Here is a 515,862-nt window from a genome sequence, read left to right on the forward strand (position 1 = left end):
GCGGGCTGCACGCCCCCAGCACCTGAAGGGCCTGGGCCACGGATCCCCCGTGTCACAGACTCCATGTTACCTTTGAAACTCATCTGTCTACTGACTACACTTGATCTGCAACCTTCCAGATCAGTACTCACGGTGCTTTTGCAGTCATTGGCGGAAATGTGAGGCATGGTCAAAATCTTGAGTCATCCAGTGCGCAAGTTTCCAGCTGGAGCTCAGCGGGGTATCACTCTGCTTTTGTGTTTTAGCTGTCACATGTCAACCAGTGTGCTTCCTTGTGGTCTACTTGTGGCCACGCTTTTGCACTTTTTCTTGGTGATTTCGCTGGTTTAAATGACCCCCAAGCGCAGTGAGCGTTTAAGCCAGGAAGGCTGTGCTGGGTCTTATGGAGAAAACACATATGTCAGACAAGCTTTGTTCAGATGTGAGTTATAGTGCTGAGGGCTATGAGTACAATGTTGATTAATCAACAGAAGGTACTAATAAGATGCATATATAGAAACACACATAAATCAAGGTTATATGTGGATCAGTTGATGAAAATGTTGTCAACTGAAGCTCACAGGAACCTGTTCCTGTATTTCCCCCTGGAGTAGTGGTTCACTGTTCACTCATTCAGCATTTGTAGAGAGTTTATAGAACATAACTACCACTAATGACAAGGATCAACTGTCTATCAGTAGTTATTGTCATTATGATTGTTTTTATTCTTCAGAAGGGTGTCAAGAAAGAGATTGGCTTTGGAGTTCTCCCAACTTGACAGCAGTTGTGAGGATCAAATGTGATAAAGGCTGTGAAACGTGGCTGTAAACTGTAAAGTCTGCACATAGGCATTGTAAATGGCATCACTTGATCTCATGGCCCCTTCTCTGGGGTAGTCCTCTTGCACTGAGGGCTCTGGGAGGTCCTGCCTTCATCCACAGGGCTGAGACTGAGCTCCAGGGCCTTAAGGAATCACACTGAAAGGTGATGGGGTATACCAGTGGACCTCACAGTCACTACTTCCTACATATTAGCCAGAGTCCCTTGGAGAGCAAGGAGATCAAACTGGCCACTCCTAAATGAAATCAGCCCTGAATGTTTTTTGGAAGGACTGATGCTGAAGCGCCAATACTTTGGCCACCTGATGCGAAGAACTGACTTGTTGGAGAAGACTCTCATGCTGGGAAAGATTGAGGGCAAGAGGAGAAGGGGGTGGCAGAGGATGAGATGGTTGGATGGCATCACCGACTCAATGGACATGAGTTTGAGCAAACTGAGAGGCATAGTGGAGGACAGAGGAGCCTGGTTGCTGCAGTCCGTGGGGTCACAGAGAGTCAGGCACAGGAGCACAGCTCGTGTCTAAGAAAACCAAGACTGACCGAAGGATGCTGTTCCTACTGGCAGTGTTGGTCATGCTCGGGAAGGCTTTGGCCTCTGATAGGTCTTGGGGTGGGGGAGGGAGGTGGGTCACAGGATGCTGACATAGCAGGACTCATTTCACTCACAACCCCTCACCCATTTTACACAGCAAAGAGAGAGGGCCAGCAAAAGAAGTGAATTCATCCAAAGTGAAAGTGAAAGTCGCTCAGTCGTGTCCCACTCTCTCCGACCCCACGGACTATAGAGTCCGTGGAATTCTCCAAGATTCTGATACTGGAGTGGGTAACCTTTCCCTTCTCCAGAGGATCTTCCCAACCCAGGGATCAAACCCAGACCTCTGACATTGCAGGCGAATTCTTTACCAGCTGAGCCACCAGAGAAGCCCAAATTCATCCAAGGTCATAGACTAAAACAAAATGAGACCCTGAGATTCTGGGCTCCCTGGGCAGTGTCACTCACTTTTGCCTCGAAGTCTCACTGGTGAAATGGGGACAGGGAAAGGGTCTTTGTCTCTACCAGTCTGTCACGATATCTGAAATTGCACCATAAATTCTTTTGTCTTAGAGAAAAGTCTGTTAGTTCTCTAACAATGGATAGCGTTGGATGGGTGATGTGGGGAGGGAGAGTGTAAGTCATCAGCCATGGAGTTAGTTCATTAATGTCTCCATCCATCCCCTTCTCTCCCATCTATCCACTTTACTGTCTCTTCAACCGTTCCATTCAGCCACCCACTGAGCTTTCTACGCATCCACGCATCTACCCATCCATCCACCATCCATCCCTCTGACCACATTCCCACTGAACACCAGTTCTGTGCCTGGCTGTGGGGTAGAGAGATGAATACAGCTCAGGTCCAGCCTCTTCGGGGCCCCAGCACCCTGGAGGCAACGGGTCTATGAGGGCACATTCCCCTCCCTGGCGAGGACCGCACTCAGGGAGAGCTTCATAGCCTGGCTGCACGAGGAAGAGATGGCCCAACAAAAGAGGCCCTGAGGTCTTCATCCCAGCCCTTGCTGTTAACTGGCTGTGTGTGCCTGGGGAAGGCCCCTGCCCTTTGGACTTAGCGTTTCCATCTGTGATGTGGGCAGGTTGGACTAGATGAAAGTCGCCCAGACCCCAGTCATTCACATGCCCCTTCCTCACCTGGACACGAGATCACCTTTCCTGAAAAGTAGTTTGTCTTTTTATTCAAACGAACTCACTTTTTTAAAAAACCAAAATGAAACTTCGTTGTTTAGTTGCTAAGTCGTGTCCAATTCTTTGCAACCCCATGGACTGCAGCACGCCAGGCTTCCCTGTCCTTTACTATCTCCTGGAGTTTGCTCAAATTCATGTCCGTTGAGTCAGTGATGCTACCCAACTATCTCATCCTCTGTTGCCCCCTTCTCCTCATGCCCTCAATCTTTCCCAGCATCAGGGACTCATTGGAACAGACCCTGATGCTGGCAAATGAAACTTTATTGCCTACCATAAATGGGAAAAAATGGTAGCAGTTGTTATAAATAGAAAGTAACCATAAAAATACTTTAAAAAAAGAAGAAGAAGAAGGCAAACTGCTGGTTAGATTCGAGGTGGACATTGCTTCCCACTGGTGGAGGCCTGCAGGTCTGGTTAGGCAAGAGCTTAGAGGGGGGTTGGGCAGGTGTTAGGGGTGAGACAGGACTACGCAGAGACCGTATACAGACTAGTTTCCCTGCAGTGTGCCTGGATAGAATGGGGTGTGGTGGGGGCGGTCCCCCCCAGAGGGTCCCTGCGTGTGGGCATCACTCCTCACAGAGGCATTTCCCTGACCTCTCTCTCCTGTGCCCTCTGAATGTGCCCTGGGCCTGCCCCCTCCCCAGCCACTCACACCTCCTCTGCAAGCCTCCCAGAAGCCAAGGGTCAGGAAGCCGTGAGCCGGATTCTGTAACTCAAGCCAGCGGGTATCTGCTTCAAATCCTGACGCAGGAGAGAAACCAATATGGAAATCTGAAGCCGTGCCATCCGCGAGCTCAGCGGCATCAGGTGCTGCCTGTCACTCAGAGAGGACCCTGGCCTGTTCTAATCTTACCTGCGGCCACCAGACTCCTCCACCCCATCTTCTCCAACCCCGCCCTTCCTTGACCCAGGGCCCCCAAAGCCCATGACCACCCCCAGGGTGAAGCCGTCCTAAATCTCCCTGTGGCATTAGCAGGTCTGATCGGAGAAAAATGTCTCTTGGCTACTCTAGAGACAATGGCTACTCAGGCCATTTCATTTTGGCCTGAAATGCGCCCTCTCTTCTCATCCCTGGAAGGCAGGCAGCCTGTGGGAGCCAGGAGACCTGGGTTTGGGGTGCGCTGTGCTCCGACGGCTCCCTATGCTGCCTCACCTCTGAAATCCTGGGGGCTGCGGTGCCTCCTGCAGCCATGGACTTCAAGGGTATTATTTACTTGAAAAAAAAGCTGTTTTGGATTCGGATTTCAGGAGGATATTTGAAATGCTGAACCTGCTGCCAGCTCTGTTGAAGACACAGGAAAGCCCACTTCTTCCTGTGGCCTTGGCTCCGCCTGGGGCACTGGAGGAGGGGTCATCTTCATACCACCCAGCCCCCACCACCCGGATCTGAGCAGCCAAGCGAGAAAAAACCAGAAGGGGAAAAAATGTTAAAAAAAAAAAGTCTGGGCTTTGTCTTAGAAAATGATTTTTTTCTCTCTAGTTAATAATCACGTTCTCTCATGCAGGCCTTGTCATTCATTCGTTCATTCGTTCATTCTAGCAGGCTGGTATTTGACTGACAAGCACCTGTAGGTTATTTATAGCTCATGTCCCTCTTGGTACACACCCCTTGTCAAATATTTTAAACATCACGCCTGTACTCAAGCATATTTATTGAACACACACTGTGCATTTCAGGCACTGAGCTCGTCAAGCCCCGGAACACATTGGTGTCCCGACGTGGTCACTCTCTCAAGAGTTTATGGTCATTTGCTGGAGGAGATACACCCATGGTTGCAGGGCAAGACTGGTTGTGGCAGAGACCCACACACGGCACCTGCCATGGGAGCTGGAGGAGGGCGCCCTCCCGTCTTGGCCAGAAATGCAGCCAAGACATTTTGGAGCAATTACCCAGAGGGTGAAATTCCACACCTTAGACTCTTATTGAATCCCCTTATTGACAGAGCAGGAGGGTACCTGAGAGCTCTTTGAGGCCAGCATTCCCAAAGTGGGTTCTGAGAAATGCTAGTTTTGTGGGTTTTAATAGACATTCAAAATAATCAATATACCCTTGTGACATACTTGCGGGTAGCCTGCTCTGGGCCCCCAAAATATGTAGATTTGTGGGTAATATGACCACTGTGCTTTTGCTTCTCATCCCTTGGGAAAGTGTCCTATTTATACTTCATCTCTTTCCATCCTCCTTCCAGCTCAAATAGGATCAACTCCACGGGTACCTAACCCAACATTATACCAGGAAAGGGCTTCCCTGGTGGCTCAGCGGTAAAGAATCCACCTGCCAATGCAGGAGACCTCGGTTCAATCCCAGGATCTGGAAGATCCCCTGGAGAAGGAAATGGCAACCCACTCCAGTATTCTTCCCTGGGAAATCCCATGGACAGGAGCCTGGCGGGTTATAGTTCATGAGGTCACAAAAGAGTCGGACACGACATAGCGACTGAACAATAGCAAACAGACACTGCTCCCTCAAAAGCGTCTGAAAGTCAAGTTAGTTTGGTAAATGCGTCAAAACCCAGTCAGGCAGTTTCTGTGTTGCTGTACTTGTCACAGCCTCAAGTGTTCACTGCTTTGTGAAACACACAAAGGTGGGAGGGGCTAAGGTGTGAAAGAGGTCCTCTGTTCTAGGGGCCGTCTCAAAAGGCTAGGGCTTCCCTAGAGTTTATTCAGGGGATTCTAATCTAGTCCAACCCCTTGGTCACAGATAAGGAAACTGAGGCCCAGAGAGTGGCTATTATTCACTCGCTAAGTTGTATCCAACTCTGCGACCCCATGGACTATAGAACACCAGACTCCTCTGTCCTCCACTGTCTTCTGGAGCTTGCTCAAACTCATGTCCATTGAGTCGGTGATGCCATCCAACCATCTCATCCTCTGTCATCCCCTTCTCCTGCCTCCAGTCTTTCCCAGCATCAGGGTCTTTTCTGATGGGTCAGTTCTTCCCATCAGGTGGCCAAAGTATTGGAGTTGCAGCATCAGTCCTTCCAATGAATACTCAGGACTGATTTCCTTTAGGATGGACTGGTTGGATCTCCTTGCTGTCCAAGGGACTCCCAAGAGTCTTCTCTAGCACCACAGTTGGAAAGTACCCATCCCTCGGCGCTTTCCTCCTTTGCAGTCCAGCTCTCACATCTGTACATGACCACGGGAAAGACCTGGCTCTTGGCCAACATCTCACAGGGAGCAGGGGGCTGAGCTGGGACCAGAATCCAGGGCTCCTTCCCTGCCTGCAGGCTGTTTAGGGTGTGTGGTTTGGGCTTTGGCTGCTGGTGCCCTGTGGAAAGCATGAAATCCACATGGGATGAAGCAATCCTGGGGAGATTCCTGGAGGAAGCAGGATGTGTATTAGAAAGTCTGAGGCCCCTGTGAACCAATGCTTTGTGACTTTATTGGCTATGCAGAGGTGTCACTGAGAACCAGGTATACACTAGAACCTCATCGATGCCCAGTCTGCTGAAAAGGGGCTTCAGGAAGGGGATGGCCTCCCACCTGAGGAGATACTAATCTCCCTGAGCTCACAAAAACGTGGAAGCACTTGGAAGTGTGTTTTCCAGGTCCCCTCTTCCAGGAAGCCCTCCCCCGACCCCGATTGCTGCCTCTAAATCAAAATGATGCCCCCACCCTGAGCTCTCATTGTGGACGTGTTGTAGTGTTGTTTTACCCTTCATCTTTCTTGTGAGTTTTTTTCTTAGCCAGTGTGAGGTCCCCACTAGTTTGTAAGCAGTTTGAGAGCAGAGCTACTGGTTCATTCTTCTTCGTTATTGTTAATGCTTATGAAGAACTCAGCATGTGCCAGGCACACGTGTGCCAGCCCTCCATATTTCCCCCTGCATCCTCTCATTTTATCTCCATCACGGCTCTCTCCAGGGGCTATTTCTGTTCCCATATTATGGAAGGGAAAACTGAGGCATGGGAGGTAGAAGTGACTTGCTCAAGAACATGGACAAGTAAACAATGAAGTGGGGATCTGAACCCAGGGCTTCATTTCTCTTTATGGCCTGACTTGTAAAATTGGATGGATTTGGGTTGTGAGTAGTCCCACAGGCAGGCTTCCCAGGTGGCTCAGTGGTAAAGAATCTGCCTGCAGTGCAGGAGACATGGGTTTGATCCCTGATCCAGGAAGATCCCCTGGAGGAGGAAATGGCAACCCACTCTAGTATTCTTCCCTGGGAAACCCCATGGACAGAGGAGCCTGGTGGGCTATAGTCCTTGGGGGTTGCAAAAGAGTCAGACATGACTCGGCAACTAAACCACAGTCCCACATTCACCGCTCTCTGGGGCTGGCGAGCTGAGGTTGGGGGTTGGGACCACCCCCACCCACCCAAGGACCATGCTCCGAGTTCAGCCCTGTCTGCTGGTTCACTGTAAGAGGACCTGGGATGCGAGGTGCTATCACCTGCAATGTAGGAGGGCAGGAGTCGTAGACTGACAGTTGCTGGCCTTCGGGCTTCCATGCCCTCTGCCCCTGTGCCGGACCTGCCCCAGGCCTCGTGTACCTAATCTCATGCATCCTCAGGTCTCTGCGGAACTTCCTAGGCTGGGAGTCTGGCAGTGTTCCCACCAGTCACCCCTCATCCTACCTTTTCAACTTTATGGACAAGAAAACGTGGGTGCAGGGTTCATAGCTGTGTCCGTGTGGACAAAATGTTAACACTGGGGATACCCAAGTGCCCCCCTCCCTGCAGGCCTGCCTGGGCCGGGGGCTGGGCTCTCCTTTGTTCCATAATTAAAGATTCACCAGCGAGGACAGATATCAGTCTTTCATCCTCGCGGTCCCTGTTGGAGAAGTCTGGGCACTGCTTGTGAGGCAGTCCTGGCTACCCACTCATGAGTCCAGCCTGGGCCCTGGCCACCGTGTGCATGAGTTCAGGGCCTCGAGTGGGGAGCAGGTGGGCCCAGCCCAGCCTTGGGAGGCCCCTAGAACATCACAGAAGGGCACTCGTCATGACCAGTGACTGATTCTGCTTTCTGCCTCACGTGGGCTGAATGTCAGGGAGAGGCCCACAGAGGCTCAGAAAATGAGTGTGTGGAACTAGTCAGGAACCAGGTAAACAATCCATAGCTAGGGGCTTCCCAGGTGGCTCAGTGGTTAAGAATCCACCTGCAATGCAGGAGATGTGGGTTTGATCCCTGGGTCGGAAAGATCCCCTGGAGAGGAATTGGTAACCAACTCCAGTATTCTAGCTTGGGAAATCCAATGGACAGAGGAGCCTGGGGGGCTACAATCGGTGGGAGTCGCAAAGAGCTGGACATGACTTAGCGGCTAAACAACAGCAAGTCCTGTCTAGTTAAAACTATGGGGTATATATGCTAGAAAGTTGCTAAGCGAGCAGGAAGAAGAAATGGTAATTGTGTGACATGATGCAGGTGTTAGCTACTGCTACAGTGATCATCACTTTGCAATACATGTGTATCTAATGACACGTGCACCTTAAACTTATATAATGTTATACATCAAGTATATCTCAGTAAAGCTGGAAATATATATACCCTCTGCATTCTAACCCAAGTTAGAGAAAGTCAAACTCCCAACAGCACCAAAACATTTCCTGGGATGATGTGTGGGGCCTCCATAGGGGCCAGTTTGGGGAAGGCATCCTAGTTGGCAGCTCTCGTTTTCATATTATTGTCCTCGATGTTGTTGCCCTGGCGACAGGCCTCCCCCGGCGTGCTGGTCTCAGGCACGGCAGATAGCCCCTCTGGAGCTCACCTTCCTCTTCTGTAGTGCCGTCGCGGTACCTGCCTCCCAGATTTGGGATGAGGAGAGGATGAACCAGGATCCCTTAATGTTGGTGTTCGTCAGTGAAATCGTTATTGAGGAAACTGAGCCTGACACCCGTCTCCTGACTCGGCAGGGCCATCGTGTGTCCCAGACTGGGGGGCAGGGACAACCTGGCAGGACAACACGACACGGGCTTTGCCACCTTCTGGCCGTGAGACCAGGGCAAGCCTCGCGCCTCTCCTGGCCTTGGTTTCTCCCTCTGAATAGAGCAGGTGGTCTCCCAGGTCCCTTCTGGCTGGTCTGGCTTCCACAAAACCCTGCAGTTGGCTGCCCCTTGTGAGGCTCGTGTTTTTCCCAGAAGTGGTTTGGGGAGGGGAGCTCTGCATCAGCCTTGTGCCGGTGGATCCCCTGCAGCTCTGCGCCCCGATCTCTGGGAACCCTGGGCTGGGCTGTCTTTCTGGGAAGAGCACAGCCTGGCTCTGGAGAGAGGGGAATTTGATGGGTGTCCAGTGAGAGAGAAAAGGTTGGGGTGGCAATGGCAGCTCAGGGCCCTGAACTTTTTGGTGGACAGAGCTCCAGGTGCGAGGGGACAGGGAGGCCGCTAGAGGAGGGGCAGAAAATTCAGGCAAGGCCACGTGAGCAGAATAGAGAGGCTTTGGCACAACTGGGGACAGCTAACAGGTGTTGGGATGGAACCGAGCTTCTGACACCTTGGAGGACCTGGTCAGCCTTGGCATAGGTATGGATCCAGTTAGTGAACAGGGCAGGGGAATGGGAGGCAGGGCCGCTGCGCTGGACAGCTGCCATTCACCCCTGAGACCCGCTGGCCGCCCTTCTCTCCCCGCGTACTGGGAGCGGACCCGGAGGGCTGCATCTGTTCAACACTCCCCCCCAGCTTCCTGTTGGCTCTGCTGGTGGGGAGCCCTGGCAGGCCCCAGAGTGAGGGGCGGGGAGCTGCGGAAGTATTTATTCTTCCAGCTGTCCCCCTGGGGGTCCCCTTGGGCTGGCTGCGTGCCTTGCCCACAGGTGACAGTTCCCATCAAGGGTCTTTCCTTGCAGCCCATTCTGTGTCTGGGTCTGGAAACTATTTCTTCCTCCCACCTGCTTCCAGGTGAGGGGTGGTAGTGATGAACCTTTTGCTCCCGCCTGGGGAACTGTACCACTGCTGCTCACAGCTTTGTCAAGAGGTCCTCTATGAGCCTCTAAAGACCCTGCCTCCTGCAGCTCCCCAGAAGTACTAGAGAGGGATCCTGGGGAGGGGGCGGCAGGACCCCTGAGCCCAACTTCGCCTGGAATCTGACTCAGGCTTCTCAACCTTGATTACTCCAAGGTTTGGACCTGGGATCTCCCCCGTGTCCCCATCGCCTGCCCCGGAATTCTCAGTCTGTGTGTCTGGGGCAGAGAAGGGAAAGATCGGGTAAGGGGCCTGACAGGGCCTAAAGAGACAGCCCCACTCAACCCCAGCCCATCACTGTCCTATCCACACATGGCCCAGAGGTGCAGCTCTCCCAGGAGGAGTCAGAAAGACAGGCTTTTGTGTTCAGTCCCTCAGCTTCTGGGCTTCCCCGGTGGCTCAGATGTAAAGAATCTGCCTGCAGTGCTAGAGATGCAGGGGAGGCATGTTCGATCCCTGGGTCGGGAAGATCCCCTTGAGAAGGAAATGGCAACCCGCTCCAGTATTTGTGCCTGGGAAATCCCATGGACAGAGGCACTTCGTAGGCTATTGGACTGGGGGTGGCAAAGAGTCGGCCACGACTGAGCGAGCACTCACCGCTCCATACACCATCCTAGTTTCTAAATACTGGGATCAGTTCAAATATGAAATTTTAAGCAAATACTAAATTCAAACAGTCAGATTCAGATCCCTGGCCACCGGTCTGGAGCCCAGGAAGCGCAGGCCCCTCTGACAGGCTTTTCTGGTCTTTGCTTGTAGGCTTCCTGCACCTGGAGCGAGGACTGAGGACGGCCCAGGAGACAGGTGAGTGAGTGTGAGACTGGCACCCTGGCTCACCCAGGGCGCTCTGCCTCCCGTTTACCTCCAGCGCCGACAGTGGCCCCGCTTGGGAAACCCCTGGGTTGCAAACACCTGTCTGTCCAGTCAGCCACCCCCGGCCTCCCTAGACCTCCCGACACCGACACTTCACTCCTTGACCCCTGTTGACCTGCAGGAAGCTGGGGAGGAAGAGGAAGCAAGAAGCAGACGGGAAGCTGCGGCTTGGACACATTTCCTGCGGCTGTGATTTTCCCTTGTGTGCTGCAGGGCCTGCGTGTTGCCGCTTTACCTCGCCATGACATTCCGCCAAAACAGAGGGGCACTTGGGTTAGCCTGCGTCCTTCTGAGATAAAGACCCATGTTCCTGGGAGGGTTACACAGCTCTCATCTCAGTCATTCACACTTCAGTATCTTTTAACACCGTTGGATTATCTTCCAATTATTATGTGACTGAGGTCAGCCACACCAAGGGGGTATTATTGACTCGGGGACTTGAGAAGGGAGAGCCCTGTGGGGAGGGCCTTAGCTCAGCCTCCGTGGGGCCTGGAATGGAACAAGGGCCTGGAAGTCCACAGAGGACCTTCCCAGAGCTTCATGGCTGTCCATTCACTTGCAAACGTTAGGAGACACAGCCTTTTTGCCTGGGGGATGGCCTAGGAGTTCTGTCAGTGGCTATGGGCTGCCACTTCACTCACAACCTCGGAGCAATCAGAGAAATCGTCCTTTCACGGGGAGTGTGTGTGCAGGGCTCAGTGGAATCAGTAGTCACGCAGGGCATTTGTGGCTTCCCAGATGGCTCAGTGGTGAACAATCCTCCTGCCAATGCAGGAGATGCAGGTTTGATCCCTGGGTCAGGAAGATCCGCCTGGAGTAGGAAATGGCAACCCACTCCAGTATTCTTGCCTTAGAGACTCCCACGGACAGAGAAGCCTGGCGGGCTACAGTCCAAGAGGTCTTATAGAGGCGGGCACAACTGAACGACTGAGCCCCTGCGCACACCAGGGCATTTGATAGCAGACGGCCGCCTCCACCAACACCCTTCCCCGCCGACCTGCCACAGTGCCCACATTGCCACCATCTGCGTCACCCCCGGGAAAGGATGAGGAAGCTTTGAAAGCTTCTGTCCAAATGTCATCCGTAGGTTAGTTACGAGAGAATGGGCGATTTGGATTTTCTGTGATTTCCAAGTTTCGCATAGTAAGTGTGTATTACTTCATTGTTTTTACTCCGCTGTCTGGATGGTCTAGTAAGCCTTGGGCATGTATGTCCACTGTAGAAACTCTCTGATCAGATTAGCCTCAGCAGATGGCAGGGTCTGGGGAGCTGGGACATGGGCAGGTAAGTTTAGATGGAGAAATAAAAGGTGGTAGTGAGGAAGGATTGAAGATATGTCAAAGGTGGACATGTTCTGCTTTTTTCTTTTTCTTTATTGGAAGGAGGATGGCAGACTTTAAAAAAAAAACTTTTTATTTTATATTGGCATATAGCCAATTAACAATGGTTTGCTAGTTTCAAGTGGACAGCAAAGGGACTCAGCCATATGTCTACATGTATCCATTCTCCCCCATAATTCCCTTCCCATCCAGGCTTCCACAAAACATTTCACAGAGTTCCCTGTGGTATACAGCAGGTTCTTGTTGGTTATCCATTTTAAATATAGCCGTGTATACACCCATCCCAAACTCCCTAACTATCCCTTCCTCCATCCTCCCCGCTGGCAACCATCAGTTGGGTCTCTAAGTCTGTGAGTCTGCTTCTGTTTTGTAAATAAGTTCATTTGTATCATTTCCTTTTTCGATTCTGCATATAAGGGATGTCCTAGGGTATTTCCTCTTCTGGATGTGACTTATCTCAGTCAGTGTAACAATTTCTGGGCTCATCCATCTTGCTGCAAGTGGAATCACTTCATTCTTTTTAATGGCTGAGCAACGGTCCGTTGTATATACGTGCCACATGTTCTTTATCCATTCCTCTGTTAGTGGGCATTTAGGTTGCTTCCATGTCTTGAGTATTTATTTCAAATAGGAACGACCTGGCTGCTGTTGTGGAGTGACTAGATGGCTAGGAGCTGGGGGGACAGCGGAACAGTTGTGGGGCTGATGCAGTCATCCTGGTAGCCTGGACTTGACGGTGGCCATGGGGAAGTGAACAGAGAATACAGTCAGGCTGTGGGTAGAAAGGAGGAGAGTCACAAGGGAGTACAGTTTTGCAATCTAGGCAAAGGCAGACAGTAGGACACTTGCAGAGATATTTGGAGGTGCCTTTGCCAAACCTCACCCCACACTGAGCTCCGATAATCCCACTGCCAGCCACTCAGAGGGACTTTGACTCACAGTAGCCCAGCAGGTCGGTCAACAGGGACCTCAGTATCCAGGGACAGGGGAGACCACCTGCCTGGGGTCCCATGTCAGGGCCCAGGCTGGGCTCCAGGACTGTGCCCAAGATTTCAGAGTTGCTGAGGGGATGATTGAATGAGAAAATTTGGCCCCACAAAGCATGACAACTTGGTTTAGCATTTTCCTCTAATTCAGCAAAATCTCTTCTTTCAGCATCTTTCCTGACAGAGAAAAAATTGGCCATTATTCCTAGAGATCCACTTGGTACTGATTTTATTTCTTTTTTTAAAAAAATATGTGTGTATTTATTTTTCACTGTGCTGGATCTTTGTTGCTGTGAGCTTTTCTTTAGTGGCGATGAGCGGGGCCTACTCTCTAGTTGCAGTGCGGAGCCTTCTCATTGAGGTGGCTCCTCTTGTCATGGAGCAGGGCTCTAGGGCACGTATATGGATCATACTTCAGTATGTAGGTCATGCTCCAATAGTTGTGGCTCCTGGGCTCTGGAACATGGGCTCAGTAGTTGTGGCGCACGGGCTTAGTTGCTCTGTGCCATGTAGGATCCTTCTGGAGCAGGGATACAACCCATGTTCCCCGCACTGGCAGGTGGACTCTTCACCACTGAGCCACCAGGGGAGTCCCTGACTTTGTTTCTTACCTGAATGTCCTGGTGGATGTTAGCACAGGAGTGGACTGAGGAGCAACTGACAGGCCTGCTTCTATCTGCCTCTCACGGGACCCTCACAGCGACCCTGGGACACAGGCCAGGAGGCATTATCAGCATTCTCCCCATTATACAGATAACAAAACCGAGGCTCAGAGGGAGGACGTCCCTCACCCAAAGTGACCAAAACCCGAGTCGGGAAATTCCACGTTCTGTGGCCTTTTCCCAGTTGTCTCTTTTGCCTTTAAACTCTCAGTAACTTCTAGAGTAAATGACCTGGCACATTTTGCTTTCAGAGCATCTGTTGGTTACCCACTAAGAAAACATTTCTTTTCCTTTCACTCAAACTGTTTGAACTGTTTGGCCCTCTTGTACTTCTTTCCACATCCCTGTGAATGCATCTTTAGAACAACCAGCGGCAAAGCAAGAGATTCAATGAGACACCACGTCATTGGTACAATACCCTTCCCAGCGTCTGACCAGCTTTCTTGGTGGCACCTGTTTATTCATTCATTCAACAGTCATTTGTTGAGTCGAGTGCTGGGAGGACAGCAGCAAACAGAGCAGATGTGGCCCCTGCCCTCAAGAGCTGCCGTTCCTTTAAGGAAGCGGGACAGCGAACAACAAAACAAAATGCCATCTCTCAGGCTGTCCAGGCTACAGACAAGAGTCAAGCCAGGGAGAGGAGGTGGGGGAGGGGGTAGGGGAAGCAGTTTTATAGAAGGTAATCGCAGAAGGCTTCTTGGAGGAGGTGGCCTTTCAGATTGACTGTAAGGAATGAGAACATTCCAAGTCAAAGGGAAAAGCAGAAGTCCTGAGGTGGGCCAAAGCTTATCTGGTACACGGAGAAGCTGGTGTGGCCAAAGGGACAGAGCAGGGGAACACAAGGTGGCTGTGACATCAGGGAGGGAAGTGAGGGCCATATGGCAAAGACTCTGCCTTAATGCCAGGGTGGATGGGGGCAGGCACGCGAGGTTTCAAACCAGCTTGCATGGCCAACTTTCAGCCCCCAGTTGCTGTGTGGAGAGTAGGCAGCCAGAGGCAAGGGGAAAGCAGGGAGATAGGGAGGAGGCTTCAGTGGCGGCCATAATTTCAGGCGAGAGGTGCTGGTGGCTGGACCCAGTCAGGGCACTGGTGGTGGGGAGAAGTGGCCGTGTACTGAACAGACGTGAAGGTTGAGCTCATGGGACTGTCTCTGTCATTGAATGTGGGGATGAGGGAAGGAGAGGAATCTTGGGTGACTCTGGGTAGGGGCAGCGGTGTCATTCTGACGCTGCTGGAGTGCTGATATTCAAACCTGGCACTAACCACCCAGAGTTAGCACAGACCCCACCAGACAGAGAACGCCGTTCCCAATGAAAGCATCCCCACCTCAGATGCCAGCCACCAGTGGGATCTCTAGGCTACCATACTTCTACTGGGCTGGCTGCAAATCTGGGGGTTCCTGCAACCCTTCTGGCTTGGTGACTCACTAGAATGACTCACAGAACTTGGGAAAATGCTATACTTACAATTACAGTCTTATTATAAAGGTTACAGGTCAAGACCAGCCCTATGAAGAGATACAAAAAGGGGTCATGATTAAACTGCATCTCTATCCCTCCCCTCCCTGGAGGCGGGGCTGTCTCAAGCCCCACCCCTCTGCTTCCCTGATTGGTCCTTACAGTGACCAGCCCCCATCCTGACTCAGCTCATTAGCATAAGCTCAGGTGTGATCGCAGGGGCTCGTGAACAACAGAGACACCTCTGTCTCTTGGGAAATCCCAAGAATTGAGAGGCTCCTTCCCAGGAACCAGTGACAAAGGCAGTTTAATTTTTTATTAAACAACAGGCTGGATGCTGGTGCCATTTACTGAGACCAGCAGAAGGCGAGAGGCCAGGGGTGGGGGCTGGAAATAGTAGGTTTGGTGGGGGAATGAAGGGTAGTGCTTTGAGCAGGTCGACTCAAAGATGCTCATTAGATATCCAAGTGGAGGTGGGGAGAAGGCAGTTGGATCTGAGTCTGGAGCTGGGGGAGAGATCAGTATATAGATCATATTTCAAGCAGTAGAACTGGATGGATTAAATCAGAAAGTGAGTGTCGTTAGGGAGAAAAAAAGAGCCAGGGGTTGTGCTTGGGGAGCACAGTGTTTGGGGCCCAGGAGACAGAGGAGCAGTGGGCTCAGGGGCCCCTGCCTGGCCCCCCAGCCCACTCCACACACTCTCCCATGGTGGGGGCTTGTCTCTGCTCACAACCTTCTCATCCCTCATCTATGACATGGGAACAGTGGGCCCTGTCAGGGTGCACAATCCGACATAACATGCAGGGGGAAGGCACTGTGCAGAAATGCCTGGCAGAAGCCAGGAGCCATGACCCTCTTTCAGGAGTGGATGGGAACCCCTGTCCTAACAGACAGACAGTGCAATTGGGAGACTGCCATCTGAGGTGAGTTTGGCAGCGGTTTGATTCTGAAACACTTCAGATCTGCAGAGGCACACCTGGGAGCCTCAGGTCCTGGCTTCCCACCCGTGAAATGGGCACGTCCTGGTTGAGTGGGCTCATGCCACCTGTTGAGAGAGACAGCACAAGGAGCCCAGCTGGGTAGGATACACCTGATAACTTATGTGGTCATCAGGGGCTCTTCCATCCACACCTCCGACAGTGTGTGCGGCTCTGCTGGGCTTGACAGACACTTGGCGCGTCCGATCCAGCAGGGCCTTCCTGCACCTCCCATTTCACAGAGGAGTGGGCTAAAGCCGGGAGAGATTGGGCCAAGCTTCCCTCTGGCAGGCGTTACTATCTCCTGCCTAAATCTTGCTGTGTAAGGGAAGGGAGGGAAGGAAAGAGGCGATGGGGAGAGGGATGAGGCCCAGGGTGCTGTGCGGATTTGGGAGGATGGAAGCTCACCTTGGCTTTCAAGAAGAAGGGAACTAGGAATCCTCACTCCATCAGACACTTGGAGAGCGAGTGAGTCTTAGAACATTCTCAGTTTGGACCCTGTCAAGCCGGTCGCTTTACCTGGAAGTCTGTAGCTCCACTCTTTGATTCTCCTTGTGCAGCGAGCGTGCTGGTGATTTGGTCTCAGACTGTATGGAAAGAAGCATCTAGAAGGAGACAAGCCCTGAGTGATGTGGGGTGGAGACCTCCCACCATGGCCTTGACCTCCCGCCACGCCCTTGACCTCCCACCATGCCCATGCACCTATGACTTGGGAAGGACGCAAAACTCTGGGCCAGGGGCCTGGGTTTGAAAATGTCTGGGATCTAGAAGCAGATGATGAATGAGTCTAGGGTCGCTGGCCCATCCTGCTTTTGCCCACCCTCCACGGGGAGCCGCAGGGCCAGTTCTTGAAAAGCCAGCGCCCTTTCAACTCTCCCGGGGGCTCTGTGCTGCCTTCCAGAAAACCTGACTCTCAGACTTCCTTGACTGGTTCTTGGGCTGCAGGTCGTATTTCTGGAGCCTTTTCTGGAGTTTCCTTCCTTGATTCTCGGTGTCTCCACACGCCTCTGGGGAGATCTGAGGTGGGGCACTTAGGAGGGAGCAGGCGCGTCTCTAAAGCAGTGCCAAGCCGGGAGCTTAGTGTGAGCTGTCTCTCTGCAGACTTGTGCCACTTCACAGTTAGGCACACTGAGCCACAGAGAGGCCGAAGGGCTTGCCTGGATGATCCAGCCGACAAGCAGATGAACAGGATGGGAAGCCGGGCCCACGGGACCCGGAGCCTGGGTCTGGAGTCTGCCTGCTGCTCCCCACATGCACACCCTCAACTGAGTCTCCGAGGCTAGTCCCTCGGTTGGCTTGGCTCTTCCTTTCTCACTCCCCTCTGTCATCTTTGTAATGTTCCAGGGGCCCGCTCTCCTCAAAGGCAGTTTATGTTGGACCCTGTTTTGAGACTCCCTTGGCTTAAATCCTGGAAGATCCCCAAAGTCCTGGAAAAGCCCCCAAATTGGGCCACTCTGAAAATAACCAGAGACAATGAGAGGGCTTCTGGAGTCTAGACGCCAGAATTGATTGGTTAGGGATCACCCGGAAGGAAGGCTCACGCTCTTGGTTGCCAGAAATGTGATCATCAGGTCTTCAAGGCCAGAGTCTGGAATAGTGGGCCAAAAAAATGATGATGATAGATGACAGATAGATGGATGCGTCAATAGGTAGGTGGGAGTGACACAAGAGGAATGAATTGGACACGGGAGAAGCAGAGGAACGGTGTGTGGTCCAGGAGGGTAGATCAGGTCACGGGTTTTTCTAGCCCACTGGGAGTGGGCGATGACGTCAGGAGCAGCTCTGGATGCAAAGGGAGGGAGCTCAGTTGGTTGAGGGGTGACCAGCACCAGGCGGTCATTCAGTGTCTGACCAAATAGCCCACTTACCTGCGACGAGAGCAGAGGCACTGCAGCGACCCCGCGTGTTCACCTCATCAGCTCTGAGTCATCAAAAGATGCTTAAATTATGAGTGGGTTCTGCTGCACCTTATGTTTACAGTGTGGATTAGTTAATTCCCCTTAAAGCCAACCCCGAAGCCCGGTAGGCAAGGGAGCTGGCCCTTAGTGGTTAACCTTCATTTATCTGGAGTCCCCCTGCCACTCCTCCCCTTGCATGGACTGTCGGGGGCCTTCCTGCACCCCGGCCAGTGTCATTTCTGTATTGGCAAATGGTGTTCTGTCCAGGCCCCCGCCAATGGCCTTTTCTTAGATGGTTGCCTTTAATTTTCTCTTTCTTTTTACACTCACTCGCAATGCCCCTGGCTTCAGCCAGGTGCGCCGAGAGGGGTTGTAGTAGCCGGACTGATCGATGCTGGAGGGCTCCTTGCGGCTGCCAGAGCCGCGGTCCTGGGTGGGGGTGGCTGCAGGCTCTGCAGCAGCGGCCGTCTGCCTCTGCTGCTGGCAGCCAGAGCTCCGGACAGGTCTGCACCCTGCAGACCCCTCTGGCCTGGAGCCTGGGACACTGGAGGAAGGCCCACAGCTCTGGCAGGGCTGGCCCAGGACATTCTCAGAGGGGCAAGTGAGGGGCTGCGAGTGCCATGGACCCTCTGAGGCCGGGAAGGAGCCACGGGCTCTGGGACTTGTAGAAAAGCAAAGCTGATAAAGCCGTTGCTGTGGAGACTGAGGGAGGAGACAGCTCAAGAGCCCGTTCCTGGTGATTCTGTGACGTGGCAGCAGTACCTGGCCCTGCTCAAACTTGAAGTGGCCTGGTATCTTGGGGCAGGAAAGTTGCCCTTGACTCACGGCCAAAGCAAGGCAGTCATAGGACTTCCCCAGAGGATCTTAGCTCCTTTCCCCATTCTTTACCAGATGTTAACTGAAGGCCATGTACATGTCAAGCTCCCTGGGGGGCACCAGGGTATTCAAGGAGGACAAGAATGAACCCTCTACCCAGAAATGCCCCAGACCTGCCAGGAGGATGGATGCTTAAGTAACTGTACTGTCATGTGGTGGGTAATAGGAATGAGTCTGTCCGGGGGAGGAAGAGGTCAACTAAACTTCAGGGTGCTAGAGAAGATTTTACAGGGAAGGAGTCATTCGGATTGGGTCCTGAAGAATGAATAGGAGTTCTTTGAGGAACAAAAGACAGCCAAGATGTTATGAGTGCGTACAAAGAAGTCTGAACATACAACACTATAATAGTAGGTGGTAACAAGCTCGGCAAGCCTGAGCAGGCACTGCAGAAAGTAAGCAGAAAAGATTGACAGGGCCATACCATGAAAGGCCTCAAATGCCAGGTGAAGGAGTTTGGACTTGATCCTGCAGGCAGGTGAGAGATGAAGTTTTTAAAGCAGTGATGTAATGTGGTCAGTTTTGCATCTTAGAAGACTCAGTCTGGCTGTCGTATAGACAGGGTGAGAAGGGACACAGGAAGATCCCAGGAGACAGCTGTGTCCTCAAACTCTTAGAGGCCAGTGCTCTAGACCAAGGTCATTGGGAAGTGAGGGACAGGGGACAGCTTTGCTGTTTGTTTTCTGAGTTTGAGCTGCAAGACAGGTTGGAAAGCCAACGATAAAAGAAAAGGAAGAGGCTGGGGTGATTCATACTGTACCGTGGGGACGAGCTGGGTGATGGGCCCTCTCGATGAGAGCGGGAATGCAGGAGGAGGAGCAGGTGGCGTGGGGAAAGCACAGGCAGGACAAGTAATGAGCTCGAATGTGGCCTCTGAGCCGAGGTGCTGGGGGGACATGGCTTTAACATGGTGGCACCCAAGGCCCCCTCACCCCCTTATCCCCATGGGGTCCATGGTGACGCCTCTGGAGATGCTGAGTCAAAGCCAGATTTATGACCCCACACCCTGAGATTCCTGGTCCTTCACCCGTGTCACTGAATTGTGTAGCAGCCGTCAGTCAAGCAGTAAGATCTTAACCTTGCACTTGCCGTGTGCTTAGCCTGATCTTCAGAGCTTCGGGGTGAATCACCCTGGGTACGCGTATGAAACAGGAGTGCCACACGCCGTCTGGAAGATTCCCAAATATGAATGGGGTGCTGCTGACCAGATTGGCAGTGTAGAGCCTGGGATGAAAATTAGGGCTTTAGAAAGCCTTGCATGCTTGCTACCTGCCCAGAGACTCTCGGCAGGGTGGCAGAGGGGTGAAGGAGGGGTGACTAGGGTCTGACTGGTCGAGAATTACTCTGGCCCCTACTCGCCCCTTCCTGGGATCCTGTTTGACTTTGGAAAAGATCTTGGGGTTAGGATAAATAGAAATGGAGATTAGGGAGTATAAATAAATAGAACGAATCACAGAAACAGGAAACACGGGTAGTTTCTGAGGTGGGAGGCGGCATTGCTGGAGATCTGGAGGTGCCTGGCTTTATGGGGAGTTACCGGGGCAGACAACTCTGTTGTATTGAACTCTTGTGCTGGCCTTTCCCCTACCATGCATATTCCCTCTCTACACATGGGGGTCACAGAGGTGAAGCAACTGGCCAGTGTCACACAGCCAGTACGTGGCAGAGCTGAGTTCCTGCCCAAGCCTGGCCCACCCGGGAGCAGGGCTGCTCCTCCCCCTCCACCCGTGCCATGCCAGTGGCGCACCTCGGTTTCCGGGTGAAGTTGAGAAAGATAGAACATTTGCCAACAGTGTGAGATTCATCCTTGAAGAACCAAATGAAGTGTTTTTCTTTAAGATATAGACTGGATGGGAGTAGCTGAGGGTGTGTGTGTGTGTGTGTGTGTTTGTATCTGTGTTGTGTGTATAGAAACACTGTCACACTTATGTATTATTGAGCGTCTACTATGTGCCAGTAATATGTAAGTATATTTGGGCTTCCCAGATGGCTCAGCGGGTAAAGAATCCACCTGCAAGGCAGGAGACACAGGTTCAATCCCTGGGTCTGAAAGATCCCCTGGAGGAGGAAATGGCACTCCAGTATTCTTTGCCTGGGAAATCCCATGGACCGAGGAGCCTGACGGGCTACAGTCCACGGGGCTGCAAAGAGTGGGACAGGACTGAGCGACTGAGCAACAGCAGCACTGTACCGGATCCAGCGGATGTGGCAGGGACTGAGCCCCACTTTGTCTGGGACACGGGCGGGCATGTGGGGCGGGGTCTTATACATGAGCAGGTCTGTACAAGCACACAAACACACACGTATGCACACATTAGTGTTCCAAGCCCATGTCATGAGAAAAAACACACTGGCCTTGCAGAGACCCACATACCTGCCCCAGACTCGTGCTCCAGTACCTTCTCACCCCACACACACATCCACCCTGGGAGCTAACTCAGGAGAGGGCACTGACCCCTCCGCCTGATGTGTTAGCCAGAGGATTTGAAGTGCAGCCCATCCCGTTTCACCCTAGCGGGCAGCAGAGGACCTCAGTCCCGCTCCCGTCTCCACCCGACCTGTCGTGACACCAGGGCCAGAGCTCCCGGGCATGATGACATGGGTGCAGCTTTGCCGGGGGCTCTGCTGAGAGTCGTCACTGCCTCCATCCACTAAACACAGCCCTGGGCACTTGGCATGTGCTGTCTCGTCTCACACTTACTCCAGCCCTGGAGATGGGTCCACTTATTACCCCATTTTTCAGGTGAGGAGACTGAGGCTCGCAGAGATGGGGCTTCTTACCTCAGCTCTCACACAGTTCACAAGTAGCAGAGCACAGGCCTGAACCCTGAATCCCTGCCTGAAAACAGCAAGCCCAAAGCAGGTGCTGCTCAGGGTGACCCCGATGCCCGGAGCCCCCATGGATGGTGGAGTCCTTGGGCTTTTCCTATAACTTCCTGACAATTTGAGGCCTCCTGGGACATGGGGCACTTCTCTCCTGATGCCTCAAGCCTGGTTCCCAGTACCATCGTCCACTTTCCTGCCAGCCTGGCCTCTCTGGGCAGGATGTGTCAGGTGGGAAGAAGGAGGGACTTTGAGCCTTATAGAGTGGCGAGGAGGCCCTGCTCGTGGGCAGTGAACAGGCTGCTTTGCAGCCAGACACCCCGCCCCACCCCCGCCTCAGAGTCCTAACCATTACATGCAGATGATAATAGCACCCACATTGGATTTTATTCAGTGTTAAATGAGATAGCACATACAGTACTTAACCTAGAGCCCAGCACAGGGGGTGGTACTGTTGTTTCATTATTCTTGGCATCGTTCATTTACCTGTCAGTGATTTCCTGTGGGCCAGTTTGATGGGTGGATAAGTGTGTTAAGCTCTAGACACATGGGGGCAGGCTTATATTCCAGTGGGAGAAGTGGAAGTATTAATGAATAAATGCACCAAGGTACTTTGGTGCAAAAGATGCTGGAAGGGGGTCTAAACAGGGTGCAGGGGGGACACAGAAGGTACATGATATCAAGAAGCGAGTAGAGCCCTGCAATGAAGCTTCCCAGGAGGTGGATGTTTTCCCATCAGAGTGAGGAAGGGCATTCCAGGAGGAGGAAGCAGTAGAGGCCAAAGTTTAGGGCAAGAAGAGTGAGATGCATTGGAGAAAGTGTACATGGAGCCGGTCCTGATAGCCACAGGGTCGGAGCGTGTGACCTGGGTGAGAGAAGCAGGCGAGGGTAAGACAGTATGGAGTGATGGGGACTGTGGCCAACACGAGGGTACTTGACGTCTCTAAAGGGGAAGTGGGACTCAGCTCCAGGCAATAGCTGCTCTGAATGAGAGCTGGCCCCATGTCGCTAGGTCTGCCAAGTCTTCAAGAGATACCAGGTTTTTATGTGAAATTTCCTGACTTTGAAACATTAAACCTACAAGGGGAAAGTCAAACAAAATACATCCGGGGGCCACCAGTTGGCAGCATCTGGTTCAGGTCCCAAGCATAAGGTGGTTATGGGTGGTGGCACCAGAGGAAGTGGGTCTATGGACGCTAGACTCTGTGCTGTACTGCGTTGGGTCCAGAAGCTGGCACACGGACAGTGCCTAGTCAACTCTTGTTCTGCGGATGAGTCAGGGAGTCTGGGCTTTATCTGGAAGGTTAGGGGAGGCTGAGGTTTGAGGCAGAAGAGTGAGGTGATGGGATGGGTATTTATAGCCATCACTCCACCTGCCGCATGGAGGCTGGCTTTGAGCGGGGAGACGGGAGGCAGAGAGATGGGTTTGGATGCTTAGCAGGGCTCCAGACATAAGGCATTTGTGGCTGGGACAAGGGCTGTGGGGTGAAAGGAGAGAACAGATTCCACAGGAGTCAGTTCTGCAGAGATGGACTTGGCGAGTGCTGGAGAGGGAAAGCAGGGTGCCCAGCTCTCCACCCACATGGAGTTCTCCGGGGTGCATCTCACCAAGGCAGGGAGCCTGACGGGAGAAGTAGGGGGGCAGTGGAGGAGGGGCGATGAGCCTGGTTTGGGCCATGTTAAGTTTAGATCCCCTTGGCACAGCCAAGAGAAGAGGTGTCACGGGGCCAGACATGGAGCTCTCAAGAGAGGGAGGGCCACAGACTCAGAACCTCACGCCACCCGGATGGCAGCCTCTTTCCAGGAGCCCCAGAGGTCCCCGTTCTCTCTGTGGTTGCTCTGTGGTCTGAGAGTTGAGAAGTTTATTTCCTGGGTGTCGGTTTGTGTTTTGTTCCTAGAAAGCCTAAGGAGGAAGAAAGCAGACTGAGGCTCAAGGCCAGAACAGAGATCTGTGAGTCCATCAGCTCTGATCCGCACCCTCACCTCATGATGCAGGCCGCTGGGGGAGGACAGGCAGAGAATGCGGGGCTCCCCAGACCCTCAGGGCGACCACAGGATGAAACCCCAGCCCCATGCCCAGGAGCAGTCCCTGAGCGCCACTCTCCTGAACCCTCGTGACAGGGTTTTACCTGCACTTGAGAGAAGAAAAGGATTTGCTAAGCAGATTGATGGTTTAACAAGCCCACTTAGGAGCGCAGGCTTTTAGCGGCAGCATTTGCATTCCAACAATGAGTGTACAAATTATAAATGACTCCTTATCTATTTTTAAAGCGGTTTAAGACTTCTCATCTGCCGTCAAGAGTGTCACGGAGCCTACCAAGGACATTCAGAGCAGCACTGCGCTTCTCCTGGAAAGAAACTCTTCTGTTAGGGAGCTCACGGTTACGGAGCTGCTCACACACCCCAGGTGCCCGTGCGGGCATGGGAGAGCCTCCGGCTCCTCTGAGCCTCTCGCGGGTCCCCAGAGGGGTAGCATTTCACTTCTTACAGAGGAAAGGAGGCCAGTCCAGAGGAGGTGAGCTGAGGGTGCAGGCATGCTCAGCTGTGGTGCAGAGTCACCTGGGGGCCACAACCAGGTCCGAGTTCTTTCTGCTACATCTCAGGGTGCTTTTTCCCCAATTCAGGATTCTGTCCCTCCATCAGAGCAAGGATGGTCTGAAATAGACCTTCAGGGGGTTTGGAGAGCAGGGGAAAGAGGGGGAAGGATAAGAGAGGGGGCTGAGAGGCCAGGAGGAGGCCCCGTTCCGTGCGGAGGAGGAGGGGGCTCTGAGGGCTGGTACCGGGCGTGGCCTGGTCCACACCCCAGCTCTGCTGCTGATTCCCCGTGGGCAGCTCCTTTCCCCTCTCTGGCCCTCAGCTTACCCGTCTGCAAAGGAGTTTGTCCTCCAGGTCAACTTTCCCCAACTTGGGTCATTCGTGTCCCTTTCACAAGTATCACCATCTCTGAAAATCATCTGTACTTTACACACATACTCTTGCTTTTCTCAGTTCCCCTTTTTTTACTCAGGAGAAGGAAATGGCAACCCACTCCAATGTTCTTGCCTGGAGAATCCCGTGGACAGAGGAACCTGGCTAGCAACAGTCCACAGGGTTGCGAAGAGTCAGACACAGCTTAGCGACTAAACAGCATTTTTACTCAGTTATTTTAAAGATAAACTTTATTGTGTACCTTCGATAGGCTAGAATATCACTTGTCATATACAGAAGCTAACCATCAAAATGAACACAAAGAAACAAAAAGTAATAATTTATGTGATTAAATTCTGCCCAGCTATGTGGCCTGGAGTCCTCTCTCTCCTCTCTCTCTGTTAAAGAGAAGGGACTCATCGGGGCTGGGTGTTAAAACCCACTGACCCCAAGCTGGGCCATTGCTGCTCAAGGTAGCCACCAGAAGCCTGTTTCCACATGTAGGGCAGTGTTTTGTGCCTCCTGAGATCGCCCTGTGAGCCCCAGTGTCTGGGGTCACGCTCTGTAGAAAGCTGGGTCAGAAATCACGCAATGACAATTGAATCTGGGAAGATCTGGGCTGAAGAAGCCACAGGAGATGCTAGAAAGAGGGCAGGAGTGGGTGGGATTCCAGGACGGGCCCTGCTTTCTGTGACGAGGAGGTGGGCACGTTTCCCACACTTTCTCCCTTTTGATGAGGGTGGGTAGGGGCGGAGGGGGGTCCTAGGGGGCTTCTGCCCAGCACTCCCTCTGTCCTCCAGGGATTGCTGCTGGAGCCTTGGCTTCCTTCCCCGCTTGGTGGGGAGAACGTCATGAGGCCCCTCAAGTTTGCCCTCAGTCACCTGCAGAGTGAGGCAGCCTGTAATCCCTGTAATCCCATATTAATGAATTTATGTGCCCCGGAACTGGCTGAATTGGGGGAAATTTAACTAAGCAAGCTCATCTCCCCACCTGGGACGCTGGAGGGGGACTGGGGGATTGCTTCTGACGGGATCAGAGTCACGTTACATCCCATCCACGCTGAGCTCCAGGCGGCCTCCCTGTGGGCTCTGCCCAGGTTCTGGGGTCAGGGGTCCCCACTTCTGCTTTCCCTGCAGTTGCATGCAGGCTGGTGTGGAGTGTGCATGCTTGTGAGCATCCCCACCTGGCCTCCAAGGGGGCCTTCCCTTCTAGGCTCTGCCCACTTTCCGGCCTTAATGAGGAGGAGATTGGGGGTGGAAGGGGGAGACACATTCTGATCAACTAAGAGCAGAGAGAGAATGTTAGATCGAAAGCATCTTAAGAGACCTTCTAGTTCATTGTTACTCCACAGCCACAGGTGCAAGTGTGACTTCCATTTTACAGATGAAGAAACTGACACCTAGACAGGGGAAGGTCTGACCGCCTGCCTGGGGCTGAGCCAAGCCAGACCGCAGGCTCCTGACTCAGACCCAGACTTCTCTCCCTGCATAATTCCTCCTCTCAGAGGGGCTGGTGAGTGGCTTCAGAGCCCACCCTAGGGACCTAGCAGGTGCCATGTGGGTGTTCTTGTTATGCAAGCCTTGAGCTCAGGGTTCGACCCAGCTAGACCCCTATCTGTGCTAAGTCTGTTCTAGGAGTATCTTTGTTCACACTCGCCTCTGATCACGGCCTCTGGGACACCTTCCCTCTTTCTGCCTGGAGACTATGGCCACTTCCCCTGCCCTTTGCCAAGCATGACACGCAAAGTCTCCTCCATCTTCAGAGATTCTGAAATGACCTCCCCTGGGCAAGTTGGCAAGTCCAGTAAGCACCAGCACATGGAAGGAGACCCCTCTCACCGTCCAGGACACCCTCCCATGGGCACCAGGACCTGCCCTTTCAGAGCAGCTGGGTTTTGCAGCTCAGAGTGTGTCAGGTCTTGGAATTTTGGGGGTTCTTGCTCCACTGAAGAACGGACTGCAACTGCAAAGCCTGCCTCTCACCTAGGTTTCTCATCCCCTGATACTTTGTCTGGTCTCTGCCTGCTATCTGTCTGTTCTCCTTGATTAGCCCCTACCCACCCCCTGCATTCCACCTCATTCTCCCAGGCCCCCTCCTCTTTCCAGAGAGGAAAAAGATTGCTTTCCTGGGGAGCAAAGTGTGTAGTCCACAAGCATCCCCAGGCTCTCAGAGCCAGGGTTGGCATGAGCTAGGCCATGGTGGGGAGAGGGAAGCAGATTCTGCAGATGGAGAGCCACAGAACCAGCCCGTCTGGAGTTGGAAACCAGAGGCTTGTGAGTGAAGCTGTCGCCGACGCCACCGATGCCACCGAGCCAGTTCCCACCATGAAAGGGCCTTTTGTTTTACACTCCCCCCACCCACAGTTCCTGGGTGAGCAGTGATTCCATTTTAATTAAATACTCAGAGATGGGGGTTGAGCACGCTGCTGAACCCTCTGCTCAGGGCCCAGAGGAAGAGATTCAAGAGAGGCCGGTGGGGGCCCCACCCTGGCTGGAAAATGGTGAGCAGGTGGTGGGGCTGAGAGCCCTGGGCAGGTAGCTGTGTGTCCTCGGCAGCTGGATCATGTGGACACAAAGGAATCCACACTGCTGGAATCCAGCCCTCCTTGGTATCCCATTAGCAGCACCTTCAGGGACATATTTAGGAAAGTAAACCCAAGGGCAGGGGAGAGATATGTTCTGATTTTACACTGGTCCAGCCGGGGTTCAGAAAGGAGCTGATGGTGGGTTGTGCTGGAGGGCAGCCTGTCTTCCCCGAACCCCCACCCCAGCCCCTCTGCCCTCTGATACCATCTTCTCTGCCTGCCACATGCTGGCTTCTCGCCCAGAAGGAGTCCACTGTTCAGCGCGCCAGCCCAGACCAAACTCTGAGTTGAGGCACCTTGGGAAAACCCAGCCCAGTCTGCCCACTCCAGCTTGCCCTTGGTCCATAGAATCCCTGCTCAAATGGCTCTTCCTCCAGGAAGCCCTCCAGAATATGGATTATCCCCTAACACCCCACACTCCCTGTAAACCATCCCTCTAAAACCATATTTTTTTAATTTGAATTCTTGTGAATTGGCTTTCTCTCCCCCATAGGATATAAGCTCCAGGAGGACAAGGGCTTTGTCTCTCGTTCACTCAGCACCTGACGCAGATCACACACTCAGCAGTGGCTGGGTGAATACATTTAGGTAAAATCTGGGGGCAAAGACTCCACTTAAAAACATGTTGTTGTTCAGTCACTCATTCATGTCCAACTCTTTGAGACCCCATGGACTGCAGCACGGCAGGCCTCCCTGTCCTTCACTGTCTCCCGGAGTTTGCTCAAACTCAGGTCCATTCAGTCAGTGACATCATCCAACCACCTCATCCTCTGTCATCCCCTTCTCCTCCTGTCCTCAGTCTTTCCAAGCATCAGTCTTTTCCAATGAGTCAGCTTTTTGCATCAGGTGGCCAAAGTATTGAAGTTTCTCAGCTTCACCATCAATTCTTCCAATGAATATTCAGGGTTGATTTCATTTAGGATAAAAAAAATGACATAATTTCAACAGCGTAAAAGTCTATCATGATGACTGTGTTTCTGGGCTTGTCCAGCCAGCAGAGGTTCCCTGAGCCCCTGTTCTGCTCTGTGTCATTCCCCATGATGGATTATACTGGGGGACAGTGATGAAATCAGCACTATGTCTGCCTTCAAGGGGTTCTCAGCACAGGAGAAGACAGACAGGAAATCACAGTTCAGTGGACTATGTCTGTAATGGAAGGCCAGGGAGGCTTCCTGGAGGAGGGGACTATCCAGGATGATGAGCAGCAGTCTAGCTGGGAGAGAAGAGGGTGGAGTGCCTGGAAGGGTGAGGCTATTCTAAGAACCAGTGGCAAGAAGTGGTGAAGCCTGGGGTCGGAGGGTCGGTGAAGACTTGTCTCGAAAGCATTTCAGATGCCCTGCCCCATACACACACATAGGCCCCAGAGCTTGTTGGAAAGGCAGTAGGGAGCTGTTGAAGGTTATTCAGCAGGGGCAGGGCACCAGCAGCTGTGTTTTAGGAGCATTCTTTGAGCAGCAGCTGGGAGCGTGGACTGAAGCCCCAAAGGAATTGAGGCCGGCTTTCGCGTCCACCAGGGAAATGGAATATGATGCCAGGCACTGGGCCCCTCTCTGAGGATGACTGTCAGTGCAAACCTCTGCAGAGGGCTGGGTGGTAAAATGCAGGGCAGGGGGATCACTTACCTGTTATCAGATACGCTTTCCTCTGAAGGGGGTAAACATCTTCCTGAATAGGTGGCTGAGAGGGCAGCTGCCACATCAGTGTGCCCTGGGTGTGTTCTCCAGGTCGTCACCCCTGGCACCTGGAAACGCCATCCTCTTGGTTAAGTGCATGTTGTACAGTCAGTCAACGAACCACTTGCTTAGCGTTGATAAAGGTTTTTGTTTGCTTGCTTATTTACTGTATTCAGCCACAGATCCTGCTGGAAGTTGGGTGGGTGGGTAAGCTGCATGGGCAGAGGCTCAGAGCTAAGAATACATTTGGAATTAGTTGGAGGGGAGGCTAAGGCTCTTTTATATCAAATCCTTGTAGCCTTGGGGCTGAGTTCCCTTTTTCTCAGGAGAGTGAACAGTTGAAAGGCATAAAAACCGAATTTCTTTGTGTTCACCCCACGTCTTTGTCATTAAAAATATAAAGCTTGTGGCACTAGGCTAAGTGTTTAACGTGTGTCATCTCTTAATCTTTATAACAACTCATGAAAGCCAGAAGTGTAATTCCCTCCATTTCACAGGTAGGTAAGCTAAGGCTCAGAGAGGGAAAGTCACTTGCTCAAGGTCACACAGTGAGGAAGCAGAGCATCTGGGTTTTGAACCCAGGAGCTCTGCCCCACAAACCCTGCTTTGAGCCACCACAGCAGGCCTTCCCAGAGCATGGCAGCAAGCTGAGCTCACCCCCAAATTGGGCTCAGTTTACTTTTTGTGAGGCCTTTCTGGAACACACATCCCAGAGGATCCTGTCCCGCTCCCCCGAATTCCAAGGAGGCCTGTGCATTCAGAGGAGTCTCCTTTGCTGGTGGTCTCATCACTTTTCTCCCCTTAAACCTGCCTTTCAGAAGAGCTGTGGTGTCTGGACCCCTTCTCCCCGTAGCCCAGCCTGGGGTCTGCTATGAGGTCTTTCTCGTCCTTCCCCTCCTTATTATGTAGCACTCCTTTCCATTTGTAAGTCCTTTTCCCATTTAACCCTTGCCACTTCCTTCTGAAGCTTGGGAGCTTGAGGGCCATTTGACAGAGGAGGGATCAGGGCTCAAAGACTTGAGGACAATGGCGATATTAAAAGTGCAGCAGTTAAAATGTACTACGCTGAGCTTGCGTACAGGTGGGAAGTACTGGTATTGTTATTCCCTTTTGGAACTTGGGGAAACTGAGGCACCAGGTTCTGGAGTAGCTTATCCAAGGTCACAGCTAGTGAGAGGTGGAACTGAGGTTCAATCCCAGGAAGTCTGGCTCCAGAACCCATACCTTGAACCATTTCACTCAGTTGCCACACAACTGGCTGGTAGGGAAGCGGACAGAGGACTTGGCAAATACTAGGGGGTGACTTGATTACTCATTACTGCCCCCTCGTTCAGCTCCACTTGCATCTTCCTCTTTCTTTCCTTCTCAACCTAGGGTTTGTTTCTGACTGTCCTACCGTCATGGAACCCCACATACTACAGAGGCTGGTTTAAGTGCTGTTGGTCCCTGAGAAGATTCACTTCTGTGTGTGTGTGTGTGTGTGTGTTCATGCCTGCCGTGTGCCATGTGCCAGTTTGCTGAGATTCCTTATAGACTGTGCCCGGGGAAGCTACATGCACCAAAACTCTCTCTGACTCCCTGCTTCATTTGGGGGTGAAGACTTTCTTCACTGTGTGTTTCTCCTGTCCCTGGGCTGCGGCTGGCAGCTGCCTGTCAGGTTTTCACCTTAAGGGACAGAGAGAAGTGGTCCTTCAGAATGATTCGAGCCTTCTTTGGGAAACTCCAGTTTTCTTTTGAAACTAAGCCACAGAAGAGTGACAGCCAAGAAATTCACAATCCTGCTTGGGACTGTGTTTTCTTCTTTGAAAAAAAAGAAATACGAGCTCGTTTGACTACCAAAGTGACTCTCAACCATCTTAAAGTGACAGCTTCTTACTTTACACCTGTAGGGCATGCTCAAATAAAGAAAGAACTTGTTTTCAAAGCCTTGGCACCTCCCTGGAGGTTATCGTACACACTCAAGATCTGCAAAATCTAAAACTGTGATCACTGTGTGAGATGGATGATGAAGTTTATTCATTCAGCAGGCATTTCTTGGCTGTCTACACTGTGCCTGATGCAGAAATTATGGGGATGCTCAGACCCAGGGCAGGTAATCCCTGTCCTCATTGAACTTAATGCTATATACAGAGAGAGAGATTGCACCAATAAATCAAGCCGATCATTTCAGATCAAGTAGAAAGCTGTGGCACAAGGTGCCATGATAGAGTGACAAGCGGCCACCTAGCTCTGGAAGTCAGGGAGGGCCTCTCCAGAGAGGGGGCCTGTCCGCTGAAAGGGGAGTGACCAGCAGACAGCCATGCCAAGATCTGAGGAAAACGCATTTCAGGCAGAGGGCACAGTCAATGGAAAAATGCCAAGTTAGGAACGAGCTGGTGAGTTCAAGGAGTGGCAAGGAGGGGGACAGCAGTAGGAGATGATGTCAGAGAGCTTGGCAGAGGCCAGTTCATGTGGAACCTGGTCGGGCATGCAGAGAGCCTGGCTTTCATTCTATTAAGTAGACTGCATGCTCTGTTGATTAACAAGTGATGTGTGAATTCAGGAAAGATGGTGGATTATGGCCACATTTACCGTTTTGTTCTCACAAAATTTTCATGCGTCTGGCAAACATAATTTTGATGAAGGTAATACTCTCAATGGAAGGTGGACAGGGTCTTTATAAATGAGTTATGGCAATTTGGTATAATGATCACAGGGCTCAAGGTTCACTCTGAGATTTCCTAGCTGTGTGAACTTTGGCAGGTCATCTACTACTATTTCTGAGCTTTTGGTTCCTTATTTGAGCAGAGGGGTGATACTGGAGTCACAGGGCTATTGTGAAAGTGAAAAATGATAATGCCACTAAAAGGTGTTTTATAGACTGCCAGGTGGTGTGCAGCTGGAAATGTGTATGGTTCCATTGAGGATTCTCCACTGCAACACAGCAATTAGGACCATACATTGCTATTTAGGGGAGCAGATGCCCACTAGAGATGTTAAAAAAAGAAATGGTCTTGGAAGACCTAAAGCCTAGGTGAGAGGGGAGCGTATCAAAGAAGAATCCAGCATCCTACCTCATGCCCTGAGGACTTGCAGCACCCCTTGCTCCACCAGAGGCCCCCAGACACCTGACAATGCTCTGTAACTAAAGGCCCACTTAGAAGATGCCAGCCCTACTATGCATTGCTTCCCAGTTGCGGTGGGAGGGACCTGTCCAAGGAAGACCTATGAGAGTCTTTTTTTTTTTTTAGTGATTACAAGCATTTATTTATTTATTTTTTTACTTTACTTCATGTTTTTTTTTTTTTTTGAGTTTTTTCTTTTTTTATTTTACAATATTATATTGGTTGGTTTTGCCATACATTATGGGGCTTCCCTGGTGGCTCAGAGGTTAAAGCGTCTGCCTCCAATGCGGGAGACCCGGGTTCAATCCCTGGGTCGGGAAGATCCCCTGGAGAAGGAAACGGTAACCCACTCCAGTATTCTTGCCTGGAGAATCCCATGGACGGAGAAGCCTGGTAGGCTACAGTCCATGGGGTCGCATAGAGTCGGACACGACTGAGCGACGGAACGGAACGGATGAGAGTCTTGAAATGCACTGAGGTCAGCATCCTGGAGCCAATCAGCATGAAGCGCTTGGAGCTGTCCAGGGTCCTGACCAGCGGGTTCTCCCAGAATATTGCAGTCACCTTAGAGCAGCAGCAGCTGTAGAGTTTATAGCTGTGACTCCAATTGCATTGTCTTAGAAATGGGTTGCAGTTATCATATCTGGACCAAGAATGAGTATCTGGGGGAAATAACCACATTTGGGGTCAGTCAGACCTGGATTAAAATCTCTAACTAACTGATGACCTTAACCGCTTAAACCTTCATTTCCTCATCTTTAGAGTGGGGGTGGTGGTAGCTGTTTCATGTTGGCTTGCATGAGTTAATGAGCGAAAGCATTGAAAGAACCTAATACAATTCCAGATTAATAGGTCATCAAGTAGACTTCCCTCTGCCTGGGCAGTGAACTTTCAGAGAAGCCTATTGTAGATTCCAGGATTGATTATAAGAATATGAATTCTGAGGTCCCTCAGACCTCATATCAGTTCCAGTTTTCCCCTGACAGTACGTACAAGTGACTAAGACACTCACCTGTTAAACAGGGCTAATCTTGCATATTTCAGTTCAGTTCAGTTCAGTCGCTCAGTCGTGTCCGACTCTCCGCGACCCCGTGAATCACAGAACACCAGGCCTCCCTGTCCATCACCAACTCCCGGAGTTCACTCAAACTCATGTCCACTGAGTCGGTGATGCCATCCAGCCATCTCATTCTCCGTCGTCCCCTTCTCCTCCCGCCCCCAACCCTTCCCAGCATCAGAGTCTTTTCCAGTGAGTCAACTCGTCGCATGAGGTGGCCAAAGTATTGCAGCTTCAGCTTTAGCATCAGTCCCTCCAATGAACATCCAGGATTGATCTCCTCTAGAATGGACTGGTTGGATCTCCTTGCAGTCCAAGGGACTCTCAAGAGTCTTCTCCAACACCACAATTCAAAAGCATCGATTCTTCGGCGATCAGCTTTCTTCACAGTCCAACTCTCACATCCACACATGACCACGGGAAAAACAATTGCCTTGACTAGACAGACCTTGGTTGGCAAAGTAATGTCTCTGCTTTTTAATATACTATCAAGGTTGGTCATAACTTTCCTTCCAAGGAGCAAGTGTCTTTTAATTTCATGGCTGCAATGAGCATCTGCAGTGATTTTGGAGCCCCAAAAAATAAAGTCTGACACTGTTTCCACTGTTTTTCCATCTATTTCCCATGAAGTGATGGGACCAGATGCCATGATCTTTGTTTTCTGAATGTTGAGCTTCAAGCCAACCTTTTCACTCTCCTCTTTCACTTTCATCAAGAGGCTTTTGAGTTCCTCTTCACTTTCTGCCATAAGGGTAGTGTCATCTGCATATCTAAGGTTATTGATATTTCTCCCAGCAATCTTGATTCCAGCTTGTGCTTCTTCCAGCCCAGCGTTCCTCATGATGTACTCTGCATATAGGGCCTAATAGCTAGAGTTTAATAAGTACCAAACAAAGGCTTGTGGATTTGGATTGAATTTTCAGGTGACCTTCCTCTCCTTTCTAAAATAGAATTTAATCTGAAGTCCGTCTCTAACCTAACAGCAGGTTTGTGTTTCCCTGCACTCCGTTAAAAGGGGGCAGGCAGCAGATGGAAGCAAATGGTCGTGTTGTAGTGTGACAGGGTGAAATGAATATGGATGCATTTGAGTTGAGCAGATATAACCCTTTGGGGAACCATTGCTCTTAGGTGGAGTCTATGGCACACGACTGTCAGAGTTACATGGTCATGACCCCCAAGAAAATGATCTATTCTCAGAAGGCATAGAGCACTTGGTGTGTGAGAACAAAAGTGTTCATAAGATCTGTCTCTAAAGTTTCCATATTCACGGGGGAAAAAGAATGAAGCTGTGTGTCTTTGAGTGCCTGAAACTTTTCCAAGAGAAAAGCATGAAGCTGGGGTGGGCAGAGTCCCTGTGGGCAGAGAGAAAATTACCTCACCCAGATGTCTTCTCCACCACTTTTCTGGGCAACTTGATGTTTAACTTTTAATTTTGGAGAATTTCAATCATATCAAAAAGTAGTATAGAATGGCAAAGCCACATATACTCATTACGTAGCAGCAGTAATTATCAAGCATTGATTAATCTCTTTTCTTAACCATTGATTAATCTTGATGAATCTCCTCCCATCCATTTGCCTCCCTCCTCCTACTGTTGCAGGGACACAAGTCAGCTGGGTGGCAAAAGTATTCACCTCTCTGAGCCCAGTTTCCTAAGCTGTAAATCGGGGTTGATAGTGACTTCAAAAGTACAGGCTCTCTGGGAAGGTGAAGAAAGAGAAAGATGAAGTCCTGACCGTGGTTGTTCTCAGTGTGAGTTCTCTCTTCTTCCCAGTCTCACTCCTGGCTGAGCCTTGGACCAGTGCACGCTTGGCCTTCAGGTCTCCTTCTGCAAGGCGAGGCTCTCAGATCTGCCTTCTGCTCGCAGTTAACCTCTCATGCTGACTCACCTTCTGGAACGCGGTGTCCATTATTCCAGTCACCCCTCACCTTTGCGAACTGAAGTTCTGACCTGTCCTGATCCTAGGGCTAAGGAAGGTGCCGTGGAACTCAAAGTCAGGAAACACAGATTTCTATCACCCTAGTTACCTGGATTTCACCAGTTCAGACCTCAGCTTCCTCATCTGGAATAGTACTGCCTTCATGTATAAAGTGCTTTTGCAAAATTTAAGCTGTGAGGGTTGTTACAGTGTTGATATTCTGCTCTTCATCCCCTTCAGAATAAGCCTTGTAGAAAGGGATTGTAGGAATCAAGGGAAACAGAAGTGGAGCAGGAGAAGCCTGAGATCAAGAGAGGGTATGTGTTTAAGATGGACTAGAGTACAGCAAACTCAAGAACATGATGGAAATGATCCAGTGGAGGAGGAACAAGAGGATGTTTCAGAGGGAGAGGAGAGCAGGGGTACCCATGGAGGCTAGCTCTTGTGTGAGGCTCACTGTCAGTGGCCCCTGGTCACAGAGGCCTTGGGGCTTAGCTAGCGTGTTTAAACCTTATCCTGAAATCAGCGAGGCCGCTGGAGAACTTTGAACAGGGGATGCGGTGTGGTCATGCTTGCCATGGGGCGGGCAAGACTGCTTGAGAAGACCTGAGGACGTTGGAGAAATTCCAGTGAAGGGGACTGTGCCTGCTCCTCACTGCCTCCCAGAACTGAGCTGTCTGCTGAGGACAGTCACCAGAGATAGCAAAGCGCTTTTGACCCTTCAGCAGGAAGCCCTTCTTGGCCGGTGTCACCGCTTCACAGCTCGTGACATGCGGAGACCAGGTGGGAGGGAGTCCAGGAGATGAGCCTTAGTATCAGTGCACATGGCCAGCTGGTCTTTGAAACCTGGTCCCCAGTCCCTGAGTCCAAGGCAGGTGCACAGGTGCACATGCTTCCGACCCCCCTCTCTCATGATGCCAGGGCTGTGAGCACAACCACCTCTCCCTCAGCCTCACTGATTTCAACAGGGGAGCAGAGAGCATCAGGGCTCCACATAGCAGAACCTGCAGAACCCACTGCTCCCATGGGCTGGGGCGGCTGCTAGGGGGAAGTCCCAGGCTAAGTAAGGATGGGGAGAGTGAGTCCCTCTCCACCTCTGGGTGGGGAAGATTGGGCTTCCAGGCAGGAAGAAGCCAGGACCCACCAGCCCTGGGTGGTCCAGTGGAGGAAGAATTAGTCCAGGGGTGGTCCTAGAGCCTACAGCAGGCTAACTTCATTCTAGAAGGGTTTTTTTTTTTTTCTAATTTTTAAACATTAAGGTTTAATTTTCATACAGTAAAATTCCCATTTTAGTGTACAGTTCTGAGTTTTGACAAATACATGCCATTGTGTAGCCACCTCTTTAATTGGCATAGAGGACTTCCATCACCCCGAAATTCCCCTGACACTTTGTAGCCGGCCTCTTCCCCTCCCCCAAGTCCCCAGCAGCCACGAATCTATAGATTTGCCTTTTCCGTAACAGTGTGTGACGGTCAAAGCCACCTTTGACCCTGGCTTCTCCCACTCTGCACAGCGGTCGTGACGCTGCCGTTTCTATCAGCCGTTTGCTCTTTTCCGATGCTGAGTGGTATTCCATCATCAGGACACACTGTTTATCCAGTCGCTCAGTCATCCCTTGAGAGGCATTCAGGTTGTTTGCAGGCTTTGGCTGTTATAATAAAGTCACTTTATGTTTGTATAAACCTAAGTTTTTCTGGGGTAAATACCTAGAAGTGGGATTTCTGGATTGTGTGATAGGTTTCTGTTTAATTTGTAAGGAACTCTCCAGGTCTTTTTCCCATTTTGTACCCCTACCAGCAGTGGACGTGCGCTCCAGTTGCTCTACGTCCTCTGCAGCACTTGGTATTTGTCGTTGTTTATTGCTTTGCTTATTTTTAGCCGTTGATAAGTACTGGGGGCCTTATCAAGTACCTCCTAAGTGCTAGGCTCTGAGCTAGGTGCTTGATGCACAGTATCTCATCACATGCTGGGCATTCTGCAGGTTCGGAGACTGAGGCCCAGAGGAGTCTCCAAGGTCCCACAGGACAAGAGCTGGCCCAGGGTGTGGAAACTCCACCGTGTGTTCCAAAGCTCAGCCAACCCAAGAGGTTCTGCCCCAATGTGGGGACAGTATTGACACTACTCACTCACACCACAGGAAAACAGGTTCAGTCCCAGACTCACCTCTCCCTCTGCTCTCCCTAACGGTCATTTCTTGGCCTGTCTGCCTCCTCTGATGATCTGTGAGCCCTCTGAGGGGCTGCATTCTGGTCCTGTCTATATCTCCAGGCCTGGGACGACCCAGCAGAAGAGCGAGGCAGCTGGTGTATGAGGTCCCACTGCAAGGCTGAGACCCACCCGAGGAACCTCAGTCCTTCCCTGGTTTCCAGCAGCCTCCCTGGCCACTCTCAGCCCCTAGAGAGGGAGCCACTGGGAAGGTGGAGCTAGCGGGCAGAAAGACCAGGCCGGGTGTGGGTGGCCCTGTCAGCTGGACCCTCCACGGGGGCCCACCCTGAACTGTGCCAAACCCCCAGGTCCTCCCAGGATCTGGCATCTCACCGCCAGACCCATGGCCCCCTCCCAGGTCTGTGGGCTTTGTTTCCTCCCCTTGCTGCCCCAGCTTGTGTCCAGGGGACACGTCAGGAGCTGGGAAACTTGCTACTGTCTCTCAGTCCCTCCTAATATGAATACACATGCTCACAAGGTATTGCCAGGCGCTGGCAAGGGAATCTGTTTGGGAATCTCACTGCACTTGAATGTGAAAAGGAGGTTGTTTCCTGTTGGGTCCTTTTTTTTCTCCTCTTTAACAGTCATTTACAGCCACTTAACCTCTCTGAGCCTCACTTTGTCTGTAAATTGTTAGCTGCTCCGTCGTGTTCAGCTCTTCACAACCCCATGGACTGTAGCCCGCCACGCTCCTCTGTCCATAGGATTCTCCAGGTAAGAATACTGGAGTGGGTTGCCATTCCCTTCTCCAGGGGATCTTCCAGACCCAGGAATCGAAGCTGGGTCTCCTACGTTACATGTGGATTCTTTACCATCTGATCCACCAGGGAAGCTTTGAACATACAAGCTAAAGCATCTGTCCCTCTAAAGATTGTGGTAGAGATTCAGTGAGGTAACACAGTGAGTTGCTCAGCAGAGGGGCCCCAGAGGCAGTGCTTGTGCTGGGTGAGAGTAGTTTATCTTGCAGCCCCTTTCCCTCTTGCCTCCGTCTCACTTGAGTCTCACCGTGGCCCTCAGAAAATGGTGCTGACTGCATGCTTAGGTCATAGAGTCTTGCTTCATTAGTCACAGATGGCAGTCACAGTGGGAATGTGTCAATGCAGACAGACATCAATGGTGACCTTTATTTGCTTCCCACGTATGGCTACAGAATTCACATTAAAGGGGGGGTCTGCATCAAGGTATTTAATTTTATAAAATTACATGTACACACACATGCATTTATAGAAAATAAAATGACTTCTATACAACAACAACAAAAAAGAAAACAGTACCAAAATCCCCTTAGGACATTCATGCCAGGAGGTGACCAGCCTCACCTTATCCCAGCCATGTTTTCCACATCTGTAAAATGGGAATGTTGAACAAGATAGTCTCAACCAGCTGCTCCTGCTCTAGCAATTCCCTGCTTTCCAGGTTCCATTTTCCTGTTCCTTCTGTAGGGCAGGGAATGAGTAGATGTGATCAGAGGGGGCTCCAGAAGAGGATTTGGGGGCTTGGTGCCCAGTGTAGCCAAGAGATACAGGGCCTGAGACCTTTTCCTCCGTGGTGGCACTGGCGGCTGTCAGGCTGGGTGAGGCTGTCCAGAGTTAGTCAGGGGGCCCCCTGTTCTGGGCTCTGCCTTTGAATCCAGAGTTAGCAGTGTCCAGCAGTGGGGGTGGTAGTGTAGATTGTCAGAAATGGGGCCACGCAGTCGTCAGAAGTGGGTCTGAGAACTTGGACATTGGTCCACAAATACTGATGAAAAAGCACTCTTAAGCACTCAAGGCAAGGTACAGTGTAATCCTTTTGAAACATCTGTCTCATCCTCTAGACCATCAGGTCTCAATGGGGTGGTTTTTGCACACCTTACCTCCTGCCTGAGGGCTATTTGGTAAGTTCTAGAGACATTCTTGATTGTCATGACTGGGGAGGAGCTACTGGCATCCTGTGGTTAGAGACCAAGTCACGTGGCAATACCCACCACAGAGAATTACGCAGCTCAAATGTCCATGGTGCCATGGCTGAGGATCCCTGCCTTAATCCAGGGCCTCATAAGAGTCCAGTGCCTCGCACAGCACCTGGAAAGCAGTGAGCCTGCAATATGTCATCTTTGGATGCAGAGAGGACTCCTAAATGTACCAGTGACATGGTGGGATTCCCGAAGAGTCTGACTTTCCTCTTTGCGTATCTGTGTTTTTATTGATTTGTGTCAAACTATTTTCTTTCTTTCTTGGTAGTGTTTTTTAACTTATTTATTTTTAATGGAAAGATAATTGATAAGGGCAGGGGGTGGAGGAACGGGAGGGGGAGATGAGTGGAGAGAATAGCATGGGAGCTTATACACTACCATATGTAAAACAGATCGTCCGTGGAAATCTGCTGTATGACCCGGGGAGCTCAATCCGGGGCCCGGCAACAACCTAGCGGGGTGGGAAAGGGTGGGGGCGGGAGGAGGGTTCAAGAGGGAGGGGACATACGGCTAATTCATGTTGATGTATGGCAGAAATCAAACTGATGTCGCGAAGCTTCTCTGTATTTCTAAAACATCTCCCACTCTGGATTTGCAGACCTTATATGATGAAAACTTTACTTAAGGAAGAAAAAACACAATCATGTCAGAAAGGCATAACGTGTGTACTGAACCATATAGTAATTAGATTCATCCATTCGTTTAAACAGTGTGTATTGGTCCCCTGGTATATGGCAGACGTGGTTCTAGAAGTGTATATACAACAGTGGAGAAAGTAAAACAACCCAGATGAAATTGCTCTCTTGGAGCTTGTGTCCCAGCAGAAGAAAACAATTAAGGACTTAACGCACAAATATGTGATATTTATAATACAACAGAATAGCTGGTGTTGACAAGTGGGATGAGCAGAGGTAAGGCAGGGCAGGGAGAGGGCGTGGTGAAGAGCTGACAGGAGGAGACCCCTCGGAGGACGTGACTTTTGAACAGGGGCCTGAGTGGAGCCGGGGAGCAGGACGTGATAAATGGACACAGTGTGGATGTCATATGTGTTTAAAGCAGAAGTTCCACGTCTTCTTTGGAAGGTCTCCGTCACACTCGGATAAATGGCAGGAATTCTTATTTTGGAAGAGCAATCCATCAAGATGCTCCCTCTGACACCTCTGAGGAGAGGCTGATGGCATTTTCTTCCTCTGTGAATGGCCAGAAGGATGCACAGTTACTTAAAGACTGGACCTAGGAAGGTGGGGACAAGGTTCTCTCGAGGACCCGCAGAGGTTCTCTCCCTGGAGAGGCAGTCTAGAGTTCCATTCCCACCACCTGCCAGCTGTGTGGCCTTGGGCAGGGTGCTTAAACAGTCTGAGCCTCAGCTTTCTTGTCTGTAAAATGGCAATGATAATGCCCATCCCCCGGGGTGATGGAGACTCAGGTGAGATAATACTAGGGAAGCTCTGCCGTGCATCCTGGCACATGGAGGTGCCCTTCCTCCCTCTGTTCCCAGCATCCTTCTCTTGTTCTTGCTGGTAACGTGAGTTAAGGGGCCAAAGGTTGCAGAATGTGAGCCAAACAAATTCTCCAGCACCACTCTTTGAACAACGGCAGGATACAGACATCCCTGAGCTAAGGCGATGACGCCGTGGTTTTGAGCAGAAGTAGACAAGTGCCTTGTGCTTCTTCCAGCCCAGCGTTCCTCATGTTGTACTCTGCATATAAATTAAATAAGCAGGGTGACAATATATAACCTTGACGTACTCCTTTTCCTATTTAGAACCAGTCCGTTGTTCCATGTCCAGTTCTGACTGTTGCTTCCTGACCTGCATACAGGTTTCTCAAGAGGCAGGTCAGGTGGTCTGGTATTCCCAGCTCTGTCAGAGTTTTCCACAGTTTATTGTGATCCACACAGTCAAAGGCTTTGGCATAGTCAATGAAGCAGAAATAGATGTTGTTCTGGAACTCTCTTGCTTTCTCCATGATCCAGCGGATGTTGGCAATTTGATCTCTGGTGCCTCTGCCTTTTCATTGCATCACCAACTCGATGGACATGAGTGTGAGTGAACTCCGGGAGTGGGTGATGGACAGGGAGGCCTGGCGTGCTGCGGTTCATGGGGTCGCGGAGTCGGACACGACTGAGCGACTGGACTGACGGAGACAAGTGCCACCGTTTGTCTCCTTTCAACGTGTGTTGGGCTCACACAGAGAACTGCGAAGGGAAAAGCCTGCGGAGGAGGAAGCAGTCTGAGTAAAGGTGCGAGTGAGTCGTGAGGCGGCAGGTGCTCACTGGGTGCCTGACATTTTCTGGGTGCCCTTTTGGATGCTGGAGGTACCCTGGCAAACTCAGCAGAGAGGACGGAAAGGATGTGTTCCCACGGAGCTTACCCTGTTTTGACAGTACAGAGGCGTTAGACGCATAAACAAATAGAGAAGCCAGATTTGAGAGTGATGTGATAGAAGGTGATGGGGAGGCAGCCTCAGGCAAGGCAGTGACGGAAGGCCTCTGTGAAGAGGAACGTTGGCGTTGGGTCAGAATCCTGGGAGGGAGGCAGGTACATCTGGAGAAAGCGGTCCAGGCAGAGGGAACAGCAAGTGCAAAGATCCTGTTGTTTGCTGTTGTCCAGTCACTAACTCAGGTCTGACTCTCTGCAACCCTATGGACTGCAGCACGCCAGGCTCCCCTGTCCTTCACTATCTCCAGAGTTTGCTCAGACTCATGTCCATCGGGTCAGTGATGCCATCCAGCCATCTCATCTTCTGTCGCTGCCTTCTCCTCCTGCCCTCAATCTTTCCCAGCATCAGGGTCTTTTCCAATGAGTCAGCTCTTCACATCAGGTGGCCAGAGTATTGGAACTTCAGCATCAGTCCTTCCAAGGAATACCGAGGATTGATTTCCTTGAGGATTAACTGGTTTTATCTCTTTGTAGTTCACAGGACACTCAAGAGTCTTCTCCAAGCACAGTACAAAAGCATCAATTCTATGGCGCTCAGCTTTCTTTATGATCCAACTCTTTCATCCGTACATTACTATTAGAAAAACCTCAGCTTTGACTTTATGGACCTTTGTGGGCAAAGAAATGTCTCTGCTTTTTAATATGCTGTCTGTTTGTCATAGCAAAGCTGTGTGCTGGTGAGGTGGAAAGAAGGCAGATATAAAGAGAGATTGAGGAGGAGAGGCAAAGAAGAAGCTGGAGAGGTGAGCAGAGCCAGACCAGGAAGGGTCTTGCAGGCCACGGAATGGATCTTGCACTGGATTCTAATTACAGTGCAGACCATTGGAGAGATATGAGCAGGGGAATAACATGATATAATCTGTGCTTTGAAGAGACCCGTTCTGGCTGCTCTGGCTGCTGCAACCGGCTGGATTTGAAGGCTGGAGAGAGTTGCAATAGACAGTGGTGGCTTGGACCTGGTTGTGGCTGGGAGAAGGTGGGAAGCCTCTGATTTGGGGTATATTTAGAGATGGCACCGTTGGGACTTGCCAAGGGATTGGGTACAAACACTGGGAGAACCAGAGGAGTCAAGGATGGCTTCCTGGTTTTCTGCTGAGCACCTGGGAAGGTGCCTGTGGCTGTTTGCCCAGGTAGGGAGCCCAGAGTTGAAGGATTGGTGGGATGGGGTCATTTTAGCATGCGTGTTAGTTATCCCAGCCTTGATGCCAAGCAGGCATGTGGATGGTATATGTGGAATCAGGACTGAGTGCTGGGAAGTGATGGAATGGAAAGTTAGAGCCTTAGGATCGCCCAGCAGTAGGAAGTAATTAATAGGGGGCTAAGGCAGGATGTTCAGGGAGCGCAGCCCGTGGGAACCGTGATTGTGAGAAGATCATGTGAGTATCAGTCATGAACTAAACATCACCTTCTTTCTGGAGAGAGTGGCCAGCTTGACTACACGGTTTTTCAGAACTTGGATCCATGTGTCTCTGGCTTTGCGTTATTTGCAGATTCTACTGGGTACACAAGGGCCCACATGTCAGGAAGCCCATAGAGATCCAGGGGTCACTTGAGGAGCCCCCCATCTGGAACCCTGTAGGCTCTATCAGGGGCGTCCCTTGTGGCTCAGCTGGTAAAGAATCTGCCTGCAATGCGGAAGACCTGGGTTCGATCCCTGAGCCCCATCACTGTGCCTTGTGGGGCCTCCTCCAGCCATCAGACCCCTCAGAAGAAATGCCAGGCCAGCCTCACCCCTGCCTGCTGGCCGCCCCTCCTTTTCCATCTCCCCACAGTAGCCTCTATTCCCCGCCCCCTCCACCATCTGCAGGCCCCTCCTCCCCACTGCCTCCTCTCACCGTCTCTACCTGACCAGGGCCTGCTTTTCCTTCAACACCAAGCTCACAGCTCCCTTCCCAGCAAGTCCCTTTGGCTTACTAACCACCATCCAGCCGTCCCATCCACTGCAGGAGGGCCATGACTAAATCTGTCCAGTTTGCTGCCGTGTTTCCAGGGCTCAGCAAGCAGCAGTTTGGCTTGGCCTGTGATGTGCTGACTTGGATTCCCCGAGCAGCCACCCTTGGGGTCCCAGCCACAGCTGCTCCGCTCGTTTCCAGTCAGTGTGGAGAGGTTGCTGGCAACTGAGTGTCCATGACTCTCGCAGCTCCCGCTCAGCTCATGACGTGATGCTTTGCTTTCACATTTGTGCTGGCCCCTCAGAGTGGAGACAGAAGACCCAGGTGGATCTGAACGCCACCAGAGACAAATCCTGTTCCTCCTATAACTTCCTCCGGCCTCGGTTTTCCTCATCTGTAGACTGGGTTCCCTCACAGTGGGGATTTGACAAGGTCGCGTTTGCGAAGCTGCCTGATACTGTTCATGAAATACGTTGAACACAAACTGTATCGTTTGTAATCAGTCACCTGCAGTGAGAATTGCCTGGGGACTTCCGTGGTGGTCCAGTGGCTAAGACTCCTTGCTCCCAGTGCAGGGGGCCCAGGTTCAATCCCGGGTCAGGGAACTAGATCCCACATGCCACAGCTAAAGATCCCACATGCTGCAACTAAGACCCAGCACAATAAACATTTAAAAAAAAAAAGAAAGAAGAGAAATGCCTGGATGAGATGTGGAACAGGAGCTTAACAATCCCAGAATCTCTCACTGCAAAGAATTGAATATGCTTAGACTGGGAATAAAGAGGGTCAAGGAGTCACGGTCTCCTTCAGGCGGCCTTCTGGACATGCTGTGGCGCAGACTCAGCCCTTGGCATCGCTGTGGCAGTCCAGGAGGTGCTGAAGGAATGGTTCATCAGTGGGCAGACTCTGCTCTACGTGTTGTTCCTTGAGCTCTTGCATGTCAGTGTTTCATTGCAACCCCAAGCACGGATCAAACTGCTGTCCCCTCACCCATGGGGCTGTGAGTGATGGGACCCAGATGTCCCCCCTTCTCATGGGGCTTCAAGACACCCCACGGTCTTCATCTCTTCCGGTGCTCCTTTGGTCCAGTAGTCTGGAGAACCAAGGTGATGAGAAGAAACACACGAGAACCGTCTGAAAAAGAAGAAAATAGGCGACGCATGCGCTTCGTTTGAAAGCAAGCAGGTATGCTGGAGATTGGGAGCCTGTCACAGACGTCAAAGCAAAGCTGGTTTTTACGACTCTTCATTAAACATTTACGAAATATCTACCGTGCGCATGACACGGTGGCCCGACAGAACTGCCAGATTAAGTGATGCAAGGGGCACCGTTCATAGGAAGGCAGTGGGGCTGTGCAGCGGCTTCCCCATGGCTCCCCGAGCCGCTGTCCCAGCCTAGTGCTGACCATGCGGCGTCTGTAACTGTGAGCCCTGCAGGACCTTCATATGGGTCCCTGCGTCGCAGCCGCTCTCTTCATAGCCCGTCACACGCCAGCACCCCACACTCCTGTTGGTTCTTCAGTCACCAGGCTCCACACTCCCTCTGTCCTCATCACTCTTCCCCAGATCTTACAGGACAGGTTCCTCCTCCTCATTCCATTTGCATCACAAACATCACCACCTCCAAGAAGCCCTCCCCCACTATCCTAATACCCTCACCCCCCCAAGCACACAGGGGTCCCATTTTCCCCTTTGACTTTCTCCAAAGTACATATAATCCCCTGGAGTGATCTCATTGGCTTATTTATTCGTCTCCACGTTCATTATCTCCCTACTGGAATGTGAGCCCCAGGACTTACGACCTGTCCCTGTGTCCGTAGGGAAGTCGGTGTCCCTGTGTATTTGCTGAATGAAAGAAGATGCGGAATCTCTGTCTGAGGACCACCTCCCCGCCCCCAGGTCCACAGACGAGCAAGCAGACCGACGGGTGTCAACTTGGATGTTGGATCAACAATCCACAAATTCTCTTTCCCACTTTCAGCCCCCTGGATACCCATAGTAGCTTCTACAGCAGCTCTGGAGCCTAGCTCCCAGAGAAAACAGTGATCCCAAAAACAAAGGATTTCTCCCCGGACCTGGTTGCAGCTTTGGAATGGGGAAGGTATTTTTAAATGTTCTTGCAAGTGCCAGAGTGTGTCTTGTTTAAAATAAGGTTTGTGTTCATTGAAATGCCGTTCAGGCTTGCCATTCTGCGGCAGTGTTTAAATTAACCACATCAGGCACTGTGAATTCCGAACAGTCCGTGAATTATTTGGGGGTGAAAAAATTGGGAGTTGATATTTGCTGAAGCCAGATCTTCTTTATATTCTGTGTTTACCTAGCGAACCTTTCTACATGTAGCACTCACTCCGCCCCAGGCACTGTTTGGTGTGCTTTGCAAATATTGGTGCTTTTACCCTTTCCACCAGCCCATGGCCTTCCCCATTTTACAGTTGAGAAAGTCAAGTCACAGAGTTCACTTGCTCGCCCAAGTCCACATGGCTCATGCCCTTGGGGAGTTTTTGCCAACATTTTGGCCACAAGGAAAACCTTGCTTATAACCCGCCCTGCCAAAGAGTACTCAGCTTTCACTTCTGCCCTTTTTAGGAAATTCGGAATCCTCACAATGCCTAGGTACGGAATTTCCTGCAGCATGTCTCTTCTTCTCCTGTGGACTTGGCAGCCTTTTGGGGCCCGGCAGACAAATAAGCATCATTTCAAGAGTGTCTTTCTGTAGTTCCCCAGTACCCCGGCTCTGGGCCAAGCTTCCCCAGCTGGCTCGTGCCCCTGCCTTGTCCCAGTTAGCTGGCCCACCCTTCCATATTTCCTCCCCCCATCTGGCTAACTCTCCTCTCCCTGAATGACTCAGCGCAGATCCTGCTGCTTCCAAGGGCCTTCTGGGCTGCTCTGGCCTCGTTTACCCTCATCTGCAGAACTTCTCTTGGGCTTGTGGAACCTCTTTGCATCTTGCAAACTAGACTCATTGTGTTGATCTGCTTGGTGTTCAGTCGCTAAGCTGTGTCTTGACTTTTTGCAACCCCATGAACAGCAGCACACCAGGCTTCCCTGACCTTCACTATCTCCGAGTTTGCTCCAACTCATGTCCATTGAGTCAGTGATGCAATCCAACCATCTCATCCTGTTTGTATTAATAATTAGTCTGTTCCTGGACTCTGGGACATTGGTGGATTAAAATCCCAGTACTGTCAGCTACTGGATACCCAGTCATACTCAGGGACAAGACCCTTCATCCCTGAGCCTCAGTTTCCACATCCATAAAATGGGCATAAAAGCTGTTCCCAAGCTCCTATAGAGCTACTGTGAAGATGCAACAAAAGATTATGTGTAAGATCTGCATTTAGTTTGTGTCAGAGTTCAGCAAACTTTCTCTGCAAAGAGCCAGGTAGTAGATATTTTAGGCTTTGCAGGTCAATTTCAGCAGCAACCTTTCAACTCTGGTGTTGTAGTGTGTAAACAGCCATAGACAAAGGAGAGTAACTGTGTTCAATTAAAACTTTATTTACAAAAACAGACAGCAGCCAGATTTAACCCATGAACTGGGGTTAGTCCACACCTGGTCTTCGGAGTGGCCCTCTTATCTCTGAAATGCTATAAAGATCAGAAAAATGAAGGCTGTGACTTTCCTCCCAGGCGTGAAAGTTTTGGCCGAGAGCAACGCATGGAAACAGACAGACGGGAAAGGGGTGGCCAGGAGGAGGCGCTTTGGACTGGGGTGAGGCCCACAGACAGAAGCACGGGGTGGGGGTAGAGGGCTCCTTGTGCAGGGGTAAAGTGGGAGGGGGCCCGGCCAGCCAACCGTGAATGCCATGTGCATTCACATTATCACCGATTTCCTGTGTAAGAACTATTTCCTGAACACCTACTATGTGCCACATACTGTGTTGTATGCCTATGCCGCAGGAGAACAAGACACAGAGAAACCCCTGCCCTCACAAAAGCTTAGGTTCCTCCAAAGGAGGGAAACTGAGGCCCGAAACTCCTCCCGGGAGTCCCGTAGCTGGTAAGTGTCCTTCTGTATGAAGTGTATTTCCAGGGTTACTGCTGCTGCGTTGGGATAAGCACAGGATTTAGGGTCTCTGACCTGGACTCAAGCCTCACTGCCCACCCCCGTCCTGCCCCCTCACTTCTGTGAGGCCCATAATCTGTGCTTCCCACCACTGACGCAGGATGCTGGGACCTTGGACCGTCCTCGCTGTTAGAGCCTTTGGGTTGTGGCTATGTGAGGCTCCCTGGGCCTCTCTGTGACCAGGGCACCAAGAGCTCCTACGTGTCAGGGGGGTTTCAATGACTTCATTAAGCCTGATGGATTGATGTCTACCACATCCATGGAAGGGACTGGGAAGGGAAGCAGTTTGGAGCAAACTTTCTAGGTCCAAGCCTTTTTCATGGCTGTGTAGTATTCCCCACGGGCAATACTGTTCTCCCTGGGCAGACAGAGACCTCCCCTGTCCCGGCCACCCAGTGGCAGACCCTGTTCTGGGCACCTTTGCAGCTTCATCCCAGTGAGTGAGCTATGAGCCCTCCTTGTTCCCCCTTTACAGAGCAAGAAACTGCAGCCCAAGAGCTTGCGAGGCGCCTGACTACCCACAGTGATCACTGATTGTGAATCCCCCAGCAACTGCACACCCTCTCCTTTGGCCTCATCCTCAGAACACTCCCGTGATGGAGGAATCGCCCCCCCCACACTTCTCTCACGTGCACTGGCTCACTCTGTCTCTCCCCCACTGAGCAAAACTGCATCATAAAGTGAGCAAATCTGAACTGCACAATGATACACTTTTCCCTCTGTTTATGCCTGCGTGACTGCAGCCCAGATCCAGCACATTTCCGGGTCCCTGGGGGGGGTCCCTCCTGCCCCTTCCCTGCTGAACCCAGAGGCACCCACTGTTTTGACTTATATCTCTGGGGATCACTTCCACTTACTCTTGAAGCTTCAATCAGTAGAATCCCTTGGGATATTTGTCTTGACTCGGCTTCTTTCACCAGCGTGTCTGTGAGATTCTTCATGTTGTCACGCACGGGGGGTCGGGGGTGGGGCTTATTTTTCAGGGCTGTCTAGTAGTCCCCTGAAGGAGTCCATTATAGGAGGTTTGTCTGTCCTCCTGTGGGTGGGCATGTAGTGTATTTCTTATATAAGGTTATTATGAATTAGATCTCTATGAATCTTCAAGTCTGCATATGGACATGTATTTTCATTTCCCTCATTCAGAGTGGGATTTGGGAGTCGCAGGTATAGGTTTAACTTTCCTAGAAACTATCAACGATTTTCTCCAAAAAGGCTGTTCTATTCACGCTCCCGCCAGCAACATCAGAGAGTTTTCCTGTGGCTCCATGTTCTCACCAACACTTGGTAAAATCTGTCAATTTCCTTTTAACCATTCTGGTAGGTGTGTCACCATACCCATTTCCTGGAAGCAGAAACTCGGGTTCTGTGAGGTTCTGGAATTATGTCACAGCCCAGAGTTCAAGGCATAGAGCATGGGACAGAGTGAGAATAGAAGAGGTATTTGAATAAGTGTTTTCTGAACACGAAGTGAATGGTTGAAAACCAGAGTGCGCATCAGTGATAGCAATGGGCCCAACTGTTGCTCTTGCCTGGTGGCACAGTGCCCTGGGTCCGCGCCAGCCACCCCAGGGAGAGCCCGGGCTCCCTGGTAACTCCGCTCGTCCCCGCCACACCGCTGGGAACACGTCCCCATGAGCTTGCCAGGAGAGACTGTTCTTTTGCAAGCTGGCAGGACACAGTCTGCATTTTGCATCCCCGGGCTCTGTGAGAGTCCCCGTCCCAGGGGCTCTACTGTCCCCAAAGGCACTGATTGTTCCTCTCAGGAAAACATCCCATTCCAAGGTCAGGGGATTAATGAGCATGCCTGGGCCACTGGAGACTCCGGGTCGGCTCTGGCCCAGCTGTGGGTTTCTAGAGCCCTGTGTTCCCCTGGGCGTGCCTTGGAAACTAAGGCTGGGGCCTGAGACACCGGAAGTCTGAGATCCTAGGCCGGCTTTGCTCCTGTCTTGCTGGGTGACGTCAGGTAAGGCGCCTTTCCTCTCTGAGCCCCGTCACCGTGTGTAAAGTGGAGAGACTGACTAAGAAGTCGGAGAGGCTGGGCTGGTGTCTGGGGCGCGAAGGCCCATCTCAGAATTTCCTGTGGCAACTTGGTGGCTCTGACACATTTATCACTCAGCTCAGTGCTTCTCAAGCTCTAATGTGCGTACGATACTCCTGGCGATCTTGTTAAATGCAGATTCTGATTCAGTGGGTTTGTTCTGAGCATCTGGATTTTCTCTCAAGCTCCCAACTGATGGTGCTGCTGGTCTGAGGACCACACTTTGAGTAGCAAGAGCCCAGGAACTTCTCCCCCAATCCATGTGTTTCTTTAAATCATGCTTTTTAAAAAACTTAGATTTCTCCTAAGCAGTAACATATGTGAACCACTGGTGTGAGGTACCAGGCATATCTTTTGCCAAACACACAATAAAATGAACATGTTGCATGCTCAGTCGCTTCAGTCATGTCCAACACTTTGTGACTCCACGAACCATAGCCTGCCAGGCTCCTCTGTCCATGGGATTTTCCAGGCAAGAATACTGGAGTGGGTTGCTGTGGCCTCATCCAAGGGATCTTCCCTACCTAGGAATCGAATGTGCGTCTCCTGCATTGCAGGTGGGTTCTTTATGGCTGAGTTACCAGGGAAGCACTAAAATGAACATGTTAACTATTGGTATAAATATGGCAACCCTCCCCTACCCTGCTGAGACCTGTTTATTTTTTTTAAATGAATATCGTAAGTTTTGTCAGGTTCCTTATGCTTATGACCTAATTTAATCTTTAAAACATCATGAAAAGTAGATATTCTTTTAAAATATCTTTTTTCTTTGTTATTCAAGTAGTATAGGTATAATGAAACTAAAGACCAGTTTGAAATTAGAGATAAGGAAAAAAAGAAAATATAAGTCACCCCCAAATTTCACTCATATCTCAAATGGGAAATTGAGGCACACCCCCAGACTGACTCATCTAAGGCCACACAGTGGGCAAGTCCCAGGGCTGGGGTTTGGATTGGGCTTGTCTGGTGGCTTTCTGTGACCCCACACTGAGGTAATAAATCAACATTATAGAAATTTTTTTAAATAGAAGAAAAAATATGACCACGATTGTATTTTTGCATTCCCCTCTGGCCTTTTCCTTATTCTATTATTATACAGATAGAATTATGAAGTATGACCAGTTGTTTTTCTCTGATTCATTTCTCAGTGTTCTCATCTGTAAAGTGGGGATGATAATGGAGCGGACTCCACAGAGTTGGGTTGGGGGAGGAATGGTGTCCTGCAGGTAGAGCGTGGGGCCCAGCACCTAGTAAATCAGGTGCAAATGCCCTTCTGCTGTGGACGTTACAGCTGTGATTTTAAACCACCACGTCCTAGAACATCGAGTCCATATACTCTGATGTCTGTGTTGCTGGGCGACAGGGGGGCTTGTAATTTTTTGTTTTAAATAACTTGGTGATGAACTAGATTATGGCCACCTGTTACATTCTGTGGCTGCTTCCAATATCTAGTGGAAGAGATGCTGTATACCAAGGTTGAGGAAGAGAAACGTGAACATTTATTGATCACCAGTGGTGTACCTAGTTTTAGGTTGGGTACATTTACCCCTGTCTCCTTTAATTCTCGTGAGTCTTTGAAATTTTTTATACCTGTTTTACAGATGAGGGAGACTGAGACTCAGGCAGGAAAAATAACGCAAAGAAAATAACCTGCTCTCTGTTAGCTACAAATCTTGACTAAATGTAGCCTCTTTTCTTATTATGGCACTTTTCATTTTTTAATTTTTTGGTTAAGATTTATTTGTTTACTTGGCTGTGTTGGGTTTTAGTTGAAGCATACTGGACCTTTGTTGCATCGTCCTGGATCTTTCATTGTGGCACCTAAGCTTAGTTGCCCTGCAGCATGTGGGATCTTAGTTCCCCAACCAGGGATCAAACCCATGTCCCCTGCGTTACAAGGTGGATTCTTAACCACCAAACCACCACGGAAATTCCAATATGGCACCCTTTAAAAATAAAAACAAAAATGTATTCCTTCTCATCTGTGTCAAAACTCATACTGAACAATGAGTTCTGGGTTGCAAAAAAGGATTTATTTTTGCGCCTATCTATAAGTCTTTGTCCGCAAGTTAAATAAAAACAAACGAGTGCTGTTAATACCAGTATAGCACTTTTAAAACAAAGCAAACACACAAACTCCTTGCAAGCCTTTGCATGCTAAGTTGCTTCAGTCATGTCCGACTCTTTGCAACCTTAGGGGCTGCAGCTTGCCAGGCTCCTCTGTCCATGGGATTCTCCAGGCAAGAATACTGGAGTGTGTTTCCTGCCTTCCTCCAGGGGATCTTCCCAACCCAGGGATTGAACCCACATCACTTATGTGTCCTACACCAGCAGGTGGGTTCTTTACCACTTACACCACCTGGGAACCCCAAGGAAACAAACTCCACGTGCTCTCTATCATCTCTTTGGGAGTAAATCTAGGGCTGGTTCACCTCTTACCTGCCTCCCTTCCTAGGACAGGCTGGAGAGGACGTGGGGGCAGGGAGGGGCTCAGCTATGAGAGCCTCCAGAGACAGCGGCAACCACTGTGGGAGGGAGAGGTGGGCGGCGGGGAAGCGAGGAGGCCAGGGTGGCTGCGGGTGTGGCATTCGGGAACCCAGGCTCTCCTCTTACCTCTGCACCCCTCTCTCTGTGACCTTGAAGGTGAAAGAAAGTGGCAGGGTTAGTCGCTCAGGCATGTCTGACTCTTTGCAGCCCCGTGAACTGTAGGCCACCAGGCTCCTCCGTCCATGGGATTATCCAGGCAAGAATACTGGAGTGGGTAGCCGGTCCCTTCTCCAGGGGATCTTCTTGACCCAGGGATCAAACACAGGTTCTCCTGCATTGCAGGCAGACTCTTTACCATCTGAGCCACTGGGGAAGCCCCCTGTATGACCTTGGATGAGCCCATTGGCCTCTCTGGGCCTCAGTTTCCCCACCTTCTTGGTTATCCTGCAAGGGATCTTTAGCTCTGACAGTTGGTGAAGGCTTTAATGATAAGTTGAAGCAAAGTATTTTCAGTTAATAAGAACATAGAGAGCATGGGATGAGGCCTCCTTCAGGGAGCTTTCATCTGTATTCCGTGGATCTGTGAGCTGTAGGGTGTTCTGCGCTAACAGAATCCCATTCAAAGGAAAGAGAGGGGTCTGGCTCCTGCTTGGTGCTTCTGAGGGTCTCCCTGAAGCCCTGGTCCCTCTGATGATATATGGTCTCTCTCCTCCCTCATCCCTAGAGATGAAAACAGATGATCCCTAGACTGCGTCTCCAGTGGGCTGTGTCCACCATCTGCCCGCACACGAGACCTTTTCCTCTCAGGGAACAGTGCAAGCTGGTCTCATGCTCAGCTCAAAGTCACAATGTTAACAGCAGCGGCTGGAAGAGCTGGCGTTTCCCAGGTGTGCTCTGGGCCAGGCATGGTGCTGGGTTCCCCACACAGCCCCTCCTCTCGCCCTCTCAGGGGAGAGGCAGGTGTCATGCCCCTTTTGCAGGGCAGTGACTAGGTCCAGAGGTGCCAGCACTTGCCAGGCCCCAGACCCTGAATCCGGCAGTCCGGTTCCAGAGCCAGTGCCCTTGGCCACCTGGCTGGACGCATGAGACTCAGAAGGGCTGTCCAGGGTGGTGGGAAGGCTGCCCAGAGCTGGAGCATGTGAGCTGGGCCCTTAAGTGGGCGTCTACCATGGCCTGGAGGGGAGGAAGACCCGACACCATGGTGGCTGGAACTCTGCAGTATCAGGGAGCAGGGGTGGTTGGAGGCGCCAGTGGAAAGTGTGTTGAAGGCTCACTCTCAGGGGTGGGAGTGGTGTTAGAGGCCATATTAGAAGGACGTGTTAAGTCAGTAGAAGAAAAGGTCTATTTGGGGAAACCCCTGGCCTAGTTTGCTCTGAGAATGCCCACAGCCAGGCAGAAGACTGGATGACTCTGCTCTCAGGAAGCTCAGTAGCCCCCAAAGAAACAGAACAGATGCTGCCATGTCAGGGTCTCCCAGTGCACAGCCCACCTTCAGTGAAGCCCGCTCTTCACTGATCACCCCCACCCCACAGAGCTCCCTGTCAGCTCTTTGTACTTCTCCCCTAAATGGAAATAGACCTCCAGGCTCAGCAGGCATCTGAAGGAAGCAGAGACCAAAACAGAGAGAAAAGAAACCAGGAGGCAAGGAGACGATGCAGGAAGCAGAAGATAAGTTCCAGGAACCGTTGTAATTAACATCTCGGAGAGGTAAATACTGCATCTATGAAATGGAGAGGCAAGAGAAGGACCATTTGGAGAACAAAGAGGACTCTTCGAAACCTGCTTCTAAAGTTGCAGAAAAGAATATTTCAGTGCGATTTGAAATGGGAAGAAACAGGCAGGATCTGGCTGCTGCATGGATGTTGGGGGAAGGGCTGGTAAGAACAGAAGAGGCTTCCGAGCTTGACCAGGTAGGGCTGGGCAGAGCCCATATTTGCTGAGCAGTTCACCCATGAAAAGTTGGTTGTGGGAGGACAATTGCAAATTCATTTTATTTGTGTTTATTTCTTTGGCCACCCCACTCAGCTTGCTGGATCTACAGTACCCCAACCAGGGATTGAACCCCGGGTCATGGCAGTGAAAGCCTGGAATTATAACCACTAGGCCACCAGGGAACGCCCACAGATTCATTTTAGACGAGTTGGGCTGGAGGGAGATTCAACAGCAAAGCAGCAGAGGGTTGAACCCCAGTGCAAGGAAGCCGTTGCTGTCAGAGTTTGGAGCATGGCCTCTCATGGTGCATCTCTACCTCAGCCAGCTCTTTTCATTAAAAAAAAAAAAAATTTTTTTTGACATGTACACACTTTTATTTATTTATTTATATTTTTGGCTGTGCTGAGTCTTCATTACAGCATGCAGGTTTCCTCTAGTTGCAGAGACCAGGGGTTACTCTCTAGTTGCAGCGTATGAGCTTCTCATCGCGGTGGCCTCTTATTTCAGAGCGCAGGCTCTAGGTGGGCGGGCTGCAGTCGCTGCAGCACAGGGGCCCCCTTAGTTGTGGCTCGTGGGCTCTAGAGTGCGGGCTCAGTGGTCGTGGAGCATGGGCTTAGCTGTGCTGCGACATGTGGGATCTTCTCGGACCAGAGAGCGAACCTGTGTTCCCTTCATTGGCAGGCAGATTCTCATCTGCTGTATCACCAGGGAAGTCCAGCTAGCTCTTTTCAAAATCAACCCCCCAACCCTGCCTCTGAGATTCTGGTTAACAGTAGAGATTCCCAGGTTTTCCAGGTCAAACCCCGAGGGTGGAAATATATATTTCAACAAGCTCCCCTGGGAGTCTGATGTAGACCAACGCTTGAGAACCGCTGGTCTCTGGAGTGGGTGGTAGACTGGGACACAGGGAAGAAATGGAGAAGTCAGGATGAAGAGAAGAACAGGAAGTAGAGGTAGGTTTAAACCCGAGAGGACACTCATGTGGCACATTCTGCCATCCCAGTGCAGTGAAATTATTACTCATTTCAAAATAGCAACAGCTCTGGAGTATTCAGTAGCAGAATCACTGATTCAGGAAGCAATTAACATCGACATTCAATCAATTATTCATCGCATTACTAATGTGTAGCAGTAATCAAATTGGCCTTTTAATATGTATATTTTTTCTTTTAATTAACCCTGTCCAAAACTGGAGTAAAGCTCCCAAGCAGAAATATATTTGGCTTAATTAAAAAAAGAAGGCGGAGAGGGAAAAAATATTATCTCCTTACCACATGTTAAAGGAACCCAAAGGTAGGACTTGCTCTGTGCGCTGTCTTGTGTTTGTGGCTTGAGCTGCACCAGGAAGCCCCAGATCCTGTCTGCAGGTGCCTGAGAGTGCACAGTTAGTGGTTAGATGAAGCTTTATTGTGTCCCCATCTGTGGCAGAACAGAAAGAGCACTGGACTTGGAGTCAAGACCTCTAGATTCCAATTCTAGATCTGCCACTGAGTTCCTGAGTGACCTTAGAGTTGCCTCTCTGGGTCTTGCCTTCTCCCAATGAGGGGACTGAGTTAGACACTGCCCAACAGTCTTCCAACTCTGACCATGTTCTCCTTATCATGTGACCACTGCAAATGCCCCTTCAGCCTGTTAGTATGAATGAGTTTATGCCTCTTCCTTTAAAAAGTGAACAGAGAGGCCAGTCACTCCAGAGTCATTTCCCTGGGGGCTTCATTGATCATCCTTGCACTGTGGTTGGAGTATGCAGTTCCACCGCACACCTCCTCTTGCCTTCTAATGATTGCTAACATTTATCAGGCACTTCCTATGTGGAAGGGACTAAATGTGTGTGTGTGTGTGTTTTTAACGTGGTAAGATTTGTCGTTGTTTAGTCGCTAAGTTGTGTGCTATTCTTTGCAACCCCATGGACTGCAGCATGGCAGACTTCCCTGTCCTTCACCATCTCCTGGAGTTTGCTCAAACTCATGTCCATTGAGTTGGTGATGCCATCCATCCATTTCATCCTCTGCCACTCCCTTCCCCTGCCCTCAATCTTTCCCAGCATCAGGGTCCTTTCCATGAGTAGGTTCTTTGCATCAGGTGGCTAGGGTATTAGAGCTTCAGCTTCAACATCAGTCCTTTCAATGAATATTCAGGGTTGATTTCCTTTAGGATTGACTGGTTTGATCTCCTTGAAGTCAGTCCAAGAGAATCTCAAGAGTCTTCTCCAACACCACAATTCAAAAGCATCAATTCCTCGGGGCTCACCCTTCTGTACGGTCCAACTCTCACATCCATATGTCCGTGGTAAGATATATATAATGTCAGACTTACCATATTAACCGTGTTTTAAGTGTGCAGTTCAGTGGCGTTAAATATACATCCATCCATAGGTATCCACGGGGGACTGGCTACAAGACCTTCCTTGGATACCAAAATCCATATCGTCGGCCCCCCCTTATCTGTGTTCCACATCTACAGATTCTACCAGCTGCTGGTCATGGACATAGCGCTAAATTTATTGAAAGAAATAAGGGTATACGTGGACCCATGCAGTTCCAGCATGTGCAACCAGTGTTATGCAAGCACCACCATCATCTATCTCGAGAAATTTTCATTTTCCCAGACTGAAATTCTTGTCTAAGAGCTTTAAGTGGATTATTTTTATTGAATCTTCACTACAACTCCGAGAGATAGAGTCTGTTATTATCCCAATGTATCAGTGAAACATGGCCAGAGTAATGCTGTGTAACAAACAACCCCAATACCTCAGGCAGATACAATAATAAGCACTACTTTAGCTCGCAAGTCTGTAGGTGGTCCAGGAGTTGGCTGATCCAAGCTGGCTCCATTTGTGTCTGAGCCTCTGCATGGAGCCAGCAAACTCATTGAAGGGAATGTTCTTCTCATGGTGATAGCAGAGTCCCGAGGGGGCAGATGGAAGCCTGCAAAAGCTTTTAAGGTCTAGATTCCAATTGGCACCCCTCAGTCCATTGGCCAAAGCAAGTCACATGGCTGGATGTAAAGCCCCAGGGTGAGGAATTTGACTGCACTCCTTAAATGAGAGTAATTGCAAAGTCAGTTAACAAAAGGCATGAATCCAGGGCAAGCTCAAGATGTGTGGAAAGAGTGACATGGAAACTTACATTACCATATGTAAAATAGATAGCCAACGGGAATTTGCTGTGTGGCTCAGGAAACTCAAACAGGGGCTCTGTATCAACCTAGAGGGGTGGGATGGGGAGGGAGATGGGAGGGAGGCTCAAAAGAGAGGGGATATACATATACCTATGGCTGATTCCTGTTGAGATTTGACAGAAAAGAACAAAAATCTATAAAGCAATTATCGTTCAATAAAAAATAAATTAATTAAAAAAAAATTATACCCAAGTTAAAAAACAAAAGAATGTGGGCCAGTGATACCACTTTTCATAGCTCCATTGCAGAGGCTCCTACCTCACGAGTCATTTAAGGAGTCAGCCAGGAGGCCATGGAGGTGTCAAGCAGAGAACCCCACTGGGTGCAGAGGAGACCGACAGTGCTCACTTATTTTAGGCAAGAATCATCCAGGGCGCATTTAAATAAGGGTGCCCCCACCACAGTGGTTTCGGCTTTCTTCAACAGTTTACAACTCCATCCAAAGCTTTTAACTTGGCATTCAGTGCTGGGAGCTGGACCTGAAGGGCCCGGCCAAGTTTCTCTGGCTCTCCTACCCCTGAGTTCAAGCTTTGGCTAGACTATTTGCCGCACACCCATGTCTCTGCCTCCGTTCGTATGGAAGGCTTCATGGAATCCACCCGGGTCCAGGGCAGGGTCCTCTCCTCCAGGCTGTCTGTCACTGGGGGCTCCAGGTGGAGAGCTGGCTTCCCCTGGCCTTGAGCGGCATGGTCTCTCACAGCCCATGGGACACCCGCCCCAGCTCTGGTACCCCTGCTGAAGATTCTGTCCCTGGCACCACTGGGCAGTCCTCTTGCCCCAAGCAAGGGCCTTCCCCAGCTTCTGCCCTTCTCAGGGAGCTGGGGAACCCCATGGGCTAGGCACTGACCTTGGGCACCAAGTCAGTCTTGGCAATAGCCTCCTCGCCTTCACCTGGGTAACGACAGCACAGAGCTTCCAGATACCTCCGCTTCTCAACCGCCCCCCCCGCAACCCCGAGTTTCAGACCAATCTCTTAGAGCAAGTGAAACATGGAGAAGTTCCTCTCTTTTCATTTGGGGCCCGAGATAGACAAAAGGATGAAGTAGGCCAGCTCACTGACCCAGAATGTTATATTTAAACTCAGCTTTGCGTGTGTGCTTCAGTAATGACAGGGAGAATTTATCTTCATTAAGGACCCAGGAGCAGGGTGGGCTCCAGTGGGCCAAGTGGGCCTCTCTGGGCATAGTTGAGGGAGGGTCTTTCAGGCCTAGGTCAAGGTGGCAGGACGTGTTGCATCCTGAGAAGTGTGGGAAAAACCAACTGTCCTTGGAGGGTCAGCAAGCCCTTAGCTCCCGGCCAGTGGAACATCAGGCTGGGCTCCAGTGGGGCTGACTTCGGCCAGTTGGTGGCTCAACACCCCGGGGGGGTTTCCATTCAACTCTCTTCACCAAGAAGCAGCCTCTGTGTTCACATAATTTTGGCCAGAAAAAATAAAGAATCTACCTTCTTCCCCTTGCCTGCAACATGGGAGGAAATCAGTTGGAATAGTTGACAACTATTTCATTGGTTCAGGTGAAACAGCTAGGATCCATTACAGCTCCAGCCCAGCCTTCTGGGAACACACTGGTTTCTTAAAATCCCAAACAATGGACCAAGCTGACCTCTTGGCTAGGCAGAGTGGGTGGTCACCTTAGTGATGGGGCTTGAGGGGTGCCAGGAAGCTCCCCCTGCAGCACATCCTACCCACTCACCAAACTGCTGCTGCCTGCAGTTCCAGCATCAATACTTTAGTCATCAAATCATAAAATGTTAAGGTTCCAAGGTTATAATTAGCCTTGGAACCTGTCTAATTCAGTGTCCTGGCTCAGAGTACTTTTAGAGGATACCTGAACAGGCCCCGTATTTTAGAGTGACTTTATGACTGAGCAGGGTTCAAGTCCAGGCGGTGAGACTCTCTGTCCAGTGTGAAATTCTACATGCCCATGGATCTCGGACTTTCCTGGGCATCTCAGTCTACCAGGGATTTTGCTGAAAATGGATATTCTAGGTCACTTGGTCTGAGGTGTGGCTTGAAATTCTCCATTTCTGAAAACTCCCTCAATTCAATCCCATGACAGTCCTGGGAGGGATGTTATCCCCATTTGATAGATGGCAAAATTGATGGTCAGAGAGTTGGGTAATATGGCATGCAGAATAATAACCCACCCCCTTGCCTTGGATGTCAGCACTCTAATCCTGAGAATTGGTGAATGAGTTACCTTCCGTGGCCAGAGGGACTTTTCTGCTGTGATTAAGGATAAGGACTTTTAGGTGGGAGATTAACCTGGATTATCCAAGTGAGCCCAGTCTAATCGTGGGAGTTCTTAAAAGCAGAGAACTGCTTTCTTATCTGTTCAGAGATCTGTGGTAATGAAAAGGAGGTCAGAGAGATGTGACTTTTGCTGGCTTTGAAGATGGAGGAAGTGGACATTGGCCAAGAAATGTAGACTGTCTCTGCTACTGCTGCTAAGTCAAGCTGGAAAAAGGCAAGAAAATAGATTCTCCCCTAGAGCCTCTAGAGAAGAAAGCAGCCTGGATAACACGTTAGTTTTAGCCCAGTGAGCCCTGTGTTGGAATTCTGACCTATAGAATTGTGAGATAATGCATCTGTGTTGTTTGAAGCCTCTACATTTGTGGTAATTTCTTATGACAGCAACAGTTAGAAAAAAATGCAGACTTTGGTGCCCAGAGTGGGTTGTTGCTTTAAAAAATACCTAAAAATGTGGAGTGGTTTTGGAACTGGGAAGTGGGCAGAGACTGGAAGTTTTGAGACATTTGATGGAGAGAGAGAGAAAAAAAAAAATGTAGTTTTCCTAGACTCTACTGTTTGTAGAACTATGATTATTAACAACTTAATTAGTGTTGACCCAGAGGAAATAAGGATCATATTATTGGAAACTGGAATAAAGGGGATCCTTGTCAAGGGGGACAGAAATCTTAGAAGGACTATATCCTGCAGTTTTGTGGGAAACAGAACTTATAAATGATGAGCTTAGATATTTAGCTGACATTTCCAAGCCAGTGTAGAAGGTATGGTTGGCAGGGATCTTCCTGTTGCTTATGGAAAACTGTGAGCAGAAGCAGATGAGTTTGAGAGAGGAACTGTTAAACAGAAAGAAGGACTTGATAATTGGGGAGTTCTCTGCCTGTCTTACTGGGAAAAGACGCTAAAATTGAGAGGTTCCCTGTCAGGAAGTCATGCTCCAGAGAAAAGACTTTGTGTGCAGTTGTACAACTTTCTGCTAATACCTTAGAAAGACCAAAAGTTCAAAGTATTCAGTCACACAAAAGGCTCTTTGAAGAGATTAAGGGTGTGAGTCACAGATCCCTTCAATCAAACCCAAGAGTATCTCAGAAGCTTAAGGGTGTGTGTTTCCTAAGCCATCTCAGCAAATGCCAAAAATAAGGGAGGGATTTTCTAGGGAAGACATGTTGAAGAGCCTCTTGTCTAATGGAGTGAATTCCCATGACATACACAGGAGACCCATGGGGTTACTGAGAACGTTATACCAGCAGAAACACTGCCAGATTGGACTGAAAGGGAATATGAAATGAAAGCAGACTGTCAGATGCCCAAAAGTCTACTGACAAGACCCAGGCTGGTAAAAGTGCTTATCTGCAAATACCTGCTACCTTTCATGAGAAAGGCAGGATGACTCAGAGGATGGAGTGGCAAGGCCAAATAGAATATCCCTGAGCCACAGAGGATTATTTCTAGACCTTGAGCCCTGACAGGTTTGCCTGGCTGGATTTCAAACTTGCTTAGGACCAATGACTTTTTTTTTTTTTTCCCTTCCATTGTCTCCTGTTTTTAAACAGGAATGTCTGTTACTCTGTGTCTGTCTCACCATCTTATATAGGGAACAAGTAACTTGTTGCTTTAGAGGATTTATGCTCCAGGGTGGATCAAAACAAGAGCCCTGTCCCAATTTACATGATTTAGCTGATGACATTTGAGACTTTTGAGCTGATGAGATTCAGATGAGATTTTGAACTTCAAATTGCTGCTGTAATGAAATGATAACTGGGGGGACCTTTAGATAGAGTGAATGTATTTTGTATGAGGTATAGACATGAATCTTAGTGGGCCACAAGGCAAACTGTCATAGGCAGAATGCTGCTGCTGCTGCCAAGTCACTTCAGTCGTGTCCGATTCTGTGTGACCCCATAGACGGTAGCCGATCAGGCTCCACTGTCCCTGGGATTCTCCAGGCAAGAACACTGGAGTGGGTTGCCATTTCCTTCTCCAATGTGTGAAAGTGAAAAGTGAAGTCGCTCAGTCGTGTCTGACCCTTAGCGACCCCATGTACTGCAGCCTACCACAAATTCATCCCCAGAACCTATTAGTATGTTACCTTACATGGTAAAAGGATGCGATTAAGGGTAAGGAAATAGGCTCTCCCCTAGAGCCTCTAGAGTGAACATGTCCTTGTTGTTGTTGCTGATCAGTCCCTAAGTCGTGTCTGACTCTCTGTGACCCCGTGGACTAAAGCACACCAGGCTCCTCTGTCCTCCACTAACTCCTCGAGTTTGCTCAAACTCATGTCCATTGAATAGGTGATGCCATCCAACCATCTTATCCTCTGTTGCCCCCTTCTCCTTTTGCCTTCAGTCTTTCCTAATACCAGGGTCTTTTCCAATGAATCAGCTCCTCACATCAGGGGCCAAAGTATTGGAGCTTCAGCTTCAGTAACAATCCTTCCAATGAATATTCAGAGTTGATTTCCTTTAGGATTGCCTGGTTTGATCTCCTTGACCTCTTTCTAAGGGGCCTCTTATTTTAATTGCAAATGCACCTGGGCAAATAACCCACAAACTGCTGGATCTGCCTCGATTTTAGACTGCAAACGAGAGATTGAATGATTTGGGCAGACTGGATGATTTGGGCAGAAAAGGAATTAATTTAAAGCACCTTGGTCCTTGAAGGAACTCACAGCAAATACTGAGAAACAGGTTCAAGGCTGCTTGGCCAGGATCATGTCCCCACACTTTATAGTAGAATCAGCCTGGGAAGACCGCACTCCCAAGGTCATTGCCTCTGCACACCCTCGCTCCAGATGCCAGGGCTGGGGTGTTTGACCAGTGGAACCTGGGTCACGTGCCTGACCCTGTGCAGCAGAGGTGGGGAAGGCAGCCACAGGCATTTTCAGCTTCTTGAGCATGATAGTGGGCTCTGAGTCACAAGAGGGGCAGCTCCCCAGATAAAGGGAAGAGTTTAGGTGCCAGGCAAAGTAAATAGCAAGTGTCCTAGGGGCAATGTGTTGGGTTAGGCTGTATCTTAGGCACAATCCTGTGTCTCAAATGAGCCATAAAATGCACCCTCCCATCACTTCATGGGAAATAGATGGAAAAACAGTGGAAACAGTGTCAGACTTTGTTTTTTGGGGCTCCAAAATCACTGCAGATGCTGATTGCAGCCATGAAATTAAAAGACGCTTACTCCTTGGAAGGAAAGTTATGATCAACCTTGATAATATATTAAAAAGCAGAGACATTACTTTGCCAACAAAGGTCTGTCTAGTCAAGGCTATGGTTTTTCCCGTGGTCATGTATGGATGTGAGAGTTGGACTGTGAAGAAAGCTGATCGCCGAAGAATTGATGCTTTTGAACTGTGGTGTTGGAGAAGACTCTTGAGAGTCCCTTGTACCACAAGGAGATCCAACCAGTCCATTCTAAAGGAGATCGATCCTGGGTGTTCATTGGAAGGACTGATGCTAAAGCTGAAACTGCAATACTTTGGCCACCTCATGCGACGAGTTGACTCACTGGAAAAGACTCTGATGCTGGGAAGGGTTGGGGGCGGGAGGAGAAGGGGACGACCGAGAATGAGATGGCTGGATGGCATCACCGACTCTGTAGACGTGAGTTTGAGTGAACTCCGGGAGTTGGTAATGGACAGGGAGGCCTGGTGTGCTGTGATTCATGGGGTCGCGGAGAGTCGGACACGACTGAGCGACTGAACTGAACTGAACTGAACTGTTTTCACGGTTTGTCACCTTTGTCACTGTTGCTCCCAGGTGGAGTGTGGGCTTTGGAGCCACGTAAGGATGTGATGCCTGGCTCTTTAACATCCCTGGAATGTGAGCTCAGAAGCTGACGTCACCTCTCTGAGCCCGGGTTTCCTCATCCAGAAAAAGCGAGCAGCAGGCCCACATCACTGAATTAACTGGAGGCTCAGTCAGAACAGGAAGGCCCTGTGAACAGCAGCATGTGGTTAATGTTGGCCTGATTGTTGCTTCCTGCTGATGGCAAATCTCTCTCCCTTCTTTCTCTTTCCCTGACACTGGTCATTTGGTAGGTTCTTAGCTTGTCTGTCTGCTGTTCAAACAAAAACAAGACAGGGAAAATAGAAAACCAAGGCTACACGCCTGCATTCTAATAGTGGGAACCATGCGAATGGAGGGGCTTCCCTGGTGGCTCAAATGGTAGAGAATCCACCTGCAGCACAGGAGACCCAGATATGATCCCTGGGTCAGGAAGACCCCCAGGAGAAGAAAATGGCAACCCTCTCCAGTATTCTTAGCCTGGAGAATTTCATGGTCAGAGTAGCCTGGCAGGCTACAGTCATGGGGTTGGGAAGACTTAGACACAACTGAGCGACTAACATGAGTGTGAGTGGAAAGAGATGGGTTTAGAGTTGGGGCATCCTGAGCATCCCCGGAGCCGCTCTTAGGGGATGTTGCCTGACCTTATCCGGGATTCATGTGTGGTGCTCAAACTGAGCAGGAGGCAATGGCACCAAGCCTCTCTCTCAAAAGGACATTTCTGAAGCAGAGAGTCAAAAATAGCTGCTAGTAAAATGACTGTTCAACAGTCAGAGCCGAAGTGTGGGAGGCAAACTTTCCCTGAGCTCCAGCCACGTGAACCTGTGTCTGTTTAGATCTTGGAGTATTTCGGTTTTCTGTGGGAGGTTTTCCAGGAGATTTTTCTGTCTCTGAATGTCAGATATGTGGCTTCTCACAACACAGGCCACCCAAGCCCTGATCCCGCCGGGTCCTCAAAGTCCAGGCCTGCTTTGAGCAGCTCCGCCCAGCCCCAAATGTCTTTGGAATGCGTGGGCAGCGGAAAGATGGGAGCTGATTTAGCTCTGGTACCCTGGTCCAGGAGTACCCCAGGCCCCCTCCCAGGTCTCCCCTTGAGGGATGGACAGAGGCAAAGGGCTGCCCCTCGTTCAGCAGCAGCTCCTACCCCTGATGCTGGAAGGGCCTGCAGTAGAGTCGGGGCCTGACCTGGGCCTTGGGCCTCCCCTGGGAAGGACCAGGCCCACCCTCTTGCTTCTCCTTACTCCCTTGAGGGACAGAGCCTGGCTTCAGCAATAAACGGCCTCTTCCCCAAGCTTTCCACTCGCCTAAGGGGCAGGCCTCATTTTGGGAGTTGGTCGAACAGGAGATACTGTTTCAGCCCTTCTCAGAAAGGCTTCTCAGGAAGCCCATGCTGCCTCCATCACACAATCCCCTCTGGGTACCAAGGACCACTCAGGGATGCTCTGCCTGCACCCGGGAGCCACAGTTCCCTGAGCACCAGCTAGGTGCTGTGGACAAAGCACAGTCCTGGCCTGCGGGGGGCGCCCACTTCTCCTTGTTGCCATCACCATATCCCATTCCCCAAGCCCAGCACAGATTCCTCATGCTTATGGTCATCATAAACAGAAGTGACAGCAGCACTGGAGCTAGCTAGCATTCCTTGAGAACCTGCGCTGGCTGAAGCACCTCTGCAAAGCCCTTTGCATGGATTTTCTCATGAAAATCTCACAACTATCTTGGGAGGCAGATCTTGTTATCATCTCCATTTTATAAAAGAGAACACTGAGACTCAGAGAAGTCACGCATCTTACCCAAGGCCAGGGGCGCCCTCAGGCGGCCAAAGGGCTTCCCCGGTGGCTCAGTGGTAAAGAACCCCCCTGCCAATGCAGGGGATGCAAGATATGCAGGTTCGATCCCTGGGTCGGGAAGATCCCCTGGAGAAGGAAATGGCAGCCCGCTCCAGTATTCTTGTCTGGGAAATCCCACTGACAGTGGAGCCTGCCGGGCTGCAGTCCGTGGGGTCTCAAAGAGCTGGACACAACTGAGCCCACAAAAGCCTGATTGCCTAAACCCGCTGGCGAGCCCTCTGTCAACCTCTGTCTCTCCTGTCGGTGTGTAGAGAGTCAGGATCAGCAAATGCAGGCTTTATTTGGCCTCTTCCTAGCACAAGAGACGTAATTTTTCTGATTTAGTGATTCCAGAAACCAAGGCTCAGAGAGGCCAGTAGAATTCCCTCAAGTCACCTAGGTGAGGCTTTGGTTTTACCACTTCCAGTTGCAAAACTCCTCTTGCTGTGACATATGGCCCCTTCATTCCAAAAGGGCATTTAGTCCTTCTGGGCTTTGATCAGCTGTGGCTAAGATGGAGTCTCATAGGTTGCAACTTATGCCTTGGGTCCCTGGCCTTCGCCGACTCTGGCTGGTAGGACGCACTGGCTCCAGAAGACCCGACTCTGAAAGGAAGGGGCCAGGTCTGGCTGCCAATGGTGAGCATTTGGGGTTGTCACAGTGGCCAGGCCCTGCTGGCGTTTATGAGCAAGGACAGCTATGACTAACCTGGACAGCATATTTAAAAGCAGAGACATCGCTTTGCCGACAAAGGTCCATGTAGTCAAAGCTCTGGTTTTTCCAGTAGTCATATACCAATATGAGAGTTGGACCATAAAGCAGGCTGAGCACTGAAGAACTGATGTTTTTGAACTGTGATACTGGAGAAGATTCTTTGGAGTCCCTTGGACTGCAAGGTGATCAAACCAGTCAGTCCTAAAGGAAATCAACCCGGAGCATTCATTGAAGGACTGAAGCTAACAGCCAATACTTCGGCCACCTGATGCAAAGAGCCATCTCATTGGAAAAGACTCCGATCCTGGGAAAGAATGCAGGCAAAAGGAGAAGAGGGTGGCAGAGGATGAGATGGTTAGATAGCATTACCAACTCAATGAACATGAATCTGAGCAAACTCCCTTCAGAAGATGGTGAAGGACAAGGAAGCCTGGAGTGCTGCAGTCCATGGAGTCACAAAGAGTCGGACATGACTTAGCAACCGAACAACAACAGTCGGGACGTAACAGACCCCACTGTGCACACGGGCATGTCCTGAGTCTGACAGTGTCAGTTTCTCATTGGACGCTGGTGTTGGTGAAGATCCTGTTCATTTGCATATAAGCCCAGAACAGAACTCTGTGTTACATATTGACACTTGATACATCCTGAAATTTGATTCATGGGGTCGCAAAGAGTCGGACACGACTGAGCGACTGAACTGAACTGAACTGAACCAAGTAAATCAGGGCAAATCTGTACTTCATTTTATTTAAAACTCCACTAAGAGCTGTCCCCAATTTAAAACCCAGGGCCAGCAATGTCACCTGTAGTTTTTAAGATATTTTTGTGCTGATAGAATAACCCCATAGTAGCTGTTAGTAGCATCACATTTCCAGTGATTCATTGTCTGTATATATATATATATATATATATATGTGTGTATGTGTGTGTGTGTGTGTGTGTATTTATTTAGCCCTCACTTCAAAATGCCCAACATGAAGAAAAGAGTTGTCAACTCTCAGTTCAATGGTGTCTTCTCTTCCAAACCTTCACGCCCAGTAGGATCCATTGTCCAGTGGTGTCATCACATCTCCTGGAGCCGTCATAGCGAGGCAGTGTGATGTGGACATGCACACATGATTTTCCTTTCTTTTCTCCTCTGTATTTACAGTTGGGGCATTATAGGCCCTTTAAATTACATATATTGCTAGGTCGTATTAGTTGTGAATTTGCTTTCTAGACAGTAAAAGGGGTGTTGGATCAGATGGGCCCCCAAACCGCTGGCATAGTGGACAGAACCCACTGGTTATGGGTAGTGCCCTTCCCCTACTTAGCTGGGACCTGGGATACAAGCATGAGCATTAGCTTTTACCCCCAGCCTCTGACATCATCTCTTTAAGTTGGTTCAGCCATTGGACTAGCAGGTGAGCAGTAGGTGTTGACAGATAACGGCTGATGGGTTTTTGGATGAACCAACAGGTGGGTGGGTGGATGGAGGGGCAGGTGGGTGCCAGATGAAGGAGAAAGTGGATGGATGGGCGCCGCAGGTGGACCGAGATGAGTGGGTGGGCAGGGGAGTGGGTGGATGGGTGAGGAAGTGGACCGACAGAAGAGTGGGCGGGCGGGAGGGCGGATGAGAGGGATAGGTGACAGATGGGGGGGTGAACGCACAGAAAACCAGGTGGTGAACAGAGGGCCTGATGGGTAAACAATTAGCCAATGGGTGGACAGATGCATGACTGGACAGACACAGATGGGAGAGTGGATGGACAGATGGGAAGATGGATGGACAGACAGACAGGTGAGTGGGTGGTTGGGGGGAAGGACGAGTGGATGAGATGAGGGAAGGGGGAAGAAGAGGCACAGAGGCAGTTACTCACTTTCCCAAAGCCACACAGCTCTTCTGTAGGATCGGAACACAGGCAGTCTGACCTCAGATCCCATTCTCTTAATCACTGCCTTACATTTGACGAAGTCACTTGCCCAAGTCACCAGTTAGGAATGGGTTAAGCCAAGATTTGAAGCTGAGTCTGCTTGACTTATTACTACCCCGATGGACTGAAGGCTGGAGAAGAGCACTGGGAATCAATAGTGAATGTCGCGGGAAGCTGGACCTTGTCCTCCAGCAACCAGGGAGCTAGCAAAGGGTTTTGTGTGAGTCTGGACATTACACCATCCTTCTGAGTTTAGCAAGACAATACACCCAGCAATGTAATGGCTGGGTTTTAGAGGAACCCACCTATGGGGAGGATTTTGATTTTGGGGGAGGCTGTTGTGGTAACCATTGGAGGAACTGAGTCAGAGATATAGCTGAGGTGGCACAGAAGCAAGAATGGGTTCAGAAGGCTTCCAGAATTCCAGTTGTCAGGACCCGGTGGCTAAGCCCAAATGAGAGAGGAGGAGCAGTAGAAGTCACAGGGGTCTGTGTGACCTTGAACGCAGTCACTTCCCTTTCCCGAACCACCTACCGCCTCAAAAGTATGTATTAGTACAATAAAGGCAATGCTGCTGTAACAAAGAGGCCCCCCGAGTACTGCTGCTTAAGCAAGCTATTAATAGAAGCATTTTTCTAGGGCAACAGGTGGGTGCTATTAGCTTGACATGGGGCTCTGCTTCATGAGGTCACTCACCAACCCAGGGCTACATGAGCATGTTGAGAATGGCTTCTGATGAGAGGGTCAGGGAAGAGCGTTCCACAGTGGTGACCTCGATGATCAGAAGGATTTGTTGGGAATAAAACAGGGCATGAGGGGTGCAGGCAAAGGGAGCAGGATATGCAAAGGCCCTGAGGTGGGACCCAGTGTCATGCCCTGGGAACACTGAAGGAAGACCAGCATGACTGGAGCCCACAGGGTAGGAGATGCTGATGTGAGGAGGGTGGGTAGGGGGCCAGCAGGACGTGTGTGGAGTTTGGACGTCATCATAGCTGCAGGAGAGGACCAAAGCTTCCTGTAGTGGGATCCAGCTTCCAGAAGATTCTTCTGTTGGAGAGTGGATTGATTATAAGGGGTGATAGTGGAGGCCAGAGGCCAGGTCAAAGGTATGACATTCATTCAGGCCAGCAGTGATGGTGGATGACCGTGGCATGATGAGGAGGGTGACCATGTAGGGGAGAGGGGTGAGAGGTACGGTCTGCAGACAGGCTGAGGCAGGGGGCTGGCTGTGAGTCCGTGGTGGGTGGCAGGCAGGCGGTCGACCGCCTTTGCGAGCTGTCTCCTGAGACTGGAGGAGGAGGAGGAGAGAAGCATGGGGCTCACGTGGGTCCATGGGGCATTTGAGGGGCTTCTCAGCTGTAAGGCCATGGGGAGTTTCCTTTTTATTCTGAATGCATCAGGGAGAGAGCCTCAGTGAGACAGCACAGGTTGTCAGCCTCTGCCTTGGCACCTGCCGAGCCGTGTCCCTCCTCCGAGGGCAGGTAGGTCCTGGCTGTCCACAGCCGCGTCAGAAGCTTGGCATGTCCCCAAGGGTCCCACAGTGCCCCACCCTGGCCTGTCTGCGAGCCCTCTTTAGAGAGGGTGTCCACGACATCACACTTTTCCCGTGGTTTGTTCAGAAGCCCAGCTGCTGCCTTTGCATTGCTCTCGTCTCATTGTCCCTGGAGTTTCACCTTCTTTTTGTGAAAATTTAATTGCCTGCTGAATGTGAAAGGGCCTGGACCAGCTGTTCAGGTTTGGGAAGTGAGAGTCAAATGCACCCAGTGATCAAAGCCTTGCAAGAGGACAGCGTCACCATTATCAGCAGTGCCTTTAAGCGGGAACAGCTTCACTCCTCCCTAGATAGAAGCCAAATCACCCAGCACAGAAACTTGAAAGGAAGAATGTTAAGCAATTCCCAGCATTTGAACTGCCTGCTGCATCTTTGAATCATTTTGCTTTGGAAATGGAATACCCAGGACTCCTGAGCTCCCCATGAGGGAACACTTGCAGGGACGTTGCTTGTGGGTCTTGTGCTTCCTTGGAGGTTCTTCCCAACCAAGCCCAGAATGAACCTGGAGAAGCCGATGAGGTCTGCAGATGAGCTCCAAGCTTCCAACCCGCCCCATCCGCATCCCGCCCTGTGCCCCCCCCCCCCCGCCCCGGCCCTGCCACGTCTCAGAGGGCAGGACTGGAAGCCAGAGGACCCAGATGCCAACCCAGCACCCCGCTCCATGTCCTCACACTAGATTTACTCATCTATAAAATGGGCTGATAACCTCCCTGACTACCTCACAGGTTTCTGAGAGGCCTCCACAAGATATAAAGTGTGAAAGTGCTTCATGAACAGAAACATCATAGCCCCGGAGGTTCCCAGCATTCGCGTGTGTGCATTCTCAGTTGTTGTGTCTGACTCTTTGTGACCCCGTGGACCTTAGCCCTCCAGGCTCCTTTGTCGATGGGATTATGCTAGCAAGAATACTAGAGTGGGTTGCCATTTCCTCCTTCTCCCGACCCAGGGATAGAATCCACATCTTCCTCATTGGCAGGCGGATTCTTCAACCACTGAGCCTCCGGGGAAACCCATACCTGCAGTTCTGCTTGTTACCCCTCCCAGGAATGCACACGTTTCAGAAAACGGAATTCAGAGAAGCAGGTAGAGTTTCTCGGGGAAGGAAGGGGTTTCTAAAATGTTGGAAAACGCAGTAGGGTTTGAAGGACAGGCATAACAGGTGTGAGTTACCTTGAGAGCCACGAGGTATAAAAATAGCGGAGTAGGTGGCAGGAGCAGCCGGCCTCACTCCTGGGGGCCGCAGGGCCACCTTCTGTCCCTCTCCTCTTCCCTCTCTTCCCCTCGCCTCTGCTGCCTCCCTCTCCTCCCCTCTCTGTTCTGCGGTCTCCCCGCACCCATGCTCTTTAAAGTTTACTCCCTCAGGCGTGTTTAAGTGTGCCCTTCAGTTGTTGTTCAGCCTCAGTCGTGGCTGACTCTTTGCGACCCCATGGCCTGCAGCACGCCAGGCTTCCCTGTCCTTCACTGTCTCCTGCAGTTTGCCCAGATTCATGCCCATTGAGTCAGTGGTGCCACCCAGCCATCTCATCCTCTGTCGTCCCCTTCTCCTCCTGGCCTCAATCGTTCCCAGCATCAGGGTCTTTCTCAGTGAATCAGCTCTTCACATCAGGAGGCCAAAATATTGGAGCCTCGGCTTCAGCATCATCTTTCCAATGAATATTCAGTATTGATTTCCTTTAGGATTGACTGGTTTGACCTCCTTGCAGTCCAGGGGACTCTCAAGAGTCTTCTCCAGCACCACAGTTCAGAAGCATCCATTCTTCAGCGTTTAGCCTTCTTTCTGGCCCAGTTCTCACATCTGTACATGACTACTGGAAAAACGGTTCAGTAGTGTTAAATTTTTCCACACGCTTGTGGAACAGACCTCTAGAATCTTTTCATCTTGCAACACTGAAATTCTATACCATGAAACAGTAATTCTCACTCCTTCTTCCCCTCACCCATGTTTCTCCTTTTTTCTTCTGAATTCCATTCTCTCTTTTTGTTCCCAGGAAGTTAAAGCTATGTAAGTCAAGAGCCTTTTTATAGAAAGTGACTCAAACTGGCCGAAGCCTAGAAAGGAATTGACTGACTTGTGTAACTGCTGAGTCCTGGGGCAACAGGCTTCAGGTACAGCTGGATCCAGGGGTCAGAGCAGTATCATCAGAACTTATCTTCCTCTCTCTCCATCTCTCTTTTCTGCTTCTCCCTGTTTGGGCTGCACCCTCAGGCATTCTCTCCTTATGTGGTGGCATGGGTGGCCCCCAGCAGCTTCCGGTCAGCCATCCCTAAAGAAAAAGAGTACTCCCTGTAGTCTTATAGAGTCTGCAGGCTGACTCTCCGGTGGCTCACAGGGCACGCGCACATCCGTAGACTGCTCACCGGGTGGGGACTGCAAAGCTTTGTCTGGCCCAGGCTGGGATTCACACCCATCCTGGGAGCCCGTCAAAGTCCCACAGTCTGAGAGTCAGGGAGAAGCAATTTCCCAAAGGCAGTCCAGGCTGCCTGACCCCAAGGAGGCCCCACAGGCATCACCGTGCCAGGCACCGTGCCACCCATCCTGGGAGCCCGTCAAAGTCCCACAGTCTGAGAGTCAGGGAGAAGCAATTTCCCAAAGGCAGTCCAGGCTGCCTGACCCCAAGGAGGCCCCACAGGCATCACCGTGCCAGGCACCGTGCACAAGGATCCTGTGCTTCCTTGCTGGTACTGCCTTACTTCCGAATATGGGGGAAATGTCCGTGGATTACTCCCTTGCCATGCTGCCTTCACAGTAGTGTCTTCAGCCAGCATGCAGCGGCCACACCCCCAGCTTCGGGGCATTCCTAGTCCTGCTGCTGGACATCTGACACCACTTCCTCCCCAGGCACCTTGATCCTTTCACCACCTGACCAACCTGCTTCTTCTTGTCAGGATAGCGTATAAACAGCCCGAGCTTCGCACTCACACAGATCAGAGTTCGAGTCCCTGCTCTGCCACTGAGATAAATGACGGCAGGGGGAAGGATAAAAGCAGAATAATGGTACAGAACATTGCCCTCTGATACAGCACTTGTTGGGAAAGACTGAAGGCAGGAGGAGAAGGGGCCGACAGAGGATGAGATGGCTGGATGGCGTCACAGACTCAATGGACGTGAATTTGAGCAAACTCCGGGAGATGGTGAAGGACGGGGAAGCCTGGTATGTTGCAGTCCATGAGGCCTCAAGGAGTCGAACACAACTGAGCGACTGAACACACACACACAACATTTGTTCCGGTGACTTCTGACTGCTCGCCCTGCTCTAGATGCAGCCCTTGGTGACTATGCCCTGTGGTACCCACCTCAGTGCCCAATCCATTCTCCTCCATCGCTGTGAAGTCGGCCCCAGGACTGGGACCTGTCCTCTGTGAATCCTGTACCCTCCACGCCCACTCTGGGCATCACCCTGCAGCCTGGTCTGTCCTGGAGCCCTGCCCTGGGATCTCTCTGCCATCTCCTTCCATCAGCTCTTCTATTAGAAAGTTCTCCTGTCTCCTTCCCTTGAACCACTGAGGCACAACCTCCCTGGGAATCTAGCCTCATCCAGGCACCCAGAGGCTGCCCTGGCTTTGAGAGACCTGGACTGAGCCTGCAGAGCATCTGTGATTTGACTTTCCTGGTCTACTTCTTAGAAATCCACGCTCCCCAAGGGTCTGCCTACCCTCCAGCATCTTAGGCCCCTGGGAGTGCCTTCCCAAGGCCACAGTGGCCATCGCAGGGGCCACTCCACATGCATACTCCTGGGTCTCAGAACAGAGATCCAGACTGGAGCCCATTTATAGATATGCTGCCAAGGAATGAAGGAGGGAGGCACCCTCTGGGGTGTAACTCATGGTGGGGCAGTAGGAATCAGGGAGCATGAGTACCTCCCAAGCCTATCCTGGGAGAAAAAAACCAGAACTGAAATATCACACAGTCTTGGGTTCAAATCCTGACTTAACCTACCTGCTGTGTGACCTTAGGCAAAGCACATTACCTCTCTGAGCCTTAGCTTTGCACAAAAAGGGGGACAATTGTACCCACTCCAAAGAACTGCTATGACCATTCAGTGACATAATACTTGGAAGAGGCTCACTGAATATGAGTTTCTGATTAATAGGAAAGAATAAATAAATGGGCATAACTAAATATTTTTCTATAAAGTGGTATAAATAATGTAGTAACATGTCAGTTGTGTGTATGTGTTCTGAGCACACACTACATGGCCTCCTTACTGTTTCCCAAATGCACCAGACACATACTCTTCTCACTGGGGATTTTGCCCTTTCTGTTCCCTCTCCAGGAATGCTTTTCCCCGTATGTCTACATGGCTCACTCTAGTCCCTTTACTTTGATAGGGGCTTAAATATGTCCTCCTTAGAGAGGCCTTCCTCGGCCCCTCACCCAAAGCAGCGGGTCTCCCATCTCTCCCTGCCCCTTGCTGTGTCTCCATGCGTCATTTGCAATGACTCCCCGCCCCTGCCTGGCATACTCTGTTTTTAAACTTTTTCACAATTTTATGTATTTTTTGGCTGCCCTGGGTCTTTGTTGCTGTGCACGGGCTCTCTAGCTGTGGCGAGTGGAGGCGACTCTGGCTGCAGTGTGCAGGTTTCTCTTGTTGCTGAGCGTGGACTCCACGGCGCTCGGGTGTCAGTAGCTGCAGCGCGTGGGCTCGGTCGTTGTGGCACGCAGGCTTAGCTGCTGTCCTCCAAGGCATGTGGGAGCTTCTTGGACCAGGGATTGGGCCAGTGTCCCCGGCATCGCAAGGCAGACTCCTAACCACTGGACCCACAGGAGACCCTGGTACCTTCTGTTTTCACTTGTGCAGATTGTATCATGTCTGCCTCCCCCACCACTGAACAGTCAGCTCAAGGGGGCAGGGCCTTGTTCCCCTTGGTCCTCCCAGGGCTAGAGGAGAGCTGGACACAGGGTAGTTACTCAGTTAAGATCTGAGGTCTGTCAGAGATGGATCAGACATGCCCCTGCCCTGGGGACCTCAATTTTATCCTAGGAAGCATCTAAAATGGTAACCTTTCTCATGAAAACACAGCCACTTACTGCAAGCCCGCTCGGTGCCATTGCTATGCTAAACCCTTTCCATGCAGCAGTTCCTGTGCTCCTCCTGACAACCCAGTGATGGAGGTGCTGTCATTATTCCCACTGATCAGAGAAGAAACCACTCAGAAAGGAGGTGTAACTACCCCAGAACCACACAGGCAAGGCCAGGACTGGAGCCCATAGGTGTCTGATAGCATGCTTGAGCCCTAAACATGAAACCCACGGTACCACAGGGAAGCTGGGTACAGCATGACCTTACACCCTGGGATCAAGGAAGACTGCCTGGAGGAGGGGGCACGTGAGCTGGAGCTTGATGGAAACATAAGGGGCCTTTCAGGCCAAACGGAGAAAGAGGAGCATTCAAGTATCAGTCCATTCTACCAGCATTCCTTGAGTACCTTCTGTGTGCCAGGCAGAGATGAGGCTCTTCTGGGAAGAAGGCTCTGGAATTCCAAAGACTTTAGAGCCGGTGGCTGTGGGGGACCCAGGGCAGGCCTGGGCTTGAATGAAAGAAAGGATAGAACAGGCATTGAGTGCCACCTGCACGCCAGGCATGGTGCCACGGGCTTTCCCTTTGACCTTCTGCTCTGTGTTCCCTCCAGCTGATGCAGAGGGGGCTGTGTCCATTTTCAGATGAGGAAACTGAGGCTCCAAGACTGTGGGCTGTGAGTGCTAACTCCAGGCCACCCCTGTCGGTGGTGGGACACAGGAGGAAAGCGGCTCCTGCTTGTAAAATGGGCCACCCGCCTGCCTCTGGCTGAGAGAGACAGAGGGGATGGGGTTTGAGGTCCAGGGTTCCAGTGAGGCTGGTGGTAGAGAGTCAGCAGAGAAGCTGCCCGGAACACAGGCCCCTCGGTGGACAGTGTCAGGAGCCTTGAGGAGGGCTGAGCACACCTGCAGGTCTCTGTCGTTAAGTGTCACCTGCTCTGTGACCCTGAGCAAATCACTTCATTTCTCTGGGCCTCTCGTTTCCTTAACTCCAAGTGAGCTGAATCATCTCCGAAGCCCCCCTGTGGCTCAGACCTCGCGGACTTCTGTCCCTCGTGCGTTAGTTTCCTGTCAGTGCTGCGACAAATTCTCACAAACCGAGTAGCTTAACATGTACCAGCTAATAGCTCTCTAAGTCAAGGGCTTCCCCTTTGGTTCAGCAGTCAAGAATCCACATACCGATGCAGGAGATGCAAGAGACCCAGGGTCAATCCCTCCCTCATGGAGGAGGGCATGGCAACCCACTCCAGGATTCTTGCCTGGGATAGCCCATGGACAGAGGAGCCTGGTGGGCTACAGTCCATGGAGTCGCAAAGAGTCGGCCACGACTGAGCGACTGAGCACATCTAAGTCAGGAGTCTGGTGCAGGTCCACAGGCTAAAACCAAGGGCTGTGTTCCCTTCTGCAGGTGCTCGTGTAGAAGCTGATTCCCTGCATTTTCCAGCTCCTAGAAGCTGCCGTGTTTCTCACGGGCCCTTCCTCGGTCTTCAGGTCAGCTGATGAGCATCCTTGAAGCCATCTGCAACCTCCGCTCCCCTTTGCCGCATACCCTAACATAATCAGAGGCTCGGGGTTTAGAATACGGGTGTCTTTGGGTGGCTGCTGTTCTGTACCGCACACCTGGCGAGGGTTTGGGGCTGGCTTGGGCTGCTGTTTCTTCTTTCTGGACCTCAGCTTCCTATATTTTGAAATGGGGTGATCATTGCAATCCTCCCGTCCATGTGGCTGCTTTGGGACCAAACTGAGGCAACGTGTGTTCAGGTGGATGAGAGGATCAGTCGCTGCTCATGGGTTAGGTCTCTATTCCTGGGTTGTTTCTGCCACTCGTGTCAGCAGCTGATGGGTTCTCACCAGGTGCCCAGCCACTCTATGCTCTGTTCTGAGAGGCTGCAGCCCCCCCACCCCAGAAAGCAAGCTTGGTTCTGTCAACTGCTTCTGCTCCTGATAATCTCTGGCTTCTTTTCAGAGAACCCCAGGGGCCCCTGGAATTTGGGAGTAGGAGAATGTTACTCAAGGATGCCTATTGACTGCTGAACAATAGCCCCCATGAGGTCATGTGGCCGCTTAGCAACTGCTCAGGCCCTTAGTAACCAGCCCAGAAGTGTTGATATTTACCCAACAGAAACTTTGGACTATATGGAGAACACCCAATTCCTTACAGCGAGCTGCCGGCCCGAAGAGCAAGCTCCACCCGCTCCTAGCTGCTCTTCTGAGAGCGGGCCTGTGAGGGTGCCGGGAACCCACCTGGCTGCTTGCCTGCTGTTGTTGTTCTTGCTCAGTCGCTCAGTCGTGTCCGACTCTTTGCAGCCCCATGGACTGCAGCCCGCCAGGCGTCCCTGTTGCTCACCGTCTCCCGGAGTTTGCCCAAGTTCATGTCCACTGAATCGGTGATGCCATCCAGCCATCTCATCCTCTGCCCTCTTCTCCTTTTGCCTTCAGTCTTTCCCAGCATCAGATTCTGGTGCTCCTACTGGGACTCAGTTTCCCTCACAACATGGGGATCAGATGAAATGATCAGCAAATAGGGTGACCATATGTCGTGGTTGGCCTAGAATAGTCCTGGCTTATCATGACTACTAAAAATGTCCTTTTTATTCTCAAAAGTGACCCCACCTGGAAGATCAATTTTCTGATTACCCTGAGGCCACCTCCAGCCCTTGAGTCTATGTTTCTTCGCCTCCACCCTCCCCCGCTGTCCTGAATTAATCCTGACTAGTCCAGCCAAGACTTTTTAAGGGCTCTTTCTGTGCCATACCTAGAGCTGGGACCTGGGAAGACTGAGGCAAACCAGATACAATCCCTGCTCTCGGGGGCTTCCAGTTCTAGGAGGAATACTGCTTAAGCATTCTGCCAAATCTAGGATTGAATCCAGAACCTTGTCATTCTTAGCCTTGCTTGCGCTCTCCCCACTAAGCTATTTTAGTAAATAATAATACTCCTTAGTATTCGGGCGGCGTTTTGCAGTTGCTAAAGCATTTCCCTTCCGTTCCCTCGGTTAACCCTGACCATCTCGGAGGCTGTGACTTCAAGTCCCCATTGCACAGGTGTGGCGCTGGAGGCCAGGCGTCGCAGAGGGGACGGTCGGGACAGTGTCTGGGTGGCCTTGGGAAGCAACTTAACATCCGCCTCCTCCCCTGTGAGGTACAAATACCAGCTCCCGCTGCAGAGAACCTAAAACGTAAATGAGACAACGCAGAGAAAGTCCTTTAAAAAAACGGCACCTGCCCCACACGAGCGCCTTCACCCGGAGCAGTCGTGGCCCCAGCAGTTGCATTTCCAGGACATTTCTCCCGCTCCCCACAGACACCCATTTGGGGGTCTCAGAAAGTTTTCAGAGCACTGGGACCATTCTGTTGGAATCCCAGCCCTGCCTCCTGGGTGGCGGTGTGATGGGCTTTCAGCTTCAGCTTCCTCATTTATAAAATGGGCGTAAGAATCCATCGTCCCGATGGTGGGCCAACGCTCGGTAGAGCACCCAGTGTACTGACCACGCGTATGCCGTATTACGTTCCCGATATGAGTGTCAGGCCGGGGGGGTGGGGGAGGTACTTTGGACCCATTCTGGAGGGAGGAGCACCCCCAGATGGGATTCGCACCCTACCCCCAGCCCCGCCATCCCAGGAGCCTGTGCCACCATGTGCTTTATGCTCTGTGTTCAGCCGCGTTGGCGGGGAGGGGCTTCTGATGGAAGCTGCTCCCTAGTGCTGCACTCACCTTGCAGGAGAGGGCAGGGCCCCCTTCCCCTTTCCTTTCCAGAGCAGCTCCACTGGGGGCAAATCTGTCCAATTCCATACTGACGCCTAACTGATTTCCCAGCCACACCTCTTGCCAATGCTCTGAGTCACCAGTCAACACTGAGGCCGTGGGAAGGGTGTTCCCTCTCAGGCTGTAGGAACTCTGCACGGGATTGCTCCAGAAAGCCAGAATCAGGCCCCATGATAAATGCAGCTACCCTCCTTATGCAACTTTGTGACATTGTTCAAAAACAAGGCTAATGTTCCTTCGCTTCCATTTGCTGAGGGCCCTAGAGAGCCGGCCCGGCCCAGCCCAGACCTCATGCCTTGCTTCCTGCAGCCAGATAGAGGCTGGCGTCCCCACCACTGTACAGGTGGGGAAACTGGGCCGTGGCTGTGGCCGCATGGCCGGGACGCTCACAGACCCAGCCCTCTGCACCAGCCCTCAAAACTCCCCCTCTACAGCCAGCTGGGGTCCTTAGACAAAGCAAAACAGGTAACTATGATACATTTTCTTCTTTTTCAAATGCAGCATAATGGTGAGCAGTTGTGTCCGGTTGCTGGGTTAGAAACTGGAACTCTTGATTTCTGATAAGAAGAAAGAAAAATCTATTTCTGAATACAAGCTCACATAAAATAGAAACATGTTTTAGGGGGAATGTTTCTTTATACAAAAATTCAAAACTACTTGGTACTGCAGAGCTGGGCCCATGGAGGATGCCAGTGGGGACTGAGCATTAAAGGGGAAGGACGTGGTATTGAGGAGCATACTTTACAGGGGCAGCCACGGTGATCCAGGTTCTCAGATCTGAGCTGCTGAGGCTGGCCCTGTTGCCCCATCTTTACTGTGCTGCAGTGTGTGGGCATCCATTCGCCTCTGCCTGGGGTGCCCAGTTGGTCAGTTGTGTCTGACTCTTTGCAACCCTATATGGACCGTAGCCCGCCAGGCTCCTCTGTCCATGGGACCCTCCAGGTAAGTACTGGAGTGGATTGCCATTTCCTCGTCCAGGGATCTTCCCGACGCAAGGATCAGACCCCCTGCTCCTGCATCTCCTCCATCCTCAGGCGCTTCTTTTACACCGAGCCACCTGGGAAGCCCCTCGCTTCTGCCTTGCCTGGTCCTAAAACCACACCACCTGCTTCTCCAGGGAGCTGCGTCTTTCCTCTTTCCCCACAGAATTCACTAACTGTTCTTCCATCGGGTACTTGACTTCCTGTCCTGCGAACTAATTAGGAATCAGAGCTCTGCTTGGGAGCTATGAGTGGGGACGAAGAATAGAAAGTATTTGCATAGTCACTCTGGTGACTTTGCATGTCGGCTGCCTCTGGCTGGAGTCTGCTTGATGAGACTCTATGCTATCTTGCTCAGTCCAGAGGGAAATAGGCATAGATGAGAGTGGAGGGGGCACACCGGGTCCACAGGCATTCCCACCAACCTCAGTCCTCTCTGAGCCTTAAACTTGCTTGACCCAGGTCGAGAAAAGCCAGACTGCCCTTTCAGCCAACAGAGCAGCAGTCTGAGTCACATCCTGCCGGCCGCCTGGCCTGATTGGAGTTTGTGCTCTGCTCTGCATCAGGTCTTGGCCTCTCTGCCTAACAGCTTCCTTCTCTCCCAGAGCGACTGTGAACGTTTCCCCTTCCTTTTCACCATGACCTCACCCGGCATGGATTTCCTACTATTTAGAACTCTTCTGCAGCTCATTGGGTAGACTTCAGGGGTGACAACTGATCCCCGCCAGTTGAACAGCAGTGTGTTGTTGGTGCCCAGACAGTTTGAGTTCCTGGAATTAAGTCTTGACAGGGTTTCTGTAAAGTGAATTTCTGTATATCAATACCTGGATTCTGGTTAATGTTCACTGGAGCATTTAGAATGTGTCCTTCTGGAAGGGAGAAGGTTTTAAGCCCAGCAGATAATATATCTCCATCCCAGATTGCACCGGATCTTGGAGAAGAAAGGATCTCAGAGAAACGAGAAAGATGTGCTTTCTGGAAACAAATGAAACAAAAATAGGATTTTTAGAATTAGGACCTAATTTATTTCTGGGTGAAAGAGATTGTTATGTGGTTAAATTAATCTTGAGATGACTGAGAAAATTAAAAAAAATAATAATCTGCAGCAAGGTAAAATGCCCTAGATGTCAACTTACTCTTCAGTGAAGTGTCTTGTCACATTTCTACTATCTGCTTAGCTTTTAATTCTGAGAATAAATTTATTGTTTTCGTGTTGTTCTCAACTCTTCAGTTGTTCTTACTATTGAAACTTCAGAGGCTCTATTCTCTGTGGCTAGTCAGCCACGAAAGACTCCCCTGGGCTGAGTTCCCCAAGACCTAGCTCGCAATAGAAGTCATTGTGATGATTATTTCCTTGAGGCTCTTAACAGACTGTGACCACATGGAAGGATGCCAGAAATCATGTGAAATTTGGAGTCAGGACAGCCATTTATTTGCAATGTGGCCTGAAGCGGGTGACCTGACCTTTCTGACTCTTGCAGCTCCCTTCCCTTAATTGCAGTATCACTGAGCAAGGTCAAGTGCCCCCACTTCAGACCCCCCAGCTGTCGTGCTGGACTTTGTCCACCTCACTGAGTATGTGAGTCCCTGGTCTCCCTCCTCAGTCCCTCCCAGGTCCTGAGAGCTCCGTGAGGGCAGAGTTGTCATGTCTGTGTCCCTGTGCCCAGCACGGGATCTGGCAAAGAGCAGAGGGCTGGGGTTTTGGGTGGTTGGGGGAATAAAAGGAAGGCAGGGGAGGGAAGGAAAGAGAGAGGAAGGAAAAGTAGGGGAAAATGCAAATTTAAACTCCTCTGGAGCTCATAGTTATTTATTTTAACCACCAACTGGCCTAAGTGATAAGACAGGCTAAGGAAACGATAGTATTACTATCACATATCACTGTCCAGTGTCCAGCGCTGATTTCACCATCCTCTTATAGCTGACCCACAGTGAGCACTTCTATAGACACATGTGCCTGCTTACTCTCCCAACAAGCCTGATGGCTCAGATGGTAAAGAATCCACCTGCATTGCAGGAGAACTGGGTTCAATCCCTGGGTCGGGAAGAACCTTTGGAGAAGAAAATGACTTCCCATTACAGTAGCCGTGGACAGAGGAGCCTGGTGGGCTACAGTCCACAGGGTCACAAAGTGTCAGACACGACTTTCACCATGATCCTCCATTTGACAGACAACAAAGCAGAGGTCAGGAGAAGTTGAATCACTTGCCCATGTCACACAGCTGGCGCATGGTTGGAACCTGGGTTTGAGCCCAGGTCCCCAAAATTCCAGAGCTGGTGCACTTCACTAGTGTACCCTCAGCACCCAGTTTAGGACATGACAAATCAGTTGATTTCAATAGAGTCTTTGAAAGATCGAGTGAGTGAATGAGTGTCCTTCCATAGCCATTCTCTCACTAGATCTTCAGTCTCACTCTCAGTTCTTTCTTCCTCGCATATGTGGTGATTAGAACGAAACATCTGAGGCTACACAGTCCTGGATTGAGATACGAGCTTTCCACATCACTCAAGGAAAGTTACTGCTGTCCGAGTACCCATCTCTAGATTACACTCACAGCCTCCTCTCCTCAGATGATAATCCCACTGTCCCCTGAGGCTGGATCTTCGTCTGAGAAGCCCCCATCATCCCGACTCCACCAAGGGTCAGAGGAGGGAAGGCAGGAGGACTTACCACATCCCCTGCCTTCCAGCTTTCAGCTGAAGACCAAAGACCCTATCAGTGTGCCCCTTGTCCACTCAGTGTGACCCCTGTGGGGCTGCGAGTGTCATCTCTGAGATTACTGCATTATTATCATGGTTGTTGATGTTAGGAATGGCATGACCTTGGGCCAACCGGTCCCTCTCTCTCAGAATCCTCTCTCCTCCCTGCTGTCGACCCCAAAGGACCAGGAATGCGCAGGCAGCATCCAGAAGACCTGCAGCCATAGAATATGACCTTGTCAAGCCTGAGAAGAATCAAATGACCCAACCTCCTGTAGTGGGGGAAACTGAGACTCAGTGGAGGGCAGAGGGCTTCCCCGAGGATACCCGGCCTCAGTGGTGGTCAGCACTGACCATGGAATGCTGATACACACTCCCCACAGCTCTCCCCCACCATCTGCCAAGGACTGTGCCTGCCCTGGCCCCTCTGCCACCTACCCTGCCCCAGGGCCCTCTCCCCTCCCTGACCCCCAGCCAGGCAGCTCACTGTTCAGTTCTGACCGTGCGGTGGGAGCATGCCCTGTCTGCAGCAAGCCAATATTCCTGCTGCAGAGTTGGTGCCACAGATGGCACAGCAGAACTGAGCGTCAGTTTATTTTTGACTCGAAGAGGACATCACACAAGTGCACAGCGCTCGCCAATAGGGGCGGTGGGTCTGGGTGCGGGGCAGCAGAATCTACCGGCATCGAGAGCCACACACGCAGCCTGGGTTCAAATCCCGGCCTAGCCATCTTTTGCTGTGTTCCCTCAGATACCCAGTCTTCCCTCTGAGAGCCTCCACCTCCCCACTTGTTAAACAGAGCAGTGAGGCTCAGAGGCCGTCCCTCATCAATTTCATGGGCTTCATCGAGTGGGGAGATGCACACGTGGAGGAGGACTTTGGGGGCTGATTTCCATCTCTAGGGAGGGGACGTGATGGAAAGTGGAGGCCCGCCTTTGGGACCTGGAGCTGAGCCATCCCAGGTGTTGGCTCCATATAGCGGTGGGGTGGGCCAGTGTCCGGGGCAGGGCCAGGAAAACCTACAGTCCCTGTAGGTAACTCTGGACAGAGGAACTGGGTAGGGTGGGCCCAGGGAAGGAAGGGTCAGACTGAAATGGGTGAGGGGCACCGAGAAGGTCTTTGGTCTTCAGTGGGGAGGCTGAAGGCTAGGAGGGAAGGGATGTGATGAGGCCTCCTGCTCTCCCTCGTCTGCCCCTTGGTGGAGTCAGGCTGACGGGGGCTTCTCAGACTAATAAGCTCCAGCCTCAGGAGACAGTGGGATAATCTTTTGAGGGGAGGGGGCTGTGAGGGAGCTGCAGAATGGGTAAGCCCATTAGTCTGGGCAAGCCCCTCTTCTTGACTGACATATGTGCAGGCTTACATGGATCCCAGACCAGGATCTGCTGCATTTTAACCGCTGGACCGCCAGGCAAGTCCCTAGAATAAGTTCTCAAGAAGCGAAATGACTGAGTATGAAGCTGAACATGTTTTCCTCCATGTATGTTTACTAAAGAAAACAGGGAAACAGAGACATTTCATAAAAGAACCAAACCCTTAAGCCCCACAGTGTTGACATTTGAGAAACAGTATATCTTTAAACATTACCTTTTCTTTTCTAGGTTATAAACATAATAAATTGCTTGTTGTAGGTCATAAAAATCAAGATCCTGTTTTATTTCTGTTCCCTACTCTGCATGTTTCACTTCAGGTTATTAAGCTATTTTCCTGGGCCATTAAAAAGTATTTGGAAATGTGATTTTTTTTGATAGATGCATAATATTCTGACCAACGACTTCCCAGTAACTTACGTAACTAACCTTCTAGATTAGAGATTTAGATTGTGTCCAGATTATTGCCATGATTTAAAAAGAAAAACACCATGATCAGCATCGATATGGTTGAAATAATTTTGCATTTCCAAGTACTTCCATTAGAGTAAGTTCTTTCTTATTGTTATTTTCTAATTTTTTGGCTGTGCCGGGTCTTTGTTGCTGCAGACGGGTTTTCCCTGGCTTCAGTGAGCATAGACGGCTCTCTGGTTGCAGCGCGGGGGCTTCTCATTGCAGCAGCTTCCCTTGTTGTAGAGCACAGGCTCGACGGCCCACGGGCTTCAGTGGTTATGGCATATGGGCTTCGTCGCCCCAAGGCATGTGGAACCTTCCCAGCCCAGGGATCGAACCTGGCTCTCCTATGTGAGCAGGCAGATTATTAACCACTGTACCACCAGGGAGGTCCCTCGGATAAGTTCTTAAGAAGCAAAATGATTGGGTAAGAAGCTGAGCATATTTTCCTTTATTTTGTTTTTTTTAGTATTGTATTTGTCGCAGACAGAGGAAATTATGTGGAATATATGTCAATTTAGTAATGCAGTGTATATTGTGGACTTAGAATGTTACCAATAATTTTCATCTTCTTGTGTGAGTTGTCCCCACCCTGACCCCTTGCCTTATCCAGAGGAAATGACCATACTGTGTTTATCATTTCCTTGGTTTTTTTTTTCTATAGACTGTATTTTTTTAGAGAAGTTCTAGGTTCATGGAAAAATTGAACAGAAAGTACAGAGAATGCCCATATGCTTTTTTTAAAAAAACATTTTTATCTTATGTATGTGTGCTTAAGTGCCTGCTGTTTAGCCTTGCTTTGGCTTTAGTCCTTCAAAATGGCATTGTGTAGCGTGTAACCTGCTGAGTCTTGCTTATTTTGGGAGACATTATGTTTCTCAGATTCGTCTCTATGGTTGTGGCGCCTGGAGTTGGTGCTTTTACATGGCTGTATAATATTCCCTGACACGAGGATATCACAGTCTGCTGATTTGTTCTTCTGATGAACATATGGGTTGTCTCCAGAGAGCTCTTGCAATCAGTGTTGCTGGAAACATTCTTGGCGCTGGCACTGTCACCTAGAAAAGGAACAGAGAAGTTTAAAACAGACTTGGGAGGAGCTGAAATTCAGAGTGGAACATGCACAGGATTGAACTGAGGTTTCCACAGGCCATGAACTGATTTGGTTTTGGAGGAGGGCTACACAGAGCATCTTGAGGGCTTGTTTGAGCTAGAATGTGCTGTTTCTCATCTCTCAAACTCAGCTGCCAAGGTCAGTGTTTTGGGCTTGGGAACAAGAGTAGAACCCTCTCCCCCACGTGCCTTCAAGGAGGCAGAAGCACTATTTGTGACAGGAACCACTGCCCCTACCTGTTAGCCTCAATGCCATTAAATCTGAGCATCCCTAAGTGTGGAGTGTATACGTTTGATGGTACCTAATGGCGTCACCGACTCTGTGGACATGAGTTTGAGTGAACTCCGGGAGTTGGTGATGGACAGGGAGGCCTGGCGTGCTGTGATTCATGGGGTCGCAGAGAGTCGGACATGACTGAGCAACTGAAATGAACTGAACTGAATGGCGTCACAAAGAGTCGGACACGACTGAGCGACTGAACTGAACTGAACTGAATAGGATACTCAGTTCAGTTCAGTTCAGTCACTCAGTCGTAACCGACTCTTTGCAACCCCATGAATCACAACACTCCAGGCCTCCCTGTCCATTACCAACTCCCAGAGTTCACTCAAACTCATGTCCATCAAGTCGGTAATGCCATCCATCCATCTCATTCTCTGTCATCCCCTTCTCCTTCCGCCCCCAACCCCTCCCAGCATCAGAGTCTTTTCCAGTGAGTCAACTCTTCACATGAGGTGGCCAAAGTATTGGAGTTTCATCTTTAGCATCAATCATTCCAATGAACACCCAGGATTGATCTCCTTAAGAATGGACTGGTTGGATCTCCTTGCAGTCCAAGGGACTCTCAAGAGTCTTCTCCAGCACCACAGTTCAAAAGCATCAATTCTTCAGTGATCAGCTTTCTTCACCGTCCAACTCTCACATCCATACATGACCACGGGAAAAACCATAGCCTTGACTAGATGGACCTTTGTTGGCAAAGTAATGTCTCTGCTTTTGAATATACTGTCTAGGTTGGTCATAACTTTCCTTCCAAGGAGTAAGCGTCTTTTAATTTCATGGCTGCGATCAGCATCCGCAGTGATTTTGGAGCCCAAAAAAATAAAGTCTGACACTGTCTCCACTGTTTCCCCATCTATTTCCCATGAAGTGATGGGACCAGATGCCATGATCTTTGTTTTCTGAATGTTGAGCTTCAAGCCAACTTTTTCACTCTTCTCTTTCACTTTCATCAAGAGGCTTTTTAGTTCCTCTTCACTTTCTGCCATAAGGGTGGTATCATCTGCATATCTGAGGTTATTGATATTTCTCCCGACAATCTTGATTCCAGCTTGTGCTTCTTCCAGCCCAGCGATTCTCATGATGTACTCTGCATATAAGCTAAATAAGCAGGGTGACAATATACAGCCTTGACGCACTCCATCCTAGGTAGTATGAAATAACAGCCCATCACCTGGTGAGAAAACTCATCCATTCCCAGTTCTCTTTCAGTTCTCCAGGTCACCTCAAGGCAAAAGTTTCTTTCTGGAACTAGTGTGTCTTTACATCACTCCCTTCCCAGGTGTCTCAGTGGTAAAGAACCCGCCTGCCAATGCAGGAGGCGTGAGTTCAACCCCTGGTTCAGGAAGATCCCTTGGATGAGGAAATCATAACCCACCCAGTATTCTTGCCTGGAGAATCCCATGGACAGAGGAGCCTGGTGGGCTACAGTCCATAGCGTTGCAAAGAGTTGGACACAACTGAGCATGCACACACTCCACCTGAATACTGGCTAAACTCTAGGTAGATAGCAAACAGATTTTGGACTTAGGGTATCGGGCAGGCAGTAGAATCCACTAAATATCAGGACATCCTGTTAAAATTTTTCTGTTGTGGTTGTCTTTTATTTGTGGTGTGTGCCCTTGGTTTTCCTTTTAAAATAAATGTGTTTAAGTTTTAATCAAGCAAGCTATTGAGAAAAAATGAGATTGATTAAAGGAGAGATAGTAATCATCTTGACAGTCATGTTTGATTGATGTAATTGGGGAAATACTGACCTCAATTAGCCGTTCTCGAACTTTCTGTCTCAGGACATTTTACGTTCTTAAAAATGACTGAGGACCTCCAAGAGTTGTGATTACATGAATATTGTCTCTCCATATTTACCATATTTGAAGTCAAAATGGATATAGTAATGATAATTATATATTAATTCTTTTAAAAATAGCAATAGTAAATCCATTATGATAACATACTTTATGAAAAATGACTGTATTTTCAAAAAAAAACCTAGAAGAGTAGTATTGCTTTATGTTTTTGTGTCTCTTTAATGACTTAATTGAAGACAGCTGGATCTTCATCTGCTCAGGCAGTCTGTTGCCATAGGATGTTTTGGTTACTATGAAGAAATTCCGGCCTCACAGAGATATGTTATGGGAAACGGAGGATTCTAATAGCTGTTCAGATAATTGTAGATCTTCTCCTTTGATACTACACCCAAACTCAACAAGTGATATCATGTTAGTTACAGCTGGTATCCAACCAAACTTGGCCCCACTCATCCACACACTGTTAATAAGCCAGTCTGTTGACACCAGGTTGTGTTCAAGCAAGTATAGCATTTATTGCAAGACACCCAAAGTGAAACTGAAAGTGAAGTCGCTCAGTCGTGTCCGACTCTTTTCGACCCCATGGACTGTAGCCCACCAGGCTCCTCCATCCATGGGATTCTCCAAGCAAGAATACTGGAGTGGGTTGCCATTTCCTTCTCCAGGGGATCTTCCCAACCCAAGGATCGAACCCAGGCCTCCCGCATTGCAGGCAGACACTTTAACCTCTGAGCCACTAGGGAAGCCCTGCAAGACACCCAATGTAGTGCCAAAGAAAAGGAGAACGGGCAGCTCATGTTCAAAAGCTCTGAACTCCTCAATGGCTTTTGGCAAAGGGTTTTGAAAGTCTTTAGGGGTCACAAAGAGTGACTCTTCACATGGTCGTAAAGAGTCGGACACAACTGAGCAACTTTCACTTTCACTTAATTTGTAGGTAGATCAGCTCATGGACGTTCTTCTGATTAGACCGTGGTGAGATAATACCGTGGTTTTTCAGGAGGTAACCTCATCATCCTTCTGGTTCCAAGTGGCCTGAGGTCTGTGTACTGATGGTCAACATGCAATTAGCTTCTTCTACCTGGAGAAGATTTTAGTGTCTACAAAACAGCCCAAGGGTATGGCTCAGGATATCACCTAGACCCCTTGAGGAGGAATTAAAGGTCTTGGACTTTGTATTATGGCTGAACTATTTGTCTTGCTTGACTGTTTTCCTTTGTGGTGCCTTTTCTTACTTCTCTGATTAAATCTGTTCCTTGGAACTTGGTGAAGGCCTAAGAAACTAAAGCTTTTTGATAAGTAAGGGTGGGGGGACATGGTGGGGATGTCTGTCCCCAAGAAGGCCCCACAGGGTCTTACTCAGTTACAGCTGTGGCTGCCGTAACCAAATACCACACACTGAATGACTTCAACAACAGAAACGTGTTTTCTCGTAGTTATGGCAGCTGAAAGTCCAAGATCAAGGCATGCTGCCTCTCCTCTTGGCTTGCAGATGGCTGTCTTCTTGTTATAGCCCACAGGGTCCTTCCTCTGCTTGGGTAGTCCTGGTGCCTCTGTGTGTCCAAATTCCCTCTTCTTATAAGGACACTAATCAGATTGCATTAGGGCCCGTTTAATGTCTTCAGTTTAACTTGTGTTGTTCAGCCGCTGAATCATATCCAACTGTTTGCAACTTCATGGACTATAGCAAGCCAAGCTCCTCTGTCCTCCACACCTGGAGTTTGCTCAAATTCATGTCGATTGAGTCAGTGATGCTATCTAACCATCTCATCCTCTGTTGTCCCCTTCTCCTCCTGCCTTCAGTCTTTCCCAGGATCTTGGTCTTTTCCAGTAAAGCAGCTCTTCACATCAGGAGGCCAAAGTATTGGAGCTTCAGCAACAGTCCTTCCAATGAATATTCGGGATTATTTCCTTTAGGATTGAATGGTTTGATCTCCTTGCAGTCTAAGGGAACTTAACATTTTAACTTAATCCCTCTTTAAAGGGCCCTGTCGCCAAATACAGTTATATTCTGAGGTACTGGAAGGTAAAGACTTCAAAATATGAACTTTAGGAGGGACACAATTCAACTCAGAATCTTAAAAATTAGTTGCAATGAAGAATCTGAAGCAATGTCAATGAACTTTTTGTATTATACATTCTAATCCATTTTCTCTTACACTTGGCTTAATTTTTTTTTTTTTTTTTTTTTTTTTGCTCATGCATGGTATGGTAACATCCTGCATTGGTCATTTAGAAAATATTGGCTCAATGAGTTATGCAAGTCTTCCAAGTGTTTGCACATTTCATTATACAATATCAAAAAAGAACATTTTTTGTCTCACCACTGACCTCAGCAGAAATATCTCTTGGGAGCAGGGAGCTGTCAAGTTCATGATGGCACACCTAAGCCCTCCACAATTCTAATTTTCACTTTGGAAGCTCACATTTTATCATTGGCAACACATACTGCCAGTTGTTTTCCTCGAAGTGATAGGCTCACTTTGTTTGCTTCTGAGAAAATGTCTGCCAGATACCCAAGTCTATAACCACCATGCATCTGTTGGTTGTTCTTTTCATGTTAAAAAAAATAATGGCATTTGGTGAAAATGGGCAATTTCAGCTCATAACGCGAAGGCTCACACGAGAGCCTCTCCGCCAACAGACGTCATACTTGGGTTACAATGTAAAGGCTTATGCAATACTTCCCTTTCCCTGTTCTTGCAAGAGTTAATAAAGTTAGTCATTTTTACCACCTCATCTTGGACATTCCAGGATGAAGCTGGCATTTTTTACTGCCTATGTGTGGTGATGAGGAATATGATGATGACTGGTACAATCTGGTGCCACTCCCTGGATTCTTGCTAGGGCACCAGCAGTTTTACTCACTCCTGCCTTTGTACCAGAAGTGCAAATATCAACCCAGTGAAGGTGGTAAATAAGATCTAAGTGTTACTTGGAAGTTGGTTTTGATCTTTCAGCACCCCCTGTAAGAATCTTGGGGGAACCCTTGGGCATGTGGACCACACTTTGAGAACCATTTTGACTTAGATAAAAAAAATACAGAGAGGATTTGGGGCCTGGAAAATGACCTTGGTGCCAGAGTAACAAGACCTGGGTGTGAGCCTGGCTCTGTCAGTATGGAACTAAGCAGTCTTCGGTAGGTCCCTGACCTCTGAAAGCCAGGCACTTAGCACATCAAGGGTGGTGGGTGCTTGCTGCCTCCCAGAGCTGGTTAGGGAAGGAAATCAGGTGCAGACTTGAGAGCCTCTTAAAAAAGGTAATATACAGTCCTGAAGGGAGGAGCCAGCCGTGGTGGGGAATGAGACAAAGTTATGAACTTTAACACTGTGGCTTAAGTCATTTTTGATTACCGATACTGCCCAGATTCCTGCATTCCCCCGAAGAGACCTCACAAGGTTGGACCTGGAGACCCTGAAACAGATTACCCAACTGGATTTCTAGTTTTAACAAACAGGCATCTTTGGGGCTTTGCTCCAAGTCACCCATTGCCACCTACAGCTTTGAAAGAAAAGGCCTCCTAAAAGCCTAGAGTTCTTCTTGTCCCTGACTGGACAGGTAGGCGTTCACCTGGGTCAGGTAGAAAGCTGGGAGTCCATGGAAAATAACATGCATCTTAGAAAATCTGATCTATTTAGCTGTGTTAAGAAGATAGAAAACTCCAGAGAGCTAAAAGAACTTATTAAGAGGGCTCAGGTAGGCTCCTGCTTCTTGGACAGTGGAATAGAGGTACTTGTTCCTAGGCACAACTAAGAACCCTAGACATTCTATGTAAAATAAACATAAGAAAACTCTAAAAAATAGAGAGAAGGCAGACCTGCTTCTTGGAACCTGGGGACCCAAGAAACAGCATAGTGATGAGTTCCTGGTGAAAGGGGAGTTTCTTTTTGCCTCATACAGCTCAGAGTCGAAGCTGAAGAAGCTAGAAACGAGGAAATGCTAATGGGCAGGCAAAAAACAAACAAAGTGCCCTGACAGAAACCTGGTTTATTTAGCTAAAAAAGCAAGAAAGGGTAGCCTAGCAGAACAGACACGCATGTGTGCTAAGTCACTTCAGTTGCATCCAACTCTTTGTTACCTTATGGACTGTAGCCCTCCAGGCTCCTCTGTCAATGGGATTTTCCAGGCAAGAATACTGGAGTGGGTTCCCATGCCGCCCTCCAGGGGATCTTCCAGACCCAGGGATCAAACTTGCGTCCTTTAAATCTCCTGCATTGGTAGGCAGGTTTTTTTGCCACTAGCGCCACCTGGGAAGCCCCGGCAGAACAGATCCTTACCAAAAAAGAAACTGCTCTGCTCTAACCAAATACCACATAAAACACTGAGGCTCCACCCACGCCAGCAAAGATCCAGTGGGGAAATTAGACCTCCCCCTCCATCAGACTGAAACGAAGCATCTCAAGCGCTCCACGGGGGTGGTGTCAGAGAAGGCCAGGTAGGGATCCAGGACTTTCATTGCCCACTGGGTGGTAACAAGACCTAACCCCAGTCCCTATCGTGCTGGTAGAGAGACCACACTGGGATCTGTAACAAGGCAGACCTACCCCTTTAAGCCATGGAGGTATCAGTGGGGACCTGATGGGGAGCCTGATTTCCCAACCACACCCCTTTCTCAGCTGGAGTAGTGTCAGAGGAAGCCAGCTAAAACACAAAGTTTAAATGAGAGCCAGAGTCTCATAACATAATACCCCAAATGCCCAAGTATCAATAGAAACTCACTTATAACAAGAATGAGGAAGATCTCAAACTGAATGGGGGAAAAAAAGGCAATCAATAGAAGCCAACACCAATGTGACAGAGACGTTGGAATTAACTGGCAAAGAGTTTAAAACAGTCATCATAAAAATGCTCCAAGGAACAACTATGAACACACTTGAAACAAATGAAAAAAATACAGTGTATCAGCAAAGAAAAATAAGGATAGAGAAGAACCGAAGGGAAATTTTAGAACTGAAAAATATGAAAACTGAAATTTAAAAGAAAAAATCAATGGATGTGCTTAATTTAGGGCTGGAGGGGACAGAGGAGAGAAGCACTGAACAGGAATATAGGACAATAGAAATAATCTGAATTACCTAATCTGAATAACCAAGAGAAAATAGACACAAGAGAAATGAAAAACACAGCCTCAGAGACTTGTGAGGCTATAACAAAAGATCTAATGTTTGTGTCATTAGACTACTGGAAGGAAACAAGAGAGGAAATGGAACTGGAAAAAAAAATACTTGAAGAAACAGTGGCTGAAAACTTCCCAGATTTGGCAAATAACATGAATCTATAGGTTTGTGAAGCTGAGCAAAACTCCAAAGAGAATAAACTCAGTAAAATCCACACCAAGATACAAAATAGTTAAACTTCTGAAACTATAAACAGAACAAAAATTTCTTGAAAGCAGTGAGAGAAATGACACCTCCTCTGTAAGGGGGAAACAATTCAAATAACAGTGACTTTCTCATCAGATGCCATGGGGGCCAGAAGGAAGTGACACAACAGTTTTCAAATGCTGAAAGGAAAGAACTGTCAATTCAGAACCTGATATCCAGGGAAAATATTCTTCAAGAATGAAGGGGAAATCAAGACATTCTCAGAATGAAGAAAAACAGAATTTGTTGCCAGAAGACCCACCCTAAAAGAATGCTAAAAGAAGGTTTCCAAACAGAGAGGAAACAATAAAAAATGAACCTTTGAATATCAGGAAAGAAAAAAGAATATGGTAGGCAAAAATGTGGGTAAATGCAATTGGCCCTTTCTTTCCCTTCTCGACTTTTCTAAATTATATTCGATGACTAAAACAAAAATTGTAACACTTTCTGATGTGGTTTTAAGTGTATGTAGAAAGAACAAATAATAAGCAAAAGTTAAAATTGTACACTTAAACTTAGCACATCAATAATTATATGAAATGCCAACAGTTTAAATGCACCAACTAAAAGACAGATATTGACAAAGTGGTTTGAACATCATGACCTGACTATATACTATCTATAAAAACTCACTTCAAATATAACGATACAGACAGGTTGAGGGGAGTTTCCCAGGTGGTGCTAGTGGTAAAGAATCTGCCTGTCAATGCAGGAGATTCAAGAGATGTGTGTTTGATCCCTGGATCAGGAAGATCCTCTGGAGTAGGAAATGGAAACCTGCTCCAGTAATCTTGCCTGGAAAATTCTATGGACAGAGGATCCTGGCAGGCTGCAATCTATAGGGTTGCAAAGAGTCATACACCACTGAGCGCCCATATGCACAGATACACACACAGAGGCAGGTTGAAAGTAAAAGAATAAACAAAATATATATCATACCAACATTAATCAAATGAAAGTAGGAGTAGCTATATAAAAATCAGATACTGTAGACCTCAGAGCAAAGAAAATTACTAGAGTTGGGAAGGAATTTTATATAATAAAGAGTCCAACCACGAAGAAGATATAGCAACTCTAAATACATATGCACTAAACAATGGAGCTGTAAAATATGTGGAGGAAAAAAACTGATGGAATTGACCACAGCTATAGCTGGAGACTTCAACACCTCTCTCTCAATAATGGACAGAGCAATTAGAATATCAGAGCCAGGATATAGAACTCAACAACATCATCAACCAACAGGATCAAATCAACATTTATAGAACTCATTATTTTCAAGTGTCCACAGAACATATACCACAATAGACCATATGCTGGGACATAAAACAAACCTCAGCAAAACTAGAATTTAAATCAAAAGGATGTGTTCTCCAACTGCAATAAAATCAAGCTAGAAATCAGTAATGGAAAGAAAGCAGAAAAATCTCCCAACTACTTGGAAATTAAATAATGTACATCTAAATAATCCATGAGTCAGTGATAAAGTATAATTTGAAATTTTTAAACTATTTTGAACTGAATTAAAATAAACATATCACAGGAGACTTTAGTGGCAGTCCAGTGGTTAAGACTCTCTGCATCCAATGCAGGGGGCACAGGTTTGATCCCTGGTCAGGGAACTAAGATCCCACATGCTGTGCAGCCAGAGTTAATAAAAAAATAAAATTAAAATATCACATGTCAAAATGTGTGTGACATATCTAAGTGGTGCTGAGAGGGAAATTTATAGTACTAGATGCATAGTCATCAAAGAGAAAAGCCTCAAATCAATGATTTAAGTTCCCATCTTGACAAACTAGAAAAGGAAAAGCCAAATAAACCCAAATCAAGCAGGAGGAAAGAAATGATAGCGATAAGAGCAGAAATCAATAAAATTGAAAACAAAATGAATAGAGAAAAATCAGCGAAACTGAAGAGTTGTATCTTTGAAAATATCAGTAACATTGGCAAAACTTTAGCAAGACTAAGGGGCGAAAAAGAGAGGGAAAGAGAGAAATTACCAAAATTGAAAATGGAATGTGGCATCACTGTAGACCCTGCAGATGCACAGCTGGAGGGAAAGGGAATACCATGAATAACTCTGAGCACAGGACTGTGACGACCTAAACGAGACGGGCAAACTTCTCAAAAGATGGAGACTACTACACGTTACCCAATATGAAACAGATAATTTGAGGAGCACTGTAATTATTGCGAAGTTTGAATTTTTAAATTTTAAATATCCTAAAAAGAAAACCCCAGATCAGATCGTTTCACTGGAGAATTTTACCAAATGCTTTAAAAATTAACACCAGTTCTACACAGTGTCTTCCAGTAAGTAGCAGAGAAAGGAACACTTTCAATTCATTTTTTGAAGCTAGAATGACCCTGATATCAAAACCAGACAAATAAAATACAACACACACACACACACACACAAAAGACTAGGGCCCAACATCCCTCATCAATGTAGATGTGAAAATCTTTAATGAAACTTTAGCAAATAAAATTCAGCGATATCTGTAAAAGTGATTATGCATCATGACCAAGTAGGGTTTCTTCCAGGAATGCAAAGTTGGCTCAACATTTATAAGCCAATTAACTCCCTGCTACACCTCTGTGTTTAGAATTTAAATTGCGAACAGTAACTGAATCCATTTAGCTAGTGTTCAGTATATCTGATATGTGTCAATGATTATCTATTGGCTTCCTATGTATTAAGGGCTTCCCTTGTGGCTCAGCTGGTAAGGAATCCACCTGTAATGCGGGAGACCTGGGTTCGATCCCTGGGTTGGGAAGATCCCCTGGAGAAGGGAAAGGCTACCCACTCCAGTATTCCTTGCCTGGAGAATCCCATGGACTGTATAGCCCATGGGGTTGCAAAGAGTCGGACACGACTGAGTGACTTTCACCTTTACCACCTTCCTATGTATTAAACTCAGAGTCAAAGTTTCATGTTAAATAATTTCCCAAAGGAATTTTCTGAATTATGTTTGCTTACTTCATACAAATGAACTTGTTCTTGGGTTACAGCAAACATCAGTGACATGTTACTTTGTACCAGTTTATCAATGAGTTGTCACCTGTTGAATATTCCTAAAATTTAACACATGGATTTTAAGTATCTGAACAAAAGTGTGTAAAATAAAAGGATATTTCTTTCAAAAATAAAAAATCAATTAACATAATCTACCATGCTAATGGTCTAAAGAAAAATCATACAGTATATCCACTAATTCAGGAAAAGCATTTGATAAAATTCAACAGCCACTCATGGTATAATGCTCAGAAACAGAAATAGAAGGGATTTTGCTCAACTTGATAAAGAACATCTGCAAAAGACTTAGCTAGTATTATCTTAATAGCTAAACACCGAATGACTTCTCCTAAAACAGAGTAAGGGAAGGATGTCCGCTCTCACCGCTTATATTCAAATAATGCTGTAAATTTTAGCTAATGCAGTAAGACAAGACAAGAGAAGGACAGGTTGGACAGGAAGAGATAAATTGTCCCATCCCCATTTGCAGATAACTTCATTGTCTGCATGAAAAATCCCAAAGAATCTATCAAAGGGAAAAAAAAAAGAAAAACCTCCTGGAGCTAATGAGTGATTTCAGGAAGTTCACAGGGTACAAGATAAACATACGAAAATCTATTGTATTTCTGTATACTAGCAGGGAACATGGGTGCACCATAATTAAAAATGCAGTGCCATTGACAGTAACTCAGAAGTGAAATAATTAGGTGTAAATTTAGCAAAACACATACAAGATTTGTATGCTGAGAAATAAAAAAAAAAGCTGATGAAAGAAATCAAAGAAGATCTAGATAAATGAAGTGACATATACATTCATGGATTGGAAGCCTCACCACAGTAAAAATGTTAGTCTCTGCAATTCCTAATAAGATCCCAATAAAATTGTTTTAGATGTAGAAAAGATTATTCTAAAATCTTATATGGAACAGCAGAGAAGCTAGAATAGCTGAAACAGTTCTGAAAAATAAGAATAAAGTAAGAAGAGTCAGTCTACCTGATTTCAAGATTTATTAGATAGAAATCAAGACTTTGTGGTATCAACAGAGAGATGACATGTAAATCAATGGAGGGAATAAAAGATTGAGAAATAGACACATGCAAACAAGCAAACTGATTTTTGACAAAGATACAAAAGCAATTCAATGGAAGAAAGAAGATAACTGTTTCAACAAGTGATGCTGAAGCAATTGGACATCCACAGGCAAAAAAAAGAAAAATCCTGTCTAAGTCTTACACTTTATACAAAATTAACTCAGAATGGATCATAGTCTTAAATATAAAATGTAAAACTATAAAACTTTTAGGGAAAAAATGTAAGAGGAAAATCTCCAGGATCTAGGATAAATAATTATTAAACTTGACACCAAGCATGATCCATAAAAGAAAAAAAAAGATAATTGTGACTTCACAAAATTAAAAGCTCATGATCTGCAAAAACAAACAAACAAACAAAAACTTGTTAAGAAGATGAAAAAAAGCTACAGACTGGGAGAAAATATTTACAAACCACAAAATCTAACAAAGTACTGATATCTAATAAGTATAAAAAAACTCTCCAAATTCAACCATTAAAAAAATCCAATTAGAAAATGGATAAAAGTCATGGAGAGACATTTCTATGAAGAGAATACACAGATGGAAAGCAAGCACATGAAAAGATGTTCAACATCATTAGCCATCAAAGATAGGCAAATTAAAACCACAGCGAGATATTATTACACACCTATGAGAAAAGCTAAAATAAAAAATTATCACACCAACTGCTGATGAGAATGCAGAAAAACTGGCTCACTCATACATTGTAGATGGGAATGTAAAATGGTTTAACCACCCAAAAAAAGAGTTTGGAAGTCTTTTTAAAACAAACAAAAAAAACCTAAAACCTAAATATAGAACTACCATATGACCCAATAATTGTCCTATTGAACATTCATGCCAAATAAATATAAACTTATGTTCACACAAAAATTCTGTACACAAAGATTTATAGCAGCTTTACTCATATTAATCAAAAACTGGAAGTAACCCAGATGTCCTTTAATGGTTGATTAACCTCTGTGCATGGGATTTCTCAGGTAAGAAATTTGGAATGGGGTGCCATTTCTTTCTCCATTGTATATATGTGCCACATTTTCTTTACCTATTCAGTTGTCGATAGACATTTAGGTTCCTTCCATGTCTTGGCTGTTGTGAATAGTGCTGCCATGAACATAGGGCCGCATATATATTTTTGAATTATAGTTTTGTCCAGATATATGCCCAGGAGTGGAATTGCAGGGTCATATTTGGCTCAGACAGTAAAGCATCTGTCTACAATGCGGGAGACCCGGGTTCGATCCCTGGGTCAGGAAGATCCCCTGGAGAAGGAAATGGCAACCCACTCTAGTACTCTTGCCTGGAGAATCCCATGGATGGAGGAGCCTGGTGGGCTACAGTCCATGGAGTCACAAAGAGTTGGACACGACTGAGCGACTTCACTTTCACTTTTTACTTTCACACATTGGAGAAGGAAACGGCAACCCACTCCAGTGCTCTTGCCTGGAGAATCCCAGGGACGGGGGAGCCTGGTGGGCTTCCGTCTATGGGGTCACACAGAGTCGGACACGACTGAAGTGACTTAGCAGCAGCAGCAGCAGCAGCAAGCTACCTATGGTCCCCCCACATCATGGAGTGGTACTCACCTAAAAAGCATTGAACTGTCTACGCATACAACAACCTGATGAATCTCCACAGAATTGTGCTGCGTGAAAAAAGCCATCCCAGAAGGTCACAGATAGCATGATTCTGTTTATAGACATCTTTGAAGAAACAACATTATACAGATTCATGACTGCTAGGAGTTAAGGGTGCAAGGGCCTTGCCTGGTGGCTCAGTGCTGAAACTGAAGCTCCAACACTCTGACCGCCTGATGTTAGGAGCCAATTCATTGGCAAAGACCCTTATGCTGGGAAAGACTGAAGGCAAAAGGAGAAGGGGATGACAGAGGACGAGATGGTTAGACAGTATCGCCTACTCAGTGGACTTGAATTTGAGCAAACTCCAGGACTGCAGTCCACGGGGTTGCAAAAAGTCGGACACAGCAACTGAACAACAAGGGATGCAGATGGTGGGGTGGCTTCAACGGGGCGGCCCAAGGAAGCTTATGGTGACAGACAGTTCTGTATCTTGATTGTGACTGTGTTTGCATAACACTACACGTGTGATAAAACTGCTCACACACATCGCCCATGTGCATGAGCGCACGTAAAAATAGGTATTATTATCCCTGTCCTGCAAATGGGGAAACAGAGGCTTGGAAAGGTCCAGCCGCCAGCCCCAGGGCCTCTGTCCTTCTCCTGAGCACAGGCCTATGACCACTCTGCCTCACTTCCTCTGCCCTCGCAGGCGACACCAACCATCAGACAGAGGACAGGGAGACCTCACCCTAACACTCTCCTGGCGGGTAGACTGGTTCCCCTGAGTTGGGGCCTGGGAGGGGGTGAAGCCCACCCAAGCCAGTCTTGATGGAGAGGGCAGGGGCGGAGTCCTCCTGCTTCTCTCCCACCTCCACCCCCCTGACCCGGTGCTAGCCCAGTGCCGGCACATAGGGACACGCCTCACCACTGTTCCCTTCCCACTCCTTCCTGACTTGAGTCCCCGTGGGGTCAGCCGCCCCTAACCGATGCCTTCTCCCCTTTTCCAGAACTGAACTTCATCACCCAGTCCCCAGAGGCGGCAAGACATGGGCCCCATTTTCCAAACCCTGATGCCCTTCATTTAACCAGAAGACGTGGAGGGGTGAGTTGGAGACTGTGGTTCTGCGGGAGCTGGAGGTGGGGGAGACCTGGGAGGACAGCACTGGTGCAGGGGTGCTGATGGAGGGTCTGCCAAGCAGGAAAGCAATGGTTGACAACAGCCGCCTTCCCTCTGCCGCCCTGGTGGGGACGAGTGAATTATGCACCACGGTGCAGGTGTGGGAAACTCCCCCTCACGTCTTTGCGTTTGAATGGAGAGCAGAGTGAGAAGGCCTCATGGAAGGAAGGCAGGATCCCTGCACATAGTGAACTGAGTCTCGGGTCCCTCGTCAGTGAAATGGGGCAGCAGCAGTGTCTCTTTCTTGTCAAGGTCAAGCAGAGATGACCCGTGTGAAGTGCTTAGCAGAGTAGCTGGAAGATAATAGATGCTCAGTTGAGTAAACATATGCCTGGTTGTCTAGTGCGTGTTAGTTAAATGGGCAAGTGTCTCTCCAGGGTCACAATGACATCCTCCTTCCAGAGCCAGCCCCTATGGCAGCTCGGTGAGGTTTCTCTGGCTCCTCGCTGGGATTAACCACATCTTCTGCTCTCCCAAATCCCTTTCTTTGGGCTTCTGTTAATGCCTTGCTCAATCCACATTGTATACCTGTGGACCTCAAAGTCCATGCCTGCTCCCCGAGACCCACACCTGTCAGGGACCAGAGATCATGCTGCTCATCACACTGAGCATCAGACCCAACTTACTTTCCGAAAGAACAGCCTCTGAGCCAGAGCTCAAGTCCGCATCTCCTCTGACCTCAGGTGTCATCAGCCCCTTTCACAGGTGAGAATACTGAGACCCAGAGAGAAGTAACTACCAGCCAGGAGTTGGGAAATCCAGGATGCAACTCAGAGATTCTGAGCTCACTTCCTACTTACCCCACCCTGCCTGCACCAAGGAAGATGAGTGAGTCCAGGCCCAAACAGGGGAAGGAGTAGACAGGCAGACGGGCCACGTGCCTCTGTCCTCAACACTGGGAGATCACCCAGATCTCTCGCCTCACTGAAGTTCTGTTTCTTACCCAAGAACTTTGGGACCAACCAGATTGTTTCCAAACACATTACATAATCATGCACATATTTATTTAATGCCATCTCTTGAATATTAAACAATCGATAATGCGGAACAGAAACACGGGTGTTTAAACCCGGCAGCTTTTGACAGGCGTGGGTGCAGAAGGAGGTTGAGGAGAGCCATCTATGAGCCATCCACAGGAACAGGAGGTGACACCCACCCCTCCCTCCTCCTCCCAAGACGGGTTGAAAGGCTTCCAAGGCTCACAAGGCTGGCAAAGATTTAGTGTTCTCACCACTGGGGCTCAACCTCTTTTATTACATAATACCAAAGATGCATGAGCTCTTCACTGGAAAAGACCCTGATGTGGGATAAAGACCTACGAAAGACTGAGGGCAAGAGGAGAACGGAACGACAGAGGATGAGATGCTTGGATGGCGTCACCGGCTCAGTGGGCGTGAGTTTGAGCAAATTCTGGGAGGTGGTGAAGGACAGGGAAGCCTGGCATGCTGTAGTCCATGGGGTCGCAGAGTTGGACACAACTTAGCGACCCAACAACAAAGGATGCTTGGGGGCAGGGCTTGCTCAGCTACCTCTTTATCTGTTTACGTGTTTATTGAGCATCTTCTATGTGCAGTCTCTGCTATGCTCTGATTTACCTTGGGGGACCCTTGAGAATGAGACACACGAGACCCGCTCCTCACACAGTTGACCAAATAAATACAGAAGATGGCTTCTGGACATGGCTAGCACTGAATAAAGCAAAGCAGAGCAGCAGGGTGGGAGAGGTGGGCAGCCGCTAAGGAGGGGCCTTCTGGCCAGAGGTCCCTATGGTGGAAGCAGCCAGCCATGCAGAGGTCTGGGGCAAGGCACGGGGGTGGTGAGGGGGGCAGGCTTGGGGAGAGCGTTCTGAACAGATGGGGGTGGGGGCAAGGGGCCCGTGGCCCTGATGGAGCTAAGGAAGAGTGAGGAAGGCAGTGGGCTGGGGAGGGGTGAATGAGGCCCCCAAGCAGGCTGTGCAGGCAGGGGGATGCCTCCTCAGCAGGGCTCTTGGGACCAGGCCTAGAGGACCCCCAAGAAGAGTTTGAATCACAGCTTACATGCAGCAGCTAAGCTGTTGGAGGGCTCTAGCAATCGGATGAGTGTTAGGAAAACACCCCTCTGCAGCTAGGAGAGGACTGGGGAGTGGCGGCATGCTGGGAAGGGCTGGGTCAAAGTTCTAGGTCTGGAGTGCTGGGGTGGGCAGAGAGAATCCAAGGAGGGGCTGAGGGGACCCTAAGTGCTAGTGGATCTGTCCAAGGTGATGGTGAGTTCCTCCTAGGGCAGCTGTGGAGGGGGCCTGGCCTGACCCGGCAGAAGTCACGGTAACTCAGCTATCAATGATAATAATAGTACCAAGGATTCACTAGGCACTTGCTGTGAACCAGGCACTGGTCTGAGCCTCTTATCTTCACCACCAGCCTGTTATATATGTATGTTCATTATCTCCATTTCACAGAGGAGGGAGGGGAGCAAGGCACAGAGCAGTTAAGTGAAGTGTTCAGGGTCGCTCAGCAAGTTAATGGCAAAGCTGGGATTTGAACCCCGTCCGTCTGGTTCCATACACATGGCCCTCCATCCACGGTGGCTGAGGGAGATGATAAGAGTAGCAGTGCTCACAATGATGAGAGCAGTTGCTTAATGCAGTGCTGGCTACATGCCAGGCCCTCTTCTAAATGCTTTAACAAGTGCTAACTGGGGACTTCCCTAGTGGTCCAGTGGTTAAGACCTCACCTTCCAGTGCAGGAGGTGGGAGTTTGATCCCTCGTTGTGGAGCTAAGATCACACATACCTTGAGGGCAAAAAAACCAAAGCATAAAACAGAAACAAGGTTGTAACAAATTCAGTAAAGACTTTTTAAGTGATCCTCATTAAAAAAAAAATTCTAATCATTTAGTCTTCACAACAGCCTATAAGGCAGGCATGACCCTTATCCCCATCTTACAGAAGGAGACACTGAAGCACAGAGCTTTCCCTAGCCAAGATTTGAACCCAGGAGTTCTAGCTCCAGAGTCCAGGCTTTTAGCAAAGTGCAGTGTAAGTTGGGGGGACGTCGACCACCTACGATCTAACCTGGCTCTCTCTGCATTTCCAAGTCTGGGGCCAAACCTTGGCTGAGCCAGAGTCCCAGCCATGTTGGGGAGTGGGGCAGGCACTCCAGGAGCCATGGGAAACCACAAAGGACTGTACTGTCCCCCCCAAAAGCCCACTGGCTCTTCAGTGGTCAAAGCAAAGGGCCTCTCAGAGCCTGACCCACCTGCAGAAGCAGAGATGAGCCAATGTGGGCAGCCTCAGCCTTGACATCATTGTGGAGACATCCCACCACCCTCTGCTGACAAGAGCATCCAGAGAGAAGTGAACCAAGAGGGAGGGGTTCATCAAGTCACATCACATCCATGAGAAATGTCTTCCCCAAGTCTGCTCAGGAACAACCTCTAAAACAGTCCCAGTGGAACCTCTTTTAAGCAAAAACTACAGGCATCCTTCTCTGTAAATAAATCCAACTGGCAGACTTTCCACACCAGAGCAATGTCTTAGGCCATAGGAACTAACACTAGTTTACAAAGCAAGTCAGCCCTTCTACAGAGGTGGATGACAGTGCCTATCTGAGGGGCAGTGCTGGTGCCTGGGGACAGTGCGTGCAGAAGTGCCATGTGATACGTGAAAACTTGTGCACGTGAGGGCTGTAACAGTACTCAAAATGTTTCTATAAGTCTTTTGCCTCTCTTTTGTTGTTAAGTTGTTTGTCTTATTGGTTGGACTTCCCAGGTGGCTCAGTGGTGAAGAATCCACCTGCATGCAGGAGATGTGGGTTTGATCCCTGGGTCAGGAAGATTCCCTGGAGAAGGAAGTGGCAACCCACTCCAGTATTCTCACCTGGAAAACCCCATGGACAGAGGAGCCTAACAGGCTACAGTCCATGGGGTCACAAAGAACTGGATACGACTTAGCAACTAAACACCAGAATTGTCTTATTGAGTTCTTTATAGTATATGTTTTCTATGAATGCCTCCTTTGTTACCTGAAAAGTGAAAGTATTAGTCTCTCAGTCGAGTCCGACTCTTTGTGACCCCATAGACTGTAGCCTGCCAGGCTCCTCTGTTCATGGGATTACCCAGGCCAGAATGCTGGAGTGGATAGCCATTCCTTTCTCCGGGGATCTTCCTGACCCAGAGATTGAACCTGGGTCTCCTGCATTGCAGACAGATTCTTTACTTTCTAAGCCATCTCTTTATAGTATATATTATCTATGAATATATCCTTTGTCATCCATATGATTGCAAGTATTTTCTCGTTCGTGACTTGTCTTCCCCTGGCCAGGCAGTCTGAGAGTCTGGAATGCCAGAGTCGGGGCAAAGAGGTTGAGGCTGCGCACCCCACACCCCGAGGCTGCTCAGTCCAGGTTCTGTCTGGCGAGGCGGGCACGGTGAGAACTTCAGGCTGCACAGTTCTCCCACCGGTGGTTTCAGGTGCAGTCTTTAACAAGGTGTTTAAATTTCTGCCACCTCAGTTTTATATTTTTAAAATGGGAGTAAGAAGCCCTCCACGTTGAGACTGTTGAAAGAATTGGGTGGGAGAGGACATTTCAGGGCGTGGAGTGTCACCAGCTGCCCAGTGGGTCTCTGGTCCTGGTGGCCCCAGTGGGAACAATTGCCCGCTCTCAGCCTTGGGTGCTTGGGGTTGAGGGCGCCCTTCCCCAGGGTCAGTGGGAGAACTAAGAAGGGACCCGCCTTCCCTTCACTAGGAAAGAATAATAAAACTTGTAACATCTTATTACTGCTGCTGCTGCTGCTAAGTCACTTCAGTCGTGTCCGACTCTGTGTGACCCCATAGACGGAAGCCCACAAGGCTCTCCCATCCCTGAGGTTCTCCAGGCAAGAACACTGGAGTGGGTTGCCATTTCCTTCTCCAATGTGTGAAAGTGAAAAGTGAAAGTGAAGTCGCTCAGTCGCATCCGACCCTTAGCGACCCATGGACTTCAGCCCACCAGGCTCCTCTATCCATGGGATTTTCTAGGCAAGAGTACTGGAGTGGCTTGCCATTGCCTTCTCCGATCTTATTACTAGAAGGAACCAAAGAACTCCTCAACAACCCCACCCAGTGACTGATACCTTTTTTAAATATCTTGCTGGTTACCTCCAGGGACAGTGACCTCACTACCTGTTCTGTGGCCAAGAGCAGAGATGACCCCTAGGTCATGCAGCTCGTTCTCGGGCGTTTTACACATAAATAAACCCAGTGCTGCTCACTCAGGGCATGGTGGCTTTTACTTCACACAGTTTTAACCACACGAGTTATGTGGTTTCTTAAGCTTGAGAATGGAAGGCCCTGCTGGCGTTTCAGCTCTCCTGGCACCATCCCCCATGGGGACCACTTGCTCTCCTCCTCGGCCTCTGCAGCTCTTCAGATGTGTCTCTTCGGGGGTGGAAGGTGTCCTGTTGTGTTTTATTTGGTTGTTCAGTTAGAGCTCTCTCACTAGACTCTAAAGTCTCCAAGAGTCGGGGGCAGTGGCAAGAGCTTGCTTGGGCCTGAGAGTCAAATAGGTCTGACTTTCATGCCTTATTCCCTACTGGCTGTGTGACCCAGAGGAAGATCCAACCTCTCTGAGCACATGGATCACATCAGAGTCTTCATGATCCTCCCTCCCTGTACGTGCTTGCATACTTAGTCACTCAGTCGTGTCCGACTCTCTGCAACCCCATGGACTGTAACTCCTCTGTCCATGAGATATCCCAGGCAAGAATACTGGAGTGGATTGCCATTTCCTTCTTCAGGGGATCTTCTCGACCCAGGGATCGAACCCAGGTCTCCTGATTTGCAGGCAGATTCTTTACCACTGAACCACCAGGGAATCCCCTCCCTGAGCGGAGCCCATGTCTGTTTATCTGTGTATCCCTAGTCCCTGACCCACAGTGGGTGCTGAGCCCCTGTGGAGTAGAGGAGATGCCAGGAGGCCGTGAGCGCAGTAAGTTACTGGGTTGCAGGGAGGAGTTTGCTGCTAGAAGTGGCGCAGCGCTGAAGCCAAGAGACAAGACAGGAAAATGAGATTCAAGGACTGGACACGGGCCGCGGTCCAGGGCTCCTTAGCGAAGGGGCAGCAGAGGGGAGCACACTCACACCACCACCTAGGAGCCAGCCCCCAGTCCCTGCACCGGGGAGGTGCTCGTCTAGGACCTGTGCGACTTAACCTGTGTTTTAAAAAGCAAAAGCCTGGGAAGCAAAGGAAGTAGCTGGGTTGACTAAATAATATGTTTGCCGCATAGACGTTCTGCTGTTTGTCAAATAGGAGCCGTTGCCATCAGCAAAATATCAATTCGCATAAAAACAGAAAAACAGAGTCAAGGGCGAGTTCCTTACACCTGAAATGTTTAGAATAAAAGAGACTGTCAGCACGAGAAGGGGAGGATGACAGGAGCTGGGTAGGCACTGGAGTGGGAGTGCTCCTTCTCTAGAGACGCTGGTCAAAGTCTGTCTCTCTGCCCATCAGGAAACATGAGTATTTTCTTCCTGCTCTCTGTCAACAGACAGAAGGGAATCGGACATATTATAAGGGGACAAGCAAGGAGTATTGTGGGGACATGAGACAGGATGAGCCGGGGGGGCTGTGTCATCTTTTTTTCCCTTTAATTGAGAAAGGCTTCCTGGAGGAGGCAGGATCCAGGCTGTTTGGTCCAGACCCTCCCTACCACCTGGCCTCTCCCCAGCGCTCACATTCACGTGGCCGCTTCATTGGCAGCCTCTGTGCCCAGGGTCCAGCCAGATGCACAGATGGTGGCCGCCCTTTCCGCACAATCCCAGGGCCACTCGACACCAGCCGGTTGTACAGGGAGTCCTCAGAACAAAAGGACTTCCAGGTAACAGGACTGGAGCCAGCGCACCGCTGATAGGATCAGAAGCCTCAAGCGAATGGTGGCCCAGGAGGAAGCCAGGGCCACAGAGAAGTGCCCACCACCCACACTGCTTTGGGCAGAGGCGCTGTTTTGGCAAGCACAGGCGCTGGGGAGGCCGGCCGTGCTCCCCCGCCCCTCCTCACCCTGGCCTGCTCCTCGCTGGTCCCGAGACCAGAAAGGGAGGTCTCAGCCCTGCTGGCATCTGGACTGCCCACGTCATAGGGTGTAGCCACAGGCTGGAGACTTCTTTAGCAGGGGCCGTCCACGCTGAAGCCAAGAGGTCAGGGTGGGGGTTTGTGTCCACGGCCCGGTGTGCAGGGGGGACCCTTGCGGATTCTCCACTGTCTCCAGCCCAGGTGTGGGTGGGTGGTTCACCAGCACTGCCCACAGTCCTGCACTGCCTGGGCCCCTCGAAGGTCTGGGTCCCCAGGGCCAGGGGGCGCTGAGATGGAGGCAACTCGGTGTGGAGGAGGGACCTCGAGCCTGTGAGTCCTGGGCCCGGAGGGCGGCTGGAGGGCAGGCACGCCCTTTGGAAGTTGATGAGGAGCCCCGAGGGGTCAGTCTCTGGCCTCACTCAGCTCTCTGGGCACCCTTCCTGCAGAGAACAGCTAACTCAAGCGAGAGTGTGAGAGATAGGCCAGGTTCAAATCCAGGTCCCTGTGTGACTGTGAATGTTTACTAGTGCCTCAGTTTCCCACCCTGTAAAATGGGGATGTGACAGCAGGACCGACTTCATAAGGCTGTTGTGAAGATCAAGCAAGACGGCAGATGCAGCCCCATAGCTCTGAGCATCTCCACTGCCCGCCCCCTGATACTCCCCAAGCATGGGGCACACCTTCAAAGCCCACGGGGTCAGCGCTGGAGGGAAAATGAAGAGACCTGTAGGCTACCTGCCCATTTCACAGGCGCAACTGTGAAGGAGATGATCTAGGTCATGGCCCTGGACTCCAAGTCAGACAGGCCAGGGACTGGATCTTGTGTCTTTCAGACCTTTCAGCTGGAAGCTGTAGGTGAGTTCTTGACCCTCTGACCCCCATTTTTCAATATGTAAAGTGGAGCTGATTTTAGTGGATATGCTTCATGGGGGTATCTGTGAGGATTAAAGTCATGCCTCACACATGAAAGGCGTATCCTGTGCGTCATACTAGAATTGGGAGCCACCACCGGCACCACCACCACCTTCCCTGTGGTTACTTATTGTTGTTGTTGGAAACGATGTTGTTGTGAGGGAAGGGAGACTCAGAGAGGGAAAGGGACTTGCTGGCAGTCGCACAGCAAGTCAGAGGGCAAGACAGGTCCAGCCCTGGGCTCCTGACCCCCGGTCCCCGTTCTTTCTGCTTCCCTCATCATCTCATTGGTCTTTGCCACCTCTCAGTCCATCCTACCTAGAGCTTGGTTTCCCCTTGCAAGAGGTCACCCTGAAGCATCTGAGACCTGTCTCTTACTGACCTTGTTGCTTCTGGGCACAGATTTGGGGTCACCACACAGGGGAAGCTGACATCCCCCGAGACAATATGCTGGGCCATCAGCGTGCTGGTAAGGCTACCTTCTCCCCATGGTTTCCGCAGTGCCCGTCTAGAAGCCCACAGCTTCCCTGCTGTCCTCAGGGATCCTTGGCCAGGGGGACCCCTGAGGGGATCAGGATGCAGCTTTTGAGGGGCTAACTCCTTTGTTCCCCAAGAGACTCCTTAGGGAGGGGAGGATTAGGACCCCAACTTCCACCAAAGTTTCCCTGGATGTTGGGGTCAGATCCAGGGTCATCCTCAGGGGGTTCCTGGTTTCTTAGCCAATCTGGGCCACCTGTGCAGGCTTGCCCCTGTCTCTCTACCTTCCAGCCATCAGAGCTTGGCCTTTCCTGGCAGGGAGGAACAGGGACACAAGAGGAGGCTGAGGAGGGAGAGGATGGAATTTGCTTCAAAGAGAAAAAGGAGCTATGTACTTGTTTTAATAATATAAATATTACATTAACAATAATAATTATTATGATTCCCACGTATTGAACACTTCCTATGCACCAGACAGGCTTCCCAGGTGGCGGCGCTAGTGGTAAAGAACCCACCTGCTAACGCAGGAAATGTAAGAAATGTGGGTTCAATCTCTGGTTTAGGAAGACCCCCTGGAGGAGGGCATGGCCACCCAGTCCAGTATTCTTGCCTGGAGAATCCCCATGGACAGAGGAGCCTGGTGGGCTACAGTCCATGGAGTCTCAGAGAGCCAGACACGAGTGAAGTGTCTTAGCTTGCGCACGAGCACCAGGCACCCTGCTGAGAACTTTATATATATATATATAATATATATATATATATATATTATTTCAGTTAATCCTGACTACAGCCATATCAGGCAGAAAATATTACGATACCCATTTTATAGATGAGACCTATTTATATGCCATGTGGTAGCTATAGATGGCAAGCAGATGAAATAAAGAAGGATAGACTCAGTGGGATCCCAGTGAATGCTAAGGACTGTGGCAAATTCGAGACAACTGAAAATGCAGTTGTTTTTTAACTGGGTCATGATACACAAAAGGGCTTCCCAGGTGGCGCTAGAGGTAAAGAATCTGCCTGCCAATGCAAAAGATGTAAGAGACACGGGTTCAATCCTCAGGTCGGGAAGATCCCCTGATGGAGACCCTGGCAACCCACTCCAGTATTCTTGCCTGGAGAATCCCATGGACAGAGGAGCCTGGTGGGCTACAGTCCGTGGGGTTGCAAAGAGTCGGATACAACTGAAGTGACTGAGCAGGAACACACGCACACATATGTTAAAGTGGGCAGAGAGCACTCATCTCAATTGTACCATCTGATGATTTTTACACATATTTATACCACCCAAATAAAAATACGTATAGAATATTTCTAGTGCCCCAAACATTGCTTCTCTGGCATGCTAATTTTTTTTTTTTTATTCTGCAAAGCTATCACAGCCAAGAGGCACCTAAGGAAACATGATGACTAAAATATACTGTGATATCCTGGATGGGATCCTGGAAAAGAAACAGGACTGGAGGTGAAAACTAAAGAAATGTGAAACAAGTATGGGCTTTAGTTAATATTAGCATATCAATATTGATTCATTAATTGTGAAAAATGCATGATACTAATGTAAACTGTTAATAATAAGGGAAACTGGAAGTGGGGAAGGTGAGAACTCCCTGTACTATTCTTAGCAATTTTTTGGTAAACCTAAAACTGTTCTAAAACAAAAAGTTTATTTAAAATTAAAAAAAAAAAAAAAGGCGTTCTGTAGATATTTAAGCAAAATACATCCATGGACTGGGTCTGGCTGCGTTTGAGCTGCCCATTTGTGACCTCCAGTGGTCTAATGTCCTTACTTTACAGATGAGGAACCTGGGGCCCCCAACAGGGAGGGCGCTCGTCCAGGGCCCCACAGGGGGCCAGTGGCAGAGGCTGGTCCATGCTCCAGCTGTAAAGGAGGGGCTTGGGGCATGGGTGCAGGGCAGCCGGGGTCTCCCTGGGTCCTGGGTCCTGGCCGGGGGCCTGCCCCGTCGGAAGCTGCCAGGTGCCACCGGCTTCCCTCTGCGGCTTCCTCCCGGGCTCTCCAGGGCTGTCAGCTGGAAACCAGTTTTCCCACTGGCCTCGGCCCCAGAGGGAGTGGTCACGAGCAGTTCCTGTTCTGGGAGCAGGGTGTCGTCTTCCCACTCCCGCCGTCTCCATGCACCTGAGAGGTGTCCCCATGGCCAGCCCGGGGCCTCGGTTGAGTGTTGGACGGATGGGTGAGTGAAGACATGAAGGAGGGAAGAAACGAACGGCAGGGGGGGTGGGTGTTTGGGAGAGGGCGGTGCGGGGAGGAAGCCAGGAGTGCAGACACTGCAGCCAGATGGCCTGGGTCAGACGCTGGCCCTGCCGCTCCAGCCACAACGCCTTGGACAAGTCACTTAACCTGTCTGTGCCTCAAACTTCTCATCAGATGGCGGAGCTGATGGGGGCCCCTGCGCCCTCCAGGAGTGCGGAGAGAGTTAAAGGAGTCTACTGACAAACCAGGGGAGGGAGGGACTTGATAAATAGAGGCCAGGAGAGAAGGAGAGTGGGGGGAGGGGCAATGAGTTCGTTTTCATATTGAGACGTGGAAACCTGGACGAAGCCACAGGACTGGCCATTGACCCAGAGAAGAGGTTGGGTAGCTTCACACGGTGATCTGAGCACAGATCGGTGAGCCGGTCTACCGGGAGTCCAGGCCCAAGGCCCCCCCTAACTATTACAGCCATGTAGCCTTGGGCAAGAGCATTAACTTTTGTGTGCGCCCGTGTCTTCGTTTGTCAAACAGGTGCAATTACTGCAGTACTTGTGTCATGAGAATTAAGTAGTTGTATGGTTATGTGTGTACCCCCGGGACTGTACCTGGTGAGTTTAAAACAACCGCCGGCATATAGTGTTAGTTGCTTGGTTGTGTCCGATTCTTTGGGACCCCATGGGCTGTCACTTCCCCAGGCTCCCTGCGATTCTCCAGGCAGGTATAATGGAGTGGGTTGCATCCCTTCTTCAGGGGATCTTCCCGACCCAGGTGTTGAACCCAGGTCTCCTGCATTGCAGGCAAATTCTTTACCATCTGAGCCACCAGAGGAGTTCCTGGCATATGACTGGTATTTGTTAAATAACTGGGAGAGGTTTTATACTGGAAACCCACTCCCTTCTCTGGAGGGCATTGACTCACGCTAGAGATGGAACTCCTGGTGTTGTGAATTATCTTACCTCCTGAATCCAGGCAGGCAACTGCCCTTCACAAAGCCAAACAGGGTGAGGGCCGAACTGCTGACCAGCTTCCCGTCGCTACGGCCTCCACCCCCTCCGGCCAACCCCGGGGTGAGCAATGCTTGCATATTTTCAGAGAAGCCAGAAATCTGGATTCTACGCACAAATCCCCAATTTTTAAACATTGGCACTTGGTTCAACTTTATTTTAAGCTCTGAGCCAAACAAACAAATGTATTTTAAGTTGGCTGCTCTCCTGAGCGGTTTGTTTGCAGCTTCCACCCCAGTCTAGCCCTGCCAGCTGGCTTTCTTCTATTATTTTTGCCCTTCATTTTAGAGAGAAGGAAACTGAGGCACAGAGAGACACGCCTGAACTTGTGTGTCTAACTACTCAGTGGAGGCCACAGGCGTCTCCTTGTTCCCTTCTCCTGGCTGCAAGTGATGCGGGACTCCCCAGGGAATCCCCCAGGCTTTGCAGCAGGTGAGGGAACAGGACTCTGTAGGGAATTTCCCCCCTGCCTGGGCTCTTCCAGGGGCATATTTGAATTCTGATGTCTGCTGACCACATGCCAGCTGAGCCATGCCTTCGGGAGCAGCTGATATGAAGCAGAGTTTCCCGACTTCCAAAGCCATCGCAAAGATTAAGGATGCCAGGACCCCCATCTTTGCATCTAGCACTGGCCTAGCAGATGGGAGGCTGCTATTCCAAGGGGTTCCTGACCCTCAGGCTTTGGGGAAGAGCTAGCAATATACTCTATAGTAAAGAAAGTCGTTCAGTGAAAACTCACAGGGTTGAGGAAAGACCCGAGGCATGTTCTAAAGTCTTGGAGGGGTAATTTTTTTTTTTTTTTGCAATTGATTGCAGACCTGTCGTACTCTGAGCTTGAGTCATTTTTTTTTCTTTTCTGTTAAAAAGCTGCTCTTTGGTTTCTACTACTTAACCTGTCTGTGCCTCGATTCCCTCGGCTGTAAAATGGGGATAAACGTTGTCCTGACCTCCTGCAGCTTGTGATGAGAATGCAACCAGACCAGCACGTGCCGAGGATTAAGCGGTAGAAGCCAGCGAGGTTGTCACTGTTAGCTGCGGCCCGCTGGCCTATCTGCCCAGGTGGTGGCCGGAGGAGCTGTGGCTCTCAGCCTTCCTGCACCCTGGCTCTCGACGCGTTTGCGGTCTTGGCTGTGTCTGGAGAGTTAAAGGCACCCACCAGCTATGGAGCGCCTCTAGTGGGCCAGCTTCTACGCCAGACCCTCCCCCGTTCTGTCTTCCTAACCCCTCAGAGCAGCCCTGGGAAGCCAGCAGCACCACCGTCTTTGCAGATGAAGAGCCTGAGGCTCTGGGAGGTCACCCCCACGTGGGGACCTGACCCTGAGCACGCCCCATTACCTGCCTGAGCCTCCAGCTTCCTCATCTGTAAAAGGAGGTTCAGGACACCCATCCCGGGGCTGCTAAGGATCAGTGAGGTCACAGCTTGGAGGGTGTACAGTCAGCTGCGAATCCCAGGCAGACGGGCAGTAGTGGTGTGAGTCCTGCAGAGGCCTGATCCCATTCAGGATTCAGGGCGTTTGGGGAGCAAGAGCTTCAGAGGAGAGTTATTCCAAGTGTCTTTTCCTTGGGTGGGTTCCAAAACGCGTCTCCTCTCTCCGTCTGACAAGTGCAGAGCTGGCCTCAGCAGAGGCTACGCCTAAAACGAGCAGCTTCCAGTGCAGTGACCTGGGAGGCGGAGGGAGGTAGGCTTGATGGCCGCAGGGCAGACAGGGTCATGAAGAAGGTCTCAGGACTAGGGCGTCAGATGGACGTGGGATCAAATCCTGGCTCTTCCACTTCCTAGCTGGGCGACCTTGAACCTGCTAGCTAAGCCCTCTCTCTGAGCCTCACGCAGAGGATGGTTACGATGAGAGAGCTGAGCCCGGGTGCTGACAAGCACAGCGCAAGGATCCACTGACATCCGTGAGGCAAGTACCAGGTCCACGGCTGGAGCAGCAGACCTGACGGGGGATAGAGCGGGAGCAGGAGAGAAATCAGCCACGGACGGGGCCAGGGTGGGGAGGAGGGTTGCTCCTGAACCCAGGCAGGGAAGACGGCTCAAACAGGATTTAGCGGGACACACACCCTGGGAAGGAACGCCAGCCAAGTAGGGCTTAGCAGGGCATGCACACTGGCCCACAAGTAGCTGCAGGGCAGGCGCTGTTCGTCCCGGTGGCCTGGCTCCCAACCAGGGCACAGACTAGATTTTACAAACTGAATCACGCGTCCAGTTTCCTTTCTGCCTCAAACCCGCCCATTAACTCCCCGAGTCCTGCCATCTCCAACCCTGTCACCCGCCTCTGTGAAGTGTGGAAGCACGTGGGCTCCGGCGTCAGACAGGTGGGGGTTCAGATCTGCACTCTGCCCCTTCTGGCTGCGTAGCCTCGGGCGGGATACCTCCCTTCTCTGAAGCTCCGTTTCCTCTTCTGTAAATGGGCTGGTCCTGCCCCTCCCCCGGCAGGGTTCACATAGGAGAGGTTGTGCAGGAAGAGCACCTCGCGTGGCCGCTGGCACACGGTCAGCACCTGACACACAGTCAGCGTGGCGACAGCGGCAGTGGGGAAGCTGCTGTTCCTTCCCTGCGAGGCGCGTGTCTCCTCTGCTTTGCACAGAGTAAGAGCAGAGCCCCAGGGCGTTCGCGATTTGTTTTTACATCTCAGGTGACAGCACAAGCACCGAGGCTGGACAGGCCAGTGAGGAAGTGTCACCCATCGCCTCTTTACACGATTCCCACCCTGCTCCAATGTTGATTGGAGACGGTGCACTTAACAGGGTCCATAAAACCCCTCGAAAATGAGCGTCAGAGAGCAAATCACTGCAGCCCAAGAGATAAACCACCCTCGAGGATTAAAGCACACATCCACAAGGGCCAACAGCATCCTCTGGCTGTGGCAGCGCGAGAGTTCATCAGGGCCTGCGAACATCCTCAGGCCAAGAGTGCATGAGTGCGGGCTTTGTGGTCCCAGATCCGACGTCTTACTCTTGAGGATGGTCTGGAGACCCTGCAGCGTTGCTCAGCTGACTCTTGATGGGTCCTTCTGCACGTCCTGGTCAGGCTGCGTTCGTGAAAGGTGGCACTGGCTCTGATGCCCGCAGCAGGAAGCCCACGGAGCTGCGGCCAGTGGGGGCTGGACCCAGAGAGGGGCCCCTACCCATTTGGGATGCATGTGCCCTTGAGGCCTGAAGCTGGCAAAGGCCTCAGGCCAGACCCTGTGCATGCCTGGCTCACTCACCCTACGTTCAGTGCAGACCTGTTCTATGAGCCTCCGCCTCAGAACTGGGAACAGGTTTCACCCTGTTACTAGCCAGGAAATCCTGCTTTAATGCCCAGCACTGCTGGAGGAGCCCCATGGCAACCAGCAAGGGCCTGGAAGAGACTGTCTGCAGCCCCTGGGCCTCGGTGCCAACCCCTGAGCCCCTGGTGCTGTGTTACTTAGAAAAGTCACCACAGTTTGGTCCAACATAATCACAGCATAGCTGGTATTAGGTTCCATCAGTTCCATTCAGCTCAGTCGCTCAGTCATGTCTGACTCTTTGAGACCCCATGAACTGCAGCATTCGAGGCCTCCCTGTCCATCACCAACTCTCAGAGCTTGCTCAAACTCATGTCCATTGAGTGGGTGATGCCATCCAACCATCACATCCTCTGTCATCCCCTTCTCCTCCTGCCTTCAATCTTTCCCAGCATCAGGGTCTTTTCCAGTGAGTCAGCTCTTCGCATCAGGTGGCCAAAGGATTGGAGATTCAGTTTCAACATCAGTCATAGGCAGTAATCATTGTGCAACCATCATTTTTGGGCTTCCCTGGTGGGTCAGACAGGAAAGAATCTTCCTGCAGTGTGGGAGACCGGGGTTGGATCCCTGGGTTGAGAAGATCCCCTGGAGATGGAAATGGTAACCCACTGCAGTATTCTTGCTGGGGGGATTCCATGGGCAGAGGAGTCTGGTGGGCTAGAGTCCATGGGGTCGCAAAAGAGGCACGACTGAGGAACTAATACTTTGCACTTTGCTTTCAGCCCCAACGTTAAGGCTCAGACCTTGGCCCCTCCAGCCCATCTCTTTCTGTGTGTTACTTATAGTTTCTCTCCACTCACCTCCCACGGGCATCCGGGGGCTCACCCGACCCCCATCACCTGCACAGCTGGGCATCCTAGCTTATAGCCGGCCGCCACCCCCTCTCACTGCTTGCTCCAGCTCTGGCTCCCGCACCCAGCCTCTCCCTCCGGGTCCCCGAGCTAATTACAGGCTTCCCTCGATCATTCTAAGGAAAAGCTAATTAAATCAGGGTCGGCCATCAATTTCCCAGCTAAGGACAGGCAACCCGAGCCATCTCCTCCCTTCCAGGATTCCGCAGACTGATTCTGATCTGACTCCACTCCATGGCAGCGGCTTTAGCTTGAGTCTGAGAACAGGGTTCATCTCTCAGGGCTAATGTGAGGATGAGCAGCAGGACAGGGCACCTCCCCCTTTGCTCCTCTGCCCCGGCTCAGGGCACCATGGCGGGAGCAGGTCGGGGGTAGGCCTGAAGGACTGGGGTGCAGCCAGAGCTGAGGAGGCGAGGTGGGTGACAGTGTCTCACGGGTAACATAAGCAGGGGCTGAGCCAACGTCTGTTGAATGAAGGAGTGACTACAGAGCGCCTGGCCCCGTGCCGCTTACAGAGCAAACCCTGAATGATAGTCGTTCTCTTGTGCTTCCTGAAAAACCCTCGTCTGTAACTATACATACTCATGGGGAAAGGTGGCTAGGTTCCTCCAACCTTGGTGTGGATACGCTTATTGCGCGTGTTCCCCCTTTGACATGAGAGGGCGAGAGAAGTCAGGGGTGGGCAGTGGCTGTAGGGTTGGAACTGAGGGGTCCTCTCCCATCGCGTGAGCTTCCTGTGTCTGCCCCTCAGTGTCCCTCTGTAGAGAGGGCCCCTGGACTCAAGTCCCACCTATGATCCCCAGCCCCACCCTGCTTTGTCCCCTAGTTAGCCGAGTCCTCCTAACCTCTCAGGGCCCCGGTGTCCCGGACCAGCATGTGGCCATCATTATTTGTTTACAGTGGCCACTTGACTGCAGACAGTTAGGGACACGCTCAGCTAACTAAGGAGACCCCCAAAGGCAGGTAACGCATGGGGGCTAAGGACCCTCGTCACGTGCCAAGCTCAGTAGAGCACTGGGGGACATAGGCTCTAGAGTCTGGTTTGAATCCCAGCGAGCTGTGTGACCTCGGGCAAGTTACCTAACCTTTCTGTGCTTCCGTTTCCTCTGCAAAATGGGCATGATAGAGTAACGTCCCTCACGGGGTTGTCGTAAAGACTTTAGGTGAGTTCGTGGAATCCTCATCAAAGCCCAGCCTGACCCATATGATGGCTCCCGTTTTACACGTGAGGGTCGGGGAGGAGGAACTCCCTGGCCCCGGTCGCCCACAGTGAGGTCCCAACTCCACGCCTCTGTCCAAAGGGGAAAGGTCTGACGGTGTCTGTCAGGACAGGCAGGGCTGGGGCAGCACAGAGGTGCCGAGAGAGGAGCCGGGCCTCCCTCAGAGGCGCAGGCCGCATCCAGAGGTGTCTATAAATATGAGAGGCGAGGGGCTTTCTAAGTAGGCCAGGAATGTGTGCTAATCATTGAGGTCACCCGGGCCGCGGCAGCTCTCTTCTGGAAAAAGGTGTTTCCAGGAGTGAGTTGTCGCCGAGAGTGGAGCCGAGGAGGCGGAGGGCAACAAGTGTGCCCAGCGAGGGGCTTGCTGGCACCCGGCTTCTGTCAGGAAGCGGGGTTGACCCCAGGAACGCCTCTCCTCCCCCTCGTGATCCCCGAAAAACCCTCCTGTAACTCAGATCACATCGACAGCCTCAAACCCACCCATTGGCCAAGGCCACAGCAGTGGTTCACCAAGGGTAGGCCCAGGCCACTTTCTGGGGAGTGAGCACTTATTTTATTGTGTTTGGGGAAAAACACAAGTGGCCAAACAAAGTCATGATCTCATGACTGGGAATGCCTAAGGTTATAGTGAGAAGGTTGTGTGTGTGTGTGTGTGTGTGTGTGTGTGTGTCAGCTGTGTCGATTCTTTGCAACCCCATGGACTGTAGCCTGCCAGGCTCCTCTGTCCTGGGATTCCCCGGGCAAGAATAGTGGAGCTGCTTGCCATTCCTTTCTCTAGGCGATCTCCCTGACCCATGGATCAAACCCAGGTCTCCTGCACTGTAGGCAGATTCTTTCCCATCTGATCCACCAGGGAAGCCCAAGAAGTTGTATACTTTTTTAAAAGGGAGTTGATTTAAAGAAGAATGTGAAGTGTGTGCTATACCCATGGAGCTGGCAAGCATCATTCCTGACAGGTGCAGGCTTCTGGTCCTCAGGCGGACTGCTAGCCTCCCCCCACCTGCTGTGGGGTTCCAGTGGCCTCTGCCACTCTCGCCCTACAGCCCAGCCCCGCCCTCCCCAAACATCCCAGGCCCTTGCACCCGGCCCCACCTCCAGTCTCAGTGCACCCACTGCCTGGAGTGCCTCTCCCACCCACGTTTCCTGGCGAGGACCGACCTCCCCCAGGCTGCTCTAGGCCCTTGTCCATCCACAGCCATTCCCTGCCTGTGTGAGAGTCACCGTGGCTGGGCCCATGGCTCCCCCTCCCCCAGAGATGGGGAAAACAGACTCTAAGGGGTTTCTGTCCTACCCGCTCTGCCCAGCTGACTGCCTGGAGCCGACCCGGGAGGGAGACACAGGTCACACCCAGCAGCCATCAGGGCCTGGTGCCAGTGTGTGCGTGCGCACCCTCACCCGCCAGGTGGGGACCCCAACTTTCCTTCTCCCTCTGGGTGGCGGGCAGGGCATGGAGTCAGTGAATCCCCTCCATCTAAGGGCACATGCCTGCCACATCGTCACCACTCCACAAACACTGCCCCGATTATTAGCATCCTCAGCACAACTGACATCACAAGGGGCCACTGGATATTCAGCAAGGGAGTCCACGGTGGCACAGGGTGGGAGGGAAGGAAACCGGAAAGGGTGTCTTTGCACTTTGGGTTGGGGCTTCCCAGGTGGCACTAGTGGTAAAGAACCCACCTGCCAATGCAGGTAGATATAAGAGACGTGGGTTCAGTCCCTGGGTTGGGAAGATCCTCTGGAGGAGGGCATGGCAACTCACTCCAGTATTCTTGCCTTGGAGAACCCTACCGACAGAGAATCCTGGCGGGCTTCAGTCCATGTCCATACAGAGTCGGACCCGACTGAAGCGACTTAGTACGCATGCACTTAGGATCAGGAGAAATTCTCAGCACCTACTGACTCCGCCCCTCTCATTTTGAACACGGGCAAACTGAGACCCTGGAACCAGGGCCCAATCTCCTGCTGTTCCATCGCCATCTCCCTCCCCAGGGCTGGGGAAGGCGGTGACTGCATCTGGGCGGGCTCACCTGCCCAGTGAGACACCACAGGCCTCCCGAGCTGCCCAGCAAGACCCAGGGAGGAATTCCAGGGTCTGCGGCAGCATGATTTTCACTTCACCCGGGCAGTGAATCAAAAGCCTCGGTCTTTGAAGACTCTTCCAATAGGTAGGAGCAGATGTGACCTTTGTCGTTTGTTATTTTTAGCTGAGCAGGCAGGGAATGATAAAAACCTGTACGGGAGCTGACTATAAATAACCTGCCTGTGACGTGTTTTTTGTTTTTTGCTTTTTCCTTAACACATCTAAAAATTGTAGATCTCAACAAGCATTGCCCTTCAAAGCAGAATCACAGCGTTAGCATGGCGCTTTACAATCAGGGCCGGTCTCGCCCCAGCTATGGCTGGGAATCACAGTGAAAGTCCCTGGGGCAGACACTTCTCTCCTCCCCATCCTGCAGATGAGGGGACAAGAATGAGCCAGGCCAGGGGAGCCGTGGGCATGTGCCTGACCTGTGACGAGAGCCTGATTTGTATCACCGCCCTCGGCGAGGGGTCTCCGAGAGGCCGAGTAGCTTGTCCGTGGTCACAGGGAGAAAAGGGTCAGGGCCAGAACCACGTCGGGGCCACCTGGCTCCAGACGCAGTATTCAGTGGCTGCTAGTGGGCCTCACGGAGAAGGCAATGGCAAGCCACTCCAGTGCTCTTACCTAGAAAATCCCATGGATGGAGGAGCCTGGTAGGCTGCAGTCCATGGGGTCACTCAGTTGGACACGACTGAGAGACCTCACTTTCACTTTTCACTTTCACGCATTGGAGAAGGAAATGGCAACCCACTCCAGTGTTCTTGCCTGGAGAATCCCAGGGACGGGGGAGCCTGGTGGGCTGCCGTCTATGGGGTCGCACAGAGTCGGACACGACTGAAGCGACTTAGCAGCAGTAGCAGCAGTGGGCCTCACGGGGCTGAAGGAAGAAGAAATGGTCGTGCAGGGATCAGAGGAGTGGGTGCCGGGTATCGTGGAATGAAAATTCTGAGCGAGAAGGTGGTGGCCAGAGTGCTGGAGGCTGAGAAGAGGGCTCTGAAGGTTCAGAAGAGGAAGAGAGAGGGTAACTAGCTGCCAGCCGCGTAGGGCTGGACCTCACCAGGCTCCCCTCACCTGACACTGAGGTCCCTTTGGGCGTAGCGGCCATCCTCGGCCTGCCCCGCGGCAGAGAGTGAGAGACCCAAGAGCGGGTTGCCAGTGCTGGGGTGCGTGAGGGCGGCCGAGTGGCGGGAGAGGAGCAGGTGGGAGGGTACCAGGGCAGAACGGGGTCCACAAGACCCCGAAGGAACGCACTAAAGGCAGGCAGTGTGGCATCCTGGCCTGGGGAACATTCTAGACCGGCTCACAGGGAGGCAGGTGCCCTGCTGTGTGGTGTTTGCTGGTGTCTGTGGGGCAGATGCAGATTGCAGACCACCAGCGTGCGGTGGCCATAAGCATGCTCAGTCCACGAGCCAGTCCCAGTGGCTCCAGAGCACCCTGGGCAATGCTGCTCCATGCCAACCCGCAGGGCGGGATACGCATGCCCCGCTTACTTCAAGGAAAGAGAGGGAGCCTTGTGCACCCTTTTAAGCTACTGTTAACTGTGGATGGGTGACGTGTTTTACACGCAGCATCTCAGTGAATTCTCAGCACAATCCTCTGAACTTGACATTATCTCTATCCTCCCAATGAAGAGACTGGGGCTCAGAGAGGTGAATTGACTTGCCCAAGGTCACACAGCCAGTGAATTATGGTATCTGGGTTTGAACCCAGGGGTATGTGAGTTCAGAGCCCACACCCCAGCTGGAAACCGCTCGGCCTCCAGCCCCCGGGGTAGTTCTGGGAGCTGAGTGAGGGTTGGATTTTCAGGCAGAAGGTTATGGGGTTCCTGTGTGGGGCTGGCAGCTGAGAGTCCTAACCAAGGCCCAGAGGAGATGGTTATTACCCTTGGGGTCGTGTCCTGGGACAGGACCACCCCTTGGGTGAGGTCCTGAGAGGTTGGAGATGGCCCCACGTGGGTGGGGCACTAACTGACCCTCATGAGGGCAGAGGTACCACTCAGTACCCAGGACTCCCCAGACCCCCCCTTCCCCGCTCCCTTCCTCTCCATCTGCCCCAGAAGGCCGTCATCATACCAGCAGGCACATGGTATGTGCTCAATTTGTGCCAAAGAAGTAAACCAACAATACCTTCAGGTTCTCTCTCATTTTGTTTGAAATCAGTCACATCAGATTTCCTGTGGCCTAAAATTGTTATCACCTTGTAGGAAAGAGACGGAGAAGCAAGCCAGGCTTTGCTGAGCACCTACTATGTACCACAGGCACACACGTTAGTCATTCATGCTTCCCGAAACTCTCACAATTGCAAGAATCAGTATTCCCATTTCACAGGTGTGGAAACTGAGGTTCAGATTGGTCAAATGGCTAACTCAAAGCTACCCACCAGTAAGTGGAAGTGCTGAGGTTCAATCCCATGTCTTTGACCCCTGAGCCTCTGATCCACTCTTCTCTGCTGTGCTGTGACCACCCCCCCACCCCCACCCCCACCAAGAAAGAAACAGCATCCCTTGACCAAGAAGTTGCTTACAGTTTTTCAAGACTGGTCTGTTTTCTTCTTGTATTTTTCTTCATGGCAAACTGGCCCCTGGGGTTAGCAGGGCAGGAGGCTGGGGGAGAGGAGGGCGGGCTCAGGAGATCGGAATGACCCCTGGCCCACGGCAGTTAGTCCCACCTTAGCCAGCTCCTGGTTCAGAGCTCACTGCACCTCCTGGGGATGCCTGTCGGTGGCCCTGGAGTGAGATGTTGGCCCAGCCCCGAGGGCAGTCCCATCCACAGAGGCCCGCAGATGCAAGGTATCCGGGGAGGGTGGCCTGGCCCCTATGCAGGTGCTCTCGGACCCCTATCTGATGAGGGCCAGTGTGGATCAGGTGGCCCTACGAGATAACAGGAGAGATTTCCTGCAGGGTTAGAGGCTGCCCCGGAGCCAGCACGGGCTCAGCTGCAGGGTGTCCGAGGCAGCCGCCTGCCTGCCTAGGCCTGCAGCTCCCCCGCTGTAAAATGGAAAGGTAGGCTGATGGAGGGGCAGGGCAGCACCTCCCAACCCCGACAGGCCCCGATTCCACATGAACCAGCTCCACAGGCAGGTCCCAGAGAGAACACCCTCCGGGAGAAAGCGGGACACCCCTGTGGGGATGGCTTTGGAGGCCATCAGCCCACCTCCCTTTTCATTCCACCTGTGACGCCACACAGCTCACTTCCACCCTGCTCCCTTGGACCACTTGCCAGATACGCCTAGCTGTGCCCAAGCATTCCCCAGACCTCTAGCAGGGTAGGAAGACGTCTGAGTTCAAATCCCAATGCCGCTTACAGAACAACCTTGGCCATGGTCCCTGACCTCTTTGCCTCAGTTCAGTTCAGTTCAGTCACTCAGTCGTGTCCGACTCTCTGCGACCCCATGAATCACAGCACACCAGGCCTCCCTGTCCATCACCAACTCCCGGAGTTCACTCAAACTCAGGACGTCCATTGAGTTAGTGATGCCATCCAGCCATCTCATTCTCTGTCGTCTCCTTCTCCTCCTGCCCCCAATCCCTCCCAGCATCAGAGTCTTTTCCAGTGAGTCAACTCTTCGCATGAGGTGGCCAAAGTATTAGAGTTTCAACTTTAGCATCAGTTCTTCCAATGAACACCCAGTACTGATCTCCTTTAGAATGGACTGGTTGGACCTCCTTGCAGTCCAAGGGACTCTCAAGAGTCTTCTCCAACACCACAGTTCAAAATCATCAGTTCTTCAGTGATCAGCTTTCTTCACAGTCCAACTCTCACATCCATACATGACCACAGGAAAAACCATAGCCTTGACTAGATGGACCTTTGTTGGCAAAGTAATGTCTCTGCTTTTTAATATACTATCTAGGTTGGTCATAACTTTCCTTCCAAGGAGCAAGCATCTTTTAATTTCATGGCTGCAATAAGCATCCGCAGTGATTTTGGAGCCCCCCCCAAAAAAAAGTCTGACACTGTTTCCACTATTTCTCCATCTATTTCCCATGAAGTCATGGGACCAGATGCCATGATCTTTGTTTTCTGAATGTTGAGCTTCAAGCCAACTTTTTCACTCTCGTCTTTGACTTTCATCAAGAGGCTTTTGAGTTCCTCTTCACTTTCTGCCATAAGGGTGGTGTCATCTGCATATCTGAGGTTATTGATATTTCTCCTGGCAATCTTGATTCCAGCTTGTGCTTCTTCCAGCCCAGTGTTCCTCATGATGTACTCTGCATATAAGTTAAATAAGCAGGGTGACAATATACAACCTTGACATACTCCTTTTCCTATTTGGAACCAGTCTGTTGTTCCATGTCTAGTTCTAACTGTTGCTTCCTGACCTGCATATAGCTTTCTCAAGAGGCAGGTCAGGTGGTCTGATATTCCCATCTCTTTCAGAATTTTCCAGAGTTTATTGTGATCCACACAGTCAAAGGCTTTGGCATAGTCAATAGAGCAGAAATAGATGTTTTTCTGGAACTCTCTTGCTTTCTCAATGATCCATCGGATGTTGGCAATTTGATCTCTGGTTCCTCTGCCTTTTCTAAAACCAGTTTGAATATCTGGAAGTTCATGGTTCACATATTGCTGAAGCCTGGCTTGGAGAATTTTGAGCATGACTTTACTAGCGTCTGAGATGAGTGCAATTGTGCGGTAGTTTGAGCATTCTTTTGCATTGCCTTTCTTTGGGATTGGAATGGAAAACTGACCTTTTCCAATCCTGTGGCCACAGCTGAATTTTCCAAATTTGCTGGCATATTGAGTGCAGCACTTTCACAGCATCATCTTTCAGGATTTGAAATAGCTCAACTGGAATTCCATCACCTCCACTAGCTTTGTTCGTAGTGATGCTTTCTAAGGCCCACTTGAGTTCACATTCCAAGATGTCTGGCTCTAGGTCAATGATCACGTTATCGTGACTGTCTTGGTTGTGAAGATCTTTTTTGTACAGTTCTTCTGTGTATTCTCGCCACCTCTTCTTAATATCTTCTGCTTCTGTTAGGTCCATACCATTTCTGTCCTTTATCGAGCCCATCTTGGCATGAAATGTTCCCTTGGTATCTCTAATTTTCTTGAAGTGATCTCTAGTCTTTCCTATTCTGTTGTTTTCCTCTATTTCTTTGCATTGATTGCTGAGGAAGGCTTTCTTATCTCTCCTTGCTATTCTTTGGAACTCTGCATTCAAATGGGTATATCTTTCCTTTTCTCCTTTGCTTTTCACTTCTCTTCTTTTCACAGCTCTTTGTAAGTCCTCCCCAGACAGCCATTTTGCTTTTTTGCATTTCTTTTCCATGGGAATGGTCTTGCCTCGGTTTTTTATCATCTGTAAAATGGGGATAATAGTCAGAACTCCCTTAAAGAGTGAGAATTAAATGAGCCCAAACATGAACATTTCTTAGAACAAACATACTCAGCATTTCAGTTCAGTCACGCAGTCGTGTCTGACTCTTTGCGACCCCATGAATCACAGCACGCCAGGCCTCCCTGTCCATCACCAACTCCCGGAGTTCACTCAAACTCAAAGAGATGGGAATACCAGACCACTTGACCTGCCTCTTGAGAAACCTGTATGCAGGTCAGGAAACAACAGTCAGAACTGTACATGGAACAACAGACTGGTTCCAAATAGGAAAAGGAGTACGTCAAGGCTGTATATTGTCCCCCTGCTTATTTAACTTAACTTATATGCAGAGTACTCAGCATTTAGTAATTATTGTTCGGCCAAGGCCACCTCATTACTATTACTCAAACCTATTTATGACTCATGGTAATACTGTCTCTTCTGCCCAGCAGGGCAACCATCAGGGCCCTAGCAGGAGCACTGGACTGACAGTACTGAGCCCACAGCTCCCATCTCAGTCGCCCATGACTCCGGGGATGAGGGCCCCCACTTTACCCCTCCTGGTCGGTTTCTCCTCCTGTCGGGTGGCTCCCCTCCCCTCCCAGCACATGTGGGAGTCTGCACATGTCTGTTGGACGTGTTTTTCCTCCCAGTCGATGCTAGCGTGTCTCTGGCCCAGGGTCTGTCCTGGTCTCGGTTTGTTGAATGAACACATTCCCTGGGGAAGGTGGGTGATGTGAGGTGTGGCTGTCCCAGGACACTTTGCAGTTCTCTGCAGCGGCAGGTCCTTGCTATGGGCCCGATGTTCCTCATCCCATTCAATTAATTCTTCAAACCTATAGTCCCTCCTATTCCCAGCTTCTAAGATGGGAAGGGGCTCATCTGCTTCAGTCCCCGTTTGCATCCAAAGGCAGCGAGGACGTGCCAGAATACTGGAGTGGGTAGCCTTTCCCTTCTCCAGGGGACCTTCCCAGCCCAGAAATCAAACCCAGGTGTCTTGCATTGCAGGCCGATTCTTTACCAGCTGAGCCACAAGGGAAGTCCCTTTCAAAGGTCCCTCCTATTCCCAGCATTATATAACTGGTCCACAAGCCCTACCCTCACCCCAAGCCCCTTGCCTACTCTCACCTGCTAGTCATCTGGCTGCCTCTGTACCCCGTGAGAATGGCGAAACCCTTTCCAGCCTCAGGGCCTTTGCACATGCCATTCCCCTTGCCAGAAACACCACTTTTTACCTAGTGAGCTCCTGCTCAGTCGCCACCCCCTCAGGGAGACCTTCTTCAGCTCCTCCCTCACTCCTTCCAGAGACATTCCTGCCTGAGGCGCTCATAGCCTCTGCTCCTTCATCCCAGGCCCGTTTGTACATGCAGGTCAGCTTGTGTAGTCCTTTCATTTCACAGCTGTCTCTAAACCCTCCTAAGAGTGGATACCATGGGCTTTTCTGTTCACTGCTGTATCCTCAGCACCTAGCAAGGAGCCTGACAAGTGGAGGGCATCGGCAGATCTTTGCTGAACAAATGAGCGTCAGAGACGCAGGAAGCAGATAGTGCTGTGTGCCTATTTTACAGATGAGGAGCCTGAGGCCAGAGAGATGGGGGGTGTGGGATATGCCCAAAGCCACAGAGCCCATCAGGGTGGAGCAGGATTGGGGCTGGTCCATGGGGCTCAAGTGCCCAAGCTCGATGCACCCACCCATACTTCCTTGCTGCCTTTGGATGCAAAGGGGGACTGAAGCAGATGAGCCCCTTCCCATCTTAGAAGCTGGTTGCTTAAGTGACAGGTCAAGAGGGGGGCTTCCGTTCTGCTGAAAGCCCTGGCAGCTTGGAAAGCTCCTAAGGGGTGAACCCCCAAGCCCACCACCCTTCCACGAGCCTTCCAGAAGAGATCTGAGTTCTGACTCTGGCTCCAGCTGTTTGGTCCTGGACTTGTCCCCACCCTCCCCATTCTCCAGGCCTTAGTGTTCTCATCAGTAAAACCAGAGTGATCCTCTCCACACAGCAGGTGAGCTGTGGGCGCCTAGATTGTGCGTTGGCACAAAGGAGAACACTCAGCACACAGCCCACGAGGCCCCTACAGCCGCCATTTCATTGTGACAAGCCCCAGGCCATAGGCACGGCCATGTTCATGGCCGAACTTCTCACTGGTCACAACCCCAGCCGTGTGTCCAGTTTCCCTGCCCCTCAGCAGGTGGGCCTCTCAGCTTGGAGCGTATCAGTTGTCACCCCTCTGACCTTGTCCTTTTCTCTGCTGGGTCCCTGCAGCCTCCTGGGTGGGAGGACGTCCATAGCGGTCGCAGACAGTGCTCAGTTTGAATGCTTGAAAGCGAGCTACTCCGCTCTGGGCTGCTGCTTCTCCTCTAAACTGAGGCCCAAGAACACTAAATTCTCCTGGGGCGGTGATGAGGCGTGAAATGATAGCTCTTGTGTTAAGTGCCTGGCACATAGTAGGAGCTCAGCAAATAACAGATTTTCTTTCCTCTTCTCTTGACATTCCGGGATTCACTGTCCCCACTCTCTCTGTTTTTCTCCTTTCTCCTCCTCTTCTTCCTCCAAGGAGTCAGTCTTCCAGTAGAAATGAAAAAAATATATATGTGTACACACACACACACACACATGTTAAATAGGGACCCCAGTACAGTACCTCACATTCAGTGAAGGCTGAATACATATTTGATGGCTGACTAATCCAAAGAAACGAATTACTAGTGGTGAAATGTCAGGCTCTGGACATCTAGGAGAGAGCATTTAGGGACAGGGGCTCTTCCCTGGGGGCATAACTCACCTTGAGTCCAGCCCCAGGCTGAGGCATCCCGAGCTTGTTGACACATCTCTGGACAGGGTATCCGAGGGAAGTTGGGGCCTTCCTTTCCCCTTCCCAAGGTGGGCAGGCAGAGGGAGTCCCATACATTGACCCATTCAGGACATAGCAACCTTTAAATCAGGACCTCCAAGCAAGCCCAAAGAATATTTCCAGAGCCATAGAGAGATGCAAATACCAGTTTAAAACCACCAGGGGAATTGCATTTTCATTCAATAAACCTGTATTCATCAGTTCGATCAATATTTATTAAGGCTGTGTGCCCAGTGCTAGGGATACAATAGGCAAACAAGACTTGTTCCCTGTCCCCAAGGAACCCACCCCCCGACCAAGCCTGATGAACAAGACAGATATATATTAAAAAATTAGTTACAATGACTCTGTTGGAGGGGGGAGGGGGAGGCAGAGATGATGGAGAAGAAATCAGGGAAGGCTTCCTGGAAGAGGAATTGCTGGAACTGAGTTTGAAGGATGAGTAGAAGTTCTCCTGGCAGAGAAGTGGGGAGGCAAGGCAAACCTGGCAGACCAGACAGCGCACGCGGAGACACAGAGGCATGGAAATGCAGGGGTGTGTTTCAGAAGCAAGAGGGCCTTGATGTGCAGAAGATAAGGGGAGAGGTCTGGGACAGTCATCCAGGCCTCATAAGCCATGATAAGGAATTTGGGTTTTATGCTGAAGGCACAGGGAAGCCAAAGAGGGGTTTAGAGGAGTTGAGGAAGGGCCTTAGGGTGCAGGGGGTGGGTAAACCAGAGGAAGATAGCAGGGGGAGGCCAAGGTGAGGAGGCAGGATCGGCAGATGGGAGTGGGCAGCATATACATATTTGTGCATTAACAAGGTCACGTTAACCTGAAGGATGAACACTAATGAGACCGTGGTTTCCCAAGCCTGGAAAAGGCTGCCTCCCCCAGGGAGTCTTCCCAGAGTAGCTCTTGACTCACCAGGCTCTGTTCTGCCAGATGGGAAAGTCCCCACTCCCTAATTAGCCCCTATTCCTGGCCTCGTGGTGGGTGGGGGGGCAGGTGGGGTCAGCCATGACTGCATACTTGCCCCACCCTGCTGGAGGGTTAGGTAGGTCCTCTGAGGTGTTCAGATCTATGGGAAATTCAGGTCCCACATGGCTTCCTGGGTCAGGTTTATGCTCACCTCCCACAGATCCTGGGCTCAGCATGGGGCCTCACGCAGCCCTATTTTGGGCCCAAGTTCCCCCACTCACTCTATGACCTGGAACATCATTTCACCTCTCTGAATCTCTGTTTCCTCATCTGTAAAATGGGGGTGGGGGATAAAAATAGGATCTACCTCCCAGAAAGGGCTTCCTAGGTGGCACTAGTGGCAAAGAACCTGCCTGCTAAAGCAGAAGACGTTAAGAGACGCAGATTTGATCCCTGGGTCAGGAAGATCCCCTAGAGGAGGGCATGGCAATCCACTCCAGTATTCTTGCCTGGAGAATCCCTGGTGGGCTATGGTGCATAGAGTCACAAAGAGTTGGACACGACTGAAATTTGGTTAGCACTCAGGATTTGGCAAATCTCACAACACGTGAGACACACAGTAGGATGTCAGTATGAGTGGCAGCTGGAGTGGCCAGGAGCCAAGCCTGCACCCTCCTTACTGAGGGAGCAAGACCCAGGGGGAGGCCGGGAGGCAGGGACCCGGGTGTGCTGCTCAGCAGGGCTGGCTGGGCTCTCAGAGTCCTGAGACTGGTCCTGCCCAGGCCCCACCGGCGGTGTCTGCAGACCGTCCTACGCCACTGGGACAAGGGCTGCATAAGGCCCCTCCCCCGGCCTCTCCCGGCTGGGGAAGAAACGCACCCCTGCGTTTCCTCCATGAATAACGGCCGCCATGCTCTCCAGCTTGCAGACCTGCCAAATAAATATCACGGTCCCCATTGTGCAGACGAGAAAATGGGGACCCAGGGAGACTGAGTCACTCGCCCAGAGTCACACAGCTGGCAAATGAAGGAGCCGGGATCTGAACTCAGCTGTCTGACCACAAAGCCCCAGCCCAAGACCAGGTTGTCGCGAGGGACTTTTGGACCGTGGTGGGAGTGGATGGAGGACCCCAACGTGGTGCAGGGAAGAGTTAGGCCAAGCTGGGCCATGAGCCCCCCTAACACTCTGTGGCCCCTTAAAGACCAGGGGCCTCGGAGAGCCTGAGTCACAGGCCTCAGAGCTGGGTGGCTTGAGGTAAGGACAGACAGACAGGGCTAAATATCAAGTGGCACAGATCTGGATTCAAATCTCAGTTCTGGCCCTCCCTGGCCCTGTAACTCCTAAGCAAGTTATTCGAAATATCCAGGCCTCAGTTTTCTCCTGTAAAATGGGAAGAAGCCCAAACTCTCCACGAGTGATTAGTGGAAGTCAAACGAGGCAGGGATGGCAGGGGCCTTTGGAAATAGCTTCTCATCCCTGGAGGGGCCCAGCCAGCAGCTCCTTGTGATGGCAGCTGCCCCAGGACCCCGGCCCAGGCTTCAGGAGACCCTGAGCTGGGCAAGGCCAGGGCAAGCGTAGTTCTCATTTCTACTTCCCCTCAAGAGGGGAAAGCCACAGAGAGCCTGTTACCTTCCAGAAGGGACACAGTGGACCTCAGACTGCATCCCACTCTGCCTTCCTCAGACCTGTCTGGACCTACCTTGTCAGTCTCCCCTGTGAAAAATGCCCTCATTGGCCTGGGCCAGGCTCCCACCCTCGTCCCTGGGTGAACGGACCCTCTCCACTTCCCCCGGCTTTTCGGCCCTGGGATCTGACCCCGGGGAGAAAACTGGCCACCTAAACACCAGTTGAAATCCCACTGAAACCGCTCTCCCCTGACCCCTACCCTGTTTCTCAGATCTTCCCCCCAACCCTGACCTCAAGCAGTATCCCCCAAAGCCAGATCATGCTGGAGGCAGAAGCTACGGGAGATCCTCCTGGCTGGCCCCTGCCTCTCTCTCCCACTTCCCTGTAGGTGACCCTGACCTGTCATTTCCAACCTTCCCAGAGTTGCAACACTAGTGCCATTGTTTGTCTGATTTCACAACGCCTCTGCCTGTCCAGTACCTCCTACCCCCTACATATCCTGGAAGGACAGGCCAGATGCCCCAGGTGTGTCTGCTGTCGGGGGAGGCAAAGGGGGCCAGGGATGAATGTCTGTGGCCAGATTCCACCCTTAGGAATGATCTCGGTGAGCCCCAGACACCTTTTTTCTTGAGGCTTCAGTTTGCTCAGCTACAAAATGGGAGAGCTCGATAAGCGTCTTTCTCATTCCGGTATTTGATAACATAAAACCACAAAGCAGCAGATTTACTCGAGCCTTTATTGTGGCACCTACCGAGTGCTGGGAGCTGGAACTTGGAGACAGAGCTGATGTGGTCACAAGCCTGGAGGGAGACAGATGCAAAGTGTGGTCAGAGCTGGGCCAGAGCTATGGACCAATTCTGTTGCTGGAATCAGAACTGATTCCAGGGGAGGGGTAAGGCAGGGGCATTTGAGCTGGACTTTGAAGGGTGAGTAGGAGTTTGTGGGCCTAACATAAGGAAAGCTTCCAAACTCTGCCATTTAACACTTGGACTGCCTCGAAAGTCAGCGAGTATCCTGTACTTGGGGCATGGATGCAGAGGCTGAAGTACACAGGCCTGAAATGCCAAAGAGATGGGAGCTTACCCAGAGGCCATGCTAGGCTTAGATCCTGAGAACCAAAACCCATGAGCTCCCAAGGGTTTGGTGTCCCTTAGTGAAGGCCCAACCCAGCCTTCACAGGGGCCAGGGAACAGGCAGGACTTAGGACAGCCAAGGGGATGAGTTTGGGCCCTCAGGTGGCCTGTGTCTCTGGCCTCCATGTGTAGGGAGCCCTGGGCTTGTAGTCCTCAGGCTTGGAGCAGGGGTTCCTTCTGCCCCCTTCCCAGCTGAGGGACCTTGCCCTGGCCACTGCAACGCCTCGGGTCCACACAGGTCCCCCATCTGTAATATGGATGCGCTCTCCAGCATACTTGCAAGAAGCAAGCGATTTACTGTTTTGCAGGTGGCCTCTGCGAACTAAAACGTACTGGGCACGGGAGGGATTATTCTTTCTGGACGGTGGCTTATAAGCGGACCCTTGCGGGGCTGTTTGCTTTGTAATCACAGGGAGAGAGCTGTGTGTGCCCCCAGTCATCTCAGTCATAAAGGTGGGATTCCTGGCCCAGACACCGCTGTTCCCACCGGACGGGAGCTGAAGTGGACCTCTCCCCCCTCTGCCGTTCTGTGCTCGCCCTCACCCCAGCACTTCCAACACTTTTACTTGGCCCGGTGTTGGTGGGCAGAGGCTTCCCCCGCTGCCCTGGGCCCTGGAGAAGGGGTTACTCCTGGTATGTCTTAGGAGTCTGAGTGGAGGGGGACCAGTGGAGTACCCCCGTCAGCAACCCCCGAGAAGGGGCCGAGGTGGCAGGTCCCTGTCTCAGCCTCCCTGAGCGGCGTCCAGGGCTGCTCTTTTGGAACACAGCCCGGTGCCCCCTCCGCCAGCCCCAGGGAAGCCCAGGCCACCCCGCGCGTAGCACCCTCAGCTTCTCACCAGCCTCCCCGCATCTCACTCGGCCTGGCCCAGCAGCAGAAGGGGACCCCGGGCGGGACTGGGGCGATGAAGGGCAAGGGGGTATCTGTGTGGCCGCTGGTGCTCCCGGCTCTCTGCCTCTCACGGCCCCTCTGCCCGGGCCGGGTTCTGATTTTGGTGCAGTGCAGACTTTCAGCTTAACGAGACAAATTGATATTCTGTGCCAGCCCAGGAATGGAGCGGCAGCTCGGGATGCTCGGGCGGGCAGCTCAGAAGTGGGCTGGGAGTGGGGGCAGGGGAAGGAGGCAGCTGTAGTCTGGAGCGGCCTCCTGGGGCACCCCAGCCCTCACCCTGCGCCTATAGCACCCCTTCCATGCGGACAGGTGCCCCGAGACACTGTCCTAAAGGTCCTTCCGTCTTCAGTGCCCTCCTGCCAAGCAGGAGGAGGGGGCAGGCCGGTGGAGGGGGTGGCTCCAGAATCTAAGAGTGGCCCTTACACGCACTGTGACCGCCTACCCTTGCTCCCAGGGCTGGCCTCCTCACCCGTCAGGAGGTAAACGGGCAGCAGGTGAGGTGGGAAGAAGCTGGCAACTGGCTGGGGGAATCCCATTCCTGCAGACTCCTTTTGGGGGTCTCTGGGGTCCTCTGGACACTGTCAGCCCCCCAGCTCATCACAGAGGTATCCCTGCAAATTCTGGAGAGGTGCAAGGCATACGCAGCCCTTTGCCAGGGGGCACTTGTGAGTGGAGAAATGGCCCCTGGAGAGAGTCCTCTGCAGACCTGCAGCCCCCAGGCAGGTCGGGGTGCGCCAACCCCAGCAGTGGGGCTCCAGGGGCTCCAGGGACTGTGGGGGTCCAGGGGCTGTGTTCCCATGGCAGCAGGGAGCTCACTGCCGGGTTGGTTCCAAATCGGTCCTACAACCACAGTTCTGTTTAGTCTGTCTTGAGTCCACCCGCTCCCCATGTGACCTTTGCCCCCCCAGGTCTGGGGGTGTCCTGCTGAAAAAGACGGGGCACCTGAGCCCCTGCCTAGCTGAATGGGTCCCTCGGAAAGTAAGGGAAAGTAGGGCCGTGTGGGCAAAATCCTCCCCTCTCTATCAGCCCCCCACCCCCCACCTCCGCACCTCCACCGCTCACCCGAAGGACCCCCTCCCCTCCAGCGCAGCCCCGAGCCTACCCTCGCCATGCCCTTGACATTCCCTCCTGCTTGGGGGAGCGGGCATATTCCTGGGACTCCGCCAGCTTCAGTTCCTCATGATCCCACGGGGAGGAATTAAAACCGCAAACAACACCGTGGTGGTGGTGGTTCGGTCCACGCACCGCCGCCCCCCACCCGCCTCCCCAGCCACCCCCATCAGAACGCGCCCTCCCCGCGCCCCTCCCTCGTCCTCCTGTGCCCCCTCCCCCAGCCTGGGCGGCAGTGCAGCGACAGGGGCGGCCTCCACCTCCCCCGAGATCTTGCATTTTGCCGGCGAGATGCTCTCCTAGAAGCCGGCGCCGGCGCCTTCCCACCACCCCCCCGCCCCCCCACCTGCTCGGGCAGGATGGTACAGTCTGCAGAGGGACCCGGGCACGCCGGCTGGGCTCAGCCGCGGGACCAGCTGCCGCACCGCGATTCCGGGGCTGCCCGCCTGGAAACCGTGCCGAATTTGTGGCGATTTTCGTAGCCAAGTAAGTACCGGCGTCCCCCAGCATGAGAAATAAAAAATAAAAAGCGCCCCATTTCGCTCTCCCCTTCCTCCCTCATCCATTTTATTTTGTTTCATTTCATTTCTTTCTTTTTTTCTCAGTGCTGATGGTGGTGGCTGTGGCAGCGTTGGTGGGGGTGGCGGGTGGGTGAGAGCCGGGCTTGTTTATCTGACAGCAGCTCAGGCTGCGCCGGGAGCCGGCCCGCTGAGGGAGACACTAGTGTGAGGGTCCGTGTGTCGTGGGGGGAGGGCTGGGGCGCTGGGGGCGTGGGAAGGGGGGCCTCGGACAGGCGGATGCCCGGGATCTCAGACAGATTCTGGCCGCCTCCGGGCAGCAAATGCGCCTAGTGGATGTTACGCAAGGGCCGGCCGGCCGGCAGCGGGGGGCAAGGTTCTTTGCCTTCTGAGCTTCGTCCCAGGGAGACGCAGAGGACCGAAGGGTGTCCCTGCCCGCCGCGGCCAGAGTCCCGGGAAGGAGACAGAGGGAGGCCCCCGTGGAGGATCCCCTGGGTAGGGTGGGCTGCTGCGAAGTGCCGGGGAGCCCCCCCCCCCCAGGTCAGGCCAGCCGGGCGTGTGGTGGCAGGGGCAAGTCCCCCGGGTTCCTGAGAGGGCCTGGTGAGGAGCAGGAGTGGGATGGCCAGCCGTTTTGCAGCAGTCATGCTGGGTGGTGGAGTTGGCACTTTTGCCCCAAAGCCCCAGCCAGCCTCGGTGGCCTCTGGCTGAGCCCTAGGCATCGGACCGGGGGGCTTCTCCCTGCCCCCAGGCAGGGTCAAGGTTGGGAGATCCAGCAGGGGGCCTCTGCACGCCCCAAGGATGAGCTGCCGTGGGCAGCCACCCATTCTAGCCCAGTCCAAACACGGCTGTCCTCTGCTCACCCAGGTTGTGTGGGGAGGGGTCGGCCCAGCCTGGCTCGCCCTTCAGAAGGGTAAGTGAGCAGGCAGGCTCGACCAGCAGAGGGTCCAGGTGTAACACTGAAGCCCTCTTGCCCAGCGTGGAGTAGGCTCCTCTCCTCGCCTGCATTGCTCTCCAGGTCGCTGGGAGGAGGCAGAGCTGACGTTTGGGGCATCTCCAGGAGCGGCGGGCGCCATCCGGAGAAATTCTCCTTTGACGTGTGCGGGAGGAGGGGGCTCGGAGCACAGGCCCCAGGGCCCTCCGCCTGTTAACTTTGCTGAAGGAGCAGAGGCAGGGAGGGGGCTGTGTCTCTGGGGGAACCCTGCTGGTGACGGGGGGTGTCCAGGAAAAAGGCTGGTGGCCCATATTATTCAGCCACCTTCATACTCCCCCCAGGTCCCATTCTCATCAGGGCACACATGCATCCACAGATCTGCACAGATGCACATGTACAAATATAGTACACAGAGTAGTGCGTCGTATGTGTTCAAATTATACACACACATATGGCGTGCCGGTGCCCCCAGAAACACCCCAGCACATGTGAGGACAGTTCACAGCCCTGAGTACCACCTGCTCCCCTGCAGGATACCGCACATACACGACTGCAGCATGCATGTGCCTGCACGCGCATGCACACACTCACACCTGGGAGGGCACCATGCCCTCACACGCATGCAAGTTGCACCAGCACAGAAATGCCCTAGGCTGCCCGCGGGTGAGCCAACCCGCACACCGCAAGGCCCTACAGCAGCCGTGACTATGGCCTGTGGCCCGGTGAGGGCTGGCCCCTGTGAAAGTGACGGGCACACACATGTGGCATCCTGAGTGCCATCTGAGTGCCTATCCTTGCGCTGGCAGGTGCAGGGCCTGCTGGAGTGTGCCCACAGGTGAATGTGTGCCACGCGGGCACTAAGATGGCCCAGGCAGAGATGCAGCACACACTCGCCCCTCAACAGGCAAGCGTCCTTCGTGGAAGTGCAGGTGCCTCCCTGGGCGCTGGGGAGAGGATCGCCCCTCAGGGGACTGCCTGTGGGGACAGAGGGGCACCTGCTCCCACACAGGCCTGAGGGGAAGGCCAGCCCATATTCCCAGGAAGCCATGCTTGTGCTCAGCAAGGCCATCTTGGGTTCTTGGTGCTCTGCAGAAGTGCCTGGAATTGGAAAGGAAACAGAGGAGGAGGCGGGGGTGGCCTCTGCCCATGACCCAGACCACCAGGAGCCTGGACTAGCCCCGCCACCCCCTTCTCTGGGCACCCGAAAACCGGCATGCTGGTGTGGGGTCTTTGAGAGCTGGGGCATGGGACACCTCTGGCAGCCTCCAAAGTCCTCTTCAAACCGAAAGTCAGAAGAGCTGCCCGTGGCTGGTCCCCTCCCTCTGTTCTTCCACTGACCGCCGCCACCCCCACACCCCCGTTCTCTCTCCTCCCAGAACAGGTGCGGGTCAAGGACACCGGGGCAGATGACAATAAGCCTGCTAGCCTTCACTGAGCTAATGACTCCATGGTTGGCACTTCAGTGAGGCCTCCCGTAGCCTTCTTATCCTCATATCCCAGATGAAGAAGCTGCACAGAGAAGTGAAGGCACTTACCCAAAGTCACACAGCCGGAACGTGGCAGAGATGGGGGGTAGGCTAGGCTGCCAGGATCCCTGCCTGCCCCCGAGACCCCCTCCTTCTCTCCCCTCCTGTACAAGGCCAGCTCCAATTTGGGCTGCCAGCCTCTTGAGTGCCAGCCAGCCAAGATCTTAGGGTCTGGGGGTGAGGCTCCAAGAAAGGGTCCAGAGGGTCTCCTGTGGGTGAAGGCAGAACCCTCCCCAGGCAGGTGTGGCCCTGTCCTGGGCAGCTGGATACCTCTGCCACCCCGCGACCCCATGGGATTGACACCTACTCCCAGCCAGGGGAAGGGACTTGTCCAAGGTCATACTGTGCTCAGTAGAGAGTGGGGAGTCTTGCCAGCTCCCCTCTGGTCCCAGGCACCCAGCAGCAGAGGCCTGTTTGGACCACTGGTCTCCCCTAGTGTTTGAGTCTAAGGTAGAAGGCTGCCCACCAGGCCCAGGCTCTGCCCCCGGGCAGCTGTGTGACCTTGGGCAAGTCTCTCTGTCTCGGCATCTCAGTGTCCTCACGTATGGCCAGGGCAGAGCTGCCCTTGCCATTACTGGCCTGCAGCTGGCCAGGGCCCTGGACTCCTGTAGAGGGAGGGCTGTGTACAGAACCATGCCTGGAGTCAGGGCGGGGAGCTGGGGCAGCAGAGCACCTCGCTGCTGTGATCAGCCAAGGTCAGGAGTGGAGACAAGGATGGGAACCTAAAGAATCACCTGTGGGGGCAGATCTTTGGGTCAGTACGTCAGGAGGTCCTGGGAACTGCCTCTTCATTGGAGCCCCTGCGTTCTCATCTCTACGGCTCTGAGCCCCTGGGGGGAGCCGAGGAGCATGAGAATGAGCTTTTGGAGCTCACAGACTCTTGGAGCCGGGGGTGCCTGCTATCAGGCGGCTCCCCAGCCACCGCTGCCTCTCAGGAAACTGAGGGTGCCTGGCAAGTTGGCGGCAGACGGAGACTGAACCTTGGCTCTCCGGCGCTCCAGCCCTCCGTCCAACCCCCAGCCCCTGACTTCCATGTGTACAGTTAAATCAGGCCTTTCTGGGAGCCGGGCAAGCTTCAGGTCCCATGAGGCTGGGAGGAGGGCTCCAAGGAGACTCCCTGGGCCTTGGCCCTGAGCCCTGGGGGTGCCTCACCCCAGCCGTGTCCTGACAGTGGTGACGAGGCTCCTCTCTGTAACTTCACTCTGCCCTTCTCTAGAGCGGAGATAGTTTTAAAGTAGGGCTGCTTAACTCAGGGCTTCCCAGGTGGCTCAGAGGTAGAGAACCCGCCTGCCAGAGGAGGACACATGGGTTCAATCCCTGGGTTGGAAAGATCCCCTGGAGGAGGAAATGGCAACCCACTCCAGTATTCCTGCCTGGAGATCCCATGGAGAGAGGAGCCTGCCGGTCTGCAGTCCATGGGGTCGCAAAGAGTTGGAGATGACTGAGCGACTTCACTTTGTCACTTTTTGAGAGCTGAAAGTAGATGGAGATGGTGTGTCCTGGCTTTCCAGGTGACCACCATTGCACAGTTCACCCATCTGTGGAATGGATGGCAATGGTACCCACGTCCCAGGCTGTGGTAAAGCATGAGTGAGAGTGTTGGGCTCAGGATGAGGCTTGTATTCGTGGCTTAGTGAACGGAAATTGTGGAGACTGAGAACCAGAAGGTGCGAGCTTAAAACCTGCCTCTGCTGCTTTCGAGTGCCCTTGTGTGAGCCCTGCGCCTCCTGGAGCCTTGGTTTTGGATCTGTAAAGTGGGACTGTGTTTCCTAGTCTGCCCACTTCATAGGACTGCAGGGTGACAGCAGTTAAAAAAAAATAAGTGATTGCTGGGTGACGTGTTGAGGGCTTCACCCTGCCCTCCAGCCCTCGGAAGCATCTTGCACAACTCAGGAAGCCTCTGCAGGGTTCCACGCAGGGCGAGATAGCCGGGCAAGATGTGGTCAGGGGAAGGGACACCAGGACTGGGGTCCCTGAGGCTACAGAGGTCCCTGGGTGTGAGGGAGATGACCTTGGTCTGAGGATTGAGTGACCGGGTTTCCAGGCCCACCTCTGGCACGGATCGGTGACCTTGGGCAACTTGTGACGGCACCCTGGTCCCATGCTCCCCCCTGGAAGGCGGGGACCGTGATCCCGCCCGCTTCGTGTCCTCAGTGGGAGCAGATTTTCCTGCCAGCCGGCCCTCGGGGTGAAGAGGCTGAGCCAGGGCGAGTCGGAGGCGTGACCAACCACAGCAGTTACAACTGCTATGTGTGTTTGCTGTGGCCACTGTTGCAAATGACCACAAACTGTTTAATGGCTTAAAACAATAAAAGTTATTTTCTCACAGTTCTGGAGGCTGCAAGTCTGAAATGAAGGTGTTGGCAGGGCCAGTTCCCCCTGGAGGCCCCGAGAGAGGCGACACAAGGCGTTCCTTGGCTTGCAGCCGCATCACTCCCTCTCGGATTCGGGTTCATCTCACGCTGTGTCCCGTCCTCCTTATAGTTGTGGAATACAGGGCCCACCCTAAGTCCAGGGTGACTGAGACTTACAAAGACCCCCTTTCCAAATAAGGGCACCCTCCGAGGTGCCCAGTAGGCTTGAATTTGGGTAGACACGATGCAACCCATTGCAGTCACGAATGGAGTCAGGCGCTGTACCTGCAGATGTGCGGCCCACAAATACAGAGGGCCTCCTGGAAGGGACTTGAGCATCCCGAATTTCTGTTTGCCGGGGGTCTTGGGATGACTATATTTGTTGAGCATTTACTGCCGCGTGTGTGTTAGTCACTCAGTCGTGTCCAACTCTCTGCGACCCCATGGACTGTAGCCCGCCAGGCCCCTCTGTCCATGAGATTCTCCAGGCAAGAATACTGGAGTGGACTGCCATTTCCTTCTCCAGGGGAATCTTCCCAACCCAGGAATCGAACCCAGGTCTGCATTGCAGGCAGATGCTTTACCGTCTGAGCTACTAGAAAGCCCCTTTACTGCCAGTGAATCCAATGCACATTGCTGCATTTCCTCACTGTTACCCATTTTACAGACAAAGAGACTGAGGCCTGGGGAGTTCAGAAGTGCCCAAGTCATCCAGCAAATGGGGCAGAGCTGAGAATGTACCCAGGTCTCCAGTGCTCTTTCTCCTTCCTCCCTTGGTACAGCTACTGAACGGAGGCTCCGCATGGCCAGGAACCCACAGGGCAAGACCTCCAGCCAGCCCTGTGTTCACCCAGAGCCTGCAGGGCCTTAGGGAGAGAAGAGCTGAGAGTGGGCAGGGTAGCGGGGGGGCGTGAGTGAACCCTGCTGGCCCCCGAAGACCAGTGCGGGGCAGGAGACTGAGAGCCCACAGTCCCTCCCCATCTGCCAGGATTCTCTGTGAACCTCAGTGTTCTCTCCTGGAGAATGGGACAGCAGCCACTCAGTCTGTGGGATCATAGCCAGGTTCTAAAATGCCAACCCTAATAGTCATTTCTGATAGTTAAAATGTATCCTCAAGCATTTTATAAATATTTTTTAACTTATTGTGTGGGAGGGTAATTGCTTAATCCAAGCCATATGCTAACAAGTGGCTCCACTGTGAAATAGCTGTGCGTGGTTGAACCAGTGACTTAACCTCAGTTTACGCCTCCATTAAGTGGGGGTAACATCAGTATCCACCTTCTTAGTTGTTGTGAGAGGCAAATGGGTTTCAAATCAAGTGCCTGCCTGGTGTTGTGTTGCAGTTGAGGGCCCAGAGGATGTTTCTTCATCTGCAAAATGGGGAGTCATAAAAGTGTTGTTGTTATTATCGTACTATTGCTTGTGGGAGAATTTGGTGAAGTAATGCAAAGGAAGCACTCAGCTCAGGGCCTGCCATAGAGGTCAGTGTTAAAGTAGTCTCCTCTCGTGCCATCAGCTAGACTTGAATTGAAATCCCAATGCCAGCGTTTACTGCTGTGTGACCTTGGGCTTCCCTGGTGGCTCAGAGGTTAAAGCGTTTGCCTCCAATGCAGGAGACCCGGGTTCGATCCCTGGGTCGGGAAGACCCCCTGGAGAAGGAAATGGTAACCCACTCCAGTAGTCTTGCCTGGAGAATTCCATGGACGGAGAAGCCTGGTAGGCTACAGTCCACAGGTCGCAAAGAGTCGGACACGACTGAGCGACTGAACGGAACGGAACGGACCTTGAGTCACTAGCTTTGCCTCTCTGAGCTTGAAGAACCCTATCTCACAAATGTATCTATGCACGTTGTGATAGACAGAAAACTGTCACAAGTGAAGCCCCCACCGCGTCAGATATTTGAAAGATGTTGCATTTCTGTCCTGCTTTTTGGGAAGGGCCCCCAGAAGACTTCCTTAAAGATATCCGCAGAAGGGGCAAATCCTGGTCCCAGGGCTGGAGTGGATTTGATTTTCAAAGACCCAGAGACATTGTGCTGTAGTGAAGCCTGGGGTTGGAAGAGCTTGTGGGAGGAAGCCATGAGTGGATGACCCTGTTTGGGGTTCAGGAGCCTTGTACCTCCCGGGGAAGGAAGCAAGTCTCTCTACGCTTCTCCTGCCACTGCAAGGGAAGTTGTCTACAAAGGTCTGGACTTCTCCACGCCGGCCCAGGCCACTTCACCCGTCCACGCCTGGCTGCCGAGGGGCCGCTCTGCAGGAGCTGTGGGAAATTTGGTCCAGAGGCATCGCTGCAGCCTGGCCTCCCTGGACTGAGTGCCGGCTCCAGGGTAGCTCGGGAGATGAGCTGCCACCACTTCCTGTCGAGGCCGGGCAGGGCAGGAGGATCCTGGGGAGGCTGTTGGGGAAACAAGAGGCTCCGGGCTCCGGCTGACCGAGTGTGTGCCTCGACCTGGTGCGCCAGGGGGAGAAGGGGGCAGGGGGAGGCCTCACACGGCCTGGCTGAGCGGTGATGTGGACGGCAGTTCAGGACCAAGTGCCGGCCCAGCCTCGGGCCTGAGGTCCAGGTGCCGACCCGCTGTGCGCCCTGCCCCTCTGGGCCTCAGTTCCCTCAGCTGTCGAGTGGGGGCAGCGCCTCCCTTGTAGGGCAGGGTGGTGAAAGCCGAGTCTCATGGGGATGGCGTGACGCACGTTTTGACATCTCTGACTCAGGGCACACCGTAGACCCAGCCATGCCTCTGTCTTTCTGAAGGACACATGAAGTGGCGGTGCTTCCTCCAGCAGAGGCGTCTTAGCTTCACTGAAATATGGTAAATAAGATAATAACCTGTCAAGGACTTGGACAGGGCGACCAGGCTGGGAGAACAGCGCCATCTCCTACCTGCATGCCCAGCTCAGTCACAGTGGAATCTTGGGTGTTTCTGTGCATCTCACGGGAGCCCTCATTTCCTCTTCTGAAATGATCCCGGCCTCCCAGAGCTGTCGTGAGAAGTTAGCAAGCTGCTGTGTGTGCCCAGCAGAGTACCCATATGCAGTAGGTGCCTAATAATTGCCAGTTCAGAGCAAACAACGAAGATGGTAGTACAGGAAGGAGTTTAAAGCCCAGACTTTAGGATTTCAACTCCTGCTCCACCACTTCCTTGCTGTGTGACTTTGTGCCAGCTTCTCTGTGCCTTAGTCCCACCATCTTAAAATGGATGTAACAGAAGTATCCAATTCATTCGATTGCTGTGAGAATTAAATAGAATTAAAGTGCCTGGGGGCAGTGCTTGATGGAAGTGTAAGCAATTATTATTTAATGAGCTTCTAATGAGTCTCTTCTAGTTCCATAAATAGTAGCGAAAATGGACATGGGGCTCAATAAAATAATAGCAAGACAGACTGCACCCATTTTACAGATGAAACGGCCAAGGTCCCAGTTTTATGTCAGTTTGCCCAAGGTCACACAGCTGGCCCTCCCCAGAGCAGGAACCTGACCCCCACTCCAGACACCAGTCTGATGTCTCCTCCTGGCCCGTGTCTGTCTGGGACTCTGTGATTCTTACGGAGAACGAGGTTCTTGCCCGGGGGAGGGTGGGTTCCAAGAAGAAACAGCAGCCAGATGCAGTGTCTTCCAGGTTGGGGTTCCCATCAGCAGTGGTTTCTTCTTCCTTCTTGCCTCTGCCTGTTCCCCACGGTGCAGGGGATGGGGCTGAGCTGGGCCCAGCCCAGGGTCTGCAGAGCCTGCCACCCCCATCACCCGGCGGGTCTACCTGCCAGCCCTGATGGCCTCCAAGCACCTTCTCGGGGACTGCTGCAGAGTTGACACAGCAGAGCTCCTTCCTGGAGGGAGCTAAAGCCCCACTGGCCAGCTGGCCCAGATGCCGAGCTGTGCCAGGGTCACGGAATGGATTGGGATGGGAGAGGGCGAGCAGAGACTGGGGTGCATCTGGGCCTTGACAGACACTCCAAGTAACCTTGGACTCGTCGCAGTCCCTCCCTGGACACCAATTTCCCATCTTTGAAATGAGGATTTGGAGCCAGATGGGCCCCCTGGGACTTTAAATGCCTAAGATTCGAAATTTCCCAGACATTGCTGATAGTCAAGGTCACAGGGAAGGGCCAGGGCTGGAAGAGAAGGAGCTTGTGGCTCTGTGTGCACATCCTTGGGGATCTGAGATTGGGCTTCCTGGGAGCAAGCCTGAGACAGCAGTCACTTCTGTTCACCCCAGGATGATTCCAGAGGAGGAGGCAGGCCGAAGGTCTAACAGCCCAGCAACTGGGGTGCAGGTGCTATAGGCTGGGAAGCAGGGCTGCAGGCGGGGCGGTGGGGCGGTGGGCACCAACCGTGGCCCTGCAGTCCTATATATTTGCAATGCGGAGGTCGCTGAGAACCAGCCTCTTCCTAGCAACTATCTGAAGGCAGGAGATTAAGAGCTCTTTAGGCCACTTCTAAATTTATCAACTTACATGACTCACTTCAGATTAAAATGAGGCCCTTCTCCCCATTCCCACCCCCAGCCAATTTCAAGTTTCCAAGCTCAGAGGGAGGATCTTAAAAAGGGAAGAGAATAGAAATCGATAAAACCAATATTGGCTGAGGACTTCGTGTCTGTCAGGCTGGGTGCAGCCCCAGGTAGAAGGTGGTAGGTGAGAGTGGACGCCCCGCTATTGGCTGAACCGTGAGTAACTTCTGTGTCCAAGGTGTGACCTCGCCGACCATGGTCCTTGCACCTCACTGGGCCTCAGCTTCCTCATCTGTGAAATGGAGCCAGTGTTGGGAGGAGCCGTGGCTGTGGCCACCCCACACTCAGTGGGAATAGAATATAGAGTGACTGGGGGGTGGGGTCCAGGCTGGTTGTGGGTGTTTCTTTGCCCTCTCGGGGGCCAGGGTCTGCCCAGACATCTGCAGGCAGAGGGAACAGTTTCCCTCACCCTGGGACCTCCAGAAGCTTCTCTAGGAATCTCTGAGCTCCAGGGTCAGAGCTGGAGAGTGGGACCATGGCAAGTAAAGGTGAATGGAGGCTGGTGCTGACCAGTGACCCAAGAGCTTTCCCCTGGGGACCTCCTCGAGCCTCACTGCAGCTCCCATGGTAACCCGATTACCAATAACAGCATCATTAACCAGGGGCTTCTGTGCACAGCACATGTGTCCCTTCACGCCTCATGGCTGTGACTAGACCCCTTAACAGAGGGACATCTGGGCTGGGGGAAGTGTGGCAGCTCCAGCCAGCTCTCCCAGCTGAGAAGGGTACCCCTGAGGAAGCTAGTCCCCCCACCCCCATCATCCTACTGTGTGCCTTGGACTCAGGGGGGACCAAGGCCCACAGCAGAGTTGTCCAAAGTTGCCCAGTGAGAGCCAGAACACCAGGACTCTGTCCATGGTACTGGCCACCACACTCAAAGCTCATAATACCGCCCCAATCCTCCAGGGGAAAGGGTGAGGCCTCGGGCCAGACATCAAGCCAGGAACAGGGTCATTTACACACAGCCTGTGTGCCCAACACAGCTGCTCACTGGCGCAGAGGACGTTAAGGAGACTCTGCACACTGGTATCTCGGCAATGCCAGGCCTGGGCCCCAGGAGTCGAGCACGGCCTGCTCTTCGTTTTCACCCACTAAGATACCCGGGTGACCCCGGTAGGGTCGGAACCACACTGGGTCCACCTTTGGGCGAGAGCGGTGACTACTTTTCTTAAGTGCCTACTGGGCACTGTTGAGGGACCTGCGCTTCAGACCCCAGCTTTGCCATGGACAGGCTGTGTCCCCTGGGTGGGCTGTTCCTTTCTGAGCCTCGTAGGTTTTGCCTCTGAACGGGGAAGTGACCACGGCCGTCGTGGAGATGAGGGTAGGCGTGAGTCGCAGGCCCTGTGCATCTCCTGCCGGGTGCCTTCTCACTAATGGGGGTATCACCCCGGCTTGAAACACGTGGTTCTCCTGTCCATCCTGTGAAGAAGGTGTTCTCATCCTCGCTTTGCAAACCAGACACAGGTGTCCCTCAGAGACGTACAGGGTCTCACTCCGGCCTTGCAGATCAGCAATAGAGCTGTGAGCAGGAGCTTGTCAGTTCTCGTACTTTGAGGGGAGGGGCTCGTTGGAGTATTCTCGAGGCCTCAGCAGGCAGTCAGGGGCATTGTGTGAGGGTTTTCTCTGCCCAAATGTAGGATTGTGGGATCCTAGGTGGAGGAAACACCACAGGCAGTGGTTAAGAGTGGGCCCTGGAGTCCGAGTGCATGGGCTTGCTTCCCAGCCCGAGTGCTTCCTCGCGGTGTGATCTGGAGCAAGTGACTCAGCCTCTCTGTGGCTCAGCCGCCTTCCCTGCAAACTGGAGTGCACTGTAGCGCCTCCTCTCCTGGAGTCCTGCTGGTTCAATGAGTTGATAGGTACAAAGAGCTGAGAACAGTGCCCCAGTCTTAGGAAGCTCTGTGAAGTGCCAGCTATCTGTTATTATCAATCATATCATCAGAATGGGACGGGCGCGCTGGGCTTTGCCCTCTCTCCCTCAGTCTTGTCTCCAGCCTCCTCCCTGGCCATGCCTGGCCACCAGGGGGCCCTGCTCAGAACGTCCATCTGGCCAGCCACTCTCTGGGCAAGGGCTCAGCTTTTGCCAAGCAGACGGAGCTCAGACTCCTTGGCCCCTGTCCAGCGCTACCATGACTTATCCCCCATCCACCCTTCCAGCGCCTCCCTCCAGCCTCACCTTCTTAGCACTCCTCCCTCCTTAGTTAGTTATTTCATCCACTAAGTACTTGAGTCATTCCGTCCAGATAGGAGTACAGCTCCTGTTCACACCAGCCTGGAGTCTGAGTGCATGGGTTGTTCACAGCAACCTCGGAGCCTTTGCCCGGACGGTGTCCATCCCTGAACAGCCTTCAGCCGTCCTTCAAGGCCTCCTGAAATGCAGGAAGACTTCCTGCCTCTCCGTTTGTTGTACGCTCCTGGACGCTCCTGGACCTCTGGAGTCAGGCCCCAGCTAATGAGTCTTGTTTGTTTCCATCTGTGTGTTTGTCTGAGATTTCGTCAGACCGTTGTTGAGTAAACACGTGTGGAGCAAATGAAAGGATGACCTGCCTCACTGGTCCCCCGTATCCTCTCTTGCTCCCCCCACCACCCCAAATCATCTGTTCTCCCTAAGTGGCCAGATGGATCCTCTTAATGATGCCGACCGGACTGTGGTGCTTGCTGCGCCAGTCTCTGCCGCCCTCCGCCAGGCTGCACAGGGTGAGACCCAGACTCCTCCCACGGCCTGTGGGCCCCTCATCACACCGCTCGCTCCTCACTCGCCTCCTCCAGCTCACTGGTCGTCTTTCCAGTCCTCAAGCTCATCAGCCTCTTTCCCGCCTCAGGGCCTTTGCACATTTTGTTTCCCCGATCTAGACTGCTCATCCCCCTTCTCTTTCTATTATCGGCTCCATCTCCTAGGCCGCCCCCCACTGAGGTCCTCCCTGGTCTATTAAAGGGAGCTCCCCCTGCCACGGCCCTTGTATTTTAATAGCGTTTGTCACAATTCACAGCCTTTTCAGTGTTTTTTCTCTTGTTTGTTGTCTGTCTGCCCCACCGCAGACGGGTGTATCCATCCCTTTCAGTGGGGGAGGGAGTCTGTTTTAGTCAGCTGTTTCGAAGGGGAGAGCAGTGACCTTACTTAGCATCACTCTTGACCCTCTATATACAGACGGGGAGACATGATTGGGGGGGTTGCCTGGGAACCTCATGCTCACCCTGCCTGCCTTTAGTAGATTGAAGAGAGAGAGAGTGACCCAGAGGTGCAGCCCCAAACGAGACAGATGCACTGTGTAGCCTCCTCCTGTCTGCACTCCAGCTGGAGAGAGGTGTGGAGGTGCGGGAGGAAGCGCCCCGGCCGCCCCGCTCTCTGAGAAACGAGGCTTTGTCGAATTATCTGTGGCTCCGCTGTGCACGTTCAGACTTGAAGAGCCTTTAATGATGGGTTTGGGGGCCAGGCCTTAATAAAGCGAAATTTCTGCTGATTAGACCCGCCTAGGACACGCTCTGGAAAGTGCATGCCTGACGCTCACCTGCCCCCTTCCAACCTTCTCCCCCTAGCAGGGAACCCAGAGCTGCCAATTAATGTGTCCCCAACCCATGAGGTGCCCGGAAAAGAAACCAGGCGGGAACTGCTCCTAAAAACAATTTCCTTTTTTATAAACTGCAGTCATTTGCATTACAAAAATAATGGTTTGCTTACTGAAACAGACAGAATGATGCAGAAGGGTCTATATCTACACATCCCACAGTCACCAGATGTAACCACTGTCCAAACCCTGTTTTGTAGCTTTTAGGATGCATAGTTTCACGGCCCTGAGAAAGGGATACGTGTTGTACATACAGAGTTGAAAACACATTATAGTTTTGTTATTGTCTTTTAAATATAGTTGATTTACCATATTGCGCTGGTTTCAGGTATACACCATAACCTGCAAAAAAAAAAAAAAAAACCTGAATCATGGTATAGTTTTATGCTGGAAGTTCTTTTCCTTTCTTTGTTGCTGTTTAGTCACTAAGTCCCATCCGACTCTTTGGGACCCTGTGGACTGCAGCCCAGCAGGCTCTTCTGTCCATGGGATTTCCCAGGCAAGACTGGAGTGAGTTGACGTTTCCTTCTCCAGAGGGATCTTCCCAGTCCAGGTATTGAGCCTGCTTCTCCTGCACTGGCAGGTGGATTCTTTACTGCCGAGTTACCTGGGACGCCCTCTTTAATAGTACATGAGAGTGTGGTGCAGCTTACAGTTTGCCTTGTGTGTGTGCTCAGTCGTTCAGTGTGCCTAACTTTCTCGGACCCTATGGACTATAGCCCTCCAGGCTCCTCTGTCCATGGGATTCTCCAGGCAAGGATATTGGAGCGGGTGGCCATGTCCTCCTCCAGGGGATCTCCCTGTCCCAGGGATCAAACTTGCATCTCCTGCACTGGCAGGCAGATTCTTTTTCGCTGAGCCACCTGGGAAGCCCCCCCTTAGTGGTACATAAGATTGGGGTGCACCTTACAGTTTGACTTCGGTTTGAGGAAATCTGGCAATTTGCTGTTTCCCTCCCTTGCTTATATATTCACATACTGGTAGATATAAGTTTGGAGGGAGTTTGCTTTTTTGGAATCGTTTTGTTTGTACCATGGCTTTGCTGTGTCCCTTAGGGTGCTATGGCCATCCTGGTGGCTGGGCAGTCTCTGAGGGGCATAGATGCTAGTGCAGGTGACAGGGGCTTGGCAGCTGCTAGCCCTGCCACCCACCCACTGTGAGGCAGCGTCTCTGTGCCCCCAGCACAAGTTGGCACCAAGTGTGCGCCTGGGGATCATGCTTCCCCCTCCCGTGCCCCCACGATGTGGACGGTGTGGCCTGGCATCATCGCCCCTGCCCCAACCAGAGACATCGTTGCCCTGAGACCCAGAGGAGGGGCAGGGAGCCTGAGCTCAAATAAAAAGTTTGGATGCAAAAGGTCGGCTAAAAAAAGCCACATGCAAACAAAGGCAGGAGGTGAAATCAGAATAACAGGCCCAAAGGTCCGAAGGAGAGAAAAATGAAGGGCATTAACCACAAACCTGAAAAGATGCTTCTCACCCCCAAAGCAAATAAGACACATTCTTAAAAATCAGCTGAAGCAAGTAGAAGCTTCTTAGTAAAAAGATGATCCTCTGAGGGCAGGTACAGGTCAAGGTGATCCTCTGGTTCGGTCCCAGCCCCCACCCACGGCAGCCAGGTGCCAGGGCCCTGGGCTTCTTCCCTCCTCTGGTTTCTCCATCTGAATGCTGTCAACTGACTCACATCTAGACTCTGCTCTAAGTGCTGTGGGGGATTCGCTGAATACAGCATCCTTCTGACAATCATTACCCCCACTTTACAAAACAGGTAGTGAGGTCCCTAGACATACAGTGACCTGCCCAAGGGCACCCAGCCAGCAGGCTGGCTCCAGCGCTCTGAGCCTAACCGTGAGGCCAGTGGCCTCCAGTCCCTGAGTGCTCGGTCTCGCAGGGACACCGGTCATTGCAGACCAGTCAGTGTGCTCACAGCCCAGAGAGGGGGCAGCCGCAGGGATGCGGGGCCCAGGGAAGGTGGCCGCTCGCTGGTGCTGTCAGGGAACAGCCCCAAGAGGGCCCCACGCAGCCGGCTGCAGTCGAGCGGAAGGGTAAACGAGAGCCAGCCAGCTGGAAGGAAGGTAGGAGGTGGGGAGGGCACCCCAGGCAAAGGCACGGCCTGAGCCTTCAGAGACGCCAGCAGCGGCCAGAGCAGAAGGCGGCAGGCGGGATGGGGAGTGCGAGAGGTAGCAGGGCCAGACTGAGGGCAGGTGTTAAGCTGGGGAGTGATGTGGCCAGATGGACCCCTTTGGAAAATCCCATGGCCCTAGTGAGGATAACGGGTTGCAGAGAGGAGGCTGGAGGCCGGACAGGCGTTTGGGTGAATCAAGGGCAGGTTCTGGGGGGAGGAGGCAGGGTGAGCTGACAAGGCTTGGGGATTTCAGGGGTCAGCAAATGGGAGGTCACACTGGGTCCCCGCTGACAGTGGGGTCACCGGAGCCGATGGTGAGAGGGCAAGCAGGTCAGGGAGAACCTGTGGATCTGTTTAATGAGAGCTGAGAGGGCTGGTTACGAACAGAGACAATCATCAGATTATGATCACTGATGAGAAGAATGCGAAAGTCCGTCATAAAACGAAAGTCACCACCCGTACCTGAAGGTGGGCTTTCCTTCAGTCCACAAACAACATGCGGGGCGCGCTGTGTGCCAGGCACTGCAGAGGCCACACTGGGAGAAAACAGACCCATTCACTGCCCCATGGTTTGTATTCGAGGGGGCACAAAGATGCGCGTGGGCGGCGTGTCGGGGGGTGGACGGAAAGAAAAATGGCAAAGGCAGGAAGACGAAGAGGATGGTTTCAAGGATGGGGCCAGGGAAGGGCTCCCTGAGAAGATGGCATTTGGGCAGAGACCTGAGGGAGTTCTGTGGCTGTCTGGGGAAGCGGGGGTAGCCAGCGCAAAGGCCCTGAGGTGGCGCATGCTCAGTGGATTCAGAGACAGGGAGGAAGCCAGTGGGGTGGAGGGGAGTGGGCGAGGGGGAGTGGGGGGATGTGGTTGGAGAGGTAATGGGTGGGGAGGGGTACAGATCACGTAGGGCCTTGTGGGCCGTTCAGGGACTTTGGCTTTTCCTCGGAGAGTGGCAGGAACCACAGGAAGGTTCTGAACACAAGAGGACTTGATCCGTCTCTGACCATGTGTCTAGAACAGGCTAGGGTGGGGTGGGGGGGTGAGAAGCAGGGAGCTCAGGGAGGAGTCCTCCGCAGTGAGCACTCTGCGAGAAGACGGTGGCTCGGCCCAGGGTAGGGACTGTGGCGCTGATGAGATGTGGTCGCATGGGTGTGTTTTGAAGGTAGAGCAGATGGGATCTGGAGATCGAGATTGGATGAAATAGGTTTATTAAAGAGCTGAAGATCTAGTTAACCCCAGCACTTAGCATGCTGTCTAGAACCTGGGAACCATTTAGTCAGTGTTACATGAAAGGATGGATGGGTGGATGGACATCTGGGTGGAGGAATGGAGAGGGGCGGGAAGAGTGCAGGTGGGCGGGTGGGTAGGCGGAGGGGCAGAGGGATGGATGGATGGACAGTCAGGCAGATGGACGGATAGGCAGCTAGAGGGGAAGGATGGATGGATGGATGGGTGCAAGCAGGGAGAGAGGAAAGGAAGCAGGCCTCAGATGCCAGACTGAGAAATCCAAACTTTCTCAGAGGCAGTGGGAGCCACTGCAGGTTCTTGAGCAGGGGCATGACGGAACGTGAGGACTGTTGGAGGCACCATCAGATGGCGGCACTGGGCAGTGTCTGGCACCATGTCCCAAGCTGGGAACCTTTGTGGACACTGATTTATCAATCCTTTATGTCTCCTGCTATCCAATCCTCTGTATTCATTCATTTATACTTACAAGTGTTCTATGTGCATTTGCTCCAAGAGGGCACTGGGGGCCTGGTGTGAATGAACTGGACATGGTCTCTGCCCACAGGACACATTTTCACCCTGCACGGGGTGGGGAGGGAGTGTCTCAGAACCAGAGAGAGGATGCAGTTACTCTTGGGGCTCAGTGGCCCCCCAGCTTCATGCTGAGAAGTAAAGGGCTGCTCTCTGCTCTTTCCAGAGACCTGGACTTCCTGCAGCCTCAGTGGGGACCCTCCAGTAAGCCAGGCAAGACCTTAGCATCCTCCTTCCAGCTCAGAGTTTTCTTGTTTGAGAGTTGTGTTCTTTGGTTTCATCTGGATATTTATTTAGGGTTGGGGGGTTGTGTCCAGCTGTTTGCGACCCCATGGACTGCAGCACGCCAGAGGGGTGTATTGTGACTGGATGATAACACCTGCACTTGCCTGGGAATGGGTGAAAGGAAAGAAACCAGCATGCATTGAATGCCCACGGTGTTTCAGGCTCATTACATATTCATTCGCTTAACAAGTATTTCTTGAACTTTTGCTCCGTGTCAGGCGCTGTTTGAGGCAGTGGGACTACAGTGGTGAACAACACAGGGCAGGTCTCACTAATAAATAAATAATTCCAGACAGTGGTGAGTGTTGCAAGCTGTGGGCAGCTTGAGTAGGATGGTCAGGGAGACCTTCACTGAGGAGGTGACATTTGAGATGATAAATACCTGGCTGTGCCACCATCTGGGGGAGGACCAATCCCAACAAAGGAGCCAGCACGTCCAAAGGCCCTGAAGCAGGAAGGAGCGAGGCGTGTTCAGAGATTGAGGCCAGGTGGCTGTGGTAGAGTGTTCAGAGGGCAGAGAGGTGGATGAGGCAGAAGAAAAAGGAAGGGACCGGATCGTAGGGGCTTTATAGGTCATGGAACGAAGTTTGGATTTGATCCTTGCCCTGAAAGCAAAGAGGAACTAAAGAGCCTCTTGATGAAGGTCAAAGAGGAGAGTGAAAAACCTGGCTTAAAACTCAGCATTCGAAAAACTAAGATCATGGCACCTGGTCTCATCACTTCGTGGCAAATAGATGGGGAAACAGTGGAAAAGGTGAGAGGCTTTATTTTCTTGGGGTCCAAAATCACTGCAGATGGTGACTGTAGCCATGAAATTAAAAGACGCTTGCTCCTTGGAAGAAAAGCTATGATCAACCTAGACAGCATATTAAAAAGCAGAGACATTACTTTGCTGACAAAGGTCCTTATAGTCAAAGCTATGATTTTTCCAGTAGTCATTCATGGATGTGAGAGTTGGACCATAAAGAAAACTGAGTGCCAAAGAATGGATGCTTTTGAACTCTGATGTTGGAGAAGACTCTTGAGAGTCCCTTGGAGAGCAAGGAGATCAAACCAGTCAATGCCAAAGAAAATCAGTCCTCAATATTCATTGGAAGGACTGATGGTGAAGCTGCAATACTTTGGCCACGTGATGCAAAGAGCCAACTCATTGGAAAAGACCCTGAGAATGGGAAAGATTGAGGGCAGGAGAAGAGGGCAGAAAAATGAGACGGTTGGATGGTATCACCGACTCAATGGACATGAGTGTGAGCAAACTCCAGGAGATGGTGATGGACAGGGAAGCCTGGCGTGCTGCAGTCCGTGGGGTCACAAACAGTCGGACACAACTTAGAGACTGAATGACAGCGGAAGGGTCTTCAGCAGGGGCGAGGCACAGACACAGTCCCCTTTGGCTGCCGTATGGGAAGAGGTTCTCATTTGATTCAGTCCTTGCAACGGTTCCGAGCAGTTGTTGAGGAAATTCCCATTTCACAGATAGAGGAGCTGAGTCGCACAGCTAGTAAGTGGCAGAGCAGGTTTCGAACCCACATCTGCATGACCAAGCCCCGCGCGTGATCAGCGGGCACCCACAGAAGGACCCTGGATGGGGAAATGGTGGTTTGCAGCTGGGGTGGCGCTGCTGTGGCCCCTGCCCTGTGCATCTCTGTGCCCCCCTCATCTCATTCTCCAGCCCCATTTCCAGAGGCAGACGATTCTGCCACAAGCTTCTGCAAAGGCCTTCCCCTGCCATTGGCACACAGCACCCTTGCAGACTGATCTCCCAACTCCCAGGCTCTGAGAGCTGATCCTGGGCTAAGGGACTGGCCCGGGGACCAGGGGAGGAAGCAGGCCAAGACAGGGGGTCCACAGCCTGGCCTCTGTGACTCTGTGGAGTGGGCCGTGGGGATGGGCAAGCCTCCTCTCTCCAATCCTGCTCCACCCTCATCCCTGTCCACCCCTGGAGAAAATGTGGAGATGGGCAGAGTAAATTTGGTTTCTTTGCTGTAATCGCAAGGGCCTGCTTTAGACACAAGGAGACGAGCTGAAAGCAAAAAGGGGCTGGAGGCAGGAGAGGAGCCTGTTGAGGTTTCACCCAGCCAGGAGGGGGCTGTGCCAGGTGTGCTCAGCTTGCCCTGAGCAGCCGCTGGGGAAGGGGGCACAAAACCATCACTTGCCTGCTCTGTTAAGGCCCCTGTCACCCCACTGCTCCCCACCTTCAGCCCTCATCAGTGCACAGCTCAGGGGTAAGGCCCTGGCCGTGTCACCCACCAGCCAGGTGGCCTCACCACTCTGAACCTAGTTTCAGCAGCTGTAAAATGAGCTGATAAGCCTTTCCAGGCAGGACTTATGTGAGGGAGCTGCAAGAAGCCCTAACCTCAGAGCCTGGCATGTATGCGGCCCCATGGACTGCAGCCCACCAGGCGCCTCTGTCCATGGGATTCTCCAGGCAAGAATATTGCGGTGGGGAGCCATCCTCCTCCAGGGGATCTTCCCGACCCAGGGATGGAACCTTGTATCTCTTGCATCTCCTGCATCAGCAGGCAGGTTCTTTACCGCTACCGCCACCTGGGAAGCCCAGCACATACTAAGTGCTCAGTTTAAAAAGCAGACAGTGCTTCTCTGATGGCAGGGATGACAGTGGCCACCCCACCTCCTAACACCTCCCCAGTCTCACCTCACCGCCCCACCGCCTCGTCTAACCGAGTCCTCACCCAGGCACTTTCACAGAGGGGGTCCACCCGGGTCAGGTCTGCCCAGGGTCTGCTCCAGGCCAGCCTCTGGGCCCAGCGCTGCTAGCTCACCCTCAGGACGACAGTGGAAGGGCTGGGGCCACACGCCCATTGCATGGCTGAGGAAATAGACTCTGAGCTATGAAAGCGTCTGCCTAAGGGGACAGAAACCCAGGTCTGCTCGGGAAGTCGCCACTGTCCCTAACCTGCGGGGCTCCTTCCTAGGCTGTTCGTGGAGGCTGTGGTCCCTGATCGGCCTTGATGTGTAAGGGGGTTTCCTGCATTGGGAGGAGAGGTTGCAGGCAGGGGGAGGGAGAGGTGATCCTCTGGGTCATTGCCCGCTCTTCTACCATACGTAGCAGGGAGTTGGGGCCCTGGGGGCCTCTGCAGGACAGGGTGAGAGCTTGGTCAGCCCAGTAGGGGAGTGAGGGCAGAGCGGGGAGTGGGGCACATGAGGACAGCGGGCAGGACCCACCAAGGCGGCAGTGGGTAGCAGCTGCAGTGGGTTGGTGTACAGAGCTCAGAATGCCACTGAGACCCCCACGGGTGGCTGTGGGTTGGGGTCGCATCCCCAACTGCCTCACCTTTGTCCAGACCCCCTGTCTGTCCCTTCCTTTCACAGAAGGCAGCTGGGCAAACTGCGTGCCCATGGGAGAGGCAGAGAGTGGCTGGGCGGTGAGGAGGCTGTGACCTCACCCATGAGCTCCCACCCTCCAGGGCCTGTGGGTCCTTTTTCTCCCTCTGGCCCTTTAGATTGCTCAAGAGTTCCCATGGGCTCAGTCTCTCTGCTCCCTTCCTGGCCTCAGAATTCAGGAGACCCAGTGTCAGAGCCAGCCACACATCACCACGTGTTTCAGACCTTAAAGAGCTGCCCACCCCCTGCCTCCTTTCCCAGGGGAGGAACTGGGCTCAGAGAGGCCTTGTAACTGCTCAAGGTCACACAGCGAGTGGGTGGCAGAGAAAACGGACTCCAAGCTTGTGACTGGTTTCCGGGGAAGTGACTGCTTTGTTCTTCCACACATCCCTCCAAGATAGGAAAAGTTCCCCATTTTTCCTTGAGTCCTGGGCCTCCGGTGCCCAGCTCCACACTGGGGGGCCAATGCCCACACGCTGGCCTGGGGCCCTACCGTGGGCGGCTTCAGCATCTGCCAGGACTGCAGCGGGCCCAGTCCAGCCATTTGGGTTTGGAAGTGTTTTCAGGAGAGGTGTTTGGAGAGTGGCCAGCAGGTCTTTTCCACCGCCGTGGAAATTTCCAACGATGGAATTATGAAAACCTCCCATGGCCCTTCTCCCGCCCCACTTTGTTATGAAAAAACAACTCCTTGGCGGCCAGGCAGGGGGAGAGCAGACTAGATCCCAGAATGAAGAACTCCCCAGCAAGAGACTCCCAAGTAGATCACTGGGAGGACCCAAGAGATGGTGGTTCGAAGTCTGGGCAGCCTCTCCAGAAGGGATGTCCAGCTTTTCTGCGCCGGGAGCTGGGGTTGGTGTCGACATCGCTGTCGGTCAGTGAATGCTGATCGGTGGTGAGACGGGCGCATAGGTGGGTGGGTAGGGCGGAAGGAAAGGAGGGAGGGAAGCCATTGGGTAGGACCGGCTTCACTAGGAAACGTCCGGACCATGGGACCTTAGTCAATCCCTTCACTCCAGTGCTGTCCGAATTCCAAAACGTGGACACAATTGTACCTACCATTCCTGGAGAAGTGGATCATGGCAACCCACTCCAGTACTCTTGCCTGGAGGACTCCATGGACAGAGGAGTCTGGCGGGCTACAGTCTATGGGGTCGCGAAGAGTCACACATGACTGAGCAACTAAATAGCAGACATACCTACAGCGCACAGTGGAAATGAGAACTAGCGCGTGGGAAATGCCCGGCTCTGTGAACAGCAGAGACTCAGGTCATCTCCATCATAGAGCAGAGAGGTAGCACGTGAGCTTGGGAGACAGCCCTGACTGTCTCTCTGAGCCGTGTCGCCTGGGCCAGGCGACTTTGCCTCTCTGGGCCTCAGTTTCGTAATCCACGAAATGGGGATGAGAAAAAGCACCCGTCACCAGGGCTGCCTGCAGGGACCCAATGAGAGTTTCCTTAGCCTGGGGAAAGCCAACGCCCCACCCCTCAGTGTTGTTCCCCTGATTCTGATGGCAAGTTGGGGGGGCAGGGAGGGCAGTGAGTCTGTGATGGCAGAGGGGCCTTTCTATTGACTGAGGCTTTAGTTAGGCCCCGGTGGGTGGGCAGAAGACAGACTTTCTCCCACTCAGTCACAGGGCTGAGGGCCTGCTGCAAGGGCAGCTGTGACTGACACGCCCCCAGCAAGCCAGGGGGGTCTGGACCGGAAATGGCCGGGGACTCACAGGTTGGGGCAGCGGTCACCACATGCTGGGGTTCTGGCCTAGTGCAGCTGGACCCCAGCCCCTGCACTGCCCACTCTCTCCTCCCTCTCACCACCAGCCTGGCCGGGAGCAGGTTGCCCTTGGGTTAGTTCTCACCCCCCTGGGTAGGGTGAAGTGAGGGGTCGGGCTGCTCTGGGCCCAGACACAGCTGTTTGGGCCATGGGGCTGAGGGTCAATTGGCATCAGCAGAGCAGGCTGTGACTGGGGGGTGGGCACAGCGGTACAGTGACAGGCTTGACTTCCAGATGGATTCCAGTCTTGCTGCCCCAGCTTGTGGCCTGGGCAAGCTGCCTGAGCCTCAGGCTCCTCGTCCGTAAGATGGGGATAATAGAGCCCACCTCCCAGGCTTGTCACGAGGATGAAACAAAACAGTGCGCATAAGTACAGCGTGGCACCACCCTGCCCAGGGCTGGCGTTCACTTACCCACTCAGCTGGGTACTGATTATCTGCTGTGTGCCAGCCCTGGTCTGAGAAGTGGGCTTTTATAGTAAACCAGCTGAGCAGTCGCAGGTGATCAACTTGTCCAGGACATTCTGGCCTTAGAAAGAGAAGTCCTGCATCTCAGAAACCAACCCCTCCACCTCCCGCCGCATTCTCAAGCTGATCAGGACAGTGGGACATCCTAACCCAATCTCTGCCCTCCTGGAGTTTAAAGCTTAGTGGAGGGAGACAGACAGTAAGTAAACACATAATGTTCATGGTGGTTGAAACCACTATTTTTTAAAATAACCCGGAGTAAGGGAGTAGGGGGTGATGATCAGGCTTGTCACTGCTGATGGGGTGGGCAGGGCAGGCCTCCCTGAGGAAGTGGCATTTGAGCAGGGACCTGGGGGGTGAGACATCTGGGAGAACAGGCAACTACATGGGCAGAAGCCCTGAGGTGGGAGCGTGCTGGCATGTCGGAAGAACAGAAGAGGGGATGGAGAGTGGGCTGAGGAAGGGCTGCCAGTTGACTTGGTTGCAGCTCCTTTCAGAAGCAAGTAGTATAAATGTCAACTCAAGTTAACTTAAGGAAAAAAAAGACGTGTTGACTTCAGGTATGGCTGTATCCTGGTGCTCAAACAACTTTTCTTATTCATCTCTGCTTGCATCTGTGTTATCGTCATTCTCAAGAAGGTCAGCAGCCCCAGCTAGATGACCTATGTGTCTGTAACTGCAAAAAAAAAAAAAAAAAGATGCTCTGCTGTAAGGTCCAGCATGGCAGATGGGAGCAGGCTGGGCAGAGATCATGAGAGCGAAATATGTGGGAGGGGAAGGGAGCCATCTGCAGAGCCAGAGCACTTGGGTCCAGCCTTGTAGAGTCTGGACTTTGAATTTCATTCTGAGTGTACTGGAAGCCATGGTTTTAAAGAGGGAAGTGACCTGATCCAGTTTCTGTTTTAGGAATTGTCAGTCTGGTTTTGGTGTGGTGAAGGAATTGCCAGAGCAAGGGATCAGCAGGGAAGTCGATGAGGAGCCTAGCGTGGTCACTCAGCTGGGCCTTCGTGATGGACGTAGAGGTGGAGGCAAGGGGATGGACCGGGAGTTCGGGAGGGGAGCACTGCTGGACAAACCTGGGGTTGAAATGGGAGTAGGGTCACTGGGAGAGACTTGGAAGGGTCTCAGCCCTGAAGGGACTGGGGTATGGGAGGGAGCTCTGTGTCAAGGACAGGACAAGAGGACAGGCAGCCTCTAGAGGCAGGACCTGTTTCCCCAGATGGCATGAGCCCCCGAGCAGGGGGAGTCCTTCTGGACTCCTCTCCCAGTTAGGGGCCCACTGAGCCTGGAGCCTGAAGCCCCCTTCAGGTTGAGGTGGGGCAGGCAGCCCACCCAGCAGACACCAGGAGGCCCAGAATTGAGGAAGCCCCTACTTCAGCCATGGCCATTCATAGTCCCTTCCTTCACCGCTGGGTCCATGGCAGGACGTATCCCCTGTGAGCAACATCAGGGTCCTAGGTAGGCCCCAGAGCTTCTCAGGACCTGGCCTGGCCTCCTCTTGGTGCCTAAGGGCAGCTCAGGGGGTCTGCCCTGCCTACCAGGGAGACTTACTCGAGTCACATGCAAGAGAAGAGTTGCCCAGCATCTAGGCTTGTAGTGGGAAGTGGGCCTAGTGTGGGCCCACCCACCTCTGACTCACCAGGCTAGAGTAAGTCTCATGCCATTTCCAGACTTTCAACGAGGAAAAGAACAAACGTTCAAGCAGATGAGTCATGAGTGTTTTTCTCAAGTTTCTGCTCTTACTGGGCTTCAGGTATGGCTAGATCAAAGTGTACCTGAGTTATGCCTCCCAGGCATATACCTGAGGGCAGTTCCTAAGGACTGCATGCCTCAAAAGGGGCTTGGGTCTCCATGTATCATTCTAGGGATGTGTCCATGCCCAAATCTGGCAACTGATGAAGTGAAGAAACTAAGGCACAGAGAACCTAGGAGAGTGGCTGGATCTGGGAGCGTGGCTGGGCTCAAGGTCATCCATGGAGCTCTTGTTTGGGGCTCAGCACTTTCACACACATCATCTCTTCTAATATGACAGTCTTAGAAGGGAATGTTGTAATCCCCACCCTATGGATGAGGAAACTGAGGCTGAGAAAGGGCCTGCATGTGTTCGTCATGCATAATAAGTTCAAAGTGAGTGTTCCCCCCTGCCCTCGGGAAATGCTGAGTATCGTAGTTTCCCATCTTAGAAAGAATCTTGTAAAGCAAGGCAATCGATCTTTTCACTCCAAGCATCCACCCTCCCTCCCTGCCTCCCTCCCTTCCTTCCTTCCTTTATTCCTAAATGATTTACAGATGATCTACTCAGTACTCACGCTGTGCGAGGCCTTAGAAATCTGCAACAGTGATTACAAAGCAGACACGGGCCCTGCTCTCGGTGGTCTAGTGTCAAACATTAATCCAGCGTTCACACGAATATGTGTAAAACACGGCCAGAGTACATGGTAGGTGAGTCCGGGAAGGGCCCACGAGGAGGTGGGATTGAGCAGAGTATAGGAGGGTGCGTAGGAGTTTGCTGCCTGCTCCTGGGGCGGGAACAGCATGAGCATTCAGGCCAGGGAGCAGAACAGACAGAGGGCTGGTGGGGAGAGTGAGGGGCGTGGCTGGAGCAGAGACAGTGGGAGAATGGGGTGTTGGGTGGGGCTGGTGGGCCTGGGCTGGGCCACCTGGGGCTTCAAAGATCACAGTGAGGACTTTTGTCTTTATCCCAAGAACGAGATGAGGAGGATGTGGTATAAACAGACTTGCTTTTCCAAGTGGAAGGAGAGAGGCCAGTTAAGAGGCTCCTGCAGTCGCCCAAGCAAGAGATGAGACAAACTTAGAACAGGGGCTGTGGAGATGCAGCACGGTGAATGGCTTCAAGGAAATGTGCATGCTGAGTTGCTTCAGCTGTGTCCGACTCTTTGCGACCCCATGGACTATAGACCCCCAAGCTCCTCTGTCCAAGGGATTCTCCAGGCAAGAATACTAGAAGGGGCAAACCGATAGGACTTGGACGATGGAAAGGAGAGTGACAGGATGACCCTTGCGTTCTGAGCTGCCCACCTGAGAGAAGACGAGGCCTTTCGTGGGACAGTGAACCCTACGGGAGGATGAGGTGGAGGTAGAGAGGTTTAAGGTCTGGATTTCAGATGGGAGCTCCTGTCTCACACCATGCACACACCGAACTGAGGGAGGAGAAAACAAGAGTAGGGGGAGGTGTGGGGCAATTACTCCTTAGTTCCAAAACAAAAGGGTAAGCAACAAAAGAAAAAACTGGTTAAACCGGACTTCACCACACTCAAAAAGTCTTATGCAGCCGAAGGATACTATCAACAGAGTGAAAAGATGATCCATGGAATGAGAAGATATCTGCAAATTATATCTGTGATAAGGGGTTTATATTAAGAACTCCTGCAACTCAACCAAAAAAAAAAAAGTCAAACAACCCAAATCGAAAATGAGCAAAGGACTTGAATAGACATTTCTCCAAAGATGATATGCAAATGGCCAGTAAACACATGAAAAGATGCTCAGTTTCACTAATCATTCAGTTCAGTCAGTTCAGTTCAGTCGCTCAGTCATGTCCGACTCTTTGCGACCCCATGAATCACAGCACGCCAGGCCTCCCTGTCCATCACCAACTCCCGGAGTTCACACAAACTCATGTCCATCGAGTCGGTAATGCCATCCAGCCATCTCATGCTCTGTCGTCCCCATCTCCTCCTGCCCCCAACCCCTCCCAGGATCAGAGTCTTTTCCAGTGAGTCAACTCATCGCATGAGGTGGCCAAAGTATTGGAGTTTCAGCTTTAGCACTAATCATTGCTGCTGCTGCTGCTAAGTCGCTTCAGTCGTGTCCGACTCTGTGCGACCCCATAGACGGCAGTCGACCAGACTCCGCCATCCCTGGGATTCTCCAGGCAAGAACACTGGAGTGGGTTGCCATTTCCTTCTCCAGTGTGTGAAAGTGAAAAGTGAAAGTGAAGTCGCTCAGTCGTGTCCGACTAGTAGCAACCCCATGGACTGCAGCCCACCAGGCTCCTCTGTCCATGGGATTTTCCAGGCAAGAGTACTGGAGTGGCTTGCCATTGCCTTCTCCGAGCACTAATCATTAGGGAAATGCAAATGAAAACCACCGTGAGATTTCACTTCGCACCCATAAGGATGGCTATTAAAACAAAACAGAAAATGACAAGTATTGGCAAGGATGTAGAGAAATTGGGACCCCTATGCACTGCTGGTGAAAATGTTCCTCAGAAAGTTAAACATAGAGTAACCATAAAATCCAGCAATTCTGCTCCTGGATATAAACCCCAAAGAACTGAAAACTGATATTTTCACATCCATGTCCATAGCAGCATTATTCACAATAGCCAAAAGGGGGAAGCTGCCCACATGTCCACCAACAGAAGAAGGGATAAACAAAATATTGTTTATACATATGATGAGGAAAATCTGACACATGCTGGAACATGGATGAACCTTGAAGACGTCATGCCAAGTGGAATACAGCACAAGAGGACAGATACTGTGCGATTCCACATACATGAGGTCCCTAGCATAGTCAAAATCATAGAGACAGAAAGTTGAATGGTGGTGCCAGGGGCTGGTGGGGAGGAGGGCGTGGGGAGACAGTGTTTGATGGGCGCAGAGCTGCAGTTGGGGAAGATGAAAAAGTTCCAGAGATGGATGGTGGTGATGGTTGTACAACAGTGTGAATGTACTTAATGCCACTGACCTGGACACTTCAAAATGGTTAAAATGGAAATTCTGTGTTATGTAGATTTAACAGCAATAGGAGGAAAAGTAGATGAGAAACGTTGAGATGACACATAGATCTGAATGTAAAAGCTGTGACGCTAAAACCTTTAGAAGAGGACATAGGAGAACATCTTCACCACCTCGGAATAAGAAATAATTTTCAGAAAAGACACAGAAAAGTGTTTATCATAAAAGAAGAAACTGACAAATTGGACCTGAGATGGGTTGAGTGTGACGTGTGGGGACACTGGGGTAGCAGGGCCAGGTACGAAGCTGGTTGTCGTTTGTAATGAGACCTGGGCGGGAGGGACCACACGTGAGACCCTGCAGTCAGCTGATATTTCCAGCTACAGTCTGCCATTGGGGGCCCCAGTGGGGTCCACCCATGTTATGACCTGCCAGTCTAGAATGAGTGCCTTCGGGCCACTTCTGGAATGGGTCTAGCTGTGGATGTCCAAGCAGATGAACCCCTGAGTATTTTCTCAAAGTATCTTCTCTGAGTGCCATCTCACTGGGCTGTGGCTTATACCGTCCATCTGCTTCTCTGGCCAAAGTTTGGGGTGCATCTGTGACAAGAGCTCTCTGCAACACACTGCCACCTTCACGCCCATCCCCGGGGCTAATGGAGGAGTCAGATGAAATCTCATTTCCTCGAACTAGAGGCTGATCAATTAAGGTGACAGGAACTTGCTGATCTGGAAGTATTAGCTTTGTGTCTTGCTTGGGTAAGACCAGTATCTGAGCTCTTTCTGCTCAATCCACGCTGGCGTGATTCTCAAGTAGCCTTGCCTTGCTGAGGGCCCCCAAACCTCAAGTCTTGCTCTCTCCAACCATGCCCAGGCCCCTGGATTTCCTGGCTCTGCCCTCTTGATACTGTTCCTACATGGCATTCACTGGCAAGGCAGGGAGTTGACTTGGTCCCGCCACATAGTGATTCCAGTTGGCTATTTATGGGACAGAGGGGTCAGGGACAGCTTTGAGAAGCTGGTGAAAGCCGCAGGCTTCCTCTTCGGGGGAAAAAAAATGTAAATCTACACAGACCTTTACAAACGACCTTCACGTGGACCTCAGCTAAAGGCAGCCTGACTGGGGCTCCCTGCAAGAGTGCCAAGGCTACCCTAATGCTTTTCTGCTTTGCCCTCTGGTTATCTTCAGGGGGAGACATAATTTATGCAAATTTTGCAGATGGAGAAACTGAGATTCAGAGGAGTAACCCTAACTGCTTGCCTGGTCCTTGAAGGAGTAACTGGGTTTGTGAGCTGGGAACTCCCAAACTATTTCTCCTCCTGTACGGTTGAGAGTTCCTACCCCACCCTCTCACCCCCAGTTTCTCTGAGCAGGAGGAAGGAATATGAAGTAGTTGGTGGTGGGAGGCTTGACCCCCAGAGGGTGGAGCTTTTGCCTGAATCACCTTTGAGTCCCCAGCATCCAACTCACAGCCCCAGAATCTACCGACTAAATGACAAGTAAGAGAATGCATGGGGCATTGCAGAGGGAGGGGCCTTTGGCCTTGGAGACAGAGATGTTCCCAGTCATCAGTGCTGTCCATCCTAGCTCTGTGGTCAGCCTCAGTTTCCCTGTCTGTAAAATGGGAGCATCGACACTCCTCTGACAGCTGTTGGGAAGATGAAAGAAGACAGTTGTGGGACAGGGACTCCGCTCCATGTGTCACAGCCATTGTCACACGTTACCTACCCCAAAGCCCGGGCACACACATGGAAATGTCCCCATCTTGTAGATGAAGAAACGGAGGCCCAGAGCAAGGCAACGATGTGCCCAGGGCCATGTAGAAGTAGCTGATCTTGAATCAGAGTCCAGGTTTGTGCCCTTGAACAAATCCATGGTGCCTGACACCTACTAGGTGATCGTTATGGCCAAGGTGCCTCCCCCCCCCCCGCCCCCGATCCCAGCCGACCAGAGGGGGCTTTCTGCAGGAGTCTGTGGGTGGTAATATCAGACACAAGACAGAATAAAAGTGGCCTCGGAGCACACAGGTTGCTTCCCTGGTGGCTCAGCAGTAACGAATCTGCCTGCAGTGCAGGAGATTCAGGAGACTCAGGTTCAATCCCTGGGTCGGGAAGATCCCCTGGAGGAGGGCATGGCAACTCCAGAATACCACTCCAGTATTCTTGCCTGGAGAATCCCACGGCCAGAGGAGCCTGGGGGCTACAGTCCACAGGGTTGGAAAGCTGTGGACTTGACTACACACCTGCTCGGGAGTGTGCGGAAGCTTTGTCATGACCCCTCCAGACCATGCCCTGCCCCCAAGGCCTCTCCAATTTCCTGCACAGTCAAGTCTCTAGTCCTGGGCTGGGGCGGCAGTGAGGACAGTGAACTTGATTGCTCCTTGTTCCGATTTTGTCTTTTCACTTTTTCCCTTTGCTGCCACGACGGCAGGTGGGAGGCCCGGCAAGTGCCCAGCGGCCGCCCCTCATTCTCACACCCACTCACCTCCTCCCTGTCTTCGACTTCCTTCCTGTGAGTCTGTTCAGAGCCACAGCCCAGGCTCAGGGTGGAAAGGATGGGATGAAGTCCACGTTCTCAGCGACCACCCCCACCCCCACCCCCCCCACCCCACCCCCGTCGCCCCGTCTCCACCACCGCAGCTCAGATGCACTCCTGCGACTCATGGGTGCTTAGTGCAGGGCACCTCTCTGTGAGCCTCGGGCGTGCTGGGCCCCAGAGACACAAGACGGACCAGCCCCCACCCCCTCGCCCAAGGGGCTCCCAGAAAGACAGTGATAATGTAGTGTGTCCAGAGGGCCATAGAAGCAGAGGCGGAGTAGCAAAGATGTCTGCCTGGGAGGTTAGAGAACGCTTTAGAAGAGCAAGAGTTAGAATTAGCCTTTGCCCAAAGGAGGACACTTAGGCGGGAGAGCTGCCCAAACTAAAGCCTGGAGGTGTGAAACTTCACAAGGTGCTTCTTATGATTGGGAGGAAGGATCTGAGTGAGGGGCCGAAGGACATGAGACCACAGAAGTTGGCATGACCCATGTGTGTCAAGCTACAGGTGACGGACTTTGTCCTGAGGGCAGTAGGGACCCACTGACGGCTTTGAGCAGGGGGTCACCCAGTGGGTCAGCCAGCGGGCGGTGTGGCTGTGTCCTCCTCCCTTGGTGATCTCATCCAGCCCCATGGCTTTAAATACCATCTTTAAGCTGCTGATGCCCGTATTTCTATCTTCAGCCCGTGTCTCTCTTCTGCACTCCCAGCTCATCATCCAACTGTCCACTTGGCACCTCTACTTGGATGTCTCACAAGCATCTCAAAGTTAACAAGTCCAAAAAGAATTCTTGATCGTGCCCACTCACCCCCACCCCAAAAAAAACACAAAACTCGCTCCTTCCCTTCCCATCCCAGTAAATGGCACCGTCACCCAGCCTCCTGCCGCAGGCAGAGCCCTTATCGGCCAGGCTCCTCCGCCTCCATCTCCCCAGCTCGTCCTCTGGGTTCTGCTTCCTATCTGCCACCTGCCCACGTGTCCTCAGCAGCTCTGCCGCCCCTGCAGCCGGCGCCCTGTCCCCGCCCGCCTGGATGATGCAGTAGCTGCTCTTTCTCCCCGCTGTCACCCTGACGTTGTCTCCTCCAAAGGATGATGGGTTTTACAAAAAGCAAAGGCTTGTGCTAACCTGCCACCTAAAAGTCTTCAGAGGTATCCCTCTGCACCTGGAATAAAATCCAGCCTCTTCACCATCACCATGAAGCTTTGCACAGTCTGACCCCTGCCCTTTTCTGAACTCGCCTCACTCACAAGTCTCAGCCATGCTTTGGGTTATTAAAAACGCGTCCCACCCCACTTGCTGCCTCAGGGTCTTTGCCTCCGCTGTCCCCTCTGCCCGGCACCCACTGGCCCCAGCCCTATGCCTGTCTACTTGGCAAAACAAGTTCCGCCAGCAGTTGGTCGTCACGTTGTAGTGCTTTTCACAACCTGTCTTTTCCTACAGAAGCGAGTTACGATGTGCCCGGCACACAGTAGGTGGTCATTAAATAAATCTTGAGTTAGTAAATCAGAAAAGGCCAGAGTAGAAGCGGGCTAGAAGCAGGAGGTCAGGGGAGAGAGAACTGGAAAGATGGTTAAAGAACAAATAGAGGAACTAGCACCCGGCAGGACGTTTAGATTCGATCTGAGAGGCACTGGGGAGCCATGGAAGGATCCGGAGCTGAACCCTGGGGGTGAAAGTGATTCCCTGGAGCAGGGGAGGCTGTGTGCCAGGTGGCCAGGTGACTGGGTTCTGAAATCAGACTGCCTGGGCCCAGACCTTGATTCCGCAACTTCCAGACGTGAAGCCACAGCAAACCCCTCCGCCTCTCTGCGCCTCGGTTTCTCCCTCTATAAACCAGAGCCTGTCGAGCAGCCGAGAGGGTCCATGGGAGGGCGCGTGTACATGTCTTTTCGCTCAGCAGACATGGAGCTCACAGTCTGATGGGGGAGACCGGCAGATGCACCCCGACCGTGGGTCTCCAAGATGAGCGCTGGAGCGGATGGACCAGCTAGGGCCTGTGCAAGCAGAGAATTTCATCTGGGAGGTCAGGGAAGGCCTCCTGGCAGAAGTGACATTGGCTTTGGGGGAGACAGTTTCCTTGAGAGGATATTTTTGAGTCGGCAGGCACTGGCCCGTGAACAAGGGAGGAGGGGGTGGTGGGTTCCGGCTTCTCGGCTCCCAGAATAACCCGGCTCCGAGGGCGGACGCCCGGCAAGCCCCGGGAGCCGCTGCCATGCCTCTGCCGGCTGGGTCCCGGCGACCTCGGAGCAGTCCTTGCCCTGCCCTGTGCCCCCAGGAGGCCAGGGGGCTGGAAGGAGGGACGCCCACGCCAGAGAGGGGGGTCCCAGGCCGAGGGGGCTGGGCAGCCAGTCTCCTGGGCACAGGACACAGAGCCGCCCCGGGAGAGCAGTCATGTTTGCGTTTGGGCTTCTGGATCCTCCGCGGAGCCACCGGGGCGGAGAGGACGCACGCCCGGTCCTCCCGCTCCTTCCTCGTCCCAGTTTCGCTGTGCCTCTGCGTCAGTCCTCTTGGCTTCGTGTCCGTCTGTCCGTGTCCCTCCCTCTCTCTCACTGCCTGTCCTTCGCTACATCTCACTGTGTCTGCTCCGAAGTCCACCTCTGTTCCTCTCCCCTCCCCCACCGCCCCTCCTCCCGGGCCCCTCCCAGCCCAGCCTCTCAAGTTCCTCTCCGCCTTTGAGCTTCTCTTTCTCCCCTTTCTTCCCCCTCTACCCCACCCCCTCCTCCCCGTCCAGTGGGAGGCATCCTGGAACACACGCATGCACACACACATGCGCACACACACGTATGCGCACACACATGCACCACACGCGCACATGCACACACGAACACACATGTGCGTGCGCACACGTGTACATGCATACACGCACACATGAGTGCACACACATGCGCGCGCACACACGCACTTGCACACGTGCTCTGGAGCCCAGTACTCTCCCGCAGGCTCCCTTGCTGGCCAAGCCTGGCGCAGCACACAGAGATAGGGCAGGGCTGGCCAGAGGGGTGGGTGTCGAGGCTAATGGAGGCAGTAGGGGAGGAGTCCCGGTCTCCCCAACTTCCCTCAGCCCTGCGCTCAGAGCTGGGGGCCGGGGGTGGGGTAGTGGGGTGGAGGTTCCTGAGCTGTTTCCTCCCCTCTGTGCAGCTGTGGGCTTCCTGGCCCTTGGATGGTGGGTCAAGTCATTGGGCCCATTCAGCAGAATTATAAATAGCAGCGTGTGCCCGGACTGGCCCACAGAGCAGCCCCAGCCGCCACAAGGCCCCGAGGTCCCCCGTCCTCCACCCTCCAGCCATCCCTCTGAGGCCAGGCCTGCCCCTCCCGTGCGCTGCCAGCGGGTCCCCAGGTCAGTATCCGATGTGCTGTCGCCATGGCAACCCGCCTGTCTCCATCCAGCCCAGGCTCAGGTTGCTGGAGGTGGGGGGTGTGGGCCACTGAAAAAAGAGGTCTGCTGGCCTGGAATCGAAGGTCATGGCTCAGTGCTGGGGCTTGCTGGCTCTCTTGGAGGCTGGGAAATGGGGTCCTGTCCCCCAGAAATTTCACGCTGCCGGGGAGCAGTGGGGCAGAGGTGGCTGAGGCTGGGAGGCCTGGCAGCGGGGTGCTGCTAGTGAACCGGGCAAAGTGGGTCAGCCGGGGCCTTGAAGCCAGAGATGTGGGTTCAAATCCTGCATGTCCACCTACTTGGGTCTCCTGGGGACCATCACTTACTCCTCCGAGTTCAGCATCATCAGAGTTGGGTCAAGAAGAGTACTGTGCCTCTCTCTCCAGGGTCCGCTGAAGAGATCAGAGGCCACCCGCTGGAGGCGGGTCCCTCAGCCCTCACCCGTCCTCTCCTTAGTCCTTAGCTCCAGTGGGAGCAGAGCCTGGAGACGTCAGAGTCACTCTGACTGGCCTCTGTCATTCACCAGCGTGATGGTTTCCAGCAGGCTGCACAGTCTCTCTGGGCCTCGTTGTCTCCATCTGCAAAATGGGCATGAAAACAAGCATCTGCCCCTCACTGTTGTGTTGAGGTTGAGTTGGGCTGCGGGGGGAGAAGCCACTGGCATGGTGCCGGGTGCACAGCCAGTGCCCTGCACACAGCAGCTGCATTTGCCATCACTTTCTGAATTGTTCCTTGTCTTCCAGTCTTCTCAGTGAGATGATCCTGCCTTCTTCACTAACTCACTGGTAACTTCCGGCAACTCAGTTTCCCTCCCAGGGTTCAGTCTCTCCATCTGCAGAATGGCCACAGGACCACGCCGGTCCTGCCCAGATCTGAGATTTGTGTATCTCAAGTGGCCCCACTGGGCTGGGCCATATCTATTATTATTAACTGACACCTTCACCCAAGCCCTGTTCTCAGCCCCCGAAACCTAAGCTGCCTAGTTGCCTGGCAACCAAGATGCGAGCCAGGGAGGCTTGGGTGTCAGGACGTCCAGCTGCAGCCCCCTCCCTGAGGGACTGGAGCCCGTCACTGTGGTCACTGCGTGGCCGGGAAGCAGGAGGACTCAGGGCTGGGACCTTGGACCAGGGCAGTCTGGGAGTGGCCTCCCGTTCCTCTCGTACCTGCCCAGGGCCAGCCTGTCCCAGAGCCCACTTTTCTCGGGGTAAAAGGGGCCATGGGCCTGGGATATTTTTATAGGCGGGGCACGTGGTCAGCCTCAGAGAGGGAGAAATCGGAGCTTCCTTGCACTGCTAACTGATACAGCGGCTGTCACTGTCACCCTCTTCTTGGAAGCCTACAGCCCAAGTTTGCCCAAAAGCACAGTTGATTCCCTGACCTACTCCTAGCCCCGCCCTCAGGAGGCCTGATGCTGCTTCCTGGAGCTCTGAGGGCACTTTGCACGGTCACGTTTAACCAATCACATCGCCTGTCTGTTGTCCAGGCCTCCCGCATGACCTCCCCTGTGTCTTCATTCATTCACCCACCAAACATTTTCCTGAACTTGCATCCCAGCTCTACTATGTTCTGCCTGAGTGACCTTGGGCAAGTTACTCTACCTCTCTTTGCTTCATTTTTCTTTTCTGCAAAATGGGATAACGAGAATACCTGCCTCAGAGTTGTGATGGGGATCCAATGAGATGTTGTTGTTCAGTTGCTAAGTTGTGTCCAACTGTTTGCGACCTCATGGATGGCACCATGCCAGACCTCCCTGTCCTTCACTATCTTCTGGAGTTTGCTCAAACTCATGTCTGTTGAGTCCATAATGCCATCCAACTATCTTATCCTCTGTCGTCCCTTTCTCCTCCTGCCCTCAATCCTTCCCAGCATCAGGTCTATTCCAATGAGTCGGCTCTTTGCATCAGGGGGCCAAAGTATTGGAACTTCCGCTTCAGCGTCAGTCCTTCCAATAAATATTCAGGGCTATTTTCCTTTAGGATTGACTGGTTTGATTTCCTTGCTGTCCAAGGGACTCTCAAGAGTCTTCTCCAGCACTACAATTCAAAAGCATCAATTCTTTGGTGCTCAGCTTTCTTTATGGTCCAACTCTTACATCCGTACATGACTACTGGAAAAATCATAGCTTTGACTATATGGACCTTTGTCAGCGAACTGATGTCTCTGCTTTTTAATACACTGTCTAGGTTTGTTATAGCTTTGCTTCCAAGGAGCAAGCGTCTTTTAATTTCGTGACTGCAGTCACCAGCCACAATGATTTTGGAGCCCAATGAGATGACGTGTATAAAATACTTAGCACAGAGCTTGGCACGTAGAAAATGCTTCATAAATGCTAATTTATCTTGATTATTTGTAAGAAATTGTGCAGGCACTATGCCGCACAGGGAGAGAACACCACCAACTTTTCTGAGAACAGGGCTGTGTCCTATTCCTCACCATCCACATCACATCCCACAGGTCCAGGCATGTAGCGGACCCAGAGCAAAAGTCTGCTAAATGAGTGGAAATGAGAAATGAACTGTTTGCCCCCAAATCCCCTGCTGCTCAGGGAACTGATTGCTGAGACATCAACTTTAAACCTCTTCTATAATTCTGGGGGCTTCTTAGAATCTGTTATGTTTGGGTGCATCATCCACCAAAGTGGGTTTGCAGTCTTTCTGTAGATTTTCAGTCTCTGCCCTGTGTTTGCTGTGGGGGTAGGGCTGGGAGATGCATGGCTAATTCAGGTGGACTTGAACGGCAGGGCAGACAGCTAGCAGAGCAGTGGGAACTTGAGAGCAAGCACTGCCTTGCATTTTGCACCCTGGGGGCCTCCCCTGCCTCGCCACCACCCCAGCACTGTGTCTCAGGGGCCTGTGTCTAAGAACTTGCTTGTCTTCTTGAACCTCAGTCTCCTCATCTTTAAAATGGGCACCCTGCTTCCTCTGCCCCAGGGTCACGGGTGAGACCAAGAGTGTTGTACCATGAAGAACTCCTTCCAGCAACAGTCCTGAATTATAAGATAGTGATGCTGTCCATGGAAAAGGGCTGGGCTGGTGCCTCCCCAGGCCTTTCCCATTCGTCAGCAGAGTCACATTGGGTGGCTGCCAGCCCCCTGGCCCAGGGGCGGTTTCTAACAGCAGGTGACGTGGCCAGGCTGGCGGCTCCTGGATTTCACCCTTGACTTCTTCCAAACACAGGAAGGGGCTGCCATCTGCTTCCCAGCCCCTCACACTCAGCCTGCCGGGTCAGCCAAAGACCCTGCCTCGCACCTGTCAGCAATGGAATGGACTGGAATCCCACTGGGGGTTTCCTTATGGATGCTGAAGTTGGCAAAGCCTAAGGGCCTCCTCCTAGCCCCCAGCCCGCAGCCCACCTGGAGGCCAGCCACTGTATCCTCCTCCTTGAGGCAGGGGAACAGGGTGGCCCTGGCTTTCTCTCTCCCTGGAGAGCAACACATTCCCCTCCTGTCACATCTACTGGGTCCAGGCCTGGGAATCTGTTGGATGCCAAGGTCAAGAGTATAGCTTTGGGAGTCAGACCCTAGTGCAGAACCCAGTGTGACCTCAGCCAGTCACCGCACCATCTGAACCTCAGTGTCCTCCTCTGTAGAGTAAAGGAAATCAGAATTCCGACCTTGGAGGCTGTTGTGAGTGTGAGCAAGGTTGTGCATGGAAAAAATTAAATATAAGGAGCAGCACTCACTAGTAATAAAATTAGGCTTCCCTGGTGACTCAGATGGTAAAGAATCCACCTGCAATGCAGGAGACTCAAGTTCAATCCCTGGGTCAGGAAGAGCCCCTGGAGGAAGAAATGGCCACCCAATCCAGTATTCTTGCCTGGAGAACCCATGGGTGGGCTATAGGCCATGGGGTCACAAAGAGTCAGACATGACTGACACACGCATGATTCTTTTCATTGCTGTTACTGCTGTTCTGATGCCATGATTACTGTGACTACCTCCCCACCAGGGAGGTGATCTCATTTCCTCTAGTTAGGCTGCAGGAGCCATCCTTCCTGGAGGCACCATCCAGTGCCAGGCGCACAGTAGGTTCTCAGTGCGTGCTCTCTGCCTTTGTGTTCAAAAGTAAGCACCTGTGGAAGGAGTGGATGAGCCCAGGTCTCGGGCACTCTCGTTCTTTCTGTTTCTGAGGTCAAGCTGCGGGTCTCTGTGGTCAGTCAGCAAGCCTCTGTTAGACACTGACCCTGTCAGATACCCTGGGGACCCGGAGAGGGATGGACATAGTCCCCTGGTGTGAACAGTCAAGCCTGGTAGAGGGATCAACTGATTCTGTCTGGAGAGTGGGCTCAGCATAGTGTTCACTGAGGAGGGGGCTCTCTTGAGTGGGTCCCTGTAGGGTGCATAAGAGTCTAGCAGGCAGAGAAGAAGCAAGTGGGAGGGAAGAGCTTGTACTAAACCAGGACGGATTTTTCACAAGGCAGCATTGAGTGGATTTTTTTACTTTTTAAAGCAGAAAATTTTCCCGCCTCCATAGATGTCCGTGTCCAGAGATGACTCTGGCCAACCTGAAGGCAAACATTCCCATTGAGGAGGGGATTCCAGAACCACAGAGGGCCCCCTCCCTGGGCCTGATCCAGTGTCCAAGACTTAGCACAAGCCGGTACGCGAGGGTCTCTTAAAAGCCATATGGTCTGACTTCCTCATTTTACAGATGGAGAAACTCAGGTTCAAAGAGGTAAGACCAGTGGCACAGTTACAGCTAAGGGCAGACCTCCCAAGGCCCGTCCACCATGGCCAGGGGTGACCAGCCCTGGAGTTGTATGTTCTGTGCAGGATTCTGACCCCCTAGGTTCCCTCCAGAGACATCACTCTCTGCCGGGCCCCCCACCACAAGCTCTTGTGTCTTTCTCATCTTTATTCATGAAACATAATCAGTGGATTCTTTGTGAACTTCAAGCTGGAAAGCATTTTATGACTGCTCTTATATAAATGGCATTTTGTTGTCACTGTCATTTTGTTCAGGGCAAGCCCTAATGTCAGAGTTCCCTGAGAGATAAGGTCATCTGGTGACGTGGTGTGGGGTTCAGAGGTTCAGGGCCACCTTGCCATTGGCCGTGGAGGCAGTGACAAGGCCTCTGCTACAGGTTGGCCTTCTGTTCTGTTCTGGAGCCTTTGTGGATGCCCCCTCTCACCACCCACCCATCTCCCAAACTGGGAGGCTAAAGTAATCTCGAGGTAGTAATAAAACTCTTTGCCATGACTCATGACTCCCTAACAGCCCCCTATACCTAAAGTCTTATTTTTTCCAAAATACATTTCTGCACGTCCCAGCACAGCCCGCACTCAGACATGTTCAGGCAAGTTTATACACACCGTTGTGCAACCTCCATGTGAGCTCCCCTGCCCTGACATACACGGACACACACCTGTCTGTATATTCAGGATTGCACAGCCATTCACACATTCTGCCCTGGCATACACACGTGTATGCACCCATGGTTATGAATGTCCAGAGGAGAAGAGGGAGCAGGATTACTGTGTGTGAGTCCATTAACCGTAAAACAGACAAACAAAAAGTGTCAGCAAGATTCCAGCTCGACCGAAAGAATTTAGGAATTACCAGCATTGGTAGTATTGTTTAGTCACTAAATCGAATCAGTCTCTTTGCGACCCCCATGGACTGTAGCCCATTGGGCTCCTCTGTCCATGGGATTTCCCAGACAAGAATACTGGAATGGGTTGCCATTTCCTCCTGCAGGGAATTTTTCCCAACCCAAGGATCGAACCTGTATCTTCTGGTTGGCAGGTGGGTTCTTTCCTACTGAGCCATGCGGGAAACCCCAGGTGGAAGGAAAGAGTGAAACCCCTGTCAAGGGAGGCATGCAAGCACAAGCAGGACTTTACATAGGTGCTATGAAGGGGCTTGGGTGTCACAGGGATTTTGACCTCTAAGGGCCCTCCTGGTCTCTGGATTCAAGTAAGCTTGGGGAATCAGAGCCTCTTCTGGCTTTCCCTCAAGTTTTACAAACAGTGGCTTCCCAGGTGGTTCAGTGGTAAGGAATCTGCCTGCAAGGCAGGAGACATGGGTTTTGCAGGTTTGAACCCTGGATTAGGAAGATGCCCCGGAGAAGGAAACGGCAACCCAGTATTCTTGTCTGGGAAATCCCATAGACAGAGGAGCCTGGTGGGCTGCAGTCCACAGGGTCACAAAGAGTCACTGAGCTCCTAAACAACAACAACCACTTCTGGGGAGGGGCTTCCTGGAGTGCCCCTGGAGTCTAGGATGTGGTGGACAAGGCCCGGCTCTGAGCAGGCCTGATGTCTTTGGGGTCCATGAACCCCCTCTGAAGATGCACAAGTAGGAGCCCCCAGCCAAAACCCGGCACCGTTTTCATGCCAGGCCTGACCCTGGAGAGGGGAAGAGAGGCGGCAGCTCTGGGCTGGTCAGTCGGTTGTAACAAGGAGTCTGGGGAAACGAAGGCCCTGATGAGCAGTAGGTGGCAGGGAATGAAGTGTCTAGAGAGTCAGGGAGTGAGTGAGGGGGCCTGGGGAAAGCTTCCGGGACTTGCAGTTGTACGCGATTTGAGTGTGGGTTCTGACTGCATCTGAGACCCCAAATGTAAACTCCCCTGCAGTACACCCCACAGAGAGCAGGCCCTAGAGGCAGTGTGACATGAGGCCTGGAATCTAGGGGACATTAGTACCTCCAGGAGTCCCTGTATCCCTCCTTTTCTGGGAGGCTTCCAGAGCCATGGGGAACCCCAGCAGAGAGGGGAAGGGCAGCCATGGCTGGAGGAGGACCTTTGGAAAGCAGATTCATGGTGATGGGAGTACTGGGCCATGCCCAGGGAAAAGGAAGTAGACAGAGCCCCTCACCCCCACCGCTGCCAGGTAGCCTCATCACCAGACTGGGAAGGAGGAGAAGAGCCCCTTCAAGGCTGGGAAGTCAGAGCGGGCAGAGCCGCTGGGGGCCATCGTGAGAAGTCTGCCTGTGTGGGTCAGGGTCCAAGGATTGGGGTCTCCTGGGGCCTTGGGAGCACTTTGGATTTTGAGCTCTTAAACTTTCTGGCAGGACTTGAAATTCCTTGAGAAGCTGGAAGGGTCAGGCTGGGGTTCACGGCCGGTTCTTTGCAAGATATGGGGAGGAGGTATTTTCAAGGAGTCCCTTAGGCCTCCTGGCCAGCTCGTGGGACTGGAGATGGACTAGCACTCAGGGAAAATCCTGCACAAGCATGAAGGTGAGACACATCCCTGGAGCTTTAGAGAGGGCTGTTGCGGGGGGTGAAAGCTCTGGCAGAGGCCTCGGGCCTGAACCTGGCTCTGCCAACACCTGCTCTGTGGCCTTGGGCCAGTGTCTTCCGTTCAGGGTCTCTGCTTCCTCATCTAGAAATTGCTGTCATTCCCGTGATCATGTGTCTCTCACTGGCCAGGCCCTGGCCTGAACCCTGTACCCTGCATCAACTCATGCTATTTCATTAGCCACCCTGCAAGGTAGGGACGACTATTGTGTCCATTTTACAGATGTGGCAACTGAGGCCAGAGAGCTGCCCTGACTTACCCATGATCACTCAGGGCTGGCAGATTGAGGGTTCTCACCCAGATCTCTCTTACTCTCTTGTTTAGTGACAAGGGGCTGGGAAAAGAGTAGTTGCTGTTCAGTTGCTGTCGTGTCTGACTCTTTGCAACCCCCTGGACTGCACCACACCAGTCTTCCCTGTCCTTCCCTATCTCCCAGAGTTTGCTCAAACTCATGTCCATTGAGTCAGTGATGCCACCCAACCATCTCATCCTCTGTCGCCGCCTTCTCCTGCCCTCAGTCTTTCCCAGCATCAAGGTGTTTGCCAGTGAGTCAGCTCTTTGGATCACGTGGCCAAAGTATTGTAGCTTCAGCTTCACCATCAGTCCTTCCAACCAATATTCAGGGTTGAGTTCCTTTAGCATTAACTGGTTGGATCTCCTTGCAGTCCAAAGGGCTCTCAAGAGTCTTCTCCATCACCACAGTTTGAAGGAATCAATTCTTTGGTGCTCAGCCTCAAACAAAGGGGTTCTGACCTGGCTAGGTTGTGAGTCCAGAGAAAAGTGGTTAAAGACTGTGGATGGAAGAAGCTTTCTGGGAATGGAAAGAAATTCCCTAGAGAAGATGGCACTAGGGATTGTGGGCATAGGGACCGAGACATGGGGTCGAAGGTGACAGGCGAAGAAGAGCCAGTGTTCCAAGTGGGAATGCCAGGCGGCACACCCCTGCCTCGCCTCCTTATGTTCACTTCAGGGCCGCACCTCGGCAGCAGGCCCGAGGCTCTACAACAGCTTCCGTGAGGCTGGGGTCCCCTGGGCCCGCGTCCCTGGGGAGGCTGCATTCGCATCTGTCTCTGTGCAGATGGCTGGTGAGCGCAGCTCGCAGCCCCCACCCCCACCCGCACCCCCTTCTGTCGCCTCGACCGGCTGCGCAGGGGAGCGTTATTTTTAGAAGAGGCACCATCTGTTCAAGGTGCTGGGCAGATTCTGTTTGTCTCCGCAGTGGCCGGGACAGCCATGCCGTGTCAGGGGAAGGACTGCAGAGCCGGCCTGCCGGGTGCGGGAGCCAAAGAAAGGCCACGGGCACACGAGGCATGGGATTCTGGGGTCTGGGGTCTGGAGCCTCCAGGGCCATGGCTCTGGGGCCCGGGCAGTCAGCGTGGAGGACAGGCTAGGTGTGGAGGTACCCTGTGCTCCCAGCACCCCACCAGGTCCCTGGGCCTGAGCCTGGTTCTACCTCCTGACAGATTCTGCATGCCCTGTCCTGACCTTACCCCTGCCCTCCAGCTTTGGGTAGAGAACAGAGACGCGTAGGGGTGGAGGACAGTATGAGGGCCAGACCACAAGGATCCCCGGTGAGATGTAACCCTGGGCATGGCAGAAGGCGCAGACCTGACCGGTGTACTCCACGCAGGCGGAGGCATCTCCCTGCTGGACCCAAGATGCCACAGGGTGCCCCACTGCCTTTGCCACCACCACCTTCCTGACTTCTGAGTCATCTCAGAAGGGACTTAGGCAAGGCTTCTGATGGCAGATTGCTTGGGTTCAAATCCAACGGTGATGTGACCCTAGGCAACTTCCTTAGCCTGGCAAAGCCTCCATTTGCCCGTCTGTGAAATGGGATACTGTAGAATCTGCTTCCCAAGTCTTAGGTGCCAATTTGCCAGCTTGCTGGCTGTAACGCCTGTCCCCTTTCCCCCGGCTGCTTTCAGCATCCGCTCGTGCGGCCGCTCGGCCGACCAGTTTCCACTTTCCAAATGCAGACTGCACCCCAGATCTGCTGTCTTTCCAGTTAGGTTGTTTCCTCAGCCACAGAACCAGCCCTGGTGGAGACCAGTCCTGTGCCGGGGGCTGGGGAAGCTCTGTTCTCAGGGAGTTTAATCTAGTGGGAGAGGCAAGCTGGCAGAACCCATCCCAAGACTGAGGGTGGAGGGTGCAAAGTCAAGGAATGAGCCGCATGTGACGGGCTGGCAGCGGGAAGGGGGTTCAAATGCCTAACAGAGGAATCAGAGAATGCCTGACAATGCAGGAGCCTCAGAAAACGTGGGTTTCATCCCTGGGTTGGGAAGATTCCCCTGGAGTAGGAAATGGCAACCCACTCTGTATTCTTGCCTGGGGAATCCCATGGACAAAGGAGCCTGGGGGGCTACAGTCAGTGGGCTTGCAGAGAGTCAGTCACGACTTAGCAGCTGGACAACAACAGTGATACATCACAGCGAAGTTAGCGTTAAGGCTGGACCTCAGAGAGGAAGGGATGTTTTTGTTATTGTTGTCCTTTTTTAAAAATTATTTTTTGATGTGGGCCACCTTTTAAGTCTTTATTGAATTTGTTACACTGTCGCTTCCGTTTTCTGTTTGGGGTGTTTTGGCCACAAGACGTGTGGGATCTTAACTCCCTGACCAGGGACTGAACCCACACCCCCTGCACTGGAAGGCGGAGTCTTACCCACAAGACTGCCAGGGAAGTCCCTGCACGAAGGTTTGAATAGTGGCAAAGTGGGTGTAGACAGTCCTGGAGAGAGGAAACAGTGTGGCGGGAGGGGGATGCGGGGAGGAGGGACATGTGTTTATTGCTTAGGAAACATGAGGAATTCACTCACACCAGAGCCCTGGAAGGTTGGCTTTGAGCCCGTGAAGCAGGATCTTGGATGCAGCGGTCATGAATATGTTTGTTTGTGTTTTAAACAGGCACCAAGGAGCCAGTGATGTTTTTAATGCAAAGCGTGGCATGCTCAAATCTGAAAGGTTTTAGAGTCAGACAGGTCCCAACTCTACTCCTGGCTCGGCCACTCATTAACTCTGTGACCTGGACCTGATGTTATTTCAGCTCTTTGAGTCTTAGTTTCCTCATCTGTAAACTAGGCATAAGAATGCCTCCCTCATGGGCTTACTGTGGAATCAGATGTTTTCAGAGCCGCTCAGTAAGTAGGAGTCCCTGTCAGCATCACACTGGGGGCCGTGAAGGGGTTGAGGAGCCAGTCGAGAGGTTGTGAATGAGGAACTTGAGCAGGGTCAGGAGCCCAGGGCAGTGAGGAAGATGATGAAGCCTGAGCGCTTACCCCACTGCCCCCTGGCTCGGACACCTGGTTGAGTACAAAGAGGGAACAGGGTCAAGAACGACCCTAATGGTCCAGCTCCTGACTCGATGGACATGAGTTTGAGCCAGCTTCAGGAGTTGATGATGGACAGGGAAGCCTGGCGTGCCGCGGTCCGTGGGGTCGCAAAGAGTCAGACGTGACTGAGCGACTGAATGGAGTGAGCTGAGTGGTCCAACCCTGGGGGGCTGCTTTAGACGCCATAATTGACACAGAGGTCACAGAAGGACAGGGGCCTTTGGGAGGCTCTGAGGCCTGGACCACCTTGAGAGGTGACATTTGGTAGTCATGGGGAGTTTGGTTATAGAGCTTAGGAGAAAGGGCAGGGTGGAAATGTCCGTTTGGGAACCACTCACGTTAGGATGCAAGTTGATGTCAGGTGGGTAGCTTTGCCAGGGAGAGGTGAGGGATTAAGAGGGTCAAGGGCAGGATTGTGGGAAAAGCCCAGAGTTCGCCCAGAACAGAGAAGCGGTACAGACCCCTGGGCAGAATTGTTCAGAGAAGCCATCGGAGAGTGGGAAGAAGGGATGGGGTCATCAGGTGTGGACCAGAGTGTAAAGACAGAAGGACCCTGGAGCGGCTGGTGGGAGTCTTTCCCAGAAGACCCTACCGCCTAACCCAGCAGGAAGTGGCATTTGAGAAAGCAGGAGCTGGAGGTGATTTTGAGCCATACACTGGGTTACAAGAGTAAGACAGGAGTCTGGAACCCAGAACCAGTGGGGTGTTGGCTACAAGAGGAAGAACGCCCAAAAGAAGGACTGCAATGGAATCCCCACCAACTCTAGGGCAGTGGTTCTGCCTGTTCAAAAATTCCCAGCCCCAGTACCAGAGGTTGACTCATTTCTGCAGGCCTGAGCCTGGAAATCTGTGTTTCAACCAGTCCCCAGGTGATGCCTGGGGAACCACACTTTGAGCAGCCCTGCTCTGGGGTCCTGAGCTCCACTCAGAGAAGCATTTATCAAGAGAAGAAGGAGAGGAAATGTTACCCTTGGAGGCTGCTCCTGCTCTCGGCTCCTCCTCTGACTTCCAGGCCTTCTGGCCCATTGCCTTTGGGTCTGAGGCCAAGTCAGCATCCAGACAGAGGTCGCTAGCTATCCACCAAGGAGTCAGTGAGCGAGGTGACCTGAGGTGGTGCCCAAAAGGCAGCGAACACACAGTCACCAACCAGGGATAGTTCTTGAGCCCAGAAGACTCACTGCAGTGGTGAGAAATAAAATCTGAAAAACATCCTCCAACACGCACAGATACCACCTCCTGCCAGCGCCCACATCAGACTGACTCCCCTCCTTCTCTGAATCTGGGAATCCTGCTTTTCTGCCTTTTCCTCTTTTCTATATAGTTCTGTTTCTTGGCCTCTGTGTGCTCAGGCCACACACAATGACTTTTCCTCAAGCCTCAGCTTCCTGCTTCTCTGATTCGGACCCCAAAGAACGTAGCGATTCAAAAGTCGTCTCCCAACTTGAACTCATTCTTTGGCACTTCTGTGGGTGAATTTTCCTTCCCCATTCCATGGAGGAAGGCATTTTATAAACTCAGACACACTGAGATGCAGCCACTTAAATACAGTCCCAGCAGGAACCAGAGGGAAAGGATAAAGCACAACACAAAAGAATGGATCATTAATGGTGGGATTTCTGGCATTGGTGACAGATGGCACCAATGGGTCAATGTGAGTCTTCTCTATAGTCATGCAATTGGCCCCAAACAACCTTTTGCTCAGTCTCATTTTCTTGGCTCAAGCCTGCTCACAGGGACACCCCATTGCCTGACAACCTGGCTTTGAGGGACAGCACCAAATACCTGGGGTCAGCTACCCATGCTTGATCACAGAACTCATGAAAAATGCCCTGTGCCCTCCCTACTCCACCTACACCCAACTCCTCAGACTTACCGAGCCTGTGCTTCATCAATCAGCACTGCTATCCTGGATAGCTCTAGGGGCACTTAAACCCTTTGCCCTATGTCAGCACCACAGAACATGGGCAGCTCCTTGACACGCAGTCCCTATACCCACCCCAGCTCCCAGTGGAGACAGTTCCCCAGTGCCTGCTTCTTTGTCCTCCCCAGGGGTACTGTCAGTCAGCACCACAACCACATGGACAGCACCCACGCCCAGCCTTTGCTGGTCAGCCGGCAAGGGGAGAGAGGAGGCCCTATGGTTATCAGGTTCCCTGGCCTTAGCTACCCAATCCCTCCCTAGCACCCACCTCCATCCATCCATCAGCACTTCATCCCTGGAGACGGCTCCCTGAGCCCCAAGGAGCCAGTGACCTGTTGTTTATGGTCAGAGCACTGACATGGCAGAACCCCGTGTATTATTACAGAGATCAGAAAAAAGGGCAGGAGCCTGGTCTGGTGGAAAGAAGGATATAACTAGGCCCTGAAGAGTTTCTGTGTGCATGTGTTTGAGAGCTGACTGCCACCCGCCCCCAAACCAAAAACTTCATGCAGTCCCTGCAGTCTCCCTGTCTTCTCCTCTGTAAAATAAGAGCGTGGTGGCACCTGTGTCACAGGGTTGTTGTGAAGGATTAAATGAGATAACAAATGTGGGGTGCATAGAATGGTACTGGACACATGTGATCCAGGTGTTCCCCTTAGTGTTTGTTTGTTCTTGTCCTTTCAGCCCTCTGCTTGTAATCTGTGAGGACAAAGCTGGGGGTAGGGGCGAAGGAGGCAGATGGATACCGAAGAGGATGGTGTCACTCTAGCTAGTTAGGGTCTGGAGGGAGTCAGTGCATCTGTAGAGAGAGTTGGGCAGGGTGAGAGATGAGCCTGGGCAAGTGGCCAAGACCTTTGACTGAAACCAAAGGACACTGTGGGAACTCTCCTGCCAGTGCAGGAGACGTAAGAGACTCGGGTTCGATCCCTGGGTCAGAAAGATCCCCTGGAGGAGGACACAGCAACCCACTCCAGTATTCTTGCCTGGAGAATCCTATGGACAGAGAAGCCTGAAAGGCTACAGTCTGTGGGGTCATAAAGAGTTGGACATGACTGAGCAACTTAGTATGCACACACACACAGAGGATGCTGAACAGAGCAGCTGGTCCATCTTAGGCAGAGCCCTTGAACTGCATGTCCCCTCTCTTGAAGGTAAGATGAAGTCTCTCCCGACACTTTTCTGCCTCAGTTAAGCTTTCTTGCCTCTATCTGCTGATTATTTTACTGTTTGTCCTTCATCAGAAAATCCTAAGTTTTTTTTTTAACTTTACTGTTTTTCTTTCATCAGAAAACCCTCCAAGTTTTTATTTTTGTTAAAGGGAAGGTGTATAACAGGGAGCACATAAAGGGCGCAAATCTTGGGAGGTGAGCACTTCCATGCAGAGGCCAGTGGGCGTCAAAGGCACCGGATGAATTCTTGTCAGCTTATGATTCCTAGGTTCTCGGACGTTTCTCCTTCCTCCAGCCTCCAGCCAAGCAGGACTCGGCTTACAGCTACGATGATGTTCCTGCTGGGCACGGCAGGGCAGCAAGGAGGCTCAGGAAGTGCATGTGTCCTGAGCAGCAAGTATCAAGTGATGGGAGAATCCTTGAGGATGGTGCTAAAGTGGCTCTCTGAGACTGAGTACTGTCCAATCCCCCCTCACTTTATAGGGGAGGAGACTGAGGCACAGGGCAGAAGGCAGTGGTCTGAGGCTCTTCTGTGAGCTGGTGAAAGGCAGTGGGACACAGAGGCTTTGGACTCAAGCAGGTGCCCATCTGTAAGGCACCGGCCGTCTGTATCCCTCAGAGCCCAGCTTGCTCTCCTGTAAGGTGGTAACAGTGATACTGAACAGCCCATGCAAGCGTGTGCTAAACAATCCATGTTAATAGTGGAGGCGAAACCGAAACTGGAACTCCACAGATGCAGTTCCCAGGCGAGTGCCATTTGGATTGAAAGCGAAAGTCATTCAGTCACATCCGACTCTTTGTGACCCCCATGGACTATGCAGTCCAAGGAATTCTCCAAGTCAGAATACTGGAGTGGGTAGCCTTTCCCTTCTCCAGGGGATCTTCCCAATCCAGGGATAGAACCCAGGTTTCCTGCATTGCAGGCGGATTCTTTATCAGCTGAGCCACAAGGGAAGCCCAAGAATACTGGAGTGGGTAGCCTGTCCCTTCTCCAGCAGATCTTCCCAACCCAGGAATAAAACCAGGGTCTCCTGCATTGCAGGCAGATTCTTTACCAACTGAGCTATCAGGGAAGCCATTTGGATTACATTGCCCCCAAACCTAAAGCAAGAGTGGTACAGGAATCATTCAACTTGGTCAGCAGACAGTGACCATGGGGTTTGGCAGGGTGGGCTCTCTGTGGCAGAGTAATCAGTCCCTCATCAGCTCGGTCTGTGCACTCCCTTGCTCCCTCCAGAATCCCAGTGCCTGAGGCGGGGCCTGAGATGCAGCTTTTTATTGAATAGGCAGATGGATGGATGGGTGGATGGATGGATGGATGGATGAGTGGGTATGTGAGGTACCTTGAGGATCAGAAATGTGGGGTTTCCCTGCCTTCTAACACTGGAGGCTCCTGCACAGAACATGGGGCAGTGGAGAGAGCTGACCCTGGTGGTCAGGGGATCCACCCTCCCTCCATTCAGGCAGGAGGCTGGGAAGCTATGTGAGAAACCCCAGGTCCCTGACAACCCACCCGCTATCCCTGCTTCTGCCATCTGTGCCTTTGAGGCCGATGCGTGGCTGTTTCTGTGGGTTTTTTTTTTTTTTTTTTTTTAGATTTTCCTTTTCTGGTTAACAGGATAGGAGTTTTCTAAAAATAGCACTAAACTCGCTTCTGAGGTATTCATTTTCAGTTCCCTTCCTCTTTCCCTGCTCTCTCTCCTTGCTGTGAGAATTCAGAGCCGAGATTTTCATTGCAAGCTTTGATGCACGCACACACACAAACGTAAAGGACATCCCCGCTCTCAGGGAGGGGCGGCTAAGGCAGTACCTACAGCCCCTCCCCTGACTGTCCAGTGAGGCTGTCCCTCTGTCCCCAGCTGCCAGCTGAGTTCCCCTGTCTCACCCTGGTCAGCACCCAGCAAGAGGGTCCCCTTGGCTGGAGTGAGGTGTGGGGAGGGGCTACAGAAAGGCCAGAATTTGCATCCAGGAGAGGAAAGAAAATGTCCTGCCTGTGGGGATCAGTCAAGACCAGAGCAGAAGGGAGACTAGCCCTTCAAGCTGCGCCTACAAGCAGGGACCCTCTACAGCCTTCTGAGCTGTGCTGGGGGCCTTGCAGGCACCGTCAGCCTGAGACCTGTGTTAAGGACAGCGTGGGGACAATCTGGTTGAGCAGATAGAGGAGGGGAGTGAGTTAAGTTAGCATCGTCAGAATAGTCACGGTTTAACGAGTCTCCCTCTCACCGGGCCAACTTCCATCTCAGTTGAGTCCTCACCCGGCCTTAAGAGGGAGGCTGTGTGGCTGGATCTGTTCCAAGAAAATGAGACAGACGCACAGGGAGGGGTGAGGCGCCTTGCCCCACCTCGCCCCAAATCTCAGAACCCCCACCTGCCAGCATCAGACCTCGTCATCGGGGGTCTCCAGATGGTGTCTGTGTCCCCACGTGTCTCACTTATCGGTGCCAGGGAGGATTCAAACTAAAGAGTGACTTTATAAATACATATTAAGCTGGCATTTAAATTCAGCACATCTGAAAACAGAAGGATTCTGTATCCGAAAGTTATTTTTAGCGCCTAATTCATTTGCAGTGTCCCAGCTACCATCCTTCAGTTAGGGTTTGAAAAGCTGTTGGTTTAGGTTTGGGGGTGTTTTTTAAAAAAAAATAAAAACCTTCCTTTGAAAGATGGACTTCTTTTTTGTTAAATTAACTCCAAAAAAAAAAAAAAAACCATCACTCCTTCCTCTGGCAGTCTCTCCTGGCAAAGACTTTTTATTAAGGTGCCCCTAACCTACTCTTGAGTCATTGAAGTATAACAGTACAGAGTCATTTAAATGCTAATAAGATGAAACTGAAATGCACAAACCCAATATTGTCAGAACGTTCTCCTGGAGTCCAAAGGGGCTGTTGTATCAGAGCCAGAAGGGACCCCAGAGAACACTGCTCCAGTCTCTTCACGTTCCACGTGGGAAGCAGGCCCAGGCAGGAAAGAGACTTGGTCAAGGCCACCCAGCAGGAGCTTGGAAAACAGGGAGGAGCTTTCCAATGGGCTGTGGCCCCAGCTGGCTGTGTGACCCCTAGTGTGTTGCTTAACCTCTCTGGGCCCAGGACTGGCTTTCTGCCCTGCCCGGGCCCAGGCCTTACCTTGGGTCGCTATATAACAGAATACCATAGACTGAGCAGCTTAGACAACAGAAATTGTTTTTCTCATAGTGCTGGAGGCTGGGAAGTCCAAGATCCAGTTACCGGCAGCTTCAGCTCCTGGTGAGAACCCACTTCCTGTCTTACAGATGGCCGGCTTCTCACTGTCTTCACACGGTCAAGAAAGATTGTCTCTCCCATGTCTCTTTTTATAAGAAGACTAGTCCCATTCATGAGGGCTCCACCCTCATGACCTAATTACCTCCCAAATGCCCCCCTCCAAACACCATCACGCTGGGGATTAGGACCTTCAACATGTGAACTTGGGGCAGGGGGACACATTCAGTCCGTAGCAGCCTGTGTGCCCATTAATTAGGACAGGGGTGACTGTCAGTATGCTGTTGAGAGCTGGCTGCAAATGAACCTCGTTGCAACCTTGGGGGAGGTGCACTTGCCAACAACGGCGGGGGGGGGGGGGGGGCAGGAGGCGGGAGGAGGCACCGAAGCCAGTTTACTGCAGTGTCTGCTCCAGGGGCCAGGAGCTGCAGAGAGACCCGTACACCGGTTCCCGGTGGGTTCTTCCAGCAGCCAGTAAGGCAGATGGGCCCACCTCACTAGGCAGATGAGCCCCAGAGAGGTTAGGTGACTTCTCCAAAGGCACACAGCCCATTTTCCTGCAGGGGAAGAATATTCCCTACTCAAGAGAAAAATCTTCCCTGATACCCTGGGCCCAATCATGTCTTCCTGCTTTAGATGTCCGCAGCATCTGGAGCTGACTCCCTGTTGTGGCAAACCCACAAACATGGGTTACACCATGTTAAACATGGTGTAACAGGCCTTTTGATTGTCTCTCTTGCCCCTTGTCAGCTCCTGGAGGGCAGGACCCGTGTCTGGAATATCCACTGCCTGGCACAAAGTAGGGCCCACAGCACAATTAATGGATGGATGATTGGATGGATGGACAGACGGATGGGAGGGTGGATGTGTAACCGGTTGAAGATCATTGTTCATCTTCACACAACAGCCATTAAAATCACCAGTTGCCCGTTAACCGATGCCTGCTGTTGTCATCGCAGATATAATTACTGCTAACGGTTCTCGTAGCTCACGGTGTCAGAGATGTAATTATCGGTGTCTGTCCGCCACGCCGCAGGCAGCAAGAGGACGGACAGAAAATAGCACCTCAGGGTTGGAGAGTCCCTTGTGGTTTGCGAAGCACTTTCGTTCACATGTGGCTCTTCATTTACGCGTCGTAAGAGCCCTGTGAGGGAGATACTGCCAGGGCAGGCAGCAGCGCCTCCTGATTAAGAATGTGTCTCTGGATCCAGACCGCCTGGGTTCAGGTCCCAGCTCTGCCACTCACTGACTCTTTGGCCTCGGGTGAGCGACTTCACCTGTCTTGGCCTCAGTTTCTGTGTGTGTTCTAGGGAATAGCAAGACTATCTGTCTCCAAAAGTGCTTGTGTGCGTTGGTGACGGTCATGATCATTAGTGCTTACCATGTGCTTGTCTTGATTCTAAATATTCTGCATGAAATAATGCATTTAAGCCTCATAATACCTACCTATGAGGTAGATACTATTACTTGCCCTGCTTTTTTTTTAAGATAATGAAACTGAAGTTAATTTGCCTCCCATTCTTCTGAGAGGTGGCAGAACTTGAACCCAGAGGCTGTGCCTTCCCGAGCCCCTCCAGTTAACCTCTACAGCATCTCTGCACACAGCCCTGCTTGGTCCTTGCCTCGCCTGCTCCTCTCAGAGATGTGCCACTGGGCTCCAAATTCATGGGCTCCGGGAGCGGTGTGTCTTGGGTGGCTGAGGACCCTGAGTGTTCCCGCAGGACTGTGTGTGGGAGCCCCAAGCACACCCTTGGTGCCTCGTGCCTCTGCTTAAGGCATCAGCTCAGCTGTAAGTTCTACTCCCCGTGACACAGGTTGGCCCAGTGTGAAAACCAGGCTTCCTACTGCATCCTTGAATGAAGGGCCCTCCTCTGAGGTATGACAGGCTTCTCCTGTGGCTCCAGCACCCCCTAACTCAGGCTGGGAAGTACCCCAAGTGGACACGCACTGGATTTGAACATGGTTCATAATTAGTTTCCAGTAAACTGAGAGGTCGCAGGGGGCCAGGGCAGACTGACTTCTTTTATAGACGAAGAAACTGAGCCTCGCAAAAGTGAAGGGTCTCACCCAGGACCTCACAGCCAGGACTTGAAAGAGCTCCGGTTTGAACCCAGATTGCCGTGATTTAGAATCCTGTTTCTCCTCCGCCATCGGTCCTGGTCTTCAGCGAGAAAGGAGGGAACGCCCCCTAGTGGGAGGGGAAAGAGCAACGTGCTGGGAGTCGGGAGATCCAGGCCACCTCTGGGCTCTGTCCACCTCTGCTCTGTGTGTCCCTGGACAAGTTCTTTTCCTTTTCTGAGCTTCAGGTTCCTCCCTGGGGAAATGAGAGGAACCCTGATATTACCTCCAGCTCTAAAATCCTGTGCAACAGGAAAGTACTGTGAAGGAAAGAGAAGGGGCAGGGGAAGGGACACGTTGGGGGTGGGGTTGGGGCCAGGGTCGGGGCTCAGTCCCATCTGCCTGCGCCCACCTCACCCTCATTGTCCTGGACCTTGGATGGAGAGCTGTCCATCCCTGCTGGGTGGGGCCAGTCCCCGTGCCAGGCCCGGCCGAGCTCAGCAGAGGCCCTTTGTCACCCAACGCTTGCCGGGGCCTTGGCCACCGGTGTTGGGTGTCTGGGTGGATTGGGTTCTCTCCTGGCAGCCTCACAGATGCCACACTCCTGCAAGGGTGGCCGGGCGGGCAGGGAGAAGCTGCTGGTGCTCGGTGTGCTCAGCGCTCCCCGAGGGACGTGGCAGCCGCTGTCCGTGGTGCTGGACTGTGGGACCCCCCCCCCCGCACCCCCGCCCAGGTGAGGGTTCTGTGGAGTCCAGCTCATGCTGATGCCCACGGTGACATCCTGTTGAATGTATGTGAGCTGGATCCTCTCACCAAGACACGAGGGCCTTGATCAGTGTGCTTGAGGGCTGCAGGTGGAGGCGGGGGGCTTTCTTCCATCCCCATACCTCTGGGGAGAACAGTGCGTATCAGCAGACACAGGAGACCTGGATGGGGGAGGCATCTGTGCCGGAGGGGAGGAGCCTGGGAGCTGTGAACTTTGGGGAGGGGGTTGGGCCCCGATTGTGTGGGCATGGCATGTGTGTAAACAGGGTTGTGAGCACGGGTGTTTCTGCGGGGAGGAGGTGGGGCTGTTAAGATGATGCCTGTAAACGTGACTACGTGTGACAGTATGTATGGTGGGGAGGGGTGTCCGCCGGGGCATGTGCACCGGGAAGCCCTGTGTTGGGGAGTGTGTGTGGCTTTGGTTAGGCCCTAAAGTAGGCGGGTTGGGTGCTGCCCCCTTAGCTGTGTGTATACCGGGGTTCGTGTCATGAGGTCAGTGTGTGCACAGTGGGCTGTTGTGGGGTAGAGTGTGTTATGAGGATGCATCAGGCTGTATGAGGGAGGGATAGCGTGGAGTGCCCGGTGGGCATCCGTACGTTTGGGTTACAGTGTGTGCTGGTGCACGTTGGGGTGCTGTATGAACATCAGCATCCGGGTGTGTGTGTGTGTAGTGGGTGTTGTTTGGGGTCGGGGTGTGTGTGTGTGTGGCGTCTGAGCATCTTCCTAAGCACCTGTCCCCTGAGGCCTCCGGTGCCTGACCCTCGTCACCTCTCTGTGCTTGCCCCTGCAGGAAGCCCCACCCCTGACCATGTAGATGCCAGCTCCCGGAAGCAGCATGGGCCCCGCTGAATGGAGACTCCTGGGTCTGCAGCCCTGAGCCCCTCCGGCCCCTGCACCTCGCCCCACGCCTGGGGACACCCCTTGGAGCCCACCACCGCTGTTGCCCGCCCACCTCGGCCGCCCCCTGGAGCCGGCCGCCCGGAGCCACAGCTGTCCAGTGAGGCTGTGCTGGGGACAGCCACGTGGAGCCATCGGCCGGCGGCCTCCTGTGCAGCGCTGACCCTCGGGCCCACCCCGAGCGGGGACAGCGGCAGACATGGGTGACATGACCAACAGCGACTTCTACTCCAAAAACCAAAGAAACGAGTCGAGCCACGGGGGCGAGTTCGGGTGCACGGTGGAGGAGCTGCGCTCCCTCATGGAGCTGCGGGGCACCGAGGCCGTGGTCAAGATCAAGGAGGCCTACGGGGACACTGACGCCGTCTGCCGGCGCCTCAAAACCTCCCCTGTCGAAGGTAGGTGCGGGAGGCTCCCACCTGGCGTTTGGGTTCAGGGGTCAATGAGACCCTGGGCCCCCTGCTCCAGGTCCCAGGAATCTCCGCATCCGGGCTTCAGCATAGAACCAATGAGCCAATTCCAGCTCCCCGGACCCCCGCCGCTGGACTTGGTCATGTCCGACTCTCACACGTCCAGTCTGGGGCAGCCATGAAGCTTCTAGGATGGCAGATAGGCAGGAAGTTGGGCCATCATGGGAAAGGTGACGGACGCCCATGTGTGTCATACCTTGAAGATGGCGCAGGGCCTTGTGTGTGCGTGTTAAGCTGCTTTAGTCATGTGCAACTCTCTGCAACTCGATGGACTGTAGCCCGCCAGGCTCCTCTGTCCCTGGGATTTCCCAGCCATGAATACTGAAGCGGGTTGCCTTTTCCTTCTCCAGGGGTTCTTCCCAACCCAGGGATCGAACCTGCATCTTTTATGTCTCCTGCATTGGCAAATGCATTCTTTACCACTAGCGCCACCAATGAGCAGACCTGTGATCTCCAGAGAGGGGAGTTTTCAGCCTCCTGGGGACTCCCCTGGAGTGGACCAAGGCCAGAGAGGAAAGACAGCAGCCTAGCCTGGGCACCAGAGCTCAGAGTTTGGGTCCCCTCCCCCCGGTCACCTTCCCCTCACCACGAGAGAGAAGCGTTCGCTACATACACCCCTCAGGCTCAGGTGTGAGGCACTCTGCCCTGGCGCTGCAGTTTTGCACAAAGAGGAGGCCTCAGTTTCTTCCTCTGGAAAATGGGGCTAATGCTTATCTCACAGTGCCTAGTGGAAGCCCGAGCATACATACAGTAGGTGCTCAATGTGTGGCAGGCATTATTATTCTAAAGAGAGTGGATGACAATCCTCCTCCAGGGATAGGCCACAATCTGGGAGGCAGGCAGTGTCTAAAATCTCACCCTCACTGACAGGTGACAAATTTGAGGCTGGAGATTACTCCCACACCATCTCCCGACTCCAGCCCCCATCCCCTGGGCACTGCCAGTACTAACCCTGAACGCACTCCCTGCAGAGGCTGCCCATGGGCCTCGCCACTCAGCTGGGGCCAGGCGATCCCTCACTGTACCGGCACCTGTGTGCCCAGCGGTCCTGGGGTTCAGTGTTTCTCTTGGTCTGGGGCCTGTCTCTCTCCGGTCAGGAGGAAAAGCTAAGATGAGTCCTTCTTCCCAGGTTGGCTCCTGTCTCTGACATTTTGCCCATGTTGCTGAGTCTAGGCAGAAGTTTAGAAACATCTTTTTCTTCTTTGATGTTGTTTGGTTTGGTTTTGGCGGGGAAAGTGGAAATTGAGGAAGCATCCTTTCTTTGCTGTGTGACTCTAGCTCAGGGCTTGAGAGTGGGCTCGGCCTGTTGGGGGGGCTCCTGGCCCCAGGCCCCTGTGAACACCGACCCATGGCAGAATGGTCTGTGCTGTCCTCCACCGTCAGGTTGGCACAACTAGCCTGCTAGGAGACGGGGTTGTCCCAGTGGTCTTTGCCTTTTGAGTGGGACCAGGAGATTCTCGAGTCAGAAATTCTTAAGTGTCTCTGGACCCCCAGGCTCTGTAGAAAACCTGATGGAAGCTGTGGCCTCTCCCCTACCCAGAAAAACAGCCAACTGCGTGCACCAGTGTGGTCTACACTGCCAGCAGGTTCGCCGAGCTCTTCAAAGCCGGGCCCTGGATCCCGGGTTAAGAAACACACCCTCCCCTCCCACCTGACAGGCTCCGGGACACTGAGTGGCTCACAGCCACACTCCAGGGCTGGGGGCAGCAGGTGCGTGCCTAGGGACAGGAGCCCCGTCCTGCTTCTCTCTGAACACCCAGCTCCCAGCCTGGTGCCTGGCGTAGAGGAGGGTGGATAACTGTCCCAGGAAACCCTGAGATGTGGCCACCGAGTCCCTGGTCCACAGAGCACAGCTCTCAAGTGGCTGAGCAGCCACAACAGCGAATCCCAGACCCAGCACAGCCAAGGGCCCCAGGGATCAGAGAAGTGAGGTGGGTGGACTTCCTGGAGAAGGCAGTATTTGAACTTGGCCATGGAGGAAAGAAGAGGGAAAGCACGTGATGTGGCACCGAGCAGTGTTTCTTAGATGGAATTCCCCAGACTGCTGGTGCGCTGCAAGAAGTGAGGCGTTATGTGAAAAGAAAAATAAAGGAGACTCTGTTTTCTCATCTGTAAAATGGAAGCGGTAATGTCTATAGCTCTGCCACCTGTCCTTTTTATGCCTTTGAGACTTTTATCAGACCTCGCCAGACCTTGGTTTCCTACCATTTATTGAGCATCAGGTAAGATGTCTGATGGTTGAAAGGTCTCTGAGGAGGGGGAAAGCCCACAGTGGGATTAACCAGAGCCCCTGCTGCGTTGCTGCCCTGAGGGATCTCCCAGGTTGCAGACGGAGCTGGGGTAGGTTTGTGGAAGGACCGACAAGCGTAATGCTACCCTTGGACTTGGACGTGGACGACTGGGGTTCAAATCCCAGCTGGGCCCTTTGACAGCTGTGTGTCTCTAGGCAAGTTACTCAGCCTCTCTGGGCCTTAGTTTTCTCATCTGAAAAAATGGGAAAGTGCTAGTGACTACCTCATAGGGCTGTGATGAGGATGAACTGAAATAGTTTAACACGGCGTCTACCAGGCGCAAGGACAGGGCTGTGTATTAGGGTTCAGCCGCAGACTGAGCACCTCCATTTCCCCATCGGTCACACCGCGTGAGGTCAGCGCACGAGTGAGGCCCAGCACGTGCACCCTTCTCAGCCAGCGTCAGCTCTTGTCGTTTCCAGTAGGATCGCCACTGCTTTGGAAGAAGTAGCGGTGATTTCCAGAAAGGCTGGAATCCGACTCTTCCGGGACGCTGGCCCATGCCCAGCTGGCGCTACACACGTCTTCCAGGCGCTTCTGCGTCCTTATCACCCGCCTTCCTGCGTGCAGGTGATGTCACCCATCTCACAGATGGGAAGCGAGAGGGCTCGAGGTCACCACCGCGGCTCCCATCAGAGCAGACTTTGAACACAGCTGTGTGAGGCGCCGCGCCCAGCCGCGCCCTCAGCCCCAAGCCACACGCGTGCAGCCTGGGAACAGTCCTGCACAGGTGCCCTCTGCCTGCCGGAGGGAGCCGCCGGGGCACTTGCCGTCTCCTCTCTCCCCTTCAGCCTTTGTCCTGCCCTGTTTGGCCCTCTTCTGACTCAAGGCAATGCTTGGCCTCCCGCCTCAGCCCGTGGCTCCAGAGCCCTGTGATCTGGGGCTGTCCCGGCTCCAGACAGAGGCCCAGGTGGGCCATGCCCGACACCCTCTGCCCTCATCTGCTGATGTCAGCAGGGAGTGGCTTCTGAGTCACAATCTGGCAAAGTGCCCCGGTCTTCCCATAAATCCAGCTACTTTTAGGCAAACAGATTGCTGAGGGTGATCGAGGGGGTTTGAAACCGTAGAGGTCAGCTCCCACCCATGGCACCACCTGCCGCCACCCTGAGCGTGAGCTCAGCGCCCACAGCCTAGCGATACTGGGTGTCTCTCTGTGCCGCTGAGCACCGCTGCTCTCCTCACCCACTGCGGGCTCTCTTCCATCCTGGGACGCCCCTTCCTCGGTGCCCTCCACTCTCCCCCTCCTTCCACAGCCATCCAGCCTAGTGCAGTAGAGCCCCTGATGCCCAGGTTTGACTCCTGACTGGCTTACTCTTTGAGAGACCCTGGGAGAGCTCAGTGAATCCTCTCTGAGCCTCAGTTGTCATGTGTGTGAAATGGGCATAACAGCACTACCTTCCTTGTAGAATGTGTGAGAATTAGAGCACCTGTCTGAAGGGTTTAGCCCTGTGTGTGGCAGCCCCTAGACACAAAATGATGATCATTGTCATTATTATTATCATACCCAAATAGTCTCTTTTTAAAAAACAACATGCTCTGGCCCCATCCCTGTGCGAGAATTAGGCAATTAGAGATGGTGCCCAACAGAGAGTCAACGTGCTGTCACAGGAGACTTCCCAGAGGAGGCGGCTTTGAATTATCCAGAAAGATTGGTAGTGGGTATTGGGGTGGTCTGTGAGCCCTGGGGCGCAGGAGCTGTTTGTCATTCTCCACTGTGTCCCCAGCACCTGCTCCAGCACTTGGAGGGTCAAAAATATTGGCAGAATGAAGGAAAGGAGGAAGTGACAGTGGATGTTCTGCGTCCCTCTCTGTGGGGTATGGAAGACTGCAGACTGGGAACAGGGCATCCCTGAGGGCACACTCAGCTTCAGTGCGCAGAGCCCCTAGTGGCAGTGCCTGAGCCACTCAGCTCGCCCGGCACTCTCCTTCACTCCGGACCCCGCACCACCGGCTGTCAGCTGGGGCGGCCAGAGAGGCCCCGCAGGGTGCTCCCCCTTGCATATTTCATGGTGGGGGAGAAAGGGGACAGGAGAGACCGAGCAGCGATGGGAACCGGATCCGGCGGGGTGCTGTGAAACGGAACCTCCAGTTAATTTTGTATGAATCCTGCAGCCCTGCCCGAGGCGGGGAGAGACAGGGGCTGAGAGAAGGGCAGGAGGGCAGACGGTGAGGGATGGGGCCCCCGTGGACTGAACGCGGTGATGGACAAGACGCCGCTCAGACCCGCCGGGGCCCACATCGCCCACGGGGCCGCCGCCTGCTGGGCACGGGGGAGAGCATGAAGGCAGCGGTCGGGGGGAGCGGTCTCCTGTTTGCCACCGTGACACTCTGTCTCCCCAGGGAACCTGAGGCAGACCCAGCTGCAGCAGTTTCCCCGGGCAGGGTGGGGCTGGGGGCCACTCACTCAGACATGGGATCCACTCAGGGAATTCACAGCCTGGCCAGAGAGGAGGGGGAACATCTCCCTGCCCCCACCCCCTAATACCCCTTCACTCCCCCACCCCCACCCCGGTCTTCACGCAAAGCTGCCCCGGCCTCTGTCAGCTGCAAGGCCTGGAGGAGCAGAGCTCACCTGAGTATTTAAGAGGCTGAGGAAATGTAGCCACTTTCTAAACACCTCCAGAGGCAGAAGAGGGTCCTGGCATGACAGCATGCCAGGTGTTCTGGTGTTCTGGCCTCACCACTATCGCTCAGCAGCTCGTGACTTCAGGCAAGATATTCAGACTCTCCAGACCTCAGTTTTCTCACCTGTAAAGTGGGACTGTGCTACTTCCCTCTCCCACCATTTGGAGACAGTGAGTTGGAAGTGCTTTGAAGGTTTTCTACCAAAGAAATCTTCTTTCAGTATTTACTGAGTATTTCTATCTATTAGGATTCTATTTGGAGCCTTCCCAGTGGCTCAGCCATGAAAGAAGCCATCTGCAATGCAGGAGATGCAGGAGACCCGGGTTCGATCCCTAGGTTGGGAAGGTCCCCTGGAGGAGGGAAGGGCAACCCACTCCCCAGTTCTTGCCTGGAGAATCCCAGGGACAGAGGATTCTATCTGATAGAAATGTGTCTCAAACTGGCTTATGCAAAAAAAGCATTTTTTTTTTTCTGGCTTGTGCAACTGAGAAATCAAGGGATTGTCCCGGCCTCAGGCATGGGTGGATCCAGAGCCTCTGATGCCGAGAAGGGCTTGTTCATCCCTCTCCTGCTGTCTTCCACCTCCACTGTCCTCTGTGTTGGCTTCCTTCTCTGGCAGGCCCTCACCCCATGAGGGCTCCAGCAGCCAAAGTCACCTCTTTCTCAGGGGTCCCCCCCCGCCCCTCCATGAAGTATCAGAACAGACTCCCTCGGGGGCCACCTGGAGCCGCTCTTGAACCAATCCCTGTGGCTGGAGGTGGGAATGGTCTGATTGGTCAGACCCGGTCACATGCTCACCCCAGGAGGGTGCAGTCCTACTGTGTGTGGGGGAGGTATAGAGGAATGGCAGGCATGCTCCACGCCCTGGAGGATGGGGAGAAAGGATAGACTCAAGGAGGCAGCTGAGGAGTGAAGGCAGGATTTGGGAGCGCCAATTAGGGAGCGATCATAGCCAAACCACACACTGTTAACAGTTACACCAGGGGAGCAGGTGGAAGCTGGGTGCATCCAGGTTGGGGGGCGGGGAGTCTCTTGCTAGTGTCCCAGAAGTGAAGGGGCTGACTCAGTGTCATGGTCAAGTCCCAGGTCCATTTTCACCCAGCTGTGGAACACTGGGCCATTGTCTAACCTCTCTGTGCCTCCGTTCCTTCATCTGTGACAGGAGATAATAACGGGGCCTCTTTCACGGGGTTGCTGGGAGGATCAGAGCGTTGTTATGCAGTTGCTAAGTTGTGTCCAACTCTTTGTGAGCGCACAGACTGCAGCATGCCAGGCCTCTCTGTCCTTCACTATCTCCCAGAGTTTACTCAAACTCATGTCCGTTGAGTCAGTGATACCATCCAACCATCTCATCCTCTGCCACCCCCTTCTCCTTTTGCCTTCAGTCCTTCCCAGCATCAGGGTAAAGTGTGTCCAGTGCCGAGTGCCTGGCACATGGCAGGTGCGATCTCAGTGGCAGCCTGGGACTCTGGGTGACTTTGAGGGACAGGTTGGGTTTACATTGGTGGAGAAGAGAGAGGCAGCTTTTCTGGGCAGGTAAGGGGCTTAAGCACCACGTGTGAGTCTGTGGGTTTCCAAAAACAAGCCCCGTATTTGACTCGCAGTGCTTCTATCCCCTCCCCTCACTCCCGGCACCATCAGGAAAAACAAATCCCCTAGAAGCACAGTTTTCCGTGAAAGTCTGATGAATCACCTGTAGACGCCTTCCAGAATGCTGCCCGCACATCCTTCTGAATCATCAGTGAGATAAACCCACGTGTTGATTGACACATGGTGCTCTCCGTCTTCCCAGGCTGGGGCAGCAGAGTCAATGCTGGACAGACAGTTGTACAGGCTCAGGGGAGGCCGGGAGAGTGCAGAACAGTTAGAGAAGGGGCCTGACCTGTCACTCGTAGGGGCTCCTAGCCGGGGTGGTGAATGGGGGGGTGAGGGGGCGGGTTTCCAGGAACTGCGTGTTCCTTGACCTTGACCGATACTGCTTGTCCTGGTCAGGGCTTCATAATCAGGCAAAGAGAAGGAGCATGGAGGCTACTAGGTAGGGGCCGCATTTCAGGTGGGCCTCTCATCACGCGGGCCCACCATCCACTAAGTCTGTCCCTAGGCCAGCCAGTGGCTGTAATTTACTGGGTGCAGACTTATCAGGGCCAGTCCTTCTTATCTGGGCCTCCCAGCAGCCCTGTGTGCAGGAAACCGTGGCCTACAGTGGAAGGTGGTCCTGATTTGCACTCTGAAGGCACCTTTGGTTTACAGAATGAATGTGCCCTAAACACTGAGCGCCTACTCTGTGCTCAGAAAAGAGAAGAAAGGGGAAGAGCTCCACCCAGGGGGCCCTTGAGCCAGGGCCGCAGTTTTCCCATCTGTAAATGGTGTGATAAGAACACCCACCTTCCAGAACCAATGGATGCAGGTATTATTCAAGATTGTCCAATTCTTACCCTGCATCTGTCATACTGAGCAGAGGTGGAAGCTAACACACAGTCATGCATTGAAAACGTGTGTTGTGCACCTCCTATGTGCCAGCTTGGGCCATGTGGCTCCTCTGGGTTCTGTCTGCTGCTTGGCAGTGTCTGTATCATGTGGCTGAACGTAAGACAGGTGGGCAGGACCGGGATGAGGCAACCTTCCATTCCCTATTGGTCCAGGGTCTGGGATGGAGGAGCCCCTTCCTGACCTCCTTCTGCTCCAGAGCTGCCCAAAGATTTCCTGGAAAGGGAGGTGCAGAGCTGGGTTGTTAATTCCCCTGCCTTGAAGACTCTTCCAGTCTATCTGTGATAAAACTGCCAGTTGAGATTCCAGTTCCAGCTGGGATTCCAGGTACAGCTGTGATTTCAGTTCCAGCTGGGATTCCAGGTACAGCTGTGATTCCAGTTCCAGCTGGGATTCCAGGTACAGCTGTGATTTCAGTTCCAGCTGGGATTCCAGGTCCAGCTGTGATTGAGCTGTGATTTCAGGTACGGTTGTAGTCCCAGGTACAGCTGTGATTCCAGGTAAAGCTGAGGTCCCAGGTACAGCTGTGGTTCCAATTCCAGCCATGATTCCAGTTCCAGCTGTGATACAGCTGTGATTCCAGGTATAGTTATAGTCCCAGGTACAGCTGTGATTCCAGGTAAAGCCGTGGTCCCGGGTATAGCTGTGATTCCATTTCCAAATGTGATTCCAGTTCCAGCTGTGATTCAAGGTACAGCTGTAGTCCCAGGTACAGCTGTGGTCCCAGTTCAGCTGTGGCCCCAGAGACTCCTTAACGCGTATTGAGTGCTCACAGAGGGCCAGCCTGTCTGCTGAGGCTCCTTGACATTATATTTGTAAATCATCTCAAACCCATGTGAAGCAGGAACTATTTGTATCCCCAGCTTTCCAATGAGAAAACGGGCTCAGGGCCCCACCACGAGCAAGGGTCCCAGCCAGGATGGGTGCCCAGACAGGCTGGCACCCGAATGTACCCAGGTAGCCCCTTCAACTTCTGGCTGCTGTCGAGAAGAGTAACTCTACGGCAAGAGGGAGGGCACTTCCGGGCAAAGGCGGGGGCGATCCCTGCCCAACTGCAGACGAGTGCAGAGAGGCGTCCTTTGAACTGGGTCTCCTCCTAGGCAGGGCTAGGGTGAGTTGAGCACGCAGTGACCAGACAGGGAGCATGTTCTCAGTGAGAGGAGCTGCTTGAGCAAAGGGCCAGAACATGCCCAGGGGGAGGTGAGGGACTCATCGCAGCTGGGACCTAGCAGGTGTCCCAAGGGGAGAGGACTCCAGTCCGCGGACTGTGGGTTGGCTGGGTGTCAGCCTGTGTGTTCGTGCAGTGTGTGCAGACTGTCAGCCCTCCGGTTGTGGCTGTTTCTCTCTGCTGTGCTGTCCGCATGCGTGTGAAATGGGCCATGAGCTCCACGAGAGAGGCCTGAGAGCAGCTCCTCTCCAGGGGCCTGGGAAGCCCAAAGCTCGCCAGAGGCAGGGGGACTGAGGTTTGGATGAGGTGGTTCTCATACTAGTTGCCCTGGGGTTCCGTGAAGGTGCCCCAGGGGACAGGCAGATGCTGCGTGGCTGGGCTCTGGTCTTCCTGCCCCACTGTGTACCAGAGCAGCTTCTTTTTTAAAATCTGTTTTGCATTGTGAAGCATCTAGTAAGTTTTCTTTAAAAAAAAAAAAAAAAAAGGACTTTTTAAAAAGAAAAGAAAAAAAAATTGAAAACCTCTAATATAGAAAGATACTAAACTGTAGTATCTTAAAGCCTGGGTGAGCACTCTGGTTCTATAAATTCTCAGTGGCTTGGTTTTTACATCTGTTAAGTGGAGTGGATAATCTCCAGCCCCCGGAATCCATACTGGTCTCTGGACTGGACGAGAAAATGCATGGAGAGAGCCTGGCCCACAATGGGACCTCAGGAGGTTCATCTTGCACCTGCCCCCACTGACCAGTCTGGGCTCCTGTGTGAAGCCCACCCACTTGTGTAAGAAGACTCACGAGGCTGGAAAGCCTGGAGTGGGGACCAACCTCACTCTGGCCCCTGTTGACTGAGACAACCAATTGACAAAGCCCCAGTGCCAACGAAGAGAGCAAGTCTAGGGGTCTCAGGTTCTTCTAGGTCCGTGGGGCCACCAGCTACCCCCAGTGGTGCAGACATCACGCTGGCCAAAGGGTGACTAACTCAGAGCCAGTCCCCAGATCCCTGTTCCTTTGAAAGACTGAAGCTTCACATCCTTATGGTATGACTGAGGCCCCACCACAGCCCTGGCCGGGGCAGTGCTCTTGGCCCCTTGCACCAAGCCCTCACCCAGCGTCTCCACCAGGCGGTTTCAGAGTCCTGCTCACACTGGCTTCCAGAGGTCTGTGGGCATTCTCGGGCAGTCTGTCTCTGCCTTCAGAAGCCCAGAGCCCTGGACACCTGTCTCTGATTACTTTGCCTTCCTGAGCCTCAGTTTCCTCGTCTGTCAAGTGGGCTGAGGGACGAGAGATGCTGCTCAGCAGGCACAGGCTGGACAGTCTTAGCGTTAGGGCAATATCAGTTGTCCACCCGGCCTGGGTCCCACAAAACTTAAGAGGTCTAAGGCCACCTGTCCCTCTAGGCCTGCCTGTCACAGGAGAGGCCTCAATGGGGCAGGTGAGTTACTTACACAGCCTCCCCTTCACCCCCACAATGATTATCTTACTCCTCCTGGCACAGTGCAGGCCCTGCTGTGGTTTCAGATCCGTAGTTATTTATAGTAAGTGGAAATTAGGGCCTCCACAGATGGTTCTCTCATACCCACCTGCCAGCATCAACCTCCACCCCAAAGGGAGGCCCCTTACAAATTTCTGTGGTCCAAGAAAATGTTCCAAAGGACCATTTCTGAACAGAGAAGACTCTGCTCTTTCTCTCAGTTAGCTTTGGATAAGATGCTAAAGAACGGAGAAGCAGAAGTGAACCCTTCCAGCAGGGGGATCTTGGAGGGCTGCATGGTGGAGGTGGTATTTGAGCAAGACGTTGAGGGATAGGCAAGGTTCGCAGTGGAAAACGGCACTCCATGTGGAGGGAAAAGTATGGACAGAGGCACAGAGGCAGAGAAGGCTATGTAAAAGGAAGAGCCAATTATTCTGTTTTGGTTGGGGCTTAGAGGAGGGAACCGCAGCAGTGATAATAATTAAGAGGAACAGAGTGGTGCAGATGCTCCAGACATTCTTCTAAGAGCTTCGCACACGTCGTCGCCTCATTTGATCCTCCCAGCAACCCTACAGAGTAGGGACTAGTAGTCGTCCCATCTTCATAAGACACTGAAGGACAGAGACGTCAAATCACTTGCCCGTGGTCACACAGCTAGTGAGTGGGAGAATCCAAACCAGGCATGAGAGTCAAACCCAGGCAGGCAATTCCAGAGCCATGCCAGGACTCCAAATATTCAGCCACAGAGTCTGTGCTTAAATGAAGAGGCAGGAGGGCGTCTGTGACGGTCCTCAAGCAGAGGAGCAGTGCAGCTGGGGCAGCTGGCAGCCGTGGGTTTGGGCTGGATGGGAAGATAGCCCATGAAATAAAGCCACCAGGGAGGGAGGAAAAGGCATCTGAAAGAGAGGTGACGGCTGGACCCGGCCGGGAGTGGTGATGGAGAGGAGGGCCCAGCCTGAGCTAGACAGTCAAGGGTGAGAGAGGGTCGTGCAGACTCAGTTTTGTGGTGGAGCCGGGCCAGTGAGGAGAGGAACAAGGCTGTGGTGAAATGAGAGGTCTCTGCTGGGCCCTGAGGGATGGGACGGCAGGCCTTGTGGTAGAGCATCTAGATGACAGAGATGCCTACAGAGAAGCCTGGGACTACGGAGAAGTTTGGGACTCTGCTAACAAGTCCCAAACCTGCATGGGAGGAGAGGGCCAGAGATCTGGGCCTGTGTTGTTCACTGCTGTATTTTAGTGACTGGAACAGTGCTGGGCAGAGAGTCCACTCTGTGAACATACAGGAATGAACTCACCTGGGGTACTCATCAAGTTCAGGTCCAGCTGGTAAGATACCAGGCAACCAGCAAAGCAGGAGAAGTCAAAGAGGTAGGAGGAGAGAGTCACCTGCAGGCAGGGTGTGATCAAGGTGTCTGACACTGGATAGGCAATCAGACATAAGAGCTGCCAGGAAGTGTCCATAGAGGACAGTGAAGGAGTGACAGCCCCGGGGACAGGCTGCTTCCTGAGCTCTTAGGAAACCTCTGCTGGACAAAAGAGCAGAATGGTGTGTTCCCTGGGGCTGCCTCCCCACACACACACCAGCTCAATTGGGTCAGGGTGGTTGGGACAAGAGCCGGAGGGACTCTCAGACTCGTGGGGACCACAGGTCTGGAGTGGCTCTCAGGGACCTTCTCATCCAGCAATCCCAGAATGCACTGAGGCCCAGGAGGGAAGGGACCTGCCCAGGTGTGCGGTGGGTGAGGTCCTCACCCAGGACCAGGGGCCACAAGGCATCCCTGCACGTGGTGAAGGGGGCAGATGTTCCTCTTTCCTGCCCCCTGCCTCGTGCAGGCCCCCCACCTCCCCACAGAACCTCAGCTCTCATCCATCCCCTCCCTGCTGCAGGGATGTGTACATTTTCAGGGTCCTCCATAAGCAAGGACCACAAACTGAGTGGCTTAAATGAGAGAAACGTATTGTCTCACCTTTCTGGAGGCTGGAAGTCTGAGATCGAGGTGTCGGCAGAGCCGGTTCCTTCTGAGGGCTGTGAGGGGAGGATCTGTCCCAGGCCTCTCTCCTTCACCTTGTCGGTGAAGGAGACGTGACAATTGTAAATAGAGTTGATATTTACCTTGTGGGTGTCCGACCTCTCCGTGTCTTCACACCGTCTGCCTTCTCTGTGTGTGTCTCTGACTGCAGATTTCCTCCACGTAAGGACACAGGTCATCCTCGAGTAGGGCCCACCCTCAAGACCTCATCCTAACTTAGCAACTGCTCACCTCTGTGGTGGCTCTATGTAGTCACATCCTGAGTTTCCAGGCCTTATGACTTCAGCATATGGACTAGGGCAGGGGCATAATCCACCCAGAACATTCTCACTTGAGACAATGCTTGCTGTGTTTGAAGCCCCAGTTTCTCTCCTGTAAAGTGGGGATACACAGGGGGACGGATCAGGACTGTGGTGAGAACTGGCGAGCTCTCTTCCGTGTGGATGTATGCGTCTCCGAGCGCCCATCCCAGTGGGCGTTAGGAAGCAGTGATGCAGCCTGTGCGTTAAGCAGCGGGTGTCCTGGGTCTGATCCCAGCTGTGCCACTTACTTACTCGCTGTGTTGTGCCAAGCAAATGACTTCACCTCTCAGAACCTGTTTACTCATCTGTGAAATAGCACTTGTTTGTGATCCGTGGTAAGGAATAAATGAGCTGGTGTAAGAACACACAGCTCAGTACAGGAAGCCTTTAGGGAAAGGAAACTGCCGTTACTCTTATTACTATCATCACTATCATCATCATTATTTACATATTATAGGTTTAAGATGCTGAGGCCCAGAGAGGGAAAGATCTTGCTCCAAACTCACACAGCCTTCCAGCACAAAACCAAGTGAGAACTCTGTTCTCCTGACCCAAAGTCCCAATTTTGTTTTTTGTTTTTTTTTTTTCTTCTTCTTAACCGTTTCCCTGTGTGATGTTAAGTAATTCCTAAATGCCTAACATTAGGAGAGCAATTAAGCCGCCTTCAGCTTCTCCACATGCCTGATGGAACATCATGGGAAATGGTTGTTGCAAAGAACATGAAGCAACGTGTATGAGGCTCGTGATGCAGTGCAGTGTGAAAAAGCAGTGTTCGGCATGGTACATGGCAGCAACTCCATAGTAACCGATGGGAGGCAAGGGCCAGTGTTGGGGTTTGGGTAAGAGTCAAGGTGATGGTTTTTCTCTCATGTGTCCTGCGTTGGTGGGGACGTTGTCCTAAGGCGGGTCAGCTCAGGCGCATTGGTGATGAGCAACAGGAGTGGTGGGGCAGATCTGAGGGAAGAACAGGCATGGTCCCCCCAAGGCAGACCAGAGGCTGGAAAACCCAGCTCGGTGTTCCGGAGGGAAACTGGGATGCGCGGGGCTGGGTGGCAGGACTGACAGAATAGATGCCCCTTGGGGGCGGGCAGGGTGGGAAAAATCCACTCCCGCTGTCTCGGGTCCTTGTGTTGCTCCAGATCTCAGGCAGCGCTGTGCTGGTGAATGTTTAACACACAGCTCTCTGGCTTGGTAGGGAGTCCTCCTTTGTGGTGTATGCTGATTTCCATGGCGTAAGTGTTCCTACCACGTCCCTAACACGACGGCATGAAATGTGAAACTGGGAGACGATGCACTGCACACACCATTATATGGCATTTCTAGCAGGTAGACTCGGTGGACTCCAGAGAACAGAGCATAGTGACAGTCAAACAGTTAGGAAGAGACAAGCATGGGCCACTTGTTTCCTTTTTAAATATAATTTTTATAAATTGTAAGTCTGTATCATTTAATTCTCATGATGGCTGCATCTAACAACGAGCTCACAAAAATGCCTGAATACTTAGCAACAGGGTCTCACAAGATGTGAGCTGATTCCACTGCATTGCTGACTCCAGGTCCAAGGAGAGAGCATGTGAGTGGCCTGGCTTGGTCACATGCCCACCTTAGGCCAGGAATGGGGGGCGTCTTGATGGACAGCCACCAAGACTCCTCTCAGTGGGGTTGAAATAACTTCCCAGAAGGAAAGAAGAATATCACCAGATGGCCAAGGCCCAACACCTGTTTTTGTTTCGCTTTTGATAGATTTATGTTGTTTGTTTGTTTTTCATCTTATGATATCTTCCCATTCCTACTTTTTAAATGTCATCATTAAAGTCCCAGAGTCTTTAAAGAGAAAGTGAAAGTGCTAGTCACTCGTGCCTGAGTCTTGCGACTCCATGGATTGTAGCCCACCAAGCTCCTCCGTCCATGTGATTTCCCAGGCAAGAATACCGGAGTGGGTTCCCACTCCCTTCTTTTTGGATCTGTGCGTCCTACGTTAAATCTGGATTTTATATTTGTGTTTAGTGTCTATTCACTCAGTCGTGTCCAACTCTTTGCGACCCCATGGATTGTTGCCTGCCAGGCTCTTCTGTCCATGGGATTCTCCAGGCAAGAATACTGGAGTGGGTTGCCATTTTTCTTCTCCAAGGGATCTTCCCAACCCAGGGATCAAACCTGCGTCTCCTACAGTGAAGGCAGATTCTTCACCATCTGAGCCACCAGGGAAACCCTTTAAAGAGAATCCAGGGCTTACTTCTGAAAGCAGTCGATGAAAGGAGCCAGACACCCTGTATAGGGGCTTAAAAGAGTTACACCATGTACACCCTGCCCCAGCTGGCCCCTACCTTCTACAGGGAGGGAGGGAAATGAACTCAACTCCCCGTCACCCTGCTGAGCCCACCCTAGAGATTCTCCCAAGAGGACAGAAATCCCAGTGGGAGAGTATCTCAGGGCAGAGTCTTCCCAAGAAGCCCTGCAGGTAGAAGAGGCTGCATAGGGACCCTCAGGAGTCAGGAGTGGCCACCTATGAATTGTTTGCCAAGATTGTCTAAGGGTGAGTTCTGGTAGGACTCCGGCTCTCTGGAGTTTTCTGATCCCCTATGTCCATCTCTGGCTTTCCAGGTGGCTCAGTGATAAAGAATCCGCCTGCCAATGCAGAGACACAGGAGATGCGGGTTTGATCCCTGGTTTGGGAAGATCCCCTGTAGGAGGAAATGACAACAACCCATTCCAGTATTCATACTTGGGAAATCCTATGAACAGAGGAGGCTGGCAGGCGATGGTCCATGGGGTCACAAAGAGTCAGATACAATTTAGTGACTAAACAACAACAACGTGGTTGCTTTACAATATTGTATTAGTTTCTACTGTGCCACAAAGTAAATCCACTATACGCATACATATATCCTCTCATTTTGGGATTTCCTTCTTGTTTGGCTCAATGCAGAGCATTGAGTAGGGCTCCCTACTGTATACAGTAGGGAATACTGCTGACAGAGCTATACAGTAGGTTATCATTAGTTATCTTGACTTCTGGATTTCATGCTTCCTAAGGACAAGGGCCGTCTCATGTGCCTCTGAAGAGTTAGCACCTAGCAAGAATTCTACATAAATGAGAATATGAGTGATGATGATATGTGTGGCATGCTGAGGGCTCCGTAGTTCACTTGCCCCAAACAGAACCCACAGCCCGCTCAGCTTAGGACCTAGGGGGATGGGGCCGGCCCAAGAGGGGCTGCGATCTAACAGAGACACACACCCTGCTGCCCCCTTGCCAGCCTCAAGGACATGTGAGCTGGCATGAAGCCGCCAGCATCCTCTTGAAGTCCTGGGAGATCTAATTACCCAGACAAGGAGAAAGTGTCGAGTGAGTGAACGCCGGGGTTTGGAATAATCCATTTTCTGACTGCCGCAGTTAATATGAGGCCAGGCTGCAAAACTGTCCCTCTGATGTTCTGACAACGGGCTCCCGGGAAAGCTGGCTGTTTGATGTGGAACTGCCAGCTTCTCTGTCTCCCCGAGAGGTTTCCTAAATTGTCCAAACAATTACCATCTTGGGGAGCCAGCCATGTTTCTGGCCTCGGCACAGGAGCAAAGAAAATGCTGCCACCATGTGGGAGGCTGATGGAGACCACCCATGGGGCTGCAGTGAGTCCCAGCCCCAAGGTTTGATTCTGAGCAGTGGAGAGTGGTTGGGGAGGACTTGCGATTTATGCCTGGTATCTCTTTTCAGTATTATCACCGTTTCACATACGAAGAAACGGAGGCACAGTGTCAAGGCCAAGGTCACTCGCCAGCAGGTTGCAGAAGCAACACCTGAGCCCAAGCCAGCCTGGCCCAAGGCCCTACTCTCCAGTGTGTTCTAGATGTTGGATATTCTTTCCTCTCGCTGTTCTGTGTATTTAAATGTCAGAGTCCTTCAGTACAGGTCCTGAAATTTTGTCCATGCCAGTGTGTTTCTTGGTTAATGGCTATCTTTACCTTTTGCTGTAAATATCTAAGAAAGAATTGCCTCCAGTAAATGCAGGGCCAAGCATACAGGGTTTAAGGGTGTCGGCCGACTGCTTTTGTAGAAAAGCCTAAAGTGAAACGAAAGGCAAGAAGGTCCCCAGCACCTACTGAGAGCCAGGCGTTGGAACCATTCCTGCATCTGTTCATCGGTTCATGCAGTACATGGTCCCTGAGCACCTATCATGTGCTGGACGTAGTTCTAGGCCCCGGGGATAGACGCAGCAGGGAACAAAATTTAAAAATGTCACCGTTCTTGTGGGACTTGTGTTTGAGCGTGGGTGGCAAGAAAAAAGCTAAGAAAATGGAGAAATAATTGAGATTGTCCATTGTCATTACGGCTCTGGGGGAAATAAGCAAGGGCCGGGGAAGGAAGAACAGAACAGTCACTGGAGGTCCTGAGATCAGGAGGCGGAGAGGACCTGCAGAATGAAAGGGAGGCTTCCCCGTGGAATGAGGGGGAAGCATGGACAAAGGCTTGGAGGCGGGGCCTGAGGGGACGTCAGCAGGGGCTGGACGAGCAGGGGAGCAGCAGGAGGACTATGGGGTGTCCTCCCTAGTGGGGTGGACGCTGGAGAGCTGAGAACAGGGGAGGGACGTGGTGCGTTATCTCGTCCCTTCTCACCACGCCCTAGAGCAGGTACCAAATCTGAACTCCAGCAGGGGAGGAGATACCAGGGCACTGAGTGGGTATGACTCAGCCAGTGAGGAGGTGACAGGGCCACTTTTTGAACCTGGACCTGGGTGAGGATCTAGGTATCACCCAGCCAACCAGGGGTCAGCATGGCTGGAAGCCCAGCCCCAGGCTCCTAGCACGGTGCTCCATCCCCCAAAGGTCTTGCTGCTTTGTTCTGTTCCTTAGGGCTTTGTTGCTGAGCCTCAGGTTGAACAGAACTTAATGATGTGTGATTTGAGGGTTCATCCAGAACATTTTGTTTCTCCATATAATTGTGAGCCGAGGCAGAGATGTGTGTTGCTGGTTGCTAGGCAACCAGGTGTGACCCAGTGAGTGCCGGGGGTGATGATGCTTCCCAGACAGGTGGCAGGTTCCCCCCACCCTCCCCTATCTGCAGCCCCCGCCCAAATCCAGACCCTCTCAGCCAGGCAAGTGAACCCCAGGGACTCAATGATGAGGGGGACAGAATGCAAAGTAAGTGCAAACAGGAGAGGGTGGTGATTCCAAACAAACATTAAATGGGTTCAGGCCTAAAGGAAAACTAGAGTGGAGGACCTATCCCAATATGTAGGGAAGGCCCTTTATGACCGTAATAATAGCCTCACCCTTACCATGTACCAAACACTGTTTTAAGCACATTAGCGTAGTGTCGGTCGCTCGGTCGTGTCTGGCCCTTTGCGACCCCATGGACTGTAGCCCACCGGGCTCCTCTGTCCGTGGGATTCCCCAGGCGAGAGCACTGGAGCGGGCTGCCGATCCCCTCGCCATCCTGCCTTCTCTAAGCACGCTGTTGTTATCGTTGCTGTTCAGGCACTCAATCATGGCCGACTCTTTGCGACCCTGTGGACGGCAGCACGCCAGGCCTCCCTGCCCATCACCAGCTCCCAGAGCCCGCTCAAACTCATGTCCATCGAGTCGGTGATGCCGTCCAACTGTCTCATCCTCTGTCGTCCCCTTCTCCTCCTGCCTTCAGTCTTCCTCAGCATCAGGGTCTTTCTAATGAGTTAGCTCTTTGCATCAGGTGGCCAAAGTATTGGAGCCTCAGCTCCAACACCAGTCCTTCCAATGAATATTCAGGATTGATTTACTTTAGGATGGACTAGTTTGATCTCCTTGCAGTTCAATGGACTCTTAAGAGTCTTCTCCAACACCACAGTTCAAAATCATCAATACTTTGGCGCTCAGCCTTCTTTATGGTCCAACACTCACATCCATACATGACCACTGGAAAAACCATAGCTTTGACTAGATGGACCTTTGTTGGCAAAGTAATGTTTCTACTTTTTAATATGCTGTCTAGGTTTGTTATAGTTTTTCTTCCAAGGAGCAAGCATCTTTTAATTTAATGGCTGCAGTCACCATCTGCAGTGATTTTGGAACACGAGAAAATAAAGTCTCTCACTGTTTCCATTGTTTCCCCATCTATTTGCCATGAAGTAATAGGACCAGATGCCATGAGCTTAGTTTTTAGAATGTTGAGTTTTAACCCAGCTTTTTCACTCTCCTCTTTTTACTTTCATCAAGAGGCTCTTTAGTTCCTCTTTGCTTTCTGCCATAAGGGTGGTGTCATCTGCATATCTGAGGTTATTGATATTTCTCCTGGAAATCTTGATTCCAGCTTATGCTTCATCCAGCCCGGGGTTTCACATGATGTACTCTGCATATAAGTTAAATAACCAGAGTGACCATATACAACCTTGACATAAGCACATTAACAAGTATCAACTCATTGTATTGTCGTAGCAAGCCTAGGAGGGAGGTACTGTCTAAATTCCCATTTTAGAGATAGGAAAACTGAAGCACCTGGGGGTTATGTCCAACCTGTAAGTGGCAGAACCCCTTCATAGATCAATGCAAAGAGATGACTTGCTGGAAAAGACTCCGATGCTGGGAAAGATTGAAGGCAAGAGGAGAAGAGGCTGGCAGAGGATAAGATGGTTAGATAGCATCACCAACTCAATGGCAAACTCCGGGAGATAGTGAAGGACAGAGGAGCCTGGCATGCTGCGATCCATGGGGTCGCAGAGAGTTGGACATGACTTAGCATGACTCAACAACAACAACAAGTGGCAGAACAGGTGGTCTGGCCCCAAGTCCAGCACCAAAACAAACAGGTGGATGGCCCATCTGAGACCTGATTGGGGTCAGCAAGGAGAATGGAACACAGGACAGATTCACTCAAAAACCGGAGTTGAATCAATTAAGGTCTTATCATGGCCCTACTGTGCACTGGACAGTTTGCCTTATACAAAAATGAGGTGAAGAACTGGAGGAAAAGGAGTGGAGGCAGATAGACCCAAGCCGGCCATCAGACTATTTACTAGGTGTGGTGGCTCCTGTGAGAGAAGAGAAAGATGCTGGGAGAGGAAGGTGTTGACAGACCCCAGAGGAAAGGAGACAGACCCAGACCTGGAAAAGGAACCAAAATTGGAAGGAGAGGCATTTCAGGTGGTATTTTATCACCTGGGATTAGAATGGATTTTTTAGACATCTGTCCCCACCCCAGACCGCAAGCTCCTCAGAGCAGGAAGAACATGCATTAAGGGAATTAATAATCTGGGAAGGGTTGTGAATTTCACATCCCTTGGACTGGACTTATTTCTCACAGGAAAGCAGGGCTGTATCAACACCTGCAGGATTTGAAGTGGAGGGGAAGTATTCATTTCTGTGTCCTTAGGAGACAATACATATCTGACATTTTGGATGCAGCAATCGTGAAATGTTTGTTTAACAAATATGTGAGCAGAGAAGAAAAGGGAATCAAAGAATAAGTGGATTAGTGAGTGAGAGAAAGGGATTGGTTTTAATTGTTGAAGAGGGGATATTAGACACTGTTTGTTGAGCATTTAGAGCCAATGCACTTTCCAGAGTGGGGACATATGGGTCTGAGGGGCACTTAGGAGAGATCAGAGCATCATTCACTATGAGTCAGAGGATGACGGTTCGGGAAGGGAGATCCACTAAGGAGCCATTGCAGGGACAGCCAAATGAGAGATGTGAGGACCCCAAACTCAGATGATGATCTCAGGCCTGAAGAAGAAAGGTCAGATCCAGGAAATCCCAGGGCTGCTGGCCAGTATGGTCAGAAGCGGGGATAGATTTCAAGGAAATGAAGAGCTTGGTCTTAGACCTCCCAAGTTGGAGATGCATTAATAAATAAAACATCCAGGTGGGCCTCTTGATATCCCGAGCTAGGGGTTGAAAGAGAAAGAGGACAGGACGACAAATTCCTGAAACCCAAGCCCCCACTTCCAGACCCAAATCTGGGGCAGACATCACTAATGAATCCCGATACACAGACTCTTCAAACTCAACTCCAGGTAGCCCTTGCTAATAAGTCACAGTTGACTTGCAAGATGAAGTTAATTTGTGGCTCCTGTCTGAGAGGTGGCAAGGATAGCCCTCAGGTTTGACTATTCTCTGAAAGCCAATTAGAAGAGTGAAAGGGGTAATGAGGGAGCAGTGAGGCCTGAAAGTTAAGGTCAGATGTAAGCCACCCGAGGTCCAGGTAAGAATCATGACATTTTCCCTCTGTAACAAAGACTTTGAAGGCTTACAGAGTTTAAACACTTAAACTCTCAAAGAGGCTTTTGTTTTTAAGGAACTTTGTTTTGTTTTTTATGCTTAGTTATTTTTAATTGATTGATGATTGCATTACGATATCGGTTTGATTTCTTCCATACATCAACATAAATTAGCCATAGGTGTACATATGTCCCCTCCCTCTTGAACATCCCTCCCACCCCGCCAGGTTGTTGCAGGGCTCCGACTGGAGTTCCCTGCATCACAGCAGATCTCCATTGGTGATCTTTTGCATGTGGTGGTGCGCATGTGTCCGTGCTACTCCCTGCACTCACCTCCCCCGATCCTCGTTCGTAAATCTGTCCTCTCTGTCTGTATCTCCACTGCTGCCCTGCGAGTAGGTTCACCGGTTCCATCTTTCTAGATCACGCATATACGCATTAGTATACGATATTTGTTTTTCTCTTTCTGACTTAGCTCAGTCTGTATAACAGGCTCTAGTTTCACCTCCCTCACTAGAACTGACTCAAATGCGTTCCTTTTTATGGCTGAGTGGTATTCCGTTGTGGATATGTGCCACGGTTTCTTTATCCGTCCATCTCTCGATGGACATCTAGGTTGCTTTCATGTCCTCGCTCCTGTAAATAGAACTGCAGTAAACAGTGGGGTACGTGTGTCCTTTTCAGTTTGGGTTTCCCCAGAATATATGCCTGTAATTGGTATTGCTGGGTTGAATGGTGGTTTTACAAAGAGTCAGACACGACTGGGCAACTGAACAGCAACAACATTTTATCATTGTTCCTGGTTTTTTAAAGAATCTCCATACTGTCTTCCATAGTGGTTATATCGATTTACATTCCCACCAGCAGTGCAGGAGGGTTCCCGTTCTCCACTCCCTCTCCATCACTTGCTGTTTGTGGACTTTTTGATGACCATTCTGACCAGTGTGAGGTGATATCTCACTGTAGTTTTGATTTGCATTTCTCTAATAATGAGCAACCCACTCCAGTGTTCTTGCCTGGAGAATCCCAGGGACGGGGGAGCCTGGTGGGCTTCCATCTATGGGGTCACACAGAGTCGGACACGACTGAAGTGACTTAGCAGCAGCAGGAGCAATAATGAGTGATGTTGAGCATCATTTCATGTGTTTATTAGCCATCTGTATTAAAGGAACTCTTTTTTTAAGCAAAATAACCCAGCTATTGGGCTCCCCAGGTGGCGCTAGTGGTAAAGAACCCACCTGCCAATGCAGGGGTTCGCTCCCTGCGTTGGGAAGATCTCCTGGAGGAGGGCATGGCAACCCACTCCAGTATTCTTACCTGGAGAATCCGATGGACAGGGGAGCTTAGCAGGCCACAGTCCATGGGTCACAGAGTTGGATAAGACTGAAACAGCTTAGCACACATGCACACGCCCAGCTATTATTATTCATTAGTCCAAAGTAGTGAAAATGCATCCATTCTTATGAAGAATAATATTCTAAAGGTACAGTTTGACAACTTTCCAGAGAAGCCTGACTAGTCTAAACTGACTTGTTTTATTGTTTGCTAAATATCCTAAGGAACATACTTTTCTCCTCCTGAGGCCTCTGTAGCCTGCCAGCCTTTCATGCCACGCCTGTTTCATGAGCACCTACTGTGTGCTGGGCTCCATTCGAGGTAACAGGACAGTCTTCACCATGGAGATCCGAGCAAATTAGGGCAAGAGCCAGCCTCAGAGGCAGCTATGGTCTCACCAGTGACCAGCCCCGGTGACCCTTCCTCTTTCGCAGCCAGCTTAACAGCTGGAAAAAGAGTGTGTTCTGTCATCTTCCAAGAAAGCACTGTAGTCAGCCTGCCCGCATGCCTGTCCCAACCCAGCAGGAGCAGGGGCGTGGCTGGTCAGCGGAGCAACCGTCCCGGCTCCCCCAGAGGAGGGCGGACTCACCCCCCAGCACGACAGGCACGGTGTGGCTGGCCAAGGACCCGGCAGCCCTCAAGCAGAACAGAAATGAAGTTTCCAAAAGCAGACGCAAGTGACTTCTCCAGGGCTCAAGGTTAGCACAACTGCAGAAAGGCTTGCTAAAGGAAGTACACGCTCCCAAAACAACACACTTCTAAATAAGAATACACTTCAGAGAGAACATGGCACATGTCTAGAGAGAAACTTCACTGGGTTTTGCCAGGAATCAGTAAATGGTGTGATGATCACCATGGCTGCTCCAGTTGGAGTCACTGAGTATGTTTTCACAGCTGTCCCCTTGCTCTCAGTATTGGCTTGAGCCTTGGTCAGTCCAGCATGGGCTTTCCTAGTAGCTCAGACAGTAAAGAATCTGCCTGCAATGCAGGAGATCCAGTTCAATTCCTGGGTCAGGAAGATCCCCTGGAGAAGGTAATGGCAACCCACTCCAGTATTCTTGCCTGGAGAATCCCATGGACAGAGGAGCCTGACGGGCCACCATCCATGGGATCGCAAAGTCAGACACAACCGAGCAACTAACACTTGGTCAGTCCAGCGTCTTTATCCAGGTCGGGGCTGCACCCAGCACCACACCAGTCCCCTGAGCAAAGGGACAGGAAGTACCCGGCCCCTGAAACAACAGTGATGCCGACCCTTCTTCTGTTGCACGGGCAATGACAGAGGTGGCCTTTGTCAAGTTATTGGAGAGACACACAGAACATTTAAAGTATACAAGAGTGCCCGACAGTGTGTGGGGAAGCAACAACATCAATGATAGATTCCTGGTGCAGATGCTTCGCCTGTCCTGAAAGAGCCCGTGTCCCAGAGCGACAGGGGCCTGGGGTCTTGGCGTCTCAGGACTGGGGTTCTAGTCCTACGTATGCCTCTAATGGCTGCACGTACTCAGTCAGATCTCTTCAGCTCCCTCCTCCATGGGGTGTCACAAGGCGATCAGCTTCTACAGTTGAAGTCCTTTAACCCATACATGTGTGCGTGTGTGTCTGTGTGTGTCTGTGTATGCTCAGTCATGTCTGACTATAGCCCAGAACTGTAGCCTGCCAGGCTCCTCTGTCCATGGAATTTTCCAGGCAAGAATACTAGAGTGGGTTGCCATTTCCTACCCCAGGGGATCTTCCTGACCCAGGGACCAGGCCCACGTCTCTTGTGCCTCCTGCATTGGCAGGCAGATTCTTTACCACTGTGTCACCAATGCCTACTCTATGCCAAGCACTGTGGGCCAGGCATTGCCTTACATAGCCCTCTCATCAGGTCTCTGGTAGCCTGCGGGATCTCCCTATTTTATAGCCCGAGGGGCCCAGAGAAGGTGAGTGACTTGTCCCAGGTCACACAGCTGCGGAAAGTGGAACAGCTGGAGCCACCGTTAGTCATTGGAGGCCGTGACCACACAACTCAGTGCCCAGAGGATCAAAATGAATAAGTGCGTGTCTCACTAGCTGCCAGAAGTGCTTGAGTCCACGTGTGGCAACAGCGTTGCACAGTTAGACATCCTAGTGGGTACAGAAGAGCCAGGGAGGGTGGGAGTGCCATTCCTGCTCACTCGTGTGTGCCCGGTGCTCGCTGATGCCGGTGCGGGCGGGCGCACGTCACCGTTCACCCAGTGAAGGAACCGACAAGCGACACGCACTAGTTCAGAGCGGGGCTCGGGCCAGCTTCCCTGGGTTCCCTTCTCGCTCTGCCGCTTCCTAGTTGTGTGTAAGACAGGATGATAACGGTGTCCCCTTCAGGGAGCCACAGTGAGGGTTAAGTGAGTCTGTACACACAAACGCCGTTAGCCTAGAGCCTGGCGTGGAGTAAGCACTCAGTGTTGCCTGCGAGGATGGTGAGGACCAGTGGGTTAGCCAGAGGGTTGCGTGCGTTTGTTGTTATTTAGCATTAGAGCTGTTGCTCTGTGCTGTTTGCTCTCTGCTGGTACCAAGTGTGGGTCCAGCCGGGGACCCGCCCTCCTGCCCCCTCCCTCCTCCCCCCTCCCTCCTCCCCCCTCCCTTCTCCCCCTTTCCTTCTCCCCCTCCCTTCTCCCCCCTCCCTTCTCCCCCCTCCCTTCTCCCCCTCCCTCCTCCCCCCTCTCCCTCCTCCCCCCTCCTTCCTCCTCCCCCCTCTCCCTCCTCCCTGCTCTGTCTTTCCTCCTCCACAGGCACACGGTGAGTGGTTCCTGCCTGCCAGCCATAACCAAGGACACAAAATGAAGTGACGCAGATCTTGCCTTTCAGGAGCTCAAAATTAAGTAATCCCAAGAGTCAGTTGAAATACCACTTAATAACTTCCGTAAGTGGGGGGGGTGGGGGAGGTGAGCTGCATGGAAGGGCCATTAGATTAGAGTAAGGCCAGCCAGGGGTGGCTTCCTGAGGAAGGTGCTGTGACCCGTCCCGGGAGGGTGAGGCCGGAAAGGCAGCCAGGCATGCAGACAGCCAGGCCGAGGGAGTGCAGGCACGCTGAAGGCAGCGAGAAGAGATGCGAGGCTTGCCATCAAAGCGGCCTCCTCGGTGGGCTGCCCTGTAGCTGTCCTGCCTGCTCACGCAGGGCAGGCTCGCCCCACCCCCAACAGTGGGCAGCACCTCCGCTGGGTGTGGGCCACAGGCTCACCCGGCAGGCTTAGAAGGCCCCTCATGGAAGCTTAATGGCTTTATGAATGAATGATACAATTACAGGAGAAGTGGATCTCAGAATTTCTGAGCAACAAGGGCCCTTAGAGGACTAGTCCAAGCTCCTCGGTGGAGAGGAAGCAGACGCCCAGCGGGGTCACATGGCCAGTGATTAGAGGACAATCAAGATGGGAGGCCAGGCCCCAGCCTCACACACTCACTCCTCACGACCTGTTTTTGTGTGTGTATTAATCGCTCAGTCAGGTCCAACTCTTTACGACCCCATGGACTGTAGCCCACCTGGCTCCTCCATCCAAGGGGATTTTCCAGGCAAGTATACTGGAGTGGGTTGCCATGCCCTCCTTCAGGGTATCTTCCCAACCCAGGGAGCGAACCCAGGTCTCCTGCATCACAGGTGGATTCTTTGCCATCTGAACCACCAGGGAAAGTTTTCAGTTTGGGTTTCCCAAAAGCAGAGTGTGAGCCAAGGGTGGGGTGCAGGTGGTATGTTTGGGAGTCATCTCAGGAGTGAGAGAGCAGGAGAAGAAAGCAGGGAAGAGAGAAATGCCACTGGGGGTGTGCTGGTGACCTGATACGCTACAGGGGACCAGGGCTGTGTCCCACTTGACCTTGGCAGGGAGCATGTGGGAAGCACTTGAGAATTGTCCCTCCAAGGGTGCAGGGCTGGAGCGCCTATCCTGACTCCCAGCTCCCGCTGGTGTGGTCTGGGGTGATTCTCGGCACTTCTGGGCCCCCTGCTTAGTGGCACCCGATGAACCCCCAGCTGCAGGAAGAGCCCTGAAGCTGAAGACAGATTTGGAGGACACATGAAGGGTATGGCCAGCGTGCTCCAGAGCTGCCCACCACGGCTGCAGTGTGGAGTCATGGAGGACCCAGGAGCTGGGACACAAAAACTCCTGCCACGGTTCCTTATGAGATAATAGTACCAGCAATGGTTTTCATTCATCGAGATGCTTCCCTGCACCAAGTGCAATGCTTCATCTGTTATGTTCATCACCTGAGGAAATAGGGACCAGTTATCCCCTTGGAGGATTCCCAGGGGGCTCAGCGGTAAAGAATCTGCCTGCAATGCAGGAGAGGCAGGCTCGATCCCTGTATCAGGAAGATTGCCTGGAGGAGGGAATGGCAACTTACTCCAGTATTCTTGCCTGGAGAATACTATGGACAGAGGAGCCCAGCAGGCTACGGTCCATAGGGTTGCAAAGGTCAGACACAATTGAAGTGACTCAGCACGCAATTGCACTATTAATGGGGCTTCCCTGATAGCTCAGTTGGTAAAGAATCTGCCTGCAATGCAGGAGACCCCAGTTCAATTCCTGGGTCAGGAAGATCCACTGGAGAAGGGATAGGCTACCCACTCCAGTATTCTGGCCTAGAGAATTCCTCTGATTGTATAGTTCATGGGGTCGCAGAGTCAGACATGACTTAGCAACTTTCACTTTCACACTTTTAATGATTAAAATAATAAAAAGGAAACGGATGTTCAGTGAGCTATGAGAACATTCAAAAACAGGCCCAATCTGAAGGGGGCAGAGACAGGTTCAGCCAAGTTCAATGTGAATGAGAGGGAAGAGCAGTCCAAGCAGCAGGAACAGCATGTGCAAAGGCCCTGAGCCAGGAGGGCACTTGTACTGACGCTGTACTAGAGAGGCTGGTGGCGCTGGAGTGTATTGGCAGGGTGGGGGAATAAGACTTAAGAAACCACGGGTCACACTGTCCAGGGCCTTCCAGACCTTGGCAAGGAGAGTAGATGCCTCTCTGTGCAGCGGAAGCCCCTGGAGCATCTTCAACAAGGGCCTGACATTCACACAGTGCACTTCATGCTTTTAAAACATCCCTCTGACCACTAGGTGGAGAATGGGTTGAGGGTGGCTAACTGAAGTCCTCCTGGACTGTTGTGCAGGCAGTGAAGGGGAGTGGTCAGATCTGAGTTAAGTATTCCTTTGAGTGGAGGGACACACAGGTAGTAAGTGACGAAGCCAAGTTTTTAACCGAGAAACGTTTGTCTCCAAGTTCATATCTAAAAGGAGGGCCATTTCCTCCTCCAGGGGATCTTCCTGGCCCAGGGATCAAACTGTGTCTCCTGCTTTGCAGGCATATTCTTTACCACTAGCACCATCTGGGAAGCCTCTCATATCAAAAGGTTATATGGAAATAAGTGTAATTTTATTATAGTACATATTGATTTCCCCCTTTAAATTAAACTTTGAATCATTCAAATAAAACATGAATACATTCTCCTGGGTTAAAATAAAAATATTTTAGTCCAAGTTAGAGTCCCAACCACTGCAGCCAATCAGATTGCCCTTTGCCTCCCCAGAGGTTCCACCATCGTGGGTTTGGAGCAGATCCTTACAGAGCCTTTGCTACATATTTACATATATATGTACCTATAGGAAATATAAACTATGACTTTATTGAGTTTTCTGTTTTGCCTAAATGGAATCAAACTGTACACAGTGCTCTGCAACTTGCCTTTTTCACTCAGTTTGTGCTATATTCGTACATATAAATGGATTGCTTTTTCCAATTGTTGCATAATATTTTATGGACTGGATGCACCACAGTGGATTTAGCCCACTCGCTTTCCAAAGACAGAAATGCATTTTTCTATAAGTGCTATAGCTTTTGAAGGACTCGTGGGTTTTTTTTTCCCTTTCAAAATGTAACTTTTATTTATGCTAATGGAGGTACCCACACTGCAATGACAACACAAATATTTAGCAACTCCGAGCCTGGTGACTAAATTTTCCTGTTTTCTTCAGGTGCCTGGAATCCCTGGGAGTTAGCTCTTGTCTATTGCCAAGTCTGTATTTATAGCTCAAGGCTGTCTCTAGAACAGGGGAAATGGTGAAGTTATTGGCTTTTAGCTGCTGGGCCCTGAAATAGGGACCCTGGCATGATACAGAAATAGCACAGCTGTGGATTTTCAAAGAACCTGGGGTCCAATCCCAGCTGTAGCTGTGTGACCTTGAGCAAGTCACAGTTTTGAGCCTCAGTTTTCCCATCCACAAAATGGAGTTTGTAATCCTTGTCTTAAAGAATGGCCAGAGCAAGTCACTTGAGCTCACTGAGCCTCAGTTTTCCCATCCACAAAACGGAGTTTGTAATCCTTGTCTTACAGAATGGCCAGAGCAAGTCACTTGAGCTCTCTGAGCCTCAGTTTTCCCATCCACAAAACGGAGTTTGTATTCCTCGTCTTGTAGAATCGCCAGAGGTGGATGCAAGCTCCATGTGTTAAGTGATGATCCCCGGAGAGCACAGATGTGTGCATTTAGTGCCCATTGGTCTGCAGACCCAGCGTACTGGAGGGAATGGGGTGATGGCGTGGGGTGGGGCGGACGAGTTCGTCCTGCATCTCCAAAGGGGTCACTCAAGGTCACAGAAAATGAAAAGACGTGAATTCTCTGTCATTGCTGTCAATGCCGTGTGAGGTCGCATTTGAGCTCGGAGATTTTCTGCCCGGATTCTGGGTACCTGGTGTGTGCCAGGCACTTCTCATATAGTTGTACGCTTTTCATTTGCACCCCAGCAGGCAAAAACAGCGAGTCTCCCCTGTGCCCCAATTTACAGATGAAGAGACTGAGGTTCTGAGAGGGAGTGTCACTTGCCCAAGGAGCAGGTTGAGGCTAGAATTTGGTCCCTCTGCTTCTGGAAGCTTCCCTGAGGCTGAAGGCAGCCACTCAACAGAGCGCCCTGTCCTGGACCAACAGGGATGGTGCACCTCTCGTGATGACGTCGTGGATGTCTGTGTTCAACCATCAAGACCCCTTCACAGGAGAGAAAAGTGGCTTTTCTGGCCTCCTTTTTCCCAAAAGGATGAGATAAAGGCTACTCAGAGGTCACCAAAGGACAGTTTGAATCAAATCTCTTAAACAATGCTGATGGAGAGAGAATGTGAAATGTCCATAATTTTGTGTGTGCATTAAGGCTTAGTTTTTTTTTAACCTGATGAGCAAGATGAGAACCTTTTGGTGAAAAGGGCCTGGGCCAGGAGCCAGGAGTCCAACCCCAGCTTTGCAGCTGAGTCACTGTATCTGAGCCAAGATACTTCCCCATCTCTGGGCCTCACTTTTCCCACCTGTCAAATGGGCGGGTGAGACTGGCTGACCACAGGACTTATCCTGCTCCAACAATGAGGGACCCTGGGGCAGGGGACGTGTGGGGTGGGGTGGGGGGATGGGGTGTGCTTCTGGAATAGGGTTGCCAGATTTAACAAAGAAAAGTATAGGATATCCGGTGAAATTTGAATTCCAGATAAAAAATAATTTTTATTAGCTTGTCCCCAATATTATAGGAGACATAACTTAAAAATTATTTGCTGTTTATCTGAAATTCACATTTAACTGGTCATCCTGTATTTTGTCTGGCAACACTATTAGCGCCTTTGCCTCTACCGGACCCCTCAATTCTTTGATGCGGATAGTTGATATCTTCACAGATTCTGGGTGAACTCCTGGCCACCCACATTCCCACCAGATCCTCACCACCCGATCCCAGTCTCCCCACCAACACTCACTTTCCTGTTCATATAGAAATTCTAGAGCCGTGAGCGGAGAGGTTTCATGGGTCTAGAAATTCCTACAGCAGAGGCGGGGTGGAGATGCAACTGAACGTGGGGACTTGAGTCAGTAGAGAGATGGACATCCGTGTGTGTCACAAAGGCTGGAGGGACACAGTGTCTGTGGGTGCTCACAAGCAGCTGATCTCATCGTGTGCCACATCGTGTGCACACACAAACCAGTGGCACCGTGCCTGTGTGTAACCAAGAACCTGCCCAGGGCTGCGCTTAGGCACGTTCACACCAGCATTGAATGCCACATCCATGGCGCCTCATCTGCCTGAACCACATGGGGCTGGACGCCAGGTCTGAGTGTGAGCCCGTGAGCTGATGATCGATGCCTCCGTGTCATCCCCGGTTATTATTAGAGACCCTGGATCCACAGGAAACCCTGCCAGGGGCCATGACATATCACGGAGACACTTCCCCCCGACTCAGGGGCCAGTCGGCACCATGATACAATGGTGAGACAGCCTGCGGGCCCCCAGAGAGGGAGAGGGAGCTATTCAAGGTCACACAGCAAGTGAAAATGCATCCAACCCAGGTCTTTGACAGAATGTAAGACCGTGGCGACGCCAACAGAAATATCCAGGAGGCACATCCCAGCACAGACTAACAGGAGCAGAGGCGGCGTGTTAGTTAGTAGCGGTGGTGTGGTCGTTAGCAGCAGTGACGGTCACAAGTGGCAGTGTGCTGGCTAGTGGCAGTGGGGGTAGTTAGTAGTCGCAGCTGCATCCAGCAGGGCCTATATGTACCAGGCACTGTTTACCACATCACAGTTCCTGATCCTCCGTCAACCCTACAAGACGCTTGGAATCTTCCTGGACCAGGGATAGAACCCATGTCCCCTGCATTGGCAGATGAACTTCCAACCACTGAACCACCAGGGAAGTCCAATAAGACCTCTCTGGTATCCTAAAGGCTGCCATTTGCAATGCTCAAGGCTGAGCCTGAAATGGCTAAGAAGAGCAAGTAGAGGGATGGGAACTGGCCAGGGCGAAGGCTCAGAGCCTGGGGGAAAAGCCCTTGTGTGTCCAGGACAGCTAGACAGAGATGCACTTTGGGGCAAAGCTTCCTCAGGTATCCAATGACACAAGTGGCCATTACAACAAATCATTCCTGTTCAGAGAAAGAACCCACATTTTACACTCAGCTATCTTCTTGTACATAATTAATAGAATACAAATTCTGACTCCAGCAGAAGACTTGAGCCACATGCTGGGGCATTTTTTAATTTTTTTACCATGAGGACACACTTCCCTCACCTATACTGTTCACAGAAAGCTTTCACACCCCTTCCTCTGTGGTGTACAGCTTACCACACCCTCGGGCTTATTTTGCTCCCATTTTATTGATGAGAACACTGAGTTTCCAGGGATGAAACCACCAGCCCAAGTTCATCCGCAAACCTGACTCCTCACCCAGTGCTCTGTCCTCTGCTTTTTATACAAAAAGAAACTCAGGTTCGAAAGTCTATGGTTCCACACAGTGTCTGCTATCAACTGCTGGGCATTTGGGTCTCTGAATTTTCAAGGCCTTCCTGGCTTTGTCCAGTGGATATTTGACACAGTATTTTAATTTTTAATATACTAAATGGTGAGATGCCCTTTAATCTAAATTGAATCTCCAGCACCATTCATCTCTCACACCGGCCTGGTAGTTTTGCTCCCAAAATAGGCACTGTTAATTTTCAGCCTGAGGGTGAGGAGACTTTACATTTCTGCTCCTGGGAAGGGCATGGTCGGTGGCCTGGCCCAGATGGAGTGTCCTACCTGTAGGTCTCCATAACAACCGTCTTTGGACATAACGTGCCACAGCCACCAGTCCCCACCTTCAGCCCTTCAGCCAAGTCCATCCTTCATGCCGTGTGTGAGGAAACTGAGATCCAGAGAGAAGTGGATTGTCTGCAGAAAACCCGTCTCTTCAGTCTTACTCCTCCAGGAGGTCATGATTAATGACCCCACTGTCTTAACTGAACAATAATGACCCAGTATCCTCACCTGGGGGCTTCCCTGGGGGTTCAGTGGTAAAGAACTCACCTGTAATGTAGGAAATGCAGTTTCAATCCCTGGGTCGGGAAGATCCCCTAGAGAAGGAAATGGCAACCCACTCCAGTATTCATGCCTGGAGAATCCCATGGACAGAGGATCCTGGTGGGCTACAGCCCATGGGGTCACAAAAGAGTTGGACATGCCTGACAGACTAATGCTTTTCACTGTGAACACGTATTAACCACTCCAGCACAGGAGGCTGGGAGCAACATTTCCATGTGCTTAGAACAGGGCCGGCCTGGGTCCTCAAGTCCCAAGAATGTGCCACAGCCATAGCTGAGTCTCAAAAAGGCCTCTGTCTCCCCATCTATGAAAGGGGCATAACCCAGCTCAGGCTCCCTTCCTCCCACTGCACGGGCAGGACAGTGGATCTCCAGGGCTACCTGTACTGATAGGCAAGGCCAGTGGGGCGGGGTGGGGGGAGGTCTCCTGGGAACAGGACACCCTCAGGCTCTTCTGCAGGGTCTCAGCCAGTCTGGTTCTTGGAGGCAGTAGGTGAGCATCTTACTATGAACATCAGAAGAGGCTCAGCACCCAGAACCCTATTTCAGAGGCATGTCCATCTCCTGTACCCCTGAACCACACACTGTAGGATCCCAGGACCACTGAGCTCCCATATCCCTGAGCAAGGGGCTCTTCCCTTTGTGGGACTCCCCCAGCACCCGCACGGGGCAGGCGTGCAGAGAAACACGGGTTGAATGAATAACTGGATGAACGAAAGACTATTGGAGTCCTAGGCCCTGTGATGTGGTAGCTTGTCTATGATAGTAGATATTGGACCCTGGGGTCCCCGCAACTGGAACTGCAGAACGCCCCAGTCCTCCAACTCCAGCACGCTAGTGATGCTGTTCAGGATATCTTCTGGGTCGAAGTTAGCATTGGGCGCAGGCTCCTGGTGGGTTCCTGCCGGTTTCCTGGCTTGTTTTTGCCTCTCTCCCCCTGCCACGCGGCCGCCCCCCTCAGGGTGATTCCTGGGCGTGTGTGTCTCCCCAGGATCGCCAGGCCAACCTCTCTACATTCTATCCACAGGTTTGCCAGGCACCGCTCCAGACCTGGAGAAGAGAAAGCAGATTTTTGGGCAAAACTTTATACCTCCAAAGAAGCCAAAAACCTTCCTGCAGCTCGTGTGGGAGGCCCTGCAGGACGTGACGCTGATCATTCTGGAAATCGCCGCCATCATCTCCCTGGGGCTCTCCTTCTACCACCCACCCGGCGAGAACAACGAAGGTAAGACGGCGCCTGGGACCTCCCGCTCCTGGCCTGCAGCACACATGCCCAGCCGCACCTCAGGACACCTGGGGCTCAAGGCCACTGTTCCCTCCAGACTGGGAAACTGAGGCCCAAGGGGCAGTAGGTGGCTGAGCCAGACCTGGGGCTGAGAGCACCTGGCCCCGCTTCTCCCGTGTGGGAAACACAGAGGTTGGATCAACCACGGTCACGTGAGGGTGAGCGTTTGTCAAGCACTTAGTGTGCCTAACTCCAGGCCGAGATACCGTCCTCCTAACAACCCCATGATGTATAGGGGCCACGATTATGCCCCTTTTAAAGACGAGGAAACCAAGGCACAGGGACGTGCGTTAACCTGCTCCAGATCACCCAGCTGAGAAAGAGCCCCCAGATTTTGCGGTGGGGCTTGTTAAAGACACCACTGCCCAGACCACGCTCTTGTTCAATCGCTCAGTTGTGTCCCACTCCTGTCCACCCCGTGGACCGCAGCACGCCAGGCTTCCCTGTCCTCCACCATCCCCCGGAGCTCGCTCAACTCACGTCCATCGAGTCGGTGATGCCATCCAGCCATCTCATCCTCTGTCATCCCCTTCTCCTCCCGCCTTCTGTCTTTCCCAGCATCGGGGTCTTTTCCAATGAGTCAGCTCTTCCCATCAGGTGGCCAGAGTATTGGAGCTTCCGCTTCAGTCCTTCCAGTGAATAGTCAGGGCTGATCTCCTTTAGGATGGACTGGTTTGATCTCTTTACTCTCCAAGGGACTCTCAAGAGTCTTCCCCAGCACCACAGTTCGAAAGCATCAATTTTTTGGCGCTCAGCCTTGTTTATGGCCACTCTCTGGTTATGTTGGGAGAAGGCAATGGCAAGCCACTCCAGTACTCTTGCCTAGAAAATCCCATGGATGGAGGAGCCTGGTAGGCTGCAGTCCATGGGGTCGCTAAGGGTCGGACACGACTGAGCGACTTCACTTTCACATTTCACTTTCACACATTGGAGAAGGAAATGGCAACCCACTCCGGTGTTCTTGCCTGGAGAATCCCAGGGACGGGGGAGCCTGGTGGGCTGCCGTCTATGGGGTCACACAGAGTCAGACACGACTGAAGTGACTTGGCGGCGGCGGCGGCTGGTTATGTTGAATGGAGTCCAAGGGAGAGTGACCCCAGACTTCTATCCAGCTGCTCTCTGCGGGCTCCTCACTCTCACAGCTGAGGACAGACCCTCCAAATCGCTATGGGTGGCATCCATGCTCAATCGGACACGGCGTCAGCCTCAGGCCCCTTGCCCTCTGGGTGCTCTAGCGTCTGAGTGATCCTGTTTTGGCTCCAACACTGGGCTCCTAGAGGCCCCCAACTGTGAGAAAACCCATGATGATGTCAGAGCCCTGTGTACCTGATGTTCTAGAACAGGGATCGCAAACCAGCCCACAGCCACATCCGGCTCACCTCCTGTTTTTGTATGGCCCTTAAGCAAGTCACTTTCCTTCTGTGAGTCTCAGTTTCCCTGTCTGCTAAGCAGGAAAACAGACCTCACCTGGAGGGGCTATAACAAGGAGGTGGTGGAGGGGCGCGTGGACAGCCTGGCACACGGAGGGCACCCAGAGGTGCTGGACCACCCTGGGCTTCCTTCCCTACATCCCCGTCAGGCATCTCACACTTGGTGCCTGGCAGGAGGACTGTCAGTCCCAATCCTGTGCTTGGTTCAGGGCCAGCACGCCCTGGTGGGGCTGATGCTGAGCACGCTTTGCCACGTGACGAGTCTCGGGCTTGAGAGAACATCCTGAAATATGTCCTGGGTTCTGAATGGGGCCACTGCTTGGTGGGTGGAGGAAGTACTGCCCCACTCACCCAGGGAGGGTTCTGGAGTAAACCCACTTTCTCAGTCAGGACTTGGGAGCCCTAATGGAAAACCTCGTAAATAAGTGAGGAGGTTGGGATTAATATGTACACACTAATAAACCTTAAAATAGATAACCAACAAGGACCTACTGTACAGCACAGGGAACGCCGCTCAGTATTTTGTAATAACATATAAGGAAACAGAATCTGAAAAAGAATATATATGTACGTATAACTGAATCACTATGCTAGACACCTGAAACTAACACGACATTGTAAATCAACTAAACTTCTATTTTAAGAAAAGAAAACCTCAGCCTCCATTCTTCCTTTCATTCCAAATACTGAGCACTTGCCAAGGGCTAGGCTTCACCAACTCCATGCAGCTTCCCTCTATCATGGCGAAGTTTTTTAAGCCTGAATCCCTCTACACATCTATACGTAAATAGAAAGATAGGCAGACTGATAAATATATACACATAAACCATGGGCTGTGTAGGATTACATAAGATATATTGTTTTGTTGTTAGATTTTTATAATCTGATTTGGCGTTAGTAGAAAAGTATAAATACTTTGTCATTATTATTATTAGGCATCTTAATGTGCTTCATAAATAGATCATCCTTCTAGGTTCACTGCTTCAGCTTAGCAAATAAAAAGTGAAAACCAAATATAAGAAATCATCTTTATGGGTCTCATTTGCCCAAATGAGGAGGTGGTCTCTGAGGTTCCTTGTACAGCTGCTACCCCATTCCCTCCCACACCAAAATTTCCTGAGAAACTGGATAACCAAGTCTATCTGGTCAGCTACCTCGATTTTTTTTTTTATACCTAATATTACTAGTTGATTCCTTTTTTCTGCATCACCTCTTTCCAAAGAGGGTTTAAAGCAAATAAGTTTGCTCCCTTGATTGAGATATAAATTTGACTTTAAACTTGCTGGCAACCAAAGCAGAAAGTGAATTAGGATGTTTTGCATAGCTCAAGTTATCAGTTAGGAGGAAAGGTAGTTCTTTGAGAATTTAGCACACCCCCTGACAATGAATTGTGGGATGAACTTATACATAGGACCTTATCTGCGAGCATGCTGTGCTGTTTCAGTCATGTCCAACACTTTGCGACCCCATGGACTGTAGCCCACCAGGCTCCTCTGTCCATGGGATTCTCCAGGCAAGAATACTGGAGTGGGTTGACATGTCCTCCTCCAGGGGATCTTTCCAATCCAGGGGATCGAACCAGCGTCTCCTACATCTCCTGAATTGGCAGGTGGATTCTTTACCACTAGCGCCACCTGGGAAGCCCAGGCCATTATGAGAGATGCATAATGGGCAGAATTCTTTGCAGAAATTTTGTAGAAAATAGAGAAGATGGTACACTGCTTCTTGCATAAGCCTCGAACAAAGCTAAGGGCGCAACACAAAAGCATAATAAGGAGCATAATTCTTACTATTTTTAGAGCCACCGCTAGTTGGAAGCTTTTAGGGTAAAAGTTCATTTGATACTCACTTGACCCTCACAACAGCCCTGTGGGCGGGTACTCTTATTACCCAGGAAACCGAGGCCCTGAGATGCTAAATGACTTGCAAGGTCAGGCTCCGGGAACCGGCAGAACCGTGACTCAGACCAAGGCGTTCTGACTTCCAAGCCCGCGTGCCTGTCCGTCGGCTGCCTTTCCTCAGAAAGGGACCAGGTTGAGTCAGTACCACCCAGATAAGTGACCTCAGGTGACCCCGTGTAGTGCAAGCTTAGAACTCAGCAGGTACAGTGGGTACAGTGGGAACACAGATCAGGCTCCCGGAGTGGTGCCCCACAGCCCTGCTCTCAGATGCCTGGGGTCACCTCCATCCTAGCGAGGTGGGAGCCAAGGCCCAGAGCGGGGAAGGACTTGCCTAAGGTCACACAGCTCAGAGGCAGGAGCTCTGGGTTTGGAACTCCAAGCTTCTGGTTCTTTCTACTGCCCTTCACTTCTTCCAGCTGAGACACCAGCTCAGGCCACACTGGGTTGATAAGGGCAGCTGAACACACTTTTTTCCTGCAGAATGGAGTTCTTGAACTTTGTGACTTACTCCTCCCTGACACCCAGGCCCCGGCTTGCACTCTGAACCTGCCATGGTGCCTGGACCACCCCCCACCATGGCAGACATAGGCTGCATCAGTTACATATAAAATGATGCTGTGTACTAAGTTGCTCAGTCGTGTCCAACTCTGTGCAACCCCGTGGACTGTAGCCCCCCCAGGCTCCTCTGTCCATGGGATTCTCCAGGCAAGAATACTGGAGTGGGCTGCCATGCCCTTCTCCAGTGGATCTTTCAACCCAGGAATCAAACCCACATCTCTTACGTCTCCTGCATTAGCACGCAGGTTCCTGACCACTAGTGCCACCTTGGAAGCCATAAAACGGTGCTGGTGATAGATTAACACTAGACTGCCTTGCAGTTCCCAGAACCCCTCCCTGTCTGCTTTCTTGGCTCAGAGACCTCTAGACACTTGTTGGAGGTCACAAAGCACTTTCATGGCAGGGCTAGAATAGGCATAACCCCTGCTCCCAACTCCCTGCCCGTGACAGCTTCCTTAGTGCCAGAGAGCCAGCAGAATGACCGCCACATAATAGGTGCTTAGAAAATGTTTGTGACTTAACCGGTTTTGAGAGTCCTTATTTGATGCCAGGCCCTGGTAACCACCTCAGAAGTAGTTTCTCAAGTTTGCCAATGAACAATTAGAGGGAAGCCTAGAAAGGCCAAGTGGGTTCCCCAAAGTCACACAGACAGTGAGCAGTCACACCTTAGAAAACCCTGGGTCCAAGGAGGGTAGTTGCAGTTTCCCCAGATCCTGTGGTCACAATCTCCAGATCCTGTCCCTGCCCCAGTCCAAGGGAGCCCAGAGGTGACCTCCGCAGGGCCCACCCACACCCCTCTTTCTTCCCCTTCCTCTTCCCTTTCCCCTGATTGCCCCAGAGCAGCAGGAGGTGTTCTCAGGGTCTGGTGGCTCCCAGGGGAAGGAACCCACACCTCTACTTTCTTGCCCTTGTAGGCACCATGTAGTCACCAGACTGCAGGTCACACAAGTGGCTCAGGATATCGGTACCCTCACTGGTATTGGAGGCTCAGGTCCAGTAAGCCCCTCCTGTGTGCCGAGCGCTGCCCGGAGCTTTTGCCTTCCTCCCCGGAGCCGGTCTCAGTGACGCCCGTTTTGCAGATGAGCACACCGCAGCTCAGGGACTCACCCAGGAACCGCAGGGTTCGGACCCAGCTTGCTGGAAGAATGGAAGGAAAGGACGTCAGCAAAACTGCCTTTTAGACCCCAAAGCACCTGCACTGTAGACGACCATGAGGCCCCTTCTGCCTGGCTGACCCACCCTGCCTGCTTTCTTCCGCTCTGTGCAGTATGCGCGACGGCCCAGGGCGGTGCAGAGGATGAAGGGGAGGCAGAGGCGGGCTGGATCGAGGGGGCCGCCATCCTCCTGTCGGTCATCTGCGTGGTCCTGGTCACGGCCTTCAATGACTGGAGCAAAGAGAAACAGTTCCGGGGCCTGCAGAGCCGCATTGAGCAGGAGCAGAAGTTCACTGTGGTCCGGGCCGGCCAGGTGGTCCAGATCCCTGTGGCTGAGATCGTGGTTGGGGACATCGCCCAGGTCAAATATGGTAAGTGACCCCACTGTTGAGCTGGGTGCTAGAACTGGAGTCCGGCAGGGGTGGCAATGGGCCAGGCAGACCCAGAGAAGCGGGCCCAGGGCAGAATTGGTGGATTCCTGAAGGCTGACCCCAAGCTATCTTCTGAGCTTCTTGGAGAGGTGGAAGGCTCATTTCTGGAGGAGGTAGGATTCCAGAATGCATTTAAACCAAAAAATGGCAAATGCATGACACATGTACCACCACTGTCTACATGTCTACCCTTAGCAGACATTACTAATTGATCTCAGCTCAAAGCTGAGATAACATCATCAGATGACTTCTCAACCCAGCACTCCAAGGATCATTAACACTCAGAGTGGGCTGATGAAGTGAAATCCCTTTCCCCTCTCTGATTTGGTTGTTGATGGATGGTTGTTGGGCTAGAGAAAGTTTTATAGGGAGTGGACACGAATGAGCAAACATTCCAGGCCCATGATGCTGCCATAGAGAAAGTGAGCAGGCTGGTGCCAAAGGGGATTTAGTTGAGATATGTCCTAGGTAAGTAGAGGTAAGAGAAGGGGGAAAGATTGGAGGACCCTGTCTCACCAGCCGTATTATCCTCCGATAATATTCCTGTCTTGGGGTCTATTCAGCCTAGTCAAGACAGGTTAGTCCCTTCCCAAAGAATTTCCCCAAACCATAGTTGAGGCTAGAGAAGAATGAGTCATTAAGAAAACTGGGCCCCAAATCCATGCCACGCCAAGCGAATCAGTTTAGAAACTGAAGGACATGCCCACTCGAGCTCACATAGAGGCAGAACCCAACCTCAGCACTCCAGGCCCCCTGCCCTTTACCCGGGCCCCAGGCTTTAGCTGCCTCTTGGGGCCTGTGATGGATGCCACCTTGGTTCCTGCACCCTGGGAGCGCTAGGCAGCCTGTTCCAGAAGGCGGCACCTCCTTGCCATCATGCTTGAAGGGAACATTCCAGCCTCTCCAGCCCCCGAGACCCTGCTGACGGCCCCCCTTGCCCTTCCTCCCACCAGGCGACCTCCTCCCTGCCGACGGCCTCTTCATCCAGGGCAACGACCTCAAGATCGATGAGAGCTCCCTGACGGGGGAGTCTGACCAGGTGCGCAAGTCGGTGGACAAGGATCCCATGCTGCTGTCAGGTGAGCTGCAGCCTGCAGCGGGCTCCCTCCCCTTGCTGCTTCCTGCCTGCGCACAGGGCGCCTGTGTACCCTTGGGTCTCAGAGCCTTTGGTCCTTGGCTCCAAATCTCTGGCCAGCTCAGCCCCAATCAAGAACACCCTCCTTTTCCCCAGCAGACATACATGAAGTCTACTGTGTACTCAGTACTTCTCCAGGCCCTGGGATGAGCCCAGTGAATAAAACTGATGATGAATTCCTGCCCCGCCCCCACCATGGAACTTACCTTCTAGCGAATTGGTTTTCTGAAAGTTGAACATGGAAGTCTATTCTCATTAGGGACAAGAAAGAATCCGTCTGGTGACCGTTGTTTTAGAGGCATACTGTGTGCCAGGCACTGGTCTGGGGGCTGGGACCTAAGACTGATGAGACCCCAGCCTTGCGGAGCTTGTGGTATTGTGAGGAGTCAGACAATGTGATAATTCCAGAGTAATAGATATACTCTTGAGAGTCCCCTGGACAGCAAGGATATCCAACCAGTCAATCCTAAAGGAAGTCAACCCTGACTATTCATTGGAAGGACTGATGCTGAAGCTGCAGCTCCAGTACTTTGGCCACCTGATGTGAAGAGCCAACTCACTGGAAAAGACCCTGATGCTGGGAAAGATTGAGGGCAGAAGGAGAAGGCGATGACAGAGGATGAGATGGTTGGATGGCATCACCAACTCAATGACATGAGTTTGAGCAAGCTCTGGGGGATAGTGAAAGACAGGGAAGCCTCGCATGCTGTAGTACATGGAGTAGCAAAGAGTCCGGCATGACTGACCAACTGAATAAGAGTAAGGATAGATACATGGTTGAAATAAAGCAGGACAGTGGAGCTCAGCTGGATGGGGAGGTCGAGGAGGCCTGTAAGCTGAGCTGTGAATGATGACACAGAGCTGGCCTTGCCGTTCTCCAGAGGCCGAGTATACCGGCAGCAGGAACAGCAAGTGCAGCGTCCCTGAGGCAGGGCTGGGAGCAAGATGGAAGGGTCAGATGTCAGGCTTGGTGTGCCATGCTCAGGAGGTTACAAATGTTCTCAGTGTGCTGAGTGCTCTCTGGAATTGGCAGTAAGCTGACCCCGTTTACATTTTAAGACCTCGGTCTGACTGCTGCAGTCTGGGTGGCAAGAGAGGAGGGGTGACCCTGCAGAGGGGAGGCACCAGTCAGGTGAAACACCTTCTCTGAACAGGACACCAAAAAGGCATTCCTGTCCAGCAGTGCTCAGCAAACTTCATCTGAGCAACTGTTCTGGGCCAGGCTGAGCAGTGGGATACCTCCCCCCGCCCACCCTACAATGATACAGACTCACCCCCCACCCTTGGAAGCCTCTAACCTGAGTAAGCAGGAGCAGGGGGGCAGGGAGTAGACTTGCAAACAGCTAAGTCCGTAGAAGAGGAGTGAGGAAGGTGTGAGAAAACCAAGGGAACAGAACCATCTAGAAGAGGTAGAATTGAGCGGGATTTTAAAGGATCAGTAGGAGTCCACCAAGCAGAGTTGTGGAGAAAGGGTCCTCCTAGCAGAGGCACAGAGGTCTAAAGGAGGGTGGAATTCCCTAGAAATCTTACAAAGAGGAAGAGGAGCTTGTCTACAGGGCATGATGGTGAAAAGAACTGAGAATCGGGCCTGGGGCATTTATTTATCAAGAACTTATTCAATTCTTCATTTATTGAGCACCTACTGCGTGTCAGTGGTTCATGGAATAAGCAAGGTGCCTGCCCCCTTGGAGCTTAGAATCTGGTAAAAGAGACTGACAAGAAAGGAACAGACAGACAGATATGAACCGCAGTTTCAGACAGGGATAAGTCAGGTGAAGACTTTACATCACTGTAGTGAGAAAGACACCCTGAGGGAAGGGATTGGAATCTTAGTTGATCAAGGAAAAGCATGTGTGAAGAGGGTGTGTTTGGGCTAAAGGCAGAGCAGTGAGAGAAAGAGCATTCCAGAAAGAGGGACAGTAAGTGCAAAGGGCCGGGGGTCTGACCAGGTGATCATGGAAAGCCATAAATGCCCTCTGGGAACTCAGAGCCACATGGGAGCTCAGTAAATGGTCATCGCCCTGTGGCCTTGGTCCTGACCTCTGGGCTGAAGTGATTGTCAGCGAGGCGGGAACTCTTGAGGGAAGCGACCAGGTGGGTTATGAGGCTCAGTGCAAGTCAAAGGGAGGTGCTGGGCCTGAGTGGATGGGAGAGGAAGGTTCCAGACAGTCTGGAGGAGAGGAGGGGTAGTTCCTGGCAGGAGACTGGGGAGAGAAAATGGTCAGGGTCACTGACCCGAACGAAGCATCACCTTGCAGCCATGAAGGTGGGCACAGATGTGGAGACCCTGGGAAAGAGCAGTAGGGGAGAGGTGGATGGGAAGTCGGCTGGCCAGCCCACATAGGGTCAGCTACTCCATCTGTCCACCTGGCGGGAAGTCAAGACAAATGGAGGAGACCCTGGGCCTCTGGGTGTCAGGAGCCAGGGTCTCCTGTGACGCCTTTTACATTCCGGGGGAAGCCGGTGAGAGAGGGCGTAGTCAGCCCGATGGAAAGCAAGCTGATTGGAGAGAGCATTCTGTGACAGTCAGAACCATGCTAGGAACAAAAGAGGCTGCCTGTGTGGTAGTGAGTTCCCCGTCACTGATTGTATGTAAGTAGGGCCTGGACAGACTTGGGGTGGGATGGTTGTAGAGGAGGCCGGAGCACTGAGCAGACACTGCCTTCAGTGCCCCTCCCTGTGGTGAGAGTCACAGATTCAGTACACCCATCCTCACCCACACCTCTGCTACAGACCTGCCTTGCTTCCTTTCCTCTGCCCTGCCTCTGCTGAGGCCATTTGCTCCTCCCAGGTGGCCCTTTTCCTTCCTTTTGCACATTTAACTCCTGCCCATCTGCTCAGCGCCACCTCCTCCACGAAGTCTTCCTGGACCACCCTTTGGCCTGCACCCCAGCACCACCTGGGACCCTTGTGTTGGCCTGTGACATCACACTACACTCGGCCATTCAGGCACAGCCTGTCATGCTGATTGAGTTTTGTGCTGCGCAGAGAATCTCAGATAAAGAGCGAGACTATCCACAGTCCCGCCACCCAAACAAATCTAACAGGTCTCACTTTTATGGGCCCTTCCATCCTTGGCCCGTCCAAACGGATGGGAGCCCAGGCCTGAGGCTGCAGGAGGTCAGCCCAGCTCCACCCCAGGCCCTGCACCCCTTAGGGTTCAGGCAGTGTCTGCCAGAGGAGGGAGGGTGCACTGCATAGTAGAAAGAGCAGAGTTCGGCCAGGCCAAGCTGGATCTGGGCACTGGAGTGAACTCACTGTGTGGCCTTGAGCACGTCGCTTCACTTCTCTGAGCCTCAGTTTACCTATGAGGACAATAGCGATGTCCTGGTGTGTGATGTAGGTGAGGCCCCTACCTAGCATGGTGCAGCCAGAGGGATGCCTATGGTGTGCTGGGTCCCTTCCCTGCTCCTCCCAAGGAGCCTGGACTTGGGAGTGACTTAGGCCTGGGTTCAAATCCCGACTCTGCCCTTCATTGGCTGGGAGACCCTATACAAGCTTCTTTCTGAGTCTGTGTTCCCTCACTTGTAAAATAGGAGAACAGCTCCAGCTTATATGTCCTTTTCCCACCTCTTCCTTCATCTTGAATGTGTCACCGTTCCCCCTCTCTGGACTGGCCCTGTCTCTCCATCATGTAACCCCTCCCCACCTTCACCCTGCATGAGCCTGCCTCCTCCAGGGAGTCCCCCTGGATTGCTGTCTTCCCCAGTGCTCTCAACTCTCCATAACTGTCATTTGGACACTTTTTTTTTTTTTTTTTTGCACATGACCAGACTCCTCATACCCTTACCCGATGCTAGAGGCTTTGCTGGGCCTTCTGGTCATATGACCCTCAGAAAATATAGAGAGACCAGCCTGGGGGCACCTGCAGGGTCCTCATGGTAGTTGAGAAACCCCCCAACACACACACACACACATTGCATGGAGCACATTGGCTTAGCCTAGAGGAAGGCAAATAATGCTTGGTTCTGGGTCCAGTGGCCCAGCCTGTGACCCTGAACAGATTGCTTCATCTCTGAGCCTCCACATTCGTGTCTGTGTTGCAAGGGGTGGGGGGTGGCTGGTGAGGGGCCTTCCCCCACCTGCCTACCCCACATGGCTATTTTGGGGACCACATGCCTAAACCGATGGGACTATCCTTTGTGAATGGTGTGCTTGTGAGACCCTGTGTGATATGGATCAAACACAGAGGCAGAGCCCCCCAGTTCCTGCTCTGCATCAGCTCCCACTATGACCTCTGCCCCTTGGGCCCTCAGTCTCCCCATCTGACAAATGGGGCAGACCAGCCTTCAGGAAGATTCAGCTGTCTCTCTAGCACTCAGGGCACAAAGGATATCTAAAGCCCTGGAGCTCGTCCCTGAGCGCTAACAGGAGGACACAGGCCCATGTCTGCAGTGTCTTCAGCCTGGGCAGAGGAGACGTGAAGGAATCTCAGGGCGATCCTCTGTCCACAGGGCCGGGCAGGGGGGTGGGGGTGGGCAACAAACCCAGTGTCACCTTCTCCGCCTGCCACCTGCCCACATGCCACCAGTGTGGCTGCGATGTCCACTTTGCAAGGGGACCCAGAGGTTCAGCTATTTCACGTACAGTTGGTTAAGATGTTGGGAAGAAATTTCAATTCTTTGAAAGTCTGTTTGGGTCAGACAGCATGCGGATGGGCCCTGGAGTGCAGGGGCCCATGAACTCGACCTATTTTTTTTTTCTAGTTTTGTATTTTAAAATAATTTCAAACTTTCAGAAGAGTTGCAGGAGTAGCACAATGAACGCCTGCATGCCCTCCCTCTAATTCAACCGCTATGGCTGTCTTGCTGCCCTCGCTCCCGGGAGCCGTACGCTCTCCCTTGTCAGGACCCCTTCCTCCTTCAGGTGTGTCTCCCGAGAAAAGGTATTTTCATGAGTAACCACAGTGCAGCTGTCAACTCAGGAAGCACAGGTGCAGTGCTGTCACCCGACATACCGTCCACGGTCACATGTACTGCCAGTCCCCACAGCGCCCCTCAGGCTGGGACCTGGTGCAGATGCCCTGCGGCATTTAGACATCCTGCTTCTTCAGACTCCCTTAACGCCGAGCAGATCTTGAGCCTTTCCTGGAAAGCCAGTGGTTTTTAGCCCTTCTGGGTCATGAACCCCCATGAGAGCCCCATGAAAGCAGTGATCCCTCCTATTAGAAATAAATGCCCAGACTTGCCACTTTGCAGCCTGGCTTCCCACGTGGCGCTCGAGGTAAAGAACCCGCCTGCCAGTGTAAGAGACCCAGGAGATGCAGGTTCGATCTCTGGGTCGGGAAGATCCCCTTTAGAAGGAGATGGCAACCCGCTTCAGTATCCTTGCCAGGAAAATTCCATGGACAGAGGAGCCTGGCGGGCTACAGTCCGTGGAGTCGCAGAGAGTCGGACACGACTGAAACAACAAAGCACACACACACACAGGAGCCCCGCAGATCCCTGGAGAGCCCTAGTCTGGTCTCCCATTGCAGCAGGGGAAAGGTGAGGCCTCTCAGGCACATAGGGACCCTCAGAGGACAGGGTCAGAGCAGAACACCACCCCTCCAGCCTCTCAGCTCCCCTGCAGCCCCCGCTCATGAGCTTGTCTCCAGGGACCTTGTGACTTTATTACCCAGCAACGTGGCCCATTTGAAGCATCCTATAGTGAATTCCGGGTATGGTTCAGTGGGTGAAGAATCTGCCTGCAATGCTGGAGACACAGGAGACGTGGGTTTGATCCCTGGGAGGAGGGCATGGCAACCTACTGCAGTATTCTTGCCTTGGAAAATCCCATGGACTGAAGAGCCTGGTGGGCCACGGTCCGTGGGGTCACAAAGAGTCAGAAAGGACTGAAAGGACTGATGAACACACACAGAGTGAATTCCCCAGGGAAACCAAAGACTAGGCAGGGACCAGCACGCTGGCCTCAAAAGCCGCAGGGCCCACCCCCAGCAGACCCTCCGGCTCAGCCCCTTTCAGGACCACCCGCCCTTCATCCCTGGAACTAGAGCCTGAACAGCACGAGGTAACCCAGGACCTCGACAACCCTCTGGGGCCCGCTGCCCACCCTGCCCACCGAGCACAGGGCCAGGCACGGGGAGCTGGACCTGCCGCCACTGCCGCCACCGCCGGGGAGCCTAGGACGACACCGTGACTGCGGGGAGGCCCCGCCTGCCACTCGGCCCGCGCTCTCTCCATTACACTACCCTGCCTCTTCTCCACGAGAGGCAGCGGGGTGTAGCGGATAGAGCACGGGTTCAAGCCCCGGCTCCACCTCTCACAGCTGTGTGACCCTGGGCCATCACTCAACCGCTCTGAGCCAGAGGGGCCGCAGGCGGGCGGAGGGGCCTGGGCTGGCACCCGCACCGAGGCCTGCCTCACCGGGTTGTTGCGGGGGGACGGGCCCATGGGTGCTGAAACGCTCTGCCGACTTGGAGTGCTCGTGGGCGTGCGTTGTTGCTGTTGTTAACCGCGTCAGTAACAGTAAGGGTGACAGCATCGCGTCTGGGCTGGGAACCGCGTGGGCTTGGCCTGGTGCTCGTGCTGGAGGCAGGTAATAACCCCCAGACAGGGCCTCCGTCCTTCTTGACGTCTCTACTCTCAGGAAAAGGCCTCTGAGACGGCCTGGCCTCTCCACTCGCCCTGTCCAGAGAGAGGCTTCGGAAGTCAAAACCTGGAGAGTGAGGAGCTCTGTGCCTTGTGGGTTATGCAGCCTCAGTCAGCCATTTGACCTCTCTGTGCTCAGAACCTTCATTTCATAAAGCTAGGCTTCACTAGGTCTGCCCACAGGGCTTCGGTGCACCCCACTTGTCATCGCCAGAGGCCGTGGCCCTGAGATGCCATCTGGACCAGGTCTGGGGCAAGTCCGAGGCAGAGGTGGGCTTTGAGCCTGCAGTCGGGTAGGTTTTGGCCCACACTCTGCTGCCAGCTTAGAGGCTGCAGAAATCACCTCCAGGGGGACGAGATGAAGGTTCAGGTGGGGTGCCTGGACAGGCCATCCTGTTGGCTGGAGCCTGCAGAGTTCCTGGGGCCCACGCTCCTTTCTGACTCCTGGATGAACGGACAGACAGGTGCTGACACAGCTCCCCCACCACTCACCTGCCTCCCTCTCACTCCTCGGGGCTGTGTCCCCACACAGCCCTGCCTCGGACTTTGTGTATAAGCCCTCCCAGCAAGGGGGAGACAATAGGAGCCAGAGCCTCCCAGCTGCCCGAGCAGTGTGCTTTGAAAGGCGGGTGACGACGGTGACCTCACCAGGGACCATGGCCCCCAAGCGGGAAGAGCGGACCACAGAGTGTGGGGCACAGAGGGAATCTCTGTGCATATTGGTTCTCTTCTTCCCTCCCCCAGAATACTTCCAGCGGCTCCCCACCGAACCCCAGACAAACACCCAAGCCTGCAGCCCTCCTCCGCTCAGGCTGCCGCTCCCTTCATGAGCCCCGAGCTTCAGCCCCACTGATCCATGGCCATCTCCTGCCTTTGCCTGAGCGGGGACGCACCCTCCCTGCTCCCGCTGGTCTAGGGGCCCTTGGGTCTCTGTTGTCTTGTGTTGTTGCTCATCTGTGTGCCTGTCTGCTCCCCCAACTAGACTGTGAGCCGGTGGAGGGCAGGGACCCCCGGGAGCCCCTTGGCACAGAGCGGGACCCCACCACACCCGTCTGTCATGTGAGCAAGCGTGGCCCAGACAGGGAGCGACTCATGGTCAGTCTATCCACTCAGCCTCCACCCGCCCCTCCAGAGTCCCTGAGATGCTGACTTTAATAGAGGCTGACCCTCATCTCCGGGAGACCTGGGTTCCCAGGCTTCACTGCCGAGAGGCGGTGACCTAAGCCAGACCTCTACCAGAGGACAGAACAGAGGCCCACTGAGGAGAGGGCTGGCCACAGGCCGCTCAGCAAACCAGAAGCGGACCGCAGACTGATTGCCAGGTCCCTGCCTCCGCAGCCCAGGGCTCTCTCCATCGACCATCCCCTAGGCAGTGTGTTCTGAGGGGCTCCCTGGGGACTTCGAGGAGTTGGGGACCACAGGATGGTGTCCAAAGGACCATGGACGCGGGAGCCTGGTGCACAGCCTAGTCAGGACACCCCTCCCTGAAAGGTCTCTGTCCACACCCACAGGCCTGTGGCTTATGTGCCTCTGGCTCCACTGTTGGAGCTTCAGCCCTTGGGCTTGAACCTTGTCCCCTGCAGGGGGTCCTGGAGCTGGGTGACCCGGTCCACTCTGTTCTTCCTCGGGCAGGAAGGGGCAGCCAGGCTCTGAGGTCCTCGTAGTGGGGTCGGGGGGCAGTCCAGGGAGCTGTGGGGAGGAGGGCCGGGCTGGATGAACTTGACCCTTTGCAAAACCATAAAGATGGCTTATGGAGGGGGTGTGGATCCTCCATTATAAATGTAACACGCCCACCAAGACAAATGCAGAAAATGAGCCACAGTGACAACAGTGCTATGGGAGGCAGAGAGGAAATGCGCTCAGATCCTGCCCCCCGGGGGCTCAGGGGCCAGGAGGCAGAGGACACCAGAGGAGAGGCCACATCCTTCTGTGGGGGTCAAGGAAGTCAGCTAAGAGGAGGGGCATTTGTCCTAAGCCTTCAAGAGGAGGTTTTGGACAGAAGTGGAAGAAGGGCATTCAGGCGGCAATAACTGTGAGCAGAGGTGGGCGTGGGGCTGGGGTCGGCGGCGGGACGGAGGGCCCAGTGAGCCGGGCCGCTCCCAGGCAGAGGGCGCCTGGCAGGAGTCGGTGGTCCGGGGCTCAGGGAAGGTTGAGAACTGACCCAGGGGTTGCTGATGGAGGCGTCTGGACTCTGGGGAGCTGTGGAGGGTGTCTGAGCCAGGGGACGGTAGTCAGAGCTGAGGCTGGGCATGCTGTTGGGGTGTGGAGGGAGGGGGGACCAACGGGGGAGGTGATGACCCCAACTCTTCTGGCCCCTCTAATGCGGAGGCCTGCAGGACCCCCGGGGCTCCTCGATGCTGGGTGGGAGGCGTGCCGGCCCTTCTCCCCCACCTCCCTATGTCCCCGTGTCCCTGTGTCCCTGTATTGTGGCCGGAGGCCACCTCTCTGGCTTCCTCTTCCTTCCCCGCCTCCTCCCTGCCTCCTGGTGTAGAGCCGCCAGCTCCCTGCTGAGCTGGGAGTGATTAGATCAGAAGGTGATTTGGGGTCTGATTATCTTGGGTGGAAATTGGCCCCTGTGTCTTTTTCCATCCCGCCCAGGACCGGGGAGGTGGGGAGCGGCTTCTCTGTCGACACTCAGGCCGAGCCAACTTTTTCACAAACGTGTTTGGGACAAGCGTGTGGCCTTGTTTCCTGAGGAAGTGCAGCATCTGACCAACTGGGCAGGGGGCTCTGTCCCTCTGTCCCCAGGGACCCTGGACGGGCCACTCCTCCCAGAGCCCCAGGTTTCTCCTCTGCCAGCTGAGGGCCAGCATGAGAGCTGATGAGATGATTGCACATGAAGGGTCAGGGTTAAGTTTGCGGTTAGGATCAGGGTGAGGGCATGAGGCCTGGTGTGGAGCAGGTGTCCTGCAGAAGGTTGTGCTGATTGCTGTCCCTGCCATCTACACCCTGTGAGTGTGCTGAATTGTGTTCACCCCTCACCTTTAAAGATCTGCAGTGACAGGTGACCTCTCTGCCCCTTAGCTCCTCATCTAATATTGCTGATACTTAGTAGTCCATCCTGCTGGCCCCCACACAAGCTGAGCCCGCGCTTGAGAAAGCTTTTTGTCAGCAAGCTACTGTGGTTCCCACAGCCCCGTAATTGGGCCCAGGCTGTGCTTGTGCCCAGTGTGAGGAGAGTGCTCTCCGGGGTCTGCCTGTGAAGGGAAGACACCAGGCCTGGGCCTTCCAGCCTGGAGTCAGTGTTCGAGCGCTTTCTGTGGTCCCCACTGTTCCCTGCCTGGGGATGGAGGCGGAGCCTGGGGATGGGCATGGGGCTAGCCCCAGAGCTCATCATCTGAGAGCCTGGGTTCTGGTATGGCTTGCTAGGCTCCAGGCTGCCTCTGGGAGCCTTCATGACTTAGTTTGCCCTTCATGGATGGACAGACTGACCTTTACCACCTCAAAGGAACTTACTGGAGGATATCTGTCTGTCTGGAAAGCACTTTAAGATCCTGACCTCCTAGAGGCCAAACGGCTGGAGCACCACAAACACACACACACACACAACCAGACAGGTGTGCAAACATATCCATGCAGACGCACCATCTCAAAATATGGCTCAGGTCCCAGAAGAAAAGGAAAGGAGTGGACGAGACCTCTTGAAACGTGAAAATAGATTCCTTGCTTTAAGGAAGGTGCTTTCTTCCCTGACTTAGAACCTATTGACTCTTATTTTACATGCAATTCTAATGAGTCTGTCCACCTAGGCTTCAAGGCTGAAGCAAATTGGGAGACCAAGAGAAGGCCATTAGTGACCAGTGACCCTGAAAACAGGAAGAAATGACCATCGATTGTAAGGGGAAACAAGGAAAATCTGAAAACAGCAGAAGGAGTTTGAGAAACAAGTATTCAGGGGTGTTTGGTGCCTGGGCTCGGTGGCATGGCCGCCTGTCTGATAGACCAGATATAATTCTTTCTGTGTGGCCTGGGGGCCACTGGAGACCCTACACCATGCGGGACTGGATTCTTACCTCTCTGTTGGAGGAGGAGCTACGTGCTCGTATAGAGGATTTTCTAGCCAGAGCAGTAAAAATGAAAATCACAAAAAGACAAGCTCCTGACAGGCCAAACTTCACTTCCCTAGGTTCTTTACTAAGCAGAGTGCCCACTTGTCAAGCAGATGTTGACAACAAAGAGCCCAAAGATGAGTAAAAGTGGAGCTACTCTGCTCAACGGCCTCCCTCCACCCTCCCCCACAGCTCCCCTCAGGTCCCTGGAAGAATTCCAGGACCCTTTGGAACCCAATTTGAAAAATCTAAAATTCAAAGGGAGTTGGTAACTTTTCTTGTACCATGGACTCCTGGGAAGGTCCAGGGTCATCATGGGCCACCCCTATTCAGAATAAAGCTTTGAAATACATGAAATACCTTGGATCACAAAGGAAGTCAATTATATTGAAATAGTTAAAGTGATTTAGAAAGAATAAACGTGTGGTGTAGTAACATATGTGTTTCTTTATTAGTATACTGAATAACGAGATCCAGCAATCAGTATAATAACAGCCTTAGTTGTAAAATAAGCATAAGCCTAAAAAGTATCTTATCTTGGGGGCATCCCTGATAGCTCAGCTGGTAATGAATCCACCTGCAATGCAGGAGCCCCAGTTCAATCCCTGGGTTGGGAAGATACAGTGGAGAAGGGAGAAGCTACCCATTCTAGTATTTTGGCCTGGAGAATTCCATGGACTGTATAGTCCATGGGGTCGCAAAGAGTTGGACATGACTGAACAACTTTCACTTTCGCTTTCAAAAAGTATCTACAGCAGTTATAAAGAGATTTTTTTTTAAAAAAGTGTGATTTTTGTAACGTGTGTAATGGTGTTGTGGGCACAGCTGACACTCCTGAAGTTTATTGCCTTTGTTCTTAATGGAGGAAAAATGCTAAATTTCAGTTTGATGTCTGTGAAAATAAAGATTTCATTGTTTCCTCATCCAGGTTCACTGAGCCCTGAATTCTTTCCTCAGATCTTTGGGAAGGAAGTGGACTTCATTTTAAGCAGTCCTGCCCAGGGCTTAGTTGGCATTTTTCTTTCCAGTGGCAGAATTAAATAGAACGAGGTATGGTTCTAGGTATATCAATAAAGGAAAAGACAAGAGTGGTCCCTGCTTGACCTGTAAGGCAGGGAGAGGAGGAATGGGGAGAGAGAAGAGAGTGGAAGGGACTCTCCAGGAATGGGGAGGAGACGGTAAGCCTGAGCTTTCCAGGGGCCTAAGAGCTGAATATAGCAGTGTTTGAGTACCTGGCTCATCATAGCATTGTCCCAAGGTATAGTCATCCTTAAAGGACCCACTACAATGATGCACATTAAACCTTCGCTGGAGGTGGTGCCCCAGGACCTCGACAGGCAAATTGCCAGGAGCAGACTGGACCATATTCCTCCCACTCCTTGGGGGAGGGGGGTCTGGGCTGTGCAATGGTAACTTGGCTTTCATCCCCATCCCTAGGTACCCACGTGATGGAGGGCTCTGGACGGATGGTGGTGACCGCTGTGGGTGTGAACTCTCAGACCGGCATTATCTTTACCCTGCTGGGGGCCGGTGGTGAAGAGGAAGAGAAAAAAGACAAGAAAGGTAAGCCCAGCCCCCTCGTGGACCAGGAGAGGAGCTCTTAAGGCCACATTTTTTTTTGTTGATTCCTTCACTCAACGGTAGAGTTATTGAGTGCCTTTTATGTCCACACCCTGTGCCAGCAGTCGCCTCCTGCATCCTCGAGGCCCTGCTTGGGCCAGGAGGCTCTGTCTGTTCCATCTCCAGGGTCTTGTCCCCATCTCTGTCTTGTCCCATCATGTCAGGGGGGGATCCCCTTCCCCTCCGAGCCAGGCCAAGGGTGCTGAGCCTTTTCTTCAGTCTCCAGCCTCAAGTGTTACCTGGTCCCATCATCAGCCCTGATATTGAGTAGAAAACCCCACCTGGGCATATTCCTTCACTACTCTCAGTTCCACTGGGCAGAGCCGCACACTCAGTGGAGACTCTACCCAGAGGTGATAGGGGAGCTTCTGGGGAAGGTGCCTCCAAATCAACTGTCGTGAGCCCCTCTCTGATGCCCCTGGAGCTGCCATCTCAGCTGAGTTCTGTCTCCTCTTCCCCCAGAAGCAAATGTCCTCACGCTATGGGCTCCCTTTGGTGCAACAGGTTGGCATCTTGGGCTGGAAGTACCTCTCAGAGCATAGGAGAGCTGGTTGTGAGACGTGAGCCCCAATCCCATCAGGCCAGGCCCAAATCTAACATCCAGTCTCTGGTCCAAAACAGCTGGCTACTTACCCGACATTCCCACTCGGTCTTGGGGACCCTCCCCCTCTCACAAAGTCTTCATTCCTTTGTCTCCTTCCCCAAGCTCCAGAGGAGGGTCCCCAACATCCAGACCTTCTGGAACCCAGGGGAAGGAGATGAGATAGTAGAAGACCCCTCTTTTGGTTTTAGGGACAACAGGACTAACCTCCAGCTCTCAGAGCTCAGCCATTCTTGGCCTGGGACACAATCAAAGGTTACTTGTTCCCAGGGCCAAAACCTGTTTCCTACTGGGGTCCTAATAAGATTATGGCTGCCGCAGCAGCAGGAACAAGGACAGTGAGCTGTGATCCATGTGAGCTGAGGTGGAAACAGAGGACAAGTCTTGGCCATGAGGCACAGAGCAGGTCAGGACAGCATCCACAGAGCGACGCAGCAGCTGTGGCCACCAGCGGCCCCAGGTGCAGGCAGCTGGGCAGGATGTAGCCGTTCTGCCCACTTCCTTGGCCTCGCTGGGGCCTGGGTGAGGGGCAGATGCACCCAGAAGTTCCCACAGGCCAGACTGGTGTTTTTTTTTAAATGCCGATAAGAAAACAGGCCTCTTCTGCCCGGCACGGGTCAGAGTCCCTTGCTGAATGTTTCCCTGCCCATCGCCGAGATGGGGACAGCAGTGCAGAAAGAAGAGGGGGCATGGCAGAGGAAGATGGAGGGCAGCCCAGCCTCTCAGGCCCCTGAGAGCAGACCCGGAGGGTTCCCAGGGCTGGACCCCCTTAGCGCTTCCATCCCATCACCTCCACCAAGGACGCTGCTTACAACCCTCCATTTCAGGATGACTCTGGGCATGCCAGAGTATGTGTGTGTGTGTGTGTGTGGGCGGGGGTGTATGTGGCTGTACATGCTTCTCCTTCATTAACATGTCTCAAAAATCATCACACAGGTGTGAAGAAGGGGGATGGCCTTCAGCTACCAGGTACAGTAAGACACCCCCCAGGGTAGAAGGGGCATTTAGAAGTAGCAGCAGCTGTTGACCCCTGAGCCCTGGCCCCAGACCCCCAGCACACAGCTAGAAGGGTACCTGATGGCTGGGGGCTCTGCCCTTCACCCCAAAACTCCTCTGTGGCCCCGTGTGCTGCCAGCCCCATAGGACAGGCCAGCACCCCATGCTGCCCTTCCAGTGCTTCCAGGGCAGATAGCGCCCCCACTGCCTCCAAATCCCAGACAGTGGCGTGCCGTGTATACTCAGCACCACGTGACCCCACAGAGCCCCTCGCCTCACGGCACAGCCGACTCACCTAGCATCTATTCCCTCTCCTTCCCACAGGACCCGTCTCCCCCAACCCCAAGAAAAATAGCCAGAGTGAATCTGAGCATCTCATATCATTTTTTATTTCTAAATTAAGGAAATTTAGAACCCCACTGGTGCCCTTTCTGTCTCGTGCACAAGACGCAACCTGCCTGATGTCCTCTTTTAAGTGGTGGGGCATCTCCTATGGGCAAGACCAAGGCAGTCTTTTGAGCGTCAGTCAGGAAAGGAGGAGTTGTCCATGGGCAGTGGCCTGAGTCAAACACACAAATCCAAGGTCACTGCCGTGAGCAGATGTCCTTCCAGGACACAGCAACCGTCACAACAAACACCCATTCAGAACGGCTGACGCTATAACTGCGCCCCGTGCTGAACCAACTCCTGGCCATGGGTCCCTCTGGCCATGACGGCCAGCCAGCCCGCTCCCCACCTTCATAGAACCCTCACTGACAGAGAGACCTGCCCTGTCGGTTGGGTCAACGGGATGCCTGGGTCCAGATCTCACACCGACCATCCCACCTACCCACATTGATCATCCTCCATATTTTATTTCAAAGACCTTCCATGTCTGAGTTTCTCCCTGCCGACTTGTGTGTCATCTCCATGGGAACATTTCACCCCACCCCATCCCCCACCCCCAAATTTGAGTTTCTTGATTTCCGGCGGAGATGTGTGCTTCCGACCACAGTCACGTCACTCCCCACACGCTGGCTCGTGTCTACCGTTGCTGCCGTCTGCACTGTTGCCTTCCTCCATTTTGACCACTGCATTTTTCATCCCTCCCACCCCCACAGCGGCCGATGGTGCGGCAGGTTCAAATGCTGCAGATAGTGCAAATACCAGCCTAGTCAATGGTACGTCTCCCACCCCGCCCCCGGTGAGCTCTCGGTCTTGGGCGATGGACGCCTCCCCACCCCCAGCTCTGGGCTTTCCTCTCCCTGTTCGGGATGGCCCAGACTTGGATGTGCATGGGCAGCTCGGGGACGGTCGTCCTCTCACACGGGGCAGGTGCTTAAGAGAGAAGCCACCCCTGGGCACCCAGCTCTGCTCCCACCAGCAGTGGTCACCGTTGGGCCCTTGACCCCCGGTGGAGCCCAGAAGAGGGACGTGACCTTGGCTTCAGATCTGGTCACTGCTCCCTCCCTGGAAGCAGCGTCCCTCCCTGTGTGGCCCTCTCCTAAGCACATTCCTGGTCCCGGCTTGGGGGACGAAGGCCTGGGGTCAGGACCCGGGCTGAGGCTGGCCTCTGGGTCCCCAGTGCAGGCTCCCATCCTCGACTCAAACGTTTCCCTCGAGGCAGGAGGACCCAGGCCTGCGTTCAGCTCCTGGGCCCCGCACTGTAGCATGGCTGAGCCACGAGTAGACATTCTTTCTCTTCTTTCGCGGAGCGAACGGGCAGGGGGTTCGCTTGGGCTTGGGCCCAGTTCTGTCCCTCGGGTGTGGACTGGTGTTTCTTGCTGTTGCCTGCGCTGGAACGTCTGTCCTGAGTCTCTGCATTCTCACTGGCCCTCTCGGGGGTGGGCGATGGGGGCGAGGGCTGCCACTGTACCTTGGGTCTGCATCTCAGCCTTACACACAGGCAGGAAGGAACTCCATTCCTGGCCTCCACGCCTTTGGAAGATTTCACACCTCTATACCCTCCCATCTTCTCTGGTCATCCCCACCCCCAAGTCAGGTGACATAAAGTCACCCGGTCTGTTCCTAAGAGCTTTTAGGGCTCGTTCATGAAACCATTGCCCCCGAGAATTGAAGGAAAGGGAAAGCTCTTTCTTTCCCCAGCGTCGCTCATCCCAGGAACTGAGCAGCCAGTTTCTCATCCATCATGTTAGTCACTCCTCACCACTCCCAGGAAACATGGAGCTGTGGTTCTGCCTCCTCCTCCCCTCCCCTGTCCCAGACCTCTGGCTGGATTCAAAGTGACCCAAGATGGAAGCAGCTCACAGATGTCAGGGGCTGGGCAACACCCCTCTGTGAGGAGCACCTGGCCAGGAAGGGCTAATTCGGGTGTGGGTCTATTTCAGACACAGGAAGAGAAAAGAGGACAGCCTGGGGCGTGGGAGGTGTCGCATGTGAGGGAGGGGTGGTGCCGCTGCTTTAGTCGCTAAGTCGTGTCTGACTCTTGCCGCCCCATGGGCTGTAGCCCGCCAGGCTCCTCTGTCCATGAGAGTTTCCAGGCAAGAGTACTGGAGTGGGTTGCTATTCCTTTCTCCAGGGGATCTTTGCAACCCAGGGATAAAGCCGGGGGCTCCTGCATTGCAGGCAGATTCTTTATGGACTGAGCCACCAGGGAAGCCCTAACGGGAGAAATGCTGTAGGCAGACCCACGTGGGGGGAGGGAAAGGGGAAGGAGGAAACAGGAAGTGACGTCCTGCTTTCCCCCACCCCTCCTGGATGATGAACCTGCTGGGACCGCATCCAGACTGGTGGGTCTCAAAAAGGCAGCAGCCTCACTTCCAGGTCAAGCCCAAAACGTCCACGTATTCCCAAGAAAAACTGTAGGCACTTTGCAGGTGTCTCATTTAATCCTCATGATAACCCTATGGGTCAGCTTTTTGTCCCCACTTTAAAATGAGGAAACTGAGTCTCATGGAGATCAAAATGCTAGTCCAAGGTCACAGAGCTAGACAGTAGCCAAGCTGGGACGTGAAGCCAGGCCTACCTGGCTCTAAACTGTGTGCCACTCTTCCTGGTGTAAATTTCACAATGATTTAGGGACTTTCCCTGGCAGTCCAGGGGTTAAGACTTGAGTTTCCAATGCAGGGGGTGTGAGTCCAATCCCTGGTCAGAGAGCTAAGATTCCCACATGCCTCGGGGTCAGAAAACTAAAACAGGAGTGTTGTTCCAGATTCAATAAGGACTTTAAGAATGATCCACATCCTCAGAAAAAGAAAAGCTTTAAAAAATAAATAAATAAACTTCACAAGCACGTTAAGAAGTTTTCCCTGCAAGGAAAGGATCCTGTGGTCAAACCTATTTAAGAACCACTGGGTAGAATCGGTTTCCTCCTTATTGGAGAAAGACAGCCTTGATCGTGCTGTGGGGTAGAGTTAGAGTCACATGGGGCTTCCCAGACTGATGTGGCCGCAGGACCCTTCCTGGCTGAATGTCGTGGGATTGGTAGGCCTCCAAAATATACTTTGGAGCCGATGCTCTAAGCTGTTGCTACTTGAATTGTGAGTGGAGGCCCGCATGCTCCTGGGCGTCTCCCAGGAGCCCATTAGAAATGCAGACTCTCAGGCCCCACCCAGACCTAGCGAATGAGAACCTGCCTTCTGACGCGCCCTCCAGGCTCCAGGCAGAGTGCACTGAAGGTTGAGGGTGCTAAGCTGAGCCTTGTGAGTGAGAGAATGGACCCTGATTCGGATCAGGACACCCTGGATGTGGAAGACACACTCAGGTGGCAGGATGCCTCCTCCTAACTCCACTCTCTCCTAGCCCCTCCCAACTGAGCGCTAAGGGGTGTCCCATTCATTTTGGAGTCATTATAATTGCCATTTTAATTTTATTATTTATTTTATGTTTATTGACACCCATGCGTGCGTGTTAAGTCGCTTCAGTCATGTCCGACTCTGCAGCCCCATGGACTACAGCCCATCACTCTCCTCTGTCCATGGGATTCTCCAGGCAAAAATACTGGAGTGGTTTGCCACGCCCTCCTCCAAGGGATCTTCCTAACCCAGGGATAGAATGCACATCTCTTGTGTCTCCTGCATTGGCAGCCAGGTCCTTTACCACTAGCGCCACCTGGGAAACCCATTTATTGATATACCACTATTGAATATGTCACTTTTAATCACGATTTTAAGTGACACATTGCTCTTAATGCTGGACACTTACAGGGTACTTTGTGGTGCTTTTCATAAGCATCACCTTGGTTGAAATTGTTGCATTTCACAGGGGGACAAATGTAGGCACAGGTAAGAGAAGTGACGCCCCCCAGTTCTCCCGGTTAGCGGCCTGCCTGTCTCCTCAAAGCTTGTTTATGGGATCTCCTCACCGTGGACCCTCCATGTCCAGGCTTTCCGCACCCATGACCCTCACAGTGCACAGAAAGGACTGATCCATTTGGCAAAAATGCATCTGGCATCTGACGCAGAGAGGCCTCTGGGTCTCCACCCCGGTCCCCCATCCTGGGTCCTGCCCTCCATCCCAGCTCCCCTGAATCAGCCCATCTTCCATGTCCCAATGGGGAGCCAGAGCAGCACCCCACCACCACCGTTCCAGGGCCAGGCGAGCACCGGTTTGGCTAAGGAGAGCCCCCAAATGAGTCCCTCGCTTCCAAGAAACTGGGCCATCTGCATTCAAGTGCCCCCAGGACACGGCTCCCTCCCTCAAACATAAGCATTGTTGATTATTTTTCTGGCCACGTGATCACTGTGGAAATAAAAGAGGAAATTGCTCGCTTGGTTAAGGGGCACACATGAGCTATTGCCTCTGACGATGTGCGATGCAAACAAAGGTCCCTCTGTACCCTCTCACACCAGCTCCTGAAGCCGAGTCCTCTGGTGCCTTTTAGCACAGTTAGTAAAATTATGTTTAAAAATAAAACAACTGTTGTAGTTCATGCCGATCGGCTCCGAGAAGCCTTCTTTCTTAATCTGGTAGAAAGAATTTTAGAATAGAGGGGTGGGTGCTTTTCTCTTTCAACCCCAGGGCGGGTCACTGACCCTTTGCTGGGAGGCTCAATGGGAACAGTCCGGCACTGTTGCAGAGATGGTATGGAGCTGGCACCCAGGAAGCTACTGCTCCCCTCTGAGGCAGTCAGTGTAACGTGGATGTGATGATGGGGACAACAGTGTTTGCAGATGGTCGTCAGGATGCTCAGTAAATGACGGCTGCCTCTGACCCTCCCTCAGCCCCAGTTTCCTCGTTGTGAAATGGGAGGGATGAAAGCCCCTCCCGCCCCGCCTTGCAGGGTACCAGAAAAACTGAGAAGATGTGAGACGCTTGCAAACTGCCAAACACTGCTGGGCGGGTGGTTATCACTAAAAGGTAACTTTCAGGTGCTCCAGGAGGCAAGATGACAACCCTTGTTATGGAGGTGAAGCCGAGCTGGGAGCAGTGAAGTCACAGGGCTAGTTGGTGCTGAAACAGCGGCTTCAGGGGCCCAGGTCCTCCAGTGCCGCCTCAGTGCCCACCTACCACAGGCTCAGGGGGTGGGAGGTAGCTGCTTTCTCCCAGGGAGGGGCAAAAATGTGCATACACTTTGGGACCAGCTGTCCACTCACCTGCGGAGAGTGGCAGAGCCCACGCCGAGTGTCCCTCCCTGAGCCGCAGCTTTTTATCTGTCTGTGGGTATGATCCCGGAGCGCCCCACTAGGGATGTGGTGAGGACCAGCGGAAACCATGGAGGTCGTATATGGGCCTGGACCACGAACTGTGAGGATGTCCTTCACGGTGATTATCCAGGAGTGGTGAGGGGTTCAATGACCTTCTCTGAGTCCTCCTGAGGTGGCGAGCCATCGGGCAAAGCCCAGGATGAGCCAGGGGATAGGACGATGCCCCCATCCTTGGAGGGCCAGCAGATGCGGGTAGGAGTCTAATCACCAGGTAGCGGTCACCAATACCTCCCACCCTGTGAATGCAGCCCACACGCTCTGGGCTGAACCTGGGGAGGCAGCCTCCCACGTGGCCCCGTTTACAGGGTGGGGAGCCCCAGACTCAGCACTAGACAGCATCCGATTCTGACAGACAGAGCTGGGGGTAGGGGGCACCCAGGGGTTCCCACCAAGCCAACCTCGCCTCTGCTGTGGCCTGAACTAGGCCACCTAGAGTGAGGAGCACACACTTTAGTGGAGGGGTGAGGGTGGCTTCCCCTTGGGCGCCATGGCACAGCCCCTAAACACCTGTGGGCACCTCCGAGCCCACTGCTGGGAGCCTCTGCACTCCCTTTGCCTGAATGACTCTCAGTGAGGCTGATGGCCGGGGGGAGGGTTGTCCATGTCGTGGCTTCGTCCTCCACCACCAGGAGGAAGAGGAACTGGAATTTTCTCTCCTGGAGGAGAAACTGAGGAGCATGTTGACCAAATGCCTCCCCGTTCTAGAATCAACCTCTCTCGCTTGCTCTCTGTCTCCCTTTGCCTCTTCTCAGCCCACATAAAGCACCAACCCAATCCCAAATTCATCACTGGGGACCTGAGACCGCTCATTCCTTCTGCTCATGTGGTCCCTTTACCCTAGAGGCTGCTGTTTAATCTGTGAAATGCTCATGGCCAACATAACCCCCACAGAAGCCCCCTCTCTGCGCCCTCAGAGAATCAAGAGAGACCCTGCAGCCCCTGCAGGTTTGCGCTTGCCTGGGGGGGCCTCCCCGGCATCCCTGTACTGAGGGGCAGGCTGGCCTCCCACCCCCCAACTGACATGAACGTCCATGGCCCTGTTGCGTCTTCGTGGCGACCGATGTGTGGTGTCTGTTCTCTGTTGTCTGTTCAAATTCTTTGTCGTGTAGGTAAAATGCAGGATGGCAATGCGGACGCCAGCCAGAGCAAAGGTAACCCTTTTGTATTAACCTGGTCCCTGCGGCCCCTCCCTGCCAGTTCTAGGGGCCACAGCAGAGGCAGACGTCCACGCCTTTGGGCGCCTGACGTCTCTGGGCGGCGGGGGACAACTGTGATCTTGTGGTATCAGGACAAATGGAAGTGGCCCTATCCGCATGACAGTCCACCTGCAAGCCAGAGTCTCCCCTACTTTGAGCTATATCCCCGTTCAGCTGAAGGCTTGAAGCTGGTTCTTTGGGATCTTCAGGGGCCAAGGGGTCAGACTCCAAGCCCACCAGTCAGGGCTGTGCTGAAGGAGCAGGGTCTTGGCCCCCGTAGATGAGGACACACTCTTCCACTTTTTAAGCTCGCTTTTGTCCCTTCTGTCTAGTGACTACTTAATATTCCAGCAACATGGCCCAAGGACCAGCTGGGCAGAGCCCAAGCCCGTGTCTTGTCTGAATGCAGAAAAGCCGAAGAGCCCTCTGGGGAAGGGCTGGTGGACTTGTTTAGGCCCAGAGGTGCCCCCAGCCCATTCATGCTGCAAACAGGGTGGAGCCGTGTCACTCCGTGCTGTGTTCTGTGGCCCTGGGTCCAGGGTCTCCAGCAGGGAGAGGCCGACCCCCTCATGACAGGGAATCTGTGCCGGCCATGCGGTGGGGCTCAGGCCGAGGAGTGAGGGTCTCACCACGCTCCCCTGGGCAGGGGGCTGGGTGCTGACACCCGCACCCTGCAGGCTAACCTGTGGGTATGCATGTCTGTGTGTGTGTGTGTGTGTGTGTGTGTGTGTGTGTGTTGTACATATGTGTGTGATCTGCCCCCTGCAGCCAAACAGCAGGACGGGGCGGCCGCCATGGAGATGCAGCCCCTCAAGAGTGCCGAGGGGGGAGACGCTGACGACAAGAAGAAGGCCAACATGCACAAGAAGGAGAAGTCGGTGCTTCAGGGCAAGCTCACCAAGCTGGCCGTGCAGATCGGCAAGGCAGGTGAGCATGCAGCCCTGGCAGACAGCACGGGGTTGGGGGGACAAGGGGCATGCAGGGGGATCCCCGGGGCAGAGCCCTGCCCCGGACTGGGCCTCGGTTACCTCATCTGCAAAGAGAGGGCTTGCATGAGACCCACCCTTGTCTGCCGCGGCAACCAGTCTTGTTCTGATACAGCAGGCACCTCAGCTAGCACTTAGACAGGCGCAAGAGTGAAGCGCGGGCTCTGGGGGCAACCTGCCTGCATTCTCGTTGAGCTCCAGCTCTGAGGTCTTGAGCAAGTACCTTCACCAAGCTCTGAATCTCCGCTCCCGGTCCGTGGACTTGGGCTGCTGTAGCCCCCACTTCACAGGTTGCTGTGAGGAGTAAAGGAGATTATTTACACACACAGGCAAGGGTGGTGGCTGGATGCGGGCAGACCCTGTAGGAGCTGGCCGTGCAGGCTTTATCCACAGGACATTGGGAGCCCTGGAGGAGGTGTGAGCAAGGATGGAGTTGAGCTCTATGATGACCACCCCCAGCTGCCACGCACAGGAAAGATTGGGGAGATGGAGGGCAGTGCTAGGAGCCCAGGGAGAAGCCCCTTGTCTGAGCCCCAGCATGAGATGGTTGGATGGCATCACCGACTCAATGGACATGAGTTTGAGCAAACTCCAGGAGGTAGTGAAGGACAGGGGAGCCCCGCGTGCTGCAGTCCATGGGGTTGCAAAGACTCGGACACGACTGAACAACAGCAACACGAGCCAGGTTTCCCAGCCGAGTTGATAGCTACAGGTGATGGCTGACGACAGCTGCTCTGGCCCCCAAAGCCGAGCCCGGCTGCACGGTGAGCCCTGCCCGCCCAACACGGTCTTGGCCTCCCCTCCTGGGTAAGGATATGGCAAACACCACGGCCTCCCCACCTGGCTGCCTGCTCTTCCACGGCTGTCTCCCAGCTCTAATTATAGGCTCCACAGTGTGGAGAAGAGAGGCAAATTGCAGGCTTGGCCGTCTATATTTAAACTCAGGGGCCTGGTGACAGCTCCCGGCTGCCGGGAGCTTGGCTTCCCGCCCCTGCGACTGTCAGACAGGGCTCGAGCTGGCTCTTCGGCTCCACAGCTGGCAGTGGGGGCGGGCGGCAGTGGGTCTGGGGATTTCCTCCGTCCCCACCACAGGGAAGGCTCCACGGCAGTGTGGTGCTGGAGGGCAGGGAGCAGAGCCGTGAGAAGCATCCCATGGCCTTCCCTATCCTGGCTTATCCCCTCCACCACTCAGTCAGCCCTGCCAGGCGTGGGACGCAGAGTCGCACCCTTCTGGTTTACATCCCACCTCTGTTCCTCTCCTGGGATGGATTCCCTGCAAGCAGAGCCTGAGATGGGTGGGCACAGAGTTTGGGGAGGGGTGCTCTCAGGGGGAGACCTGGAAAGGGTCTGGGATGCCACAGAGCCTAGGAAGATGCAGACCAAGCCGAGGTTTCTGGAGAAATCCGTCTCCACCTGATCCCACAGGAAGCTCTGGAGCATGAATACCTCTACCGGGTCCAACCCACACTTCAGCAAGGCAGCTGGGCTTCTGGACTCCCACGTCAGCCCCTGGATATTGGCCATCAGATTGGGGTGGGTGGAACTGCCAGGCGCTTTTTGACAAGGAGACGCCAGTCTCCTCTGGCAGAGGCTGCCGGTGTGGGCAGCTTCAGCTACACCCGCACTACACTGAGGTGGATGGGGGTGGTTGGGCACGTGGGGCTGGCAAGAGGGTCCGGGCGGGCAGCTACCTGCAGGCGCTAATTCTACAGTGCCTCCCTGGCCTGTGGCCTCGGGCACATTGCCTCCCCTCACCGTGGCGTTTGTTCAGTCACCCAGTCTTGTCCGACTCTGCGACCCCATGGACTGCAGCACGCCAGGCTTCCCTGTCCTTCACTGTCTCCCGGAGTTTGCTGAGAGTCATGTCCATCGAGTCGGTGATGCCATCCAACCATCTCATCCTCTGTCGCCCCCTTCTCCTCCCGCCTTCAGTCTTTCCCAGCATCGTGGTCTTTTCCAATCATTCGGCTCTTTGCATCAGGTTACCAAAGTATTGGAGCTTCAGCAGCAGTCCTTCCAATGAATATTCAGGACTGATTCCCGGTAGGATGGACTGGTTGGATCTCCTTGCAGTCCAGGGGACTCTCAAGAGTCTTCTCCAGCACCACAGTTCAAAAGCGTCAGCCCTCTGGCGCTCAGCCTTCTTTATGGTCCAGCTCTCACATCCATACGGACCCCCGGAGTTATCCTCTTAGCGTTTGTTTGCTTCTTGTTTGCCGCCTCCTCTGGAATCTGCGCTTGCCAAGGGCAGGGAGTCTGACTGTTTACCGCTGTGTCCCTTGCTCCTAGAATAGGAAACGTGTGCCTGGATGAAGGCGGAGGGAAGCGGTGCTCTGTACACCCTACAGTGTGAGAGCGCCGTGCTGGCAGCTGCTTATTCACTTGTTCACTAGCACCTATTGCACGTCCTGCACTGTGCCCGCAGTTCACACACATTCTTCGCATTTCATTCTCACACATCCCCATTGTACAGAGGAGGAAACAGACGCTCTTTGAGCATCAAGCACTTGCCCCAAGGCCACCAAGCTCAGCTGGCATGTGAGCTAGGGCCTGCCTGATCCCAGAGCCCTTGGAGCCAAGGGTTGGCTGGGTCCACGTCTCCCTTCCCAGGGCCCCTCGCCCCCAGGAGGCCCCCTGACAGGCTTCCTCCCCGCCCTGTCGCAGGCCTGGTGATGTCGGCCATCACGGTGATCATCCTGGTGCTCTACTTCACCGTGGACACCTTCGTGGTCAACAAGAAGCCGTGGCTCCCCGAGTGCACGCCCGTCTACGTGCAGTACTTCGTCAAGTTCTTCATCATCGGTGTGACCGTGCTGGTGGTCGCCGTGCCCGAGGGGCTCCCTCTGGCCGTCACCATCTCCCTGGCCTACTCGGTGAAGGTGAGACATGGGGAGCAGGACAGGCTGGCTGATGCCACTGAGCCGGGGGTCTGAGGGGTGGCTGGCAGGATAAATACTGCGAGGCGAGCTAAGCAGAAAGGAGTGGGCACGTTGGAAGCTCAGAGAGAGAGGTTGCATGCGGGAGCCCCAGACTCACAGGCCTCCAGGAGAGCCACACCCTGGCCAAGGGGACAGCCATTATTCAGCCCAGCCAAGTGTCCCCTTGTAGTGATGGGGTCCAGTGTTGCCAGATATTCACATTTTTCTAAGAGAAGCCAGAAAGCTGGACTTCATATAAACACTCCTTATTTTTAAATATTGACAGTCAACTCAACTCTGAACAATAAATTAGACGCAGGTATTCCCTGTACAGTTGTGTCCGATTGTTTGTTACCCCATGAACTGTAGCCCGCGAGGCTCCTCTGTCTATATGGGATTTCCCAGGCAAGAATATTGAAGTGGGTAGCCATTCCCTTCTCCAGGGGATCTTCCCCACCTGGAGATGGAACCCGGATCTCCTGCATTGCAGGCAGAGTCTTTGCCATCTGAGCCACCAGGGAAGCCAGACCCACACTCATCCCATCCCATCAAATGTTGACAGAAGTGTGGTCATCACACAGCTGTAGGCCCCACTTAGCGGCAGTACTTGTGGGACTAAGCTTGGAGTTCGCTTCCTAAAGTTCAAAAAAGATATGTCTGGTTTTAGGAAATCCCCTCCTCTCAAGAGATGGGCTAAAAATAGGAGGTCTCAAAAGCAGTTCAGTAAAGGGTTCGGGCTTAGTCACTCAATTGTGTCCAAGTGTTTTGCAGCCCCCTGGACTGTAGCCACCTGTCTCCTCTGTCCATGGGATTTCCCAGGGAGGAATACTGGAGTGGGTTGCCATTTCCTACCCCAGGGGATCTTCCCAACCCAGGGGTTGGACTCATGTCTCCTGGGTCTCCTGCACTGGCCGGTGGATTCTTTACCACTGAGCCAGCAGAGAAGCCGATAAAGGGCAAGTGGGCCCAGGAGTGCCTTGGGTCTGGGGTGCTCCTGAATGCCACCCTGATAACAGAGCCCCACGTTCCCCTGCTCCCAGCCCCGTGGCCATTGGCGGAGCCCAAACACAGGGGTGTGGGGGCTGGCATCATCTCATAAGCACAGGCGTCTGACCTTCTTGGGGGCACTTCCAAGCCAGACTCATCCCCAGATCCCCACACCCTGGTCTCCTTATCTTGCTCAGCCCAGTGACTGCCCCACCTCGGCGGGCAGGGCCCTGTGCTCCTGTCTCCCAAGGCCCCTAGGCCAGGATGTGCCTTCGAGAGCAGAGGCCAGCGCTGTTTATAAACAAGGCATTCGCTCCGAGTGGTTGGCAGAGCCGACCGAGGGCACGGTCAGTTTCCAAGCTGGAATTTGGGCTGGGCTGGCCGATGTAATTTCATACAGAAAAGAGCTCTCAGGGCAGTGCCAGGAAGTGGCAGGTCTGTGTAAAAGGACACTGTCCTTATCGTCTCCTTGTTTTGGGGTTCTCTAAGAAACTCCATCCCACAAACCAAAGCCCAAACAGAGCACAACACAAGGCTGATTGGGGGGCCTGAGGATGGAGACCTCGTGCTGCTGTGAGTCTGGACCCCACAGCCACCCAGTGGAGCTCAAGGCCCCCTTCAAGGTCATAAATGGCATTGGGGGTTCACTTACAGACCTTGTTGCCCTACACCTCTAGTCTGCATCTCTAGCACCTGTGCCTTCAGCCGACTTAGGTAGTGTTACTTATACAGTCACTTGATAAGACTGAGTACAGCCCCCAGCTGCCACCCAGGAGAGAGGCGAACTCTCCACTTGCTGAGCCTGGACCTACCCCTTGGCCGAGGGTGCTCAGTCACGTCTGACTCTGCCACCCCAGGGACTGTAGCCCACCGGGCTCCTCTGTCCATGGGATGTCTCAGGCAAGAATACAGGGGGGTCTTCCTTATCCGGGGAAATGGAATCTTTACCGCTGAGCCACCAGGGAAGTCCCACAAAAGCAAACGCCAGAACAAGGACTTGAGCCCTGGACCCTCAGATTAGAGGTGTGATGCTCTCCTGACTGAGCTATCCAGGGTCCACCATCCAAAGAATAGAGGTGACACTTAGATCCTCACTGTGCAATAGAGATATGATGTATGTATGATGTTAAATTTCCTAGCAGCTGCATGAAAAAGACAAAACAGAAAGAAACAGGTGGAAATAATTTTAATACTGTACATTATTGAACCTAATATGTCCAAGTTATTATCAAGCCAACATGTAATATTTAATAATACACAAATGATTGGTGAGATTTTTACATTTCTTTTTGTAATCAGCCTTCAAACCTGGATGTGAAATTTACTCTTGTAGCACATTTCATGGGCTTCCCTGGTAGCTCAGATGGTAAAGAATCTGCCCACAATGCAGAGGACCAGGGTTCGATCCCTGGGTTCGGAAGATACCCTGGATAAGGAAATGGCAACCCACTCCAGTATTCTCACCTGGAAAATCCCACGGACAGGGGAGCCTGGTAGGTTACAGTCCGTGGGGTCGCAAAGAGTCAGACACGACTTAGCAACTAAACAACAGCAGCAAATGATAAGAGAAGCTGCAGGAGCACAGAATTCTACCAACATTCATTTTTTGGTAACATGACCTGCTGTTAAAATTATTCTAGGGAAATCCCTGGCAGCTCAGTGGTTAAGACTGCGTGCTTCCAATGCAGGGGGCAAAGGTTCAAATCCTTGGTCAGTGAAATAAGATCCCACATGTCACATAGCAAAAAAAATTTTTTTTAATTATTCTAATTGCACTCCTTTTTTACCCTTGTTATAGAGTTATAATGAGGAGCAAGAAAAATGGAATCAGATTCCTAGGCTCGGACTAGAACATCTGACTCAGCCTTTAACTAAATCCATCTTTTCACATGTGTTCTTGCCAGTAGGGTCACTGGGTCAGGAGGACCTGCAGTTAAGAGTGGTGGTTCCTTCAGAATCACTTTGTTTGCATTATTTGCTTGAGAACCTGGAAGAAGCTAGGAGTGTGATGCTGGGAGGAGAGAAAAGAAGGAGAATGTAAGACAATTAATAATTGTAGACTAGGATTTCATTTTTGTTATAAATTTAAAAAGAAAAGATACTGTTATGTAAGATACATCAGTGCTCAGTGGTAGAATTATGACTGACTTGTTTTTTCATGCATATCTATATTTAAAAGAAATTTGTGATTTTTATTATGCAAGTTATAGTATATGGACATTGTAGGACAATGGAAGGAGGCAATAACAATCTCCTATAAATGTATCACTCAGAAACAATGACACTAATATTTTTGTTTTTGTCACATAGTCTCCTATGTCTATTAATACATATATAACTTACACTTCTTCACTTCTCATGAAACCAAAGTGACTGTGGAAACCAGGCGCCAGTGAAAGATGGTACCTTTGGAAAAGAAAAAACCCATAATAATCAAATAAAGAACTTATTTCTGTTAGGAGGTAAAAGGAAAGTATCTGAAGTACTCAAAGAGGACCCAGCCTTCATTTACCATCCTTTTCGCTATCTTTTCCATAAAGAATACAGATTACATCCGTAATTCAAATTAATGAAGCCAACTAATCAACTGTTTAAATGGCTCAAGTAACTTAAAAGGAGGAAGAGAGAAAGTGCTGTACACAAAAAGGCACGCGGCTGACCGACGCTCTTGAAACCCGGATCCTTTGCCCAGCAGTGAGGCAGAGGGGCCGTCCTGCCTCATTTACTGCCCGTTTGCGGCGCCCTTGCCCCAGCCCCCAGCCCCCTCTCCTCACTGTCCCCTCTCCCCGCCCCCTCCTGCAGAAAATGATGAAAGATAACAACCTGGTCCGCCACCTGGACGCCTGCGAGACCATGGGCAACGCCACGGCCATCTGCTCGGACAAGACGGGCACCCTCACCACCAATCGCATGACGGTGGTGCAGGCCTACGTGGGCGACGCCCACTACAAGGAGATCCCCGAGCCCAGCTCCATCAACGCCAAGACCATGGAGCTGCTGGTTCACGCCATTGCCATCAACAGCGCCTACACCACCAAGATCCTGGTGAGTGGGGCAGCCTCTGCCAGAGGGCGAGGCGTCCAGGGGGTGACGCGGAGCAGAGCGAGTCGTGATTTTAAATCCTGCTGATGCATTCTGGGTGGTCAATAGTAAGCAGTTGTTTCTCTTTGACCCAGCTATGATGCTTGCGTGTGTGCGTGCTCAGTCGCTTTAGTCGTGTCTGACTCTTTGCAACCCCATGGACTCTAGCCCGCCAGGCTCCTCCGTCCATGGGATTCTCCAGGCAAGAATGCTGGAGTGGGCAGCCATGCCCTCCTCCAGGGGATCTTCCTGACCCAGGAATCAAATCCACATCTCTTATGTCTCTGACGTAGGCAGGCGAGTTCTTTGCCACTAACACTGCCTGAGAAGCCCCAAAAGTGAAAGTGTTAGTCACTCAGTGGTGTCTGACTCTTCGTGGCCCCATGGCCAGGCTCTTCAGTCCATGGGATTCTCCAGGCAAGAATACTGGAGTGGATAGCCATTGCCTTCTTCAGGGGATCTTCCTGACCCAGGGATCAAACCCAGGTCTCCTGCATTACAAGCAGGATTCATTACCATCTGAGCCACCTATGGGGGGAAAAAAAAGATTACTGTTAATTGTGTATTTTAGATCCTATCATTTCACTCCCTACCAAAAAAAAAAAATCTTTTTATTAGTTAGTTTCTGCTATATAATGACTCCAAAATGTAGTGGCTCAAAAGCAGGCTGTGTCTTTAGCTCACAGTTCTGTGAGCTGGGAGCTCAAGCCGGGCTCAGCTGGCGGACGCATTCCCTCGCACACCCACCGTGGGTCACGTGCACGGCTTTGCTGATCTTGGCAGGACTGTAGGCTGATCTGGGAGGACCTCAGCTGGCATGGCCCATCTCTGCTCCGTGTGGTCCCAACTCCTCCAGCAAGCGTGGCTGGGTGCCTCACGTCATTGTGCCGTGTCCTATTGGCCAACACACGTCGAGAGGCCTGTCCAGATTCAAGACGAAGGGAGATAGACCCCATCCCTAATGGGAGGGACTTCAAAGTCACATTGCAAAGGGCATGGATTTGGAGAGGGGACTCACGGTGGCCATTTACACAGCCTATCACCAGTGACAATGTAGTTATTAGTAATAATAGGGGCATTACTAGTTTTAATAATAAAAAAATATGCTCATATTCCTGTCTCAGCCACCTAGAGTCATCATGCTAGAATCCCAGAAGCACAGGTTGCTGTTTTGTAATTAACCAGCATTTGAGTGAAGAGAAATACAGACCGGTCCATCCAGAGCTCTGTCGACTCCCAGACGCAGGACATTCCTGCAGAGCAAGCGTCTGAGAGGACAGATGAGCTTTCCTGCCTGCCCTGCCAATGTGCCCTGGCCCTGACCCCTCCTTCTGCCCCTGAGCCAGCCTGAACCTTGGGGATCAGACTGGGTTGCAGAGCGCCAGAGCATGAGTCAGCGGCCAAGGGCAGAGGGTTGGGGGGTGGGGTTGGGGGTAGGGCGTTTGCTGGAGGGAGCCAGATTCTGCCTCCAGACACTGGGGCTGCAAGAACTGTCCCGTCCACTGTGGCCGAGCAGCTGCCCCATCAGCCCAGAGCTGCAGGGCTGGGGAGGCAGCCCTGACAGGAGGAGAAAGTAGGTCGGGGAAAAGCGTGCAGATGGGTGATAGAGAATGCTGGGGGCGGGGGCGGGGGGAGAGGGGAGGAGGGGGATGCCAGAGATGACGGCATTTTTCTCTCCTTCCACCCCTCCCCCCACCTCCCAGCCCCGATCTGGGAATCAAGGGAGGTGGGGCAAGGCTTTATTCTGTTCCTCAGGCCTTCCTAAAATAACCAAGATGCTGTTAACGATCTCGTCCTGTAGATGTTGCAGAGAAGGGAACGGGGCAATTCCCAGAGCAGGCTTCGGGTGGTGGGGGCGGCCGTGTGGGCAGAGCCCTGAAAGATGGGCTTGGATGAAGATGTATGTTATGCAATTACAGTTAAAAAAGGAGTTCTAGGATCTGCCAGGAGGGGCCACGGAACATCTCTGCGGCAAGAAGGCTCTATTAGGCTGTTTAACAGCGCCAGTGGCAGAGCCACAGTTCATTTCCGGATGTGGTTAACTAGACGGTGTCCAGTGGCTTCAGGACAGGGGTCCTCAAGTCCACCTGGGGGAAAGGGGCAGTAACTGCCTAGACTGGAGAGAGCTCAGGGACCTGGGAAGTGGGATTCTTGGTTTGTAATAGACCAAGTCTCTGACCTCTCACGGAGAAGGCAATGGCACGCCACTCCAGTACTCCTGCCTGGAAAATCCCATGGACGGAGGAGCCTGGTGGGCTGCAGTCCATGGGGTCACTACTAGTCGGACACGACTGAGCGACTTCACTTTCACTTTTCACTTTCACACATTGGAGAAGGAAATGGCAACCCACTCCAGTGTTCTTGCCTGGAGAATCCCAGGGACGGGGGAGCCTGGTGGGCTGCAGTCCATGGGGTCACTCAGTTGGACACGACTGAGCGACCTCACTTTCACTTTTCACTTTCATGCATTGGAGAAGGAAATGGCAGCCCACTCCAGTGTTCTTGCCTGGAGAATCCCAGGGACGGGGGAGCCTGGTGGGCTGCCGTCTATGGGGTCACACAGAGTCGGACACGACTGAAGTGACTTAGCAGCAGCAGCTGACCTCTCAAGCACCAGTGTCCCCTTCTGTGCCTTGAACCCTGGCACCCTGGGACCATTGCTCCTCTCTTTCTGGGGCTTCCTTGAAAGAACCCTGGCGGTTCTCCTTTCTGTGAGCTGATAGCCATCAGTGTGGAAGGGACCGCAGAGGCGCCTGGCATGACTGGATGGTGGTTAAAGCCCACAACCTGGAGCCAGACAGCCTGGGTTCAAATCCCTCACTAGCTGTGTAACTGTGAACAAGTTACTAAGCCTCTCTGTGCCTCAGTTTCCTAGGGGAAACGATAGGATAATTGTGAGGATGAAATGAGTTACTAAGTGGAAAGTGCTTAGCACATATTTAGCACTCAGGGTGATTAACATTTTTTGTTGTTGTTAACAGTAAAATCACCCATTTGTAGCCAAGCACAGGCTAATCAATAAATGAGTAGACAGCAGAGACATCGAGGTTACAGAAGAAAGGGTTTTGCTCAAAGTTGGTGGCAAAGCCAACTTACAGATACCCTAAAACCAGCTATTGAGTAGGGTGCCCAGATTAGGTTCTTGGTCCTTGAAACCAGTCATGCAGCATCTTTAATACTGGTTGGTCTCAGGAAGGAAGGCCTGGAACCCGAAGGGTCAGATTCACAGCCAGGACTGTCAGCCATATGGAGACAAGGGGCTCCCAGGACCTGCCCTTGTAGTCCTAGAGGAATTTTGAGAAGCATCAGGGGCTGCTTGGTCCAAAGTGGAAGTCCAGCCACCCTTCAGACCAGGCTGGGAAATCTAGATGTGGAACATCTTTACCATGCAAGAGGAGATGGACAGGAAAGGTACACAATGTCCCCACAATATCCACCAGCTTTGACTGGGAAATGAGCCTGGCCTGGGAAACAGATCCTGGCCAAGCCTGTGTTTCCCCCATAGGAGGGTGCCGATTCTTCTGTGTCTTCATGTGGTCTGATTGCAGGCCGTGTGCTCTGAGACACAGCTGAGTTATCTCCGCTCCCTCCAGCATAGGCTTTTGGGAAGTACTAGCTGGGTGGGTGACGTGCGTGAATTGACTGGTGAATAAATATATGGACATTTAATCAGTGAGCTGGGGACTAGGTAGGGAGAGGGATGGGCGGACAGATGGAAGATGGATGGAAGGCTGGTGGATAGCTGAGTAAATGGATGCGTAGGCGGATGGATGAACGTGTGGGCGGTGAATGGGCGAGTCTGGATTGATAAGAGGCTCAGGACAGGGCTACCTCCATGTTCTGCTCTCCCACTCTTGTGGCAGCAAGAAGCGGGAGTTGGCCCTGGCCCCAGTCTGAGGCTCACACCCAGGTTCTCTCGGTGCCTCCAGCATGCCGAGGAAATGTTTTCTGAAAGTGCCCTCAACTCTCTACTCTCCACTGATCCAGAGACTTCCAAATTAACTAATGGCTGTTATTCTAAAAGATTAAAAAAAAAAAAAAAAACTAGATGCGTATTTGCAAGGGTAGTTTGTGTAGGTGTAATCCACATGGATTCACAGACTTTAGGGACCACCTGGTCTGGCCCCCTCACTTTACTCTGAGGCCCAGAAATGGGAAAGGACTTGGGCCAAGTCACCCTGTGGGTTTGCAGAGTTAGAATCCATATGTCCTGACTCCCAATCCAGTAAGCAAAGGTTAGGAGCTTTGGCTCTGAAGTCCAACAGACCAAGGTTCAAACTTCAGCTCCAGCACTTATCACCCATGTGACCCTGAACAAGTTACCTAACCTCTCTAAGCCTTTGCTTTCCAATCTGTTAAATGAGTGTACAGTTAATCATAATCGCTAGTATTTACTTAGCCAGACAGAGTGCTGAGTGCTTAACCCATGCTGGCTTGTATCAAGACCCCATGAAGTAGGCGATGTCACGTCTCCAACTCATAGATAAGGACAACGAAGCTGGGAGGAGTTAAAGAGCATGTTCAGAGACGTTAAAGAACAGAGTCCCAGAGAAGATGAGAGTCTGGGCCAGGTTTCAAACCCACGTCTGTCCAGTCCAGAGCCTGCACAGCCCACCACCACCACCACTCCATGTCCAGCTCCTCCGGCTGTATACACACCTTGAGGCAGTTCCCAGGGCTGCTGTGAGATCAGATGAGAGGATGTATGTGTGGTCCCCAGTGTAGTGCTCGACACGTAGCAACTACTCCGTCCTTGTCAGTCATCGGTCTCGTTCCCTCCTTTGCTATTTCTGAGCCTTAGTCTCCATAGCCTGCTCTTCCGGCCACTGTCTAGCTTGACCCTCCACATCCCTTCCAGGGAATCAAGGCAAATATGACCATTTTCATCTTGCAGCTGAGACGACAGAGCTGCAGAAACAGCAGGTGTCCTGACCCAGGTTGCTCCTGACACCAGGTGGCAGAGTTGAGCCCAGAGAATCGTGGAGGAGTTAACCAGGCTGGTGAGGAGGCGCTCTGGGCAGGGCCACACAGCCTTGCCAAGGCCCGGAGACCTTTTAGAGATGAGACAGTCTGTGGCCTGGGCGTTTCCCAGGGCCAGAATGGTGAGAGGTGAGGCTGGGAAGGCTGAGGGCTTGGGGCGGCAGCAGTTACACCTTTAGTGGACGTTCTCCTCACAATGCTCAGAATCACCCAGGCACTGACGGAGGATGGTATGAGGGCGGAGGCTGCCAGAGGGAGACCAGGAAACATGACCAGGAGGCCCCTCTCAGGGGGCCGGCCTCAACCACACGCCCCATCCCTTCTGACGATGGCAGAATTCTCTTCTTTCCACTCCTGTTTCTAATCACTGGCAACTAAACTTGCCCTCTGAGGCAAGCAACATGAATCATCTTTTAGTCAGAAATGGTTTCCCTGCCTCAGAAATCCTGGCGCACCCTCAGATTGGCTTTGTCGCCTCTAACTCTCCGAGCGTCGAGACTTCTAACTCTTCTTCCTGTCGCCCTGCTGCTTCGCAGAGCCGCAGCTGAGCTCTCAGATGGAAATAGCTCCTTCCTCAGACTTTAGAGGCGCCGTGCTTTCTTTGGGGAGAACATTCTCCTTTTCTGCCCACGTTTATTCTGTGCTCTTAAACCACCCAAACGGACTTTAATTTTTTTATTTTATGAGACCTTTTTTAAAGTAGGTTGACATTACAGTTAACATTTGAATTATTAAAATGAAGATAGGCACTTGCGGAGTCAAACTGTTGGAAGTTTATGGTGTATATTCTGGTAACATAAACTATTGAAAGAAGAACAAATCTCCTTGGAGTCCCTGAAGTGGTTTTGAAGGGAAGGAGCAGGAAGGATTTTCCTGGCAGGATGGTTTTCCTGAATAAATAAGGCAAACTTCCCCGAGTAGAGGCTTCCTAGGTGGCGCAGTGGTAGAGAATCCTCCTGCCAATGCGGGAGACCCAGGTTCGATCCCTGGTTCAGGAAGATCCACTGGAGAAGGGTATGGCTACCCACTCCAGTATTCTTGCCTGGAGAATCCCACGGACGGAGGAGCCTGGCGGGCTGTAGTGTATAGAGGTCGCAAGAGTCGGACATGACTGCACATGCACTCACCTAGTGAGAAATTCCAGGTGCTACCCCATTACCAAATTGAGGTGCCTCCATACCCCCAAGAGCCCCAGTAAAACCTCAAAGGCAGGAAGGATCTGCTTGATTGCATTTCTCACGAATCTTAGAACTAGCGCTCCTGGGAGGAGGGTGAAGTGGGGCGCTAACTCTGGGAAGCAGAGAGTCAGCCCTTGAACTCAGATCTGGCTCCAAACCCAGGGTGCAACTGAATGTTCCAAGGAGCCTCAAACCCCCTGAGTCAAGCCAGTTTTGCGAGGGACTCTGGTCAGGACAGTGGTTCCAGAAGGCGCAGAAGACCCTGGAAGTGACTTAGCAGGGCATTCAGACAGGGAGGTGGGATTGCCCTTCGTCCTGGTCTGTGAAGTGACGGCGCCTTTGCACTGACTTCAACAGCTGTTCTGGTTCTGTTCACTGGTTTTGTTTTTGTTCTTTTTAAAAACACTATCCCTAGGAGAACAGTTTAAAACAAGTAACCCTGAATGGGGGAGTCTAATTTTTAACAGAACTGTTAATCCATGTATCCTGCCTTCTCACTGTACGTGCGCACACATACACACAGCACGTACACCACACCCACACAGGTGTCTGCACGCACACACACACATACATCCCACACACACATGTACTGTACTACACACAGCGCACACACAGCACGTACACACAGCACACACGTGCACATGTACACACATGTACCACGTACACGCATGCACACACACCCACACGCACACACACATAGTGGAGTGGCGAGCTCAAAAAGGTCCCTGGGGAGTCTGTTTTCACAGGTGTGTCTCCCAAGGGCGGTTCAGCCTGTCCAGGTGTCATCCAGGACACACACGCTGACCTGGGCCTTTGTAGCCTCCGTGAAGGTCCTGGCTCTGCCCTCCTGCCCGTCAAGGCCTAGCTCCTGAGAAGCTCCTGGGGAGGCAGAGCCTCAGATAACAATTCTGGAGGCCAACATTCTGACGAAATCCCATCCCATCTGGCCTCCCGTTGGCAGCACTCCACACCCACAAACACCAAATTATTCATTTATTCATTCAACACATTCATTGGTTACCCACAGTGGGAAGCAGAGATAAGCAAGACAGCCCTCTCCACCGCCCCCACCACGGGCTCTAAACCAGTCACCCACCAGTTACCTCGTTAACCAACCATCTGAAATGCTAGGGAAGACAGGCAGGGCTGCTGGGAAAGCATTCTCTGTGGACACAGAGCTGAGAGCAGCCAGGGTCAAATCCTGCTATCTCAGCCACTCACGAGCTGTGAGACCTGGTCTCTCCAGGCCTCCCCATGCACCTGGGAATAGTAACAGTCTGCCCTCTAGGACGCCATGAGGATGTAACTGAAGACATGTGCTTAGTGAAGGGCTTAGCACAGGGCAACCGGCGCTGGCATCTGGCACACAGTCCTTGCTGCAGCTGCCGAGGCTCCTGGTGGTCCATCCAGGCCTCGGGGAGGCTCCTCTGCCAGTGCCCGTCCTCACGGGGTGAGAGGAGTGGGCTCAACTGCCAGAGACCACCAGCGAGTGAAAAGTCATTTTCTAATGTGCTTTCACGAGTGTCGTCCTGTGGCCGTGGCTGCAGTTTACCGTGCTATGTCTGTTGGGTTTTGAGGGACAGAGAGGGGATGTCGAGGGTATTTTAATGTTTCAGTAAAAGACACATGACTTAAAATTGATCACCTTAACCACTTTGGTGTACACATCAGTGTCATTAAGGCCAGTCACATTGTACAACCATCCCCACCACCCACATCCAGCACGTCCCATCTTCCCCAGCTGCAACTCTGTTCCCTTTAAACTCGCCCCTTCCCACCCCCCACCCCTAGCACGCACCCTGCTACTTTCTGTCTCGATGAATGTGACTGCTCTAGGGACCTCGAATAAGTGGCGTCACACAGTATCTGTCCTTTTGTGTCTGGCTTGTTTCACTTAGCATCATGTCCTCAGGGTTCATCCCTGTTGTAACATGTGTCAGTTTCCTTCATTTTTAAGGCTGAATAACATTCCACTGAATGTGTAGATCGCAGCTTCCTTCTCTACTCATTTGTTGACGGACAGTTGGGTTGCTTCCACCTTTTTGGCTCCTGTGAACAATGCTGCTGTGAGCGTGGGTATACAAATAGCTTCTCAAGTCTCTGCTCTCTGTTCTTTTGGGTATATACCCGGAAGTAAATTTGATGGATTGTATGGTAATTCTGTGTTTAATTTTTGAGGAATCTCCACGCTGGTTTCCACAGTAGCTGCACCATTCTACATCCCCACCAAGGTTTCCAGTTTCTCCACTTCCTTGCCAACACTTGTTTCCTATTTTGTTTCGGATAACGGCGTCCTCCTGGGGGTGAGATGGTACCTGCTCGCTATATGTTTTTAAATCTCATTTTTTCAGATGTTATTTATAACTTGCTGCTCTTCGGGTCATCATTCCTCGGTCTGAGCTACAGTCACTTCCAAGCATCCCAAAACAGGAGCATGAATTGCCCTCTCAAAGTTATGCTCACCCAGCTCACCCAAAGTTAGCTGCCCCCAGCACTCCCAAAGGGCCTAGCGCTCATACAGGGACATGTGCAGTAGACAGCACTGCATTGGGAATGAAAGGGCCTGGGGGCAGCCCCAGGCCTTTGACCAGTCTTTGCAGGCGGTCTTTGACCAGTAGCAAATCACTTCCCCCAGGCCTGCCCGCTGCCCCTCAAAACCAGTGCCTTAACTCTCTTAGAGACTTAGAGCTCTGGAGAGCAAAGGCTCTTGGGAAGTCTACAGTAATAACAAAACCTAAGGGTTTGTTGAGATTAAAAAAAAAAGCCAAAAAAAAAAGGGGCGAGTCCCTACTTCCTAATTATACACGTAGGCGATTTCAGAGCTCAAGTTCACAGGAACAAATTGAATTACGGAGGAGCCAGCCCTGCCTTTTGCAGCCATGGATTGTTTGAAATCCTTTTAGGGGAAAATTAAAATATTTCACAGAGGGTAATAAAATGCCGTGTGTTTGCAGGCATAACTGCTCAGCTCTCTTGGGCAAATAACTAATTAGCCATTTTTATTTCAGTGCTCCATGTCATCATCTTCTTTCATAAGCAGGGGGTGGGGGGAACCGTTGAGGAAGACACATAAAACTCTGGAAATCACCAGAAGGTTAATTATAAAATTGTAAAAAAAAAAAAGTAAATAAATATGCAAATTTTCAAAACACACATAACCGCAAGCTGCAGAAACTAAGAGGAGTGCTTAATGTCTCTTTTCCCAAACATCAGAAAGAGGGAGCTGTCAGATTCTTCTGCTTTCAAGTCACATCCACAGAGCAGGGGAATGGGGAGCCTTCCGAGGCCCACAGTGCTGGGACCTAGTCGGATGTGGCATGGAGCAGGGAGGGTATTCTCTGGTTGGACCACACCCCCCAGACCCCTCAGAGGAACCCGCAGTTCTACCTTGTTCTACCATCCTTCACTATGGCCCACGATGCACTTAAAGGAGTGGGTTGATTTTTTTTCTCAGCTGGAGATCATTTGCTCCAGCCTTTCCATGTTACACGTGGGGACCCTGAGGATGACGACTTAGGATCCATGGCTATGTATAGCAAGGTCAGTGCCCGTGATCCGCTGCACCTCAGGTCTGCTCCGGGGGCCTGAGCCCTGACTGTGCGGCAGAGGGGGCCGGCCAGGGACAGGTCCTATTGCCATCCTTCCCCCCGCACTGCCAGCATCCTCTGGGGTCTGCCTTCCTCTTACCTGGGCTGCTCGTATGAACAACACCAAGGAGGCTGAGAGTGAGGGTTTGGAGGGCTCCTGTGCGAGGCTGATCTGAGACCCACTCATGGGGTGGGAGGGGACACAGAGTGTTCACAGACACCGCTCCTCTTCCGTGTCTCCCTGGGGTCTGCGTTTGTCCACAGTGGCTCTTACCGCTCCCAAAGCCACCTTCACCTGGGTCGCTGCACACTGACTTTATACACGGGGTCTGCGTGTGTGGCAGGCGGAGAGGGGGCAGCTGCGGGAGGTGAGTCCACCCGCCATGTGAACGTCCCACAGCCACCTGCTGATCCTACCGTCAGCACCCATATGGAGCACCTTGTGCTTACCTGTTCACCTGTGCCTCTCACCCCCCGCCCCCAAGACTGGGCTGCATTGAGCCATCCTGCAAACAATGGGTAAATACCTGCTGAGTGCCGGGCTCCGCGCTGGTGGGGGTTGGAAGAATACAGCTCCTACTCAGGGGGCGGCTGACGGGCCCACAAAATCCTTTTCAAAGACAAGGAGATAGTCTGTGCTGGTCCTTAAAGGGCGAGGGGAGTTTGCCTGGCAGGGAAAGGAGGAAGGAACTGAGGGCTGAAGGGACAGGGTGGAGAAACAGCAGCCTGTGTCCCGGCAGCCGCGCGAGGAAGTGAGGGGCACTGGGGAGACGTGGTCGGTGGTTTCACTGAGGTTCAGGGCAGAGGCTGTGGTGTCCATGCAGCCCCGTTAGAGAGGAACAAACCCCCAATTCATCCGACCCTCCTCTTCCCCTGCCGTGTCTACATGTCCGTTCTCAACGTCTGCGTCTCCATTCCTGCCCTGCAAATAACATCATTGGTACCATTTTTCTAGATTCCACATACATGCGTAAATATATGATACTGTTTTTCTCTTTCTGACTTAACTTCATTCTGTATGGCAGGCTCTATATCCATCCACATATGTCCACTGCTACTTGTAGGATAAATAGCCAGTGAGAAGCTGTTATGTAGCATGGGGAGCTCAACTCGGTGCTCTGTGATGACCATGGGGGGCGGGGTGGGGGTGGGGGTGGGAGGGAAGTTCAAGAGAGTAGGGATATATGTATACATGTAGCTGACTCAGTTCATGTATGGCAAAAACTAACACAGCATTGTGAAACAATTAGATTCCAAATTTTAAAAAAGAACAAACTAGTGCCCTAAATGCGGATAAGTCAAAAGCTGAATGTTTTTGAGAATGAAGCAAGTTAGAGAAGAATGTGTACAGCCTCCTTACCTGACCTTTGCAACATGTAAAACAGCACTGCACCTATATACAGTAAGTTAAACTACATGAAATTGCCAATGGTTGGCCACTGTGACACAAAAATTAGCAGTTGCATTTGGGTCAACCTCAATTGAAGTCACAAAGGATGTTACGTTCAGAGCATAGAATACCATCTAGCCGTGAAAAGGAACACACTGTTGACGTATGCAGCAACTTGCCTGGATAACCAGGGGACTGTGCTGAGTGAAAAGAAGTCAGTCTCTGAAGGTTACATACTGTACAATTCCATTTACATAACTTGCACAACATGGCAGAATTATGGAGCTGGAGCACAGATTAGGAGTTGCCGGGGGTAGGGAGGGGGAAGGGAGAGAGATGACCGCAGTCATAAAAGGGCAGCATGGGAAGTGAGTCAGAAAATGTATATTAATGCATATATGTGGAATCTGGAAAAATGGTATGCTGCTGCTGCTGCTAGGTCACTACAGTCGTGTCCGACTCTGTGTGACCCCATAGACAGCAGCCCACCAGGCTCCCCCGTTCCTGGGATTCTCCAGGCAGGATCACTGGAGTGGGTTGCCATTTCCTTCTCCAATGTGTGAAAGTGAAAAGTGAAAGTGAAGTCGCTCAGTCATGTCTGACTCATAGCGACCCCATGGACTACAGCCAACCAGGCTCCTCCATGCATGGGATTTTCCAGGCAAAAGTACTGGAATGGTTTGCCATTGCCTTCTCCAGGAAAAATGGTATAGATGATCTTATTTGCAAATCAGAAATAGAGACACAGACGTAGAAAACAAATATATGGACACCAACGGGGCAGGGAGTGGGAGGAATTGGGAGACTGGGATTGACATATCTACGCTGTTGATCTATGTACAAAACAGATACCTGGTGAGAACCTACTGTATAGCACAGGGAACCCTACTCCATGCTCTGTGGTGACCTAAATGGGAAGGAAGTTCAAAAAAGAGGGAATGTATGTATACGGAAGATCCTCTGGAGAAGGAAAGGGCAACCCACTCCAGTATTCTTGCCTGGGAAATCCCATGAACAGAGGAGCCTGGTGGGCTGCATACAGTGCACGCATTCGCAAGGAGTCAGACAGGACTTAGCGACTAAACAATGACATGTATATGTATAGCTGATTCACTTTGCTGTCCAGCAGAAACTAACGCAGCATTGTTAAGCAACTATACTCCAATAAAAATTAATTATAGTAAATTAGGAAAACAAACCATAGACAGTAAAATTTAAATTGTATTAAAATTTATATCCACACAGAAAAAGACACTAAATTTTTTACAATGGTTATCTCAAAACAAAACACAATGGCACAGGGGAGTGTTGTGATGAACAGTTGTGTGCCTTGATGATGGCTGTCACAGGAATCTACACGTGACGCCATTGTTCAGACCTAAACACACACAGAAGTGCTTTAAAACTGGTGAGATCTGAATCCGGCCGGGTCAGTTGTACCATCATCAACACCTTGTTTGTGTTCTTGTGGTCCAGTTGCTCAGGAAGTGAGCACCTGGGGAAACAGGGTGAGGGGCATATGACACCTCTCTGTATTATTTCTTGTCACCTGTAAATCTAGCATGAATCTGGAAACAAAAAGTTAAAACACAGAGGGCAAGGATGAATACCAAATTTAAGTGAGAGTTTCCTTGTGGGACAAGGAGTGGGTTATACAGATGCAGAGGGGTACATGGGGGATTCAACTTTATCTGTTAGGCTTGACTTCTTAAAAAAAAAAAGAAAAATCTGAAGCGAACAAAGCCTCAAGTTCTGCAGAGCTGGGTGGTCTGCGCACAATTTTTTTTTTTTTTTCTGTCACCAATTTATGTTTGAAATCCTAAGTCTTAAAAAGCCGATCTTGGTTAATTCCCATCATCCAAGAACCCAGACTGGGTCTGGGATGCAGAGGCCAGAGAGTGTGGGAGCAGGTGGGAACAGCCCCACCCAGCCCCGCCGCCCTGTAGCGCCCAGCGGCCGTCCCAGTGAGCCCCCCTGCCTCTCCCCGCAGCCCCCGGAGAAGGAGGGCGCCCTGCCCCGGCAGGTGGGCAACAAGACGGAGTGCGGCCTGCTGGGCTTCGTGCTGGACCTGAAGCAAGACTACGAGCCCGTGCGCGCTCAGATGCCCGAGGAGAAGCTGTACAAGGTCTACACCTTCAACTCCGTGCGCAAGTCCATGAGCACCGTCATCAAGCTGCCGGACGAGAGCTTCCGCATGTACAGCAAGGGCGCTTCGGAGATCGTGCTCAAGAAGTGAGTAAGGCAGCCGCGGTCTACGCAGGGGGCTGGCGCCTGCCGGGGGCGGGGCCGGGGCGCCCAGGGCGTTTGCTGTGATTTCCTCTTAAATGGAAAAGACTCTGGCGCTGGGAAAGATGGAAGGCAGGAGGAGAAGGGGGAGACAGAGGATGAGATGGTTGGATGGCATCACCGACTCGATGGCCATGAGTTTGAGCAAACTCTGTTAGATGATGGACAGGGAAGCCTGGCGTGCTGCAGTCCATGGGGTGGCAAAGAGTCAGACACAACTGAGCGACTGAACAACGTCTTAAATGTTGATGCATAGAGTCCTCCCTCTTCCCCATCTAAGTCACTGTCTCATCAGGAAATTCTCCCTATTATCACCGTTGGAGCCCCCTCCTGTCACTTCTCTGAGCGTGGAATTGGTTGACAACACGATTTTCATTGTTAGCCAGTCTCGTCTGACTCCAGGTGTCAGAAATAAACTCCAAGAACTAAGCAAGTCAGGCCCCCTGGCTGCATCCGTTCTCCCATTTGTACCTTGAAGGGGAATCAACCCTTGTTACACACTGGAATAGCCCCAAGGAGACTTCTAAACCAACAAACAAATGTTGATTCCTGGGCTCGCCCCAGACAAAATGAATTGGAACCTCTGACCTGAGGCTCGAAGGTGGGGATTTGTTCGGTGCTCCCCCGAGCCATCTTGATGTGACCAGTGGGGTCAGAAACCCCTCACGTAGGTTTTATGCCCTCTGAAAACCATTTTAGCTGTGAAACTACCTTTTCAGATGATATCCTGTGAAAATGAAACAGAGTAGATAGGCTTTTGGTGGATGGCCTGAGGGCAGATACAGCAACCAGGCCACCTGATTTCTTTTTATTTGGTCCTGATTTCAAGTTCTTCCCTGGTAGCCCAGCTGGTAAAGAATCTGCCTGCAATGCAGGAGACCCCAGTTCAATTCTTGGCTCAGGAAGTTCCCCTGGAGGAAGGCATGGCAACCCACTCCAGTATTCTTGCCTGAAGAATCCCATGGACAGCGGAGCCTCACAGGCTGCAGTCAGTAGGGTTGCATAGAGTCAGACACATCTGAAGCAGCAAGCAGCAGCAGCGGATTTCAAACCTGCCTGGGGCCCAGTGGCCAGCCCCATCCCAAGCCTTATGGGAGATGGACTGGCTGGGCCCTGGATGACCGACCCTGGCCAGTGCGGGGTATCACTTAGGATGTGGGGGTGAGCTCCGGGCCCCTCGGCGGGAGGGTTCTTGGGCTTTGGCTGCACCTTGCCGATCCACCCCCATCTCCTCCAGGTGCTGCAAAATCCTCAACGGGGCAGGTGAGCCTCGGGTCTTCCGGCCCCGCGACCGGGACGAGATGGTGAAGAAGGTGATCGAGCCCATGGCCTGCGATGGGCTCCGCACCATTTGCGTGGCTTACCGCGACTTCCCCAGCAGCCCTGAGCCCGACTGGGACAACGAGAATGACATCCTCAACGAGCTCACCTGCATCTGTGTGGTGGGCATCGAGGATCCCGTGCGACCTGAGGTAGGTGCCCCACCATGGCGCCCTGGGGAGGGGGCTAGACTGGGCATCCAGCCTGCTGCTGGGTGACCTGGCATACGCCACCTCACCCCCCTGAGCCTCAATGTCCCTGCAAGGCCCGCTGGTCTCCTCTGTACCTTCTCCTACACTTTTAGACTGCTGAGACCAGCGAAGCCACGCTTGTCTGCTCGGGCCCCGGGGCAGGGCCTGCAGCCTGGCAGGCAGCATCGCTATGCTGTGGGGTCTGTCCTGCAACAGGCCACTCGATCACCCAGAGACCTTCTCTCCGGGGCTCCGGGGACAAGCATGGGGCCTGCCTTGCCCTGGAAGCCTCAGAGGAGTCAGGATTTCCTGTCAAAAATCCATAGGCCCCAATTCCAAGGTCCCTGCAAAGGAGCTGCCCACTAACAAAGGTCACCACACTCAAGAAGACCCCAAACACGGGCATCCCCGTCAGCAGTTTAGAGTTCTCTGCATGTAGACCAAGGTTCCCAGTTAGTTTTCCCTAGTGATGCAGTGGGCAGTCTGCCTTCGTCAGGTTTCCAGGGCAACAGAGTGGGAAAGTTAACTGAAGGTCACATTCTCAAGCCGAAGGGGAGGAGGAGGCATGACGGTGTCCCTTCCCAACAAAGGCCGAGGGAAGTGATGTAACACGTGTGTCTTCAGTCTTCTTTTGAATCTGAATTCAACTGGAGATTTGCAGGGTTGAGGGAAGATGGGACGTCCGTGATCAGTTGGGCTGCCCAAGCCGGAAAGGGGGTGTGAGAAGAGGAGAGAGCAGCCTTGAATCACTACCACACCACTGTGGGCAGGCAGAGAGCACTCACTCACCCTGGGAGCCGGAAGTGGGGGCAGGACACAGGAGGGGGCGGCCTCTGCTTCCTCGAGGACTAACGCAACCGCTGGGCCCAGACGGGCTTTGATTGTGGGATTCGGTGATGGCCCCTTGGGAGTGTTACAGACCAGGGTTCTCTGCCCCCTTAATCAATAGAAATGGATACGAGGCCAGACAAGGCATTCAGGCAAGGCTTTATTGGGGCCCCTGCTGCAGCAGAGGGCATCAAGAACAAGTAACAGGTTTCTTTAGGGCATCTGCCCACCCCTTTGGTGGTATTGAGAACAGGGGACATGCACAGTACCCTGCTTTTGCTCCCAACTCTTCCAAGTGACAATAGGGTTCTTCTGGTCTTTTTTGTATCTTGTTGTCTCTAATTTGCCCCAACTGGACACGAGTGCAGTCATTTGTTGCCCCTTATAGTTTCTTTTTAATGTGTTTTGTTTATTCGTGGCTGCCCTGGATCTTCATTGCTGCGTGCAGGCTTTTCTCTCGTTGTGGTCTGCAGGCTTCTCTCTGTGGTGACCTCTCATTGTGGAGCACGGGCTCTAGGCACGTGGGCTCAGTAGTTGTGGCCAACGGGCTTAGTGGCCCCATGGTATGTGGAATCTTCCTGGACCAGGGATCGAACCAGTGTGCCTTGCATTGGCAGGCAAATTCTTAGCCACCAGACCACCAGGAAAGTCCCTTTATGGTTTCTTTATATTCTGTTGCTTGAGGAGATGACTGCCCAGGTGCTAGCCCCGCAGCAAAGGGTCCCAGGCTGCAGCCTGTCTCGGGGCCACCTTCCTCCACCGAGGGCAACTTCAGGGTGCCCCACTTACCCTGTCACCATCCTTGAGGGGTCTCTGGCTGTTCTTGGAGCCTCCATGTCCCCTTCTTTCAAGTGAAAGAGAACAAAGAAGTTCCTGACCCCCAACCCTGCAAATCCTCAGCTGAATTCCAAGCTCCTGGCCTCAGTGTTGTAAGAGTCTGCATTCTAAAGACCAAGTGAAACCTGAAGGTCACAGACATGGGCTTTCACATTTAGGCAACAGGGAGATGGGTCAAAACTGTAAGTTTGGGCGTCAGACAGACCTGGGATTCTGAGTCCCTCAGCTGTGTGACCTTGGGCCAGTTACATAATGTCTCTGAGCCTCTATTTCCTCATCCAAAGACTGGGGATGATAATAGTATTCTAAACACACACACACATGCCTCCTTCCTCCCATCCAGAGCCTAAAACAGCAAAGGCAATTAGTGCCCCTGGGGCTTGGCACCAGAGCCGTACATGTTTGCCTACAGCCTGTACCTCTCCCTGGACACACAGCCATTTACCAGTCTCCCTGGGGGAATGCCCGTTCATTACCAGCTACTAATAGGATTGGGCTTTGCTGTGATGAGTTATACCCTTACAGGCAACTGAGATGTGCAGTGCACAAAGCTGGCCTGCGGCTCCCCAGGCTTCAGTTTCCCCATCTGAACAATGAGGAAGTTAGACGTCCACATGTGAGGGGCACAGCGGGGTTACTGGCGGTGCTCGTGAAAGCGCTGAACCTCTCACCTATTGACTCAGCATCTCCCGTGAGGCGGGGGTGGGACGCAGGGCCTGAGGAGACCAGCATGTGTGGGTTTTGATTTATTGGGGTACTTTAGGCTAGGTGACTTATGGAGGCAAACTCAACAGGTTCAACAGCACACACAGGGTGAAGTAGCCCCCATGCCAGCCCCAGGCCCGCAGTCCCCGCCGCAAAGGCAGCCACGGTCACCAGTTTCTCAGGTTAGGGTCACGTGCGTGCTTGCTCAGTCGCTCCAGTCATCTCCAACTCTTTGCGACCCCACGGACTATAGCCTGCCAGGCTCCTCTGTCCATAGGATTCTCCAGGCAGGAATACTGGAGTGAGTTGTTGTGCCCTCCTCCAGGGGATCTTCCCCACCCAGGGTTCAAACCCACGTCTCTTATGCCTCCTGCATTGACAGGTGGGTTCTTTACCACTAGCTCCACATGGGAAGCCCTCACCCTAACCTTTGGGAGGAGTGTCTGTGCCTACAGTGAGAATGTTTGTGAAAGTTCCCAGGACAACCATGAGGCCGGCCGGAGTGAAGGGCCCCACCTGGACCACATTTAGGGTCCTACAAGCCTGGTCAGATTCGTTTGCAGCTGCTGCAGGAAAAGGAACTCCGTGTCCCTCAGTTTCCCCATCTGTCAGGGGGAGAAACTCTCATTACCTTCCTCCCTTGAAAAGACAAAGGACAGAACAGATTAAAACAGGCTTGCCAACCACCCGACTCCCACCCTCAAGACACAACCGCAATACATTTTCCAAGGCTGATGGAAGCCAGTGTGGATAAAGCCGTCAGGAGAGCCACGGCTGGAGATTTGCCGTGTTATCCGGGGGCGTTTGGAGCCCTTGGAGTCACAGACGACTGCTGTCACCAGAAACAACAGATGTTTTAAAGCCTTTATTTAATGAAAACAGGAAGCACCCGTTTCCTGGCTGGTTTTCCTCAGCGAGAAATATTGAGGATAATTTTAGTGAAAGAAGGAATTTTTTTTTTACAGTTATTGTATCTATGGGGAAAGCACATTTCAACCAGATTGATGCCTCTGGGGCTTGAGTCTTTATCCTCTGTGCATCCTCCCTGCCCAGAAGAGTTAGACGTTCCTTAGCTTCGCGTAAATGAACGAGTGAGGCGATAAAAGGGAGGGCTAAGCAGCTGCAGGACGCGTCCCACTGAGTTGGAGGGGCCGAGGATGGCTCCTGAGCGGAGAACGTTTCACGTGCAGGATGGGAACGATCTGTGAGCACAGAGACTCAGGGAGAGGGGGTGTCCTTGGTGGAGGGGACCACACAGGCAAAGGCAAGGAGGTGGGATGGGAGGCTGGGTGTTTGGAGACTCTTGAAAACCCCAGATGGGTTGCTTTTCCTTTTTAAAAAAAAAAATCTTTTTTTTAGGTAGACCATTTTTAAGGTCTTTATTGATTGTGACAATATTGTTTCTGTTTTATGATTGGGGGTGTTTTTTTTGGCCAGGAGGCATGTGGGATACTAGCTCCCCAACCAGAGATTGAACCCACACCCCCTGCATTGGAAGGCTAAGTCTTAACCACTGGACCACCATAGAAGTCCCCCTCAGGTTGAGTTTATGAGAGAACAGGTTGAGAAGGGAGCTTGGAGCTGAATTGGGAGGGTTTGCACGTGCCCGTCCGTGTCCTCTCACGTGCGTCAGCCTTCGAGGGACTTGAACGCAGAAGTGTTTCATGATCACCCTCACGACTGAGCGCCTGCCCTGTGCCCAGGCCTCTGCGAGGGCTCTGAGCAGCCGGCAGCCCCCGCCTGCAGACCCACGGCCTGGTGAAATGAAGAGCGAGGGAAAGTGTAGATGCTTGCTTGGTACATGAGAGCGTGAAACTAGACGGGACTGAACACGGCCAGGATGTCCAGTGTGGGGGGCACTGCTCAGAAAGGAAACAGAGTATATCTCGCAGTGGCCAGGGGTTTCCAGATCTGTCCCCGGTCCCTGCCCCCAGTCAAGGCAGGTCAAAGACTCCTAATATACTTGACCCCAGAGCCGTGGTATGGCGCCCACCCCATCCCACTACCCCAAGCACCTGTTCCCACGCGTGCTCCAGGTGCCCACGGCACCCCACCCCCACATCTTCACTCTCGCTCTGCATCCCCTTCACCCCTCTGGAGCAGAAAGAGCAGACAGGGACGCCTGGGGTGAGGCGTCTCGCCAGCCTCCCCCACCCCCTCATCACCAGCAGGCGCTGGCCCTGAGCTTGGTGCCGTTTGCCAGTCACAGACTTCTGCAGCTGCAGCGAAGGGTGGAAACTACGGTCCCATTTTACAGATGAGGAAACCAAGGCTCAGCGGGGAGCCTGGGCAAAGCCCAGCTCAGCCTTTTGGTCCCTGAACCCTTTCTCCCCAAAGCAAAGGTGCCTCCACTGCACAGAGAGAAGTGTGGGGGCCATAAGAATTAACCTCCTCCTTTTTTCCCAGTCTGGCTTGTTGGGGTGAAGCTCAGATGGTAGGGATTCCACGCAGGCAAATTTCAGCTCCCTGAGACCATATTGAAAGCAGAAGTCCTTCGAAAATGTGGTACCCATCACCTCATTCCCAGTTCAGAACTTGCTCCGGCTCCCAGGCCTGAAGGAGAAAGGCCCTGGTTCCCAGACCTTTGGGCCTGCAGCCCATCTCCGGCTCCATGGCCACCGGCCAGCCCTACCTCTCATCCTCCCTGGGCATCACCCCTGCCCCAGATCACCTGCAGCAGTCTGCAGCACCCTCCCTTTCTCTGCCTGCACACCTCGTGTGCAGTTCTCTGAAGTCAGGACCACAATGAAATGGTCATCTCTGTAGCCCCAGCATGGGCTCAGAGCCAGGCATCCAAGCCTTAGTTAGTGTTGGCTAAAAAGAGGCAGTTTGAGCATCCCCTCCTCCAGGAAGCTCTCCCAGATTTCTCCTCCCCACACACTTCCTTCTTAAGTAGCATTGCCCTCCTCTGTGCTTCCAGAGCCCTCTGTACTGATCTTTACTGAAGATTCTATCTCTGTACAAGAGAATGGGTCTGACCCAGAGTTGTTTAGTCACTCAGTTGTATCTGACTCTTTTGTGACCCCATGGACTGTAGCCCACCAGGTTTCTCTGTCCATGAGATTTCCCAGGCAATAGTACTGAGTGTATAACTGCTCTTTTATCTGAAAAAAGGATTATGTGAAAGGATGCAATAGATTTGCTCTACTGTGGGACAGTCAGCCTTAGAAGGGGTGAGCGCCCTGTCAACAGAGGCATGTAAGCAGAGGGGATGCCTGGGAGGGGATCTAGGCAATTAGCAGAGGGTCAGAGTCACCGCCTAGAATCCCTTCCAACTCCAAGTGTCTCTGAAACAACGAAACCTAAATTACTCCTTTCGGGGCAGGGGCAGGAGACAGGGGGCGGGGGCCTGCAGCCGGGTTACAGGGTGAGGACATTTGTAAATTATGTAAACGGGATCTCGGACCTCCCACATCCCTACTCCCTCCAGCTCTGTAAAAAGAGGTCACGTCTGCCCACGTGAGCAGGCGCCATGGCACAAAGCAGAGGCCTCGCTCACGTGGCCCCAAGCCCTGAGTGGGCACCAAAAGACTTCCCCATACCGTGGGAATACACCCAGAGGCAGCCTCTGGTCAGCGTGTCCCCAGCCCTTCCAAGGACAGGGAGAGCACTCCCTTTCACCACGGAACTGGCTTCTTAGAGAACTCAAGGAGCTGGAGAGGCCTCCCCAGCCTTGACCTGGGCCCTGCCTCTCCCGGGTGTTTGTTTCTCCCTCCGCTGCAGGACGGGGGCTTCCCAGGTGGCTCGGTGGTAAAGAATCTGCCTGCCCATGCCAGAGACACAGGTTCAATCCCCGGGTTGGGAAGAGCCCCTGGAGGAGGAAATGGCTGCCCACTCTAGGTCCCTTTCCAGGGAAATCCCATGGACAGAGGAGCCTGGTGGGCTAAAGTCCATGGAGTCACAAAGAGTCAGATGTGACTGAGCAATTGAACAGCAACAGCAACATCTTTGAGCTCTCTCAGCAGTGACTTGTCAGGGTAGGCAAGGGTGAAAGTGAGTTCTCAGACCCAGGATGTGCAAGAGGAGGAGGCATGGGATTCAATCGCCAGGTCTGAGATTCGAAAGCACTTCGGTCCTTCAGTAGAACTGGGTTTTCTGCCCTCGACATGTCCTCTCCCGCTGAAGGACGTTTGGCAGCAAATATTGCTTTAGTGTTGTGCGATTCGTCACTGCCTGTGGGTATGAATCGCTTGTTCAGTTGATCTGTGCTGGGTATAAAGGGCCACAGCAGCTCCACGCTGGTTTTTAAAGATATTTGTGTATTTATTTTATTTTTGTCTGTGCTGAGTCTTCGTTGATGCTTGCTCTTCTACTTGTGGCGAGTGGGGGCTACTCTCTTGTGGTGTGCTGGCTCCTCATTGTGGTGGCGTCTCCTGTTGCAGAGCACAGGTTCTAGGTGTGTGGGTTCAGTAGTTGAGACTTGAGGGCTCTAGAATGCTGGCTCAGTAGCTGTGGTGCAGGGGTGTAGTTTCTCTGTGGTATGTGGAATCTTACTGGACCAGGGATCGAACGAACCCATGTCCCCTGCATTACAAGGCAGATGCATCCTAATTGCTGGACAGATCCAGAGCTCTGCATAGGTGGGGTGGGGAGTAGGGGTGGAGTGGGGATTAGAGGGCAGAGTTGGGGGACTTGCTGGCTTCTGGTTGGCTGGGTCTGCTCTGGCCTAATTGGCCCAGATGTCAGTCTATCATTACAACAAGGGCAGTTCAGTTCAGTTGCTCAGTTGTGTCCGACTCTCCGCGACCCCATGAATCACAGCACGCCAGGCCTCCCTGTCCATCACTGACTCCCGGAGTTCATTCAGACTCATGTCCACAGAGTCGGTGATGCCGTCCAGCCCTCTCATCCTCTGCCGTCCCTGTCTCCTCCCGCCCCCAATCCCTCCCAGCATCAGAGTCTTTTCCAGTGAGCCTAGGCAGTCCTTATTCTCCCAGGGAGATGTCATGTTTTACATGAAGCCTAATCATTTGCATTTATCTAAGCCAGTGTCACACTATGTAAATAATATGCCCTAAAATGCAATATTCTTTCCCTACCCAACCCCCACAAAAAAAAAAACCCAAAATACACAAACGTATTTAACACTGCATTTGCAGGAAATGTGCATGTAGATAAAGCAGGGACAATATCCTGAGCAGTAGCGAGTGTTCTGTGCTCCTGCCTGGGCCCATATCCAAGAGGGTGTTTAGTGCAGTGTTTCTTAAAGTTCTTGTCCAGGTCAGAATAGTCAATGGTTTCATCTTAGGATGCACTATCACTGTCGATAGGTGATGGCTGTCAGGGACACTGCAGAAAAGAATTGTGAGACCACATCAGGGTTTCATCAGAGTGTGCTGGGATCGATTAACAATGCCTGCCATGGGCATAGGAAGGGAGGAGACGGTCTGCATGCCATCAGTGTCTCCCGGTCATCTAGACCCCTTACCGTGGTGCTGCCTGTGAACAGGCTCTGGAATCCATGAAGGCAGGGAGGGCCCGCCCGAGGTGCCGTCCACTCCATGGCTCCTGCCCTCCCTCCCAGGTCCCAGAAGCCATCCGCAAGTGCCAGCGAGCAGGCATCACTGTCCGCATGGTCACCGGTGACAACATTAACACAGCGCGGGCCATCGCCATCAAGTGTGGCATCATCCACCCCGGGGAGGACTTCCTGTGCCTTGAGGGCAAGGAGTTCAACCGAAGGATCCGCAACGAGAAAGGGGAGGTGCGTGGCCCAGGGCAAAGGGTCCTTGGAGGGATGGGTCCGGACAGGGGGCCAGGAGGCATGGGCGTGCATGGTAGCCAGCTAGTATGCCACTCAGAGCCCAGTGGTCTAGCCAAGTCCCTCCCTTATCTGGGCCTCGGTTTCTCTCCTTGACCCCACTGACCTGCCCTTCCCCCATCCCTTTCCAGATTGAGCAGGAGCGGATCGATAAGATCTGGCCAAAGCTGCGGGTGCTGGCTCGCTCCTCGCCCACGGACAAGCATACCCTGGTCAAAGGTAAGACTTGGGTGGGCCCGGGCAGTGCTGAGGTCCAGGCACCAGGCCTCTGGGGCTTTCCTGTCCTAGCGCCTTCAGCTTCTTTCCAGGATGACAGGGGCTCCCGCCTGGGACTCCTCATACCTGGGGACACCCTAGGAGGCCTGCCAAGGGCCACAGCAGCCTGAGGAGGTGGTGGGCCTTTGCCCTAGGTCCCACCTCCCATGGGCAGCAGTGGGACTGAGGGCTGAGGAGCCCACCGATGTGGGTGGTGTGTCTTGGTTAACGTTCAGTTTGAATGACTGGATACAGACCCCGCTGTTCCCGTTTGATGCTGTCTTAACCACTAGGTCTGACACTCAGCCCACTTCCTTTGCATGTGTTCCCAGCCTGGCCCCACACCTTGTGAGTATGAGAGCCTTGGCCTGCCTGGTCTCTAAGGACGCTGTCCCATGTGTGTGACCAGGACCCCAGGCATGGGCTGCCCTGGGAACAGCTGTCTGAGACGTGAGGCCCAAACCAGTGTCCTTCCAGGGGGAGGACACACCCCTCACTGAGCCCATCTCGCTGGCCAGATGCGGGGCACTTTCAGAGTCACACAGGCCTGAGTTAAAACCCTGCCTCTGCCCCCTGTCCTGCTCTGTGGCCTTTGGCAAGTGTCCAGCCCTGGGACTCAATTTTTCCATCTGTTGAATGGCCATAAGGGGAAGTTTTCTGACTGAGGTCAGCCATAGGGCATGTTAGATTCTTCTTCCAAAGGTGCTGCCCAAAGACTTCAATGGAGGCACACCTGGCCTTAGAAACACTGAGCCCCTGAACTACAGGGGACCCCCCAGTCCATCTCCATTTTTTATTCAATCACTTATTCATTCATTCACTCATCCTCTTGACAAGTGTTTACTGAGTATCTACTGTGTGTCAGGCCCATCTCTTGGCCAACGTGGCCCTTCCCTCTTGGAATTCATGGCCAGGTCTCACCCAGCAGATACTGAATAGGTTGTTTCCCTGCACAGAGGCCACGCCTGTGGAAGAAGAGGCTGACTGGGGCCCTCTGCTGGCCTCTCACTCCACCTGGGGATGGTGTCAGATCACAGGCTGTGGGATGGGGTCCAGGGGGTTGGACCTGTGTTTCAGGCAGGACAGGGAACCACACTGTAAAAGTCCAGAGGAGATTTCCAGGCGCTTTCAAGGGGTGGGAAGTTCAGTTGGCTGGGCCGGGGCCTCCAGTGAGAGAGGGAAACGAGAGGAAGGGGCTGGAGAAGGGAATCCCAGCCTTAGATTGTACAGGGCCTTGAACACGTGGCAATGACCTGCACTGCTAGCCCAGGTAGTGAGCTGCAGGAGGGCCTTGATGGAGAAGCGGTGTTTTAGAAATCTCCCCCCTGCTGCTGAGTGGAGAGCGGCCTGGAAAACGGAGGGACCACTGGGATGGTCCAGCTGTGAGAGGTGATTCCGGGGGCGGGCTGGGGACAGTGCAGGTACGCTGGGAGTGGGCAGGTCTGAGAACTCTCTGTTGAGGGGACGGGCCTGGCCCGGATGGGGTGGAGGAAGAGGGGAGATGGGAGTCCAGGGCTGCTCGGTGTGTACCTGCCTGAGAGCCTGCTGCAAAGTTTACACGGGGGCAGCTGGGTGTCAGGAGTCGCACAAGAAGGGACAGGTTTGAGGGGAAACGGATGCACGTAGTTTAGGAGGCTGGGCTGGAGGCCCTCTGACATCCCAGTGGAGGTGTCCACGGAGGTGTCCATGGAGTCAGGGCTCAGGAGAGAGGACCGGCCCCGCTGAAGGCAGAGGTGGTGTCTGTATGCCTCGTGGGGGTGGCAATAGAGGAGCCTCCAAACCCAGGTAACTCCCAGCTGAGCGGTGGGCAGAGGTGACTTCTTTCACTCGTCCTGTTCCTCTGGCCCTCACTCATTCAGGGACGTGAGCCTCGTGTCGTCTGTTCACTGCTACTTGCTGAAGGTTTTCTTCAGCATGAGTATCTAGAGAGTGGTCATTAGCAAACGGCAGAGCCCAGGCCTCCTCAGGTGTGACTGGCCCCCCGCCCCAAGCACAAGATGCTGATGGAGCAGATGGGTGGGCCCCCAGCCAAGCCTGGCTCCCCTGGAGAACAGGGAGGCCCTTGGGGTTTGGACAGGGGAGGTGAGTTCGGCCAGGGTGGTCGCTGCTGTGGTCATGGGCTACAGAGAGCAAAGAGGACGCTGGAGAGGCAGCAGGCCCTGACGAGGGAGTGTTGGTGGCAGCCCGCACTGGGCTAAGGGGCCCCATGTCCCCTGCAGGTGCTGGGAGCTGGGATGAAGCTTGATGGAGTCAGGAGGGTGGCAGGGCAGGGGCCAGAGAGGAGGCTGTACCAGCCTGCCCCCCCACCGGGGATCCCAGGGCCCTGAGCACACGCCCGCCCCGCCCACAGGCATCATCGACAGCACACACACGGAGCAGCGGCAGGTGGTGGCCGTGACGGGGGATGGCACCAACGACGGGCCCGCGCTCAAGAAGGCCGACGTGGGCTTCGCCATGGTAGGAGCGCACGGGGGCTGGGGCGGCAACTGGCAGGAGCCCGCAGGCAGGGGTTAAGGGGGATACGCGGAGCACCGGCCTCCAGCGGGGGGATGCGGGAACCCCAGTGCTCACTCTGCCCACCCTCTGTCCCCCTGACGCTCCCCGAGGTTGTGATGCTCAGCTTGGCCTCAAAAAGGGAGGAGAGAGCTTCCTGCAGTGACGGGTCTGGGGAAGGGAAGGGGATAGAGTGGAAGGGCCCCCTTCCTGAAGGCAGAGGTTGGCCTCAAGGCTGGGTCTTGAGGAGTAGGGGTGGTGTGTGTGTACGCATGCATGTACACGTGTGTTACACATGCATGTACACGTGTGTCGTGTGCGTGCACGCATGCATGTACACGTGTGTGAGTGTCGTGTGTGTACGCATGCATGTACACGTGTGTGTGTGTGTGTGCATGCATGCATGTACACGTGCGTGTCTAGTGTGGCACCTGGGTTCCTGGGCTGGCTGGACTCAGTCACTGGGAGAGGCAGCCTCCTGTCTCCCCATGGCCAAGGGCTGACCAGCCTCGCTTGGGGAAAAGTGGGCAGGTGTTCCGAGGCCTGGCCTCTCCCAGCAACCACGTGAGCAGACACGCTCCCATGTGGTCTGCAGCGCTGGGGATTCGTGCGTGTGTGTGTGGGCGGTGGTCGGGGGGTGAGGATGGTGTTGCTAGAGCTGCTCGCCTCTCTGGTCGCCCCAGCCAGGCTCCTGTCCCCATCCCCACAGGGCATCGCAGGCACGGACGTGGCCAAGGAGGCCTCAGACATCATCCTGACAGACGACAACTTCAGCAGCATCGTCAAGGCAGTGATGTGGGGCCGCAACGTCTACGACAGCATCTCCAAGTTTCTGCAGTTCCAGCTGACCGTCAACGTGGTGGCTGTGATCGTGGCCTTCACGGGCGCCTGCATCACACAGGTGGGTCCTCCAGGGGTGGGCGGGATGGGGCAGCTGAAGCCTGGGGGAGAATGGGCACCACCCACAGGGGCTGTCCCAGATTGTCACAGCTCCACGGGGGGGCAGGAACCGTGTCACAGAGCCAGCCGTGTAGGCGCCGGCTGCACAGTGTGCAGGAACGGAGGCTCAGAGAGGTGGCAGGACTAGCCCAAGGTCAGCCAGCCGGCGGGGGCACCGGCCCTCGTTCCAGCAGGCAGGAGAGGGACCCTCCAGGAAGCCAGGGCCCCTGGCCACGTAAAGGGGCAGAGAGAGGCTGGCACCAGACAGGCAGCCCGCTGGCAACACGGAGCTGGCTCGGCCCTGGGAGCCCCAGCTCTGGTGTGGAGTGCATCAGGGAAGGCCCCGGTGCCTGGGTTCCTGGGCTGGGTGGACTGGGTCACTGGGAGAGCAGGAGTCAGCCCCACCTTTACAGTCAGGTCTCTAGCAGCCCCGTGTCCTGGGCCCTGTGGAACTGACAGGCAAGGTCCCAGCCCCTGCAGCCTCACTGCTTCCTCACCCACCTCGTGCGATGGGAACTGTGTTGATCCCCATTTCACAGAGGCAGAAGCTGAGGCTCAGAGGGTGGGCTGGCCAGGCACCTGCCATTGCTCCCGCAGCCTCCTGCCTCCCTGAGGCGAAGGGCTGACCAGCCTCGCTTGGGGAGGAGAGGGAAGGCCTCCACCAGCAACCATGTGTGCAGACAAGCTCCTGCCCACGGGAGCCCTCAGAAGCCCAGAGGCTCTGGAGGTCAGAGGGACCCATGGGGTACCTGCCCAGTTCAGTTCAGTCGCGCAGTTGTGTCTGACTCTTTTCAACCCCATGGACTTCAGCACGCCAGGCCTCCCTGTCCATCACCAACTCCTGGAGTTTACTCAAACTCATGTCCATTGAGTCGGTGATACCATCCAACCATCTCATCCTCTGTCGTCCCCTTCTCCTGCCTTCAATCTTTCCCAGCAACAGGATCTTCTCTAATGAGTCAGTTCTTTGCATCAGGTGACCAAAATATTGGAGTTTCAGCTTCAGCATCAGTCCTTCCAATGAACCCCCAGGACTGATCTCCTTTAGGATGGACTGGTTGGATCTCCTTGTGGTCCAGGGGACTCTCAAGAGTCTTCTCCAACACCACAGTTCAAAAGCATCAATTCTTCGGCACTCAGCTTTCTTTATTGTCCAGCCCTCACATCCATACATGACTACTGGAAAAACCATAGCTTTGACTAGACGGACCTTTGTTGGTACCTGTACCTCTGTTCTGAAGAGCTGCGTGGCCCAGGGAATGCTGTTCCCTCTGTTGTATTCTGAGCCCTTAAGGACACACATGGCAGTTCCCAGCACCCCAGCCCTGAGAGTGAGAGCCCTGGGTGGAGGGTGGCTGGAGCGGAGGTTGGGGGGGGGGTGTCCCTTCTGCTCACCAGGCCCTTCTCTCCTGCTCTGTGGACAAGAGGCTCCCTCTAGTGATGGCTTAGGGAGGAGCAGCCACTCACACCAAGTTTCTTGGAGACCAGCTGGTGCCACACGGGGAAACCGAGGTGCCGACGGGACTGTGTTTGCCTGAGGTCTTGGATTGAGTTGGTGGCAGGGCTGTGAAGGCCTTGGTGAGGAGGTGGGGGGCCCTGACCCCATGGTGCATGTAATCAGAGGAGGCTGATGCGCAGGAAGAAGCTGAGGGGAGTGGGGAGCATGACTGAGCTGGGGCGGAGGTGGGAGGGGTGGCCTGGGGGAGGGGAGGTGATAAATATTAGGAGGTGAATGAAGGTGTAAGGTGTAGGTAGTGGGGCCTCCGGAGCCACACTGAGAGGACCAGGGGGCAAGGAACAGCCCACCCCAGGCTGTTAGGTGTATAGGGCCTGTGGGCTTCCTGGAGGAGGTGTCCCACCTGTGGGCGAGGCTGTAGCCACAGAGCCAGGTCTGGGCTGGAGGGAGGGTGATGTGGGGAGAGGTAAACAACTGCATCAGCGGGGCAGGGCTGAGGAATGGGCCACAGGGAACACAAAGTGAAAAGGTAGGGGAAGAAGGAGCTGGAGAAGGAGGAGTCAGAGGGAAGGGTGCCCAGAGAGGGGTCAGGGTGCAGTCAGATTCCTCGAGGTTCAGTGAGACGAGCCTGGAAAATTATGCCTCAATCTGTGACAAGAAAGGTGCTGCTGCCCTTGGGGAAAGGCATTTTGGGGGGTGTGGGGGTGTGAGGATAGGGTGGGGTCTACACATCTTCAGGCAGCATAGACCACATGATGGGACTGTGCACAGAACTGTGTAAATATGTGAACCTGATCTCAGTCAGGAAGACACGTGGAAGGATCCACCCCAGCATGTGGATGGCAGGAGTCATCCATATGGTGAATGTGGATCTCACCCATAAGTGCTGAGATCCTTGATGAGGTTTGGCTTCCTCTAGGTCCGTCTAGTCAAGGCTATGGTTTTTCCCGTGGTCGTGTATGGATGTGAGAGTTGGACTGTGAAGAAAGCTGATCGCTGAAGAATTGATGCTTTTGAACTGTGGTGTTGGAGAAGACTCTTGAGAGTCCCTTGTACCTCAAGGAGATCCAACCAGTCCATTCTAAAGGAGATCAATCCTGGGTGTTCATTGGAAGGACTGATGCTAAAGCTGAAACTCCAATACTTTGGCCACCTCATGCGACGAGTTGACTCACTGGAAGAGACTCTGATGCTAGGAAAGGTTGGGGGTGGGAGGAGACAGGGACGACAGAGAATGAGATGGCTGGATGGCATCACCGACTCTGTGGACATGAGTTTTGAGTGAACTCCGGGAGTTGGTGATGGACAGGGAGGCCTGGTGTGCTGTGATTCATGGGGTCGCAGAGAGTCGGACACGACTGAGCGACTGAACTGAATTGAACTGAACTGATTCCTTACTTGCCCAAAATTTCTACCCGGAAAACATTTTTGTGTGTGTGTGGAGTCATTAAGACATACAGTACTTGCTTCAAGTAAAGGTAAAAGGTGAAGACAAATTGGGTGGTGGGTCCGTCTAGTCAAGGCTGTGGTTTTTCCAGTGGTCATGTTTGGATGTGAGAGTTGGACTGTGAAGAAAGCTGATCACCGAAGAATTGATGTTTTTGAACTGTGGTGTTGGAGAAGACTCTTGAGAGTCCCTTGGACTGCGAGGAGATCCAACCAGTCCATTCTAAAGGAGATCAGTCCTGGATGTTCATTGGAAGGGCTGATGCTAAAGCTGAAACTCCAATACTTTGGCCATTTCATGCGACGAGTTGACTCACTGGAAAAGACTCTGATGCTGGGAGGGATTGCGGGCAGGAGAAGACGGGGACGACAGAGAATGAGATGGCTGGATGGCATCACCAACTCGATGGACATGAGTTTGAGTGAACTCCGGGAGTTGGTGATGGACAGGGAGGCCTGGTGTGCTGTGATTCATGGGGTCTCAGAGAGTCGGACATGACTGAGCGACTGAACTGAGCTGAAAGAGAAATTGGATGGTAGTGAAAAGGGGACAGGGTGCCAGGCATTGTTTGTGAGACAGGAGCGGCCCGAGTCATTGATTCATTGATGGTTGAGGGGAAAGAGGCAGCAGGAAGCAGGGGAGCTGGGGTCTGTGTGGATGATGCTTGTGGGGCTCTTGACCTGAGCCTGGAAGAGAGACATGGCCAATGGAGGCTGGAGGGGAGGAGTGAAGATGGCAGGGGTGTGGCTATATTTACAAAGCACAGAGTGTGGAAGTGGTGGCCATGATGCCTGGGGCTTGATTTTCTCCCTGGGGGAGAAGACAGCGCCAAGGTGGATAGGGCTGGGTGATTCTCCACATCAGGCCTCGCAAACCTACTCAGCATCCACTCTGGAACCCTGGGGTGGGCCAGCTGGCCAAGGGAGACACACTGGCAGAGCTGGCCTCAAGGGGAGCTGCTTACACCCTGGCGATGAGCCCCACACCAGGCACATCAGGGCAGTGGGTGGCCAACCTCCCATGATAAATATCTGGGAGATATTTATCACTACCCTCTCACCCACGGTCCCCAGGACTCCCCCCTGAAGGCCGTGCAGATGCTCTGGGTGAACCTCATCATGGACACGTTCGCCTCCCTGGCGCTGGCCACTGAGCCACCCACCGAGACCCTGCTCCTGAGGAAGCCATATGGCCGCAACAAGCCCCTCATCTCTCGGACCATGATGAAGAACATCCTGGGCCATGCCGTCTACCAGCTTACCCTCATCTTCACCCTGCTCTTCGTCGGTGAGTCCCCTGCCTTGCCCACCCAGGACTCCAGGGCCCAGACCCAGCCGCTCTGGACTCCCAGTCGCCCGCCTGTTTGCTGAGGAGGTAATGGAGGCCCAGAGAGGTGAAGTTAGTGGCTTGGGTCACACAGCGAATCTTGCGTAGAGCCAGGCCCTGGGCCAGGTCTGGCAACCCCAAAGCTCAGGCTTTTTCCACTGATGACAGGTCTGGACACTGTGTACACACAGTGCAAGGCGGAGCTTCATGCCAGCCCCCCCGCCAGGAGCCCAAGACACGAGGGGCAGTGACCGGCCCGTGCTCTCGTCACTCCCACACTTGACCCTTGCCCCATAGAAGGCTCCTCACCAAGGAAAAGAGCCATATACCTGCCTACAAGCCAGCTGTCCCCACACTTTTCTTGGGCACCTGTACCACCACCCCCATGACAATGAGCCACCAGGGACAGAGCGGGGTGGTGACTTGCCCAAGGACATTCAGCCAGCCTAAGGGGGCGCCTGAGCTGACAAGAGACCTGGCTGGAACTCAGACTGGCCTGGCTTCCAGGGTGCTTCCAAGGTGATGCAGGCAAAGTCGACCCCTGGCACCTGGAGGTGCCCAGAGGCAGGCAGATGGTGGCCCAGGGTCACCCCACAAATTGGGGCCAGGGGGATTCCCCAGATCCCTGAGCTGGGCTTTCAACGCCAGCGAGCCTGGATGGGATTGGGGCGTGAGCCCATTTCTCAAAGGGCAGTTCTTGTTTGTTGTGCTGGCAGGATAGTTGTAAAGATGATCGTGAGAAGCCTTAGAGGATGTTCAGGAACGCAGAGCTAAGAGAGACTTGCAGAGAAAACTGTCAGTTGGGGAAGAAAGGAAGAGAAGGCCCCTGGTTTACTCGCTGGATTCCCGGCCTAAGCATCTGCTCTGGGTGCTTCTGGATTCAGCTAGACTCTCACCGTCAGAAAACCCCACAAGCCCACCCAGCACCAGCTTGTGCAGCTTTGCAAAAGGACACAGGATGACTTCAGGCATGCCATGGGTGGTGTCCGCAGAGCAGCCCGGAGCCGTGTTGCCCCCACCACGTGACAGCCCCCATGGTGTCATTCTTTGAGCCCCCTCAAAGAATGAGGCCACCTGGGTGGGTCTGGAGCCAGCCTGGCCTGGAAGGCTCAGCATCCATATAGGAACTGATCTCTCTTGTAACAGCCCCTTGAGCTCCCAGAGGTCTCTGCAAGGACATACTCAGTTACAGGCAGCCACACGTTTGGGGGAACCCAAAGCTACAGCTTCCATGGTGGCTCAGACAGTAAAGAATCTGCCTGCAATGCAGGAGATCTGGGTTCAATCCCTGGGTCAAGAAGATACCCTGGAGAAGGGAATGGCTACACTCTCCAGTATTCTTGCCTGGAGAACTCCAAGGACGGAGGAGCCTGGCAGGTTACAGTCCATGGGGTCTCAGAGAGTCAGACACGCCTGAGCGACTGAGAAACAACACAAGTACAGAAAGCCAAGGCCTCCCGCCAGATGTTCCGAGGTCACTCCCTGTCCTCCCAGTCCAGATGAGTTTGCCAACCAGGGGCTGCTTCTTATAAGCCCTGTTGCCTGGAAGCACAGCTGGCCTCCCGCCTTTATCAGATTTCCTCAAAAAACTGGAAGAAAGTTTACCCAAGGCACTTGGCCCCTAAAGCAGAAAGGGTACTCTTACCCCTTCACTTTCACCCCATGGCGCAGGCCCTCCTAGCCCCCCAGTGTCCAGAGAGTGCCTCCCGCATCTGGGTGACCCTCCTGGCTGCTCAGAAGAGGCCCCACACACAGGGCCAGGCGTCCCCCCCAGTCCCGACCCTCAGCCCGGCTCCCGCCCTCTCTCAACTTGGCAGGCGAGAAGATGTTCCAGATCGACAGCGGGAGGAACGCACCCCTGCACTCGCCGCCCTCCGAGCACTACACCATCATCTTCAACACCTTCGTCATGATGCAGCTCTTCAACGAGATCAATGCCCGCAAGATCCACGGCGAGCGCAACGTCTTCGACGGCATCTTCCGGAACCCCATCTTCTGCACCATCGTGCTGGGCACCTTTGCCATCCAGGTACCAGGCCCCCATGCTGGCCTGGCTGGCAGGGGGGCAGCAGCGGGCAGCCAGAGCCCCTCGGCAATGCCCTGGGAGTCCAGACCTCTGAGCTGGCCCCTGATGGCCTTCCTGTCTCTCTCTCCTCCCTTTTGTCTCCAGATAGTGATCGTGCAGTTTGGGGGGAAGCCATTCAGCTGCTCCCCACTGCAGCTGGACCAGTGGATGTGGTGCATATTCATTGGGTTAGGAGAGCTTGTCTGGGGCCAGGTGAGTGCTGGGGGTGGGTGGTGCAGGAGGGGCCTCTCAGTAGGGACGCTCCGGAGAGAGCACTGGCTGGGGGAGTCCAGGATCCTCACCCGTAGGTCCTGGCTCCTGCAAGGACTAGCTGGGGGCTGGAGCGATGGGAGCTGACCCCAGTCTCACAGGATGGTCATGTGGGCATCGTACTATGACTTTTGCTTCCATCTGTTTACCGCTGACGGAGAGGGCGATGGCGAGCCACTCCAGTGCTCTTGCCTGGAGAATCCCGTGGACGGAGGAGCCTGGTGGGCTGCAGTCCCTGGGGTCGCTAAGGGTCAGACACGACTGAGCGACTTCACTTTCACTTTTCACTTTCACACATTGGAGAAGGAAATGGCAACCCACTCCAGTGTTCTTGCCTGGAGAATCCCATGGACGGGGGAGCCTGGTGGGCTTCCGTCTATGGGGTCGCACAGAGTCGGACACGACTGAAGTGACGTAGCAGCAGCATATACCGCTGAGGGGCTTCCCAGGTGGTGCTCGTGATAAAGAACACACCTGCCGATGCAGATAGATGCCAGAGACAAGGGTTCAGTCCCTGGGTCGGGAAGATCTCCTGGAGGAGGGCATGGCAACCCATTCTAGTATTCTTGCCTGGAGAATCCCATGGACAGAGAAACCTGGCCGGTGGGCTGCATACCAGCCACGGGGTCTCAAAGAGTCAGACACGACTGAAGCAGCTGAGCACACACGCATGCACACATATACCACCGATCCTGTTATTTGATATTTTCTTTTAAACCTGTCTGGATTTTTAACTGAAATTTATTTCAAAAGGCAACTTATATTACTAATATGATTGGAAAACAAGTATTATTTGTCATAAACAGAAGCTGACCAAAAAAAAAAAAAAGAGTAACAAGACCAATGTTATTAAACTCTAACTAGATGTCATGGCCAGCCAAGACTCAGAGCCTGAGGCAGCTAGTTGTAAAGGGTGTCCCAACCCCTGTGACACCCAGCAGAAGCTCCTGCAGAGAGCTCCGAGAGAATGTAAGAGGGATGACCTCTGCTGCATCGTGGTGCTGTGTCTGAAGCCATCCGTGACCCTCTGAGGCTCTGGGGAGCCCTGGGCTGGATCCTCTCCAGAATGTCCCCTCACCAGCCACACGCACACAGGCACCATCGCGAACTCACAGCTTGCGGCTCAGAGGACATGGTATCTGGAGCTGGATCTAGGCAGAGGGCCCCAGCAGACCTAAAACATTGGTCTTGCCTTCAAGCTGTTTCCAGGCTAAAGTGGGAAATTCCAGTGACAGAAATTAACTGGAAGGTCAAGAAGGAAATTTAGTTTCACTCAAAATAATCTTCTTTAAACTTCAGAGTGTCTTTGGAGAGTTGATGAACTAGATTTGACTTAGCAGGCCCATTCCTGGGGCACCCTTGAGCCTGGGCATCTTTGTTTCATGGGGGCCCACTCCCTCAGGGAGCCCTTGGCGTCTGGACGAGCTGGTTCCTGACCCCTAAGGATAATGCCACCTCAGACTCCCAGGGAACCCCTGAGAGTGTCCAGGCCAGCCCCTCTCTGTCCCTAGAGGAGACGTAAGGGGCCTCTGACCCCAGCCACCCCAGTTACCCCATAGGGCCCGCCCCTCAGGCCTCAGCCCTGCGGACAAGCCCTTTGGAGGAAGAGTAAGAACGAAGAGCCAGCCCCCCCACCCCCCGTATTGCCTCCCCTTCCAGGAGGGCAGACATTCCAAGAGTCTCCCAGCATTGACTGCCCTCAGGCACCTAAGCTCTGAGCCCCTGTTGCCCAGGGGGCACCCCAGGGACTTCAGGAGGAATAAGCCAGTGACTTAGACACACCATCTCCAACTCTGAGAACTGCCCCCCAGCTTTCCAGAAGGGAAAGCTAGAGCTCAGAGAGGTTACATGACTTGCCCAAGGTCGCGTGACCAGTGAAGTCAGGGGTAGTCAAAGTCACGTGTGTGTCCAACTCCCAAGATCTCCCACCATGTCCCGCTGACTCTAGATGAGAGAGGGAATTAGAAAGAAATCTAACGATTGGGTTGGGGAAGGGGGGAGGTGAGTTAAGGAGCAAGTTGAGGGTAACCAGGTGAGTGAGTGACAGGAGCCGGCCCCCTTGGCTGATGCTGACACCGACGGCTGGCCCACCGCCCGCCCCCCGCAGGTCATCGCCACCATCCCGACCAGCAGGCTCAAGTTCCTCAAGGAGGCAGGCAGGCTCACGCAGAAGGAGGAGATCCCCGAGGAGGAGCTCAATGAGGACGTGGAGGAGATAGACCACGCCGAGCGCGAGCTGCGGCGGGGCCAGATCCTGTGGTTCCGAGGTCTGAACCGGATCCAGACCCAGGTACCCGCGGCTCCTGGGGCCGGGTGGGCGGTGACGGAGCTGAGGAGTGGGTCCAGACCCCACCCTCCGATCAGCATCGGGCGCACCCAGGTTCCCCGCGTGCACTCTCCCTGGCTGTGCGAGGGAGTGTCCTACCTCCCCGTCCACCGGGCAAGGGGGTCACACCGGGGCCACGCCCACAGTGGACTTTGAGAGGAGGGGTCCCCCTACAGTGGGGGAGGGGTGATACTGAGGGCCGAGGTGAGTGGGGGCTCCCCCACCGCTGTTGGGGGGCGGTGGATCAGGGCTGCCGGGTGGCCACCAGGATGGCGGCTTGAGGCCAGGGTGGGCCCCAGATTCTCCCTGCCAGGGGCTCAACCCTGAGGCCCGGCTCTTCCGCACATGCACACACAGCTTCCTCCTGGGGTGGGGTGGGGGGGCTTCAGGCACTCCCCCAGCCTCCACTGGGGCGTTGAGTCAGTTTGGGGGAACAAAGTTCGGTTTTAAAACACGCTGCAAGGACACAGACGCAGAGCACTGGTGCGGGACGTGTGTCCAGCCAAGAGCAGATTTCTCCCCCAGAACAGAGCCTGCCACCAGGTGACACACGCCAAGAAGGTGCGGCCCCCACACCCTCACAGGGTCACTCTCCCTGGGTCAGCGTTGCAGTTCCCAGGGTGCTTTCACAGCCCTGCGTGGCGAAGAGCAAAGGGACCAAGAGACCAAGAGTGGAGCAGTCTCCCGGCCAGCTGGCCTGGGAAGGTCATGGCGCCCCACCCCCACCCCTGCACCCTCTGGGAAGCATGTCAGGGGCCTCCAACCTTGGGCCCGCAGTCCCGCGTGGCCGACCCCTGCATTCCCACCCATTCGCAACACAAACAGATCAGCTGGGCTGCCTTACCCTGCACAGGGCGCTGTCCCAAACATCTCATGGGCCTTTCCAGCCCCCCACCTAGCTTTAGGGGAAACTGACGCTTGGGAGACAGCCCTTTGTGAGCGCTGGGTGCAGGGAGCAGCTTGCAGACCCAGAACCTTCCGATGGCCAGCATTGCGGGCTCTGGAACTAGCCCTCCTGGTGGCGCCCGGCCCCCCACTGCCCACAAGGGCTGGCAGCTGTCACTCAGAGCCCTGGTGCTGACACCCAGCCCGGCCGCCAAACCCTTCAGGAGGACTGCAAGGACTGTATAGTTTCTTGAGTGGGCATCAGTCCCGTCCAGCCTAACTCTTACGGACCACTAGGTGGGTCAGTGCTTTGTCCCTCACAGCTTAGCCCTGCCAGGTAGGTTAGTGGCATTGCTCCTTCTGAAGGACAAGAAACTGCCTCCGGGCAGTGACCTGTCCAAGGTCCCCTAGCTCGTAGGTGACAGAGCAGGTATCTGGGCCAAGGTCAGCCCATCCCGGAGTTCCCTCCTCAGCACTCCGGCTCCATGCCTGGTCCCAGGGGCTGAGCACCCCCTCTGCCTGCAAACCCCACATTTGACATCCCCCCTAGCCCCGCCCCCAGCCCACCGGCCCCCAGGCCGCTAAAGCGGTGCTGCTGCAGGGCCCTGTGTCTCCCTGCTCTCCCCGGGCCCCGGGAGGCCCAGGTGCCCGACTGAGCAGATGTCTCGCAGAGCCTTGGACGTGTCTGGTACTGTCGTCTTGGTGTAAGTGGCGTGTCGTCTTGCCGTGGCTGCGGCTGTCCTTGTGGCGTGGCACCTGTCAGTCGTGAAGCTGTCGTGTCCGTTCTCTTCGCAACTTGTCTCGTTCTCTCCTCCGTTGCAGATTGAAGTAGTCAATACTTTCAAGAGCGGGGCCTCCTTTCAGGGGGCCCTGCGGAGACAGTCCTCCGTCACCAGCCAGAGCCAGGACGTAGCCAGTCTCTCTAGCCCTAGTCGCGTGTCGTTGTCCAATGCTCTTTCCTCTCCGACCAGCCTTCCTCCTGCTGCAGCTGGGCGTGAGTGTGACCCCCTTACCGCCTCGGGAGCCGCCGCTGCCAGCGCCGCGGGGGGCAGGCGGGCAGGGGCCGGGGGGCAGCCAGCCGCTCTGGTCAGGCCCAGGGAGCTGAGGGGCCCCAGCCGTTGAGGAGGAGGGTCCCAGACAATCAGCTGACCACAGCTAGGCACGGGGTGGCAGTCCCTTGGCGGGTCAGGGGCGTCTGGAGTCAGGGTCGGGGTTACAGACCAGGCCGTCATGGGGTCAGGAGGGTCACGAGTGGTCAGAAAGTCTGGGTCAGTCAAAGGAGCACCTCAGGGAGGTTTCAGTGATCGAATGGTCACAGTCCCCCACAGGGTCACAGAGGCCAAGTGGGGGTGCAGTCAGCTGGGGGGTATGAGGCATCCCAATCAATGTAGGGTCAGCAAAATCCTGGCTTATGAGGGTCGGAGTTGGCCAGGAGCTCACAGTCTTGCAGTCGAAGTCAGGCCGAGGGTCACTGTGGGTCAGGGGAGAAAAGGCTCTCGGGGTCACGGTCAGCCACAGCGAGGCCCACCCAGAGGGCGCACTGCAGGTCAGGGATCAGTCGGTCAGGGGACCCGGGCCCCCATGGGGATCGCAGCCCTGTGCCCCGTCGTGCAGACCCTCCGTCCTCTCCCCCTTATATCTGACAGCCCCGAATGCCTCGTACACTCTTCTCCCTGCAGAAGGGCTTGGAGCACAGTGAAGGCCTGAGCCCTCCCTGGAAGGGACAAGGCTCCTGACCCCATTCCACTTGACCTCAGTAGAGAACGGCGGGGGTCTCACTCGGGCTGGCTGCCGGCAGGCTTGTGGACCTGGTCTGACCCTCAGCTTCCTCCTTCCTCATCAAAGGGGCAGCCTGGGACTCTGAGCCCCTCCGTTAGCTTCCTCCCACGAGCTCACCTCCTCATACCACGGCTTCCACCCAAGGTCACTCATCTCTGGCCTTGTCTAGCTCTTTCTGAATCCCCCAGTGGCCTCGGGCCCCAGAGGGCATGAGAAGATTCTGTTTACCACCTGCCTGCCTGGCTCCCCTGGTCTCTAGTCAGCCCCTCCCAAACCACGGGGGAGCTGCAGTCTGGTCCTCTTGGGTTGTGTGCTCACTGCCAACCCTCGGGCTTCTTTCACGAGACTCCAGGCCTCATCTCTTGTCGTTTATGAGGGGCCTCTATCCTTTTCTAAGCACAGAACACCCAAAACACACATCCTCTGCCCCCGGGCAAGAGAGGACCGCGTGCTGGGTGGGCACGATGCTGTCTGAGCCGTCAGGCAGGAGGCGCAAGTCACGGGGCACTGTTGGTGGTGTGTCCCACAAACCCTTCCGTGGGTGCAGTCCCGCCAGGTACGCGAGATGACAGGAGGCATGCAGAAACGAGGCAAAACCCTGTACTGGTTCATCAGCACGAAAATACAGTGATGGGGAAACCAGAGGAGCCAAGGTGAAATGGGGCCGTTTGAGCAGATGGTGCCTGAGCCTCGTTTCCAGGAGGCCTTGTCACCGGAAGTCAATGCCAGGCTCTCTCTGGGTAGGAGGCACTTTGATCCCACCCTCTTCTCCCTTCACACCAGAGAGGCCCCGCCTCAGCGGGAGGCCCGCATCCATTGGCCCTACTCCCGCATCAGCCAAGCCATGGCCTTGCTCAGCGGTGCCTCCTACCTCCAAGCGTGGAGACCAGAAGTGCTCGGGGCTGGACAGCCAGTGGGGAAGAGTGCCTTCCTCTCCATTCCCACGTCCCTCCGGCCGGCCTGACTGCCAGGGGGTGGCCGCCAGGTCCAGTCTTTTGTCCTCCCTGGTTCTGTCTCTTTCTTGAAGCGTGGCGCCCTGCTCGTCCTGGCCAGCATGGAGCTCACAGCGCTCCTGGCCACCCTGCAGCCTCTCCCTTGTTTGGCTTTGCATCTTAGCTCTCACGGTCTCCAGGAAAGAGCACAGTCGTCTCAAATCCTTGCTTCTGTTCTTTATAAAACCACTCAGTAAGGCCAATTCTGGGCCAATTGGTTCTCAACACTCTTCCTTCAGAGAAATGCCCATCTCCACCTGCCCTTCACTCCCTTTCTCTAAAGCAGCTTCCTTTCAGGCCAGGTTGATCCCTTTACCCCCATGAGGTGACCCAGCTTTGGAACAGCGTTTGAGAAGGAGCCTACAGGTCTTGCCCATGACCTGTCATTTTCTCAGAAGACCCTAAGGGGGCTACTCAAGCATGACTCTCGCACCCGAGCACCATCCTGCATCTCTCCAGGCATCACAGCTCCTTAGGGGTCTTGCATTCCTACCTGTGATTGCAGAATAGAGCCTGTGACTCTGGGTCCCTGCTGGGACCTTTTCTTGGGCATCAGGTCTCCAAAAAGAGCCTGGCCATCCCCCTGCATGAGGGTATTTGTCCCAAAAGGGATCAAAGCCTTTGTGGTCTCAACACACAGATTTGGGTCAACACAGTCTTGACGTGAACTCTAAATATATACCCCTTAGTTTCTCCTTTGCTTGAACAGTTTCTATAGCCTTGTCCCCTACTCTGGTCTCCAGGGACTTCAGGAGCCCTCTGGGTACCAGGCAGGTCCCTCCAGAAGCCCAGAGGCTTTCTTGGCACAGGGTGTGAAGCAGGTGGCCAGGAGGCAGGGCCTTACATTGGGTGGATGGAGAGATGGGCTACCCCTACCTCCTCCGAGCAGGATCTTCCGCCCAGGATTCTGGGTAAAGGAGGGTGCCTGCTTTGTCAAAAAAACACCTGGGCTTTCTGTACCTTTGTTGCTGTTCAGTCACTCTCATGTCCGACTCTCTGCGACCCCATGGGCTGCAGTACCCCAGGCCTCCCTGTCCTTCACCATCTCCCAGAGTTTGCTCAGACTCATGTCCATTGAGTCAATGATGCCATCCAACTTTGGAAGGAGTCCAACCACGGTCCCCTGGGCTATCAGAAGTGACCACAGAGACCTAGGGGAGGGCTGTGTGTGTGAGGCTGACTTCTGGAACACCCCCAGGAAGTCACACGTCCCTCCCCCAGCACTGTGAGACAGAGGGGCCCCAGCAGACGGATGCCCTGCGGTGACCGGAGAGTGTGGTCAGACTGACATTCGAATGATCAGAAGGAAACTCTGGCCCGTGACCTCGCTTTCCTCTTCCGACTAATTCAAAAATGAGTTTTTCAGCCAGAAACTTAATGGCACGCCTCTAATACTTGAGCTTCACTCACCATTTTCCAAAGCACTTGCCCAATCCTCCACCCCATATGTACCTCGCAACTGAAATGCAGAGGGAGCATCTGCCAACACCCCATTTAAGTGAGCAAGTCTCTGAGGCTCAGAGAAGTGGCCTGACTTGGCCAAGATCACACAGCACATTAAGTGACAAGAGATCTGACTCCAGAGTCCCCCATTTTCCCCACCACCCACATCACTTGCTAGACAAGCCCACAGAGGTTGAATTTCCACTGTGGAACCAGTGTCCACGCCCACAGCCACAGCCAGTGGAAAGGAGCCAGTGCTCTGGAGTCCAGGGGGCCAGGGAAGCCGTTTCTCCTCTTGAGATTTCCATCAGCCTGGCAGTGACTGGGGTGGGGGGTATCCTCCCATCAGTGATCAGGCACAGAGTTAGCACTCAGCTCTAGGACCCAAGGTCAACCTCCACGGCCCCTCTCTCTTATTCCCACAAATTCCTAACCCATCTCAGGCCTTCTTCATATTTAGCAAGTTTGTAGCATGCTCCACGTTCATGAGTGAAGTTCCTGTTCCTTCAAACCAACCAGGCCCAGAGCATCGGACTCCTAACCCCAGGCCGACCACTTTCCCCATGCCTTCCCAGTCTAGAGAGGGCATGCCCCCTCGCAGCCCCCTTCAGATTCCAGGTTCTGAGGCCTGCTAGGATGAGGAGTCTGCGTCTCTTAGGCGGGGAATGGAGAGGGAAGGAAAGGAAGCCGGAGCTCTCATTAGCATCCTGGTAACTAATTTAGCGCAACCTTGGGTTGGTGAGAAAATGGCTTGCTTCTGGTTGGTGGTGGGGGGGAGCCCAGACCTCTCCACTGTCTGAATATTCCATGTGTTTGTTTCCCTAGAGGGCTAGAGAACCCTGGACACAGAGTTCAGCAAGAGAGAGTGAAATTAAAAGAGGTTGTGAGTCTTTAACCTTGAGCCTGAAATGAATGTGAACCAACCCCAGACCCTTGGCTTCCTTGAAGCCGGGTAAACATTCGAGTATGTCCGACCCACCCCAGACCGGGGCCTGTGCATTTCCTTTAGAGCACCCCGCCTCCCCGCCCCCTTGTGCTGATGAGACCAAAACACCTGAAGACCCCAGACCTTCCTCTCTTCCCCCTCACCCCACGTCCCAGGGCGGCTCACGCCAGCAAAGGCCCATCCCCAGGGCAGGCAGGGAAGGGGAGACGGAAGAGCTTTTTTCCTTCCCATGCTGTTTTCCATTTCAGCCACGAGAGATCCGCAGCGGAGACTTGAAACGGCCGTGGCGGGGTGTCCCGGAAAGTCTTGTCCCCACACAGTCTTTGTCCAGAGCAGTTCATTCTTTCTGTCGTCTCCATTCCAGGGGGAGGGGGAGGGGCCTGCATCTCATTGTGTGTCGTCCCCTCCGCGTTGTCAGTCACACGACAGGGTCCTGCCACCATCCCTCCTCCTCCACCAGGCACTCCCCGGCTGGCATCTCATTGCAGCTCAGCCTCCGAACACTCTGGGCACAGGACTGAGCAGCTATAACGGTCATTAGTGTCCCCATTATAGAGTTAGGAAGACTGAGGCCTGCAACATCTTTTTTGTTGCTTTCACTTAACCAAGGGAATAATGGCCCAGTTATCAGGAGGTCAGAATACTACATAATCTCTACAGAGCCACAGAGACAGTATCCAGGGAGAAAGATGTCTCTGAACAGCCACATGGCCATCACGGAGGGCCAGCACTAACGCATGGTGTCTGGCTGGCTCTTGCTTAGCACCCAGTGCCTCTTATTGAAAGCAGGATCCCACCAGGCAGGCTTCCCCAGAATCCCCAGCCCAACAGCACATAAGAAGGACCAGGGACAGAGGTGGTTTTGAGAAGATGAGGAAGAGTCAGAACTAGTAAGTGATGGCTGGCAGCAGAGGAGAAATATTAAAAAAAAAAAAAAAAATCAAAACTTTGGAGTCTTACACAATACCAAGAGGACTCACTGACAAATTCTCTACGTTCTCTAAATTAGAAGGCAGAGGAGCTTATGATGTGCTTTGCAAAGACTCCTCTCTGAAATAGTCGAGTAAACCGTGAGCTATGACACTTAAAACCATAAGCCACAGTCATCACGAAAATCCACTTCCATGGACAGGGCTTTCCCGCCACGCACCCCACCAACCTGGGTTTAGTGCCACAAATCCCGGGATTGCGAGGGCCTTCCCACGCCCACCCTGTCCGGTCCTCTGCCCCCCACAGGCCTGTGATGTGGGGGCAGGGAGGCCAAACTCAGCACCCCCACCTCCTCCGCTGAGGGTCGGCTCCCCCAAGGCATCAACAATGCCTGTTTCTCCCCGCCTGCTGGCTCCGCTCTGAGTGGGGGCTGGGAAGAGAGGAGGAGGCGCTTTTGTCCCTTCGGCCCTTCACTATGGCAGGCAGGGCTCCCCTCCCAGGAGTTCAGAGACGGGACGCCTCTCTTCAAAGCGAGGGTTCCGTTCCTGTGCCCCCTGTGAGGCGGGACGGGTGCAGCCAGCCTGGTGGCGTGCCTCGCCTGCGGTCAAGGCGCCAGAAGTGGCAGAGCCGGGATGCAGACTCAGGCCTTCCTGACTCCACGTCCAGTGCTCTGTCCACTGGCCCGGACGCCTCCGTGTCCATCCTCCTTCCATTCAGCAGGGAACCCAGCTTCCAACTGAGACCCAGACAATGAAAGAACTTGGCTGTTCTGTGGCTTAGTTCCAAACCCTCTTAGAATCCTATCCAGGGGCTGAGCTGGCCCCTCTGATTCTGGCCTCATTTTTTGGTTTTGTGTTTTCAAAGCACAAATAAAGAAGGGGAAAAAAAACAACAACAACGCAGGAAATCAGGGACCCCAGAGCCAACTCCAATGACTGGCCAGGGCTTTGAGTCTATACTCGAGTGTTTACCTCCCAAATGCATGAAGGAAAGAAGCGTTGGGTACAAACGACCTCCGTTCACATTGTGCAGGCTTCCAAGTGCAGCCGTGTGTCCGTCTGTGTGTGCCGTGTGGTTCCTGTCCCCCCACCGCAGCATGCTCCCGAGCCCCGAATGTCATCGGCCGCCGGCTCCTCCGCGCTTTCTGGCTGCCTCTGCTGCACCCCAGAAAGCCCTGAGCTGGCTTCGGTTTGCTTTGCTGCTTTGGTTCTATGTCCCCCTTCTCTGTTTGGCCCTCGTGTGTCCCCCGTCTCATCCCGGCTCACCCAGCCATCTCTCCTCTGTTCCTTGTGTGTGTGACGCGTTATCTGTTCCATGTCGTGTGGTTCCTTAACGGTGTGTGGTTTTTCTACGATGAATTCTTTATTATTATTTTGTTTTTTACAAATAGCCTCTCCTTCTTCCTCCTTGATCCCCACCTGGCCCCGCTGCCCTTCTGCATGGTCGAAGCTCTGCTTTCCAGTTAACAAGGCTCAGTCTCTCCCTAGGTCTGGGTGCCCACTGGCGTGGACTAGGCCTCCTCTAACCACGGTTCCCTCTCGTCTCTACGGCGGGGCTTCCTTCCTTCTGTCCTGATAATGTAGTCTGTCCCCAAACCGAGCAGTTAAAGCCAAACAAAAAAGACCTCTCGGACGCACATAACCTGAGCCTCTTCCGTTCTTCCCGCTCCCGGCCGCGCTCCCGGCACCGTGGATTCCAGCGGCCCGCTGTGCCCCGACCCTCTCCCTCCCCAGCCCCTCCCCCGCGCCCACCCCCGACCCCCGGAGCTTGCCCACCGCCCCCCGTGGCGCGCCTCACCCCCGCCCTTCCCTTGCAGATCCGCGTCGTGAAGGCGTTTCGTAGCTCTCTCTATGAAGGTCTAGAAAAGCCTGAGTCTCGAACCTCCATCCATAACTTCATGGCTCATCCTGAGTTCCGGATCGAAGATTCGCAGCCCCACATCCCCCTCATCGACGACACCGACCTGGAAGAAGATGCCGCGCTCAAGCAGAACTCGAGCCCGCCCTCGTCGCTCAACAAGAACAACAGCGCCATCGACAGCGGCATCAACCTGACGACCGACACAAGCAAATCAGCTACCTCTTCAAGTCCAGGGAGCCCCATCCACAGCCTGGAGACGTCGCTTTAGCTGCGGAGCCCGCCCCAACCCCGCGCCACCCCGCGCCCCACCCCACCGGGCAGCCACCCACCCAGGCACCCGACTGCCCCGAGCAGCGGCGAGCAACAGCAGGAAAAACAAAAAACAAATCCTGGCGAGAGCACCGATTCCACCCAGCAGACCCTTTTTCTTCTGGCTGCGATGCTGTTTGAACTCTTTTCACCTTGAGGCGAGGGCGGGATCTCGTGGGGAGCGGGGCTTAAGGGAGTGAGTGGGGGTTTTTCCCAGAACTAGCCCTTCCTGGCTCCCGCCTGACATGGACCAGCCATGCCCCCTGCCCAGCGCCAGCCACATCCCTGCATGAATGTACTGCATACTTCCGGTCCTCCCCTGGTTTGGTTTTCGGGAGGGTTGGGGAGGGGTTCGGTTTTGATTTGTTTTGTTTCTTTTCTTAGGCGGGAACTGCAAAACAGACTCTTTTCTGAGACTATTTATCCAATCCACTGGTCCGTGAAGTTTTTGAGATGCTTGCATAGCATGGTCTCAGTTGTACAGGTTAATTTCACAACTTTTTGAAATTGCAGAGCTTAACTCGCCTGGTAAATTTGCACCAATGGAGCCGAAGGACTTCAGACACTCACAAGGTTATATCCATTTCCTTGTATCTATATCAGCGTGTACTTCTCTGAGACTGTATGCGCCCATATAGATAGGTAGATATATATATATATAAATATATATACATGGATATATAAAATTTTTTTGCCGGCATGTTGCCTTGTTTCCGCTTAAATTGCTCTATTTTAACTTATTTATGTCCTAAATGAAGAATGTAATTTGTTTACAAACCTGTAGATAACGTCTTCGGCTATTTGTATGGTTTAAGAACACTGGTGGCTGAGATGCTGTAAAAACAGCTCAGCCTGGCAGACACCTCCCTGGATTGCATCCTCGATGTTTTACGATAGCCATGCTCTGATTTTTTTTTTTTTTTTTGCCTGCTATTTCCATTTGATAATGTCACTACCGTGGGAGGCAGGAGTCAAATGTGAGTGGGTATCCATCCCAAGGGGTCCAACAGCGCGCTCCGTAGACAAAAGGGGAGGAGGAGAGAAGTCTTCGTGGGCTCCAAGCACTGATGGCCGGCCAGCCCCAGGGCCACGGGGTCCGCAAAGCACTGAGTGAAGACTTTTCTCTCAATGAAACTCGCTTGAGTTTACTAAGAGCATTTCCAACAGAGGTTCACTCTGGCGCTGTCTGTGCAGAGACTGAGGTGGTGCGGCAATATTATAAATGCTGTTGTGTTGATTTTTTCTTTTTCAGTTAGTAATTTAGAGGCTTATTTCCTCATATATTGCAGCAAATGCGCTGTTGGCATATTGGATGAGGATCATTAAGGCTTGCTGCTTCTATTTTTATTTTTGGAGAAGAATAGCCTTTTTCTCTGCACTACTTAGACCTGAACGAACCTTATGACGTGTATATTGAGATGTATTCAGTGTGATTTTTTTAAACCAAATCGTCTTCCTGTAGTCGCAATATATACTGTAGCCTTTGAACAGCAAGTCTTGCTTTCCCAGACAGAAAGCCATTCTGAAACCCTGCAGTATCACAGGTGAGGAAAGGTGGTTATTTCTCCCCCGCCCCTGAGACAATAACAGCACTAGTAATCCCACTTAATAAGAGCTTATTTAATTGTATGTCAGCCTCTTAACTGCTAAGCACTTTGTGGGTATCAGCTTTTTTCATAAAAGAACTTTTGTATTGAATACAAAGTTTGCTTTGAGACTTTTCAGCATACGATCTTTTTCCATAAACTTGTACAGTGCAAAAGACATTTTGAATACCATGACCGATGATGTCCCATGCTTCAAGGAAAACCAAAACGCTTCCCGCCTCGCTTGCAAAATGCATTCTTCATACTGACCCTTCCCACGGTTGCTCTGTGTCAGCCCGGGCCCTTCCCTTCTCCAGGCCCAGAGAATTCTTCCACAAACAAGATTGAAAGCCACTCGGGAAAAGAGCCATAGTCAGCTGGGAGGGCGTGCGTCTGGACGGCTGTGGAGAAACCCGAGGGTTTGGGATCCCGAGACAGCCCATCCCACCTGGCAAGACCTTCCCGGAAGGAGGACCTTTTTTGAGCAAGAGCATCTCCTGAATGTAGAGAAGAAGCATCTCTGAATGTAGCCAGCAGAGGGAACTGCGTCCCCTGAAGGGGTGACCAGCCCTCAGACGTGTTTATTGGATTCCAAGACCAACACCGCCCACACCGCCCACTGCTCTCCTTCGAGAAAGACCTGCTCCTGTAAACCTGGGGCAGCTTTGGAACGTGGTGTGTTTTTTCGTTTTTGTTGTTTTTTGTAGTTTCCTTTTTCAAGGTTCTCCATCTCCCCCTGTGTTCCGACCGTGTGTCCATGACCTCATTCCATGACACCAGGAAAGCCCGGCTTGCACATGAGGCCTCCTGCTCATTTGCAGCCAGGACACAAGGGAAGCAGGAGGGGTCTCCCAGAGGGGGGCTCAGCTCCTGGGAGAATAGGGAGCCATGGAAGCTTGAATGCCCCCACGTCAGTGCTGGTCTTTTCTTGTCAGGAATGATGGATGCCCACACACACACACACACTCATACCTTCACCCTCACACTTGCGCACGCGCGCACACACACACACAGACACACAGGAAATGACTGGTTTGTCAGAACTCACTGTAGTACATAAAGCTTGCACTTGGCGTCCTATATCTAGCAGCATGGGGTACGTTTGGCAGTTCACCCCATTAGGGGGGTAAATAACTTATGACCATTCATCTGTTTTTATGACTTTTTTAATCTAGACAATAATTGTAAATAAAGAACTCACCGTCTCTGCCCATTTAATACTATGCAATGGTGACGCTTTCAATTGCTGACTCTTACTCATGCAGTGTGGTTCTGAAATGTCTGTGGTCTTAAAAGAAAAAAAAGGTAAACAACCACATCAAACAGAATACAGTGACTATACGCTCTGTAATACTTACTTTTTACTGGTCAGGGGCTGCACCATCCTCTTAGATTCCTGGCTGCCCTCTGGACAGGGGTTCCAGGAGGAGGTAGCGGACTGTCTCCCCCTCCACAGATGAGGGACGAGCAGGGGGCCCATTCAGTGAGCCACCCACCTTTGGAGGTGGACAGGGAGGAAACGGAAGACTTCCCTTCCTAACTCAGCAGCAGCCTGGGTTGCTCCCAACAGCCCCCACCCCCCCCGCCATGGCCCCTTCTGCCCATGTCCCAACCAGAGCAGAGAGCGGACAAGAAAGAGTGGTCCCTGCTTCTGAGAACAGACCAACAGCGGTGACTCCACCGGGGCGAGGATCCTGGACCTGTCTCAGCCCAGCGGCCCCGTGACTGAACAGCTGCCCTTCCTTGTCCGTGTTGAAATCCCCCCTTCCCCACACCCTGACAGCTTAGAGAGACTTGCATCTATTTCTGGAATTTCCCCGCTGTTCCCTCATCAGGGTGTCTCATCTGACCAGCCACCTAGTTTTAATTATTGTCACTTTATATGATGTTTTTATTATGTGGTGGGACAAATACCCTTCGTGCATTTTTTTTAAGCAAAATTTCCTGCTTATTCTCTCACGTCTATTCTTCCAAGTAAATTTAAAATGTTGCCAAGTCCTCCATCCTCCTGCCCTCCTCTCACCCCAAATATTGGGCCCTTTCATCATAGGTGCAAACGTCATGCCGCCATTGTAAGCACTGTCCACTCCGGCTCACTAAGCAGAGAGCCCTTTAAGGAGAAATAAGAAGGGCATCCTAGATCTTGAGGGAAACCTCATACTCCTCCCATCATCTCACCTGCCCCCGAGCCAGGGTGTTGTCAGGAGAGGCCACTGAGCCCCCACCCAATATCAGTGTGGGCCCCCAAATCACCCGCCTCGGCTGTGATGGGGCGGACCCTCCATCCGCCCTGGTCCAGGTGAGAAAGAAGGTTCTCTCCCAGACTCAGAGCTGCCAAAATGTGTATCCCACTTGCCAATTCTCATGCAAAAATGTTTATTCCTGGCTCCTTTTCCTGAGCTGTTTTTTTTTTTTTTGGGGGGGGGTCACCCCTTGCTCTTTATTGACAGTTTTCAGCAGGTCCGTGACAGGTCCTCCCGGATGTAGCCGTTTCTTGCCTGGACCTTCTCACCACCCTGACTCCCCCTAGTGGCTCTTGCTCTACTTGCAGGAGGCTGTTGACAGGCCTCCCAACCCCAAACTCTCTCCAATGGGCCCCAAGATCCCACCATTAGAAGGTGTGGGGAGGGTAGGGGACGGGCTACATTTCTCTGAAGGTTTTTGGGTCCTCCAGAGCCAAGACCAAAATCAAACAATAGCAGAAAATCCCCAGGTCTTTCTCAAGTTCCAAACCGCACTCTCCTGATTTTGACATAAAGATCCTGTCTGCCCAAGTAGGGGAGGGGGAATCCCAAGCCCTGGGCATCAGCCATCACCCCCTCCAACGAAAACAAGATATTTAAGGCTGCTTTGGGACAGCCCTTCTCGGCTCCCCCAAGTCTCGTAATGCCTGTGGTGCTCTCCCTCCTGACCTTTCCTCTCGGGAGGGCCGGTCGCCACACTTTGCTAACTCTTGTGTGCACATATTTTATACCAGAGAAAGCAAGGAAATGGTGCCGCCTCCAGCTTCCTGAGCTGCCCGGGCTCTGGGGGGCTCTGGGACAATCGGGGCTGGGAAGTGACTGTGCTCTTATTGTACACTCTTGATTTCTCTGTATCTCTGGCTTGTGCTCTTTGTAACTAATGGGATCTGTCTGCCTTTTCAACACTATACTGAGCAATAACAATAAATGCACACGTGGAAATGTAGACACGGTACACATCACAAGGCCTTTTTCCGCGGTATGGCTGGGTCCCCGCCCTCCGTGGACTTGAACTCAGAGGGAAACTGAGTGCCTGGAAGGGAAAGGCAGTTTGCCTGAGGGTGCGCAGGGCAGGGGCAGTCTCTCTCCTTCCACTGAGTCCTGCCTTCCTGTACCATTTGAGGGAGGCAAGTTCAGTGTTCTGTGAGTCATTAAACCTCCATGAGGACTAGCTGACAATCCCAGATGGCCAGACTTTTGGGGGAAAAGACCTCGGGAGGACAAAGAGGTGGAGATTCAGATTCTAGGGGGTCAGGGCACCAAGTAAGGAAAGCTAACAGTGGCCTGACTCGGGGTCTGGGATTAACCAGAGGGAGGTGATGGGAGATATGGACAAAGGATGTAGGTGTCATCCCTTCCTGGGGACAGCAGGATGCAGAAGGGAGCCTGGCACACTAAGAGTCTGAGCTTTGCACACCTCTGGTGAACATTAGCAAAGAACGGGAACGTGCCCAGATCAAGAGACAGTCCCAGTGTTGGTTCAATCGCACTGCACACACACGCACACACAATCCCAGCCCTTCTCAGGGAACCGACTCCCAGAACAAGCACCACAGGCCACATCAGCTTCCAAACCCAAACTCAGCTTCACATCCAAAGGTCCATTTACTCCCAGCATCAACCTGCTAGAGAAGGTTTTATTACTGTTTCCACCTAACAGAAGAGACAGCAGTTGAGAGAGGTGAAGGGTGTGCCCACCTAGTAAGCAGGAGATACGGTATTGATACCTAGCAATCTTGATGCCAGGGTCGACACTCAAAACTTCTCAGTTCCACCAGCGAACACCTTAATGAATAGAATACAGTTGCACTGTTTCTTCCACATCCTCAGTCTCTCCAACTTCAATGCCAACACCAGGGAATTCCTTACGCCCCACGCATTGTGTTTATGTTATATCTAGTGTGTCACTGTCCTCATCTTATACTCAAGGAAAGTCGTGCTCAGAAAGAAGCCATATGATTTTATCACTCAGAGAATCAGTAGTACATCTACAGATCTGAGATCAGGGCCTGTTCCTGGAAGAGCAGGAGACCCAAGAGCCCCTCCCACTTTGTTCTCTGCAACATATTTTTTCCATCATAAACACCAGTCCTCAAACCCCTGGAATATTTCCCCATTATGCTAAAGCTGAAACTCCAATACTTTGGCCACCTCATGCGAAGAGCTGACTCACTGGAAAAGATTCTGATGCTGGGAAGGATTGGGGGCGAGAGCAGAAGGGGACGACAGAAAATGAGATGGCTGGATGGCATCACCGACTCTGTGGACATGAGTTTGAGTGAACTCCGGGAGTTGGTGATAGACAGGGAGGCCTGGCGTGCTGTGATTCATGGGGTCACAAAGAGTCGGACATGACTGAGCGACTGAACTGACTGAACTGAACTGAGAGGGAAATTGCAGGTCTTGAAAGCTGGGGTGGGAGTGGAGTGTGAGTTGCAATCTGGAGGTCCAGCCCTGAGTTCTGTAAGACTCCACTCTCGGGGCCCCCTCTCCCAGCTCCTTGATGGCTTGTCACCCCCTCTGGGTCTTAACATCATCCCTCCAGCAAGGACTATCTTCTGCTAGGACACTTCCCTCCAGTTTCAAGAGAGGAAACAGGGATTCTGACTCATCCAAGGGGAGTCTAGGTTCCATCCTCGGTCACTGAACTCCTAAAAAGCCATGAGAAGCCCAGGGCTGCCAGACCATGTGTGGCTGAAGGGAACCCCCCCCCCCCGGGGGCTCTGTCCAGCTACAGCATTCTCGCTGTGCAGGCGAGAAGCCAGGGACCTAGGGGTTGGGGAAACTGGCGATTGGATCCTGGGCTCTAGCTGCAGGAGTCGGGCTGAGATCCCTCCTTGCCTGGGGCATCTAGCCGGTGGGCCAGATTCACAGGATCCCAGAGCCGTGATGGAAAAGGCAGTTTCGGAGGCATGGATCCTCCGGCTTGAAGAGGGCAGGAAGAGAGACAGGCTCAGCTCCTGCCAAGGGGCTTATTTGCTGGGCTTCTTCGCCCCTGGTCCCAGCTTGGGTCCTGAGGAGACACTAACAAGGAAGAACAAGGACCATTCTGGCCACTAACCCCCCCCCCAAATTAATCATCCTAAAATGTCCATCATAAGGCCCGTCGCACCCAGAACCGCAGAGACGTTCCTTGCTGCTGCTGCTGCTAAGTCACTTCAGTCGTGTCCGACTCTGTGTGACCCCATAGACGGAATCCCCGTCCCTGGGATTCTCCAGGCAAGAACACAGGAGCGGGTTGCCATTTCCTTCTCCAATGCATGAAAGTGAAAAGTGAAAGTGAAGTCGCTCAATCGTGTCCGACCCTTGGCGACCCCACGGACTGCAGCCTACCAGGCTCCTCCATCCATGGGATCTTCTAGGCAAGAGTACTGGAGTGGCGTGCCACTGCCTTCTCCGAAGGCGTTCCGTAGCAGTCCCTTTTTTTCTGTGTGGATCTCAGGAAAACGGAAGGGTTGGGCCGCGAGGGAAGACGGGCTAAAGCTTCAGATCGCCAGTCCCGGGTCTGGGTCGCCATGGAAACGAGAGTCCCATCCCGCTTTGGTCTCGCGCGCTACGCACGGAGAAGGGGCGGGGCCATGGCGCTCAGGAGAGGGCGGAACGTTTGTGCGAGCAGAGCTCGCTGCTGCCCGGAGGCTCCGGCGACCGGACCCGACGGGCTTCCGGCCCGACGCGGGAAGTGAGCTGTTCCGAGGCGACGCCGGGTCCTGCCACGTCTGAGTCCTGGAGCCGCTGCCGCCGCTACAGCCATGGTGAGTGTTGGAGTCGGGGTCGCGGCCCTCCCGGGTCCTCGCCGCGCTGACGTTCCGTGCAGTTCTCCCGCACCGCTTCGGGTTTGAAGTGGGCTGGCTCTGGGGGGTGGCCGGAGGGAGGCCGCGGAACCCCTCCACTCTGCGGACAGCCCCGCTGCCGCGTCTCCTGCTCCTTCCTTTCCTTCTCCTCCCACAACAATCGAAAACAAAATCCCAAACACCGTAGGAGCCGCTGTATTCTGAGCCTTAGCGGGTTCCAAGCATTGTTCCTAATCTCAGCCTGCCCACAGCCCCGGCGGTCGATTCAGTTAAGCCGGTGTTCTCGGGGAAATGTCCGTGCCTAGGTTTTTGAGGAAAGCTGGGTGAGCCCACAAGTCAGGACGCTGGGTTTGGTCCTTGCTCTGCAGGAGACTGGGTTTTAAGTTAATTGGGTTTTTTCCCTTGGCCTCTTAAGGTACTGAGTAGATTTGGGGTCGCTTATGCCGTGACATTCAGCTTTTTTTAAAAATGAGTTTTTAACTCAGTAGTTCTGAAGAGGTGAATTGCTTTGAGGGCTGTGTTTTACTACCCAGTGAAGACCAGCCAACTTGAGGTGCTCGGAAGGATGAACTTTTTTTTAAGTATCTTAAAAAAAAAAAAAGAACCACGCACTTATTCATCAGTCCTGGTTGGTGAGAGAGAGTGGGTTCAAAACAAATACTGGTAATCTGCAAGGTCCTCTGATGAACTAGTATGAAACTGCCAGTAAGCTTTCTTCCTGTGTCTACTTAGCATCTACCATTAACTTAGGCAATTGGATATAACACCTGGATAGGCAGCCTGGTGGGGTGGAAAGTTTTGTGGGCTAGGAATTTTTAATAGCAGGTGGGGGATCTTCTCCCAGCGCCACCTTTGACTAGCCCTGGAGGAGGTGTTTTCCCTTCTCTGGGCTTCATATCCTTAGTCAGCTAGCTGTGAACTCTACCCTTTGGCTTTCCTAGTGCACACATGAAAGTACTTTGTAACCCGGGCGGCCTGGCGCAAGTAGGAGATACTTCTGTCTTCCTTTCTGGCCTTTGCGGATCTCGGGGGCCTGCTTTGTAGGGCGTCTAGGCTTTGATGAGGGAGTTTGTGTTTACTTGATGTGCCCGTTTTGCACTGCTTTGCAGCCATCCTCTTCCAGTAGTGTCCTCTCTGAAAAGTCCGGTCAGGTTTTAAACCTGCAAGACTCGTAAATGGGGGAGATGGTAAGAAGTATCATTTCCGGTCTGAAACCTCCTTTTCAGTCTCTTTTCTGTCCCAAGAGTTTTGAGAGACTAGTGGTGGAACATAGTCAAATTGTCCAGTTTTGCTCATTGACTTATTCATTCAGCAGATTGTCCCTGAGTTCCTTCTGGTTGCAAAACACTGTGCTGGGTGATATGAGAGGATGCAGAACTGTCGATGACACCAGCCCTGACTCTGGGGAGCTCGCCTTCTAGTTGGGAGAAGGAAGAGTCTAAAGTGTTGTAGACATTCGGTGTTGATATTCAGACGAATTTTGCCAGTCGGGAAATCTGGGCATCTTCAAGACCCGGTGTTGGGGGGCGGGGTGTGGTCATAATTTGAGCTGAGCCTCAGAGAATGGATATGAAGGTATGGTAACTGTACTCCAGCCCTGCGAACTGGACTCTTTCACAGGTGGTGGGCCAGGGAGCAGCCTCAAGAGCATCAATTGAATCAATTAATCAAAGTCTTTAGGTGAAAATCCTGTTATGCAAAAAACTGCCTGGAACATCAGAGGCTCTGTCCTCGAGGAAGGCTGTTCCATAGTCTGGCTGTAGTTCCGTCGGAGTCCCTCTTCCCCTTTAAGCGTAGCCAGGACCTCCCCGAACTTTGCTCGTGCTCTTCCCTCTGCTTGGACTGTACTTTTTTCCCCATGTATTAGTCACTCAAGTCTTGTCCAACTCTTTGCAACCCTATGGACTGTAGGCCGCAAGCTCCTCTGTCCATGGAATTCTCCAGGCTGGAATACTGGAGTGGGTTGCCATGCCCTTCTCCAGAGTATCTTCCCTGGTCCAGGGATCAAACCCAGGTCTCCCACATTGCAGGCAGATTCTTTACCATCTGAGCTATCTGGGAAGCCACCTGCCAAATTCCTCCTCATCTGAGCCCCAGTTTTGTCCACCACCACCTGCCCTCAAACTGCTGTAGCTCATACTAACCCCATTAAAATACTCATCCCGCCTTGTTGGGGTTACTTCCGTACAGGCTTCTCTGGGGCAGGAAGTACCTCTTTTCTATGTCTGTGTCTCCGGTCCCTGGCACAGTGCTTGGCGCAGCGAAGGCACTTAGAGTGAATGTTTACTGAATAAATGAATGATCAGATGCTATCAAGAACTTTAAAAGTGGTTGATTTAATGAGGTGGCTGCATTCTAACTACCATCAGTTCATTTACCAACAATGTCTTTGGTTTTAGGTGTCGGTAATTAACACTGTGGACACTTCCCATGAGGACATGATTGTAAGTATCCCTTTAGCCCTTCCTCACATGCTGAGGACATGGGCATCTCTGTTGATGATTTATGAATCCAGTGTGGCCTTGCCGCCTTGGCCAAGGACTTCTCTTGTGGTCCAGACTTATGCTTATTGGAAATGCAGGGAGCACAGGTTTGATCCCCAGTTGGGAAGGTTCTGCCTGCTGCGTGATGTGACCAAAAAAAAAAGAAGGAAAGAAATAGGAAGATGACTCAATACAAAGGCAGAGCCAGGTAGGACCACCACAGACGGCAGGCCAGACGATGCCCTTTGAACCAGAAGTCATTAACTCAGGGTGTGTCCTGAGAGGTGAACACCTGGCTTAGTGTACGGGGACAGGGCTGTGGGAGAAGGTCCAGAGGTTAAAATCTCCAGCAAAAGATGCAGACTCTGCTTCATGCAGGGCAAGGAGTCCAGGAAGCCGTGAACAAGACCCAGGTCAGTCAGCCTACAGCACTGCATCCCAGGCGTCCTGCCCCCACAGTCTCCCTCCAGCTGTTGTTTTTGGGCTTCTGAGTGGTTGCCTGGATGTGGTCATCCTTGGAGACAGCGTGGCACCTGGGTAAGGCCACCAAATCTGAGGTCCCTAGTCAGTCTGTTACCTTTAAGACGATCCAATGTGAGGTCCCTTGTCAACGTGTTACCTTTTCTGAGCCAGCCTTGATTCCCTCGTCGCTGAGGTGGGAAATGCCGTAGATGTGCCCCCTCTCTGGGCGGGTCCTTGGGGAGCAGATGAGACAGGGCAGTAACGGGGAACATCTGCGTGCTCGTGGCTCATCACACCCCCAGCTGAATGCCGCTGCTTCTTCGGTGTCTCATTTAGCCTTCATGAAGTTGAGGGCATTATTAGTTCCATTTAAAGACAAGGAAACTAAGTTTCCAGGGCATTAGAACATTTTCCCAAGGTTGCACGGCAGAGAACTTCAGATAGGATTGAAGTCTCGGTTCTGTGCCCTGCTTTCTCCCAAAGCATGTGACAGCGCTCTGCAGGAACGGTGTTTCAGAAGTACACTTACAGAAAAGCTCTGTCTTAGCACCTGCCCTGCCTGCCTTCCAAGAAGCCAAGACCTGGAGTGTTGGGGAGGGTCGACTTTCCAAACAGAATCAGGATGTCTTCCTTGGATAGGGAGATGAGGAAGGAATGTCTAAGCAGACAGAATAATTGCTTCCCTTTGAAAGGATGTAATTGCTCTTGATGACCACAACATGACAGCTGATAGTTCCTGAGACCCCACAGGTACAATGAGAAAGACATGTTATCCATTGTAATATCAGGGTTAGCAAACGAGAGGGCCAGTAAGTTCAGCGAGGCCGCAGGCAGATGGACTCAAAGGATCCATCGCCCAAATGGACAAGGAGCTGCGGGCAGGGCCTGGCCCTGGAGGGCAGCCTCAATGAAGTCGGTCCATCAGTGGTGGGACCAGCAGCGTTGAAGTGCTTGGTGGAGAGTTCGGGGTCCTAGGCACACTGCTGGGGAAAAGGTCAGGTAGAAACCCAGGAACAAAGGTCCACAGAGGATCCAGGGCCATGGGTGGAGGAAGGATCCTAAATGTCCGAATGAAACCCTGTGTCCTGGCCAGACGTGCATTGTGGAGGACCTGACTGGGGCCCGCCGGCAGTCAGAGGCCTGCTTCTCTTAAGTCGGCATTCACCCCGGGTTCTGGCACTGAGCCGAGCCTCCCTGGTAGCATGTGGAGCCTCAGCACAGTGGGGCGGGAGGAAGGAGAGAGAAGCTGCGCGAGCGCCTTTCCTGCCATACCCCGCTGCCGATGGGTATTGGAAGGACTTTCCCGTGTGAAGGATCTGAACGCAGCTGGGTGTGGCTTCTCTTGTCCCTTTCAGAAGGAAGCTGCCTGTGAGAGCAGTGAGAATGTCCCCAAGCTAGCTCCCTGCCATAGTGACGGTGCTCTGAGGCTCAGTTAACCTCGGGTCCTGTCCCCCCTGCAGCACGACGCCCAGATGGACTACTACGGCACCCGCCTGGCCACCTGCTCGTCAGACAGGTCCGTCAAGGTCTTCGACGTGCGCAATGGGGGACAGGTCCTCGTCGCCGATCTCCGGGGGTAAGCACCCCCACCCTGGACAGAACCTCAGGGGGCATTTGGGTTTCTCGATGTGGCAGGAAGGGCTGAGAACCCAGATCAGCGCAGCCCCTGGTGTGGTGAGCAGAAAGGGTACCCGGTCCCGGCCAGCCGACCGCCTCAGCAGGCGCCCCGGGCTAATGGCCCAGGAGCCAGTCCCACCTCTGCCGCCCAAAGGCCCACGGACAGCCCTGGGGCAAGAGTCAGGGGACCCCTCCGTCTCCACCTGCTCACCCCCGGCCCAGGCCGGCGCAGCCTCCGCCGGGCAGTGCCTGCTCACAGGTCTTCAGTGGCTACTGCCGTGTTCAAAAGTGGGGAACTACCTTTTCTTTTCCTTTTTAAACACGTTCAGCACACATGATCTAAAGTGACTCAGAATGTAATAGTAATTATGTGGATCCCACAGTTTGGCCTGTTTGCCCCGGCAGGTACTCAGTGAGTATTTACAAATGTTTGGTTTACTCTTCTCCCTGTGGAGATTCTTGAGATCCTGGTTTTCTTTTCTGTGGCCACACTCTGGTGTTTTCCCTCTCAGTTCACTACCTCAGATGGGTAGGGTTCTTAATCCTGGTTCCATGAATCTCTAAGGGTTCTGTGGGTAGAATTCAGGGGATGGTGAACTCAGACAGGGGACACGACTCTGATGTGTAGCATTTGCTCCGGTTACGCCTGTAGGCCGGGAGCCGCAGGAGTACTCGTGGTGCCTGTCACTTTTTTTTTTAATATTTATTTGTCTTCACTGGGTCTTAGCTGTGCCACTTGAGGTCTCCTATTTTGTCGTTAGACGTGCAGATCTTTAGCTGTGGCATGTGGGATCTAGTTCCCTGACCAGGGATTGAACCCAGGCCCCCTGCAGTGGGAGCTCGGAGTCTTAGCCACTAGACCACCAGGAGAGTCCCCAGTACCTGTCACTTTGTTACCAGTAGAAGTCACAGATATTTTTTATATCACATTACAGTTGTAGCTTTCTCAAAATAGCACTTTTGCTCATCACTTCTGTGAAATTAGAATGGTTATTAGACTTGCCACTGGAGTTGGTTACTTAATGTGTTCACAAAGAAGCACATATATCACTAATAACATAAATTGTTTTTTAACCTTTTGATGACTATCTCAGTATAACTGGATTTTGTTTATAATTCTCACTCTATGTATTTTATTCATTATTCTGAGAAGAGACCTTAGCCTTTACCAGACTACAGAGGAGAGGTTTAGAATCCCTGACAAGTGGGTGCTCACTCCATGTTTGTGACTGGATTAAAGAAAACATAGCTAAGTCAGTAGCCATTTAGGAAGAAGGCCTAGAAATTCCCCTCTTGCCGGGTGTCAAGAGTCGAGTTCCTAAGGAGCCCAATGCCGCCTTCCCTGCCCAGCAGCCGCTGGCTGAGCAGAGAGCTCACAGGGCGAGGCCTGGCTGCCAGTCCTGGCTGGGACACACAATCTGCTGTCACTTGGTCCTTTCTGCTCAACGCGTGTAAAAGGTTGGAGGGTAGAAAATTCATGTCCCTGTTCTTTGCTCCCTCAGTTAAACTATGCTCGTTGTAGGACGATTGAGTCCCCAGGAGTTTCATTAGCAGCTCCTTCGTGGAAACTGGGGCTGGACCATCATTCCAGCTAAGGGAGGTGGCCTCTTGAGTGTCCGCAGCCCCAGGTGAATGGGTGAGCAGGGAGCAGCTCACAGGCGTCGAACTTGTGTTTTTCCCTTTTCTTGTACCAAGCACTGTTCAGACTCTTAAGTGCGTTATCACAGACATTCCCTCGTGACCACCATGTGAAAGAAGTCACGCTGATATCTCTCTTAAGAGACGAAGCCAAAGAGAGGATAATGGCCCTGACCTGAAGTCAGGCAGCTAGTGAGTGGGGAATGGGTGTGAAAGAGCCCGTCCCATCCGCTCTGTGCTGCCCACCTCTTGAGTGCTGGGTGCCCCCTCTTCTGAGCGACGGACCCAGTACAGAGCCTGGCCCAGGGCACATGCTCAGACAGCAGTTACCGGGTGAACGCACAGAGATGGGAAGGGAAGAGAGAGACCTGCCTTTTGAACAAGTTAAGAGCAGTGGAGAGCACTGAGATGCAGCATTCACAGCCTCCTCAAGGGCTCTGCTGGCTCAGGAACGAGGGGCTGACTTGCTTTCAGCCTCAGGGTCCTCACTGTCCAGTGAAAGTCCCTTCTGGAGTGATGTTATTCAGCTCTATCCCTTTTGAAATTCTTTGCCAGTTCTCTCCTGAGAAGCCATTCACTTCTGTCCAAAGGAGTGGCCGGCAGAGTGCCCTGGGTTCCTTTTGCCCATTTGAACAGCCTCTAACCCTCTCTCCTTGCAGCCACGAGGGTCCCGTGTGGCAGGTGGCCTGGGCCCACCCCATGTTTGGCAATATACTCGCATCCTGCTCCTACGACCGGAAAGTCATTATTTGGAAAGAGGAGAATGGCACCTGGGAGAAGACACACGAGCACTCAGGACACGACTCCTCAGGTCCAGTGCGGGGCGAGGGCGGAGGGTCCCGGGGTGGGAGGGTCTGTCCTGGCCAGTGCTACTAGTTTGTCTCTTGGGCTTTGACTGCTTTTCTGTTAGTCTGTCCACAGCAAGGGTAAGGTCCTAAGACCTGAAGCCAATACAAAGCAAAACCAGAAAAGCAAAGACAAGATAGTGAGGTTGTTGGTTGGTTTTTTTCCTTTAAGGTTTATTCATTTTAAGTACTGGTCTTTGTTCTGAGATTATGAGATAGGCTTTAGTTTATGATGATGATTTTAGTAGGTGATGGGTTTTTTAAATCTCAAAGGACAAAATTACAACTTTCCTCATGGTGATCCCTACGATTTTTCTTGTTTTTTTTAGAAACTTAGTTGAATGGTAAGTCTCAGACGTGAAAGTCTGCTCACTGTGCCTCCTTCCTTCCTTCCTTCAGTAAACTCCGTATGCTGGGCGCCCCACGACTATGGCCTCATCCTGGCCTGCGGCAGCTCAGATGGAGCCATCTCCCTGCTGACCTACACTGGGCTGGGCCAGTGGGAAGTAAAGAAGATCAACAACGCTCACACTGTAAGTCCACGCCCTGCCTACGGGTGTGAAAAAGCTAACAAATGTACAGGTGCGTGAGGTCACCAGTCCTGTTCTCACTTTGTGAATAGATACGTGAGGCTCAGATAACGGACTTGGAGGAGGTACTGTGCTGGGGTTAGAACACTGGAATCTGTGTACCTCTTGTCTACACAGCTGTCCAGCCTTGATGGCCCCAGCACTTCTGAAAGCTATCTAGACGGAAGTCAGCAGCCCCAAGTCTGACCCTGTACTTTCGCAGTTCTCAGATCCTGGGAATCCACAGCCTGGTCAGCCTTCAAGGCCCCAGGAGCATGTCTATGGCTCTTGTTGCTTGGGACCCTATGACCCACATCTGCTGACTTACATAAAATTGAATAGGCCTAGAGGCTTCTGGAAAGATGGCAGGGAATGACATCATAGTGCTTGAGTCTCTTCCACATCTCTGCATAGAAACCAACAGAGCAACTTAGGTAGCAAAACCAAAACTTTCTGAGCAGCAATTAACAACAGAACTGGGTAAAAAGGTATTCCCATGAACTCGAAAATACAAGTGAAGAGGGATGGACCAAATACAACACCAAGACTGCGTGGTACTGGCATGCGAGCAAGAGGAGGAAGGCAGTGGGCAGCAGTGCCTTCCAGTGACACCCGTGGAGCGCCCGCAGAGAGCTGAGGTGTTCACGGAAAGCATAGCTGGCCACTTGGCCAGCAGCCGTGTTTGAGAACAGGGGTTTTGTACTTCTGTTTGTAACATTTTAAACTCATAAAATTCACCCGTTTAAGAAATACGGAGTTGTGTAGTGTTTAGTATACTCACAGAGCTGTACGACTCTCACCACTAATGTCCAGATCATCTCATCACCCCAGTAAGAAACCCCGTTAGCAGTCACTCTCCACCCCAGCCCTAAGCAGCCCTAGTCCACCTTCTGACTATGAATTTGCCCGTTGAACATTGCCGATGGACACTGCATATTGCCAATGGACATTGCCTGTAAATTGAATTGTGCAGCACGGTCCACAGAAGACTGACTGCTTTCACTTAGCTTGTTTCCCAGGTTTATCCAGGTTTCATCCAGATCATAGCATATATTGCTGCTTTGTTCCTTTTTTATGACTGAATAATATTCCATTGTGTGAATATACACGTTTTAGTTTTATTTCATTTTTATTCATCAGTTAGCAGTCATTATGAATAACACTGTCACAAACATTTGTGTGTAAGTCTGTGGTTTTAATGTTTTTGGGTAGCTGCCTGGGTGTGGAACTGCCAAGTAAGGGAAGCTCTGTTTAATTTTTTGAAGTACTGCTAAACCGTTATTCAAATTAACTGCCCCATTTTACATTCCTGCTAGCAGTGTATGAGGGTTTCAGTTTTCTCCACATCCTTGCCAACCCTCCTTGTCTTTTTGATGACCACCATCCCAGTGGGTGTAAAGTAGTACCTCGTTGCGGTTTGGATTTGCATTTTTCCAATGACTAATGATGTTGGGCATCTTTTCACATGCTTACTGGCCATTTGTGTAGCTTCTTTGGAGGACTGACTGGGGGAGTGGGCTTGCACTGTCTCATCCTAGGTGAGTGCAGGGGACCCACCATAAGAAAGACTAAAAAGGGGGCTTGGGGAAATCTGGGCCTCATGACCCGCCAGGCTTGCCTCCACGGCAGTGCCCCTTGTGAGCAGAGGGACGCAGAGCCAGAGAGACACAGGGTGCAGGTTGTAGACCAGAGTGGGCAAGAGGAACATCGCCTGCAATCCCCGAAGCAAGCGTCACGTTTGTTAACACTACACAGAACAGACTTCTGAACTTAGGGAGGCTTTCCTGAACCTCACTGTCAGGAAAACTAATTTCACATAAAAATACCAGAAAAGTATTTGAAGTGAAATCACACAGAATTTTCCTTTAAGAAAGAAAGAATATGTAGAGTAGCACCCTTACAGACAGTGAAAGAAAGACATGCCCACAAAAATTGAATCAGTTGTTTCAATCAAGCTAAAAAGACTTTTTTTTTAATGACAAAAGACATAAAAAATGGCATAAATCAAAATTAGAAAAGTTTAGAAAAGAAGTGACAGGACTCAAGAAATTTAAAATTCTAAATAAAGACTAAATTTAGAAGGAGTGTAAGAACAGATAAACAACAGATAATGCCTTAAGATAAATGGTGTGAAAAGAAGGGATTGAAGGTATAAATAAATTTTGACAAAAAGTGAAGACAGGCAAATATCAAATGTGAATATTAGGAGTCCAGAAGAAATCAGAACAAATACTAAAAAATTGATTAAAAGGAAAAACTACCTTAAAATTCAAAAACTCTCTTTGAAACTACATCTTGAGAGAGTATACCTTATACTTAAGAATATCAACCCAGAATCACAAGCCAAAGACCTAAGTGTGGTGAAATTACTGGCTTTTAAAACAAATCCTTCAGGCATCTAGGCAAAAGGAGCCATGTGATTTACAAGGGAAACAGATTATCATCAGACTTTTCAACAGCAATGATCAGTGCAAGAGAAAATGGAGAACACATTTACAACACTCGAGGAAAGAACGTGTGAGCCAAGGATTTAACTTAGCGAAACTGACTTTCAAGTTCACACAAAGACTTACACACAAAAGTTTATAGCAGCTTTAATAGCCATCTGTTTAGGAAATAACCCAAGTGTGAATCAGCAGGTGAATGGACCGACAAACTGATGCAGGAGAAGTGTCACCTCGCAATAAAAAGAAACGACTATTGATTCAAGATAAATGAATTTTAAAATAACTGCGCTGAGTGGGAAAAAATCAGTCAAAAGGTACATACTCTGATTGGATAGTATGGAAAAGCAAGCTCTAGTGACAGCGGGTTGGTGGCTGCTGAGCTTGGAGGGCAGAGGGCAGAGGTGGATTGTAAACTTGGAGATGGTAGATGTGTTCATTCTCTTTTTTACCAATAACTTACTATTTTTTTAATCCCTTTTTTTTAATGGAGGTATTAACTAGTCACCAGGCTGTGCATCACATCCCAGTCAGATACTTACTTTATAGGTGAAAATTTGTATTCAGCCAGTCTGTCTTTTGGTTGGTGCATTTAATCTGCTTATGCTTACAGTAATCATTGATATGTATATTCTTACCTCCCTTTTGCTAATTGTTGTGGACTTGTTTTTGTAGATCTTTTTTTCTCCTCTTCCTCATTTGTTCTCTTGTGATTTGATGACTAACTTTACTCCCGTGTTTGGATTCCTTTTTCTCGTTTATGTTGTGTATCTATTGTAGATTTTCATTTTGTGGTTACGATGAGGTTTTGATAGAGTGTTTTAAATTGCTGGTCTTTTAATTTTAAATGCATTTCCGATATTTTGCATTTGAACTCTCCTCAGTCCATGGTGTCGCTGAGGGTCAGACATGACTGAGCGACTTCACTTTCACTTTTCACTTTTACACTTCGGAGAAGGAAATGGCAACCCACTCCAGTGTTCTTGCCTGGAGAATCCCAGGGACGGGGGAGCCTGGTGGGCTTCCGTCTATGGGGTCATACAGAGTCGGACACGACTGAAGTGACTTAGCAGCAGCAGCAGCACAATTGTTGATTTTGATACCAAATTTCTGAGGATGATTTCCTACCTTATGTTACCCTTTACCAGTGAGCTTTTCCATTCATAGTTTTCTTGTTTCTAGTTGTGACCTTTTTTTGCCCTGCTATTTGTTACAAAGCTGGTCTGATGGTGCTGAATTCTCTCAGCTTTTGCTTGTCTGTAAAGCTTTTGATTTCTCCTTTGAGTGTCTAAACGAAAGCCTTGGTGGTTAGAGTATTCTTGGTTGCAGTTTCTTCCCTTCCATCAGTTTAAATATATTGTGCTGCTCCCTTCTGGCCTGTAGAGTTTCTGCTGAGAAACCAGCTGCTAACCTTATGGGAATTCCGTTGTACGCTATTTGTTGCTTTTCTCTTGTTGCTTTTAATATTTTCTCTTTGTGTTTCCTTTTTGTCAGTTTGATTTCTGTGTGTCTCCGCATTTTCCCCCTTGGGTTATCCTGCCAGGGATTCTGCTTTCTGCACTATTTCCTTTCCCATATTAGGGAAGTTTTCAGCTATTTTCTCGGGTCCTTTCTCTTTTCCTTCTGGGACCCCTGTAATGTGAATGTTGTGTGTTCAATGTTACGACAAAGGTCTTCCTTTGCTTTCATTTTTTTTCCTTTATTCTTTTTCGTGACAGAGATGTCCACCATTGCATCTTGCAGCTCACTTATCCGTCTTCTGCATTCCTTCTGCTGCTGCTGAGCCCTGCTGGTGTATTTTTCACTTCGGTCATTGTATTTTTCATCTCTCTTTGTTCTTTGGATTCTCTAGCTTTTATTAGTGAAACATTTCTTGTGTCATCTTAGTCTGTGCCTCCATTCTTTCTCCAGGATCTTAAACCATTTTTACTGTCGTTACCCTGAGTTCTTTTTGGAGTGGATCGCCTGTCTCCGCTTCACTTGCTCGCCCTTCTGGGGTGTGCCACGTTGCTCCTGGAACACACCCTGCTGTCTCATTCGGCCTGCTTTCCGAAACTGGTTTCTGTGCCGCAGGCTGGTGGCTCCACTTCTGCTGTCTGCCCCGGGTGGAGGAGGCTGCTCTAACAGACTTTTGCAGGCCTCTTGGTGGGAGGGACTGGTTCCTGCCCACCGGCAGGTGGAGCTGGGTCTTGTCCCCCTGGTGGGCAGGGCCAGCTGTGGGCTTAGGAAGACTAGGCAGCCTGTCTGCCGATAGGTGGGGCTGTACTCCTGCCCTGCGGGTTGTTTGGCTTCAGACGTCTCAACATTGGAGCCTGCAGGCTGTTACAAGTGAAAGTTTGTACCTTTTGACCTCTTCACCCATTTTGCTAATCCCTCATCACCACCTCTGGAAGCCACCAGTCTGTTCTTCGTATCTGTGAGCTTGGGGTTTTTTAATCAGTGTCGCGTTTAAGTGAGATCATACCGTATTTGTCTTTCTTACTTCACTTAGCATGATGCCCTCAAGGTCCGTTCATGTTGCTGAAGATGGAAAGATTTCATTCTTGTTTTATGGCCGAATAATACTCTTCTCTGTGCGTGTGTGCACACCCCGCCTGTTTATCCATTCGTCTGTTGATGGACACTTTGCTTGCTTATATTTTTTGGCTATTATAAATGTTACAGTGAGCATGGGGGGGGGGCAGATATATTTCACATTAATGGAGGGTTTCCTTGTTTTTGTTTGTTTTTTGGTATAAATAGCCAGAAGTGGAACTGCTGTATCTGTCTAGGCAGTTCTGTTTTTAATTTTCTGAGGCTCCTCCACACTGTGCTCCACAGTGGCTGCCAGTTTGCAGTGTCACCAGCTGTGCACAAAGGGGCCCCTTTCTCTGCACGCGCGCCAGCACCTGTCTGTTCAGCAGTGTCTCTTCTGACAGGTGCGAGGTGCCCTCCGTTGTGGTTTTGTTTTATCTCCCTGATGACTAGTGATGTTGAGCGTCTTTTCGTGTACCTGTTGACCCGTCTGAGTATCTTCTTTGGAAAACCATATATGCACATCCTCTGCCATTTTTGAGTTGAATTATTTGCTTCTTACTGTTGAGTTCTATGAGTTCTTTTATATTTTGGATACTGACTGCTTATTAGGTACATGATTTGCAAATATTTTTTCCCATTCCATACATTGCCTTTTCACTTTGTTGATGATTTCTTTTGCTGTACTTTTTGTTTGATGTAGTCCCTCTTGTTTATATTTTCTTAGTTGCCTTTGCTTTTGGAATCAGGTGCAGAAAATCAACACCAAAATCAGTGTCAAGGAGCTTAGCACCTCAGTTTTTCTCTAGGGGTTTTATAGCTTCAGGTCTCACATTCTTTAATCCATTTTGAAGTAATTTTTATGTATGGTGTAAGGTAGTGGTTCAGTTCCATTCTGACGTGGCCGTCAAGTTTTCCCAACGCTGTCTATTGGAGAGACTGTCCTTTTCCCGTTGTATAGTCCTGGCTCCTTTGTCATAAATTAATTGCCCACACAGGCATGGGTTTATTTCTGGGTTCTCTGTTCTGCTCCATTGATCTGTGCGTCTGGTTGGGTTTTATTTCTTTATTTTGAGTTTACATTTTAGTAAGGATAGAATGGCAAGCCACTCCAGTACTCTTGCCTAGAAAATCCCATGGACGGAGGAGCCTGGTAGGCTGCAGTCCATGGGGTCGCTACGAGTCGGACATGACTGAGCGACTTCACTTTCCCTTTTCACTTTCACACATTGGAGAAGGAAATGGCAACCCACTCCAGTGTTCTTGCCTGGAGAATCCCAGGGACGGGGGAGCCTGATGGGCTGCCGTCTATGGGGTCACACAGAGTCGGACACGACTGAAGTGACTTAGCAGCAGCAGCAGCAGCAGTGTTATAAATAATGTCTGTTTTTAGTGCCAGTACCATACTGTTTTGGAGAGGGAAATGGCAGCCCACCCCAGCGTTCTTGCCTGGAGAATCCCATGGACAAAGGAGTCTGGTGGGCTACAGTCCATGGGGTCACAAGGAGTTGGACATGACTGAAGTGACTGAGCATACTGTTTTGATCACTGCATTTTTGAATTAAGGGGTCTTTTGTGATTCTGTACAGATTTTAGGATTGTTTGTTCTGTTTCTGTGAAAAATGGCTTTGGGATTTTGATGGGAATTGCATCAGATCCATAGGTTGCTGAGAAGAGTTGCCACTCCAGCCGTATTCTTCCAGTCCATCTGCACAGATGTCTTTTGTTTGTGTCTCTCTCATCATTGTTCTCAGTGTACCAGTCTTTCACCTCATTGGTTAAATTTGTTCCTGGGTATTTTATTCTGTTTGATGCACTTGTGAATGGATTGTTCTCATAATTTCTTTTCTGATAGTTCATTATTGGTATATGGAAGTGTAAGGGATTTTTGTATATTGATTTTGTATCCTTCGGCTTTACTAAATTATTTTATTGTTGCTAACAATTTTTTGGTGGATCTTGAGGATTTTCTGTATATAATATATCATTTCCAAATACAGTTCCACTGTTTCCTTTCCAATATGGATGGCTCTTATTTCTTTTTCTCATCTGATTGTCTCACTGGGATAGAAGTGCATACTTTTTTGATGCATAAAAGTAGCAAGCCTAGGCATCTTTGTCTTGTTCCTGATCTTAAAAGAAAAGCTTTCAGCTTTTCACTATTGAGAATAATGTAAGCTTTAGGCTTGTCTTGTATGGCCTTTATTATGTTGAGGGACATGCCTTCCATACCCATTTTGTTGAGTTTTATCATAAATGGGTATTGAATTTTATCAGATGCTTCTTCTGCATCTATTGAGATGATTATGTGATTTTTTTTTTCCTTCCTTTTGTTAATCTGGTGTAAACACCTGGATTGATTTGTGGCTGTTAAACCAGCCTTGAATCCCTGGAATAAATCTCACTTCATCCTGTGTGTGATCCTTTATTATACTGTTGAACTTGGTTTGCTGATTATTTTGTTGAGGATTTTATCATCTGTGTTCATAGTTAATGGTCTAATTATATTTTCTGTTTCTTCATGATTCAACCTTGCAGTGTGTTTCTAGGCGTGTATCCATTCCTTCTGTTACCATTTGTTTGCATATTATTTTTCTCAGTATGCTCTGATGAGCTTTTGTATTTCTGTGGTGTCAGTTCCCCCTCTTTCATTTATCAAATGAAATTTGAGCCCTCTTTTTTTTCTTGGTGAGTACAGCTAAAGTTGTCTATTTTTATAGTTTCAGAGAGCCGCCTCTTAGCTTCATTTATCTTTTTCTCGTCGTTTTAGTCTCTGCTTCATTTATTTCTACTCTGATTCTTGTTACTTCCTTCCTTCCACTAACTTCGGTCTTCATTTGCTGTTCTTTTCCTGGTACCTTGAGGTATAAAGTTGGGGGTTTTTTGAGGTTTTTTTTTTTTCCTTTTGAGTATTTATTGCTGTGAACATCCCTCTTAAAACTGCTTTTAATGCATTCCATAAATTTTGTTGTGTTGTATTTCTGTTTTCATTTGTTTGATGGTGTTTTTGTTATTACTCTCTTGATGCTTTTGTTAATCCATTGGCTGTTCAGTAGCATGTTATTTATTCTTCATGTATTTGTGGATTTTCCAGTTTTCTCCTTGTTAGTAATTTCTAGTTTCACATCATTGTGATCAGAAAAGAGGCTTAATATGACTTCAGTTCAGTCGCTCAGTAACGTCCGGCTCTTTGTGACCCCATGGACTGCAGCATGCCAGGCTTCCCTGCCCTTCACCAACTCCGGGAGCTTGCTCAAACTCATGTCCATTGAGTCGGTGATGTCATCCAACCATCTCATCCTCTGCTCTTCCTTTCTCCTCCTGCCTTCAGTCTTTCCCAACATCAGGGTCCTTTCCAATGAGTCAGTTCTTTGCTTCAGGTGGCCAAAGCATTGGAACTTCAGCATCAGTTCTTCCAATGAACAGTCAGGACTGATTTCCTTTAGGATTGACTGATTTGATCTCCTTGCAGTCCAAGGGACTCTCAAGAGTCTTCTCCAACACCACAGTTCAAAAGCATCAATTTTTCGGCTCTCAGTTTTCTTTATGGTCGAACTCTCACATCTATACATGACTACTGGAAAAATCATAGCTTTGATTAGACAGACCTTTGTCAGCAAAGTGATGTCTCTGCTTCTTAATATACTGTCTGGGTTTGTCATAGCTTTTCTTCCAAGGAGCAGACGTCTTTTAATCTCAGGGCTGCAGTCACCATCGGCAGTGATTTTGGAGCCCAAGAAAAGCCAGTCTCACTGTTCCCATTGTTTCCTCATCAGCTTGCCGTGAAGTGATGGGACAGGATGCCTGGATCTTCATTTTTTGAATTTTGAATTTTAAGCTAGCTTTTTCACTCTCCTCTTTCACTTTCGTCAAGAGGCTCTTTAGTTCCTCTTCGCTTTCTGCCATAAAGGTGGTGTCACCTCCATATCTGAGGTTATTGATATTTCTCCAGGCAAACTTGATTCCAGCTTGTACTTCATTGAGCCCAGCATTTTGCATGATGTACTCTGCATATAAGTTAAATAAGCAGGGTGACAGTATACAGCCTTGATGTACTCCTTTCCCAATTTGGAACCAGTCCATTGGTCCATGTTCAGTTCACTGTTGCTTCTTGACCTGCATACAGATTTCTCAGGAGGCAGGTAAGGTGGCTACCAGTTTGTTGTGATCCACACAGTCAAAGGCTTTGGCGTAGTCTAAAGCAGAGGTTTTTCTGGAATTCTCTTGCTTTTTCTGTGATCCAACAGATGTTGGCAATTTGATCTCTGGTTCCTCTGTCTTTTGTAAATCCAGCTTGGACATCTGGAAGTTCTCATTTCATGTACTGTTGAAGCCTGGCTTGGAGAATTTTGCGCATGACTTCACTAGCGTGTGAGATGAGTGCAATTGTGTGGTAGTTCAAACATTCTTTGGCATTGCCTTTCTTTGGGATTGGAATGAAAACTGACCTTTTCCAGTCCTGTGTCCACTGCTGAGTTTTTCAACTTTGCTGGCATATTGAGTGCAGCATTTCACAGCATCATCTTTTAGGATTTGAAATAGCTCAGCTGGAATTCCATCACCTCCACTAGCTTTGTTCGTAGTGATGCTTCCTAAGGCCCACTTGACTTCACACTCCAGGATGTCTGGCTCTTTGTGAGTGATCACACCATCATGGTTATCTGGGTCATGAAGATCTTTTTTGTACAGTTCTGTGTACTCTTGCCTCCTCTTCTTAATATCTTCTGCTACTGTTAGGTACATACTGTTTCTGTCCTTAATTATGGCCATCTTTGCATGAAATTTTCCTTTGGTATTTCAGAAGAGATCTCTAGTCTTTCCCATTCTATTGTTTTCCTCTATTTCTTTGCATTGTTCACTTAGGAAGGCTTTCTTATTTCTCCATGCTGTTCTTTGGAACTCTGCATTCAGATGAGTGTATCTTTCCTTTTCTCCTTTGCTTTTCATTTCTCTTCTTTTCTCAGCTTTTGTAAGGCCTCCTTAGACATTTTGCCGTTTTGCTTTTCTTTTTCTTGGGGATGTACACTGCCTCCTGTACAATGTCACAAAAACCTCCATCCATAGTTCTTCAGATACTCTTATTTATCAGATCTAATCCCTTGAATCTATGTGTCACTTCCACTGTATAATCATAAAGGATTTGATTTGGGTCATACCTGAATGGTCTAGCTTAACTTTCTTGAAGTTAAGCCTGAATTTTGCAACCAAGAGTTCATGATCTGGGCCACAGTCAGCTCCCGGTCTTGTGTTTTTGCTGACTGTATAGAGCTTCTCCATCTTTGGCTGCAAAAAATATAATCAGTCTGATTTTGGTATCGACCATCTGGTGATGTCCATGTGTAAGTTGTCTCTTGTGTTGTTGGAAGAGGGTGTTTGTTATGACCAGTGTGTTCTCTTGGCAAAACTCTGTAGCCTTTGCCCTGCTTCATTTTGTACTCCAAGGCCAAACTTGCTTGTTACTCCAGGTATCTCTTGACTTCCTACTTTTGCATTCCAGTCCCCTATGATGAAAAGGACATCTTTTTTTGGTGTCAGCTCTAAAAGGTCTTGTAGGCCTTCATAGAACCGTTCAGCTTCTTCAGCATTAGTGGTTGGAGCATAGACTTGGATTATTGTGATACTGAATGGTTTGCCTTGGAAATAAATAGAGATCATTCTGTCATTTTTGAGATTGCACCCAAGTACTGCATTTCATACTCTTTTGTTGATTGTGAGGGTTACCCCATTTCTTCTAGGGGATCCTTGCCCACAGTAGTAAATATAATGGTCATCTGAATTAAATTTGCCCGTTACAGTCCATTTCAGTTCACTGATTCCTAAAATGTCAGTGGTCACCCTTGCCATCTCCTGTTTGACCACTTCCAATTTACATTGATTTATGGACCTAATATTCCAGGTTCCTATGCAGTATGCTGTTCTTTACAGCACTGGACTTTACTTCCATCACCAGTCACATCCACAACTGGGCGTTGTTTTCGCTTTGACTCTGGCTCTTCATTCTTTCTGGAACTATTTCTCTGCTGTTCTCCAGTAGCATATTGGGCACCTACTGACCTGGGGAGTTCATCTTTCAGTGTCGCATCTTTTTGCCTTTGATTCTGTTCATGGGGTTCTCAAGGCAAGAATACTGAAGTGGTCTGTCATTGCCTTCTCCAGTCTACCGCATTTTGTCAGAACCCCGTCGTGACCTGTCTGTTTGGGGCAGCCCTGCAGGGCATGGCTCATAGTTTTGTTGAGTTAGATAAGGCTGTCATCCTTGTGATCAGTTTGGTTTGTTTTCTGTGATTGTGGTTTTCATTCTGTCTCTTTTCTAATGGATAAGAATAGGAGGCTTGTGGAAGCTTCCTGATGGAAGGGACTGGCTGTGGGGGAATCTGGGTCTCGTTCTGATGGGTGGGGCTGTGCTCAGTATATCTTTAATCCAGTTTTCTGTTGATGGGCAGGGCTGTGTTCTCTCCCTGTTGTTTGGACTGAGGCCAAACTATGGTGGCAAACAATGGTGATAATGGCAACCACCTTCAAAAGGACTTGTGGCAGCACTGTTGTATTCAGTGCCCTGACCCTGCGGCAGGCCACTGTCAACCCACGCCTCCACCGGAGACTCCTGGACTTCCGTCATCTTAAATTTGTGAAGACTGTTTTGTGGCCTAACATAAGCTCTGTCCTGGATGATGTTTCACGTGCACTTGAGAAGACTGTACCGCAGAGATGGCGTGGGTTTGGCTCCAGACCACCACAGCAAAGCAGAGAGCACAAGAAGGGAGTCGCATGAATGTTTGGGTCCCCAGTGCACATAAAAGTTACATGTAAACTATACTGGTCTACTGAGTATGCAGTGACAGCATTATGTCTCAAACAGTGTTCAGTTCAGTTCAGTCGCTCAGTCGTGTCCGACTCTCCGCGACCCCATGAATCACAGCACGCCAGGCCTCCCTGTCCATCACCAACTCCCGGAGTTCACTCAAACTCATGTCCACAGAGTCGGTGATGCCATCCAGCCATCTCATTCTCCGTCGTCCCCTTCTCCTCCCGCCCCCAACCTTTCCCAGCATCAGAGTCTTTTCCAGTGAGTCAACTCGTCGCATGAGGTGGCCAAAGTATTGCAGTTTCAGCTTCAGCATCAGTCCCTCCAATGAACATCCAGGATTGATCTCCTCTAGAATGGACTGGTTGGATCTCCTTGCAGTCCAAGGGACTCTCAAGAGTCTTCTCCAGCACCACAGTTCAAAAGCATCGATTCTTCGGCGATCAGCTTTCTTCACAGTCCAACTCTCACATCCATACATGACCACGGGAAAAACCATTGCCTTGACTAGACGGACCTTGGTTGGCAAAGTAATGTCTCTGCTTTTTAATATACTATCAAGGTTGGTCATAACTTTCCTTCCAAGGAGCAAGCGTCTTTTAATTTCATGGCTGCAATCAGCATCTGCAGTGATTTTGGAGCCCAAAAAACAAAGTCTGACACTGTTTCCACTGTTTTTCCATCTATTTCCCATGAAGTGATGGGACCAGATGCCATGATCTTAGTTTTCTGAATGTTGAGCTTCAAGCCAACCTTTTCACTCTCCTCTTTCACTTTCATCAAGAGGCTTTTGAGTTCCTCTTCACTTTCTGCCATAAGGGTAGTGTCATCTGCATATCTGAGGTTATTGATATTTCTCCCGGCAATCTTGATTCCAGCTTGTGCTCAAACAGTGTACATACTTTAAAAACCACTTCATTGCTAAAAAAGCTAACCATCATGAGCCTTTAGCAAGTCATAAATAACATTAGCATTAGTAACATCAAAGATCACTCAGCACAGATCACCAAGTCTGATGTAATAATGAAAAAGTTTGAAATATTGCAAGGATTACCAAAGTGTGCCACATAGATGGGAAGTGAGTAAATACCATTGGAAAAATGGCACCAGTTGAATTGCTCTACTTAGGGTTGCCACAGCCTTCAGTTTGTGAAGAACTCAACTCAAGTATTAAGCACAATGAAACAAGATACAGTAAAGTGAGACATGCCTGCATTCTGCTGCTTTGGGTGGAACATTCTTTATATCTCTGTAAGGTTCCTTTGGTCTAATGTGTCCCATAAGATGATGTAGCCATTGACAGAACCCTCCTGTTACTGTATTGCTGCCTGTCTCTCCCTTCAAGTCTGTTAATATTTGCTTTGCATATTTTGGTTCTGCTATGTTGAGTGCATAAATATTATGTCCTCTTTTTGGATTGACTCCTTCGTCATTGCCTAATGCCCTTCTCTGTCTCTTGGTGCAGCCTCTGTATTAAAGTCCGTTTTGTCTGATACAGATAGCACTGCCCCAGCTCTTTCGGCTCCATTTGCATGGAACGGCTTTTTCCATCCCTTCTTTTTCAGTCTGTGTGTGTCCTTAAGTCTGGAGTGAGTCTCTTACGGGTAGCATACGGATGTTTTTTCCTCTAGTCAGCCATCCTTCCATGGAGAATTGAGGCCATTTACATTTAAAGTAATTATTGATAGGTATGTACTTAATGTTGTTACTGCTGTTTTGTGGCTTTTATACTTCCTTAGCTCTCTTACTTTGTAGTTTGATGACCTTTATCCTTGGGCTTCCATGGTGACTCAGATGGTAAAGAATCCACCTGCAATGCAGGAGACCCATTTTTGATCCCTGGGTCAGGAAGATCCCCTGGAGAAGGGAATGGCTACCCACTCCAGTTTTCTTGCCTGGAGAATTCCATGAACAGTGCAGCCTGGTGGGCTACAGTCCATGGAGTCACAAAGAATCGGACACAACTGAGTGATTAACACTGTCACTTTCATGTTCAGATTCCTTTATCATTATCTTTTGTGTATCTGCTATATTTATTTTTGCTTTGTCATTACTATGAAGTTTACATATAACAGCTCATGTTAATAACAGTCTGTTTCAAGTTGATAAATTTGTACCCATTCTAAGGCTCTGTATTTTTACCCTCCCCCGCCCACTTTTTGTTTGATACCACATTTTACATCTTTTTGTGTATCCTTTTAACTAATTACTGTAGTCACAGATTTTTATTACTTTTTAAATCTTATCATAAGCAATTAATCCACTACCTTTAATATATATATTTATATTATGAGCATAAAACATGGAAGATTTATACTTTTAAATGTTTTCTTATTACTAATTAGCACTCTTTCTTTTCAGCTTAAAAAAATCCCTTTAACATTTCTTGTAAGGCTGGTTTAGTAGTGATGAAATCCTTTCACTTTTGCTTGTATGAAAAACCGTCTTTCCTTTAATTCTGAACAGTATCTTTGCAAGGTAGAGTATTCTTGGTTGGAAGGGTTTTTTTCTTTCAGCACTTTGAAATTCATTTGATATCTTGATTGTAGTGATGGCTTTACAGGATATGCTGATGTCAAAGTTAATCAGCTTGTGCAGTTTATGTGCTGTCAACATCAGTTAGATCTCAAAGCTGTCTTTACAATTTGGAGTGTGAAGAATGCAAAGTGTTACCAGTATACAAAAACTCAAGGACTGTTGTTTCCATGAGCCCTTCCTGAGGTATCTACTAGAGAATAAGTTTTCGACAACAAAAATGGCTAGAAAGACATCCATATAAATATACAGTTAGTTGTAAAGAACTTAATACTCTCATTCAGTAGAATGAGTCCTGGTCATGTGCTCGGCTACGATAGAGTATAACTATTAAAAATGGTGTGCAGCACAGCAGCTGGAGATCTAGACTTCTTAATGTCGGTACCATCCACACAAAAACACCCCCCCAAAGAAAAAAAAAAACTATGGGAGAATGGAGTTGTAAAGTTGCTGAGTCATGTGTGACTCTTTGCAACCCCATGGACTGATGCAAATACTACCAGTTATCATATTGATGGTATTATTATTCTGAGACTATTCTGCTTTGTGTTAAGTGAAATAAAATGGATAATCATCTATCAGTGAACATCCTTAGCAACAGAAGTACACTTGAAATAGTTTCTCACTGAAAGAATCCAGAGCTTTTCTGGAAATGGCCGATCCCAGGTTTTGAGGCAGGAAAGGAACAAACATCTTGTTATACCAGATAGAAAAGAAATCAGTGACATACTTAGGCATACTAAGGTTATGTCAAAGGAGCCACCTTGAACAGGCTCACAGTGCCAGAGGTGGGCAGTTTGAGTGTAAAAAGTTAGAGTGATTGCAGTGAACTGAAAGCCATCAAATACGCTTAAATCCATGCCTTCGTCCTGATATTTATTTAATAAAAAATAATCAATCATCTTTGAAGAATAAGAAAGTGGTTCAGAAGGGATTAAATGTTTATCCGGCCTTTCCTACCTGATCTGTACCCCTGTGGGGAAGCAAACATTAATGAATGAAATTGCCCCTGTGTAGAGTATTCCATGTAATAAATGACAAAGAAAGGAATAGAGTGACAGTATCACCGTTTTGTAATGCCCAGTGAATTAAGAGAGGCGTAAATTATTGACCTGGTAGTAACACATAAAGAGAGACAGTCTGAGGTCGTATGCCTCCTGCTGAAGGAATACACCGTACTCCGTAGTCTTGGCAAAAGGGAACAAACCTGAATCTGATCAGTAAGATCATAGGGAGAATCTATAAATGAGAGATGCAGGAAACATCAAAAAAATGTTTTTACTCACAGTGGTCAGAATAAACATCATCAAAAAGTCCACAAAAAAATAAATGCTAGGAAGGATGTGGAGAAAAGGAAAGAAACATCCTGCACTGTTGGTGGGAATACAAATTGATGCAGCTAGTATGGAAAACAATGTGGAAGCTCCTTTAAAAACTAAAAATAGAACTACCATATGTGGGCTATATGTGGGATTCATGTATGGGATATATGTCCCATTCCTGGGCATATATCCAGAAAAAGTGAAAACTCTAATCTGAAAAGATACACGCTCCTCATTGCTCAGAGCAGCACTATAGTAGCCAAGACATGGAGACAACGTAAATGTCCGTGAAGAGAGGCATGGATGAAGGTGATGCGTACATACATATATACACATATAATGGACATTACTTGTATATATATTACTTATATACATACGTGTATACACACATAATGGACATTACTTGTATATATATTACTTATATACATACGTGTATACACACATAATGGACATTACTTGTATATATATTACCTATATACATACGTGTATACACACATAATGGACATTACTTGTATATATATTACTTATATACATACGTGTATACACACATAATGGACATTACTTGTATATATATTACCTATATACATACATATATACACATATAATGGATATTACTCGACCGTAGAAAGAACAGAGTGGTGCCATTTGTGGCAACGTGATGGACCTAGAGATGATTATAAAAATAAAGTCAGAGAAAGACAGACGTCATATCACATCTCTTATATGTGGAATCTTAAAACTTGATGTAAAACACAGCCTCTCAGACATAGAAAGCAAACTTATGGGACTTCCCTGGCGGCCCATTGGTTAAGACTCTGTGCTCCCAGTGCAGGGAGCATGGGTTTGATCCCTGGTTGGGGAACTAAGATCCCATATGTGGCACAGCGCGACCAAAAAGAGGAAAACAAACATATGGTTACCAAAGGGAAAGGGGGGGAGGATAAATTAGGGATTTGTGATTAACATGTATACACTGCTATATAAAAATAATAACCAACAGGGAATCACTGTACAGCACAGGGAACTCTATTCTATATCTTGTAATATTAATATCTTAACAATAGACAAAAATCTGAAAAACATATATATGTAACTATCCCTTTGCTGTACACCGGAAACTAACACAAGTCTTGCAAATCAGCTATATTTCAATAAAAAGAATAATTATATATATATTTTTAATGGCATAACTAAACTGGTGCCTCGGAATGCACATTTGGATGACAAATGTGCTAAAATAAATAGAAATCAGAATAATGTTTACTTATAGGGGAAGAGGAGCTGTGATTCAAGTAGGACATAAACGGCAGGGCTTCTTGGGTAAATGGTCATTTTATTTTTTGACCTGGGAGTGATTACAGGAGTACTTGAGAGTAATTCATGAATCCATGTATTTACTTTGTGTGGTTTTCTGAAATCTGTGCCCTCCCTTCATATATTTGGAATATGTTTCTGTTTTTTAAATTCCTGAGAGTCCCTGCTCCCTACTTTAAATGCATGTTGCTAAAAAAGACATGCACTGTAAGGAATCCTTGAAGGAGAGTTCTGGGTGGCTAATCCTTAGTTCATTAAAAGAGCTGTCCTTCATAATCCAGTCCTGAGATAATCACCAGCCTTGGGTCTGCAGAAGCAGTGTCCTATTGCCGGGCCAAGGGGCAGAGTCAGCACGAGTCCCTCTCCTTACAGATTGGCTGCAATGCTGTCAGCTGGGCCCCTGCTGTCATACCTGGGAGCCTCATAGACCAGCCATCCGGGCAGAAGCCCAACTACATCAAGAAGTTTGCGTCAGGCGGCTGTGACAACCTCATCAAACTGTGGAAGTAAGCGGAGTAGGTGACCTTGCTAAGGGGAATCTTCTGCCCGGTCCACCAGGACTCGGGCTCAGTTCACCAGAAACAGAATCGCCTTTTCCCCTTCTGCCCACTGAATACTGTCTTCAGTCTGTCAGAGGACATCCTTTATTTAAAAAGTCAGAACCTTGCCCTTTCCTCCGCGCTTTGACTCTTCCTAACTGCTATCATTTGTCTCAGTAAATGCTATCAGAAAGGTGGAGTAGCTTGTCCACCCCTGTGGAGCCTTTGGGGCGGGGGAGGAAGGGAGGTGCGGGAATGGCGCCTGGACTCTGCCTGCTGGTTCTCCCGCCCGTCTGTCCTGCCAGGGAGGAGGAGGACGGCCAGTGGAAGGAAGAGCAGAAGTTGGAAGCCCACAGTGATTGGGTTCGCGATGTGGCCTGGGCCCCCTCCATCGGCCTGCCCGCCAGCACCATCGCCAGCTGCTCTCAGGTCAGCCCAGGCCCATGCGGGCGCCCCACGCTGCTTAATCTCAGGGAGTCCATCAGCCCTGACAGTCCCCTGGGGAAGGTCCTTGGGAGGGCAGGAGGCTGACACCTGTGGACCACAGTGGCTTTCTTCCACTGAGCCAAGAGCAAGACCAGACTCAGGATTACTTCCCCTCCTGACCCTTTTTTGGAAGGGGATTGGAGCTACCCGGAATCATTTTAAGAGTGTTCCCAAGCAAGGACTAGGATCAGTGGGAAATCCTGACCTTGGGCTCATCTCCCTGCTCTTGCTTCCCAGACAGAAAAGACCCAGGACAAGCCTTTAATTATATGCAACCACCCAAGATGAGCCTTCCCTGATGGCTCAGCTGGTAAAGAATCCACCTGCAATGCGGGAGACGGGTTTGATCCCTGGGTTGGGAAGATCCCCTAGAGAAGGGAAAAGCTACCCACTCCAGTATTCTGGCCTGGAGAATTCCATGGACTGTACAGTCCATGGGGTTGCCAAAAGTTAAACACAACTGAGCAACTTTCACTTCACTCATCCAAGATGAGGGGGCTTCCCTGGTGGCTCAGATGATAAAGAATCAGCCTGCAATACGAGAGACCCTGAGTTCGATCCCTGGGTCAGGAAGATGCCTTGGAAAATGGCATGGTAACCCACTCCAGTCTTTTTACCTGGAGAATCCCATGGACAGAGGAGCCTGGCGGGCTACAGTCCACGGAGTCGCAGAGTCAGACAGGACTGAAGTGACTCACACTTTCACCGAAGATGCGAGTTAAGCCAGGTCTTTTACATCCTTTGAGCCTGTTCTTGTGCATGCATGTGTTCTAAGTCATTTCAGTTGAATCCTGCTCTGGTGTGACCCTGTGGACCGCAGTGTGCCAGGCTCCTCTGTCCATGGAATTCTCCAGGCAAGAAGAGTGGGTTTGCGTGCCCTCCTCCGGCCTGTCCTACTTGGTCCTAAATTTGAGAGGACCACGCATAAGAGGTTCAAATGACGAAAGAGATAATTTTGGTTTGGTTTGTTTCGTGTGTGTGTGTGTGTTTCTGTGTGTTTTTTGGTCCCTTCTCATTCTCTGAGCTTGGCTTTTTAAACACCCATACGCATTCTGTTGAGAAAGTACAGGGCTGCTGGAAAGCAAAACCAGGAGCTGACTTGGCACATGTGGGCAAGTCCCAGGGAGAATTTGCGAAACGGCAATGCCGCCAAAGTCCATACCTGAAACTGGCATGAGGAAAGGGACCTGGGAGACTGCTGACCAACTTGAAGTGTGTTCCTGCGCTGAAGGGATATAGGCAGGGATGCTGGGCTGGAAAGTGATTGTCAGAGCTGTAAACACGCAGGAGGGCTTTGGCTGTGGTTCGCCCTGATTCCCTCACCCTGTTCCTGAAAAGGTCCAGTACGGATCCGGATGGAGAAGATGTCACCAGGGAGGATTGCTGCCCCCACCTCCTGACTCCAGCCTTCTTTTCCCAGGATGGTCGAGTGTTCATTTGGACCTGTGATGATGCCTCGGGCAACACGTGGTCTCCCAAACTGCTGCACAAGTTCAACGATGTTGTATGGCATGTCAGCTGGTCCATCACAGCCAACATCCTGGCGGTCTCAGGTGGAGACAATAAGGTCAGTTCAGTCGCTCAGTCGTGTCCAGCTCCTTGTGACCCCATGGACCGCAGCATGCCAGGCTCCCCTGTCCATCACCGACTCCCGGAGCGCGCTCAAACTCATGTCCATCGAGTCAGTGATGTCATCCAACCATCTCATCCTCTGTGGTATTCAAACCCCCACCTCTCTGCCAGCACCTAGCAACCTCATTTTGCTCTCTGGACCTCCTAGAAGCAGAATTGTAAAGGGTTTGATTTTTTGTGAGTGGCTTAGTGTCTCTGTTGTTGTTGATTGAGGATACCTGATTTACATGTTGTGTTAATCTCTGCTGCGCAGCAGAGTCACTCAGGTATACATGTTTTCTTTCATGTTCCTTTCCATGGTGGTTTATTACAAAATACTGAATGTAGTTCGCTGTTCTCTGGTAGGCCCTTGTTAATCCATTCTGTGTATAATAGCTTCCACCTGCCAATCCTAAATCCCCGATCCATCCCTCATGTAGACCCCATCCATCTTTGCAGCCAGAATTGTATTTCTGTCTCTTGGAGTCTGTTGCATAGATGAAGCTAGTCATGTGCGTGCCTTTCCCAGTCATACTTTTCTGTGCCTGTTTGCCAAAGACTGAACTGGCCCGATAATATATCTGTTTATTTTGAGGAACCACATTCTGTTCTCAGTAGAGGCTGTTACCGCATTGCACTGCTCTCAGCATCTTACAAGGTTCCATTTTCTCTGAACACTCTTCCTGTAGTTGTTATTTCTACACCTTGATTTAAATTTCTGATATTAGGTTGAGCATCTTTAGTGTCACTTTTTTTTCCACACTGTGAGTGAAATGTACCTTTTGAAATTGCCTTATTACAAGTGGGCCCTGTTTTCATGGTTATTACATTACCTACCCAAAGTCATTAGTTGACAGCAGGTATCATTTAGAAGCAAACAAATATGACCCTTCCTTAAGCACTGGATATAAAGTTCTTGTTAAAGAAAATGACAACAAGGAAGCAGCCTCTCTTCCTGACCAACTGCAGTTACTGCAGCTTCCAGAAGCTTAGGAAAAGCCATATTCCCGGGCTGTCAGGGAGACAGGATGCGCCAGCGCACACACTGAAGGGCTGCCTTCTCCTTTCTTCCTCCTGCTCCTCACCCTTCAGCACCCAAAATACCAACTCCTGCCGAGCCCCACTCCGGAGGTGGCTGACCGGTGTGGGTGGGGTTGAGACTCTGCATAGACGCTAGAGACGGGAAGCCCTCCGCCAGGAGCGCTGGGGACGCGGGACTCACAGGCCTTCCCGCCCGGAGGACTCGCCTCTTCTGAGCACTCGGTGGCCTGAGCGCTGTGCACGTCCCACCCGCGTCTGGTGATCGCGGTGTCTTCCAGAGAGACCAGACACGCAGGTCCAGAGGGCATCAGAGCGGGCCCCTCACTGCCCCAGCCGTGTTTCCCAGCCAGCTCGGGCTCCGGAGATGGACGTGACCCCAGGCTTCAGAGGCCTCATCGCAGCACAGCAGATAATCCTCTCTCAGGTGTTTCTTTTTTCCTCTGTTTTATCTGGACGTTTGGTTGATTGACAGTGTTGTGTCAGTTTCAGAACACTGGGTGCTGGGCACCTGTACACGTGCACACACCGTTTCTTGAGCTCCGTGCCTGGACAGCTTAGGACACACTGTTCCTGGAGTGCTCTGCGCTGCAGTAGATCCTTGTCGATTAACTCGTTTAGTGATGGCAGTTTTATATGTGAATCCCAACCTGCTCATTTGTCTGCCCACTATACCCTGCACTAACACTGCCATTTTTTTCTTTCTTCTTCACTGAGATGTTCTTTCCTTTTAAGTTCACCTATAACAGTGTTTAGAGTCCAGCTGTTACTGAAATCATAAAATATTTGTGTGTCTGTGTCTGGATTAAATCATTCCTGGATCATCTCTGGGTTTATCCACATTGTTGCAATTGGCATTATTCGTTTGTTCCTATAGATGAGTAATTCAGTTCAGTCACTCAGTCATGTCCGACTCTCTGTGACCCCATGAATCACAGCTTGCCAGGCCTCCCTGTCCATCACCAACTCCTGGAGTCCACCCAAACCCACCTCCATCGAGTTGGTGATGCCATCCAGCCATCTCATTTTCTGTCGTCCCCTTCTCCTCCTGCCCCAATCCCTCCCAGCATCAGGGTCTTTTCCAGTGAGTCAACTCTTCGCATGAGGTGGCCAAAGTATTGGAGTTTCAGCTTCAGCATCAATCCTTCCAATGAACACTCAGGACTGATCTCCTTTAGAATGGACTGGTTGCATCTCCTTGCAGTACAGGGGACTCGCAAGAGTATTTTCCAACACCACAGTTCAAGAGCATCAATTCTTTAGCGCTCAGCTTTCTTCACAGTCCAACTCTCACACCCACTGGAAAAACCACAGCCTTGACTAGACAGACCTTTGTTGGCAAAGTAACGTCTCTGCTTTTAAATATGCTGTCTAGGTTAGTCATAACTTTCCTTCCAGGGAGTAAGCGTCCATTAATTTAATGGCTGCAATCACCATCTGCAGTGATTTTGGAGCCCAGATAAATAAAGTCTGACACAGTATCCACTGTTTCCCCATCTGTTTGCCATGAAGTGATGGGACCAGATGCCATGATCTTTGTTTTCTGAATGTTGAACTTTAAGCCAACTTGTTCACTCTCCTCTTTCACTTTCATCAAGAGGCTTTTTAATTCCTCTTCACTTTCTGCCAGAAGGGTGGTGTCATCTGCATAGCTGCTGCTGCTGCTGCTAAGTCACCTCAGTCGTGTCCGACTCTGTGCGACCCCACAGACGGAAGCCCACCAGGCTCCCCCATCCCTGGGATTCTCCAGGCAAGAACACTGGAGTGGGTTGCCATTTCCTTCTCCAATCTGTGAAAGTGAAAAGTGAAAGTGAAGGCACTCAGTTGTGTCAGACTCTTCATGACCCCATGGACTGGAGCCTACCAGGCTCCTCTGTCCATGGGATTTTCCAGGCAAGAGTTTCTCCCGGCAATCTTGATTCCAGCTTGTGCTTCTTCCAGCCCAGCATTCCTCATGATGTACTCTGCATATAAATTAAATAAGCAGGGTGACAGTATACAGCCTTGACGTACTCCTTTTCCTGTTTGGAACCAGTCTGTTGTTCCATGTCCGGTTCTAACTGTTGCTTCCTGACCTGCATACAGGTTTCTCAAGAGGCAGGTCAGGTGGTCTGGTATTCCCTTCTCTTTCAGAATTTTCAAGTTTATTGTGATCCATACAGTCAAAGGCTTTGGCATAGTCAATAAAGCAGAAATAGGTGTTTTTTTAGAACTCTCTTGCTTTTTCAATGATCCAGTGGATGTTGGCAATTTGGTCTCTGGTTCCATTTAGATTCCACCTATTATTGCAATCACGAAGCATTTGTCAGTCTGCGTCTATGTTATTTGGTTCGTGGGATCATCTCTGGATCCATCCACATAGCTGCTGTTGGCATTTTTCTTTGGCTTCCATGGCTGAGGAGTTAATTTCACCATTTCTGTACCATGATTTTTAGTAGTTCATCTGTCGTCAGTATTTGTCACTTTTCTCATTGTCCATAATAGTGCAGTGGCCGTTGGGGTGCCAGTGTTTTTTCAAGTGTAGGCGTCTGCAGCCGTGTGCCCTCTGGGCTCTTTCTCAGTCACTGTAATAGCTCCCTTTTGAATTTCCGACCAGCCTCCGTCGTGTTCTGCCTGGAAGCGCTCTCGATACACACTCACCCCAGCAGTGCGGGAGGGCTCTTCTCTCCAGGTTGTCTCCGAGACTGATGCTGTCGCACTGTGTAAGGGTGGCCCTCGTGTTCGATGTCGGGATTCCTAGTGGTGTCTCCTGGTGATCCTCTCTACTGATCGGGCAGGAAGACCAGGTCTCTCTGTGCTGAGGTTGAGGGCAGCGTGTGGAGAGGTGTCTCTGCAGCGCACTATAGGAAACTGGTTTCTGTTTTGAACTCTCAGCGTCCATGAGACACTGGCCCCCCGTTTCTTGAAAGCAGCTGCCTTTACAGCCCCACAGTTCTGGTGAGTCTGAAGTCTCCTGAAGCCAGGGTTTTTTAATGTCGCTTTGTGCAGTGGCCACAGGCGGAGCATTTCTTGCTGCCCTACTGTGGCTCATGTAACCTCCAACCGCTGGGAACGACGTGTTTCTGGGTTGTCAGTGAGACTGAAGCGTACAGCACAGGACACCTCCGGGCTCCTGTCTCCTTCCCTCCTCCCCACTACCCTTCACCTCGAGAGGTGTGAACCCCGCAAACAGGCAGTGGGCAGGTACTTCCTCGTGGGTGTGGGGTTGCTCTGGAGAAAGGCTGGAGATGGGAAGCCCCCTTTTCAGCCTTGTCTGCGCAGAGCACTGAACTCTTTTGGGAGCACGGGGACTGCTTTAGCCTCTGCATGGCCCACCCGTGTCTGATGACTGTGGCCCCTCCCTGCCAGCTGCCTCAGCCCCGAGACTCTCCAGGCTAGAGAGCCACCCCCCGGGCTCCGGGGACGTGACATTCCCCCAGGTTTCACAGGCCCCATTGCAGCGTGCAGACAGTCGTCTCTTAGGTGTTTCTTTTCCCGTTTTATCTGGGAGCATTCTTGGTATGCAGTGCTGTCAGTTTCAGAACACTGGGTGTTGGTCACCTGTACATCCGCACACAGCTGCTGTTGCTCAGACTCCGCCCGGATAGCTTGGGACGCAGTGCTCTCTGGAGCTCTCCGCGGTGTGGCAGGTTCTTGTTAGATTGTGTCTTCTTAACGGGAGTTTGTTTGTGCATCCTGACCTCACTGTCTGCTCACTGTACTCTGCACTAACACTTCCTTCTGTTTTTTTCCTTCTAATCAGACTAAGTTCACATCTAACGCTGTTTAGGTTCCACCTATTACTTAAATCATGAAATATTTGGCTTCTGAACCTGTATTAGTTGGTTCATGGGATCATCTCTGGGCCACCTATGGAGCTGCACTGGCATTTTTCCTTTGTTTCCATGGCTGAAGAATTAACTCTACAATATCATACCACAATTTTTAACAGTTCATCTGTTGTTGCTATTTATCATTTTCTCATTGTTAATTATGTTCCAGTGGATGTTGGGATGCAGGTGTCTTTTTAATCAGGCGTCTACAGACCCTGTCCTGGCAGCACTTCTTCTGACTGAACTGAATTTTTGACCAACCTCTCTAGTGTTCTGTCTAGCAGGTCTGTCAATTCACATTTCCCTCAACAGTGTAGGAGTTTTCCCTTCTTTCCAGGTTCTGCCCTGCATTGCTGCTTTCACACTGTGTGAGGATGGCCCTTCTGTTTGGTGTTGGGATTCCTAGTGGTTTCCTATCCTCTTGGCAGGAAAACCATGTCTTTCTGTGCTAAGGTTGAGAGCAGTGCGTGGCAGATGTACCTCTGCAGCTCGCTATTGGAAAGTGGTTTCTGTTTTGATTTCTTACCCATGAGATTCTGGGGCGCTATTTCTTGAAGATAGGTGCCTTTTACAGCGCCACAGGCTTGGTGAGCTTGAAGTGTCCTGAAACCATGGTTTTAATATTGTTGATTTGGGAAATGGCCACAAGGTGGCAGCATTTCTTCCTGCCCTTGGCGGTTGGTGCAGCCTCCAACACTGCTGGGAGCCACGCGTCCTGGGGCCTGCTCTGAGACTGATGGGCACAGCACAGACTCCCCAGGGTTTCCGTCTCCTTCCTTCCTTCCTCCTCAGCCATCAGCCCACTCGATTCCGAACCCGGGTGGCCACGCTGCACAGCTGCTGCCCGACATACGTGGGGCTGAGCCCCTGGACAGAGGCTGGAGAAGGGGGCCCTGGAGACTTGGGTCTTCCCAGATCTCCCGCCCAGAGGACTCAGCTCTTGGGTGCCCTGGGTGTGCTTTATCCTCTGCGTGGCCCGGGCGTGTCTGGTGATTCTGGTGCCTTCCAGAGGCACCAGGCAGTCCAGCTCCAAGAGGGCATCATTGCTGGTCCCTCCCTGCCACCTCCCTACAGCCCTCGACTCTACAGCCTGGTTTCCCAGCCCGCTCAGGCTCCAGGGATGGACATTAGCCCCAGTTTCAGAGCCCTCATCACAGCACAGTAGACGCTTAGGTTTTCCTTTTTCCTCCTTATCTGGGAGTATTGTTGATTTCCAGTGTTGTGTCAGCTTCAGAACACTGTGTGCTGGTCAGCTATCCATGTACACACTGTTCTTTCTCAGATTCTTTACCTGGTTGGCTTAGGGGACAGTGTTCAGTAGAGTTCTGCTGGGCTACAATAAGGTCTTTTTGATGATCTGTTTGTCTGTGTGAATCCCATCCTCCTGATTTACCCGCCCAGGATACTCTTGAGATTGGTTTTTTCACACTGTGTTACGATTGCCTTTTCATTAATTTCAAGGGACTCTCCCTGAATTTCTTATTTCTTTTCTCCTCTAATTATGGATTAGAACATGTATTTCTGTGCTATATCTGATAACATTTGGGTTCAATTCTAGCACTCACTACTTCAGATTGTACCCGGGAGCCTCTCAACATAGTGATATTCACAGATAGTACTTTCTGTTAAACCTTTTTTCTGCTGAGGCAGTTCCTTGTGGCAGTTTTAGAGCATCTGGATCGCACTGCCTCCTGGTCCTCCCCCAGCTCACCCTGAAACGTGCCACGCCCCTGTCCTGACAGTGCATCACACAGGGCCCACAGGATGCTTGGCTCTCCCTTCGGTGAGCTTCTGAGCAAGTGTGCACGTCTTGGTGAGTGAGGCTACTCGCTTTTTTTCTACAGAGTGCCAGTGTAGTTTGTCTGTTTGGGTGGTCGGACGTGGGTCCTGGCCTGGGAAGCAGCTCCAAGGTTTCTTACCTACCAATCGTGTCCAGCTCTTTGTGAATCCATGGACTGTAGCCTGCCACACTCCTCTGACTGTGGGATTTTCCAGGCAAGAATACTGGAGCGGGTTGCCATTTCCTTCTCCAGGGGATTTCCTTACCCAGGGATAGAAGTTGCATCTCCTGCATTGCAGGCAGACTCTTTAGCAACTGAGCCATCAGGCAAGTAGTGCTGTAAGGCTCTAATGACTTGTGGTCTCATCTCTAGCCCTCAGTGTGCCCCCGTTCCCTGTAGGAACAGACTCCGGCCTAAGCGCTGCAGGTGCAAACTCCTACTCCAAGATCTGGGTGCTGGCCATGGCTGCTCCTTACCCCGCACAGTTAGTGTCTCAGCATCAGAGCCTCAGAGTCAGCCGCGATCTCTGTGGAGCCAAACCAGAGTAGCGGATCTGCAAAGTGGTGAATTCTTTGCCAGCAGAAGGCCCTCTTCTCACTCCAGTGCAGAGCCTCAGGAGAAGCCTCTCAGTGTGTACCCTGCCAGCCCTGGCAAGGGGCCCTGGGCTAAACACTGGTCATACCTCTCACCTTCTCATGGAGTTTCTCAGTCTTTGCTGTAGGGGCGCTTCAGCCTCAGTGCTGTGGCGAATGATTTGTTCAGGCATGTCACGTCCATGAACAGTTCTGTTCTTCATCTGAGGGAAGCCAGGAGCAGCTGGAGTCATCCTCGTCTTGACATCACTCTCCCCACCCCTGTGTGTGTATTTGTTCATGTGTATGTTCCTTTACTTACCTTGGTTCCTCCACTGAAACCACCAAAATTAAGTGCTCAATTTACCCCTTGACGGTGAGCTGTGGTCTCTGATGGAGGTGGAGTGTGCGCCCCTCCTGAAGATGTGCCTCCTCCAGTGGGTGCTGTGTTCTGCTTGCAGGTGACGCTGTGGAAGGAGTCGGTCGACGGGCAGTGGGTGTGCATCAGTGACGTCAACAAGGGCCAGGGATCCGTGTCCACGTCTGTCACGGAGGGACAGCAGAATGAGCAGTGAGCATACAGGGTGCCTGCTTCTCCACCTGCTGCAGATCCTGGGCCAGCAGCCCAGACGGCGGAGAGGAAAAAGGCCCCACTCCCGCGCCATCCCCTTTGGGGGAGTCACACAGACAACAGGATTGTCATCTGCCTTAACATGATCTGATATGGTTTGTAACTTACCGTCCAGCTGCACACACACTTGTTGTGAGGGAAAAACTACGAAAAGATCTGAAGGTTGTTATTTTAAGATATTTTGGTCATTTTTACGTACCTTTTATGTTCAGGTGTCATTTGTGGGGTTTGTTTCCAGAGTAATTAAATAAACACATATTGCTTATAACTCTCCCTGCACTTTCCTAAGCCACCTAAAACCAAGCTCCTTTCATGGTAGTTGTCCTAGAAGAGCAGAGATGCAGACCAGGTCCCTGGGGGCCTGGCCGAGCCTCACACACTCCTGTCAGGCACTGTCCCCGGACTTGAGTTCTGCTGAAGGCACCCTGCAGAGCTCTGTAATAGAGAGCCATGCACTGGACCTTCAGGGCTGCAGCTGTCTCCCCTGCACTGTACTCACCCTGAGCATACACCCTGTGTTCGGGACGGGCAGAGGGCCTTACTCAGCCTAACGGGGAGCATCTCAAAGCAGCAGTGACCGACTGGAATGAGCGTTCACACCACTCACTGCGATGACTGAGATCTCTGCAGGCAGCGTGGTGCGCCTCTGGAGGCAGAAAATCTGGAACAACCACGGAGGCAATCAGCAGGAAGGTGAGAAACTGCCTTGTGCCATGTACAGCCTGTAACTAATAAAAATCAGGGGAAGAAAAAACCCTGAGCATGAAGATGGTCTCTGTCCTAGGCTGCTGTAAGGTTTTGGCATAAATGTTCCTCCCCTGGAGTAGAATTCTGGTGCCTCCTTACTTCCACACTGGGCCTCAATTTAACCCAGGAGGCCTACCCTGAACGCTAATCTCAGGCAAAAGGACCCAAGAGATACTGCATTAATGGGAGAAAAGTGCTTGAAACTTCATACGGCCTCCACAGGCTCCCTGCAGCCCCTTAGCTTCAAGCCCCCTAACTTCCAAAGGACAAGATTGCAGTTTTGCAGGGGTGTCTGAATATCTGCAAGTCAGCAGTGAAGCAGGAGGAAGAACAGGACACAGGCCTTTGGGGTTTGTGCTTCCATGTTTCACAGACATTGGCAACCCAAAGCCCCCATTTTCCAAAGGCTCTGGTCTCCCCACTGACCTGGGTTGGGCATAGAAGTGTGATGCCACCTTGTAGCCAATTCCTGTTCTTCCAACATACAAACTGGTGCTTCAAGTTACTGTATAATCATAGGGCTGCGGGGCCTTAAATAAGGAACACTTAACAAAATCAATCCTGACTATTCATTGGAAGGACTGATGCTGAAGCTGAAATTCCAATACTTTGGCCACCTGATGCAAAGAACTGACTCCCTGGAAAAGACCCTGATGCTGGGAAAGATTGAGGGCAGGAGGAGAAGGGGACGACAGAGGATGAGCTGGTTGGATGGCATCACAGACTCGATGGACATGAATTTGAGCAAGGTCTGGGAGTTGGTGATGGACAGGGAGGCCTGGCGTGCTGCAGTCCATAAGGTCGCAAAGAGACAGGACTGAGCGACTGAACTGACTGACCGTAAAACATCCTGGTGGAGGTCAGCGAGTAAAACTTCAAAACCCATAAACAAGGGGACTTTCAACAAGCCCTATTCAAAAGGAAATTTTCCTCAAAGTATTTACAAGGAACAAACAAGGCACATTAAATGCTGCACGAGATCCCTCAAACTGAGAGACAGGACTGTCAAAACTACACCCTGCACCGCCTGCCATGAGTCAGAGTGTCCAGCACAAAAGTCTGCCAACAGTAAATGCTGCAGATTGAGGACAGAGGGAGCCCTCCGTGCTGACGCTGGCACTGCACAGGCACGGGCCACTCTGGAAAAGGATACTCAGGCTTCTGAAAGGAAATCACAGCTCCATGTGAGCACAGTACATGCTGCTGGACATAAAGTAAAAAGCAACTGGAAATTGAAATGGCCCGGTTATCAAAATGCTTGCTGCAGGAATATGAACAACCTCAAGATTGAGAATCAAACCAAATGACCAGGACCACTAGGATGCTGAAAAAAATCCACCTGGGACATGCAGGCACTAGACTACTGAAATAGCCATGAAATAAAGAAGCAAACAATACCTTTGACGCAGCAAGGACGGACCAGGAGATCTCTGAACTCGGGGAACTAAGGTAGACAGCAGCCATAGGATTTGGTGTAGGGATGTCACCTCAGCCCACCTAGAAATGAACCCTCTGAGAAAACAGAAACAAACCTGGAGTCCCGAAAGCAAAATGTGTGTGTCGCAGGGGCAGGAGCTGGGGAAAAGACTGTAAAGGAACACTGGGGAACGAGCAGTTCACACTGCTACAGAAAAATCGACCCTCCATCAACAGCACATGCAGCCTACCCAGCACTGTGTGAGAGCCTCCAAGGGAAAAGAACCCAAATCAGCTGTGCAGACGCGCACAGCGAGCAGTGGTGCTGCCCGCCCACATCATGCACGTGAAGGGGGCCGGTTCTGTCTTTATACACCTGAAACGTTGAAGCATCTTTCAAACTATCACATTCCCCACAGCCTGGGTCCCCTGGCACGTGTGCCATGCTTAAGCAGCCTTGGTCCCCAAGGCCAGAGCCACCTGAGCTCAGGCTGCTGTAATGTTTTGGCATAAATGTTCCTTGGACTTTGAGAGCCTCACTTCCCAACTGGGCCGCAATCTGAGACCCAGGCAGCCTACCCCGAATGTTAATCTCGAGTGAAAGGACCCAAGAGACACCGCACTATTGGGGAGAAAAGCACTACAAGCTTTTCATATGGCCTGCACAGGCTCTGGTGGTGGGGTCTCACATGCAGCCCCTTACCTTCAAGCCCCCTAACTTCCAAAGGACAGGAATGCAGCATAGCAGTTTCCCAGGGCTTTCTGAGTATCTGCGGGTCAAGGGTGAAACAGGAGGAGGAATTGAGACACAGCATGTTCCACACGTTCGCCACCCAAAGCCTGCACTTTCCTAAGGCGCTGGTCTCGCCACTGACCTGGGTTGGGCATGGAAAAGTAGTGCCACCTTGTGGCCATTTCCTGTTATTACAACATACAAACTGGTGCTTCAAGGCACTGCATAATCAAAGGGCTGTGGGGCCGTAAAGAAGAACACTTACCTAGAAACACCCTGGCACAGGTAAGTGAGTAAAACTTCAAAAACCACAAACGGGGACTTTCAACAAGCCCTATTCAAAAGGAAATCGTCCTCAAATATTTACAAGGAACAAACAAGGCACATTAAATGCTGCACGAGATCCCTCAAACTGAGAGACGGGACCATCAAAACTACACCCTGCACCATCTGCCATGAGTCAGAGTGTCCAGCACAAAAGTCTGCCAACAGTAAATGCTGCAGATTGAGGACAGAGGGAGCCCTCCGTGCTGACGCTGGCACTGCACACAGGCACGGGCCACTCTGGAAAAGAGTACTCAGGCTTCTGAAAGGGAAATCACAGCTCCATGTGATTGGAGTACACAGTCCCAGATAAAGTAATGGGAAACTAGGGACTGAAATGACACGGGCATCAAAACGCATGCTGCAGGAGTATGTACAGTACTCAAGATGGGGAACTGAAGCAAACAACCGGGACCACGTGCACGCCAAAAAAATCTCCCGGGAACGTGTGTGCCGTAGTAATGACTCAGCTGTGAGACGGAGAGGACAGTGCCTTTGATGGCGACAGGACGGACCTAGAGATCTCGGACTCGGGGAACTTACGGAAGGGCTGCAGCCAATGGATTTGGTGTAGTGGTGTCATCTCAAACAAGAGAAATGAACCCTCTGAGAAACAGTCTTAGAGTCCTGGAAACAAAATGTCTGTGCAGTAGGGGCAAAAGCTGGGGGGTAAGGTACGCGCAGTTCACACTACTACAAAAAATAGCGACCCCCCATCACTGTACAGCACAGGCGGTCCACCCAGCACTCTCTCAGAGCCTCCGTGGGAAGAGTCCACGAAAGGAGAGCTGTGGAGGGTGTACAGCTGAACAGTGGTGCTGCCCGCCTACATCCTGCACGACGAGATCAGTTCTGTCCTTATACACTTGTGTCTGTTATATCCCCACAGCCTGGGTCCCCTGGCTCGGTGTCCCAGGTCTAGGCAGGCTTGGTTCCCTAGCCTAGACTCTCCTGGATCCAAGCGTGCTGCAGAGGTTCTGGCAGAAATGATCCCCCTTGTGCCCTAGTGCCTCCCACTTCTGGTTCGGTCTTCTGTCTTAGACCCACATGCCCACTCTTTAATCCCAGCCTCAAGGACCCCAAAGGTCGGTGATCATCCACGAGAAGTAGTTTCAAAGTGAAATGGCCTCTGCATTCTCTGGTGTAGGCTTCCTACCTACATTCTCTAAGCTTAGAGTCATCCTCTTTATTAAGAACAACCCCTTAGCATAGTAGTTTATTTGGGTTCAGATACATCTGGACATGTTTATGGTGAGGAAAAACTTCAAAATATGTGAAACAAAAACTCACAGAAGTGAAGAGAAGTCTTTTCCAGTTCTAGCTGGTGATCTCAATGCTCGTCCTTTAGCAGCAGAACACGTAGACCCCTGAAACAGTCAAGTGATGGGATACTGTCAGTCAGTCTGACCTAACTGGCACTCGTAGAACATCCTTTCCAACAACACTTAACACACACTCAAGTGCATCTAAAGCACTCATCAAACAACTGTCTTGCTGTCCAGCTCTGTGAAAGCTTTCCTTCCAAGGAGCATTTTTTCATTTCATGACTGAAGTCACCATCAGAAGTGATTTTTGGAGCCCAAGAAAATAAAATCTTTCACTGCTTCCACTTTTCCCTTCTACTTGCCATGAAACAAAATTGTTGAAGCCGAAGTCATAGTTCTTTGGCCACCTGATGGAAAGAGCTGACTCACTGGGAAAGGCCCGGATGCTGGTAGAGACCGAAACCAAAAATAGGAGGGGCGCAGAGGACGAGATGGTCAGAGCGTCAGTGAGCCAGTGGGCGTGAGTGTGAGAGACTCCAGGAGACTGGAGGGCGGGGACGCCTGGACACAGCTGGGCAACAGGACAGTGACAGTGAAAGGGGCCGCGGCCGGCCGAGAAAGGGTGTCTCCTGTGAGGGCACGGACTGAAGCCTGAAGTCACGTCACTGCTGAGAAAGTGTGTCACCTGTAAAAGGCACGGACTGAAGCCTAAAGTCACGTGACTGCTGAGATTTGCTCTTAGCGTGTTCCCCTCAAATGAAAAACAGTATGAGGGATGAGTACGCGAAAGAAACGCTAATGTATGTTGAAACTGATGCCGTCGCTTGGAGACTCACGGAATGACTCTCTCTGCTTTCTTTGTGTGTGTGAAATTTTCTAGAAGAATAAGGTCAAATATATCTGGAGAGAGAGTTTAGCTTACACAGGTTTTGCTGGAAAACTTTTGGCCAAGTTTTCCATTGGAAATATGACTTTGTAATCAGAAAGGAAGTTCCTGAGACCCTTGTGAAAATACAGATTCTCAGCCCCACAGCAGACTTACTCGATCAGAGTCAGAAGATGAAGCATAGGGAAATCAGCTTTCTTACGGCCTCCCCATGAATCCACCGCACCGCAGCACAAGTCTGCACCCAGCAGTTGCGATCAGGTGACCCCACGGGCCTCACCGAGGTCCCACGGCTCTTACCGACCCCTAGACTAAGGCTGTGCTACCTGCAGCTCCGAGAGCCATTTCAGCACAGTGGTGGAGCGGGTGTCGAGCGAGATAGTTCGGAGGGGCCGGTATCCAGTGAGGAACGGGATACAAGGAAAGGAAATTCTACCTGGACACAGCAGCACGAGGGCAAGGGCCATTGACAGACCTTCCCAGGGTGAGAGACCTGGGCGTGTGTGAAGGCTGAGGGCGGAAGCTGCTGGCCAGACTGAAGACAGAAGACTAGAATCTGGGGCTCCAGCCCCACGATGGCAGAAGAACAGGGACGCCCCAGTGGGAAAGGAGCGATGAGAGAGCACTTGGCTAAGGTGATGAAAGTGTTAAGAGCAACGCCCATGGTGTCTCCAGTTCTTAAATGACTACTAAGCTGTTCCTGTTAAGTGCCCATCTCGTTTCTATAAAGGAAAAAAAAAGGTTTCATATGATTATCATGTTAGAAACGGTAATTTTATTCTTAAATAAATCTTCATTTTAGAAGATTAATCATGAGTTCCTGGTGCCCACATATTTTTATCAAGCACCCTGTACCTCAGTTTTTAAAAAAATGTCCACTTATGTAAACATACCATTTTCTTAGATGATTTTACTATTCTTGAGGGAAGTTTTTGTTGATATATTTGAACATTGAATTTTTCCTATCATGTTGCATTCTGCTGCCCTTGGCAAAATGTACAGCAGATTTTCATGAAAAGTGAAAGCCACTCAGTCGTGTCCGACTCTTTGCAATCCCATGGACTATACAGTCCATGGAATTCTCCAGGCCAGAATACTGGAGTGGGCAGCCTTTCCCTTCTGCAGGGGATCTTCCCAACCCAGGGATTCAACCCTGGTCTCCCGCATTGCAGGTGGATTCTTTACCAGCTAAGCCACAAGGGAAGCCCAAGAATACTGGAGTGGGTAGCCTATCCCTTCTTCAGCAGATCTTCCTGACCCAAAAATCAAACCAGGGTCTCCTGCATTGCAGGCGAATTTTCTATCAACCAAGCTATTGGGGAATCCTGTAGATTTTCAATCATCGTCTATTTTTTGTCATGCAGATGTATCTTCTGTTTTTTTAAATGCATTTATTTTACAGCTGTGACTTTACTATGGACTTTAAAGAAATAGAAATAAAAAATGAAAAAAAGCGTGACACCCACGTTGATCTAGTACTCACCCCATGCAGCAGCTGGGAGCCACGGGTCCCTACTAAGCACTGGAAGTGCAGCAGGCCTGAACTGAAACGCGCTGCAGAAATACAATACCCACCAGACTGTGAGGATTTATAAAAAGAAAACTAGTGCCAAACATGGAAATCATTTTTCATATTGATTGCACGCCAAATTGATAGTGTTTTGGATACATTAAAGTGTATTATTAAAATTGATTTTACCTCTTTCTTTCTGCATTCTTTAATGTGACTTCTAAGGAATTTTTCATCGCATGGCTGGCATGATACTTCTATTTCAGAAGCCAGAAGGAGAGAAGCAGCCGGACCAAAGAGCCATATCTCACAAAATAAAACCTGTTTCTATAACCCGAAACTCTGCCTCGGTCATACCAAGGTTGGGCTACATTGATGAAGAAAGTGCCTAATGAGCCAACTAATTATTGGGACGGACAGATGGACAGTGGACCGTGTACACAGTTTGTTCTCAGACACCGTTTACACGTGGCAGTTACTTCGGTGACGGTGACGCTGTGTCCCTGTCCGTTCACGAGGCCGGGCCCTCGAGGCTGTGCGGTGGGAAGGAAAGCACCACCCAGCGGGCAAGGACCGCTCTGAGGAGCAGACAGACGGGTGAAGGCTGGCCTCAGCGTTATCCGCACTCCGACGGAAATCATGAGCTGGGGAAGGCCAGTCCTTGCCCGGAGACACAGTCCTCCTCCAGAGAACTCTGGGGTCGGGCTGCGTGTGTCCCCTCTCAGTCCGCGCCCCCTTCCACAGCTGGGGGTGGGCGGTGGGGTACTTTCCAGGTACCGCCTCCCTGTCCCTCAACAGCTCCGAGGTCCCTCAGCCCTCCCGTCCCCTGGGCTCTGGGGGATGTGCCTGGGGTGGTTTCCCACCCACAGGCCTCCTCTGCACTTTCCTGTTTCCAGGACCAGAGGGCGAGGGAACCAGGGAGCAAGGGTGTTCTGCTTGCTCACGGGGGCTGTTATCTAAAGTCAACACCCGCAGCTCCATCTCCACGGAGGAGGGAGGCCTCATGTCGCAGCAGGGGCCTGGTCACCATAGATGCTTTGGGTTGTTGTTTTTGCTGGGGTTGGCGAGGAGAGGCTCTGAAAAAGCTGCTGGCCGTCTCAAACATCTCCCCACCCCACTCCACCTTCAGCCCTTCGGCTCCCAAGGTCAGGAGCCCTACGCTCAGGGGTCCCACAAGGGGAATGCCTCCAGGGGACACGCTTACCCTCTCCTGGGACTGATGGAGCCTCCTGGTGGAAAGAAGTCTTCCAGCAGAAGGTACTTAGTCCCCACACTGCACTGTGGGGCTCAGTCCAGCCCCTCCCAGGTCCCCCGTCCCTACAGTCTCCACAAGGTCCATCTCCCTGAGGTCCATCTACATCAGGCCAGCATCTGACGGCCAGAGGTCTGCTGGCGACCCCAGCCCCTTCCTGACTGGGAGCCCGGCTGGCAGCCCACAAGGTTACTGAGGGCGGCGTGGCTTTGGGGAAAGGGTGGCCCCTTTAAACAGTTTTTCTCCCCATGAGACAAGTGGTGAAGCCTCCCAAGTCTTAAAGGTCAATCGGTCACTCCACTGCTCACAAGCCTTCAAAGTCTTCCCTCCTCCAGATGAAAGCCCAGATGCCTGGTTCCAGGAGCTTCCCAAGGGTGCTCATCCTCACCCCACCCCTGCCACCATCCTCTAAGTACCCCACCTTCTCACCGGGGGGCTCCACACAGTCCACACCCGCGCCTGCCACTCACCTCTGCTCCGGCCCTCTGCCTGCAGCAGGGCCTCCCTTCACAGCCCAGCCCCACTGCTTCAGCCCCGATGGGGGTGGCCTTTCCACCCTCCCGAGCGTGGCCAGAAGTGAGTTCCTCCTCTGAGACGCTAGAATGTCTACGCAGACAACACACCGAGCTCAGGAGTCACCGCCTGGGCACCCGGTGGGACAAAGGGCTCCTGGCAGGTTAGGAATCCCCCGTGGGGTTGAGCAGCTCATCATCGGGGAACATGTGACGTGGCCGAGGCTGGCCAAGGTACGAGGAACAGCTACTGTGTGACACTTGACAGTTTACGAAGGATGTCACATCCGTCACCTCGGTCCATCCTCGAGGTGGGCACATCCCGCAGAGCCCAGGCGAGTTGGGGAAGGAAGGGAGGGCTGAGGGACCTCAGAGCTGTTGAGGGACGGGGAGGTGGCTGCCGAGCCACTCTGAGAGGCAGCCCTGTGCAGGGGACGCTCAGTGACCTCACTGAGGCAAGCGTGCGTGTGGTCACCCGTGGCAGCACCGGGTCCCGGCTCTCCCGCCCCCGGGGCCACTCTGCTGCCTCTCAGGGCCTGGCCGGCGGAGGAGAAACAAACCCACTTGTCAAGAAAGACCACGCAGAGCGGAGCCATCACCCCCTTCCTCCCAGAGGCGAGGACGGGCCTTCAGCCCCTGCTGGAGACGGTCCCTGCCCTGCTCCTCCAGTTTCCTCACCTGAAAAACGGGGCTTCCCTCCAGGGGCCTGAGAATGCCAGGAGGCAGGCTCTCTCACGGGCTCGAGGCCATGGAGCCAGAGCGGCGTCGCTCATGAGGCCTGAGGCAGCACGAGCCCCCGAGTTCGAGCGACGAGGCCTAGTTCATCACTGATTCCCTGGACGTGAACTGGGGCAAACTCCAGGAGAGGATGAGGGATGGGGACACCTGGCGGTCTGCAGTCCGTGGGGTCGCAGAGAGTCGGACACGACCTGGCAACTGCACAACAGCAGCCGACCCGGTTCTACCCCGGGAGGAGGAGGGGAGCAGAAAGGCCAGCGGGCCATGGCCGCCGAGCAGCAATGCCGGGCTGGCCCCCGGGAGCACTCTCCTTCCTCCCCCGCAAGCCGAGGCGGGCGCGCCTGGGCACAGAAGGGGCAGGTGGCCCCACGGGGCCGCCCCAGCCAACCCAGCCATCTCTCAGGGCATTTGACCTCTGCTGTTGATGTCTCCCTGGTGGGTGATGTGAGCATTTTTAGTTCACAAGGAATGGCACTCAGCCCCCGGATGCCAGGCTGCCCTGAGAGACGGCTGCTAGTTTCAGACAAACACAAGCTGCCCTATATAAGGACCAGACGGCCTCCAGGCACCACCTCCGCCCGAACCCCAGGTAGGCACTCCGAGGATGCTCGTGTGCGGGGGGTCTGTTTATGGGTCTAACTCCTGGCAACGGCCGCACACCCGCAGGCCCATCTGAACACGGGGAGGTCGCAGGGCCCCAGGCCGCCCAGCTGCTCCCAGCTGGACTTGGGAGTGGCCCCGGTACCCCCGTGTCTCCTGGGACCTGGCCGGTTCGCCGTCCTCACCCCTCCTCCGGAAACTTGGCGCAAGGTTCTCAGGGCGGGGGACGAAGGATGTGGACAGCCCCACTGCCAAGCGTCTGGCCCCAAGAGAACAGCCTTGGGAAGGAGCCCACACGCTCCTACCTGGGGAGGCGGGCAGGTGGCGCTCCTGGGGGAGAGCTGCTCCAGACAGCAGTCACCCCGGGGGCCCAGCTCGGAGCCCCACCACCATCTCTCTGCCCAGCCCAGAGACCCTCTCTCCTCCAGGTCCGTCTGCCTCCAGCCAGGGAAGCCATGCCCGCCCCGCGGACCATCTGCAGCCTGCTGCTGCTCAGCATGCTCTGGCTGGACTTGGCCATGGCGGGCTCCAGCTTTCTGAGCCCCGAACATGAGAGACTGCAGGTGAGGTCGCCCCAGGGGCCCCGCGTCCTGAATGCCGCGCCGTGTGAGCGGGCAGCAGCTCACCCTCCCTGACCTTCAGCCTTCTCCCCGAGCCCGAAGGAGGGTTCTGGGTCTGATTGTGGGGCCACACCTCTCTCTGCCTCTCGGAGGAGAGGGGGATTCAGGGCCTAAGGGGAGCACCTCCTCTTTCCTGCAGAGAAAGGAACCTAAGAAGCCATCGGGCAGGCTGAAGCCCCGGGCCCTGGAAGGCCGGCTTGACCCGGAGGTGGGAGGTCAGGCGGAAGGTGCAGAGGACGAGCTGGAAATCCGGGTGGGTCCCTCTGCAGTAGGGGGGGTGGGGAGGGCAGGGGAGGACGGCCACCCACAGACACCCACTTAGCAGCTACTCAAGGGACATCAGACAGCAGGACCACAGCAGACTCCACACCCCTGGCTCTGCTAGGTCTTTGCCATCAACAGGCAAATGTCTAAGGAAATTTGCTGCAACAGGATGAGCCCCAGCAGAGGGGAGGGGGCATGCCAGCAAGTATTCACAGACACCCCGGAAGGAGGAGCTGCTCAGAGACTGCAGGTGTCTCCCCGCAGAAAACCTTCCGATGGGTTCAGGGCCCTCTTGGACCTGACCTCACCCTATCTTGGCAGGGCAGCACCCTGGACGGGTGAACCCCACCTGCAGGCCAAGATGGAGCCCGGCAGGCTTGCTTGGGCTCAGGAATCAGGGCAAGGGCGCCGTTTGGAGAGAACGGCAGGACCACGAGAGACAGGGCGTGAAGGCGTTTTAAGGGCTCCCCGCCAGGTGACCTTCCTGCCGGGGCGCCTGGCCGCCGTCCCGGGAAAGGACTGACAAGGTTTTAGGTGGAGATGGGCATCTCCGTGCAGGGTGACCAGAGTCCCCCGAGGTGCCCAGTCACCACTGAGCTGCTGCGCCCCCTCGGCCTCACTTTCCACGGCTCCGCCCTCCTGCACGCGAGCGTGCTCAGTCGCTTCAGTCGTGTCCAACTCCTTGTGACCCCATGGACTGCAGCCCACCAGGCTCCCCTGCCCATGGGATTCTCCAGGCAAGAATACTGGAGTGGGTTGTCATGCCCTCCTTCAGGAGATCTTCCCGACCCAGGGATCAAACCTGTGTCTCTTACATCACTTGCATTGCCAGGTGGGTTCTTTACCACTAGCATCACCTGGGAAGCCCTTCTACCCTCCTGCTTGGCACTGAATCTCTACAGCCACCGGTGGGGTCAGTACGGCTGGTCTCCGTGGCCTCATTTAGAGATGAGGAACAGAGGTTCAGCCAGGGGGACCCACTAGCCCGAGAGGCCATTGCCTGCAGGCGCCGAAGGGGGACCTATGGTCTGGGGGGCTCGGGTCCCCAAGCCCTCGATCTCCATTGCCGATCTGGCAGAGAAAGCAGGTGCCCGGGAAGTCTCCTCTGCCTGCCTCTGCTCTCATCAGAGGTCAAATCCCCAGCCCCCAGCCCCTGACTTTCGCCAGGCACCTCCTCCACCACATATGAGACCCCACCTGTCACATTCCTACTTGACGACGGCCTGCAGATTCTTACATTAAAACCAGGGAACTTTCCTGATGAGACTGCCAGGCCCAGTGGGGCAAAGGAAGCCCTGGGACCGCTCAGATGGGCAAGAAGTCTTGGCTGGGACTTTCCAGCTTCCACAGAGGCAACAGCAGGCCCTGCCTCAGCCGGAACCAGGAGTGTGTGATATCCAGAGGTGGGGGCCTCACCAGATGTGGGGGAGCCTGAGACGCAGGCCACAGAGCATGGGCTGTGCACCCCAAAGCCTCCAGGCCTGGGGTCCCGCCTCAGGCATCGCAGGCCCCTCCACTCCCTCCAAATGTCTTCCTAAAATGGAATCTCAGAGCGGAACACTCTATAGACCAAGTCCTGTCCCACCCTACCCGTCACCCACGGACCAGTGAGACACTGGGGCCAAGGGGGCCGTTCCTGGCCCCTCAAAGCCGCGCTGTCTTCCGTCCGACAGTTGCCTCACCCCCTGACAGGGGCCCCTCGCCCGGTTCCAGGGTGCAGGCCAGCCCGGCAGGCCCCCAACGCAGTGTCCATGGAGCCCCAAAGCCTGCTGGGGTCACCCGACCACTCGCGTCGGCCACGGGGCTGGAGGGGAAATGAATATTTACTGAAGGGAGAGAACGGAGCGGCCTCAGTTCCCCCCCAAATCAATTACGTCATCTCCACAGCTCCATCTTCATGGTGGAGGCAAGAGGGGGAGGTAAATTTTAAAAGGGGAACACACATTTTATGCGTTGTTTTCATAACACCTCGGAGCATCCCTGCTCACCTGTGAAATGGGAGGCGGAGGGAAAGGCGCTCAGCCCGGGCCTGAGCAGGGTGAGGGCTGCACCCCTGCCGGGGGCAGAGGGACCAGGGGCTCCTTTCGGCCCCAAGAGCCCTTCGTGGACTCACCCAGGAGCTCTGTCACCAACACGGCCAGGAACTGGATGAGCGGAGGCGGACATGGCCTCTGCTCCCCCGGACAGAAACAACGATGCAGCCTCAGAGTTCCTTCCTGGTCGCCCAAATCTTTGAGCTTCAGCAAGTCGTCTCATAGGCTGCTGAGAAACTGGGAGCCTATCGTGGGGTGATCCCCCTGTAGGAGGGAAGAGACGGAGGCACAGAAAGAACAGACTTGGCTCAGAGCATCGTTCGAGGGAGGTCACCATCCCATCTGGTCCAACACGGAACAGGGACGGGCCTGTGCAGTCGAGAAGAACAGCTCCTGGGAAGGGCGGGAGGGGCGCAGAGACCGTCCCCCGAGCCAGGGCTGCGTCCACCAGGGAGAGCCCCGGCCCCACACCACGCTGCCAGGGCCTGTAACTCCATCGCTGGCCATCCCGCTTGACGTCTTCCGAAGCTGAAAGATGGGGGGACACCTGATCTAGGGCACCCACAGCTTTTATCAGTAACCTCCTCAGAGCCAGGTGAAGAGGGCACAGGGTGAGCCTCCTAAGGATCGTGGAGTGGTAAGGTCAGGCCCGGGATGGACGGCGAACTGGCTGAGCCACCCCTCGGGGGGCCTGTCGGACCCCAGGCCCTTCCCTCTTCCCCTCCTGAGAGCCAGGGCCTCTTCTGGTGGGGGTGCAGAGGGCGGGGTGGGAGGGTGGGGTGACCTCTGACGGTTCCTGGGTGGTCCTCCTCCTAGTTCAATGCCCCCTTTGACATTGGGATCAAGCTGTCAGGGGCTCAGTCCCTCCAGCACGGCCAGACGCTGGGGAAGTTTCTTCAGGACATCCTTTGGGAAGAAGCCGAAGGTAAGTCCTTGCCCAGCTCAGCTCAATTCCAAGCTTCGCCTGAGTCCCAGTGTGAGCCTTCCTATGAGTAACAAAACAGAGGTTTCATTCCCCACCCTGCCTCCCAAAAGAGCTTCCAATTCCTCTTTGCCAAAGAGCCATCACCCAGTACCCGTGGGGGACTGGGTCCAGGGCCCCAGCTTTAGGGGACAGGCCGAAGTGCACGGTCCAGCTCGGGGGCCAGTCCTTTCGCCATTACAACACATCTCCCCTGTCCCTGAGGAAGGAAAGCCAAACTGGATGGCAACAGAAGGGCGGCGGGCACAGCAGAGGTTGTTTTGGTGGTTCCTCCTTTTTTGCCTGCACTGTACGGCATGCGGATCTTAAGTGCCCAACCAGGGATCAAACCCGTGTCCCCTGTACTGGAAGCATGGCGTCTGAACCAGTGGACCTCCAGGGAAGTCCCGGACACAGCTCTCTGACTTGACCTCTTGCATTTCAGAAACCCTGGCGGACGAGTGACCGGCCCTGGGACCAACCACCTGTCCGTTCTCCACCCTCAGAAGCTCTCACCTGGCTTCCAGGACACTTCCGAGACCACGTGCTGCTCTGAGGGGTGCTAGCCTAGGAGGTGAATAAACGCTCAAATGGATGCAAAGGTTCAAAATGTTTATTTCACCAAAGACAAAAATTTCACATTTCAATGAAAAACATGCCCCTGCAATTCCTGGTCTATGGTCAATAGAAAGAGAGGAGAAGGATGAGGGAGAACATATAGCAAGGAGGTGTGAATGCTTAGAAAACCAAACCAGATCCACTCCTCCAAGCAGACACGGCTGCTGGGGGGTTGCAGGAGCAGGGGTGGAGGAGACAGTGGAACAGGAGGGGAAAGGAGGGGCGAGATGAGGAAAGGAAAACAAAGCTCCTTTAAACAGCAGAGCCTCCCAGGCGCAACGCTGCAATGGGGGCTGCTTAACACCCAGCAAGGGCTGTGCGAACAGGGAAGCTTCTGGTGACACCATCAGAGCCAATGTCCCTGAACTGACAGTCACGGGCGGACAGGATGCTGGGAAAGGGAGAGCCTGACTTTGAGGCTGGACGTAAGTGGGGCACTAATGACGGTGACAGCCACTGCTGGACCCGCTGACCTAACCACCCCCCTCCTCCTCACCCAATGCAAAGCCCTAGCACAGCAGACGCCACCTCCTGCGGCTGAGACTGACCACTGCCTCGGTCCCTTCATTGATCTGGGACATGAGGCTGATGTCCAGACACACCTGCAACCCCAGCTCATGGCTGAACGAGCCTTGATCATTAAGCGCCACAACTTAATTCCAGCGAAGATCCAGTCTTCCTGGAAGGGATGTCACTTAGAGCTCACTTGCACTCTGGTGCGAACGTGTGAGCTGATGCAAGAGCTGGTGGCAATGGGTGGGCGATCACGGGGGAGGAGCACCGCCCAGCCACCCACCTGACGTTTGCACACCCATCACCAACATGTAGGACACCCCTCTGTGGAGCCAGGGCAACAGCCACACTCGGGAGAAACCTTGGTCACAGAGAACTCCCTCTAGGAGCCAAGTACCTCCTCCAGTGAAGTTCTGGCCACCCAGCAATCAAGCATGCATGCATGCTAAGTCAGTTCAGTCCTGTCTGACTCACTGCAACCCTACGGACTGTAGTCCACCAGACTCCTCTGACCGTGGGATTCTCCAGGCAAGAATACTAGAGTAGATTGCCATGCATGACTCCAGGGAATCTTTCCAACCCAGGGATCGAACCCACCTCTCTTACGTCACCTGCATTGGCAGGTGAGTTCTTTACCACTAGCACCACCAGGGAAGCCCCCAGGCACTCAAGACAAAGCACTAACCACTGATCACACTTGCTGGGCACCCAGAACCCCTACCACCATCTCTCAGCAAAGAGCCACTTGTGGTCTGAGGAACATCACTGTGGTCAGAAAGCCTCTCAGAAACAGTCTGGGGCCCCGCCCCTGCCCTAGGACAGATAAGGATCTGCTTTCTAACAAGACCCCCAGGCACATATAAAGTGGTTGAGAGGCCACAGGGTCCTACTCAGGAGCAGAACCCAGTCCCCCACCTGGCCTGGAGCAAGCATTGACTCTCCTGTGACAAGAAAATGCAGGCCTGGCCAGCGGTCCTCAGCAAAACTGAGCACGCGGGAACGAGCTGCCCTGCCTCCTCCTTCATGTGGCTCCCCCACCGGCCCTCTAAGCCTCAGCTCGGATGTCAACGCCAGGCCTGTCCAGCGGACAACACACACAGTTCTCCATCTCTCGGGGCCCCTCACACTGATGATCTGACGGCCCAGTAACTCAGCTCAACGAGCCCTTGCTTCTGAAAGCATCTGCTTCTAAGTGGTGATCACAGTTTGAAAAGCTTTGTCCCCACAAGAGGAATCTAAGGTACTGGAAAGCAGGTGAGCGACTTGGGTGGGGAGAGGCAGGGAGGAAGCTGACGCCTCCAGCCCCTCTCTCTGATGCAGAGACCAACATGCAGGCCTGGAGCTGAGTCACATCCCAGCCCTCGCCCACCGCCCTCTTCTCAACATGTTCAAAGGGCCCAAGAAACCCACTCCTGACCTAATGGACAAGCATCCAGATGGGGCTCAGGGGAGGACGGGCGTCAGGTCCCAGGGAACGCTGGTCACCGGCTGCCCCCTCCTCAGAGACAAGGCCTTACTCCTTCCCCAAGGGCCACGCCAGCCTTCTCTCCTACTCACCCAGCTCATTCACTCCACACACAGATGATAAGAACCCACTCTGGCCTGGGCTCTCTCACTGGCCCAGGCAGCACAGTGGGCTGGAAAGCTCCGGGCCTCAGACTTGAACGTGAACACCAGCTGCCAGATTCACCCGCGACACTGAACTGTGCAGGGTCTTCCCATGCACAACACCCGCTTCCACTGATCACTGTCAGAAAGAGCCAAGCCTCTCCCACTAGGACACCTGCACATCAACTGGCTTAAGAACCACCATTTACTGCATTCTTCCCGGGCACCCCAGTCGCTCAGACGGTAAAGAATCTGCCTGCAATGCAGGAGACCCAGGTTCGATCCCTGGGTCAGAGAAGATCCCCTGGAGAAGGGAATGGCTACCCACTCCAGTATTCTTGCCTGGAGTATCCCATAGATAGAGGAGCCTGGGGGGCTACAGTCTCTGGGGTCACAAAGAGTCAGACACAACTGAACAACTAACACTTTCACTTTCCTGGGCACCAGGCACTGCTCAAAATACTGCTTACATGAATTTAGTGTAATTTCAGTTAATTTTCACAAAAAAACCCACTTAAGAGGGAGAAAACTGAAGTCCAGAGGCATTAAGTCTCAAGGTCACAGAGCAAACAAGTCTCTGACTCACCCAGAGCTATGGGCTTAGGCCACACTCTGGCACACTCAGCTGCTTCCCGCAACTCAGCTGCATACTCGGTGGCCGACGCCACCACCTGACCCACTGCCTAAGGTCCCAGGGGTTCCTTTTGTTTCTGTTTCTCATTTTCCTTCACAATACATGGGGTCAGCTTGGAGAGGGCTGAGGACAATTTCAAGTCAATAACTGGCAGAAAAAATGATCACAGGGAACACACTTGCAAATACATAGCATTTCTAACCTGGTCCCACGTCAACCTGCTCAGACCTGCTCCTGCACACGTCCCTTCTTGACACCACTAACTCCGGCTCTCTGAAGCTGGTGTACTCATCCCCAGGCTGAGCAAGGTATCTGCCACAGGGGAGAAAACACCCTCCTTTAAAAAAAGACTTAAAAAGAAAACAAACTTTTGTGTTTTATAACTAATACACCAGGTACATTAGCATAATAGCACATGAACTTAACCTCTCACACGCTGACAGGGGTGAAAGACACGCTCTTACACTGGCGTACAGACACAACAGTGGAGACTGAAACTTAGTCACCTCCCTTTAGTCTGAGTCCACGTCCACACAGCATTGACAGATTAGCAAGCAAGGGGACTGCCTGGCCACAAACCAATGGCTCTCCTGCCATCTCGGAAACTTCACTCAAGCACCGCACACTTCAGTGGACACTGGCCTGGATCTTACAGAAATCACTGATGCAAAAATGAAAACACTTGATATCTTCAGGACAGTCCATCCAAATGCAAAAGGATACACTTTCTTCTTAAGTACACATGGAACATTCTCCAGGGTAGACCACATCTTGGGTCACAAACCAAACCTCAGTAAATTTAAGGAAATTGAAATCATATCAAGCATCTTATCTGACCACAACACTATGAGACTAGATATCAATTACAAGAAAAAAACTGCAAAAAACACAAACACATGGAGATTAAACAACACGTTTCTAAATAACAAACAGGTTACTGAAGAAATCTAAAGGGACATCAAAAAATTTCTAGAAACAAATGACAATGAAAACAGGACAACTCAAAACCTATGGGATGCAGCAAAAGCAGGTCTAAGAGGGAAGTTTACAGCAATACAATCCTACCTCAAGAAACAAGAAAAACATCGAGCAGACAACCTAACTTTACACCTAAAACAACTGGAAAAAGAATAACAAAAAAAAAAAAAAATTGGTAGAAGGAAAGAAATCATAAAAGTCAGAGAAGAAATAATTGAAAAAAGAAATGAAAGAAACAATGATAAAGATTAATAAAACTAAAAGCTGGTTCTTTGAGGAGATTAACAAAATTGACAAACCTTTAGCCAGACTCATCACAAAAAAGAGAAGAATCAAATCAGCAAAATTAGAAATGAAAAAGGAGAGGTTACAACAGAAAGTGCAGAAATACAAAGGATTATGAGACTGTTATGAACAACTATATGGCAATAAAATGGATAACCTGGAGGAAATGAACAGATTCTTAGAAAAGTTCAATCTTCCACGACTAAACCAGGAAGAAATAGAAATTATGAACAACCCAGCTATCAGCACTGAAATTGAAGCTGTGATCAAAAATCTCCCAAAAAAACAAAAGCCCAGGACCAGACGGCTTCAGGAGAATGCTATCAAACGTTTAGAGAAGAGCTAATGACTATCCTTCTAAAATTCTTTCAAACAGTTGCAGAGGAAGGAACACTTCCAAACTCATTCTATGAGGCCACCATCATCTTGATGCCAAAACCAGACACAGACAACATAAGAAAAGAAAACTCCAGGCCAATGTCCCTGATGAACATACATGCAAAAATACTGAACAAAATTTTAGCAAACAGAACTCGGCAACACATCAAAAAGCTCATACACCATGATCAAGTTGGGTTTATTCCAGGGATGCAAGGATTCTTCCATATATGCAAATCAATCAATGTGATACACCATATTAACAAACTGAAAGGTAAAAACCATATGATAATCTGAATAGATGCAGAAAAAGCCTTTGACAAAATTCAGCACCCATTTATGATTAAAAGTCTTAAAAAAAATGGGCATAGAAGGAACCTACCTCAACACAGTAAAGGCCATATATGATGAGCCTACAGAAAACATTATTCTCAATGGTGAAAAACTGAAAGCATTCCCCCTAAGGTCACAAGGGTGTCCACTTTCGCCACTGTTATTCAACATAGTTCTGGAAGTCCAAGCTACAGCAATCAGAGAAGAAAAAGAAATAAAAGGAATCCAGATTGGAAAAGAAGTAAAGCTCTCACTGTTTGCAGATGACATAAAACTGTACATAGAAAACCCTAAAGACAGTATCAGAAAATTACTAGAGCTAATCAGTGAATTTAGCAAAGTTGCAGGATACAAAATCAATACTCAGAAATCACTTGCATTTCTATATACTAACAATGAAAAATCAGAAGGAGAAATTAAGAAGTCAATCCCATTCACCATTGCAACAAAAAAGAATTAAATATCTAGGAATAAACTTACATAAAAAGACAAAAGAACTGTATACAGAAATTATAAAACACCAATGAAATAAAGACAACAGAAATAGGTGGAACATATTCCATGTTCCTGGGTAAGAAGAATCAATATTGTGAAAATGACTATACTACCAAATGCAATATACAGATTCAATGCAATCCCTATCAAATTACCAAAGGCACTTTTCACAGAACTAGAACAAAAAATTTCACAATTCATATGGAAACACAGAAAACCCTGAATAGCCAAAGTAGTCTTGAGAAACAAGAATGGAGCTGGAGGAATTAACCTTCCTGACTTCAGATTATACTACAAAGCTACAGTCATCAAGACAGTATGGTACTGGCACAAAAACAGAAATACAGAGTCAATGGAACAAGATAGAAAGCCCAGAAATAAACCCATGCACCTGTGGGTACCTTATTTTTAACAAAAGAGGCAAGAATATACAATAGGGCAAAGACAGCCTCTTCAATAAATTGTGCTGGGGAAACTGGACAGCTGCATGTAAAAGAATGAAATTTGGACACTTCCTAACACCATACACAAAGATAAACTCAAAATGGACTAAAAATCTAAATGTAAGACCAGAAACTATAAAACTCTTAGAGGAAAACATACGCAGAACACTCGATGACATAAATCAAAGCAAGATCCTCCTAGAGAAATGGAAATAAAAACAAAAGTAAACAAGTGGGACCTGATTAAACTTAAAACCTTTTGCAGAGCAAAGAAAACTATAAGCAAGGTGAAAAGGCAACCCTCAGAATGGGAGAAAATAATAGCAAATGAAACAACTGACAAAGGATTATTTCCAAAATATATAAGTAACTCATACAACTCAATACCAGAAAAACAAACAACCCAATCAAAAAGTGGGAAAAAGACCTAAACAGACATTTCTCCAAAGAAGACATACAGATGGCTAACAAGCACATGAAAAGATGCTCAACATCACTCATTATTAGAGAAATGCAAATCAAAACTACAGTGAGATATCACCTCACACTGGTCCAAATGGCCATCATCAAAAAGACAACAAATAATTAATGCTGGAGAGGGTGTGGAGAAAAGGGAACGCTCTTGCACTGTTGGTGGGAATGTAAATTGATGCAGCCACTATGGAAGACGATATAGATATTCCTTAAAAAACTAGGAATAAAACTACCATATGACCCAGCAATCCCACTCCTAGGCATATACCCCGAGGAAACCAAAACTGAAAAAGACACATGTATCCCATTGCTCAATGCAGCACAATATTTACAATAGCTAGAACATGGAAGCAACCTAGATGTCCATCGACAAACGAATGGATAAAGAAGTGGTGGTACATACACACAATGGAATATTACTCGGCCATAAAAAGGAACACACTTGAGTCAGTTCTAATGAAGTGGATGAACCTCGAACCTATTCTACAGAGTGAAGTGAGTCAGAAAGAGAAAGACAAATATCATATTCTAACGCAGATATACGGAATCTGGAAAAATGGTCCTGAAGAATTTATTTACAGGGCAGCAGTGGAGAAACAGACATAGAGAATAGACTCATGGACGTGGGGAGAGGGGAGGAGAGGGTGAGATGTGTGGAGAGAGTAACATGGAAACTTACATTACCATGTGTAAAATAGACAGCCAACACGAATTTGCTGTGTGGCTCGGGAAACTCAAAGAGGGGCTCTGTGTCAAACTAGAGGGGTGGGATGGGGAGGGAGATGGGAGGGAGGTTCAAGGGGGAGGGGATATATGTATACCTATGGCTGATCCATGTTGAGGTTTGACACAAAACAACAAGATTCTTTAAAGCAATTATCCTTCAATAAAAAATAAATTAATTAGAAACAAAACAAAGATGAAAATGCTTGCATTACTAAGCACTTGGAGAAGAGCTTGATCACTGTGGTTCCCAAACATAACACAGAGAGACGTGAAACCTCAGAAAGGCCGAGAGCAGATTTCCAGGGACGCAGAGGCTGTCGCTGTGTCAGGTGGATGCAGCTGCCATGTGTTTGGCTGCGGCTGAGTGAAGAACGTACCAGAAACACACAAACCAGCGACTGTGTGTCCGAGAGGAGGCCTCCGCAAATTTCTACTTTGTTCGCTGTTCCTGGAACGGAGCCTCCCTTCTGGCAAGTTCACTTCTGGCTTGAGCACTTGTGTCCAAGGATACCTTAGGGCAGCACTGGAAGAGGGGAGGAAATTCTGTTTCACGGCTCACAGCCAGTTTGCCCAGAGGCATCAGAGCTCACAATCCAAAGCCCAACTGAGTTACCGCTGCCGCCCTTGGGCAGTTTTTCTTCCTCCTATTGCACCGCTCTGGAACAAAGAAGGTGTCTTTCATGGCCAAGAAGCACAAGCTATCTGGGTGTTCCCAGGCAGTAAACTGAGAGTTAAAGCTCAAAGGCAGCAGAACTTTCTTTTTAAAACAACATTCATTTATTTAGCTGACACTTTGTTGCAACACACGGTATCCTCATCACGTCAAGCAGGATCTTCTGCTGCACTGCACAGACTCTCCTCAGCTGTGAGGAGCGTGCTCCAAAGCACGCGGGCTTCAGTAGTTCCAGCACACGGGCTCAGGAGTTGTGGCACGGGGGAGCTGCTCTACAGCATGTGGGACCTTAGATCCCCAACCAAGGATCGAACCCGGGCCTCCTGCCACAGGAACATGGAGTCTTAGCCACTGGACCACTAGGCAAGTCCAGCAGCAGAACTTTGAAGAAGGGACCGGGAATGCTTGTTTCCTGTGCTAAGGCACATACAGATTCAAGAATGCCTCCAGACCTTTGGATTCTTGAGCAAGTCAACGACTAAACCATTGGTAACACTCTGAGTAAGATACACAAACGTGGAGGCCATGGGAGGTCCATCACTGTATTTTCAGAAAGGGGTGGTCAAAGGGGGTGAGGGGACAGAGATACAGAGGCACTCCGGCAGCACAGCAAAAACAATCCAGTCAGCCACACGAAAACCAGATCAGAGCCAACGCCAACCGGCTTTCATGCCCACACAGGTCATGTTGCACTGTTTAACAGGAGCGAGGAGCCTAAACCTGGAGACACAAGTGTGCGGCCCTGTGTGCTTTACTCTGGCGGGAAGCCTGCGGTGGCGCAGAGACCTCCCCTGGAGCGTCACTCTTCATCCTGGCACGCAGGCCCAGTTGGTTTTTCCTGGCAGGCTTCTGTCCTGGGGGACCTGTGAGCGGGAGCACCTTCCCTGAGGTCCTCTTGCTCAAGCAGGCTTCCCTCAGGTCCCCCAGTCTGTCAGGAGCTCCCTCGGCCAGGACGTGCCCTGGATGATGAGCACCCATTGGCCCCACTGAATCGATGGCAGTGGAGCCAGTGAGGCCAGCAGCTGACGTCCTTCTGCCAGTGCTGACCGGGAGCTGACATGGTAACACTGAGGATCGGACCGAAGGGTCATCCAGGGAAATGAGGGCTCCTTCACCACCTGAGTGGTCTCCGGCAAACGTCCCCCAGAGCAGAGTTCCACCAGGGCGGTGTGTTTAGAGTGGAGAAACCAGGAACCACGCGACACACCCCCACGCGCTTAGCTGAGAAGGGCTGTGACTTTATCCACAGACCACTCAGCCACCAGCTGCAGAGCCGCGCGCTGGTGAGCCAGCTCGCCACATCCTCACGTCCTCCCCTCCTCTTCTTCTGGGGCCCTGGACCCCCGCAGCCAGGAAGGCAGCACGCACCCCTCGCCCGCCCCCCAACCCCGCCAGCCTGAACGGGGAGCGCCCACCGAGGTCTCAGGAAGCACCCCATCTGTTGCGCTCTCACACACCCTCGAGGGGGACAGCAGGCCGAGCTCCCACGGCCTCCCTCTCGTCAGGCCGCTGGTCGGGGAAGAGACGGGGATGAGGGTCAGCCTCAAGGTCACTCAAGACACGCCAGGCTCACTGCTCAGCCTCTGTTTACGTGCTCTCCATTTCAAACACAGAGCCCAATTTTGTCTTGGAATTTAAAACCTAGGCAATGTGACCTTCGTCACCTTTTCTGGGAGACTCCTGATGGCACGTCTGGGCTTAGAGGAGGCAGGCGTTCTCACAGAGAGTGGCCAGGGTGTGGCTGAGCGACAGGACCTTGACCCTGGCGATCTCTTGAACTGTGTGCAAGGCCAGGCCGGGGTGGGCGCACTGGCGGACGCTCCTGGGAACCTGGAAGACACCAAGCCTTCGGACACCGCTGCACCTTCTGGGCAAGACCATCACGTCCAACCCCCTCCCCGGCCCTCCCCCAACAGGGCCTCTCTGACACTGTGTAGATGCCCCTCTGTCTGCAGGTGCAGAGAGTCCCCGTCACGGGAGCGCCCGTTAGCAGGGTCCCATGGGTCCCTGGATGACCCTTAACAGGGTGGGGCTCTGCACCGCCTGGAACAGAGCTGGCTATGCTTCAGTTTCTAGGTCCCCCAGACTCTGATTCTGAAAAGCAGCAAAGAAGCGGCATCTACACAGCCAAGGTGTGGGGGCGGGGCACCTGGAAAGGTACTGTGGCCCGGGTCCTACCGGCCCCAGTGGTGACCGCCCGCCTCCCACCCTCTCCCCTCAGAGCCTCAGCTCAGCCTGAAGACGGCCCTACCTGTCGTGGCAGGAAATAGGGGGCGTCGCTTTCCATGCCGATCCTCTCCAGCGGAATCTCTCTCACAGCCTGCCGGCTCCCCTGGGCGGAGGAGCAGGTCAGGACGGCCGTGAAGCCCACGGACGTGTTGGGAGAGTGCTCCAGCAGGGGCTCGATGACCGGTAGCTGCCGGCGAAGCAGTGCCTGCGGGAAGGACACTTCCAGGTCAGGGCTCCCTCCTAACCTGCTCTGTAGAGCCCCGACTTCCTCCAAACCCATCACCTTGTTTACGGGACTGCCGGTGGGTAAATTCTCACAGAAAGGTCACATCCCAAGTAAGGACTCACCATCCACACGGTCAGGGGCAGAGTAGACAACCCGAGTCCCTCTGGATCGCAACGACAGCATGGAAAGGCTACGTCCACGTGGTCAAGTGAACAAGGAAACAGAAAGCTGAACATGGGGGGCTGGGCTGCAGGTGAATTTTCTTCTCTGAACTGACATCTGTCCACACTCTTAGTACAACACACGTCAGCCCACAAGGGCTGAGTGAGTGCCCACACCTCGTGTCTCTGGTAGAGGCTCCACTCAGAGGCAACACTCCCCCGGCCTGGGGCCTCTGTAGGCAGGCGTCGAGTGGCCAGACAGCCCCACACGCTTCGGCCACCTGTCATGACCTGGCCTGGGATCTAGACTCCCTGCTTTCTCAGTTAACCCGTTCCACCCCTCCTGAAAGCGCCAGCGGGCATCACTCCTAACCTTCCTGCAGCCAGACGCGGCTAAGGGCCCCTCCTCCGGCTCCCAGGGCACCCTGTGCCCACCTCAGCCCCACATCCTTGGGACAGGGACCAGCTGACCGTCTCTCACAGCTCCTCCAGGGCCCCTCCTCCCCAAGCCTAGCCCACACCTAAAACAGGCACACGATGCAGGGGTCGGTGACTTTACCAAACTAAAGAACCCCTAAGTACCATTGAGAGAAGACATATCCTAGACTTTAAGGAGGGAAAGGGGGAAGGATGAGTTTTTTCAATTCAAAGGAGAAGAGAAATTTTCTTGTCAGGTGCCCTGAAGGCAGGCTCTCCCAGGATCAACAGTTCTCATCTCTGGTAACCGAGCCCCCATTTCAGCCTGCTTCACTGCATGGCTCCAGTCCATGGGGTCACAAAGAGTCAGACACCACTGAGCAACTAACACTTTCCCTTTGTCACATTTTCACGGGATGGGGATCACAATGATTTAGGGGATCAGCTCAAACCAAATGAGGTTGCCATTTTTTTAGATTAAAAAAACAATCAAATACCAGAAATTTTGTATGGATCAAGCTGATAGTTAATCTTGGGAAAAGATTCTATATAAAGATGTGATATTATCAGTGCTCTCCTCGTTCAGCTTCTTCTTCCCAGGAACATCCTAGACCGAAGGGCCTGCTTACTTCCCTCGCCTGCTGAAGTTCGAGGCTCTCATCTGTGACTCTTGTAGTCTGGAGGTGCCCATTTCTTCATGATTTGTAGCAGATCATCCTCCGCATCTTGGCAATGGATCACCAAGGGCTTCCTTAGAGACATGGCCTGCTGCAGCTGCCTCCAGAATACCTGGGAGGAGACAGGTATTCTGACTGTGGGTCAGGGTCAGGCCTGTGGGTCAGGGTCGCTCTGGTTACCCCCAGAGCAGCCAGTGCAGTGGGCAACCCCCACTGTGTCCAATTCTTTGTTCTTCAACTTTATAATGCATGAAAATGAAAGTCTCTCAGTCATGTCTGACTCTTTTCCATCCCATGGCCTATACAGTCCATGGAATTCTCCAGCCCAGAATACTGGAGTGGGTAGCCTTTCCCTTCTCCCAGGGATCAAACCCAGGTCTCCCGCATTGCAGGCAGAATAATAATAGCTAACACTGTGTGCTTCCTAGGTGGTGGTGATGGTGGTGCTGATGCTTTAGTCACTAAGTCATGTCCCACTCTTGCGACCCCATGGACTGTAGCCCGCCAGGATCCTCTGTCCATGGGAATCTCCAGGCAAGAATACTGGAGTGGGTTGCCACTTCCTTCTCCAGGGGATCTTCCTGACCCAGGGACAGAACCCAGGTCTCCCGCATTGCAGGCGGATTCTTTACCAGCTGAGCCACCAGGGAAGCCCTCCTAGGTGGCAGCAGTATTTAAATGTATTATAACGTGCAATGCTCACAAGCACCCTAGGGGCATTCCTGCCCTTAGCCCATCCTGCAAAGAAACCGAGGTTCCAAACAAGGTCGCCTAACTTGCAGCTGGTGAGCTCCAGCACCACGATTCAAACCTGAGCCCAGGCTGTGCTCATAGCAGCCACTGGGCAATGGGCATCTGGGGCTCCAGGGGCAGGGCGGCACTCATCACTACACGGTAAGTGTCCTCCCCTTCACTGCCCCCTCCTCTACCCCCACTCCCAAGAGGTAATGCATCGCCTTGCACACCTTTTCCTACACAAAACGCTGCCATATGTACACACATCTGCACAATGCCAGCCTCTGGGAAGGTGCTCGAGTGCGTGTGGAAAGAATACTACATATATTTCCTCCAACTTGCTTTCCTAACCAAAATCAGATCTTCTTCTAGGTGGATACCTACATTTAAAAACAGTTCCAGTTACTTTAAGAATCTTCAGTAGTAAAATATACAAGTTGCTAATAATTTTAATGAAAAAATAGGGCTAGAATTTATTCTTTCCTTTAACAAGGTCAATTTAGAAAAAAAGAACAAAAATACTAATTCATTTATAAACAAATTATGTCACCTTCAACTTAATGTTTCCATAAATTTTCTTCAATTGTGGAATATAATTCATATTTAAACTATACATCAAATAATAAGATCCCTTGGGTAATTTGAGTCAGGTGGTGTTCACCTGAATCACATTCAGGTCCAACACTTACACTACCTCTCCTCAGAACAGTGGCAATGAGCCAATACCAATTCTGACGTAACTCATGTCGAATCTGTGATTTCAACTGAGGGAAAGTGACCCTGGGAACCAAGAGCATAGACTGCTTGCCAAGGACTGTAAAGACAAGCTAGATCCAGTTTCTAGAGCTGGCTGGAACCCTCCAACACATTCACCCTCCCTGGGCCCCTCCAGAGGCAGGAGGTAGCAAGGGAGTCTAATTTCAACATTAAATCTTTGCTTCTAAAAAACTGTCCCTTCAGTAATCAAACTAGTATAGCCTTGAGGTGGAATATTACATAGCTTTTAAAAAGCCTATTTTTCAAAGCATATTTAATGAAGCAGGAACACTTTCACAGTAGAAGAAAGGTTCACGACTACTACTTTCTCTTTTTAATTTTCCTAAATTCTTTTCTAAAAAGCATGCAGAGACAGCCCACGTGTCCCTGATTCTATGACAGGTGTTTGAAAGACATGCCTCCAATTGTCCCTTGCATTTCTCCAAGGCACAACATTAAAAATATGAATTTAAAAACACATCTGAATTTCAAAACTGTTAAAAAGGAGGAATTGTTAAGGGACAGAAACTGTGGCTGGGCCAGAGAATTTGTCCTCCCCAGGAAGCCAGCTGAAGAAGCACAGGAGTAAATGAAGCTCACTGGGCGGGAAAGGTCTCATGATGGTCATGGTCACCACCTTTGATGTAACAGGAAATGATCTTCTATACACATCAGTGTACTTTTCAAATATTCTGCAACGGGCACACTAAGATCAGAATAAAAATATATTGCTTCATTAATCAAACAAAACATGCTGCTTCCCAAGAAGGAATGGAGGTTTTGCCACTGGTACCGTGAGCTGCGAGGGTCACTTCGGGCCCGTCCCCATCTTCTTACACAATGAAGCTGAGAGGCAGGAAGCAGCGTGTGAAGCCTGTGACCAGTGACAACTAGGGGTCTGGATAAGAGCGATGACATCCTTAGAGATTCTACACTCGTTACTTTCCAAGGCAGAGAGACCCTGATGTTACAGCGAGGAAATGAGGAGCTAATGCTTTAAGCAAGCCCCTGAGGACGACGTCCCCCTGTGCTACCCCGGGACGGGCGTGGAGCGCTTCTGGCAGTAATCCAAGCCCATCCCCCGAACGCCACAGCTCTGGGGTGCCTGAAGCCCTGCAGATTTCTTTCCTGCCTCTCATCGTAGCAGTGGGCACAACGGGGGTGACAGCCAGAGGCCCTCCACACCAGGTCCTCTTTCAGCAAGTCCTCCCAGAGGCCGTCGGCCAGTGTGCGAGCATCACAGAAGTCAGAGATGCAGCCCTGAAACTCCTTCGGGAAGGAGCTGCTATAGATCTTTCTGAACCCAGCGAAGGTCCCCTGGAAGGACAGCTTGGCAAAGAGTGTGTCCAGGTGACCGTGGGTGTTGATGAAACCCTCCAGCCTGGGCTCCTGACAGCGCCTGGGCAGGCGGCTCGATGTGGCTCCGCCACGTGGCCACACGCCCTCCCAGAATGCTCTTTCCTCCTTCGCCCTGTTAGTCTGCAGAAAATAAGAGAGACAGAAGGTTACCGCCTTTCTGTGTGACGACAGCCTCCTGTGCGCGGTCACCTGCAGAACACAAGCCCTGGCAGCTTTTACGGCTGTGATGACGGCTTTGCACTCATGCCTTAGTGCACTCTTTCCCCTGGTTCCCTTATTCACAGAAAGCGGGCCAGACGACAGCCAGGCACGGTACCACGTGCCATCCCCGAGAGAGAGGCTGTGCCTGCACGCCCTTCCTGAAGAGTCCCTTTTGGAAAAAAGCTGCTCACCAGAACACATGGGCAGGAGAAAGGGGCGACAGGGGGTGAGAAGGTTGGATGGCATCACCGACTCAATGGACCTGAGTTTGAGCGGGCTCTGGGAGACAGTGAAGGACAGGGAGGCCTGGCGTGCTGCAGTCCATGGGGTCGCAAAGAGTCGGACACGACTTAGCGACTGAACACCACCATGAACACACGGTGTTGGGGAGGGGAGGGCATGTCGGAGAAAAGCAGCGGCCAGTGCTGCTAACGACACATCTCACACACTCACAACACGCTGCCACGCGCTTGTAGCGGTGTTAGGCTATGTTCACAAATTCTCTGACATCAGTCTCCATTGAAAGGTGGGCTTTGTGGCCCCTTCCCTTGAACCTGGGCAAACCTGTACTGTCACTGACAGCAGAGCAGGGACACTGCAGCTTCTGGGGCCAGGGCGGAAGGGCCTCACCTTTGCCCCGGCTTCTCTCCACTTGATCCTCTGAGGGTGGTCGACCACCATGGAACGTCTGAGTACCCACGACCACATGCTGGAGAGGGCGCACCACTGCCTCACGTGTCCAGCAGTGACTGAGCAGTGCGGATGGCCAGGCTTGCCAGAAGCTGAACGCAGCTCAGGTTGTGAACTCCTTACTGCAAAATTCAGACTTAAACCGAAGAAAGTGGGAAAAACCATGAGACCATTCAGGTATGACCTAAGTCAAATCCCTTATGATTATACAGTGGAAGTGAGAAATAGATTCAAGGGATTAGATCTGATAGAGTGCCTGAAGAACTATGGATGGAAGTTCGAGACACTGTACAGGAGGCAGTGATCAAGACCATCTCCAAGAAAAAAAAAAATGCAAAAAGCAAAATGGCTGTCTGAGGAGGCCTTACGAATAGATGAGAAAAGAAGAGAAGCAAAAGGCAAAGGAGAAAAGGAAAGATACACCCATCTGAATGCGGAGTTCCAAAGAACAGCAAGGAGACGTAAGAAAGCCCTCCTCAGTGATCAGTGCAAAGAAACAGAGGAAAACAACAGAATGGGAAAGACTGGAGATCTCTTCAAGAAAAGTAGAGACACAAAGGGAACATTTCATGCAAAGATGGGCACCATAAAGGACAGAAACAGAATGGACCTAACAGAAGCAGAAGCTATTAGGAAGAGGTGACAAGAATACACAGAAGAACTGTACAAAAAAGATCCTCATGACCCAGATAACCATGATGGTGTGACCACTTACATAGAACCAGACATCTTGAAGTGTGAAGTCAAGTGGGCCTTAGGAAGCATTGCTATTAACAAAGCTAGTGGAGGTGATGGAATTCCAGCTGAGCTATTTCAAATCCTAAAAGATGATGCTGTGAAAGTGCTGCATTCAATATGCCCCAAAATTTGGAAAACTCAGCAGTTTTCATTCCAATCCCAAAGAAAGGTAATGCTAAAGAATGTTCAAGCTACTGCACGACTGTACTCATCTCACACGCTAGCAAAGTAATGCTCAAAATTCTTCAAGCCAGGCTTCAACAGTATGTAAACCAAGAACTTCCAGATGTTCAAGCTGGATTCAGAAAAGGCAGAGAAACCAGAGATCAAACTGCCAACATTCGCTGGATCACAGATAAAGCAAGAGAGTTCCAGAAAAACATCTGCTTCATTGATTATGTTACAGCCTTTGACTGTATGGATCACAATAAAATGTGTAAAATTCTTCAAGAGATGGGAGTACCAGACCACCGGACCTGCCTCCTGAGAAATTTGTATGCAGATCAAGAAGCAACAAGCGGAAGCAGACATGGAACAATGGTCTGGTTCCAAATTGGGAAAAGAGTATGTCAAGGTTGTATATTGACACTCTGCATATTTAGCTTACATGCAGAGTACATCATGCAAAATGCTGGGCTGGATGAAGCACAAGCTGGAATCAAGACTGCCAGAAGAAATATCAATAACCTCAGATATGCAGATGACACCACCCTTATGGCAGAAAGTGAAGAGGAACTAAAGAGCTTCTTGCTGAAGGTCAAACACACAGTAAAAAAGCTGGCTTAAAACTCAACATTTGAAAAACGAAGATCTGGCATCTGAAGATCCCACCACTTCGTGGCAAACAGATGAGAAAACAATGGAAATAGTGGCAGAGTTTATCTTCTTGGGCTCCACATCACTGAAGATGGTGACTGCAGTCACAAAGTTAAAAGACGCTTGCTCCTTGGAAGAAAAGCTATGACCAACCTAGACTGTGTATTAAAAAGCAGAGACATGACTTTGCTGACAAAGGTCCGTCTAGTCTGTTATGGTTTTTCCAGTAGTCATGTATGGATGTGAGAGCTGGAACATAAAGAAGGCCGAGCACCACAGAACTGATGCTTTTGAACTATGATGTTGGAGAAGACTCTTGAGAGTCCCTTGGACTGCAAGGAGATAAAACCAGTTCATCCTAAAGGAAATCAGTCCTGAATATTCATTGGAAGGACTGATGCTAAAGCTGAAACTCCAATACTTTGGCCACCTGATGCCAAGAGCTGACTCATTAGAAAAGATCCTGATGCTGGGAAAGAGTGAAGGCAGGAGGAGAAGGGGACGACAGAGGATGAGATGGTTGGATGGCATAATGAGTTTGAGCAAGCTCTGCAGGATGCTGAAGGACAGGGAAGCCTGGCGTGCTGCAGTCCACGGGGTCGCAAAGAGTTGAACACAACTGAGTGACTGAACAGCAACAGCAAGCCTTACCAGACTTTCAGACTGAGGCCCACCTGATAACTGAATGGAACCAGAGAGCCCCCTCTCCCTCCACCAAGCAAGACCTGCTCAGGCTAGCTCGATCGGACTTCCTGACACAAAATTGAGAGCAAAAAAAATTGTATATCACTGGGTAGCAATAATAACTGAACAACTAAACACTGCATTTAATCAATTTAGCCCTGCTAGATCCTAAGTCCACAAAGTCAAGAACTTCTCTTCACTGATGTCTCCTAAACACCTAGAACAGTGTCTGGGAATATAATAAGTGCCGTGAATACTGTATTTTAATTTCTGCATGTGTTTCCAGTCGTGTCAGACTCTTTGCAACCTTTGGGACTGCAGCCCACCAGGCTCCTCTATCCATGGGATTCTCCAGGAAGGAATACGGTGTGGGTTGCCATGCCTTTCTCCAGAGGATCTTTTGGATCCAGGGATCAAACCCACATCTCTCACTTCTCCTGCACTGGCAAGATATTCTTACCACTAATGCCCCCTGGGGTATTTGAATTAATTTGTAGAATAAATGGTGCAATGATTCCTGAATGGAGCTTCACATCAGAACCACTGGGGGCCTTTTTTATGACCCTCCCCACCCTGAGACACTGTGATTAAGAAGGTCCAGGGAAGGGCCAAGGAATCTGTACTTAAATCTCCATGTAATTTTGATACAGAGCAGGTTTGAGAAATACACTTAACCCAGATTTCACTTCATACAAACACAACTCCGCTAAAGTATCCCTGTTTATTTTCCTTAATGCAGGCACCTGTATCTGCCGGCACCAGATGACGTGACCAAGAGGCCTTAAGGAAGTTCTTCTAGTATTTTCATAAGCAAATACAATCTGTATAACAAACATTTCACTATGAAAGAACATTATGGATCAATTGACTACCTCCTTAAAAGGAACAAAAGGTTTATTTCTATGGTCTACTCTAGTTTTCCATGCATATAGGTCTCTAATAGGCTATACCCCGATACAAAATAAAAAGTTTAAGTCTGAAAAAAACCCGTAGTTGACACACAGTGTTGCATTTGAGATGCATAACGTAATTTCCTGTGAGCGACATAGTTTATAGAGAATGAAATAAATTTGTTTTCATTACGTTTTCCAGGCAATTCCAGGGTGAAACCAGGGTTATGCAAGAGGGCTCTCAGATATTTTTGTGGTGTGAGACTTCAGTTCAGCCTTTGGTTCAAGGAAAGGTAACAGAGTCTGCGTGGGTGGGTCAGGTCAGTGCAAAGCACATGGCCCAGTGCTGCAGCCTAAGTGGCTGACTGTGAGAGGGAAGGGCATATGAAAGCAGGGAAGCAGAATATCACGTTTTGGTCTCCATGGAGGAGCTCGTGTCTTCATGCATCTGCCAGGTGGCAAAGGATAGGGGAGAGTGGCCTTTCTGCATCTCCAGGGCCTCCTGTCTCTGCATGTGCAGGGAGCTGGTTAAGAAAAATAACGCTGAGTAGAGTTCCATGTGCTATACAACAGGTCTTTGCTGGTTATCCATTTTCAACCACATATGCAGACCGACACACAGAATGTGTGAAGGAGGTCAGAGGTGACAGCAGTATTTCAAACTCACTGTGTCATCTCTGTGGCAAGCCTGGAGTGAAAAGCACGGCTTTAAATCTTGCCCCTCAAACTTTAACATGCATACAAAGCATTCCAGCACCCAAGGAAGAAACTTTGAGTCTGCAGGTTTGGTGTGGAGCTTGTGAATTGCAGTCTTGCCCTGGACCCGCAGGTTGAGTTCGCCAGTGCTCTGGCACCCTCTGGTGGACACCTGCTGCAACAACAACCCTCAGCCCTTCGGCCTGCCTCCATCCCTTTCCCCGGGCAACCGCACTGGTCTATCACAATCTTACCTTAAGATTTAATTTTTTATTCAGAAACATTGGACTAGACCAAAGGTCACCTGAAATGGACTATTTCTAATCACATGCAGAAAAACTAAGTGACACGAGAGAAAATGTTCTTTTATGGTGGCTGAAGAGATGTGCTGTGCTGTTAGTCGCTCAGTCGTGTCTGACCCCAGGGACGGTACCCCGCCAGGCTCCTCTGTCCATGGGGTTCTCCAGGCAAGAACACTGGAGTGGGTCACCACGCCCTCCTCCAGGGATCTTCCCAAACCAGGGACTGTTGAAGAGATGGGGAGAGTACAATTACTTCAGCGATTAGTTCAACTCTCACTTTGATGGCAGAACACTGACCTGTGTTCATACTTTGCTAATGTTCCAGAAAGAACTACTTATAAGATCAATTTACATTGGAATCGCAGCTTTCCCTCTTTAAGACCTAGTGACTTTGCATGAGTTTATTCTCCCCTCAAGCACTGTTTTTGCAGAAGCACTAGTCACTCAGTCATGCCAGACTCTGCAATATCTCCTCTGTCCATGGAATTCTCCAAGAAAGAATAATACTGGGGTGGGTAGCCATTCCCTTCTCCAGGGGATCTTCCCAAACCAAGGCTCAAACCCAGGTCTCCTGCACTGAGGCAGATTCTTTACCGTCTGAGCCAACAAGGAAGCCATTTTACAAAATGGAGATAAGAAAATCCACTTGCATAACTTTTAGAGTTAAATGAGATAAAATGTCAAGGATGGTACTGATCAATAGAATTTAATGAAAATCTACACCCTTTCCTTTTTCTCCTTTCTCAAAGCAGGTGTTCATTCTTTGCAAACTTCATACTCTTTTCTCTCCAGGGACATCACAACTCCTGATACACAAGAAACAAAAAATTTTTGTGGACTGATTCTCTCATCCATTATTCCAGCTGAGACATTCATCAATTTCTATCCACGTCGGTGAGACAGCCTCTGTTCTCCTCTGTGACTGCTCTGTCTCTCTTAACTACAGTGTCCTCTGCAAAGATGCTAGTTGCCTGGGTGTGGAGTATTACGAGATTTTATTTTTTAATATTATCTTGTAGTTATTACTCTCTTGTTGGCTTGTCCCATTTCTTTGTACCCTCCAATTTCAGTACAATGATTTAACAAATAATTAGATAAATAATCTTTTGATTAACATACTATTGAGTCATAATAGATCTCACAGAAAATGCCAATCTTTAGGTACAGTTGAGCAATGTTTTATCTATGTTCTTTCAAGAGGTAAACATCATAGTTTCCTAAAATGCAAATAAAAACCAGAAAATTCACTTTCTTGATCACTTCACGAGAGTTTAGAATTTTTTGCTAAAACTACAAGGTCAGGGAGTGGAATGACAAAAAAATATACACTGTCACAGTCATGTTTTCATTTCTTTTGGATGACACTAAATCAGAGTTTGGAATTATTGATGTATATTGAATTTTATGCAGCTTACTTTACAGGCAAAAATTGTGAATATAACTCCTTTTCAACAGACACAAAATCTAACAGTAAACTACCCAAAGGGGTGGAAAATTTATATTGCTTCTTTTAACAGATGTAGTAATAAACTATGACTTATGAGAACAAGACTACACTGAGAAATTAAAAGAAATAAAACACTGGGAACCAATGAAAACAACACCAAATATAGTCAGAAAAATAGAAAACATATCAACTTTATACCTCTGCAATTAAATAAATATTTATATATGTAGGGAATAACTACTTCAGCAGAAAACTCTTAACTAAAAAGAATAATGTTTCATAAAATAAATACATAGCAAAGTGCATCTAAGATACACAAATAAGCATTTTAAATCAGGCTAATAGGTCTTGTCCAAGCACAGGGAAATAATTTTGCCATCTAAAAGCACTAGGGTTGTTGACTAAGATTTGACTCAAGTGGGATCTAAAGGAAACTTTCCCATGGTGTCTAATTTATCAAATTCAAGTCATTAAGGTATTTATTTCAGAAGTATTTATCTCATTCTATGAAGAATTATTTAAAGAATCTCATTGTTTCTGCCTTTCATTAAATTTAGGTATCAGTATATCTGCAGTCCTAGGGATATAAACATAAAACATGTTGACATCCTTATGGTTTGGGATAGCTATTAATGTTTTTTTGTTTGTTTGTCTGAGAAGAACCGATTTATTTTCAAATTGATATGAAATCAAATAACTTTATCTTGTTTTTATGTCTTTTATAAAGTTGATTAAGGACAATGGAATACACAGTTACATTGCAAGAATAGATATGACCATAAAGAATGACAAAAGCATTAGTTTAAGATTGATTCTTTTTAAAAATTTTGTAGTAACAAAAAGAGAGTGGAGGACAGGGGAGCCTGGCATGCTGCAGTCCAAAGGGTTGCAAAGAGCTGGACATGACTTAGCGACTGAACAAGAAGAAATATATTGTAGGGCATGTATTACCATCCTTGTAAAAGCTGTGAGAAACTATGAATGAGTAAATCTACATTTGTTAGCTAATGGTATGATACAACCATTTATCAAGATGAAAATGAAGTCCATATACATTCAAAATCTAGTCGTTATCATTAGCATCAAGAGAAACTATAGACCCCAAATGAAGTCCTGACGGCAACACTCCTAAAATAAGAACATCTGAAGTGCTATTACAAACCCATTTGATGTTCACTTTAATTGCCACAATGCTGATGAATATACTCTGTATTCAAACACACGTCACAAGTACTACTATAGCAGTTTCAATACAGTCAATATAATTCAGCCTTAGTTAAGAACAAGTAAATGGATGTTTAAAATTGCATGTTACCAGGAAAGAGGGGGAGAAAATCAATTACAGCAAACATTAGCTCCTTAAAACAGCAAATTAAAGATTTATATTAAATCATGTTCCGTCCCACTTAGGTACAGGGCTCAAACCCAGGTCTCCTGCATTGCTGGCAGATTCTTTACCATCTAAGCCACCAGGAAAGCCCCATGACACATATAGAACAGAATAATGCAGGGAAACTTGATATATCAACCACTCCGTTTTGTGGTCTCAGCTGATTTCTACTGATTAATTAGCCTGGAAAGAAGAATTGGGATGCGAAAAACGACTCAGAAGGGGAGGCTGAAATTCACTTTACAATAGTCTATGAAAAGGATTTTAAAATATCACTATGCCACGATATTTGAGCTGAAGGGACAGGTAGTTACGTATGCCATTTTATTTCAATTGGTCAGACAAGTTCTACTGTTCCCTTTAACCTTGTCCTACATGCAGGACTGACACCTTAAAATCCAACATGAGAGACCTCATGCCATGAACTCAAGATGGCATTTCTCAATGTACGGGTCACAGAGTGACCCCTGGATGTCTGTGAAAAGCAAACATTCCTGGGCCTCAACCAAGTTCTACCAAGTCAGAATCACAGTAATGAGCACTGTGACAAGCAACATGCAAATTCTGACCTACGCACTTGCTTAAAAACAACTGCCCGGGGAATTCTCTGGTTATCCAGCTGTTAAGAATCCTCCTTTCAGTGCAGTGGACTTGAGTTCGATCCCTGGTCAGGGAACTCAGATCTCACACGCCACAGAGCAGCTAAGCCCCAGAGCCTCAACTACGGAGTCCAAAGATCCCACATGACACAAGGGAGACGGCACAGGCTCGATGCAGACAAATAAACGTTTAAACAGACAAACAAACAAAGAGCGCTGAGCTCTGTCTCCATCCCGTGTGCTGTTTATTTACCTGCAGACAGTCTTGGAATCCTTTCATCTGCCAAAGACGGGAATTAGAAACGAGTAACTCAAAGGGCATTACCTGAAAGTTCACAAGGAGCTCTGATAAACTTTTGCCCAAAACAACTACTAGAAGCACAGACACAGACAAACACACACACACAGAAAATTGAAAAAAAGTCTATAGAAACAGTGGAATTTTTTAAAATTATACATTCTTAGCTTCCTTTCCCAGAAAACCAAGTGGTTGTATTTTACTTTCAGAGCAGCCTGCACTTTGCAGACTGGACTCTTAAGGTAATTAACCACACCTACTGGACTGTTTTTTTTTTTTTCTTCTGTGTATTCTTGCCACCTTTTCTTAATATCTTCTGCTTCTATTAGGTCCATTCCATTGCTGTCCTTTATTGTGCCCATCTTTGCATGCAATGTTCCCTTGGTATCTCGAGTTTTCTTGACGAGATCTCTAGTCTTTCCCATTCTATCGTTTTCCTCTGTTTCTTTGTTTTCTTACCTCTTCTTGCTATTCTTTGGAACTCTGCATTCAGGTGGGTATATCTTTCCTTTTCGCCTTTGCCTTTGGCTTCTCTTCTTTTCTAAGCTATTTGTAAGGCCTCCTCAGACAACAATTTTGCCTCTCTGCATTTCTTTTTCTTGGGGAAGTCTTGATCACTGCTTCCTGTACAATGTCACAAACCTCCGTCCATAGTTCTTCAAGCACTCTATCAGATCTAATCCCTTGAATCTATTTGTAACTTCCACTGTATAATCATAAGGAATTTGATTTAGGTCATATCTGAATGGTCTAGTGGTTTTCCCTACTTTCTTCAATTTAAGTCCGAATTTGGCAGTAAGGAGTTCATGATCTGAGCCACAGTCAGCTCCCAGTCTTGTTTTTGCTGACTATAGAGCGCTTCTCCATCTTTGGCTGCAAAGAATATAATCAATCTGATTTCGGTGTTGACCGTCTGGTGATGTCCATGTGTAGAGTCTTCTCTTGTGTTGTTGAAAGAGGGTGTTTGCTATGACCAATGTATTCTTTTGGCAAACCTCATTAGCCTTTGCCCTGCTTAATTTTGTACTCCAAGGCCAAATTTTCCTATTACTCCAGGTATCTCTTGCTTCCTACTTTTGCATTTCAGTCCCCTATGATGAAAAGGAAATCACTACAAACAAAGCTCGTGGAGGTGATGGAATTCCAGTTGAGCTATTTCAAATCCTAAAAGATGAAGCTGTTAAAGTGCTGCACTCAATATGCCACCAAATTTGGAAAACTCAGCAGTGGCCACAGGACTGGAAAGGTCAGTTTTCATTTCAATTCCAAAGAAAGGCAAAGTCAAAGAATGTTTAAACTACTTCACAATTGCACTCATCTCACACGCTAGCAAACTAATGCTCAAAATTCTCCAAGCCAGACTTCAACAGTACATGAACCGTGAACTTCCAGATGTTCAACCTGGATTTAGAAAAGGCAAGAGGAACCAGAGAACAAATTGCCAACATCTGTTGGATCATTGAAAAAGCAAGAGATGTTTTCCAGAAAAACATCTACTTCTGCTTTATTGACTATGCCAAAGCCTTTGACTGTGTATCACAACAAATTGTGGAAAATTCTTCAAGAGATTGGAATACCAGACCACCTTACCTGCCTCCTGAGAAATCTGAACACAGGTCAAGAAGCAATAGTTAGAACTGGACATGGAACAACAGGCTGGTTTCAAATCGGGAAAGGGGTGCATCAAGGCTGTATATTGTTACCCTGCTCATTTAACTTATATGTAGAGTACATCATACGAAATGCCAGGCTGGATGAAGCACAAACTGTAATCAAGATTGCCAGGAGAAACGTCATAACCTCAGATATGCAGATGACACCACCCTTATGGCAGAAAGAGAAGAACTAAAGAGCCTCTTGATGAAAGTGAAACAGGAGACTGAAAAAGTTGACTTAAAACTCAACATTCAGAAAACGAAGATCATGGCATTCGGTCCCATCACTTCATGGCAAATAGACGGGGAAACAGTGATAGACTTTATTTTTGGGGACTCCAAAATCACTGCAGATGGTGACTGCGGCCATGAAATTAAAAGACGCTTGCTCCTTGGAAGAAAAGCTACGACCAACCCAGAGAGCATGCTAAAAAGTAGAGACATTACTTTACTGACAAAGGTCCGTCTAGTCAAAGCTATGGTTTTTTTCTAGTAGTCATGTATGGCTGTGAGAGTTGGACTATAAAGAAAGCTGAGCACCGAAGTATTAATGCTTTTGAGCTGTGATGTTGGAGAAGACTCTTGAGAGTCCCTTGGACTGCAACGAGATCCAATGAGTCCATCCTAAAGGAAATCAGACCTGGCTATTCATTGGAAGGACAGATGCTGAAGCTGAAACTCCAATACTTTGGCCACCTGATACAAAGAACGGACTCATTGGAAAAGACCCTGATGCCAGGGAAAGATTGAAAGCAGGAGGAGAAGGGGACGACAGAGGATGAGATGGTTGTATGGCATCACCAACTCAATGGACATGAGTTTGAGTAAGCTCCAGGAGTTGGTGATGGACAAGGAGGCCTGGCGTGCTGCAGTCCATAGGGTCGCAAAGAGTCGGACATGACTGAGCAACTGAACTGAACTGAACTGGACTGTTTGACTCATTCCAACCACCAACTGACATAATAAAAGTAACACTTGGTTCTCAGTCTACCTGGGACACTCAGCAGCCTGGACATCTTGCAAACAGGGGGGATACTGCTCACTTGGAGGTGCTGGAAACGAGCTGAGTATTTCCCTGGGTTGGAGCCCACCACCATCATCTGAATCTGGAAATCGTGAGACACCATGGTCCATACTTTGTCCACTGTGGAGACAAAAAGGCCACAAGGATGGGTGGTTAGTATGCACATCCACCTTCAAATGTCAGAAAATAAGGGAGCCACGCTTTCACTGGTGTTTTCCCTAAACTGATATAGAACAGAGCTAAGTACAGTACTCCTTAGAGTAACCCCTACCTTTTTATCACACCGAAATTCTCCTTAAATAGACATAGTAGAAAAGTCCTGTTTCTTAAGATCTGGATGATGCTCTAATGTCCACAGCAGTGAAGGTGAGGCCCACTGTGTTCAACTGCCATCCTGACACCGGACCCCTTCAGGCCTTCCTAAGTGAACCATATGCTCTCAAGCCTTGGCATCTCTGTACATGCTGTTTGCTGCGATCAGAATATGCACCCTCTCCTTGTCAACAACTGCTCTCATCACCTAGACCTTTCAGGTAACGTTAGACTCTGCATGCTCTGTTACTGAAATGCCCTACACACGTGGAATGATGAAACATGCAATCATCTTGGTGCTGTCGACCCTGAAAGTTTCAATGTGAAAAGGACAAGCAGTTATTAGACAACGAGGTTAAAGTAAAATCCTGTAGGGACATCCCTGGCGGTCCAGCGGTTAAGACTCCTCGCTTCTGAGGCAGGAGGCAGGTGGGCCACCCAGGGTAAAGCAATTGGAGGTTTATTCTCTATTGACCAAAACTCCGAGACAAGACTAGCAGGACAATTAAGGGAGAAGGCTGGGCCCTGCCCAGACCACAGATTTCTCTTTCCGGAAGTCAAGAGACCTCCCCGACCACACATGTGCAGAAAACGCTACTTGGAAGCCAAAAGTAGAGTCATGTCAAGGGATGTTCTACCCATAGGCCTTTGTGGTAAGATCCATCTTGGCTAAGAGATGCATGCACACACCTGGGAGGATCCTGAGATGCACCAAATATGGACTGTACCAGGCAAATCAAATGACTGGCCAAAGGAAACCTGGAAGAAATACCACATAAAAGTAATTCAAACTGCCACCAGGGTGCGACCCGGGGACACCCCGAGTCAGCTCGTGTGCCTAGCCACACGAATTGTACTTTTTTCCTCTTAATACATTACTTGCATCACTATTTTCTGTCTTTGCAGGAATCCTTTTCTGCAAAGCTGAAAGACCAGGCCCTTTGTCACTGACCACTGGTCTAGTGGCTAGAATCTGGCGCTTTCAATATCTGGCTAGGAACCCAAGCCCCACTCCAAGTCATTGCAGGCTGAGGCCACCTGATATCACTTCCACTGTGGGGTCACAGGTTTGATCCTTGGTCAGGGAACGAACAAGCCATGACCCAGCCAAAAAAAATCCTATATGGTTCTGCATTTGAATTAGAAGTATCACTATGTCACTAAGATAACTTAATGAGGTTATCTTTTAAAAAGTGCAGATATATGTCTTAGCTCTGTCCATGGAAAAAGTCCCCAAACAAGGATCAAACTCTGGCACCAGACTGTCATCACTCAATTCCATTTTCCATTCAGAGAAAACTAGGCTCCTGGAGAAATGACTGATTCCAGGATTGCAACTGAGTCAGAGGAGTCTGGAACATATTGTCACAACAGAAACAAAAAAACTACTGGAGACAGAGGGTCATTCAAAACCCCAGAGCCAAAGAAGGATGATTCTCATTAACATCAATCAGAATTTCCTGCAATGGATTAAAATACATCAGTTCAGTTCAGTTCAGTCGCTCAGTCGTGTCCAGCTCTTTGCGACCCCATGAATCACAGCACGCCAGGCCTCCCTGTCCATCACCAACTCCCGGAGTTCACTCAGACTCATGTCCATCGAGTCGGTGATGCCATCCAGCCATCTCATTCTCTGTCGTCCCTGTCTCCTCCCGCCCCCAATCCTTCCTAGCATCAGACTCTTTTCCAGTGAGTCAACTTGTCGCATGAGGTGGCCGAAGTACTGGAGCTTCAGCTTCAGCATCAGTCCTTCCAATGAACACCCAGGGTTGATCTCCTTTAGAATGGACTGGTTGGATCTCCTTGCAGTCCAAGGGACTCTCAAGAGTCTTCTCCAGCACCACAGTTCAAAAGCATCAATTCTTCGGCGATCAGCTTTCTTCACAGTCCAACTCTCACATCCATACATGACCACGGGAAAAACCATAGCCTTGACTAGATGGACCTTTGTTGGCAAAGTAATGTCTCTGCTTTTTAATATGCTATCTAGGTTGGTCATAACTTTCCTTCCAAGGAGTAGGCGTCTTTTAGTTTCCTGGCTGCAATCAGCATCTGCAGTGATTTTCGAGCCCAAAAATATAAAGTCTGACACTGTTTCCACTGTTTTTCCATCTATTTCCCATGAAGTGATGGGACCAGATGCCATGATCTTCGTTTTCTGAATGTTGAGCTTCAAGCCAAACTTTTCACTCTCCTCTTTCACTTTCATCAAGAGGCCTTTGAGTTCCTCTTCACTTTCTGCCATAAGGGTGGTGTCATCTGCATATCTGAGGTTATTGATATTTCTCCCGGCAATCTTGATCCCAGCTTGTGCTTTAAGGATATTTAATTTTATAAGTTCACTGGGAGGGAAAAAAAAATGTTTAATTTTGGAAGATGCTAGGTAACTAACACATTATTTTGAATATCAGAGAGAAAGAGTTAAAAAAAATCCAGCATTTAGTCCATATTACCTGAAGCAGGGCAAAGGCTAATAGAGCTTTGCCAAGAGAACACACTGGTCATAGCAAACACCCTCTTTCAACAACACAAGAGAAGACTCTACACATGGACATCACCAGAAGGTCAACACCGAAATCAGATTGATTATATTCTTTGCAGTGAAAGATGAAGAAGCTCTATACAGTTAGCAAAAACAAGACCAGGAGCTGACTGTGGCTCAGATCATTGCCAAATTCAGACTTAAATTGAAGAAAGTAGGGAAAACTACTAGACCATTCAGATATGACCTAAATCAAATCCCTTATGATTATACAGTGGAAGTGAGAAATAGATTTAAGGGACTAGATCTGATAGATAGAGTGCCTGATGAACTCTGGATGGAGGTTCGTGACAATGTACAGGAGACAGGGACCAAGACCATCCCTAGGGAAAAGAAATGCAAAAAAGAAAAATGGCTGTCTGAAGAGGCCTTACAAATAGCTGTGAAAAGAAGAGAAGCGAAAAGCAAAGGAGAAAAGGAAAGATATAAGCATCTGAATTCAGAGTTCCAAAGAATAGCAAGGAGAGATAAGAAAGCCTTCCTCAGTGATCGATGCAAGGAAATAGAGGAAAACAACAGAATAGGAAAGACAAGAGATCTCTTCAAGAAAATCAGAGATTCCAAGGGAACATTTCATGCAAAGATGGGCTCGATAAAGGACAGAAATGGTATGGACCTAACAGAAGCAGAAGATATTAAGAAGAGGTGGCAACAATACACAGAAGAACTGTACAAAAAGGATCTTCATGACCAAGATAATCACAATAACGTGATCACTGACTATCGGTGTTTGGGTGCCACTTATCGGGGACCTGCCTCGATATGGACCCAGGGTGTCCTCGGGATGAATGGCGTCAGCATCAGCGAGAGAGAGAGAGAGAGACAGGGGCTGATGATTCCTTGGTTTACGCAGGAAACCAATAGAACCCCAGCGCGGGGTGTGCTCTGTTTATGTAGGCCGCAGGCGCCCTCTCAAATCACTGGAGGCACCCCACCAGGGCACCCCCTCGAGTGGGTCTTAGAAGCCCAGGCATATAAGTAAACGCAGAGGGCCCAGCGCTCCAAGGATCTCAACCAGAAAAAGGAGAATATGGAAAAGGACAGAAAAAGAGAAAACACGACACGGGGAGACCAAGCTTCAGTGAGCAAGGCCCCAAACTTTATTTTCCAGTGCTGCTTTTATACCCTAAGTTGTGCACATAAAAAATAGAGAAAGGGAGGTATAGAGTCACGCCAGAATCACGCGGGGTCAGCAATCTTGACCCTTATCAGGATCAGGGCTTATTTTGGTATATCTCATGATATACAAAAGTTTTAGGTGGTTTACATCATCTTCTGGCCAGGAGGCCTGCTAACAGTTTATGGCCCTTTCTCCTAACAAAGGTTGCTGCTGCTAAGTCACTTCAGTTGTGTCCGACTCTGTGTGACCCCATAGACGGAAGCCCACCAGGTTCCCCCATCCCTGGGATTCTCCAGGCAAGAACACTAGAGCGGGTTGCCATTTCCTTCTCCAATGTGTGAAAGTGAAAGTGAAGTCACTCAGTCGTGTCCGACCCTTAGCGACCCCACGGACTGCAGCCTACCAGGCTCCTCCATCCATGGGATTTTCTAGGCAAGAGTACTGGAGTGGCTTGCCATTGCCAGCAAGCTAGAAAAAGGCTTATATTCTTTCAAGGTGATTTTCCTAAAGTCAGGCACTATTCTCCAAAGACACATGACAAGGTTACATTCCTATAAGGCAAGGGTGTAGTGAGCTACAAGAAAAGAATTTATTAACTTAAGATCTGATGGGGTTAAATCAAAGGCTACTACTTATTTTCTCTATATGTGATTAATATATTTCCAAGAATACAATAGAAAATATGGAAACTTTGCAGCAAGCATTGATTCAACAATGAAATATTTTTTAGTACTATTCTAATGATTTTAACTTCTTCAACAGATTCCTGTATTTTAGAATATTAGGCTTTCTGTCCTTGCATGGCTGGGAGGCTGTAAACAGTCACATTCGTAGTTGTGTTAAGAGCCCGAACAAACTTGTCAGGCAAGTTAGAAAGCTATCAGAGGGGCTTGGATTGGAACACTCCTATTAAGCCGAGGAGAACTTTTTAACTACAGCTCTGAATTAATGTTTTCAGAGAAAGGTGGTTGGGGGTAAGCCCCCGTAAGTATTAGAGGGCTCGGTAAGAGGCGTAAGATAGTAAGGCAGTCAGACTCCAGTTTTCTTTGGGGTAGATGCTCAGGTAAGTCCAGGGGGTTCCTCGAGTCCTGATTAGCCTTTGCCCGTCAGGCCTCTTCCCCAATTAACCTTTGCCACGGGTAGGATTTCCCTCGCTGGCTCCCGGCAACTGACCTAGAGCCAGATATCTTGGAATGTGAAGTCAAGTGGGCCTTAGAAAGCATCACCATAAACAAAGCTAGTGGAGGTGATGGAATTCCAGTTGAGCTATTTCAAATCTTGAAAGATGATGCTGTGAAAGTGCTGCACTCAATATGCCAGCAAATTTGGAAAACTCAGCAGTGGCCACAGGACTGGAAAAGGTCAGTCTTCATTCCAACCCCAAAGAATGCTCAAACTACTGTACAATTGCACTCATCTCACATGCTAGTAAAGTCATGCTCAAAATTCTCCAAGCCAGGCTTCAGCAATATGTGAACCGTGAACTCCCAGATGTTCAAGCAGGTTTTAGAAAAGGCAGAGGCACCAGAGATCAAATTGCCAACATCCGCTGGATCATGGAGAAAGCAAGAGAGTTCCAGAAAACCATCTATTTCTGCTTCATTGACTATACCAAAGCCTTTGACTGTGTGGATTACAATAAACTATGGAATATTCTAAGATGGGAATATCAGACCACCTGACCTGCCTCTTGAGAAACCTGTATGCAGGTCAGGAAGCAACAGTCAGAACTGTACATGGAACAACAGACTGGTTCCAAATAGGAAAAGGAGTACGTCAAGGTTGTATATTGTCACCCTGCTTATTTAACTTATATGCAGAATACATCATGAGGAACGCTGGGCTGGAAGAAGCACAAGCTGGAATCAAGATTGCCAGGAGAAATATCAATAACCTCAGATATGCAGATGACACCACCCTTATGGCAGAAAGTGAAGAGGAACTAAAAAGCCTCTTGATGAACGTGAAAGAGGAGAGTGAAAAGGTTGGCTTGAAGCTCAACATTCAGAAAACTAAGATCATGGCATCTGGTCCCATCACTTCAGGGGAAACAGAAGGGAAAACAGTGGAAACAGTGTCAGACTTTATTTTTTTGGGCTTCAAAATCACTGCGGATGCTGATTGCAGCCATGAAATTAAAAGACGTTTACTCCTTGGAAGGAAAGTTATGACCAACCTAGATAGTATATTAAAAAGTAGAGACATTACTTTGCCAACAAAGGTCCGTCTAGTCAAGGCTATGGTTTTTCCCGTGGTATGTGAGAGTTGGACTGTGAAGAAAGCTGATCGCCAAAGAATTGATGCTTTTGAACTGTGGTGCTGGAGAAGACTCTTGAGAGTCCCTTGGACTGCAAGGAGATCCAACCAGTCCATTCTAAAGAAGATCAATCCTGGGTGTTCATTGGAAGGACTGATGCTAAAGCTGAAACTCCAATACTTTGGCCACCTCATGGGACGAGTTGACTCACTGGAAAAGACTCTGATGCTGGGAAAGGTTGGGGGCGGGAGGAGAAGGGGACGACAGAGAATGAGATGGCTGGATGGCATCACTGACTCTGTGGACATGAGTTTGAGTGAACTCTGGGAGTTGGTGATGGACAGGGAGGCCTGGCGTGCTGTGATTCATGGGGTCGCAAAGAGTCGGACACGACTGAGCAACTGAACTGAACTGAACTGAGGGCTTCAAAAACAGTAGCTGAATAGAAGCATGAATTAACAAAAATAAATAGCGGACAAACACCTGATCTAGGAACTTCTCACAATCACTTCGGTTCAAGCTCTGCTGAGTCTATCCTGACAGACTCTGGACAGGGCCCTTCCTTCCTCAGAGCCAGAGTTTCCCTCCATCTTTTGCAACATGCCTCTCTATCGGAACACCGTGTAGCTCGGTGTTCTTAAATCTATGAACCCAAGTTCAGCTATGGTGCCCCGCAGTCATTTTCTATAGGATACTGATTTTCCCGGCTTTATCTCTGGCCTGATCAGAACTGCCTTTCCTTAGTGCCTCTGATACAGGAAGAAAAGCCTCAATATATTGTGGTAATTCAGACACGATTCTGAAGACAAACTGATGGTTATTTACATCCAGGCCAGCAGAATACCTTTACCTAAGGAAAAATTCATGAATTGAATTAGGCTGGATTAGGCAATAACAAACCTGCCTCCGGAACAGTTCTGTTTCTTTTACTTTAGCCTTTGTTCGCTATTGCTTTTGAGACAAGTTAATCATGAAAGGGATGTTGCCTATAGCTTAAAATATACGCGATGGCACCTCTCTGGGAAACCTCCCCACCCCGAGTGCCTGAAGGTTAAACTACAATACCTTTATTCAGCTCACCTGGGAATGGCTGACAGCACGAAGAAATTAACACACCGCCTCCTGGCATCAGGCCTAAACCAGGACATCTTTGCAACCACATTTACTGGTCTTCTTACTTCACCTTCTCGCCCGCTTTTTCTTTGTTCAGTAAGAAATAAATGAGCATTGAGACCCCAGCAAGATGCTTCTCTACGACCCTTGTCTGCCATCTGCTCGGACTCCTGGCTTTCTGTTTGCTTTTTCAATGACTTTACTTCTTTATTTTTGGCCGCGCTGGGTCTCGGTTGCTGCTCGGCCTTCCCCTGACTGCGGCAGGCAGGGGCTACTCTCGAGGCGGTGCTCGGGCTTCTCACTGCAGTAGTCTCTCCTGTGGAGCACGGGCTCTGGGGCGCGGGCTTCAGTAGTTGCGGCTCCCAGGCTCTAGGGCTCAGGCTCAATAACTATGTCACACACGCTTAGCTGCTCCGTGACACATGGCATCTTCCTGGACCAGGAATCAAATCCAAGTCTGCCAGAGGCAAAGCAATAGATAAGAAGTGATTTACAATAGTACGCTTCTGAGGCTTACAGACAGGCGGGTGAGAGGGGGCCACTTCCCGAAAACTTAGTGGGCTAGTTTTATCGTCAAAGGAAAAGTGGGGAGGGGGAAAGACTGCCTCCCTCCTCATTCTTGAGTAGACGGCATGCCTCCATCATCAGCCTCCTCCTCCACGTCAGGCGGGGGACTTTCCTTGTCCCTAAATGTCAAGCCAGGACAGTCACTGCACAATGGAAATGAGCGAAAAGGCAGTAGCACATGATCAAAACGGTAAATCGTCTCAGGTTTTAGTATAGCACCTTTCCCTTATATTTTTGTTTTTAGTGTGCGCAGAGGAATCTAATTTACTGAGCTCATGGGGCAGGATGTGGGTCTCATGCCACAATTGTTTGATTGTTTTCGGGCATGTCTCATGCTGACGCTGCACAGTTTTGTTGCTAAACAAGCCTGCTTTCTTCAGTGATCAGTAACTTGCAGGGGTCCCCATACTTTTTTCTTTACTAGAATCCCCTAGTGGAATCAACTATTTATTAATAATTACCTGGACTTCCCAAGTGGCGCTAGTGGTAAAGAACTCGCCTGCCAGTGCAGGAGATGTAAGATACATGTGTTTGATCCCCAGTTCAGGAACATCTCCTGAAGAAGGAAAAGGCAACCCACTCCAGTATTCTTGCCTGGGAAACTCCACCGACAGAGAAGTCTGGCGGGTTACAGTCCATGGGGTCGTACAGTGTCGGACATGGCTGAGCAGGGGCACAGTTACCTCATCCCTTACTCTGTCCCTATCACTTCCTTCCTGCCTCCTTCGTCCCTTCCTCTCTCTTTCTAAAAACAAATCCTTTAGTCTTGTCCTATAGCAGTGTTCCAGACCTTTCTTTCTTTAACTCATGATGGAATAGCATTCTAACCTGACCCTCCTTTAAAGTATCACAACCCCCTTTTTAATATACACAAAATAATGTTCAGAAAGGCAAACATTAAGCAAGAGAAAAAATGGTTACTATTATGGTCTCTGTTAATAAATTTAAAAACACCAATCAGTTTTTTAATATTGATGAATATTTAGGTCCTGGTTTCTTCTTGGCCCTAAACTCTAGTTCCAACAACCTCACCACACACAGCATCAAAACCCTATGCATTGTCTCTTTATATCTGTTTTATACCTGTTCATTCATTCATTCAACAAATGTTACTGTGTACCTACTATATGACTGATACAGATCTAAGCTCCAGGGAACCGACAGCAATAAAAAAAAAGAATCATACATTTTTGCAGCATATATCCTTACATTCTAGTGAGGAAAAGAAAACAAGAGAACAGATACCATGCAAAATTAAAATGCGTATTTAGCAAGTGATAATGGTGAGAAGAAAAACTAAACAAGGGAAGGGAAGATCTAATTCCCTGACCAGGGATCAAGGCTGGGTACCGACAGTGAAAGCACCAAGTCCTAACCACTGGACAGTTAGGGAATTCCCTGTATTTTTAAACACAGAGGAAACCATAAAGGCCCTGAGCAAGTGACATTTGAATAAATAAGATGGTTATCCAGCAAGCCATGTGGATGTCTGGGGAAAGTAACCCAGACAGAGGAAATGCAAATATTCTAAATCTGGAATACTCCAGTTATCACTTGGGTTCATAAGGAGGCCAGCGAGTGAGGAAGGAGAGAGGAGCAGAAGCTGAAGGCAGAGATATGATGGAGATTAATGGGACATGACCTCACAGTGAGCTGGAAAGCCACTGGCTCAGAAGGTTTGGAGCAAGTTAGTTTGCTTTTACTTATTCTTTGACATGCTATATTTTGCTTCAATCAAATTATACTTCATATGGGTTTGAAAAATAACATGTGTGTATGTATATATATATATAATATATATCTTTATAAAAATCTAAAACTTTTTAAAGTGTCATGGCATTCTAAAAGGTAATATATAAGCTCTATGTCAATAACATAAAACAATTACTACTGATGCATCTTGAAAATGATTTTGTGTGTGGGGGGGTGGATTCTGTTTCCCAAGAAAGAAGAAAGTGAAGTTGCTCAACCGTGTCTGACTCTTTGTGACCCCATGAACTGTAGCCTACCAGGCTCCTCCATCCATGGGATTTTCCAGGCAAGAATACTGGAGTGGGTTGGCATTTAGGGATCAAACCCACGCGCCCTGTATTGGTGCATTCAAAGTGCAGAGTGTTAACCACTGGACCACCCAGGAAGTCCCAAGACACCAAAAATTAATATCCCCCTTTAAAACAAGACTGTTATCATATAGTACATCTTCAATAAATTTGTAGTCTATTAAAATACCATTCTACTAGAATACTAAAAAGGAAGCCTTGATGCACTGACTACTTTTGGAAATTGTTTTCTTCTTTCCTTTATTATGCTTCCATGAAAGGGAGAGTGATGGATTTAGGAAGCTGGTTTAATATCAATATACGGGAGTCAAGTGATATAAGGGTGCTGACTGAATCAATGGGGACACCTGATTTGTAGTGACTGACTTAAAAATAGGAGTTACGTGATCCACAGGGCCAGCTGGATCAGCGGGAGGGCCCCCCATCTTACAGAGGACAGCAGCCTTGCAGGTGGGAGAAGGTGGTGGACTAGGGAAGCTGGTAATACACAGGCTTGGGTCTTCTCAGCTATTTGAGTTACCTAGGTCTGCCACAACAAATTGGCACAAACCAGGTGGCTTAACACAACCAATCCATACTCTCTCACAGTTCTGGAGACTAGAAGTCCAAAATCCAGGTGCTGGCAAGGCTCACGCCTCCAGAGTACAAACTGTTCCATGCCTCTCTTACCTTGTGGTGTTGCCAGCAACCCTTGCGTTTCTTGGCTTGTAGATCCAGCGTTCCAATCTCTGCCTTTGTGGTCACAGTGCATTCTGCCCTGTGTCTTCCTCTCTCCTAAAGACACTAGTCAGATTAGAGCCCACCCTAAGGACCTCATCTTAATTTGATTACAGTTGACCCATCTCCAAATATATTCACATTCACAGGTGCTGGGGATTAGGCATGAGACTCAAGAGATGTGGTTTGGATCCCTGGGTGGGGAAGATTCCCCTGGAATAGGGAATGGCAACCCACTCCAGTATTCTTGCCTGGAGAATCCCATGGACAGAGGAGCCTGGGTGGAACAGCCTATGGGACCTCGAAGTGTTGGACACAATTGAGCAACTAAGCACATACATCTTTCCAAAATTAAATTAATTATTTTTGTCCCTGTCACATGGCATGCCAGTCTTAGTTTCCCAGCCAGGAATCAAGCCTGTGGCCCCCATGCTGTGGAAGCAGAGTCTTAACCACTAGACCGCCGGGAAATTACCAACAAGTTTGTTTTCAGAGAAATGTACTACTTCTTAAGTGAAAACATTTTAGCAGTATTTAAATGTATGGAAACGGAAAAGGAAATGGCAACCCACTCCAGTATTCTTGCCTGGAGAATCCCAGGGACGGAGGAGCCTGGTGGGCTGACGTCTATGGGGTCGCACAGAGTCGGACACGACTGAAGCGACTTAGCAGTAGCAGCAAATGTATGGGAAAGTGGAAGTAATGTCAATCCTGATTATCTCAGTGGGGTGATGATGGATGACATTTTCTTCTAATTATACTTTCTAAATTTCCTACAGTGTGCATGTAACCATCTGGGCCATCTGAGTTGTCAGAAGCCCTAACCTCCCTCCCCAGCCCTCAACTCCAACTCCGCTTTCTTACTGAGCCTGCAGATCTCTAGCGCCCTCTGCCATAATGCATCTCTCCATTTTGTGCGTCTAGAAGGTGCAGGTCAGTCTCCTGGGGGTTCTGTTAGAATAAATGTAAATTCTGATTCAATGGGTGTGGGGCAGGGCCTGGGATTCGGGAATTTTAAACAATTCCTAGGGGAAACTGATGCTGGACCCCACCAAGTAACAGGGGTTTAAATTGCTGAGTCGCGAAGAGTTGTTCTACAACAGCGACCAGACAGCGTTGGATATATCGGTCCAGGAGTGCTCCCGCGAAAGCCTAAACCTAACGCGGAAAATCGGCCACCGCCCGGAAGACTGCGGCGGCCCCGCCCCTCGAGGCCATCGCGGAGCCGCAATTGGCCATCCCACTCACGTGGTGCAGCGCTCACGTGAGGCCGCCGTCCAATCGTCGCGCGCCGCCGACCCAGCCTCTTGCTGGCGCCGCGAGCGGTGGCTGCGAGAGCCATGGCGGGAAGACCGCTGTCCGGAGGCGGCGGGGTGTGCGCCGCCGCCTACCCTAACACCTCTGCCGGATTCCCCCCGCACCTCCAGGCCGGCGCGATGCGGCGCCGCTTCTGGGGCGTGTTCAACTGCCTGTGCGCCGGCGCGTTCGGGGCCTTGGCCGCCGCCTCCGCCAAGCTGGCCTTCCGCAGAGAGGTTGAGCCGGGGGCGCTGCTGCGGTGGGCCGGCGGGAGGGGCCAGGCGGAGGAGGGGCGGGGCGGGGCTGGCGGCGCTGGGGCCGTCCGACCCCGCGGGTCTGTTTTGGGGGGTGGGTTGGGGGGCCCATCCGTAGCCGGGCGCTGCAGAACAGCGGGGGCAGAAGAGCATACCCCGACTGGGAATCACGCCCAGCCCTCGTCCAATGTAGGTGGTAAGAGACGTCGGGGAATGAGGCCTGTTCCCTTACCAGGGACCCCAAAAATCTGTCCTCCGACTGGGCTAGTTCACTCTCGGGGAAGACGCATACCTCCTCCATCCACTCTCTACCTCTCATTTTAAGCCCTTTGTGCCTGAGCATGTCTCTCCACGTGACTCTTAAGGTGAGAAGCTTGTTGCCCGACTCCGTCTTTAACGGCTGTTTTGACTGGTCAACCCACCTGCCAGGAAACTTGGGAATTTGGGATGTCCTATAAAAGGAAGACAGAAACGTTCTGGATATTTTCCTAATGCTGAGAACTCTTGAAATGCCTCCCAACGTCTGCTAAGGTGGCCTCTCCCATCTCAAGTCATATAGGCCAGCTTCTGCTTGGTAAAGAGGTTTCATTGCAGCTGCTGCAACTCAGGGTTAATCCCCGACTGAGACAGTAGACAGGGTGATTGTTTAGGTTTAAACCTGTTAAGGGATAATCCAGTGGGCACTGCCATGCTTGAGGCTGGTATCCTGGCATGTGTAATTCTCATTGGAGTAAGTGGTCCAAAGTAAGATGAGTGACCGTGAGCCATGAGGTTTTCTTGTTTTCTCAATTGTGCAGCAGACCTTCATAAACCTCTACATAAGTAGGCTGCCACTGGCACATAAGGGTGCTTCTGTGTAAATTATACAGAGACACTCCTTCCTCAAGACACCATATATTCAGCTGCTGGAAAACTGTTACAAAAAAGAAGAGGAGGTGTAGATGGGTGCATCCCCAGGGGAAGCGGCTGTCTGTCTGCAGACAGCTTAATAACTCAGATCCAAGTAAGGGGTCCCCACATCCTTTGTGTAGGCTGCTAAAGATCCTCTGTTCTCTCAGTCGTCTCCTGAAGCAAACGAATGAATGAAATCTGCATGTTCTCCAAGTGACGCCTGGGATCACTAATCAGACACTCCCAGGTGTGGTTTCCCGTTCTGTGTCCTAGTTCAGAGCATGGAGTCCCACTGTCTGGGCCTGAATCCTGGTGACTCCCCCAAGCTGTGGTGCTTCAGACAGGTTCCTTATCTGTAAAATGAAGTTAAGGAATAAATGAAAATGTACTTACAACTCTTAGCCCAGGGCCTGCTACCGAGTAAAAGCTCAAGAATGCCCAGTGGGACTGGGCTGAGTGGCTCATAGGCTGCACAGGACAGCAGGGAGACCACCAATTCCTGTTTTACCTGATCCTGTGATGTGAGGACTCTGCCCCTCATTTACTCAGACCGGGGAATAACTACTTGGCCCACTGAGATTGAACTTCCCACCACCCGCAACTGGTCACTGTGGGGCCATAACGGACTGGTGTTCAGTAGAAGATAACTGGATATGAATTAGCACTTTTCTTCTGCCCAAGGTTACATGGCTGGTACAATGGCCAAATAAGTGTCTTCTCAGAATTGGTTTCAGCTGTTAAGTGAGTGTGCCGCCGGCTGAGGATTAAGTGAAGTCCTGTGCAGGAAAGCTCTGAGGACCCCCAGGCTGTGGTGGCCTGGCTGCCAGCAGTGACCATGACCCTGGGTGGCTGTAAGGGTGGCTGCTGGTCAAGCTTGTCCAGGGCTGACCGTGGCTGCAGTGACCCTTTCTCCTGCAGGTGAACGTGGGCTTCTGCGTCTTAGGCATTATTACGATGGCTGCCACCAATTCTCTGATGTGGACATTCTTTAGCCGCGGCCTCAGTTTGTCCATGTCTTCAGCCATTGCATCTGTCACGGTGACTTTTTCAAACATCCTCAACTCGGTGAGTAGCCTGACTGGATGGTTCCTCTGTCCCAAACCTGGGTTCTGGGTGGGTTGTCCTTGGGCAACTCCTGCTTTCCCACCTAGGAGAAGGGGCAGGAACTGAAGTAGAGGTTGGGCAGTATCTTGACTCCCTGTGGCTTCTCCAATCTCTCAGACTCGGTGACATTCTCAAGTTAGATGGTGAGGAAGTCAAGCTGTCAAAAGCCTACTTGTTTGCTGCTCCACAGGGATCTGTGAACTCAGGCAGGAGACGTGGAGGGTGGAGGTTCTTCCCTCCCAGTGGGGCTGAGCCAGTCAGCATGCAGTCCAAGCAGGGAGGGTGTGCTGGGCCGGCTGTGTGCAGGACCTGGCTTCGGGCCTCTGCTGGCCTCTCTTGTCCCCTTTGCTGGTCCAGTACTGTGAGAAGGTACCTGCCCCACTTCTACAGGTGAGACTTGTTGAAGATCACAGCTGGGTTTCAGGCCCAAGACTTCCAGCTCCAGACCTTTCTTCCTGTGCTGGGAGGCACTTGGCCACAGGGTAGTCAGGTGGTGCCTACCCACCCTGCAGGCACGTGTCCACCCAGCCTCACAGCTGTCTCTGTCCCACAGGCCTTCCTGGGTTTTGTGTTGTATGGAGAGTGCCAGGAGGTCTTGTGGTGGGGCGGAGTGTTCCTCATCCTCTGCGGACTCACCCTGATCCACAGGGAGCTCCCACCACCCAGGAAGCCCCTTCCGCACAAGCAGCGGTAGCACCAGCTGGCCAGGCAGACCCGCTGGAAAGACAGTCATGGCGGCTCAGGCTCGGGCTGGCGTGTGGGGACCGCAGCTCAGGGTGATCTGGGTGCACAGCCTTCCGACCCCGGGCAGAGGAGGATGCTGCCCAGCGAACCAGGCCCATGACCACAAAGCCTTGTGGGTGGACAGCTCCAACTTCTGTCAGGGGAAGTACACCTCAGCAGTGTTCTGCCTCCATCCGTCTGTGCTGTGCTGTTGATTCTTGTGTACCCCAGCCCACCCAGCAAGCCCCGGCAGGTGCCGGAGACCCTGGGGTTGGTCAGCTTCCTGTATGGACTTGAGACCACACTGTAACTGCAATCCTGTTGCCTAATGAAGGCCGGTCACGGGATTTTGGCTTCACGTGGATGTTACCAGACCATCAGCCTCATGCTTCTGTATTAAAGCAAGAGAAGAAAAACTAGATTAATAAATGCTTGTTTTGTAAATTTAAACTGCTAGGTGTGCGATCTTGATTCTGTCCTAGTTTTTTTCCTTTCCTCATTTTCTTGGAGTAAGAGCAACTGGGGTGAGCTGCAGCTCTCAGAGGGGAGTTGAAATCTCATCCCCGCGTCCAGCCTGGGGCTTGGCTGCTCTCTGCCTGCCAGTTCCTTCCTGACTACCCAGGCGGGTGTTCATCAAATTCAGAGGCATATCTGTCCATATCTCTTATAATGTTTTATGTTATGGCTGTGCCACTTTGGCCTCTGGGATTTTAGTTCCCGGAGCAGGGATTGAACCCTGGTCCTTGGCAGTGAGAGCACAGAGTCCCAACCACTGTACCCCACCACCACCACCCCCGCCCAGGGAAGTTGCCGTCTTGTCATTTTTTGAGTCCTGATTGGACAGTCCCCCCCATCCCGCCAGAAATCCTCACACAAGCTGAAAAGTCATAGACTGATGGTCTCACAAGAGCGCCTTAGCAACTATCGCTAACTTTGGTTTAAGAGCAACTTTGCCTTTTAAAACCCTAACAGTGTGTCTCCATCTGTCATCTCTCTCCTGAGACTCCAAGAGGCAGAAGTTACAGCAAATATCCATTATGCAGACTGGTTTTGTTTTTTAATACTGAGAGGATTTAAATTCCAACTCGCCCACTGGTGGTGAAAAACAAGGAAGTTGTATCCTACCAACACTTTCCTCACAGCTTTCCCTGATAGGGATGGTTCCCCAGCATTTATATGACATTACGAGCAGTTGACACTTCAGTCTTTTCCACCCAGCTAGGTGCAATAACTACAGAAAACAAAAGCATTAAAAAATGACGGCTGAGGTATGGCTTCCTGCAGTCCCAGCACTGCTCTGACCTCATTAACCCACCCGTATGGGGGTGCTGAGTCATGCTGCAGGGCCCCAAGGAGGCAGCAGGCGAGGAGGACGCTCCAGCACTACACATGGGCTCTGTGCTGTGAATTCCCTTCCTAGGGCGGAAACATGGCCACAAAATTGGTGGTTAAACCAACAGAAACATTCTCTCACCGTTGTGGAGGCTGGAAGTCTAAAATCAAGGAGTGATCGTGGCCAGGTCCTCGTGGTAGGCTCCTTGGAGCATCCTTTCGTGGCTCGTCAGGTTTTGCAAGGCTCCAAATGAGCCCTGGCTGTGGCTGCATTACTCGGGTCTCTGCTGTGTCACCCAGCATCTCAGCGTTTGCTGCCTCACACTCCCTGAGGCATCTCACCTCCTCCCCATTTCATTTCAGAAAGGACAGAGTTCACTGGAGTAAACAGGAAGTAAATGAGGTCATGCAAATGTCCTGGTCCTCATGAAAATCATTCCTGTCATTCCCTGCCCCCCGCCTCAATTTACTCTCCACTGACAGCTCATCCTGGGGCTTCCCAGGTGGCTCAGTGGTAAAGAACCCACCAGCCAACACAGGAGATGCGAGTTCAATCCCTGAGTCAGGAAGATCCCCTGGAGGAGGGCATGGCAACTCACTCCAGTATTCTTGCCTGGAGGATCCCGTGGGCAGAGGAGCCTGGCGGGCTGCGGTCACAGAGTCGGACACGACTGAGCGTGCACGCATGACAACTCATGTCTGAACCAACTTCCTCTATGATGGCTTCACAGTCACTCCCCAACTTCAGCTCTCCCTCTGTGCTTACGTGCTGGGCCCGGCATTCTGTAACCAACGTCCTTCCTTCACCCCAGTCTACCATCTGTCTGTCTGATCTATCAATCATCTGTCCATCTATGAAACAATTTCTCTGTATGGGCTCAGGGATCTCATTTGTCCCAAGCGGTTTACCATTGTTCCTGTTCTTAATTACGTTTGTGCTAGGACTGTCCCACATTTGCCCCGTGGAAGTCCTGCACAGCTGGCTCAGGAAGTGAACAGCTCTTTGATTCCTGTCTTAACTCTTGCCTCCCATGTCTGACCTCCCAACCCTTAACTGTTCCAAGCCTCTCGTGGAGACCTTGCAGGACCTGACCCCCTACCACCAGGCCACGTAGCTTCCTCCTGAGACTGGTCTGCCTGTGTCCAAGGGTGGACGATAACCCCCAAGCACACATGTGTCCCTGCTTCAGAGGACTGGATTTTCACGGTTTGTGAGTTAACACAAATGAACATTTCCTAAGTAGCTACCACATGATAGTTACAAGGAATCTATGCACAGAGAAAATGGGGGCCAAAGAGACTACTAGTCTAGAAGCCTGGGGTCCATCACAGTCATGAATCAGGGGTGCTAGAAGTAGCACTGGAAGTCTTTTATGATGGCAAAGATTTTGTCTCAAATGCCTACTCTAACCAGTGGTTTGTGGGTAGCCAGGGCAGTTGAGAATGGGCAGAAAGTCCTAAAGCTGGTGATGTCTCCATGGACTCAGGATGGGAGCCTGGAGAACGCAGTCAATTATTATTTCATCTTGAGCTCAGCTGCTTGTTTTCCAGAGAGAGGAAGAGACTTATGCAAAGTAACCCAGTTCCATCCATCCAGATTTCTTCTAATTCTGTGCTTGAAGGTAACTCGTTTTGGGGGACTGTAGTAAATGACCACATCTCTCCTCCCTAGCTCTTTGGCAGCATCTGAAGAGACTGTGTTCTTGGATTCCAATACCTACTTGGACTGCCTATGTTTGATGATGAACCAATCATCAAAGGTTTCATCATTGCAGAAATTCTAGAGTCCGAAGAAATGACTGCCTTCTCAGGAATCTATATCTTTCCAGTACGCTAAGCTCCTGGTAGAGGTGACCCACTAGAGGTAGAAAGGGCTGCTGCCTGGAGCTCGGTCTTGGCTTGGGGTGGGTCCCTAAGACCCCTGAGGGGGGAGTGCCCTGGTTGGCTTATTCTTCAGGCCAGGTGTATTCCTAAGAAAAATAACACCTTGCTTTTCCAAATTAGAATTTCTGAAGAAGTGCTGCATCAATAGGCAAATTTTTCTAAGCTTTTGCTCAACTGAATCTTTAACATTTTAATTTTTGGAGTAATTATTTGCACATAGTACAAGATTCTAAAGATGCAAAAGTTACAGCAAAAAAGCTTCTTAGCAACTCTTTCCTGCAGGCGTGCACCTCCTGCTCTCCCTGAACCCCCCCACCCCATCCCTGCAAATGCAGTGAGGGGTCTTTCATGACTTAAGTGTCCAGAGTTTCTCTTGGGGAATTTCACTCCCCACCCTCACCCAAGTAGCTTAGCAGAAAATTCCTCCCACCTCCTGAGAGGAGTTGGGGAAAACACAGGTGTCTCCAGGCAGTCATGTCTCTAGGGATGTTTGAAGTACCTTGTAAACAGTAGGCGCTGCCACTCACTTTGGCTAACTGAGACTGTAGGAACTTGACTGCTGCACTTCTGGATCTTCTGATCTTTCAGAATAAGCTAGAGGAGCATGTGTGTTCTACTGTGTGAAGGTCTTCTATAGTAATTCAAGTTGTAAAAATCGGTGTGTGGATCAGACTCAGCAAGTTGGAGGTTGAACTTGTTTTCAGCTTTTCGCTTATACCCAGTGTTCCCAATGGCAGAAATGCTACTGACATCCCCGCCCGGCCCTGGAAGTGTGTTCCAGCCCTGCCGGCTGCGACTGACTCTCCAGCCTGGGTCTCGTCATTAGTAGTCATCTAAAGCTCCTTGGTGCTTCTCACAATGCCCTGTGTGGACTCCCACTGGGTCCAGGACCAGCCAGGACCCTTCAAAAAGGCTCAGCTGAGCCTGGGACTCCAGATTCCACATACAAGGCATCCCAACAAAAGCTGGACTCAAGAAATTTCTCATCAACTTTAGTTCCAATGAGGTGAAAGAGGTTCCTGCTGAGAAGACTGTTCTCATCGCCAACTAGACTTTGCCTGATTCCCCAGAAGGAGGTGGCAGCTTTGACCGGCTCTAAGCCTTGGTTGAACATTTCAGCATTTCTTGCCTAGGGATTTTTGTTTAGTTGCTCAGTCGTGTCTGACTCTTTGCGACCCCATGGACTCCAGCACCCCAAGCTTCCCTGTCCTTCACCATCTCCTGGAGTTTGCACAAATTCATGACCATTGAATTGGTGATGCCATCCAACTATCTCATCCTCTGTCATCCCCTCTTCCTCCCGCCTTCAATCTTTCCCAGCATGAGGGTCTTTTCCAGTGAGTCAGCTCTTTGCATCAGGTGGCCAAAGTGTTGAAGCTTCAGCATCAGTCCTTCCAATGAATATTCAGGACTGATTTCTTTCAGGATTGACTGGTTTGATCTCCTTCCTGTCCAAGGGACTCTCAAGAGTCTTCTCCAGCACCATAGCTTGAAAGCATCTGTTCTTTGGTGCCCTTCTTTATGGTCCGACTCTCACATCTGTACATGACAACTGGAAAAACCGTAGCTTTGACTATATGGACCTTTGTCAGCAAAGTGATGTCTCTGCTTTTTAATTTGTCACAGCTTTTCTTCCAAGGAAACCTTAGATTATTAGCTTTCAGATACTGAGATTTTATTACTCATTAGATTTCAGATGATCAGGTTTGATTACTCATATGAGGGCAGATTCAAGAGCTAGCTGGGTGAAAGATAGCATTCAAAGACCAACCAACCACAGCAGCACAACCACTGGGCCAGGTCACGTGGAATCACAGGGTCACCTTGTTGACAGCAGAAATGCCCAGCCTGGGTCCCAGAGCCCTGCCCTGCCACCTTGAATTTTGGACCACAGACGTCTGTTCAGAACCAAAGGCATCCACAGCCACAGAGACCCTCCCTGGACCCTAGGCTATCAGAAGCCCAGAGCTGCTGCCCACTCGCCCCATGAGAAGGGACCGCCTCTGCAGTCCCAGTGGACATCAGCCCTGGAAGCAGCAGCTGACTGAGCCTTCTGCCCATACTGGCTGGGCCTGCTGAAAGTATCCTCTCTCTCCGCTGTGTCTGCCTGAAGTCCGAGGACTTCTGCCCCATGCCTCACTCCCACCTCTCCTCCCTCCCCGAGGGGGCCTGAGGGCCAGCAGGGGGACAGGGCCTTTCCTACAGACCTCAGCACACACCAAGCCTGGGCCCACACCAGGCACAGGACTGAGGACCACGTGCTGTCTGCTTGCCTTTGACTTTTGACAACTTCAGGCAACTTGAAACTGTGGCACCTGAAACCAAAATTCATGACCCCGTCTGCACTTCCTCATGTCTAGTAGGCCTTTCAGGCACCTTCAGTGCAGGGGACATTTCTAGTCTTTCATGTAGAAGAAGCCCCAGCCCCCTGGTGATGGTGGTGGGTGAGCCAGTGGTCCCACCTACTTGATCATGGGAAGTTAAAATCAGGACACTTCAAGGGGGCTGACACGGGTCAGCGGGAGGGATGGGGGAAGATGGTGAATGGCTCCACCCATCCTGGTGCGGGAGCCTGCCTACCTGTTCCCACCAAACAGCCTCTGAACCTTCTCCAAGGAAGCCACAGGCTCTTCACCTTGTTCTCATCCAGAAACTTCAATCTCACTCTTAACGCCCAAAACATCCCCCTCCGCACCCCTGCTCCTCACACCAGCAGGCCCATCCCAGGCCCCTGCCCAGCTGAGCAGGGTCAGCCCTGTGTCCCCCGATGCCCCCAGACCCCAGCTTCCCTTTTCAGGAAGGCCTGCCCTTGTGAACCACCTTGGACGTGGCCCTAGACCGGTCAGGGAATTTGCTGATCCTGTGGCTTCAGTTCCTCCCTCTCATGGTCAAGGAGGTTAAAATTTATTGCCCTGTACCTCCCATTCATTCCTCGACCCCCAGCTTCCCTGGTGGCTCAGAGGTTAACGTGTCTGCCTCCAATGCGGGAGACCCAGGTTCGATCCCTGGGTCGGGAAGATCCCCTGGAGAAGGAAATGGTAACCCACTCCAGTATTCTTGCCTGGAGAATCCCATGAATGGAGAAGCCTGGTAGGCTACAGTCCATAGGGTCGCAAAGAGTCGGACACGACTGAGTGACTGAACAGGACAGAACAGTGACCCTGTGGGCCTCCACCTCAAGGTGCAAAAGCAGGCCTGCCAGCCAGAAGGGCCCTGACTTAAACCAGCTCCAGGAAAAGAAGGGGGTTAAAGAAGGGTGACCCATCCTGACCTTTGGGGTAAAGAAGAATCCCAAAGGGCGCCCCCATGAAGGCTCCCGCCTAGGCCCCCACCTCATCTCACTGGTGCTAGTGGCCCCGTATGGCTGGCCTGGAAGCAGAGCTGTGGGCAGGAGCACAGGGGCCCACAGGAGAGAGATGGTCTCGGCCTGCCGACAGGCTCTCGGCCACAGGGAGGTGGCCCAGCCTGGGAGGGAGAACCCCCTTCCCTCAGGCAGGGGTCTGACCCTTCCTGGGAGGTTGGTCATCCCAGAAGGAGGCACCTCCTTGTGCCAACACAAAGTCCTTGTGTTACCTGCAGCTCTCCTCCGGGTGCTGCCCTCCAGAGACTTGCTCAGATGATCAGTGCACGTTTAACTAAACTCTGATGCCTCTGAGATGACCATGTGGTCCTCCGGGTCACTTTCCTCTGTGAACAAGCTTCTTAGTGTCTTATGCTGGGACCATGTGGGAAAAGCCGTCTGATCCTCCGAACTTCCCAGGTCAAGGACTGTCTCTCTCTGGGGTCGGGCTTCTTTGTTCTGGAACCTGTTGGGGACTCCTGCTCCTCCCTCTAAGGCCGTAACCCCACCTGGACACACTCTGGCAGAGGCACCATGTAGCACCGTGTGGGCTGAATGAGAGATATTTTATGTGAAAATTGCAGGAAATTCAGAGGTGAAGGCCTGGGCTCTAGAATCAAGGACCTTCAGTTCTGGGCACTCTTGGCCCAAATATCCACAGCAGATGCTCCATCCATGCTTGGTGCATGAAAGGTCAGTTTTCTTCCTGCTGGAAATACCACGAGGAGAAAATCCCAAGACAAGGGTATAGCTGTGTTCACTTGTCTCCTGGGCCACACATGGGAGAGAAGAGGCTTAGAGATGTCCTCAAGGTGACCTGAGAGGCAGGACGCAGCCTGGGGGTCTAGACTGGGAGTTCCATGAAGACACGAGACTCTGGCAGCTGAGGTGGACCAGAGAGCTTTTTATTCAAAGAGGTGGTGGCTTGTGCTTGGCCTCCCTCCCTGCAGCCCTCAGCTTGTTCTGACATCAGTCGCCTGGTGGTCAATTTGGGATTCAGCAAAATATCACACTGGTAACAGCCACCATGGAGAGAAGGCCACTGTGGTTGCTGGTGCGAGGCCACGAGGCTCAGGGTTGGGCAGGTGATTCCCACACGGCCCGGGTGCCCCTCTGGGACACGGTCTGATGTGTCTAGTGTGGAGGGAGATGGGCTCAGCGAGGAGAGGGGTCGGGGCTGGGTCCCACTCTGTGGGGGTGAAAGGCCTCCGCACCCACCAATCTGAAAGCAGTAGTGGCTTTGGGCCTGGTGGGTACCTCTGCTTTCAGGCCATGACGGCCAGAGGAAGACCAGTTTCAAACCTGTCATGCAAGGACATTTCTCAGGGGCCCTGTGGTTCACCTCATGCCTTTAACCTCAGGCTTGGACTCAGCAGAGATCCCGGAAGCTGTCCGCAAACAGTGACAAATGACCCCTCTCCCCTTCTTCTAACACTGCCTCCTGGGGACTCCAGGGGTGTTGGGATGGCTTTCCTTCCCCAGCGTGGAGTCTCTTGGGTATACAGTCCATCAAGCTTGCGCCTTGGATGCTTTTTTGGGTAAGGATAAAAACTAGCAGGCCTCCATAGCCACACCCTGCGAAGATGGTGAGTTAACAGGCTTCAGAGCTCCCCAGGGTCCCTTATGTGGCCATTAATAAATATTAAAGCTGATATGGACCCAGAAAAGAGGCCTATGGCCTGGGAGTGGAAGGCCCCATGCCCTGCTAACTGCTCCATCAATGCCGGAGTCCTGCTGTCAGCCTCTTGTGAGACATCATTAGAGCTGGCATGATGAAAGAAGCGGCCCCTCTGCAAGAAAGCCCAGAGCCTGGCGGGTCACTGGGGGTGGACGGCAGTGTCTCTCTGACAATCGCCACCTTTACGGAATGCCCAAGGGCGCCCTCCCAGAACTACTCCACTGCTTGGCCCTCCTTTCTTACCCACAATCACCAAGGGGCACCAATGCTCTGCTGGACTCTGTGAAAGACGCTGCTTCAGCTGCTATGAGAACAGGGATTGTGAACCCAGGACACCCTGCTCAGGCCTTCAGGAATGATCACTTCAGCCTTCACAGGGGATGAGCAGGGTCCCGGCTCAGCCTGGTAGTGTGGGAGGTCTGTGAGTGTGACGGGGGGCCGTCCTGCTTCTCGATCGGCAGGTCCTGGCCACCATCCATGGTTTGAGAGAGACACCCCAAGAACGGATACTTTCTTGGGAGAACAGGCCTAAGACTCTCAGGCCAGATTTTCAGGTGAGTTCTGCCCATGTGGGTGGTTAGACTCTCTTCAGGAGGGACAGTTAAATGCAGTTCTTACAGGGGAGGTCGGAGTTCCAGGAGCTCTCTGTAGGTTGTCCCTCTGCCCCTCCACCAGGAGTGGACAGATTCTTAGCCCCGGGACAGGACACCGTGGAGCGGGCTGAGGCTTCTGGTGTCTGTGGATTGTGAGCTCAGTTTGGGTGCTGCTGTCACAACTTAGGCTGGTGCCCAACCGTGCACTTCCCACATGTGCGGGGGTCCTCTCTCAAACCAAGCTGGAGCCCCGGAGGTACAAGGCCGCCACAGCTGTCTCCTAGTAAGGCAGGCATGGGGGTTGGGAGGGTAGCCCTTTCTGGGAAGGGGCCAGGATCCTTGCCGCCTACCAAGCCCATCTCTGCTGATGCTGGGGTCCTCCCCAGGTTCCCAAGGCCAGCCCTGCTCTGTCCTTCCGTCACCGCCTCACAGCCTTAGTTCCCAAAAGCCAGGAGCCTGGGCCCCAACCTTCTCAAGAGAAGACAGACACCCCAAGAAAGGACAAAGGCGAGTTCTTTTCTGCCCCTGGGCTGCCCTGTTCGGAGCTTCCTTTGCTGGGTGAGGCCCTGCCGGCTGAGAAGCGCGCCCAGCCTCGGAGGTGGTTCCTGACAGTCCCTCACGCCGGGAGCTCAGAGCAGGTCTCTCGTCCGCCTCCGTCGCGCCGCGTCCACCCGACCGCCTGGCCTGGCCCGGCGTGGGGAGAGGGAGGGGGTCGCAGGTCAGGAGCGTGAGGGGAGCGCGCGGGGTGCCCAGGCGCCCCGGCCGCGCCCCGCAGCCTCACTCGTCGACCACCTCCGCGAAGTCCTCGTCCTTCGGCTCCTCCGACGGCTCCTCCGTCGTCGTAGTCTCCGTGTTCTCCGTGTCCGACACCGAGGACACCTGTCGCACCCAGTCCCTGTCGCTGAGCGGCTTTGGGTGACGCGGGCCGGAAAAGGGGTTGAACCAGTTCAGGGACAAGTCCCCGCCGAAGGTCTCTTTGACCGACTTCCAGCTGCCCCTGCGTTCCCTGCGCTGCTTCTTTCTCTGGAGGCGCTCGATGCCCTGCGGGGAGAATGGGATACAGAGGGTCAGCGCGCTTGGCTTGGACCGGCACAGCAGAGCGCCGAGGCCCAGGGCTGGGGGCTCCTCAGGGGGCGGGGCGGGGCGGGGCTCCTCAGAGAGTAGGGAGGGGTGCGGAGCGGGGGTCTCCTCAGAGAGTAGGGAGGGGTGCGGAGGGGGGGCTCCTCAGAGAGTAGGGAGGGGTGCGGAGCGGGGGTCTCCTCAGAGGGCGGGGGGGGGGGTGCTCATCAGAGGGCGGGGTGGGGATGGGCGTGGGGGGCGCTCCTCAGAGAGTAGGGAGGGGTGCGGAGGGGGGGGTCTCACCAGAGAGTAGGGAGGGGTGCGGAGGGGGGGTCTCCTCAGAGAGTAGGGAGGGGTGCGGAGGGGGGGCTCCTCAGAGAGTAGGGAGGGGTGCGGAGGGGGGGTCTCCTCAGAGAGTAGGGAGGGGTGCGGAGGGGGGGCTCCTCAGAGAGTAGGGAGGGGTGCGGAGGGGGGGCTCCTCAGAGAGTAGGGAGGGGTGCGGAGGGGGGGGTCTCACCAGAGAGTAGGGAGGGGTGCGGAGGGGGGGTCTCCTCAGAGGGCGGGGCGGGGCGCCGAGCAGCACAGGCCTGCTTTTCCTACCCCTGCCCGCCCTTTACTCAAGATGGCTGCTGCACAGCGACCAGGCTTCCGGGTGGCAAACGACCGAGGGGTAACCCCTCAGGCCTCTGTAGGCGTGAGCTGGGCCCCCCCATCTGAGACCACCTGGAAAGATGACCCCTCCCCGAGAATCCTGGGCCACTCCCCGCTCCAACAGCAGGCACAGGGAAACCGGCCTGAAGCGGGACGCTGGGGTTAAGGGGAGCGCAGGGGACACGGGACAGGTGAGGGGAGGAGGCAGCCGCGTACACAGCGAGCGCCACAGGCAACGGGCAGCCGGAGGGCACGCGGGCCCGCTCCGGGCGGGCGAGGGCCGGCCTCGGGCCTGCACCTGTGGTGGACGCGCCCTGAGGCCTCTGCCGAGCTGCCCACTCACCTGCCTCTGGGTGTCGGCGCGCCAGGCCACAGAGAGGGTGTTGGGGATGGGGTAGAAGCCACAGGAGTTAAAGGCGCAGCCAGGCCAGACCCACAACGCCCTCTACCCCCACCGGGTTGCTGCCGGCTCCATCTCTTCCGAAGCCCAGGGGATTCTGCCAGGGGCAAAGGTCAGGCACCCGTCCTGCCCACGGACTGTGCTTTCCACCTCGGAAGGACCTCCGAGTACCCAGTGCCAGATTTTCTCTTCCAGGTAAGGTCCTTACCAACCCGCCCAGTCCTCTCTGTTGTGCAGGACAGAGTTACACACACGCCCTGACTGAGCTCGGGCTGTGCCTGAGGCACTTCCTCTCCAGCACTCTTCTAGTTAATGGTATCAGTTAACGGTCTTCTATCAATAAACTTTCAAGTTTCTCTATTTGTATTACGGTTTTATAAAATGTTTACATTTGGAAAGGCTGACTGAAAGGCATATGGGAGCTCTTTGTACTATTTTTACCATTTTCTTGATTAAATCTGAAATTATATCTCAGTAAAGCTCATGCGACCAGTTGACTCACTGGAAAAGACTCTGATGCTGGGAGGGATTGGGGGCGGAAGGAGAAGGGGATGACAGAGAATGAGATGGCAGGATGGCAGCACCGACTGGATGGACATGAGTTTGAGTGAACTCCGGGAGTTGGTGATGGACAGGGAGGCCTGGCGTGCTGTGATTCATGGGGTCCCAGAGTCGGACACGACTGAGCGACTGAACTGAACTGAACTGAAAGTGACTGAACTGAAGTGAAAAAGGTAAAAAAAAATCTGAGACACCATGATTTAGGCAATATAGTCTTGAATGCAGATTTACAATAATGAGAACTCAGAAGCGACCAAAATTCCAATAATGATGGCTAAGTAAATTTTCTATATGTTTTTCTATAAGCAGAACACTAATGCAGTTAATAAAAGTGGCAGCAACAGGGCTCAATTTCCAAAATATACAAACAGCTCACTCATACAAATCAACGACAAAAAAAACAAACAATGCAATTGAGAAATGGACAGAAGGCCTAAACAGACATTTCTCCAAAGAAGATATGCAGGTAGCCAATAGGCACATGAGAAGATGATCATTATTGCCAATTATTGGAGAAATGCAACTCAAAACTAGAATGAGGTGCCACCTCACATGGGCCAGAATGACCATCATCAAAAAGCCTACAAATAATAAATGTTGTAGAGAGCGTGGAGAAAAGGGAACCCCCCTACACTGTTGGTGTAGTATGGAGGTTCCTCAAAAAACTAAAAAGAGTTGCCATGCTGCTGCTGCTGCTAAGTCACTTCAGTCGTGTCTGACTCTGTGCGACCCCACAGACGGCACCCCACCAGGCTCCCCCGTCCCTGGGATTCTCCAGGCAAGAACACTGGAGTGGGTTGCCATTTCCTTCTCCAATGCATGAAAGTGAAAAGTGAAAGTGAAGTCGCTCAGTCGTGTCCGACTCTTCGCGACCCCATGGACTGCAGTCTACCAGGCTCCTCCGTTCATGGGATTTTCCAGGCAAGAGTACTGGAGTGGGGTGGAGAGTTGCCATATGACCCAGCAATCCCACTTCTGGACATATACCCAGACAAAACTATAATTTGAAAACATACATGCACCCCTATGTTTAGAGAAGCACTGTTTACAATAGCCAAGACATGGAAACAACCTAAAGGTCCATCAACAGATGAATGGATAAAGAAGATGTGGTGTGTGTATATATGTACACACACACACACACACACAATGGACTCTTACTCAGCCATAAAAAAGAATGAAATGCTGCTATTTGCAACCACATGCACGGACCTAGAGATTATCATACTGAAGGGAAGTAAGTCATAGGATGGCAAATACTATATGGTATCACTTACATATGGAATCTAAAATACAATACAAATGAGTGTATCTACAAAACAGAAGCAGACTCACAGATACAGAGGACACTTGGGGTTGCCAAGGGAAAGGAAAGGCGAGTGAGGGAACGGGACTTTGGGATTACTGGATGCTAGCTATTATATGTAGAAGGGATAAACAAGGGCCCACTATACAGCTGCTGCTGCTGCTGCTGCTGCTAAGTCACTTCAGTTGTGTCCGACTCTGTGTGACCCCATAGACGGCAGTCCACCAGGCTCTCCTGTCCCTGGGATTCTCCAGGCAAGAACACTGGAGTGTGCCATTTCCTTCTCCAATGCGTGAAAGTAAAAAGTGAAGTCGCTCAGTCGTGTCTGACTCGTAGCGACCCCATGGACTGCAGCCTACGAGGCTCATCCATCCATGGGATTTTCTAGGCAAGAGTACTGGAGTGGCTTGCCATTGCCTTCTCCAATCACTATACAGCAGAGGGAGCTGTATTCACTTTCCTGTGATAAACCATAATGGAGAAGAGTGTGAAAAAGAATATACATATATATTGATATAACTGAATCACCCTGCTGTACAGGGAAATTAATGCAACACCTTAAATCAACTATGCTTCAATAAAAATTCTAAACAAGTGGCATCAATACAGGTTTACACACAGTGGAAATTCTTGTCCATGTGGTGACAAGGAAAGAAAGCAAAGTTGCATGTGACATCATCGTGGGATCTGGGATTTGGGAATGAGATTTTAGATGTATTTCTGTTTCAAGTTTTCACCAATGAACAGGTGTGACTTTTATAATGAGAACGAGAAAGCTGTGTCAGGAAATGGACCATGTAGACACAACTCTTGAGGGAGGCTCATGTGGGTCTGGGGCACACGAGGCTATGATATTCACAATCTGATCCCTTGCCAGGCCTCCTTCCTTAGCAAGATCAGTGACGGCCAGCTGAAGGACTTGCTCTGGGGATCCTGCATTCCTTCCTGAGTGAGCACTTGCAGCCTATTGAGAGAGGAAGGGTTGGAGCGTGGCTATGTGGCTGGCCAGGCTACAGAGGGGACATCCAGAAATGCCAGAATGGTGGGTCTGCACTGACTGGGCTCACTCAAAGCTATCACTGTGGATCCTAACAACCCCCTGAGAGGAGGTGGGTGTTAGTACTGACAGTTGACAGAGAAGACACAGGAGCTGAGAGGCTGTAACAGTGGCCGAAGCTAGTCCTGCTGGTTGTGCTTCAGAACCAGGATGGGAACTGGTGTGCCCTCTGCATTTTCAGTCGTACGGCAAATCTTCACTCAAAGGCAGGGAAAAGCTGGAGAGGAAAATAAAGCAAAAGAGCCCACAGAATAACACAAACAGATGGAAAGAAATACCATGTTCTCATATTAGAAGAATTAATATTGTTAAAATGACCATACTATGCAAGGCAATCTGTGGATTCAATGAAATTCCTATCAAAATACCAATGGCATTTTTCACAGAACTAGAACAAAAAATTTTTTAATTTATATGGGAATACAAAAGACCCTGAATAGCCAAAGCAATCTTGAGAATAAGAGATGGAGGAATCAGGCCTCTTGACTTCAGACTATACTACAAAGCTATAGTAATCAAAACAGTATGGAACTAGCATAAAAACAAATCAGTGGAACAGAATACAGAGCCCAGAAATAAAACCCACACATTTTTGGTAAATTAATCTAACAAAGGAGGCAAGAATATACAGTGGAGAAAAGACAGTCTCTTCAATAAGTGGTGCTAGAAAAACTGAACAGTCATCTGTAAAAGAATGAAATTAGAACATTCTCTAACACCATATACAAAAACAAACTCAAAGAGCTAAATGTAAGACCAGAAACCATAAAACTCCTAGAGGAAAACATAGAATAGTCTTTGATACACACTGTAGTAATATTTTCTGGATCTGTCTCCTAGAACAAAGGATATAAAAGCAAAAATAAACAAGTAAGATCTAATTAAATTTAAAAGCTTTTGCACACCAAAGAAAACCACTGACAAAATGAAGACAGCCTACAGAATGGGAGAAACTATTTGTAAATGATATGACCAAAAAAGGGTTAATATTAAAAATATATGAACAGCTCTTACAACTCAACGTCAAAAACAAACAACCTGCTTAAAAAATTGGCAGAAGACTTGAACAGTTCCCCAAAGAGAACATGCAGATGGCCAATAGGCATGTGAAAAGATTCTCAACGTCATTAATCATCAAGGAAATGCAAGTCAAAACCAGTGAGCAACTTCCCTGGTGGTTCAGTGGTTAAGAATCTGCCTTCCAATGCAAGGGATGCAGGTTTGATCCCTGGTCAGGGAACTAAAATCCCACATGCCTCAGAGCAACTAAGTGCTGCAATTACTGATGCCGCATGCTCTGGAGCTTGCATGTGACAACCAGAGAGAAGCCTTCATGCCACAGCAAAGATCCTATGTGCCCCAAGTAAGACCGGACACAGCCCCAAAAAATCCCCAACAAGGAGATGTCACCTCTCACCTGTAAGAGTGACTATCGTCAAAAACAATGCAAATAAGTGTTAGCAAGGACAAGGAGAGACAGGAGCACTTGTGCGCTGTGGGCGGGAATGTAAGTTAGTGCAATCACCGTGGAAAACAGTATGGAGGTTTCTTAAAAAAACTAAAAATAGAACTACCATATGACCCAGCAATTCCACTCCTGGGGATATATCTGAAAGAAACAAAAGCCCTGATTTCAAAAGACACTGCAATATTCACAGTAGCACTATTTACGACAGCCAAGACATGGAAGCAACCTAAGTGCCTACAACTGACGAATGGATAAAGAAATAGTGGTGTGTGTGTATATACACAATGGAATACTTCTCAGCCATAAAAGAATGTTTTCCTTTTGCAACAACATGGATGGACTCTAAGTTGAAATAACTGAATTCACTAAGTCAAATAAGTCAGAGAAAGAAAAATAACATATGATATCACCTCTATGGGGAATCTTAAAAAAAAACAACACCCAAGCTAGTGAATATAACAAAAAAAGAGACAGACTCATAGCTACAGAGGGCAAATTAGTGGTTATCCATGAAGGGGTAAGTTATTAAGAGGTACAAAATACTGTATATAAAATAAGGATATATTATACAACACAGGGAATATAGCCAGTATTTTGTAATAACTATAAATGGAGAATAACCTTTAAAATTTTTGAATCACTACATTTTAACATATAATACCAGACTTCAATAAAATTTAATTAGAAATAAAAAGAGGGGGACTTCCCTGGTGGCCCAGTGGTTAAGGATCTGCCTGCCAATGAAGGGGACAGTTTCAACCCCTGCTCCGGGAAGATCCCACGTCATGGGCCATGCGCCACAACTACTGAGCCCATGTGTCTAGAGCCCACAACGAAGAGTAGCCCCACCTCTCCACAACTAGAGACAGCCTGTGCACAACAGTGAAGACCCAGTGTGGCCAAAGAGTAAATAAACAAGCTTAAAAATAAAGAGAGCCCACAGAATGATACTCAACCTCCTCAGCAAGCTTGGAAAAATGTTCCAGACAGAGCCTGGCCTGCCCATCAGACGAACTTCCTCAGAAGTGAAGTGGACAAACATCCAGGAGTGTCTGTCTGAAGAAGAGAAAATACTCCAAATGAATCTGATGCAAAAGAAAGGCAAAGGGAGGCTTCCCTGGCGGTCCAGTGGTTAAGACTGTGCTTTCACTGCAGGAGGCATGGGTTTGATCCCTGGTGGGGAACTAAGATCCCACATGCCACATGATGGCCAAATAAGTAAACAAACAAAAAGATTTAAAAAAAGAGAAAGGTTGAAGATCTGGACCATCAGGTTCAGAAGGAGCCAGTGGGGTTTCTTTTTCCTGGTAGGGCTCACTTTTGAGTTGTGTGTGGATTTCAAGGTGTCCTGGAGGCAGAGTTCTTAAGCTGGAGGGTTGTGGAAGCAGCAGCGATACCCACTTCCCGCTCAAGCAAACAGGAATGCTTGGCTGATTCCTGGTAAGGGGACAACTGCCTAAACCAGCGTTTCTAGCGGGCAGTGTGTGACTTCGGCCTTTTGGGCCTGATCAGCTTGGGTGCCACATGAGCAGTGATCTATAAACCAGCTGACCAATGCCCCAGAGTGAATGAACCAGGACTATGGCTCCCCAGGAGATGGAGACCAGGAGCATGCTCTGCAAGAACTTGCCTGAAGCCCACAGAGGGAGAGCAGGAGGTCCCTGCAACTCAGACATAGTCAGAGTTGCTGCAGCCCACGCAAATGTGCCCTCCTTGGAGACAGCCGAAAAACTCTCTCCTCATTGATGGTTTCACATGTTTCTAGTGCAACCCGCAATAGGAAATGGGCTTCTGTGGTGGCTCAGTGGTGAAGAATCTGCCTGCCGATGCAGGGAGACACAAGCTGGACTCCTGGGTTGGGAAGATTCTCTGGAGTAGGAAATGGCAACCCACTCCAGTATTCTTGCCTGGGAAATCCCACAGAGCCTGGCGGGCTATGGTCCATGGGGTCACAAAGAGTTGTGACGACTCAGCGACTAAACAATAGGGAATACTATTCTGTTGCAGCCTACCACACACACACCACCCCCCCGCAAAGTTTCACGAAAATACGTCTTTTACAAGGTGTAAGGCATTATTTTTTATTTGTTTAAAAAATGCTGTTGCAAACCAACAGACTGATCTCGCACATGAACAATAGTGCACAGGATCTGAAAAGCACAGCTTCACCAGAGCTGACCTTTTCGAGAGCCACACAACATGCCAGACACCATCCTAACATCCACATCCATTCCTCTCTCTGAATCCTCAGAGCAACCTTGTGAGTTAGATCATCTCCAGGATTTTACAGATGAGCAGAGGCATAAGCAAACTACTGCTTAAGGTCACAGGAAGGAAGGAGTTGAGCCAGACCGGAAGCAAAGACAGAGGGCCCAAGGACCCATCACCACAGGACCTCAGCTGCAGAAATTCAGAGCATCTTTTATGTCCATGTCAGAACGTGTGTCTTCATCCTAAAGGCTTTTGCAAACACTATCCTGGCAACATTGTTCATAATTCCATGGATCAGCTATTCTGCAACATTGTTCATAATTCCTTGGATCAGCATCCTCAGCTCCCACCGGCACAGATGAGGGATCCCTGGGGCTCACTCTGCTTTGCTAGTATAATCGCAAGGCTCAAGTCATCAATGATTTTTTTTTTAATTGAATGAGAGGATGGGGTTTGGGAAAGTAGACTTGTTTAGCCGCTCAATTGTGTCCAGCTCTTTGCAAACCCATGGGCTGTAGCCCACCAGGCTCCTCTGTCCATGGAATTTTTCTGGCAAGAATACTGAAGTGGGTTGCCATTTCCTTCTCCAGGGGATCTTCCCGACCCAGAGATAAAATTTGTGTCTCTTGCATCTCCTGCACTGGCAGGCAAATCCTTTACCACTGAGCCACCAGGGAAGCCTGCAGACTTGTTAGTGGCTTATTTTCATTTCATTGTGAATCCATCATCCTCTTATTAGGTCATTCTAAGGCACATATGTATTTAAAAGACGCAAGAAAAGGCCACATGCGTGTTGAGGTCCACAGACAGAAACTAAAGGCCAGGACATTCTTGTGTCTGCCCGAAGCCTCACTCGCTGGCCACGGCTCCCTCTGGGAGGACCTTGGCTCCACTCTTTTCCATCTTCTTCTGGGATGGTTCTTCACCCAAAGGGCCTCTTGGTGCAGAAACCACTGGGTCAGATGAGGTTTGCAGGAAGATCACTGGACAGGTGAATAGTCTGGCTCCCCTTCGAACACTTTCTTGTTTTCTCAGCACTCACTGGCCAGGGAGGCTGCAGTTGTGAGGGAAAATCCCAGCTAGCACCATGCGGAGCCCCGCAGCACCCAGGACCACATCATCAGCAGGCCTGTGGGCGACCCCTGTAGCCCCCAAGTGGATCCTTAGACTTGAACATGGGTCAGCGTCACCTGGAGGGCTGTGAGCATCCAGATCGCGGCTCCCCAACCCCCTTCAGTTTCTGATTCAGCAGGTCTGGGGTGGCACCTGGGAATCTGCATCTCTGGTAAGTCCCCAGGAGATGCGGCTGCTGCTGGTCTATGGACCACACTTGGAGATGCACTGCCTTGGTACATCCCTCAGCAGGAAGATTCTCAAGAGGGATTCTAGCAAAATCCTCTTTTCAAAACATCTTTGTTAACTAAGGGCCCCTTCCAGGTTGAAACCCCTCACTTCTATGGGCTAGGTCACTTCGTAGGCTTATGTACCACAAGCTTTGAAGTGAGAAAAACATAAAACCCGTCAGCCTGGCTGAAAGAACCCAGCCCAACCTTCCAAGGTCTGGGGTTTCTGTGTGATACCGACCTCACATAAGTGTTCAATAAACATTATCTAATTTACCTCATGAGGAAGGTGGGTTTTAAAAGCTAGTAAGTCAAGATATCTCACTTTGCGTTCTTCCATGAAAAAAGTATTACAAAGATGAAATAGTATGTGACTAGAAGGAGACGAAGCACATGCATTTCTACCCGCATCCACCTTGTGCATGATGTCACCAAGCCCATGTAAATATGCACAGATTTGTTTGCTCCTAAGCTTTTTGCATGTTCAGTCTGGCTGCTATGAAAACAAACCAGAAGTTGACAGGTGGGAAGGAGTCACCAATCCAACTAGTCAAATCACCTTCCTCTTTATTTTTCCTTTCCGCTCCCCAGAGCCCACATTCTGGAAGACCGTGGCTACTATTAGCTCATTTTTCCATGCATGCACCATTCAGTGCTGTCAGGACTCCTGTGCCGAAGCAAAAGGCTGGGTTGCCTTTGTGTAGAGATGACCTTCTTCATCTGACATCCTGGGAGACTGAGGAGGGCTTGGGATGCGTTTCTTCCTGGGTGGACACCAGGCGCAAGCTCAACCATTGTGCTGCAGAGAACAGCCACATTTCTCATCGCTGGCTGCTGCTGCTGCTGTTGCTTAGTCGCTAGGTTGTATCCGACCCCATGACTGTAGCCTGCCAGGCTCCTCTGTCCATGGGATTTCCCAGGCAAGAATACTGGGTTGCCATGCCCTTCTCCAGGGGATCTTCACGACCCAGGGTCAAACCTGTGTCTCAAGTCTCCTGTACCACTGAGCCATCTGGGAAGCCTCTACTCACTGGGTTCCTGGCAAAACATTCTCCATCTCCACAAGATAAAATAGGAAGAACACAGGGAGTTTGGGGATATTTCCTATGTCCTGAGAGCAGCTCTTCACTCTGGCTTGAGAACTAGGGAACATTCATTCTTTCAGCCAAAAGGCTTGTAAAAACCCAGAGACAGAATCATGTTGGATGTCAGGAGACTATCTGGGAAAGATATAGGTGGTACGCTCAGGTGTAAATTATGAGTTTCTACTTCAGGGACTTGAAAACAAAATTCCATATATCTTCAGCATGATCTACTGTATTCCTTAGAAATTCCATGGGGAGAAGAACCAATGTAATTCATTTTTTAAAAAAATGCCCTTGAAGATGGGGCATTTTGAGGTCTTCAAATACTTGACAATATTCCCTGAGTCTTACTTTCTCTTCCCTGGCAGGAGGAGCACAGCAGAAGCACCCTCTCTCCTCAGGGATAGATCCTTGAGGGAACACAGATGAGTGAGGGCTTTCTAAAATGCTCTAGGGTCCTTCAACAACCACATTTCTTTCATCAGCGTAAGGGAGAAAATGGGGTGGTGGGGGAAGCACACAGGGAACGAATGCTAGGGACTAGATTTAAAAACAGCATTGAGAGAAAAAAGCCCAAACTGCAGGCTTGACTATAGCATAAACAGCACACCAGAGGCAGGTCAAAGCTAACTGACTCAGAAAAGATTGCTAAGAAAAGGGTTCTTTGCTTAAACAACTGAGGGGTGGTGGACAGCACCTCAAAGCCACATCCCAGGATGTGTGTGGAAGTTTCCAGACATTTCCTCTGGTTTCACTTTGCTTTTTGGTGGGTGGGCAGAGGAAAAAAGCTCTCTCTCCCAGGCCTAACTGGAGAAGCAAATTTTGCAGACCTAATAGTTTTTTTTCTGTTCCAACTGGGAATCCACAAGCACCAGGCAAGAGATTTAGGCTGCAGAAAGAGCCAGAGGAGAGAGGCCCAGTGGGGCCAGTTTGTCCGAAAGAAGGCTGTAAACATCCTTTAGAGGTGATGACGCAAAAGGGAGCATGCACAAATGCCCTTTAAAAGCCATGAAAGAAACGCCCAAACAGAGCACATTCACATTGACTGGACCATCAGCTCTACCCAAGGGGTGACTCTGTGAGAGACGGGGGGCTCAGCCAGAACAGGTTTTGGAAAAATTTTATTGCGTTCGGTTTCCATGTGGAAGCACTGACAATTGAAAAGAGGCAGCAGGTTCCACTTACTTTTCTGAAAGATCACACAGCTAGACGAAATCTCTCCCCACCCCGGGCTGACCTCGTGAACCTCACCCCAAAACCCACCCCAAGCAGAGGATTAAAAAAAAAAAAAGGTTTGTGGTGATTATTTAAAAACAATTTCCCGTGTGAGACGGTGGGCAGTCAGATTTCTGTGACTTCCGCGTTTGATGCGCGTTTCCCGCCCCCTCCCCTCCCCTCCCGGTCTTCAGGCCCCTCCTCCTTCGAATTAGACTCAACACGTAAGTGTGCAAATGGAAACGCTAGTCAGTCTCAGCGCCCAGGCTTAGGCGTCTGCCGGTTCCACTGGATGGGTGGGCGTCTCTCAACTTGGCGATGGTGCCTTTGCATCACGGGCAGCCCGCGCAGGTCCACGGCCTCCCAGGTTAAAATACATACAAGGCGTGGACATGTGCACATTTATGGGTCTAAACCATCCGAAAGTAAACCCACTGCGGAGATCTACGAACGTGAGGAAGGAGCGGGTCGACGGTGGGGCTGTGGCTAGTTCGCTTGGCAGTAACACTGCTGAAGGGACGCCGCGCTAGGAGAGGGAGGGACGTGGGCCGCTCAGACAGCAAGCAGAGGGAATGAAGGAGGCGGAGCTCGCCTGAAGCCGCGTCATTTTCTTCTTCTCGTGATTGTGTAAGGCATTTTGAACTGGAAAAACGTCTTTCCTTCACATTCTTCCAAATGATCAGTCGGAATATACCCAGTGATTCGGAATACAAATAAGACCCCTTTCATCTCCACCCTCCCACCCCCAAAATCATTCTACGCACCCAGAGCCCACAGAGTACAAGGCAGGCAATTGATTCTGTGAATTCAGAGGCAAAACGTGTTCACACGGGGCACGAGGCTGCTGTGGTCAAGGACCCTTCTTAGGGCTCCAGCCCTGATCTTGGGTCTCGCAGGCCACAAAGGGTGGGCATCCATCTTCAGCGAGGTTTTAAGTCCCGTCCAGGCACCTGCCACTGCCTCCTGGGCAGCGGGAGGTCACGGGCCCTCTTGGCTCTCTCCTATGGGTCCCGCACCAGGCGTCCGGGCCGGTCCGTCCACGCACAAGCGTCACGACTCAGTTAGTACCAGGGGGCGTGGCCTGGAGACAGTGCCCTCCACGTTAGTCATGACAGACAGACAGCAGAGAGGAAATCAGAGGCCAGAGAAGTGATTTTAAATAGGAAAAAAAGGAAAGCAGCTTCGGTCACCAAAAAATTGAAAGGGTGATCTTTTCAAAAATAAAAACCATGGGGACATTTTTTTTTTTTCTCTGCAATGTTCAGCCATTTTACTTGAGACATTAAAAAAAAAAGTTTCAGAGTAGCTGTGTTGCTTTTTCGGTTTAGACATTCATGAGAACGGATCGGACGGTAGTGCTGGGATGTGGTTTGTGTCTGAGTGGCAATGCTGCACAGGGTCCTTCAGACCACATACTGGTACGGGTCTGCCTTCCCTTGGTCTGGCGTGGCAAAGGGGCTGGCCCAGCCTAGAGAGAAGGGGTGGCCAAAAACGGCTTTCATGTTCATCCATTTTGTTTTTTTGGCCCATCTTCTCTCTTCCTTTTTCAATTGTTCTATTCCCTGAAAACAAGAACAATCATTCTTTCAGTCAAGCACTTTACTGCTGCGGTTTTTGGGGGAGAGAAATCCATTAGCTCAAGGTGAATGGAGTAAATGCTTCCTTTTTAAAGCCATGAAGCTTATCTACATAGTACATTTTTTTTTTCTTCTCTTTCTCTCATAAAAAGTGCTAAAGACAAAAAATCATCATTTTTCTTTTGGGTGGGCACACAGGCACGTCTGTGTAAGTCCTTCCAGGCAGGAAGGGACACGTAAGTCAGCAGGCCCTGAAGCCACTGCTCCTAGTCATGCAATCTGGTGCTGTGTTAAGTGAGTCCCGGTGGGGGGGTTTGGGCCCAGCGCCGAGCTGTGTGTGGGAGTGCTCTGAAGGCAGGGGCATGGGGGAGCCTGAGCCCGTGAGAGCCAAGCATCAGTTCGTGGGAACTCTGAAGCTGCTATGACCACTTTGCAGACAAAAAAAAAAAGGACCAAGTGAAACGACTGCTCTGGCGCGGTCTGTCCCGCCAGCCGGGGAGGCCAAGGAGCGCCCGGCATAGGGGGCTGGCCAGGTGCAGCGGAGGAGGGGAGCAGGAGGAAGAGGCCAGCACAGCGGGGAAGGAGAGGGATTAGTACAGGTTAGAGGGGCCGCAGCCGCGGCCTTCCTGGGCTCCTCTGGTGACAAGTGTGACCCGAGGCAGCCTCAGCAGTTGTCACGGAGCCCACACCACCCCCAGCCAAGTCTCGCAGGAAAAACGAGCTGGGGGAACAGATCGATCCCTTCCTCTCCCCTTCTCCAGAAGGAGGTGATGAGCGGCTGGGGCCAGAGGACAAGGCAGAAGCAGCTTGGCAGGAGCCCGACCAGGGGTCTATCTGCCATGGTCTCTGGGAGGTGGAGGAACAGGGGTGGGCCCGAGGGGACAGCCCAGTCTGATTCTGCTCATAGCCGAGGGCCCTGGGACCACACCATACCGGTCAAGGGCGGGACGCCCTTGCCCATGCGCGGCAGGTCCTCGACTCCTCTCTCCCTTCCTTTCAGCGCGGCTCCCTTTAGGAACGGCCTTGGGGGGAAGAACACTAAGACCAGGGCCATGAGAGTCTGCCTTCCGACTCCCAGGCAGCAGCCTGTGTGGCCCGGTGGCATCCCGACAGCAGGGGGATCAGACGTAGGCCTCACGCACAGAAGCTGGTCTGTGCGCTGCACAGACACATGGCTGGATGAACCCCATTGGCTACTATTTTTACAGACACTCTTTTATAACGGTACTAATACTTATAAAAGAAAAAAAGGTGCCAAGAGGCACGCAACCTTCTAAGCCACCGGGAACTGCCCCAGATCCCAGTGATGGTGCCTTGGCAGCCGGCACACCGTCCTCCTCTGCCTGCTGAGTCTCCATATCCTCAAGGGTGGGGCCACAGCAGCAGTAAGGGCTGAGTCTTCTGATGAGCCTCCAGCTAAGGCTGACTACCCAAGCGGCCAACGTCCCCGCAAAGACCACGAGGTGACTGTTGAGGATGGAATCATGACCTCCCCCCAGAATTCAGGGCTGCCCCTTCCACCTGGGGCCCCTCACCGAGCCCCCAAAGCCAAAGAGGGAAGAAATGCCCACATCACAGCCATGGACTGGCCACCAGGAGGCTTCTGGACACCTGAGGAAGGTTTAGAGGTGGCAGCAGTGGTGCCAGGGGCATGGACTCCAGCAGTTTCGAAGCTCCCAGAGAAGGAGTTGTCAACAGGGTAGAAGCGGGGGCAGGAGGGAGGCCGCAGGCGGGAACCAGAACTGGCCTTGCACCCACTGCTCTGGGGGCCCCCGCTGGCCTGTCTCCTGACCCCACTCTCAGGATCAGATCGTAAAGATGCTTTCACTGGGAAGCTGACCCTGCCTGTGCCATGCGGGTCAGGGCACCCTTTGTCCATCACCCGTCTCCAGGCCCATGGCCGCTAGATAGGAAGGGCACCCCAGTGCCTCGCAGAGTGACACAAAGCTGTGGACTAGACTGACCCATCACGGGATGCCGGGAGGGCTCATAACAGAGAGGCTGCTGGGCCCCATACCTGTGTGACCTGAGTGCCAGTCCCAGGCAGGGAGGAAGAAGACCGCGGGCCACTGCAAAGGGAGGAATGGGCCCTGCACACCCGGGGCCTGGCCACTGGGTTCCCAGGTCTGACCTGCAGGCAGTCCCCCGCCCACCACCCCAGCCGTGGAGGGAGCGATGGCAGGCTGCCCCGTGCTCACCGTCTCATCCGTGCAGATGGAGTGCACCTGGGTCCCGAACATGACGGACGTGAAGATGAGGAAGAGCAGCCCCTCGAAGCAGAGCAGGATGAGGAGGATCACCGTGGTGGGTGGTGAGAAGGAGCTGCACTCTGAAAGAGAGGGGACACGTGGGGCTCGGGGCACCACTCTGCCTCCGGCCCCGCAGGACCAGGCTCCTCGCTGGCCTCCAGGGCCCCGCGCCAGCCCCCGACACCACGAGCTCGCACTAACACCCCATCACAGCCCGTGCGTCGGGGGTCGCCTGCTTCCCTCTGCCCTTGTCTGATGTCTGGCCCGCCTGCTCCACCCCCAGGCTCCAGGAGGGCAGGGACTTTCTGTTCGGCTCGGTGTTGGCCATCAGCCTTGGAGCAACGCCTGATGACAAAAGAATCTGGGCGAGAGGTCGGGGCGTTCTGAGCTTTAGTTTTCCTTTCTGTATTGTGGGATGGTCGAGGATTCGTGAGGGGAATTCTGTCCCGCTCTACCTCAGCCCCGCATGAGCAAGTGGACACAGCTCCCAGACAGGGGTGCCGTGCTTCCCGACTCCCTAAAGCTGCCCCAGAGCGGTGGCCTGGCCACCATCCTGGCACAGCTGCGAGCACCCTTCTCAGCTGGCCATGGAACTGCAAGTGGAGTCTGGGGAGGTGGGAAACAGATCAAGGGAAGGCGGAACTGCCTCCTTACCCTTCTCTGAACATCAGCTCAAGATGCCCTCATCCTGGGAGATTCCTCTTACACGAGCTGGATGCCCCATTGATCCAGGGCTGAGCAGAGATGGTATTAACTGCACAGACAGCCTGTACTCTGGGGACTGTCCGGCACCTCCCCTGCCCTGAGACCAGAGGAACAGGGGGCCTCAAGCCACCTCCATCAGGAAATCCACTGATGGAGGAAATCCACTCCATCTGGACTGACCACAGACAATTCAGAGCATGCAGGTAAGACCCTGGGTGGTGGAGTCTTCCAGACAGGGTAGCAAAAGCCTGCTCCGGGCTAAGGCCTGAATCACAGGCCCTCTTCTTAGCCGTGTGACAGGGTAACTTGCTCAACCTCTGTGAACACCGACTTTTGTCATCTGCAAAGGGGGAGTATCTCTCGTCCTGCAGGCTTGTTTCAAGGTTGAGATAAGGCCCTGCTCGGCAGTCCCCTGTGCACTAAGTGGGAACATGGAAAGGATGGTCCCAGGCGACTCCACTGCCCCACCAGCGGCCCTGAGTGCTCTCAGCACTGCGCACGCCTCTTCTTAAGGGCACAAACTCTACTGCAAGGGCCCCACCCTCATGACCTCTTACGAAGAAACACCAGAGAGCTTGCTTTTCTCTCTCTCTCCTGGAGAGGGACACAGGAGGACAGGGCCATTTGCAAGCTGGGAAAAGGGTCCTCGCAAGGGATGGAACTGACTGATACCTTGATCTTGGACTTTCCAGACTCCTGAACTGTGAGAAATAAATGCTTAAGCCTCCCAGTCTGTGGCACCTTGTTGCAGCAGCCTGAGGTGACCAGCGCCCATGGGGTTTTTCTTCCCCTAAATGAGGTCAAGCCAGGTGGACCAGAGAGACAGAAGGGGGCAGATGCAAGCTTGGAACAGAGGCTAGAAAAATCTCTTACTATCCGGTCAGGAGCTAAAGATACCTAAGAAGTCAGTACATGCAGGAGGAGCAAAACTCATAAAAAATGATGAAATGAAGAAGGGGACCAATCAGTGGTAAAAGGGTGGAAATACGATGTTTCTGCTTGAGGTGTTTGTCTCACAGACTGTGTGAAAGGAGCCCGGCAGGCAGCCTCTCCTCATTCCTCCAGCAACTACAGCAGTCTCTCCCTTATCCTTGGTTTTGCTTTCTGCAGTTTCAGTTACCTGCAGTCAGCCTTGGTGCAAAAATATTAACTGGAAAATTCCAGAAACAATAAGTTTTAAAACACAAACTCTCCTGAGAAGCATGATGAAATCTCACACCTGGCTCTGTCCACATGAGATGTGAACCATCCCTTTGTCCAGCTTGTTCCTGCTGCATGTGCTACCAATCATTTCGGTGACCAAGTCGCCCGCCAGGGTATCAGAGTGCCTATGTTCACGTAACTCTTATGCAACATTATAACATGTGCCTATGTTCAAGTAACTCTTATGCAACGTAATAACAGCTCTAAAGTGCAAGAGTGGTGATGCTGGCCATTCGGATACTCTCTTACTGTGCCTGATTCATAAATTAAACTTTATCATAGGTATGCTGTGCTGTGCTTAGTCACTCAATCATGTCTGAACTCTTTGTGACTCCATGGACCATAGACCGCCAGGCTTCTCTGTCCATGGGGATTCTCCAGGCGAGAATACTGGAGTCAGTTGCCATGCCCCCCGCTCCAGGGGATCCTCCCAACCCAGGGATCAAATCCAGGTCTCTGCATTACAGGCAGATTCTTTACCATCGGAGCCACCAAGGAAACCCAAGAATACTGGAGTGGGTAGTCTATCCCTTCTCCAAGGGAACTTCCCGACTCAGGAATCAAATTGGGCTCTCTTGCATTGCAGGCAGATTCTTTACCAGCTGAGTCACCCAGGAAGCCCCTATCATAGGCATGTCTGTATAAAAGAAAAACATTGTATATGTAGGGTTCTGTATTATCTGAGGTGTCAGGCATCCACAGAGCATTCTGGAACATGCCTCCTGCAGATAAGCAGGGACTACCATATTAAAAATTGTTTTCTTATATTTCATTTTTATTCTTCTTAAAAAATTTCAAATTTTAATTATGTGTCCAGCATCTATATTTTTCCCCTCAGGATTTATGCAGTCTTGTGATTGGAGTTCCCTCAGCATTTGCATCTTTAAACGAGGTACTTTAAAAGCAGGAAGAATTTGTCTACAATCTTAACATACACTGATGATTAAACAGTTAAAAAAATCACCGCACACAAAAAAGACCCAAATGAATAAAAACCACCCATGTCCTAGCCAGAAAGCTAAAAATGGATTTCTGCAAGGTTGGGATGCAATGACCTTCACTTAAAGGCACGGCTCTGATCCTGGGATGTGCTTCCCCGCTGCGGCCTGCATTTTTCCTGGGCCTACTCAGGCTGGAGGGTCTGTCCAACTCATGACTTTACCTGTGGAACTGACTTTAAGGGGCTGCTTTATTTCATGAAGAGATATTCGGGCCTCTGCTGTTTCTTCCCTGGTCAGTCCATAGGCTTGCAGGAGATCTAATAAAATGAGGCACCAGGGCACCAGGCACCAGGACACAGACAAAGAGCCACCCCCGCTCCGGTCTCGCGCCCCTCCTGGAGCAGGGAGGGGAGCCCTGGCATATACTCACTTGTCCAGTCTTCTTCAAAGCAGTGCAGGAAGTGGAATCCCACCATGATGAGGGCGTGCAAGGAAATGAGAGCTATGTACATCTGCAACAGGAAAGCAGGGCAGACGCCATTGTTGTGAGAACCGTCTGGCCATGCGGGCGCCCGGGATGGGGTGCTTGTAACCTCCCACTCAGGAACACTCACGCTGAGGGCTGAGCAAGGAGGGGCCGGAGAGCCTCCTGGTGATCCCTGCCCCAGCCGGCCCCCGCCCCTAGGTCTGAGGTGCACAGCCATTCCCTGGGGGCTCCGGGCCCGCTGCCACCTCTCGCTTGAAGGGTCAGGACACTGACTGCCTGTGGTCCCTCCAGCCCTCGACATTAAATGCCCTCCACCTACCTGCCTGGGAGCCCAGAAGACAGCCCTTTGCTTAGAGCTAATCACCTGGAGGCAGTTTTCTAGATGCTCGAGGGAAGAGCATGGGAGTAGGCCCATGTGGCACCAAGGAGAGCTCTGGCAGAAAGACAGAGGTCTACATGGCCAGGCACCGTCGTGCCAGCAGCAAAGCAAACGGCGAGTGCTCCCCGCAGGGTGTGGGCGGCACTCGGAAGCTGACTTACTGTAAACAGGACGAAGTACTTCTGGTTGTTCTCGCCGACACAGTTATTGACCCAGGGACAGTGGTGGTCCATTTTCCGAATGCACCGCTTGCAGACGCTGAAAGAGCCGCAAGGCAGATGTTGAGGGGGGTCCCCACGGAGGCGGGAGGGTCAAGGGGACTCAGAACCCACGCTCCAGCACCACTCCACCCAAGCGGCCTCTCGGGCGCCACTCAGCGTTTCGCTGCATGTGTGCTGGAAGGGCCTGGAAGGCAGGGACAGGACCCCTGAGGTCACAGTCATTCCAGACAGAGGGACAGGCGGCGACCGCCAAGGCCTCTTGTTTCACAGAGAAAAAGGCTGGAACTGACTTGACTGAGAAGGACACTGCTCTCCTGAGGGAAGAGTGGGCTGAGACTCTGGTTTACTGCGAGGACAGAAAAAAGCAGCAGTTTCAAAAAGCTGACAGGATGAGATGGGATAGAGCTACTCCTCCTCTCCCACAAAGGCCAAAAAACTGAAGGGCGGGCCTGAGGGGACTCGCCAGGGCGGCTGACGAGAGAGGCAGAGAGAGAGCGAGCACTTGAAGAGCTCAGAGTGGGGCCAAGGACTGCGCGTCCCGGGGCCGCAGGAAGTCCCCCTCTAAGGGCCTTTCAGCTCTAAGGTAATGCCCACTTAGCCGAAAATAGCAGAAGAGTCATCTGAGCTCAAGTGTTGACCAGAAATCCCACTAATTTGCAAACACTTATTAACTTGTTGCTGGGATAGTTTTTGGCTTGGGACTGTTTGAAGCTATGATATTTGATTTTTAAAAAATGCCCTCCCTATTACCTTTTGGACGACACAAGTAACAATCTGAAACGAGCACAAAGCTTAAATAGGGGCTCAAAAGTAGCTATTCCCAAAGCTCAGGTTCAGGAAGAGCCATCTGCCAAAAGATGCACTCATTGAGAACCGTTTCTTTTTCAATTCATTAAAATAGGCTCCGTAACAATTTATCTTGGGGGCCTTACGTGTTCAAAACAGTTGGAAATACTGTAAATACAAGCTTGTTATATATATTTCTGAAAGGCCCTTAGTTCACAGCAACTTTTATTTCCACTAGTTTCCATAACCAACTTTATCTCAGGTTCTTACTGAAGTGGGCGGGGGGCTGCAGGAGAGCTGTTCCCAGAGTACAGGTCAAGAAGCACAGACCACTCTGAAGGGGAGGCGTGGCCTTTCGTAAGCCTGGCATAAGCTCTGCTGGCAAGGCAGACCTAGTCATGCTGCTCTCCACCCTCATTCTTCCTACAGCTTGAGAGGTTCGTGACAACACAGGCCTGTGGGAAATGAGCACATTTCAGAGATGCTAGCCCAGCGCCAGAGTCTCCTTGGGAGCCAGAAAGGCAGGGTAAGAAAAGGATTCATGAAAGGGACACGGAGGGCAATAAACAGAAAGCCAGGTGCCAGCACCACCACCACCTGGTCAACCTCTCTCTCTGTTACCAATTTGGATGAATGGATGAATGAATGAATGAGTAGGTTTCCCAGGGTACAATCTTGCAAGTCCCGATGAGAAGGCAGCAAAGCTCCCTGCATCCTGGGCCTCATCCGATACATTCCCGCCGTGGAACCAACCCTGCAGACCATCTCTTCCACGTCCTTCCTCAGCTCTGGGGTTTCTCAACTCCTTCCTCATCAAGGGAACTCCTGAGGGTGACCACCTCCCTGCTCTAGGCTCTTGAGCAGCTTCTCTTCCACTCACGCTATTTTGTAAAAGGGATTTAAGGTGGGTGCTCCAAGACAGTGTTTGCTCAGCAGCAGAGAGGTGCCAAAGCGCCTGGCATCCCGAGAGCTGTCAGAGGTTAAGCAAATCTGTCCTTTGCTCTCCCCTCCCAGCCTCCGTGAAAAGGCCAAGTGTGAATCTGGGAAGATGGGTTTCACAACGGGCGAGTCTCCCTGGGCAGTCAAATCAGAAGACGGCTCATCCTTCCGGGAGCAGGCAGCAGTCCAGAGTGCCGGTTTCTGAGTTTCTTTCCTATTAGCAGAGACAGGACAGGCCAAGACGCTGCCTCCCCTTCTAGCTTACAGACTTGTTCAGAAGCGGGGCTTCCGGGTCGAGTGGTGGTGCATGTGGGTGGGAGAGGTCCATCCACGCAGGAGGCTTAGAGGCTCTCTTCGGAGGCCGACAGACCCACGGCTCGTGAACGCCTGACCTGAGCGGCTCTGGGACTGGGGCTGGGAGAGCCCCAGGGGCAAAGCCTGGGATAGCTCTGCAGGGGGCCAGGATAAGGATGCTCCAGGCCCTGGGGAGACCTCACCTGTCTGGCTATTTCATCTCGGGCACCAGCCATCAGGGGGAGGAGGAAAAAATGTGGGCCTTCCACAGCCCCTGACACCCCACTGGGAACTTACACCCCAGAGACAGCCTTCTGCCCAGTCCCCAGCGGGCAGGAGGCTCACTGTGTCCCTTCCCCCCGACACAGTGGCCACACGGGCTCCAGAGGGTCCTCTCTCCACGCTCACCTTCTGGTGAAACCCAGCTCCCCTGGCTCCTCTCCCGCACCAGCTTTAGTGCCGCCCATGTGAGACGCTGCGGGCACAGGCACGTCCTAAGCGCGCTATGGCAGTCGCTGAAAAGACCAAGGGTCCCCCCTGGAGGTTATTCTGGGTGCTCCTGACTTCAGGGTCCCCCCAGGTCCCTCCCGGTTTCACCTGAGGGAGGGGGCTTCTCCCCTCCTCCTCCGGGCTCCCTACCAGTGTCCATCCCCAAAGCGCTTCCCTGGAAAGCCTGGAAGAGCCCGACAAGCTCACCGGATCCCATGCATTCAGGTTTCCTGGGGCTCGTGCCTCCTTCTCCAGGGAGACACAAGGGCCCTTCCTTGGCCCTCAGGCTCCAAGAAGCGGGCTGAGGGCTTCTGCCCAGCCTCCCGACAGCGGCACCCATCAATCTGTATCTGTCCTGCCTGGGCGGTAAGCTCCTAGGTCAGGGCCGTCTCCCCTCCACCACTATAGCCCAGAGCCAAGCCTGGGGTTGGCTTAGCAAGGGTTAGCGGAGTGAAGGCTCTGACACTGCAGATGAGGAAACAGGTTCCCCCGCCTCAGGCAGGGACGCCACAGCACAGAAAGACAGGAACACAGCCAGCAGGTCCCAAGGGGACCATGCTCTGCATAAAGGCTTTCATCTCACACCTCACTCACTGTAATTAAAATTATAAGCAAAAAGACACCTCCAGCATCCTGGTCCCAGCTCAGAAACAATTTGGGGTAAGGCTGTGCCCAGATGGGCTTCCCTAGTGGCTCAGACGTAAACAATCTGCCTGCCGAGCAGGAGACCCGGATTCAATCCCTGGGTTGGGAAGATCCCCTGGAGAAGGGCGTGGCTACCCACTCCCGTATTCTTGCATAGAGAATTCCCTGGGCAGAGGAGCCTGGTGGACTAAAATCTGTGGGGTAGAAAAAAGTCAGACATGACTGAGTGACTAAACAACAACAAGTGCTCAAACGGCACGAGAAAGACAAAACGAGCTGGCAGGGGCTAAGCAGCCCACGGTAGTCTCAGCCTGTGTGTGTCCATGTGCCTGTGTGTTGGGAGGTGGGGAGGAACACGAGGTTTCTCCGAGGTCAGACATCTTCACCTCCTTGTGCAAGAAGAACCTAATACATAAGCCTAACGCCCTGACCATCCACGTCAGCATGACCTGCCCACCCCGAGGACTTCCATGTGCTTCTGTGATCCTCGATGTCAGGAAGAAAGCAGCCTGGTTGGAAGGAAGACCCACTCACAGACCACCAGGCTGGAAGGCACACCTGCAAGTCAATGTCAGGGAATATGCATGGTACCCATCAGAGCTGAGGGCAAAGAGATGGTTTCAAATTCCACAGACTCTTCTGGGAGGAGAGGAAGCAGAGAGCTGGGCACAAACAGTGGCCCCTTCACCTAAGCAGGAGGACTGACACCCACTCTCTCCAGCAGGGCCACAGGCCCGTCGGCTCCACCAGTCACAAACCCAGCACTGCCTGGTGTGCCGGGCACTCTGCTCACCCAAAACTGTGGGTGCCTAGATGGCCTGGGCCACCGCAAGCCATCACCAAGGAGTGGCAGTCAGCACACATTTCCCGAGACAGGAACAGGCCACACACGGGCATCGTCACTCGAGCCTCTCTGAGTTTATCTGAGTCAGCGGCTCCTGTTTGGCCCAGGCCGATTTGTTTACTAGCACTCAAGAACACCTCCCTCGGATCACTCTGCGGAGGGAGGGAGCGAGGAGGCAGCGGTGAGGAAATGTCCGGCAGTGGGGAGGAAAGAGAAGAGGACCACTGTGGTCGCCCGAGTGCTTTCTCCAAAGCTCACCCTTCCCTGTTTCTGGTCCAGCCTGTGTACAAACCCAGCACATCCCCAACGCGCACACCTTCCTCCACGAACAGACAGATATTCACACTGAATCCTCACGAGCTAGGAGGAGCAAGCCTTTTCATAAAGGAGAGAGCTGAGGCTGAGAGATGGTCCCCGGTGTGACCGGGACAGCACTGCCCTTCCAGTGCTGACCGGAGCGTTGCTCTGCCACACCGGGATGCCCCGAGGAATCACGGCACCCAGGAGGTGAAGGCAGCTGGCTTCCCAAGCCTTGGGGGGGGCGGGGCAGAAGAAGGCTAGATGGATGCCTCCCTCTTTGAATTAGTTTCAAAGATCTCAGAAACAGATCTCAGATCTCAGAAACAAGCTGACCCAGTGACAGAAGACCCCACGGAAGACAGCAATTCCCGTGGCCTCTGCCCACGTTCCTCAGCCCTTACCCCTGAGAAGTGGCAAGTAGCTGGGGAGGGCTCCAGCTCGCTCCCTCAGACAGAAGGAAAGACAGCCAGCCTTAATTCCTCATCGAGGGAGGGTCAGTGCTATAGCGAAGCTATCTCTGGGGGTGACCACGGGAACGATGATGATGAGATGGGGTGGGCTGAGGTGCCCAGGACACAGCAGCTGTCAGGAGCCGGCCACGGCACCCGGATGTGGAGACTGACCGCCTTCCTCCGAGAAGTGGGCAGCATGGCCCACACAGAAAAGCCACCTTTCAGCCGCTCGGACCTCTCACAAAGCTCAGACGCTTCCACAGCGTCAGGTGATGATACCTCCTGACACTGGGAGCCGGTTCATTCCTCCGCAGCCCCTGGCCAGGCGCCACACACACTCATGTGAAAAAGGGACCATGCTTGTATTTCTGTAATTTAGCATTAAAGTTCTCTTGTCATGATGAAGCGCAATATTTACCTACAAGTTTGTTTTGTTTTTTTTTGGCATAGAAGGCTCAAAAGAACAAAGAAATCTGAAAATCAAAAAGGAAAAATCACTGCACATAAAATGGGGAAATGGCTTTTTGGGCTGAATTCTACAACGGTCAGACCTCTAGAAGTTTTGTTTTTAAGAAAAGTTGTTCTTTTCCTTCAAGGATAACCAATTCATTTCCCTGTGGCCATCCACGTTAGCATGACCCACCCACCCTGAGGACTCCCACAAGCTTTCATGGTCCTCGAGGCCAGGAAGAAAGCAGGTGAAATCTCCAATTTCTGTGAAACTGGACCTGCCCCTCAAAGACGTCAGGCACTAGACATGCCAGAATGACTTTCTGGAGCTTTACCTCGAGCAGCCTTCATACAGGAATAAAGCTGTGAGGCAGGAAGGGCAGAAACCCGCACAGCTCCAGACACAGACACAGAGCGGAGAGGGGTGAGGGCCTGGGTGGGGCCCTCCAGGCAGTGTGGCAAAGCTGACTCACGTGACAGCAGTCCTGGACCCAAACCCAAAACCCTTTCCCTTCCCTGCCCGCCTGTGGGGGCGGGAGGGAGAGGTGCAGCGGCCACTCCGTGCCCAGGGCAGGGCACGTTCAGAAGTCCTGTGGGTGACGGCACCCGTGGGGGGAGTGTGGAGGGCTATGGTGGGGAGCAGGGATGGGGGGTGTCTGGGCGGGCACAGCCGTACCTGCAGTGGTGGGCTCGGTCAGGCTTGATGCTGCAGCACTTGGGACATTTGTACACCACCTGCCCGGGCTTCAGCTGTAAACTCTCGATGAATTCTTTAGTGGCATTTCCTTTGGGGACTGCCCCCTGTAAGGAAGAGAGACGTCGGGGTCAGGCTAGGGGTGCCCTCGGTTGTGACATACCACGGAGGTGGCCGTCATTCGAAAGTAGCAGTTCCATGCACAGGGACAGGACATCTTCATGTCAACAACATGTGGATTCCATTCAGAGTTATGCCAACACTGACGATAAGAATTTACCTTGGGATACCCTAGGAAAAGTGAATAATTGTCCACACTGGACAGTTACATCGTTTCTGATGACCTATTTCCATTTTACTAAAATTGTTTTCACTGAATGCATCCTCTCTTATGTATCAATAAATATTTCACTGAGGATCTGACTCATCAACTACTATTTTGGTCTACATTAGATTTCCCAGGGACTGCTTCAGTTCTTGCGAATGTTCACTGGGGATTATCACATCAAACAGTCCAGTTTACCCAGGTCAAAATTCACAGCTCTGAATGTTATTGGGTTCTGTTTACAATGGAATCAAGTGTTATTTTCTTTTTTACCAGGACTATTGTCATGGATTGGTAATCAGTGTTTAGTTCTTATGAATCCACAAGCAACTGTGAGCCACTGCTCTCAAATATTCAACGTGCTCTCCACACCAAGATGCTGAAAACCAGACATGACCCAGGAAAATTATCAGCTCTGTGATAGTGGGGAGGCTGGGAGTGGAATGAAGTGGGGTGAGGGTGGGGCATATAAAGAGGCTAACCTTTGTAATTTTTTTTTTTAATTTACAAAGCTGGGAGGTAAACACAGGAGTGGTCATCATATTATCCTTGATAACCTTTTGACTCTCAAGTATTTCATTATAATTTTTTCTAAAAGTTCAAAAAAGAAGCAGGAAAAAAAAAAATCTGGTCTGCAAAATACAGATACCAGATACGAGAAGAACCCATCACAGAAATTTTAAAAGCAAACAAACTTTGGTGGGCAAGGACTACCTGGTACATACAAGGTCATTTAGGACATAGTTGGGTAGACTTCCCTGGTGGCTCATAGTAAAAGAACCCACCTACAATTCAGGAGACCCAGGTTCAATCCCTGGGTCGGGAATAGCCCCTGGAGAAAGGAATGGCAACCCACTCCAGTATTCTTGCCTGGAGAATTCTATGGACAGAAGAGCCTGGCAGGCTACAGTCCACGGGGTCGCAAAGAGCTGGACATGAATGAGCGACCAACAGCTGACATCAAATATGCCATGACAGTACACAGTTATTGACACAGGAAACATCTATGACAGACTGTTAAAGGGAAAAGTAGATTCTCAGACAGCATGGGGACCACAGGCCCATTCTGGGAAAGAGCACACAGACACAAATCTAGACACACGCGTGTGCGCCAAGTATTAAGGGCTCTCTCACGGAGCAAAGTTATTTTTCATTAACTTATATTTTTTAAATATTCCAGTACAAACATGTGGTTTCTACAATAAGGAAAGAAACTCATCTGAAAAACCAGCAAAGATAGATACTCAGGAAGGAGCTATGCAAAGCAGGAGTATGAGCAACTTTCCTGAATCTTGTAACCGAGGTGCTCTGATGCGTCTCATCCTGAGACAGCTGAGGGTCCCCCTTAAGGCACCAGTGGAGTGTCAGGGTCTGGAATTCTTCAGAGGCAAACCAGGGCCCAGACCACCCAGATGAGTGGACTTTGAAAGGGGCCTGGGAAGGGCGCTGACCCAGGAAGAAGGGTTGCAGGAAAGTCCAGAGGACTGTATTTTAAATTCTCTTTAATGTAAAAAAGCAACTGAGTTTGGGCAACCACGTGACCTTTCGTGGATCCTGAAGCCAAAGACCCACATCTGGAAGTCACTGTTGTCACGTGTATGAGGGAAAAGCACTAAGGAACATCGTCTCCCCAAGGAGATGAGGCAACGGGGCTGTTTTCCTAAATGGAAGTTGCTTTTGGTTTTTTTTTCCTAGTTTTTAAGGTCCAGTGTTTAAGGTCCCTGCCCCCAGAATTTGCTGTAAACCTCAGGAGACCCCTCTCCCCCACAAAGGCTACAGGAGTTTTACACCAAGGGCAACCGGAGCTGTCTTTTGGTCTTCTCGTTACTGCCTGCTATTCCAAACCCCAGCCAGAGAAAGAAATGTTGGTTCAAGAGCACAGCCTTTTTTCCAAAAGTTTCCCCTCCATGGAACTCCCTCTGCACACATCTCCTTGGAGGCACACTCCCATCCAGGCGAGACCCCACCCACCCAGGAAGCCCCCCTTGCAGAGCTAGAGACGAGCCGGACCAGTCCCTGAGCTGAGGGATCCGTCCCTCCTCCCTTTCTCTGTCCTTCTTTAAAAATAAACAAACAAACAGGCTCTTCTGGGCTCATCTCCCCAGATTTCAGAACGGACTAGTTCATGGTAAGGAAGTTTGTTCCACTGGATTCTTGATAAGATGACATGGAGTTGGAAGGCCCGCCGAGACATTTCTGCCACGGCTGTCTCACGCGCACTAAGAGAAACACCCTCGACGTCCACCCGCCGCTTATATCTCACAGGGCTGCTCGAAGCTTCCACGTTACTGCACCCCGGCAGAGCAAAACTTACTCATCTTTTCCTCACTTCCAAAGTAATACTTGTTCATGACTTTTAAAAACACAGAGAGAAGAGAAAATCAAAACGGGGAAAACCTACTCCTCTGGTGGGTTCATCCAATGATTATCATCCAAAGATTAGTACTGTTAACATTTTGGAGTACAGTTTTCCAGTCTCTTCTCCTTGTACATAGTAAGCTGTGCGGGCTAAGTCGCTTCAGCCTTGTCTGACTCTTTGCCACCCCGTGGACAGTAGCCCACCAGGCTCCTCTGTTTTATGGGATTTCACGGGCAAGAATACTGGAGTGGGTTGCTCTGGCCTCCTCCAGAGCATCTTCCTGACCCAGGAATTGAACCCATGTCTCTTTTGTCTCCTGCACTGCCAGGTGGGTTCTTTACCACTAGTGCCACCTGGGAAGCCCACATAGCAAGCTATAAACACTTTAAACAAAATCTACACACCCAGAAGAAATGCTCATAAGCTTCTAAAACAGATTTCATCCTGCAGTGGGAACCATTTGAACCTGGGGGCAGGAGGCATGATATGCCTCCATCATCCAGTCCCTTCAGTGGCTAGCCCAAACTTCCAGTACCTTCCTCGACCCCTACTCACTTCCCTTCCCATATCAGAGGAAACTGAGGCTGCTGAAGTAACCCTCTCCAGACTCCTCCTCTCCCTGCCCCCATCCCTGGACCCCCAGGGGCTCATTCCCTTAGAGCTCTTGGAGGAGACCCCAGGCTCTCCCCATCACAGCTAAGCTTCTCCGGGGTTGCGTGCGCTCTGCTCACCGCGACTCTGTTTCATGCTCTCTGGCCCTATTGCCTCCGTAACAGGGAACCGCTCTCGCCAGGTCAACGAGCAGCTCCCTGTGGCCAAGTCAACATCGGTCCTCCCCTGTCACTCTCCTGTGGCTGCTCCACGCGCTCGGGGTCTCCGCCCATCCTGGACCTGGGTGTTCCTCGGGGCTCCACCAGCTGCCCTCATCCCCGTTCATCCTGCACTCCCCAGACAACCCTCCCCCGCCACCAGCTCCAACTTGGATCTCTTATGCAGCTGAACGTGTTTCTACCTCGTTGTTCAAAAGCATTCAGACAAAATAATCCAACCCCTTCCCCTCCTCCCAGTTCAACCTGCTGGAACTGACCCCACCCCTCCTCCTCAAACTCTCCTTCCTATTCTGCCCCCCACCCCGGCCCATGGGACACCCACCTGCCTGGTCACTGGGGGTAGAAGCCCATTAGTCATCCTCAACTCTCCTAACCCTCCGCCCCACACTCCCACCTACTCCACCGAGTTAATGTGGCCCCGTATTATGCCCCAACTCCAATATCCTCCCCTGCACGCCATGCTCACAGCCTTAGCTGAGCCCAATCACTGTGCGTCCCAGATACTGGAGTCCCCAGGTCTGCCTGCCTCCAGGCTCTCCCTTGCATCCGGCAGCCTCATCTCTATGCCTCCCCATAACTGTTTTCCAGAGTCAACTTTCTGAAACGTGAATCTGATCATGCTATTCCCTTTGCCTAAAAAAAGCCTTCCCTGGCTCCCCAGAGCCCTCACGTAGTACAGAGACCAAGCTCCTGGGCAGCACCCAGGTGAGGTCACTGAGACCCAGCCCTGAACCACCGCTTCAATGTCATCTCCCTCCCCTGAGAGTCCCACCCCCTGGATGACCCCAAAGCTCTGGCTCTCCAAGTCTCCCTCTCTTGCCCTCAGGGACCCACACCAGCACCTCCCCTCCGGTCTCTCAGGCACGCCCCTGCCTCCTGCTTGTATGTTAGGTGCTCAGTCGTGTCTGACTCTTTGCGACCCCATGGACTACAGCCCACCAGGTTCCTCTGTCCATGGAATCCTCCAAGCAAGAACATGAGCGGGTTGCCATTTCCTTCTCCAGGGGATCTTCTGAACCCAGGGATCGAACCTGCGTCTCCTGATTCGGCAGGCAGATTCCTTACCACCTGAGCCACAAGGGAAGCCCTGCACCTGCACCAAACCTGGACCACTTCCTCTGCCTTCTAACGGCCCCAGGCTACACCCAAGACAGAGCCCATCACTTGGCCTTTGTGCCACCACAGCTTCTACTTGTCTCGTAACACCTGTCATTTAACTATGCCCTGATCTCTCCTACATGACTGTCAATTCCTGGAGGACACAATGTCTTTGATCTGCAACCCAATGAGCTGCCCAGGGCCTGGCAGGGAGCAAGCCTTCAATAAACCCAAGCCGAGTTAATAGTGACGATATAACAGACATTTATTGATTGCTTCTATGCCAGGCACACTTCCAAGGGCTTCACCACACACAGCCAATTAATTCTGACAATAAACCTATGAGGTAGAGACTATGACATTCCTCATATTATAGATGAGGTAACTAAGGCAGAAAACTTAAGCAAGTTTCTGAGATCACGTGACTAATAAGTGGCAGAAGCAGGATTCAGACCCACGTCCAGAATCTAATGGAAATCAGCCCTGAATATTCATTGGAAGGATTGAAACTGAAGCTGAAGTTCCAATACTTTGAGCATCTGATGTGAAGAACCGACTCATTGGAAAAGACCCTGATGCTGGGAAAGATTGAGGGCAGGAAGAGAAGGAGGCGACAGAGGGTGAGATAGCTGGATGGTATCACCGACTCAATGGACATGAGTCTGAGCAAACTCTGGGAGATGGTGAAGGACAGGGAAGCCTGGCGTGCTGCAGTCCATGGGGTCGCAGAGTCGGACATGACTGAGCAGCTGAACAGCAATCAAAAGACAACTTATGTATTCATTAGCTATTTCTATTAACTGATCAAAGAGACTTTTGAATTGCCTTGATGCCAGAACACCATTCCCCTGCTAAGAACTGTCTCACTACAGGAACATTAAGACTGAAACAGACCCCAGATGACAAGGCCTCCTTTAATTGGTATCCAGGAAAATACGATGATATAAAATGGACACACTTGGAAAGCGGAGGAGACAGGTTATGAAGAGGCACCAACGATTCCACTTACTTCAAGCAACGAGTACGAAGACTTGCTTACACCATCTCAGGGGCCACGGGATCGCAGCCCCTGCACACCAGCTGGTCTGGGCAGGAATTCTGCCCCTACCAGGAACAGGTGACCAGCCCTGGCCTGCGCCGCAAGGCCACCTGTCTCCTCCACAGAAAAGCAGGGGGTGGGTAACCCCCAAGTTCGTCACCCTCTTCTCTCTGGAGCTAGAAAGATTTCCCAGCTGGGGTTGATGGATTACTCAGTGGCAGGTATGAGAAGCTGCCAGGCACGAGGGAGAATGTAGCACCCTCCTCAAGTGAACCCTGAGGCAAGTCCCTGACCTGACCCAGGGAAAGTGCCAGTGCCTGGAGGCCAAGTGCGCAAGGCCCTTCTCCGGCTGCACCCAGCACTCAGCACCCACCCACACCACACGGCACTCTGGGGTGGCTCAGTGCTACTTGTCCTGTGTTTCCACGGGCCTGGCACCACTCTGCTGAGGGATGAGTCTGAGCAGACACTCAGTAAGCTCACTGAGAGAGACTCCAGAAGGGATAAGCAACTGCACGCTGCAGTGAGGCCTGTTATTCCAGTTTCGGTGGCTGAAACGCCAGCTGCAGACCTGCGGTGGTCTCACACAGTCACGTGAGGCCTGTTTATGACCAGGTGTTCACAGGGTGGGGTCCAAAGGCAGGGAGGGGCACTGGCAGGCAGACAGATGACTTTTCTTTTCCTTCATGATGTGGTTAAACTGAACTGATTTCTAGTGCTCTTGTTCTCTAATCTCAGATTTAAGGTAATTTATGAGGAGGCTAAGAAACAATTATGTCCAAAGAATGGACGGGGGAAAAACAGGCAACTGATCCTAAGGTTGCCACAACTGCTGTGATCATGTAGTACCTGGCTTTGGGCTTCCAGAAGACAGGACAGAAAGAAACCAACTCTCAGCTCTAAGCATCTGCTGGGAGGCAGACACTGACGCAGACCTGAAGTTACTGTTTTCTGGGCTACACTGGGTCTCTGTTGCTGTATGGGCTTTCTCTAACTGCGGCGAGCAAGGGATCCTCTCTGTTGTGGCGCGGGGGCTCCTCACTGCAGTGCGTGTGCGCGTCTGTGCTAAGTCCCTTCAGTTGTGTCTGACTCTGCGCGACCCCATGGACTGCAGCCCACCGGGCTCCTCTGTCCAGGGGATTCTCCAGACAATAAAACTGGAGTGGGGTGCCATGTGCTTCTCAACCTTCCCGACCCAGGGATCGAACCCCCATCTCTTACATCTCCTGCATTGGCAGGCGGGTTCTTTACCACTAGGGCCACCCTGGAAGCCCTCTCCTTGCAGTGGCTTCTCTTACTGCGGAGCACAGGCTCTATGGCGTGCAGGCTCAGCAGCTGTGGTGCACGGGCTTAGTTGCCTCGAGGCATGTGGGGGTCTTCTCCAAGCAGGGATCGAACCCATGTCCCCGGCATTGGCAGGCAGATTCTTTACCACTGGACTCCCAGGAAAGCCACCCAGAACTAAATTTCAAATGGAATCCTTCAGGATTCCTGAGGATTCCAGCATTCCCAGGATGAGTACTTATAACAGGAAAAGGACGTGTGGTGAAGTCGGGAAGGGGCTGTCTTCAAGGGGCGGCCTTCTCCAGGCCAGTGGCGCCACTCCAGACCTCTCCATGTCTGAGTGTTTCAGGAACACAGAGGGCTCCTCTGAGGACATCGCTCAGCCTCAGGGTGGGCACGGAGTGGGCACCCTGAGATCAAACACCAGCCTGATGTGTGTGCCCACGCCCCGCGCCCTCCAGCCGGCACAGCGGCCAAGGCAGGCTCAGGCCGCGTCCACCCGCCTCCCTCCTGCTCCTCACAGGCCCAGCCCTCTCAGCCCACGGCTCAAAGGGGAGCTCCGCGTTCAGGTTATTTCTTTCTCCCCTTTTGTGTTCAAGCTCTCCATGGACCCGTTTACAACTACGTTGGAGTAAGTGACTGCCCCGTGGTCCAGAAAGCTGTAGTGGTTGCGACCTGTTCTGATGCTACATTTGGAATAAGAACAGCAGAGCTCAAAGGGGTACCAGTAACTGCTGGAGACTTTGCTGCTGCTGCTGCTAAGTCACTTCAGTCATGTCCGACTCTGTGTGACCCCATAGACGGAAGCCCACCAGGCTCCCCCGTCCCTGGGATTCTCCAGGCAAGAACACTGGAGTGGGTTGCCATTTCCTTCTCCAATGTGTGAAAGTGAAAAGTGAAGTCGCTCAGTCGTGTCCGACCCTTAGCGACCCCACGGACTGCAGCCTACCAGGCTCCTCCATCCATGGGATTTTCTAGGCAAGAGTACTGGAGTGGCTTGCCATTGCCTTCTCCGCTGGAGACTTTAGGAGGGTTTTAATTTTTTTTTGGTTTTCTTTTACTAGTAATACTAACAAATCAAAATGATACACAACGCGTACATTGTTATACACTGTTTATGCCTTAGGACACAAGTTTTTCTGACCAATATACAATGTATACATTATGATACATTGTTTATAACCTCCAGGCATACACTTTTCTGAAAAATTATACACAGCATGAATTGACCTACAAAAGGTTACAGCCCTATGGGAAACTCCTCAGAATCCCGAAGGGACGTCTTTCTAAAACCAGACCCTGCCTGCAATGTCAATAAGGAGCCCCTATTGTCTGCTTTCAGGGTGAGATCTGGCTTCCAGCTCCGCCCCTGGGAACCTGGCGTGGGGGTGTCCCAGGGGCTCTGCAGCCCACTGTCTCTGTTCTGCATGTGATGTCACCTGCTGGGAGTGGGGACAGGCCACAGGCGGCAGCATGAGGAGCCTGAGACGGGGCAGGTCGGCAGGACATGCTTTGAGCTGCTCCCCTTACTGCTGCAGGGGTTTATTTGACAGAGGCTTTGTTACTTATCTGCCCAGTTTTCTTTGGCGTCAATGGCAAGACACACCTCTGAGAAGCTGGGTGGCATCTGGGGTAGGTATGACAACTCCGGCTCTTACCCACTTGGGGTTGGAAGCCGGGCAACAGGCCGGTGAGGCTCATTCTCTCCTGCATCCGACTGCCAGGGGCCAGGCTGAGAAAGACCTTGGAGGGTGCACCATGCAGGGGTTACAGAACACACACACATGAGGGCAGCAGGAATGCCAGGGCGGAAGCCTCCTCTCCCTCCTGCCTAACATCCAAAGCCTTCAATTCACAGAAACCAGTAACCTCCCTCCACACTCTAGGGTCTGACCCCCATCCCCACCAGCCCCAGACCTGGCCACCTACTGCCCACCTGGCACCCCTGCTTACACGTAATAGACCTGCAGTTTGGCCAGAACAGAAGCCTTGATTTCTCCTCCAAAATCTGATCTCCCCGGGCTCTCCCATCCAACAAGCAGCACCAGCAGATCTCCCAGCTGCTCTGGCCAAGACTCTGGAAGGCACCCTCCCTGACCCCTCACGCCTTCTGCCACTCTGGTGGTTCTCAGATCTGGCTGAATAGGAGGGACACCTGGGAGCTTTAAAGCAGCCCAATCCCAGGGCCCCACCCCAGACCAATCAGAGGAGAATCTTTGGGGTCGGGCCCATGGCATCAGTACTTTTCAAAAGCTGCCCAAGGGGATTCTAACGTGCAGGAAAACCTGAGCATTAACAGTTTCAAACATATTCCGCGTCCAACAGCTTCTCTTCCCCCCGCCTCACCGCTTCCACCTTGGTGTGAGCCGCCGCCATGTCCTGCGTGGCCCACTGCCATAGCTCTCACCTTCCTGCTTCTCCCGGCTCCACCTCAGTCCCCCAGTCGCAAGCCAGGCGGTACCCTTTTCAAAACCAGGTCACATCGTGCCTCGCGGATGGTTTCTCACTGAACTGACGAGAGAGACCAAGGTTCTCACGCGGCCACAGGCCCTACCTGGCCTGGCTTCCGCAGCCCTCCCCGCCTCCGCCAGCCCCTCTCACCGCCACTCACCACACTCTGGTCAGCCTGCTGTGAGTCCTGTCTCGCAAACATGCCGACCGCGCGCGTCTCTGGGCCTCTCTACCTGTCCTCTGAGCACTGCTTCATGTCACTCAGGCCTCAGGGGTCCTTCTCAGGTCGCCTTCCTCCAAACAGGCCGCTTCCCTCCAGAAAAGTCACCCACCAGAGCCCCTGGAACTGCCCTGTTCCTTCGCCTGTTCTTCACTGCCCAACACCCTAGGCCGGGAGGTGGGCGGGAGGGCAGGGATCGCGGTCTGCCTTTCTCACAGCTGAACTGGCTGCTCAGGACCCTGCATACTGTAGGCACCCAACACACACCGGCATTCATTTGACCCCAGCCCGCAGCGCCCCCTCACTGCTGCCAGGGTGATCCTTGGACAGTGACAACCTGATCTCATCACTCCTGTGTTTAAAATCCTCAGTGGCTCTTGACGGCCCCCATTATCCCACTCCTACCCCACTGCTTTGGCACTCTGGCCACATGACCAACCCAAATCCCCCCTCCGGGGTTCTCTCCACTCCAGGCCACCACACCTCAAGGCTCGGGTGTCGCGGTGCGTGCTGCTCCCTGTGCCTGGAACGCCCACAGGGTCTGCCCGCCCCTCACCCTCCCTGTCCACTGCTCTGATCAGAGCTGGCCTGGACGCCACCTCCTCCAGGCAGCCCCCCTTCCTAGGCTGGTGAATTTTCATTCTTTCACACCTACTCGTGCTTCCTTCTGCCACAGCCTTCATCACACAGGGTGGACCTCACCTGTCAGGGCACCGTGAGGGAAGAAAGTGTGCCTGGGGCCCAGCAGACACCAGAGTTATAAGCTGAGACAAATAATGTCTTTTAGTCTTGTGTCCCCAATAGCAAGGGCATCGGAAAAATTTGTGAATGAGCCCGTAAGTTGTTTCCAGTATGGTCAAGTTGATGCTGCTGGAAAAACCGTTCATACCCTTGTGTTTGGGGCACTCATAACCTTATACTTTGTTTCCTTCAGGTGACAATTGTCCCAACAATCCCACAAGCAGCATTAATGCTGGGTCAACAGGCCCCTGCCTGCCAGTGTGTGCCATCTCCACAGGCGCATGTGCAAGCAGAGGTGCCATCTGGGCTGGGCACTGACTTGTGATCGAGCCAGGCAAACAGCTTTCCCCAGTGACAGATTAACGATCCAAGCCCCAACCCTGACCACCCTCCCCCCACCCTGAACCAGCAGGAGGTGGAGCTCTTGGAGAAGTGAACTATTTCAGGACCCAGCATTTTGACCATGCCTTCCCCAGACTCAGAGAAACAAGACGTGTGTGGCCGGGACCACTGCCATTCAGAGTGCTCTCCCTTTCCTAATTTAAACACACTCGTACCACGTTCTAAGACAATTAAGCCACAGGAGGTCTTTATCAAATAACGCACTCTCTTGCTTTTCCCATACACAGTAATGAGCGGGAACGGAGGGTTTAATACCAGGGTAGGCGACACTCAATAGCCACTTGCACAGCTTGGTATATTTAGCTAAATCCTTGTGCAGAAAACCGTGGCTTTGCCCACAGATATGTACTGAGAGATGCCTGCCATGGCCTGAAACAGGCCTGTCCAGCTTTTCAGGAAAAGACGAGCCTCGTCCAAGTGAGGTAAAGGCCACTGCCATGCAGGTTTCTGGGCCTGGGTAGGGCTTTAATTTCATCTCCACCTAGCGCCAGTCCTGTCTTCACTAGGAGGCCCCAACCCCACCCAAGTGGCAGCGTGCTTTCTGCTTGGATCATCTGGCCCCAGCCTCCTGGGGCCCTCACCATGCCTTTCTAACCAGAGGCTAGGCTTGCCCTGGCCAGATCCCTCCCACGGCAAGCTCCATTCATGCAGACAGCCACGTATAGAAAGTATCCTTCCACCAACCGTCTGGCCGTGGCACAGACGGGGTCCCCTTGGAGGGGCCCGAGGCCACTTTCCCACCCCCTTTGGAAAGAGAACAGGCCCTCCTATTTTGCGCGTTCCCAAGGTCAGGGGGCACATGCAGGCTGCGGCCATGCCCAGGCCAGAAGAGAGTGCGGGCTGGTGAAAACGAGCCCAGACATACTCACGGGGTCCGTCAGCATGGCCCGGCAGTGGGAAGCCAGGGCCAGGAAGGCCAGCACGTTGAACACGAGCCCGTTGATGGCGCTGTACACGTAGTCCCGGGACGGGATCAGCATGACGAAGAGGACCACGAACTCCGCGTAGAGGACCAGGAACCAGGTGACGACGGCACAGGCGATGCCGCAGCCGTCGCGGATGAACCACATGGCTCCCGAGGGACGGGGCCGGGGAGGCGGGAGGCACTTCTCCGGCTGGAGGTACTGCGGCTTCCGCTCAATGTCTCGGAAGTGGTGGGCGGGGATGAGCATCATAAGCTATTCTGTCCATACTGGCATCTGGAAGAGAGAGGGAAGGATCCGGAATGGCGGCGTGGTCTGGTCGTCTGGGAGACTGGAAGCTACCTTTACCAAGGCAGCCGTAAGGATCTGGGTGTGAACTTCTTATCGGAAAGCTGCCTGCACCTTCTGTTCATTTCCAACGCTGAGTTCTCGCCCCTACTCCTGAGAGCTAAGTTAACCTCTGTGAGACAGGGCCGCCTTGCCCAAAGCCTTCGCGTGACAGATAAAGGCGAGGGAACTTGAAAAGGGCAAATGCCGAGATTCCCTGGTGGTCCAGTGGTAAAGAATCCACCTGTCGGTGCGGGAGATGCGGGTTTGATCCCTCGTCTGGGAAGATCCCACATTCTGCGGAGCAACTAAGCCCGTGGACCACAGCTGCTGAGCCTACACTCCAGAGCCCAGGAGCCGCAACTGCGGAAACCCGTGTACCTTAGAGCCTGTGCTCTGCAACAAGAGAAGCCACTGCAGTGAGACGCCTGGGCACCACAACCAGAGAGTAGCCCCAGCTCGCCACAGCTAGAGAGAGCCCCCCCAGCAACAGAGAAACAGCACAGCCAAAAATAAACTAAAAAAAAAAAAGGCAAACGCTTCACCCACAGTCAGCCAGAGCAGCCGGTGCAGGCACAGTACCCCAGACAGGAGGCAGGACTGACAGACAGATCCAAATTCTGACAGACAATACAAGGGGCAGGGCGGGGGCGGAGTGCCAGGCCCTCTGGGAAACTCTCCGTCTGTAACACTGCGAACCGACCCAAGACTCACGCTGAGGCTCTGGGTTTCAGCAGGACAGAAGGCCTAGTGTTAAGCTGCTCTAACTTACTGTAGCGCATTAGCCAATAATAAAGGCATGACACTCAGCACCTTGGGGAAAGTTCTAGAAACAAGCCAGGCTTGTTTTAGCCCTCTGGCCAAAATAGTTAATTTTCCAGGGATAAGAGACTCTGAGTTAGGCTCTACCTGTGGTGACAAAGTGTAGGAATGTTGGACAGTGAGCCCAGAGGTGTTTTCCCCACCACCTGGCTGTGGGTCTGGGTGAGTTCTGGTCTCTGGACCTAGGACAAGACCCACACCCCAGCCCCAGGCCCCTCCTCAGGGAAGGGTAGGTGTGAAGGTCGGGGGAGCTGGAGGTGCCTGTTACACGCACCATGGACCGTAAGACCCTGCACGCATCACAGATGGTGTGGACGCCCTCTCTCTAGGAAGGACGTCCATTCCTTCAGAAGCACGTGCTGGGCAAGGCGCCCGCTCTCCCAAGGCTCCAGCCCAGTCTCTGGAGACAGCCATGAAATCACCAAGACTCGATAACTGAAGTCTATCTGTCCATGGCGTGTGGACAAGACAGCGAGTCCAGACTCCCCTCCTCTGGTTCTTTCTCTTATACTCTGTGGCCTGTCGCTTCACCCAGCAGGTTTCTCAGAAACCGTGGTGGCCTCCAGTCCTCTGCCAGACGTAGGAGCTGAGGCCGGGGCACAGTCTACGAGGCAGGCAAGCGACACCTCAGTCTGTAGAGAACTCGAATCCCTTCACAGCAGAGGAAATCCCTAAACAGCGGCGCTGGCTCTGCCTGTTATCCTGAAGGACAAGGGTGAGCTCGCAACAGCTGTGCTGGGTTCTCCTCGCCCTTTGCCCAGTTTTCCTCCTTCCTCGACTGCCCTCACCCCCCAGCAAAGTAAGAAGATCTGAAGTGAATACAGTACAGTCATGAAGCGTAAGGGCATGTCCAGAAGGCTGAGAGGGGTGAACAGTAACTGTGACTCAAGTGACAGACATCCCGGAGTCAAAAGTCGCACAGACTAACAGTGAAAGAAGAAGGCCAGGGCCTGCCCTCCCAGGCTGGCAGAGAAGTAGTGGCTGAAAGGCAGTTAAATGTGGATTGTGTGCATTTCCAGAGGAACACTGAAAAAAAAAATTAAAAAAAAAAAAAAAAAGGAACACCGACTCAACAAATATTCAGCGTGACTATCACATTCAACCAGAATTTTCCAATAACGCAGCCCTGTGCTCTTCACAAGATAGTGGCAATCCGTGTTGCCAGGGACGACTTAGAGGCATTAGCAGATGCAGGGGTACCACCTGTAGCGCCAAAGAGAAGGCCAGCAGGAGGCAGAAGCGGGGCTGTCAGGGACCTGACCCATGGCAGGGAGAGTCTAAAATTCTAAACTCTGTACAACCCAAACCCAACAAACGAAAAGCTGAAATTTCATTATGATTCAAGAGCTGATCAAGGCTCACCATTCTGACAACATCCAAATGGAAGCGTTCTCCTGGTTTTCCCTGTTGCCATACTGATCTGTATGCATATCACCCAGGCCCCCACGATTGCTGTCTAAGCTCTAAACCAGTAGGGTTTTACTGGACCACCGGCACACTATTTGATTACACACATTGTAGGGTCTGTATCTGCTCTGCATTATACTGGTAAGGCTGAGTGGCTGTCATGGAAAGACTCATTAGCTTCAAGTATTTACTCTGGGTCTTTACAGAAGTTTGCTGGTTCTGGGACAGTTGTTACCGAAAAAAACACGGATACCTGTTGCCTTGTTTTATTTCATTTCACTTTACTACGCTACAAGAAATGCAGATACTACATTTCTTCACAAATTGAATGTCTGTGGCAACCCCGTGTTGAGCAAGTCTATTGGTGTCATTTTTCCAACAGCATCCGCTTACTTTGTCTCTACACTGTCGTAATCCTCATGACATTTCACATCTTTTCCTTATTATTTTATTGTTATGGTGACCTGAGATCAGCAATATTTGATATGACTGTTGTTTCAAGGCAGCGTGAACACCCCCCCCCCATATAAGACGGCAAACTTAAATGGTGAACGTCTGGTGTTCTGACTGCTCCACCACGCTGCTGTTTGCCTCTCTCTCTAACTCTCCCGTGCCTCTCTATTCCCTGAGATACAATAATATTGAAAGTAGGCCAATCAATCAGCCTCCAATGGCCTCTAAGTGTTCAAAGGAAAGGAAGAGTAGCATGTCTTCTCACTTTAAATCAAAGCTAGAAATGATTAAGCTTAGTAAGGAAGACATTTCAGAACTGGACAGACCAGAAAGCTAGGCTTCTTGCATGAAATAGTCAAGTTGTGAATGCAAAGGAAAAATTCTTGAAAAAAATGAAAAGCGCTACTCCAGTGAACACACAAGTGATAAAAGAGTGAAACCGCTTTACTGCCAAGGTGGAGAAAGTTTTAGTGCTCTGGATGGAAGATCAAACCAGTCATAACATTCCTGCAAGCAAAAGCCTAATTCAGAGCAAGGCCTTATCCCTCATCATTTCTGTGAAGGCTTCGAGAGGTGAGGCCGCTGCAGAAGAAAAGTCTGAGCTTGGCAGAGTTTGGTCCATGAAGTGTAAGTTAAGAAGCCATCTCCATAACATAAAAGTGAAAGGTGAAGCAGCACGTGCTGACATGGAAGCTACATCGGCACGTTATCCAGAAGATCCAGCTGAAGGTGGCTACACTAAAGAACAAATTTCCAGTGTAGACAAAACAGTCTTCTATTGGGAGAAGATGCTGTCTAGGACTTCCCATAGCTTGAGAGTAGAAGTCAATACCTCACTTCAAAGCTTCCAGGGACTGGCTGACTCTCTTGTCAGAGGCTAAGTAAGCTGGAGACTTGAAGTTGAAGCCAATGCTCATTCGCCATTCTAAAAATCCCAAGGTCCTTAAGACTCACGCTGGATCTACTCTGCCTGTGCTCTATAAATGGAAACAAAGCTTAAACGACAGTCCATCTGTTTACAACATAATTTACTGACTATTTTAAGCCCTCTGTTGAGACCTACTGCTCAGAAAAAAGATTCCTTTCAAAACAGTACTTCTCACTGACACATGTATACTCACCCAAGAGCTCTGATGGAAACAAACAAATTTAGAGCAACGCTTCTACAACTTATATACTTCCAGTGAGTATATTTGCAGAGTAGTTGACTGTATTCTATCTGTCCTCTGACAACTGCTCGTTCTTATTGTGAAAAGTGAAAGTATTAGCCATTCAGTTGTGTCTGCCTCTTTGCAAGCCAATGGACTGTAGCCCACCAGTCTCCTCTGTCCATGGGATTCTCCAGGCAAGAATACTGGAGTGGGTAGCCATTCCCTTCTCCAGGAGATCTTCCCAACCCAGGGACTGAACCTGGGTCTCCTGCATTATAGGCAGATTCTTTACCGCCTTAGTCACCAGTCATACGGCGATGACATGACTAAACCTGAGTTGTGTTCCATATGTGTGGGTTTCCTGAGGAATAGTTCCTTCCACATAAGTAAATGTCCCAGGTAACTGTGGTTTGTTCCTAAGCAGAAACACATTTTAACCATTTGGATGGTTAAGTTGGAAATCTTAAAAATAAAAGTAAAATCAAAAACAACAAAAAATATATATTATAGCTGGTTTTGTCTTAAGCACAGTAACCATCCGTTTCTTTGGAATTATTTAGCGTCATTACTGGGAACATCAGTTACTGGAGTGTGTTAGGTCATGATGTCCTCAGGGGGCGCAGAGATTCGCTGTGCTCTCAGTTTTACAACAACTGGCCTGCGCAGAATATTCCAATGCTAATTCTGGGGTCTCCTTCCTGGGGCTCTTTGTCTTCCCCTCCATTCCTGGCTGTCATTTCTGTGTCTACGGCTACCCCCAATATACCCTTTATTTACCACCGCTAATTGGTTGTGGGCTGGAAAAGCAAAGAAAACTAAGTCTTGCTAGACTTGTTTATAAAAGAAAGGTATTCATTTAGGCAACAGGCCTTTGGAAGACACTTGCTATGCTCTCCGACCACATGGTCCTTGCGGGCGGGGAGCCTCACCTTTCCATTAGCCCAGGGCCTGGCACACAGTAACCATCTACTACCTGTGTTCCTTAAACGAGTACGAGAGGAAAACGCATGAGATGGGCAGTCCCAGGCCCACCTCTCGGAGGCCTCGCGTGATTACTCTCAGGGCTGTGGCCATGTTCCAGACGGCAGAGGGTGTCCCCGTATGGACCATGAAAGAGAGGGGCTGTGACCCTTACTCGTGGCTCCAGATGTTGCACCTTCTGACACCGTGAGACCAAAGGCTGGACAGCGGTGCTGTGTTTGCTCTGCCCCTCACTGGTGAGTGGGGGCCTGAGGTCAGGGCAAGGACCCCAGCAAGGGCGCACTGGCAGAGCCAGCCACGAAGGGCTGAACTGAAGAGCGTGCCCCCCCACGCTGGAGAGCTTCGGCAGTCCAGTCAAAAGCAAGGCAGGCACGCTGCTCCGAAAAGCTCACTCCACTCCCAGCCCCTCCAAAAGCAGCGGAAGCAGCTCTCTGAAACTGAGCAGGGCCCCGTGGGGCTCCTGGCCACAAGGCCCATGTCCCCCCATTTCTCTGATTATAGGAAACAACCTTCATTCAGCCTCCAGGACCTTCCCTGAGTCCCAAGGGGCAGGTTCACGCAGCTGTTAACCAGGGAAGGCAGAGGATGTGAGACCAGGGAGGAGCAAGCAGCCCAGGGCAGCCCTGGAGCAGAGCCCTGCTTCCCCACCACAGGGCACACAGTCACCTCAGGTAACTGTGAGCTAGCCTGAGGTACTGAGCCCCTCCAGGTGGGAGAAGGCAATGGAAGGCTGCCCACAAGCATGCAGACCCCAGACCAGCGGGACCCCACCACCAACCCGTCAGAAGAAATGACCATGAGCTGACCAGGCCCTCTTTGAGAAATTCCTATGATAAACTTCTCACTATCTTCCCTAAGCTGGGACACACGGTTTTGAGGAGACAAGCCTGCTGGGTCCCCCTGTGCCTGGCAAAGCAATAAAGTCACTCATTTCTACTTCACCCAAATTTCGGTCCCCGAGATTCGATCCAGCACCAGTGTACAGAGAAGCTGAGCTTTCGGTATCCTTTCCTTATGCTAGCCAACTGAGAAAAGGAAGACTCTTGAGAGTCCCTTGGACTGCAAGGAGATCTAGCCAGTCCATTCTAAAGGAAATCAGTCCTGAATATTCATTGGAAGGACTGATGCTGAAGCTGAAACTTCAATACTTTGGCCACCTGATGTGAAGAACTGACTCATTGGAAAAGACCTTGATGCTGAGAAAGATAAAAGGCAGGAGGAGAAGGGGATGACAGAGGATGAGATGGTTGGATGGCATCACTGACTCAATGGACATGAGTTTGAGCAAGCTCCAGGAGATGGTGATGGACAGGGAGGCCTGGCGTGCTGCGGTCCACGGGGTTGCAAAGAGTCAGACATGATTTAGCGACTGAATTGACTGACTGAGCCCTCAGAGTGTCACAGTAGTAACATCAAAGATCACTGATTACAGATCACCACAGAAAATACAATAATAATGAAAAAGCTTGAAATATTGCAAGAATTACCACAATGTGATAGACAGGAAATGCTGCCGGAAAATGGTACCAACAGACTTTGCTCAACGCAGGGTTGCCATGAACCTTTTAATCTGTCAAAAATGCAAATCTGAGAAGCTTAATAAAATTGTATTTTTTTGGTCAAGGGTTTTGTAGCATTAAAAATAGATGGCTTAACCAGCTATTACCATGGTCCAGTGGATAAGAATCACCTTTCAATGCAGGGGACGTGGGTTCGATCCCTGGTTGGGGAACTACGATCCCACATGCCGAGGGCAGCTAAGCCACAGCAGCACAACTACTGAGCCCGTGCACCACAGCTAGAGGGTCTGCTGTGCGATGAAAGACCCCGCGTGGCGCACCGGCGATCATGGGCCAGGACTAAGACCTGATGTGGCCCAGCAAAGAAAGAAGCATATTCTAAAAAGGATACAAAGGTATGAACCATGGTAATTAAAATAAAGAGAGATGGTTTTCTCACATGTCAGTAATTCAAGCCCACAGTAACTATTCTCCCCTCCTGACAGAGGAGTGCACTCGAGGGCCAGAGAGGTAAAAGGAGTAAGCCTCGGGGCCACGAAAGTAAAGCAGAGAGAAAGTCGCAGGCCCATAGGTGTCCTGGGGCTCCCCAGAGACAGTGACACCAATGATACAGCAGATGGTGTCCAGAGTGACAATCTGAGTGCTGCAGTGGGGGGTAGGGTGTGGGAAGTCTCAGGAAATCATCTCATCTTCCTTCTTGGAGATTCAGAAGCCAAAAATCAAGAAATGACTGACATGAGCGCTAATGTCCAAAAAACGCCACTGTTTCTGGTCCAGAGAATGGCCCCCAAATTCAACTGTAACACATGCGCTTCCTTATGCTTGACCACAACTGTGCCCTTCCACAAATCCAGATAAGCCGACAAAGATATACTTAGTGACATGCCACTGAGGGTTCCGTGAGCCCTTGCAGAACAGCACTCAGGACTCAGGTCCACGCTGCCTACCCATGGCTGAGGAGCTCAAAGGGTTTCAAAGTGGTGATTCAAAGGCCAAGCTCACAGGCCCCATTCCACTGTGGCCCACAGCTGGTTGTTGGCCAGGTGAGACTCCTGGCCTGGCCCAGTGTTGACACTTAGTGATGGGCAGAATCCAGCTATATGCCTGTAGTTAATTACTTTATTTATTTTTAAAAAATATTTATTTATTTGGCTGCACCAGGTCTCAGCTGTGGCACACAGGATCTAGTTCCCTGACAAGGGACTGAACCCAGGCCCCCTGTGTTTTAGCTACTGGACCACCAGGGAAGTTCCATTAATCATTGTTTGTTGAGTGAGGGGCAAATCCTTATAAATCTATCACCTGGCCTAAGAAAACTGACCAAAAGTCCACGCTTTACAAGCAAGGGTCAAAGGCATGACCATCACATAAAAGTTCAGTATCAGATTATTAGAGCCCCCAAAGTCCTACTGTTCTTGATCTAATGAACGTCCAAAGAACCCCAGACCCTCTCAGATAGCCGGCTGCTTTCCTGAGACAAGACATTACACTGAAGTCATGAGTTTCCCTGGTGGCTCAGCTGGTAGAGAGACCGCCTGCCAATGCAGGAGACACAAGAGATGCGGGTTCGATCCCTGGGTCAGGAAGATCCCCTGGAGAAGGAAATGGCAACCCACTCCAGTATTCTTGCCTGGGAAACCTCATGGACAGAGGAGCCTGGCGGGCTACAGTCCATAGGGTCGCAGAGTCAGATATGACTGAGTGCTCATGCATGCATACATACACACATAAACATGCACACGCGCGTGCACGCACACACGGCTTAGCTGGATCTAAACCCAAGTCCTACAGGTAACTCAAAGAACTTTGTGAGGATTCCCTTCCAAAAACACCACACCCACTCACGCTCTCATGGCCACACATGCATTCAAGCACAGCATACAAGCAGACCTTGGAACTGTATAGATGCAGAACCTCTCAAGTTTTAGAAGAATGAACTTCAAGTAGGAAAGTATTCACAAGCCAGCCCTGCAACTGCAAAGATGAATAAAAGGTCCATTCCCTGGAAGCTCTGGAAAAAAATCTGATCAAGTAAAAAATGGACTTACCTATTTCTTTACTCACAGTTTCGGTTAATTTGCGCACGAACCCAAAAGGATTGTAAATTTCATACCCGTGTTTAGATGGTTCTCAGAAAAAGAATGAGCCGTGAAGCACTATGTTCGACAAGCTTCATAAAAAACCAGAACGAGTCACTCAAGTTTTTCCCAAAGGTAAGGGTGTGGCCCAAAGGAAAGGTGCCTTATCTTCCCCTCTGCACTGTACCCTGCCAGGCCAGGAAGGTATCCAGACAGGCAGAGCTGCCGGCCTGTTCTGGATCTTGACCAAGGGGTCTACACGGTGTCTCTCTATAAGAGGGTCTGGCTTCCCCTGCCTGCCTCCTGTCTCTGTCATACTTAACTTCAACAAAAACAGAAGCAAAGAAAGGAAAGGAGGGAGGGAGGGGAGGAAGGAGAGGGGAGGGAGGGAGAGAGAAAGAAAAGAAACACGTCACACCCCAAAAGCAAATCCTATACACATTAAAATTCACTAAGGGAACCAGGAAGTGGTCAGTAAGCTAAAGTTGCCTTCCTGTCTCATAATCAGCCACCTTCTTATAAAACCCACTCATGTACAAACTCAGACTCCCAACAATGAGTCTCCATTTCAGAAAAAAGTTTGGGATTTGAAAACTCATGGAGGCTAACAGTTCCTCCGCTTACTACAACTGAGTACTACTGTACTAAAACTGGCTGGTGTACTGCCTCTAGGCTTTCTGGATCTATTTAAAAAAAAAAAAGATACACACCCACATATAGGATGACATCATCTATGTCACGGGCTTCCCTGGTGGCTCAGATGGTAAAGAATCTGCCTGCAATGAGGGAGACCTGAATTCGGTCCCCGGGTTGGGAAGATCCCCTGGCGAAGGGAATGGCAACCCATTCCAGTATTCTGGCCTGGAGAATCCCATGGACAGAGGAGCCTGGCGGGCTACAGTCCATGGAGTTGAAAAGAGTCAGACACGACTGAGCAACTAACACACACAATACGTGTCAGAAACACTGGGAATCAGTAGAAACAACCGTTCATTTGGGTAACACATTCATCGTTTTTTATTTTTATCATATGTTGCCACCATGAGAAGAATATTAAAACAAGACCACGCATAAGATCAACTGGTAAAAACAATCGCTATCTGAGTCAGAATTTTAGAGTGAGCAAGAGCCATAAAGACCATCTAATAAATCTGAGTCAAATCCTTCTGCTTTCAGACGAAGAACGGTGAAGGGCACTAACAGTAACTGTGCGCCCGCTAAGATTGGGGATGCACACAAAGCAGCAGCTCTCAGCTCGCACACCAGCCTAGCACAGTAGCTTTGATTATTCATTGCAGAGATGGAAAGAGGGAGGTGTGGGGGCTTTTAATAACATTCCCCAGGTCAGACAAAACCAGGATCCAAAACCAGCTCTGCCTGCCTCCACAGACCACGTTTTGAAAACGGCACGGGGCTGCTTTTCCTCTTTTTTTTTTTCAAGAGGGGGCAAGGAGAATGACCAAGCAGAATACACGAGTTCTGCTTCCTACTTGCTCATACACATTTCATGGTCCTAAGGAGAGGTCACTGCATTAAAACTTAGCTTAAATGTCTTCATCTCTCAAGTGGGGACGACCAGTTCTCTAAACTTTGTGGCTCTCTTTTAAGAACCTGAGAAATGGACACTAAACAGACTTTTCTTTCACTCCAGGGAGCTTATAACACTGTTAAAAGGAGGGAAGAAAAGCGGGGGGAGCCTTCTTTCTTCTGTGAGCCATTTCACTGCCAATGGGCTGTCTCTTTAATGGAGCAAAGCACCTGGCCCTCAAATCCAGGGTCCTTCGGGAAGAGACTGCTGGGACTAGCTGACCCCTTCCATACTCGAGCCCAGACTCTCCTACAGATGGATAAAGAAACGAAGCTCAAGGAGTCAGTTGGTTTCCATAAAACAGGTGGCTAACTTCCTTTCTAGGTCTAATGGATGATATCGACTAATCGGGCTTCCCTGGTGGCTCAGAGGTAAAGAATCCATCTGCCAATGTGGGTTCTATCCGTGAGTCCGGAAGATCCTCTGGAGAAGGAAATGGCAACCCACTCTGGTATTCTTGCCTGGGAAATCCCATGGACAGAGGAGCCTGGCGGGTTACAGTCCATGGGGCCGCAAAGAGACATGACTGAGTGACTAAACATCATCTACTAGCTGCTTATGTGGCCATCACCCGCCATTAACCCCTCCTTCCAGCAAGTCTGCAACCCAAAGGGAAAACCTTTAAAAAGGCAAAAGCATCTTACTGATTTAGCTAGCCAATTAATATCTGTCAACCAGTTTGACACTCCCTTAAGTATGTGGAACCCTCTGAAATCAGGTGGATGGTTTCACTTGACGCTGACCTGCCCTTGGCCTCTGTCAGGGTAGGTTCCGAGATGGGCATCTGCTTTGGCTGCTGCCCCAGCACAGGCCACGTGGAAAGTGGAGCAGGGCCCTGACTCTCGCAGAAGGTCTCACCTACTGGGCTGGACGCTGGACATGCCTCAGTCTGCTCGAACCTCCCGTCCCACCTTGTAGGATAAGCACATACTTTCCCAGCCTCTTTTAGGGAAGATTAGCCTATGTTCACACTGCTGGCAAATTCCACGGACAGAGGAGCCTGGCGGGCTATAGGCCATGGGGTCGCAAAGAGTTGGACACGAACCGAGCAGCAAAACAAGAGAAACACTGCTAGGAAGCAGTGGAGACAGGATACACCCCCAAGCCTGTTCTCATTCCAGAGCCTACCTTTAACTGCTCTCTGCGGGCATTAATGTTGCCCATTAACTAGAACCAGAAGGGGGAGGGGTGCTGGTGCTTCTGCCAGTGGCCCTGGCTTACTTACAGTTTCAATCTCTTGCCCACACATGGTCACGGCAGACATGGCACTATCGCATGGGCCACGTGCAGCGCTGTTCACAGACCACAGAGCTGAACGTAAGCATTTTGGGCCCTAAGGTGGGGCCTTGGCTGAACACCAGACGATGTTCAGAAGACTGGTTCTGCCTTAACTGAGGGAGCAGAGGACTATGGAGCTTCAGCCAGGAGAGTCACCCTAAGACTGAGGCCCTGAAGTCTGCTTCAGCTGGGGGACACTTTCGGGAGGGCCAAGTTCCAGCACGGTGCTTATTTGGGGGGAAAGCCCACCCATGCTAGGTTGAGAGCACCCAGCAAAGGGTCCCACCTGACGGTGCTGAAAATGGCACCCGGCCCCACATTGTGCCATGTGCAGACATGCAGCCTCTGTGACATCATCCAGGCAAAAGCTTGGCCTTTTTAGGGACTAAAAGCAAAAGTGCTTGGAGGGATCTGAAAGACGAATTAAGGAAGGAGAAGAGAAAACCAGTTATGACCATTGTGCCAGGCTTCAAGGATGGTCCCTGCTGATTCCACTCACCCCAAGTCCTGTAAGTCCCGCAAGAGCGGGGCCTCAGAGGAGTCTGGCCCGAGGAAGCAAGGCTTCACATGTCCACCGCCCCTGTCTGCCAGGAGACGAATTGCTGGAGGGCTTTGGAGACAGACTAAAGCGGAATAAGACTTGGTTTGGAGTCAAGCGGCCAGAATTCTGCGCTGCACCTTGCGGAACACTAACTCACAGTCTGGGGTAAGACCGTTGCCCTCCACAGGCTCGGTCTCCTCATCCATAAAGTAAGGGGGAAGACTAAGCTGACTGCTAAGGTCTGCTGCAGGGCTCAGATTCTGAGTTCTCTGTTCGCAGGGACAAATTCAACATCTCTGTTAATTTCTTGGATTTTTAAAAAAATTATCAAAAGTATCCTTTAACGTCCTATCCCTATTCTTTGTTAATATTCAGAAAGAAACCCACCAACAACCATTAGCAATTTTCCTGAGCATGTTCAATTTTTCCAATGAAATATGGCATGTAATTACCACTTCCTTTGTTCTTTCATTTAATGTTTTGTGGAGTGGGAAAAGCACTATTAAAATACATCAAACATTAGAAAGTGGTTAAATAAAAGTCTTAAAATACAAAGTTAAACATGACCACTTTTCAATGTTTAAATGTCTATAAATCCAAGATCTACTGGGACTTCTATAACCTGCTAAGAGAGGCCATTTTTGTGTAAAATGAGGTTTAGAGAGCTTGACTTGGTCAAAGTCACAAAGCAAGTTAGTGGCAAGGTCTGGATCACTGGAAGAGATGCCCAATAGTCTTTCCAGCATAGATCATTATCTTCCTAACCAACCAGTCTTTCGAGATGCTCTGCTACTCCTTCTTGACTTAGAAATGCACACTCTGTACAAAGCAAAGTCCAAACTTACTGCAAGGGAACTGCAGCCACAACTGTATTTGTCCCCCTAGGGACACTGTCCAAAGGTGAAAAAGCAAATCTACCCAAGGGCATTTCAACCACTGACCCTGAACAGGAGGTATTCACGTCTCAAATTGACCAGAAATTTTGAAGAGTTCAATCAACAAGTCTCGACATAGCTGAATGGTTACACTTTGGAGTGTGTGTATGAGTGCTCAGTCGTGTCCAACTCTTTGTGACCCCATGGACCACAGCCCGCTAGGCTCCTCTGTCCATGGGAGTCTCCAGGCAAGAAAACTGGAATGGGTAGCCATTCCCTTCTCCAGGGAATCTTCCTGACCCAGGGATCAAACTTGTGTCTCTTGCATTACAGGCAGAATCTTTACTACTGAGCCACCAGGGAAGCCCATTCAGTTTGGAGGAAAACTATGAAAAGAGGCAGCTTTCCTGCTATTTCCTCACTTTGCCTAGATGAATGACTAGATTAGGTGGGACATGCAAGGTGGCCTTCCTACCTTTACAGTTGAGAGTCAGTAATAACCTGGTCATTTGCCTCTGGAAATGACTTAAAAATGAAAAACAAAACAAACAAACAAAACAGGAAGAAACTCGAGGTGGAGTGGGATTAGCCTCCTTAGTTCCCCCAAGAGGTCAGTGGCCAGACTTTACACCTTCATTTCTACTTCAGCCTGTTACTTTCAATGGCTATCAGGGTGTGTCTGTGTGTGTGTGTCTATCAGGGTGTGTGTGTGTGTGTGTGTCTATCAGGAGGTGTGTGTGTGTCTATGTGCGTGCGTGTCTGTTTGTGTGTGTGTCTGTGTGTGTTAGTGGCTCAGTCACACCTTCATTTCTACTTCAGCCTCTGTTACTTTCAATGGCTATCAGGGTGTGTGTGTCTCTGTGTCTGTGTCTGTCTATGGGTGTGTGTGTGTGTGTGTGTGTGTGTGTGTTAGTGGCTCAGTCATGTCCCAGCAGGATGTGCGTGTGTTTAAATGTTTCTAGATAGGCTCATCAGGACACATGAGCGCCCCTTTCTCATACTACATGCTCTTGTGAGAGACATGGGAAGCACCCTGCCATTCTCTTAAAATGAAACACACAGGAAGACCCTTCCTCTACAGCAGAATAAGCTTTACCCGTGTATTCCCGTCAGTTTTCCTATCACTGGAATCACAAGGCATGGTTTCCACAATAGCCAGACAGACAGACCTGCTGGCCTGTGGCAGGTCATTCACACTGAGCGTTCTTTAAGACAAGGCACGGCAGGATAAGTGCAAAGTGTTTAAAGGAAACAGAGCTACAGAGAAAACAATAGCTCTTTTTCATTTTATTTTTTTGGTAAAGATTGGTTGGATGTGGACCATTTTCTAAAAGTCTTTATTGAATTTGTCACAGTACCACTTCTTTTCTTTAATGTTTTGGTTTTTTGGCCATAGGGCATGTGGGATCCTAGCTCCCCGACCAGGGATCGAACTCGCAACCCTTGCATTGGAAGGTGAAGTCTTAAGCACTGGACTGCCAGGGCAATCCCCAGCAACAGCTCACTTTTGCTTTTCTGGTGCTTTGCTAAGTGGAAGAACGCAAAGGAAAAGGCCCAAAACTTGGCTTCCTCTGCTTAAGAGCGGGAATAAAGTGTTCCCTTGCTGGGATCTTACACGCTCTCTTTAAGAGCTCTCTGCAATTTCAGCACCATGGACTCAGCACTGCCCCAAGCTCTCCCCTAAACCAACGTTTACTGCTGTAATTAGCAAGGGTAGGTGGGACAGATATCCTCTAGAGCCATAAAGTTACTGTTGCTGCCAGCAGCTCTTTACCTGTTGCCCTTGATGCCTGGCCGGCCCAATTAGCACCTCATTCTAGGCAGGCCTCTCATCTAATTGCCATGTGTCTCGAGTGAGCACTTTATTTTACTGTCTTGTTCATGTACTAGTTCAAGAGCCTGGGCTCCCCGGTTAGAATACAATCTTCAGCTTCTCTTAGGCAGGTGTGTGTTTGCGGTTTCCTTATCACTTTAGACCCACGGGAACACTAGGGACACACAGGCATGTAAACAGATACTTCCTGATTGTTTGAAGAGCTTCTTAGATATTTATTCAGGGAATAAGCACGTGGTTGGAATCTGAGTCTCCATGCCTATCTCAGCCATCTCTACCAGATCCACTGGCCTTCTCTGCTGTTGAGGGCTCTTGTCTACTTTGAGTTAAGCTCTACTTGGTCTGTATGTAACCTTTCCCCTTACCTAAAAGAGCTGGCTGAAACAGACACAGGGGCTTCCTACAAGCACCTCCCTCAACATTCCCCTAGAGAAAAGAACACACTCCTTGCTTTGGGAATTAAAACTAACTATAGCTTATATGGCATTACCACTCCCTAACAAATATGTGTTTAGCTGCTCAGTCATGTCTGACTCTCTTTCTGCTCCATGGACTGTAGCCCACCAGGCTCCTCTGTCCATAGGGTTTCCCAGGCAAGAAAACTGGAGTGGGTTGCCATTTCCTTCTCCAGGTGCTCTTCGTGATCCAGGGATTGAACCCACGTCTCCTGCATTGCAAGTGGATTCTTTACCACTGAACCACCTGGGAAACCTACAAGAAACATAAAGTGAAGTGTGAAAGTTGCACAGTCGTGTCCAACTCTTTGCGACCTCATGGACTATACAGTCCGTGGAATTCTCCAGGCCAGAATACAGGAGTGGGTAGCCTTTCCCTTCTCCAAGGGATCTCCCCAACCCAGGGATCGAACCCAGATCCCCTGCATTGCAGGCGGATTCTTTACCAGCTGAGCCACAAGGGAAGCCCAGAAGAAACACAGACCTCCTTCAAATACTCTGGTGAATGAAATGAAAGGGGACACCTGCATAAGGGGGTGGTTAGGAATGCAGGTATGGGAGCAAGGTTGTGTGCTCTCAAATCCTGACTCTACCGCTTCCCAGTTATGTGACCTGGGACCTTGGTAAAGACAATCTCTCTGTACCTCAGTTTCCCAATCTGTAAAATAGGATAGTAGCACCTGCCTCACAGGGCGATTGTTAATAGGGCTGAATCAGTTAGTCTTTTTGAAGTGCTTCAGAACAGAGCTGGGCAAATAGTAAGCACTATTATGCTTAAGTTATTATTAGATAAAAATAATAAGAATACAGAGATTTAGGACAGACAGACCTACAAATCAGTATGCACCCAAAAGAATCTGACAGTGATGGGAAAACAAGCTGGTTAATAGAATAATATGCCATCCTTGGTGTTTTGATTTTCTGGCAAACGTACAGTCTTTGAACTGCTTCAGTAAACCAAAAAGAACTCTGAATTTATGGAGTTTTGAAATATCTAATGTATGATCACAACAAATGTAATAAAAAATGTTCTGGCTGCATTAAAGTACAACAGTTAGTGAAGGTGTCATTGTTTTAGCAGAGAATTTAAAATGAACATTCGATTGTTTGTATCTCTTATATCGATTTAGGCTAACATGTCAGACATTGTTTGTAACGTTATTTAGCAAATACTGCCAATCCTTCTCCAGCAGAGAATCTTCAGTCATTTATCTGGGAAACACTTCAAATGTATGTTCTATAGCTTTAAAGACACACTGAAAGATTTTTACACAAAGATGATCCCATGGTATCCAAACTCAGAATTTTCTTTCCATGTCTTTTCTGATCTATTCGCTGCCACTCTTTAAACACTCGATCCTCTTAGATATCCTACCTATTAAAACTTCACATCCGGGGTCTCTTCTTTCTGAGTGATCTCAAGCACAAGACACCATTTCTAACATCAGACGTCCCCAGCTATCTCATCACCCAGGTGTTCATTAGAACCCAGGCGTTCAGTCACACAAAGGCCTCAGGGTGCATGTGTCCCAACAGGTGGGGCACCTGTACTTTCATGAAGGAGGAAACCCTTCTGGGTTTACCTCTCCGAGCTTCCTGGAGGGCACAATTCAACACTGCAAGACATCCTCCCTATAGCTACACCTGCAGAGAGTTACGGAGAGACGCCAGAAACAACTAAAGGCCCAGTCTACTAAGAAGAGATCATCTATGTGGGGGCTCAGCAGTTTAGTGCTTCAGAATGTGGGCAGGTACTTCCTCTCCATACCCTCTTCAGGGGGGTATACCACCTCCCCATCCCACCGTGTTCACTGGCGCCAGTGTTACAGCTCTTCACCACCACGTTTATGCTGGGTCTGGAGCCTTCCCTCTGCCTGGGAGCTTCTCTGGGCAGAAGCTGTGTTTCACTTGTCTCAGTGTCTCAAAGCTAGCACAAAGCCCATCAACAGTAGGGTCCCAAGAGTTATCTGTGAAACTGTATTGAGGCTACTATCTGAGAAACACCGACCATTCTTTGGAAGATCAAGCAGTCAAGGGTTAGTTTCACTTCTGACAACAGGGAGGTTCCTCAAAAGTGGGGCACTTGGAAAAGTCATCAGATCCTCTCCTTGCTACTATCTTTTGGGTTAACTTTCCTCCATTTATCTACGTGGCCCCTTTAAAATCTGTTTCTTGCCTTATCAACCCCGCCTTAATGGGCTCCTTCAGTGACCCCACGTTCACCTTGCAGGTATCCTTCCTGGATATTCAAGGCCCGTATTCCTACTTGGGCACGACCGGGGCCCGCATTTTTTTTTTTTTGTCCACGGTTCCCAGCGATCACCCAGTCAACCCAGGGCTTCCAGTCCCTGCTGGGAAGCGCTGGAGACGCCGGGGCACTGCGCCCCCGCAACCCCACCGCCAGCGCTGACCAAGACTCTCCCCTCTACTCTCTTTGGGACAAAGCTCCGGCAACCACCCGGGGAATGGGGATCCTGCAAGGTTCCGGGGGGTCAGCGTTCGGTCAGCCAGCCCCAGAGAGAGCGGGGGTGGGGGTTGGGGAATCCCTGGGGTGCAGTTGAAGACGTCTCGGGACTAGACGGGCATTCACTCCCGGCCCAGACCCTTACCACCGAGAACGACCTAAAGAGGGCTTGATCGCTTCTTTCCTCCCCACCATCCTATGGGCCAGAGAAATGCAAAACATGAGGGCAGGAAGGAGAGCCAAGAGACAGCCTCTCTCAGGCCAATCCCGACGTCCGCCACCGCTCACTTGGGGTCGGTCTCTTTCTTCACACACACACACACACACACACACACGCACACGACCGGCCACTTCAACTCCAGCTCTGAGCAAACTGCGCCGCACGCCTCTTCCACCGCTAGCCCTTCGAGTTCCGGCCCCGGCCCGCGCCTGTCGTCTCGCCCCAGTTTTCTCACCCGATCCCAGTTTCCTCACCCGACTGACCGTGAAGCCGGAGGCAGTTCCCCAGTCCCAGGCCCCCCGGAGGGGCTCCGGCTGCCGCTGCCGTCGTCGCTCCCCTTTCAGCCCCCGACCCGGGACCCGGCCCCGGGCTGCAGCGATGGCTCCCCGGCACGAGGCGCCGCGGCTCCCTGGACTCGGCCAGACACAGGGCGGCGCGCAGGAGAAGCCCATCGAGCTCCCGGCGGTGGCGGCGGCGGCGGCAGCTGCAGGAGCGGCCGCGGCGCAGGCTGATGACGCATGGGCGCGGGGTTGCTGGTGGGGGGGTCGAGCCTGGCTGGGGGCGACGCGGACGGATGACGTCAGGCGGCGGGGGAGGCTCGGCAGCATGGCGTCGGTGGCGCTGAGCGAGGCGGAGAAGGTGTACATTGTGCATGGCGTCCAGGTAGCGGCAGCGGGCAGTGCCGGCGCCGGCCTCCGGGTTCCCCTGGCCCTGCGGGTCGATGCCGGGCCTCGGCTCGCCCGGAAAGGCTGCGGCAGGCTGGGTTTACCTTTGATTAGATCGCTCTGCGGCCGGCATGTGCAGCTCTAAAGCCGCCAGTGCCGGCGTCTTTGGGACCAGGCGGCGAACATCCGTTTAGGACTGTATGGGTACTTGGATCTTTCCGGGTCTAAAGAGTTCCAAGCCCGTGTAGGACGCGGTGGGCAGTCCCTGATTCTGTTAAATCCCCTCAGCCTCTGAAGGCTGAGCTGTCTCACTTTTGTTAGGTACATACTCTGTCATAGTTTTTATCTCATTGAATTTTTGTTAAGTCCTGAAGGTGAGTGTTATGTCCGCTTTACATATAAGGAACTAAGTTCAGAGAGGTTAAGTCACTTGTCTGAGATCATAAGGTAAGTGTGTGGTGGTATTACCCGAAAACTGGGGTTTGACTCTTGGTCGTGAAAGTCGCTCAGTTGTGTCCGACTCTTTGCGATCCCATGGACTATACTATACAGTCCATGGAATTCTCCAGGCCAGAATACTGGAGTGGGCAGCTGTCGCTTCTCCAGGGTAGACTCTTGGATGTTGAACCAAAAAACACAACCAAGCCAGAGAATGGGAGGAGGAATTTATTAATTGCATCAAGTAAGGGGACTCTGGGAATCTTTTCAAAATCAATGTCTACCAATAGCAAAACTGGAAAACGAGCTAAGGGCACATGTATATTCATGAAGGGGCTTGAGCAGAGGAGTTAGCCTACAATTGGGGCAGAGGTCAGCAGAGTCCAAGCTTTAGTTGATTGGAGTCACAAAGGGGATGGCTTCCCTGGTGGCTCAGCTGATAAACGATCCACCTGCAATGCAGGAGACCTGGGTTCAATTCCTGGGTTGAGAAGATTCCCTGGAGAAGGGAAAGACTTCAGTATTCTGGCCTGGAGACCCATGGAGTCATAGAGAGTATAGACACGAATAAGCGACTTTCACTTCACTTCACTTCACTACGGGGAAGAAAAAGGCAACATCATCTTCAGGTTGTGACCACTTTGGGGTCTTATCCTGGGATTACCATCCTCCAGCTGAGTGGGCACCTGAGTTCTTGTAGAACAACTCAAAGGTTTGTATCAGACTGTTAGGTATATCCATTGAAGAAAAACTAGGGTTCTGTTTTATCTGAGAACTGTTGTTTCTTCATTGCTTTTCCATTTTTTTCCTGCATTCTGTAGTTCCCTCAAGATCAGTAGTTTCCGTGACATGTTCAAGGGCAAGCATTGTGGCCAGGCATAGATCACAAAAAGGCTGAGAACTAAAATGGCTTCCCTTGTGTCCAGAAAGCCATGCATGCCTGGTTCCCTTTTTCCGGAACCCCCACCCTCTCTTTTTACAGTAGAACTGGGATATAAATCCAGATCTGACTGTAAAGCTCAACTCAAGTCTTGTGCTATTTTCTCTTTGTAAAAATAGGCACCCAGAGATAAAAGCCAGGGAGAATCCCCACTGCTTCTATTTCTCTTTCTTTCCTCTGTCCTCTGAAAGCACGTTTGGCGAAACAAGAACAGGAAGGATAAGTTCTGAATCCCCACCATTTTTCTAGGCCTTCAATAGTATATGGACATGTATTGCTATTACGTTTTTAGGTAGTATTTTTCCCACATTGGTTCTAAGCTTCTTTAGAACCCTGGTTAGCATTTTTCTGTACAGCTTTTGTTTTACTTACTTGTATCTAACTGGTTTTGGTTTTTAAGTGTTTTATTTATGTGGCTATGCCAGGTCTCAGTTGAGGGATCTTCAGTCTTCGTTGCAGCATGTGTTGAGACCTGTGGGATTTCAGTTCCCTGACCAGGGATCCAGCCCAGGTCCCCTGCATTGGGAGCACAGAGTCTTAACCACTGGACCACAAGGGAAGTCCCAAACTGGTTCTTATATTCAGGAACCGGGGGGGGGGGGCGGGGGGCAGGTTTCAGAGTTTCCAGAATTAGCATTTAATCTTCTTTTCAGGTTTGCTTGACTGGCTAAATGTGTGCTTTCTTCCTCCCTGGAAAGACATTGTTAACTTCTGTCTTAGCCCAGTAATTCTGAAACCTTGAAGCGCCTTTTACTCACAAAATACAGCTTCCTGGGCTTTACCTGGACCTTCTGGATCAGAATCCTTGGGGCTGGGGCTGGAGCCTGGGAATGGGTATTTTCATAAATGTTGGGAGATTTTGATGCAGTCACTAGACATTGGACCTTGGACTAGCCACTGGCCTGGTCCAGCCTGCCTGGAGTCTGCTGCAGAAATCTTTGCCCCTCTGCCTGAGGAGGTTCCCTTTCAGGGCCGGCGAGTAGGCTGTTGTCTAACACTTGGAAATGAATTGTCCAAGGAGACACACGTGCTGACAAAGCAAGAGACTTTATTGGGAAGGGGCGCCCAGGGGGAGAGCAGCAGGGTAAGGGAACCCGGGAGAACTGCTCTGCGGTGCAGCTCGCAGCCTCGGGTTTCAAGGTGATGAAGTTAGTTTCTGGGTTGCCTCTGGTCCGTCGTCCTGGCGCAGCATGCTTCCCGGGGGCGCACACATCGCTCCGCCCAGGTGGGTTCCAGCGAGGAGGATTCTGGGAGGTTAGCAGTATATACGGACTGGCGTCCCCTCTCTCCTTTTGACTTTTCCCAAATTCTTCTAGTCAGCAGTAGCTTGTTAGTTCTGCATTCCTTACCAGGACGTCCTGTTGTAAGATAACATATCTCCTGCAAATGGTTATTATAGGAACCTTAATGGTCTGGCCAGGGAAGGCGGTTTCTGTCTCCGGTTCCCCTAACAAGGTCAGTGGCCTCCAGCTTCTGTTTGGATGAGGACTTGGAGTGGACTGAGCAGGGCTCCTCCCTTACTCCACCATTCACAGTAAGAGTGCAGTAAGCTGGCTCCCCCGTGTGAGATGAGAACACATCCGTCTGGGGGACAGAGCAGGACTGTGAGGAATGACGGGAAGACAGAACATGGACCACCTGGCGCGTGGGCAGCCCTGAGGAGAAGCTGGCTCCCAGTTGAGATTTTCCCGTCAGAAGTGTGGCTTCGTCCGGAACCATCCGTACTATATCCACAGCCTTCACAGTGACCCCATGAGGGTCTTGGCTGTGGCTGTTGAGATTTAAGCTCTTTTTATTTGGAGAGATTGAGTTGAGTCTCAAAGAGTTGGACACAGCTGAGTGACTGAACTGAGAGGTTGTTAAATTGTTGGGTGTAGAGCGTCCCTAGGCAGGTCCTGGACACTGTCTCTCCGGGGCCCCAGCAGGGATCACATGTCTGCATGACTCTGCCTGCCTTGATGTCTCTGGTGACACCCCTGCTTCTCTCTGCTGAAGCGTCTCCCTTCTCTGCAACCACTTGCTGTCAGGCTGCCCTCCACCTGGGTACGTGCCATCGGCCCATCTTTACTTCTGTGAGGCCTCTCCAGCCTCCCACCACGTCATGACCTGTCTGCTCCTCTTTAACTCTCTTGCCCTGCCAAGTATTTCCCAGATAAGAGATCAGATTCTAAGGAGAGAATCCGTTTCAGGCCCCAGAGAGCTGGCCACTCTCTGGCCTGCATGCCTTTGGGTCAGGCGCTTTGCAGCTCTGCAAGGCAAACAGCATCCCATCCTAAAGGAATGCAGGCCCACCTAGCAGGCTGGGAGAGTGGAACGAAGACAACATCTGGTTTGCCTGCTGGGTCTTGGGCCTGGGCCTGCAGAGCCGGGCTCCTTCTGAAGTGGGGTAGCTGCCTAGTAGGGGAGGCCATCTGGTCTCGGCTCTCCTCCAGTGAGCTCTGTGCTCTGTGGTTCAGTCGCTCAGTCACATCCGACTCTCTGACCCCATGGACTGCAGCACGCCAGGCGTCCCTGTCCTTCACCAACTCCCAGAGTCTGCCCAAGTTCATGTTCATCGAGTCGGTGATGCCATCCAACCATCTCATCCTCCGTCGGCCCCTTCTCCTGCCCTCAGTCTTTCCCAGCATCAGGGGCTTTTCCAATGAGTTGGCTCTTCACATCAGGTGGCCAAAGTACTGGAGCTTTAGCATCAGTCCTTCCAATGAATATTCAGGGTTGATTTCCTTAAGGATTAATTGGTTTGATCTCCTTTCACTCCAAGGGACCCTCCAAGAGTCTCCTCCAGCACAAATGGAAAGCGTCAGTTCTTCGGCGCTCAGCCTTCTTTATGGTTCAGCTCTCACATCCATACACGACTACTGGAAAAACCTTAGCTTTGACTAGACAGACGTTTGCCAGCAAAGTGGTATCTCTGCAAGGTAGTGAGGGGTTAACATCACTTCAGAGGACCACTTCGTGTGTTGGATTACAAGAGCCGACTGCCAGCTGCTATTAGGGAGTAGGACTGGTTTACCTGGGTGTGAGGAATAGCAACTCTGGGCTGGGTCATCTGTCCTGTGTCAAACAGGAGTTAAACCTGGTGCTTCGGTGTCCACATTTGTAACCTCTCTCTGGGTTGCCTTTAAAGAGTCAGTGAGTCAATACATGTAGCCAGAAGCAGAAGGAAATCCTGAGCAGGGACTCTTGTGAGCTTCCCTGTGCAGGAGATTCTCCTCTAACTGTGCAGGTTCAGGCTTATTCCCTCTTCTACACAAAGAGATAGACTCAGAGATGTTGAGGAACTAAGCTGCTCAAGGTTCCAAAACTGGTGTGCGACAGCGGAGTTTTAAATACAGGTTGAAGGTGATTCCATGTCACACCCAACCAGCACGGTTGTTGCAGTCACAAAGTGAACATCTTGAGTCACCAGGACCCATCCTAGCATTCAAAAGGCCTTTACTTGGAAAGGTGCTCAGTCCCCTGTCCCCTGAGGACAAGGCTCCACTCCCTGCGTGATCAGTCACCTGTAGACACCTCTATTGATTTTTTTTTTCTATTGATTTTTTAAATAGAGCTTTCACTTCAAGGCAGCCAGTGTTTAAGTTTTCACACATGGATTGGTTCCTTCGTTTGAGTACTGCAGGTGGATAAAAAATTGTGGTGGGGTGTCAAGCTCTGAGCCAGGCCATATCACCAGGTTTGGGCAATTCCTAGAGCCTTTTATGAGAAAAAGTGGATTTTGAAAAAATCCTGTGTGCAGTGATTGATGGATTTTGTTGCTTTTCTCCTTTTGTGCGCTTTTTTTGATGGAAAACAGCAACAAAAACATGCATCCCTGGAAAGGGAAATTTGTAGCTTGTTGTTTATCTCTCACTTGTCACCCAAGCCTTCCCAGCTGAGGGAAGAGGGTTCAGAGAGTTGTTTAAGGGCTGGAAAGGGAAGCCCTGGTGGCCCAGTTTTCTGACATCCCTTCTCATTTCTTAGGGTTCTGATTAGATCTTTCCAGAGTGGGCGGTGATTTAAAGCATAGTTGGAAGCCCTGTAGCCTTGTGGCCCCCCTGCTTTCATGGTCATTAGCATCCTCACTAGGGCCAAGCAGTCTACCAGCCAGCTCATCCTTGCAGGAGGCCTGTGCTGCTTCACCTGCTCAAAGAGGAGACCCTTAGAACACAGGAGACTGCGGAAGCGGGGTTAGGAGCTCTGGCTTGGAATTCAAGCGCTATTGACTGGCTCTGACCTTGGGCCATTTAGCATCTCTCAACCTGATCCTCATTTGTAGAATGGAATGAAAAATCTTATGTTCCAGGGTTATTGTGAGGATTCAATATATTAACATGTATGGGTTTCTTAACCCATATCTGATAGACAGTAGTTTTTTTCTTGTTATTTAGTCTCTCAGTTGTGTCTGATTCTTTTCTACCCCATGAACTGTAGCCTGCCAGGCTCCTCTGTCCATGGATTTCCCAGGCAAGAATACTGGAGTGGACTGCCATTTCTTACTCCAGGGGATCTTCCCAATCCAGGGATCGAACTTGCGTCTCCTGCATATCTCCTGCATTGCCGGCAGATTTTTTACCACTGAGCCACCGGAGAAGCCTGGTAGATAGTAAATGCACATTAAACAGTAGCTGCTATTTTAGTTCTTGCAAATAGTGGTTGTTCTTTTAATGTATACATCCATAGAATTAGAGAAGCACCTTTGAGGTCAAGCAGCGAGTCAGTGGCAGGACCAGGCCTGGAGTCCATGACTAAGGCTCCTAGTGATGCTCACACTTGTGCCGTACGTATAACCTATCAGAGACTCAGTGTAAATGTTTCTGAGCCAGGTTTTCACTTTCCATCAGGGTATACCTTGGGGATGGGCTTCCAAGGTGGCCCTAGTAGTAAAGAACCTGCCTGCAATGCAGGAGACGTAAGAGATAAGAGATGCTGGTTCGACCCCTGGGTCGGGAAGAGCCCCTGGGGGAGGGCATGGCAACCCACTCCAGTATCCTTGCCTGGAGAATCCCATGGACAGAGGAGCCTCGTGGGCTGTGGTCCATAGGGTCGCAAAGGGTCGGACACAACTGAAGAGACTTAGCATGCATGCATGCCTTAGGGATGGAGCAAGCAGAGATGGGCCTAGGAAACCCACGCGGATGGGGGTGGCGGGGGTAGGTGGGGCTGTAAAGAGGCACAGTTACAGAGTTTTGGATCCTCCAGTGAAGAGATCTCTGAAGAGATCTCTCTACAGAGTTCAGGAGACTCACTCTCCTAGACGTGAAATTTTGTTGCTTTTTAAGAACCCGTCTCCCCAGACTCCAGGTAGGGATTGCCTCCAAGGAGAGGACGGCTGGGAGTGGCAGGGCTGCAAAGGGACTTCAGCCTGATTTAGGATTGTTTATTTTCTCTCCTCTAATAGGAGTTGAAAGAGCAGAAACAAAAACGACAGATGGTGGTAGTTGGTACTGTGTGGCGAGAGCAGGCAGTGTTTTCCTTTTCTGTATTTTAATTTCTCAAAATAAAAAAAGTCAGATATGCAGTTAGCCAAGCAGTTTAAAGATAAGTTTCTGATAGTTCCATACTTGAGAACAGTGGTTTGCTTTTTTGTTTTGGATTTTTTTTTGCTTGTTTTTCTTTTTTTTGTGCTTGTTTTTCACATTTTGAGGAGCATTAACCTCTTTGGGAATCTAATGAGGTGATGATTCTTTTTCTGAAAGAAAGAGCTTTCGGAAAAAAGTTGACAAGGAATGAGGACAGTCTGTATGAGCTGATGTGTAGTGGTTTCCTGCACAGGCATTGGTGTTTAAAAAGAAGCAAAGTGTGAATGAGTATCTGTAGTATGCTATCTTTTGTGTCAGAAAGAAAAGGATATTAAAAATACTCATGTAAAGGTTCATTTGTGCAAAGGAAATGCTGGAACGATGGACTGGGAACTAAAGAGTTTGGTTCCCTGCCTGGAGTGGGTGGGAGGAAGGAGGAGAAGGGGAGCATGAAAGTAGGGGTGAGGGGAGAGGGACATCTGTCTGAGCACACCTCTCCTGACAGCCGTGACCCCTCGAGCCCCAGTGAGAAGCCACCTGGCCCAAAGGTAGGTAGGAATTAAAAGCAGCCAGCATGTGGCGGACTCCAAACGGAACATCAGCAGTTATAATTGAACCTGGAAGGGGTGCAGATGAGTAACAGGGGCGCGGGGAGGGCAACTGGAAACGGTGTTTTGAGTGGGTTATGTAAGGCTGAAGGCAGGAGGAGAGGGGACGACAGAGGATGAGGTGGTTGGATGGCATCACCGACTCAATGGGCATGAGTTTGAGCAAGCTCCAGGAGATGGTGAAGGACAGGGGAGCCTGGCAGGCTGCAGTCCCTGGGGTCACAGAGAGTCGGACATGACTGAGCGACTGAACAGCAACATGTAAGGCTAAAGACAAAGAAATCTACACAAAGACTGCATTAGTAAATTTGTTTCTCAGAGGGGAGTGGCAGTAACAATTCTGAAACAGTGTATTCAGAGACTTAACAAATATAGAAATACACTGTGGGTAATTACTTTGCCAACAAAGGTCCCTCTAGTCAAGGCTATGGTTTTTCCTGTGGTCATGTATGGATGTGAGAATTGGACTGTGAAGAAAGCTGATCGCCAAAGAATTGATGCTTTTGAACTGTGGTGTTGGAGAAGACTCTTGAGAGTCCCTTGGACTGCAAGGAGATCCAACCAGTCCATTCTAAAGGAGATCAATCCTGGGTATTCATTGGAAGGACTGATGCTAAAGCTGAAACTCCAATACTTTGGCCACCTCATGCGACGAGTTGACTCACTGGAAAAGACTCTGATGCTGGGAAAGGTTGGGGGCGGGAGGAGAAGGGGACGACAGAGAATGAGATGGCTGGATGGCATCACCAACTCTGTGGACATGAGTTTGCGTGAACTCCGGGAGTTGGTGATGGACAGGGAGGCCTCGCATGCTGTGATTCATGGGGTCGCGGAGAGTCGGACACGACTGAGCGACTGAACTGAACTGAATGAGAGCCAGGTTCCTCCCTGAGAGAAGTTGCAGATGAGACAAGGAGGAAAGAGCCAGCTCTCAGTATGAACGCACGGCTCTTTAATCCACATAAACAAGGTGCGTGTATACGTGGGTTAGTGCACACGTTTTTTTCTGGCTCTGTTCTACTGAGAAGATCTAGAAGCAATGACACTCTAGTAGCAATGAATCTACTTAGCACCCAGATCTTGGTTTTTAAGTACCATTCTCCCATAAAAGGAACCAGGGCTCCTTAGAAATGGGCTGATCCCGGGGTTGGGGCAGGGAAAATCCCAGAGGCTGGAACTCCTCATGTTATCAGAAGTAAGGAAGTGCTCCAAAGAGATCTGAGGCATGTTGAAAGAATGCAGGGACCAACCCATGGGAGCTCCCAGTGATGAAATCTGGAACTCGCTGAGCAACAAGATAAATGCTAGGAGTAAACTATAGCATAAAATGGTTATCTCTGAGTTATACAGACAGAAGTAAATAATTGAGGAAGTAAATAACTGGGGGTGAAGCCAGGCAGTACAGAGACCACCCTGAAACCCGTCCTCTGCAGCAGGGGTCGGCAGACTTTTCTGGTGAAAGGCGAGGTGTACTGATGTGGGGGCTGCAGGTCACGTGGTCTCTGTCCCAGCCCCCCAGCTCTGCCGTTGTGTGCGAGCAGCCACAGAATACCTGCGTGAACAGGCACGGCTGGGTTCCCATGGAACAGCTTACAGAACAAGCAGCCTGGGGCCCTGACTCTGCTGACGCTGTTCCAGAGAATGCCTGTGTTAGAAGATGCCAGCTGTTTCCAGCCGTTTACAGAGTAGGTCTTGGGTTTGGGGGGTAGGAAGGCTACAAGCTGAGACAGGTGAACTTGTAACTGACGATCCGTGTTTCTGGTGGCTTCAGAATTGCAGATTTGGAAAGAAACAGCTCTTATTTATTATGTCTCTTGTTCGGATTTCATGTGTGCCTGTTCCGGATGGTGGTATATAGTTTGGACTTTGCACTTCAGACCTATATGGGAAGCCAAGCTTTGCTCTCCCTAGCCATGGGACCTTGAACACTAGTCGCTTAACTTCTCTGAGTCTCCGTTTCCTCATATGTAAGACTGTAATCTTATCAGCTCTCAGGACAGGATTTCCGGACGAATCCCTAAAAGGAGCTGTTGTACCGCATATTTCTCTAGGGGGGAAAGGAGTGAGAGTCAGTTGAGGAGCCTCTTGGAGGTTTAGGCCCACAGCCTTAGGATGTTGGTTGTCGCACCCAGGAAGACCTCCGTGTGGACGGCCGTGGCTGTGAAGACTACCGATGTGTCCAAGTGGAAACCGACGTGGTATCCAACACCAGCGGGTCTGCCAGGGTCAGGCTGGTGAGTGCTGGGCCCACGGTTTGCACTGATCGTTGAGGAATTGGTCGGCTCTCGGGAGCCAGCCCCTCTGGACTTTCAGGGTGCATTTTGTTCCAGGGGAAACATAAGACCCACAGCCAATTCTGGGAGGGGGGTCTGTGTAGATCTGAAGGACCCCTCTCCTTCTCAAAGGACCCCTTTTCAAGTCCCAGCACTGATCCTAAGAGAGTCCCCTGGAGGTGTGTGTCTGGGAGACGAGGGCGTGGTTAGGTGGCAGGCTGTCCGCCCCGAGTGAGGACCCTCTTTTTTGTGTCCACAGGGTCACACCGACATCTTGGTGGGCGTTAAAGCAGAAATGGGGACGCCGAAGCTGGAGAAACCAAATGAAGGTTACTTGGAGTTCTTTGTTGACTGGTCAGTACTCTGCACATGGTTTGAAAGAAAAGCGATTTAAAAGATAGAAGGTTCAGAGAATGAACCTCTGGTTTCCTGCTGAGCCCACTTTTATTTTGTATTTAATCATCCTTTATCCGGCCAGCAGGTATGTGCTGAGTTCTCTGGTGTGCCAGGTCCCGGGAAATGCAGGAGGAGGCCTGGGCTTAGGGCCTGCCTTTGTCCTGACCTCCAAGCCAGGCCTCATTTTCCCCATCTGAGAAAGGAGGGCGCCTGCCAGGCCATCCAGCACCCGGTAGTTACAAGAGTCATAGGAAATTATGGGTGTCACTGAGCTTTGAAAAATAATCATTTATACCTGACAAGAGTCATTTGCTCTCTAAGGCCCCGTCGGTCTTCCGGCTCTAGCTTTGCAGAAAACTTTCCGTGACTCGCTTGGCAGAGCGAGGACGAGGACCAGCCGAGCATCTCGCAGGCTGAGGGGGTGGCAGCCGGGCAAGCCGCGTGGGCGCAGGGAAGAGCACAGACTCTGCGCCCTCGCCAGCCAGCCGGCCGGCCTTGTCACCGCCTCCCTTCTCTGGCCAGCTGTGTGACCTTGGGCTGGTCACCCAGCCCCTCTGTGCCTACATCTCGTTAGCTAAAGAATGGAGATGATGATACTGGGGTGGTGGTGAGGAAGTTAAGTAATGAAGATAGAGCGAGCACCCAGTCGTTACACGGTCCGTGGGCTTTCCAAAGTGTTCTTTCCCTCCACCTCCCCTTCGAAGGCTTGGGGCTTTTCACCGGGTTGCCGGCCCACTCTCATCTTCTGTCTGTAACTTCCTCTTCCAGCTAGCAGGGGTGACAGCGAACCTTCTTGAAATGGATGAGGCTCGCTATTGGTTCACGCTAAGTGCAGATATGTAATACTGATACTGTACTGGTAGAGGGGCAGGTCCACCCCCCGAGTCGGAGATTTCCTGAACGGACTCGGAGGACTCAGCATAGAGCGTGTAGTTGCATTCAGAGCTGTGCTTGTTACAGAAACACAGCAACCCGTGTGTGATGATTTTGCCTAAGGAAACCCATTAGAGACTCAACACCCAAGATTCTGACTGGTGACGCAGGCACTGTCTGCTTTACACACACTGAATTTGCAGACTCCCAGAAGGAAAACAGGTGTCTGGCATACCCCATACGTTATCTGCAGTTTACCGCTGACTGGGTCCTGTCTGAAGAGCCGAGTGCCCAGATGTGAGCCGAAGGCCAGCCTCGCAAGCAGGCCCGTCTAAAGGCAGCAGCCTGTGCCTGTGATGTCAGCCCTTTCCTGCAGAGATGCTGACCCACACTTGCACAGCGAGTTGCAGCCTTGCAGTCTTCACTTCCGAACGCAGTCATTGGTCCTCGCAAAACTCCAGTAAGAGAGACGACTTAAGGGGTTCCGAGAGGGTACGTGCCTTTCCTGGGTTCACACAGCTAGTCATGCCAGCTTAGGTCTGTCCGGCTCTGAGCCTTTCCTCTTCCTATTTCACGCAGCCTGTGGAAGCCAGCCTTAGCGGGATATCCTGCATAGAGTTTCTAGAATGTGTTTATTTTTCTGGCTAATTTTCCTTCCAGCACGTTGCTGACCCCAGTCCTGGTCCCCTGATGCAATCTCCCCTCGGTTCTGCCCAGCTGCTCTCAGCATTCCAGGTCATCCAGTGGAACCAGCCTATCTTTTAAGTTGCTGTACATGGTGGTGAGCTTGTTCAGGCCTCCAGCTTATCCTTTCCTTTCTTTGCTCACGGAGGAAGAAAAAATGCCTCTCCTGCCTTGATCTGCCTGATTCAGCGAGGGAAATAGTCACTGAAGAGCAGATACCACGTGTTAGGGGCTGTCACCTGCTTTCCTTCTCTTCCTCTTCGTTATCTCCTGCCTCATTCATCTCAGGCAGATCAAAGACAGTGCGGCCACGCCAGGGAGAGTGCTGCACTCATGCTTGCTGCAGAAGTGGCTCTGCACCTGAGCACGGCTCGAGATTGGCCCACTCCTCATGTCCCTTTCTAGTCCCGGCTGGACAGGGTGGCTCTAATGTAGGCGGAGCCTTTGAGTGGCCTCTTCCCCAGATCTGGCTTCTAGAAGTAAGCCCCTCTCTCCTGACTGAGAGTGGCTGCCTGCTGCTCTCTTTCTCCTCCTCTGTAAGTCTCAAGAGAACCTCAGCAGGCCTAGAAGCCCCACTTTCCGGGGAAGTTCTCCTGAATCTGTTTCTCAAGGTGGCACCCTTCAGCATCTTTAAGAGACTCGGTGTGATAAGCCACAGGATGGAATCACCGTGAGATTCATAAAACCCCATTTTTCTGCAGACAAGAGGTCACCAAGCACCTCTGGCTGCCACCTTTATCAGAAGCTTATTTGCGTCTTCAAAGAGCAACTCATAGTTGTGTAAACAAACCCCCTTCCTTTTGATGCAGCGAATAGGAATGGCTTCTGGGCACCTGTGGCTGTGCCCAGACTTCAGGGTGCCCCCAACCCCACCTGGGCCCCAAGCGTGGGGCTTCTGCCGGAGAGCTCAAGGCACACACCCATCCACAGGCTGAAACAGAGTTGTTACCCAGTGGGAGGAAAGTAACTGGGTGGTGGTGGGACCCCCTCCTGCCTGCCTGAGCCCAGCTTGACTTAACTACTTGCCAGCAACCTTCATATTTTTAATTATTTCAATTCCCAATGGTAGAGAGGTCACAGAAAACTAATTGCTTTTCTTCTAATTGCTTCTACTTCTTTTTATCTGCTTGGAATCAAATACGGAGCCTGGGGTGTACACCTTCCCCACCCCAGTGATTTTCCCTGGGTGTCAGAAGTGATGCCCTTAGGGAAGGGTATCTGCGACACAGGCCTGATCTCTGTACCAGTGGAGGAGGAAAACACTGGGGCTCCTGAGCTCTGCTCCAGAGATACCTGGCAGCACCTTGACTAAACTGGGAGCGAACTCGGACCTTCTAACTCCAGCCTCTACGTCTTTGGCTTGTTAGTTGTAGCCCGAGAATAGGCTGGGTTATAAGAAGGCTGAAACTTTGGGAAAAGATGGTTTCCATCTGAAGGCCAGAAGGTGAGAATTTAGTGAGCTTGGTGTGTCACTCTGCTTACCCACAGGGGCCGTCCATCAGGTCACTTCCCGGCTCTTTGGCCGCTGTGTTGATGGGTTTAGGGACTGTGTTTGGTCTCAGAGAGGCTTCCGGTTTTAGCTGGGGCAGTTGGGGAGAACACATTTCATTCACGGACATTTCAGTGCGCCGTGCTTTTCACTTGTCCGGGATCTTAACTACTTTTAAGCGTGATCGTCTGTTTCCTTCATTCACGCTGAATCTGGATTGGTTTCAAGCCCTGCGTTGGGGGTGAAGCCACCTGCCCTCTCTTCTGTACCTACTTCGTGCTGCTTGACGCGGGCACCCTTCTCCGCTGAAGAGTTGAGGGTGGGGGCAAAGCGGAGAGGTAACCTGCAGGCATCATTTGAGGTTCACTGGGCTCTGAAAGTCTGCAGAGCTGACGAGGTAACTCTCCCAGGAACTTCAAACGAGGGCTTAAGATGAAACACTCAGAGTGTGCCACTGTTCCTATACCCTTCTATCGGGGTGCTTTGCAGGCTTGGAAATGAGCAGTGTGCCCCCAGAGGAGTCAGGGGAACTGGGACCTGCCAGGGGGCTAGGGCACTAGAGGGTGAGGCCCACCTGGCTGTAAGGCCTCACGGCTCCGAAGGCTAGATCGATGGCAAGGGGAAGAACAATGGGCCTGGTGTCTCAAGTCCTGCTCCAGGTAGACACGGCCTTGATCTCAGCCTAATCCAGTCAGAGCAGAGATATGCCAAGCAGGAGGAGCAGGGTGGAGGTGATGAGTCAGGAGGCTGGAGAACTGGGAGTGGCGGCCTTCCCAGGATTTTTCTGTTTATCCAGCTCCATAAGCGATTTCCCAGCAGCCCTGCAAGAGGGGCTGGGTCGTACTTTATGAAGGATCTGAATCGGTTTCAGTAACAGTAATTATAGAAAGCACTTGTTTTATGCAAAAAAAACCCAAGTGTGTGTTCCTCGACTGAAGAATACACAGTGATGCCTGTGAACAGGGGGCTAGGATTACCAGCCTGCATTCTCTCTGTCTCTCTCAACTTGGTACTAAATGGAGAAGCTTTTTTATTTAGGACTCCCTTGGTCTGCATTCATTGACTCCAACATTTGCAGTCCCAAGACCAGAGCATCCATTCATTACCTTGAGACGTAAGACATAAGACGGGCCCACGAGCGCTCACCTGACTGAGGCTAGGCTACAAGCCAAGCGTGCTGAATGGCACATTCGGGGAGAGCCCAGGATCTCTCCATGGTCTCATGGGCTTCTAAATCCTCCTTTCCCTGGCTGCCAGCTATGCCGAAAGGGTTAACCTGTTTTTGTGTGTGTGTTTTTTAAGGGTGGGGGGTGGAAATCATTTAAAATGGGGAAAATTTCCACTTTAAACCAGCCCAATGTCAAAGAAAACAGTGGGGTGTGGTTTTGTTGGTAGATTAATTTAGCCAACTGGCTTGGGAAGTTCTTAAACCGTCCCTTTGGGCTGTAGAATAGTTAATGAATCCATCCCATCATTAGTCACACCCAGGAGGACTCAGCCTACTGTAATGAGGGAAGGATAAACATTTTAAGCATAAGGACCTCTGCTGGATTTGTCCACCCAGAGCTCTGTACAGATGCACTTTTAAACACTTAAAAGATAGGACTTAATATTGATGGCCTAGGGTTTACATTAGAAACAGGTTGTCTTTTGCTGGCTCTGCAAAATAATGAACTTGGTCTCCAGTGACTTGATTATTTTACCATCAATGAACTTCTTTTCATGGCTCGGTGCCCAAGTCTGGCCGAGGCCGGGAAGGAAGAGTGAGGTTGCTATGGCAGTGATGAAGTTTCTCTTAGGGATTTTTCAGTGGGGGGGGGCTTCTCCTGGCTTGTAGTGGTCAGGGAAGACTATATGATGAGAGAAGCAATGTTATTACACAGCGCTACAGTCTGATTGTTTCAGGATTCATCTGACATTATATTAGAATGGACCAGACAGAAGGGACACTGAAACCTGTGAGGTGAGGTTTGGTTCAGCATACACAGATGGGGTGGGCACAGCCTTCAGCCTTCACAGAGGTTTTGCTTGGGCTGGAATCCCCCTGCTCGTCTGTGGTCAGACCAGCTTGTCTCATCTTCAGGTTCAAGACTCCCTTCAACCCTCAACACTGACTGACACCCCCGCAACCCTCCCCGACCGTTCCTGCGTGCCTGTTTCCATGTGACTCCCTCCTGCGTCCCTGGAACTGCTGACTTGGGTCTGCACCTGTCCCACTGTCTCTAGGTCGCTAGTGCCTTGTCCAGGGCCTGGGACCTTCCGGAAGGACGAGCAGATGGACAGATGGACAGGGACCAGAGCGCTTCCACATGTGGTTTTGTAGAGACCTACTGAAACAACTGATTTCTTGTGTTTCTGGGCCTTAAATTCATTACAATAAAATAATTACTGAAGTGTTTACATATCCCACAAATGTACCAAGGGTTTGTTTTTGTTAAGGCAAAATCCTGAAAAATTTCCTGTTAAAACACTGAGTAGTGCTTGGCGGGGAGTGAGGGGCACATGCTGATGCTGGCTCCTTCTTTGTTGAGGTAGTTTGGCATAAAATTCAGGAGGCTAAGAAGGAAAAAGCATTTCTCTTGAAAAATAAAGTAAAAGCGATAACCAAAGTGAAGAGATGTTTAAATCAGCAAACAGTTTTTAGTTTCCTGCTTTTCAGTACTATGATAATCTAAAGTTTATGACAGAACTCTGACATGCTATTATATATGTCTCTTTTTTAAGAATAGTTTTAACTGGAGGATAATTGCTTTACAATATTGTGTTAGTTTCTGCCGTACATCAGCGTGAATCAGATATATGTGTGTGTATATATACATACATATATATATATATATCTCCTAAATAACCCCAGGAAAGTTATTGTACCTACACTGTCGTTTTGTCTTGAGAGTATCATCATCTAGGGTTGGTGTGTATACTGTACCCCTCTGTAGACCAGACTCATTCTCTCGGCCTCCTACTTCCTTGGCCTGTCAGAGAAGAGTCTAGTAAACGTTCAAGATATGAGAGTTCATTATTGCTGGCGGTGTTTCATTTCACCAGTGTTCTTGTTTCTCTCTGGATAAAGATGGCTTCTGTGTGAAGTGGTGGCACTCCCACCACACACAGCAACACAGCCAGGGCACGGTCCTGGCCTGGTTCACGGCCTGTGTCTGGAGGCTAGAAGAATGGCAGATGCAGCCTTCCCACAGTGGCTTTCCTCCCAGCGCTGGTTCTTCCAGCGTCCCCCAGGGAACCTGGAACAAAGCCTGCCCCTCTGCTCTGTGCATTCGATAAGACTCAGCCCTTTCCTGTCGCCCTTCTGTGTAGTTCCGCCAGTGCTACCCCCGAATTTGAAGGTCGCGGAGGCGATGACCTTGGCACAGAGATTGCTAACACCCTGTACCGGATATTTAACAACAAGAGCAGCATCGACCTCAAGTCCCTGTGCATCAGCCCCCGGGAGCACTGCTGGGCTCTCTACGTGGACGTGCTGGTAGGTCTCACGTCACTGCAACAGCCACGCCCCACGTCTTGGGAGACCCGTGGGCCTGCTTTCTTCCCTGTGCTTTTTCCGTCTTCAGTTGGATACTTTTAGTTTCCAGGGTGAGACTACTTGGGGAAACACTGGTCTCCTGTAATGGTTTTTAACTTCTATACAACATACGTGCAGTAGGGCACAGATGATGCCACCTGACAGTAAATCTGCCAGCAGCTGTACCATGGTAGCACCCAAAATCATCCTCAGAGGTTGTCGGGGAAGAAGGAAGCAGGAGATGCTCTCTAGGTGGTGCCAGACAGAATTGATTGGCAGAGTTGCGACAAGGAAGAGACACATTCACCTGCGTCTTTGTGTAACCCTTACAGATGTTCTGCCAGCGGGCACTGGTCTTCCCCATTTATAAGTGAGGGCACTGAGACAAGTAACTCTGCCAGGAGATCTCAGCCTGTGAGCAGTGATCCTGGGCTCCAAAGCCAGGGCTGTTTAATGCCAGAGCCAACTCGTGCCTCACCTCATCCTCCCTTGAAAACACTCTGCAGCCCACCTGCTCTGACACCCTTGTTTTCCCGTGAGGACCCGAGGCCCTGCCTCCTTCCTTCTCCGGAGTCTGTGCTGCAGGAGTCTTTCTGGTCTAGCCCTCCATTTCCTTCCTGGTGCTTCCCTCCCAGTTACTTGTCTGCCTGGTTTTGGGCACATGGCAGTAATTTCTCTTGCAGCTATACTTTATTTTGCCAGTTTCTTGCTCACGTACAGGCTTTTATTAGGTCTCTTTCCCTTTAATCTTGTGAACCTTGAGATGAGTGACTACATCTTCCACTTCATATTGAGGGCAGAGGGCGAAGCCAGGGACCAAACAAGTCCTTTCATGAGTATGAAGATAAAGCTGATCTTGTGGACTGATAGTGAGCTTCATTACTGGGAACAGCCTGGCTGTCTAATTGTCGGCCCTGCATGAAACAGGGCAGGGCTTTCTTTAAACTTTTAAATTAGTTTTATCATAGATGGGGCAGAGCTAGCCAAAAGAGCAGTGCTTAACTGTCCAGCAGGTTTCGGTCTGTTCTGAATGCTGATGCTTTGGGGTAAAAATAATGAAATTATAAGTTCATTTGCTTTTTCTCATCTCCAATAACCAGGCTGAATTTGGAGTTTGATTCCTACTAAGCAGGTAGTTTTACAGGTGCTGGTTTTGAGGAGGGCGGGAACTGACAGCCTACAGTCACTGCCAAGAGGCAGGCTTCACAGCCCAGGGAGGTGCCACCCCACACACTTGTGGTTCGTTAGGAGGCTGGCCCAGCCAGGGGGCCTCTTGATTCAGGCAGGAAGCCTGTCCTCTCAGTGCAGCCTCCTGCAAAACTGGTGAACATCAAAGAGACACTGTCTGACCTTAGAACCAGCAGGCTTCTCCCATGAGCAGGGATACATGCTGGACAGGAGCAGCTCAGGGTGCTTTGTGTCCTGGTCACCCGCAGGCCTTTTGCATCGGAATTTCTTCTCCAAAGGGGTTGTCAACAATGAAGATGGAGAAGCTGTGGGCACACTGGACAGTCTGTGAGGAGGACAATGGGAAGATGAAAGAGCAAACTAGTATTTATTTCAAAACACTCAGCTGATGCCTCCTGTGTGCCAGACACACTTCGGAGGACTTTACAAAGACTCAGATGTTGAACACCTCTGGGAGACAGAGTGGCTTTCACCCTTCGTGAAGCCTGGGGAAGTGAGGTCCAGACTGGGGAAGTCAGCAGTCACCCAGCAAAGACAGGAATCGAAGCAGACTGTCCAGCACCAGCGTCTAGCCATGCAGCTGTCTGTACGTGAACCAGGGTGCAGGGGAGCTAGTCCGGCTGCTCGACAGACATGCTGCCATTATCAAGCCAGCTGGTAATACAGACTGGGAGATCATATTCTAATAAGCAGTAATTATACGAGGTGGTAGGAGAGATGCTTGGAGTCTACTGGAGGCTCACCCAGAAAGCTTAAAGGTGGGAATCAGAGTCTGTACTGGGCGTGGACGCAGTGCATGAGACATGCCAGGTGCGACTGTTGATTCTCAGAGTTTGGAAGGTCCGGGCTTTGAGCCTGCCTGTCTTCCATAAATAATCGCCAGGCTCCTTCCCGGCAGCCCTTCTGCTGGGCTCTGAAGAGAAAGGAATAAACAGAGTTGACAGGATCCAGCCTCAGGAGTCAGTAGTTCAGATGACGAGGAGACAGACTGTAACTAAACACACACGGAAATACATGGCTTTTCTTTCTCCACGTGACTTCCTCTCCTCTCTTCCCGTTGGCTTTATTCCATAACCTCAGGCCAAGGCTTCTTGAGGATAAGGGAGAAGGGTGTGTTGCCCTCCACTTAATAATGGGCTCCACCCCTGCCTGGACAGGAACACTCAAGTACAGGCAACACTTTTGCTCACGGGTGAAAACACGTGTGAAAGACCTTAGTTGTTGCTACGCTTAACAGAGACCATGGAGTGAGAGGTGTTTGAGCATCAGATTTACATCGGTCGTTCCATGCAGTAGTGACTGTGGTCGTCAGCGTGATCCTAGTGGCAGCATCAGTGGCCACCATTCTGTACTTGTCTGGAGGCTGGGTATATGGGAGCAGAGATGAGACGAATGCTTGCCGGGTGCTTCTGAGAGTTACCTGGGGCAAAACGCCAGTGAGCAGTTTTTCCTTCAGCCTACACCCGACTGCCTGAGGAGCTAGCTGCTCCACACAGCCTGGGGCCTCTGAGCGGTGGTGCCACAGCCAGGGCAGCAAGGCAGCACTTGCAGTTAGGATGAAGACCCTGTGCAGGGCAGTGAGCCCGCAGAGCAGCCCTGCTTTCTGGTCTGTATAAACACTTAGTCCATATTTTTTAGGAAGCAGCGTGCTTTCTTTGGGGTAATACTTAAGGTGAGAAATGATGCTCACTGCTTCTGCCCCCTCACTCCCTGTCTCCCTTAGCTGCTGGAATGTGGTGGGAATTTGTTCGATGCCATCTCCATAGCTGTGAAGGCTGCGCTCTTCAACACAAGGTAAGCCTTCCTGGAGACAGCGCCGTGGGCCTGTGGAGACCCTGAGGGGACATTTGTGGTGGGCCGCGGAGGGAATTACAACTGAAGCTTGTCGGAGAGGATGACAGGGGGTTTCCCCATCGACAATTCAGTTCAGTTCAGTTCAGTTCAGTCGCTCAGTCGTGTCCGACTCTCCGCGACCCCATGAATCACAGCACGCCAGGCCTCCCTGTCCATCACCAACTCCCGGAGTACACTCAAACTCATGTCCACAGAGTCGGTGATGCCATCCAGCCATCTCATTCTCCGTCGTCCCCTTCTCCTCCCGCCCCCAACCTTTCCCAGCATCAGAGTCTTTTCCAGTGAGTCAACTCGTCTCATGAGGTGGCCAAAGTATTGGAGTTTCAGCTTTAGCATCAGTCCCTCCAATGAACATCCAGGATTGATCTCCTTTAGAATGGACTGGTTGGATCTCCTTGCAGTATAAGGGACTCTCAAGAGTCTTCTCCAACACCACAGTTCAAAAGCATCGATTCTTCGGCGATCAGCTTTCTTCACAGTCCAACTCTCACATCCATACATGACCACGGGAAAAACCATTGCCTTGACTAGACGGACCTTGGTCGGCAAAGTAATGTCTCTGCTTTTTAATATACTATCAAGGTTGGTCATAACTTTCCTTCCAAGGAGCAAGCGTCTTTTAATTTCATGGCTGCAATCAGCATCTGCAGTGATTTTGGAGCCCAAAAAAACAAAGTCTGACACTGTTTCCACTGTTTTTCCATCTATTTCCCATGAAGTGATGGGACCAGATGCCATGATCTTTGTTTTCTGAATGTTGAGCTTCAAGCCAACCTTTTCACTCTCCTCTTTCACTTTCATCAAGAGGCTTTTGAGTTCCTCTTCACTTTCTGCCATAAGGGTAGTGTCATCTGCATATCTGAGGTTATTGATATTTCTCCCAGCAATCTTGATTCCAGCTTGTGCCTCTTCCAGCCCAGCGTTCCTCATGATGTACTCTGCATATAAGTTAAATAAGCAAGGTGACAATATACAACCTTGACGCACTCCTTTTCCTATTTGGAACCAGTCTGTTGTTCCATGACCGGTTCTAACTGTTGCTTCCTGACCTGCATACAGGTTTCTCAAGAGGCAGGTCAGGTGGTCTGGGATTCCCATCTCTTTCAGAATGTTCCACAGTTTATTGTGATCCACACAGTCAAAGGCTTTGGCATAGTCAATGAAGCAGAAATAGATGTTTTTCTGAAACTCTCTTGCTTTCTCCATGATCCAGCGGATGTTGGCAATTTGATCTCTGGTGCCTCTGCCTTTTCTAAAACCTGCTTGAACATCTGGGAGTTCACGGTTTACATACTGCTGAAGCCTGGCTTGGAGAATTTTGAGCATGACTTTACTAGCGTGTGAGATGAGTGCAATTGTGCGGTAGTTTGAGCATTCTTTGGCATTGCCTTTCTTTGGGATTGGAATGAAGACTGACCTCTTCCAGTCCTGTGGCCACTGCTGAGTTTTCCAAATCTGCTGGCATATTGAGTGCAGCACTTTCACAGCATCATCTTTCAAGACTTGAAATAGCTCAACTGGAATTCCATCACCACCACTAGCTTTGTTCGTAGTGATGCTTTCTAAGGCCCACTTGACTTCACATTCCAAGATGTCTGGCTCTAGGTCAGTGATCACATTATCGTGACTATCTTGGTCGTGAAGATCTTTTTTGTACAGTTCTTCTGTGTATTCCTGCCACCTCTTCTTAATATCTTCTGCTTCTGTTAGGTCCATACCATTTCTGTCCTTTATCGAGCCCATCTTTGCATGAAAAGTTCCCTTGGAATCTCTAATTTTCTTGAAGAGGTCTCTTAATACTAGATATATTTCTGTATTTATTTTTTGGATTATTATTTTTCATAAGTAAACATGTACCATGTAGAAAAATGTTCGAAAACCACAGAACAGCAGAATGAGTCGAAACCAGTGACCCAGCCAACTGTCCAAATACTGATACTAGATAAAGCCCCACAGGGGCCAGGGTTTTGCCTCCTTTGTACTCTGCTCTCTGGGCTTCCCTGGCGGCTCAGTGGTAAAGAACCCGCCCACCAACTTGGGGGACATGGGTTCGATCCCTGGGTTGGGAAGATCTCCTGGAGCAGGAAATGGCAACGCGCTCCAGTATTCTTGCCTGAGAAATCCCATGGATAGAGGAGCCTGGTGGGCTACAGTCCCCAGGGTCCCAAAGAGTCAGACACGACTTAGCAACTGGACAACAACAACGACAAACATAAATATCCCCAAATGGACATTATGATCCTTTTCAAGTGCTCACATTAAGGATGATTAAAAAGTTAATCTGTATTTTAGAGTTTTCCGGTGGTGAAATTTAGACCACTTGCACAATTTAAAATACAACAAACAAAAACAAAGTTGAATAAACGTAGGTCAGACATTGCAGGATGGAAGCTCCATTGGGAACGAAAGCTGTTGAGTCCCCTTCCCCTTGCTGGGCCATTAGACTCCTGGCTAACACTAGCTGAGGGCAGGTCTGGCTCTTGTGGCCACTGTGAGGGCTCACGTCCCAGATACTATCCACAGCAGCCTGGCCTTGGGCTTTGTTGGAGAAGAAGTTTCCATCTGTTGTACCTCAAGCCTCAGAAATCACTCCCCGTCTTGCCAGCTGATTGCCATGGGCACCAAGGCAGAAAGGGAGAGGAGAACAAGATGAGGCTGTTGGCTGTAGGGGAAGTGTTGGGCAAACGGTACATCAGAATGGTAAGCCCAGCTGCTCAGGTTGGGGAGGACACCTGTCATGGGCATAGCTGTCAAGTCCCATTCCCAGAGCACAGCAGCCATGCAGGCAGCAAGGGGTGGGGACTCTGCAAGGCACTCGGTCCGCCTGGTGTGTGGAGAGGACTTTGTATAGTCAGGACCTTCTAGAAGGGTGGCAGCCATTCTCTCGAGAGCATCCTCTAGCCCTTCTGGTGAACCACGTTATGGCGAGAGGACTGGGAAGGGGGGGGTGTGTGTGTGAGAGTGATGGGAAGGAGGATTGTGAAGGTGTGTGTATGTGTGTGTGTGATGGGAAGGAGTATGTGTGAGTGTGTATGTGTGTTAGTGTGTGTGTGTGTGTGTGTGTGTGTGTGAGTGATGGGAAGGAGGATTGGGAAGGTGTGTGTATATGTGTGTGTGATGGGAAGGAGTATGTGTGACTGTGTATGCATGTTAGTGTGTGTGTGATGGGAAGGGGTGTGTGTGTGTGTGAGTGATGGGAAGGAGGATTGTGAAAGTGTGTGTGTGTGATGGGAAGGAGTATGTGTGTGTGTGATGGGAAGGGGTGTGTGTGTGTGTGTGAGTGATGGGAAGGAGGATTGTGAAGGTGTGTGTATGTGTGTGTGTGATGGGAAGGAGTATGTGTGAGTGTGTATGCGTGTTAGTGTGTGTGATGGGAAGGGGCGTGTGTGTGTGATGGGAAGGGGTGTGTGTGTGTGTATGCGTGCTTATTTTTTACCATATCAGAATTCAAACTGTTCACCTGATATTGCTTAGTACTTCCGCCCTGGGGGCCCCTGACATGGAGACTTCATACAGGGCAGTCCATAGCAGGACTCCTTGGTGCAGGACCCTAGCGGGACGTTCCCTGGCTGAAACTCCTCTGCTCTGGACGTTGGCGTGTGTAAGGACAGGCAGCAGGACTGAATCAGAGGGGGCTTTTGTCGGAGGCACAGGGAAAAGCACCGACTCTGCCTCCATAACAGTAGCTGGATGGACCACCTCTTCCTTCCTGGCTCCACCCCACACTGGAATGAACCGGCTTGATGGTGTCACTGTATTTCTAGCACTCAGCTCAAGAAACAAGAACAGCGCCCGCTCCCCGGAAGCTCTCCCACCCTGTAACCCCACGCAGTCACTACGCCTCCCCCCCCCCGCCGAGGATAACCAGCCCTAAAACAATTGGTTGGTTTGTGCTTGGTACACATGGAATCCCGCGGTGTGTTCCCTCTGCTGTTTGTCTTGTTCGCCGAGCTGTATGTTTTGAGACACCTGTATTGCGGCTTGTGGTCTAGTCTGCTGGTCTGCTTTTTGCTGTATGGTGTTCCACTGCCAGTGAATATGCCACACTTGATGTATCCATTCTTCTGCTGACGAGCATCTGAGTAGTTGCCAGTTTTGAGCTCCTGCAAATAGTGTTAGCAGGTACTGTGAAACGGTTTTCCCAATTGCTTTTACCAAATGATACTCCTAGCTTTGTATAGAGTCTGAGCTGCTCTCCGTCTTTTTTTGTGTGTGTCTTTTAATATTAGCCAGTCTGGTAGGTGTGTTTTGGTATCACATTGTAGTTTTATTTTGCACTTTCCTGATGAATATTTTAAGTTGAGCACCTTTCTCTGTGTCTGTTGGCTATGTGAATAGCCTCTTTTGAGGTTCCTGTTGAAGTCTTTTGCCCATTTCTCTGTTGGGTCGTCTGTCTTTTCTGTTCGGTAGGAATTCTTTATGTAATGTGTCAGTTTATACACACACACTCACACGGAGAAATAATTTGTTTTCTCCATTCTGGATTATCTTTTCGTTTCCAAATAATGCCTTTTGACAAACAGAAGCTCATCATCTTAATCTGTATTATATCATACCCACGCACAGAGGCACGCCTTGTCTCACCGCGCACAGCTTCATTGTGCTTGGCAGATACGGCGTTTTCTGCAAAGTGAAGGTCTGTGACAGCGCTGCCGTGAGCAGGTCTGTCAGCGCCACTTTCCCAGCGGCATTTTCTCACTTCATGTCTCTCGCAATATTCAGACTTTTTCCTTATTTATATATTTGTCACAGTGACCTGTGGTCAGTAATTTTTGATGTTACTGTTGCAAGAAGGTTCACATGATGTTTAGCATTTTTTAATAATAGTGTGTTTCACAGCGAGCTCAAATCCAGTGCTCTGGGACAACCGAGGCGGGTGGGATGGGGTGGGAGGTGAAGGGAGGTTCAAGAGGGAGGGGACATACGCATACCTATGGTTGATTCATGTTGATACATGGCAGAAACCAACACAATATTGTAAAGCAGTTATCCTCCAATTGAAAATAAGTAAGTTTTTTTTTAAAAGAGTCTTTTAAAATTAAGGTATGTGCACTTTTTTTTTCTTCATTTTCTTGGTATAATGCTTATACCCAGCTTATAGACTACACTACAGTATACACATGACTGTATACGCACTGGGAAGTGGCCAGATTCACTATAGTATACACGTGACTGTATATGCACTGGGAAATGGACAGATTCGTGTGACTTGCTTTATTGCAATGTCTGAAACCAGACCTGCAGTATCTCCAAGATATGTGTGTGTGTATTCGGTTATAATTGAATCTGTTATTTTTTTTTTCCTTCGCAGTGAGTCCTCTGGGTCCTATTTAATAATCTTTGTCTACTCTAAGGTGGAAAAGACTGTGATGCTAGGAAAGGTTGGGGGTGGGAGGAGAAGGGGACGACAGAGAATGAGATGGCTGGATGGCATCACCAACTCTGTGGACATGAGTTTAAGTGAACTCCGGGAGTTGGTGATGGACAGGGAGGCCTGGCGTGGTGTGATTCATGGGGTCGCGGAGAGTCGGACATGACTGAGCGACTGAACTGAACTGAACTCTAAGGTGGTGAAGATGTTCTTAGTTAAAAGCTTTACTGTTTCACCTTTTGCCTTTACATCTGTGGTCCATTTAGTATGGATTTTGTGTTTGGTGAGAAGGTAGGGATCAGGGCTCATTTTTGGATATCTGGTTGACCAAGTATTGTTTTACATTTCATTTTTAAATTTGTTGTTGCTGAGGTATAATTCATGTGTACTGTTATTTGTTTCAGGTGTGCAGTATAGTGATTCAGCATTTTTATATATTGTACTCCATTTATAGTTACTGTATTGACTGTATTCTCTGTGCTGTACAGTGTATCTGTGTAGCTTATTTATTTCATTCATAGTATTTAGTTTGTGCCTCTCTAGCCCCTCTCCACTTGCCTCTGCCCAGCATCCCTTTTTAAAAGACCTCCTTTCCTCCCTGCATCCATGTCACCTGTACCCTTTTGGCAGGGCTGAGGGGAAACTCGGGCACAGCATGACTTCATTTCTGAGGCACAGGGATTCCAACTCAAGAAAAAGCAGTCACATGCTTCCTTTCAGTAAGTGGGGATTTTAATTCTGCTTCTAGGATACCAAGAGTTCGTGTTCTGGAAGACGAAGAAGGGTCGAAGGACATTGAACTGTCCGACGACCCCTATGACTGTATCCAGCTAAGCGTGGAGAATGTCCCCTGCATCGTCACCCTGTGCAAAGTATGAGCTTATATCTCATGGTTTTTTCTTCCCTGTCAATCTCCTCCAACCCTGGCCCATTAAGGTTACCTAGTAGGTTGAGAAGTTATGGTTTACAACCCATACAGAAGTGCCTTTAACCTAAATCCACTAATTTTGTTGTATTAGAGACTACTACCATAAACAGCTTTTTCTTTTTAACTGGAAGATATGGCTCTGGTCTCAGGAGCACATGAGCAGGTTCATAATAACAGTACCCAGAGTTTGCAGAGCTCCTTCTGTCTACCAGGCATTTCACCAAAAAACCTTGAATGCATATTTCCTTTAATTCTTTCAACTCTGGTGTCTGGGCTGCTTGAATAGTAAAAAGGTGGTTGAAAGGCGGACACTGTCCCCTCTGTGGGCCCTAATGAGCACATCTCTGAAATGAGGACTGGAGCAGGGCCTGGGTGTCTAATACATCAAGCGCGGAACGCCAAGGCCTGTGGAGCGCAGCAGCTGGCTGATGCTCATGCGTGACTGGCACCGCCCAGGACTGTGCAGAGAGGCCTGTTCTGACCGAGACTGCCATGATTCCGCTCGGGATTCGCTGGATACGGATGAGACTGACAGGCCAGGTGTAATTCCACCAGGGTCGCTGCATGAGCCTGGGCTGTGGTGGAGCGTTGGTACGACCAGAGCCACCTGCCCTTGACTAATTCCTGAGCACGTCCATCAGCATGGGCCCTCTGCATTCATCTCTGTCATCAGTGAAACATCCAGGGGACCTCTGCTGGAGACCCCTGGACAGCCCCTGACTTGGAAGGTCTCTGGATTTAATTGTGACCATCTTTCCTTCCACCCTGTATCTCCATGTCATGCTTCTGTTACACTGTTTACACAGCCTTCCAACAGCCGAGCAAACAGCACTTCAAATATTTTTCTTATGAACAGAATGTAACATGAGACCTGAATGGGTGGAATAGGTATTCCCTCTGCGAGGCCCTCGGAAGTGGGGGTCCGGGGCGTGCGCCGCCCACGCGTGTGCACTGCTGCCCTCATCCTACAGATTGGCTATCGGCATGTGGTGGACGCTACCCTTCAGGAGGAGGCCTGCTCCTTGGCCAGTTTGCTGGTGTCCGTGACCAGCAAGGGAGTCGTGACGTGCGTGAGGAAGGTGGGAAAGGGCAGCCTGGACCCAGAGAGCATCTTCGAGATGCTGGAGGTGAGTTTGGTCCTGAGGTGGGCTCTGGAACCTGGCTGGGAGTGCTTGTTGCCTCCTCCCCCCTTGTCACACTGGAAATTCTACCCCTTTCCCCTCTTCACCCCAGTTTTGGGGTTTGGAGAGCAGCTGGTATAAGGCAGATGTCGCTGAGCTAGCTGAGATGGTGGTGGGTGGGGGCTTGGGACCAGGAGGTAGCGACCTGCCCAAAAGAGTTCCTTATCCTCTCCTCCTCTGACCCAAGTGCCACGTTTCTGAATAAGAATGTTGGACTGATAATGTTTAGAGTCACTTGTAACTCCCAAATCCCAGGCGTCGGTGATTGGATGAGGGAACTGAAATCCTGGCTGACTGCTTCCTGTCTGTTGAGGAGAGTGGGCAGAGGTGGAGCTGGGGGTACCGGATGGTGGTCTCCCCATTCGCAAGGCCTGGAAGCGTGTAAATGGAGATGAAGAGGGATGGTGGGAAAGCCCCCCCCACGGCCTCTGGGCGGGCTCCCCTCAGGAGCCCTGCAGGCCTGGCAGCACCACTCGGGCGCTTCCCAGCTGCTCCTTAACTGACTGGTTGACACTTCCGTCCCCTTCACTCCTTCTGCTCTTGATAAAGCTTAGACACTCAGGTGGTTATGTGTCTGCCACCCCCAGCCGCTGTAACCTCTTTCCTACAAGTCCAGGTCCAGATCTCTCAAGACCTGGGGTCCTGTTTGTCTCATTTCCTATTCTCTCCCTGCCTTCATTCATATGAATAATCAGTTTCCCTAGTCAGTGTCCCCTACTTGGACATTTTTTCCTTTAATATTGCGATAAAAATCTTTCCAAAGTTACTTTGGACCTTAATCCTGACTTTGCATTTCATAGAATCGATCCCTTCCCAGTCTTTAAACAAAGCTCTTCTCTTCATATGAGTTTTCGTTTAACACTTGGGGTCTCATCCCTTGTTACAGTCAGGGGTCAGCGGAAAAGGCACACAGCCTTGGGGAGAATCCACTGATGACTAGGCGGACTGGGGTGGGGTCAGGGCCTGGGTGTCCTTCTCCCTGACATTGTCGGGAATGGAACCAGTAGCACAAGTGAACTAAAGCTGGTATGAGAACGTGGAAGGCTTGAAGAGGAAACTTGTAGTTGGTTCATAATATTCTTGAAATGATTCATGTGACCCAAAAACAGTTGCATAAAGAAAGATTTTTGTTATATAGTTGGGATTTTTTTGTCAAGGCCCCCTTCTGTCCGCTGTGTAGGGGGCTAATTAGGAAATCTGTGGGGTTGTCTGACCTCTTGACATGTCTTGATTCCAGCAATTTATGCTTTTAACATCTCTGCATGGCAGTAACATCAAAGACTCTATTCAGATATTGACTTTGGTCCTATCTGAGCAGGTCTCCTTTAGTGGCAGGCAAATTAGACACTGCTTGTTAAAAAGGGTTCCCAGCACCATCTGTTCCTTCATCAGACAGATTCTGGATTCCCCGGGGTCTCCCCATGCCTTCTCTCTGCAACGCAGTGGCTGTAACCAAGTTCTGACTGGGTTGATTATTCTGCTGCTTCTAGTGGCAGCAGCTAAGGACCAAGGCAGCTTTTGTTCTTTCTGCTTGCTGCTTGGAGGTTGCCTTCTCCTTTCCTTTTTTCCCTTTCCCAGAATGTTAACTACTGTGGTGTGGGGGTTTGGAGGGTTGGTTTTTGATTTGTTTTTGGCAGCACGTGGTCTTAGTTGCAGCATGCTGGATCTTTAGTGGTGGCAGGATCTTTAGTGGTGGCAGGATCTTTAGTGGTGGCATGTGGGATCTATAGTTCCCTGTCCAGGGATCGAACTTGAGTCCCCCGTGTTGGGAGTGCAGAGTCTCAGCCCCTGGACCATCAGGGAACTCCCTGGGGTTTTTATAATAAATGAAAGTCCTGTAAGGCCGATGGAATGTGTGCAGCTTTGGAATGGCTGGTTGGCAGGGACGCTTCTCTTGGTCAGGTATGTGTGCCTCACAGGTGGACGTGTGCCCTCTTCTGTCTGCCCTTCTCCATCCTGCAGACTGGCAAGCGCGTGGGCAAGGTGCTGCACACCTCTCTGCAGAGTATTCTACACAAGGAGGAGAGCCTGGGGCCCAAGAGACAGAAAGTCGGATTCCTGGGCTGATGTGCACATCAGCCTCCAACTGCCGAACGTCTTTCTTCTCCTTTTCCCTGGAAGCTGAAGTTTGTATACATTGTTTTCTTAACTGCTATGAATTTAAGGCAACATTTGTACATGTAAAATTAAAGTCTATTTTCTGGTCTCGTGTGTGGTACGGCTTGACTTCTTCAGCTGTATGCCAGGATGCCATTTGTGGCTCCGCAGAGTGTCTGACCCTTATCTAGGGAATGACAACTAAGTCCAGAGACCTGCTCCAGTGGAGGACTCTGGTCCCAGGTCTCCCTAGGGAGACTTGTCTCCTGCTGCAGGACATCAGAACAACAAACACACACACACTAAAATAAGACCTATCAGAAAATAGTTCAAAGGAAATGCTTATGATATATATATATATAGTCAATTTTCTCCCCTTTAGAGCTTTCAAGATAAGACACACACAACAATATAAATGCAACTTGTGCATTTGGGGGCTTCCTGGTTGAGGAGGTGGAGAAGGCCTTTTGCCCTGGGTACTGACCCAGGGCTTCTGCCTGGCTGGTGAGCCTTCCCGAGTTTTGGGGAAGCCCAGTTCTTGCATCTTGCCCTCCAAGAGATCCCGGCCGAGCTCCCCTAGGGTCTGGTCCTTAGCCAGCCTTTCTTATCACTCTTGTTTGGAAATTGCTTCATGTTTTATAACCACTCCCTGGTGTTTTGTAAGATTTCCATGTTTTATCAGTATTAAGAAGGCTGCTTTAGAGATGGTGTCATTTGATTACTCAGCCTGCCTTCATACTCTGGGGACAGAAGGGGAGGCCATTCTCCGTGGCATCAGAATGTGCTTTCTATGAGCCTGTGTTTTACTCACAGGGCAGCGTGTTGGAATTAAGTCTGTTCTTGGGTTGAAGCAGTCTTGGTATTCCTTTTCCCGGGGAACTGAAACTCCCCAGTCGATCAAGAGAGCCCTGGGGAAGGAGCTGGTCCATGATGGAGAGTGTCTCAGCGTGGCATTTACTCTCTGCGTTTCATTAAACATTAGGTATTTTTATTGCCAGATGGAAAGAACATAATGTGAACTGAAGCCCTTGCAGACTGACTACAGAGGTCCTGGCATGGGCATCTCCTCCCAGCCTGGCCAGGTGTGCCCAGTGGAGAGAAGCGGCTGCCTAGACTTGGACTTAGAGCTGCTGCCCTGTGGAGAGAACAGCCGGGACTTTCTTTTTTTGCTTTTTTTCCAGTGAGAGTCCTCACGGGCGCCACGACAGCGCTGCCAGCGAGGCGGTGATCAGCCTGTTCCTCTTCCCCTGGCACTGGTTGACTGCCCGTGACGGAACATTAACAGTGGGGCTGCACAGCTGCAACCAGAACGTGAACACAGTTGAGAAGCCTTCCGTTTTGATGGTTAAAGACATCAGATAGTCTCGACAGACAGGTGAGGCTTTCCCAGTCCAGCTGTGCTACAGCTACCCGCCTGGGCCTGCTGGTGGAGCACTTCCAGTGCAGATGAAGGGGAGAAGCAGATGTCAGCATCTGTCTCTACCACCCCATCCATACCTTTCCTTGAGGGCCACCCTACCGGGAAGAAGCATCCATCACAAATGAAACAAAATACCAAGTGAGCAGGGTCTCTCCCAGAGAGGCTTTCCTGGAATTGTCTGATTACTGCAGCTCTCAGAATAAGGGAAGAGAACTGAAGGCAGAGACTGGCAAAGACTTGGGAAAATATTGTCCTAGAGAAATCCACTACTTCATCCAGCAGAACTGGAGCTGTCTTTAGTGGCCATTAAATCAATGTTGGGGAGAAGAACTAAAATCAGCCAGAAGGCAATCAGGAGTTTGCGGGCGGGGGGCTCAGTGAGGGTGGGCATGGAGTGTTACAGAATATTCTAATTGCTTTTATTGTTTCTCTGATTCCTTGGTCTCTCAAATCATGTAAATTCAAGCCTACAAAGCACATGAATTTCGAAAATTGACAGCAGTTTGCGTTTTGCTCAGTAAAGGCAGTGGTCTCCCATATAACTGCCAGCTGAGCGTAAATCTATGCTATTCAATATTTTTTTGAAGATAGTCTGGCAGTGTGTATTAAAAGTCTTAAAAATTTCATGGCTGTTGGCCTAATAATCGAGTTCTGGAAACGTCACCAAAGAGGAAAAACAGAAATTCATCCCAGTATCAGTGCTTGGGTGATAATGGCCGAGCGGCACAGGACACTAAAGGGATACCCTTGGCAGGGTCCTCTGCCAGACAGGGCTTTGGTCAGGAAAGAAAGGGAATCTGACCAGGGAGAAAGACAGCCTCCTGGTCCCTCATATTCCTCTGGATGCTGTGGGCAGGCAGAAGAAACTCCCACCCTTAGAGAAGCATTCCCCAGATAAACAGTATACCAGTTTCCACACAGGCATTCTCATGAGGCAGATTTCTCATAAAGTGATAACACCTTACCTCCTTGGCTCCAGGCCCATAACCAGGGACTGATGACAGCCCAGCCTGAGCGGGGAAACACAGGCCCTACCCTGGGAAGAAACGCATGACTCATCAAAATAGTCGCAAGACCTGGCCTGGCAGGTACCAAGGAAATAGAGGTGGGAGTGGCTCTGAGGGTGCTGGACCAGGGTCAGGGCTGGGCAGGGGGCCTAATGTCCTGGGAAGGAGATCGGAAGTTTTCCTAATTCACTGCTGGGATGGCCCCTGAAGTTGGGCCTCGCTGGCACCTGGAGTAAATGAGGAGGAAAAGCCAGAACTGAACAGGCTGAAGAGCAGCAGGGCTTCTCAGAGCTGGAAGAGAAGTGAGGACCCAAGGCAACCACTGCTCCCCAAACTGGGGAGGCCAGTAGGCAAATCCAGAGAAATCAATAAAGCTGTGTGAAGCTCACTTTAAATAGGAGACACATATAGAATAAAAGTAAATGGAGGAAGAAAGATAAACCATGGTAACATTCATCAAAAGAAAGCTACAGTAGCTATATTAATTTCAGACAGAGGAGACTTCAGAGCAAGGAAAGTTATCAGGAATAAAGAGCATTACATAACGATAAAGACATAAAAATAAAAAGACGCAAAAATCCAAGAAGACATAAAAATCTGTAACGTGTATATGCCTAACAACAGAGCATTAAAATACATGAGGTAAAAATCTTTGACAGAACATCAAGGAGGAATACACAAATCCACGATCATAACTGGAGAATTCAACATCCCTCTGTCAGAGAGGAACAGATGGAGCAGGCAGGAAATTGGTAAGGACGTGTTTGGACTCGCCAACAGCATCAGTCTGGATATAATGGACATCTACAGACCGCTTCTGGGGCTTCCCAGGTGGTGCTAGTGGTAAAGACCCCACCTGGCAATGCACATAAGAGATGGGAGTTCGATCCCGGGGTGGGGGTTGGGGGGAAAATTCCACTGGAGGAAGCACGCCACTTCAGTATTCTTGCCTGAAGGAATCCCATGGACAGAGGGGCCTGGTGGGTCGCAAAGATAGTCCATAGCATCGCAAAGAGTTGGACATGACTGAAGGGACGTAGCACCCATAGACTGCTTTATCCATCAACAGCTGGACACACGTTCTTCTCAAGCTCACTTGGAAACATTCATGCAGACAGACCACATTCTGAACCGTAAAATGCACCTTAACAAATCTAATAGAAGAGAAATCACGATGACCTGCTCCCAGACCACGACGATAGAATTATATTGTAAATCAGTCACAGAAAGGTAGCTGGAAACCACACACACACACACACACACACTAAACAGCACAGTTTTAAGTAACACTTGGGTCAAAGAAAAAATCTCAAACGAAGTCTCATATTTTGAACTAAATGACAATGGAAACACTACTTATCAAAATTTATGGGATGTAGCAAAAGCAGTGCTTAGGAGGAAATTTAAATCATTGAATATTAGGAAAGACGAAAGATCTAAAATAAATCATCTAAGCTCCCACCTTAGGAAATGAGAAAAAGACGAGCAAATTAAATCCAAAGTCAGCAGAGGGAGAGAAATTATAAAAAATCAACATAGCAATATAGATGTCAATGAAATTGAAAACAGGAAATCAAGAGAGAAAATCAATGGAAAGAAAAGCTTGTTCTCTGAAAAATTCCAGAGGAGGCAGAGCTTTGGATGGGAGCAGTCTGCCAGCAGCCCATTCCTGCCCTGGGGGCCCACAGATTCTGGACACGGGCTAAGGCTCAGACCTGGTGCACAGAGAGGGGTTCTTTGGGGGAAAAGAGAAACCAGCAAAACTTAACTAGAGAGGTTGTGCATGGCTAGTGTGATAACGTGAAATTTTCAGGATCCCTAAATGCACAACCGGGTTTGTATTTGCTGAATTTTAAGGCCATTTGTGGAGGGGTGGGGGAAAGGTGTCAACAGGCAGATGGCCATCTACAGTATCCTACAGAGTTAATTAGATTTTCTGTTCCTGCATGAGCTGTTATAGCTGGAGACATCAGGTAAGTGCAGAACTGGGCTGCATATGCAAGGTTGACTCCCCCAAATTTACAGGTCAGGTCATGTAGTGTCTCAGCCCTGGGGTGGAAGGAGGAAAGCGGCAGGCAGAGGCCGTGGAGCCCTGACGGCCGTGCAGCATCTCACCCCTGTCCTCCAGCCTCCCACACCTTTACAGGTGGCCCAGCTGCCTCACTCAGGATCCCACTGTGCAGAGGAGAAGTACTGGATGACATCCCTTATATGCGAAGTCTATGAAGAAATGACACAAATGAGCTTCTGGAAGAAACAGACTCACAGGCTTAGAGAACAAACTCATGGTTGTTTGGGGGGAGGGGAAGAATGGGGGCAAGACATAGGGAGTTTGGGATGGACATATACACACTGCTGTATTCAAAATGGATAACCAACAAGGACCTGCTGTATAACACATGAAACTCTGCTCAGTGTTATGTGACAGCCTGGATGAGTGGAGAGTTTGGGGGAGAATGGATAAACGTATATATGGATAATGGATACATGAGTCCCTTGGCTGTTCACCGGAAACTATCACAACACTGTTAATCGACGATACTCCAATATAAAGTCAAAACAAAATTTTTTAAATCCCATTGTGTAGGCAGGGTAGAGATTATTATCCTGTTCTATGAAAGAGATATCTGGGTCTGGAGTAACTTGCCCCAGAAGACCCAAGTGCTGGGTGTCTGAGCTCCACTTAGAATCCAGGACTCCCAGTTATCTTTCCACTAGGGTACTGCTGACCTTCAGGGACAAAACAACCAGAAATGTGGCCCCACGGAGCCGAGAACCTAGCCAGATGGTGTACTGCCTTCCGCGCTGTGTGTGCCCGAGGGCCTGGCACATAGGGGCAGAGGCAGCACTCGGTGAATGAGTGACAGAACCAGGCCAACAAAAGGTTCGAAAAGGAACAAGCGATTTTCCTAATGAGGGTCACTGAGACCATGGTAACAGGATGTTGGTCTCTGGTCCTTGCAGTGTTCTTGGAGATGTGCAGCCTGGATGTTCTTACCTCTGAACAGAGTGTGGAAAGTTCTCTGCTCCATAGGCGGGCCACATTTCTGTTGACCCAGGGCCAGCGGAGCTAAAAGGAAACATCTGTGCACAACGAGGGTGGGGTGGCCAGCGCTTGTTTTATGTAACTCAGATTTCCAGCAGCTTGGGAGGGAGAAAACAAAACTGAAATGTGCCTTTCGGAGCCCTCCTCAGATTTTTCTGCCTCTGGTTTTATTGACAAAATGATTGTTTGTGCAGGGAAACTGACAGAAGACTGGCCCCTGAGGGTGGGGTGTGAGCGCACAGACCTTTCCTTTCACTTGTGAACAGTGACCCCGCATGGATCTCCTGGCTGAAATGCCCCCTGCGTGGTGCCCTACCGGCTGGTAGAGGCCTTGGGCACGGTCCACAAGAAGATCTTTTATGATGGGAGGGTGAAATCCCCAGGCCCCACCAGGGCTGGTGGTGAGTCCACTGCAGGTGGCCGAAATGGTGGTCCCCACCTGGCCGGGGAAAACTAGGGATGGCCGAGAGGACCTGGGGGGCTAATGGCCCTGAGCTCAACACGGGCAACAAATGAGGCGTGTGTGTCTACAAAGAGTGGCTTTGTGAAGAGCGTGTCCATTCTGAACACAGGAGACATGGGCCCCTGTCCACAGCAGACTCCCTGAGGACACGCACGGACACAAGCGCAGTGAGGACTGCAGCTAGCAGGGTTCTCCCCAAAGACGCCTTCAGGGAGAGAAAAAGCCCAGGAGCCATATCTTAGAAAGTTGGGAGGAAGAGGGGAAGGAACAAGGAGAAGAGACAACCAAAGAGGGACAGGAAGGCCAGGCGCCAGCATTTCAGTTGTCACATCAGTCACTCAGTCGAGTCTGACTCTTTGCGACCCCATGGACTGCAGCACGCCAGGCCTCCCTGTCCATCACCAACTCCCAGAGTTTACTCAGACTCATGTACATTGAGTCCGTGATGCCATCCAACCAGCTCATCCTCTGTCATCCCCTTCTCCTCCTGCCTTCAATCTTTCCCAGCATCAGGGTCTTTTCCAATGAGTCAGCTCTTCGCATCAGGTGGCCAAGGTATTGGAGTTTCAGCTTCAGCATCAGTCCTTCCAATGAATATTCAGGACTGATTTCCTTTAGGATGGACTGGTTGGATCTCCTTGCGGTCCAAGGGACTCTCAAGAGTCTTCTCCCACACCACAGTTCAAAAGCATCGATTCTTCAGCGCTCAGCTTTCTTTATGGTCCAACTCTCACATCCATACGTGACTACTGTAAAAACCACAGCTTTGACTATACAGACCTTTGTCGGCAAAGTAATGTCTCAGCTTTTTAATATGCTGTCTAGATTGGTCATAGCTTTTCTTCCAAGGAGCAAGTGTCTTTTAATTTCATGCCTGCAGTCACCATCTGCAATGATTTTGGAGTCCAAGAAAATAAAGTCTGTTTCCATTGTTTCCCCGTCTATTTGCCATGAAGTGATGGGACCAGATGCCATGATCTTAGTTTTTTGAATGTTGAGTTTTAAGCCAGCTTTTCCACTCTCCTCTTTCACTTTCATCAAGAGGCTCTTTAGTTCTTCTTCGCTTTCTGCCGTAAGGGTGGTGTCATCTGCGTATCTGAGGTTATTGCTATTTCTCCCGGCAATCTTGATTCCAGCCTGTGCTTCATCCAGCCCAGCATTTCACATGATGTACTCTGCATACAAGTTAAATAAGCAGGGTGACTGGTTCCAAATCGGGAAAGGAGTATGTCAAGGCTGTATATTGCCGACATTTGCTGGCCTCTTAAATGACTGTTCTGGTGCACCAGGGAACTGCCTCACCAGAGGGGGATTTTATAACAAGCCAAGCGTCTAATGATGGAACCCTCTATTTTGTAGCGTAATGAGCTACTCTTTCCAGGAAGGCTTTAAGCAAACATGGAGATCAATGGAAAAGGACATCACATATGAGAGGCAGTTAAAGCAGGCAGCCTCTTCCACTCAGCTTTCTAGCTCAGAGATTGAGGGACGGTGGGCCACTTGCCTCTGGAGAGGCCACCGCAGCCCCGCTGGCACAGAGGGTGCCTCGCACCCCCAGGGTCGCACAATGGCAGGGGCACATGGTGCAGTGACCGAGGGACTGGCCGGGTGAGAACAGTCCCAGGCAGGTCAGATGCAGCCTGGCTCCCATGTGGCTCCTGCAGGATAAGCCCCAGAGCAGAGGGTTCTGGGCTTCTGAGTGGCTCCTCTAGGACCTCCTCCCTCCCCAGGGCACGGCCTCCACAATCGGGCCAGTCCTGGCCTTGCACTCGGAAACAGACTCCTCCCATTTCCCTGCTGCCCAAGAGCCGAGGAGAGAAAATCAAGAACACAATGGAATTTTAAAAAGAAAAAGAGAACCATAATTTCTCCTGCCATGTGCTACCCACCCAGAGTTCCAGAAAGAAGACTCCCTGGTAGGTTGCTTAATCTTTGGCCCTCAACGTCCCACTGAGGGCCCGACTGAGAATATAAAGTCCCCTTGCACTCTGAGAACGTGAGGGCCGGCCCGGACAGGAAGGGCTGGCCGCATGGAGCGCCTGCTGCCTGCCCCAGGCTCCGGCGCTGGGGGACCGCAGGGCAGGGCCTGGCCCAGCGGGCTGCAGGCACATCCCTGCCCAGATCAGATGGAGCAAGGCGGAGGTCCCTGCAAGAAGAGCCTGAGTTACATAGTGCTGCATTTTCTTGTGGAACCATCTAAAGCTCACACAAAATCTGCAGCTACAGCACAGAGAACGTTTTTCCCCTGGGCCATTTCTGAGGGAGTTGTTGACCTGAGGCCCTATCACTGCCTCCTGCTTTAGCACGTGGTCCCTGTGGCCGAGGCCCCGCTCTTCCGTCATCACGAGGTACCATCCCTGTCATGTGCTTCTCACCCCATCCCGGGGGTGTCCAGAGAGCAGGAGGTCTGGTCCAGAGCACAGCGCGTTTGCTGCTCTGTGTCTGCGACCTCCTTCGTGTCCTCAGCCGTGTCCTGGACAGCTCTGAGGACTGCTGGGCAGTTGCTGTGGAGAGAGCCCCTCGGCTGGGCTTGTGTGCTGTGTCCTCGGCAGGGCTCTCCCCCAGCCCGTCTGGTGCTCTAGGCTGCAGGCTCTCCGTTGGGTCCGTTACTGATGATGCTGACCTCGGTCACTTCATTAAAGTGACGTCTGCCAGGCTTCTCCGCTGCAAGGGGACTCTTTCCTCTTTGTAGTTAATAAGCATTTTGTGGGCAAATAATCTGAGACAATGAAAGTAACCCATTGCTTGTCAGACTTCCAGTGTATTCACTTATTGATTTGTATCTGTATGTGCTCATGGTTTCCTATTTTACTGTTACTGTCACTGTTTGATGCCTATGCTGTCCCCGACTTGGGCCCTAAGAAGCTCCTTCAAGCTGCTTCCACGTCCTTCTTTAAACATTTTCTTATGTTCTGGCAAAATAACTTGTGCTGGGCGTAGTTTCTCCTTTTCCTGTCCCAGCCCTGGAAATGAGCCGTGGCTCCAAGGTGCTGTGGTTCCTTTTCGTGGAAAGCTGTATTGAGAAGCCGGCGCTTGGATGCTAGGCATGCTCGAGCCTTTGGTGGGGCCGCTGCTCCACCCAGACGTCTAGCTGGGGGACTGATGTGCACATTTCCGTGGTCATTTACAGGTTCGGCTTCATGTGTCAAAGTCCACAGCTGCACACCGACAGCCCCAATTTCAATCCTACACTGTAGGAAACATTCTCTCTGTTTTCTCTATGTATTTGTACCTCCCTTTCCTGACAATGAGAAACCTGGCTCCCGTGGTCTTTTTTTTTTCCCCATGGTCTTTAATAAATGTACTTATTTGATACGTAACCACTCTCTCCATGTGCCCCCACCCACTCTCCCACGCAGATCTCTTCTCCTCACTTGGACTCCAACACTCCACGTAAGACCTCTGTTCCCCCAGGGGGTGCCCCCTTCCACCCTGTTGCGTCCTGACACCCCACACCAGGCTCCCCTTCCTGGGGACATTCTTTCCTCCCTGCTCCATCTCTGACACCACCCTGGGACACCAGGCTGCCCCTTTCCCACCGTGGTCATCTCGGCTTCAGGAAAGGATGGCTGAAAAACAGAGAGTGAGGCAAGAAAGGAAAGGTCTTCTTTGTATTTTTTAACCAAACATTCATCAAGAACACAGATGCAGAACTACAAAAGAATCGCAACAAACACTCCAGACAATCTGGCAGTGAGCCCCAGCTCTCTCCCTAAGGAGACACGGTTCCATGACCGTTCTGTACCCGGGCTGGGGTCAGATACTGGCGCTGCCTCTAACAGGTCTGGTAGCTTAGGCTCCCTTAACTTCTCTGAGCCTCAGTTTCCTCAACTGTAAAATGGGGAAATGCCAGCACCCGCCTCATATTGCTGATGTGAGGCCTCTGTGAGGCCAGGGAAAAGCGTGACCTGGTGCCTGCCCAAGGTAACTGCCCAGCAGATGTGAGCTCTGAAGACAAGTGGGTATTTTTCAGAATCCCAGAAAACAATGACTCTGTTTCAGAGGGCGGGGCCAGGATGCTGGGTGGGTGTTCCCTGAGCAGCAGCCAGGTTCTGTGACTCCCAGGCCTTCCTCTTTGTGCAGGATTTTTTTTTTTTTTTTTGGCACTCCCGCGGCCAACTTTGGGAGGGTTTCCTGGACAGAGGTTCTTGTGGCCGCTGCCTTAAGACTCGCGGCTCGGGCCCCAGCTGCCAGTGCTCTCTGACCCAGGCCCACCGCAGGCAGCAGCAGCAGCAGCAGCATGGAGCTTTGGGGGCCCTACGTGCTCCTCTGCCTCTTCTCCCTCCTGACCCAGATCACCACCGAGACCCCCACCTCCAAGGTCAAGAAGGCTGCAAATGCCAAGAAAGGTAAGGAGCTGGGTGGGGGAGCTGGTCGCTCTCTCCTTGACTGGTCCTCACCCTCCGTTCTCTCCTTCCCTTCCCTTCTCCGTGAGCCCAGCGAACATCAGTGAAGTCCCCCTCCCCAACTGGGACCTGGGTGAGTTCTCCAGCCGCAGGGGCAGCTGTCAGAACTGTCAGAGTCATGGGCTCTTAGAATCAGAAAGAACCTTCCAGATCACCTTAATGGACATGCACTCCTCCCCCACCACCCCAAGATTTTAAGAGGAGCCAAACCTTTGGCTCGGCAGCCTGGAGATGTCCGACTCTCCTCGGGAGGGCTGATGAGGCTCCGCTTTGTCGTCTGTGAACCTCAGGCTTCTCAACTGTGAAACAGAGATGGGGGCCTTGGCTCAAAAGGTTGGTTGGGAGGATTTAACGATAGAAAACACATAAGCCGTCTGGAACACAGGGTATAACATAATGCACAGGGGAAGGAAAAACAAACAATTTGTAATTCTATGGTGTATCACAGCCTTCAGGAAATGAAAATGTTCAAGGCTGAACCAGGACTGTGGAGGCGGCTTTGCTCTCCCTCCGCGGCCTCTGGGCCTGGGGTGTCCTTGGGTGGCCCTGGCCTCAGCAAGGCCTGCCCTTGGAGCCCTGCCTGCAGTGAGGTCACCCTGGGCTGTGTTGAGACAACACTAGTGAAGTGCCATGGCAATGCAGTGGGCTGTCACCCCCCAGGAGATGAGAGTGCTGATGCAGGCAGCAACACGGCTGGCCTGGGGCCAAGGGCAAAAACGAGGCAAGGCCGGGGGACACAGCTGCCCTCAGGCTCCTCCCGGAGCCTCCACTGTAAATGGACAGCTGCCCGTGGGTCATGGACAATGTACGCAAGGGCACGTTAGGACCATGGAGCCCCACAGGCCTGCCACATAGAATGGGCGGGTCCCGGGGCCGACAGGAAATAACCCCAAGGTTCAGTCCATAAAGTAAACAACAAAAAATTAGAAAACAGAACGGATACTTACGTGACATTTGTTTTGAAAAAGGGATTTATATTAAAAATATATATATTTACTTCAAAGAAAAAATACATATTTACTTGTATATGCATAGAACTTTTCTGGAAGGATTCACAAGAGTTAGCAACAGTGATTATCTCTGGGAAGAGAAACTAGAGAGCCGAGAGCAGATTGACTGGGAAAGAGAGTTGAACATTTTGAACTGTTTGGGTCTTTAAAAATTATATAGCTGTGTTACCTTCTACAAAATGTTCATTAAAAAAAAAAAAAAAGGATTCACAGCATGCATGGTATATCCACTAGGATGTTCTTTGTAAAGGATACATAGTTCCAGAGGCAAATAACAGAATTTTTGAATGTGGAAAAGAGTTGCTAATTTCTCAAGTTTACCAAAGATGTCATATGTATTTATTTGAACATGTAAATCACAGATTTCATCACATGGACAAGAAGGTCAAACCAGACAATGCCCTGGTCCTCTCCAGCTGTCACACTGGAACCCCGGCTCCATGTGGCTTCCATGCAGGTGGCCCATGGAGGTCCAGGGCGCTGGAGGCCCAGAGAACAGCAGACAGAGAGAGAGCAGAGTGCCCTGACTCCATCTCTCCCTGATCTGCCAGCCGGAGCACCCGCCCTGCTGGGCTGTGTGTGTTCCTCGGGGAAAGTACGCCTGGGAGGTCTCCAGGCCCCTGCTTCCTGTGCTCTGTTCTCCTCTGGAGCTGGGAGGGTGGTTGGGGTGAGGGGTCACTGAAGGCTCTGCCTGCACCCCCACCCCACCCCTGCCAGTCGCCATCCCATCTGATCCCTCCTACACAATGCAGTACAGGTCTCATGTTAGCAAGAGCAAGTGAAGGAGGGTCCCCGGCAGAAGGGAAATCACGAGCAATCACTTGGATGACCGCTGGCAGGAATAGGGAGAGACAGAGTCTGCCACGACATCAAGGTCGAGGGGTCATCCCCTGTCCCCTTGTGGCTGATGGTGGTCCACCCCCCAAGTCCCTGCCCTGCACCCATCCCTACTGCCTTCATCACGGGATTGTCCCCACTTCTTCTGACTTCATCCTAGATGCCGTGAGCCCAAAGATGCTGGAGGAGCTCAAGACTCAGCTGGACAGCCTGGCCCAGGAGGTGGCCCTGCTGAAGGAGCAACAGGCCTTGCAGACGGGTGAGTGAACGTGGCCGTCTCTCCAGGCAGGGGTGTGTTGGACACAGGGGCTCAGGCAAGCAGTCAGGGATGCGCCTCTAGCCTCTGGCCCAGCACCAGGGAACTGGCTGGCTCCCCTAGTCCACGGCACCAGATTCAAGGAGGCCTCAGGAAGATCCCCTGATGTGTGGAAGCAGGTATGTCCCAAAAGGACAACAAACCCTCCCACAAGAATCCATTAACTGCCCACTGGAAGCATGAGCCCTGGAGGGCTGGTGGAGCAGAGGCCATCCAATGAGCCCCCAGGAGACCCTCCACTCAGCCGGCCCCACAGTCCCGTGGGCATGAGCCTCAACACCTGTGTACCTGCCGCGCTGATGCTGTCACTCTCAGTCATCATCACTATTTATCACCCCTATTCTAAAGAGGGGAGCCGAGACAGAGAGGCCCTGGTTTTGCCCATACTCCCCTGGCTGGCAAGCGCAGGTTAGGGTGGGAATGGGTGGCCTGCCCGGTGCGTGCTGGGTGTGAGGAAAGGCGGGCTTTCGTCTTGCTGACCCTGCACGAACCAGCTAAGCCAGGATGGACAAAACAGCCAGCTGTGGAGCCTGGGGACACAGTCAGCTCACAGCCACCTGCCCTGGCACTTCCTGGCCAGCCTGCCTGGACAACTGCTCTCTTTCTCTCCACCAAGTTCCTTTCATATTGTCTCCAATTTTCACGCACCTCACACTCACCTACTCCTTCGTGACCTTGCCCTGGAGGACACAGAATATAGACTATCAGTAATACGTAACACATGGGGGAATGTTCAAGATGAGCACAATGCCCTTCGGGGCCTCAGTTTCCTCATCTGTTAAGTGGAAGGACTGGGGCTGGACTTGCAGGGCAAGCTCTAAGGTCTCATGACTCAGCTCTGCACTTATGCAAAGACCATGCAACCTAGATGCCGCTTGCCTTCTGAGGTGGGCAATGTCGTGGGGACCTCCCTGTGCAAAGTCCACGGCATACGGAGATCCAAACACCCCCTCCATGTTTGCTGATTCCCAGAAGGTTCATGGGCTCCCGGTCTCCTTGGGGGCCTTCTCCCTATCATCACCCTCTCCTTTACGACAATCTGCAAATCACCTTGCCAAGAACCCCACAGAAAGCTCTGCAGATCTAGCCAAAGAGTTGAAAGAATGAGGGGTTAGGGGAGAAATCCTTCCCTCCCGCCATCTGCCCTTCCTCTCCCCCAGTCAACAAATGCACGTGAGGTCCCCAACTAGCAAGCCTCTGCCACGCACAAGGAGACACAGGTGACCCAGTGGGGCCCTGCTCTGGGGGCCTTAATGTATTCATGGAATCAGTGTATTCCCTGGCACCCTTAAGGCAGGTGTAGGAAAATAAAGAGGGATTCCAAGCAGAGGGCAGAGCAAGAGCAGAGCTAGGCAGGGCCAGCATGAACCCACCAGATCATAAGTAGGCCAGAGTGACAAAATGGCAGTTACAATGGTAAGGCCCTGAGACCTGACACTCATTGAGGACTGTGTTAGTGTTGTGGGTGGGGTTCCCAGGAAGCGGCCCTGAGGCGGAGCTGAGCCCGCAAGAGGTTCATGAGGGAGCACCTCCCAGGATCAGTACCTGATCAGTAGCCAGGATCAGAAGGGAAGAGACAGGACTCAGGAGTGGGCAGAGTGCCCTGCGTCTCAGTGAAGGCTCCAGAGACTGCAGAGGGAGCCCTGACCTCGGAAGGGCCCTTCAGAGCTGTCCTGAGTCAGGACAAGGGGGCTCATGGGCCAGTCCCTGGGTGAGGGCTGCTCTGGGGAGGGGCACACTGTGGGTGAGGGGCTATCTTCCACTCCCAAAGGGAGGCTGAGAGCTAAGAGCTGTCTTTGGGCAGCGCTCCCAGCAGCTGGGGTGGTCAGGCCTTCACCCCAAGAGGGTCTAGGTGGCATTTCACAGTGACCCCAGAAGGAAGGAAAGACAGTGTGGGGCCAGGCAGGGAAGGGCAATGAAGCCTGGCTAGGATGCGCTGCACCAGAGCACATGGCAGGGCTGGCTGACTTGGGACAGTGTGGGTAAAGACACCTCAGTGATGCTCCAGGCCTGGAGTTGAGAGATCCAGGAGTGCCCGGTGCTCACGGGGACACAGAGACACGTGCTAAGCGAGAGTAAGAGTGAGCAGGTGAGTGGGGGGAGGGTGTGGGGGTGGAGTGCAGACCCTCCCCCAAAATTTTGAGGATCAGCAGCAAGAAGGCAAATGGAGACATACACTCCAACTGTCTAAATATTTGTTATAAACCCAGCTAAAGAATAGACTGCTAAGCAGAAACAGTCTATATTCCTAACTATACCAAATATACACCTTCCTTACAACCTTTGAGGCCAGAATCAAATTTAGAACTCTCGGACTCCTTAGAGTTCTGAGCCCCAGACAGCGAGCCCCTGGCCCACTGCCTGCCTGGGCCATCTCTTCCGTCCGGGGGCTGGCCAGTCTCAGCTCTGAGCTCCCAGTCGCCACCCCAACCAGCCCTCAGGAGCACTGACCCAGAAGAGGCTGCTGGCAGAAGCTGGGAGCCTGTATGGGCCCCTGCGTCAGGGATTTGGGGTCCTAGGCACCTGGAGTGTGGTCTGGACTCTGGGTCAGAATGTCCCCTGGCCCTGAACTCAGGGAGAGTGGGGCGGGAGGAAGATCAGAGCAGGTGGCTCTGGTGGGGCTCCCTGGGTAGCCCACTCTAAGATGGGGTTCATTCATCAGGGAGAGTCTGGAGTCCCAGCTGTGAAAGGGGGCAGTGGGAAGCAGACTGGGCAGAGGGGCACCCAAGGCCAGCTTCTGCCCCCCTGTGCAGCCTCCAAGCTAAAAGGCCCCTAAAGGGCCTTTTAATTCTGCTAAAAGGCAGAATTATCCTGCCTGGGGGAGAGATGACTCCCCCCTCTCCTGGGCGCTGGATGGAGCACCCAGAGGACGGGTGTGACCTTGAGGGAGGGGCCCTCTGTCTGCAACTGAGGGGGATGAGTCCACGCCCAGCAGCAGGGGCTCCACCCGCTGTGAATCGGGGGTCTGGGATGTGCCTCAGTGCCCATCACAGCAGGGCCCTCGGGCCTGGGTCTGAAGCCCCTCCGCAGCAGACAGGGCTGGATGGAGCAGGGTGAGCCGGCCCCTGGCAGTGGGCTCTCGGCTGGGGAACCTGGGGTGACGGCCACTTGTCCCCTCCCAGTCTGTCTGAAGGGTACCAAGGTGCACATGAAGTGCTTCCTGGCCTTCATCCAGGCGAAGACCTTCCACGAGGCGAGCGAGGACTGCATCTCGCGCGGGGGCACCCTGGGCACCCCGCAGACGGGCTCCGAGAACGACGCCCTGTACGAGTACCTGCGCCAGAGCGTGGGCAGCGAGGCCGAGGTTTGGCTGGGCTTCAACGACATGGCGTCCGAGGGCGCCTGGGTGGACATGACCGGCGGCCACATCGCCTACAAGAACTGGGAGACGGAGATCACCGCGCAGCCGGACGGCGGCAAGGTCGAGAACTGCGCCACCCTGTCCGGCGCGGCCAACGGCAAGTGGTTCGACAAGCGCTGCCGGGACAAGCTGCCCTACGTCTGCCAGTTCGCCATCGTCTAGCGGGCCGGGAGGGCCGGGCCGGGCGCGGGAGCCTGAGCCCCGGAGGAGGGGCGCCTCCTTTCGCAAATAAAGTGGGTGCACCGTGGCGGAGAGTGGCTGCAGTCTGTGCCCGTTCCCATGGGCGGGGGGAGTCCAGGAGCCCTTCTGGGATCCCTGGGAGAAGGCTCTGAGGAGGCGGGCAGAGAGGCCGTGAAGGGTGGCGAGCTGGGTGCAGATAGAAGGGGAGGGAGGAAGAGCAACAGGGGGGAGGAGGGAACCCTTGACTGCTGCTGCCTTTTCTAAATTAAACAACTTTATATTTCATTTGATTTCCCTCTTACAGACAGATTTGCAAGAATTCCCGAATACCCTTCATCCAGATTCCACAAACACTAATATTTCCCCCACTTGCTAATCCTTTTATTTTTTCCTGAACCGTTTGACAGGAAATTGCAGACGTGATGCCCCTTTACCCCTAAATACTTAAGTGTGTTTCCTGAAAGCAAGGACATTTTCTCATGGAAGCATGGAGGGTCCGGAAATGAACACTGATACTCTATTGTTATATAAGTTACAGCCCTTATTCCGATTTCCAGGCTTCTTATCATAAGCCTCCACTTCAACACCCCCTCCACAACTCCAGGGCAGAAGGGACACCCCCATCCCACCCTTTTCTGCTGGGGATTCATGTCTGGGGTGCACTGACACGCTGAGTCCTGCTGGGATGAGAGCACGGTCTGCCCACAGGGAATATTTGCATCCCCCTTCTTGCCGAACAGGAGTCAAAAACGAGAGTGGCCAATACTGCCTGACTGGTGTTTCCCCCTTTCCTGCTCCTCAAAGAAAGTTCCATCCTAGCAATACCAGCTACCACTTATTGAGCCCACTGAATCACAGGAACTTTAAATAAGTCTTCTTATTTAATCTGATCCACCAGGGACAGGCACGCTATCATCTCCGTTTTGTAGAAACGGAAGTTGAGGCTCAGGGAAGGTGAGGGACTTCCGTTGGTCACAGAGCCAGTAAGCAGCAGGGCCAGGATCACCAGGGCCTTGGCCTTTCCATCAGCCCTGTGATGCTTGTCTCACGGTGCTGGACCTTCCCTGAGACAAAACATCAGAGAGGTGGCCCCGTGAACCCCTCTGGCCCATCCAGCCACGTAGGCCCAGCTCCGGTAACCCCCTTAGAGGAGGTCTTCCCTGGTGTATCTTTTCTCCCTGGTCGTCTTTGGGTGTGTCCTGCCTTCAGCAGTAAATGGATGATATTTTGCTTTGATCACGGGGAGTGGGCTACGCTGGGGGAGGGAGCTTACAGTGAACTCTGTGTGTGTGTACTTTGTGCCACACGGCCTGCTTGGCATTGTCATGGAAACCATCTCATGTAATTCAGCAGTTTAGGAAGATGTAATGATGGAAGACATTCATTACAGGTGCAGAAACGGAAGCTCAGAAGAGCGATGGGATTTTTTTTTTTTTTTCAAGATGACCTAGCAAGTGAGAAGCAAAAATGAGAGGCAGATCTTGGTCTGGCTGAGTCTTGGGCTCTTTTTACCCGACTCAGCTATCTAGCTGGATGTAGGAGGCCACAGGTTTTCAAAGTTCCTGCACTGGGATGCCCGCAAGAGGGCACCAGGCCTTTGCGTATGAGAGAGGGTCCTGGTAGAGAACTGCCACTGTGGCACTTCCTGATTTCAGCAGCAGGTGGCAGCATAAGCAAGAGAATCGTTAACCATTTTTAATCGGCTGCAAAAGCGCTTAGGTTTTTTAAGACACTGAGATTTGTGGACTTCAAGCTAGGGTACACCTGCCCTGGGATCTTGCTTTAAGTTTTGACCTGTTGTTGTTTGCATTAATTTTTATTTTTTTAAAACACTGTGTTCAAATATTTTGTATCATGATTACTGAGTTTTTTTAGGCTCTTCCTTAAATTTTGTACCTCAGTTAAATGCCTCACTCACCTCACTATTCCTTATGGCCCTGGCTACAAAATTAAAAATTTCCAAGGTGCATAAGCAATAACAAGGCACTGGTCTCTAGATCTTCAGCTTCTACACTGCTCTTTATTAGAATCGATGGTAGAGCCCTCGTTCACCATCGCCCATTTCTCTCTTTACCATGTGCTGCCCTGGTGTGCAAAAATTTTGAGGATGTCCAACAAAGGGACAATTTAAAATTTTGCTGTAAGTGCCGGTCAGGCAAAATGCTGGGTAAAAACTCCTTTTGCAAGCTCAGTTGTTTCCAGTTCTTTGCCCTGGAGAAGAGGTTAATCAAGGTGTCAGTAATACCTTTCCTGGCTGCCAACTCACCCAACAATCTCTCCCCACCTCCCTAAACCACAGGCTTTCCTGCAGAGCTGCCAGCTGCACAGCAAAGAAGACTGGTTCAAACTCTGGTCCGAGTCGGCCCCTGGAATGTGAGCTTCCCTCTCACACACATAAACATACTTGCTGCAAATGAAAACATTAAACCACTCATGTGTCCTCGCACAACCTCCAGGCACATTCTTTGGATTCTGGCTTTGCCGAGAGATGGTGGAAGTATTAATAAAAGCAAAGAAAATGAGCAGTGTGTACATTGCTACTATGTGCTGGGCACTGACCCACAAGCCCCTTACTATGTCCTGACAACAACTCATGAATTACCTCCCTCAACAGTCACACTAACCTAGGAGAGCAGTTTTATTAAGCCTATTTTATGTTGAAGAAAACGAAGTACAGAGAGGATAATTTTTCTAAGAACATCCATGAATGGGGCTGGATTTCAGGTCTGTTGAGTTCCAAGGCCCATGTACTATCTATTATTTACATTCAGTCCTTCCTGAATCTTGAAGAAAGTGTTCAGATATTTCATGATGTGACTGTGAAACTTTTGTGAGAAGGAGTTGATGATCGTCATGTGCATTGGTGTGTATTTGTGATTGGTGGAAAGGAATTCTGTAAAAACACATTTTCCACCCAGATTTTCCAGGGCTATTTCTGAAGCTTAACATTAGATTCTACTTCACCTGTTTTTCATGGGTGACTCATGAAAAGCACGGTTTATGAGTCTATTTTTCATGCTAAAAATCATGACACAATCTATGAAACTAACCATTTTCTCCACTTGAAAGCACTGCTGGTTTGTACAGCATGAGAACACAGTTAAACAGCTCAAAGATCAATGCAATCTTCAGATGAAAAAAACTGAGGCCCTGGGAGGTTGAGTGACTAGCCAAGGTCATGCAGCATGCAAGAGAATAAGCCAAAGAGTCTCACTTTGTTAGTAGGAAGAGCTTTGTGCAAACCATTTCTCCAAACAGCCAACTAGTAAGTACTGAGCTCCTTCCACATGCCAATTGCTCTGACAGAAGCTAGGCCATGAGGCCTGGATCTTGTTCTTGAGGTGTTCACTCTCCTGGCAAGGGACCGTGCATTTCTGAGGCTGCTCAAAGACAGAAGGATGGGGCTCGTTTTATCCTCTGAGGGTAGCTTTCCTATTTTGCATTGTTGGGAAAACAACTGTGCAGTAGCAGTAGGAAAATGTCTTTCAGATTAAGATATACAAGCCAAATAACTAGGCCAGAGTCAAATAGGGAAACTAGTGTTTCCTCCAGTTCATCAGCAAGTTCCTAGGACATTGATAGTGCAATACTGATCAGTAAGAAACCCTGGATTTGGATTCCAGCTCTTCAAATGATGATGCATCAGGGATTTTAATTCATCCCACCTGAAGATGAGGTACCACCATCCACTGGATCTACTCCCCACTCTCCACCTCCAAAACCGTAAACAACCCAGAGATCCCTGTCTCTCACAGACAGGAAGGAGCTCTCCACCCACAGACAGGGACAACACTCATGCTCAGTTCAAAGCAATTACGGAAGATGGACCAGAACTTCCCTGGTGGTCGAGTGGTTAAGAATCCGCCTGCCAACGCAGGGATGGGGGTTTGATCCCTGGTCCGGGAAGGTTCCACATGTCCTGGGGCAACTAAGCCCATGCACCGCAACTACCCAGCACACCATGCTGCAACTACTGAAGGCGGAGTGCCGCCACTACAATCTCAGCTCCCATTCACTACAACTAGAGAAAGTCTGCACAAAGCAATGAAGACCCAATGCAGCCAATAAATAAATAAAAATTGAAAAAAAAAAAAGAGGATGGACCATGGATACTTTCGCCTCTGGAAGATTTTAAGTGTCCAGACTCCTTGAAGGAGTGACGTTGGAGCAGGGAGATAGCCAGGTGCAAACTAAAAGGGGTGCACGGGCCAATAGCAGGAAATCATATATCTTGTAAACAAAGGAGTTCCCATATAAACAAAGGACTCTCCGGCCTCATGGGAAACCACACATTTTGGAGTGATAAGTGTCCTGGAGACAGCTAAAGAAAGGTGGGAAAAAGTAGGAATTTCTGGCGTCCAAATGTAACTTTTCGCTTACTAAGCGGAGAAGGCAATGGCAAGCCACTCCAGTACTGTTGCCTAGAAAATCCCATGGATGGAGGAGCCTGGTAGGCTGCAGTCCGTGGGGTCGCTAAGGGTCGGACACGACTGAGCGACTTCACTTTCACTTCTCACTTTCCACTTTCACACATTGGAGAAGGAAATGGCAACCCACTCCAGTGTTCTTGCCTGGAGAATCCCAGGGACGGGGGAGCCTGGTGGGCTTCCGTCTATGGGGTCGCACAGAGTCGGACACGACTGAAGTGACTTAGCAGCAGCAAGCTCTCATTACAATAAAACCTTGCAGATAAAAAGTTCCTATCATGCACCGAGATCATGACACTTCCCATCAAGACTACATAAGAACAAAAATCCCTCCTCCCCTGGCAAGGTGGAGCTAGGATGAAAATCCGGGTACGTGACCCCCCCCCAAACCCTCCCTCCCCAATGCATATTCCACCCCTTCATTTGTACGTCCCACACGTCCTGCTTGCCAAAGAAACGGTGCAGTTTCTCACCTTTGAGAGTGTACCGTCGCTTAGTTAAATCCTCACTTTGCTTTCTTGACCGCCCTGTCTCTTCTCTGAACTCTTTCTGGGACGAGAGAAGCGCCTACTCCCCCAGTAACCCAGGCACCGGCTCTCACAGCCCAGCGTCCCCTGCCGGGCAAAACCACCCTTTAGAGAAGTGGAGAAGCCGTGAGGGCGAGGCCACATGCGAAGTCCTCACAGAAAGGGGCCGTGTGAAAAAAAGAGTAGTTGAGGCAGATCTTGATTTGATGCTTTAGATTCCAGTTTCTTTGTAAAGCCAAGTCCGTGGCTTTACTGGCCAGCAAGCTACCTGAGGGGGTCGAAGCAGGAAGAGTGGGTGGCTCCATGCCGGACCAGCCGTGCTTCATGGGCTTATACAGGTGATGGAGAACTCGTCTAGGTAGTGGCCAGTCACCTCAGGCTTGGCTGACACCTGGCTGAAGGTCCTGACGGTTGTAGACGCCCTCCACGCTGCCCGCCGCCCTGGGCAGGGCGACCCTGCGGCGCCTCGTCTTCACCTCCGCAGGCTCCCCTGTGGGCGGAGCCTCAGTCTAGGTCTTGCGCAGGCGCTGTAGCAGCACGTGCTGCTCCTTGCGCAGTCGCCCCATCGCTGCTTGTAGGTCGTGTCCCGCTGGTGGCCGAGGTCCGCACAGACGTGGGTGAACTTGAGGAAGGTCCGCTTCTCCTGTCCCTCCATCACCTTGTTGCGTGAGTGCGTGCTATGCCGCTCAGCTGTGTCTGACTCTTTGTGACCCCTTGGACTGTAGCCCTCCAGCCTCCTCTGTCCCTGGGGATTCTCCAGACAGGGCGGTCAAGAAAGCAAAGTGAGTATTTAACTAAGCGACGGTACACTCTCAAAGGTGAGAAACTGCACTGGGGATTCAAGACTACTGAAGTGGGTTGCCATGCCCTCCTGCAAGGGATCTTCTACACCCACGGATGGAACCTGTGGCTCCTGCGACTCTTGCATTGCAGGTGGATTCTTTGCTGCTGAGCCACCAGGGATGCCCATATCACTTTGTTTGCCCTTCCTAAATTACAGTATTATCACTTAACACGACTTAGAAACCATAGTTCCGAGACAGAATTCAGGGCATATGTCTTAACAGAGGCTTAAAACAACAAAGAACTTATAGGAACGCATTTATTCACAGTGTAAATCACATTTGTATAGGTTTTTTTCCCCTCTCCTCTCTTCTCCCTTTTATCCTCCGCAGGCATTTCCTTTAACAAATCTTTTGCATGTCCAATCCTGTCTTGGCCTCTGCTTCTGGGAGGACTTGATCTGCTTCAGTGACTCAAAAAAATAAAAGAAAGGTATTGCTGACCGAAGACACGTATGGCCGTGGAGGGTGCAGCGCAGACGGCTCTAAGAGAAACTGCTGCCGAGACTAGGAGTTGACTGACAGCCTGGGCTGTCCGGGGAGGAGCAGGGGCCAGTCTTTCCCTGGCTGCCTGTGGGCAGTGACTGAGTACAGAACCGTTCCCTCTGGAGAGGTGGCCCCTCTAAGTGGAAAGTTTAGCCTGGGAACTCCCGAAAAGCCTGGCCTCGATTGTCTCAGAAGGGTGCTGCAGTCTGGGGTTCTTCCTACCCTGTCCGTTCTTCCCCTGCTGTCCTTCACACAGGGTCAGACCTGTATTGAAGAGGCCTCTCCCTGCTGACTCCTGCTCCCTTGAGCCCTTGATCTTTCACAGGTGTTTCCCTTGGTTAATCTCTTGCACATCTAAAAAAATTATATAGAACTATATAATATGTAGCCAAACTATATGTAGGGTATCAAATAGTTATATTACTTAAATCAAGGATATACCAGAAAACTGGAATGTACAATCACCCTGTGTTTCCGAAGAGAGTGGATTACCTTTCTGAGGGTTATCTGTAATAAGAATGGCCACATCTTATGCCTGCCCCACCCCTCGACCTGGAACTTCCTCCAGTAATTCACAAGGCACCTACACACAAAGGTTATCCTAATTCCTTCCCTTGTCTGCCTAACATGGCTTTGTAATATCATTCTGTTCAGGCAGAGGGATGGAATCCTGGATCCATTTAGGTTACAGAGATATGAATCCTCTAAGCTAAGACACTATTTTACCCCACCCCCACCATAAGCAAATCCCCCTCCTCATTCTCATCCATCTCCTCCTTCTCTTCAAATGTGAGGATCCTTATCCCATCATGAAGATACAAGACTAGGATATAAAGAAGACTGGAACTGGAGGATCAAAGCTTTGCCTTTGTAATGTCAAAGAGGAAAGTAGTCCCTAGCATCAAGCTCCCACCAGCCAGGCACTCAGAGCTAGCTGCCACGTTCTCCTCTTAAAGAGAGCTAGTCTCACCCATCACCACCTTCAGACAAGCCTGACAAAACAAGACCATTCTGCAGTCCTGTCTGAGCACAGACACAAACTAAGCCTCTGTCCACACGAGAGAAATCACTCAACTAACCCAAGTGACAGCTGTCTCTTCACAACTACAGCTTTAGCTCTGATGCCTTCATCTAACCTTCTATATAAAAACCGAAGTTCCTGATGGTAGAATCCTGCTTCCTGACACCATTCAATCCAGAGCAAACCCCTGCTTCCTTGAATCTTCCCGCACACCACTTAACACAAGTCCATGTTCTATTCTACGTCCCTGGTGCTGAGAGGTCCCGTGACTCCTTATCTGTGTGTGTATACAGCCTCCCTCCCTGCAACAGATCAGTAAATCCAACTTTGTTCTCGGTGGTCTTTGGCTGCAGGGCACACACAGGTGGTCCACAGATGGTCAGGTCCTGAGTCTGTCTCCAAGGTGCTGAATCCAGCCTATGAAAGAAAAAGAGAAGAAAAGAAAGGCAAGACAATAGTGAAAAAGAAAGGTTTCAGAACACAGAGCCAAGAGGTACATGAATCTTCTGAGTAGGGTTCCAGTTCTAACTCAAGTTGCTCTGTGCCCGCGAACAAGTCATACCCAACTGGAAATATAGTGAAGCTTCACAGGACTGCAAAGTTAAGTCTGAAACAAGTCAAGGGTGAGAGTAAGCCATGCACAATGGCGGGCATGCAAAAAATATTTGCAGGGCTTCCCTGGTGGTCCAGTGGTTAAGAATCTACCTGGTTAGTGGGAAGGTGTTATATAACACAGGGAGCCCAGCCTGGTGCTCTGCGATGACCTAGAAGGGTGGGCTAGGAGGGGAGAGGGGAGGGCATATATGTATAATTATGACTGATTTGTGTCGCTGTATGGCAGAAACCAACACAATATTGTAAACTAATTATCTTCCAACCTAAAAAGAAACTGCCTGCCAGTGCTGGGGACATGGGTTCAATCCTTGCTCTGGGAAGACTTATATGCATGGTTGTGGCCTGTGCACACAACTGCTGAGCCTGTGCTCTGCAACAAGAGAAGCCACCACAATGAGAAACTCACACCACAACTAGAGAGACAACCCACGCCAGTATTCTTGCCTGGAGAAGTCCATGGACAGAGGAGCCGAGCG

The 515,862-nt window shown here is 51.4% G+C and overlaps 8 protein-coding genes and 1 non-coding gene across 22 annotated transcripts; 6 read left to right on the forward strand and 3 right to left on the reverse strand.

Moving 5' to 3' along the window:
• Positions 1–51,141: 51,141 nt before the first annotated feature.
• On the reverse strand, positions 51,142–51,266 carry LOC129548248 (small nucleolar RNA SNORA40). The gene has a single exon (XR_008684325.1). It is a non-coding gene; the product is annotated as a small nucleolar RNA SNORA40 (small nucleolar RNA).
• Positions 51,267–109,009: 57,743 nt separating this feature from the next.
• On the forward strand, positions 109,010–304,307 carry ATP2B2 (ATPase plasma membrane Ca2+ transporting 2). 5 transcript variants are annotated; one of them, XM_055413600.2, is made up of 25 exons: positions 164,996–165,114; positions 185,656–186,160; positions 218,993–219,190; positions 224,407–224,664; positions 225,678–225,803; positions 237,936–238,061; positions 239,656–239,688; positions 240,816–240,875; positions 246,470–246,511; positions 247,325–247,483; positions 250,207–250,421; positions 254,250–254,492; positions 267,654–267,895; positions 269,187–269,421; positions 277,355–277,534; positions 277,723–277,810; positions 280,197–280,303; positions 281,049–281,240; positions 285,255–285,468; positions 287,325–287,536; positions 287,678–287,785; positions 289,950–290,132; positions 291,876–292,047; positions 296,093–296,147; positions 298,960–299,089. In XM_055413600.2, the coding sequence occupies exons 2-24, from the start codon at positions 185,962–185,964 to the stop codon at positions 296,098–296,100; spliced, it is 3,600 nt and encodes a 1,199-aa protein (XP_055269575.1). In that variant the 5' UTR covers positions 164,996–165,114; positions 185,656–185,961; the 3' UTR covers positions 296,101–296,147; positions 298,960–299,089. The 5 variants fall into 5 exon arrangements, with proteins under 5 accessions (XP_055269572.1, XP_055269575.1, XP_088687655.1 ...); XM_088831529.1 differs by lacking the exon at positions 296,093–296,147 and having other exon boundaries at positions 291,876–291,989; positions 298,960–304,307; XM_055413597.2 differs by lacking the exons at positions 164,996–165,114; positions 291,876–292,047; positions 296,093–296,147 and adding an exon at positions 109,010–109,122 and having other exon boundaries at positions 298,960–304,307.
• A 2,474-nt stretch (positions 304,308–306,781) lies between these two features.
• On the forward strand, positions 306,782–342,217 carry SEC13 (SEC13 homolog, nuclear pore and COPII component). The gene is made up of 9 exons (XM_055413601.2): positions 306,782–306,893; positions 309,332–309,376; positions 311,338–311,453; positions 313,792–313,943; positions 314,377–314,510; positions 331,853–331,986; positions 332,325–332,448; positions 333,926–334,072; positions 341,781–342,217. The coding sequence occupies exons 1-9, from the start codon at positions 306,891–306,893 to the stop codon at positions 341,892–341,894; spliced, it is 969 nt and encodes a 322-aa protein (XP_055269576.1). The 5' UTR covers positions 306,782–306,890; the 3' UTR covers positions 341,895–342,217.
• Positions 342,218–352,386: 10,169 nt separating this feature from the next.
• Positions 352,387–356,381, forward strand: GHRL (ghrelin and obestatin prepropeptide). The gene is made up of 4 exons (XM_055413316.2): positions 352,387–352,496; positions 352,693–352,806; positions 355,667–355,775; positions 356,257–356,381. Exons 1-4 carry the CDS (start codon positions 352,389–352,391, stop codon positions 356,274–356,276), a joined length of 351 nt encoding a protein of 116 aa, XP_055269291.1. The 5' UTR covers positions 352,387–352,388; the 3' UTR covers positions 356,277–356,381.
• Positions 356,382–362,518: 6,137 nt separating this feature from the next.
• Positions 362,519–393,971, reverse strand: LOC129547736 (3'-5' RNA nuclease TATDN2-like). Of its 3 annotated transcripts, none has more exons than XM_088831636.1 (6): positions 392,600–393,971; positions 389,271–389,760; positions 382,962–383,030; positions 381,927–382,079; positions 366,221–367,791; positions 362,519–365,799 (listed from the first exon to the last, which is right to left on the reverse strand). In XM_088831636.1, exons 5-6 carry the CDS (start codon positions 366,476–366,478, stop codon positions 365,668–365,670), a joined length of 390 nt encoding a protein of 129 aa, XP_088687762.1. In that variant the 5' UTR covers positions 366,479–367,791; positions 381,927–382,079; positions 382,962–383,030; positions 389,271–389,760; positions 392,600–393,971; the 3' UTR covers positions 362,519–365,667. The 3 variants fall into 3 exon arrangements, 2 of the variants coding, with proteins under 2 accessions (XP_088687762.1, XP_088687761.1); XM_088831635.1 differs by lacking the exons at positions 362,519–365,799; positions 366,221–367,791 and adding exons at positions 368,943–370,649; positions 371,361–371,556; XR_016036150.1 differs by lacking the exons at positions 362,519–365,799; positions 366,221–367,791 and adding an exon at positions 374,384–375,769.
• On the forward strand, positions 393,953–397,365 carry TMEM42 (transmembrane protein 42). The gene is made up of 3 exons (XM_055413606.2): positions 393,953–394,179; positions 396,007–396,153; positions 396,746–397,365. The coding sequence occupies exons 1-3, from the start codon at positions 393,988–393,990 to the stop codon at positions 396,884–396,886; spliced, it is 480 nt and encodes a 159-aa protein (XP_055269581.1). The 5' UTR covers positions 393,953–393,987; the 3' UTR covers positions 396,887–397,365.
• A 6,990-nt stretch (positions 397,366–404,355) lies between these two features.
• ZDHHC3 (zDHHC palmitoyltransferase 3) lies at positions 404,356–461,929 on the reverse strand. Of its 4 annotated transcripts, XM_088831839.1 has the most exons (8): positions 461,674–461,929; positions 443,372–443,701; positions 431,736–431,860; positions 425,801–425,897; positions 425,204–425,285; positions 424,995–425,090; positions 421,874–422,004; positions 404,356–406,783 (listed from the first exon to the last, which is right to left on the reverse strand). In XM_088831839.1, the coding sequence occupies exons 2-8, from the start codon at positions 443,675–443,677 to the stop codon at positions 406,520–406,522; spliced, it is 1,101 nt and encodes a 366-aa protein (XP_088687965.1). In that variant the 5' UTR covers positions 443,678–443,701; positions 461,674–461,929; the 3' UTR covers positions 404,356–406,519. The 4 variants fall into 4 exon arrangements, with proteins under 4 accessions (XP_088687965.1, XP_055269578.2, XP_055269579.2 ...); XM_055413603.2 differs by lacking the exon at positions 424,995–425,090 and having other exon boundaries at positions 461,683–461,929; XM_055413604.2 differs by lacking the exon at positions 424,995–425,090.
• Positions 461,930–461,976: 47 nt separating this feature from the next.
• On the forward strand, positions 461,977–496,136 carry EXOSC7 (exosome component 7). Of its 5 annotated transcripts, XR_016036240.1 has the most exons (11): positions 462,011–462,082; positions 471,083–471,256; positions 471,704–471,805; positions 472,104–472,198; positions 478,599–478,764; positions 481,715–481,785; positions 487,965–488,088; positions 489,116–489,271; positions 492,604–492,797; positions 493,822–493,930; positions 495,978–496,136. XR_016036240.1 is itself a non-coding variant. In XM_088831865.1 (9 exons), the coding sequence occupies exons 1-9, from the start codon at positions 462,026–462,028 to the stop codon at positions 492,604–492,606; spliced, it is 948 nt and encodes a 315-aa protein (XP_088687991.1). In that variant the 5' UTR covers positions 462,011–462,025; the 3' UTR covers positions 492,607–493,450. The 5 variants fall into 5 exon arrangements, 4 of the variants coding, with proteins under 4 accessions (XP_055269582.1, XP_088687992.1, XP_088687991.1 ...); XM_088831865.1 differs by lacking the exons at positions 493,822–493,930; positions 495,978–496,136 and having other exon boundaries at positions 492,604–493,450; XM_088831864.1 differs by lacking the exons at positions 492,604–492,797; positions 493,822–493,930; positions 495,978–496,136 and adding an exon at positions 491,288–491,530.
• Positions 496,137–501,470: 5,334 nt separating this feature from the next.
• On the forward strand, positions 501,471–507,535 carry CLEC3B (C-type lectin domain family 3 member B). The gene is made up of 3 exons (XM_055413608.2): positions 501,471–501,707; positions 503,772–503,870; positions 507,050–507,535. Exons 1-3 carry the CDS (start codon positions 501,599–501,601, stop codon positions 507,448–507,450), a joined length of 609 nt encoding a protein of 202 aa, XP_055269583.1. The 5' UTR covers positions 501,471–501,598; the 3' UTR covers positions 507,451–507,535.
• The last annotated feature ends 8,327 nt before the right edge of the window (positions 507,536–515,862 follow it).

This window comes from Moschus berezovskii, chromosome 24 (genome assembly GCF_049115385.1).
Source record: "Moschus berezovskii isolate FMDL1 chromosome 24, NW_MosBer_1.0, whole genome shotgun sequence".
Lineage (NCBI taxonomy): Eukaryota > Metazoa > Chordata > Mammalia > Artiodactyla > Moschidae > Moschus > Moschus berezovskii.

What these genes read in the sequence shown, in the direction of transcription:
- ATP2B2 (XM_088831529.1), top strand. Translation starts at nt 185,962, where the DNA reads ATGGGTGACATGACCAACAGCGACTTCTACTCCAAAAACCAAAGAAAC. An exon ending in GGATCCCATGCTGCTGTCAG is followed by an intron (nt 225,804 to 237,935) that starts GTGAGCTGCAGC and finishes CCCCATCCCTAG; the next exon opens with GTACCCACGTGATGGAGGGC. An exon ending in CCGACGTGGGCTTCGCCATG is followed by an intron (nt 280,304 to 281,048) that starts GTAGGAGCGCAC and finishes CCATCCCCACAG; the next exon opens with GGCATCGCAGGCACGGACGT.
- SEC13 (XM_055413601.2), top strand. An exon ending in CTCGTCGCCGATCTCCGGGG is followed by an intron (nt 311,454 to 313,791) that starts GTAAGCACCCCC and finishes CTCTCCTTGCAG; the next exon opens with CCACGAGGGTCCCGTGTGGC. An exon ending in TCTCAGGTGGAGACAATAAG is followed by an intron (nt 334,073 to 341,780) that starts GTCAGTTCAGTC and finishes TTCTGCTTGCAG; the next exon opens with GTGACGCTGTGGAAGGAGTC.
- GHRL (XM_055413316.2), top strand. Translation starts at nt 352,389, where the DNA reads ATGCCCGCCCCGCGGACCATCTGCAGCCTGCTGCTGCTCAGCATGCTC. An exon ending in CCGAACATGAGAGACTGCAG is followed by an intron (nt 352,497 to 352,692) that starts GTGAGGTCGCCC and finishes TCTTTCCTGCAG; the next exon opens with AGAAAGGAACCTAAGAAGCC. An exon ending in AGGACGAGCTGGAAATCCGG is followed by an intron (nt 352,807 to 355,666) that starts GTGGGTCCCTCT and finishes TCCTCCTCCTAG; the next exon opens with TTCAATGCCCCCTTTGACAT.
- LOC129547736 (XM_088831635.1), bottom strand. Translation starts at nt 389,461, where the DNA reads ATGGCAGACAAGGGTCGTAGAGAAGCATCTTGCTGGGGTCTCAATGCT. An exon ending in GTGCTGTCAGCCATTCCCAG is followed by an intron (nt 383,031 to 389,270) that starts GTGAGCTGAATA and finishes TATTTCTTCCAG; the next exon opens with GTTTCCTTTGGCCAGTCATT. An exon ending in GGAGAGAAGCCGGGGCAAAG is followed by an intron (nt 370,650 to 371,360) that starts GTGAGGCCCTTC and finishes TATTTTCTGCAG; the next exon opens with ACTAACAGGGCGAAGGAGGA.
- TMEM42 (XM_055413606.2), top strand. Translation starts at nt 393,988, where the DNA reads ATGGCGGGAAGACCGCTGTCCGGAGGCGGCGGGGTGTGCGCCGCCGCC. An exon ending in AGCTGGCCTTCCGCAGAGAG is followed by an intron (nt 394,180 to 396,006) that starts GTTGAGCCGGGG and finishes TTTCTCCTGCAG; the next exon opens with GTGAACGTGGGCTTCTGCGT. An exon ending in TTTCAAACATCCTCAACTCG is followed by an intron (nt 396,154 to 396,745) that starts GTGAGTAGCCTG and finishes TCTGTCCCACAG; the next exon opens with GCCTTCCTGGGTTTTGTGTT.
- ZDHHC3 (XM_088831839.1), bottom strand. Translation starts at nt 443,677, where the DNA reads ATGATGCTCATCCCCGCCCACCACTTCCGAGACATTGAGCGGAAGCCG. An exon ending in AGTACTTCGTCCTGTTTACA is followed by an intron (nt 425,286 to 425,800) that starts GTAAGTCAGCTT and finishes TTCCTGTTGCAG; the next exon opens with ATGTACATAGCTCTCATTTC. An exon ending in CCATCTGCACGGATGAGACG is followed by an intron (nt 406,784 to 421,873) that starts GTGAGCACGGGG and finishes TTCTCCCCGCAG; the next exon opens with GGCATCGAGCGCCTCCAGAG.
- EXOSC7 (XM_088831864.1), top strand. Translation starts at nt 462,026, where the DNA reads ATGGCGTCGGTGGCGCTGAGCGAGGCGGAGAAGGTGTACATTGTGCAT. An exon ending in ACATTGTGCATGGCGTCCAG is followed by an intron (nt 462,083 to 471,082) that starts GTAGCGGCAGCG and finishes TCTCTGTCCCAG; the next exon opens with CCCCCCAGCTCTGCCGTTGT. An exon ending in GCATCTTCGAGATGCTGGAG is followed by an intron (nt 489,272 to 491,287) that starts GTGAGTTTGGTC and finishes TCCATCCTGCAG; the next exon opens with ACTGGCAAGCGCGTGGGCAA.
- CLEC3B (XM_055413608.2), top strand. Translation starts at nt 501,599, where the DNA reads ATGGAGCTTTGGGGGCCCTACGTGCTCCTCTGCCTCTTCTCCCTCCTG. An exon ending in GGCTGCAAATGCCAAGAAAG is followed by an intron (nt 501,708 to 503,771) that starts GTAAGGAGCTGG and finishes ACTTCATCCTAG; the next exon opens with ATGCCGTGAGCCCAAAGATG. An exon ending in GCAACAGGCCTTGCAGACGG is followed by an intron (nt 503,871 to 507,049) that starts GTGAGTGAACGT and finishes GTCCCCTCCCAG; the next exon opens with TCTGTCTGAAGGGTACCAAG.